Here is a 576,716-nt window from a genome sequence, read left to right on the forward strand (position 1 = left end):
AGACACACACACACACACACACACCTTATCAATCCAAAGTCACCATAGTAGTAAATGACTCAACCAGACATATATCAGTTGTGTGTCTGACCCCATGTTTGCTGACTTGTCTTTTGTGTCTTATTCTTTTATGTACTCTGGTACTGCATTAGCACTGGAAAGTGAGCAAGGCCTTTTTCCTGTCTTTAATGATTGTATATTCCAACATAGGAGGCAGACAAGTCAATGCCACTACAATCAGTCAAGTAGAGGTCTCTGGCGTTCTTCACATGTCCCATGAGAGCACAGGGGTCACATCTGGCAAACTGAAATGTAAGCGTCAGACCTCTCATGGCTTCCAGTGAGAGCAATGTCAGCTCAAAGAGGCTTGGTGGCCCAGGATTTCCAGGCCATCTTTATGGAATTCTGTCTTTGGAGGCAGGTTTGGAGGGAGAAGTATTCTGAATGTTGAAAAAGTATGATCAGTTCTACAAGAAGGTTCCAGAAGCTCCTCCTGGCTCAGGGCATGGGTGTGAGGTTAGACATTACTTTTGAAAGGCTGTGGTGAACCTGCATCTGGCTTCCTAAGCAACCCACCAGTGACCTGTGTGGAAGGTGGGGATGTGGGTGTGGCTTTTGTCAAAATTAGTTCTATCTTTTTTGGAAAGATGCTTATGTCCTAGAAGACTACATTTTTATAGCACTTAATCATCTCTGTGAGGCTGAGGACAGGCCAGCCAGGGCCATTTAGAGACCTGGTCAAGAAAAAAATCCCCCCAATTCTAATATATATGTAATATATATGTAATATCATATATAATATATGTGATTGTCATGAAAATTATGAAGAGTTGACTTGGTGCCTGGGTTCCTGCCCTAGATCCCCTAGAGACCCAGAAATCTGCATTTGGGGATGGTGCTGAGGACGGAATGCAGAACCTCAGGCATGCAGGACACTTACTTTGTACCACTGAGCTATGCTCGCACTCAGGAATATGCAGTTTCATAAATGCTTTTAAGGGAATACAGATACTGGGTCAGAGCAGAAAATACCAGCTGTAGCACACACAGAGATTTTAAACACCCACCTTCAACCCAGCCTCTCACTACAGAGCTCCCGCGCTACTTTAAGGTAATAACGACTTTGTTGTAGGCTATTTCTGGTTAGTTGTGGATCATCCTGAAGGAGTTGGGTCCAGGGTCTCTCTCAGATTGACAGTCAGAACCGGAGAGTTCAAGTGTGTACAAATGTTCTTCTGCAAGGGGTCCTGCTCTGTTGGGTTGTCTTAACAGCATTCCTTCCTGACTCAGTTCGTGGTTGCATTGGTTCAAAGAGTAAGTCTGTGTTAGGCCAGAGAGAAGAAGCGAGGGGTGTGTGTGTGTGCATTTTTGCTGGGGGTGGGGGTGGGAATGGGGGTGGGGGTGGGGGTGGGTTTGTCTGAAGGGTTCTGTTTGTGGAGTACTTATTTAAATCCCCCTACCTCACTTCCAGATCACCCCTGACTTCCTTTGCTGCTTAGGAATTCTTAGGGAATTCTTCCTGGCCCAGCCACATCTGCTTCCTGTTTCTGGGTTGGTCAGCTGTGTCTGCAGAAGATTGCCTGCTTCTCAGACTGCAGGCGGGAGCCCAGTTCCTCTCTCCTACCGCTTTCGGGCAGGTAGAGAGAAAGCTCATGGCTCAGGTTTTGTTACCAAGCAACGGGGTTCCATTTGCCAATTGCCACCATTTCCTTCGCATAGTATTACAGGCCTTATTTTTAACATTTAGTTCAGAGAAATTGCCGTCATTATGTGCAGTAACTTCCTTTGGAGGTTACTCATTAACCTTAGGTATTTTACTATGTAATTATAACTGCCAATGCCCCAGGCTTGGAAAACCTTTGAACTCCTTAAGGTATTAGGGGATGGCAGAAAGGATATTATCTGACTTTTCTTCCTTTTCCAGTTAGGTTAATTTCGGAGGTGCCTGTGTCCCCCTCCCCGGATCCCTCCTCCCCCAAGGGGAAGCCCTTCCAGTGTTTTCTTCCTCCTTTCTGGTCTCAGACTCTGAACTAAACCTGTTAGCGTCCAATTTCTTGGATACTGGGTCATAGTTAAACTGTTTCCCCTTTGTTTTATAAGGTCCTAGGGTGGGGGTGGGGTAGGAGACTGAGAAGTCCCAGAGGCTGGGAAGTGACTGGCAGGCACCCTTCAGCCTCCGGGGGCTCTGTGATGCCCCCACACAATGACTGGAATTAGATATCCCGTACAGCCGTCTTTTGACACAACGGAAGGCCTCCTCTCGGCTTTCTGCAAGCAGCTTTTCACTCCCAGGCTCCGCGGGAGCCAGGTGCATAGGGTCATATACAGACAGGCTCAGTGGCCCTGGCTCACACAATGACCCTTCTGATCTGGCCACAACAGCGGGGATGCGTGCCAAGGCTTCGGTCCCCACCCACAGCATATTTAGGTATGCACTTCGGGTGTATTTGCAGCCCCTCTTTACTCCCCCCAAAGAACGGTTAAACGCACCCCCCCCCCCCCCCACACACACACTCCATTTCAAGACAAACAAGAGTAACTGGGGCACACCTGCGCGCGCAGCTCCGGGTCTTTCCGGCCTCCGCCCAGACATTCCAGGTAACTCGAGGAGGGCTGGGCGGCCACGTGACTATGTTGGCTAGGGCGCACTGTGCTCCAGCAGGGACAGGTGAGCTCTGCACCCTGGTGGGAGCATACATTTTGCAAACTCAGGTCTGCACCGCCCCTCTGCTGCTTTGATCGGGACAAATGAAAGGCTGGACTGGCATTTCGGCTTCACGGAGCTGAACCGCAGGACCCCAGCAGGTACACAGCAACACACCACTGCAAATCTCAAGAAGGCCAGAGAGCCACGCTATCCGACCTGCAACGCGCATCCTAAATCTTCCGAATGGGGGGATAGTGAGGGACATTTTGGTTTACTTTAAAAGGCTCGAGGACTTGCTGCTTTTTCTTCCCCACATAAAGGGCTGGTGGAGGTTTCTCTGACAGTAGGAACATGTTGTCAAACGTGACCTAACAGCTCAGCTGCTCCAGTGCCCATTAGTCAATCAGCCAACACCTAAAGAATCCCGTGTTCACTCTGAGAGCTTGGGAGAAGGCTGGCAGGCACCCGCTCTGCCAGCCTTCTATGGATTATCTAAGGGTTGGGGAGGGACCTGTGAACTAGGGAAACAGATACCATCTGTGAGCACTCCCCAGGGCCAGCACTATGTGGTACCTTCTTTCGTTCCTTCTGACACCCTGTCAAGTCGGTATTTGTTATTACCTCCACTCTACAGGCATTTAGAGAAGTCACTTGTTGAGTCTCTCAGTGTGGGCATCAGGCTGTGGAGGTCCCAAACGTCAGAGTCACTCGGACTGCTCCTACCCACACCAGTTTGTCCTAGTTTGCTCTCTGGAAAATAGAGACCTTGTCTGGGGTCATGGTCCAGAACATTCTTTTCACATTTCACTTTTTTCTTTTGTGAGACAGGCTCTTAGGCTCAGACAAGCCTTGAACTTACCTTGTTGCTGAGTGTAACCTTCAACTTCTGATCCTCCCACCTTCACTTTCTGAGCTGGGATGACAGGATTCTTTTGTCACCGTGTCCCCAACCCTGCCCCTATTTCTGTTTCTTCTGCCTTGGCAGTGCTGAGGGACCACATCCCAGTGAATTTTTTCCTAGGCAGCAGGTGATCTTGTCCTGCCCTCTGTGGTTTTATTTCAGAGGTGGAGAGTAAAGACCTCATTCAAAACTGAACTCTACAAAGCCAACCTTCACCAGATGGTCTCCTAAGTTCCTTCCTCTGATGTCAGGGGCACGTTCCCGGAAGATTGACAACCCGTGTGTTACTGACACCCTAAGGCAGGTCTACTGTCCAGGCACCTTTAGCTCAACTTGCCACATCTGGTCAGTCAGCTCCTGCACCACACCTCAAGAGCCTGGCAGGATGTGGTTTCTCAAGTAGGCCAATGTCTTCATGCCCTTTAATAGTGTGGAGCCCCAGCCAATAGGGTTTTATGAGTATCACTGGGAGACACATCCTTTGACCTGGTATATAATCTGACTTCTCTGGATGCTGGACTAATTACAGCAGTTCCTTTGGTCATGGAAACGAATAGGAAACGTTCTGATGTCTGAAAACTAACCCCACTGTATTTGTTCTCCATGTCATACCCTTAGCAACCTAGGTGATGGGGTCTGAGACGTCCTAGTCACTTCAGCTTAGGCTCAGTCCCTCTTAACTGACAGTTCAGTGCCTGGAGACTGAGGGTTTTATTCTTCGTTCACTGAGCACCTCTGACCACATGGTAAACTGGAGAAAGAACAGGAGTCTGTGCCCGCCTGGCTTAGACCAGCCACAGCCATAGCCATAGCTACCCCTGTGAGCCTCAGTTACCTCATCTTCAAGGAAACAAACTAAAACGTGGCATTAAAATCAGAGCAACTCTTGCACGTTTATTGTATACTATTGTTTTGATTTGGGGTCTCAGGATTGCTGGGACTTTTGTGCAAGATATTAGGTTGAAATCTAAAGGGGAGGGTGCATGAAAAACCCATTTCTGCAGAAAAAATGGCTGGGCTGCAGAGAAGCTACTGTGACCCATTCCTGCTTAGCTCCAGGAACTAGCCTGTTGCTCTCAGGGCGGACCCTGCTCCTCAGAAGTAGCCAGGGAGGGAAGAGAAACCTGGAGGTGAAGGTTGGCTCCAGGGACTGGGATGCCACAACTGTTGGATCAAGGAGATGTTGTCTGACTGGAATCTGAGAGCTGTCAATGGTTTTTGGGAGCAGATTCACTTGCAGTTTGGATTCTGCAGTATTGATTCTCTTGCAGCTATGAACAATAAAGACTTATGGTACAGAAATTATCTCCTCACATGAGACTCCCAAGAAGGGCTACACGGAGCAGGTGTTCGAACTCCAAGCACGTTCAGGGATGGAGGTTGCTCCCAGATTTTGACTTCTGTGTTCTAAAGCATCAAAGTCTTTCTCTAGATGCCTTGGGGTCCAAGGTGGCTGCCAGACTCTGTCCATTGTACTTGAATTGCAGGCTCAGCAAAGGAGGAAGAAGGAACAGCAAGAGGGATTGCAGCCCAGCTGGACCAGTCTTCCCAGCAGTCCCTTGTGAGTTACATCATTGGCCAGGACTCGGCATGATGTAGACTCTGTTCTGAGCAGTGCACTGGGCATTTGGAAGAGTTCTCTTTAAAGAGAACATGGCTGGATAGTGAGAGGTAGTGAGGGTCTCTGGTTAGGGGTGATCGTTAGAACTCTGGACTGGATTCATTTATTTGGTGTCAATGAATGAAACACTGGGGGCTGGATGGAGAGAACAAAGAGCTGGATTGCAGGGACCATGGACAGATGGGAAGAGTTTGACAAGGTTTTCTAGTTGAGCTGAGAAATCGGGAACAATGCCAAAGGTAGATGGTGACGTCATTAGTTGCCATTAGGAAAGAAGATCCAGGATTAGGAGTCAGACTGGCTGACTGTGTCCAGTGGGCTGCCCTACGGCTGGTGCTCAGAGCTGTTGGGGTGGACATTTCCAGTGAAAACCCACTCAAATAGTTAAAAACATTCTAATGTTTATAGGATGTCTTAACTTGTCACATGTGTTTTGGGGTTTCATAAGTTGCTACTTAAGAGTTCTCTTGGGGCTGGAGACATGGCTTAGCGGTTAAGAGCACTGACTGCTCTTCCAGAGGTCCTGAGTTCAAATCCCAGCAACCACATGGTGGCTCACAACCATCTATAAGGGGATCTGATGCCCCCTTCTGGCATGTCTGAAGGCAGCTACAGTGTATTTATATACATAAAATAATCAATAAAAATGTTTAAAAAAAACTCTTGATAAAAAAAGAGTTCTCTTAATTGTGTCAGAGGAAGGGTATAGGGCTTCTTCTGTTTGTGTAATATCACTGGGCTTAAGGGTCTTGAGAGTTAGGGCAAAGTTATGTTCTTAAAAATGTGCTTCCCCTTTGCCTCCCCTTCGCTTTAGTTCCCACCTATGTGGTGGTAGGAACCGTGAATTTGATGTCCCATCCCCATAAAATCAGAATAACACAAATCTGAAGGTGATGTGCATATTGTATATTTTAATAAAGTCTGAGTATTTAGCAGTATACACCAAAATAATCCTCCGGCCCACCAGTGCTACACAAGCACTGAGTAGTAAGCAAGGCATTTAGGGAGTCAGGTGAGAATGGACCCTAGGCAGGGGATCCAGCCCAACCCCACCCTGCACGCACAGCAGGTCCTGTGGTCTTCTGTTCCTGCCCCACCCTTGGATCTTCAGGTGCCTCTCGCTGCTTTCTACGTCGTTGACCTTCACTCTTCTCCACTCTTCTTCTTCCTCTCTCACACCCATTCCATGTTTTGCACCATGTTTTATGGGTAGCAGCATCAGGACCACCCAGAGACTGACCAGGCCTACAGACTCAAACCCTGTAGGGGATGGTGCAGGGATTCAGGGGTTTCTGGCTAAGTAAGCCCTCCTGAAAGACTCTCCAGCAACCTGCACTGCTTCGGGAGGCCTCATGTGGTCTGCCCAGCCCTGGGCTGGGTCTTGAGATCACCCCACTCACAGGCTTCTCAGCTCAGACCTCTCATCTGGCATTCTACCCAACTGTATCCCTGTAAAGCCCCACGTGCTAGGTAGGACCCCTCCCACTATCTGCTGGTTTAACACCCCCAAACTCCAAGTTAAGTATTTTTCTACCCGAAAATTTGATAAATGAGCACACGGCCTCAGAGCAATACAGGCATTTACTTTGTTGGAGGACATCATAATAAATGTGTAAGGGATGTGTGGGTGAGAGAATGATTTGCCCAGGCACAGTATTTCTGTAGATTCCATAGGAAACGCAGACTTACTGTTTGTCTTACATTACCTCTGGGTGGGAAGAGGGAAGAGATAAAGGGTGCCGTCTGTGTTTGGCTATGAAAGCAGACAAGCTGAACTGTGGGAACTATTATGTGTGGTCTCAGTGCTGAGAAAGGAGAGGCGGGAGGATCCATGTGACCGGCTCACTGCTAAATTGCTCACCCTAGCCCAATGAGAGACTGTGTATCAACAAAAACAATGTGGAGGTCCTGATGAGTGACACTCAAGGTTGACCCTCGGGCTTCATACTCATGGACACACGGGTGCTCCATTAACACAGACCCATATAAATTGTGTGCTGTTCATTGACTGTTGTCACAGAACTGGGTGAGTTGCAGGTAAAAAGGAAGCCATGGGCTGAGGGATGGAATGAGCAGTTCTAGGAAACATAACATTGTATCCCTAGAGGAAAGGTGGAGCTTAAAAAGTTACCCTCTGGAAACTTTTCTTTATAGTGTTATCAGAAGTGGTCACTCCTCTGGCCAACGTTGTGCATGAAGCAGTACAAACATAAGGTAAGATGGGGTTCGGGAGAATGGTGAAGTGAGTGAGGGCTTGCTGGCTTTCCAGTCAGTCTTGAAGGAATGTGCTTGATCTGACAGAATACTGTTTTGAACAGTCTGCTTCTTCTCCCTTCCTCTCCTCCTGGCACAGGCGAGTGACTTGGGATCCCCGAGGAAGTTGCTTTCCAGCCCTGAAGCCGTCTAACCCTTAGTTTTATCTGTCTAACTTTGCCTCTTAGGTTTGTAATACCTTGGTTGATTTGTTTGTCCAAATTGTATGTTCTTAGGGTGACACATAACAGCAGAATCTGATTGCTTCTTCTGAAGAAGCAGGAACGGTTTGGGACCTGTGTGGCTGAGGCTGCCCATTCTGGGCTGGTCATTGCTGATCAATTTTAACAGCATGTAGGGAAGGCTGGTGGGCAGAAAAGAATTCTGTATCCCTGTCAGTGGCAGAGTTCACAAACTTGTCTTCCTGGTTCCTGGCAGTGTCTAAAGGAGTTTGCTTAGCAACTGCCCTGGTTCATTTCTGTCCTTGCTACTGGTGCATGCCCAACCCTGGACACTTAATGGCATAGCTGATAAGAGTTGTGTTCAGGACCAAACAAGTATTCTCTGAAAATGGTGGCAGTGTTTCCCTTGATGGAACCTGCATCTGTCATCTAGTCCAACGAAATGAGGGGGAAGAGGCCAAAACAACTTTTGCAGAAATAGCAGAGGCAGTAGGAAATGATGCTGGTTCGGGCTTGTTTTCCTGGCTGGTGTGGCCTCATTCCAACCTGTTGCCATCGGCTCTGGCCTGTCTGTGGGACACCCTGATGCAGGGGGCCTCAGAGGAAGGGAACTTCTACATTTCTGTTTGCCTGGGCTCCTTGCCAAAGCCTGAGTTCAAAGTGCAGTTTCCAGTAATTTGTGGGGACGTCTCTGTGGATTCACTGGGCCAGGACAGAAGCCTGCAAACCCAAGTTGTATTTCCTAATTGCTGTCGTTCCTTGTGAGGGGAAGGAAGGTAGTTGAGGCGCTCGATGGAGGCTAAGGTTGTTACCTTGGCTCCTACAGTGGACTGGCCTCCTCCATCTCTGGCCTTTTCTCTCCTATCCCATCCAGCCATAGGAGCTGTGCCCACAATGAAACTAGATTTTACATTATTGCCTTACAGTTACCCCCTTCTAAGAGCATCAACAGGGTCCCACTCCACCCTGCAGCTTCCCCTGTCTCAGAACATCCTGGTGATTGGGAGTTAAATGAAGGAATGGGTAATGGCTGGCCTTACCTCAGAGGGGTGCTTGGAGATAGCAGAGGTGCACAGGGACAGTGTTTTAGTGAATTGTGTTTCCTCTAGCTGTGGATTAGTCACTCTACGACATGGAGCAAGGACAGTCTTAGGCCACGGAGATCTTCAGCCCAGTGAACAACCCAGGTCAGTGGCCTTTTTAAGTCAGATACCCTACCTTAGTTATCCAGAGGCCACCGTGGTGGGAGCACAGAAGGGAGTATGGAGGTAGCCCCACCCCACATTCTTTCTACAACACTCCTTTTCCATTTTCAAATCTCAGACTGGTTCTTTGTGGTGCCTTTCCTTCTACTTGGAAACTCAATTCTGGTTATTTTACCTTGAAACAGTCTTCTGTAGCAGTTGGGGTTGCTGGTGGTGATCGAGGGGACCTTTCCCCACATCGAGGAATTTGTATCTGTTTAAGAATCACAGAACAATGTTAGTGTAAAATATTATTCCAATATTTTTATTGGAAGGTCTGTACATTCTGAAACCATCTAAATAATTAACTGTACAATGCCAAAATAGCTCATTAAAGCTTTAAAAAAATGTTTTTTTGGTTTTATGGCTTTTATTAAGCAATTAATGGCTTATATAACTTTTCTTTACTAAGTTGTCTTTTTTTTTTGTTTTGTTTTGTTTTTTTAAATTTTATATTAACCAGGCAATCGTGGCACACCTTTAATCCCAGCATTCAGGAGGCAGGTGGGTTTGAGGCCAGCCTGGTCTATACAGTGAGTTTTAAGACAGCCAGGGTTATTACGTAGAGAAACCCTGTATCAAACAACAGCAACAAAAACCAACTTACATAAGTGGTTATTTGTTCTTAAAAATGTCTTATGAACCCATGAAGAGTCTAAAATATCTCTCTAGCCTTTAGTTATAATTTAAAAAGAAAAGAAAGCAAAACAACTTATGACTAATTTTCTTAAAAAAACAGAAAACAAAGACAAAATCCTACTGAAACTGTAGGCAAATCTTTGGGCTATGCTTTTAGAACTTCGGCCCGTGAGCCAGGTAGATGGCTCAGTTGATAAAGTGTTTACCTCGTAAACATGGGACCTGAGTTTGCATTCTCTGCACCTACATAAAAAGTGGGTGCAGTAAGCAACACACACAATCCCAGCACTGAGGAGGTGAAGGCAGTGAGTCTAGGATTTCCCAGCAGGCCAGTCAGTGTTGACTTCTGGTCTCTCTATGTGGGTTCACATGTACACACACACACACACACACACACACACACACACACACACACACACAGAGAGATGCCTCCATGTGTTAAAGGTCAACACACATTGTGATGAAATGAAATGAAACACAGGTAGAATCTCTTCAAGCAGGGTTCCCCACACACAGCCAACCAGCTATTACACACACCTTTGCAAGAGAACCCAGGCATCCCCCAAAAGGTGTGGGTGTCAAGATGGAGCACATCACTTCTGCGGATTCTTGTTGGTGGCCACAGTTGGGAATCTGACTTAACTGTGATTAGATCTTTCTGGGAAACTGCACTGACAGTTTCAGCTTCTTCTGAGCCCTCAGAGAAGCCATGATAGCCTTCAGCCTCCATGAGGCCAGAAGCTCTGAGGTTTCAGTCTTGAGAAAGTACCTCATGCTGTGAGTTAACTGCCCCTCCCCCACGACACCCCAGGAGACTCAGTTATTCTTCACACACCCTGGTGCTGTAAAACTCCTGCCAAGAGAGCAACATTTGGTTCTTTTGTGAGCTCCCCACTCCCTCCAAAAGTCCCCCAAGTGAGTGGTGGGAACGACATGTGAGAGTTCAGGAAAATCAAAGTTCTGAGAAAAAAAGTATTTTTATATTTATACAATTTCAATATCATACTTTGAACTTCACTGATGTGTTAAAAGGACCAAGGGGTCAGTTGGCTTTTAAAATAAATGTACTTTCAAACATCTCAAACAGTCGGAGAGTTTGGACATTAGAGGAACTTCTGGGGTCATACACTCAGTTTTTATGTTCAGCTATCATGGAAAATATTTTGGAGACAACCATACAGTAACAACTGACTCTTCCTCCCTGTTTCGTCTAAGGACCATCGGGGCAGGCCTACCGGACTCACATGTATAGCATTGAGAACACTGTAAGCAATGTGTCCTCCAAACTGCAGATTGCAACGAAGGCATTTGGCGATGATTATTCCCATTGCAGAAGCCTCCCTCCCTGCCGGGGTGACTGTGCAGCCCTGGTCAGGTCACGCTTCCATTGTGGGGTGTGAATCAACTTTTGGAAGTCAACTGAGGTGGTCGTGCAAAATCAGTACTGAAGACTCTAGTGGAAAAGATGTATTTATTTTTATCTTATGTGTACGGGTGTTTGCTTGCATGTATGGATGTGCACCAAGTGCAGAGCCCTGGATGGCAGGAGAAAGCAACTGATCCCTGGGACCATAGTTATGGACGGTTGTGAGCTGCTGTGTGGGGGCAGGAGATTAAACACTGGGTCCTCGGCAAGAGCAACACCTGCTCTGAACGGCTGGGCCATCTCTTCCGCCGCCAGCTTCTACCTATTATCTATCCCATCTTTCCTCTTCATTTCCTTTGTTTTCGTTTTTCTTCCAACCCAAGCTGGCAAAGGCATCCCGACAACTATATGGAAAGGGAGGAGGGAAAATGTAAGGAATGCTTTGCACACCATTTAAGCCTCCCAACACCACTGACAGAAGGTGCTCCAGACACCTGGTTGTGTGGACAAAGCTCAGAGAGGGCAATTATAGGGAGGCTCGTGCGGTTCCCAGGGCAGAACTCTGGACGCCTGTGCTGCCTCTACCCAGCAGGGAGGATTTGGCATCCGGCATCCCCTCTAAGTGTGACCTCATAGTTCGATTTAAAATGAATGGCTTTCCCTAAAACGTTGAATCCTGGCATGACCATGTTGCATGAAGCAAGGCCCCTCTTCCACTATGCCTGTGGGTGCTGGGGTGCAGGGCTAGGAGCACAGTTCCTCCAGCAAAGCCTTTTCTTTCATAATGACCATTGCTTTATTCTGTCTTTCCAAGGCAACCTTTAGATAGCTTAGCCTAAAAGTTATACATCTGGGCTGTCATTTAAAACTCCCAACTCAGTTTTGTCTCTCCCCCATTACCCCAACTACCTTGGCTTTTTAAATGTTTGTTCCCTGGCCCTGACTCAAGTTGTCAGATCTGAGTGTTGAACACTCTTCCCTGCTGAGCCATCTGGCCAGCCCCACTTTGGTTTTTTGAAATGTTTCATACCTGGCTTACTAACCGTGGGTGGAAATAGCAAGTTCTTACAGTGCCTGCCTTAACATTCCAAACATACCCCTTTCTTCCGAGATTGTCCTATCTATTATTATTAAAAAACATAAAACTTTTAAACCTTAAATGACTTTCCCAAGCCAGTGCTCTAATCTCAGACATAAATCTTGCTCCATTAAGGAGAGGGAAGCAGGCACTCTGTCGGAAGAATACAAACTCAGGAGAAACAAAACATTTAAAAGGTTAGGCCTGGAAGCACTTCCACAGCTTTTGCTTATGAGACACGTGGAATTAAAGCCTGCTTTCCTGACCATGTCTACCGTGTAGATGCCTAGCGTGAGAGGACCGAGGTAGACTCGGAAGCTATATAATTCTGCAGGCATGCTGCAGGCAAGGGTGTAGTGTGCTAGCCTCCTTCTCTAGCCTAGCTTCAGGGTCTGAGGACTAGCAAGAGTCAGTGATGAGGCCGCCTTTTTGTCTTTGCTTGTGTTGTTGAAAGAACGGAAGACACGGTTTATTCTAGAGCATATATAAACGACTCGTGAACATACAGTTCCGTCCTTCTCCCAAATACAACGTTCCAATGTAGAATCAGTTTCATGAATTTCATAGTTTTACAAAACATAGTAAGCCATAAATCAGGGCAAGTTTAAAATACATCAGCGTGTGTCAGGGAGGCGATTAGATGGGAGAGGCTTAGCTACAGGCCTTAGAGGCTATCCGATGATATTCTTAGCTTTTGGATGGGCGGAATCCAGGGGTCTGCTATGTTAATAGATTCCCCAAACGGTTTTTGTCTGTTAGTCACAGGATGTTTGTTAGTTCTGACACAGGTGGGTGAGGAATTCAGGGGGGTAAAACTAGCCCAGGACAAGGTAATTAGCCTTTGGACCTGTAGCATTCCTGTCTCTCCACGGTACTGAAGTTCTGGTCAGGGACTTCGTCTCAGTTTCTTTTCAGGAATTGGTGTTCACAGGTGGCTTTGAGTGATTCTGCCTTGTGTATGAGTTCTCTAAATCCTGAGCGTTACCAAGAGCTTGTGATAGCCACGCAGGGCCAACGCAGAGAAGGGGTGTGGTGGGAAGATCAGGCCATAGGGGCTGTGAATGGTCCGTGTGGTGTATTCTTTTATTTCTTAACATTTATTTATGTATTATGGGTGTGTATGTGCACCACAGTGCATGTGTGGAAGTTAGTGGAAAATATGGGGACTCTATTGGGGTCTCAGGACTGAACCTGGGTCATCAGGCTGGGGGGCAGGTGCTTTTGACCGCTGAGCCACCTCCTGGCTTTTGGTGTTATTTGACTGAAATTCCTGACAATCTCTTAGCATCTCAAAGGTTGCCAACGCTCCTTATTGCAGTCTCTTTCTTTCACTTAGTCACGTTAACTCCCGCCACCACACACCGTGTTTCTTTTGTAAGCTCAGTTTTATTAAACTTCCAAATTCCTTAAGCTGGTGTAAAGATCAAACCCAGGGTTTCACACAAACTAGGAAGTGCTCTACCCCAGGTCTGCGGCCTTCTTTCAAAAAATGTTCACTTGCAGCCAGGTGCAGTGGTGGTGCATAATTTTAACTTGTCCCTGTTGTTTTTTAATCCTGTAAACAGGATTAAATAAAGTCAACCACAGGCCAAGAGGCGGAGCAAGCCACCAATTGATAGGAAGTGGACATAGGATTATTAAGAAAAAAACCATAGAGAATAAGAGGGAGTCAGCATAACAGATAGAGAGACGCACAGGAAGTGAAGGGAGGGACATTCCGTTGGAAGGAGGTTTCCTGAGACTGCATGAGGGGGGTTGCTGCTGAGACACCAGCTGAGGGGGAAAGTCAGCTGCAAGCTTTCTCTGCCTCTCTGAGCTAACAGGCTCTCATCCCAGCATCTGGCTTCCAAGCCTTCATTGGTAAAGTTGAACGACTTTCCAGTCAACAGGGAGGAAGCTTTCTGGTCAATACTGACTTGATTTCTCCATGTACTATGGCCAAAGGGTGGTATCTTCAGCAATAAAGTTTTATTGAGTTCTGGTGGGCATTTTGGCAACAGCCTCCATTGTTTGGGGAGGAGGGGATGTCTCAAGGTCACCCCTGACCAATAATTTGAGGGAAGTGATCCTATTCTTGGCACCAGCACCAGTTGTGGGCTTGAGAGATTGAACTTGAGACCCCGTGCTTGCAGGACAAGTGCTTCACCGACTGAACCGATTCACCAGCACTCGTCTCTGGGCTTGTCCTGCATCTGCAATGAACTGTAGGGAAATGTATTCAGTTTTCTCACTTGAAAAACGAGGTCAGTAGTGAAATGAATTTTATAATGTTTTTGTGAGAATTTTATGAGAGAGCATATTGCCTACACACAGTAGGCCTGCAACAAATACTGACCTTGGAGGTGTTTCCTCCATGGACACACATTAGGGTAAAATGTTATTAAATACATGTAATAAATCCACATCTAATATGATAATAGTAATAACAATAATTATACATATTATAGGTGTACACATACCTAGGATTGAATCTAAGATTTTATGGATGGTAGTCAAGTACTGTATCCCTGGGCTATAGCTCTAATTATATATGTATTTTCGTGTAATTCTGAATGGTAGATTGAGTGGGGTGTAGGACAGAGGAATGGGAAAATGGAAAAGAGGATATTGAAAATGAATGGCTAAATAATATACTTATGTTATCAACATGTGATGCTGTGATAAAGTTATATAAAAGACACATACGTGTGCATACATAATAAATACTCAGGGGAGTCTTAAAATATTAATAGGCTAGTCTCAGAGGTGCTAGGATTCCCAGTGGATTCCCTGCCTCATATGTTGGTGTGATGAATTTTTATGTTTTACAATAAGCACACATTAGTTATGTAGTCTGAAAAGAAACCCAGTAAAATCTTTTTACTGTTGGGGAAGGACAAAGTGACAGTCAATTTCCATGAAAAGAGGCCTTTGGAGTTGGCCGATCCACTTTGAAGAAATACCAGGACGTGAGGCCTGTACAGAAGGCAGATTTGTGCTGCGTGGATCCCACGGGTGCTATCTCAGTCTTCTCTGGGGAGGGGTGATCCAGAGGTACAGGAAACACAGGCTACCGCATCCTCAAACTCCTGAAAACATGCAGAAATAAGTTATAGATATTCACATCTATACAGTGGCTGCGAGGGCTCCAAGTCTACAAGGGTTTTTATAAAATACCACGAATGATAACGTCCTGATTATAAGCTTCTGTTTACAACCACATGTAGTTCTAGCACCGGTGGAATCCAACATCCTCCTCTGGACTCGCTGGCACCTGCAATCATATATGAACCTTCACACCGACACAGACATATATACATAATTAAAATAAACCTAAAATCTAAATCTACTATTCATTTTTCTCTCATATATTGCATCTAGATCACAGTTTTCCCTCCTTCCCCATTCCCTGTCTCTCTCCCTTCCACCTCTCCTCTCCTCCAGATCCACCCCTCCTCCATGTCCCGTGCGCCCCCCCCCCCCCCCCCCCCCCCCGCAAAAGAGCAGGCCTCCCAGGGACATCAATTAAACTCCGCATAACAAGCTACAGTAAGACCAGGAACATAGCATCCAGGCTGGATGAGGCAACACAGTAGGAGGAGAAAGGGTCCCATAAGTAGGCAGGAGTCAAAGCTACTGGAAGGGCTGGCACAGTGGCCCGTCCTTGGGGCGGTCTCTGCCTTCTCCACACCCTGCTTCCTCTGCCAAGGCTGCTGCTGCCAGGTACAGGGCAGCTCCATGGCCACTCAACCTCGTTCCCTCAACGGATGCTCTTCCTCACATGCCACTCCTCCTCCCTCAACTGGCAAACTTCCTGAGTATCCCTGTTCCTACCGTTAGGATTCCAACAAGAACACAAAGCTATCTAGCCAGAATTTATATGCGAGAGGACCTAGATCACACCCCTACAAGGTTCCGTGATCGCTGTGAGCCCCCATGAGTCCTGGTCATTTGATTCTGTGGACCATACTTCCCTCCTCGTGTGTCCTGGACCCCTCTGGTTCCTCCAATCCTTCCTCCTCCGCAGAACTCCCTCTTCCCGAGCTGCTCCTAATGCTTGTTTGTGGGACTCTGCGTCTGCTCCTATCAGTTGCTGGATGAAGTCTCTCTGGTCTCTCTGGTGAAGATTATGTTTGGCTACAGTCCCGGAACACTCTGCAGGCATGACAAACTGTATGTATGTAGGGTGAAGGTTTTGTGGCTGGGTTGTTGTCCAAATGCTCTGGCTTCGGACCTGGATCAAGGGACTGAGGTACATATTTTGGGTCTGAAACCAAACACCCTCCACTTGAGGCTTTGCCTTGTTACAGAAGATGGCCAGTTCAGGCTCCTTGTCCTTCATTCCTGGAGTCTTTGCTAGGGTTCCTCTAGTAGCAAATCTAAAATCTTAAAAACCCCAGCTCTCTATTTAAATTATATCCCTTCTAAGAGGGTCGGGGATGTATTTCAGTGGTAAGCACTGGTTGCCACACTTGGGACCCAATGTCTAGTCTCAGCGATGCCAAAGTACACCTAAAAAGGCTGAGACTCAGTGTGTGTGTGTGTGTGTGTGTGTGTGTGTGTGTGTGTGTGTGTGTGTGTGTGTGTAAGTTAGGATAAAACATTCTTCCGGCACTGTGCCTTTTATCCTGAATTTTACTCCTCCTTTGTGCTACGCTCAAAGCCACTGGAAGGGCTGGTGCAGTGACCCATCCTTGGAGCCTTCTCTGCCTTCTCCACACCCTGCTTCCTCTGCCAAGGATGCTGCTGCCAGGTACAGGGCAGTTCCATGGCCACTTAACCTCGTTCCCTCAACGGATGCTCTTCCTCACGTGCCACTCCTCCTCCCTCAACTGGCAAACTTCCTGGGGATCTTGTGCCTTTTCTTTCCTTGTTTTCCCAAAGTCCCTGACGTGTTGCCGTGGCTATGGTTAGCATGCAGTAAATATTTGCCGAATGCTAGATAGGACTTTTCTCGAAACCAGAAGGATGTGGCAATCCTGCAATTAGTGCGTGTGAGTAGAAACCAACTGATTTGCTTGAGTGCTCATCCGTCTAGATAAGAACGCTATGCTTAAGCATGTGTGACTTTCCACGCCTTAAAAACGTGTCTGCTCCCCGTGATGGGAAGCTACGTTTGATATACGTGGGGTGAGTGAGCAACAAAACCACATGAAAGACATTAAAAATCCTGAGACCCAGGAACAGGAAAATATTAATAAAGATTAATAGCCTCTAACACGTATGTGGATTTTATTATGTGCTAGATTGTCAAAATGCTTTACATAGATGAAGTCACACCATCCTTTAAGCAACCCCGTGGGGAGGTTCGCTATGATTGGCTCAGTGCCACAGAGAGTGAAACACAATTGAGCAGCTCTGTGAGCCCGTAGATGTCCCTTAGTCGTCCCCTAGCTGCTTAATTGAAGTATGAATGGTTTTGTGATTTGCAAAATTTCCTATATGGCTTCATTTGCACAAAGCCTTCCCTCTCAAGGACTATGTAAATGAGACCACGTTCTACTCGAGGTGGCATTTAAAAGTTATAAAGTTGGTTTAAAGAAAAATTACTAAATGTGGCTTCTCTCCCCCCAGCTATGTCCCTTCAAAAGAGAGCTTTTCTAAGGTAAACACCCCCCTTGAGGGAGACTAGGATTCCTCCACTGCATTTCTGTGAGCATGTTTCTGAAAGCTAGCATCTGTTTCCTAGAATTCCAGTCTCTTCTATTGATAGCCACATCTGGTTTTAAAGCAAAGGCAGCTTTATTAGCTCACCCATTCAGATGCTGTTGGCCATGCATGGTTATGATTTCATCCCTGAAGGGTGAAGATTTACCCTTGTAAAGGATGCTCAAAAGAATGCTCTTGTAGTCTCCACAGGGAATTCCACTGGCTCCCAGAATGCCCTGAGCCTCCTGTTATCTCTCAGTTCTTAAGGATGAAGCCATCTCCCAAGGTCTGCAGCAATCTAGGAACAACATCCTCATGAAGACCTTGGGTTTTCCCTTGTTGGGAACTTCTGTGCCTTCTCAGAAGGTGATTCCTAAGTGCAACCACCTTCTATGGATTTGGGATTGCTAAGCTTCCGAGGACAGCCTTTCCTCAGTGAGCTTCTGTCTGAGAGTTCTAGAACCAGTACCAGCATCATTTTAAACAGCTGGAGCTTGGTCTGATCAGCCAGTAAAGATGCTTACCACCAACCTGGTGACCTGAGCGTGTGCCAATAGGAGCCACACTCTCCCAGGGAGAGGCTGACTTCTGTAAGTGTTCTCTGATCTCTACATCTGCACTGTGATATGCCCTTTCTAATAAACAAGCAGATAGATGTTAAAAAAAGTTTGGAGCCAACAAAAACTTTGGGGAGTGCACAGCCTTGGGCAGAGTATGGCAGTGTCCTTTGATTAATAGGTAGTTAACCTTATTTTCCCTTGTATGGCCTTCACTCACACTTTATAATGTCAAGAGGCATTAGTTATTTTTTAAGCCTTTACAATGATAAAAGAACTGTAGACAAACCACTGCTTGCTTAACAGAGGCTTCAGAAATAATACATGCAAAAGCAAAGCAAAACAAAACGAAACAAAAAACCCCCAACAACATCGTCTCTCTCTGTCAAAGGCCCAGCAATATAATTGTTGGATAGACTTTTCCAGGACCTGTTTTGCATTAAAATACCAAATAAAGCAACATAATGGATTATTTTGGCACTATGTAGGTTGCGCTTATGGGATGAGAATTGTATATGAAAGATAGCCAGTTGCTGTCACACTTGATGGATTTTTGTCTACACGCTCAGTGTAGGAACATCCCGAGGCTCAAGAGTGTTTCCAAAGTCTAGGCCAGGAGTGATGCAGACCCTGTCTACAACAGAGACTGAGGTTATCTTCCTGGTCTGAGAAATGTCTGTATGCTGCTGCCTTGCCTGTCGTACCAGTTTAGTTTTATGTGTGAAGAATTGTCATTCTAGATACAGCGTGTGTGTGTGTGTGTGTGTGTGTGTGTGTGTGTGTGTGTGTGTGTGTGAGTGCACGCGCTGTTTTTTAATGTTAACTTAAAGCATTGGTCAGATTTAATAAGAACAGGGAAGCACAATGCTCAGGCAGGGATGAAGTTCAATTTTAACCTGATAGGATCTGTTGGATACACTGGTGAGGAGTCTATCACAGTGGTCTGGACCAAGGATGGGCTTTGCTTTGGGGGTTGAGATGAAGACAGACTTTCATGGAGACGTTAACCTGCAGTCTCCTCGAGGTATGAGATGACTTCTCATCTATGGATCCTTGTAAATCTATTAATAAGAAAAATAAGAGAGACCTGATGTTAACTCCAAGGATAAGTGAGGAATAGATATTTTTGGCACACGTTCATGTTTGTTATGTAGCTATGAGAACTTATCACTAAAAATTCACATATCTTAGAAAGAGGTTTCATTGCAGGGTGATCACTGAAGCTAGCCCAAAGCTAACCACACTTTATCTCCATCCGGACATCTAATACCTTCACCTGGTAGAAGGATGAAGCAATTTGTAAAGGGTCTGGATGGATAGCTCAGCAGGTAGAGCCCTTGCTGTTCAGGCAGAGCACCAGAGCTCATATCTCAGCAATTGCACCATACCTAGTGACCCACAACCATTTGTGGCTCCAGTTCCAGGCTATCTGACTCTTCTGGCCTGTGGAGGCACTGCATATGCATAACACACACACACACACACACACACACACACACACACACACACACACACGCACACACGCACACACCAGTAAATTCTAAGTAACTCACTCAGGGTGAGTCCCTATCCATCTCCAGCCATTTCTCTCCCTGCCTTAGCTGTAATGGGTGGACTAGTTATTAATTTGGAATTCAATGAATTTTTTTCTTTTTTTCTTTTCTTTTTTTTTTTTTTTTTTCGGAGCTGGGGACTGAACCCAGGGCCTTGCGCTTGCTAGGCAAGCGCTCTACCACTGAGCTAAATCCATAACCCCCCAATGAATTTTTAAAAACTAATATATCCTGTATCACTTTCAAAAAAGTAATGTTAAAAACCCCACCCTTCTGCATTCTGCTTAATCTACTGTCAACAGTGTGAAAACTATAAAGGGTTAAGAGAGGCTGGGGATGTGTTTGGAAGAGCCCAGCTAGACTGTCCATTCAAGGGCAGGTCACAACTTTCCAATGCTGAACAGTGTTAGACAGACAGAGAGAGAGAGAGAGAGAGAGAGAGAGAGAGAGAGAGAGAGAGAGAGAGAGAGAGAGAGAGAGGTTCAGTTTAGGAATTCACTAAAATGAAACATACATGACCCCCTTGTGGCTGCAGAGTAGCTGGATTTCCTAATGTCTCATGTAGGCACAGTCTTGCATTTTCTTGTTCATGAAGTAAATTGAAAGGATTACTTCAAAATGAAAGCTTGTTATAAGTGTCTCCCATTTTTCACGTAAAACACAGTTCTGAGTTCTCAGTTTGACTTACCAACTGATGTCATAGAAACCAGGTTTGAAGTGTGTCTACTCGTTGCCTGTTGGAAACTCATTCATGAGTAATGTGAACTCCAGCCTGCTGCTGCTGCTGCTGTGGTGGTGGTGGTGGTGGTGGTGTGGGTGCTGGTGCTGGTGCTGCCAGTGCTGGTGGGGTCTCGGGGGGACTTTGTGTTTCACATGTCAGGAATATTAGCTGTTATGGCCAAAGGCATGGCTGGCACTATTTTAAATGCAGTTACAGTTAATTGAGGTCTTTCCTCTCTTCTTCGTCTGCAGTTGTCTGTCACTGCTTTGAAGGGAGACAAAAACAACACTGTGCGACGTCCAAGGTGATGTCTTCTCTACAGACCTGGTGGTTTGTGTGTTGAGCAGGGGTCATCTTTCCACACACATCTCAAACCAATGTCCCAATGTCCTGGTGCTGGTTCCTGCTGAGTTCAGCCTCCTGGCTAATCCCACCAAGGTGCATGAAAGGAAAGACAACCGCTCTGGACTTTTTATTCAAGTTTAGGCACCAGAGGACACCAACAGGTCACGTCCATGAAGGCAATGAAACAGGTGAGCCCTGCCCATGTGACGGTTGGAACTGTGAGAGGTGAAATGCTTGCTGCTCTACATCAGAAAGTTTGCAAGTGAATTGGAAATGGACAAGCAGAAAGGAACTAGGTACCAGAACAGAAGTTAAGATTGCTGAGGACTTGAAGCATGATGTAGTTTGACATTCACATATGCAAAGGAACAGCCTGTGGTCCACAGCATCTGAAAATGTGTGTGTGTGTGTGTGTGTGTGTGTGTGTGTGTGTGTGTGTGTGTGTGTGTGTGCGTGCACCCAATATGCACATGTGTCCCATATCACACAAAACCCAACCTTCAAGTGATTATACCAAGGCTTTGTCTTTCCCTTCGGCCTAGGACTCAGCAAACCCTTGCTGCTCAGCTGATGGTCTGAGTGCCAGCAAGCCTACCTGTGGGAGTTTGGACAGCAAGATCCTAGGCCCTGTGCCAATTTCTGGGTTTTAGGGCCAGCATTTTCAGAAAGATTCCCAAGGGGTCTCAGTGTGAATCACAATTGGAGCAGCACCAGTCGAGTCATGGATGCTTCTATCCCTGTTACCACACTTGATCTTAGCCAAAAGGCCGAGAAGCGATTATCTCTGTTACCAGTGGTGGGAACTAGAGGTGAGTTCCTACTCGTATCGAAACTTATATACCATTCTATTCCCAAAGTTTTAAAACATAGATATCACCCTTTTCATTGTGTAGATGGGGAAACTGAGGCTCAGACATTAAGGAGTAATATATCTGAAGCCACAAGGCTCCTTAGCACCAGACACCAGAGTTTCTAAAGTCTGGACACAGTCTCTGATAGATTCTAGTCAGATTCCTTAGAAGATGACACTGAGGGACACTGGCAGACATAGTAACAATTTGGGGTGTCAGTGGGTATAGGTGTAAGTGGACATATATTGGGCCATCACCATGCTGGGTAACTCTAGCTTATCTTCCTGGGATCTCGGAGTCCCCAAACAATGGAGTGAGGAAATTCAACAGCTGTAGGCAAAGGCTGCTTTTGGGAATGCTCCTCCCATGGGGTTTCTGGGTAGTTGTCCAGTGCATAGTAGGCTCAGGCTGGACCCTGGCACTAGAAATCCAGTCAGATTTGGGTAGTAATGTTATTTGCTTTCTTCCCTTGGATGCTTGCATGATGTGTTCTAGTATTATGAGATCTAGTAGTCAGGAAGGAGGCTTTCAGGTCATATCAGTCTGGGGGCTTTTAAAAAGACTTATAGCAGAAACTGAGATGAGGCATGGGGAGGGAGATGAGCTGGTCAGTCCAGGTGGCCTCACCTGGATTCTAAACCATTACATTGCTTAACTGTAGAGAATGTATCATGTTCTCCTCATAGTTCGTGTACCCCCTCTTAGTTTTAGGCAGCATTCATCAACATAAACATGAACAGCAAAGAGACTCTCAAAGAAGTAGGAGCCTCAGTTCTCAACACTTCTGCCTCCAGCAAGGACTTTCTCAGAACTACTGCTTTTGGGGTCCCCGCCCTACCTGGCCTGTTACTGTACTTCTGAGTTGTTAATAGAGGAGTGGGGGTTTTCACCAACCTTAGACCCACCGCCTCAGGTCAAGACTAGGCCAAGTACCAGCTTCCGGCCTCAGGTCAAGGCTAGACCAAGTTCCATTCTCCATCCACAGTTTTCAGGAGGAGCAGGAACATTCTTGAAAAACCGTAGAATGTACTGACTGATAGTCCCATGATCCTCTGATCACAGATAGAGTTCGAATGCATGTCATATGCTTGCTAGCCAATAGATTCAAAGATCAATATGCTTAGCCAATAAGTTTAAACTGTAACCTTGCTGATATAAAAACTGCTTGTTATAGCCATTCAGGGTCACCTTCTAGTCACTTGCCATGAAGGGCTGATTGAGGGTCAACCCCAACGTGCTGGAAAAATAAACCTCTTGTGTTTGCATCGAACTCCGTTCTCATGTCTCACTTGGGGACAGGGGGGCACATCTCCCGGTAGTTAAGACTCATTTTGAGCCTTACACTACAATCAGTCTGTATAGAAAGTATCGTCTCATACCTTGCCCATTCTTTTTCTGCCTTTGGCCTTTGCCTAATAGTCAACACTATTTTGTAATGTTGTTGGTATTTCATGTTATTTTCCTGTTTCTTTTTCTAGAAGAAATTCCCTGTGAGTGTGGCAACTATATCTGTGAAATCCACAAAGTACGTTTCAACAGATATAATACATTATAAGCCACACATGCTTGTTGATAAGTCAAAAGCAAATATGCTTGAAAAGTAATAGCATTTAAAAATGAAATTTTAGTTTAATATTTAGCAATTAATTTTATATGTGTGTGTGTGTGTGTGTGTGTGTGTGTGTATGCGTGCATGTTTATGTGTATGTGCACCTATGGATGGGGAGGTAGGGGCATGTGTGTATGGAGGCCAGAGGTCAATCTTTGGTGCCATTCTTCATGAGCCATCAACCTTATTTTTTGAGACAAAGTCTTTTATTGAACTTGGGGAGCTCCCCAGTTAGGCTAGGTTGACCTACCTAGGCATTTTCCAGGATCTTCATGTTCCCACCAACTCAGCAGTGGTGTTAAAAAAAATCCTGCTGCTGCTCATGGCTTTTCACTTATGTTCTGAGGTTAGGATTAAGGACCTCACAAACACTTTATTGAGGAAACCATCTTCCCAGCCCCTGAAAAAGAAATATAATGCTTTATGGTATATTTGGGTCCTTTGACTCAAGCAAGGATCATTCAATATCAGAATGAATCTTTGTAGACACAGTGATAAAATGTCCTCCTTTGCCTACATAGGAATGCACAGGGTGCGTGATTGTTGTTGCAGAAACTTTTCGGGAGCTAGATTCATAACCATGAGCTAAGAATCTCATGCTGTGTCCTTATACAAAGATCAACAGTCTAATCCTTATTATAGTTTCCTCAAGTTGAGTTCAATGAGATTCATAAAGAGGCGTTTACAGCAAACCAGTTTACTGCTCAGCTTGGTCTTTGTAGACCAATGTTTTCCAATGACTGACAATACAAAATTTACTTTCACAGTAAAGCAGAGTGTGATGGTTTAGAGGTGTTTCTTCAGTGTTGCCTAAACTGGAAATAATTCAAATATAAAGGAGCAGATGGCTAAGTGCAAGGGGACCAACTGTGAAGAGTAAATGCTATTGTAGCAGCAGCATAGAGGGATCTCAAACAGTGTGCTAAGTGGAAGAAGCTATCCTTCAATGGCTGTCAGTGCAGAAAGACCTTTGGGAACAGAAAACAGTGGTTGTCCAGGATTGTGGTAAGGGGAGGAGTTGACTCCAGGGGTTGGGGGATGGATACACATTGGAGTAATGGGACCATTTTCAATCTTTTTTTTTTTTTTTTTGGTTCTTTTTTTCGGAGCTGGGGACCGAACCCAGGGCCTTGCGCTTCCTAGGTAAGCGCTCTACCACTGAGCTAAATCCCCAGCCCCTGACCATTTTCAATCTTGAAGGTGGGGTGGTGGCTATGTGCCTGTATACGTTGTCAAAATGCACAGAACAGTGTAGTGCAAAGGAAAAATGTGATGTGCACATTATACCTTAACATAAACAGATTATTCAGGTTCATAGACTGGAGATAACTACTGAACACTGGCAATAGGGTGATCTGTAAGGAAGTCCCTTTAGCCAAGAGAGCAAATGTTATGAGAATTATCTGAACCTGTGAGTAAGCAAAAGAGGAGTCAGGGCATCAGGAAGAGTTTTCAATGAGCTCTAACTGTATTTGTTTGGTTCCTGTTTTAGGGTGGCAGGGAGAGCCTCATCACTGAGGTATTTCCCTTCCCCATAAGTTAGCTGTGTGAGGGAGAGGGAGCAGGCACTTCTGTATCACAGCTACCAATCTGGCAGAGTGACAGAGGCACTCTCCACAGGAACAGACTTTGTAGGCAGGGAACTGGTTAACTTCTGTTTGAAGGATAATGATGACATTCTGGGATACAGGCAAGATGGTTGTTTCCCTCAGCTACAACCAGCTATGCAGACCTCTTTGCGGGGTCCTGGCTATCTGCACTGTAACCAGAAAGGCACGCCCTGCTTTAGCCTCAGGCAGAGCGATAATAACAGCATGCTAGCTTGGTAGTCTGTGTGCTGGAAGGGTTTATGAGGAGGAAGTCCGCAATTACATATTTCTGGGCAAACATTAACCAAGATTGAAACCTAGATTTGAAGAGGAATTGCAGGCTGGAATCTTGAGCTGCCCTCAGTAGCTGTTCCTTGGATTGTGAACTGCGGTTAGACACTTTTCTGATTCAGAGAGCCAGACCGAAGAGAGTGCAAGCACCTACAAGCTGGCAAGAAACTTTTGTCACACCTGTCCCCAGCATGTGGCTGTAATACACTGCCACCGTTGATGAAGGATTATGGGAAACTCTTGCTACTTCCATAACCAAGGCGAAGGCACCACACAGGGCCCATTGTTGCCCTCACACTGATGAGCGGATCCATTCATCCCTGCGGCTTCCCAGCTGCCACTGTACACTTGAGAGGCCTCTTCCTGGCAATGTCGCCGAGAGCATCTCAATTGCTTCCTACCATCATCTGAACAATTTTGGTTCAACACTGTGGTGTTGTGAATTCTATTTTTAAAACTTCTTAGACCAAACCCTGATGTGCCCAGTTGGGCTAGGCAAACTTAAAAAGAAACCATGGAGCTAAAATTAGCTCCAAATCAAGATGGTACAAGTGCATGTTCTTTCTATTTCAGGCAGACCACAGTCATTAAATGGAAGGCATCCTGTGTCTTGTTCCCTACCACGCACTTGAGGGAGCAGAAGGGCCAGGGGGTGGGGGCAGCCATCAAATAAAGAACCCAGTGTCTTTCTAGACAAATGGCCTTAACTCCTCTTAGCTTAAGCCAGTGCAGGGGAGGCTCTGGGAACTGCTATTGATCCTGAGTCCTGACCAGCTTGATCAAGGATGATAGGATCTTCACTCAAGGCTTAGTGGTCCCGAGTTTGACTTCTGTCACCACAAAGAAAATACAGCCAAAGCCTCCTTTACCTTTAGTGTTTCTTTACCAAGAACACATCTATGGATGGATCCAAAAGGGGATAAAAACCCAACTCACCAAGACATGGTAGGAAAAGTTTGACGAGGGAAGATCAGAGTTCTAATCCAGTTTCAGTCTGTAGCTGGCTGTGTCCTTGGGCCCAATTTCACCTATTAAATTCAGAGAATTGAAGTTAGATTTTCTCAGCTCCAAGTTCTGGTATTTTCAACTCTACTGAAGGAAGAGAGGTAACCATCGTCACTCTCATTGTGCACCAGGGGAGAGAAAGCCGAATTAGAACCTCAGAAAAATCTGTATTTTGGCTTCCTTCAATTCAGGAAAATTACTAGTGACTTGAGACACACACCTTCCAGGTACTTGACTTTGAACTTGCAGGCCATACAGTTTTGGATGCTTTGCCCGTTGATACTAAAAATCCCCATAGAGAGACATAACCAGCATCTATCCTGAAGCCTCAGGTCTCAGTGATGGAGGAAAGCAATATTCCACCAGAGTTCACTCTGCAGGACCCTGTGAATTTATTAGGCTTTTTCACAGCACATGGTTGAGGGATTGCTTACATGAATGTAGGTGCTACTCTTCTAAAAGTCTGCACCTGCAAAGATTTTTCCCAGCAGGGGTGAGGTCTTCCCTGTAGCCATTATAGATTGTGCCTCCCACCCCAGCCTTCCCTGTCTTATGTACTCTATACCTTCCCACAGATCATGTGAATTAAGATAGAGTTGCATAGAAGCAAGCATCTAGATATTTAAGTAAGGGTCTTATATGCTCCCCAATCCTCCATGAGAGGCTGTAAACAGTCAATATGTCTGTCTGAGACAATTCTATTGCAAGGGGACACAACTAAATTCCCCAAGATGGTGACTTTTATTTGGCTCAGATAGTCACACACAACATCTGTTAACCTTTCATTAGCTTGATTGCGATGATAGGGCATGGGCACAAGCCAAGCCTATTTTATGTCAGGCTGTGCAGTGGCCTTTAGGTGTGTCATGGGCGAGGGGAGCTCCATGGGTTATGTCATCTAAACTTGCAACACAAGGTTCCTCACAGGCCCTGCTGCTGACTTCCAGGTATGTCATCATAAACATTTATTATCATTTTACCCAGAGTATTCATTATTGTGTTCACTAGAAAAGAGTACCTATAGAGAGAGTGGTCAGAGTTATTTTTTTCTGGATGACCTGTCTATTGGTGACAGTGGGGCTTGGGAAGTGGGCTATTGAGAGTGAAACTTCAATGTCAGAGTTGAATTCTCTGAGTTACCCCAGTGTCTGTTGTAATGTCTCACTTTTCATCTCCAATTTCATCAATTTTGATATTTCCTCTCTCCTTTTTGATTAGCTTGGCTAGAAGTTTGTCAATCTTGTTGATTTTTTTTCAAAAGACAAAGTCTTTGTTTCATTGGTGTGTGTGTGTGTGTGTGTGTGTGTGTGTGTATGTGTGCGTGCACGCATGTGTGTGAGTGTGTGTTCTTTCTATTTCACTAATTTCAGCCTTGAGTTTGATTATGTCTTCCCTATTGGGGGCATTATTCTTCTTGTTTTTGAAAAGTTTTTGGGTATGTGCCTACGATGTGAAAATGAGACCTCTCCAGTCCTTTGAGGTAGCACTTAGTGCCGTGAACTTGTCTCTTAGAACTACTTTCATTGTGTCTCATGGGCTTAGATGTGTTGTGTGCTTATTTTCATTTAATTCCAGCAAGTTTAAAACTTCCATCTTAACCCAGTTTCACTCAGTAGTGAGTTTTCAGCTTCCATGAGTTTGTATACTTTCAGCTTTAATCCACAGTGACTAGATCGGAGGCATTAGGAGGCATATTGTCTTGGTTGTTTATGTTTGTGTTTTGTGGTTGGGAATCTAGGCATCTGGAATTATGTTTAATGTATTTCTTGGTGAAGAGATCTGCTCTTGCCTTTACTGGATAGGCATTCTGCTCCTTGATTGCTGTTGCCCACTCTGGGCCCTAGCCAAGTGTGATAGCTCTACTGTTCCTGAGTCCCACCTAGGTGTGGTGACTGAGTCCCTAGTAGAGATCTGATCTGTGGATTAGTGGGGGGTCACAAAGGAATGGAAATGGGCTAGAAGGAATGGCTAAAATGGAGAGCAAGGAAGAGCTAGGGGACCCTGGGTGCTGGTTTACACTGATAGGAAGTTCCATGTAATCATGTAATTATAGTTCTCTCTCTCTCTCTCTCTCTCTCTCTCTCTCTCTCTCTCTCTCTCTCTCTCTCTCTCTCTCTCTCTGGGTTAGCAAGCCAGAAGTCAAGCACAGGTGTCATTCTCCAGGTACCATTCACCTTATTTTTGAGACAGTCTCTCTTACCGTCCTGTACCAGCTGACCAGTAAGCCCCAGGTTCCCAGAATCAAACTCAGGTCCTCACCAAATGAGCTATCTTCCAGCCCTAATTACAGTTTAATAACATCAGGCTCAAAGCCAGTAATGTGTCTTATGTTATTTCTAGTTTTTTTTTTCTTGATTTATGGTCAACATTTTATAAACAGAAATTCCTGTAGAGCAGGTATGGCAAGCTCTGCAGGTCTCTGACATTCAAGTCCATCAGTTATTCAAAGCCCAAATTTCACTCATCGCTTGCTTACCAGAATTTTAACTAATGTTTGTCCAGTTGGATTTTACGTTTGAAAACATTTGCCTATCCATTCACTTGTTTGTTTGTTGATTGTGCTTTATTGGGGGAGGTACGTGTGTGTGGGTAGGAGGAAGCATATGTACTGTGTTGTGAATATGGAAGTCATAGGACAACTTGAAATGGTTTATTCTTTCCCTTTACCACATGGGTCCTGAAGACTGAACCCAGGTGCAGTCTCAGCGGTGGGCACCTTTACCTGCTGCACTATGTCTTTAGCCCCAGATGAGTTTTTTACAAGCTAAAGTTATGACTGTAAACCTTCTGGTCTTCTAGTTCGTATGTCCATATTGTCTGAGCATTGTAGATTTTAATCAATTTTGTTCATCAAGATAGGTATAACCTCATTGTGGTTTTCTTTTCCTTCCATTCTTTTCCCTCTCTCTTTACTTCCTTCCCTTCCTGTCCCCCTTCACTCCTTCTCATCCCCCCTGCCCACACACACCTCCAACCCTTCCTTTCTCCAGTGCTGGGCTGGAACTCAGGATCACAGAAGTTCTCCAAGCTCTCTGTCACCCAGCTACATCCCCAACTCAAGGATTGCATTCATTCTCACGAAGTTCCCTATTTGTTTTGTTTAGTAATTTTGCTGTGTCCAACAATAACATGGTGACCAATATTTTGGGTGATGTTAGGGACAATAATTATAAGTTAGATGGGCACTATCCATAAAACATCCTCTTCATGCTCCTTTGTTTTGTTTGTTTTATTGTTTTGTTTTTGTTTTTTAAACCTCTGAGGCCAGTTTTCAACAAAAGCTATTACTGGGATAGGAAGGCAGGAGGCTGCACTATGGGTTCAGTCCTGGCATTCCAATGGCTTCTGGATTGGCTTCCTTGGTCAGGGACTTGGGTGTTTAGATCGCCTCCTTTCCTGGCATGGCTTAAGCTCACTGTGCTCTATGAGTTGGTTAACCTAGCACCCATGTCCATTCTCCTCCATGGCCTCAGTGTCCATAGGTGTGCATTTTCCTATGCCCTGACCTTCCGTTGAGAGTTGAGAGCTGTGTATATTTTGAGGTCTCTGTCTTTTCTGATTCCAGGCCTCTGTGTTCCGTCAGCCTTTCTAGGTCTCTGGGTCCTCCAAATGGTTCTTCTGGGACCCCAAGTTCATGGGCCTAGGCCTTTTCCTTGGTCAACTCAAGTTGCCTATTCCCCTCCCCCCTCACAAACCCCAGGGCATGTGACTTAGGCCTAAGGGGCTGAGAATGGTCATTGAGCGTGTGAACCTCTGCAGGCTGAGGCTCATCCCAGACCATGATGTTCTCAGCTTCCTCCCTATGCCTGGGCCATCCTTTGGCTCTGGCCCTTTCTGTGTTCATTTAAACACTGGGACTTTGGAGTTAACTTGTACCTTAAATCAGAGATGAGTCTAAACCTAGCATTAAAGAATGATGTCATCCTAACACCTTCCTTCACTAAGTGCTTCCTGCAGTTACCTGGGCTGCTGATCGCCAGCACATCCTGTTGATTTTATCTTCAGGAATATGTCCTGGCCCTGTCTGCTTTTCGTCTCCACCCTTCCCTTCCTAACAGGAGCTGCCTACTTGCTCAGTTTGTTTTGTTTGGATTTCTACAGGACTTTCCAGATTTATCTCCCAGATGCCTATCTTCATGGCAGCTGAGTGATTATTTTAAAATGTAAATGAGATCATGTATGTTTGCAAGACCCAACAAAGGTGCCTCTTCACATGCGAGGTAAGGTTGGCACTGTCTCCTGGCCGCTGTTTCTCAGCCAGCACTGTCCTTCTCAGGGTCCCTTCCTTCCTTTCTGTGTGCAGCCAGTCCACACTGACATCCTCTTTGCTCAGTGACAATGCACATTTTGGAGTAGGTTATAATGTAGCCCAGGCTAGCTTCCAGTTTGCCAGACAAGGATGGCCTTGAACCCCTAATCCTCCTGCTACCATCTTCTAATAACTACAGTGACAGTCACCTTTTTACCACAACTGGCTTTCTGCAGGCTAAGCAAGCATTCTACCAACTAAGTCACAACCCCAGGCACTCCAATACCCTTTTCTGTTTCAACCACAGCACACATTATTTCCTGATTAATCATGTTGCTATATTTGTTTGTCTCTGCTTAAGAATGATGAATAAGGTGCATGAATGTTTACATATGCTGCTAAACATGTGCAAATATGTAAATAGGTTTAAATTTACTATGCTTTTTAATTATAGTCATGGTGACCATGGTAACATAATGTAAATCCATTCCTCAGTCCCTGGCCTGCAGCCTTCTCATGGATTAGGTCTTTAATCTTCATGGCAGTCTTATGAGGTCAGGACTGTTATTATCCATATTTATTGTCGACAGAATCAAGGCACAAAGAATTGCAATGACTTTTCCAAGGCCCAAACCAGCTATTAGATAGTAAAGGATTTGTGTTCAGGCAAACTAATGTTGGGTCCTTGAGGGCTCCACTCACAGACTGAGCAAGGCAAGACTCTCCATATTTAATTCAAATGTTTAACTATTGGGGAAAGAGGCAAGTGGAACAAAAGCCACATCAAAACAGGAGAAAGGGTTAACAGAACAAAGAAACAGGGAAACTTACATTATTAAAAAAAAAACAACTCTTGCATGTCAGAAAATAATGAGGTAGTCTTCACATTTGCTGAGATGGGTGCCTTTGCTAAGGCAAATATTTGGCATCATTTCTGTGGAAAGTAGGGAGGCAGCAGGCAAAATGCTTTAATTATAAAATGCACTGAAGGCTGGGATATGGCTCATTTGTTAGCGTGCTTACCTAGAACAAAGCCCTGGTGTCTTGGTCACTCTTCTATTGCTGTGAAGAGACACCATGACCATGACAATTCTTACAAAAGGAAACATTTAATTGGAGCTTGCTTACAGCTTTAGAGGGTTGGCCCATTATCATGGTGAGGAACATGGTGGATGGCAGGCAGACATGGTGTTGGAGAAATCCACAGGCAGCAAAAAAAAAAAGTGACACTGGACTTGACTTGTGTGTTTGAAATCCCAAAGCTCACTGTCAGTGACATACTTTTTCCAACAAGGCCACACATCTCATTTTTCTCAACTAGCGTCATTCTCTGATGACTAAACATTCAAGTGTATGAGCCTATGGAAGTCATTCTTTCTTTGTGTGTGTGTAGACAAGCGTTGTTACTTATTTTATGGGCATTGGGCAAGATTGGGGAAAAGTTAATGTGGACATTCTGGGTCAGTTGGAGGCCAGTCAGATGACATCAAAGTGGCCCTCCTGGAGGGGTGAAGGGAAAGGGTCAGAGAAAGGGGCAAACCCAGGGAGGTCACTTCCCTCAGAAGATGACTAGCTTGGGAGCAATGGCTGACACTGTGGGCTCACAGCCATGTGTCCCACAGCCCAGGACTCCCCCTTTGTGGAGGGTGTGAATTGGGAATGTCACCTTCCTGGAACTCCTGCCAATGAGGCTCTCTTTGATGACAGGATTTGGGGAGGCAGGGCTGAGACAGGGAGGAGATGACAAGACTCAGACAGGCTGCTCCAGCCTTCATCCCTCGGCCAGAGACCTTCCTAGGTCTGCACGTGCGTCGGCTGGATAACACCGGCCACTTCCAGAGTGTTGATAGCTGGCAAGTTCTTCAGGCGGTGGCAGTATTCACAAATATGTTGACCATCCATGGCCACCGTAAAGCAGTAACTTCACGTAAGATCCACACTGAGAAGCTCTGGCCACAAATGAAGAGCATTCTTCCAGACAGACTTCACTCTTTGGGTCCCCAGGAGTTGTTGATTTGAATGTTTCGGACCACAGCCTTCTCATTGAAATGGGGATTCAGGGGGAAAGCAAAGTAACCAGCGAAGGTTAATATGGAACCTCTTAGCATCTGGCAATACCATGCCTGATATGATGATGGACTTGGATGGGTAAAGCCCATTTGGGATGCTGGTGAAGAAAGGTATAGTATGGGCTGGGGTCAGGTATGCTATAGGAGGGACTCCAGGAGTAGAGAACATCTGTCCAGGGGTGCTGTGAACTGTGTGGATGATAGTTTGAGCCACGGGTGCTTGGTGGGCAGGCTGAAAGCCCTGAGTTTGCTGTTTGTGCCTCTTGGGCATCTGTGGGAACTAGACTGGCTGAGAGAATTGCATTGTGGAGAAGACAGGCTGGACAGGGGCTGCAGTGGAGTTCTGGAAGGTGATGAAGGACAGGTGCAAGCAGCCCAAGACCGAAATGGTGTCCATGAGGTGGTAGGGCACACGGTGTGAGTACTGTATGAAGAAGTTCTTGTTCACCATCACCTTGAAATCTGACCTCTGTACCAGGAAGCAAAGCTCAAAGGGCATCCCCTTTTGGAAGGGCATCTGCATCTTCCTCTCCTCAGGCCCCCACTTTCCTTTCTGCTTCATATTGCAAACCACATACCCTCCTTCCTCAAACCGGGGATTGAAGTGGAAGGCAATGTCATTTCCACTGAACCTGGTCTGAAAGTTCACCGCAATCCTATTTGGAAAAGGGTGGACGGTCCCCTGGAGGGTGATCTGAAGTCCGCCTGCAACCCTCCTTGGATTATTCCAGTAAAGGGGATGACTGGGTTCATGTACGGAGGCTGGGTGCTGAAGAAAGCCATCTCTTCTGTCTGGGGGAACCAATGCTCTATGGAAGTCATTCTTAAATTTCCACAGCTGGGTTCAATCTCTAAGACTATGTAACCTGGTATGGTGGCACGTGCCTGCAATCCTGGCACTTTGGAGGTGGAGGCAGGAGGATCAGATGTTCAAAGTCATTCTTGGTTACGCATCAAGGCAAGCCTGGGCTACATCGGAACCTGACTCAGAACCAAACCAAACCAAATAAACAACGAAGAAAGTCTGCAGAGATGCATTTTTCCCTCTGAAATGATTTTGTTGCTGGGTTCACTTACTTTTTACAGTAATTATGCGAAAGAATATTTAAAGGTGGTTTGTGGGAGACTGAAAAGTGAACCCAATGGTCTGTTGACTTGGAAAACTCACTTTGAAATATTTGGGCATGTTGTGCCAGAACTTGGGATCGTGTGAAAGTGTGCAATCCCTGTGGCCAAGATTATCCCAGGTCCACCAAGCCACTGTGGCACACAATGTGAAAATACATCAGTAATCAAGACTAACTGCGTAGATCAAGTACTGGCTGCCTTCCCATCATACTCTTCCATTCAGGCTGATCCTGGTGAATTTAACTCAGAAAAGCTGAGGATTAAAAAATTAGTGATCACCAAAGCTGATCACCAAAGTGATCACTGAGTCCTTTATCTCACACACAAGGAGAAAAATGACATACGGACAAAAGTGAGCAGAGTGAGTGTAGGTCTGATAAAGAAAATAGGGATTCCCAAGGAGGGATCCCAGTGTTCTGCCTGCCCAGTGGTTTTTTATGGGTCTTTTGGTGGGTGCTGGATGGAGATTGGGATTGTTATTTTAATATTTATTTTTATTTGTGTGTGTGTATGTGACAGAGAGAGAGAATGAGTGTGTAAATGTGTGAGTGTGTGTGTGTGTATGGTGAGTGTGCACTATATGTGTGAATGTGTCCCCATCTGCCAGAAGAGGGCACTGGATTGTCTGGATCTGGAGATAAAGTGGGTTCTGGGAATTGAGCTCAGGTCTTCTGGAAGAGCAGCCAAGCCAAGCAAGTTAAACACTGAGTTATCTCTCCACCCCCAGGACTGATCATTTTTCAGTGTACTGTGGGCTGAGGCAGTAAGTGACCTCTCCCCGCTCTACTGAGTCAGAGAAACAATCATCTGTTACCATCCTATCGGGAGCATGGTCATGACTGTGGTTACCGTAGTCTACTTTCTCCTAACATGTTTCTCCCATTTCATAGGTTATTGATTGAGTCACCTTCTATGCCACTAGCTTATAATCTAACACAGGTCCTGCCTTCTCTTTCTGGGAGCTCCTTTCTGTTTCAGTTGAAGCCAGTCTAAAACTTCAAGGGATGACCATGTTTCACATTGAGTACCATGGATAATTACCCAAGGTCATGATACCCCAGCTAACTTAGCTTGTGCCAAACGCCCCTCAAGCCAACTGCTTATCTTAGCTTCTGTTAAACTGCTTGCTTTCATTATCCTCAACTCCCGCCTCCCCTCCTATCCCCCGCGCAGCTGCCTAGTGAGATATTAGCATGTAGTTTTTGCCTTTAAAGACTTCTTACCCTAAACACTTGATGCTACCTGTGGGTCTCAAATACCTGAGTGTGTAGTCCCAGCAGGCTGGAATAAAGACTTTCCATTAGATATAAACTGTCTGAGTGGTCATTTCTGGTGGGCTCTGTGTAACACCCTCTTGGGGTTTTTAGTTTCATTAGTAAAATAATTCAAGAATGGGCTCAAATGAAAGCTTGAAGGATAATTTAATTTATAACAGAGTTTTTAAGACCTCATAGCAGGCAAGCTGTAAATCTTGCATCTCATAGGAGGAGAATTGGAGAAGAAGAAAAAAAGCCTTCCTGTTTGGGGATAGGTCTCAAACCATGGGACAAAGGACTAAGGTGCATATTTTACATATCAAAGCAAACCTGACCTCCAGGTTCTCCCAGCATCCCCTAGTCTCTATTTGGCATACTCTGCCCCCAACTCTGAACTTTCCAGCCCGGGGGCTGGGCTGCCCTTTCCCCAGAGGCTTTTCTATATACAATCCAGACATTTTGGTCTCCCAGCTTTCTCTCCTTCTCTCTCTAATGGGCACTCTTTTTCTTCTCCATCTTTTGCCCCCCTCCGCTCCCACCTTCCCCATGGCAACTTCCCTGGGCTGGGGCCAGTGAACTTGTGAGTGTTCAGTATAATCTAATCTGGCTTGAATTGACTCATTTTACCAGCATGAAATAACATCGTTTATGTTAAGACAGCATGGAGGTCAGGTAACTTGCAACTGTGTAGTGGGGAGGAACTTTAAAGAAAAAGTAAGAAAGTCCAAAGAATTGGGAAAAGCACATTTAGGTTCTGGTGAGCATCTGAAAGAATGACAGAAAAAAGAAAAAGAAAAAGATGTACCTTTCAGAGTCAGTGTTAGGGTTTTGAATCTCAGCCCGTGCCTGGACAGAACACACCCAGACAACATGGTTCCACGTGGAGTGGTTTAATGAGAGAGGAAGAGAAGAGGAGAGGAAAGGCCCACTATGCGCACGTGGCGGGGGATGGGAAGGGGGCAAGGGCAGAGAAGAACAAAGAGTAAGAGGGAGTAAGAGGGGAGGGGAGTAAGAGAAAGAGGAGGGGGCAAGCAGCCCCTTTTATAGTGTCAAGCGCAGCTGGCTATTGCCAGGCAACTGTGGGACAGAGCATACCTGGCTGTCCCAGGTAGCTCTGGGGGTGGAGCTTAGACAGAATACCAACAGCCAGAAAGGTGGGCAGACCCATGGAGACTTGTAAGGACTGCACTAGGGAATTCTGGGAAGAAAAAGCATATCATCTCATTAAAGGGCTGATTATTCCACTCATCTAGCATGGTTTAAGGTGAGCCCACCTTCCTAGGGGTCCCTTAGCCAGGTCACTGGTTAACCCACCCAGAATGCTGATTCCTCACCCACAACAGATATTTCATCTTCTTGAAGAATAGAATCTGGTCTCCCTGTAACATCCAGCCACTGCTGTTGTGTTGTTTACCCCCTGAGGAGGTGACCCTGCAATCATTCAGGAGATGAGGTGAAATTGGGGAATAATCCATTTTTACCACGAAAGCCTAGAGATCAGTTCTTAGTCTATCCACCAGAAGTTCTCAGTGTCTGGCAGAAGTTCTGTTCTCCAGCCAAGGTACTGCCTGAAGGTGGAAGAGGAGGAGGGGGAGGAAGAGGAGGAGGGGGAGGAAGAGGGAGAAGAAGGGGAGGAGGGAGGAGGAGGGGGAGGGAGAGGGGGAGGAAGGGGAGGAGGGAGGTGGAGGAGTAGGAGAAGGAGAGGGAGGAAAAGGAGAAAGAGGAGAAGGGACGAGGAAGAGAAGGAGGGAGGGGAGGAGGGGGAGGAGGAGGAGGAGGAAGGAAATCAGACCTTCCTCTGCCATTCTGGCCAGAGAAACAAAGACAGAGTGGGAACTGCTGCTTTGGGGTCCCTGCCCCTCCTGCCAGTCCAGTTTCTATCTCCTGTTTGCATCTTTTGTGCTTCTATTATGATAATATGTCCATAATGTAAAATCATCTGGCTAGAGTCCAGGATGTGTTCTGGTCACTATACTAAAGTTGTTATCTATCTCACAGAATTCTCCCAGCATCCAGCGCTATGGGTACCATCAGAGCACCTTTTTATGGAGGAGACAAACAGCTTGAGAAGGCACTCTTGACAGTGGCTTGATGAAACCCTTGTTGCAATTCTCTGGACAGAAAAGGGGTCATTTTAAAGTCTCTTTTTCCTCCCCTTTGTTGGGAATATACAAACTGGAATCAGATTTTATTTTTAACCGAATAATAAAAAGATGCTCTCTAATTTTAAAATGGTTTTCTTTGGGGTGTGTGTGTGTGGTTTGGAGATGTAGTATCTGCAGGACTAATCTGGTTAATTCTGGATATTTCCTCTTCCAGTCCTTCAGTCTTCTGTTCTCAGGACAGCCTCCATTAGCCTGTGTCTCCGGAAGGCCTGAGTTGGAGGCGGTGTTGGAGCTCTGGGAAACTCATTTGCATACTCTTGTTACAAAGGCGACCACGTCCTGGTTAAGACAATGTACTGTCTGATAAACAGACTGTGTCTCCCGCTTCTGTTGGGCCTGCGCCAGTGTGTGGCCGCCTTTGATACAGGTGCTGTTTATTCTGCCTGGAAGTCCAAGGACAGGACAAACTGTTTCAGGACCTAGGGTCACAGCTTGTGCCCCAGTGAACCAAGTTTGGCAACCTGTCCTCAATACATCGCTGGAAAAGCCAAATTAATAATGAAAACCAGAAAAAAGGAGATTTATTTAACATAACTACACAGGGAAGAAAGACAAAGATCCAGAGACACAACTCCCTCAAATCCACCTTTGGAGTCCTGACAGGAGGATACAGTCTAAATAGAAAGCAAGAGACCCACAGAACTAAGTAGTCTGGCCAAGGTGTAGTCCTCATCGTCTCAGCTCCGAGTCTCTCCTCTTTGTCTGGAAGAGAAGCTTGTCTGCCCTTAGCTTCAGTATCCCCCACCCTCAGGAGGAGACTCCTGGGGTGATTCCTCTGTGTCCCATGGGAGGAACACAGGCAGGTGGCCACACAATCAACCTCCTCCCTTCTCTGGCAGAAATTTCTTGTGCCAAAAACATTTCTTAATGTTGTGTTATGGGGGGGGGGAGCGTTGGAATTCCCCACATATGCTGCCCTGGCTTGGTGAAGGAGTTATAAACAAAAAGGTTTGTCTTCTCTAGCTATAAATATCTTGGGGTTCGGGGAAATCAGGAAAACACAGTGCAAGGGAGAAATTCTGATCAAGGTTTGCCAAGCTTTTGTTGATAAATATTTATTTTCACATCTGTTTTCTGCATGTTCTCCGTCCTCCTCCTCCCTCCCAGTCTTACACACACTGATAAGAGGAAATGGAAGTTTAAACAATTAACTTTGGACGGTAAGACTTGCTGCTGCTCCAGAATCCAAATAAAGCAGGATGGAGAGATGGCTCAGCCCTCAAGAGAACCTCTTGCAGAGGACCAGGCTCTGTTCCCAGTACCAACATGGTGGCTTACAACTGCCTGTAACTCCAGTTCCAGAAGATCCAGTGCCCTCTTCTGACCTCTGAGGGAACTGGGCCATGCCTCAGCTGCACATAGATGCAGGGAAAACACCATGCACATAAAAGAAAAGTTGTAAAAAGGATCCGGGCAATCTCTTCTTTCTACTCTGAGGTGCCACACATTTATGGCAGTTAAGGTAAGAAATCCCTCCGTTTCCTGTTCTGCTCAAAAGTCATTCAAATCTTAACGTGACCAAGAACGTTACCGGTGCCTGTCACCAGGGAAAGGTTTTCTGTGACCCACAGACTATTTTATCTTGTTCAGTCAATAATTTTCACAAACCTGCATTTCCTCCAGGGAACAGAGGTGCTGTTTCTTCCTATTTGCATAGTGACCCAGGATACAGTTCTTGCATTCCCCTGAGTCCAGTAGTGTGGGAGCTGGGGGGCCATTGGGGCAGTTGGGACCTGCTGCCACTGAAGCTGTTGTGGAGGGGACAAGGGCAGTCTGAGCAGGCACCAGTTCGTGTTCTAAAGGGCCACTGGTGACCTCTGAAAAGTCCCAATGGCCTCTGGCTGCTGGGGGTCAGTGATGAGACAGAGATGTAGCATTCTGGGACTTAGCTGATAAACTGCGGGAATGAGGGAGTGTGGTTATTGTCAGAGTAGATTCCTCACTCGGAGGTGGTCCTGGTTGGCATTATGGGGACACATGACAGGTGAGATGATCTGAGAGTATGGAAGAGTATTTCCAATTGGATATGAGATGTGGAAACACCTTGTATGGAAACCCCTTGCTTCTTCACTGTAGGGGGCTTGCTTTGAGAAGGCTCTCCAGGGCCTCCTTCAGTGGGAGAACCCTTCACATTTAGAGACAGTGTTGTATAAATAAAAGGAAAGGAAATACGTCAGAGTATAGTGCTCACGGCTAATCTAGAAAAGGCTGGCATTATTTGACAGAGGGCAGCCGCCCTGTCAGAAAAGCAGACCCTGCCATGTATTGACTGGCTGTGGAAGCTGGGGTCTGCAGCAGGACTTCATATACATTACCTGTCTCATAATATGACTCAAGTGGTGATTGTCTCCATCTACTCCAGAAACAGCTAGCAGACTGTCTGACTTGTCTATTGTTGTAATGTGACAAAACACTATGGCCAAGAAAACTTTCAGACAGAAGAGTTCATTTGGAGCACAGCGCCAGAAGGTTAGAGTCCATCGTCGTCATGGCAGGAAACATGTCGACAGGCAGGCAGGCAGGCATAGTGTAGGAAGAAGCAACTGCCGAGAGCTTATAAGTGGGTCCACAAACAGAAAGAGGAAAGATTACACTGGGAATAACGGGACGCTTTTGAAACCATAAGCCTGTCCCAGTGACACACATCCTCCAACAAGGCCACACTCTCTAATCCTTCTCAAACAGCCACACACTAGGAACCAACATTCAAATGAAGGGACTCACTCACAATATCACACAGTGAGGGTTATCTGTGCCCCATCCTGGACTGTGCTCATTGGAGGTTTTCATTTTGCTTTAATCCAGTGTCCGGGTTTGTTCTTCGTGGTGGTGTTCTATTTCAAATGACTCTGAGATCGAAGAGGCTGGGCCTTTTGTCACCTTCTAACATCCAGTGCTTTGCCGCCTCCCTCCACCTACTCCCCACAGTGTTTCAAACCCCACTGCAATTGTACCCTTGCTGCTCTTGTGGGAAGCCAGGTCCCTATTTTCTGCAGTCTCTCAAGTGTCTGAAGAGAGCAGCATGTCAGGTGCTTGGAGCCACCAGCTCACAGCAAAGGCACTCAACCAGGCGTGGGCTGCTCCTTGACGACCTCTCTGGTCAATGACTGCATCAGAGGAGAAGGAAGGTGAAGCCCAGGGTTTCCACAGCTATTTGGCCCCTTTCCCAAAGGTTTACTAGCAGGTGTTTGAAGACAGGAAGTAAGCTAGGGTGTGGTTCAGACCTGGGCTTGTCTCTCTCATCAAAGAAGCTGGGAAGAAATTTGTAGGTCTCTGTAGGTCATTCACCTATTGGGAAGAACCCTGGCATTTGTGCAGGTTTGTAGGCCAGACACATGTCTCTGAGGTGAGACACAGCACCTGATTGGCTACCTACAGATGTTTTTTATCTAAGTTCTTTGACATTCAGAGCCTGGGACAGTACCTAGTTTTGGTTTTGCTTTCTGTGGCCCTCCAGCTGGGCTTCCCCCCTTTCTTTTCTTTTCCCCCTTCTTCCTTTTTATGGGTACTTGAAAGTTTAGATTTTCTTTTATACCACTGGGTCTTTTGTGGAGAGGGGGTGCGTACCTAGAGTTTTTGGAGTTATTGGTAAACTTTAAAAAGTTCTATAGGGCATGCAAGCATAATACCACAGGGCATGCTGACATGTGCAATTTATGAACCGGCTGTGGCAGAAGCCATGATGCCCTTTGGATAGGTCTTGCTCAGAAGAGATTCTAATTAAGGACAGTTTCTGGTATCTATCCTGCGTGCGCTGTTAATAACAATGTTCCTAGTCAGATGGAATCTCTTCCTCTGTGACTTAAATCTCTCCACATTCTGTTTCCCAATAGCCAGTTTTATTGCAGTTACCTTTAATAAAAGCTGCGGTTAGCTTATGATAACAAACAACTGACATGTCAGAGATAAGAATGGTTGGGCTCTTAGAATTTTCCATATGTTCTTATATAACGAATTCAGTGAAAACGAATTACAGAGAAACCTCATTAAAGGACATTTGTTTAGTCAGAAAGAACTCTACAACTTAAAGGACACACTCTTCTCGTTAATGAGGCCCCCTCTTATTTATTTTTGTAATGAGGGTATTGGATAGCTGGCCTGGCTACTCAGAACAATCTATTTATTTATTTTTTTCTGTCATTTAAATTCCAGGTTGGGATGGTTTAATTCTTTTAAGTACTGAAGAGACAGATGTCTAAATGAGACATGGGACTTGACCGACACGTGGACTGGATTGCCTGGGGGATAAAATTTTGTATTCACAAAGCATGGTGTCTTGGCTCTTCATTCCTGAGGGTGTCAAGGGCCAGTAGGGGACGTGCTGGCACTTCTCACTTGTGGCCGGGGACTCGTCTCAGGAAGCACTAAGTCAGTGACTCACTTCCTTAATTGTCCATATCTTGATGTCAATTGATGACTTGTATATGCGTTAGGCTGCCGATATTTCTTGAAGCTATTCTATGCCGTGGCCTGGAAACTAAGCCATCCTCAGGCCTTTAAGAAAATCATATGTTTGCGTGAGTGTGGCAGGGGTGAGGGCGTGGTGGTGGTTAGTACTCTTCGTAAATTTGACAGAACCCAGAATCATCGAAGAACCTGGCCTCTGGGCAGTTGTGGGGAATTATCTAGATAAGGCTAGCCCTCGGCCATGGCTGTTGGGAATTATCTATTACATTAACTGGTGGGGCAGAGCAGCTTGACCGCGCAGGCCTCCCAGGGCAGGAGATTCTGGATTATACAGAACAGGTGAGGTGAGCTGGGTAGCATGTACTTGTCTCTCTCTGCTCCTTGACTGAGGATCAGCAAAACCAGTTCCCTCCCACTCCCGCTGTACGGGCCGCACTGGGAGCCACAACAACCCCTTCTCTCATGAGTTGCATTCATCATAGAAACAGGAGAAGCAACCCAGACTGTTATATCTGATGCGTCCTAGTTCCTGAAAGCCTGTATTGCCAAAGACCGTTATATCTGATGCTGAAGAATGTAAAAATAAGCTTATTTTGATTACCTACTGCTACTAAAATAGGTATTGCATCAACTTACATTCTGTGTGGTGATACAGTGCACACGAACGTAGACTATTTTCTGCGCATGTTCCTGAGGATTTATTATCAGTCAGCCTGCGCTAGGTCTCTGGTGACTGAGTGCCAGTGCCTGCCAGCATGGGTGTTCCCCTATGCAAGGACTCTTCCTGGCAGCTGCTGTTTGGAAACTTGAGAGGGTAGGCCTTGCTGGAAGAAGTGGATTATTGTGAGTGGGTTTTGAGACTTCTAGTCCCACCCACTTGGTTCCTGTCCTGTTTCTGCTTTGTGATCTGTGAAAATGTAACAAGCATCACACCAGGCTCTGTTCCTTCCCACCATGGAGTCTACCCTAAAATAACCCTCCTTCCTCTAAGTTGCTTCTCGTAGGTACTGGCTGCAGTGACACAGGCACTCACACAGTTTCCATTGACGGTTGTAGTGTACCCCACTGACACTCCTCTATCTAGGTTTGGATCCATTGTCAAATGGTCTGCTTATGTCTCCACCCCTGTGCAAGTTGACCCCTAGCATCCAAGTCCTCCTTTCAGCGCAAAGCAGCTCCTGCCTGCTTAGACGTTGTCCTGGTTAGTATTAGCTGGCGACTTGACACAATTTAGAATCAAGGAGACAAGGTCTCAGTTAGTAATTCTCTTTGTCACGTTGGTCTATGGCCATGTCAATAAGGGGTTGTCTTAATTGTCTTAATTGATGCAGAAGGGTCCAGCCTGCTGTAGGTGGTATCATATCATCTTCTGAGAAGGTGGTCCTGGGCTCTATAAGAAAGGGCCTAGAGGAATGGTTTAGCAATCAGTAGAAGTGGTTAAGAGTACATTCTGCTTTAGCAGAGGACTAGGGTTCAATCCTCAGAAACCAGATTGGATGTTTATAGCTCAGGCTCTAAGGAATCTAACATCATCTTCTGGACTCAGGGGAGTACCTGCATGCACATGTGTGCAAACCTACATGCACACACATGCACACATAATTAAAAATAAAATTGAAAGAAAGCTAGTGGAGCACGAGCCTATGAATGAGCAATGAGCTAAAAAGCAGAGTTTTGCTGTGGTTTTTCCCCTTCAGTTCCAGCCCTGACTCCTCTCAATGACGGGTTGTTAAGTGAATTTGGTTTGGGATTAGACAGTATTTCCAACAATTCCTTAAATGGCCCTAAAAACACTTTTGTCATCTTATGCTGTTTATTTATGGGATACAGCGTTGCCAACATGGGTGAATATAAAGTCCAACTGCTGACCAGCTCTCTAAAAAACACCAATGATGTTCTGTGTCCTGTAGTATCCGAATTCAGCCTGACTTCATTCTTTATAAAAAAAAAAAAAAAAAAGCACACCCATCTCATTATTGTGCAAACCCACTTTTGTCTCCAGTAAATGGTAAAGCTGTAGGTGAACCAAAGAATCATTTTAAAATAAATTTCTTTATGGTTTATGAAATTTATATTTAATCTGTATATTTATTTTGCATATCTCCGTACCCTCAGTCATGTACAGACTTTTCAGGCCAAAAGAGGTCTCAAGGTGAAAACAGATAAGAAACCCTAGTCTTAAAAAATCTGGCTATAACCAGTTATGGCAAGACATCCCGAACACAAGTCTGACCTTTAACTTGTGGTCTGTGAGACTTTGGGCAAGTCCCTGTCATCTAAAGCTCAGTCCCCTGGAATTTAGAGTGAGACATAGCTCTCCCCATCGAGCCACCAAAGGCAGCTTCTTTCCTTCATCAGGGCTCAGTTCCTTGAGCCGCAATGAAAGTGACTCATGTTACAGGATGGCTGTGAGAACTCACTTTGTGAGGATTGGATTAGGGTTGGATTGGGTTACTGATACAATGAACACGAACCCCAAGTCTCCCCATCTTGAAGCTTGATTCTATTTCATGCTTACACAGCTTGCCCCTTTGTCTGGTTGGAACACAGATGCACAGTGTCTACTCCCAGGGGCTTTGTTTTTTATCATGTGACCAAGCAGCTCCCTGGGGCAGGAAGGCAGAAATGGTGTTAATCCCACTGGGTGAGAGTAGGACCGCTACTACAAATTTTGAGCCAAATTTGAAATAAGCTTTATTAAAGACTGGCCAGAACTATGGGCACTGTTCCAACTCTATGCCCAGGATTCTCAAAGTTTGGTGCTGAATTAAAATAGATAGGGACCTATAAAGGCAAACCCCATAAGGCTACCCCCGACCTTTGTCAAATCAGGGGCAAGCATGCATCCTGACTTTCTTCTTCCTGACTACATATCTGCCACCTATGTGAGGTCAAGCACACCCTGTGCAGTTGGGGCAACCAAACTTGTTTACAGAAGTGAAAACACTGGTCTTGTTGTCTTACATAAACAGCCACCAGCAATCCAGGAAGTTACTGTCCTTGGGCAAGTGGGGCTTACAAGGGTTAGAGGCATTTTTGGGTTATAGATCTCTTAAGCCTAGTGATTTAAACTTAAATCATAACTTTAGCCATTACGGTGAACCAAAGAGAGCCAGTCTACAGAGTCCTCAGAGAATGGGGTGGCACCAGTGGAAACCACATCACATCCTGTGTCCCCTACTGTGTCATATGCTGGCTGGCTCTGCCTCCTGTAGTCAGTCACAGGCTGTTTTCACTCTCCTCCTTGCCTCATAGAGTACACACAGGCCTCCAGTTAATGCTTTCCTGAGTAGGTGGTTGGTTCATGACCATATTCTAGTTTTGTTTCTGTTGCTGTGACAGATACTTTGCCCAGAAAGCAACTTAGAAAAGGTTCATTCATTGTACAGTTTCAAGTTCCAGCCTATCACTGAAGGGAAGGATGCCAAAGCAGGAAACGGAACATTAGCTAGCTGCCTTGCATCCACCGTCGAGGCAGAGAGAGACAAGCGCACATCCTTGCTGGTGCTCCCTCAGCTAGCTTTCCCCACAGTTCAGACTCCCTCAGCTAGCTTTCCTCACAGTTCAGACTCCCTCCGCAAGCTTTCCTCACAGTTCAGACTCCCTCAGCTTTCCTCACAGTTCAGACTCCCTCAGCTTTCCTCACAGTTCAGACTCCCTCAGCTAGCTTTCCTCACAGTTCAGACTCCAGCCCTGAAGTGTTGCTGCCTTCGTTCAGGGTGGGACTTTCCACTTGAATTAACAATGAAGATGCCCCCAACCCAATCTGCTCTAGGTAACTCCTCAGTCAAGATGCACTCTTCAGATGGTTCTGTCTTGTGCCAGACTGACATTGACAGCTAACCATACCACACACCTGAAAGGACCCCCTCTCCCCTACCTTCATATCCCTGGAAATGGACACTGTGAACTCAGGGACACTAGAAAGACCTGTGGTTGTTTATTTATTGTGCATCTTCTTTTCTTTTAAACATTTATTTATTTATTTATTTATGTATATGAGTACACTGTCGCTGTCTTCAGACACACCAGAAGAGGGCATCAGATCCCATTACAGATAGTTGTGAGCCACCAAGTGGTTGCTGGGAATTGAACTTGACCTCTGGAAGAACAGCCAGAGCTCTTAACCGCTGGGTTGTCTCTCCAGCCCTTATTGTGCATCTTCTTTGAGAAGAATTCTCACCGTATAATACGGAATAGCCTTTCTCGATCTCCCTGCCTTGGTCTTTTGAATGTTAGGATTACAGGCAGGTACTACCGTGCTGAGCCAGGAGCCCATTCTTTAAAAGTTTCAACCTTCCTTTTGTAGGGATGTAGTGAAAGGCTGGGATTTACTTCTCATTGGCCCTAACCAACAGCGTGTGGCCGGGGAGACTGGAGTGGAGCATTTTGGAGCTCAGCCCTGCCTGGCCTGAGGAATAGGCTGGGGCTTTACAGCCAGTGCTGGTAGGGGCTTTAGATATGGACTTGCTTTCAGCCGAGAATCACCTGGTGTCTGCCCTGGTTCCAGCATCTTACCTGCCTTTTCTTTTTATGTTAGATCCTTCCATGGTTTTAATAGTGAAATTAGCAAATTAGCAATTAGATGGACAGAAAGGAAAAAGAAAAAGCACCATAAAAGGAAGAATTACCCGGGAGAAAAGCATCGAGTTTCCCCTCGTGGGTTAAGAGCTTCTAAGAACACCAGGCACTCTTTTAGGGCTGAGCGGATGTCCCTCAAAGCATAGATCAATTAGCACACTGTGTTATGCTTTCTGTCACTGCGATGTAAATTTACTATCTGTAAATTTACATCGTAAGCCTGGCCTGATGTTTTCAAAGAAATTCCTCCTTATTAAACAAATTTTAAACAATACGTAACAACTGTCTTTCTCTGACTTAGGATTACAAACCCCAGATGCACGCCCGGCTTTTTTAAGCATCAGGAAAACAAATCTTTAAGTAAACACCGTGAAGTGGGCCGAGAGTACAGCCTTCCCTGGAGGCGGGAAGGGAGAGAGATGTCCCTGAAAGCCAAGAGAGGACTGGGCAGAAGGGACCCTGATGGATGCCAGCTCTGCTGATGCTCAAGTGTCCCACGTTCCAGGGAGCAACACCGCACCGCCGCCTCCCCCCATTTGGTGCTTTGGTTTGTTTAGTTCTTAAGTACTGATCCTAGAGCCTCACAAGTGCTTGGCAAGTACCAAGCCATTGAGCTATACTATACCCTAGAGTGGAACTAGCCAGCCTCGGGCAGATGAGGTATCAGCCACCTCCTGGGACATCCCATCTGCTCCGGCCTAGACTCTTTCTCCTCTGGGCTATCTGTGGATGCAATGGTGAGGATAGAGAGCATCTAGAAATGCTCTGTGTTTGTCTCATCAAAGTTTTATTTCTCCCCACTCAGTACTTTCCGCAGTCACGATTGAGATCTGGATGAAATCAGACTATCTACATCTTAATCATGTTGATTTCCAAATCCTTAGCGAAAAGGAAAACAAAGGCTGGCGGGTTTGAGAAGGAGCCTTCACTGAACACATCCTCTTCTCCAGCGCAGCAGCACCAGTCCCGGGTTTGCAACTGAACATGTGTGTTTCGCGCAGCATCTGCTGCTTAAACATTAATCTCTCCAGGTCTGTCTTGAGGAGAGCCCAGGTATGGGCTACACAGATGGCCAGATCAACTCTCCTGGGAAAGACTGGAATTTGGCTTTAAGTGGTTCCCTCTGGAGGCTGGAATCTCTAGCCCAGAACCCAGATTAATAAAATCAAGGGAGTGATTTCCCGCACCACCACTTGCCCAGAGTCGGGGGGGGGGGGGATGGGGGGGTGGGCTTGCTATTGGCTAACTGCCTTCTAGCAGCTGCTGCCCAGAAGTGAGGTTGCTGTCCCCCGGAAGGGTGAAATAGGCCAGGACAGGTGGGATCCCTCTCCCGTAGTTCATTATCTCCAGTGTCTTCCTTCACACAGGCCAGCTCATGGGCCAGGCATGTTTATAGTGACTTGGGTTTTCACACAGCTCCATCCCTCGTTTCCATACACCATATTCCCACTTGACCAGGGGGATGTGCTTTCTGCCAAGCACCTCATCTTGAAGTAACTCGTTATTACATGAGGACGAAGACAGATCTGTGGACTGGAGAGCATCGCCTGTTCATGAGCTTGATCGGAGGAATCCTGCTGAGAGAGCGATTGCTCTTGCTTTGCATGATTGATCCAAGCTTAATTTCTCTAGACTCTTCCTGGGCTTTATTTTCCAGAGGCTCCAACTTGTACCTGTAAGTTCCCTAGGGTGCATTTCCTCCTCATGAGAGGAAGAACCTATAAGGTACCTTCTGCCTAGAAACCCTGTCTAGAAGGAAAACCAAACTTCAGAAATTTAAGTGGCAGCCCTGTTGTAGGAGGCGATGAATGTAAGAATATTGCTAGTAACACGGAGGAGTTCAATTCAGGGCCTCAAGAAAAGGAGGCTGCCACCCAGGAAAACGAAGTCCTTTGATGTCTGGCAGGATCACAGAAGTAGGTATTGCCCACATTTAAAGCACGGTGCTGTTTGCACATCCCCGCTTCCCTTTCTAAGTTAGGTTATTGCCTCTAAATTACATACTTCCTACATAACCTAGCCCTAGACAGAGGTGGGAGAAAATAAAAAAGGACAAGTGCGTGGAGCTGACAGTAATCGCTTTTGAGCTCTGGCGGCAAGAGAGGAGGGAGTAAATGGTGATTACTGGTTGCTAAGAATGGTGCTGCGTTTTAAAATGGAGAGGAGCACTAATCTGTGAAGGCCCTTTCCCTCCTCTCTAAAAAAGGGAGGCTACAGAGGGCTTTGCAGGCTACTGCAGCCTGGGCGGAATCGCTGAGGGCTCCTCTCTCTGCACCACAAGCTTGACACCAGGCCTCATTTTGCTGAGCCAAAAAAGGGTCCTTTTGTTGCTGATTTTTTTTCCTTTCATTCTTTTCCTCCCTAGTGTCATCTCTCATGGTTGCCTGGGCAACCAGTGTGTATCCTTTCAGCGTAGGTTACTGGGCCCCAGGAAGGAAGTGCTCCAGTGCTGGCCTGCTATTTTTATAGAACCGTTACATAATACAGTCTATTAGAGCTTCCTCTTGGTGTTTTATTGCACAAAGGGGAAATTAAGTTTGATGACTCCTAAATGTTGGATGGAGGATGTCAGGTGACTCTGGGATTGTTCGGCTTAGGCCATACAGCAACGATGTTCCCATAAGCAATTCTAGGAGAACTGATATTCAATCAAGCCCTTGGCAACGATCCCACTCGAGGAAGCAGAGCTCTCTCTGTGGCAGTGTAGCCACAGGCAGCCAGGCTCTCTTCCCAGCTGAGGCAGAGGGAAGTTTTTAAAGATGCAGCTCATTCAGTGTCCTGAGGCTGGGTGGTTACTGGCAAAAAGGTGAGTTCAAAGACAGGGCTAGGCTGCCTCCCTGGGTGTAGGGTCTGGATGCTGTGGCCAGGTTTGCCTCTGGGCCGCTCTGAATTTTGGCCAGTGGTGCTGTCTATTGCTGACATTTACAGCCTGACTGGTGCTTCCGTCACGGGGTCAGGTATTGGGCCCTTATTCCTCCTGAATGTAAACTCTCCTGGTTTCCCAGCTGACTGTTTCCCTCAGCATCTACTCCTCGAATAGATACTGTATTTTGCCTTTGGAGTACATTTATAGTGTTATCACAACACCCTTGATTGCTGGACCATTTCACAGCCTGAATTTCACACTGCATAACCTGATTGCTTGCCTATCTATCTATCTATCTATCTATCTATCTATCTATCTATCTATCTATCTATCTATCTTCTATCTGTTTTTGTGTGTGCCTATTCCTATGTTAGAGGCCAAAGGACAACCTCAGCTATCATTCTTCAGGGTTGTCTGTCTACCCTAATTTTGACACAGGTTTCCCTTCCTGGCTTGGAGCTCATCAAGCTGGCAGACTGGCTGGCCAACAAACCATAGAGGCCCCCTTGTCTCCACCTTTTCTGTGCTGGGATTACAAACGCAAGCTACCATGCCCAGAGTTTTTATTTACACATTTGTCCATTGTGTGTGCATGTGTATATGTGTGCATGTATGTGTGCATGTGTGTGTGCATGTGTGTGTGCATGTATATACCAGTGTCTGAGCATGTTTGTGTGTGCATGTGTACATGTCTCCATACCATTGATGCTTTTTACAGAACAAGAATGATAGAGAGGGATTGTTGTACCAGGAATTAACACTTTAGCGTCTGAACTGAGGATCACACTTCGTTGTCCCTTACAAAGGACAATGGCCCCTCTTATGGAGGCCTTATCCAAACATGGTTGACTGGCCATTGTGCAAACCACTTTTATCTGTAAATCAAAGTCACCTGCTTTTTCATGTCAAAGAAATCATGAAAATAAAGGCACAGTGTGTCTACAGCCTTACCTTGATGAAAAAGTCCTTTAAAAAAAATCACACTGTAGAGTCAGGACATAATCATGGTATTTGTATTCCAGATTGGACATAGGAAAAGCCGAGTTTAACAATAGATCCTGGTCTCCATAGAATGAATGGCTCGGTCCTCCACCGCAAACAGCTGAACACTGAACACATCGGGGTCTTGGGCTCTTAGTTATAGGCTTCATTAGGTTTTCTTCCAGAAAACAGCAACGGAGGGCAGTCATCCAGCCATATGGGGACCAGGAGGGTTTTCATGGGTACCTTCAGGTTCTGAAAGGAGGAGCCCTGGTGGAGTGCAGGCAGGGGTGGGAGGGGCAAGTAGGAGTGGGAGGGGCAGGCAGGAGTGGGAGGGGCAGATAGGGGTGAGAGGGGCAGGCAGGAGTGGGAGGGGCAAGCAGGGGTGGGAAGGGCTGAAGGAGGGCAGTCATCCAGCCATATGGGAACTGCGAGAGTTTCTAGAGTGCCTTTAGCTTCCTGAAGGGGGAACACTGGTGGAGGCAGGCAGGGGTGGGGTGGGGGGCTTCCAGGAAGGGACGAATGGGGACATCTTCCTTCATTTTTAAAATGTGGGTTCTGGAGTACTCACCTTCATACTCGAAGGTCAAGAACATTACTTACTAGATCGGGTCCTCTTTTCTTTAATTTCTACCTCGGACAGGAAACGGTCCCAGCCCTCATCCCACCTCCAGAGAGGCCTACGTGCTAAGGAGCTGATGGGATGATGTGGGCATTCTATGAAGATTTGCAGTCCAAGCATCCGTTGCACATTTCCACCGTGCTCAAGTGGTGAACAACGGAGGAGATGGTTCTGGCTGTCTTAGAATTTATTAAGTGCAGGAAGGAGGTGCCATATAAATATTACATTGCTATTAAAAATGCAATTGCACAAAAGGGCCAATTTATCACCAGCTTGTAGGACTGTGAAACAAACAAACAAAAAAATGGCTTGCTAGAGCAATGGGGTATGGAGATGAGACGGGACTCAGTACAGACGAGGAGATAGGGTAGACATTCCCTAGCTTCTAGGCTCACAATTTGAGGGCACAGCCCATAATAGTGGGGAAAGCAGGTGGCTGGGGTGACTTATTTTCTACTGACAGGAGCTGGTAGCAGCTGGCCCCTGGAGGTGTGGACAGGTAGCAGATACATGGGTGGATGTAGGCTGGCTATGATCCTCAAAGCCTGCTCTTGTGGCCCACTCCATCCTCCCAAAACAGTATCACCAGCTGCAGAACAAGTGCTTGCACACATACATAGGTCACATGTCACACTGTGTATACAATTTAAAAAGTATTCATTTCCTTATGTGTGTGTCAGTGTGAGTGTATGTGGGTGCCCGGGGAGGGCATTGGAGCCCCTCGAGCCCCTGGAGCTGAGTTAGAGGTAACTGCCTGACATGCATGCTGGGTCCTGAACTTGGGTCCTTCTCTTAGTAAAAGGTGGAAGATTTATACGACCTGAAGAGAAATCAGAGTATCAGGAAATGTTCTTAATTGTTCTTAGTTCCTCTTTAGTCCCTGCAAGTGGTTTTTTTTTAAATTTCACTAAAAAGAAGTCAACTGGGATGGTACCCCATAGTTCTGCCTGCTTCTCTGTTGTTCTTCCACCCTGTCATGTTCTCAGGCTGGCTTCCCGTGTGTGGAAAGGGAAGGGGACATCAGGGTACACAGCATCTTCTTCCTACTCACTAGCCTCTGCCAGATCTCTGCTTTCCCTCTTTCTTCTTATTTTTAGAGCACTCCTCTTTCCTCTTCTCTTTTTCAAAGTCAAGGGTAAGTTGAGAGCCTGACATCATCCCTGGAGCCAGTGCTGGGCAGCTGACCTGGAGCGCAGGCATCATCTTTATGACCGAGGAGGCTTTTTCCCCTGTGGAAGTGAGACTTCCTTTGACAGTGGCAGTGTCCAGAGGTACTTCTCCCCTCCTCAGCCTGAGAAAAGACACCTCTGGCCCTTCTTCGGTTCTACCGATAACTCTCTATACGTCGAGTCATGAACTAGGTGCTGAGCAACTTCCTAGGCTATGAAGTCGCTGCAGGCTGTTTTCTTCTTCTTCTTCTTCTTCTTCTTCTTCTTCTTCTTCTTCTTCTTCTTCTTCTTCTTCTTCTTCTTCTTCTTCTTCTTCTTCTTCTTCCTCCTCCTCCTCCTCCTCCTCCTCCTCCTCCTCCTCCTCCTCTTCCTCCTCCTCCTCCTCCTCCTCCTCCTTCTTCTTGTTGTTCTTCTTCTTTGACCCATCAACAACTCCGTGGCTCCAGTAAGGACAGAGCTTCCTTTCTGTTAATAAACAAAACGACATATTATTTTTAAAGACTTTGGGATCCTGAAGGAGGCATTTGGAGGGTTGGACTAAGCTGAGGTGTTTGGTTAGGACAAAAGCAAGAAACACGAGGAGTAATGTGACTTACCTACCTTGGTACACATTGAATAAAAGACACCCCCCCAGTACAATTGCCTGTTTTTATTGGAAGAAGAAAGAGCTTTGTATTGGGGGCCAATTCTCTCTGTGAGGCCATGACTTTCTCCCTCAGGGCCTACAGAGCAGAACTCACACATCACATCCACCCTTTAGAATGTATAAGGCAAGGCTTTTGGATTTGGAAAGTAAGGGGCACCTGAGTTCTCACGGGCTTGAACTTGCTTTTCCCAGCCCTCTGGCCAGAGGGTTGCTGCTTCTAAGAGTGAGGTTTCCTCACAGCTGCCTCAGTTCTGTGAGGCTTCGGAGGGTCAGGAGAGCCATTGCAGTAGACCTGGGAGGTGCTACAGAGTGGATGTTCTTTCTGTGTACCAGGGCTGAAGAGCAAATTATTTATTTATTCCTGACAGAACTATGAGGGGGATTTTACATTCCCATGACGGGTATCATGCCTCTGGCTTCTGCTGTCTAGGCTGGTATAGTTTCACAGATATGCGACATTAGGTTTTGAAACACAATACAGCTACCATTTGGGTTCATTGTGTTTTAAAAATGGATGCTTTTCATACAAGAAAGAGCTTAGATTGTGCACTGAGTTCATATGGCTAGAGCCAGTGTGTTCATGAATACCTTTGGGCAATAAGGTCCTGAGGCTTTGGTGAGAGTGACATTGCATACTTTGTATGTGTGTGTGTGTGTGTGTGTGTGTGTGTGTGTGTGTGTCTGTCTGTCTGTCTGTCTGTCTATATATCCATCTGTATGGAGACTAGAGGTCAACCTTGGGTCTTTTCTTAGGAGCCATCCACCTTGTCTTTTGAGGGAAGAACCAGGGACCAAGGACCTCCAGTATGGCTTCTGGCATTACTGCATCCCCAGTGGGTGGATCACAAGTATGTTCCTTGCTTCTCACATGGGAGCTAAGGATACAATTCTGGCCGTCTTGTTCCCATGGCAAGGACTTTACAGACTAGGCCATCTCCCTACCCCTGACATTATATACTTCCTCTCCGACTGTCTCTTTGGAGATTGCTTAAGACATACATTTCTATAGATTATTTTTTGGGGGGGCTTTATTATCCACTAAAATGTGTGACTGACAAACATTTCCAAGACCAGCAATTGACCTTTCAAGGCCTCATGCTACGAACCCCTCCAAGTTTTACAGAGCACGATTATTGGTGCTCTTGTATGTGAGCCAATCAAGACGACACAGGGATGCTACTCTAATTCCAGCCAAATCTACAGCTTCTAAGAAGTTCGTGCTTAATTCTGGGTCTGTGAAACCTTTTGATTCATTCTTACTTTTCTCTATTTTATTCTCTCTAGCTATAATGCTCTTTAATGATGACTTAAAAAAATTCCCTAAAAAAAAGGAAAATCACCCATTCTTTAGGAGGTATTTAATATTCAGTACCATAATAAAAGGTTGCTATGAAGAAAATCTTTTGGTAAAGTTGATTCTTAGATGTTTGTTTGCCAAAATAGCCCCAGAAATATTGTGGGGGATTTGACTGCGGCAGCACCTTTGAAGTTTGGTTGCCTGCCTTTAATTTTGCAGTGAGCCCTAATCTCATTAGATTTCATACAGTCAGTGTTTGTATTGGCACAAAAGCTGTCCAAACAAAGCCAAAATGTTGACACCACCGTCCTCTGATGGTGTTTAGAACGAATACATTAAACACACTTGCGATAGCATTGCATTAAGCTAAGGAATAAATTTTGAACTTTGAACTCAGCAGGATTTAAAAAAAAAAAAAGAAAAGAAAAGCTTCACTGGATAGCTGAGCAATCGTGTTGTGGTGTAGTAGATGAATTCACTGTGCTGTTGCAAAAACCCAAACAGGCAAGCATTCTCTCGGCTCGCAGTGTGCTGTGTGATTAAAGAATCCGGGCATCATTAGACCGAGAGTCCATTGGTGAAGGGCCTTAACGGCAGGTAAAGCAGGCTGGCGAGTTTGCTTTGAAATCCTCAGGATAAACTTTGATTGAATGCATTCCTAGCAGGCTGGAAGCATACCTGCAGGTTAGTGTGGGACACCGAGTCTGGGTCAAACCGCACCCCTGGTTTACATATGTAGACACTTTTGTTACATGCCTGGCCGTCATCTTCCTACTGATGGGGTGAAGGCTCACAATGGACCAGATCAGTTGGTGAGGAAACTTCTTTGCTGCCTCCCGTGAAAGGGAGGCAACTACGGTTCTAGAACTGAAAATGAACGCAATAATGGTTAGGGATACTAGTAATGGTTGGCTAGTGCGTGGCTACTACGTAAAACCAAAGATTTGCCCCATAAAATGTGCACTGTCCTACATACTTGGAAAGTGACTGTTAGGAAGCCTGTACCTACTGCAATCCAAAGGGATAAACGTTGACCAAAACCCACGTGCTGAAGTCTGTGCATATTACCTTCAAGAGCTCGTAACCTTCAGCCCGCCGCCTTCACTCTTTTGAGGCTGGTTGCCTGCACTTGGCTTTCAGCTTGCACAGAAGGCTTCCTAAGACATCTATTTGGAATCTGTCACTAGTCAAAATGGCGCTGAAGGCACCCTCTAAACAGCTCCCTTTTAAAATGACTGACTGTCTTTTAGGTCTTCGTGTCAAGAGTGGTAGTATTTTGTTTTTTTACTTTTTCTGAATAGCTGGCTTGTTTTTATTTATGCATTGTGACCCTGTGACTAATCAGTAACTTTTCCATCTTTCTGATTTTTTTCGGGCTCCAGAGTGCTATTTCCTAAGGCTAGTAATTGAAAAGGGCTATGGGGGTGCAGTCTGTGTATATCATTTCCCTGTGGCATGATTTGTCTATTTTTATTTTTTCTTCATTCAGACTCTCCCCAGAAATCAGCATCTTTTCAATTGCATAATGTTTTAAAGCTGTTTTTAACCCTTTGCGGGAAGGGATAGAAATACACATGTGCATAAATTCATATAAACACACCTCAATTCATGCTTGTTCATGAAATGAACTGGGCTGGAGGGACACATGTTCATAAATTCATACAAATATCTCCCAGTGCATGGCTGTGCATGGCATGAATGAGTGCACGTCAGGCTAGGGATACACACATCTATAAATTCATACCCCAACTCATGCTTGCATGTGGCACGAATGAGTGTATATTTTCTAAAACCACAGCAGATGAGAAGCCACAAATTAGGAGTGTGGTGTTAACTAAAGAAGGGACAATGAGAAAGTCAGCTGACACTACAATGAGGTGGCTCCACTGAGGACTTTGGGAGCCATCATGGAGAGGAGTGAGCGTGTCATCACAGCAAGGACAGCTGCCCAAGGCTATGTCAAACAGGGCCAAAGAACCATTCTCATCTCTGTAACCAGAGGTTTGACAACTGACTGCAAGTCTGCAGTATTTTGGATATACTAGCAATGTGATGGGATCGCAATACTCCAAAGGCTTGTCCAACAGGATGTATTTGGCTTATCAGTTAAAATGATGTACCTCCCCCAAATTCAATCTAGGTACCAGAACACCAGGTTGGCAATAAAAACCCTTACTTCTCAGCAAGGCTGGGTTGATGCCGTTATAAAAGCAATGGGCAGAAGCTGCGATATCATTGTGTATGAAGAGATGCTGTGACAGGTGTGGTCACCATGACAGTCAGCTTTGGTCTCACCTGAGCTTAAAAGGCTTAGCACAAATATAAAGGTTCTGAGTCTTTTATCTGGGAAATGAATCATCCAAGGTGGGGTAGAAAGCCCTGATTGAGATTTAATAATTTGCTACAACATCTTGACAATTACAGTTTTGGAATCTATTGAGGATTAATTTAGGAGAGATGAGAACATGTCTCAGTGGATAGAGTCCTTGTCTAGCTTGTAGAAAGCCCTGGGTCCAGTCCCCAGCACCTCATAAACCAGGCATAATGGTGCAGTCTGTAATTGTAGCCCTGGGGAGGTAGAGGTAAGACGACCAGAAAGTCAACATCAGCTTCGGCTATGTAATAATTTGAAAGCTGCCTAGGCTGTATGAGACTCCATCTTCAAAACAAAACAGTTGGACGCATCAAACTCTAGGCTTCTTTTCTTTTTTTTAAAAAAGGCTTATTTTAAACATAACTCATTTAACTAAAAGTTTCAAAATATCAACGTTTCAGAATAAAACCGTCGTTCTCACGCAGTCCTGTGTGGTGTGTTTGCACTAAACACATCGCCTTCAGAGAGTAATCGCATGCTGTGTTATATTAGCCCTTTTTGGTAGGGATACACACATTTTATAGTGCTCATGACACATTTTCCTGCTATACATAATGGATGCTTACTTAAGATACTCAGGCTGTTGCCATCAAAGTTTTCTGGCACACCACCTTCCACTCCTCACTGAGATATAAACAAAGCCCTCAGCAGACTTGGATATCTTCCTAGCATCCCTGCCATCCGTTGTAACGGGGACCAGTCAGTGTCTTTCGCCATGTGGAGGGGGCTTAATCACATTCCGTCTTCTCATTCAGAATGGACTTTGGAAGTTGTTACTATGAATGCCTTTCAAACATACACACAGATAGGAGACAGTAACAGCCAGCTCTCATGGCATGGAGACAGAGCTATCCCATGCTTTCTCAGCCTTGCCTTCCTGTTCTTTGCTCTCTGGTAAAGGCATGTCAAAGAGAACGATGATTTCTCTTGAAACACTCCAGTGTGCATTTATAAAATGATTTGATCCGTGTAACTGTCATAGTGCTACCAGGATCAGCGGCTTTAACGTTTAACTGGGTCATGGTTTAAGTTAACCGGAAAGACTCACCTGCCCCAATCCATGCATTGCTATGGCTACTCATCCTTTCAACCTTTGTAACCTAAATGTTGCCAATATGTAACTGCCGGCTACAATTTAAAACTGAGATTTAACAGGATGAAGACAATCAGATGTCGTCACACTTGTCCCTTTTGTAGAGCTCAGTGGTGCTGCTGTGCTGCCAGGGTAGGCATGCGGCGCTCTCTTCTTGTGCTGGCTACATTTTGTCAGCCGGACACAGCTAGGGTCACCAGGGAAGAGGGAAACTCAGTTTCGAAAATGCTTTTACAAGATTGGTTTGTGGGGCATTTTCTTGATTGATGTGGAAGGGCCCAGCTTCCTGTTTGCAATGCTACTCCTGGTCAGGTGGTCCTAGGTTCTATAAGAAATCAAGCCATGGGGAGCAAGCCTTTGCCTGTCTGCAGGGTCCTGCCTCAGTTTCCTGTTGTGGCTTCCATCAGTGATGGTGGGTGATATGGAAGTGTAAGACAAATACCGCATTTGGTCACAGTGTTTACTAAAGACTCAGAAAGCAAACTGGCATGTGTCTGCATGGGATGTTCATTGCCTTGGAATAGCTCCTTCCTCACTGTTAGGTTTTTAGATACAAAGTGTCTCCTGAAGGCTCCATGCATTGAAGGTTGGTGGCCAGTGGGTTGGGAGTTTGGGGAGGCAATTGAAGCTTGAAGAAGGCACTAACCTCATCAATGGCTAGTCCAAGATAGGCTTGCAAGTTGATAATGTTGGGAGGGGGTGGAAACTTCTGGAGAAGAAGCTTCACTGGAATAAGTGGGTACCTGGGCTGTTAACCTGTTTCTTGTCTTCCTGCATCTCTGAGCAGCTTTTCTCCACCAGGTCTTCTCTGCCCCAGGTTCTTTCTCTCCACAAGGTACAGGAAGGAAGGCTCACAGCACCGGCTGAGCAATGAGCCCAGACTAAGTTGCCTATCTCAGGTAATTTGCCACTAACTTTTGTGAAGTACCTAGCCACGCCCACTTCTCCTTGTTCACTGAGAAAGTGGCATCAGCTCTGAGGGATTCCTTATTCATGCACGGGTTTAACATTGCCAGTTTGTCCTGGGATTTTTTTTTATTAAAATGTGGCTAAAGTTCAACTTTAAAAAATAACTATTTTGTAATTTTGCTGCCCAACGCCCAACCCAGAGATAGGGCTTGTATTACTGCTGGATATCTCCAACAGTCAAGAAAAATATATTTTGTTTTGATGTGTGTGTGTGTGTGTGTGTGTGTGTGTGTATGTGTGTGTGTATGTGTGTGTATGTGTGTATGTGTGTGTATGTTTGTATGTGTGTATGTATGTGTGTGTATGTGTGTGTATGTTTGTATGTGTGTATGTATGTGTGTGTATGTGTGTGTATGTGTGTGTATGTGTGTGTGTGTGTGTGTGTGTGTGTGTGTGTGTGTGTATTGTACAAGTGTTTAGGTACCTGTGGAGGGCAGAAGTATTCCAGATTCCCTGGAGCTGGAGTACAGGAGGCTGTGAGCCACTCTATAAATGGGTGCTGGGAACTTAATCCACATCTACCCAGAGAGCGACAAGAGCTCTAAGTGCTAAGCCCATCTCTCCAGTTCCTAAAGTTCAACCTATATGTCGTGGGTCAGGGATTTTGTTGGTGCTGCCCTGTACTTAAATGACAGGAATACTCATTTGCTCTAGCTTTGTATTTCATTGAGTAAATTGATTTAGTTTTCTCTGTTGCTCTGCAGCCATTTCCTCATCATACATTCCATTGTCACGTAGCTTCTGTGAGCAGCCTCCTGTAGGACCCTCATGGATGCCAGTGTGTATAGGGACCAGTCTTCCCCAGCATCAGGTATCATAGAAATGCTGGGTTCTTCTATTTAATACTTCCCTGCAATTTGAATAATCTTTTCTTTCTTCTTTATGTGTAGAGTTTGCTATGCCAGCCAGGCCTTTCTGCAAACGGTAAGTTTCTATTGTTTCGGACTTGCAGGGAGGATCCTTTGAGGCAGCTATGTGCAGGGTTTCCTGACTCACCCCTTCGAGCTCAGTAATCCATCTTTTCCCTCTATGATTCATTCTAAGCTTAGTGCTTAATCTTCTGTTCCTCCCTGTCGCCTGGATCTGAGACATCCTTTCCCTCAACAATTCAAATGTCCCGGCTACTCATTTTCTCCGTTGGTTTCCCCGTTGGTTCCGAGAGCTTTCGTTGTTCTGTTCCCTTGTTAGGCCACCATTTTTATTCTTACTGGCTTAGTCAGGCTGCTGGTCTTGGCTTTCTTTCTAAGTGTTCTTTTGTAGAATCTTTGCCTCCTAGGGAGCCCACTGTCACACAGAACAATGAATCAACAATGTATATGAGATGCTGGGTCTCTATGAGCAGCTAATGGCTGCTTGGACGATTTATGAGCAAGATGTGAAATTGGAGAAAACCACATGCTCAGGTTCTGTAATTAATAATGATAATGATAGTGATAACAACAACAGCAATGATAATAATAATAATAACAATAATGGTTATAGTAGTAGTAATACTGTTCAAATTATTGTTTAACAGTCACTTGGAACACACAGATGTGGGCATGGCAGCCATGTGCTGTTCAGCGTGGTTCCATTTGAGCCTGGCATTCCCTTTCCTGATGTCCTCCTCTCTGCCTCCTACAACCTTCTTCGGCTTTGACTGTCTAGCCTGACCTCTCTCCCTACTCTGATTCTTCTTTTGTCTCCTTCACATTCTCCACAGGAGTGAGGTCAAAACCTGACTTATTGTATATGGAGTCAATAAGGAAGACATGCCAAGGAGAGCGGGGCATGCTGGTCACAGGGACATTGGAAAGGCACAGAGATACCCCGTTTTGGAATCAGGCCATCTGACTCTCAGTGATTTGACGTAATGTTCTTATTTGGATAGAAAGAAAAAAAATTAGAGCCGATGTGAAAAGGAATTACTCAACCAGCAAACACGAAAGCTCACAGCAACTTTCCCAGTCTGTGAGAGTCTGGCCGCAGGATGGCACAAGTCACAGACAGTGTTCTGGTGATGTTTGTGGCAAAGCAGTGGGTTTTATAGCATAAAGTGGGATCTGGATTCCTCATCTTTGTATCTTATGTTCAAGGTTTGTTTTTTATTTCCTCAGAGCTCAGAAATAGGCATGTGGAAAGTACGGTTTAAAAAATGTACAATTAAATTGGTTCTCTGTATACAGAACTCTGGAATGTGTTTTCTCTTCAAGAACGTACTGGTTAAATGTAAAGAGACCAAACATCCACACTTAATCAGCAAAAGAGGTTTATGATTATAAGGTGAGCTGATTCCTACCACAGGCCATATCAGGTCAGTCGTGGTGAATGAAATTGACTTGGGGCTGGGAAGATATACAGCTCTTCTAGAGTGTTCTAGAATCCCCTTCCCTCCAGAACCCAGAGCTGTGCACTTGCTAGGTAAGTGCTCCTCATTAACCATGTGTGTGTGTGTGTGTGTGTGTGTGTGTGTGTGTGTGTGTGATAGAGAGAGAGAGAGAGAGAGAGAGAGAGAGAGAGAGAGAGAGAGAGAGAGAGAGAGAGAGAGAATGCGTTCGAGGCCTGTAACTTCATAGCCTAGGTCAGACTAGCTGACCTACAAGCTTTCAGGGGCCTGCCAGTCTCTGACTACATTTTGCCATGGTTGAGATTTCAGGCACAAAAACCTTTGTGTAAAAATATCTCCTGTTCCTAAATTTGTCACTTGTTTCCTTTAAACACTTGTTATTACAAACATCTGTATTTTACTTTGGGTATATTTTGTATTCTTTCTCCTTCCCTCTCTCCCTTCCTCCTTCTCTCCCTCTCTCCTTTCCTCCCTCTTTTTTTTTTTTGAGATGTGCTTTTATGTACCCCAGCCTGGATTCAAGAATCAAACTTCCTCTGTAGCTGAAGATGACCCTGAATTTCTGATCCTTTTTCTCCCAAGTGCTGCTGTCATGTCAGGCTTTTAGTAGTGTGTGTCTGTGTGTCTCTCTGTGTGTAAGTAATATATGTGCACACCTGCATAGTTAACATTGGGGTGTCTTCCTTAATTACTTCTCTACCATATGTTTTGAGAGTCTCTCCCTTACTCTGGAGCCTGCTATTTCTGCTGAACTAGCTGACCCCTGAGCTCCTGGGCTGCCTGTCTCTGCCCTCTAGTCCCCTGGTTACAGACATGCAATATTAGTCCTGGCTTTTATGTGGATGCTGAGGACTGGAATTCCCATTCTCACACCTGCATAGCAAATGCTCATTGAGCGAGCTCCCCAGTCTCTTGATGGTCTTCATTCTGAATTAAATGCCCTGGATTACACTGCCCTCTTCTACAACGAGATCACACTATTTTCTACAGAATCAAGGAAGATTTAGCATTTCATGATACTTCAATTATTGAAAAATATAAATATATAAAATTATTACTCACTTAATAGAATGCCATCGTTTCTGATCTGAAGATTCCTTCTTGATGGCCCAGATTCTGGACATCTTTGAAATATGTTTTAATGTGTTTGGAAATGTTTTTATGAAGCACATGAGCTCTACCCAGTCAGTCCTTCATTTAAAAATATTTATATATATGTATATATAAACATTATATTTAACACATATATATGTACTTTAATATATATATGTATTAAAATGTCCTTTGATCATATCTGCCCCCATTACCCTCTCTTGAGCCCCCGATTGTTCTGCTACATCCCTTTTTCTGTCCAACCACTCCCCATCTTTCTTCTTTGCTTGCTTCTCCACGGCTACCCGCTGACTCAGTGTTGTGAGGATTGCTTGCATATAGTGATAAGCCTCCTTGTGGAAAATATAATTCTGCATTCAGTTGCTCAGTTGTAGAGCAAACTTGGGGCTGCACATTGCAGCCTCCCCCTCGGCATGCTGAGGACATTGCGCATCATGTGACCTGAAAGGGCACCCTGAGCCACGCTTTTGGGGCACGTTCGGTAGCTTTCTGCACTCTGGGCTTCTTGTGCACATAAATTTACTGACTGTTCTATTCTTTGTGAAGAGGAGGTCCCCACTCCAGCTGTATCACATCAGCTTAAAGCCTCCCAACAGACCTCAGTCCACTGGTCTCCTCTGTCTCTACTAGTCAGTAGATTGGCAATATCTACTGGTTATCTTTGTTTATATCATTTATACATTTCCTCTCACATCTGAACAAACAATATTTCATCATTACACTACCTTGGACTAGCGTCTGCTCATGTACCCGGAAGCAAACGTTTCTTTGAAGAAAGGACAGGTCACACACCTTCTTCGTTCTGGACATGGATTTCCATAAGCCGCAGTGGAAATGCTGCGAGGAAGGGTTGGCTCTGAGGCTGAGGTGTGAACACTGGAGCTCACTACACTCACCTGGATGGTGGACAGTCCTAAGACCTGGGGTTATCTCCTCCATAGACATTTCTGTGGGTGGATCAGTCGCATAAGCAACTCACAATCTTATGGTGCAGGCTGGTGAAGAAAGAGGACCGGGTGGTGATACACAGACGGAAAATGACCGAGACACATGAAAAGAGTAGAGCCTCCATCTAGGCAATGGAGTGCACAGCAATTTGGAAATTTGAACAATGCTATGGTTTAAATAATTATTTTAACAGTTATTAATCTATGCTGATATCTTTTCACTATCGAAAGCTCTCTGTGCTTTGACCTGCCTCTCTCTTCATCTGGACAGATTGATTTTCAGGTTATAGAACATAAGTAGCAACTGAAACCCTGGATCTATTAACCACGTTATCCATAGCAACGTTGTGCTATTATTCACCATAGTGCTAGTGTTATCGTCACTGGGTACTGGGTGAGAGGCCTGACAGAAATGGCTTATGGGAGGGGGAATTTAGTCTGCTCATGATTACAGATTGCACATGCATGCACACACATGCACTGGCACACACACACACATGCACGCACATTTGTGTACACACATGCACATATATACATACACACACTCACACACTCACATACATACAGACACATACAAACATGAAAGACTACCCCTGAAACTTGCAATCAGCCACCATCTTGAAGAAGGTATGGCGGAACCAAGCGACCTTACTGTGTCATGGACGGATGGGAGTGGGGAGGGCAGCAGCTGTGACCCCTAGTATTCTGTCTGTGCTCAGCTTAGCTGCCCCTGCTGGTTTTTTCCAGCTCTTTGCATTCCTGGCCAAGGCTCTGAGGTCTTCTTCTGCTCCTAACAGCCTGTACTATAGACACCCTGAGATACCTGCTAAGGCTGGGAAAATTGTTCTGTCCTTAAACATAGGCAGTCAAAGCTGCCAGAGAGCTCGAATCGGCTGGTGTGGACTGGGCTGGGCAGATTGCTCGAAAGCTCAGCTTCTTTGCTGTCATCTGAAGTAAACCCTGAGATATGATCTGGATGGTTTTTTTTGGGGGGGGGCTTTGTTTGTTTGTTTTTGTTTTTTGTTTTTGTGATAGGAACAAGGGAAGGCCCGTGTATGAAATTATACTTCCATTTGCCTTGTTTTTCTCTTCGGCTTCGTTCATCCTGTGTTAGATTCTTCATATATGACTTCTTAGTAAATTACATGCACAAGAATTAATGTCTTGGCCTGGTGTGGTGGTTTACACTTTTGATCCCAGCAATTGGGAGACAGAGGCAGGTGGATCTCTGATCTCAGGTTAGCCTGATCTACAGAGAAAGTCCCAAGCCAGCCAGGGCTACATAATGAGAACCTGTTTCAAATATGCACACTGGCTTGGGTGTCAGAGCTGATGGCATAGTGCTTGCCAACTGCACAGAACCCCTCGTTTCATCCCCAGCGTCACACAAGCACAGGCACATGTCTGTAGATCCAGTGCTAAGAAGGTGGAGGAAGCAGGATCAGGAGTTCAAGGCCATCCTGGGATTCACAGTTTGAGGACAGCCCAAGTTTTATGAGACCCTGTTTCAAAAACAAAAATAAAAACAAAAACCCAAATGAAACAAATGAAAACCGGCCCCAGACCCTAATCAAATTTTTGAAAGATTCCAGCTCAGTAGAGCACATTATTATCAAGTAACTAGAGCTGGTGGAGGAGTGACGTGTCTGAGTAGCATTTGTTTGTGAGAGACAATTTACTTTATGCAAATATATATCCTAGGCTAAATTTTTTTTCAGTGGAAGAAGGTTCTGGTTCTGTTGGGAGCTAAAGTAGCAAGAGGTAAACAGGTGGAATTAGTTTAAAGTAGGGTATCAAGCTTAAACATTATATGTGTTTTATATTAACATATATAATATATATATAATTTTTCTTATTTTAAGAGATTTCATACATGTGACATATGTATTTTGGTCCTATTAGCCACCCATACCTCCTCCTACTCCTTCCCAACTTCATGTTCTCTCTTTTTTTTATATAACCAAGGCAATTCTCACAACAGAAGGGAAAGTGCACACAGAGGCTCAGCCCTAAGTGAAAGCCTTCAGCTCTTGATTTTTTGAAAAGACCGGCCACAGGGAAGTGCTTTGTGTGTCAGGATCCCAGAGAAAGGTTCCTGAAGAGCCAGGTCAGCTCTTGAAGAGTGTGGTGGTTTGAATGAGAGATGTCCCCCAGAGGCTCGGGTAGATCTGCTCCTGTTGGGTGGCCATTGGGGGCAGGTTTAGGAGGTGCAGTCACGCTGGAGGAAGTGTGTCACTGGGGGCAAGGTTTGCCTGCTCTTAACCTTGAGAACCTCCATTCTCTTGGTTCCTGTTTGCTTGCTGGACTCTAATGCCCCCGAAACCGTATGTCACAATAAACTGTTCCTTTCTTAAGTTACTTTTGGTTACAGTGTTTTGTCCAACACAACAGAAAACAGCCCCAGAACATGAAGTTGGGGATGGGTAGGAGGAGGTATGGGTGGCAAATAGGACCAAAATACATAGGACACATGTATGAAATCTCTTAAAATAAGAACAACAGAAAAGTAGCCATTGAGGTGAGAAAAGCAAAGTCACTGTTACTCCCAGCTGCAGCAAACAGTGGTGCAGTTGCTCAGGAGATAGGAATTATATAGAGCTGAGACCCAGTCCTGTCACCGTGAGATCTGCCCTTGTCACCCTGTGACTCCCCCTCTCACCCTGAGACCTGCCCCTGTCACCCTAAGGTCTGCCTCTGTCACCCTAAGATCTACCCCTGTCACCCTGAGATTGCCCTGTCACCCAGAGACCTGCCCCTGTCACCCAGGGACTGCACTGTCAGCCTGAGACCTGATCTTATCATCCTGAGATCTGCCCCTGTTACTCTGAGATCTGCCCCTGTCATCCTGAGACACGATCTTGTCACCCTGAGACCTGCCCCTGTCACCCTGACACCTGCCCCTGTTGCCCTGAGACCCTCCCCTGTCATCCTAAGCCATGATCCTGTCACTCTAAGAATTGCAAGCAGATCCCGTTCCTTGTCCTGCACGTATCCTGTTTCATGAGTCTTTGTTGCTGGAATGTTCACATCAAGCCCAGGACGGCACGCATACCTTCACTCTTAAAGGTGCTCAAATTAAACAGAGAAAAGATGCCGTTGTAAAGTTCTACGTGACCTTCTATTAAGGAATATGTGACTTTGCCTTTGTGAACACGAGTAGGAAGAAAGAAGAGAGAAGAACCAAAGATGAGGGAAGGAAGTTAGAAAGGGAAGGCAGAAGAAGGAAGGGACAGAAGGAAGGAGAATGGGAGGAAAGAGGGAGGCAGGAGGGAGGGAGAAAAAACAGGGATGAAAGGAAGGAAGAGGGAGAGAGAGAGGAGGAGTGAGGAAGGAAGAGAGAGAAGGGAAGAAAAGAGTAGGAAGTCGGAAAGCTTAGAAGAAAAGAAGGAAAGAGGAAGGAAGGACAACGTGAGCTCCCTGCTGTGTTTCGTTCTTAGTTGGTGTTTTCTTAGGCCCGATCTGGAACTGAAATGTGGTAGTTCACGGCACCAGAGGCTGAGCCTGTGGTTTTTACTTCCTGCTCCAGCTGGATCTCAGACTTCCCTAAAGCAGTGTTTGGGATGTGGAACCCAGCCTCCCGGTAGAAGAGCCTTGGCCTGAAGGATCTGCTTATATGTAGCTATTTTCACAGACTAAGTGGCAAGCTCTCAGAATAATCATGTCTGCGAGGTGTTTCTGGGGCATTTCCACTCCCAGCTTCACATTAATTGGAGAGGCCGAGGATACAGCGAACAGCGGAGTCCTCGCCCAGGTTCTGGAGGTGTGGAACATACTGATAGGGAGGCATAGGGAGGGTTCCTCTGGCCCTTTCTTCCCAGCATTTTAATTTCCTTCTCTGCCACCAGAGAAGCAAGAAGCATTACAACGCACGCTAATATACCATATCCAGCACAGTTTTAAAATGCACATGGAGGTCTGGGGATAGCTCAGTCAGTGGAGTGTTTTCCGACTGAGCACCGGATGATCCCCAAACCCCCCTTTAAAAATCCATGCGTGGTGACTCGTCCTCCCTGGAACCACAGTACCAGAGAGTTCGGCACAGAGGGATTTCCAGGGCACTGTGGTCAGCTAGCCGAACCTGAGCTGAGGCCCCAGTGAGAGCCCAGGCCCCAGTGAGAACGACCTGCTTCAATAAAGATGGTGGATTGTACTTGATGAAGGACATATGAGGTTGACCTCTGAGTCCCACGTACGTACACACGCACACACACTCACACTCCACATGGACTATGAAGTTGTGATTGTAATTTGGTTATATTCTTTTGGGTTCACTATAACTTGCTAGGCTCTGTATATTTGATGAATCTCTTAACCTAAAGGATGCTGCGGGTGAATTCCTCTGGCAAAGAGGCCTTGTCGCTTACTGCGTTTGCTGGCTTCCCTCCTCTTCCTGACTCAGGCACTGGCTGAGACCGCTGAGCTCCCTAGTCCCTTACTCCGTTTTAATGCAAGCCAGGGGTGCAAAGTCCCCAGCTCAGCCTGTCAGAACTTGATAGTTCTGTAAACACTAAAGTTCTTGTTACCATAACACCAGGAAAAATAATATGGGATCCTGCGTATAAATATAGTGGAGGCCCTGGGGAATGGGAACAGTTCTACATGACTTGAAGCCCCGTCACAGCCTAATCTCTTAGAAATAAATGTCAGTGGCGTCCCTGGAATCACAGCGTTTTCTTTTTTTCATTTTTTCTTTCCTTCTTTTTCTTTTTCTTTTTTTTTTTTTTCTGACTGTGGTGCTCAGCTTCCTAGAGAATAGTTATGCCTCGGGATTATCTTTTACCTTAGTATAGTTATCTGTCCTGTTTGTTTTTTTCTTTCTTTTTTTAATTATTCACGTAAGCCATGGGAAGTGACAAGCATCTTACTTCGGGCACAGGGGCCTGGGAATGATTAACTCCTGTTCGTGGGCGGGGACTCTGTGCAGCAACCCCTTGGCTCACACCCCTTTGGCTCAGCCACGACAGCCCAGGGCTCTGGACCAGCTCTCCCCTCGGAGGTGGGGTGAGAATTACTGAGGTACACATGGTGTTGGCACGGTATTTACGGGCTGCTGTCTCTGTTGCCCACTCTTGGTGGCTCCGTGTGGCTGACTGCGTTTCTCTGTGCAGATGCGTTTGGCTGGCCTTTGCTTTTATATTTATCCTTGCTTTCCTGAGTACATTTGAGAATCCAAGTTAGACTTGGCCATAGCCGTGGCTGAGTCTGGCTTACGCCACCAGATTTTATGTGTTTCTCCTAAATACCATTGAAAAACCGGGCAAACCTTGGCAAATTCCATACTGAAAAAATTGGAGTCAATAGAGAGCAACACAATGGCTCAAGTTTTAATCATAACTCAACTCAAGTTGTGTTGGTAAATCTCAGTTATCTTGGGGTGCTATGCTTAAAGCATTGGATGGAGGAGAGAAACCCTACCTCACCCACAGATGTTTAAGAGTTTGAGGCCAGCCTGGTCTACATAGCAAGTTTCAGGCCAACCAGAGCTACAAAGTGAGACCCTGTATCAACCACCTCCCTCCGCCCAAACACCACACACAAACAGAACAGCGCAGAACAACACAGCAATTCAGCAAACCTCCCAAAGCTAGAACCAAGTGGGGTGAGGATGTGAGTCCAGTTAGGAGAACAAGAACACGCCGAGGGCCCATTTCTATAAGTAGAAGGGCTGAAATCAGGACCAGTTCCATATATTGTTGCTTATTAAGCATCTTTGTAGTAAGATCTGTTTTTGTAGACAGCAGGATGAGTTAATAGTGGCAGAAGTAATGAAGGCAAGCTAAGGACACAGGGACAGTGCGGTTGTAGGAAAATGTACCCTAATTATGATTGATTGAGCCAGGAGGGCACTTAAATTTAAGTTCAAGTCAATCCAGATGTCTGCTTATTAATAATGTCCCCAGTGTCATAGAACCCCAACTCCCGGAAGCCCCACTTGAAATATAAAGACAGTGCATGCTCTTTTTTCTTTTCCGGCTGCCTTAATTCCAGGGGTTTTTCTGCAGTCGTGATTTTCCTGTAAATTGTGTTCAAAAGGGCAGGCACTCCCTGTGCCTCACAGAAGGTCTGCTCAAAGCTTTCCTTTCTTAACGTTTCTCTTCTTGCTGCCATGGCAATAAAGAAAGAAAACTTGGCATCAGGTCTTAATCTCTCCAGCGTGCTTCTCCTCTGCGAACCTAAGCTTTTGCCATCCCACCCAAGGCTGAGAATTTTGGTTGGCACTGAACAGCTGTCTGTTCACAGGTTTATTCCGGTAGTAACCAAAGACAAAACTATTTTAGCTGAGCACCCTCGGCTGCTCTCCAAACCCTCACAATGCCTGGGTCATCCCCAAGAAGAGACTTTTGAGGAAAGGATGGAGGCACAGTGTTCCGTTTAGTTTTTGACATGCTGTTGCGTATTTATGGAGTTGAAAGGTTTTCATATTGGTTTCTCTAGGTTGGATGCCTTGGAGGCAAGGAGGGGTGCAAGCCCCAAAGCTGTGGAACTCTGAAACAGAAGCTCAGCAGGGGTAGGCTGGCCGCTGCATGTGGGATGAACCTCTCTACTGTGGCTCAGTTTCGCTTATTGATACCACGTGGGAGGGAAGCGCCCACAGTGCCAGAGATCCACACTTGTCAATAACGCTCCCAATCTTGCTATTTATGTGACTTTTAAATGTTGGCAATTAAGACGAGTTAAAATCAAAACATCTGGAAGGCTGGTCCAGACATGCTCTGGTATAAAGGCAGTCAGGGCCCGACCCCTAGGCTGGTTCCCACTTCATGTTTCTCAGCTGCCTGGGTTCTAAAACCATCAAGTGTCATGCACACGTCTCTCATTCCCATGGCTTAAAAGCTCCATGCCTTGATGGTGGATGAACTTTTCAGAGGTGGGGCCTAGCTGGATTGTGAGGCCTTTAGGTCATTGAAGGAAGGGCGCAGAGGAACCCTTGCCCTTTCTCCACTTTTTTATTTGTTTGTTTGTTTCATGGCCCTGAAAGGGCCAGATTTGTACCATCCCTTGTTCCCACCATGGTGCTCAGTCTGACTGTGGGCCCTAAAAAACAAGGCCAGTCTATCACAGACAGAGCCTTCCAGAGCTCGGGGCTAAAATAAACATTTTCCCTTTCAAAAGTTGAGTATATCAATTATTTGTCACAAGGATGGAAAGCTGGGTAACACATGGCATAATCTATTTATACATTTTACTTTTATTCTGGTTAAGGACCATGTAAAGCAAAAACGTTTGGGAGTCAGGGAGATGTCGGCTTTAGTGAATCACACTTGCAACAACTCTGATGCTCATAAAACACAGAGGCAGAAACCTATTCCACACAGTGTTTAGCAGATTCAGTAGGACTCTCTTTGTGAAAGGCTAGTTTGACTCACAGGTGCTCTTTGCATGGGTGTTACCTGACTAAGAGTTTCTCTCAGAATAGGGAGAGAGTTCTCTGTATTGGTCACCTTTCCATTTGCTGTAACAAAATGTCTGAGCAAAGCAACTTGAACGAGGAAGGGCTTATCTTGGCTTACAGTTTGAGGGGACACAGTCATTCCACCACATCGGGAGAACCCTGAGCAGCTGGTCTCATTGCATCTCTGACTAGAAAGCAGAGTGAGGTGCTGGTGCTCAACTTTTTCTCCCTTGTATGCAGTTCAGAACCCTAGTTCATGAGATTTAGGGTTGGTCTTCCTATCTCCTTTAACTCAATCTAGAAACTTCCTCACAGATATGCCAAGGGGTTTGTCTTCTACATGATTCTAGATCCTGCCAAAGCGACGGCCAATATTAACCATCATACTCCCAACCCTCCCCTCATATAAAATTAATATATGTGTAGGATGATGTCATTATGCAGCAAGGCAGGTCCAGGATAAGGTGTAGCCTACCATTGGATGAGAAGGAAGGGTAGGTGGGAAAAGTCTGGGAGGAAAAGGAATCAAGACAAAGACGTCAGAGGAAGATGATTCTGATCCAGGTGGTCTAGGTAAATTTTATCTTCTATCTTTATTAATTGGCGGTGAATTTATTCTGTGGACGTATTGTGGATTGAGTATTTAACATGTAAATCTGATTGTTGGGTTACAATTTGTTGAGTCTTGATTTTACTGGGTAGGTGGCTGGAACCAGAGAGTTCCCGGCTGGCCAGGGCTGGCCAGGGTGAGTAGCAACGGGAGCAGAGAGATCTCTGGGGCCAGAAGGTAGCTAGAGCCAGCCACTGCTGAGATAAATTAAGGTTAGTTAATGCTAGGGAGCGATCGCTCGGGTCCGAGAGTACCAGGAGCACCTTGTAGAGCGGTGATGCATGGGAACTGGTCGTGCCCTTTTTTAATCTTACTGCAACATATATGGGATTCCTCTACTCCTTCATTTTCTCAGTAGTTTCTTCTTTGTATTTGCCCTTCTTCTGTCCTACTTGTCTAGAATTGTCTTCCTTTCCAGGATTTTTTCTGTGGTCTTTGTCTAGCTTTAGCCTGGTAATACCAACACCTCCTGCTGGGATGGATGCCCAGGTGGACAGTGGTGCCATTAACCTGTTCTTGCTGTACTCCTTCAATGTAGACAACGTGTTTCACAGGTCCACATGGCAAAGAGGAACATTTTGCTAATCTGCTGGCCTTTGTAGCGTCCTCGGACACTCTGAACTTTTGGGCTTGAACTCAGATAAAGCATCAATCCTTTTGATGGGTAGAGATTGAACACTGTACCTCTGTCTCAGCTTGTTGGAAAGAGGGGACGACATGGTCTCCCTCTGAATGTGAGAAAGTGCATTGTCATATTGTCTGTGGTTCTTGCTTCAATCACGAGTCAGAAAGAGAATGAACTTTACTTTGGTAGCTGCCCATCTAGCAATGGCGGATGTACTCTATCAAGGACCATCTGTGACCTTCATGAAGTTCAGAATTTTAGAACCAGAAGAAACCAGGAAGAAGCAGAAACTCTGATAGTTAGGAACCGTAGAGCCATCCATTTTATCAGAGTCAATGTAGTTGGAACTTTGACAAATGAATGCCTTCATTCATGCAGTGTGACCTGAGAAGACCATGACCTCTTTCAAAGGCAAACCAGAAGGTCTTACCTACAGCTGAGTGGTGAAGTAACAGGATGGAGGTTATGTTCTTCCTGTCTATTTCTGTGGGATCATTGACCTTGGAATTGAATAGATGAGCAATATTTAAAATATTTCCTTCTTTTGAATCCAGTAGGTCTGCTGTTACAGTTTACTTCTTCTCTCCCAGCTGAGGTTGGCAGTAGGAACGGGACATTCTGCCAGTCACGGTGCACAGGGTGGGTCTGAAAAGTCACCTGGTGTTTCCTTCTTGCTTTCTGTTCAAAATTTGATTTTAGTAACCAGTTTTATTCAAAAGAAAAACCCCTTCTTCTTTGCCTCCCTTTCCTCCCCTTAGAAATAGAGCTCTGGGTTTTGGCCTTTTCAAATGTGACAGGAGAGTATCTTTCCTCTAGATCATTGTGACTTTCAAATTAAACATGAGTTGTTTCTTGAAAAATATTCCCCGAGGCTCTATCCAGTGTCCACTCCCTTCATTTACCCCCCCCCCCCAAGCATTTATTTTAAAAATTTACTGGATTTATTCATTTTATTTTATGTGTAAGTGTTTTGCCTTCATTTATGTGTGTGCATCACATGCATGCTTGGTGCCTGCGGAGGTCAAAGGGAACGTTGGCTCCCCTGGAACTGGAACTATTGATGGTTATAAACCATCATGTGGGTGCTGGGAATCAATTCTGGCACCCTGCAAAGGCAACTAGTATTTTTAGCTGTGGCAGTCTCTTCAGCCCCCAGCCAGTGTTTCTTAATAACACATATCTACTGAGAATGCAAACTTGCAGAGTTGTTTTAGAATTTGTAACTTTATTTTACAGTTTATTTGAACTGGCTCTCAGTAAGGGCTATGGATTGTAATTGTTGGATATATTAAATCTGGAACTATCAAATTTTCCCTTTCAACTGTATTGTTTCATCATTTCTGTTTTGTTAAGTTTTTCCACAATTCTCCATCGGCTCTGTGGGTCCCCATGGTGTTGTGAAACACCCTCCCCTCTCCTCCATGCTTCCTATAAGCTGGAATTAGATCCAGAGGCTTTGCTTTTTCAATTCTGATTTCTTCTCTTGGCAAAGAGTTATATACTTTCACACCCAACATTTGGTGGGAGCGGACACTTGCTGTGGAGGTAGACTGTCCTGCAGAGATCCCCACAGCGACATGGCTGCTCCAACATGGCCCTGCTGGCCTGCTGAGCTGCTAAGAGCTTTGAAGAGACCAATTTCTTTCTTTTTTTTTTTTAAAGAATCATTTTATGTAAATGAGTATTTTGCTTGAATGCGTATCTGGGTCATATGCATCCTGGGTCATATGGATTTATGGACAGTGGTGAACCACCCTGTGGATGCTGGGAATTGAATCCAGGTCTTCTGTAAGAACAAGTACTCTTAACTCCTGAGCCACCTCTCCAGCCCCAGAGACTTTCTTAATGTAAAACGTTCTAATTACTTTAAACTTAAGGAACTGTATATGGCTAGTAGCTACCTGTTTGACAGTGAACTCTAGACCATGGATCCAGGAAAGGCCACAAAAATCATAACTGATAATTTTCTTTCCAAATAAGACACTTCCTGCTTGGACCGTTTGTTTGTTTATTTATTATTTATTTACTTTGAGGTTCAGTTCATATAAGGAAGTCAGAATGTACACAGCCATGCCCCCTGAGTGCAGGGATTGCCTGTCTGTACCACCGTCTTTGACATTTAGGTGATCATCTGCTCCTGGCGTTGCCAGGGCTCCTCATATTGGACTTTCCAGCAGGTTTTGAGGATGCTTATTCCTCTTCTATGCAGAATTTTGCATCTCAGAGTTTCAATGTGGCATTCACAGTTGGAGTGATGCTTTTATGCACCATGTAAAGACGATCCTTGTATTATTCAAATGCTAATTTCCATGCCAGCAGAGATCTGATTACAGGCAGAACTTTGGTACTATTATGAAGCCTATCCTGTCTTAGTAGTTTGTAAACATTGACCTCCATTCCCTTCTGATGGGTCAAATAAAGAGGTGAACAGCCAATAGCCGGGGTGTGGAGTCAAAGCAGACTTCTCGGCTGAAAGAGAGCGTCTTGGGGTGGGAACTGGAGGCATGGTCACCAGCTGGACATGGATGAAGAATCGAGTGCCAGGAGGAAACTAAAAAGGCCAGGTAATGGGCTCCGTGACAGGACATAGGCCAGGCTGTACTGTCGGGTTAGAATAGCTGAGAATCTGTCCAGCTACAGTGCCCAAAGCTTATAATAAATATAATAAGTCCCTGTGTCATTATTCAGGGAGGGGAAGGACATAGGCTCAACGGCTACAATTAGCTCCCAGCAGAGCATAATAGGATCCTTTCCTCTAGGCCTCCAGGGCTGTCATCTTTCTCTGATCTCACTCACAGAAGACAGGGCTTTCTGTCATGAGAGGGTGCTGAGAGGGCTGCTTTTCTGCTGTGGAGATTGGGTGTGTCACAGAAGAAATCTTTAGCAATATTGGGCCACAGCTGCTTGCAAGGGGTAGAATACAGACCTGGGTGATATCCTAGAAAGAAAGGGCTTCACCTGTTATCATAAGGTGTGTGTGTGTGTGTGTGTGTGTGTGTGTGTCTGTCTGTCTGTCTGCCTCAGAGTAAGCTGGTCTTATGCCAGGAAGAAGACTGACAATACTTTAGACCAAGGATGGATAAACTTTTCCTATAAAGAATTAGATAGTAAATATCTTGGCTATGGGAAACTAAACCATCTCTTCTCAACTCTGAATCACAAGACAAAAGCAACTCTAAAAAACCAGTTCCTCCCCCTACCAGGTGAACAAACCCAGAACTGTGACTCAGTCATATCTAATTTCCAAAATGGGTTGAACTTAGCCCATGACTCCTGCTTAGCATGCCTCTGCTCTAGACTTTCAGCCTCTTACTTTTGCATTTCTAATGTGAAGTGGGTGTTGGGGGATGAGAAATCAGCAGCTCTTCAGAAGACCCGAAGTGGACATACTCCTAGGCTGGTGAATTTCGATTGGAGGAAAACAGGGGATCTTTATTTCCCAGGGCACTGAGAATGTTCAGTTATTCTTTTTTTTTTTAATTTAATTTAATTTTATTATTTTTTTCTAACTTGAGTATTTCTTATTTACATTTCGAGTGTTATTCCCGTTCCTGGTTTCCGGGCCAACATCCCCCTAATCCCTCCCCCTCCCCTTCTTTATGGGTGTTACCCTCCCCATCCTCCCCCCATTGCCGCCCTCCCCCCAACAATCATGTTCAGTCTTAGGAGGACCCAGCGCTTCCCCTTCCACTGGTGCTCTTACTAGGATATTCAATGCTACCTATGAGGTCAGAGTCCAGGGTCAGTCCATGTATAGTCTTTAGGTAGTGGCTTAGTCCCTGGAAGCTCTGGTTGCTTGGCATTGTTGTTCATATGGGGTCTTGAACCACTTCAAGCTCTTCCAGTTCTTTCTCTGATTCCTTCAACGGGGGTCCTGTTCTCAGTTCAGTGGTTGGCTGCTGGCATTCGCCTCTGTATTTGTTGTATTCTTGCTGTGTCTCTCAGGAGAGATCTACATGCGGTTCCTATCTGCCTGCACTTCTTTGCTTCATCCATCTTGTCTAATTGGGTGGCTGTATATGTATGGGCCACATGTGGGGCAGGCTCTGAATGGGTGTTCCTCCTGTGTCTGTTTTAATCTTTGCCTCTCTATTCCCTGCCAAGGGTATTCTTGTTCCCCTTTTAAAGAAGGAGTGAAGCATTCACATTTTGATCATCCGTCGTGAGTTTCATGTGTTCTAGGCATCTAGGGTAATTCAAGCATTTGGGCTAATAGCCACTTATCAATGAGTGCATAACATGTGTGTTTCTCTGTGATTGGGTTACCTCACAGGATGATATTTTCCAGTTCCAACCATTTGCTTACGAATTTCATAAAGTCATTGTTTTTGATAGCTGAGTAATATTCCATTGTGTAGATGTACCACATTTTCTGTATCCATTCCTCTGTTGAAGGGCATCTGGGTTTTTTCCAGCTTCTGGCTATTATAAATAAGGCTGCGATGAACATAGTGGAGCACGTGTCTTTTTTATATGTTGGGGCATATTTTGGGTATATGCCCAAGAGAGGTATACCTGGATCCTCAGGCAGTTCAATGTCCAATTTTGTGAGGAACCTCCAGACTGATTTCCAGAATGGTTGTACCAGTCTGCAATCCCACCAACAATGGAGGAGTGTTCCTCTTTCTCCACATCCTCGCCAGCATTTGCTGTCCCCTGAGTTTTTGATCTTAGCCATTCTCACTGGTGTGAGGTGAAATCTCAGGGTTGTTTTGATTTGCATTTCCCTTATGACTAAAGATGTTGAACATTTCTTTAGGTGTTTCTCAGCCACTCGGCATTCCTCAGCTGTGAATTCTTTGTTTAGCTCTGAACCCCATTTTTAATAGGGTTATTTGTCTCCCTGCGGTCTAACTTCTTGAGTTCTTTGTATATTTTGGATATAAGGCCTCTATCTGTTGTAGGATTGGTAAAGATCTTTTCCCAATCTGTTCGTTGCCGTTTTGTCCTAACCACAGTGTCCTTTGCCTTACAGAAGTTTTATGTATTATATGGTCAATTTTGGAGAAAGTACCATGAGGAACTGAGAAGAAGGTATATCCTTTTGCTTTAGGATAGAATGTTCTATAAATATCTGTTAAGTCCATTTGGCTTATGACTTCTTTTAGTCTGTCTACGTCTCTGTTTAATTTCTGTTTCCATGATCTGTCCATTGATGAGAGTGGGGTGTTGAAATCTCCTACTATTATTGTGTGAAGTGCAATGTGTGTTTTGAGCTTTAGTAACGTTTCTTTTACGTATGTAGGTGCCCTTGTATTTGGGGCATAGATATTTAGGATTGAGAGTTCATCTTGGTGGATTTTTCCTTTGATGAACATGAAGTCCTTCCTTATCTTTTTTGATAACTTTTAGTTGAAAATTGATTTTATTTGATATTAGAATGGCTACTCCAGCTTGCTTCTTCCGGCCATTTGTTTGGAAAGTTGTTTTCCAGCCTTTCACTCTGAGGTAGTGTCTGTCTTTGTCTCTGAGGTGTGTTTCCTGTAGGCAGCAGAATGCAGGGTCCTTGTTGCGTATCCAGTTTGTTAATCTATGTCTTTTTATTGGGGAGTTGAGTCCATTGATGTTGAGAGATATTAAGGAATAGTGATTATTGCTTCCTGTTATATTCATATTTGGATATGAGGTTATGTTTGTGTGCTTTTCTTCTCTTTGTTTTGTTGCCAAGACGATTAGTTTCTTGCTTCTTCTAGGGTATAGCTTGCCTCCTTATGTTGGGCTTTACCATTTATTATCCTTTGTAGTGCTGGATTTGTAGAAAGATATTGTGTAAATTTGGTTTTGTCATGGAATATCTTGGTTTCTCCATCTATGTTAATTGAGAGTTTTGCAGGATACAGTAACCTGGGCTGGCAGTTGTGTTCTCTTAGGTTCTGTATGACATCTGTCGAGGATCTTCTGGCTTTCATAGTCTCTGGCGAAAAGTCTGGTGTGATTCTGATAGGTCTGCCTGTATATGTTACTTGACCTTTTTCCCTTACTGCTTTTAATATTCTTACTTTATTTTGTGCATTTGGTGTTTTGACTATTATGTGACGGGAGGAGTTTCTTTTCTGGTCCAATCTATTTGTAGTTCTGTAGGCTTCTTGTATGCCTATGGGTATCTCTTTCTTTAGGTTAGGGAAGTTTTCTTGTATGATTTTGTTGAAGATATTTACTGGTCCTTTGAGCTGGGAGTCTTCACTCTCTTCTATACCTATTATCCTTAGGTTTGATCTCCTGATTGAGTCCTGGATTTCCTGTATGTTTTGGACCAGTAGCTTTTTCTGCTTTACATTATCTTTGACAGTTGAGTCAATGATTTCTATGGAGTCTTCTGCTCCAGAGATTCTCTCTTCTATCTCTTGTATTCTGTTGGTGAAGCTTGTATCTACGGCTCCTTGTCTCTTCTTTTGGTTTTCTATATCCAGGGTTGTTTCCATGTGTTCTTTCTTGATTGCTTCTATTTCCATTTTTAATTCCTTCAACTGTTTGATTGTGTTTTCCTGGAATTCTTTCAGGGATTTTTGTGATTCCTCTCTGTAGGCTTCTACTTGTTTATTTATGTTTTCCTGTGTTTCTCTAAGGGAGTTCTTCACGTCTTTCTTGAAGTCCTCCAGCATCTTGATCAAATGTGATTTTAAATCTAGATGTTGCTTTTCTGGTGTGTTTAGATATTCAGTGTTTGCTTTGGTGGGAGAATTGGGCTCCGATGATGCCATGTAGTCTTGGTTTCTGTTACTTGGATTCCTGCGTTTGCCTCTCGCCATCAGATTATCTCTAGTGTTACTTTGTTCTGCTATTTCTGACAGTGGCTAGACTGTCCTGTAAGCCTGTGTGTCAGGAGTGCTGTAGACCTGTTTTCCTGTTTTCTTTCAGCCAGTTATGGGAACAGAGTGTTCTGCTTTCGGGCGTGTAGTTTTTCCTATCTACAGGTCTTCAGCTGTTCCTGTGGGCCTGTTTCCTGAGTTCACCAGTCAGGTCGCTTGGAGTAGGAAGGTTTGTTTTACCTGTGGTCTCGAGGCTCAAGTTTGCTTGTGGGGTGTTGCTTACGAGCTCTCCACGGTGGCAGCAACCAGGAAGATCTGCACCAGTGTTCCAGATGGCATTTGGTGTTTTCCTCTGGAGTCAGAGATGTGGGCAGAGTGCAGTCTCTTCTGGTTTCCCAGGCGTGTCTGCCTCTCTGAAGGTTTAGCTCTCCCTCCCATGGGATTTGGGTGCAGAGAACTGTTTATCTGGTCGGTCCCTTCAGGTTCCGGCGGTGTCTCAGAGGCAGCAGACCTGCTGTTCCTGGGCCCTCCTCTAAGGGAGTTCAGTTATTCTGATGAGTCCTGTTCACAAAGCCTGTTGTGGGATAGGTCTCATTAATACTAAGATGAAAGGCCCTCAGGATGGCTTCCTGTGGGAGACAGTAACACTGGGTCACACTAGCCCACGAGGGAAGCAATGGGCCTTTGGGTTGGATAACATAGGTTCAGGGCACAAGGCAGGTGGTATGCACGGGACAGGACCAAGACTAGGAAGAAATGTTGTTTCTTCTTCTTTTCACTTCTCACAGATAACAGCTCTTGAAGGTTTGTTTTCAAACCCTTCATGTAGTTGCTATGGGGATTTTGCTTGTCTTTCTTTTAAAATGTCTCTTAAAAGTTGTTGGGGATCAGCCATGTGTATCTGTGGGTGACAAAACTTGCTGACAAACCTATAGACCTGAGTTGGTTCTCTGGGACCCACATGGTTAAGGGAGGGATTCAAGTCCTGGAAGTTACCCCCTGACCTTCACTCAGGTGCCATGGCATGGGCTGCCTCCCAACAGGTATAAGAATAAGTTGTTGATGTTACCTGCTTCGCTGAAGCACATGTCATGGCAGCTATGTTGTTAACTGCTCTGGCAGTAGACCTGGGGATGAACAGGGTATAAGGGCTTTAGCACAGATATAGAAGAAACAATGGAGATGTTCTACTGCTCTCAACCTCAGATCTCAGAAACCCTAGATGCCCAGCTCATGTGTTAGGAGTGACATTTGGACATCACAAGTTCATTATCTCTCCTTATACCTGGCTCCTGGGAATGGCCTGTAAGACAGACCTCTTCAGGGTAGGGGAAGTGAACTCAGTAAGGAAACTCGGTAACCTACGTGGCATTAGGAGAGTTGACCTTTTAAGAAAACATCAAGTGTGTGGAAGATACTTAGATCTGTCTGAGGGGCTATGCTCTTAGCACACAAGCAGCAAGAATAAATGAGTCTCAGTTTGCATTTCTGCACACTCAGAGATCTGGCCGTGAGAAGACAGACTAGACTAAACAGTGAAGTCACAGCATGAAGGGAAGGAGCTCAAGAATGAGCTGTTACTGGGTTGGTTGATCCTTAATACTACATTCTTTTTTTTTTTTTTTTTTTTCGGAGCTGGGGACCGAACCCAGGGCCTTGCGCTTGCTAGGCAAGTGCTCTACCACTGAGCTAAATCCCCAACCCCTACATTATTTTTTTTAACCATGAGGTATCATCCTTCCTGTGGAGACTACTTTCTTGCTTTGAGTCTTATTGTGATATTAACTTGTGAGTAGGACTTGTATATTTCAGATAACATTTAATATCTATTAAGTATTAAAACTGCTTACTGGATGCTAATTTTAATAATCTATTATATATGAATTACATGATTTCCTTGTGTTTAATTTAATTTTTTTGAGTATTGTGAGACTGAGATTAGAAAGACATGAGTGAAGTTGGACACAGAATTAAAGAAGCTTCAAAAACATGGTCAGGAAATCCTAGTGAAGCAACTTAGAAGAAACACCCAAATGAACAAAGATAATTCACAATGAGCATTATATCAGAAGTCTAAGGAAGAAGGCATGGTAGGGTGGAAAGAGAAGAGAACCCAGGGGCTGTGCCAAGGGAAAGGGGCCCTCACCGGGGGATCTGGTGGGAGTCTCTGGCCAGCTGAGAGTTGGAATCCTAGCACAATGAACAAGACTCACTGGGACGGGATCAGCATGTAGACAACACTCCTTTTCTATAGAGATACTTTCCAAGGAGGATGAAAATGGCAAAGCATGTTTAAGGTTTGTGAGAGCATACCCTTGAACATGGCCTTGCTCTTCTCCCAATAGTTTCTGGGAACTTGGTGAAGAAAAACTCCCTATCTTCCTGACCCCTTATTTCACCTTACTGGCTGCAATCCTGCCCTGCACCTCAAGAGCCATACCATAATCTCCTTTAGATTCCTAAGCAACCCACTGGAGCTGTGACTTCAGAACCCACCCAAATCTCATAGGCAACTCTTCTGAAAGTAGGGAAGTGTGCTTCTCTCTGGAGAAGCCCACATGCTTTCTCCCCCATATTTTATTCTCTGGACACCTCTTTCTAGTAACTGCACACAAATCTATTTTAAAATGCTTCCTTTTGATAAGGCACATCTCTTCTTAATACGGACTCAGCCTACAATTCTTTCTTTGATCAAGTCAAGAATCCAGCCTTCACCTGAGTTGAGGTCTCTGAATGGAAGGCTGGCTGCTGCAGCATGGGGCTCTGTCTGTCCTTGTGTCCTACAGCCACTGACAACATCATCTGACCTTGCAGTTGAGTATCCCAACTTCACTCACTTGACTCTGGTCCTTTAAAACTCTATTTTCAAAACAAGCAGCTAGGGCCAGCAAGATGGCTGAGAGGTTTATGGAGCTTGCTGCCAAGGCAGATGGCTTGAGTTCAATCTCTGGGACCTTCATGGTGGAAGGAGATTCTGCAAGTTGTCCTCTGACCTCTACTTGTGTGTAGTGGCACACATGCACATACACATTCATTTTGTGTTTATGTGTGTGTGCGTGCACTCATGCACTTCAACATGTGGGAGTCAGAAGACATCTTTTGGAGTTCATTTTCTCCTTCTTTGTGGGTGCTGGAGATAAAAATCAGATTCAGGTAATCTTGGAAGAGAAACCTTTTTCCCTCTGGGCCATCTCACAGCTCCTAATTCACATTTTAAATGAACCAAACCTTATGATAGTGGTTCATTCATGAATGAATCCTCATGACCTAGTGAACTGATGAATGTCATACCTCCCCACAGTGTGGACCGAAGACTAAACTTATGAGACATGAACCCTTGGAACACAAACCATAGTGTCTGTATCTTCTGTTGCATTTTTTTTTTTTTTGGTTCTTTTTTTCGGAGCTGGGGACCGAACCCAGGGCCTTGCGCTTCCTAGGCAAGCGCTCTACCACTGAGCTAAATCCCCAACCCCTTCTGTTGCATTCTTTTCTCATATAAACTATATCCATTCTAATCTTAACTTGTTTCAGAGTCAATTGAAATGTCCTGAGACCAGACTCTAGGGGGAAGTCAGACATGGGAGGCACTGAAGCATGATTCACTGGATTGTTCTCCAGCTGTGAACCTGTGAGACCAAAGCAAAGTCAATTGCTCCCAAATACAACATTGGGTCAGGCCCAGGACAGACAGTGTAGGTGTAGGAGAGGCTCTAGGCAAGACCAAATCTCAACAAAGCAGACATTAAATCTTAGGACTCCAGAAAGATTTTTCCCAGTCCATGAGCTACAAGGTAGATACCCTGGGAGAAGGGATTGGACCCCAGACCTCAACAAGTTTCGTATTCATAGCTTTCCTGCCCTTAGTGTATGCTTCAACTCTGGTGCTGGGGCCTCATGCCTTCCACTTGCCCATGCATTGCACACTGGTGATTTTATAGTCCGGGAATCTTGTCACACTCCTACTGTGATGCCTCCACCAGGCATTGTTACAGGAGCCTTAGAGACCACTGAGGATGAATCCCTGTCTAATGGAATCTGCCCTTGGCCCTGGGTAGATTGGCATTGGGAGACAAGGCATTCTGATCTTCTCCAAAGCTTAGAACATTACATACATTGTCTCTTCCTTTAAGAGTTAATCCACTGGGGCCAATCACCTGACAAGAGACTATCCCTCAGGAAGACTGTCATTCAAAGGAGGGATGAACAATTATCCCTTTAATGAGATGCACTTTTCCTATCCTGACATGGTGACGTACAGAACTTCTGTCATACAGCACCGTGGAGCTTGCCTGCTTTCCTGAGTCCCAACTTAGAAAAGTATGATTTCCCACTTCTTTTTCTTTCTTTCCCAAGCATACTTTCCTGAACACTTTGGTCTTCCTTACTCTTTCTCCACCTTCTTGTCTGCCATGTTGGTGCTTACCAAAGGATATGACTTTAAGATTTTCAGCTGGCCTTCCTTGTTATTCCTCTGAATCCATCTTCAATCAGTATAAGAACACAAAAGAGGGAACTCAGTTTCCCCATGCTGCCCTAACGGGGACTTGCTGTGGCAGTCGACACTGTGGCAACTTTCTGCCTGAACTAGGCTGTCTGCAATATTCTGACATGGGGGTAGAGCCCACTGTGGCTTCCATCACTTACAAGTTCTGTGTTTCTGCAGAATTACTCTCAGATGGTTGCCTCCAAGGTCTACCATTTGCTCTGTTTAGAACAATGGCCAGAGCCACTCCTAGGCCTACTTGAACTACGGTGGGCAGTGCTGTGACAGATGGTGGGTCGGACCTTCATACAGAGCCACACATGCTGGTGCCTGGATAAGTGTGTGTGTGTGTGTGTGTGTGTGTGTGTGAGTTTATCTGTCTGTGTCTGTGTGTCTATCTGTTTGTGTGTATGACTCTGTGTATGTCTGTGAGTGTGTCTTTTTGTCAGTGTCTGTCTGTGTGTCTCTGTGTGTAGGTGTACATTTCTGAATCAGTTTTTGTGTTTTTGGTGTGAGTTCTGAAGATAAGACTTCAGTCCTCATTGCTAATGTAGCACTTTTCTGACTGGGCCACTTCTTCAGCTCCTCCTATCACCTCATGAGCTCTTATTACCTGTTTGTCTGAACTTAAAGCAAGTGCTTTTTACTGTCAGTCTGTGTCTCTGAGACATCTCAGTTCTGAGATAACCCAATAAAATAAAAAACCAAAAACAGAAACAAGCCCTTCTCCTGTGACGAAAACCCATTTGTCTTGGCACCAGGTAGATGAAACAGGTGCCTAACAGCCTGGCTCTTTTCTTTCTTTTAAACAGTTGGTTTGTGGTTCCGTGTAGATCCAGGATGATCTTCCTTATGTTCCAGAAACATTAATCCTCTTCAGAGGAATTTGCTCAATTAATCAGTGATAATTGGATTAAGCCATGAGGGACAGAGCACTGTGCAACCAGCAATTGTGAAACCAGGGGTCAGGATTTCTTCCTTGTGGGAAGAAGATAAGCACCCAGCGTCAGCAGCACACAGCCCTGGGGGTTGGGGGGAGGAGTTGGGAGGGTGGGAAGCATTGTGTGTTTTCCTGGTTAAACTGGGGGGAGATTTTGAGTTCCTTGTCCGTCAGCTCACATTACTCTTGCTCCCATCTGCTTTGATTCACATGGTTTCAGTTTCAAAGCTTTACGGAATAAAGCAAAGCAGTTGAGAATGCTGACAAGTATTGGAGCCATGGCTAAAGTCTTATTTCCCCACAGTTAAGGGTCCAGTCCACCATGCCTGGCACCATGTCTGGTCTACCGTGGCTGTGGCAGCAGGCGTGCTCAACCATGGTCAGCATCAGAGAGAAAAGATTGCTGAAGCTCAGATGACTCCTTCCCCTGGTCCATGGATGCTCAGCTTACTCCTTCCCCTGGTCCATGGATGCTCAGCTGGCTCCTTCCCCTGGTCCATGGAGCTCAGCTGGCTCCTTCCCCTGGTCCATGGGGCTCAGCTGGCTCCTTCCCCTGGTCCACGGATGCTCAGCTGGCTCCTTCCCCTGGTCCACGGATGCTCAGCTGGGTCCTTCCCCTGGTCCATGGATGCTCAGCTGGCTCCTTCCCCTGGTCCATGGATGCTCAGCTGGCTCCTTCCCCTGGTCCATGGATGCTCAGCTGGCTCCTTCTCCTGGTCCATGGGGCTCAGCTGGCTCCTTCCCCTGGTCCACGGATGCTCAGCTGGCTCCTTCCCCTGGTCCACGGATGCTCAGCTGGGTCCTTCCCCTGGTCCATGGATGCTCAGCTGGCTCCTTCCCCTGGTCCATGGAGCTCAGCTGGCTCCTTCCCCTGGTCCATGGATGCTCAGCTGGCTCCTTCCCCTGGTCCATGGAGCTCAGCTGGCTCCTTCCCCTGGTCCATGGATGCTCAGCTGGCTCCTTCCCCTGGTCCATGGATGCTCAGCTGGCTCCTTCCCCTGGTCCATGGAGCTCAGCTGGGTCCTTCCCCTGGTCCATGGATGCTCAGCTGGGTCCTTCCCCTGGTCCATGGATGCTCAGCTGGGTCCTTCCCCTGGTCCATGGATGCTCAGCTGGGTCCTTCCCCTGGTCCATGGATGCTCAGCTGGGTCCTTCCCCTGGTCCATGGATGCTCAGCTGGCTCCTTCCCCTGGTCCATGGAGCTCAGCTGGGTCCTTCCCCTGGTCCATGGATGCTCAGCTGGCTCCTTCCCCTGGTCCATGGATGCTCAGCTGGCTCCTTCCCCTGGTCCATGGATGCTCAGCTGGCTCCTTCCCCTGGTCCATGGATGCTCAGCTGGCTCCTTCCCCTGGTCCATGGATGCTCAGCTGGCTCCTTCCCCTGGTCCATGGATGCTCAGCTGGGTCCTTCCCCTGGTCCATGGAGCTCAGCTGGGTCCTTCCCCTGGTCCATGGATGCTCAGCTGGGTCCTTCCCCTGGTCCATGGATGCTCAGCTGGCTCCTTCCCCTGGTCCATGGAGCTCAGCTGGCTCCTTCCCCTGGTCCATGGAGCTCAGCTGGGTCCTTCCCCTGGTCCATGGATGCTCAGCTGGCTCCTTCCCCTGGTCCATGGAGCTCAGCTGGCTCCTTCCCCTGGTCCATGGGAGGGTGCTGCCCACATTCTGGGTGGCTCTTCCACCTCCAGTTAGGCCTCTCTGGAAATACCTGGGTGATTCTAAAGCCAGTTAAGTTGACAGTGGGGATTAATTGCTGCATAGGGATAACATAACTTTAACCCTTTGATTTACTGGTCGGCGGATTCCATTTTTTAAAAATGTTCTATTGATTCTTTGTGAATTTCACATCGTACCCAAATCCCACTCATCTTCCCCCCTGTTCATGCCCGTCCTCTACCCTTTCGATCTCTCCTCCTAACAGAGGGGGAAAATCCTCATTGTAGAAGCTGTAGTGTGTCACAGTGTGTCCCACAGTATACTTTTGTCCACATTTCTTCGCTTGCAAGTGTTCATTGCAATGGCTTGTTGGTCTATTATGGGGCCTCTGGCATCTGCTATTCTATCAATACTGGGACTCCTCTTGGAGATTATGTCACTTTGAATCGATAGGAGCAGCCCCTTTCTAGACTCCAGCAGTTCATTGATGGTGTAGACGTTGGGGTGGGCCACTTAAAAACCCTGGATCTGGGCTTGAGAGGTATCTGAGATGGTCAGTCCACTGGTTCTTCTGCTCTTATGTCCCCTGGGGCCTGTTCACCAGCAACCCCCACCACCAGAGCAAGCTGTACCCTGTTGCCCAGGCAAGGAGCAGAGCCTGCTCTCCTGAGTGCTGCAGAGGGTGAGGGGCAGGGCCTGCTCTCCTACTCTCACAAGTCCAGGGCCAGGTCTCCCATGATGCCCAGGTGAGGGGTGGGGCCAATTCTGTATAAGCTTCAGAGGTCGACATGTCCTAGGGTGGGAGTATAGACCAGGCTGGCCTTTGGCACTAACACATCCTTGCTGCTGCAGGGCCATGGACACATGTGGTCCCCAGTGACATCACAGGCTAGGACCCCACCATGGTTCCAGGTGAGATCATGGGCTATTCACATCAGGCTGTTCCTCACTACCCTCAAGTCTCCAGTTCTGCCTTTCTTCATTGTGCCCATATCCTTCTGTTTCTCTTTCTCTTCCATTTCTCCACCACTTGTTCCTCTTAGTGGTGTATGGGCTCTCTGAGTGTCTGAGGTCATCTCAGGAGTGGAATCTCTGAATGTCTAGAGTCTCAGGAGTCCAGTGGTCTCAGGGGTGCTAAGCCCCACTCATACATTACACTGCTGGGCAGGAGTCATCTTGGGCATGCTTCTCCTCTCCCTGTTCCTTGAAGGTTTAAGAGGCAGCAGACTGGTGTTCATCTCAGGCTAGCTCCCTGTCCAGGCCCCACATGCTGGTCTGGTGGTTATCTAGAACTTGATTCTCACCGGAGCCCACCTGAGTGGCTCCATGCAAGAGTCATTTGTCTTGGGCTCACTCCTGCCTGGGGCCCGAGAACCCAGCTGTGGTCTTGATCCCCACCATCCGAGCCAGGCAGACCTTTGAGGTGCTGGACTGGTGGTTATCTCAAGCTTCCTTTTGTCAGGGAGTGTAAGGCTACTAACCATTCAGACGTTCACAGGTCAGAACACTGAGCAGAGACAGAGCCTCTCTCCTCTCTGCCACCTTCTGAGGCACAGGCAGGTGACACAGCAGCCACACCTGCAATGCCTCTAAGGGGTGATAGCTAATTTGATTTTTTAACCCTAGCTAATCGCCAGCATCATTCACACTAACTTGTAGCAGATTTGGTTCCTTCAATGTCCAGTGTGCTATGCTTGGTGCATTTGTAGGATGTTTTAGGAGAGGGAAATAAGAGCACCCCTGCATCAGCTTATATTGGGGTTCAGTGGTACCTTGGCAGGGTTCCTGGTTCTTAGTTCCTGAAGCAAGGGTTCGAGCAGAGATGTTTGGTTATATTAGAGTCAGGGATGGTGCATTAGGAAGAAACATGTGCCTGAGGGAGGAAGCAATTTGGAGGAAAGAGAGACGGTTTAGCTTCAGGATTGTCCCATAGTGCAATGAGTTGGGGCGTTTATGTCACATAGGGGAAGCTTTTGGCTCATACATAGTCTCTCTTTGCTTTGTTATATGTAGTTCTATATGTATGTCCTTAGCATCTTAAACCTCCGCCCAGGGATGTATGTTTGAATATTATAATAAGCTACAGGTCAGTTCAGACACCAAAGTACCTCTGTGCCTATGCTCTGTATGGGCCTCTGGCAGGAGGCCCCAGACAGACAACTGTTGTAAATATGCGTATGTAAAATGTGTGTGTGTGTGTGTGTGTGTGTGTGTGTGTGTGTGTGTGTGTACATACTCAAGGCTGGTGCAGGCAAGGATCAATTTATTTGGCATAGTGTGGCGGTAGGGGGAGGGGAGTTGGGTTCCTACCTTTCTCTTTGCCAACTTTTCTTTTCATATGCTAATTCTGCAATGCGGGCCTGTAGTGTTCTCTTCGATGATTTTCTTTATTAAAAACTTTCTTGGACCCGAGGATCCCGGCCCGCAGCATCTCTCTGCTCCCAGACCCCATGAGAGAGAGACCCAACTGCCTGGTCAGGTGGGCACTCCTGAGGCTGCAGAGCGGAAGAGACCACCAACACTGCTCACCCCTGCCCACATCCCTGGCCCAAGAGGAAACTGTATAAGGCCTCTGGGCTCCCGTGGGGGAGGGCCCAGGAGCGGCAGGACCCCTGCCTGAGACACTGCCGGAACCTGAAGGAAACAGACCGGATAAACAGTTCTCTGCACCCAAATCCCGTGGGAGGGAGAGCTAAACCTTCAGAGAGGCAGACAAGCCTGGGAAACCAGAAGAGACTGCTCTCTGCCCACACATCTCGGATGCCAGAGGAAAAAGCCAAAGACCATCTGGAACCCTGGTGCACTGAAGCTCCCGGAAGGGGCGGCACAGGTCTTCCTGGTTGCTGCCGCTGCAGAGAGCCCGTGGGCAGCACCCCACGAGCGAACTTGAGCCTCGGGACCACAGGTAAGACCAACTTTTCTGCTGCAAGAAAGCTGCCTGGTGAACTCAAGACACAGGCCCACAGGAACAGCTGAAGACCTGTAGAGAGGAAAAACTACACGCCCGAAAGCAGAACACTCTGTCCCCATAACTGACTGAAAGAGAGGAAAACAGGTCTACAGCACTCCTGACACACAGGCTTATAGGACAGTCTAGCCACTGTCAGAAATAGCAGAACAAAGTAACACTAGAGATAATCTGATGGCGAGAGGCAAGCGCAGGAACCCAAGCAACAGAAACCAAGACTACATGGCACCATCGGAGCCCAATTCTCCCATCAAAACAAACATGGAATATCCAAACACACCAGAAAAGCAAGATCTAGTTTCAAAATCATTTTTGATCATGATGCTGGAGGACTTCAAGAAAGACGTAAAGAACTCCCTTAGAGAACAAGTAGAAGCCTACAGAGAGGAATCGCAAAAATGTCTGAAAGAATTCCAGGAAAACATAAATAAACAAGTAGAAGCCCATAGAGAGGAGACACAAAAATCCCTGAAAGAATTCCAGGAAAACATAAATAAACAAGTAGAAGCCCATAGAGAGGAGTCACAAAAATCCCTGAAAGAATTCCAGGAAAACACAATCAAACAGTTGAAGGAATTAAAAATGGAAATAGAAGCAATCAAGAAAGAACACATGGAAACAACCCTGGATATAGAAAACCAAAAGAAGAGACAAGGAGCTGTAGATACAAGCTTCACCAACAGAATACAAGAGATGGAAGAGAGAATCTCAGGAGCAGAAGATTCCATAGAAATCATTGACTCAACTGTCAAAGATAATGTAAAGCGGAAAAAGCTACTGGTCCAAAACATACAGGAAATCCAGGACTCAATGAGAAGATCAAACCTAAGGATAATAGGTATAGAAGAGAGTGAAGACTCCCAGCTCAAAGGACCAGTAAATATCTTCAACAAAATCATAGAAGAAAACTTCTCTAACCTAAAAAAAGAGATACCCATAGACATACAGGAAGCCTACAGAACTCCAAATAGATTTGACCAGAAAAGAAACACCTCCCGTCACATAGTTGTCAAAACACCAAACACACAAAATAAAGAAAGAATATTAAAAGCAGTAAGGGAAAAAGATCAAGTAACATATAAAGGCAGACCTATCAGAATCACACCAGACTTCTCGCCAGAAACTATGAAGGCCAGAAGATCCTGGACTGATGTCATACAGACCCTAAGAGAACACAAATGCCAGCCCAGGTTACTGTATCCAGCAAAACTCTCAATTAACATTGATGGAGAAACCAAGATATTTCATGACAAAACCAAATTTACACAATATCTTTCTACAAATCCAGCACTACAAAGGATAATAAATGGTAAAGCCCAACATAAGGAGGCAAGCTATACCCTAGAAGAAGCAAGAAACTAATCGTCTTGGCAACAAAACAAAGAGAATGAAAGCACACAAACATAACCTCACATCCAAATATGAATATAACGGGAAGCAATAATCACTATTCCTTAATATCTCTCAATATCAATGGCCTCAACTCCCCAATAAAAAGACATAGATTAACAAACTGGATACGCAACGAGGACCCTGCATTCTGCTGCCTACAGGAAACACACCTCAGAGACAAAGACAGACACTACCTCAGAGTGAAAGGCTGGAAAACAACTTTCCAAGCAAATGGTCAGAAGAAGCAAGCTGGAGTAGCCATTCTAATATCAAATAAAATCAATTTTCAACTAAAAGGCATCAAAAAAGATAAGGAAGGACACTTCATATTCATCAAAGGAAAAATCCACCAAGATGAACTCTCAATCCTACGTAAAAGAAACCTTACTAAAGCTCAAAACACACATTGCACCTCACACAATAATAGTGGGAGATTTCAACACCCCACTCTCATCAATGGACAGATCATGGAAACAGAAATTAAACAGTGATGTCGACAGACTAAGAGAAGTCATGAGCCAAATGGACTTAACGGATATTTATAGAACATTCTATCCTAAAGCAAAAGGATATACCTTCTTCTCAGCTCCTCATGGTACTTTCTCCAAAATTGACCATATAATTGGTCAAAAAACAGGCCTCAACAGGTACAAAAAGATAGAAATAATCCCATGCGTGCTATCGGACCACCACGGCCTAAAACTGGTCTTCAATAACAATAAGGGAAGAATGCCCACATATACGTGGAAATTGAACAATGTTCTACTCAATGATAACCTGGTCAAGGAAGAAATAAAGAAAGAAATTAAAAACTTTTTAGAATTTAATGAAAATGAAGGTACAACATACCCAAACCTATGGGACACAATGAAAGCTGTGCTAAGAGGAAAACTCATAGCGCTGAGTGCCTGCAGAAAGAAACAGGAAAGAGCATATGTCAGCAGCTTGACAGCACACCTAAAAGCTCTAGAACAAAAAGAAGCAAATACACCCAGGAGGAGTAGAAGGCAGGAAATAATCAAACTCAGAGCTGAAATCAACCAAGTAGAAACAAAAGGGACCATAGATAGAATCAACAGAACCAAAAGTTGGTTCTTTGAGAAAATCAACAAGATAGATAAACCCTTAGCCAGACTAACGAGAGGACACAGAGAGTGCGTCCAAATTAACAAAATCAGAAATGAAAAGGGAGACATAACTACAGATTCAGAGGAAATTCAAAAAATCATCAGATCTTACTATAAAAACCTATATATTCAACAAAACTTGAAAATCTTCAGGAAATGGACAATTTCCTAGACAGATACCAGGTATCGAAGTTAAATCAGGAACAGATAAACCAGTTAAACAACCCCATAACTCCTAAGGAAATAGAAGCAGTCATTAAAGGTCTCCCAACCAAAAAGAGCCCAGGTCCAGACGGGTTTAGTGCAGAATTCTATCAAACCTTCATAGAAGACCTCATACCAATATTATCCAAACTATTCCACAAAATTGAAACAGATGGAGCCCTACCGAATTCCTTCTACGAAGCCACAATTACTCTTATACCTAAACCACACAAAGGCACAACAAAGAAAGAGAACTTCAGACCAATTTCCCTTATGAATATCAACGCAAAAATACTCAATAAAATTCTGGCAAACCGAATTCAAGAGCACATCAAAACAATCATCCACCATGATCAAGTAGGCTTCATCCCAGGCATGCAGGGATGGTTTAATATACGGAAAACCATCAATGTGATCCATTATATAAACAAACTGAAAGAACAGAACCACATGATCGTTTCATTAGATGCTGAGAAAGCATTTGACAAAACTCAACACCCCTTCATGATAAAAGTCCTGGAAAGAATAGGAATTCAAGGCCCATACCTAACCATAGTAAAAGCCATATACAGCAAACCAGTTGCTAACATTAAACTAAATGGAGAGAAACTTGAAGCAATCCCACTAAAATCAGGGACTAGACAAGGCTGCCCACTCTCTCCCTACTTATTCAATATAGTTCTTGAAGTTCTAGCCAGAGCAATCAGACAACAAAAGGAGATCAAGGGGATACAGATCGGAAAAGAAGAGGTCAAAATATCACTATTTGCAGATGACATGATAGTATATTTAAGTGATCCCAAAAGTTCCACCAGAGAACTACTAAAGCTGATAAGCAACTTCAGCAAAGTGGCTGGGTATAAAATTAACTCAAATAAATCAGTTGCCTTCCTCTATACAAAAGAGAAACAAGCCGAGAAAGAAATTAGGGAAACGACACCCTTCATAATAGACCCAAATAATATAAAGTACCTCGGTGTGACTTTAACCAAGCAAGTAAAAGATCTGTACAATAAGAACTTCAAGACACTGAAGAAGGAAATTGAAGAAGACCTCAGAAGATGGAAAGATCTCCCATTCTCATGGATTGGCAGGATTAATATAGTAAAAATGGCCATTTTACCAAAAGCAATCTACAGATTCAATGCAATCCCCATCAAAATACCAATCCAATTCTTCAAAGAGTTAGACAGAACAATTTGCAAATTCATCTGGAATAACAAAAAACCCAGGATAGCTAAAGCTATCCTCAACAATAAAAGGACTTCAGGGGGAATCACTATCCCTGAACTTAAGCAGTATTACAGAGCAATAGTGATAAAAACTGCATGGTATTGGTACAGAGACAGACAGATAGACCAATGGAATAGAATTGAAGACCCAGAAATGAACCCACACACTTATGGTCACTTGATTTTTGACAAAGGAGCCAAAACCATCCAATGGAAAAAAGATAGCATTTTCAGCAAATGGTGCTGGTTCAACTGGAAGTCAACATGTAGAAGAATGAAGATCGATCCATGCTTTTCACCCTGTACAAAGCTTAAGTCCAAGTGGATCAAGGACCTCCACATCAAACCAGACACACTCAAACTAATAGAAGAAAAACTAGGGAAGCATCTGGAACACATGGGCACTGGAAAAAATTTCCTAAACAAAACACCAATGGCTTATGCTCTAAGATCAAGAATCGACAAATGGGATCTCATAAAACTGCAAAGCTTCTGTAAGGCAAAGGACACTGTGGTTAGGACAAAACGGCAACCAACAGATTGGGAAAAGATCTTTACCAATCCTACAACAGATAGAGGCCTTATATCCAAAATATACAAAGAACTCAAGAAGTTAGACCGCAGGGAAACAAGTAAAAAATGGGGTTCAGAGCTAAACAAAGAATTCACAGCTGAGGAATGCCGAATGGCTGAGAAACACCTAAAGAAATGTTCAACATCTTTAGTCATAAGGGAAATGCAAATCAAAACAACCCTGAGATTTCACCTCACACCAGTGAGAATGGCTAAGATCAAAAACTCAGGTGACAGCAGATGCTGGCGAGGATGTGGAGAAAGAGGAACACTCCTCCATTGTTGGTGGGATTGCAGACTGGTAAAACCATTCTGGAAATCAGTCTGGAGGTTCCTCAGAAAATTGGACATTGAACTGCCTGAGGATCCAGCTATACCTCTCTTGGGCATATACCCAAAAGATGCCTCAACATATAAAAGAGACACGTGCTCCACTATGTTCATCGCAGCCTTATTTATAATAGCCAGAAAATGGAAAGAACCCAGATGCCCTTCAACAGAGGAATGGATACAGAAAATGTGGTACATCTACACAATGGAATATTACTCAGCTATCAAAAACAACGAGTTTATGAAATTCGTAGGCAAATGGTTGGAACTGGAAAACATCATCCTGAGTGAGCTAACCCAATCACAGAAAGACATACATGGTATGCACTCATTGATAAGTGGCTATTAGCCCAAATGCTTGAATTACCCTAGATGCCTAGAACAAACCAAACTCAAGACGGATGATCAAAATGTGAATGCTTCACTCCTTCTTTAAATGAGGAAAAAGAATACCCTTGGCAGGGAAGGGAGAGGCAAAGATTAAAACAGAGACTGAAGGAACACCCATTCAGAGCCTGCCCCACATGTGGCCCATACATATACAGCCACCCAATTGGACAAGATGGATGAAGCAAAGAAGTGCAGACCGACAGGAGCCGGATGTAGATCGCTCCTGAGAGACACAGCCAGAATACAGCAAATACAGAGGCGAATGCCAGCAGCAAACCACTGAACTGAGAATAGGTCCCCCGTTGAAGGAATCAGAGAAAGAACTGGAAGAGCTTGAAGGGTCTCGAGACCCCAAAAGTACAACAATGCCAAGCAACCAGAGCTTCCAGGGACTAAGCCACTACCTAAAGACTATACATGGACTGACCCTGGACTCTGACTTCATAGGTAGCAATGAATATCCTAGTAAGAGCACCAGTGGAAGGGGAAGCCCTGGGTCCTGCTAAGACTGAACCCCCAGTGAACTAGACTATGGGGGGAGGGCGGCAATGGGGGGAGGGTTGGGAGGGGAACACCCATAAGGAAGGGGAGGGGGGAGGGGGATGTTTGCCCGGAAACCGGGAAAGGGAATAACACTTGAAATGTATATAAGAAATACTCAAGTTAATAAAAAAAAAAGAAAACTTTCTTGGAGGAGAGAAGGAGAACTCCAGGTTTTGGAGAATGAGGTGTTTGGCCCCTCCCTTTCAGGTCTACAAAGCCCTTCTTTGCCCCTCTCAGGAGGCTCCTTCACAACTTCCCTTCCCCCTTACTCCCCGGTTACACTGTTGTCTGCCTTCTCTCAGTCCCAGGCTTGCATTTCTGAACTACCTGTCTTCTGACTTCCTACGGGCTCAGACAACAGACTTCAGTGACACATGGCGGATGAACCTGTCAGGACCTCTACAGTATGTCATCTTCCCTGTAAAGTAGGGCTTGTGGGCAGAGGTATTGAGGCCACAGTAAGCTTTCATTTTCATCAGTAGGTCCCCTGTGCTCATCAGGACAACATGAGGTTCAGTCGACTTTAACTGTGTCACAGTCGAACATCTTGCACTCACCTGTAAAGCTGTCTGCCTGGAAGTTGGTCATGTGACTCATTGAGGTCAGGGGTCCTTTTAAGGATTCACAGTTGAATTCAAACCATGCTATATTCCTATGTTTGCTTAAAAGTTATTGGGAGCATACTTTTTTTTGGTTCTTTTTTTTTTTTTCCTTCGGAGCTGGGGACCGAACCCAGGGCCTTGCGCTTCCTAGGCAAGCGCTCTACCACTGAGCTAAATCCCCAACCCCGGGAGCATACATTTTAAGTGCAGCCTTTACTGAGGAAAGACACCCTGGATCCATGTAAGCATCCCTACACTGCACGTCCAGCTCCTTTTGGTGAGAATCCAGCCTCCCGTCTGATGCTGTAGTTCACTCGGTCAAACTCAGCACAGTGCTGACATAACCCGAGATGGAGAGAGAGGAGCTGGGTTAGACCAAATGGGGCCATTGACCCTCCCCCATCCACCTGCAGGAAGTAATTCTGAGGCATGTTCAGTGTCTTGAACTGCCCTGTGGTTTTTGCCCAAAGCCCAGTGCAGCACTGAGGGAAGGGTCCTGGCAGCACCAGGCCACACTGAGATCCGTCCTGGCTTGCAAAGCTGGCTCAGATCCAAACCTTCTTCCTTCCGTGCTCCGCAGGAACGTATTTTATATTCACGGCCTCTGACTTCACATTTGGAAGCGTGGTCAAAAGGGGGGATACTAGGTTGATTAATTGGCTCAAGCGGGTAAAGCGCTTGCTGCTCAAGGCTGATGGTAGACTGAGTTCGATTCCAGGAGACACGGGAAAGGTGGAAAGAAAGAAAGAACTCACTCCACAAAGTGGTTGATTCCCACTGCGTCATATGCACACCAGCATTCATACATCTCACACACCACACATGCGCGCGCGCGCACACACACATACACACACACACACACACACACACACACACACGAGAAACTGAACCAATGCTTTACAAAGGATCCTGCTTATTGTAAGTGAGTGTGGTGTTGCGTCGGTAAGGATGACTGGAGGGGGGATGGTATCCCACGTACCACCTGGATTTACACTTCTGCTGAAGTAAAATTTAATTACTCTTTCAAAGGCAGGAAAATATTCCATTGCCGGGAAATATGGCATAAAGGATTTCTGCAAGCTTCCTCTGGGTTTTTCTTACAAATTCTAAATGAGAATTTTCTGCCAATTTTGGGGCAGCAGCAGAGGGGCCGACCAGTTTTGCCAATGGTTTTGATTATGGATTGTCTATACTGCATCAATAAAACTAACAAGAGCTGGGGCTGATGGGCACTGGGCTTTCTTAAAAAGCTAATAAAAATTACGGGCAGTGGGAATACATCTTAGGTTTTCGCTGTTTTTCTTATACTGCATATGGAAAGTCTATTTCTCAATATTTTAGTGCTAGGAGCACAATAACCGGAGAAGACTATGTTCTCTTCAAAGTGCCAATAAGAAGTCAAACCGTCATTTTCCAGCACAACCCCAGGCTGAAATCAACCTGTTTTATGGTGATTACGGGCTCTGGCAGCAGAACACAGCAGAGGTGTAGAGGACTGATCAGGTCCCACCCTCCCGAGATGTGCACCACACGGGGTAGTTCGTGTGGTTTGAAAACACAGAGTCTGCAATACTGTGGTGTGTGTCCACCACAACAGCAGTGCTCCCAGAAGATCTGCAGGCGGACGTTTCCTAGGAGGTTGAATCATGGGAGTTAGTGAGCGGTGCCTTGCGCTGGGGAGATCCTGGTGTCACTGTGAAGGGAAACCCACATCCATTGCTCATAACTACTGTGGTATCAGGCATGGAGACACAGGAAGACAACGTGCCACACGGCAGTGACAGGAAGCAGCTGTCTCGGCCAAGAGAAGCACTCCGTTCTCACCTGCTTCCCTTTCTCAGTGTAACTGGAGCCCCTTACGGCACAGGTGTCCTGGCATGGGGTTGCCTCAGATGGCTATTAAGTATGTCACAAGAGGAGAGAATGAAAGAATTTAAATCCATTAGTGGTCATATGTCTCATATTATAGACCCAGATGGAGGGAGCCAAATCTTCTTAAGTTCCATTTTTTTTTAAAAAATCTAAATTTAGTAGTGCCATAACCATCAAAGACAATGAGCCAGTAGCTAGGACATTTTCCTACAAGGAAAACTTAAGGAATAGATTATTTTAACTGAAGAGTCTTCCAAACACTGAAGTTATTATACGGATTGGGCACATTTTACTCCAAAACATACAAAGAGGAAAATCAGTTACTTACTTTGTGTTTCTGAAATAATGTTGATTAAACAAACAAAACAAAACAAACAAACAAAAATCCAAGTTAAAAACCCAGAAAATTGACAATAAAACGAAAGCCCTCCCAAACTGACAAATTTGAAATTCATAAATTCAGATGCCACATCTTTAGCCAATCATTCAACAATATATTTGAAAAAAAAACATTGTGATCGGGTTGAATTATTTTTTCTGATTATGGGTTAAAGCCAAGAGTCATCAATTCAAATAGCAAGGCCTTTGTTGAACCTCAGAATCCAGTCATGGCAAGAGTACTTAGTGAGCTGTAAATTACAGGCATATTATTGATAAAGGGTATTTGAGAAAAAAATATACTGAATATAACATTAAATTATAAATATTGAAGATATTAAACTCTTAGAAACTACTAGAATAAGGAAACGATTACTTTAACATTGCTTCATAATCTTAATACAATGGATCCAACCCAGAGTCTTGTGCTTGCTAAGAGATATCCCTAACCCAAGAACTGACATTTGTAGAGGTTGGAAGGAGGTTAAAAAAATGCGCTGTGGTTGGAAAGTGATTTAGTTGCGTGAGTTAGGAAAACCTAGGAATTCATAGATAATCATTTCAAGATTGCTGGACGGAGTGAAGGCATATACAGACCTGCCCAGGAACCTCTGGCTGAGGGGGTATAGACAAGGGCTAGCTTCTAGGGGAGGGAGAGTCAGTCTCCTCTCTCTCTCTCTCTGTCTCTCTGTCTGTCTCTGTCTCTCTGTCTCTCTCTCTCCGTCTCCCCACCCCCAGTCTCACTAGGTACCCCTAACTGTCTTGAAACTCTCTGTGTAGACCAAACTTGTATGGAGCTGACAAGATCCACTTGCCTCTCCCTCCCAGGTGCTGGGATAAAAGGCATTTGCGAACATACCTGAAGACAGGTTTGTCTGTTTGCTTGTTGGCTCCTGTTAGGTGGACCTCCCGTGATGGCCTTACATGCATATGTCTGTGGGCAATGTATAGGCAGCACAAGCTGTACTCTGTGGGCTACAGGGAAGAAAAAAAGGGTACAAAGTTCAGAGGTGGTGGAGCATAGCAGGCAGAGCTGGGAGACATTAGGAGTAGTAGTGCTGGTGAATAGGACCCGAACAGGTTGCATGTGTGTACGGAATCTCGAAGTACTAATAAAATATCATGTAAAAAGATACTCGACAGAAAATCATTTAAAAATAAATTGTTTGGTGGGGTCCTAGAAGATGGCCCAATTGGTAAAGAACTTGATGTACAAGAACGAGACCCCGAGTTCACATCTCTAACACTCCTGAAAACCGGGGTGCAGTGTGTGCTCCTGTAACCTCAGCCCTGGGGAGGGAGAGGCACCTGGGGCTTGCTGGCTGCTTTCTCTCCCTAAGTTGGGAACTATACTACTAGGTTTACTGAGAGACTCTGTCTAAAAAAAAATTAAAGTGGAGAAAGACTAAGGAAGATGCCTGATGTGGACTCCTGGCCTCCTCATGTACGCATAAACACATGTACACGCAAAATAAAATATATAAGAAATTGTTTTTCGATCAACCAAAGATGAGTACTTATGAAATGGAGTCAAAATGCCCTTTAGTGACATTGGAAACACCAGATACCTGGAAACATCTTAAAAAACTTCATTAAGCTCTGTACAGGAAACTTACAGAATTATGTAAACATATGTGATACATCTCAATGAAATGAGACATTAATATTCCAGGATTGATGGAGTCAACGTTGCAATAGTTTGTTTTTTCATTATTTTAAAATTTTTATTTGTTATTGTGTGTATGCATGCACGTGCACATGCTCACACTCACCAAGTCTGCATGAGTATTCACATGGATGTGCTACAGTACAACTGTGGAGGTCAGAGGAAAACCTTGTGAAGTCAGTTTTCTCTTTCCACTCTTGTGTGGGTTCCAGCGATCCCACTCAGGTTGTGAAGTTTACATCACCAAGTGACAAATGCCTTATCATACTGAGCCATCATGCTGGTTCCAGAAGATTATTTATAATTTGACAAGTTGGTTCCAATATTTATATAGAAGCACCAATGGTGATTTGCTCTGCTAAATACCAAACTTATTATAATGCTATTATTGTTAAGTGAGTCTAGTAGTCATAGAAATATGCAAATAGAAGAATGGGATGAAAAGAAAGAATGGCTTGCAAGTTAGAGTGGTTAGTTTTACTTATTACCTTCACAGTGGAGAATCCCCTGAGACTGCAGTCTCAGTAAAAGACAAAAGATTGTCTGAGTCAGATTGACCTGTAGGCATGCCTGTGAGTGTCCACCCATTTGGGTGGAACAATTCCTTAGGCAGGGATCCTAAACTTTGTAAGAGCAGAAGAAGCTAGCTGAGCATTCCTGACTGCGGATGTAGTGTGACCGTTGTCTTGAGCCTCTTTTGTTGCTTCCTCCAGTGATGGACTAGACATGGAACTGTAAGTCAAAACAAACCCTTTCTCCCCTAAGTTGCTTTAATCAGAGCATGTATCATAGCAAGAAGAAAAGAAAGTAAGACACAGAGATGTATACCTTGCACTGATATTTGATTTATGATAGCAATGCATAGCCAGTTAATTGTGAAAGAATTTGTTTTTCATAATCATAATAAAAGAACAAGTAATTAACACTGACAAATGGGATGGACTGTGACCTCACACCATATAAGCAAGCCACTACAGGGACTGTGGAGGTCTGAATGAGACCTCTACAGGCTTTCGTGTGAAGCAGAAATCTCCGATTTCTTTGGAGAATTGGTTGTGTCATGTGATGTTTTTTGGAAGCTGTCTTATGAGGATGTTTTGCTGAGAACAGACGTGTGGTGTTTCTCTGGAAGCTGCCTGGGAAAAGGGCATATGTGATATTTTGCTAGAGTGGATGCTTGAGAGGACATGTGATGTTTGGAAAGGATATAAATATAACCCAACAGGCAGTGGATGACTCTGTGTGGTATTGGTTCGCCTTACATTCTTTGCGGGTCATTGTTTGTCATGACTTTGTAGAGAGAAAAGCACCGAAGAACTTCTGATGATGTTCTGGTGGCTTCTTGCTGTTTCTGTGAACTTGGGCTGATTGGTAGAACCTGGTGGATTCTTCTGGGTTGATTTGTGACTGGTGTTTGTGAGTGGATTGAACTATCTACCGCTGATGATTTGTGTGAACTAAGCTGCTGATATCCTGGCAATGCAGATTGGATTTGTCTCAAAGAACTATTTCTAAACATGTCCACCTCCTTCTTTGCCCCATTAACCTTTCCTTTCCACTACCTCTGGTGGGTGGTGGTCTGAGAGGGAGGTTAAAGCATTAAGTACACTTATTAAAGTAGGTTTTGAAAAGTGTAAGCTGACACGTGTGTTTGAACATTTGGTCTCCAGCTGATAGCACTGTGTTGGGAGATTATGAAACTTTTACAACAGTGGTTCTCAGTTGGGATCGCAACCCCACTGGAGGGTAAAGTTACCCTATCACAGGGGTCACTTATCGATATGCTGTATATCAGATACTTACATTACAATTCATAAAAGTTGCAAAATTACAGTTGTGAAGTGGAACAAAATAATTTTACGGTTGGGGAGGCACCACAACACAAGGAAGTGTATCGAAGGGTTGAGGACCACTGTCTCAGAACACCTTAGCCACACTGGAGGAAGTGTTTTGAGAGTTTATAGCAATGTTCTCCTTCCAGTTCATATTCTCTGCTTCCTCTGTGTGGTTGAGATGCAATCTCAGTTTCCTGCTCTGGGTGCCTGCTGCCATGCCTGCCCTGAATTATGGACTGCCCCTGTGGAACTGTGAGCCAAGATAAACTCTCTCTTTCATGCATTGTCTTTGGCCATTGTGTTTTAGGATAGCAACAAAAAACAACTAACACAGGGGCACTTGCAATCCCAGAACCTTGTAGGGATTTAAACAAACAAACAGACAAACAAACAAACCAACACACACACACACACACACACACACACACACACACACACACACACACACACACACCAGGGACTCTTGTCTTGGATCTCATCCAGTAGCTTGTCTAGGTGCCCAGGAAGCCCCAGGTCCTTCTGTCTTCACAGGTCCCCATCGCTGGGATGACAAACGTGTGCTGCCTTGCATGCTTGGGTTTTTAAATGTGGGTTTTGGAGCTTTAACTCAGGTGCATGTACTTGAGAGACAAATACTTTATTCCTCTCTACAGCCTAGCCATGGCCTTTATTTATTTTTTCATAATTTCATAAAATATATTTGTATTATATAATTTTTCTCCTTCAACTCCTGCCTGATACTCTTTTACCTCCAAAACTCATGTTCTTTCTCTCTTAAGAAGAAACAAACAGCGCAATGAAACAGAGTCTGATTTGTCTTGATCAACTACTTTAGAGCGTGTGGCCTACTCTGGGGTGTGCTTGCTACACCCAGTGTCACTCTACTGACAGAAACTGATTTTTCCTCTCCCAGCAGCTATCAATTACAAATAGCTTCTTGGCTGTGAGTGGGAATTTTTGTCTATGTCCCTTCCTCTGTACTGAGATTTCTGTCTGGCTTGAACTTGTGAAGGCCTGGTACATGCTCTCATGGTCTCATGAGTTCATCAATCCTGCTGCATCTGGAACAGATTGTCTCTTTGGAGTCATCCACCACCTCTGGGCCATACAATCGGTCTGCCTCCTCTTTCTCATAGATCTCTGAGCCTTGTGGGGAAGACATCGCATTTAGGGTTGAGTGCTCCAGGTCTCTCACTCTCTGCATGTTGTCCAGTCATGGATATCAGGAAGCAGTTGCTCTGAGGGTTGAATGATACTCCCATCTACAGGAGTAGCATTATGCCACTAATGGTTGTCTTCTGACTATCTTTGTTTAGCAGAATAACAGTAGTATGTCTTTTCCTCATGACCATAAGGTTGTGCTAATTTGTAATTTGGTCCAAAGGAGGTTGAGTAGGTGGGGGATATCAGTCTACCAATCCATGCACCAGCATTTTACAAGGGTTTGCCAACCAAAATAGCTCCCAGAGGCCTCTTGTTTTCATTAGAACCAAATTTATCTTTATTAAAGAGCTTCAACTTTTCTCACAGCTTTATTAACTATTCGACTCTCCTCTTTTACTCTTATTTCCATTATAGTAACTGTACTTTTCCCTGTTCTCATAGGGAATATGGCTGCCAGATGCTTTTCTAGCAGAACATAGACTCTTCCCCAGGGACACACGCTGTGAGAGGAGAATGCTGGATTTTGCTTCCATGGCAACCGTCGGAAGAATATATTCTATAATTGCATTTTGTTACTGACTGTCATCTGTCTGGGGTATGTGCTGTTACCGTCTACAGTGATTATTGGGGTAGCACCATAATTGAAACAATACTCTGGGTTGGACCTTGAGTCTTCTCCTCAGGTCGAAGCATTGAAGACTCCGTCTGTAGTATTGTGCTTTGGGGACGTGATGGAGACTGATGTCAGGGTCCATGTGTTCCCATGTCACCTGCATGTGGGAGACATAGGTCAATCTCAGCTACCATCGTCAGGTGTCATCTACTTGTCTGATTCTATTTTATTTTAATTAATTAATTTTTTTGTGACAAGGCTCACTTGGCCTGGAACTTATCAAGTAGTCTAGTTGAGCCCCAGAGATCTGCTGTCTCTTGTGTTGGGATCATATGCGTGCTCTACTATGCTTGTTTATTTGTTTTTAATTAAAAACTTTTTTAATGTGGATTCTGGGGAATGAACTCAATCTTTATGGCTGTAAGTCTTTGATTATGTTATCACTTCAGCTAAGTTGAAGGAAACATTCAAAAGATGGAATCTAGTAAGAGAACCCCCCATTTCCTCCCTACATTCCCTCTCTTGTTCTTCATGGTTTTGCATGTGTGTGGGGGTGGGGTGGGGTGGCGAGGGAGGGAGAGACAGAGAGACTTCTAAGTGGTTCAGGCTTCTCTCAAACATAGAAGGCATTTTTGAAATAGTTATTGGCCATTCGTGTTTCTTCGAAAGTTGTCCATTCAGTTCATTTGCCCATTTATTGATTGGCAGTTTTCTTTCTTTGGTATTTAATTTCCACAATTATTTGTAAGCCTTCAGTATTAGCTTATACAAAAACAATTTTTATTTTATTTTATTTTATGAAATTAAAAATTTTAATTTTAATTTTCATGAAATCCTATTTGTTGATATTTGGGACTGGTTTCTGTGCTATTGGTATTCTATTCGAAAAGTTCTTGCTTACCCCAGATATCTTTGAAAGTATCCTCTGCTTTTTTCTAGAAGTTTTAGTGTTTTGAATTTCAAATTAAGGTATTCTACCCCTTAGTTGAGAGTCTAATTTTTTTCTTAGGTAGAAATCAAGTATTTCCAGAACCATGTGTTGATAAACTATCCTCCTGCCTCCATGCATGTTTTTGTTTTCTCAAAAATTAAGTGGGGAAAATATTGTCATTTCCTTTTCAGATCCTCTATTCTACTCCACTGGTTTTCTTTCTCCCTAAAACTCTGTAGTAGATTTTAGGTCCTGTCTGTAACATCTCCAGCTGTGCTCTCTCTCCTTAGGTTTGCTTTCAGTACTCATGATCTCTTGTGATTCTAAATGAAGTTTTGTAGTTTTTGACGCCTGTGAAACATAACATTGGAATTTTGATAGGTATTGCATTAAATATGTAAATTAGTTTTAGCAGTAGGATCATTTTCACAGTATTAATTTTTCTAGCCTATGAGCATAGAACATCTTTCCATGCTCTAGGATCTTTTGTGGCTTCCTTTCACTTCTTTAGTTAGATATGTTCTTTTTTTAAAATTGATTTTACCTGATCTTTTCTTCAGCTTTCTTTATTCATTTATTTTACGTACATGAGTGCTCTGTCTTCATGCAGATCAGAATATACAATCAGATTCCATTATAGATGGTTGTGAGAATTGAACTCAAGACGTTTGGAAGAGTACTCAAGTGCTCCTAACCACTGAGCCATCTCTCCAGCCCCTAGATATATATGCTTAAATAATTAGTTTTTTGGAGCTATTTTGAATGGAATTTTTTCCTAATTTTATTCTCTGAGAGTACAAAGTTGCTATAAATGAAAGCTACTTTTTAAATATTGATGTTGTATCCTGAAACTTTATTGTGTTTATGAAGTCCAAGAGTTTTCTATTAGACTCAGTTGGGTCTTATAACTTAAGAATCATGTCATCCACAAATATAGTTTGACTTCTTCCCATTGTATTGCTATCTCTTTTATGTCTGTCTCTCAAATGTCTGACTGATATAGCTGAGACCCGGAGTGGTATGTTGGATAAGAGCAGAGAGGTTGCATGTCCTTGTCTTGGTCTTCATTTTGTAGGAAATGCTCTCAGTTTGCCTTCATTTGATAGAAAACTGGCAGGTGTGCCTTATCTCTTTCTAAAGGCTCCATTTTACCATGGTGGCATGAGCCTTGTCAAGTATCCTTTCAGTGCTGGTTTGGAATGACTATGTGATTCTGTCCTTAGGTATATTTATATGCGTTATTATAGTGCTGATTTATATATACATATTGAACCAGCCTTGCCTTTCTGGAACGAAGCCTGCTTGCTATGAAGACAGAGCACTCATGTACGTAAAAGAAATGAATAAAGACATCTGAGAAAAAGATTAGGTAAAATAAATTTAAAAAAACAAAAGAACATATCTAACTAAAGAAGTGAAAGGAAGCCACTGAAGATCCTAGAACATGGAAAGATGTTCTATGCTCATAGGTTGGAAAAATTAATATATAATCTTCTTAATGTGTTCCCAAATTGTTTTCAAGGGTTTTTTTTTAAAAAATTGGATTTATGTTCATCAAAGAAAATGGTTTTGATTTCTCTCTGTGTGTGTCTGTGTGTCTGTGTGTCTGTCTGTCTGTCTCTCTCTCTCTCTCTCTCTTTCTCTCTCTCTCTGTCTCTCAGCATCTTTACCTGGTTTTGGCATTAGAAGAATACTGACCTCATAGAATGAATTTAGTAGTGTTTCTTTACTTGTTATTGTATGGAATAAATTCTGAAGAGCTGGACTGAGGTCTTCCTTAACAGCTTGATAGGATGAGCAGTGAATCTGTCTGGTCCTAAGCTTTTCTTTGAGTCGAGGGTTTAATGAAAGCTTCTATCTCACTGCTTGAGTTGGTCTATTTAAGTTATTTACATCAGCATGATTTAATTTTGGTAGATGGCATGCATTTATTAATTCTATTTCTATTGGGCTATCCAGCGTTTTTAGAATATAAGTTTTTTGTGGTAACTTCAAATGATGATCTGTAATTTTGGAATGAATTTTTAAAATGAAGTCGTGGGCATCTTTGCCGTGTAAGATATAATGTTATATGTTTCATATGATCTGCTTTTTAAAAAAATAAAATGCTCTTTTGATGATAAGGACTCGTTTATTGATTTTCTGTTATATTTTAGATATTAAATGTCACTCTAAAGACACATATTGCAAAGACTTGGTCCCTGGCTGGTGGCACTATTTGGAAGTAACTGGGTTGTAGAAATTATAATTTCATCAACGGATTTGATAGTTAGTTGGGCCTAGTGGGACGGAGCAGGGCATTACAGATGTCCTGCAGTATGGATGGTATATTACGGATATACCTTGCCCTTGACCCCTTCTCCCTCTGCCACTTTGGGACCCTGCTTCAGTGCAGATACAAGAGCTGACCATGGCCAAAGGCCCTGAAACCAAGGGCCAAACCAAATCTTTCCTCTTCTCCACCTGTCCCTCTCTGCTCTATTACAGTGGCAAAAAGCTAACCTACATCGTAAAAAAAACAAGCACTCCTTTTGGCTCATAGTTAGGACCATGAACATCAGTGCAATTGCAGAAATCTCAGTGTGGAGAAGATCATTCAAATTTATTACAAGTTCTCCTTGTCTTCTTACCCTCACAATCAATGTTTGCATGCTTTCCTGGGGTGGGTTGGGGGGGCAAAAGCAGGAGCAAAAGCGGAGTAGTTAACATGCTACAGAAAGGGACGTGGCTTAGGATTAGGGGAGGGAAGGAGTTAACTTCAGAGCCACTGAACTGCTCTGTGGTGGTTTGTGGAGCTCTGGGGAGCACCTCCATGCTGAAGTCTGACAGCTGTGGACTGGGAGGAGCTCGGGGAGCACCTCCATGCTGAAGTCTGACAGCTGTGGACTGGGAGGAGCTCGGGGAGCACCTCCATGCTGAAGTCTGACAGCTGTGGGCTGGGAGGAGCTCGGGGAGCACCTCCATGCTGAAGTCTGACAGCTGTGGGCTGGGAGGAGCTCGGGGAGCACCTCCATGCTGAAGTCTGACAGCTGTGGGCTGGGAGGAGCTCTGGGGGGCACCTCCATGCTGAAGTCTGACAGCTGTGGGCTGGGAGGAGCTCGGGGAGCACCTCCATGCTGAAGTCTGACAGCTGTGGGCTGGGAGGAGCTCGGGGAGCACCTCCATGCTGAAGTCTGACAGCTATGGACTGGGAGGAGCTCTGGGGAGCACCTCCATGCTGAAGTCTGACAGCTGTGGGCTGGGAGGAGCTCTGGGGGGCACCTCCATGCTGAAGTCTGACAGCTCTGGACTGGGAGGAGCTCTGGGGAGCACCTCCATGCTGAAGTCTGACAGCTGTGGGCTGGGAGGAGCTCTGGGGAGCACCTCCATGCTGAAGTCTGACAGCTGTGGGCTGGGAGGAGCTCGGGGAGCACCTCCATGCTGAAGTCTGACAGCTGTGGGCTGGGAGGAGCTCGGGGAGCACCTCCATGCTGAAGTCTGACAGCTATGGACTGGGAGGAGCTCTGGGGAGCACCTCCATGCTGAAGTCTGACAGCTGTGGGCTGGGAGGAGCTCTGGGGGGCACCTCCATGCTGAAGTCTGACAGCTCTGGACTGGGAGGAGCTCTGGGGAGCACCTCCATGCTGAAGTCTGACAGCTGTGGGCTGGGAGGAGCTCTGGGGAGCACCTCCATGCTGAAGTCTGACAGCTGTGGGCTGGGAGGAGCTCTGGGGAGCACCTCCATGCTGAAGTCTGACAGCTCTGGACTGGGAGGAGCTCTGGGGAGCACCTCCATGCTGAAGTCTGACAGCTGTGGGCTGGGAGGAGCTCTGGGGAGCACCTCCATGCTGAAGTCTGACAGCTGTGGGCTGGGAGGAGCTCTGGGGAGCACCTCCATGCTGAAGTCTGACAGCTGTGGGCTGGGAGGAGCTCTGGGGGGCACCTCCATGCTGAAGTCTGACAGCTGTGGGCTGGGAGGAGCTCTGGGGAGCACCTCCATGCTGAAGTCTGACAGCTGTGGGCTGCAGGGGTGGGCGTGGGATGGGGCTGGGCCTGGGAAGGCATCCATCAAGATGTCACCTCACTGGACCCATGGGTCCTGTAAGCCTCCAGGTTTGATGAGAAGTTTCCTAGCTGGCCAAAATAAGAACAATTTCTCTCTTCACACATTCTTTAAAAAGTGTTTAAAATCCCAGGAATATGAAATGTATATAGTTTTAACACATAGTTACTGGTTATAATGACCTTTAAGTCAGAAAAATTAAGTTATAGTCTTTAGGTAGCTTGAGTTAGGGCCAGTAACTTTTATGACAGTTTTCCTGGGGTTACACATAAGCTTCTGCATCTTTGTTTCTCTGTGTCATTTGAAACAAACAGCTCTCGGAGACCATTGGGAGGGGCACAGCTTCTGCCAGCCTTCAGGAATCCACTAGGATTGAACGGTCAGTGTGGATTCAAAGGAAAGGTTTGAATGCTGGGACTTGTATTTGGTCCCTGATTTCTCACTTTCAGGGGCAACTCAGGCTATCACCGCACACTGCATTGAAAAACTAAACCCATAGTTGAAATTATACAAAATAATCACTAGGAAGCAGCACACAGAGATCCCCCTGGCACACAGCCATTCCATTTGAAACTGTTCTGCGGGAGCTCTGATTTGTGGTGATTCTAATGAAGTGCAAACAGTTTGCTAGCTCCATATAATCTTTAAACATGGGCAATCGATTGTGTTATTTGCAAAGAGTTTACCTCCCAGCCTGCAATGGTGCTTAAATTCCTGCTCAAGAATGGAGAGCAGTTTTTGTTTGCTGGTTGTCGCTTCCTGAGTGGTAATTCCAGAGAATAGTAAGATGGCTTAGCGGTTAAGAGCACTGAGCTGTTCTTGCAGAAGGCTCAACTTCAGTTCTCAGCACCCATGTGGTGGCTCACAACCATTTGTAACTCCAGTTCTAGGGGGATCTGATACCTTCTGACCTCCAAGGGCACCAAGCATGCATGGGGTGGACTTATAGACACCCTCCTACAGACACGGAGGCAGGCAACATCATACACATAAAATAAATCTAAAAAAGCAAGTCCAAACTTATAAAGTTAAGCTGTAATCCTGACTATTTGTCTGAGTGCTGGAAGTTGGGCATTGGACAATAACTTTTCAACCTTCCTACCAAGACCTTAGTTTGCCACGATGGTAAGTTTTAGCTTTGCTTGTCTTTACTGTCAAACCCTGAGAATGTTAGTACGTGGTACCCACACTTAAATCATAATAAGAAACCTAGATTTGTTTGCAGTTTTTTAATCCGTTGTTAATAAGCCCCAAGGAACACAGCCTTGTCTAATAAACACATCAAGCTAATGGGTACCAGAGCCGTTCAGAGGAGGGTTTGTTGTTTACTGTTTAGATTCCAGTCAGAATTAATCAACAATGGATGGGGCCTGCTGCATTTATTAGCAGCTCAAATCTCTGTGATTTAATGCCAGGTCCTTTTGACTCATTCCAGTGAGTGCTGGCAGGTTTACAGCATGGATACATACTTACATCCTCCGGCCTTAAAAAGAAAAGGAAAAAGAAGGCCTACACGGAGACCACAGGATTGGCAAGCATTTTCCAAGAGCCATTTTGAATTTAGCCCTGCGCAGTGAGCCTGTGAATAGGAAGCAATTGATTCAGGAACAGTGGAGCCCTTTTTTCCCCTTTCCCCCCCTGAGTGCTGAGGAAGCCTTCAGCCGTGCAGATGGCTGGCTGGCATATTCCATCTGCTTTTGTCTTTTTTTTTTTTCATGTTGTAGTGCTTTCTTCTCACACTTTACATTGCCTTTCTCTTTTCTCTTAGCCCTATGCTTCCAAATTTTGGGGGTGGGGGGGACAAGGAGAGGTTGCAGGGCTTAGCAGAGGGCCTGGACCAGCCACAGACTCTTTCCCACAGGTTGATGGCCTGCTGCTAAATCGCTGGCAATGCCACCTGCCTGTCACGGTCAACCCCAGGGTGTTCTTTGTACAAAAGTGTCCACTTTTGAATGAGTCCTCTGGAAGCAGATACAAAGATTAATCTAGAGAACCCCCACCCCACCCCACCCCAGAGACTCCAAAAACCCCAGCCCTCCTTGTTCAATAATCCTGCCTCAGGACATTTACTTTTTCCAAAGTGATCTCATTTCTCAGTCACAAAGAGTAGCAGCATTCTTTACCAGAACCTTCCACAGCCTGTGGACATCTGTCCTGCTTCTCAGACCTGACTGTGTTGCCACAGCAGATTATTTGTAGGAAGACATTATTATCAAGAAACTTCATCAGTAAAAACTAGATGAAGTCTTTGTTATTCTAGAACCATCTACCTCCCTCAGGGACAAGACTTGCCACGGTTTCCCTCATTTCTTCTTGGGGGTTATGTACTGTGGGCTTGAAAAAGGTCTCATGGCCTTGAACTCACTGCGTAGCTGAGGATGACCTTGAACTCGAGCTCCTCCCTGTACCCTCAACCTTTGGAATGCTAGGACTACAGCTATGTCCTAGTGTAGCTACTTTATGTTGTCCTGGAGTCCAATTTAGAACCCTGCTTCTGTTTGGCAAGGGTTCTTCCCTGATCTGTATTTTGGCCCAGTACTTACACACTGAGTTTGAGTCAGTCTCTGTCTTTGTCCCCAGAAACAAACGTTTCTTTCCTCCTCCTGTTGTATTTCATGGACTTTCCTTCGCGTATAGAAATACATTTGGAAGGAAAATGGATACTTGTTCAAATATGTTCATGTTACATACTTCAGATGTATCTTTAGGTTTTAGTAGCAAATCTATGTGAGGATGAGAAACCCCAGCCTGTTCGCCACCTGTCTGTCCCTCTCCACCAGCACTGTCTGTCTGAAGACACAGCTTCTTTCAGCAAACAGAAACTTTGTGGGTACTTTTGCTCCTCTTTCTCATCATTGATCCAAAAATGGGGAATAAATATGACTTTGAAATAGCCTACTGGTTTTCCCTTCCTGAGAATTGACTCTTCCGTTTATGTGGGAAACATGTACAGACAAGCCCCTTCCTCCTTATCACTGAGCAGTGTGTGTGGTGTGTTCAGCCAAGGATAGAAAAGGATCTTGTTCTGTGAATACTGGCGGAGGATCAGCAAGCTCTCAGCACAGGGATGCTTTCTCCCTGCTCAGTCATTCTTCACACACCCAGCACTTTGGTTTGTGGGGCACATTCATTTTGGCTCCTCCACGCTTCATTTTCTTAGTAGCTCTTTTTAAAAACTGTGTGTCAAAGGCATTGTGAAAAAGCAGCTGGGCCTCTCAAATGAAAAAAAAAATGTATAAACGCAAGACCAAGAACAAATTTCTGGCTAAAGAAATGAGAAAGTTTGTTCTATCTTTGAAATGATAATTATAATGATAGTAATAATTAATAATAATAGCACACAGCAGGGGTGAAGGACAAGTAAGGACCATGTTCAGTGAAATGTGCAGCAGCCACAACTGTAACCAGGGCAACACAGTACAGCTACCCCCAATGGGGGACCAGAAAGATCCTGTGATCCTTGTGTGCCAGCTCCAGTGGATGGCTTTGATCTTTGACATGGACTGTGATTGATACATTGAGGGAGATCATGGTGCACACAGGAAATCGCTCCCACGCGGGTAGTGTGTTACTGCGTGCTGGCCACTGGGAATAGAGAACACAGGAAGCAGACGAACTTGCTGGGGAGCTGCAGGCAGCTGAAAATTCATCTTTTTATGAACTGGTACATATTTCTTCTCTAGAGCTCATCTGTACATTTCGCAAGATTACAAGTTGATCATTAGCTGAGCAGTCATGGCACATGCCTTTAATCCCAACACTTGAGAGGCAGAGGCAGGGGGATCTCTGAGTTCGAGGCCAGCCTGTTTTATAGAGCAAGTTTTAGGACATTTACTCGGGCCAAGGCTACACAGAAAAAGTTTGTCTTGAAAAACCCAAATAAAAGAAGACAAACAACCCAAACTGATCATTAATGCAACCATTATTAACACGTTATCTGACAAATATAATATCTTGCACTAACAGCAAAGGCAGGTACTAGGAATGGTGGCTCGTGCCTGCAATCCCGGCACCCAAGAGTCCGACACCAGAATATTACTGTAGTAGTCTGAGGCCAGCCTAGGCTACATAGTGAGTTCCAGACTAGCCTGAGCTATACAGAGAGATGAGTCTCAGTTTCCTCACCCTGAGACCCACAGAACAGCAAAGGCAGGAAGTTCTTGTAGCTCCTCATCACTCTTCAGTCCAGAGCTGACCTCACCTGTGCTCCGAGACTATTCACACGGATGCGTCTGTCTGTCTGTCTTACGGAATGTCAACTTCAAGTTTGTTTATAGGGGCTATCCTGGAGCTCAGTGAGTAGAGCATCTGCCTAGTGAACACAGTCCTGAATTCAATCCCAGTACCATATAACCTGGGCATGTATGGAATCCCAGTTCTGAGGAGGTGGAGGCAAGAGGCAGTTCAAGGTCATTCTTGGCTACGTACAAAGTTTGAGAACACCCAGGCTTCAGAAGATCCTGTCTCAAAAATAAAAGGTTGTTTTGTATGTTTGTTTGCCAATCCTGATACATTAAGTTGGTAAGAATGTTACCAACCAGCACAGGCTTCATTTACTTACTTATTTCTACATTTCATATAAGTATGCATGTACATGTGCATGTGCATGTGTTTGTATACAAGGGATTCATGCCACAATGTACGTGTAGAGTATGTACGTGTAGAGTTCAGAGAACAATTTCTCAGGAGTCAGCTCTCTCCTATCATACTAGTCAGGGTTCTCTAGAGTCACAGAACTTACTGGTAGTCTCTATACAGTAAGGGAATTTGTTATGATGACTTACAGTCTGTAGTCCAACTCCCCAACAATGGTCAGCTGTGGATGGGAAGTCCAAGGGTTACTAGTTGCTCAGTTCCATAAGGCTTGTAGATTCTAACAGATGTGTTGGCAAGTAAATGCAAGAAAGAGAAGAATGAATCTTCCTTCTTCCAATGTCCTAGTGTGGGGCTTTAGCAGAAGGTGTGGCCCAGATTAAAGGTGTGTACCACCTTGCCTGGATCTGGGACTTGCTTTGTCCGAGGCTAACCTTGAACTCAGAGATCACTTTGTCTTAGTCTCCTGGGATTCATAGCCACTATGCCTCAAGATCTCCATGCCAAGATCCAGGTCAGAAACTTGTATCTCCCAGCCCCAAGATCAGGATCACAGATGAGCCTTCCAAGTCTAGATTGTAGTTCATTCCAGATATAGTCAACTTGACAACCATTATACCTATCATGTGGGTCTCAGATTTCAGGTTTGCTGGCAAGCATCTCTGGCTGATATGCCATCTCACCAACCTAAGGGATTTATCGTTTGGTTACTCAACATGAGATGGAAACAATGCTAAAGGTGCAGAAGAAAATAAGCACCACAGGACATCCCATCTGAGGGGCCAACAATCAGCAAGACTCGTCTAGTATTTGAAGCTCTGCTCAATACACAGGGAAGCAGCCCCGCTCATGGGTGAGGGAATGCATTCGGAGATGTATGCCTTCTCTCTTCACTTTCACCTTTACTAACACCATGAAGGTCAACTTGAGCATGCTCTGTCTGAAATCTAAAGTCCAAAATCTGCAACTTGGCTACCAGCTGTGTTACATATGCAGAAATTCCACAGTAGACCTCTTGGGATGGGTCAGAATGGAAACTGGGCAGCCTAGTGCACAGACTACTCAATATGTCCAAGAGAAAAATTGCCTTTGTAGCCCATCAGCAGACCCAGATTCTGTGTTCAAACACGTGTGACTATAATGCACACGTTTGCCCCATTGATGCTGATGTTGGATACAGAGGCTGATATTGGGAGCTCTGGCCAGTTGGCATGGCCTCCTTGGTAGAGTTTCAGGCTAGGGGAAGACCGTCTCAAAGACAAAATGGAAGGTGATATCTAAGGTTTCCATGCACTGTACCCTGCACACGCACATATGTATATGCACCTACACTCATGAACAGGCGCTCACTAACACGCAAAAAGAAACACAGGAAAAGAAAAAAGAACCCCTCTTTCCTACCTTTGTGTGTTAGAGCCCTTGACTTTGCCATTCAAATAACAGTTCTGAAGTTTCTGAGATGCCCGGCTATGGAAGACTCATGTTAACTTTCTGAGTCAGTGTTTGACTGTTCGCCTGCTGGGTCTGTGGAGGCATCTGCAGAGGGCTCAGGTCCCACATGGAATGTTGTCGCCTGATCAAAGGACGTGTGCAGGCCAAGCTACCCTTGTCTTAGAGGAGATGCTGCCCCTGTGTGAACAAAATGTTTAAAAACTGTGTGTGCGCCTGTGTTTATTTTGGGTAGTCAGTTTCCTGTCAGTTTTTGGGGAGCATTTTAAGCCATGGCATGGTCATCTCAGTGCCGCTGGCCGGCCACAGAGGTGGCACGAATCCCTAGATCAAGTGGTGCACAGACAGTAGCAATGCTGGTAGCATACAGAAAGCAGACAAGACCAAGGGATTGTGCAGGTCAGTTGTAGACTTTGGTGACATGTGTTGTTGCCCAGGTGCTCCTAGATTTTGCTGCTGTGCCAGCTGGATATTAAAATGTGTTTCTGCCCTCCTATTTCTTTTGGGAAACACTACTCAGATCTCAGATGCACTTTACTTTTAAGACTCACTGACTACTGAGGCAGGTATCCTTTCGGCCTAGGATTCTCCAGCAAGCCTCAGGCTAGTGCGGTGCTAATGGGGTGTTAGTACTGGTCACCAGACTAAGGCATCAGACAGGCTGCTAAACACACTTTGAGTGGGCCCCTAATGGTATGATAAGCAAATTTCCTGCCTTGTAAGGCCTGAGCTTTGTGTCCTAACTCTGGGTTACAGAATCTAGACTAACACATTGGCTCTTTCTCACTTAGGGAAGTAGTCACAGCAGAGAGTGGCTTCAAGGCCTGGACTTGCTGGGTTTGATTTGGTGATTCAAGCTTCCTATAGGCAGCCTCTAAATGGTTAATTGCAAACCTGATTAGGTGACCCTTTCACACTCTCTCTGAAGAGAGAAATAGAAGCACATGCCATAGCCATACCCTATAAGACAAGCTTACTGCCATTCTCAACTTTCCTCCTCCCTAACTTACTCCCCTGCATTTTGTCTCATCCAACACTAACTAAATAAGGTCAAAACTACCTCTTGTTTATCTGAGCCCTAGTCTGCAGAGTGGTGACTTATACACAGCAGATCTGGATGTTAGTGTATAGACATGAATTGAACCTCCAGCTCCACCCGTGTGTGTGTGTGTGTGTGTGTGTGTGTGTGTGTGTGTGTGTGTGTATGCACTTACATGCATTTTCATGTGTGTGCAAGCATGTATGCAGGTTAGAGGTCAATCTTAGCTGCTATCCCTCAGATGCTATCCGCCTTAGTCTTTTTTCTTTTGATTTTTAAATTTATTTGTATGTGTATGGTGTATGTGTGCCAGCTAGTTTTATGTCACTTGACACAGGCTGGAGTTATCCAGGAGAAGTGAACTTCAACTGAGAAGAAACTCTCATAAAATCAAGTCAACCTCGTCGGGGCCTCACGTTTTTATGATGAGTATTTTGTCAATGGAGCCATCTCCAAGCCTAGATTAACTTTTCATGTAGGTGAAAAATCTTTTGAGGTCCCCAATAAGATTCCGAAAACTAAAAGGGCCTGTGCCTTCGCGTTAAGGCAGACACAGGACAGAAGACCCTTTGGTATTTAGGCTGCAGCTCTCTTGCCTCAAATGAAACTTAGTGGGGATTCCTGAGACCAAGCTTTACAGTGTGTCATGCTCTGAATGTGAACTGTCCCCACAGCCTCACATGTTGGTCTCTACTGGTCAGTGCTCCTTTGGGTCTTTGTGTGTCATAGCGTAGCACCCTTCTGCCCTTAGCTCTCTTTGCTTCCAGATCTACCAAGAAGTGAGAAAATTGCCCTGCAAGCTGCCACCACCACCACCTCCACCACCACCACCACCACCACCTCTACCACCACCACCACCACCACCACCACCACCACCACCACCACCACCACCACCACCACCATCACCATCACCATTCCAGCCTCCATGCCTGACCATAATGGACTGTAATCTGAAACTTTAAAATAAACCGCCCCTCCCTCTAGTTGCTTCTGTCACAGTGTCAAGAACATTAACTAACTCAGAGGGTGAGGGCCCAATGGGAGGGGCACTGAAGTCTTTCCCCTGGGGGGGTGTGAGTATGTGAAAGGTCCTCAAGTACCGGCCACTTTTTTGTTTTAACACAAGATCCCTCATTGACTTTGATCCAGGGATCCCTAAGGATCCTCCTGCCTCTGCCTCCAAAGTTTTAGGATTGTAAGTATCAGCCTTATTGTATGTGTACTGGTGTTTTTCCTGCATGTATGCCTATGTGAAGGTGTCAGATACCCTTGAACCGGAGTTACAGACAGTTTGAGCCACTATGTGAGTACTGGGAATTGAACCCAGGTTCTCTGGTAGAAGAGCCAGAGCTCTTACTACTGAGCCGTTTCTCCAGCCCTTACTCTCCCTCCCCCTTTTCCTGAGTTCTGGGATTGAATTCAGGTTCCAGTGCTTGCCTTTCAAGCATTTCACAAATCTAAGCTACTCCCCGCCACCCCCATTTGAATCTGTATTAGTACAAATTCCTTTCCTTCCATCCAAAGGGCAACTATATCTGAAATGTTTTAGTAAGGACAGGAACTGTGCCTGTAGATCAACCCATGGCTAGCAGAATTCAAGGTATCCTTTTTGAATGATCACATTTTATTAAAAGTATAGGCTTTGAAAAAATAGCAGGTTCATAGTTCACAGCTGAACTGAAATAAAGGCATAGATTTTTCCCATCATGCCCATACGCACATGTAGCCTGTCTAACATTACCCTCTTAATGCCAGAAGAGACCATTTCTTACAATTGGGGGGTCACAGGGGTTTACTATGGGTGGTCTGTGCTTAGTGGCTTTTGACAAGGGTACACTGTCAGGTGTCTACCGTAGTGCCCACTGATCAGCCCTTGCCTTAAATGTCTGCTCTGTTAATTCATCTCTCCCCCTTCAAGTTCAGACACCATTCACTGTTGACATGCTCTAGCTTTTTCAAAATGACACATGACTGGACTCATGCAACATCTTTCAGACAGTTAATTTTGGGAGTTACCTTGCCTGGGTCAGGAGATGTCTAGAGAACTGGGGGTGTCTGTGAGTATTTCCGCAGTATAGGTCAAAGGGTAGGAAAGACCTACTTCTGCATAAATGGCACGTGGACGTTAACCATGGCTGTCAACCTGGCACACCTAGGAAGAAGAACCCTGGATCGAGGAACTGCCTCCATCCGTTTGGCCTGTAGCTATGTCTGCAGGGACATTTTCTTGATTTTTAGAAGGAAGGCCCTCACCATTACTCGACAGGTGGGCTGAGCAGGTGGAAGTGGCATGCAGGTGGTGCAGGCCTTTAACCCACTTTAATCTTAGCACCTGGGAGGCAGAGACAGGTGGATCTCCGAGTTCGAAGCCAGCCTGGTCTACAAAGGGAGTTGCAAAAGAAAAACAAACAAACAACAACAGAACAACAGAAAGGAAGAGAGAGAGAGAGAGAGAGAGAGAGAGAGAGAGAGAGAGAGAGAGAGAGAGAGATGCAGCTAGCAGGGGATCAGGCCACAAGCCAGCAGGGGAGCAGACCAGTAAGCAGTTTTTTCTCATGGTGGCTGCTGCAGTTCCTACCATGGCTTCTCTGGATGATGGATTGTAACCTGTAAGCCAAATAAACCCTTTCTTCCCCTGCAGTTGCTTCTGGTCAATATGTCATCCTGGCAACTGATGAACCAGTCTGCCTCCATCTTGTGCTTGAAATCCATCTGACAGTAAAGGTAGGTAGGCTCATCCTTGTTTGTGTGTAAACCTCTGTTTCTTAAGGATTGGGCTATGCTGTGCCCCACTTGTGACCTGAACTACACATGGCTCTGTACTGCCTGTTCCTGGAAATGGCAGCCAAGTTATAACCATCCTGTGACCCCTACCTTTGCTTCAAAAGGTTATGACTACCAGTCGTTATGACGACCTTGTCAGGGCCACCTTGCAACCATGTCCCTGTTTCAGGAGTTGTTATGACTGCCTTATGCTTGTGTTCTGTTTCTGTGACCCTGCCTATGTTGCCCACCAAATCCCCCTATGTCTGAACTATAAAAACCTTGTCTTCCTTATGTCTAAATCTGGCCACCCATGTACAAGAATGAAAATGTTTGCTTTAATTAGTTGCTTGTTTTAATTTGGCCATGATGACTTGGGTCAGTGGTCTTTCTTCTCACACCTTTGGGGTTAACTTCAACAGTGAAGCACACTGGGACAGGTGCCATCAGACCAGTCCCAACAAGAATACAAAGGAGAGGAAAACGCTCCTAATACAGGTACTGGTCCCCTCGCTTGCTGTGGACATCAGACTTGGATTCTTCTGCCTTTAGAATTTGATTTGTTGCCATTTGGGGATTCTTGGGCCTCTGAATCTCTCCCTCATTCGTTCTGCCTCCCTCCCTGAGCCCTCACCCTCACAGTCTTACTCTCTACTCCGGGCTGTCTTTGAACTCATGATTTTCCTACTGTCATTAGAGTGGTTAAAAATTCAGTACTCTGTGGCAAATGCTGCATGGCTGAGAGGATGTTTTGGGCAGTCTGTTCATTTGAGGGAAGCCACAGCTGAAAAGGAGGTCACTGTGGAAAGACTAGAAATCTTCAAAGCGACCCACCCTGTCCTTGTGGACAGAGAAGAGGAAGCGGGGGAGAAGACGGGCTGACTACTCTCAGTCACTCAGTTGCCAACTGCTCATAGAGCGTGGCACCGTGTTTGTGTGGAGAGGACAATTTCTGGTAAAAATAGAAAAAAAAAGTTTTTTGAAAACAGTTAAAGCTCTTTAAGAACAACTGTGGGGAGTTTTAATCACAGGGTGGTGGTTTCTTTTCTGAAAGAAGAAACAGACATTTCCATTTTGTAGTCAGTGGGTTTAGAGGCCTGAGTCCTTCAGTCAGTGTGGAACATGCCAGCCAGTGGAATCGTAACACCATGGAAATCGTGAGCTGATAACGTAACATTCTCACTTAAAAAGCAAGTGTTCCTGTGATTGTTTCCCCCTCAGAAGCTTAGATCATTGCTGCATTTAGAAAGAAGAAAGTAAAAATATCAGACATAATTTTTACTGTTGTCATAGAAATAGAAATCTTATTATAGGCTAGATTTCTTAAGATGGTTAAGTGTTTTTTTTAAAGAGGAATAACCATCACCCTTTAGAGATAGAAAAAGCAGCTTGCAAATTTATTTAAAAAGTGGTGCAGGGAGCAGGGCCAGCAGTTTTGAGCACTGGCTACTCTTACAGAGGACCCAGATTCTGTTCTCAGCACTATAAAACACTCCGCAGCTTCCGAGGACTCCAGTGGACACTATGTTTGTGGTGCATGCATACACACAGGCAGAACATGCATGCACATAAAATAAATGTAAGTATTATAAAAATTATAAACAATTATGCTTTGCCTATGAGAGTTTTAGAGGACATGCTGACTAAATTGTAAGGTTCTAAGTTTCTTTGTGAATTATATTTATTGGTTAAAATCTTTTTATAGTTCATTGACCAATTAGACATCTCATAAAGATTTACTGACTGAGTTCTGAGATGTTTGAAGTAAAAATATGCATTAATCACTTAAAAATATCACACACAAGCAGAGACTAATTAAGATGATAAAGATATTATTCTTTAAAAAAAAAGATGAGTGCCCCTTTAGTGGCCATTGCTGGATTGCAGCTGCCAAGATGTTCAATCCCTTCGGGACTTCTGACCAAAGCAAGAACTGCAAACAGCATTTCAATGCACCTTCTCACATTTGGAGGAAGATTATGTCTTCCCCTCTTTCCAAAGAACTGAGACAGAAGTACATCACTTGGTCTATGTTCATTCGAAAGGATGATAAAGTTCAGGTTGTTCGAGGACACTACAAAGGCCAGCAGATTGGCAAAGCGGTCCAAGTGTGCAGGAAGAAACACATCCTCTATGACATATTTCATGGACATCAAGCAAGTCCAGTGAGAGAAGGTTAATGGCACAACTGTCTGTGTGGGCATCCGTCTGACCAAGGTGGGTATCACCAGGCCAAAGCTGGACAAGGACTGCAAGAAGATTCTGGAGAGGAAAGCCAAGTCCTGACAAGTAGGGAAGGAGAGGGTTAACTACAAGGAAGAAACGACGGAGAACACGCAGGAGTAGAGACATCTCATGCACGGCTTTCAATAAGACTGCTTAGGTAGAAAAAAAGATGAATGTGGACATTAGGTGCAAAAACAATGACTTAATGGCCTTTTCTCTTGCAGCTGACAGCATTATGTTTTGGATTAAGGGGCAAATCATGTCATATAAAAATACTCAGAAAATATGTTCAATGTGACAATCAGACCAACAGACAGACAAATGCTGACTAAATTTAATATCTATTCAGGGCTAGGAGGCCATGGAGGGTGTCAGTTGTGACTAAAATGTATTGAATAGATGGACTCCTGGTTAGATTAGCTCATCATGCTAATTATGAATCTATGTGGGGGAATGGGAACCCTCTTCCAAAGCGATTTTTCCACTTAGGCTGACAGTGTTCCAAGTGGAGCTCTTTCTTCTGCAGCCACCCTTGCGTGGAGGGCAGCATCTTCTCGGATGGGACCATCATCATGAGCATGTGGAACATGTGTCATGCTGTGTATCCTTCCCTTAGAGATGCACGAATGCTGTTTCCTCTCTATAGATTTTCACTGGCAAATCAACATGCTTTGGTGGTGGCTACTAGTCACTTCTGCCTTATGATGCTTCTGCAGAAGTCAGCACAGAGGACAGGTTTCCCAAAAGACACTGCAGCCAACATCTCCTTTCCCTGTGAGATTTCCCTTTGGGGATGCCTTTTGCTCCTGTTGCATGATTGCAGTTGCGACCCCCCGCCCCCGTTATCTCTTTATCAGTGTCTTCCTCTTAGCATCTGGGTTCTGCTACCTCTAGTGACATCATCTGTCACTCTGTCCCTTGTGAGATTTCAGTTCAGCGACTCTGCTGTTCACCCTCCCCACATCTCAGTCTCCTCATTGAAAACTGGAGGAAATATCAGTGAGGTCAATGAACACTGAAAGGATGCAGTGTAGGTCTCACCTGTAACGTGGGCCATGGTCTCTGTGATCGCAGAGACGTGTCAGAGCTAGACCTGTTTCCATTCCACTTCCTTCTTTTCTCAGATAAATTCTTAGACATCTTCGCAAATACGCTTTCCCGTCATCCAGCTAATCTATTTTATGTACGTGAATGCAGAACATATATAAAGGTGGGAGATTAATTTCCATGTGTAGATTTTGGAACAGATTTCAATTTAAACGCAGCTTCAACTGTATTAATAGAAACAGTGTATTTAGGAGTCTGCATCCGTCACTCTAACAAAATGCATGACTTGGTTGATTTAAAGGAGGAAAGATTTACTTTGGCTCCTGCTTTCAAGGATCCCTTTCTGTGGTTGGTTGGCTGCGTGGCTTTCAGCCTAAGACAAGCCAGAAACATCATATGGAAGAACACAGTAGAGGAAAACTGATTAGTTACGGTAGCCAGGAAACAGAGAGCACTAGAAAGAGTAAGAGACTTGGGGTATGGGACCTAGGAACATGCTGTCCCCTTCATAGGCAAATGCCTCCAGAGACCTACTTCCTGCAGCTAGGCCCCACCTCCCAAGGTCCCAGTTCAGCTCATTAAAGGACTGATTAACCATTGACGAAGGCAGCTCCCTCATAATCCAATGGTATCTCAACTGGCAACAAAGCCTTGGAGGTTGGAAGGGGACACTCCATATCACTTTACACAGCATCAGAACATTTTATAAGATGTTACGGTTAGTGCTAATTGTCAACTTGACAAAATCTAGTATCACTCCAGAGACAGGCCTCTGGGTGTGCCTATGGGGGATTATCTTGATTATGCTCTTTAAGGTGGGAAGACACGCCCAAGGTGGGCGGCACCATTCCTAGGCCAGGATCCTGGATTGTATGAATGGAGGAAAGGGGAGCTGAGCAGCAGCCTGTGTTCATCCCTCTCTGCTTTCCGATTGTAAATGCCCTGTGACAAAGGAGCTCCTGCTCCTTGACTTCTTGCCATGATAGTGCCTTTGAACTGTGAACCAGAAGGAACAGGAAAGGAAATTAAGACACTGCAAGGCAAGGTGGGTATACTGTGAGGAGAGTGCACACGGGAGGTGTGACCCCCTACTGTGTGCCTGGATTGTCCTTAGCTAGAAGTGTTCTCTCATTCCTATGCTCATGCCCATGACTGCTTACTCTTCTCTGGCTGTCAATATTTCTCCCTTTGTCATGAATTACAATTCACATCTTTACCAGTACAGGGTCTTTGTGAAATCCAAGACTGTTCTCTTTTGTGGGCAAATACTCAATGCTCAAGCTGATGAGACTGCTTAGTTGAGTTAGCCTAGCTGAGTGAGGGCAGCTGGGTAAGAAAGCCTGGGCTAATTCTGTTCTCCGATTTCCTTAGCCATTCTTAGTGCTGGTGATCAGTGACTAGAAGAATTCTGCATTCGGTTCTTCCCAGGACATAGCATGAACATTGATCTTCATTGGCAAACTGATGGGATTTAGAGTCATCTATAAACATGCCTCTGGATGTGTGTGAGAGGGTGTTTCTAGAGAAGGTTAACTGAGCAGAGAAGACTTGCCTTGATTCACCTTTTCATGGGCTGGAGTTCTGGACTAAAGGGAGAAAGAAAGCTGAGCAGGAGCATTCATCTCTCTCTCCTTCCTGACTGTGGGGTGCATGTGACCAAAAGCTTCACACTCCTGATGCTGTGCCTTCCCTGCGTGCTGCACTGGACCCTCAAACTACAGCCAAAGTAGATCCTTCCCTAAGTTGCTTTTATTAAGCATTTGCTCACAATGAGACAGTGATGAATGTGCCTGCTGTTGAAATGCTTAGGTTCTTGGCTGTGGGGTACATGGTCCCCAGGACCTTGTGTTTGGGGTACATGGGCCCCAGGACCTTGTGTGTGGGTACATGGGCCCCAGGACCTTGTGTTTGGGGTACATGGTCCCCAGGACCTTGTGTGTGGGTACATGGGCCCCAGGACCTTGTGTTTGGGGTACATGGTCCCCAGGACCTTGTTGTGGGTACATGGTCCTCAGGACCTTGTGTTTGGGGTACATGGTCCCCAGGATCTTGTGTTTGGGGTACATGGTCCCCAGGACCTTGTTGTGGGTACATGGTCCTCAGGACCTTGTGTTTGGGGTACATGGTCCCCAGGACCTTGTGTTTGGGGTACATGGGCCCCAGGACCTGGCGTTCTGATTCTGAGCCTGGCTTGGTCCACAGGCTTCAGAATGTTCATTAGTCTGTCTTCACTTTGTAGACTCCAGGCTTCTGAGTGTCCTTCAGCGTTCATTCAAGGGATTGTGGGTGCTGTTAGCCTCCTGTGACAGTGTTTTCTTCTCTCCTATACTAATTGTCCTCCTATCCTCTGTGTTGTCTGTGACCATGGCCTTCCTTACAATGCAGGGTTAGAGTACGTTTTCAGTGGATTAAATCCCACCATGGTAGGACTGCACAATATCTTTTTGATAATGCCACAGATGTGCAGCACCTTGTGTGGTAGGGTATGTGACAGCCAGAGTCATCAGGGGACACTTAGATCTATTTCACTGGGGACAGGGACTGGTGGCAGTGGTGGAAGTAACTGGCTTAGCACTGGACTCTCTTTCAGAAAAACTTGGTTGTCCACATAGTCAAACTTGCTGTTCTCTCTTTCTCTCTCTTATGGTAGGAGTGTTTGCCTGAATGCAAGTATGCATAACATGTGCATGTTTGGTGCCAGAACAGAGGGTCAGATATCCTGGAACTAGAATTACAGGTGGTCGTGAGCTACCATGGGTGAGCCAGGAACCAAATTCAGAACCTCTGCAAGAGCATTCTCTTAACCATTGAGCTCTTCTCTAGCCCCATGCGATATTGTTTAAAAACAAACTATATTTTCTAACTCGTAACTCCTATCTTTTCATCACTTGTGTGCTTTAAAGAAAAAGTTCTAGTGTAGCTTACTTGCTGCCCATATTTATTTCCTGTTCTATAATGTTTTTTCCTATGGAACATTTGTTAAGATGAAGAGCTCTCTGAGTACTCGGGACAGAGGACTACAAGGCACCTGCAGTAAAATGGGTTGCACTGTGGATGTTCTCATAGTAACCAGTGGGCATTTAATAAAGGCTTCTGAATATGAAATGAGCAAGCGTTAACCCATCTGCTTCCCGTGGGAGCACAGCGTGCATGCAGCACCCATGTGGAGGCTCGTGTGACTGAGTCTAGAAGACTTGCCTCGTTCTGAGGGCATCCATCCTACACGTCTCAGAAAGTGCGTTTTTTTATTTTCACAGACAGAAAACAAAGTATATTTTATTTACCAGTTTTTACTTTGTTTCATTGGGTTAAAATGATTAATTTTAAAATGAAAATGTTTAAATATTGTATTGAATATCAAGTATAAGAGAATGAAGATAATGAAGACAAGTTAAGTGGAGGGCGGGGAACGGGGCACTGCCAGTTCCTGAAACATCTGGGAGGTTTGGTGCGAGGTTGGCTGCATTGTCTCTTCCTGCCTTTGAATTAAGCACTAGCTCCTAGAATCCTGTGGAGCCAGGAGAGGCTTAAAATGCAACTAGCATTGAGAGTCTGGTAGAAACCCCATATTCAGGTAAGGTTTTGGTATTGATGTTTTCAATTCTGAAGGAGAACCACCAATTCACCTTAGACTCCCCCAACCCCAGTCCTGCTATTTTTAGAGGGGGGGGGGGGTAGAAAATTATCCATTTTCATGAAAAGTTCTGAAGTTTTATGCTGAAAGTTGCATTTGTCCTTTCAGGAATGGTAATTTGGTCTGATGCAATTTAAAGCATGAGACTGATAACTTAAAAATATGTTTATTCTAGACGCACAAACTTGAGATAAATTATGAGTTACTGTACACCCTTTATCCCGAAATGACAAGGCTTTAATTTCTGAGTCCATAGTTAACATTTTTCCTGTGTGTACTGACAGCTCTCTTCCCAGCTCTGAGGAGGAAACCCATGGAGAGTTCCTGCGTCTGCTTTCCTCTACCTGCCCTGTGGTCTGTCAACATCCTCCCTGCTCCTCAATGGGCAAAGGTGAGATCCTTCAGCCATGGGTTAGATACCCACAAGCAGGCCCAGCCACTGCTTTTAGGCATCAGACACAGACACAGTTAGTAGGAGGGCCAGAGTGGTGAGCTGCAGGCTGTGAGGCTGACTGGTTCCGCACTGGCCGAGGGCCTGGAAGTTGCTCTTCCTCTCTCAGGAAGTCGCTGATTTGTGCTGAAAGATAATGGAGACAGATTCTGGGAGGAGGCCTGGGAGGAAAGGGCTACTTGCCTCCCTGTGCAGTCAGGGCTGTGTGTTTTCTTTGCAGATTGTCACCAGACTGATCTGTTTGAACTCTCTGGATGTTACAGTCATGGGAGAAAGGGTGACCAATGTCACGAGTTGTCATTTAGAACTGGAACTGTGTGAACTTTTGCTTGTTGCCTCTCTGTAGAAGTGAATTACATCATCATCATCATCATCATCATCATCATCATCACCACCACCACCACCACCACCACCATCACCACCACTACCACCACCATCATCACCACCACCATTATCATCATCACCACCACCACCATCATCATCGTCATCTCCATCATCATCATCACCATCACCACCACCACCACCACCACCACCACCACCATCATCATCATCATCATCATCATCATTTTAGGAGACAGAATTTAGCTCAGGTGAGTTCAAACTCATGATCCCCTTGCCTCAACCTACCAAATACTGGGGCTACAGATGTGTGCCACCGTTCCTGGCTTAGAACACTACCGTTCACTTGGAAGTTAATTGTATGCATTGTTTGCTTTGGGGGCAGATTTGACATGGACACCATGATGGACCTAAAAGAAGAAGATATAGCAGTGTCCTTAGAGCCCTTTCTAAAAAAGCAATTAAAAGCTCCATCAAACACCCAACTCAGCTAGAGTGTAAATGGAAATTTAAATGTAAAGTGGTGACTTTTCAGAATGGTTAGTCAGTTCCTCTTCTAATGGAACTCTTTACATTTTATGAATGAGTTTGAAATACCATATGATAGATAAGCATGAAGGGGAAGTGTTCATTGGGGCAGGTTTGCAGTAACAGGCTCGTGTCTTATCTCAGACTCCTGATCACACCCCGTCTGCTAGAGGATTTCTCATAGCCCCCTTGCTTCCCATGTGTTCCCCCCTTTTCTCATTCTTGTTACCTAATTTTCTCCTTTTGCTTCTTTTTTTTAAAGAATATTTTATATGTATGGGTGTTTTGTCTGCATGTCTGTCTATATACCACAAGTGTACCCTGAAATCCAGAAGAGAGTGTCAAATCCCCTAAAAGTGGAGTAACATGGCTGTGAGCTGCCATGTGAGCCGTCATGTGGGTGCTAGGAATTGAACCGGGTCCTCTAGGAGGGCTGCCAGTGGCCCTAACCAGTAGCTCCTCTAAGTTTTTAACGTTTCTTCTGCTTTCTGTAGGTTCTGATCTATGTGTCTTCTCGATTGACTGACTGTTGGGTAAGGCTGTCACACTCAGAGCCAAGAGCATGGTAGTTATCCTGCCACTTCACAGTTCAGTGTAGAAGTGGAATGAAAATCCTGTGGTCTGATTAGGAGTTGACATGAGTTAATTAATTAATTTTGTGAAAGGGAGGAAAAAGAAATAATGGAATAAGACATTTTCTTACTTAAAGCATTTGTACAAGACTATGAATCCAAGTACATAGAGACCCATATAGACATGCAGACACACAGACATATACATATAGATGCAGACCACAACACACACAGGCATATATAGAGGCACACAGAGACATACTAGGCACACATGCAAATATACATGTATGCAGATACACATGCATGAGTTTTTTGACCATAAAAAAGGGTTTTTTTCTGGTCATAGTGTACACTCTGTGTGCAAAAGGCTGGAGTACAGCCTTCATATTCATCAACTAACACCAGGCTAGAATGGCAGATGGCTCCTGAGGTCTCGGGCTGCCCAGGTGGATAGGTGCTCTGACTAGGACATTATAGAGCACAGCCCTACAATTTGGATCGTCTGTGAGACTTGTTCACGATTAGACCCTTGAGCTGACACCAGGGTGGACTCATCCTTTATGACTGTGATTGGGATGAAGGCCTGTTGTCCGTATGCTGAGTTATGATCTTATTAGGAGATAGTGCTCTGTCTGGATCATACTCAGCTCCGAAGACGGGCTGCATCACTCAGGCCATTCCCCTCTATCACTCAGCCTGCTCGCCCCATGCTTCCTGTGATTGCTCTTTCACGGACTGTGTACAGCTTTTTTGTACACGAGTTCACTGACAATCATTAGCTGTAAGGAGTCTTCAGCTCAGGCTCCAGAATGGAGTAGATTGGCAGGCCAAGTGTACTTCTTAATGCCTGACCCTGGCCAGTGCCTCGTTAATAAGTTTGCCCAATCTGGAACTCTGAGCTAACTGATTGCCCTCTGGCCTTCTGAATAATTTACTCAGTGAGGTTATAAAATGATCAATAACATTTAATCCAACAGTCAGCAGCATATAATGTCACATGTTACATGTACATTAGAAATGTTACAGGTAGAAAGGAAGCTTGAGAGCACTGGCAGTATCTATTTACACACTGTGAATGCCTGTGTGTGTTTGTGACTGTATGTGCACCTATGTGTCTGATGCATGTGTATGTGTATATGCATATATGTGTCTATGTAAATGTATATATTTAGCATGTGTGTGTACCTGTGCATTTGGATACATCTGTACATGTGTATGTCTATGTATGTGTGTGTATTATGTATGTAGATATGCATGACTATGTACATGTATATATGTGTGTTTGTATACATATGTGTACATTTATATATATATATATGTGTGCTTGTATATCTGTATATGTGTTTTTGTTTATGTGTGCATGCATGTGTGTTTTTCTCTCTCTATGGTATATATGTATACATAGATGTATGTTGTATACATATATGTGTGCATGACAGTATACAGGTGTGTAAAGGTGTGGGTCCTCTTGCTCTATGGGTCTGATTTCTCAAAGGTTACAGGAAGAAAGTGTACACATAGCTTAAGGGGATAATTTATACTTAAAAGTAAAGTCAGGCATGTGAGCAGAGTACATGGGTATCTTGCCAGTTCTCTAAGTCTCCAGTTTTCTGGAAAGCACGGCAGGACCGTGTTGCCTCAGTGGCCTACAGCAGAGTTTTCAGTGCTTTGCTCACTCTGTGCGCAAACGTCATGATGTTAGTGGCTGCCTGGGTTGTAGAGTGCCTGGGCTGAACAGGGCTCAGCCTGTGCTTTCGATAGCACTGTGAATTCGCTTCTGTGTTTCATAGCAAAGTTGGAGACTGATTCTACTTTCCGAGGCAAATGCTAGACTCCAGGGTTCCTGAAAGGGGCACGAGAAAGATGAAATTAATAAAAGCCATTTTCCTCAAAAGTTGGTTGGCCCTTGGAACTTTAAGGATTCAAGAATCAATGAATCCCCGAAGAAATACAGCAGTTACTGCTGGACTCCTGCTTTGTTTTGTTTTACTTTGTTTTGTTTTGAGACAGGATAGCCTCCAGCTTGCTGCATGGTCAAGAATCATTTTGTACCCCTGATCCTCCTGCTTCCACTTCAAAGGACTGCGATAACAAGGCTGATATTGTGGCTTTTCTACCTGCCTTTGTGGCTTTTATAACAATGTGAGTTTTGAATGTGACCCCATATCTACAGGCTACCAGTGTTTCAGCATAAATTATCAACAGCAGACAGAAAGCCCCATGGGCATCGCCCTGTAGCCAGTCACCTCCCCGAAGGCAGCCACCTCCCTGCAGCCACCTCCCTTCAGCCCAGCCCTACTTTTGTTCTGGGTCCCAGCTTCTTTTCTGAAGAGGAGCTGCCAAGAAAAGAAAGGATTGCAATTGTTTTATAAGGAGAAGCTTCTTCATTCCACTCTGTATCACACTGCTGGGAAGAAAACAAGAGTGTGCCGCTATCACAGGCTGCAGGTGATGGTTTGGTGACTCAGCTGCATTCTCTAAGGCACATAAGACTTAGCATGCTGGTGTTAAAGTATCTAGGCTAATCTTCATAACTAGGAGTAGAAAAGCACGGTTGGGTAAACCACTGGCACCAGATGATTATAAATGGGCAAGGAATTTTCAGCTGGGTATAAAAATCCCTATCTGCACATGCTATTTATTATATATTCAAAATGTTTTCACACACAAAACCTCTGAGGTAGATGGAACAGAAGCTGCACTTGTTTATAGAGAGTCTGGAGGAACTTCTTACATGGTTCCACTACCATCAGTATCACTGGTACTGGGATGGGGACCAGGATCTGACATCTCTCAGTGCATCCTGCACCTGGCTGTCTTTGGCTAAGTCAAGGGCTCCTCTCTTCCTTTGTCTTGATCTAAGCCACGGTGTTGTCTGCAGCTCAGGACAACACCAGTTTCCTCTCTCCTCCATGGCAGTCTTATGTAGGGCAGAATGAAGATTCTTTTCATAAGACAAGTGCAATCCCCTGTTTTCTTAGCCCACTCCCACTCAGACAAGAAGCTGGGATTCAGGGATAAAGTAGGGCTGGGCTGGTCTAGCCTGTGGTAGCTTAGCAGGTAGAAGGCTTGTCTGGTATGCACAAAGTTCTGGGCCCCTTTAGACCCAGAAACTGAGTGTGACACAGACCTGTGAGTCTAGCAGTTGGAAGAAGGAGCCTGGTGGATCCAGAACTTCAAAGCCAGCCTGGAGTACAGAAGATTCTAGTTCAAAAAAAGTAAACATTAAAATGAAAAATTAGGACTAGGCTGTATGCCAGGCATTCTTTCTGCTCCATCACAGTAACTAAAATCATTGTCAAGAGCAACAAAATCAATTCTGTTTGAAAATCAATTACAGCCACTTCTGGCTTCCCTTAGCTGGCTAGAAGTGATGGGCTTTATGTAGAAGACTTGTCTCCTTGGAATGAACAAAGGCAGGTGTCCCTTCTTCTCACTGGAGTGGAGCACCAAAGGCTGAGATACAAGGTGGTTGTGGAGGAGCATTAGAGACAGGGCAGCAGACATGCCTGGGCCATGAGAGGTCGTACAGGGGACATTGCTTACAGAACTATAGCATCGGCCTCTTTGTTAGAAAAAATACCAGTAAATTGGTCATATAGGTATCCAGGGTTCTCAGCAATGGTTTCTATGGAGATTTGGGGAGGACTGAAGATGAGTGAGCCAATTTTTCCTCAGTTTTCATTGGAAACGGAGGCAGATCGACACAGAAGTCATCTACCCTTCCACAGGCATGAGATAATGATGTCAACTTTAGCATTTGGTACTTGTCTCTGCCTGAATTGTGAGAAGGTCACAGATATCTGTTGGAAGTGTTTGACCTTCTGGTGGAGTCTCAGAGGTCTGGGTGACTTTGAGTGATTTCTTCCTCTTACAAAAAAGAGACAGTAAGCCATAGTTTACTCTCCTGGAAGCTGAGGACGGGACCCAGTAGTCAAAGTTCATAGCTTGTCAAAATGGCTGAATTAACAAAAAGAAAGATGTGTGTCTTAGTTAGGGTTTTACTGCTGTGAACAGACACCATGACCAAAGCAACTCTTATAAGAACAACATTTACTTGAGACTGGCTCACAGGTTCAGAGGTTCAGTAAATTATCATCAAGGAAGGAACATGACAGCATCCAGGCAGGCATAGAGCAGGAGGACCTGAGAGTTATCCATCTTTATCTGAAGGCTTCTAGCAGAATGCTGGTTTCCAGGCAGCTAGGATGAGGGTCTTAAAGCCCACACCCACAGTGACACACCTACTCCAACAGGGTCACACCTTCTCCAACAGGGCCAGACCTTATAATAGTGCCACTCCCTGGGCTGAGCACATACAAATCATCACAGTGTGCTTGGTGTTTGGCTATAGTTGCTTGACCCTGACTCTTTGGCCCATGTTGAGAGGCAACAGTGGTGGTGATATGGAGAGAGGGGATGCTTACCTCATGGTGGCCAAGAAAGGAAAGAGGGATGGAGGAGAGGAAACTAGGACTGGGGTATTAAAGGCCTACTCAATGACATGCCCATGATGACCTAGCTTCCCTTCACTGGGTCCCACCTCCTACAGGTTCCACAGATCAAGACGTTAACATGTGGGCCATTGGTGAGCATTTATGATCCAAACTATAATAGTATCTCCAAAAGGGCTTTTGGATTTAAGAAACTGGAAGATCAGACACAAACTGTTCAACCTTTCCTATTGCCTTCTTCTCTGTGCCATTTTTACCACAAAGGAATCAAGGATCCAGGCATGGTGTCTAACATACCAAGGCTAAATACCATGAGTTCACAGCTATAGGCTGACTGTCAACCACCCACGGTACCAGTAAAGACAGGAATCTATTACACACTGAGCAGGGAAAGGCCACTGTTCTGACAGTTATGAGGAAAATGTACCCCTTGATCTCAGAGTCAGAGAATGCCAAGGTGGCAGGTTTGCTGAGGGCTGGCAGCAGACTGACCAGGCCAGTCACCAGTGACTTTCAGAATGTGGTGTGATAGGAAGGTGGGGTTGCCATGATTACAAGCTGGGACTAAGTGGCACTGATGGCTACATCTTGAGTGTCTTGGAATGCATACAATTCTAACCTTGGGGACACAGAGATTTTCCTGAACACTTAGACATTTGGTTAGCAGCACCTTTCATCTGGTTGTGAGTCAGGAAGTCAGACAGAAAAGAAAAATGATTAAGAAAATTGAACACATCAAGTGGTTTCCTTCATTTTCCATTTTATTTCCTAATACAGTTTCTCAATGAGGAGCCAAGTGGATGGTGAGAGGGTGCACAGTGGGTAAAACAGCCTTCCACGAGGATTTCTGACAGTTCAAAAGCTGGCATCAACCACAGAACTGTTCAACTTTATCAATAAAATGTATAACACCGAAGTAACAATGGACTTGATGCAAATGAGCAGCGGTGACAACCAGCAGTATCATCAGGTGATAGGCAGAAGGCTCTTCACAATTATGGGCCAACTTAAAAACAAGGACTAGCTTTCTCCCTCCTCCTCATGCATGCTGTACTATGTGCTCTGCAGAACATCTGATACCCAACTCAACACTTCCAGGGATCAAATGATTACCCCACTGAAGGATTAAGAGACACCCTATCCCCTTGGCTTGGATATTGGAATTTTCATCAAAATGACCTTGGGTGTGTTGAGAAGGATCAGGTTTTAAACATCTCACCTTGAGAAACAACCAGAGGCCCCCTGGGGAAGGGCTCCCTTCCAGACCTCCAGCAGAGCCATAAACTTTCCCAAGTTTATCTCATGGGATTAACCCCTGGATAGGCACAGCATAGGATTGAGGGGTCTTCTGTGACAGGATGGGGGGAAGTACTCTCAGTCAGATTGCCGTCTTTTCCAAGGCTCTGTATGTGTGGACTTGGAATTCTTTCCCCGCTCCTTATCCAACAACCTGAGGGAAGGAGCAGAGGCTGTCCTGTCTGTCCTGTGTGATTTCAATTTTCCTTTTGAGATGGGGTCTGGAATAGGTAGTGGAGGATGACCTCTGATTCCTGATCAGCCTGCCTTTACCTCCCAAGTATGTGATGGATTATTTTAAGGAGTACCATCCATACATAGAGACAAGAGAATAGATTTTTGGGATTGGATAAATTTCTGGGGAAGTCTTAGTAGGGGGAAAGGAGGAGAGAATCACAGGTTGGTTCTCTTGTAGGATTCTTTGTTTCTTTTTTGAACAAAGTCTCACTATGTCGCTCTGGCTGTTCTGAAATGCAATATGTAGACCAGGCTGTCCTGGAACTTAGCGAGCTCTGCCTGCTCTGCTCACAAGTGCTCCATCATTTGACTGCCTAGGAGTATTTTAAAATAACGTCAACAATCGCCTCATAGAACTAGAGATGTCTAAAACCTGTGGTGGAATTTGCCAGGAATTCCCTTCTGGGCAAAATTGGAAAGATGTTCCACTGTTTTTTGTTCATACCCCAAAGGGTATGTTTCTTTACACTTTAAAATTTTCCAGTAGCCATTTTCAGTTCTTTGTTTTGAGACAGAGTGATTCTATGTAGCTCAGGCCAACCTGGAACTTGTGGTGAGCTTCCTGCCTAAGCCTCCCTAATTCTTCCATTACTGGAGTGTGCCACCATGCCTGGCCATGTTGAGTTCTTAAGCCAGGTCACAGGGAAAGCTCTCTTTCCCACTGAGTATGAGGAACCGAAAGAGGATTGTGATCAGTGTGATGAAACCTGACCAGTGGGATTCACAAGTGATCACAGATTCAGCCATAGGTTCCCATCCAGCCACTGCCACCGTTCATTCCCATAGCTACCTGCTGGAGGGTTATCTTTATGCTAGACAGTTATTTACGTTGTTGATGGATCGTTTTTTTCTTATTTGTGAGATCACATAGGTGAAAATCCCTCCAATGCCTGCTAATCTCAAAAAATACTGTAACAGAGGAGATTTTGTATACACACACACACACACACACACACACACACACACACACACGCACACACACAGAGACAGAGACAGAGACAGACAGACAGTCAGACAAAGAGAGACACAGACACAGAGAGATACACACACTCTCACACACAGAGGGAGGGAGGGGAAAGGGAGGGAGGGAGGGGAAAGGGAGGGAGGGAGGGAGGGAGGGAGGGAGGGAGGGAGGGAGAGAGAGAGAGAGAGAGAGAGAGAGAGAGAGAGAGAGAGAGAGAGAGAGAGAGATTATTTTTCTTGCCAATAATAGGCATCTCAATCTGTGTTGGGATGAGAAAATTTACCAGCAGCTGTAAACCACATTTAGGAGGATTATGCCCACTTCTGCTTATAGACACCTAGCTGTGTGTGGCCCAGTAGGGCATGCAGAATGGGTGCTTTTCTGAGTGTCTACAGCTCTTCTTCTTTTTTTTCCAGTAAGCTTTGAAGAGGAAAGAAATATTTGGCCCTTTCCATACAGTACCCGACACCCAAAGCACACAGGAAGTGACAGTTGGATGAAATCATTGTGTTGTCTTTATCCCTCTGAAGGAAAGATGAAAATTTTCTACTCTAAGAACTCCATCAAGAGTTCAGAAAATCCAAATGGCATGTGTACACTATTATAACATATATGCGAAGCATTATAATGCATATATTCACTACTATAATCCATGGATGCACGATTGTAATATATGTATGGACTATTGCAATCCATGCATTACTATTGTGATATGCATATGCATATATATGCATACACTGCTATAATCTATGCATACACTATGTAATCCATGCATGCACTATTGTAACCCATGTGCATTGAGACTGACATACAGCGGTTACTGATTCTCTAATGAGTTTCCCTGCTGCACATACTTTGAATATGTCTTCAAGGTTTACTGCTACGTGTTAGGAATGTCCTGTGAGAATCCTCAGAGGGAGCCACTGGCTCCTGGACTCTGCTTCATGTGCTTGAGTTTCTCTGATACCCATCTGCAGTTTCATTCTGTGACCATGGCAGTGATCATGCACCCAGTGAATCATTCAGCACAGAGGAGGCTGGAGCACTCAACTACAATTTACTGTTGTCACAGGAAACATAGAAAGTCATGTCGCCAAGCAGTACAATGTTGCTATCTGGTAAACTTTTAAATATCCTCGAGAACAGTTGAAATAAACTAAATAAACACCGCGTTTATGGACTAGAAGAGTCAGGACTTGATGTTCCAAATTCTGCTGAATTCATTTATAAAGTCAGTGTTACAGTGAAGGTCTGGCCTGTTTTAGGACCAGTTGGTAATATCTTTATAAGATCCACACAAAAATGTAAAAGGCAAGGAATAGAAAGGGCAGCCTTGATGCAGAATAAACATGAATTGTTTATATTTCTGACATCAAGATTTGCAAAGATATGGCGAGTAACCAAGAGAATATGATATCCATATAAAAGCAGGAAAGTTTCCCGCGGGAAATGAGAGGAGAATCACAGCTGAGCGGATGGCGTTCCAACTTCGGAGGTAAACTTGTTAAAAACGGAAGTCTGTCATGTGAGATAACAGTCATGCAATCAGGGAAAGAAAGTAAGCCCCCTTTGTCAAAAGACACGGCCATAGATGAGAAAGTGCTTTGAGTCAATTGTCTAGCAAAAGAGCCCACGGAGGAGGAAGAGGACATTTGCACAGAACTCAGGCTCTGGAAGTCTCAAGTTCTCACACTTGCAGAGAGTCTGCTTTGTCGGCTAGAGTTGTCTATACCTGAGACATCTGACACCTGGATGCGACTGCTGTTCATGAGTGTGTATGGCTTCTGTACATGGACTCTAATATTCCAACATGCATGCGCCTCTCATGTTGTGAAAAAAATTCCCAGTTTAAAAAAAAGAGGAGAAAACGAATCTTTCTGAAAAGACAAAAAAGACATACTTGTTCATGATGAAATGTCAGTAAAACATTCACGAAGGCCCAAATCAACTTTATTCCTTCATATCGTGCTGTTAAACCAAGAACATAGTATATTTAGCTTTTAAAATATTCTGTCTTTTAAACTTTTATTTTATTATTTGTTTATGTTTATGCGTGTAGAGGTACCTGTGGAGGCAGGAGAGGCAATCAGATCCCCTGGCACTGGAACTAGAGGTGGTTGAGAGCTGCCCCACATGGGTGCTGGGAACTGAATCTGGGTCCTTTGCAGGAGCAGTGAGTGATCTTAACCAAGCATGGAGTACCGTTCCACTCGTGAAATGTACTTTACCTGGGAAAGATTCTCACTTGTGGTGGAATTTAACCCTAAATTGAAAGCATCTTCTACATAAAGTAGAAAACTGTATGCAGAAAATACCATATGTGTCATTTGCATGCATAAAGTACTTTTTTTCTTGGTCAGTGTAAAGTTTATTAAAGCACTGTGTGTATATGTGTATGTATATGTATATGTATATGTATATGTATATGTATATGTATATGTATATGTATATGAATATGTATAAGCTCAACTCTGCTGCCAATCCTCTTCAGGTAAGTCCAGCTGTTTCCTTGTTAGCCCTCTTTCTTCATTTCCTGACTTTCCCAAGTCTGTTGACTTGAGTGACAGTTCTAACTTTTTCTCACAGTCAGAGTGTCCTTTAGACTGGATGATTCACCAGTTGGAAACTATCTCAGGCTCCCAAGATAATTGTGGAATGTCAGTTCACTGCACAGAGTGCAAGTTCAGCATGAAGGAGTATGAGACATGAGCTTCAGAAGAAGGCAAACGTTAAAAGCAGTCAAGTTCAGTTGCAGGAAGGGGCCTCCAGCTTCTAAGCTGGTGTACGTGAGGAAGGGTTCTCCCCTGCCCCAAACTAGTATACATGAAAGAGAAAGAAGCCTAACCTAACTGTCTTACTGTTCAAGCTTTCTAAGAAGTTAAAACTTGCCTCTAAGTTCACAAAAACAAGTAAGAAAGGAAAGAAAAAGAATTAACCTGTATTGTCTTCTCAAAGATCAACACAGAAACACCACCTGTCTGAAAAGTACATTGTGGTGATAATAAGTTAAAATCTAAATATTCCTGGAACCACGAAGCTGATAAGTTATGCTCAACATTAGGGGATTCTTGATTTTCAGTTTTGGAGGAAATCAAGTAATCGTACCAGTTGAGAGTAGTCTGTTTTGGTCACTTCAGTACTTAAAATCTCCTGTCAAGAAAATTAGAAGCTTCAGGGCACTGTGGGAATCTCTACAGAGAAACACTGCCATGTTGCCTTGTGTGGAGCCTAAGTTAGAAAATTGCTACAGTAAGTAGTATCTTAGTAGAGTGATTTGAAGAATCTCAAATACATAGCAATAAAATACAAGTTTCATTTAATATCTCATGACTGGACAACTTGTATGCAAAGAAATGTTAATTCCAGGACTTTGAAGAACGAGAAGAATTTTTGATGTGTTAATGAGTCTAATTCCAAAGTTTCAGACAGGTAAGATTACTTCCTCAACATGACAGGGCTTAAAAGTTACAAGGGCAATGTTAAGATTATTATACGTTTATGTTTTAAAAATATATAGTTCTGAAAAGTATTGTTACTTTAGCGACCCAAATAGAACAATCACAAAAATCATCTATAGTCTATGACCCTGGGTTCAGGCTTGTAAATTTGAATGGAAACAAGAAACAAACAAACCAACCCGGAAGTGTGTTGGCCTGGTGTATTTCCATGCTTCTGTGTGGGGAAAAGGAGGCCCTGGCAGGAAATGAAGGCAGAGTAAGTCACACCCCTTTCTGAAAGGATGGTGACCTTGGCTCCAGGAAAAGCACTATGGGAATGTCCTCACTGTTCAACTTCCAATGCTGTTGAAGTGATTCCATGAAGTGTGTGTGCACAGTTGTTATTTATCCAGCTTTGAACTTAACAGTAGACAAAGAAACATTGGGAGTGACCCTAAGGAGACTCACATGGACGGCCACGACCGTACAAGATCTTGAAATTATTAAGTGGAGCAGTTGTCTCCAAGCACAAGGAGTACAGCATCTCAGGGAAAAGGGGAGACTGATTTTTTTCATTCTCACAGGAGACAACATGGAAAAAGACTTGAAATGCACCACGAGGAACTTAATATAGAAATCAAGACATCACGACACCGGATTGAATGTTCACCAGGTTCCAGAGTTGGCACAGATCTCTTCCCAGAGGTCTTCAGGATGTATCATTAACAGCATTCAAGGAGGACCTTGAGGCGTAAACACTGTTGATTGTGGTGAGTGCTGTTTGGGAGAGAACAGTTGGCCAATAGCTACGGTAGCCGAGGGGCCGGCTGTGCACCTCCCCACAGCTGCAGAGCAAGCCTCTTGCCAGCTAAATTGAGCTGATTGGACACAACGTGGTTGTTTGTAAGCCCCAGAGAGCCTTCCCACATCCCAGCCCTGGGGCTGCTCACGGTATTTCCTCTAGCCTTCAAGTTTAGACCCAAGAAAACTGGAAAAATCCATCTGGTGTGGGCTGGGTTTAGAAATCTGGAATGTATGATCACTTCAAGAAGAGCAGAAGGCCAAGTTTGTCCCTCAGAGTATTTTGTCCTGGGAAGTTCTGAGGTCTAAGACCCATTTTCCTCTCAGCCAGAACTGAGTTGAGGGGTGAAAAAAGAAATTGATTAGATGAGCTATCCACTGTGGGAAGCTTAGCCCCTTAGCCAGACAGTGGCATGTATGAACCTAGCAGGTTTTTCTTTTTTTTTCTTTTTTTCTGGCCTGGAGTGTGTGTGTGGGGAAGTGGGGTCTATAAATTAACTATGCTATCCCAATTCAAGCATATCTCAATCTCTTTAAAAATCTATCCTGTGTAAGAAACATTTTATGAGTCTTATTTTAAAACATTGGTTTTATGAACTGTCTTTACAAGGACACCTTTATCATATTTTAACGCTTTTTGTGACATTACTAATATGCCTTTGAAAGCCCAAGTGAAATGGATGGAAACATTATTAAGAACACACTCTTATAGAAACAGAAAATAAAACAAAAGTTTTTAATTAGAGTAAGCTTTTTTTTCATAATGATCCCAAGTTTGAAATTGTAGTAAGCTCAGGAAGGTGTTGACTTTTGTCTTAATAAATATAAATTGTTATTGAACAAGTCACAAGCAAGATAAGCAGCAATTTTTATGGCTAATTATGTTTATGTGTATATCTGGGTATCTTTTCTACTTCATCTTTCTTTTCTGGTTACTTATGTAAATTCGTTATCTTAGGACCTAAAACAGTGGCAATTCTATGATTTTTGTTAGATTAAAAATATTGACCACAGGCTTCAAGTCTGGGCTCATTGTTTTGTGGTATAGTTACTCAGCTCAGGTACCTGCTCGTTCTCTTATTCATGTGGTAAACAGTTGGTGCCACGATTTGTGCTGTGGTGGTTTGGGGGAGAGTGGCCCTCATAGGCGCATATGCTTGGTTGCTAGTTACTAGAACTGTTTGGGAAGGAGTAGGAGGTGTGGCCTTGTTGGAGGAGGAGTGTCACTGGGAGTCGGCTTTGAGGTTTCAAATGCTTCCAGGAATCCTGTGCGCGCTCTCTCTCTCTCTCTCTCTCTCTCTCTCTCTCTCTCTCTCTCCTCTTTCTCTCTCTCTGCCTGCTGCCTTTGAATCAGGATGTAAAGCTCTTGGCTATTGCTCAAGTGACATGCCTGTGTGCTTCCCACCAAGAAGCTAAAGGAAAAACCCCATGAAACTGTAAGCCAGTCCCCAGCTAAATACCTCTTTTAGAAGAGTTGCCTTGGTCATGGTACCTTTTCACAGAACTAGAACAGTGACTAAGACAGTTGCCATAGACACAAAGAAAGTAATTGATACATCAGGGAAGACATGTTGGCAGGTGCAAGAGGCAGCTGGTCACTTTGTACCCATTCCCAGGAAGCAGTGTATGAACAGAAAATGGACCACCTTCAGTGACTCTCTACTGCCTCCAGTGAAGCTCTGTCTCTCGCAATAATGGCACTAGCTGGTCACCAAGTGCTCAAAAGCAAGAGCCTTGAAGGGCATTTCTCATTCAAACAGTAACTGGAGGTACTACATGTCTTCTGCATTTCAGAAGAGAACAGTCTGTGATGGGGGACCAGGCACATTAAAAAAAAAAGGCAAAATCTTGGACAACTCTATTAGTTAGACTGTGTGTGATACAGACTGAACTTGAATGAGTTTAAGAGAAAGGAACTAAAGGAACTTATTGCTTACAGAACCCACTCAGTTTCAGGACAGACAGACAGACAGGAGAAGACAGTACAGCAAAGACTCAGGGACGGTTGGCAGCAGGAACTTCTTATGGGCCCAGGTTGCTGTCCTCACCTCTGTATCGGCCTTCCATCACCTCATCACAGTTCTGTGTGTGGTGGTTCACTGCTGCAATCACTTTACTGTTAAGTCTGCATTTTCCACAAAGGAGAGGGACCAATGGAAGCTTCAGTTGAAAAGTATTCCCAATGTTCACTGACAAACCTAGGGGTCTGAGGACAAATATGAAGTGTGGCTTGAGGCTGGACTCACATCAAAATAGGACATCATTTAACATGGCAGCATGACTGAAGATGTGGAAGGCTGTAGTGATGAGAGCCCCTGACTGCTGAGCTGTGTGCATGGTGACACTGTGGGTGCTGTGATGGACCCTCAACACACAGAACACAGAATGATGCTTCCTCCTCTGGGATGGGCTGACTGTCCTAATAAAGAGGCAAAATGTGACCTTGGCATAGACACAGGTAGTAATTCTTCAGGTGGATCATGGTTCTAGGATCAGTATAAAAGCATGTCTAGAGTTTTGTCAGGCCAGAACATTGAGGTGCTTGTATTTTATCTGTTTTACTTTTTCCTTTTCTTTATTTACATTTCAAATGTTACCCCCTTTCCCAGTTTCCCCTCTGGAAGCCCCTATCCCTTCCCCCTTCCCCTGCCTCTATGAGGGTGCTCCTCCACCTACCCATTCCCTCCTCCCTCCCTGCTCTGGCATTCCCCCTACACTAGGGCATCAAGCTTTCACAGGACCAAGGGCCTCTCCTCCCACTGTTGCCTGCTCTGCTACATATGTGGCTGGAGTCATGGGTCTGTCCATGTGTACTCTTTGGTTGGTGGTTTAGTCCCTGGGAGCTCTTGAGTGACTGATTAGTTGATATTGTTGTTGTTCTTATGGGGCTGCAAACCCCTTCAGCTCCTTCAGTCCTTTCTCTAATTCCTCCATTGGGGACCTGTTCTCATTCCAATGGTTGGCTGTGAGCATCTGCCTCTGTATTTGTCAGGCTATGGCAGAGCCTCTCAGGAGACAGCTATAACAGGCTCCTGTCAGCAGGCACCTCTTGACATTCCCAGTAGTGACTGGGTTTGGTGACTGCATGTGGGGTGGATCCCCATGTGTGGCAGTCTCTGGATGGCTTCACACTTTGTCTCTGTATTTCCTCCTGTGAGTATTTTGTTTTCTTCTAAGAAGGACTAAAGCATCCACACTTTGGTCTTTTTTCTTCTTGAGCTTCATTTTGTCTTAGAGACAAATACCAAAATGAATATAGTTGACCGGTAATTGGTTTCTTTTTTAGTACCTAAGAGTTCCTTTACATTGTTTCTGAGATAAGAAAACCACCTGTTACTATTTTTCTGCTTAATCAGACTGTAGAATATAGTTTTCTTAAAACTTGGGCTTCTTAAAATTATTATTTTAATCTAAACAGTGTTTAAGTGTAGGTCTGTGGATACATGCATATGACCACAGTGTCTGGATCCAGGAGCAGGTATTGAATCACCTAGAACTTGACATGAGTGCTGGTTCTCTGTAAAAGTAATATGCTCCCTTAACTACTGAGCCATCTTCTCAGACTCCAAAATTCTCATCTTTTGATAGCAGGTTTTTGCATATATATATATATACATATATATATATATGTCTTTTTTTAAGCTTTTTATTGATTCTTTGTGAGTTTCATAGCATGCACCCCAGTCCCACCCCTCTCCCCATCCCCTGTGTCTGGCCTCTGCCCTTGCAACCTCCTCCCCAAAGAAAAAACAAATAAGCAAAAATAAAACAAGGCATAGACAGCATCTCATCATGGAAGCTATAATATGTCACAGTGTGTCTTATAGCGTACCCCTCTGTCCGCAACTCGTCCCTGCTCACTGCAATGACTCATTGGTCTGGTTCAAGGCCTTTGGCTTTTGTCTCACCATCAATATTGGATCCTCAGTGGGACTCCTCCTGGTTCCCCTGTTTTTGCTCTTTGTCATGGAGATCCTGCAGGTTTGGGTCAGCAGGACCGGCCTTTTCATTCATCCCAAGAGTTCACAGTTGATGTAGATTTTGAGTGGGCCAATTCAAAGCCCCGAATCTGGGCTTGACTGGTAAGTGGGCTGGTCAGCTCAGCCCTGGGATACCATGATAACTTCCTTGCCCCTAACTTCAGCACAGCAACCCAGTGCAAGTCAGTTTGAATGAAGTTTTAGGCAAGATACCAGTTGCATTTCCTCTAAACTGAAATGCTGGCATGTGTCATTATAGACATTAGAGCTGGCTTTCACATGAGTGTCTGGCCTGTGCAAGAAGTACAAAGAGGAGCTAGAAAGGGACTATAGAGAAAGCAGGAGGTAGGCTTGAGAAGAAGACCCAAGACCTGACTAAGGGTCCAGGTCCAGCTTTACATTGGAAATGTATGCCAGGAAGAAAAAGGTGGCTTCAAGGGTGAATATTGAAATCATTCCAGAACCATAAGACTAAACTGAACTTCAAAATTGGACTTGACAGTCAATGACATCAAACTGCTTATTCTTATTAAGCTTTTGACTTGGTGTTCTGGTCAACTGACCGATTACTTCTTTGTTTTCCAGGATGACAGAAGTGTGTCCTTTATATCTTTTTATGTGACTGGCTTCATGTTGAGCACATAGATTTTGTCCTGTTGATTTGGTTTCTAATAGTTTAACACACACACCCACACACACACCCACACCCACACACACACACACACACACACACACACACACACACACACACACACACACTCACAATGTAGTAGTTGTTTAGGCAAAAAAAAAAGACATTCAAATGAACTGATCTCTTGACTGGAAAATTAAATGTATGTAGCCAAGATTCTCTGCAAATTGTAAACTTACCTTCGCCATTGCAAGCCAAGGTCAGCCAGCATATGCGTTGTTAGAGATTCATTTCTGATCTGGGGAGGATCTGCTGTGGGCTGTAGCATGCTTCATGCTTGCAGCACGAGCTCTCCTGGCTTGTTCTGTATCAGGCTTTGGTTTTGGCATGCGTGATTAAGACTTTGGCTGAAGAAGCCAAACATAAGGTTCAATCCAATTTAGTTCCTGCTCCAAGCGGTTCTCCTTATTTGTTCAAGAATTTCAGACTGATTTTTCTCCCTCCACTTACTGTGATCACTCGTCCTTCATGTGTTTCTTGAACAATAGGCACCTAGGGACTTGGGTTTGATTTACAATATATGTTGTTAAAGAATAGTTGTTGGTTCAGCCATTCTTAATAGGGACAAGTTAGATGGCTGGTATTTCAAGGGAAGAAGCTCTTTATACCAAGGACCCACATGCAATACAAATTGGTTCCTGGTCTAGGTGACAGAAAAGTCATTTAGGCTGTGCTTGTCACAGTTTCAACAGGGTTGTGTTCACTATTGATCCTTCTGATAACCTCAGGTCCTTGTAAAAGTCCTTAGATCGGTCTATACTTCTTTTGCATAAGTAAACCAGGCTGCTGGCCTCTCAGTGGCCTTGGTTTCAACCCCAGCACTGCAGAGAAGGAAAGCAACACACACACCTATAATCCCAGAGCCTGGGAGGCGAAGGCCAGAGAATCAGAAGTTCAAAGTTTTCCTCTGCTATGTAACAAGTTGGAGGCCAGTCTGGGATTCACCAGAACTTGTCTCAAAACCACTGTTTTCCCCCTACAAACAAAAATTCTATTATGTATTAAATTTATCAATGTATTTTTGGAGAATCATAGAATCATGGAACTGAGAAACAAATCCAATCCTTTGGTGGCAGTTCTGTCCCCACTTGTTAAATGGCTTTCTCAAAAGCACTCTTGACTGTGTGCAGATGAATGTTAATATACTTGGACTTGACAAAAGTCAAGACTAGTGAGTCACAAGTCCAAAGACATCAATACAAATATGCCATCTTCTCCAAATTTCGAGTAAGAAAAAAGAGAACTATGTATTTTTAAATTATTTTGACAGAGACTCACAATAACAGACTAATAAAATGTTAGTTTGTTATGAGTGCCTAGGCACGACCAACTCCAAAAGCTTTATTTCCAGATGCAAAGGCTGACCTTCAACTGGCCACACCCAGACTCAGCCTGTGGCTTCCACTTGACAACTCTCATCACTGACACCTTCGCCCACTTTTGCCTGAATTTTAAATGTTGTCATGTTCAAACAACATGGGGAAAGTGGAGGGGGAGGGGTGATGGAGAGGGAAGGGGGAGGGGATTATTAAAGGGGTGGGTTTACTTTCTTAACGAATAGTCTTCAGCTTCAAAACCAGACTCTTTCTAACTGTTCTGTCATTCAAGGTAGTATGGACGGGTACAACAGTAATAAAGGATCCTGCTGAAGGGAGAGGTCTCTAGGGGGTCCAGACTAGACAGGGCAACTGAAGCAGACATGATAGGAGTGTTAATAGTGTGAGGAAGAGGGAAATGCCCTTTGTTTACTTTGTGAGATGATCTCATATTGCTGACTTGAGGGACTGTTCTTGAGAGACAGAGGCCATGTCCATGTGTGACGGAGTCTCTTGGGTTGGGGGTATGGGTGATCTTATATTCTGCAAGGGATCTTTCTCTACTTAATATGCTCTTAGGGCCTTTCTACTTCTCTCTTTCTGGTGATTTAGAAGAAGGACAGAAGAGATAAACAGATGGATACAACCAGGAATAGACCAGGAAGTTTCACTGATGACTTCTGCCAATAGTTATTATTAAGAAGTACACACAATAGACACCATTTTTGACCTTATAAAGCTTATCTGGTAAGGTACATATGAGTGTGTGTGCACACAAGCAAGTATGTGTGCATGCACATAAGAAACATTGTTTGAGCATGGATGACCTTCCAGGATGCTATCTCTTCACACTGACAAACACTCTTGCATAAACTGTTAAGTTTTTAGTGAGTCTAGACTGTTGGGTTGGACCCCACCTAACTAATCAAAGGCTTTGTACTTAAAAAAAATTAGTTTTCAAAGAAGACTATGGTGGCGGGTGTGCTGCATTTTGCAAACACTGTGGCTGTTTGCGTGAATGTTAATCCTGCAGATGGGTGAGATCTCCCAGGGTTCCAGACTGGATGAAAGAACAGAGACCCATGGCAGGAGAGTAAATAACAAAGCTAGGAAGAGGGAAAAGGCACTTCATTTCCTTCTGCCTGGAAAATAAATGTGCAGGACATTTTAGAATCAATGACAGATGTAGACTATTTTTACAGTCAATAGCCATGGAGATAGATGAGAAAACAAATAAACAAACAGAACTAAGTTGCATCTGGAAACGTTTTCAGTAGAGGCCCAGTGAAGGTCGAGTTGGACGATACATCCGGAGAGGAGCTGGGCGAGAATAGCTGCAAAGCTCAGGATGAGATATTTTTGTTTTGCTGTGTGTCCAGAGAGAAGAAATAAAAAGCTAGCGTGAAGGCTGACCCATGAATCCCCTGACTTGGTGCTCCATCATACATAGCCTCTATTCATAGGACCACGAAGTGGCCACAGAGCTGGGTAGCTCTAGTATAGCCGTTTCCCAGTTATATCCAACAGAAGGAAGGAGTTGTCTTTTAAGGACGTGTGCCACAGATTGTAAGTATCATTTTAGTTCGTATCCAGAAGTTAGACAAATGGCTACAGCTGGCTTCAAAAGCACTAGGAAGTAAGAGTGTTTCAGATGGCCCAATGCCTGACTGAACTGCCATTACTGTAGAAAATCACAGACCAGGCAGGGACGACTTTGGGTTTCAACCACAGATGACTCTCGCTCCTGTCTCCCTGAAGCCTTGCAAGTCTATAATTTTCAGTCCAGTGCGAGCACGTCTTCAATGGAACCTATTCTTCAGACGCACTTCCGAGTTGCACAAACACCTCTTAGTGCCATGGCTGCGGGTGCGAACTGAGGATGTTGGGAGAAGAGGAAAGCCAAGTGGATTTGAACTTGGCTGGCTTCGCCAAAGTGCCACAGTCACGCTGTGTGATCTCACCAGGACCTATGTGCCTCACAGTGAGAACTTCACAGTTGCAAAACAAACTCCCTCTGGCACTGGAACTTGAGGAGTGGAGGCCAGATTCATTTCAAACTTCGAAACGCTTGGGACCACAGTCCCTGCTTCATGGCCTCCTGAGGTTTGTTCCTTCTGGAGTTTTAATAGGTGTCTTTAGCGCAGCAGGGGAGACTTGGCAAACCTGAGGCATACTCCTTCCAGAAGCTTCCTGATCCTCTGGATAGGGGCCAAATTTGTCAATGGGAAAATAATCTTTAGAAGTATCATGAACTAAACTATTTTGCCATGCTCTGAGCACTGGCTCTCAGCAATGAACACTCAGGCTTGCAAACAGGGCATGGCACTGTATCTCGAAATGGTTAGCAGGTGGCAGTGCCTGAGGCAAGAATCTGTGTAGCTCTTTAGAAACCTTCAGTGGACTTAGGCACACTGGGAAAAAGTGAGTCAAAACAGAGGCATGCCCAAGCTTTCATGGTAACATTCTGAGTAATTTTCCCCTATGATCCTGTTTGTGTGGTTAAAGACAAGGCCGTGTGTCTCAAGTTGCCTGTAGAGATGACACTTTTGACAGACACTCTTCAATATTTTTTTTTTTCCGGAGTTGGGGACCGAACCCAGGGCCTTGTGCTCGCTAGGCAAGCGCTCTTCTGTTGAGCTAAATCCCCAACCCCAACACTCTTCAATCTTAATAGTCATTACATTAGGGGGTCTTTCCTGTTTTTCAATTACCGTTTCTCATGTCTTCCCTCAGAAGCTTTAAACATGATCTATTGGTTTCACTCACAGAGTTGGGGGGAAGACCCAGGGTGGAAGCGGGAAAGATTGACAGAAAACACACAGGTCACCTCATAGCCCCGCTGTGAAACAGGACTGAGGCTGGTAGGACCCAAACCCTTGTTCCTGCCTTTACCTCGAAGACGTGCAGCTATTTTCTGTTTGGTTCAGGACTTGTAATGTGGCCTAAGGTTGTCGTGAGGTCTTCTTGTACACAGGAGACTGGGAAGACAGTGTTAGCCCTAAGGTGTTAAATAGTTTTCTGAGGTTTGAAAAGTGTGCCCTTCTCTTGCTGTGCAAGCTCCATTCCTTGTCCTCAGCAGCTCCAGTTACGTCATTTTTCAGAGGCCTAACTCTCCATGCCTGTTTTACAACTTAGGACAGAAGAGAAAAGGACATGCAACTCAGGACAACACAACGCCTCCTAAATGTCACCTCACTGAGAAGAAATACTGAGAAATAAGGGCACAAGAAATTCACGGTTACTGGAACTACCTGCTCCACAGGACACAAGCAGGGGAGTGTGGGCCTGCATCTCAGATGCGCTCTCTCCTTTTGGATCTCTGGGCCCCTGGCTTTCTCAGCAGTGCGGGGCTCTGCTGTCTGCACAAGGCTCATCTGGTCCTTACTCTGTGACTCCTTGCAGCTGAGCCCAGCTGGCCACAGCTGTGTGGGAGCTGTCTGAGAATGCCACTGGTCATGGAAGGTGTTTAATATTTGCAAGTGGAGTAGAAGGCTTGGTGCCAGGCTCAGCTAGCCACTGGAGTTTTCTATCTGCAATATGTTGGTCACCAAGGGTCACTTGTGTGAAATCGTAGTGAAAGAAGACCATGCCCTACTGTGATGTGGCTACAGCTGGGCCTCGGCCCCTCTGTACTTAGAGATGAGTGTGTGGAACCATTCTCATCAAGGCTTTTCACGGCTTCTCCTGGGAGTTGTCTCAGTAAGGTCACCAGCTCTACATTTATTTTGGAGTAAATTGTGGACTGATTAGATGCTGTGATTGATTTAGAGAGCTGTCTCTTGGTATGGAGTGCTCCTCTGTGTGTGTGTGTGTGTGTGTGTGTGTGTGTGTGTGCGCGCGCGCGCGCGCGCGCATGCATGCATGCATGAGAGTTAGAAGACAGCTTTAGGAGTGGGATATCTCCTTCCAACATGTGGGTCCTGGGAATTGAATTCAGGCTGTCAGGCTCCATGCTGGTGCACTTACACACAGAGCCATTGCTGACCCTATTGTAATGTGTGTGTTATGCTTAATCCTGATTACAAGCATGCCTGACTCCTGTGGATCAAAGACGAGGAAATCTATTGCCACAAGACTTGAGAAACTGGGAAACTCATTACTGTTTGAACTTACAGTGTTTAATTACACCAAGTTTATCACAAAACGTCATTTACATGCTTGGTGAACACTGTCCATGACCTCTGGTAACTGTTTAATGGTGGAGATCTAACACTAACAGTTAACATTTATTACAGACAAACTGTGTGCCTACTGCTGTTAGGCACACATACTAGTGCCTTCTTCAGTTGAACATTTGTCTTATAAAAGGCTCCTTGCTGGAGCCTATTCGTATAATGTATACAGGACCTTCTGTATGTTTCTATCAACTTATTTAACTTCTTATAAAGAAACTCTAATTTCCTGGCACATATCTCTCTTGAGATTTTATAAAATATGACTGCTTTGGGCCAAGCATTTCTTTTTTGTATGAAGTGGAAAGAAAAGTAAAATTAGTATTGTCCTTCTTTTTCCCTCTAAATGCAGCTGCAAAGAGTGAGGCACCTGTGCAGAGCTCTGAATGGGAGCGCGTCAGCAGCTAAGGCATCATCCATCACCAAGGAACCTGGCTTGATGTCCACGTTTTCTTCATTCTCATAGGCTTGGTTGGCTCTCAATACTGTACTTCATTCTGTTTTATTATTAAACACTTGGTGTGGGTTAGGCTTTTCGAGCTTGACACTGTATTTTCCACACTTCCAAACTCTCCTGACCTAGAAGACAAATGCAGTAAATAGTAACAAATCCCAGAATAGTTAACACAGATGGGCCCATTAGATGTTACCGAGAGCCTCGTATCTGAAGTAAGTTATTTAGTTTGATCATTGCTGTGATCAAATTCTTGACACAAACATTCTGGAGGAGGAAAGGTTTCATGGTGGGGATTGTGTCCCAGGGATTGAACTCAGGTCTTCTAGGTGTGCATGACAAGCACCTTTACCTGCAGAGTCACCTTGCTGTACCCAAAAATTACATGATCGTGAAGGAGCCCCAGAATGCGATTCCACCAAGGGTTACTTTCTTTTCTGCTTTTCATTTGTTAAAACATCACCATTAAATGACAGTCACTTTAATCTTTAACTATTTTACTTCTATGCCTTGATGCCCTGTCAGTCACCTGGTTTGGAAGTTAGCAGTGGCAGACTCTGTGGCTTTGGTTGCATTTTTTCTGACATTGAACGACTTTTGATAGACTGACTGGTTTGTCTGTTCAGATTCATGAGCCATTTACAAGTTGGGCTACTGGAATCTTGGTGTCAAGCGGTAGGAGAGCGGTTTGTGTTGGGAGAGTGGTCCTGTACCTTATGTTAAGTTGTGACTATATCCTGGGCTGTAGGTTGTCTCTGCTTGTTCCTTCCTTTGCTGTGAAGAAGCTTGTTGATCTGATGTGTTCCCACCAGTTATTTCTGCTTCTGTCATGCATACTTTTGGTATCACCTGCAAAGTCACTGTCAGGACAAACTAGAATTTTACAGCTTAGCACTTAGTTTTATTTTTCTGTGTGGTGTGAGATGACCCCAACTCTGTCCTTTTGCATGTGGACTTCTGGTTGTCCCATCACCATTTGCTGAATCTTCTTTACTGATTGTGTGGTTTTGGTATTCCTGCTACAATCAGTTGACTATTTATCCATGGGCTTAATCCTGTAGCACTCTAGGATGCTTTAATGACTGGGATGTCTAGTCTAGGATGGCTGAATATATTGATATGAAGAAATATAAGGATCCAAAGGTGCCTTAAGTTTTTCTAAGACTTTGGGGCTTTACAGGATTCTTTGTGACTCCATAGAAACTTTAAAACTGTTTTTCCTGAGACTGGAGGGCTGGCTCAGAGGTTAAGAGCAATTGCTTTTCTTGCAGTAGAACCAGGCTTCATTCCCAGCACTCACATCTGTAGGCTCACAAGCACTTGAAATCCCAGCTAAATGGGATCTGACATGTTGTTCTGGTCTTTGAGGTCATCTGCAAAGACCTAAACATACACACAAGAACACACACACACACACACACACACACACACACACACACACACACACACACACACAATGTTTTCCCTATTTCTATAAAAATAAGAATTTAGATAATGATTATGCCAAGTCTGTAATTAGCTTAGAACACAACATAGTATATCTTTGCTTATGGCTTTTAAACTACTTTTCATTGGTGTTTTCTAGTTTTCAATGTGTATGTCTCTCACTGCAATAGATAGGCTCAACCTCATGTCTTCATTGTTTTCAGGTATTTCTCTCTATTTCCTCTCCATTGAGTTTGTTACTAGTGTATAGATCGTCAGCTGACATCATTGATTTGTCCATTCTGTGATTTTCATCTGTGATGAACTTGCTTTTTGTACACAGTGTTTTGTTCATTTGTTTCATTCTTGCTTTGTTTATGATTTCAGAGTTAAAGATCTCAGCTTTGCATTGTCCAGGTTGATCCTTTCTGTGGGCTTTTCAGGTATGGGTTCTGTTCTGGTTTCTCTCTTTTCCGATTTTGTTGAGAGCTATTTATCTTGAAAGTGTGTTGACTTTTATTAAGCACTGTTTATACATCTAGTGAGAGACCAAGTGATTTTTGCACACCATTCTGTTAATTATAACTATATTAATTAGTGGCTATTATTATTTATATATTGAACCATCCTTGTATTCCAGGAATAAATCCCACTGGCCATTCTGTGTGGTCCTTTTGGTGGTGTTTAATTTGCTGTGTGTTTTGTGAGGACTCTTGCATCAGTGTTTATCAGGAAGACTGTCCAGTGGATTTCTTTTCTCATTGTGTCTCTGATTTGGGCACCACAGTAATGCTGGCTTTATAAAACGCATTAAGAAGTATTCTTGATACTTTTGAAGAGTGTAGGGAAAGTTATTAGTTCTTCAATTATTAGGTAGGTTTTTGCCAGGGATACTATTTAGTTCTGATTTTTCCTTTGTTCTGAGCTTTTCTTCATTTTTTTTTTTATTAACTTGAGTATTTCTTATATACATTTCGAGTGTTATTCCCTTTCCCGGTATCCGGGCAAACATCCCCCTCCCCCCTCCCCTTCCTTATGGGTGTTCCCCTCCCAACACTCCCCCCATTGCCGCCCTCCCCCCACCAGTCTAGTTCACTGGGGGTTCAGTCTTAGCAGGACCCAGGGCTTCCCCTTCCACTGGTGCTCTTACTAGGATATTCATTGCTACCTATGAGGTCAGAGTCCAGGGTCAGTCCATGTATAGTCTTTAGGTAGTGGCTTAGTCCCTGGAAGCTCTGGTGGCTTGGCATTGTTGTACACATGGGGTCTCGAGACCCTTCAAGCTCTTCCAGTTCTTTCTCTGATTCCTTCAACGGGGGTCCTATTCTCAGTTCAGTGGTTTGCTGCTGGCATTCGCCTCTGTATTTGCTGTATTCTGGCTGTGTCTCTCAGGGGCGATCTACATCCGGCTCCTGTCGGTCTGCACTTCTTTGCTTCATCCATCTTGTCTAATTGGGTGGCTGTATATGTATGGGCCACATATGGGGCAGGCTCTGAATGGGTGTTCCTTCAGTCTCTGTTTTAATCTTTGCCTCTCTCTTCCCTGCCAAGGGTATTCTTGTTCCCCTTTTAAAGAAGGAGTGAAGCATTCACAATTTGATCATCCGTCTTGAGTTTCATTTGTTCTAGGCATCTAGGGTAATTCAAGCATTTGGGCTAATAGCCACTTATCAATGAGTGCATACCATGTATGTCTTTCTGTGATTGGGTTAGCTCACTCAGGATGATGTTTTCCAGTTCCAACCATTTGCCTACGAATTTCATAAAGCCGTTGTTTTTGATAGCTGAGTAATATTCCATTGTGTAGATGTACCACATTTTCTGTATCCATTCCTCTGTTGAAGGGCATCTGGGTTCTTTCCAGTTTCTGGCTATTATAAATAAGGCTGCAATGAACATAGTGGAGCACGTGTCTTTTTTATATGTTGGGGCATCTTTTGGGTATATGCCCAAGAGAGGTATAGCTGGATCCTCAGGCAGTTCAATGTCCAATTTTCTGAGGATTCTCCAGACTGATTTCCAGAATGGTTGTACCAGTTTGCAATCCCACCAACAATGGAGGAGTGTTCCTCTTCCTCCACATCCTCGCCAGCATCTGTTGTCCCCTGAGTTTTTGATCTTAGCCATTCTCACTGGTGTGAGGTGAAATCTCAGGGTTGTTTTGATTTGCATTTTCCTTATGACTAAAGATGTTGAACATTTCTTTAGGTGTTTCTCAGCCATTCGGCATTCCTCAGCTGTGAATTCTTTGTTTAGCTCTGAACCCCATTTTTTAATAGGGTTATTTGTCTCCCTGCGGTCTAACTTCTTGAGTTCTTTGTATATTTTGGATATAAGGCCTCTATCTGTTGTAGGATTGGTAAAGATCTTTTCCCAATCTGTTGGTTGCCGTTTTGTCCTAACCACAGTGTCCTTTGCCTTACAGAAGCTTTGCAGTTTTATGAGATCTCATTTGTCGATTCTTGATCTTAGAGCGTAAGCCATTGGTGTTTTGTTTAGGAAATTTTTTCCAGTGCCCATGTGTTCCAGATGATTCCCTAGTTTTTCTTCTATTAGTTTGAGTGTGTCTGGTTTGATGTGGAGGTCCTTGATCCACTTGGACTTAAGCTTTGCACAGGGTGATAAGCATGGATCGATCTGCATTCTTCTACATGTTGACCTCCAGTTGAACCAGCACCATTTGCTGAAAATGCTATCTTTTTTCCATTTGATGGTTTTGGCTCCTTTGTCAAAAATCAAGTGACCATAGGTGTGTGGGTTCATTTCTGGGTCTTCAATTCTATTCCATTGGTCTATCTGTCTGTCTCTGTACCAATACCATGCAGTTTTTATCACTATTGCTCTGTAATACTGCTTGAGTTCAGGGATAGTGATTCCCCCTGAAGTCCTTTTATTGTTGAGGATAGCTTTAGCTATCCTGGGTTTTTGTCTAACTGTTTGAAGAATTGGATTGGTATTTTGATGGGGATTGCATTGAATCTGTAGATTGCTTTTGGTAAAATGGCCATTTTTACTATATTAATCCTGCCAATCCATGAGCATGGGAGATCTTTCCATCTTCTGAGGTCTTCTTCAATTTCCTTCTTCAGTGTCTTGAAGTTCTTATTGTACAGATCTTTTACTTGCTTGGTTAAAGTCACACCGAGGTACTTTATATTATTTGGGTCTATTATGAAGGCTGTCGTTTCCCTAATTTCTTTCTCGGCTTGTTTCTCTTTTGTGTAGAGGAAGGCTACTGATTTATTTGAGTTAATTTTATACCCAGCCACTTTGCTGAAGTTGTTTATCAGCTTTAGTAGTTCTCTGGTGGAACTTTTGGGATCACTTAAATAAACTATCATATCATCTGCAAATAGTGATATTTTGACTTCTTCTTTTCCGATCTGTATCCCCTTGACCTCCTTTTGTTGTCTGATTGCTCTGGCTAGAACTTCCAGAACTATATTGAATAAGTAGGGAGAGATTGGGCAGCCTTGTCTAGTCCCTGATTTTAGTGGGATTGCTTCGAGTTTCTCTCCATTTAGTTTAATGTTAGCAACTGGTTTGCTGTATATGGCTTTTACTATGTTCAGGTATGGGCCTTGAATTCCTATTCTTTCCAGGACTTTTATCATGAAGGGGTGTTGAATTTTGTCAAATGCTTTCTCAGCGTCTAATGAAATGATCATGTGGTTTTGTTCTTTCAGTTTGTTTATATAATGGATCACGTTGATGGTTTTCCGTATATTAAACAATCCCTGCATGCCTGGGATGAAGCCTACTTGGTCATGGTGGATGATTGTTTTGATGTGCTCTTGGATTCGGTTTGCCAGAATTTTGTTGAGTATTTTTGCGTCGATATTCATAAGGAAAATTGGTCTGAAGTTCTCTTTCTTTGTTGTGTCTTTGTGTGGTTTAGGTATAAGAGTAATTGTGGCTTCGTAGAAGGTATTCGGTAGTGATCCATCTGTTTCAATTTTGTGGAATAGTTTGGATAATATTGGTATGAGGTCTTCTATGAAGGTTGGATAGAATTCTGCACTAAACCCGTCTGGACCTGGGTTCTTTTTGGTTGGGAGACCTTTAATGACTGCTTCTATTTCCTTAGGAGTTATGGGGTTGTTTAACTGGTTTATCTGTTCCTGATTTAACTTCGGTACCTGGTATCTGTCTAGGAAATTGTCCATTTCCTTCAGATTTTCAAGTTTTGTTGAATATAGGTTTTTATAGTAAGATCTGATGATTTTTTGAATTTCCTCTGAATCTGTTGTTATGTCTCCCTTTTCATTTCTGATTTTGTTAATTTGGACACATTCTCTGTGTCCTCTCGTTAGTCTGGCTAAGGGTTTATCTATCTTGTTGATTTTCTCAAAGAACCAACTTTTGGTTCTGTTGATTCTTTCTATGTCCTTTTTGTTTCTACTTGGTTGATTTCAGCTCTGAGTTTGATTATTTCCTGCCTTCTACTCCTCCTGGGTGTATTTGCTTCTTTTCATTCTAGAGCTTTTAGGTGTGCTGTCAAGCTGCTGACATATGCTCTTTCCTGTTTCTTTCTGCAGGCACTCAGCGCTATGAGTTTTCCTCTTAGCACAGCTTTCATTGTGTCCCATAAGTTTGGGTATGTTGTACCTTCATTTTCATTAAATTCTAAAAAGTTTTTAATTTCTTTCTTTATTTCTTCCTTGACCAGGTTATCATTGAGTAGAGCATTGTTCAATTTCCAAGTATATGTGGGCATTCTTCCTTGATTGTTATTGAAGTCCAGTTTTAGGCCGTGGTGGTCCGATAGCACGCATGGGATTATTTCTATCTTTCTGTACTCTGTTGAGGCCCGTTTTTTGACCAATTATATGGTCAATTTTGGAGAAAGTACCATGAGGAGCTGAGAAGAAGGTATATCCTTTTGCTTTAGGATAGAATGTTCTATAAATATCCGTTAAGTTCATTTGGCTCATGACTTCTCTTAGTCTGTCTACATCTCTGTTTAATTTCTGTTTCGATGATCTGTCCATTGATGAGAGTGGGGTGTTGAAATCTCCCACTATTATTGTGTGAGGTGCAATGTGTGTTTTGAGCTTTAGTAAGGTTTCTTTTACATATGTAGGTGCCCTTGTATTTGGGGCATAGATATTTAGGATTGAGAGTTCATCTTGGCGGATTTTTCCTTTGATGAATATGAAGTGTCCTTCCTTATCTTTTTTGATGACTTTTAATTGAAAATTGATTTTATTTGATATTAGAATGGCTACTCCAGCTTGCTTCTTCTGACCATTTGCTTGGAAAGTTGTTTTCCAGCCTTTCACTCTGAGGTAGTGTCTGTCTTTGTCTCTGAGGTGTGTTTCCTGTAGGCAGCAGAATGCAGGGTCCTCGTTGCGTATCCAGTTTGTTAATCTATGTCTTTTCATTGGGGAGTTGAGGCCATTGATATTGAGAGATATTAAGGAATAGTGATTATTGCTTCCTGTTATATTCATATTTTGATGTGAGCTTATGTTTGTGTGCTTTCATTCTCTTTGTTTTGTTGCCAAGACGATTAGTTTCTTGCTTCTTCTAGGGTATAGCTTGCTGCCTTGTTTTGGGCTTTACCATTTATTATCGTTTGTAGTGCTGGATTTGTAGAAAGATATTGTGTAAATTTGGTTTTGTCATGGAATATCTTGGTTTCTCCATCTATGTTAATTGAGAGTTTTGCTGGATACAGTAACCTGGGCTGGCATTTGTGTTCTCTTAGGGTCTGTATGACATCAGTCCAGGATCTTCTGGCCTTCATAGTTTCTGGCGAAAAGTCTGGTGTGATTCTGATAGGTCTGCCTTTATATGTTACTTGACCTTTTTCCCTTACTGCTTTTAATATTCTTTCTTTATTTTGTGCGTTTGGTGTTTTGACTATTATGTGACGGGAGGTGTTTCTTTTCTGGTCCAATCTATTTGGAGTTCTGTAGGCTTCTTGTATGCCTATGGGTATCTCTTTTTTTAGGTTAGGGAAGTTTTCTTCTATGATTTTGTTGAAGATATTTACTGGTCCTTTGAGCTGGGAGTCTTCACTCTCTTCTATACCTATTATCCTTAGGTTTGATCTTCTCATTGAGTCCTGGATTTCCTGTATGTTTTGGACCAGTAGCTTTTTCTGCTTTACATTATCTTTGACAGTTGAGTCAATGATTTCTATGGAATCTTCTGCTCCTGAGATTCTCTCTTCCATCTCTTGTATTCTGTTGGTGAAGCTTGTATCTACAGCTCCTTGTCTCTTCTTTTGGTTTTCTATATCCAGGGTTGTTTCCATGTGTTCTTTCTTGATTGCTTCTATTTCCATTTTTAATTCCTTCAACTGTTTGATTGTGTTTTCCTGGAATTCTTTCAGGGATTTTTGCGATTCCTCTCTGTAGGCTTCACTTGTTTATTAATGTTTTACTGTGTTTCCCTAAGGGAGTTCTTCACGTCTATCTTGAAGTCCTCCAGCATCATGATCAAATATGATTTTGAAACTAGATCTTGCTTTTCTGGTGTGTTTGGATATTCCATGTTTGTTTTGACGGGAGAATTGGGCTCCGATGATGCCATGTAGTCTTGGTTTCTGTTGCTTGGGTTCCTGCGCTTGCCTCTGGCCATCAGATTATCTCTAGTGTTACTTTGTTCTGCTATTTCTGACAGTGGCTAGACTGTCCTATAAGCCTGTGTGTCAGGAGTGCTGTAGACCTGTTTTCCTCTCTTTCAGTCAGTTATGGGGACAGAGTGTTCTGCTTTCGGGCGTGTGGTTTTTCCTCTCTACAGGTCTTCAGCTGTTCCTGTGGGCCTGTGTCTTGAGTTCACCAGGCAGCTCTCTTGCAGCAGACAAGTTGGTCTTACCTGTGGTCCCAAGGCTCAAGTTTGCTCTCGAGGTGCTGCCCACGGGCTCTCTGCAGCGGCAGCAACCAGGAAGACCTGTGCTGCCCCTTCTGGGAGCTTCAGTGCACCAGGGTTCCAGATGGCCTTTGGTGTTTTCTTCTGGCGTCCGAGATGTATGTACAGAGAGCAGTCTCTTCTGGTTTCCCAGGCTTGTCTGCCTCTCTGAAGGTTTACCTCTCCCTCCCACGGGATTTGGGTGCAGAGAACTGTTTATCCAGTCTGTTTCCTTCAGGTTCCGGCGGTATCTCAGGCAGGGGTCCTGCCGCTCCTGGGCCCTCCCCGACGGGAGCCCAGAGGCCTTATACAGTTTCCTCTTGGGCCAGGGATGTGGGCAGGGGTGGGCAGTGTTGGTGGTCTCTTCCGCTCTGCAGCCTCAGGAGTGCCCACCTGACCAGGCGGTGAGGTCTCTTTCCCACGGGGTCTGGGAGCAGAGAGCTTTTCTTCATTTTTTTTAGAGACTTTTTTACAATTTCGAATTCATTATTGAATCTAGGTCAGATAAGACTTAAATGCTTCTGAGTGGACAGCATCTTCAGAAATTTAACTGCATCTTCTAGGTTGTTTTGGTGTTGGTATGTATTTGTTCATAGTAATCTTTCATTTTTAATTAAAAAGTAAAAAATACTTAATTTTTTTCTCACATCTATTACATCCTGACTTAAGTTTCCTTTCTTTGTCTCTTTCCAGTCCCTCCCTCCACCCACCTCCCCACAACTACGCCTCTTTTACTTCCCTTCAGAAAAGAGCAGGCCAAACATGGCAGTAGGAAGTAGGAAACTTCCCTCATATTAAGGCTGGATGAGGTAACCCATTAGGAGTAAGAGGGTCTCAAAAGCAGGCAAAAGAGTCAGAGATGGCCCCTGCTCAGACTGTTAGAAACCCCACAAGGAGAACAAACTACACAACCATAACATATGTGCAGAAGTCCTAGGTCAGACCCAAACAGGCTCTGTGATTGGTTCAGTGTATGTGAGCCTCTATGAGCCTAGGTTAGTTGGTTCTATGTTTTCTGTTTGTTTTGTTTTGGTGTTCTTGACCCCCTGGCATCTACAATTTTTCCACCCCATCTTCCACAGGATTTTTCAAGTTCCACCAAATGTTTGTGTTTGGCACCAGCTCTCTGTTTCTGTTTAGCTGAGTTGCTGGATGGAATCTTCCTGATGATGATTATATTAGGTACTTGTGTAAAACTGTAGCAGAGTATCATTAGGGAATCATTTCATTGACTTTTTTTTCTGGTCATGTTTGTTTCTATTCTAAGTCTCTGGGCTATCCAGCCTCTAGTTCCAGGTCCTCCAGGCAGTGTCACCCATGGACTCCCCCTAGGCATGGATCTCAAGAGGATCAGTCATTGTTTGACCACTCCCACAATTTCTGCCCCACTTTTACCCCAGCACATCTTGCAGGCAGAACGAACTGTAGGTAAAAGGTTTTGTGTCTGGGTTGGTGTCCCAATCCTTCCACTGGAAGTCTCGCCAGGTTACAGGAGATGTCCAGTTCAGGCACCATATCCCCCTATTGCTAGGAATCTTAGCTACAGTCACCCGTTTAGATCCTGAGACTTTCCATTTCATTAGGTTTCTACCTTAAACCTGAAATGCACACCCTCCCCCCAGCCCCATTCCAGTTGTCTCTCCAAGTGCTTTCTTCCTCCATCCTCCTCCAACCTGATCCTTCCTGTTCCTATTCCCACCCACCTCCAGGACACCCAATATCTATTCTACTTCCTCCTTTCAGGGAGATTTATGCATCCCTTCTAGAGCCCTCCTTGTTTAGCCTCTTTGGGTCTATGGATTGTAGAGAGATTATCCTTTAGTTTACAGCTAATATCTACTTGTGAGTACAAACCGTATTTGCTTTTCTGGGTCTGGGTTCAGGATGCTTTTTTTTCTAGTTCCATCTGTTTTGCCTCATGGTGGTATTTTTTTTAAACAGCTGAGTAATACTCCATTGTATAAATGGACCACATTTTGTTTATCCATTCTTCAGTTGAGGGATCTAGTAGTCATTCAGTAGAGAGTTGTTTAACTTCCATGAATTTGTAGTCTTTCTGTTGTTTCTGTTATGGAAATCCAGCTTTAATTTGTGGCAGAATACAGAGAATTATTTCAATTTTTCTATGTCTGTTGAGACTTGTTTGTGACTGAATATGGGGTCAATTTTGAAGACTGTTCCATGAGGTGTTGAAAACAAGGTATATTCTTTTGTGCTTAGATGAAATGTTCTGTAGATATCTGTTAGATTCTTTGTGTCATAATGTCTTTTAGCTTGTCCTGATGACCTGTCCATTGGTGGGAGTTGGGTTTTGAAGTTTCCCACTATTAATATGTGAGGTTTGGTGGGTGATTTAAGCTTTAGCAGTGTTTTTTGTTTGTTTTTTGTTTTCAAATGTGGGTGCCTTTTTGCTTTTGGGACACAGCTGTTTAGAATTGAGATACTATCTTGGTGGCTTTTTCTTTTGATAAGTGTGACATATCCTTTCTTATCTTTTTTGGTTAATTTTCATTGGTAGTTTATTTTGTTAGATATTGGAATGGTCACGCCAGCTTACTTCTTGGGTCCATTTGCTTGGAAAATCTTTTTTCCAGTTCTTTCATCTGTCTATCTTTGATGTTGAGATGTGTTTCTTGTATGTAGCACAATGATGGATCCCATGTTCACATCCATTCTGTTAGCCTGTGTCTTTTTATTGGGGAATCGAATCCATTGATATGAAGAGATATTAATGACCAATGATTCTTTTTTAAAAAACCCTCTTATCTTGTTGTTGTTGCTGGTGGTTGTAGTGTATGCAGGTGTGTTTCCTACTTTTCATCTTTGTGGTAAGAGATTATTTATTTAGTGCATTTTTTCTGGGTGTAGTTAGCCTCCTTGGGATGGAGTTTTCATTTTAGCATCTTCTATAGGGCTGAATTTATGGACATTAATTGTTTCCTCATACAATATTATGTTTTCTCCATGTATGATGATTGAAAGTTTTGCTGGGTATGTAGTCTGGGCTGACATCTTTTAGAGTCTGTCAGACTTCTGTCCAGGCCCTTCTGGCTTTTAGAGTATTCATTGAGAAGTCAAGTATAATTCTGATAGGTCTGCCTTTAATTGTTATCTGGCCCTTTCCCCTTATAGTTTTTAGTTTTATTTCTTTGTTCTGCATGTTTAGTGTTTTGATTATTATGTGTTTATGGGACTTTTGTTTCTGGTCCAATCTATTTGGTGTACTGTAAGCTTTCTGTACCTTTATATAGGCATGTCTTTTTTAAGTTAGGAGAAATATTTTCTATGATTTTGTTAAAAATATTTTCTGGGTCTTTGAGCTGGAATTCTCCTCCTCTTATTATTCTTAGGTTTGCTGTTTTCATAGTGCCCCAGATTTCCTGGATGTTTTAAATCAGGAATGTTTTAGATTTAGCATTTTCTTTGACTAATGCATCAATTTCTTCTATCATATATTCTATGCCCAAGATTCTCTCTTCCATCTCTTGTATTCTTGATGCTTGTATCTGTAGTTCTTGTTCACATGCCTAGATTTTCCATTTCCAGGATTCTCTCAGTATTTTCTTTATTGCTTCTATTTCTATTTCTATTTCTATTTCCAGGTTGTGAACAATTTCTTTTTCTATTCTCTTCTTCTTCTTCTTCTTCTTCTTCTTCTTCTTCTTCTTCTTCTTCTTCTTCTTCTTCTTCTTCTTCTTCTTCTTCTTCTTCTTCTTCTTCTTCTTCTTCTTCTTCTTCTTCTTTTTTTCAGCGCTGGGGACTGAACCCAGGGCCTTGAGCTTGCTAGGCAAGCGCTCTACCACTGAGCCAAATCCCCAACCCCTGAAAAATTTCTTTTTCATTTCCTTCACCTGTTTGTTTTTTCTGGGCTTTCTTTAAGAGATTTATTTATTTCCCCCCATTGTTTGTGTTTTCCTGTCTTTCCTTAGGGGATTTTATTAATTTCTTCTTTAAAGGCCTCTATCATTTTCATAAGATTATATATCATGCAATTTTCTTGTGCCTCAACAGTGTTGGGTTATCTAGGGCTTTCAGTTGCAGCTTTGATCTTATGGTGACATATTAGCCTGGCTGTTGTTGTTTATTCTTATGCTGGCCTCTAAGCATCTGGGTTTTGGGTAACTATAGATTTAAATGCTGTTTTCTGAGTTTATCTCAGTTAGATGGTATGTTTTCCCCTTGGTTTTTGTTTTCTTTCTGATCTTCTGGCTTGAACAGCTTATGGTGCTGGTGACTGACAAACCCTTAAGTCCAGTAGTGTGTCTGATGGGATTTTGGGGTGCTCTCTTAGTTTGAATTTTATTTGTGTGAAGAGACACCATGACTAAGGTTTAATTGGGGTTTGCTTACAGTTTCAGAGGTTTGCTCCATTATCATGATGGTGGGAAGCACAGCAGTGTCCATGGTGTTGAAGAAGGAGCTGAGACTTCAAAATCTCAATCTGCAGGTAGCAGAAGGGGACTGTGGTACTGGGCATACCTTGAGCATACATTAGCTCAAAGCCCATCTCCACAGTGACACACTTCCACAACCAAGGCCACACCGACTCTAAAAAGGCCACACCTCCTAATCTTCTCATCCCCTAGGGGCCAAGCATTGGAACACACGAGTCTTTGGATGAGGGGGGATCCTGCCTACTTAAAGTACCATATTTCATTCCCTGGCTCCCATAGACTTGTAGGCATAACCTAGTGCAGAGTGCATGTAGTTCAATTTCAAAAGTCCCAATAGTCTATAACAGTCTCAACATTGTTTAAAATCCTTTCTGAGATTCATGCAATCTCTTAACTGTAATCCCCTATAAAAGCAAAATAAATAAAAGAAAAAAACCAGATCACATACTTCCAACATTAAATGGCATAGGATATACATTACTTTTTCAAATTGTAGGAAAGGGAGCATAGTGAGGAAGCACTACTGGACCAAAGCAAGACCAAAAACTAGCTGAGCAAATTCAAATACTGCATCTCCATATCTGATGTGAAAACTCTTTAGATCTCCAACTTCTTTTAGCTTTGTTGGCTGCAACACATTTCTATTCTTATGCTGGTTTCACTCTGTTAGCAGCTTTTCTTAGCAGGAGTCCCATGGCTCTGGCATCTCAAACATCTTGCGGTCTTAGAGGCAATTCAGGCTTCATCCTCACAGCTCCATGCAATGGCATTTCTAGACATCCTTGCAGAAATACTCCTGCCATATATCTGGCCTCAGCAGCTCTCCTTAGGTTGTGGAGGGAAATTCCAACCTTGATTCTGAAGTCCAAAGCTACCAAAGCTGCCATGTTCTTCTGCTTGCTGGGACTGGAACATGGCCCCCTCACCCAATAATATCTTTTCCAGCTTTCTTTTTACCATGGTTTTCTTCACTGCCTAAGTTTGGCTGTCCTGGAACTTCCTCTGTAGACCAGGCTGTCCTTGAACTCAGAGATCTGTTTGCCTCTGTCTCCTAAGTGCTGAGGTTAAAGGCATGTACCACCATGCCTGGACCTAAGCTTTCTTTTAATTCCTTTTAACAAGATAGAAATTGAGGTGGGTGGAATCTTGCCCCAAGGTAACCATTCCCTTAATTCCATTTAATATTGTTAGTATGCTTATATCCTTGAACACAGGATTAGCTCTAGTCTCCTTCCTAGTGTCCCTTTAACTCTTGAACCATACATTTTGTATTTTTCCTTTCTAAGCTTGCTGTTTCATCAAAACGCTCTTCATAAAAGTGAACTACAGGACAGAGTCTATTGACGCTGTTTTGAAATTTCCTTTGCCAATGCAATTAATCTCAACTTTTTCATCTTAGCCCCAGGCAGACTCCTTAGACAATGGCAAAAAGCAGCCACACTCTTCACCAAAATATCACAAGAACAATCTCTCAGCAACATATTAAAATTATTTTTCTCTTGCTGTTAGGATTCATTTTCTTCCTTCCTTCCTTCCTTCCTTCCTTCCTTTCTTCCTTCCTTCCTTCCTTCCTTCCTTCCTTTCTTTCTTCCTTTCTTTCTTTGTAACTTCCCTTGTTAAAAGTATCTCTCATATGGAAATGAGACAGATCTGTGCATCCACAGTTGTTTTGTCTTTCTATTCTCATTTCCAGATGTTTAACTTTATCTCATGGTTGTTCTGGAAGCAATAGGAAGTTTCCAAGTAAATGCATGAAAAGGCAGAATAAATACAAAATGTAATTTGTTAAGTAATATAACAAAAGGGATTTTCATTTTAGGGTAGCAGGGAGCTGTTGCTCAGAAAATGTAGTATATATGCCTTCAGAAAATTATTTTTACTCTCATCTATACTGAATCTAGAGCTAATGCCAAAACAAGACTAGTAATTTAGAAGCATAGTGGAAGTTTCTTCTACAAAGCTGTCCAAAGAAACTAATGTAAAACCAATATATAGGTCAAAGGTGCAAAATGACAGAATCAAGACTGGGTGATCACTGATCAATTGATGATTGGAGAAGTGAAAGCCAAGGCTGAGGGGAGCAGTGTGTGTGCTGAGACAACTACTTTACTGCACAACAGTGACCTTGACCCTTACTGTCCACCATATCAGAAATTCAACCTATAGTGGATCATACTAGATACAAAGCAAAAACATAAGCCTCATTAAAATAAAAGAGCATACATAATATTATCTCTTAGACCATGGGTTGGATTTCTTAAACATTAAAGGAATGGCTAATGAAAATATCAATAATTGATATCCATTAAAATTAAATGCTTATATTCCTCAAAAGGAACAAAAGAAATGTGGTTAAAATAGCTTCACACATACAACTGCTAAAATAAAAGCAACAATCCTGTGTCCTCAAGAAAGATCTATAGACACATTTATATGCAAATAAGTGTTCCTTGAAACAGAAGATAGTTCAAGGGAGTTTTCTGTAGGGCAGACATGGACATCGAGGGAATGGTCACTGTCATTAGGATTGTGTAAGTACTATACAATGCCCCAGTGCTATGAGGACCACATTGGAAGCACACTAACCCTCCCCTGGGGTGGGGTGCTGGGTGGAATCAGGAATGATAGCCCACTTGGAAAACGGCTCATGGGTATCTATCTAAAAAGTTGATTATTCTCTGACATACAGACCTGCAGCTGAAGAAGCAGGTGCCTCCCTGAGTGTGGTTTGAACAGGCAAAGTTTATAGCTTTTTAATAATCACAGAATCCTGGAAATACCACTGACACCCTGCAGGCTTCCCTGTCAGTTATGACAGCCAGCTTTGAGGACTAGGCCAGGTGGCGATGGTGACAATATACCATCTAGTGTTCTCTTTGTAATGGAAAACTTCTCAGGGAACACATGCTCACTTGGAATCTATGGGTGTTTTCTGGAATTAAAAAAAGTTAATTAATAATTGATTAATTGTTTGAGACAGAGTCTCACTATGTAGTTCTGGATGACCTAGAATTCCCAATGTAGATCAGGCTGGCCTCAAGATCACAAAAACCCATCTGCCTTTGCCTCCCGAGTAGTGGTAATAAAAGTCTGCCATCAACACACTTGGATAAATGAATTTTGTTTTATTTTGTTTCTTTAATTCCCAAATTCTTGAGCAAAATTTTCTGTAATTTTTTCCCTTTAAACTTTCTTGTTTTGTCACCCTTGTTAAGAAAAAGATTTTGGCAAAGGAGTATCTCATTTATTGGGCAGAAAAACTGGATCCATGAACAGCCAGTTCTTTTGTCAGTCAGTGACAGATTAAAATCTCCAGTCATGAATGATGAGTACAGAATCTATAGAATAGCATAGACATTGATGTTTTTTACCCACTTTTATGTTATAAAAATCTTCCATATCAGCCTTTGTGGGATCACCTAAGGGAAGTGCACATGTGACCACACACACATGCACACACACACACACACACACACACACACACACACACACACACACACACACTGAGTATCTTACCAATTCTATTCAGCTATTCAGTATTAAGAAGGCAGTTATTGGGGTTGGGGATTTAGCTCAGTGGTAGAGTGCTTGCCTAGCAAGCTCAAGGCCCTGGGTTCGGTCCCCAGCTACGAAAAACAAAAAAAGAAAGAAAAAAAGGAGGCAGTTACTTTCATTTTATAGTCCATAGACAGAGCTGGATTTATTGCTGATAATGTAGTCTTCTTTGGCTCAGAAAAAGTTTATCTTTTTAAAAATGTTTATTTATTATCAATCAATCAATCATCATCATCATCACCACCACCAGCACCACCACCACTACATACAAAATCTTATGTAATCCAGGCTGGCCTCAAACTCCTATGCAGACAAGAATGGCTCCCAATCCTCTTGCCTTTACCACTCCAAATCTGGGATTATAGGTCTGCAGCATCGCCCCCACAGCTAATTTTATCTGGCCATGGGTTCTGAAGCCAGGATTGTGCATTCAAGGCACTCCCTCTGCTCTACGATATGAGCAGTCTCAAGAGTCCGGAGCAGAGGCAGAAGGACAGATTAAACACTTCCCACACCACCGTCTTCCATTGTGTTCTGAGTATGTCGACTTCTCATTATCTGTTTGAAGTCAGGCATGCTCATTAGCTTGTGTTATGAGCAGATGAATGGCGAGGTGGCTGCCTGCCAGGTAGCCTTGTGCTCACAGCTCACTCCCACACACTCCTCCAGCTCTGTGTACTCAGGGCGACCTATAAAGGTCTGAACAGAAATGAGTAAAGGCAGTTGAATGAAGCATGGCCTGGAGGTGATGCTTAATCTTTCTTTCTTACAACAGATGTATATTTATGTAAATTCCAAGAAACTAAGAAAACATGCAGTGCTGTCTGTGTCTTAGGGTTGTTTATATAGGTGAGGAATCTGATGAGAGGCAGCCCAGTCATGCCCTGTCTTGGTTCAAACACACCTGTCACTCTAGCTGAGAACGCCGCACACCAATTGCAATGTTTTTGCTCCCAATGATTGTCTGCTCATACCTCATCTTCAGATAGCTATATTCTTTGAAAGGTCCAGGATACACCTCATAGGTAGTCTTTCTTTTTCTTTTTGCTAAGTGTAAACAAAAGAAAAGAAGAGAGAGGTATTTAAGTGGATGGCGACTTATGCTTTTCTTCCAATTTTAGGGCACATTTGTTACATTTTAACTTTAAATTTCCAATTTTTTTTCTCTACGAAGACTTAGTTTCTTATACTTTAGTTATTCACTTACTGTGGACATGTGAGGTCTTCCAGGTCCCTTGGTTTATGTGAGGCCAACAGGTGGCCCTGCAGCCAGTTCCTGCCTCTCGGGAGCTTGCCGTGTGGACCACACCAACTGCGTGAGATTGCACACAAAACCGCACAATGGAAGGGATTACAGGAGAGCAGAAATGTCTGTGCTTTATTTATAGTATCGTTGTGAGGAAGAAAAGCTGTAAGTTAGCTCTGCCTGGGTGTGGGCTTGAAATCATCCACTCAGAACGCCATTCATTCCCTTGACTTTGCCTTGTTAAAGCATCCGTGTCTCCCGTGCCTTATTAGTTCACAATGTTTGGACAAACACCAATTACCACACACCAAAACGTTTCCAGTTGTGTTGGTCTGTGAGTGGCAGCCACCAGAGACACAAAAGGAAACAGAGCCATGGAGAACACCAGAGGCTACGAAGGCAGGTGACAGAGGAGTGCTGCACGCTCTGTATGGAGATATTGGGCTCCTTATAGAGGGTGGGTTGTTATTAGGCATTTAATTATTAAGCAGAGTGATGGAGGCCAGCTTGTTGGAAACTTAAGCTATCCATAAGGAGATTTTACTTTAAATCTAGGAGATTAGTTGTTGAAATAAAAGGGCAGGAGGTGGCCCAGTGGATGGAGAGGCTTGCTGCCCAGTCTGATGGCCCGAGTTGAATCCTCAGGACCCACAGGTTGGAAAGAGAGAGCAGACTCAGTTGTCTTCCGACCCCACTCTCAGGCCTTGCCCTTCCCACACTGACATACAAATGAACAAATAAACCTGTTTTGTTTTCATTCCAGAAAAGAGAAAGTGAGCTGAGCCAGTGAATCTGCTGTCCAAATGGTAAGCTGTGGAAAGTCATGAAACATTTCCCGGTTATTTGAGAGCTTCGAAGTCCATTGGAAATTTCCTTAGAGGGCTTAAGACTTCCTTTAAAAAATATTTATTGGATTAAATACTTTTTTTTAATTCTTGAGATTATAATTACATCATTTCTCCCTTTCCTTTTCCTACCCCGATGCCCCTCATCTTCCCCTCCTTGCTGTCTTTCAAATTCATGGCCTCTCTTTCTTTCACAAATTGTTTTTACATGTATACATGGTTGTGCATACATAGCTCTACATCAAACCTGCTCAGTCTGTATGTTGTTATTTTATATGTATGTTCTCAAGGCTGACCATTTGGGACTAGATAACGAATGGGTGTGTTCTTCCCCGGGGGAAACTTTCTCCAGCTGGTAGCATTCTTCAGTGGCCCATAGTTCTTTCTGTGGGTGTGGAGCCTCGAGGTCCTTTTCTCATCCAGGCTAGCATGCCTGCTGCTCTTTTTCCTAGTTCAGCTCATGCTTAGGCATCTGTTTAGGTTAGGGTTTATCGATGTGGTCTCTGACATTAGTGTGAGACACAGTCTCCCAGCAAACTCTCCGACACTCTGGCTTTTACAGGCTCCTTCCTCTGCTTCTGCAGTGTTCCTTAGGTTTGGGCGTGTTCTCTGCGCTGTGATTGACTGTGGTTTTCTGCAGTGGTCTCCATCTGTCTGGAAGAGACATTTCCTTGATGAGGGATGAGGACAACATTTATGTGTGGCCTTCTTTTTGTTTTTAAAAGATTATTTAAGGGAACCTGAAGGGACCGAATGGATAAACAGCTCTCTGCACTCAAATCCCAAGGGAGGGAGAGCTAAACCTTCAGAGAGGCAGACACGCCTGGGAAACCAGAAGAGTCTACACTCGGCCCACATCTCTGACTCCAGAGGAAAACACCAAACGCCATCTGGAAACCTGGTGCACGAAAGCTCCCGGAAAGGGCGGTGCAAATCTTCCTGGTTGCTGCCGCCGTGAAGAGCAACACCCCACGAGCAAACTTGAGCCTTGGGACCGCAGGTAAGACAAACCTTCCAGCTCCAAGCGACCTGCCTGTTGAACTCAAGACACAGGCCCACAGGAACAGCTGAAGACCTGTAGATAGGAAAAACTACAGGCCTGAAATCAGAACACTCAGTCCCCATAACTGGCTGAAAGAAAACAGGAAAACAGGTCTACAGCACTCCTGACACACAGGCTTATAGGACAGTCTAGCCACTGTCAGAAATAGCAGAACAAAGTAACACTAGAGATAATCTGATGGTGAGAGGCAAGCACAGGAACCGAAGCAACAGAAACCAAGACTACATGGCACCATCGGAGCCCAATTCTCCCACCAAAGCAAACACAGAAGATCCAAACACACCAGAGAAGCAAGATCTAGTTTCAAAATCATATTTGATCATGATGCTGGAGGACATCAAGAAAGACATGAAGAACTCCCTTAGAGAAACACAGGAAAACATAAATAAACAAGTAGAAGCCTTCAGAGAGGAATCACAAAAATCCCTGAAAGAATTCGAGGAAAACATAAATAAACAAGTAGAAGCCTATAGAGAAGAATCACAAAAATCCCTGAAAGAATTCCAGGAAAACACAATCAAACAATTGAAGGAATTAAAAATGGAAATAGAAGCAATCAAGAAAGAACACATGGAAACAACCCTGGATATAGAAAACCAAAGGAAGAGACAAGGAGCCGTAGATACAAGCATCACCAACAGAATACAAGAGATGGAAGAGAGAATCTCAGGAGCAGAAGATTCCATAGAAATCATCGACTCAACAGTCAAATATAATGTAAAGCAGAAAAAGCTACTGGTTTAAAACATACAGGAAATCCAGGACTCAATGAGAAGATCAAACCTAAGGATAATAGGTATAGAAGAGAGTGAAGACTCCCAGCTCAAAGGCCCAGTAAATATCTTCAACAAAATCATAGAAGAAAACTTCCCTAACCTAAAAAAAGAGATACCCATAGGCATACAAGAAGCCTACAGAACTCCAAATAGATTGGACCAGAAAAGAAACACCTCCCGTCACATAATAGTCAAAACACCAAACGCACAAAATAAAGAAAGAATATTAAAAGCAGTAAGGGAAAAGGGTCAAGTAACATATAAAGGCAGACCTATAACACCATATTTTCGCCAGAGACTATGAAAGCCAGAAGATCCTGGACAGATGTCATATAGACCCTAAGAGAACACAAATGCCAGCCCAGGTTACTGTATCCTGCAAAACTCTCAATTAACTTAGATGGAGAAACCAAGATATTCCATGACAAAACCAAATTTACACAATATCTTTCTACAAATCCAGCACTACAAAGGATGATAAATAGTAAAGCCCAACATAAGGAGGCAAGCTACACCCTAGAAAAAGCAAGAAACTAATCGTCTTGGCAACAAAACAAAGAGAAGAAAAGCACACAAACATAACCTCACATCCAAATATGAATATAACAGGAAGCAAAAATCACTATTCCTTAATATCTCTCAATATCAATGGCCTCAACTCCCCAATAAAAAGACATAGATTAACAAACTGGATATGCAACGAGGACCCTGCATTCTGAGAAACACACCTCAGAGACAAAGACAGTCACTACCTCAGAGTGAAAGGCTGGAAATCAACTTTCCAAGCAAATGGTCAGAAGAAGCAAGCTGGAGTAGCCATTCTAATATCAAATAAAATCAATTTTCAACTAAAAGTCATCAAAAAAGATAAGGAAGGACACTTCATATTCATCAAAGGAAAAATCCACCAAGATGAACTCTCAATCCTAAGTATCTATGCCCCAAATACAAGGGCACCTACATACGTAAAGAAACCTTACTAAAGCTCAAAGTACACATTGTACCTCACACAATAATAGTGGGAGATTTCAACACCCCACTCTCATCAATGGACAGATCATGGAAACAGAAATTAAACAGAGACGTAGAAAGACAAAGAGAAGTCATGAACCAAATGGACTTAACAGATATTTATAGAACATTCTATCCTAAAGCAAAAGGATATACCTTCTTCTCAGCTCCTCATGGTACTTTCTCCAAAATTGACCATATAATTGGTCAAAAAACGGGCCTCAACAGGTACAGAAAGATAGAAATAATCCCATGCGTGCTATCAGACCACCAAGGCCTAAAGCTGGTCTTCAATAACAATAAGGGAAGAACGCCCACAAATACGTGGAAGTTGAACAATGCTCTACTCAAGGATAACCTTGTCAAGGAAGAAATAAAGAAAGAAATTAAAGACTTCTTAGAATTAAATGAAAATGAAGGTACAACATACCCAAACTTATGGGACACAATGAAAGCTGTGCTAAAAGGAAAACTCATAGCTCTGAGTGCCTGCAGAAAGAAACAGGAGAGAGCATATGTCAGCAGCTTGACAGCACACCTAAAAGCTCTAGAACAAAAAGAAGCAAATACACCCAGGAGGAGTAGAAGGCAGGAAATAATCAAACTCAGAGCTGAAATCAGCCAGGTAGAAACAAAAAGGACCATAGAAAGAATCAACAGAACCAAAAGTTGGTTCTTTGAGAAGATCAACAAGATAGATAAACCCTTAGCCAGACTAACGAGAGGACACAGAGAGTGTTTCCAAATTAACAAAATCAGAAATGAAAAGGGAGACATAATTACAGGTTCAGAGGAAATTCAAAAAATCATCAGATCTTACTATAAAAGCCTATATTCAACAAAACTTGAAAATCTGAAGGAAATGGACAGCTTCCTAGACAGATACCAGGTACCGAAGTTAAATCAGGAACAGATAAACCAGTTAAACAACCCCATAACTCCTAAGGAAATAGAAGCAGTCATTAAAGGTCTCCCAACCAAAAAGAGCCCAGGTGCAGACCGGTTTAGTGCAGAATTCTATCAGACCTTCATAGAAGACCTCATACCAATATTATCCAAACTATTCCACAAAATTGAAACAGATGGATCACTACCGAATACCTTCTACGAAGCCACAATTACTCTTATACCTAAACCACACAAAGACCCAACAAAGAAAGATAACTTCAGACCAATTTCCCTTATGAATATATACGCAAAAATACTCAATAAAATTCTGGCAAACCAAATCCAAGAGCACATCAAAACAATCATCCACCATGATCAAATAGGCATGATCATCCCAGGCATGCAGGGATTGTTTAATATACGGAAAACCATCAACGTGATCCATTATATAAACAAACTGAAAGAACAAAACCACATGATCATTTCATTAGATGCTGAGAAAGCATTTGACAAAATTCAACACCCCTTCATGATAAAAATCCTGGAAAGAATAGGAATTCAAGGCCCATACCTAAACATAGTAAAAGCCATATACAGCAAACCAGTTGCTAACATTAAACTAAATAAAGAGAAACTTGAAGCAATCCCACTACAATCAGGGACTAAACAAGGCTGCCCACTCTGTCCCTACTTATTCAATATAGTTCTTGAAGTTCTAGCCAGAGCAATCAGACAACAAAAGGAAATCAAGGGGATACAGATTGGTAAAGAAGAAGTCAAAATATCACTATTTGCAGATGATATGATAGTATATTTAAGTGATCCCAAAAGTTCCACCAGAGAACTACTAAAGCTGATAAACAACTTCAGCAAAGTGGCTGGGTATAAAATTAACTCAAATAAATCAGTAGCCTTCCTCTACACAAAAGAGAAACAAGCCGAGAAAGAAATTAGGGAAATAATAACACTCGAAATGTATATAAGAAATACTCAAGTTAATAAAAAAAAAAAGAAATTAGGGAAATGACACCCTTCATAATAGTCCCAAATAATATAAAGTACCTCGGTGTGACTTCAACCAAGCAAGTAAAAGTTCTGTACAATAAGAACTTCAAGACTCTGAAGAAAGAAATTGAAGAAGACCTCAGAAGATGGAAAGATCTCCCATGCTCATGGATTGGCAGGATTAACATAGTAAAACCATTTTACCAAAAGCGATCTGCAGATTCAATGCAATCCCCATCAAAATACCAATCCAATTCTTCAAAGAGTTAGACAGAACAATTTGCAAATTCATCTGGAATAACAAAAAACCCAGGATAGCTAAAACTATTCTCAACAATAAAAGGACTTCAGGGGGAATCACTATCCCTGAACTCAAGCAATATTACAGAGCAATAGTGATAAAAACTGCATGGTATTGGTACAGAGACAGACAGATAGACCAATGGAACAGAATCGAAAACCCAGAAATGAACCCACACACCTATGGGCACCTGATTTTTGACAAAGGAGCCAAAACCATCAAATGGAAAAAAGATAGCATTTTCAGCAAATGGTGCTGGTTCAACTGGAGGTCAACATGTTGAAGAATGCAGATCGATCCATGATTATCACCCTGTACAAAGCTTAAGTCCAAGTGGATCAAGGACCTCCACATCTAACCAGATACTCTCAAACTAATAGAAGAAAAACTAGGGCAGCATCTCGAACACATAGGCACTGGAAAAAATTTCCTGAACAAAACAGCAATGGCTTATGCTCTAAGATCAAGAATCAACAAATGGGATCTCATAAAACTGCAAAGCTTCTGTAAGGCAAAGGACACTGTGGCTAGGACAAAACGGCAACCAACAGATTGGGAAAAGATCTTTACCAATCCTACAACAGATAGAGGGCTTATATCCAAAATATACAAAGAACTCAATAAGTTAGACAGCAGGGAGTCAAATAAGCCTATTAAAAATGGGGTTCAGAACTAAACAAAGAATTCACAGCTGAGGAATGCCGAATGGCTGAGAAACACCTAAAGAAATGTTCAACATCTTTAGTCATAAGGGAAATGCAAATCAAAACAACCCTGAGATTTCACCTCACACCAGTGAGAATGGCTAAGATCAAAAACTCAGGTGACAGCAGATGCTGGCGAGGATGCGGAGAAAGAGGAACATTCCTCCATTGTTGGTGGGATTGTAGACTGGTAAAACCATTCTGGAAATCAGTCTGGAGGTTCCTCAGAAAATTGGACATTGAAGTCCCACACCGGCGGATCCCGGACCGCAGCAGCTCTCTGCTCCCAAACCCCGTGGGAGAGAGACCCCACCGCCTGATCAGGTGGGCACTCCTGAGGCTGCAGAGCGGAGGAGACCACCAACACTGCCCACCCCTGCCCACATCCCTGGCCCAAGAGGCAACTGTATAAGGCCTCTGGGTTCCCGTAGGGGAGGGCCCGGGAGTGGCAGGACCCCTGCGCCTGAGACACTGCCGGTACCTGAAGGAAACAGACCGGATAAACAGTTCTCTGCACCCAAATCCCGTGGGAGGGAGAGCTGAACCTTCAGAGAGGCGGACACGCCTGGGAAACCAGAAGAGACTGCACTCTGTGCACATCCAGGCGCCAGAGGAAAACACCAAACGCCATCTGGAACCCTGGTGCACGGAGGCTCCTGGAAAGAGCGGCGCAGATCTTCCCGGTTGTTGCCACAGCGGAGAGGACTTAGGCAGTACCCCACGAGCAAACTTGAGCCTTGGAACTGCAGGTAGGACCAACTTTTCCCCTGCAAGAAACCTGCCTGGTGAACTCAGGACACACAGAGGCAAAATTCCTCTAAGGCCGGGCACTTCCTGTGTTTACCGGAAGTCCCACACCGGCGGATCCCGGACCGCAGCAGCTCTCTGCTCCCAAACCCCGTGGGAGAGAGACCTCACCGCCTGATCAGGTGGGCACTCCTGAGGCTGCAGAGCGGAGGAGACCACCAACACTGCCCACCCCTGCCCACATCCCTGGCCCAAGAGGCAACTGTATAAGGCCTCTGGGTTCCTGTAGGGGAGGGCCCGGGAGCGGCAGGACCCCTGCGCCTGAGACACTGCCGGAACCTGAAGGAAACAGACCGGATAAACAGTTCTCTGCACCCAAATCCCGTGGGAGGGAGAGCTGAACCTTCAGAGAGGGGGACACGCCTGGGAAACCAGAAGAGACTGCACTCTGTGCACATCCAGGCGCCAGAGGAAAACACCAGACGTCATCTGAAACCCTGGTGCACGGAGGCTCCCGGAAGGAGCGGCATAGATTTTCCCGGTTGCTGCCAAGGCGGAGAGGACTTAGGCAGTACCCCACGAGCAAACTTGAGCCTTGGAACCACAGGTAGGACCAATTTTTCCCCTGCAAGAAACCTGCCTGGTGAACTCAAGACACAGGCCCACAGGAACAGCTGAAGACCTGTAGAGAGGAAAAACTACACGCCCGAAAGCAGAACACTCTGTCCCCATAACTGGCTGAAAGAAAACAGGAAAACAGGTCTACAGCACTCCTGACACACAGGTTATAGGACAGTCTAGCCACTGTCAGAAATAGCAGAACAAAGTAACACTAGAGATAATCTGATGGCGAGAGGCAAGCACAGGAACCCAAGCAACAGAAACCAAGACTACATGGCATCATCGGAGCCCAATTCTCCCACCAAAGCAAACACGGAATATCCAAACACACCAGAAAAGCAAGACCTAGTTTCAAAATCATATTTGATCATGATGCTGGAGGACTTCAAGAAAGACATAAAGAACTCCCTTAGAGAACAAGTAGAAGCCTACAGAGAGGAATCGCAAAAATCCCTGAAAGAATTCCAGGAAAACACAATCAAACAGTTGAAGGAATTAAAAATGGAAATAGAAGCAATCAAGAAAGAACACATGGAAACAACCCTGGACATAGAAAATCAAAAGAAAAGACAAGGAGCTGTAGATACAAGCTTCACCAACAGAATTCAAGAGATGGAAGAGAGAATCTCGGGAGCAGAAGATTCCATAGAAATCATTGACTCAACTGTCAAAGATAATGTAAAGCGGAAAAAGCTACTGGTCCAAAACATACAGGAAATCCAGGACTCAATGAGAAGATCAAACCTAAGGATAATAGGTATAGAAGAGAGTGAAGACTCCCAGCTCAAAGGACCAGTAAATATCTTCAACAAAATCATAGAAGAAAACTTCCCTAACCTAAAAAAAGAGATACCCATAGGCATACAAGAAGCCTACAGAACTCCAAATAGATTGGACCAGAAAAGAAACACCTCCCGTCACATAATTGTCAAAACACCAAACGCACAAAATAAAGAAAGAATATTAAAAGCAGTAAGGGAAAAAGGTCAAGTAACATATAAAGGCAGACCTATCAGAATCACACCAGACTTTTCGCCAGAAACTATGAAGGCCAGAAGATCCTGGACAGATGTCATACAGACCCTAAGAGAACACAAATGCCAGCCCAGGTTACTGTATCCTGCAAAACTCTCAATTAACATAGATGGAGAAACCAAGATATTCCATGACAAAACCAAATTTACACAATATCTTTCTACAAATCCAGCACTACAAAGGATAATAAAGGGTAAAGCCCAACATAAGGAGGCAAGCTATACCCTAGAAGCAAGAAACTAATCATCTTGGCAACAAAACAAAGAGAATGAAAGCACACAATCATAACCTCACTTCCAAATATGAATATAACGGGAAGCAATAATCACTATTCCTTAATATCTCTCAACATCAATGGCCTCAACTCCCCAATAAAAAGACATAGATTAACAAACTGGATACGCAACGAGGACCCTGCATTCTGCTGCCTACAGGAAACACACCTCAGAGACAAAGACAGACATTACCTCAGAGTGAAAGGCTGGAAAACAATTTTCCAAGCAAATGGTCAGAAGAAGCAAGCTGGAGTAGCCATTCTAATATCAAATAAAATCAATTTTCAACTAAAAGTCATCAAAAAAGATAAGGAAGGACACTTCATATTCATCAAAGGAAAAATCCACCAGGATGAAGTCTCAATCCTAAATATCTATGCCCCAAATACAAGGGCACCTACATATGTAAAAGAAACCTTACTAAAGCTCAAAACACACATTGCACCTCACACAATAATAGTGGGAGATTTCAACACCCCACTCTCATCAATGGACAGATCATCGAAACAGAAATTAAACAGAGATGTAGACAGACTAAGAGAAGTCATGAGCCAAATGGACTTAACGGATATTTATAGAACATTCTATCCTAAAGCAAAAGGATATACCTTCTTCTCAGCTCCTCATGGTACTTTCTCCAAAATTGACCATATAATTGGTCAAAAAACGGGCCTCAACAGAGTACAGAAAGATAGAAATAATCCCATGCGTGCTATCAGACCACCACGGCCTAAAACTGGTCTTCAATAACAATAAGGGAAGAATGCCCACATATACGTGGAAATTGAACAATGCTCTACTCAATGATAACCTGGTCAAGGAAGAAATAAAGAAAGAAATTAAAGACTTTTTAGAATTTAATGAAAATGAAGGTACAACATACCCAAACCTATGGGACACAATGAAAGCTGTGCTAAGAGGAAAACTCATAGCGCTGAGTGCCTGCAGAAAGAAACAGGAAAGAGCATATGTCAGCAGCTTGACAGCACACCTAAAAGCTCTAGAACAAAAAGAAGCAAATACACCCAGGAGGAGTAGAAGGCAGGAAATAATCAAACTCAGAGCTGAAATCAACCAAGTAGAAACAAAAAGGACCATAGAAAGAATCAACAGAACCAAAAGTTGGTTCTTTGAGAAAATCAACAAGATAGATAAACCCTTAGCCAGACTAACGAGAGGACACAGAGAGTGCGTCCAAATTAACAAAATCAGAAATGAAAAGGGAGACATAACTACAGATTCAGAGGAAATTCAAAAAATCATCAGATCTTACTATAAAAACCTATATTCAACAAAACTTGAAAATCTTCAGGAAATGGACAATTTCCTAGACAGATACCAGGTATCGAAGTTAAATCAGGAACAGATAAACCAGTTAAACAACCCCATAACTCCTAAGGAAATAGAAGCAGTCATTAAAGGTCTCCCAACCAAAAAGAGCCCAGGTCCAGACAGGTTTAGTGCAGAATTCTATCAAACCTTCATAGAAGACCTCATACCAATATTATCCAAACTATTCCACAAAACTGAAACAGATGGAGCCCTACCGAATTCCTTCTACGAAGCCACAATTACTCTTCTACCTAAACCACACAAAGACCCAACAAAGAAAGAGAACTTCAGACCAATTTCCCTTATGAATATCGACGCAAAAATACTCAATAAAATTCTGGCAAACCGAATTCAAGAGCACATCAATACAATCATCCACCATGATCAAGTAGGCTTCATCCCAGGAATGCAGGGATGGTTTAATATAAGGAAAACCATCAACGTGATCCATCATATAAACAAACTGAAAGAACAGAACCACATGATCATTTCATTAGATGCTGAGAAAGCATTTGACAAAATTCAACACCCCTTCATGATAAAAGTCCTGGAAAGAATAGGTATTCAAGGCCCATACCTAAACCTAGTAAAAGCCATATACAGCAAACCAGTTGCTAACATTAAACTAAATGGAGAGAAACTTGAAGCAATCCCACTAAAATCAGGGAGTAGACAAGGCTGCCCACTCTCTCCCTACTTATTCAATACAGTTCTTGAAGTTCTAGCCAGAGCAATCAGACAACAAAAGGAGGTCAAGGGGATACAGATCGGAAAAGAAGAGGTCAAAATATCACTATTTGCAGACGACATGATAGTATATTTAAGTGATCCCAAAAGTTCCACCAGAGAACTACTAAAGCTGCTAAACAACTTCAGCAAAGTGGCTGGGTATAAAATTAACTCAAATAAATCAGTTGCCTTCCTCTATACAAAAGAGAAACAAGCCGAGAAAGAAATTAGGGAAACGACACCCTTCATAATAGACCCAAATAATATAAAGTACCTCGGTGTGACTTTAACCAAGCAAGTAAAAGATCTGTACAATAAGAACTTCAAGACACTGAGGAAAGAAATTGAAGAAGACCTCAGAAGATGGAAAGATCTCCCATGCTCATGGATTGGCAGGATTAATATAGTAAAAATGGCCATTTTACCAAAAGCAATCTACAGATTCAATGCAATCCCCATCAAAATACCAATCCAATTCTTCGAAGAGTTAGACAGAACAATTTGCAAATTCATCTGGAATAACAAAAAACCCAGGATAGCTAAAGCTATCCTCAACAATAAGAGTACTTCAGGGGGAATCACTATCCCTGAACTCAAGCAGTATTACAGAGCAATAGTGATAAAAACTGCATGGTATTGGTACAGAGACAGACAGATAGACCAATGGAATAGAATTGAAGACCCAGAAATGAACCCACACACCTATGGTCACTTGATTTTTGACAAAGGAGCCAAAACCATCCAATGGAAAAAAGATAGCATTTTCAGCAAATGGTGCTGGTTCAACTGGAGGGCAACATGTAGAAGAATGCAGATCGATCCATGCTTATCACCCTGTACAAAGCTTAAGTCCAAGTGGATCAAGGACCTACACATCAAACCAGGCACACTCAAACTAATAGAAGAAAAACTAGGGAAGCATCTGGAACACATGGGCACTGGAAAAAATTTCCTGAACAAAACACCAATGGCTTATGCTCTAAGATCAAGAATCGACAAATGGGATCTCATAAAACTGCAAAGCTTCTGTAAGGCAAAGGACACTGTGGTTAGGACAAAACGGCAACCAACAGATTGGGAAAAGATCTTTACCAATCCTATAACAGATAGAGGCCTTATATCCAAAATATACAAAGAACTCAAGAAGTTAGACCGCAGGGAAACAAATAACCCTATTAAAAAATGGGGTTCAGAGCTAAACAAAGAATTCACAGCTGAGGAATGCCGAATGGCTGAGAAACACCTAAAGAAATGTTCAACATCTTTAGTCATAAGGGAAATGCAAATCAAAACAACCCTGAGATTTCACCTCACACCAGTGAGAATGGCTAAGATCAAAAACTCAGGTGACAGCAGATGCTTGCGAGGATGTGGAGAAAGAGGAACTCTCCTCCATTGTTGGTGGGATTGCAGACTGGTAAAACCATTCTGGAAATCAGTCTGGAGGTTCCTCAGAAAATTGGACATTGAACTGCCTGAGGATCCAGCTATACCTCTCTTGGGCATATACCCAAAAGATGCCTCAACATATAAAAGAGACACGTGCTCCACTATGTTCATCGCAGCCTTATTTATAATAGCCAGAAACTGGAAAGAACCCAGATGCCCTTCAACAGAGGAATGGATACAGAAAATGTGGTACATCTACACAATGGAATATTACTCAGCTATCAAAAACAACGAGTTTATGAAATTCGTAGGCAAATGGTTGGAACTGGAAAATATCATCCTGAGTGAGCTAACCCACTCACAGAAAGACATACATGGTATGCACTCATTGATAAGTGGCTATTAGCCCAAATGCTTGAATTACCCTAGATCCCTAGAACAAAGGAAACTCAAGACGGATGATCAAAATGTGAATGCTTCACTCCTTCTTTAAATGAGGAAAAAGAATACCCTTGGCAGGGAAGGGAGAGGCAAAGATTAAAACAGAGACTGAAGGAACACCCATTCAGAGCCTGCCCCACAGGTGGCCCATACATATACAGCCACCCAATTAGACAAGATGGATGAAGCAAAGAAGTGCAGACCGACAGGAGCCGGATGTAGATCGCTCCTGAGAGACACAGCCAGAATACAGCAAATACAGAGGCGAATGCCAGCAGCAAACCACTGAACTGAGAATAGGTCCCCCGTTGAAGGAATCAGAGAAAGAACTGGAAGAGCTTGAAGGTGCTCGAGACCCCAAAAGTACAACAATGTCAAGCAACCAGAGCTTCCAGGGACTAAGCCACTACCTAAAGACTATACATGGACTGACCCTGGACTCTGTCCCCATAGGTAGCAATGAATATCCTAGTAAGAGCACCAGTGGAAGGGGAAGCCCTGGGTCCTGCTAAGACTGAACCCCCAGTAAACTAGACTATGCGGGGAGGGTGGCAATGGGGGGAGGTTTGGGAGGGGAACACCCATAAGGAAGGGGAGGGGGGAGGGTGATGTTTGTCCGGAAACCGGGAAAGGGAATAACACTTGAAATGTATATAAGAAATACTCAAGTTAGGGGCTGGGGATTTAGCTCAGTGGTAGAGCGCTTACCTAGGAAGCGCAAGGCCCTGGGTTCGATCCCCAGCTCCGAAAAAAAGAACCAAAAAAAAAAAAAAAAAAAGAAATACTCAAGTTAATAAAAAAAAAAAAAAGAAAAAAAAAAAGAAAATTGGACATTGAACTACCTGAGGATCCAGCTATACCTCTCTTGTGCATATACCCACAAGGTGCCCCAACATATAAAAAAGATACATGCTCCACTATGTTCATCGCAGCCTTATTTATAATAGCCAGAAGCTGGAAAGAACCCAGATGCCCTTCAATAGAGGAATGGATATAGAAAATGTGGTACATCTACACAATGGAATATTACTCAGCTTTCAAAAACAATGCCTTTATGAAATTCATAGCCAAATGGTTGGAACTGGAAAATATCATCCTGAGTGAGGTAACCCAATCACAGAAAAACACACATGGTATGCACTCATTGATAAGTGGTTATTAGCCCAAATGCTGGAATTACCCTAAATGCATAGAACACATGAAATTCAAGACAGATGATCAAAATGTGAATGCTTCACTCCTTCTTTAAAAGGGGAACAAGGATACCCTTGGTAGGTAATAGAGAAGCAAAGATTAAAACAGAGACAGAAGGAACACCCATCCAGAGCCTGCCCCACATGTGGCCCATACATATTCAGCCACCCAATTAGACAAGATGGATGAAGCAAAGAAGTGCAGACCGACAGGAGCCGGATGTAGATCTCTCCTGAGAGACACAGCCAGAATACAGCAAACACAGAGGCGAATGCCAGCAGCAAACTACTGAACTGAGAATAGTCCCCCGTTGAAGGAATCAGAGAAAGAACTGGAAGAGCTTGAAGGGGCTCGAGACCCCATATGTACAACAATGCCAAGCAACTAGAGCTTCCAGGGACTAAGCCACTACCTAAAGACTATACATGAACTGACCCTGGACTCTGACCTCATAGGTAGCAATGAATATCCTAGTAAGATCACCAGTGTAAGTGAAAGCCCTTGGTCCTGCTAAGACTGAACCCCCAGTGAACTAGACTGGTGGGAGGAGGGCGGCAATGGGGGGAGGGTCGGGAGGGGAACACCCATAAAGAAGGGGAGGGAGAGGGATTAGGGGGATGTTTGCCCGGAAACCGGGAAAGGGAATAACATTCGAAATGTAAATAAGAAATTCTCAAGTTAATTAAAAAAAAAGATTATTTAATGTGTATGTGCACCACATGCACATAAGAACCTGTGGAAGCCAGAGGAGGGTGTTGGATCGCTGGAACTGGAATTACAGGCAGTTCTGAGCCATCCAATGTGTGTTCTGGGTTGAGACTGGGCCTCTGCAGGAGTAGAAATCACTCTGAATATCTCTGGCCCCCAATAAGACTTGTTTTAAACAATAAAAACGATAAATTGATTCCTCAATGTGAATGTTTGAAAGTATTTATATTTGTAGTTAATGGTGCCCAAGAAAAATAATCTCAGGCTGTACTACATTGTGAATATATGCCATTCCTTGCATCGGAGAGTAGTCTGTTAGGGCATTATCTACCTTGCAGCCAGGGGTATATGAAGCTGGAATTGGTTCCTGGACAAATTCATAGCTGTTGTTGTCACTGGTTACCATGGCAACAGAACAGGGCTCTGCTCCAAATGTCACTCAGTGCTTGCTTGTCTGATAGCTTCTGTGTTTGCAAAACCAGTTGATCAGAGTACAACTAAAACACAACAGTTTTCTTCAATCGCCTTTATTTATTTTTTTTTTTTATTAACTTGAGTATTTCTTATATACATTTCGAGTGTTATTCCCTTTCCCGGTTTCCGGGCAAACATCCCCCTCCCCCCTCCCCTTCCTTATGGGTGTTCCCCTCCCAACCCTCCCCCCATTGCCGCCCTCCCCCCATAGACTAGTTCACTGGGGGGTTCAGTCTTAGCAGGACCCAGGGCTTCCCCTTCCACTGGTGCTCTTACTAGGATATTCATTGCTACCTATGGGGTCAGAGTCCAGGGTCAGTCCATGTATAGTCTTTAGGTAGTGGCTTAGTCCCTGGAAGCTCTGGTTGCTTGGCATTGTTGTACTTTTGGGGTCTCGAGACCCTTCAAGCTCTTCCAGTTCTTTCTCTGATTCCTTCAATAGGGGACCTATTTCAATCGCCTTTAAGTCAAACCAAAGGCTAGCTTTTTGGTAAATTTATTTTCTTTTTTAAAAATATTTTTATATTTTTATTTTATAATCATTTACATTCCAGTCTTTGCCTGCCTCAGTCCCCCCCATCCTCCCAAACAAGCCTCTCCCTTCTCTGGGGCCTCAAGACTCTTGAGGATTAAGTGCATTTTCTCCTGCTGAGGCCAGACCAGGCAGACCCTGCTATATATATGTGCCAGGCACCTGGGATCAGTTCGTGTATGCTCATGGCTGGTGGCTCAGTCTCTGGGAGCTCCCTTGGGTCAGGTTCAGTTGAAATGTTGGTCTTCTTATGGGGTTGCTTTCCCTTTCAACTTCTTCAATCCTTCCCCTAATTCTACCATAAGGGTTCCTTAATTCAGTCCAATGGTTGGGTGTAAGTATCTGCTTCTGTCTTAGTCATCTGCTGGTAGGGCTTCTCAGACGACAGCCATGCCAGGCTTCTGTCTGCAAGCACATCATAGCATAATGGTGTCAGAACTTGGTTTACCACCATGAAATGGATCCCAAGTTGGGATGGTCAGTGGACCTCCATTCCTTCAGTCTCTTCTCAATTTTTGTCCCTGTAGTACTTTTAGATAGGAACAATTCAGGGTCAGGAATTTTGACTTTGAGTTAGTAACCCTGTCTTTCCACTTGAGGCCCTGTCTATCTACTGGAGGTGGGCTCTTTGAAAGGTGGTTCCCTTTCCCCAATGTTGGGATTTTTGGTTAAGGTCACCTCCAATGAGTCCTGAGAGTGTTTCCCCTCCTGGGTCTCTGGTACTTTCTAGAGTCCCTCTACCTCCCACTCCCCTAGCCTGCTTGTTTCCATTCATTCTCTTGGCCCTTTCGGCTTCTCTCCTATCCCCTCCTTTATATCTGATGCAGTTCCCCTTTTTGGCTTCCCTCTCCCATCCAGGTCACTCTCTCCCTCTGACTTCTATGAATATTTCCTTCCCTCCTCTAAGTGGAATTGAAGCCTCCTCACTTGGGCATTTCTGCTTGTTACACTTCTTACAGTCTGTAGGTTGTATCCTGGATATTCTGTACTTTTTTCTGCTAATATCCACTTATCAATAAATACATACCATGCATGTTCCTCTGGGTCTGAGTTACCTCACTCAGGAAAATATTTTCTAGTTCCACCAATTTGCCTGCACAATTCATGATGCCCTTGTTTTTAATAGCTGAGTAGTTACTCCATTGTGTAAATATACCACATTTTCTGTATCCATTCTTCATTTGAGAGACATCTGGCTAGTTTGCAGCTTCTGGATATTACAAATAAGGCTGCTATGAACGTGGTGGAGTATGTGTCCCTGTGGTATGGGTGGTGCATCTTTTAGGTATATACTCAATAGGTATGATATACCCAATTGGTATACCCAATGGCATATACCATTGCTGGGTCTTCAGGTAGATCTATTTCCACTTTGCTGAGGAACTGCCAGGTTGATTTCCAGAGTGGTTGCAGCAATTTGCAATCCCACCAACAATGGAGGAGTGTCCCTCTTCTATACATTCTCACCAGCATGTGCTGTCACCTGAGTTTTTGATCTTAGCCATTCCGACTGGTGTGAGGTGGAATTCAGGGTCATTTTGATTTGCATTTCTCTGATGACTAGGGACTTTGAACCTTTCTTTAAGTACTTCTCAGCCATTTAAGATTCTTCTGTTGTGAATTCTCTAGCTCTGTAGCCCATTTTAAAATTGAGCTATTTGTGTTTTTGGAGGTTATCTTCTTGAGTTCTTCATATATTTTAGATATTAGTCCTCTGTTGGATGTAGGGTTTGCGAGCCCCCCCCCTTTTTTTTTGGAGCCGAGAACTGAACCCTGTTGAAGAGTTTGGCTGCAATAGGCTTTCCTATAAGGTCTGGGATCTCTGAAGCTACAGGGTGTTGGCTAAGTTTGCAGTAGCAAGCATGGATTCCCTCCTAATTGGGTCGGTCCTCAGTCCAGTTAGGTGGCTGTTAGGTATCTCCATTGTAATTGCCTTAAAAACATACCTTGTAGTGTTAAGGGAATTCAAATGAGTGGGATATACTCTTCCTTAGTTCACAAAGAATTTTTAGAAAGGTAAAAGTTAGTTTTTGTTCAGTTAAGCTCGGCTACTTTTCAGATGGCACTTCTAGTGTTCATGGAAGACAGTGACCCTTGAAGGAGGGAATCATGAACAGGGCTACATATATGTGCTTTGTGAGTAGTGAGGATGGGTCTAACCTTCAAGACACATGTGATTGAGAGGAGGTGAGCAGAACTATGACATATTTTACATTCAACTGTTATTTTTTCGTGTGTGTGTGTGTGTGTATTCATGCCATGGTGGGTGTGCCGAAGGAAGTCTTTTTTAGAAAGATGGCTTTATTTGTGAGTTAGTTCTCTCCTTTTGCGATGTAGGCCCTGAGGTTTGAACTTGGCTCATCAACCTTGGCAACAAGTGTTCTTATGGGGTTGAGCTGTCTTGCTGGTCATCAGCTGATATTCTCTCACATCAGGAATGGGCTCATTTGAAACCCCATGCTTTTGTAAGCATAGGTTGCTTTCTTAAACATTGTTCTATTGCTGTGAAGAGAAGCCATGACCTCAGCAACTCTTATAAAAAGAGTTTAAGCATTTAATGGTGGTTTGCTTATAGTCTTGGAGGTTTAGTTTCTTATCTTTATGGTGGGAGCATGGTAGCACATAAGCAGACATGGTGCTAGACAGGTAGTTGATAGTTCTATATCTAGACAGGCAGGCAGCAGGAAGAAAGAGCCACTGGGCGTGGCTTGAACATTTGAAACCTCAAAGTCCACCCTCAGTGACATACTTACTCCAATGAGCACACATCTCCTAACCCCTCTTAAGGGGCACCATTCCCTAATGACCACACATTTGAAAATATGAGCCTATGGAGCCATTTCTATTCAAATCACTATGGTTGCCCACCAATGATGGGTGACTGATGTAAAACGTCTCCCATGATTGCTTATGCACCCCAAATCTTCCACATTTCAACACCAGAGACTGGCTTTCTGCTTTCCTTTTATGGGTTCAACTGAAGGTACAAGGGCTGTCTTTAACAGGATTCTGAAAGCCAGTCATCTCCTGTTACCTATGTAGAGGGTGTCCCCAGTTAAAAAGAAGTTATTGTAAGGCATTTTCATGAAGTACAACTGATGTTACTGCTGTGCTTCCTAACATACAAGGGCCTGGCTTCTGTTTTGGCCTCTGCTGGAGTGGGAGGAAGGTTCTGATGCCTCAGTTCAGCTGCAGCCCTGGAGCCTTAGGGCTCCCCTGAGAAGCAGCATGGGCCCAAAGGAAGGGACATTGCAATGGTGGTAAAGGCATGGCTTGATATCTGAGAGATGTGGTATTCAGTGTTGCCTCTGCTGTGTGTATGCATGTCATCGGAGATGGGGATTTGTGCACAGCACCTCTTTTGAGATTTATAAATGCCAAGAAAGGGAGAGCTGTTATGGAAAAACAGCCCACTTTGCTGTTTTATCCTAATTATATACGTTTAGCTCTGTTGTATCTTGAAGTACCACATGGCTTGGTGCCTCTCATTTAGTTGTCCGGAGACATAGAAGCAGAGTGTGGAGAGAGCTAGGCTGAGGAAAATGTATCAGAGTAGTGGCTATGACCAAAACCCTGCTACTTATTCATGAGATTCTTGTCAGAACTTTTGTCCCCGGGATATTTATTGGAGTCACCCTGCAGGGAATCACATTTCTTGTACTTTTGCCTCAGCACACTTACTGCATGACAAGGGGACTGCTGTGATCATCCCATGCCTGGCAAAAACATTCCCATGCATCCTGAGGAAGATGCCCTGACCTGGTTCACTTCAATCTATTTTTGGTGAAAACTTATTTGGAAGAATATTGGTCTATCGTTTCCTGTCAGCTTGCTGTTACTGGTTGTCTGTCACAGGGCCGTGTCACTGTTAGATGCTAAATGAGAAGCACGTGTAAGGGAGCACAGAGACACGCTCCCGTCCCCATCACCACGGGTAATATCCAGTATGAAATGTGGGTTTTTCTTGAAGCAGAAACACACTACTTTAATTATTACATGCAGTTTGAAAGCATGAATATTTATACAATTAGAAACTTGGAAGCCTAACACAAATTCTTTCTGATTGGACTCTGACATACACATTCTTCCTCTGATCTGATCTATAAATGCAGAGCTCGAGATGGAGGGCAGCCATGAAGTAACTGGTCTTAGGGAAGCATGCAGCAGAACTGGTTATAACTGGTTCTGAAGAGTGGAGCCCTTGATGGTCACTTCATGTCTGTGTGCACTCGAAGGACACTGGGTCTTTTGTTACTTGTGTTTAAGTTGTTTCATTCTATGTGATTAGGATCAAATCACACTTAGGGAGTGTGCTTATTAAAATAAAAATATTCAAATGATACACCCACCCTGCTTTAATTTTTCTGTACAAAGATAGATATCTTATATATTTCCAAATTATATGGAGATGAAGTAAACATATCTTTTTTTTTGTTTAACACACATGCACATACACACACACACATTTCTGTATTGTCTTCAGGAGGTGTTGTGACTTCTATTGTACACATGTATTAACATATCACATATACCCCATAATATACAAAATTGCCATATGCTTGTAAAATTGAAAACAATTTAAATATGTACCTATGGTCTAATACAGCCATCCCACTTCTGAGTATTTATCCCAAAGGAATAAAAGCATGTTTAAGATATCAAGACAAAAGATCTCTGTTGGCTTTCATTTTTTAAATTTCTGGAGGAAGACAAACCTTTGATGATTTAATTTTTAGTTTTGTTGTCTTTTTCACTTATTGATGCTAAATTACTTGAATTCTTGTCATATAAGCTGTTGAACTTTGCATTGAGTTTTTGTGTGGGGTGTTAAGACTAGTCCCCATTTGGTGACACTGTTTGGGGAGGATGGTGAATCTTTAGACAGTGGGGCCTTGCTAGAGTGAGTACCTTACTTGGGGTAGGCTTTGCAAGATTTGTTTGTTTCCTAATTTCTGTCTCCCTCATCCCTTCCTGTCTGTGGATGAAATGTGATCTTTACTTTTGGACACTCAAATCTTGCAGCCACGCCTTCCCCACCATGATGGACTGGGTCCCCTCAGGAACTGTAAGCTAAAACAAAACCTTTCTTCCATAACCTGCTTTGTGTTGGGGTATTTTATGATAGCAACAGAAAACCAACTAACACACATTGTGGGAGATACATCTCTGTCTATCTCCTCCCCTGTGAGTTGCCAGTTAATAAGGGAAACCTTATTATTGAAGTACTGCCCACCAACCGCCCCACCCCACCCTGCCCCAAAGAAGCTAACCAAATAGAATCTGTAACCAAAGCTGGAATTGGAAATCTTGTCAATTATGATCCTCAGACACAAATCCTACAAACATGTTTTTATCATTTTCATTGATTCAGTGAAAATCCAAAAACTAGATACATGAGAAATCACATAAACTGGGCATTTGCCCTCCGAGGGCTGGGTTGGTTGAACAATGGAATGCGTTTTACTGGGAAATGATGTCATCACTGATAACAATCTAAGCTGGTGTGGCCTTTTGATGTCAAATCACTGTGTGTGTGTGTGTGTGTGTGTGTGTGTGTGTGTGTGTGTGTGTGTGTCTGTTAAACCTTGTGATGGGGAGGGGAGTTACCAGGACACAGATTTACTGCAGCTCATAAGCACTCTGGGTGAAGCCCCTATTGTCAAGAATGTCTTCCTCTGTTATCCTGACACCTGAATGATGAGGAGATTAAAGAGATGGTGAGAGGAGCTGAGAGCTCAGATGCTGGCATTGTCCTTTCAGGAGCCTTGTCTTCCTGAGTCTGTCCCCCAGCTTTTTGGAATTAATGATCTGGAGCTTTCCAGGTGGGCCGTGCTGTCCAGCAAGCCCTGGGGCTCTGCCTGCCTCTGCCTCCTCAGTGCTGGGATTTCAAGTGCATACCGGCACACTTGGGTTTCTAAAACTGACCTATAGGATCTGAACTCAAGCTTCCATGCGTGCGTGGTGAGCATGTCACCAACTGAGCCACCTCCCTCACCAGGGATGTGACTTTTTTCCCCCTTCCTTTTCTGGTAAGGGATTTTGAGAAAAGCTATGAGTAAAGTGATTGAAGAGATGTGGTATGGAGACTGGGGAGTCATTTGCTACCACGTCAGTAGGACAGTGGCATGGAATTCCTGGTGTCAGGCTGATACTGTCCTCCTTACCTATGCTTCTTGGGAGTGTAGAATGTCACCCACCTTCTGGAAACTGCCAGGGCACTCTGAGAACTCTGGGGATGAACGAAAACTCCTTTAGAATTTCTCATGACATCTGTTTTCTAACTCTGTGATCACACCTTCTGAGTTCTTCTCACACTTTCTCAGAATGATCACAGCTGCAACTCAACGCAGTCCAATCCAGGGGACACCAGACGAGACACATCTTCTATCAGCACCCTAACTACCTGTGATGAACAATCTTGGTTGACAACCTGACTGGATCCAGAATCAACTAAAATATGAACCAGGTGGTGGGCTTTCCTGATTAGACTATTTGGAGCAGGAAGACTTAACCTACATGTGGGTAAAAGCAAAAGACTGAACCTTTTGGTGGCAGCCAAGGAAAAGGACAAAGCGAGAATGAAACAGCTTGTTTAACTGCCCTCACTCTTGCTAGCAAGTTCATCCATCCTACTGCTTCTGCTTTCCATCACCAATATTAGAATCAGCTTCTTTGGGTTTCAAACATAGACCGAAGAGCAGCATTTTCCAGGAACCCTTCAGGCCTCCAGTACCAGACTGGGATTATAGAGATGTGCTGTTTCATGGGCTGGCAGCTAATGGATTAGCGGCCTCTTCAGACTTACAACCACACCTTGTAATCCATCTTAATAAGTCATATACATGCATCTACTCTATCAGTTCTGTTCCTTTGGAGAACCCTAACTAACACATGTCTGCATGGCCTTACTTAGCCGTAGAATATGATTTCAGTAATCAGGCTTAGAGCAGACCTGGAGAAACGGGACTCATGGCATTTACTTGATTAAAAACATCTGAAAGTCTCCCTTTCAGAGGGATTCTGAATTTGCCTCTTTTACATGTCTCTCTGTTTCCCCCCTATTCTGTATTAATCTGATCATTATAGAAAAGCATTGGATTCTACTTCAAAAGTTGTTCCTTTCATTGCTAATATCAGTTTTGTTTACAATTACAAACGAAAAGTTAGTTGAACTTTTTGAATCGCCTCCATCGGGGGGGGAATAAAACAGCTTTGTTTACTTATTTTAGTTGGAACCAAGAGTAGGGCGAGGGCTTCTAAGAGTGACATCCATCTGTCTATCTGTTATCCATCCATCTGTCTGAAGAAGTAATTTTTGATATATGGCTCTAAAAGCTGTGTTCTAGATGGTTCCAAGAGAGAATAAAGATGGACACACAAAACCTACACACACAATCAGGAGAAAGGCATCAATAAATAATTATGTTGTCAAAAATAAAAGTGTCATCTGAATATATGCATGGCTGGGCATCCGCAGCCTCTGAGAGCAGAGAACAGTAGTCTTAGCCTGACACGTGGGCCATCACCCCTTTCCTCTTACTGAGTAGTCAGGAGGGGACAGTCTTACTGTCATTAGTCTTAGTAATTCCTCCTGCCACTTTTTGCTTTTCCTCGATGAAGAACATTCATGGGTTCATTTCTACCTTTTATTTTCCACTTAAAGCTTCTAAGGTGTAGTATCTTGCAGGCAAACTTGGCTGCTAGTACTTTTCTACTTTAAACTTCTAGTTTGCTGTGGAGTGGGGGCAGCTTAACAGAATTGGAAGGATAGCCAGACTAGCTCATTTGTAGCTGCACTTAAGCAGACTTACAACACCTTAGAAAACAAAGCCATTAAATGGAGTCCCTTACACAAATACGATTTTCACTGCAGGATTTTTGTGTGGGCATGCATGCATGCATATGTGTGTGTGTGTGTGTGTGTGTGTGTGTGTGTGTGTCTGTGTGTGTGTGTGTGTGTGTGTTTGCACACATGCCCATACATGAGATCAGTAGGAGGATGAAGAGTGGAGTTGGCTTATTTTCAGGTGAAGCATGACTGTAAGATCCAGAAGGACATAAGAAAGGGGTAGGCACTGGAGTTCAAATAGGGGGTGGATTGCTCAAAGAGTTTTGTCTTATGGTCTAGAGATTATGACGGGAATGCTTACTTGTGCGTGGGGTGACATCCAGGAGGCTCCCATACTTCCTGTGGGTAAGAATTCTATTACTGGTTCTCCAAGAGCAGCTCTCTTTTTCCTAGAACCCCTATGGCTGATTTTTGTCAATGGCATACATTGGCTATTGTTTAGGAACAAGAATGTGAGCCATAGAGCACTTTGGTCATAGCAGGAGTTAAAGGTCATAGGGCAAGATTCTGGCCCTTTGGAACAAGGCACAAAGAAAAGAAAATGATCTTTAAAGGAAGAGTAACATCTGAGAATCAGAGAAGAGACTTATTCCTTAGTCTCACCGATGAGTAAATGAATTTCCACTTAACCAGCTGGAGCAAGAAATGATGAGACTGCAAGGCTAAGTCAGGAAGGACCTGGAGGAGTATGCTGGGGGAATGGATGGTATTACTCAATATCAGGAGTCTCACTCCAAGCTTCAAGCTGTTTTCTTTGTCTCACAGATGTGTGTCTCTCTACACGTTGGGTTCATTCCTCCCCCTTTTTATGATTTTACCCACACATCACACCTTGAATTCCAGTGCTCAAGAGGCAAAGGCAGGTGGATCTATATGAGGTCGAGGCCAGCCTGGTCTACAAAGCAAGTTCCAGGACAACAAAGATTGTTACACAGAGAAACGTATCTCGAACCAAACCAAACCAAATGGAGAGGGAGGAAGAAGAGGAGGAGGAGGATGGAGGAGGAGGAGGGGGAGGAGGAGGAAGGAGAAGAAGAAGAAGAAGAAGAAGAAGAAGAAGAAGAAGAAGAAGAAGAAGAAGAAGAAGAAGAAGAAGAAGAAGAAACCAAATAGTGATCTCACCAAGTAGATGGAGACACTAACATGCCATTTTGCATCTCAAATTCTCAAATTCAGAACAATGGGAAGACCACCTCTACTATATCCATGTTTGGAAAGCCTTTTGCCTGGTGACAAGAGAAAAGGGAATCTGTACTGTGAACTTTTCTTATGAAGCAATGAGTCTGGGAAAAGGTGGTCCCAAGGTTGACTCATTGCTAAATGATGACAAGGGGAAGAATATCTAGGATTCCTTGAGCAATTCCGAAGTAGAGTGGTGACCAGTGTTGCTATAAAAATCATGACCTCTGGGCTGGGGATTTAGCTCAGTGGTAGAGCGCTTACCTAGGAAGCGCAAGGCCCTGGGTTCGGTCCCCAGCTCCGAAAAAAAAAAAAAAAAAACCAAAAAAAAAAAAAAATCATGACCTGTGGGCTCTTCTGAGGAGGAGAGGAGAGTTAGGGAAGAATTCTGTTTGTGTGAATTTTGTGTGAAGAATTCTCTTACCTGGAGGCAAACAGTGTTACAGGTTTAGGAAGCCCAGATCTGATACAGTTTTGGAACGCACTTTAAGAAAAATGTTCTAAAATGCAGATTTAGGGTTAGAGTTGCAGTTCTGGTCATTGAGAGTACGGGGTCCTTGACTTTTCAGGATGACATGTAAGCAAGCTGCATTTCTTCCTTTGTGACCTCCCCGAATCACAGGAAGCCAGGTCACTAGGGCTGCATGGAGATAGGAAAGTAAGTGTCTGGTGTGTGTGGTTCTGGGGAAGGGGGAAGGATTTGTATTGGATAAGAAGCAGTTTCTTCCTACTGGTGGGACATGGGTGGATGACCAATGCCCTGCAGTGGGACAGAAGCATGAAGCCTAGCATGTTTGACTCGGTGGGATGCAGAGAGTTAAAGTGTTCTGCCACTCATACCTGTCTACGAGCGCAGTATACTACTGGTCAGATGGTAGCCATGGTCATCATGTAGAGGACATGCTCATGAGCTGAGCACCCATGGCTCCCCCAGGGAGCCTGCCTCACCAGGGATGCTGCTTCCAGTTATTGGGATGTGCACAGACACAGCAATTCTTTCTGTGCGTCTACACTCCCAGACATCTCCAGTTAGCTGATGAGAGACCCCCATGTCATCCGTACAACTTCCTAGTTCTTTCTCTTTGTGAATAGTTTCTCCTGTCTTATTGTGTGTGTGTGTGTGTGTGTGTGTGTGTGTATGTGTGTGTGTGTGTGTATGTGTGTGTTTCATTTCAATATATCAGTAACAAGATATTAATTGTACCACCAATTCTTTAGCTTTAAGGTCCCACCTAGGGAAGTTATCATGGCTAAAGTGCAGAATACTTAGCCAGTGTTGTGGGGCATGTGTGTATGTAGGTGGGTAGTAGAGAATTTGTCTAAGATGTATTAGGGCCTGGTTTAACTTCTCTCTCTCTCTCTCTCTCTCTCTCTCTCTCTCTCTCTCTCTCTCTCCCTCCTGTCTCTCTCTCCTCTCTCTCTCTCTCTCTCTCTCTCTCTCTCTCTCTCGCTCTCTCTCTCTCTCTCTCTCTCACACACACACACACACACAGAGTCTCTTGTCAATATTGACACAAAGCCAAGTGTGTACTTGGAGTTAGCTATCAAAGCCTGATTGTGCCCCAAAGCAGCAATTTCACATAGGCAGCAGTGACAAGTATCCTAGGCCATCTCCTCACTCACAAGTATGGCATATTGGAATGTCCAGGTACCACTGAAGTCAAAATGTCAAAAGTACAGTCTCTGGGACTGGAGTCAGCACTGTAGTTGTGTGTCAGTCACCTGGCTTTGTAGAAGCAGTCTTGGACTGATGTCCCAACTGTTGCTCTTTTCCTGATTATTCTTGCTGTAAGGGGAAATGGTGAAGGACCTCAGAGTAGAGGGCTCACCCCCTCCCCCATGTCATAGAAGGAGCCTTTAAGAGGAAGCTGACTGGAGAAGATGAGAGCTTCTCCAAGCCCTCCGAGCACGCTGCTATGCTCCTGACTAGGACTTCCAAATAAGAGTGCACTTTAGGCTGCTTCCCAGCTTCCAGCTGGATCCTGGAAAAGGTTCTTCCTCAATTTCCTGTTCTTCAGCATTATGAAAAGTGGTTTGCTGCCCACCCCTGCTGCTTCTTTTTACATGGAAGGAGAAAGCATTACCCATAATTCTTTGCCATGAAGAACACTGGAAACTGTTGGAGATGAGACTGTGATCTAACTCCAAAGTATAAAGAATGAGTCTCTCTCTCTCTCTCTCTCTCTCCTCCCTTCTCCTTCTCTCCCTCTTTCTCTTCCCACCCTCGTGTATGTGTGTGTGTGTGTGTGTGTGTGTGTGTGTGTGTGTGTGTGTGAGAGAGAGAGAGAGAGAGAGAGAGAGAGAGAGAGAGAGAGAGAGAGAGAAACAACAGTCAGGCTTGAGTCCTGCAGTTATTTCTGGAGTTGAATTGTGTCCAAGTCTCATACATTCACAGACGGCCTCGCCAAGGCCTACAGCTGTCCTGCATTTTCAACAGATCCCACAGGGCCTCGATCAGGCTGAGAGACATTCCTTTGCTCTGACACAGGGGCTAGAGGGAAGGGCTGTAACATCTGAGGCCGTGGAGGTGGGAGCCTGCCGCCCTGACCTTCCCAGAGTGCCCAGACATACAGGTGCAAGATTGTGCTAGATGGCACAGCTCAGAGCGTGACAGGACCTGTGAGTGGTTGTCCTCAGAGCCCATAAACCCGGCGTCCTCTGTTCTCTGTGGCCGCTGTGGACAGACACATGTTCCTGGTGCTGTTTGGGATGTTTGTCACAGGAAAGGCATGCTCCTCTGGAGATCTTCCCAGCTGTCAGTAATGTGCTGATATACCAAGGCCAGTCCTGAGCAGGCTAGCCAGATAAACAGGATGTCCACAGTGTGTGAGAACACATGAGTGTAGTGACCCTCTCTGCCATCTGTCAGCCCCATAAGGGACCGGCATGCCTTGTTCATCTGACTGTCTAGGGCAGGAACACGAGCATGGAACACGTGTGAGAAAAGCCCTCCTTCTTGCTACAGGGGCCGTTGGTAAGACTGGGAGAAATCTGACAAAAATGGGAAGGACATGGCTTTCTTGTCAGTTGCTTACTTGTTGGGAAGCCTTTTAGGACACCCCAACACACAGGGGGAAGACATAATTAGATCATCAGTGGCTATTGCAGGAGACAAGGGGACTGGCAACAGGAATAGTTCTGCATGCCAGTGGAATCAGCTTGATGTTTTCTTCTTGTCAGACACACATGTTATTTATATGAATGTACAGAGACAAGTGGTGCTTGTGTCATTGTCCTTGTTTTGGAGACTCTGTGTCTGTTGATGATCAGATTGTAAACACATTCTCGAGGTGGCAGTAGGAGGCACGAGGTCCCCTCCAATAGCCGGTGCAGGCTGGGCCTTTGGAAGAAGAGCGGCAGACATCCTGGTGTGGGTTCTTCCTTGGTTGAGGGTGAATCCCAGAGTAAGGATGTGCTGGGAGGACATAAGAGTGAACTTAGCTTCTCTTCTGATCTGAACTCTGGCTATGGGAATGGTTGCTGTGATTGCACAAGATCTCCCAGGAGTGTGGCCAGAAAGTCAAACAAACCATTCTTAGTCTCCAGGGTCCTGTGGTGCTCTCTGTGGTGTGGTACACATACTCTACTTCCGGTACATCAGCTTTGTTTACATGGACTCCGTGTTGTTACTGCTTTCATTTGAATAGCAATTGTCTTAATTCTCTGTATTTTAAACGACGATAGAAAGAACAAGAAGAAAACTCCCTTTCACTTTGTCTTTTATCAGCTCAAAATTTAAAATTTAAAAGATTTTAATAATGTGAATAAGATGAGGCTAACTGAAGAAGATAGAAATTTTACATAAGAAAAAAGCCAAATTGAATTACAGTAGGAACCATTAGAGAGAATGGAAATATATTTTATGTATGTAACTCAATGCTGGGTCACATTAAAAACTTTTATGTGTATGACTGCTTACTTACATGTCTGTGTGTTTACCATGTGTTTGTCTGGGGGTGCTAGCAACTGAACCCAGGTCCTCTCTAAGAGCATCCAGTGCTCTTACTCAGTGCTCTTGTTAAGGGATCTCCAGGTCTGCAGCCTCTGTGTTTTCATCTAAGTGTAAATTTACATGTCTGCTCCCTCCCTCCCACCCTTCTTCCTTCCCACCCTTCCTCCTTTCCTCTCTTCTTCTCTCCTCTCTCTTTTCTGTTATTGTTGTTTAGGACAGTGTCTCATTCTGCCTCTCAGGCTGGTCTGAAACTCACTACGTAGTTTAAGCTGTCCTCAAACTCATAGGATTCCTCCTGCCTCAGCCTCCCAAGCACCGGTTTCAGACACCACACCTGTCACTGTGGGATGCACATTTTCAAGGTAAACAAATACACCTGTGATGCTGCTTTTGGTGACAAAGCAAAGTGGTTCATCTTATATATTACAATATTTGCTCATCTTTAGTTTTCTGGTGCTTGAGGGCAATTTTAGTCTCCAATAAATTACGGTGAAGTTTCACTGAATTAATTATACATTGGTTCTTGTCCTAATCCTCATCTTCACAAGTAGAGCTTCTGGGTCAGGGGCTGAGCGTATATGCAGGGCTTGCTGCACACCAGGTCTCTGTGCTCTCTTTTCTTTCCCCATTTCAATATCTGTGGTTTGTGTCTGTGGCTGTGGGACTTTAACATCTAGCAGGACAGACAACAAACGGAAAGGCCAGAGCCTCTTCAGCTAGACAGTAGCAGAGGCTATGCCTCACACATCAAGGCTTTCGATTCCTGAAATATATTGGATGTGGAGAGCAAAGGCATTGCACAGACAGAGAGGGAAGACATGTTTGTGGCAAGGGTCTTCTCATTTGTAACCTCCAAGGGCAAGGGGGTGCTGACTTTCAAGTTCACAGGGTCACAAGTCCTCAGGAGGAATCTCTGCTCATATCTCAGCTGTTATCACAGAAGCCTCCCAGTCATATCTGTTTGCCTCAAGAAGAAGAACGAATATGGTTTCCGACAGTCTGGGAGTTGTTAATTAGAAAACAAGCATGTTGACAGTCTAGGGACACTGAGATCCTCAGTTGCTACCCTCACTTCTGATGTGCAGTTGCTTTTAATATGAAAGTAAGTGCCTGCTCTGCTCATCTACCAATGGATAGAAAGCGAAACTGTTGAATTCGGAGAGATTGGCATCTATATCTAATGCGATCTATTGAAGACGTCGTGCTGGTTGGTTTTCTTGCATTAGAAATAGTCATAGCTACTCTGTGAGAGCCGTTGTGGCCTTTTCTCCTGGTGTTAGAGCATAGTGTTTAACCTATCACTATTTTTTCTCACTTGATTGTTTTATATCGTCTGTATCATACAATTATTATAGCTTTACAAGTAAGATTTCTTCAGGCAGGTATTTGATTATCAAAGTAAATATTGATAGAGTTTCAGATTATACTACAATTGAATTAACGTTCTCTGTAAATACAAACAATAAATTATACTATCATTATTCAGATCCATAGTTCATATTTTAGGAAGTAAAAACTTAAAGTTAATTTTTAAAAAAAAATCACAAATGGTGCTTACTTTGAGTGCTCAGTTCTAGAACATTCCAGTAAAGCTTCCTGAGGTTTTTCTTATTAGCGTTTTAGGGAGTGAGGAGTTGAATTTTACTAATACACCCCTCTCATATTAATTAGCAAATTCCCTGTCATCTCAGGAGAAGCCATTGCGGTGTTGGAGTACAGGGCAGGCACATTTAGATAGAACAGGGAAACAAGCATAGTAAAGAAAAGATCTATCCAGAAATGAGAAGGCCTATCCCAAGGGGAACTTCTGCTTAGCGTAGGCTCATGTTGTACCCATCAGCGCCTTCTGAGTGAATTCTATAGGGAATGAGGGCCTGGCAGGAATTTGCCCCCAGATCATGAGTTTAACCCAAGTGTGTGTGCTTCAGAATGGCTCCTCTCAGCTTCATCATTGCCCACCTCCTGTCAGAGTTCCTGTCATTCACACCCTGTGCCCTCTGACCCACCAGCTAATGCCAGACCTTCTTAGCTGCTCATTACTTTTGAAGTCACCTTGGCTTCTGTTCCCAGAGACTGGGCCTGTATCTCAGCCACTTCCCTGTTAAAGCAGAATCATGAATCCGGGACTGCATCCGCGGCACGCTGTCCTCTGAATGCCAAGCATAGCATGGTGTTACATACATGAGCACTTTCAAATAAATGTAGTGGGAACTTCGTACCAGTTTTTTAAGCAGTAAATGGGTCACACTTTTACTTTACTTATACATTCTAATTATACTTTACAAATAAAACATTTATCTCATTACAGATTGGGCATCTTCAAATTAAAAATAAAAGTCTGAATTCTGAGGTATCTTAAAATCTGAAACTCTTCCAGTGTTTACACGATGCCACAAGTACCAAAATACTTTGTCTCATGACCAAAATAATTAGTTTTTAATTTTCTTTTCTCTTATATTACATCTGGAACAGTCCATCACCCCATCTCCACCAACCACTCCTCCATTTCTCTTCAGAAAAGGTCTGGATGTCAACCAAACTTGGCATATCGAGTTACAACAAGACAGGGTATCTCCCTCATATTAATACTGCATGAGGCAACACAGTAGGGGAAAGAGGGTCCCCCAAACAGGCAAAAGAATCAGAGACAGCCCCTGTTAGTGGTCCCACAAGAAGACCAAGCTACACAACCATAGCACGTGTGCAGAGGGCCTAGATCAGACCTGTAGAGGCTCCCTGATTGTCAGTTCAGTCTCTGTGAGCCCTTACGAGCCTGGGTTAGCTGTTTCTGTGGTGTCCTCGTCTCCTCTGCTTTTCCTGCAGGATTCCCTGATCTCTACCTAATGCTCATGTTTGCATGTGGTTCTCTGCATCTGTTTCCATCAGCTGCTGGATTATTCCTGATTGGCTATATCTTGGGTCTATGGGCCATCCGGCCTTCATTCACAATTATTTAGGAATAATGAGAAAAATTCCCTCAATGCTATCTGTATAAGGCTCACACAACAGATGTATAAATTTTATATGACACATAAATGTCACCTTTACATCACTGCTGTCCCCAACTATCTCATAAGCAGATGCTGTACCCTGAAAAACCCCAGTCTGAAACACTTTGGTACCAAGAATCTCAGGTGAATGGCCCACAACCTGTAGGTGGCCTGAAGGGAGAAGACAACAAATGCAAATGGATCTCAGCAGAAAATGGATCTGAGTCCTGAACCAGACACAGAAAGCATCATGGCAGGCATTGCATGGCACCTTTCCTTACGTGGTCCCCATCTGGACATACTGTGAAGTTCAGAGATGCACAAATGGACAGGGTTTCTCTGACTAATCAACCAAATAGGAGACTTGGTCTAGGCACGTAAGGAGCAAGTAGAGACAAGGACCCCAAGCTTACATGACATGACAAAACCATCATAGCCAGCCGGGTCTGAATTCTTTGTTTTTGTTGTCTACAGGACCTCTTCTAATCAGGAGAACTAGTCCTTTGAAAACTCTTCTCTATTTAAACCTTCAGACTCTGTCACTTAAGGACCACAGGAATTGATCCTATGTTATGAGCTGAAGAGTTTAGAGAGGGTTATAGCATGGTAGTTTCTTTCCTCTTCCCTATTCTAGAACTATGGGTCACTGCACCTTTAATCTGGACAAGGCTCCAGCTGTCCACTTACTCTTTGTTCTAGTTAGCTTTAACTGTCAACTCAACACAACATGGAGTCTTCTGAGAGAGGCTTCATTTGAGGAATTTCCTGGATCAGATTGGCCTGTAGGCATATCTGTGGGTGATTGACTCAATCATCAATTGCTGAGGGAAGACTCATCCCACCGTGGGTGCTATCATCCTTATGCAGGTGGTCTTGGGCTGTGTAAGAAAACGTGAGTCTGAGCTTCCAGTAGCATCCTCCAAGGCTTTGGCTGTGCATCATTGGTTAGAAGTAGTGATGGGTGGAGAGCGTCAGGCTTGACTTTATGTTCCTGCCTGGAGATCCTGAGCTGATTTCCCTCAGTGATACACTGTGACCTGCTAGTATAAGACAAATACATTGTTTCCTCTCCTAGTTACTTTTAGTCATTGTGTCTTTTTCACAGCCAGAAAAATCAAACTAGGACACTGTCTAGTCATTATGTACACATTAAAGCTGTTCAAAGAAACAATTGAAAAACTCTTATGGAAATGAGGAGCCACAAAAGATTTTCATTGTACTGTAGTGTTGGGAAAAATCATATTACCATTCTTACACTTACTATGGTCTAGTCTTTGTAGGCATTTCAACAATAGTGCTTCTTTGAGGGAGCCAAGATTAATACTATGTGTGTGTGTGTGTGTGTGTGTGTGTGTGTGTGTGTGTGTGCGCGCGCGCATTGCATTATGATAATTGAGATTTTCTTCCCAGTGAAATCTAATTCTCTCAAATCTTATCAAGTAACATTGGAATTGTAATATTTTCCAGGATTAAGCAGCTTTCGGCTATCTAATGTCATTGAGGTTCAAGCCATGAAAAAGGAAGCTGACGGCTGCAAAAAGATGTCATCTAAGGCCAGACCAAATGAAAGGATGCAGTAACTTCCTACCAAATAAAAACATCTTTGACTCAATAGAAAAAATCCCTTCATCGTGCAATGAACACATCCTTCCCTGGAGCAGCACTGATAATTAATGCCACAAACTCTTGGTTAGAAATATATATGAGTTTGGTCATAAATGTTCTCGGGCATTTTAAATGTCAGTGATGTGAATAGCCTTTATTATTCTAGAATGATAGCTTGTTCCCAGACACTGCTACTTTGCAGGGAATGATGACCACTTTGGCACACAATGAGGCATTCCGGGAACACGCCTGGAGGATTTGGAAGACATGCCCATAGTTCTGAATCAGTGGAGCAGAGGAAACATATACGGGCACACGGGAGGACATTCAGCCTCAGTCCTGTTCTTGCTTTCACTTGGGTGCTCATGAGTCAGTCTGTGAATATCTGAGGCTTGGAAAAAGTTTTCTGTTTTCCATTTTGGACAATGGTCCTTTCTTTGGCCTCCAGGGCCATGTGCTCTGTTTCATAGTCTCTTCTGCTTTCTAGACACAGTGCTTGTTGTGTTAGAAGATCTCCAGGTGCTTGGCTTTTGTGGGTGACTGAGAAAGAAGGGGTGGCAGGCACATCAGGACTATGGGAGAATCACACACAGTTTGTTCTAAGAGCAGCCAGAACACAATGGACTTAGCAACGGTATGAAAGTTGGGCTTGCAGCTTAACCTCTAACGTGGAGGAGCTTAGAAGGTTTGCACTAGCTTTTGTATCAAGAAAAAGCTAATTAGACTAAAGCTTTATGGACTGGGGTGGGGGCCATCAAAACAGTTGGTTTTATGCATTTGTCTGATTTTGATACCCAGGATCTCCTGTAGCCCAGGCTGACTTCACACTTGCTGTGTAGCTGAGGGTGACTTTGATTTTCTCATATTTCTGTCACCCTTCTCCAGGAGCTCTGATTACGGGTGAGTTCTACACCACCAGGTTTATGCAGTACGCAGGGGATCAAACTCAGGCTTTGTGAAAACAGGTAGATGTTCTATGAACTACACTCTCAGCTCTGCTTCTCTCTCAGCCTCCTTTGGAGGCAGGATCTGGTGTAGCTCAGGCTAATGCTGGACTTGCTGTGTAGCTGAGAATGAATGACCTTTAATTTCTGACTATGCTTCCTTTACCCTCCAAGTGCTAAGAGTATTGGTGTGCATGTCACCGTGCCTAGCACAAAACATGTTATGTTTTGGACCAGGCAAAGTGAGAGTCCTAGCTGAGATTTGCTCACATTGAGTGGATGGTGTTTGTACTATTGTGTGTTGTCTCTGGTTGCATGGTAAATTGAAGAACATCTAAGGGCTGAGGGACCGACCATAGAGAAAGGTCTTGTATTGGTACAGTTTCATAGACACCTCCATCCTTCCTACTCCACCACCCCCTGACTTCATGAGCCATGAAAATACCCTTTGTGGCTATGGGGTGAAGGGAAGAGCAGTCTGTGCTGTGTCCTCAGAGGAGTCTCATAAGTCTTATTCCGGCAAGGGGAGAGGAGTTCTCATCCAGGTTACTGTCAGATTTCTGGAGTCACTCAGGGGCAGAATAATAACATGAGATCAACACCCGTGAAGGGCACAGTCTGGCTCACTAAACAGGCAATTCTAGAATATTCCTCCTCCACATTAACATCACACCAACAGGGTTGGAGTTACTAAAAGTTGATTGCAATGGAGAGAGCTATAAGGCACATGCCCTCTTTAAATGAGAGTGCTTAAGGAAGCCTGAGGTCAACAGCAGAAGATAGAGACAAGGACTTGGGACATTTGATTCCTGTATCTACCTGAAGTTAATGACAAGGAGCAGGACATGTCTGCCCTCTGCAGAAATGTCCCATGGAAGACAAGCATCAATAAAAGCTCAAAGAGAGAAAGCAAGGGGAAGAGTTACTCTCAACATGGCACAGACATTAGGATTCAAATCATGACCGATTTGTTAAAGGCCCTGATGGAAAAATAGCTAGTGTAGAAACAGACATGCAAAAGCAAGTGCTGAGGACTGGGATAAAGCTGACACTAAATGTGGATGCTGAGAGACAGAAGTGAGAGGTGTCTGAGGGCTCGCCAGTGGGCTGAGTACGCTAAGAGGCCAATGGGAATGAAGATAGGCCAGCAGAAAACTATGGACGCAAAGATCGAGAACAACAAAGAATCCATGTAGGACTGGGTTTAAAATGTGGGACAATAACAAATAGCTTTTATTAGGTTGGCATAAGTTTATTTCTTGCTCAATGCAAGTTGACGAGCTATTCATTTCCTCCAAGGTTAGGAATGTCAACTTTTCAGACCAGAGATCAACGTGTTTCAAACCTCATGCCTAGCACTTCATTAGTTGTGGAGAGAGAGGGAGGGGGATGGAAGAGAGCGATAGAAGGAGGAATGAATGGAGAAAAGAGAGAGGAAGAGAAATAACAAGAAGAGGAGACTGAAAGAGAAAAAGAGGAAACGGAGAGGAATAGAGATTGGGAAGGAGAATGAAATTAATTGGGGAAGAAAGAAGGGACAAGGCAGAGAAGAAACTATTCACATATAATTCATGCATCTTCCCCCAAAACCACTGAGAATGCAAACTTAATGGGAACACACACACACAAGCATGAGTTTAAAGGGAAGATGAGCCATTGAGGCTCCAAGAAAGTCATCCTAATAACATCAATTCAGGGGCTTTTGTTACATGAATACAGACACTTTCATTAGTTGAACATTTTGAATAAGCTCACACATAACACAAAAAAACCTTTAGGGCTTAAAGAAATGAGAAAGAAATCAGATCGTATAAAAATCACTTAGGTAATTTCTGGGAACTGGGTTTCACAAATTCTTCTGTTTATTTTAGCAGAGTGTTTTGCTTTAGATATTAACAGGTCCACTTAGGCAAAGTCTAAAGCTAAACTCATTAAAAGAAAAAATACTGGCTTAAAATATTTGGTTTTCTCCTAAATTTATGGCCTTTGCTTCAATTCAGTTAGCACACATTTCTATGTGGACGGGTTAGTGGGTGATTAAAGTCATATGTCATGACATGAGAAGAATCCACTAAGAGTATGTCCATATCAAGGAATCTGAAGATAATGTAATCAATTATGAGAAACTGGAAAATGAGGAAATAAAAGACTTAAAATTAAGACAAGATAGTAGAGAGAAACTAAAATAAATAAAATCACTTGAATATATACACATCCTGATTAAGATGATCTGCTAAATTTATATTTATATTTCAAATATTATATTTCACAAATTTTTGTGCTTTTAAAATAAAAACAGCAAATGATAGAAGTGTTATAAACAGATAAGATATATCAGTTAAATATTATGGGAATACTAAATAGATATGAAATTTAAGAGTTATAGAGGTTAGAATTAGTTCACCCTGATGAACCTGCAATTTTGCAAGATGAAGCCTTCTTGAATCTGTTTAGAATGAGTCACATTATCCTCACACACTTGAGGCAGTGCTGGAGCGCAGTAAAAGTGAAATTAATGAGCCAGACAATTTAATGCAGCTCTGACATGGTGATATGCCAGGCATCCAACTTTTATTTCCTATGCAGACAGTCTGGATAATACACGCTTGGCATGGTGTCTCAGTGGTTAATCCCTCCCAGTGATTAGACATTGCTCTCCATATGCTTAAGGACTAGCTGTAAAGGCAGATACACGCCAGGTAACAGACGAACTGTAAATGTCAACAAGAAGTAGCCTGGTCATGGGAAATACACTCACACATCAGTGTTTGAAAGAAGCCCTGAACTCAGGTGTTTTAAAACAACCCTACAGGATAGCCTATGAATTTTTTTTCCTATTCTTTTTTTTTTCGGAGCTGGGGTCCGAACCCAGGGCCTTGCGCTTGCTAGGCAAGCGCTCTACCACTGAGCCAAATCCCCAACCCCAGGATAGCCTATGAATTTAATTATCATACGTGCTTACAGAGGACACGGATGATGTTGTCAGTCTGTGATGATGGTTATTTACCAAAGATCTGTGTAGTATACCTCCTTCAATCATAGGGGTGAGTCCTACACAGGGGTGAGTCCTACACAGGGGTGTATTCTAGTCTGGGGGGGGTCTTGATGAGACAGTACTTTGGTGAGACAGTTTTCTAGAAAAATGTTAATTTTACTGTCAATGTGGCACATCTGGGAACAGAGGCCTTCAACTGAAGAATTGTCTGGATCAAAATAGATCAAATGGACCCGTGGGCATATCTGTGAGGTATTTCTTGATTAATGGTAGATGTGGGAGGGCCCAATCCATTGTGGACAATGTCACTCCTGGACACATAGACCTGGTGTGTGAAGCAAGCCTGGAAGTAGTGATCTTCCTCGGTTTCTGGTTCAACCTGAGGTTCCCTGTGACCTGCAGTTCAAACTGAACCAGTCTGCTTCTGCTTCTGGTATTTATCACAGCAACAGAAGGCAAATTAGAGCAAATGTGTATTGCCAAAGCAGATATTTTACACACACACACACACACACACACACACACACACACACGCACGTATGAATGTGTGTATTTAAGCCCCTTAATCCATCTAAAACTATTGAAGTTCCTTAACTGATGGTTAAGAACTTGCTTACAAAATAGTCACAAAGCCAATAACTTTAGTTCCTGATTTAACCAGACCTTCAAATTACAGCAGCATCCCCCCTTCGGCACAGTTTCAGAGTCCAAGGCTGGGGAATGTTCTTTCCAAACTCACTGAAGTCACTGAAGAGAGGGAGAGAGTATAAGAAAAACAGAACAAAAAAACAAAAAATCCAAAAGGTATGTTTTATCCAAGTATAGATGCAAAACTTTTACTCTGTTAGCAGATGAACAAACATATAGTCCTACAAGCCTTGCGACATCTAGTTTCCAATGTCTGCAGGTGAAAAGGCTAGCGACTGACATTGAAAGCTTTCTCAGGGACGCCATTGCACAATCACGAGGTCATTGCCAAACATCTGTTCTAAAAATTCTGTCGCAATAGCAGGAATTATTTTCCAGAACAATAATTTTCTCAGTTATTAAAAATGCCTCTTTTACGTTGGTACTTATCATTGGACATGTGCATTTAAATACATTGAAACAGCCATTTCTCAACATAGCAAATGTCAGAAATTTGGGGCTGCTTGGTGTTTGTTGCTTTATTTTATTGTTTTTTGTTTTATTTTGTTTTGTTTAAATAATAATTAAAAAACCCCCACCTGTATCGAACCTTCAAATTCTCCAACGTGTTAGGGAATTACCATGAGACAACCAACAGGTGCCTATGACACATAAAACTTTCTTGTTAACTCTCCATTGTAGTGTAACTGCTTCTGAAGACTTTTCTGTGTAAGTGTGGTGTACCAAATCACTGTGATCTAAGGACTCTAGACCTATAAGCTAAATGACAGGGCCAGTTTGAACCTGCCCACAAATTATTACCAATTCGAGTTATCTTATTTTTCATGAGAATAATTTTAAGGGTCCACTTGGGTCCCCTTAGGATGCGGCACTCAGCGGTAGAGACTGGGCCCTGTTGTAATGGTGGCCAGAGATGCTTCTGCTCAGATGTGCACAGTCTGACATGGAGCTGGTGGGAAGACCTCTCAAAGTATTCTGAAGAGTCATGATCTAGCGCAGGCAAAATGATCGGCCTTGTCCACTCCAGGTGGGTGACTTGGCAATTGTGACCAATGTTGTTGTCCAGTGATGACTTATTAATGTGCTTTTGGAGTACTAATGTTTTTTTGTGAACTCAGAATGTTTCCAGAACTGTGTTAGTCCCAACTGATTTGAACACTAAAAGATAAATTCACCAGGAAAGAGAAAACATGGCAGTGGTCGTAGGACTACCTGTTAAATTACAGAACAGAAATACTACTTAAGGAACTATTTTCTTTTAAAAGAGTTTCTAAACCTGGCCCAGTCCTAGCTGGAGTTCCCTGGGTTATATAAACACTAATAGAAAATTCAATGGCTGGACAGCAAGCCCCTCAGAAGAGCCTTTCGGAGAAACATCCTTTTCTGTTTTAACAGCTAGCAGGACTGAGCATATCAAACATAGGAAATTAGTCTCTCGTTGCCTTCGTTGGCATTGGGATTGCAAAGTTTGACATGGGAAGCAAAGGAGATGAGGTCCTTCAGAATGCCTCTCATTAATTCTTTATGCAAACAAACTCCAATTTGCTATAAAGTGAGATAACCTACTGGGTGTTTTGCAGAGGATGTACAGTCACTTTGTTTAACAGTTAATGTTTATCAAATGAGATGAACCAAGACGGGCCAGGGAGCGTTTTCAGGCTGTAAATCTCAAAACATTCTCCAAAGGCCCAATGGCCAGGCTTCATCTTGGAAAAGACTTGAAGAGTTGAAGGTCAGAGTTCTTGCAAACAGAGGGGACAGCACATGGAGTTTGTGTTTATTTTTGTGTCTCTTAAAAACTATTATGAATGGCCTCCAGGGACATAAAACACCAATAACCATTTCCTGGAAGCAAAGGAGAGGTGTGTTGGTATCTTTTTCTAACGAAGGCAGAGAGTTGATCGATCGTGTTCAGGTTTTCTCTACTTTGTTTTAACAACTGTGTGGATTCATTTGTTGTAAATAGTAGACGTCTGCAAGAAGGGGCGCATCAGGTCAGTAGCTCAGAGCAAACGCTCATCTGCATGCATGGCAGAGCTTCTCTCCAGCTCAGGATACCTTCAGACTTAGCACAATTATGCACTGCCCTGATGCTTCTTAATTCCTTGTCCTGATTCCTGTAGCTTGAAAAGTAAAAGTTAATGTGTTTTGGGAACAGTCAACTTTGCACCCAACTGAATCAAATAATTTTTATTATTAACATTAACAAGTTTACAAATACAAATGACTAGGCAGAATGAGGCGGGGGAGTCACAGCAAAGTCGCTAGCTCTTTGGCGGGGCATTAAAGGCAGCCCCAAAGGGGATTCACGTTTCTGACTAGGTGATCAGTACTTCATGTGGTCTACAATTTTTATTTTATGTGTTTAAGAGTAAAGACAGCCACTATTTGTGAGCTGGGAAGATGGCTCGGTGGATAAAGTGCTAGGTTTACAAGTGTGAGGGCTGGAGTTTACATCCCAGAATCTACATAAAATCTGGGCATTGTAATGGCTGCCCATGATCCCAGTCCTGGGGAGGCAGAGACAGATTCTCCTGGGTAAGCTGTCTAGGTAGATGACATAGAATTGGTGGGCTCTAGGCTCAGTAGAAAACTATGTCTATCAAATGGGATGAACCAAGTTGAGCCAGGCAAAGTTTACAAGCCATAAATCTCAAAACATTCTCCAAAATCCCAATGCCCACTCTCCATATCTAAAGTGGAAAGTGATCAGGAAAGACACCCCACCAACATTAGTATTGGGCTTCAATGAACATGTGCATCCACAAACATACATACACACTTGTATGTACACATACGTGCAAGCATACATGTCATACACATATATTCAAAAGTAAATAAAAATAAAAAAACAACAAAGTAAGTAAAATAAATTTTTATTCTATGATGCGGATTTGGTTTAATGCTTGCATTGTGTTATTTGGGTTTCCAAATTGCATGGGAATCCAGGATACAAGATGCTGAGGGTCTCTGCTCCCAGCTGGCTCTGATTGGTAAATAAAGTTGCCAGCAGCTAATGCTGGGCAGGGAGACAGAGGTAGGACTTCTAGGATTCCCAGGGAAGGAAGCAGGAAGAGGAAAAGGCACAATGCCAGGGAAGGAGAAAGTCCAGGCTTGAGACAGGTAGGACATAGAGACAGAGAGACTGCCAACATGTAAGAGTTGGGGATCGTGGCCCAGGAAGGCTGTAGGCTTAGATCCGGGGTGGGTAGAAAGAAATACAGGTTTTAGTTAAGTAATGATTTGGGAATATTGGAAGTGAGAGTGTGGTAGCAACATGGAGGACTGAAGTTGCCCAGTCATTTAGCTGATTAAGGCATATTTAATATAAGTCTATATCTCTGTCTTTCATTTAAGAATCCAGAATGTTGGGGCAAGTAGCTCATGCTGCTGCTCAGGAGATAACAGTGGTTTAATCAACTACAGTTACCAATGGCTTCCGACCTGTAGGCTCGAACTTACTATTACAAATTCATTGGAGATTCTTGAATGAAAACATGACATGGCATGAAATTAGGAGGTGGGGAGAATTGGTTTCTTAGTGGAGCTGTGGGTTTTGCCCAAGCTATGTGGTTCCTCCCCAAGCTGCACAGGTTCAGAACTAGAACAAAAGGTATGCTGAATTGGTGGACATAATTCTGGGTTTCATGGTGTGATCTGGGACACAGCAAAATCTTCCAAGCTGACCGGGACAAAACTGGGTGGTAGGGATTACCTGGGTGCCCTTCACAAAGGCTTCTAGCTGCTTTAGAGAGTTTGAGCTTAGAGGTGCTGGGAGCCCCTGCTGTGCAAGGAGACTTGCTGCTCAGAAGGCAGAGAGAGAAAGAGGGAGGGAGGGAGGAAGAGAGAGAAAGAGAGAGATGGAGGCATATGGCAGGGGTTGCCTTCTTCCTACAGATAAATAAAGGAAAGACATAAATGAGATTTATTTAATTGTTCTTAAGGATAAAAGGGAGATGAAGTGGTAATTGTTTAAGTGTTTTTGTTTAAGCATACATGGAATAAAGAAATCCAGGCCTTTGATTTCAAATGTAGGAGGCAAAGGCATGGAGCTAGAGAGAAACCTTTTCTCAACAAATAATAATAAAGATATATTAATATCCATAGAAGGGAGTATGAATGAGAAAAATGCTTTAGAGGAAAATCGAAAAAGTCTATGCTAGAGCAGGCACTTTGGTTCTTTGAACATGAGCTCCATGGGATCTGGGATTGCTTAGCCTGGTATGATAAATTATTAGCTTGGAAGTAGACTCACACAGAAATATAAAAGGGAATTTAATAGAAGTTAAATACATAGGAAAGGATGTTTATTCAAGAGAGTGTGTGTGTGTGTGTGTGTGTGTGTGTGTGTACAGCTATTACTCTTCCATAGATGGGAGATTTTAAGTATGCATAGATGAATAAATTAATTTAGGCCTTAATTTCACTATTAATAATTAATTGTGTAAGAACAAGCCAGGGGATAGTTAAGGAACATTGTCTCAATGAATAATAATATTTGTTTAGAATGCTTTAAGTGCTTTGAATTGCTTTAATTATCAAAATACATGTGGTTATACATTTTGTGCTTATAATATTAAAAATCCTCTGTGAGAGAGGTCAAAATAGAGCGAGCCTAAAGAATAAGGAGGCTGCTAAATTAAATCAATCTATACCTTTGATGATTTCAGGTTACTGGAGCAAAGACATGCTATTTTTGGAGAGAGATTCTGTATTTATGTTAATAAGAGAAAATAAGGGAAAAGAAGGGAAAAGAAGAGATGGAGATATGGTTCAGCAGTTAAGAGCACTGGCTGCTCTTCCAGAGGTCCTGATTTCAATTCCCAGCAACCACATGGTGGCTCACAACCATTTGTCATGGGATCCTATGTCCTCTTCTGGTATGTCTGAAAACACATACAGTGTACTCATATAAATAAAATAAATCTTTTTTGTAAAAAAAAAGAAGAAGAAAAATACTTTGGACACTTTCCAGAGTGATGTGGATCAGATATGAAAGGGGAGATCCTCTGAAGATCTTGGCTTCAGAAAAGAAAAATTTGTTAGAATAAAACAGAACAGATTTATATATTGCAGAATGTCCTGATCTTCCAGTTACCTGTCTCCTGAGTTTCCAGAGACTTGCTTCCAGAACAGCTTCAGAAATGCTCATTTCTGAAGGGCTCAGTTCATCCAGTCTTTCAGACAGATCCAGTCAGAACTTCAGTCAAGTTCTGAGCCTTTTAAGCACACAGAGACTGGATAACAGATTCTAAAGCTAGCTTTCTAAGTCTAACCAAATTTTCTAAATTTCCTATCCATTCCTGCCCCTTTAAAAAGTTTCCCCACTCCAATTCAGCAGGAAGAAGTTGTGTAGAGTCGTCATCCCTATTCCTTGGACTTGGGTGTCTATTATGGTTATTTTTGTAAATTATAGATAGTTTGTCATTTTAAGGGAAATGGTCATAATTTTGAACAGGGAGGAAATATATGGGCTGGATTACTAAATTTATTCTTAAACAAAACATTGTATAGCCATATTCTTAAATTGGTAGAAATCTTCATAATTGATACAAATTGAAGTAATAATTTCTTACATTGGTATAGAATTTATATATTAATACAGATTTAATCTTTTCATTGGTATACATCTTTGTATATTGATACAAAATTTGAGATTAATATTGTTACTCTCAGATAGGCATTGTGCCTATGAAATGCATCTAAGAATACAGGACTTTGACCCAGTCCTTCTAATAGCTTCTATTACAAACCATTTAGGATGATTAAGTAGTGCACATTTTAAGGGCCAGATAGTAAACTCATGCTTATATTAAATTCTGATTTAATCATAATAAAGTGTTTTCAATATTATTCAAATAGAAATAGCCAAGAGTAGTGAAGGTTTAACAGTTCAGATATACTTTATATAGATAAATAGTCTTCGAAAACATCAGAAATCCACAGAATATGACATTTGTAATTATTTCAGTTTTATTAGATTTTTGACTAAGAGACATGCTTGCCCTTGACATCCCTTTCAGTGTTAAAAGAAGATATTGAGCATTATAACCCACATATGGAGTTGCTCCAGTTGTGGCAAGATAATCATTAGGCAAGAATTGCCCTAGTTTATCTACAGACAAAAAAAGACTGTTCAGGAAAGGACACACAATGCAGGACAGTCAACAGCTATCTCTGCCAAGACAGAGTAGGTAGTCCTTTATAATTCCTGCTTCACTAAGGGAATTCAGATGGTTCTGGACCAGAAGGCTGAAGAGCGATGCTCCAATGGTTTGAGGAATAGGGGACATTCCAGATATTCAGCTGTCACTGCAATTTGTTTAAGTTTTAGAAGATATGTTTTTGTGCTCCCTATATATTCAGGTAATATTTAATTCGTTCTCAGATTTCTGATGGGGTTGAAAACTAGTTATAGTCTGATAATTAAATTTAAGTTGTTTAGCATTGAGGAAGATGATGTAGACTTGAAAGGATGGTTTTCAGATGGTAATGCAAGTTAAAATCAAAACATAATTTAGAATTGAAATGTAGAATTGAATAATGTAGAATTGAAAGCTTTTTAAGTTAGCATAGCTGTTAGAGTAATGTACCTAAATTGTAGTTAGCATTTGATTTTGTTAGCAATTATAAATATGGATTTTTGGCTTTGAAGACTATGGATTGTACATTATTAATGTATATTTTATATTATAGTTTACATAACTATTATAACTATGTTCATTGTATATCTGAGAGAAAAGGCCTTCTTAATGGATAAAGAAGGGGGAAATGTGTATTTGGTTTAATGTTTGCATTATGTTATTTGGGTTTCCAAAATTGCATAGAAATCTCATATGTGAGATGCTGAGGGTCCCCTAGTTGGCTCTGATTGGCAAATAAAGTTGCCAGTGGCCTATGGTTGGGAAGGAAGACAGAGGTGGGACTTCTAAGATTCCTAGAGGAGGAGGAGAAAGCATCATGCTGGGGAAAGAGAAGAAGGTCCAGGCCTGAGTGTAGGACAGAGAGACATAAAGACTGTCAACAGGTAAGAGTTGGGGATTGTAGCCCAGGAAGGCTGCAGGCCTGGATTCAGGGTGACCAGGATGGAATATAGGTTTTAATAAGCAATAATTCAGGAATATTGGAGGGGAGAGTGTGCTAGCGACATGGAGGACTGAGGTGGTCCAGTCATTTAGCTGATTAAGGCATATTAAATATAAGGCTGCATGTGTGTCTTTCATCCAAGAATCAAGAGCATTGGAGCAGGTAGCATGTGCCGCTGCTGGGGAGATGAGTGGTTTGACCAACTACAGCTACATTTGTAAACACTTTATGTTTAGGGGGCAGCAGAGAACTGATCTTCCCCATGTAATGATGAGGATGTTGGATTAGGGGGCCAGGGATACTTTCCCCATCATTCAGATAATTGTTTTAATATTGTGTGGCTTACTATATTATATTCAGCTTGCAGAAGACATGCCCATTTATATAATGAATATATTATTTTTTGGCCCAAGTTATCTTTCTAGATATAGGTCATCTTTACTAAATCCTCCTCTATTCTTCATATTCTGTACATGAGTGGCTTAGAAATGCCTCTGACCTTTCATTGTCTTTAATTTCTTTTGACTGAATTCATTATATTAACTATATGTTATTCATTATATTAACTAATGTTAACTATACACACAGAAATGTATTTGTGTAATAAAGAAATTACAAATAAATTGTCTTTTCTTTCACCTAGGAATAACTTCCAAGAAATTTTGATTTTATCTTTTATGCTTTGCTGTGGTGCTGATTAAACCCAGGGCCTTGAGTAGAGTCAGATGAATGTGCTACCATAAACAGATACCACTGCATCCCAGCTTAGGAACACTCTCCATCCTCATCACACACACACACATACACACACACACACACACACACACACACCTTTCATTTTTTAGCTTGTAGACAATAACTCTTGAAGTTAGCATTTGATTTTGTTAGCAATTGTAAATATGGATTTTTGGCTTTGAAGAGTATGTTCAATATTTCAAGCACACGAACCCCTAAGCATCCAAAGCTAGGAGTTTTGAAGTGACTTGCTTTGGAAGGGTGTGAATGAGAGTGCTTCAGAGCCTGAGCTGCAAAAATGTGACTTGATTGCATTTTTTATGGGAGTCTTGAACATTTGGGTTGTCACTGGAGACAACAGTGACATTTGGGAATGAATCATAACTTTTGTGTAGATGACTTTATTTTGTGAGGTAGAAATAGTTTTAATGCTAAGTTTATGGGTGAGGATGCTGTGAGAGATAATATCCCCGGATGCTGTAGGTGGAATGATGTCTTTTTCTTGAATGATGAGTTCTGGGCTGACTCTCCTTATCAGACTCTTTCACCTCCTTCCCTTCTGAACTCTGCCTGATTTTGAGACCTCAGTAGTTTTACGTGGTTTCAGAGTGGAAAGAAGAACACAGCAATCTCTGTACATTGGAGGGCACCGAGGCCATTGAGTTTTCTGTTCCTTCACTTTAACCTGGGGGCATATTTCAGGACCCTGATATGCCCTTGTGTGCATGGTTCCAGTGAGACAGACAGCCAAGGATCCAGAGGATACTTTCTGTTTCTATGCCTTACTCATGGCTCTGGGCTTCTGACAATCCTCATAAGTTAAATAGTAAATTTCCCTTTTCCTGAAACTTCTCTAGAGTCTGGCTGACTCTATGATTTTTAGGGTGATAAAGAGTTGGGGCTCCTTTAAGACAGGCAAGTGCTGTGATTTAAATGAGAAATGTTCTCCATAGTCTCATGTGTTTAGTCCCCAGCTGGAGGTGCTGTTTGGGAAGTGTGTAGTATGAGCCTCAATAGAAGACAAGATTGCTAGGTGTACTGGGAGTAGGGGCTTGTGGTTTTACAGCCTGGTCCTATTGCCTGTCTGCCTCCCAATACAATGTGACCAGCCAGCCCCACACTCCTGCCGATGTCCTTCCATGATGGAATTATCCTCTCTTATGGAGAGCCAACATGAAACTTTCCTGCCTTAAGCTGGTTCTTGACAGTTGGCCCACCCTTTTCGGATGAGATGACAATTATATTTGCTTTGCTGATTGGCATTTTCTTTTGAAGAATGAGTCATCCGTACAGCTCTCCCAGGTACCACTAAGAGCAAAGCACATGGCAGTCTCACAGCTTTGACCTCAACATTCACAGTCTGTGGAACAGGAGACTGATCAGCAATCTGAGTTTCTTTAATAATGACGAAAGTTACCTGGATCTAGATCATGTTGGCCTTCCCTCTGTTATGTAAACAAACATAAATGAGAAACACTGGGTACCTATCAAAAACCTACCTAAAAAACAGAAGAAATGAGTCCCGAGGTTCACACACTGGGAGCTGTGATTAAGAAAAATACTCTATGGAAATCTGGCTGATTGACAATGTGTAGGTAGGTTTCTGTGTTTGTGAGCAGACTATAAAAAGATGACAGGCAGCAACACCCTGTTGAATTTGAAGCAAGAGTGGTTGTGTTAGAAGATGAATGTTCAAGGTGGGAGCATTGAAAATGCAGATGGGCCAGGCATTCACCAAGTCCAATCTGGAATTGGTGCTCAGCAAACTGGCTGCATGGTCTCAGGAATTTTGAGCTTGCCAACACTGGTTTCCAAAGAGACTGCCAACATGCGTTGGTGTTACAGAGGACCAAACTGACATGTAATAAAACGGAAGTTAATACTTCCTGCCAAAACTTTGGAAAGCATGCTTATCAACTAGGAATAATCACCAAGTGTGTATGTAAAACACCGTAATAGAGTTTGACAGAGAGGGAGAAAATTTTTTTTAAAAGGAACATCTCAAAAGCAATCTTTTAAGCACTCAGGCTAGATGCCAGCCGGACTCTTTTCTTATGCCTCACTGAAGTATTTACTCTGTAGATTCGTGTACCTCGTGCCAGTGGCTTTATTTTTATCTGTAACGAGAGGACCAGCTCTTCTGGATTGTAGCATTTCTGGTTGACATTTTCAATAGCCACTTTCACTTGAGTAATTTATAACTGCAGATTTCCTGCCTGCCTCTGGTGTTTTATTCAGAATAGAATGTGTTTCTATATTAAGGCTGATGTGGTGCACAAATGCTTTTAGGCCTATAAACTGATGGTACAATTTGCGCTTGACCTTGGATCTTGCTAGTTGCAAGAGAAGAGGGAAAGAGGGTTTTTTTTTTTTTTTTGACATTTGGGAAACTACCAAAAGCATTATTTTAAGAAGGAGACTGGAGTAATTGCCATTACATTTATATTAGAGGGCAAATTCTGTTATTTCCTCTTACTACTTGGTTTTACAGAATGTTATGCCCCACTGCTTTAATTAAATTCTAGTAATAGAGGAAGTAGCGGTTATTAACCTCCAACACTGGTGAAAAATTAGTCTTGAGTTAGCATGGCTTAAAATCCAAGCTCTGGCTCTAATCTCTGTTGAGTGCCCTGGCCAAGCACAGTGGAGGTTTGTGTAGTCAGCACCCACATTTATTAGGACAGTACGGTGAAAAACCAGAATGTAACATGAGGTTAGACTCGGGGGGGATAAGGTTAGATTTTAATACAGCCTGTATTCCCATGAGCCGTGTTAAAGTTTGCAAGATCTGGTGAAAGTAAATGTTAACCCCACCCCCAAATATCATGTTTTTTGTGATCGAAAGGAATTAGTTTTGATAACTTGATCCCCTCTGCTGAAAAGCTCTTAGGAATTTAATATATAGCAATGGGACTTCCAAATTCAGCTACTTTAAACCTTGGTTATTTTAGAAATGTGCGTCTTTTCTACGCAAGCCTGCATCTACACTAGTATTTTTCTGAAGTGAGATTTTGCTGCTTTACCTCCTAAATTCTACAATTAATATACTAGGTTCCATTAGTAAATTTATTCTGGAGTCCCAAGAAGTTGGATAATTGTATTTGAATGTAGAATTTTATTTATTAAACAATTTTTTAGCATAGTAATTTATTACAGGGCAGTTTTTGATGAAAGATTAACATTAATTAATTATATTGACCCTCATGTACTTATAATTTGATTACTATTTTGCCTGAATTTCACATTAACAAACAATATGTCTACTAAGAAGTGCAAATATATAACAAAAATTTAAAGGTCTGTTAGATTGTTTGATCTTTAAATTAGATCCAAAGTGAATAATGAGCTTTCTTTAAGGTACTTTTTTTTGTAGAACAAAACATACCTTTTAATTTTAAGTATATCGTTTCTAAAAGCTAAGTGTATTAAAAAAATATGGATGTATGAAGAAACATTCTTTAAATCTCCAGTTCTTATTTTAAAAATACAATTAGCAGATTCAGGGGAAAAAAACCATTAATAAGAGAACGTTGTATTTTCTTCTTCCATTCAAAGGGTTATTCTGGGGACAATCAGAGCTTCAATGTGAATTAAATAAAACCATCTACACGGTAGTATTTTGTAAATATATGAACCTTAAATAATACTCTAATAATGGTGTAGAAAAGTACAGATCACGGTATTTCTAGGTTTATGTCTGATAGAAAATAGTGTAGGTAAGTACTGAGCTCAGTCAGTCTTTAGGTAAACACCCATTCTAGTTCGTCGTGTGAGCAGTGTTAATGGCAAGGACTCAGCGTTGGATTCACTTTTTAAATTAACCACTTCAATGGTTAATTGAGGATTTCTACGCCAATAAATAGCCCTTCAGCGTTACTGACTACAGGCTCAGCTAGCATCCCAAACAAGCTAGCTGTGAATGGACCATTCTGCCCCACCGACTAGGACGCTTCCCTTATTCCCAGCACATTATGGGACGCCCACTTAGGGCAGCTTTTGTGCAAGGAGCATGTGGCTGTTTAAAGGCCCCAGCAGGACATCCAGGGACCTCAAAGAAGGGAAAAATTATTTGGAACGATTTTCTTTGGTTCAAGGGCACCCGAAGCAGCCTGCAGCTGGCCTGCTGCTATTCTGGTCTGAGTCAGGAGCCCCTTCCTGAGGCTGCTCTCAGGAAGCTTTTGCGCTGCTGGCCGGCTCCTCCTGCTCCGAGCCTTTGATCAGCCATCCCCTTGCAAGCTGCTTAAAAATAACAGCTGCTGAGAGAAGCCAGGTCTTAAGGAGAGGAAAGGGCCTTTCCTCTCCCTTTCCAACTGTTGTCTTGCTCTTGGGTAAGGGAACACAGATTCCCAGCTCAGAGTGGAGCTCAGGAAACAGTGTAATTAGAAGCGGAGGTTGTTAAGGCGGGTGAGGTAAGTTTGATAACCGAATTTGCTTCCAGGCTCATCTTCTCAGTAGGTTCACGTGTTTTTGAGAGAAGCAGGAACATTCTTTTCTTCCAGTGTTGCCCAATCAGCCCTGGCTTCTCCCACCTAAGGGCTAAACGTCTTGCAAATCTTTAAATCTCCAGGATAGCGCTTAAGCCAAAGACACAACTAAGAAAAAACAAAACAAAACGATGAACATGCTTCTTGTTAATAAACCTAATCCAAACAGAGTAAAGGTGTGTGTGTGTGTGTGTGTGTGTGTGTGTGTGTGTGTGCACACACCCACTCCTCCATGCCCAGCATACACAGTTCTTGTTGCTGTTGTAGTTGCAGTCTTTCTAAGAATTTTGATTGATCTGATTACGATGCAGTGTTTAATGACCTTCATTATTGTCTGTTTAAGCAACAAAGCAAACACACTAGAAACCTGGGCATCAGAGATGTGACTGGACTTGAAATGCAATCTAGATGGTAAGATTACAGTCACTTTGGCTGCAGCATAGTCCAAAGGGACGGGCAATAATGACATGTGTAGATAGACCTCGGGAGCCTAGAAGCTTTCTCTGCTGTTGGTTGGCAATTATCCCCGTGTTAATTCATATGTACAGGGCTGACTTCTCTGGGCAAAACAGGCTATGGTGGTACCTGCAGGGAGAAAAAGAAGGCTTGGTACAGTGCTGGGTTTCTTCTAGATGGTTGGATGACCTATAGTGACTTGGAGAAGAATCAGACAAAAGAAGGACTGTGGAATGAATTTGGAGAATGAAGGGTGAGACGGGGTTCAAGATGGAAAGATTAGCTCAAATGGACTTTAGGATAGAAGGTGGTTCAAGGGTTGCTAAAGCTGCAAGTGTCCAGGTAGTTTAGGACTGAGGTGACTAGAGAAATGGGTGTGGCTGGGGAACAGAGTTACAGAACTGATCAGGCTTAGATTGTGAAAGGACATGCAGGCTTTCACCCCGAGTTGTAATAGCTATTCTCCATTCCAGAGTGAGTGTGCTATCATGCTGGATGCACCCACACTTTCAGAACTCCTCTTTGCCTAACTTTCAGAATCAAGCTGTTCAAACAAGGATCTTTCTAGTCATCCTTATGATTGTCTTCATCACTGGCAAATGTGACAGCCCAAACTAGACACCAGGCTTCAAATCTCTAGGCCACAGCTCTTGTCACATGAAGCACACTCCTATCCCCAACTGGCAGAGAGGGACCAGTATTCTGTGACACGCTTCACTATTGAATCCAGCCTGGAGACCACCAAGCTTGGGTAATATTTGCCTCTCAAAGAACTCTGATCCTGCAATGTAGACATCCCAGGGGATATAGCTATATCCTAAGATGGGTGATCCAAGCTTAACTCCCATGTGGAACCTAGCTTGTTCCTAATTGATTAAAGAAGTACAACAGAATGACTAATCATCTTAGTCATAGCTTGTAATGTTTTGGGAGCTGTGAGATCCCTTTGACCCACGGCCCAACATGAAGTTGAGTATGTAGAGAGATAAGGAGGGGCTGGGAGGAGTAGGGAGAGGAGGAAATATAATCAAAATGTATTTCATTAAAAAATGTTAATGCATGTAGAAAAATCCAAATAGATCCATACTTAATCTCTCTGCTCAAAACTCAAGACCAACTGGATCAAAGACCTCAACATAAAACCAGATACACTGAACCAGATAGAAGGGGAGGTGGGGAATAACCTTGAAGGCATTGGCACAGGAGACAACTTTCTAAACAGAACACTAATAGCACAGGCACTGAGATCAACAATCGATAAATGGAACATCATGAAACTGGTAGGTTCTGCATGGCGAAGGTCACTGCCCATTTGACAAAGTGGCAGCCTACAGAGTGGAAAAAGATATATATATTTTTTACCTACTACACATCTGAGAGATGGCTAATATACAAATTTTTGAAGACCTTAACAAACTGATATCAAGACTACAAACAACCCAATTAAAATTGCGGTGCAGAACCAAACAGAGAATTCTCAAAAGCAGAGAGTCAAATGGATAAAAACACTTAAAGAAATATTCTCAGTCGTTAGAAGAATGCAAATCAAAACAACTTTGATTTCATTTTATACCCATCAAAATGGCAAAGATCAATAAAACAAATGCCAGCTCATTCTGGTAAGGATATTGAGTGAGGGAAACGTTTATCCATTGGTGATGAGACTGCAAACTTGTACAATCACTATGGAAATCAGTGTGGTGATTCCTCAGGAAAATGGGAATTGATCTACCTCAAGATAGAGCTATGTTACTCTTAGGCATATACCCAAAGGGTATTTCTTCCTATGACAGAACCATAACCATATTCTTTCCTGGTCTATTCATAATAGCTCGAAATTGGAAACAGCCTAAATGTCACTAAACAAATGAATGGATAAAGAAAATGTAGTACATTATGAGTATTATTCAACCACTAAAAAGTGAAATTTACAGGCAAATGGAGGTAACTAAGAAAACTCACATCTGAGTGAGATAACTCAGACCCAGCAAGACAAATGTGGTATGTAATCACTGACATGTTAGTGTTAGCCATTAAGTCACGGTGAAGCAAGCGATAATCCACAGAAACACAGACAGTTTTTGTACACATGAGCTTTCTATCTCCTTTTCATCCTTTCTTTGCCAGAATGGTAACCTGCAGCTTCCAGTTTTGGTTGAAATGCCTTATACAACTGTTAGAAACACGTGGATTAAAGAATTTTTATCTGAAAACTGTCAGGGTATTTCTGAAAGACAATAGGAAAAATGAGAGTTATGAGTAAGGACAAGCCACTCACCCCTAACTCCTATTAGACTTAAAACCATAAGCTGCCAACTGAAACAGTGTGGTGGGGTCTTTCCCCTATGTCTGTAAATAGAGAAAGGCTGCCTGCTGGTGTCTGCTCACACAGCTTCTTCTGAGCAGGCATAGCTATTTAATGGGCACAATCTGACTTGGTGGATGGGATCTCACCTGATGCCTTCCTCCTGGTCTCTTGCTCAGTGAACTCTCCATGTAACCACAGTAGTGGTTCTGGTAGATTTTGTCAACTTGACACAAACTAGAGACATGGAGAAAGAGCAAACATCCATTGAAGAATTGCCTCCAGTAGATTGGCCTGTGAATGTGTCACAGAGCCTATTCTTGATTAATAATTTTATTAGATAGAGTTACTATCGCTATGATAAAACACTATGACCAAAAATCAACTTCGGAGAGGAAAGGGTTTATTTGACTTATTTACTCCAAGACTCAGCTCACAATTCCAAAATCTTCTCCAAAACAACATTGTCTGGTCTGTCATAGAAATACCCCACTATCCTGGTACCAAATTTTGTCTTAGTTAGGGTTACTATTGCTGTGATAAACACCATTACCAAGAGCAAATTGGGGACAAAGGGGTTTATTTGGTTTACATATCCTGAATCATACATAGTCTATAGAGGAAAGTCAAGGCAGGAATTCAAGTGGGATGGGAATCTGGAGGCAGGAGCTACAAAGGCCATGGAGGGGTGCTGCTTACTGGTTTGCTCCTCAGCCTGCTTCCATATAGTACCCCGGACCGCCAGCCCAGGGATGGCACCACTCACAGTAGGCTGGGCCCTCCCACATTAATCACTAATGAAGAAAGCGCCCTACAGGTTCACCAACAGTCTCATAGAGACATTTTCCCCATCGAGCTTTCCTCCTTTCAGATAACTTTAGCTTGCATCAAGTTGACAAAAGACTAACCAGCACAATGCTTGATGTCGGAGAGCCCAGCCAACTGTGGGCTGAGCTATCAGGTACCATGAAAAGCCTGCTGGGCAACCCGGTGAGCAGCATTCCTCCTCAGTCTGCTGCAGTTCCTGCCTTAAGGTTTCTGCTTGAGTTCCTAACCTTGGATTCCCTCAGCGATGGGCTGTGCAACCTGTAAGCCAAATAAACCCTTTCCTTCCCAAGCTGCCTTTGGCCATGGTGTTTATCACAGTGACAGAAAGCATACTAGAACACTATCCATGGTAACTGCACGTTTCCTGGTCCTAGGAAGCTTTGCTTATAATCTGAAAGTACAGTGTGATAAATCAGGGGCAGCTATCATTCTAGAGGTTTATCTCTTCACACAAGAGTATACAGTGACTTAAGTAATAATTCCCCATGACTTTATTTATGTGTTCTACAGTCAGTGGCCAGATGGTGTCCACTCATTTTCCCGATTGTCTCCGTAGCTGTGCTCTGGTAGGCTGTTTCCCTCTGCTTTGTGATGGCTGCTATTTTTGGCCAATGTGATAGATCTAAGTACTGTTACTGCTTCCTTTTATTCTGTTGTTCCTACTATGTTATTACTTTGAAGGCCCCAGGCAGCCTTCACTCTGCAATCCTACTGCCTCAGCCTCCTGAGCCGCTGAGATGACATGCTTGCCTGCCAATCTGGGACCTTTCGGACTATCACTCTATCCTGCCTCTAGCGATAAATGCACGTCTGGGCCCTTTGTTAAGCATTCAATGTTTCTTAAATCTTGCTGTGGTTAGAGAGCACAGTGACTACTTATGGTGTAAGGCAGCAGTTGCTCAGGAAAGGCATTTGTTTGTCAGGTGGGCTTGGAGGACCTGTGAAACTAAGGTTGTGTGTGGTGGCCATGGTAAGACTGCCTGGTCATCACTAGAGAGAATGATGGCCTCCAGGCCACTGATTTGAGGGTCCCTTCAGTGGCATAGTCCTTCAGCTTCCTTCTGAAGGATTTGTGTCCAGACTGCCTTGTCAGCAGAGCACAGGACTGTGCATGAGTCTTCTTAACCCATGTGTTTCCGGTCATTTCTCGCCGAAGGTTCACTCTTTCATGAACAGCAAAGTCTAGGGCAAGTGGAGCAGTGTGAAGCCCAAGGCTGAGCCTGTGGTGGTCCCACCGCAGCCTCTCTGCACCCACTGAGCTTCTGGGGCTGCCAGTTCTTCCAGTGGACCCCGCAGCTCCTTGTATCTTCAGATTCTTTGTCTTTTTACTTCAGAACAGCCATAGGAAAACATTCAGTCTTTCCCTGGACTATTTCTCGTCTAGTCTCACAGATAGGTATAACATTTCCACAAGACCGCAAGACCACCAGGTTCCAGCCCTGCTGGGAAGACAACTGTGGGAGGTAAGGAGTCTGCTCAGGTGGTGAAGTGCTTGCCACAAGCATGGGAACCTGAGTTCTAGTCCCAGCCCCTGTAGAAAAGGCAGTCAGAGTCTGTGATCCCAGCACTCGGAAGGAGGATCCTGGGGCTTGCTGGTCAGCTTGGCCAGCATAATCAGTGAGGGACTCTGGCTCAAAGACAAGGAGTGACTGACAGAGGACACCTGATATCAACCTCTGACCTCTACATGCTCACATGTAACATACTCACATGTGTGTACTCTCTCTCTCTCTCTCTCTCTCTCTCTCTCTCTCTCTGTGTGTGTGTGTCTCTTTCTCCCTCCCTCCCTCCCTATCTCCCTTTTTCTTCCACTACCACCACCACTGGGGGAGGAACATTGGCTTTGGGTTTTCACAAGAATCAGTTGGCTCATGGTGCTGAAAACAGACGCATGATGCAAATAGACACGGTAGTTGTTGGAGCCCAAGAGACTTGGATAGGGTGCAAGAACAAACATTGTTTGGGAAAAATGAGGGAGGTGCAGATATTGACCCAGGATGGAAAGCAGCTGAGTTCCAGGTCTGGAGATGGGGCCACCTTGGCTTGCTCCTATGTGAACCACGGGGATGGGGCAAGCTGGGATGATCCTGTGTTTGAGCCATAGCCAAGGGGAGCTCATCTCACAGGGGTGTGGTGTCTTCATCAGACATGCTTTAGTCTTATGCACATAGCCTGCTTCTTCCATAGTCCTGCTGCAACAGAATCCCCCAACCTCCCAGTCAAATTCTCACGGGACCTTAGATGCTTGCTTAGAAGGCTTCGCATTTTACAACAAGAACAATACAAATGCACCTTCCTCCCTCTCCCGGCTTCTGCAACGATGATGTAGGCTCTCTGCATGTGGTTTAGAGGCAGCCTCACCACCACTACAGTGAAATGTAGGTAATGTATTAAGCATAGTGAGACCACCTAGAACTTGCTTTGGATTGCTTTAATCCACCGAGGACACCCTTTGCCCATTCTGACTCCAAACCCTCACAGCTGCAGAAGGTGACTCCAGGACACATTTCGTCACCCAGTTGGCAATGACTCTTACTTATTTTCACTGCTTGCTGCTGTTGCTTTGATCTGGGTTTTTCCCCAACAGTCCATGTGCTAAACACTTGACCCTCTGGCCATAGTGCTATTCAGGGGTGGTAAAAGTTTTAGGTCAAGGGGCTTAGTGAGAGTTTCAGAATACTGCTAGTTGTGGGACACTGTTCCTGGGGAGATGTAAACAAATATTCACTAAGGAACAAATATCTGCTAAGGAGCCAACCATAGACCTTAGTGACTCCACTATCAATCCAATTTGGTCAACCAATGATGAGTCTATTGATGCTACAAGAGGATGCATGAGGGCTTACTTCAGAAGAATGGAGGGCTCAAAGATTGCTGCATCACAAAAAGCTAGAACCTGGGAGCTCTCTGCTCAACTTGCAGGCACCTCTACAGACAGGGCAATGTCCTCCCCTCAGGGACTCCTTAAAGCTGGCATAGCTGTGTGTACAGAAGGTCTGTGAATCTACTAAGTTTGAAGGACTCTTGAGTTGTTTATTTCTCGAGTCTTAATGAGCTGAGAAGTCTATCTTAGTATTTCCCACGAGGATGGAGGACTTCTATTTAGAGGAAGTGGTTAAGAGAGGTGGGGACCCTGGTGCCCTCTCTCTGCTTTACTCTCCACTGCTAAAAAATGAACAACTTGCTCTCTGTGAACCCCTGCCATGATGCCCTACCTCACTATGGTACCTAAAGCCATGAGATGGTCTGTTCATAGGTAGACCAGTGAGACCACAAGTCTGCACAAAGCACTGTGAGTCCTCTTGGATGCTTGGAAAGCAGTCTGAGACACCAGCTATGCCTCTTATAGTGTCTGCTGAAGGATTCTTTTATGTGGGCATTCTGAAACTTTAAATTCTTATATCTTTAATTTACTATTGCTATTATTATTGTTATTATTATTATCATTATTATTTACAGTTTCTTCATTCCTTTTCATCTTTCTCCTCCCCCAATCATTTTTTTCGGAAGCCCCATGCCAATCACAATCCATCTATGCTGTCAGCTCCCTGGTTATCCACAGTCGGGATTTGATGGAGCATCCTCACTGCTCCCCTTTGAAACATCACAATTCAATGAAATCCAGGCATCCCTGGTGGGTGTGGGAGAAGTCTGTAGATTCATTGAACCTCAGTTCTTATAACATGTACTTTCCAAGTGTGGTCCCCTCCCTACTGTGACACTGCAGGATTTTATGCAGTAGGTGTGTCTTCTGGGACAATCCCCTATCATCTGTCCAGGTATTGGCACAGTGTCATAGAAGGCACAGAATCCTGTGTGGGAATTACCACAAACACCACCCAGATAACAACCCAGACTCTGAGTAGGGACACAGATAAGCCTGTAACTCCTCTGTATCCTTCTTGTAATGAGGGAAACGATGGTTTAAGTGAGGTTTTCATAATCTCATATGTACTGGGCTATCTCTAGTTCCAGTGCAAAATGCTCTACCTCTCCTTAGTTAAAAGACCTCCAGAGCATTGCTCTGTTTCTCCCTGAAAATGGACAAACATTTCCCCCTATACTTTGGGTAATAAAAAGGGCAAAATGATTGATTAGGTATATTTTATTATTTTCCTTTTTTAGAAAAAAAAAACCTCTTTGATGCCAAGCAAAGGAATGACCTGATAATTAATTATAAGATGAGAATATAAAACAACAGGAGTTAAATGTACGTTATTAAGCAAGCCCACTTCTGGATATGTACTTGAGAGGTGTGGAAGTGGCACCCACAGGGGTAATTCTGGGCAGGAACACTTAGAAGCTCCTGCTGATACAAACTTTCTGTTGTCAAGGTGGAGAGAGTTCTATGGATGAATGGAGTTACGGTCGCCCAAAGTGAATGGCTGCAGTGCCTTTGAATTGTGAGTGTAGACAGGTTTCTCAGATGGTAACTTTCGTTTCATGTCTACTTATCACAAAAAGAAAAATCTTTTGTGAAAGATTTAGGGAGAAGGCTTAGTCTCTAGCAAACATGGTGGGCATGGTGGCACACATTTACGATCTCAGTGCCAGAAGTCAGAGACAAGATCCCTGGGACTGACTGCACAGCCAACATGGCCTACTTGGTGAGAGACCATGCCTTACAAAACATGGTGGATGGCGCCTGAGGAACATCCAAGCTTGACCTCTGACCTCTAATGTACAGGCACACATGTGAACCTGTGATGTATATCACACATCACAGCATGTGTGAAATCACATTAGGGTGTATCTCTTATATTTTTGGTTGTGAGCCTAGCCTTTAACGGCTGAGCCATCTCTCCAGCCCAGGGTGTATCTCTAATGTGAGATAAGTTACAGGTTCCCATCCCCGAGTGAACACTGAGCAATTCATCTCATCTGTAGTAGTTCTCACTAATATTATTCTGACTATGGAAGCTTGGGGATTCAGATCAGTCAGGAGCCTTTTCTGTAGTTATGTAAGGAAACAGGAGTGGAGAGATTCTCTTCCAGTTCTGTGCCTTCTCTGTCCTGCTGGCTCCTGCCATGTGTGGGTGACTAGCTCACTCATGTGTGTACCCACACTCATATTTACATCGTGGTAAGGAATATACATTAGTCTTTATCCTATGATTATTGTGTTACCATAAACTCAAATGAATTTGACCACGTAGTGAACATAGCAGGACAGTCCACAAAACCTGCTTACTGCTCGTGGCATGGAGCAAGTCCCATGGTCAAGTGCATCTGGAAGAGTCTCTCCCACACACTGACTTGGGGAGTGGGAGTCAAGCTGACTCCTTCAGCCCTGGGCTCTGTGATTACATCCTGGCATTTTGGTGCAAAGTGAATCCAATGCCTGAGAAAAACTTAAGACCCAGGCCCTTCGGTGAGTGAGTTATTTGAAAATGTCTTGTAGAATTTTATGGTTTTTTTTCCTTCTCAGTATGAGGTTTAATATGGTTTCATTGTATAAGAAGAATAGTCTACCTGACTGGCCCCCATGGTGAGCAGAACTTCCTCAGCCTTGCTGGAACTTTAAGTCCTGTCCCTGAGCAGGCTGAGAGAGGCTTCCTGCCCAGGAGTGTAGGTATACTGAGTGTGGGCCCAGGGGGCCTCCGTTTGGGGTACAGTGTATCTTAGGCTGAGGAAGCAAGCAGACATCTCCAGCTGCCATCAATCAGCTCAGAGTCTGGCTGGAGCCTTAGTGGGTGGATTCTGCTCTGTGTGGTGGAAACACAAGGAGACAGAGACAAATGTTCTCTGGCCTTGTAGCTCTCCTCGCTGCCCTTTCACTGTCCTTAACATGCATGCTCAAATTGATTTAGCCCCTTTCCTCTCAACTCAGCCGTCTACTTTCCTTGCAGACTGACAGCTTTATGTGCGGCTGCCCTGCCAGTAGCTACAGTGTTTCAGAAACATTGACTTCCAGGCTTAAAGGATGAGTGAGGAGGGGTTGGGGGTGGAGAGGAAGGGAGGTGAGCTTGACTCATTTTAATTCCTTTCTTTTAATGGGGTGCAAAACATGCCCATCACGGCACCAACTTTGTCTCTCCCTCTTGTTTTTCTTCTTTATTCCTTTTCTGTGTCAATGATTTCCATGAAAAGGTTTGACTAAAGCCTCGCACTTGAAAAGCACATCTGCCAGGTGATGTCAACGCCTGGCCTGCTCCGTTTCCTGTTGGGTGGTGAACATGCCATTCTCTCATTGCCCTGGAATGCTGATTTGGTCCAGGGGCGAAGGCCAAACACAGGTAGGGTCAAGCTGGAGAAGCAGGGTGTGGGGGTGCTTTCTGTCTTCAGTTCAGCTTTTGAGGGAGGGGCGGGGCTGGGAAGAGACTAGAAGCAGTTTATTGTCTGTTCTGCAATGTAAACTTAGAGGAGGGGGAGAGGGCAGGAAGTGAAAACTGGACTGTCAACAGAACCTTGTCAGCCGCCTGCACAGCAGGCAGACATGCCAAATGTTAGGTGGACCTTTGCCTGGGACAAGCCAGGACCCAGGTTTGACCCTTACCCTGACATTTTTGGAACTGGATAAAAGCACCTTCTCGGAATGTGTGAGAATATTTCTGGCATCAAAGGTCGAAGACTGAGCCTCGGAGTTAAAATAAATATTCAGGGCAAGGAAGGAAACAGTGAGGTGAAGGGTTTGATCAGATATGAGCTGGGAGCTCACGGAGTTCATCCCCCTCCTTGTATTCTCTCTGGTTTCATGTGTTCATCTACATAGCAGCCAACACACAGCATGTCCTTCCTGCTCCTGTGGGGAAGGGTTGAAGGGAGGCCATTGATTTATGCAGACAAATAAAGATAAAAACAAACAAAATAAAATAAAGTAGGTTGAAGCATGAACCCTGGCCAGCGTATTTTCCGTTATTCCCTGAGATAGGTATTTAGTTCATTGTGGTGTCTTACTCTTTAGAGTGGTTGGGAAGATGATGCAGGAAGAGACAAAAGTATTCCCACCTTTTTATAAGAAATAGAATCTGGGGGAAAGACCGTAAGACAGACACATACTTTTCTATGCACACAAAAACATAGAGAAAAGTTTTCATTGATCTTACATGGTTAACATTACGGTTCAGGACTCTAGTTACCAGCCCAGTAGGCTTATTGCTGAATGCTTTCTGCGTTTCCAGAAGCTGCTGAATGTTGGTTGCCCTGCTAGGCACCGAGATGGCATGTGGGGTGATCTTCACATTATCAGGACTCACTGGGCAGTCCCTCTCTCGAGGGGTCTTCATGGTTGACTGTTCCTAATCAGACAGTGCTCTGAAATACCCAGTTCCTTTGGAGCCGGGCACGGGATGCCCCTGGGGAAGTGAAGCATGCAGTTCCTGAAGCCAGACATTCAGTCTCCACTGAGGACCATGGATGGCTGGGAAAGCCTCCCTACTGGTCTCTGGCTTCTTCATCTTGGGACGGAAGGTATCCTGTGGCCTGCTCACTGCTGAGGGTATGGGCAGAGGCTGTCTGGCAAGGTCAAGGGTGGCTCAGGGAGTTTCTGTGTCGCTTTGTGCAGCCATGGGGCTTTCTTTACCAAGATCCCGTGAAAATACCATTTGAAAATGCAAGCCTTGCTCGGCATAACGGTCTAACAGGTGAAAATACAAGTGCAGGACAACCGTTCCTCTGACCATGAACCATAGAAGTGACTGTAAGTCTCTGTTTAAAGGCCACGGGAACATATATACATATTCAGTAACTGAAAGCCTCCTTTTACTTTCAAGGATGTACTACCGAGGGTGTTCGTACTCTAGGAAACGGGAGGTTTACAAGAGCATTTGTTCCGAATGCAAACTTGGGATCTATAATAGTCTTCCTTTACCTATGACTCCACTTCCTGAGGTTTTGACGGTAGTCAGCTATGGTCTGAAAATGTGGAATGGAATGATCCATCATGCGTAGGTCACACACCCTTCAAAGTAGTATGATGAGGTTTGCTGCAGGATATAAATCATCCCTTCACCTGGCACATCTACCAGGTTCATCCCACCTACACCTCACTTACTTCTCAGCCATGCTGGAGATCATATCCAGAACCATGATTCCTCAGAGCTTGTGTCTGAGTGATCCTAGGGACATTGTGGGTAAATTTAAGATAGCACATCCTTACAAGTGCTCAATTTTATTATGGCAACTGTTCTAGTTTTGTTCTTATTTTATTCCCTGCTGCTGTGATGGGATGCCTTGACTGAGAGCAGTGCAGGAAAGGGCTGGTTTCATCTACCAAGTCGCAGTCCATCCTGAGAAAAATTAAGACAGAAATTGAAGCAGGAGCAGAATCGGGTGCCGTGCTGCTTGCTAGCTGGCTTCATCTCTTGCTAATGGGCTTATGCTCAGCTAGCTTTCTTATACATCGCCATCACTCTTGCCTAGGGAATGGTACTGCCTACAGTGAGCAGGGCCTTCCTTCATTAATGAATAATCAAGGTAATCACCTACAGTCATGTCTATAGGCCAATTTGATTTAGTCAGTTTCTCAGTTGAAGATTCTTCTATCAATGTCTCTAGGCTCTGTCAAGTCAACAGTTAAAGCTAACTAGGGCAGCTGATGTCACTGATTTCTCATTATGGTTAACTTATAAATTAAATGCAATCAGAGGGATGTATAGGAAGGATAGAGTTCAGTGCTGCTAACAGACCCAATTTTAGCCATCGCCTGGGAGTCTAGAAACATTTTCCCCAGGATCACAGAGAACCAGTATGTGTTGTGAAACATCAGGCCCGCCTCCTGGGAACCACTGAACAGACTGTTTAAAACTGAGAATTTTCCATTAAATTGAAACAAGTGTTTGCCATGCTAATCGCTTGCAGAATTAATTCTTCATTGGCCCTCAGATATATTTCATTTGCGTAAATCTTTTTCCTAACAAAGTAAAACAGGAGGAAGACAATAAAAATGTTTCCTTCCACTTGAGGCATGGAAGGAAGCCCCTCAGGTTAGAGAAGACTCTAGATGGCTGATCTGTGGTGGAGTGGTTGTCTTAATCATCTGCCTTTTTAAGAATAAAAAGCTAGTTCATATTACAAAATAACCTACATAGACACACTCTAAATGAGTGGTGTTTCCTGGGATGATCTGTGTTCTGATACTGTAACAGTGGTATGTGAGACACTGACCAAAGTTAACTGTAATGGGTGTTCAGACTGGAACACCCTGTCAGCTTTTTGATAATGTTTTTGGATAATCTATGGGGCATGAAGCAGAACTGAACACTCATACTTTGGACTTACTAATGTCATCTTTTAAATAAGCACACTCTTCAACTGCAAAGGCTCAGTGTTGGCTGTGAGTAAAACCCAGTGTTGAATAGTTTGTTGGGTAGACCAAGTCATGGGATGTATCTTTCCTGGAGGTGTGGCCTCGTGATTCCACAGTCTTTGAGAAGGCCTCGATCTGCCAAGGCCATTTGAGAGCTGGTAGAAGAGGCCATATGCTACCAAGAAGGATTTGTGTTTCACAGGAGAAGATGAGGAGTAGTTGAAGAGCAGAATTAGAGAGATGGCTCAGTAGTCAATAGCATTTGCTGCTTTTGCAGAAGACCTGGGATAAGTTCCCAGCATCTGAGCGCTCACACCTGCCTCTGGCTTCAGCTAGGGGACCCAATTCCCCCTTCTGGTCTCTAGGGATACCTGTGCGTACCTCTACTTTCCAAATGTAAGATTTTGTTTACCACCACACCCAGCTCTGCATGTATGTGTGTAAAACTATATAGATACATATACATGCATGTATTTGTGCTTTCACAGTACAGAAATCATGTCAAGTCATTACTAGATATTTCATATTGCCTATGGTCAGATATAAACATTAAGGATTTACATTTTTGGACCCCAAAACTCTCCTTTTAAGAGGATGTTGTTGTTTTCAGTACTGAGGAAGGGAACCAGGGTTTGAGTATATTAGATAAGCCAAGCTCTCAGGGTCAGAGTATTGAAACGATTTCTGCCTTTCAGAATATTTGGAAATCCCAGCAAACTACTACAGGAGGGCTGACAAGGCACTCGAGCCCTGTGCTGATGGAGCACAGTCACTGAAGTGATTTTGTAAAGGAAAAGATTAAACCAAACAGACCAGGAAGGTAGTTAGCCCTTCATTAAAAGTAAAACTTGATGCAGGCTCAAGACAACTAGAGCATGGTCATTGATGTGGTGGATGGTGGTGGTCCTTGGGTTTACCTGTACCCAGTTTGAATTATCTGGTAGAAAATGAGTTCACATTATTAAATAATCTACAGAGACCTCTGCATACACGCTCGACCTGGGTGGTACTTCCTGGGATGATCTGTGTTCTGATAGTGTGAGAGCGGTGTACGACACCTTTCAACGTAACTGGTAATGGGTGTTCAGACTAGACTTCTTTCAAATCATCCTCCTGCACTTAGAGTCTAAGGGTAACTCAGTCTCAAGCCTTTAGCAGAGGAACTGATACCCAAATGTTTCTGTGTGTTCTCAATGGCGCCTCTGCTGGGATCCTGTCTTGTGTGTATATACCTGTGCTGCCATGTCCTTCTAATGAAGCATGTACTACCCTTCAAAATGGTTCTCCTAGGTCTACAAAGCATGGCGCTCTGCCCTTCAGAATCACTTCAGACTAGGCTGGGCCCACAGGATGACCATGACCTATTTGGTAAAAAAGTGGAGATTTTCTTTCTATATCCACTGACAGTGGACTGGCTGGTCTAAGGAGCATTCTAGGGCACAATGGACATAAATGATAAGCAGATTTCTGTGAAAACTTTTGTTTGGACATAAGATATAATTAATTCGTTTGTGTGTGTGTATGTGTGTGTGTGTGTGTGTGTGTGTGTGTGTGTGTGTGTGTGTGTGTGTGTTGGGGGACAATGCTTCTGAATATTTGTGCCTATGTGTGGAAGGTAAAGTATGACCTTGGATATAGTTTCTCAGGTACATTCCACTTTTTGTTTGGAGGCGGGGCTGCTACTGATCTGGGGCTCACCCAGATAGCCAGTGAGCAGCCTCAGGGGTCTTCCTGTCATTCCCAGCATCGGGATTGCTGGGGCATACCACCACACCCAGCTTTGTTATGTGTGCTCGGGATATCAAACCCAGGTCCTAGTGCTTGCAAGGCGAGTGCCTTAGCAACAGAGCCATTTTGATAGGAAGTGCTGAGGTAACCTTGTGAGTGTTGTAATACCTGGCAGGTCTATAGACTGCTCTAAAGGTGCTAAACACAGACAGGACAGTTGAGGGACACTCATCGCAAAGCTTCAAGTCTAACTTTAGAACCCCGTGCTGTTTTTCTAAATTGCAGCTCTAGCAATACCATTTTTCCCTTTTAATTGTACTTAAAAAGAAACTTATTCAATGCGTCGTATGAGAGTTTGATTACGTGCATACCACATATGTGCCTGGGGTTGGCAGAGACCAGAAGAGGACACTAGATTCTCTGACACTGGAGTTGCAGATGGTTGTGAGCCACCATGCAGGTGCTGGCAGCTGAGCTTGGGTCCTCTGCAGGAGCAGCTCGTACTCCTAACCTCTGCACCATCTCTCCAGACTCGATCTTTCATTGATCTGTGAGCACAGAAACTTGCTCAAGGTGCTTGCTTGGGGGAAGAGTCCAGGGTGGAAAAATAGAAATAGCATCCACTTAACTATACCCCAGCGATCATTCTACCTTTTGTTGACTCTGGTAACTTCATGGAAGAGAGTCCCGTGAACATTAGAGGTGCAGAACTTCTGGGAACTGCTGAACTACTATCTTGACGCATGACCATATCTTGATTTAATGATCACTATTGTTAAAATTGCATCATTTTGGCCAAGTCCAGATTATAACAAACTGAATTGTAATGCTTTCCAGTCTTACATTTTAGCAGTCAGAGCCATACTGGATTAGCTTGGAAGAAATCCTGTCTATTTTATGTTAAGCTGACTCAGCCACATATCCAGGATTCATATGCATAAACTGTCTAGCTTGGTGTATTTTCTGGGGCACGTGGCTTCGCCAAGAAAAAAAGTGACATTAATACAATTCTATTTTGCCAACAGGAAAACCAATGGCTCATAACAATAGTAACACACACAGTCCTAAGAAGCCCACACACAGTAATTTTAGCATAATACACAAATTTTAAAATTCTTCCTGAAGTACACATGTTAGCTTTTGAAGAATGGTAAAGGGTTTTTGTGGAACATTTTTTTCAACATCATTTTAGTTCATGGATATTTTCTTTTTTAAAATTTATTTCTTTATTCACTTTACAATCCATTGTCAGCCTTTCCTCTCTTCCCAGTATTTCCTCACACAACCCCCCCCCAATTTTTCTTTCTCTTTGGAGAAGGGGAAGCCCCCCTCTGGCTGTCACCCCCTAACACCTCCCTCCCTGCACATCAAGTTGCTGTGATACTGTGCATAATCTCCCACTGAAGCCAGACAAGGTGCTCCATTTAGAGGCACAGGATCCACAGGTAGGCAGGCAACAGACTCAGGGACAGCCCTTGCCTCGAGTTGTTGGGGAACCTGCATATGACCAAGCTGCGGACCTGTTACATATTTGCAGGGGGCCTAGGTCCAGCCTGTGCGCCATCTTTAGCTGGTGACTCAGTCTCTGGGAATCTCCAAAGGCCCAGGTTAGTATACTCTGTTGGTCTTCCTGTGGAGTTCCTGTTCTCTTCCTTAATCCCTTTTCAAACTCTTCCATAAGACCCCTGAGCTCCATCTATTGTTTGGCTGTGGGTTTCTGCATCTCTTACCCTTAGCTGCTAGGCGGATCCTCTCTGAGGACAGTTATGATAGGTTCCTGTCTGCAAGCATACTAGAGTATCATTAGCAGTGTCAGAGATTGGTTCTTGCTCATGGGATGGGGGTTTCTCAGAAGATTGGCAATAGTTGTTCCTCAAGATGCAGCTATACTACTCTTTTTTTAAATTTTTTTTATTTTTTATTTTTTTTTAATTTATTTAATACTTAATAATAATTCTTTGGTTTCCGGGCAAATATCCCCCTCCCCCCTCCCCTTCCTTATGGGTGTTCCCCTCCCAACACTCCCCCCATTGCCACCCTCCCCCCACCAGTCTAGTTCACTGGGGGTTCAGTCTTAGCAGGACCCAGGGCTTCCCCTTCCACTGGTGCTCTTACTAGGATATTCATTGCTACCTATGAGGTCAGAGTCCAGGGTCAGTCCATGCATAGTCTTTAGGTAGTGGCTTAGTCCCTGGAAGCTCTCTGGTTGCTTGGCATTGTTGTATATATGGGGTCTCGAGCCCCTTCAAGCTCTTCCAGTTCTTTCTCTGATTCCTTCAACGGGGGTCCTATTCTCAGTTCAGTGGTTTGCTGCTGGCATTCGCCTCTGTATTTGCTGTATTCTGGCTGTGTCTCTCAGGAGAGATCTACATCTGGCTCCTGTCGGTCTGCACTTCTTTGCTTCATCCATCTTGTCTAATTGGGTGGCTGTATATGTATGGGCCACATGTGGGGCAGGCTCTGAATGGGAGTTCCTACAGTCTCTGTTTTAATCTTTGCCTCTCTCTTCCCTGCCAAGGGTATTCTTGTTCCCCTTTTAGAGAAGGAGTGAAGCATTCACATTTTGATCATCCGTCTTGAGTTTCATTTGTTCTAGGCATCTAGGGTAATTCAAGCATTTGGGCTAATAGCCACTTATCAGTGAGTGCATACCATGTATGTCTTTCCGTGTTTGGGTTAGCTCACTCAGGATGATGTTTTCCAGTTCCAACCATTTGCCTACGAATTTCATAAAGTTGTTGTTTTTGATAGCTGAGTAATATTCCATTGTGTAGATGTACCACATTTTCTGTATCCATTCCTCTGTTGAAGGGCATCTGGGTTCTTTCCAGCTTCTGGCTATTATAAATAAGGCTGCGATGAACATAGTGGAGCACGTGTCTTTTTTATATGTTGGGGCATCTTTTGGGTATATGCCCAAGAGAGGTATAGCTGGATCCTCAGGCAGTTCAATGTCCAATTTTCTGAGGATCCTCCAGACTGATTTCCAGAATGGTTGTACCAGTCTGCAATCCCACCAACAATGGAGGAGTGTTCCTCTTTCTCCGCATCCTCGCCAGCATCTGCTGTCCCCTGAGTTTTTGATCTTAGCCATTCTCACTGGTGTGAGGGGAAATCTCAGGGTTGTTTTGATTTGCATTTCCCTTATGACTAAAGATGTTGAACATTTCTTTAGGTGTTGCTCAGCCATTCGGCATTCCTCAGCTGTGAATTCTTTGTTTAGCTCTGAACCCCATTTTTAATAGGGTTATTTGTCTCCCTGCGGTCTAACTTCTTGAGTTCTTTGTATATTTTGGATATAAGGCCTCTATCTGTTGTAGGATTGGTAAAGATCTTTTCCCAATCTGTTGGTTGCCGATTTGTCCTAACCACAGTGTCCTTTGCCTTACAGAAGCTTTGCAGTTTTATGACATCCCATTTGTCGATTCTTGATCTTAGAGCATAAGCCATTGGTGTTTTGTTCAGGAAATTTTTTCCCATGCCCATGTGTTCCAGATGCTTCCCTAGGTTTTCTTCTATTAGTTTGAGTCTATCAGGTTTGATGTGGAGGTCCTTGATCCACTTGGACTTAAGCTTTGTACAGGGTGATAAGCATGGATCAATCTGCATTCTTCTACATGTTGACCTCCAGTTGAACCAGCACCATTTGCTGAAAATGCTATCTTTTTTCCATTGGATGGTTTTGGCTCCTTTGTCAAAAATCAAGTGACCATAGGTGTGTGAGTTCATTTCTGGGTCTTCAATTCTATTCCATTGGTCTATCTGTCTGTCTCTGTACCAATACCATGCAGTTTTTATCACTATTGCTCTGTAATACTGCTTGAGTTCAGGGATAGTGATTCCCCCTGAAGTCCTTTTATTGTTGAGGATAGCTTTAGCTATCCTGGGTTTTTTGTTATTCCAGATGAATTTGCAAATTGTTCTGTCTAACTCTTTGAAGAATTGGATTGGTATTTTGATGGGGATTGCATTGAATCTGTAGATTGCTTTTGGTAAAATGGCCATTTTTACTATATTAATCCTGCCAATCCATGAGCATGGGAGATCTTTCCATCTTCTGGGGTCTTCTTCAGTTTCTCTCTTCAGTGTCTTGAAGTTCTTATTGTACAGATCTTTTACTTGCTTGGTTAAAGTCACACCGAGGTACTTTATATTATTTGGGTCTATTATGAAGGGTGTCGTTTTCCTAATTTCTTTCTGGGCTTGTTTCTCTTTTGTGTAGAGGAAGGCTACTGATTTATTTGAGTTAATTTTATACCCAGCCACTTTGCTGAAGTTGTTTATCAGCTTTAGTAGTTCTCTGGTGGAACTTTTGGGATCACTTAAATAAACTATCATATCATCTGCAAATAGTGATATTTTGACTTCTTCTTTTCCGATCTGTATCCCCTTGAACTCCTTTTGTTGTCTGATTGCTCTGGCTAGAACTTCAAGAACTATATTGAATAAGTAGGGAGAGAGTGGGCAGCCTTGTCTAGTCCCTGATTTTAGTGGGATTGCTTCAAGTTTCTCTGCATTTAGTTTAATGTTAGCAACTGGTTTGCTGTATATGGCTTTTACTATGTTTAGGTATGGGCCTTGAATTCCTATTCTTTCCAGGACTTTTATCATGAAGGGGTGTTGAATTTTGTCAAATGCTTTCTCAGCATCTAATGAAATGATCATGTGGTTCTGTTCTTTCAGTTTGTTTATATAATGGATCACGTTGATGGTTTTCCGTATATTAAACCATCCCTGCATGCCTGGGATGAAGGCTACTTGGTCATGGTGGATGATTGTTTTGATGTGCTCTTGGATTTGGTTTGCCAGAATTTTATTGAGTATTTTTGCGTCGATATTCATAAGGGAAATTGGTCTGAAGTTCTCTTTCTTTGTTAGGTCTTTGTGTGGTTTAGGTATAAGAGTAATTGTGGCTTCGTAGAAGGTATTCTATAGTGATCCATCTGTTTCAATTTTGTGGAATAGTTTGGATAATATTGGTATGAGGTCTTCTATGAAGGTTTGATAGAATTCTGCACTAAACCCATCTGGACCTGGGCTCTTTTTGGTTGGGAGACCTTTAATGACTGCTTCTATTTCCTTAGGAGTTATGGGGTTGTTTAACTGGTTTATCTGTTCCTGATTTAACTTCGGTACCTGATATTTGTCTAGGAAATTGTCCATTTCCTGAAGATTTTCAAGTTTTGTTGAATATAGGCTTTTATAGTAAGATCTGATGATTTTTTGAATTTCCTCTGAATCTGTAGTTATGTCTCCCTTTTCATTTCTGATTTTGTTAATTTGGACACACTCTCTGGGTCCTCTCGTTAGTCTGGCTAAGGGTTTATCTATCTTGTTGATTTTCTCAAAGAACCAACTTTTGGTTCTGTTGATTCTTTCTATGGTCCTTTTTGTTTCTACTTGGTTGATTTCAGCTCTGAGTTTGATTATTTCCTGCCTTCTACTCCTCCTGGGTGTATTTGCTTCTTTTTGCTCTAGAGCTTTTAGGTGTGCTGTCAAGCTGCTGACATATGCTCTTTCCTGTTTCTTTCTGCAGGCACTCAGCGCTATGAGTTTTCCTCTTAGCACAGCTTTCATTGTGTCCCATAAGTTTGGGTATGTTGTACCTTCATTTTCATTAAATTCTAAAAAGTTTTTAATTTCTTTCTTTATTTCTTCCTTGACCAGGTTATCATTGAGTAGAGCATTGTTCAATTTCCAAGTATATGTGGGCATTCTTCCTTGATTGTTATTGAAGACCAGTTTTAGGCCATGGTGGTCCGATAGCATGCATGGAATTATTTCTATCTTTCTGTACCTGTTGAGTCCCGTTTTTTTACCAATTATATGGTCAATTTTGGAGAAAGTACCATGAGGAACTGAGAAGAAAGTATATCCTTTTGCTTTAGGATAGAATGTTCTATAAATATCCGTTAAGTCCATTTGGCTCATGACTTCTCTTAGTCTGTCTACATCACTGTTTAATTTCTGTTTCCATGATCTGTCCATTGATGAGAATGGGGTGTTGAAATCTCCCACTATTATTGTGTGAGGTGCAATGTGTGTTTTGAGCTTTAGTAAGGTTTCTTTTACGTATGTAGGTGCCCTTGTATTTGGGGCATAGATATTTAGGATTGAGAGTTCATCTTGGTGGATTTTTCCTTTGATGAATATGAAGTGTCCTTCCTTATCCTTTTTGATGACTTTTAATTGAAAATTGATTTTATTTGATATTAGAATGGCTACTCCAGCTTGCTTCTTCTGACCATTTGCTTGGAAAATTGTTTTCCAGCCTTTCACTCTGAGGTAATGTCTGTCTTTGTCTCTGAGGTGTGTTTCCTGTAGGCAGCAGAATGCAGGGTCCTCGTTGCGTATCCAGTTTGTTAATCTATGTCTTTTTATTGGGGAGTTGAGGCCATTGATGTTGAGAGATATTAAGGAATAGTGATTATTGCTTCCCGTTATATTCATATTTGGATGTGAGGTTATGTTTGTGTGCTTTCATTCTCTTTGTTTTGTTGCCAAGACGATTAGTTTCTTGCTTCTTCTAGGTTATAGCTTGCCTCCTTATGTTGGGCTTTACCATTTATTATCCTTTGTAGTGCTGGATTTGTAGAAAGATATTGTGTAAATTTTTTTTTGTCATGGAATATCTTGGTTTCTCCATCTATGTTAATTGAGAGTTTTGCAGGATACAGTAACCTGGGCTGGCATTTGTGTTCTCTTAGGGTTTGTATGATATCAGTCCAGGATCTTCTGGTCTTCCTAGTTTCTGGCGAGAAGTCTGGTGTGATTCTGATAGGTCTGCCTTCATATGTTACTTGACCTTTTTCCCTTACTGCTTTTAATATTCTTTCTTTATTTTGTGTGTTTGGTGTTTTGACTATTATGTGACGGGAGGTGTTTCTTTTCTGGTCCAATCTATTTGGAGTTCTGTAGGCTTCTTGTATGTCTATGGGTATCTCTTTTTTTAGGTTAGGGAAGTTTTCTTCTATGATTTTGTTGAAGATATTTACTGGTCCTTTGAGCTGGGAGTCTTCACTCTCTTCTATACCTATTATCCTTAGGTTTGATCTTCTCATTGAGTCCTGGATTTCCTGTATGTTTTGGACCAGTAGCTTTTTCTGCTTTACATTATCTTTGACAGTTGAGTCAATGATTTCTAGGGAATCTTCTGCTCCCGAGATTCTCTCTTCCATCTCTTGTATTCTGTTGGTGAGGCTTCTGTCTACAGCTCCTTGTCTCTTCTTTTGATTTTCTATATCCAGGGTTGTTTCCATGTGTTCTTTCTGGATTGCTTCTATTTCCATTTTTAATTCCTTCAACTGTTTGATTGTGTTTTCCTGGAATTCTTTCAGGCATTTTTGCGATTCCTCTCTGTAGGCTTCTACTTGTTCTCTAAGGGAGTTCTTCACGTCTTTCTTGAAGTCCTCCAGCATCATGATCAAATATGATTTTGAAACTAGATCTTGCTTTTCTGGTGTGTTTGGATATTCCATGTTTATTTTGGTTGGAGAATTGGGCTCCGATGATGCCATGTAGTCTTGGTTTCTGTTGCTTGGGCTCCTGTGCTTGCCTCCCACCATCAGATTATCTCTAGTGTTACTTTGTTCTGCTATTTCTGACAGTGGCTAGACTGTCCTATAAGCCTGTGTGTCAGGAGTGCTGTAGACCTGTTTTCCTGTTTTCTTTCAGTCAGTTATGGGGACAGAGTGTTCTGCTTTCGGGCGTGTAGTTTTTCCTCTCTACAGGTCTTCAGCTGTTCCTGTGGGCCTGTGTCTTGACTTCACCAGGCAGGTCACTTGCAGGGGAAAAGTTGGTCCTACCTGAGGTTCCGAGGCTCAAGTGTGCTCGTAGGGTACTGCCTAAGTCCTCTCCTCGGCGGCAACAACGGAGAAGATCTGCGCCGCTCTTTCCGGGAGCCTCCGTGCACCAGGGTTCCAGATGGCGTTTGGTGTTTTCCTCTGGCGTCTGGATGTGCGCAGAGTGCAGTCTCTTCTGGTTTCCCAGGCGTGTCTGCCTCTCTGTAGTTTTAGCTCTCCCTCCCACGGGATTTGGGTGCAGAGAACTCTTTATCCGGTCTGTTTCCTTCAGGTTCCGGCAGTGTCTCAGGCGCAGGGGTCCTGCCGCTCCTGGGCCCTCCCCTACGGGAACCCAGAGGCCTTATACATTTTCCTCTTGGGCCAGGGATGTGGGCAGGGGTGGGCAGTGTTGGTGGTCTCCTCTGCTCTGCAGCCTCAGGAGTGCCCACCTGACCAGGTGGTGAGGTCTCTCTCCCATGGGGTTTGGGAGCAGAGAGCTGCTGCGGGCTGGGTTCCACAGGTGTGGGACTTCTATACTACTCTTAGGTATATCCCGAAAAGATGCTCCATCATCCCACAAGGACATTTGCTCAACCATGTTCCTATGAACAGCTTTATTCAAAATAGCCAGAAATTAGGAACAACCTACATGTCCCTCAACTGAAGAATGGATAAAGATAATGTAGTATATCTACACAATGGAATATTACTCAGCCGTACCGCTGCTCCTGAGATTCAGAACATGTCCTCATGGCCATTCAGCAATGGGTAGCAGTTCTTAAGAAGGGAGAGGGATAAAGAAGGCTTCCAGATCTTAGAAGGCTAATTAATTACTTTTGGCAGAACATTTAGCAAACCAAATTTACTCTTTGGTCATGTTTACCTTTGAGGAAGTTCCGAAATTTCGGTTTGAATAGTGGATGGTAAACTGATCTTGACGTTCATCTCTGGTATTCTTTTTCCTCTCCATTTCCTCTCTTAAAGCCCCAGTGGTCTAGAATACACTGTTAACGTGTGTGCCTTTCAGTGACTGTTGGGTGCAGCAGACCTTGCCGGTCACCGTCCCAGCTTCTCGCTTCGGCTTTCCCTATTATCCATGGCCACTGAACTTACACTCAGAAGTCAGAATTAGTGAAGATTAAAATAGCATCAGTGACGTATTTCACTCCTTATTTGTTTGCTAGGGGATGGGTTTGTGGGACTGAAAGGCTAAGCATGTGTTCAAGATTCTTATGTGCTTGCATGCCACTGAGAAACATTTCTGAGGCCGAGGAAACAGCCAAAGGTTATCCCTGCCCATTCCTGGGTAAAACTCACACTGGGAAAGGCAAGGCCAGAAAAGTTAAGGAATGCACATTGCAAACTCTGGTAGAGAATCCAAGTGGAGCTGCGGGTCCTTGAGATGGCTGCCTCTTTGTTTTGTTTGTTTTTGTTTTTCTTTTCTTTCTTCTTCTTTTTTTCCTTCATGATCGACTGGATCATGAAACCCTAGAACGTCCCAGACAGCTCACCGGTGACATCATTGACTTTCCCGTCCCACAGACGGCACAATTTTTTTTCTGACCATCGTCATTCATCACACACCATCTGAGTCTGACAAAGTGCCATTTCTTATACGCTCTTTAAAAAGACAAGTTGCTAAGTGACAGGTGAGGGAGCTGGCCCTGGGTTAGGGCTGTTATTGAATTCCTATCGTGGGAGTAAAAACAAAAAACACCGAGGGACCCCCACGTTCTGCCTACAATGAACTGAGTAAACATCTTAACAGGCATAGAGGATGCGGGCAGATGTTCTAATCGTTGGTCTGTGAGAAACTGTTGTTTGCTACTCCTCTCTGGCCTGGCCTTTGAAACCTCCGGAAGTTTCCCTCCCAGCGGGGATATCAGTGATTTATTGATTGCAGTACAATGGAGATTTTAGGAACTAGCAATATTTTTAAGAGGTTAAATACACCCTTACAGAGGTCAGCACTAACTCATGCTTCAAGGGGCCATGCCTTCTCTGCTTTACAGGGGCTGTGGGCTGGCGCTTTGCTGCATTCCTGGCTAAGTGGGGAAGGCTCCTAGGGGAAGAGAAGGGGAGATTCCTAACAGAATGTGAACATAAAACATTAGTGCAGAATTTAGTGGGTTTTTTGTTGTTGTTGGTTTGTTTGTTTTGTTTTTTGGTCTTAAATTCCCCCCCCCCTTGAGCTGACAAAAGTAGCTGATGCGTAAATAACAGAATTAAAGATTCCTGATGGGAAAGACTGAGTGTGTCTCAGGCTCATAGTCCAGAAACTCAGGACTGATCAAACCATTAGGCTCAGAGACCTGCGAACTAAAGTTAGAGATGCTTCATCCTACCGTCCTTCCGTGCTGAGTTTCCAGTCCAGGCTGTTGCAGTTTCTTGGCTGTTCAGCATCCTAGAAAGACTCTGAAGCCCACTTGGTAGAAATGTTTTGCTGTGTACTTCCTGCATTCATGGGCAAAGCCTTCTTACCAATAACCACTATGTCATGATAGCCAAAGCAGCTGCCAATGCCATCCCCGGTCGCACCTCCACACACACTGTGTAGGTTCTTCAGATAGATGAGTCATTGACAGAGTCAGTCCCACTGTAGAAAATATATAACCATGAACCCACCAACAGGCAGTGGCTTTGTGATAAATGGAGACAGCCCTTCATATTAGTGATGTTTTAAAGTTTCCCTCAGTTACTGGCTGTTGGTAGTAACAATTGATTCACAAGTTTCCTCCTGACATTAAAAATTAAATAGTCTGTGAGATTTTGTGATAAGCCAGGCTGTCCAGAGGCGTATTCAATGTGTCTAAATCAGCACTGTGGGACATGGTAGCTATTGGCCACATAAAGGCTGCTTGGCATCTAAGCACAGGTAATGAGTGGAAGCCCAACACACTGAAATCAACTGAACTTGTGCATGAAAATGGTAACATTTTGGTAACTGCTTTCTATTGCTGTGATGATTAAAATATGATGGTTAAAATGTTCACTAGAAGCAAGTAGGGGAATAAAAGCTTTATGTGACTTACCCATGCTGACCACAGTCCTTTATGCTATCCAACACCACGTGCCTGAAGTACCTGAAGTGGTCTGAGGACCTCCTACATCAAGTATTAATCAAGGCAGTGTCCCCAGAGACTTGTCCACAGGTCTATCTGATGGAAACAGCTCCTTCATTGGCATTCCTTTTTCCCAGATCACCTTAGTCTGTGTAAGTTGACAAAAGCAAAACAACAAAACAAAACAAAGCAAAAACAAACAAACAAGCAAACAAACCCAACCTACCAGCATGGACATATTAGGTCAAATGAAATACAGCACCACTGACTTCACATTTTAGTCTAAATGCTTTTAATTATTTATCATGTGTGTGCATGTATATGTTTGTACCTGTGGATATGTGGTAGGATGACAAGAAAAGGCAATGGGTATGTACGGATACAATGCTGAATGCATACGTTGAAGAGGCACAATGACATCTATTACATCGGTCCATCGATGTACGTGGATGTAAAGGCCAAACAAACCCCAGACAAAGACTTAACCAAAGACTTGCAAATACCAAAGGGGTTAGGATGAAGTGACTTTATACAGGGCTTCGGGCATTGTGGGGGTCACCGAGATGAGGGCCACGGTGGAACACAGTTAACACAGAAAAGAGCCAACCTGGGAAAGGATAAGAAGAGAGTCTTCTGGAAGAAGCAACAGTGAGGTCTTCAGGAATGGAGATAACCAAAGTTGCTTGTGCAACAGAAAGGAGACCATGGCGCTTAGGAACGGAACTGTTGGTGTGATGAGTTTAGGGCCCTGACAGGGCCTGGATTTCTAAGACACTGAGTGCTGTAGTCATTGGTTTTGATTTTCATTCTCCAAGAGGCAGTCTTGAGTTATGTAGCAGGAAGCTCTGCATAGGACAAGAGCCAAGAGGACACTTGTCAAACAAACATGGACAGACAAGTATAAGTATTGAAAATGGTTCCAGGATCCAGCCTTAAAATTACAATCCGAGGAACTATGATTCTAAGAACTCCACCTCTCCTGTTATGGGCCAGCATGTGGCTAAATTAGGACATTTTGGCCTACTCAACTAGAGTGCAAGGATTATTTGTCTAGTCCTAAGCGCTTCCTGCTTTGCAGTTGGCCTCTCTTGTCTGTCACACATTACTTCACTCTTTGACCTTTAGTTTCTACGCTAAGCTGAAAGTTATTGTTCTGAGCCACCCACGCCTGGTTTCTACTTTTTGGCAGATTAAAAGCAAGTTTTATATCCACTTGTAGAAGCTGTCCTTCCTATTGCTGTGACCAAACACCTGAGGAGAAGCAGCTGAAGGGAGGGAGGGAGAGTTTATTTTGGCCTGAAGTCTAAGAAGGGACACAATCCACTCTTGTGGCACCTGAGGTGGCTGCTCACTTCATGTCTGCAGTGAGGAAGCAGAGGACTAACCGGAAGTAGGGCTTAGCTGTCAAATGGCAAGGCCAACTTCACCAGCAAGGCTCGACTTCCCAAAGGCTCTACCATCTTCCAGAACAGTGCCCCCAGCTGGTGCCTCAGTGTTCAAATGCATGATCCTATGGGGGAAGTTTATGTTCAAACCCTATGTTATTTTGACCCACTTAATTTTCAAATGAAGTTCTTTTTTCTGATATATTTGAACCTTTATTCTTTTCATAAATGGGCATGTTTTAATCTGAGAAGAGTAAATGGCCATTTATTAATTTTGTCAATTTCAATGGTACCAAATGGTCCCTCAGTGAAATGAATCAATTCTAGCTAGACCAGAGAATATAAAGGCAGGCTTGTTGGGAAGCAGTTCTCAGGTGGGTCCACTGGTCCGAAAGAAAGGAGGAGGGCATGGGGAGGGAGACAGGGGGAGGGGAAGAGAAAGAGATAAAGAATGTGCACATGCAGGGGAGGAAGAAAAGACAGAGAGAGAGAGAGAGAGAGAGAGAGAGAGAGAGAGAGAGAGAGAGAGGAGAGACCAAATTGTCTGGATTATATAGGAAAAAATTTCTGGGGGAAGGGCAGCCTCTGGCCTGGAAAATTTAGAGTAGAAGGCAGGATATGCCAGGCATGCCCTGTAACAAGTAGGGCCTGAGGCATTCTGGGAGAACCTGGATGCTAGTATGTACCTCAGTCCTTTGTCCCAGGTCTGAAATTTATCAATACTTTACATGTATGATTTTATGACCCTAGGAGGTCCTATTCAGGGCCAGTGAAGACTGATTACTGCTTGTCTGGGAAGAATCCTCCTGTCAGGGTTTCTTCCAGGTTCATTAGAGCAGAGCACCCTGGATTGAGGAGGGAAAGGCAGACAGATTGAAAAATGCATGAATCATGAGGCTGGTTTGTGATATAGTAAGGGAGAAGGGACATGGCAGGTTTACACGGACAGAACAAAGCAAGCAACATGCAAGGGAGATGCTGGTTTAAGCCACACTTGCACCCGTAAGCCTCCCCTGCCCAACCACAATTTGGTTGCAAAATTTAAACAATGTGATGGTTAAAACAATGGCTCTCATAGAGAGCTAACATTCTCACATGCTAACATTCAGAAACTACACATGTGTAGTCTTACAGGGCCGAAGGGGAACTCTGTAGGTATCACTGAGGAAGAGAGTGTCGTCGGATCCTGCCTGGGGGCTAATCTAGCCTCACCAGTACTTAAAGCTTCGAGACTTCTTGCCGCCCTCAGAGACAGAGATGGCAGGTGGGTGGAAGATGACAGAGATTAGATTGTGCTGATGTTGAAGATGAAGCAAGGAGGCTGCCCACTGTAGAACTCGGGGAGCCTCGAGAAGCCAAGAAAGGCAGGAAAATAGGGTCTCCCCTCTGGCTTGCAGGAAGAAATGTAGAGGAACTGGAACCTTGATTTTTGCCCAGTGAAGGTCATAGGAGATTTTAAATTCTAGTGATGTAAGATAAACCATCTGTGTGACTTTTGTTTGTTTTTAAGGCTTTTGTTTGTCTTTAAGTTATTCTGGCAGGAATAGGGCACTTGTGCCAGAAGTGACCCTCAGTGCATGGTGAGTGAGGGGTACCCGTGCCGGCCCATGCCCGTTTTCAGAAGAACACAGGCCTGGTGATGCTACCACAGTTACAGCTCATTGTGCAGCTGAAGCTTTGTCTGCATTTTGCAAGCAGAGCTTGTTGGGGAACGAACGGGCATCTAAAGATATAATAGCTATGAGCTGGGAAAGACATGGGAAGTGCATTTGACGTTTGCTTAGCCTTTCCATCGGTTTCTGTCTGAAACTAAAGGCCTTGTTTGTTTTTATTTTTAGAAGTTGATGTTAACCACCACAAATCGGCTATTTCTTATGTGTAACACTGGCTGAATGGCCGCAAGCCTTGCTGTTTTCTGAGTGCTTTGTGTCCACTCCTTCAACCCAGTCTCATGTTTACGCCCTCATCTCCAAGCAGCCCACAGTGGGAAGCAGGCCTGTGAGAGGCATTTGGTCCCTAGGAGGAATCTCCAGGGACTGGGTTAGTACCCTCATAGAAGATGCCTGAGAGATGTCCTCCAGTGAGAAGCTTCCATATATGGACCACACACCCAATTTACCCACAGCTTGATCTTGGATTCCATAGTCTCCAGAACTCTAAGAGCTTTTTCCTCTGTTCCTAAGCCACTCCATTTATGGTGATTTGATAGTATTCCTAATGGGGTAAGACAGTTATTTATGGCTTTTATTTTTTTTTATTCCTTCCTTCCTTGAGTTATTATGGGCAGCACAGAACATACTAAGAATCTCCCAAGGAAGTAATTTGCAACAAAGCAGGAGGCAGCAAGTGTCAGGGCTGCAGTTTACATCAAGAATGTTCCCAAGGGCCCAAGGGTGCTACCAGAAGATGATGGGAACTTCGAAAAGCGGGCGCAGTAGGAAGTCTTCTAGATCTTTAGTCACTGGGCTGTGCGTCTCAGGGATTCAGCAGGATGCTCCCTTTTTACTACTTCTTGTCATGAGGTGAATGGCTTGGCCCCTCTGTGCCCTCGAATACGAGGTGAGGTCTTGTCATTGGACTAGAAGCAGTGGGGCCTATCAACTATGAAATAAGACCTCTGACATTATGAGCCAAAAGTTGTTAATAAAGGAAAAGCTAATCATCACGAGGTGATGAGGATGTATTAGTGGAAATATAATTTGGTGCAGCCATGGTTTACTGTGGTAAACAGGATGAAGGCTCCTCAGAAAATTGACAACCAGAGCTACCACAGACTTGGTTATGGGTTCATACTGAAATAAATCAAAACGAGAGTTAAAGTTACCTGTACCCTGGGCTCACTGCATCATGTTTTACAGAATCCAAGATGCAGAAGCAACTTGAACTGTCCATTGACAGATGAACCGGCAAGGGAAATGGTCCTACACACAAAGGACAATTACTCGGGCTTTAAAAAAGAAACCTACAATCTAACAACATGGGAAATCCCACAGGGCATTGTGCTGTATGACCTGAGACACAGTTGGGACAGATACACAACACAACATGGCATCATAGATGGCCAAACAGGGGCACTCACAGAAGCAGAGATTTCACGGTTCTTTCCTTAGACCACGAAAGATATGGGGCTTTCTCAACAGAAGATGAATAAATGTTAGGGTTATGTACTGTTACAATTTAGTGGCAGAGTACATTGGCAGGTCGGGGCCAAGGTGTGCCGCTAAGAGATCACACCATGCAATGTCTCGTGCAAGAAGTTAAAATTTGGGGAGGAATCTGTCTCGGAGAGGGGTCATGAGAGAGAGAGACAGGCAGACCTGAAGGCAGAGACAGTGAGAAGGAACAGAGAGTCAGGATGTCAGGCCTTTAAAGGGTGTTCACATAGCCTAGGAAAACACAGAGTTAGTGGTGAGAGTGGAAATGCGCCTCACCTGGTGGCAGTAGGTGATGGTGTGTCTGATGTCTGCTGGCACTGAGTCCTGGAGGTCAGGCTGGGGGAATGCCTTCTTTCTGACATGTACACTGTATGGACATTTACAGCAATGCACCGATTGCTGAAAGTATGCTAAGAAGGTAGACCTCGTGTTCAATATACTTACCGCACAGATGCAAGATAACCAAGAAGGTGACTGGGAACCCTGGAGGTAACTGGCAGGGTTATAGCTCAGGAAAGGATGGTTCTACGGGTATAAACACCTTCAGATCCTTCAAGTTGCAGACATCAAACATATACAGCATTCTGTATGTCCATCAGGCCACAATAAAGAGATTACAACAAAACAGACCACAGTAGGTGATTCCCCTTGAAGGTGAGAAAAGCTAAAGATAGTCAGCATGGAGCCATTCTGCTCACGATGCCCCTGCACTCTTGTGGCCTCCGTGTTCTTCCTCTTGTGGTCCTCCGCTGTGGCTCTGAACATGTTGTCTTGGGACTCTTCAACACTTCAGGCTAGACAGACTAAACAGAGATGCAGGGGTTTGCAGTTGTTGCAAACTTTAAAAACTCTCTGTTTAGTCTTAAGAGAGAAGTAGGTGACCAAGTTACATCGACATCACTGAGCACAGCCATTTGTGTGAGGGACAAGCCAGTCCGTAAACATCTGTCATACACAGGGTGTTCAAAGGGAGGGGGTTAGCTAGCACTCTTGAAGAACCATGTGCGAGAGCCATAGGAGAAAAGGTGATTCGAAAATGGTATGTGGCTTTCATTTCAAATTTGAAAGGTTTTAAAAATTAGGTTATTATGTTTTCAAAGCAACAGAGGATCAGAATTGCAGTTGGCTGCTTTCTTAGTTTGAGGCAAGGGTACTGATTACTAAAGAAGTAAGGATCTAGATGCTTACGTTTCTACACAGCTCCCTGACTGCCTGTCCCATCTGAGAACTGCAGACAGCTGCTCAAAATGGCCTGAAAACAACTGCTTTCATACTGTAAAGAACAAATCAGGGTTCCCCCCAAATCAAATGAGTGCCCCCCCCAATCATACTAATTCCATGACATAGCAAAGCTAGAACTGGATTAGTTACTGATTCTGTGTTTTCATTGAGAAGTACTTTCTCTTACCACTGCTAAGGCAGCAAGACTTTAATTCCACGGCCACATTCAAGAGTCAGTCAAGTACATAGTAATACAGTGATTTTTGGTTTTTGTTTTTCTGAAAGTCTCTGTCCATCCTGAAATTTTGTTATATAATTAGTCAGTGGCCAAGGTAATCAAATTATCATCCTTGGGCTGGAAAATCGTGTTAAACTATTCAACGTCAGAGCAATAAAACATTTTTAAAGGCAAATGTTGTAATCGAACTGGACAAGTGTTAATGTGACTCAGATTTCCTAAACTGGCCAAGTGGTCACTATTTGCTGGTCTGTCACAATTAGGACTGAGCAGCACACCCAGTTTCTGTTTGTGTCACTGGACAGTCAAACACAGGCTAGTGTGGAGAGTAGCCATTGAAGGAGCTGACCAACTGATATGTGGTGCATGTGTGTGTGTGTGTGTGTGTGTCTGTGTGTGTGTGTGTGTCTGTGTGCAGTGTCTTTGTATGTATGTATGTATGTATGTATGTATGTATGTATGTATGTGGTCTGTGTGTGTGTGAGTGTGTATATGTGTTTGTGTGTATGTATGTGATGTGTGTGTTTGTGTGAGTGTGCATATGTGTTTGTGTGTATGTGGTGTGTGTGTATTTGTGTGTGTGTTTGTGTGTATGTATGTGTGGTATGTGCGTATGTGTGTGAGTGTGTGTGTGTGTGTGTGTGTGTGTGTATGTGTGTGTGTGTATGCAGGGATGTAAGGATGCCAAAAGAGGATGCTAGGCTCCCTGGAGCTGAGGTTACAAGTGGCTGTGAGCTGCCTGACTGGCTGGGATGCTAGGAATTGCATCCAGGTTCCTTGTAAGAATGGTGATGGAGTTGCAGACTGCTGTACCATCTCTCCAGCCCCCTTAACTGTTTTTTTAGCTTAGTATGCAAAGCATGGGGCCTTTTCATGGCACTTCATTGTGCTTTCTCTGCTCTCATTACTTCTCCTTTGTCTCCTCCCTTCAGTTTTCTTATTACCCCCTTTCTGCTTCACTTAAGATCCCTTCCTCCCTTTTAAGGACCTCTTTTTAATTTCATGACATGTACACATTCCTTTAAGTACACATGCATGAATACACACATATATAATTTTTAATCTAGATTATGCATGTAAGAGAAAATGTGTGTGGTATTTGTCTCCCTTTCTGAGCCTAGACTGTTGCACTGAATATAATGACTTCCAGTCGCGTCTATTTTTCTGAAAATGTCCTGATTTCATTTTTCTTTATGGCTGCATGAAACACTGCCCACTTACTTGTGACAAACACCCAGATCCAGTTTCTATCTTACTATTGTCAATGTGCAGTGATCAGCAGGGATGCATAAGAATCTCTGTGTTGTGTTAGCTCAGAGGTTTTTGAACATTTACCCAGCAGTAGTCTCCATGGTCCCCAACCTGCCACTCACTCACGGAAGATTCTGCTCACATCCCCAGCCATCCACCCCCTTGTCCCATGGTTCGCTGTCACAAATCCTCGTAACCCAGTAAAATCAAAACTCTGGATGCTTGTAATTTATCAGTCAGTTTTATATCAGTAAATTCTGAACTCACAAAAAGCCCACACAATGGACTCAAAACTTAATTGACATAAACACAAGCTGCACACCTTGATGGGGCAAACGCTCCCTACTTATTATTTAACCATCTATCTAAGAAATGCCCAATGCTTATGGCTCCCAGGGCTGTGTGGTTCTGGCTCCTCTTCTTCTCCCATAGATTCCATCTTGTGTCCTCTCCATCTCCTCCTCTGTCTCTTCTGTCTCTCTGTCTCTCTGACAACTCACCTTTTACCTGCCTTCACCTGCTTACAGACAGCATTTTTTTTTTGGCCCCGTCAGTTTTCTTTCCCAAGAATGACTTTATCCTGTTCTAAAATTATCTCTGCTGACCTGTCTGTATACTGTACCTGTCTTACCTTCAGCTGTCAACTCGATACAGCCCAGAGTCACCTGAAGGAGCATCACTAGGGAGTTCTCAGATTAGATTGGCCTGTGGCCATGTCTGTGGGAAATTGCCTTGATTGTTGATTGACATGAGATTGCCTTGATTGTTGATTGACATGAGATTGCCTTGATTGTTGATTGACATGAGATTGCCTTGATTGTTGATTGACATGAGATTGCCTTGATTGTTGATTGACATGAGATTGCCTTGATTGTTGATTGACATGAGGTTGCCTTGATTGTTGATTGACATGAGATTGCCTTGATTGTTGATTGACATGAGATTGCCTTGATTGTTGATTGACATGAGATGATCCATTCCACTGTGGGCAGTGCCATCCCTGGGCAGTTCCTCCTGGGTAATATAAGAACGCTGACTGAGTGTGAGCCAGAGGGAGCAAGGCAGTGAACAGCATTCCCTGTTCCCTCCAGGCTCTGCCTGCCGGTTCCTGCCTCTAGGTTCCTGTTCTGATTTCATTTGGATGGTAAGCTGAAAGTATAAAACTAAATAAACCCTTTCCTTTTCCAGTTGTTTTGGTCAGACTGTTTTGCTAGAAAGGCACCGAATAGTAGGTTTCCCCTTAAGTTCTTGTCTTCAAGTCCTGAAGCTTCTGCTCTCTGGGCCCTTGACAGGTACAGGTGGTGAGTTGCTAGGAAACCTATTGCATGGTGTGAAGGCTCTCCCATCATACATGATCTAGTGTGGACATGGGCCTAGAGAAAATTACCATTCCTAGTTTCACTCTTGGAGAGGGCGAAGTACCACATATACTAGGCAAGTACACTGTAACTGAGCTGTATCCCCACCCCCATATGTGACAATACTGTTACCAGTTCTGTAGCATGCTGGCTCCATCTCTTCTTGTGCTTATATCCCATGCACAATGCAGAAGGCTCTGATCTGACTGTCCATCTTCCCCTCTGGCCTCATGGGGATGTGCCCATGCTGTCCATTGTAATGGCAGAGTGGCTTTGTGTTGTTCCTTATGCATTGAGTGTTCAGGACATTTCTAGGAGTGCCTTAGCTACCTAGAGATGACCATAGATGTGGTTGGCAAAAGTTAACCTCCAGGATTTTTATTTCCTTTGGGAGGGCCCAAAAAGGATAATGGGTGTCTTACCGGCACCCAGAAAAGCAACTCTCAGAATGTATGCTCTTTGCATTGAAATCTTGCCCCTCTGCTGTATGTAGTCTTGATCATTCTCAGAATTCTGGGCTTGAAAACTAAACAAAAGCCATGATAAAGGGATAGTTGGATGAAATTATCTGGAGATGAAAGTGCAGAGAAATTTGTTGATAGTTATTTTGGGAGACCTTAGAGTTAGACAAGCTAAGGGATGAGAAATGGTTCTAGTGAAGGAATTTGCTCTTTGGCTGTAGACTGGTGGTGCTGACTGAGCCCTGGGGAAGCGCTATAAAAAGACACTTCATGGAGATGCTCAAGTGCCTGGTAACCGTTCAGCTGAAGCCCCGTGTTTTCGGGGATTGAAAACTGCAGTAGTAACAACCCAGAGTTAGGAATGGCTGCTGTAAAGGCCGCTATTTCTGTTTTGGAACTATAAACATTGATTCTTTCATTCTGAAAATATTTAAAAGATTGTGTTGAAATGTTGTCTGTGCTCAGCAATAACTGAAAATACTATGCTGAGGCTAATCTGAACGCTTTCTACATAATAAATCCTAAGATACGCTTCTGATCGGCGGGCCCAAGGCAAATAGCTCTTTATAAACTTTTCTAAAGTTTCTAATCTTCCTGCCAAAATGGAAGTTTCCTTATTTGCTTAGAGCTTATTGTTTATTTTTTTATGCAGTGCTAGATGTTGGACGCAAGCAAAGATAGTTTACAACAGTGGGGAAATAGCAAAAGTGACATCTGGAGCCCTGTTCTGGAAAACACTGAGGTCAGTGGTGAAGCACTGTGTGCTCATGTTTTCTAAGGAGTAGATGATCTTGGGAGGAAGGAGGGAGAGATTAAAGGTCTACAGGGAGGAGAAGAGAACTCAGGAAGTTATGCTGTTGTGCTGGTCAGAGTTGTCTGTATTAGATGATGTCTCTGGGGCAGAGTGAGGGACAGTGCCTGTAGAGGGAGGTATCGTGGCTAGCAGGACCTTCCTGTCTTGCCTTTTTTCCCTTTCTGCATCTCCTTCCTTCATTTTGATTTCACATACTTTTAGGTTCTGGGTTCTGGTGTGTGACCGTGTCGCCCTCGTAAGGGCTAGTGTCCTGTGATTGCTCACCTCCAGGGTTCTGGACAATGCAGTGATGCTGGTTGAAGTGTGGTGCCACGGCTCTCAACTGTGATCAAGGAGAGGATGCAGCAAGGGAGAGAGACAGACAGGAAGCAAATCCGAAGTACAGAGCACAGAGATCAATCTGGTCCTTTGCCACAACTTGGACCACAGACGCCAACATGGTTCTCAGCAGCTGCCTGGCTCAGAGACACCAACACAGCCTCAGGCAAGAGTATAGACTATGCATATCAACAATGACATGGTGCAGCCTCTCTCCACAATGTAGGCACCTCTCTGGTCCTCCATTCTTCCCATCTCTTCATTACAAATCCGTTTGTCACAATAGCACTGGAAACTGCAACATGGCCCAGCAGTTCAGTTCATAGATGGAGTAGGTGTTGGGATTGGCAGACTTGAAAAGCTGGATTGGGCCTGCTGGTCAGTCTGCCCCAGATGGTGAGCTCTCCTATCAGATAGTCCTTAACCATTTATCTGTCAATAGACATTTAGGCCGATTCGATTTCTTCTTTGTTGTTGTGCATAGTGACTTGATAATCATGGATATACTGACGTCTCCTGCGGTTGGCATCCTTCTGGTATGTACCCAACTGGGTCACACCACAGGTCTAGTTTCAGTTTTTCTGAGATGCTTCTGTACTGCTTTCTACCTGTGCTGTGTAAGGGTCTCTTTCCCCACATCCTGGTAAGCATCTATTGTCACTCGTTCTTTCTGATCAGGGTAAGGACTCACAGTGTTCTTTAACTTGGTTTAACTTGTGCTTGCCTGGTGGCTAAGGGTGGTGAACACATTCTCACAGCCTTTGGTCACTAATTCTTCATCGTCTGGGCACTTGATGTTTATTCCTTTAGCCTATTTTTTTTTCACTGGGTTGTTTGGGTTTTTAGTGGAGTTCTCTTTTCTTTCCTTTTTGTTTCTTCTGCATTCTGGATGTTAATCCTCTGTTAAAAGTGTAGAGAGCAAAGCTTCACCCTGTTCTGTGGACTGTCCCATTTCCTTTTTCTACCAGAAACCCTTTAGATCCATGCCGTTCTATTTTGTCAGCTCCTGGTGTTATTTCTTGAGCAGTAGAAAATGTTTCAGAAAGTCCATGCCTATGTCTGCATCTTAAAATGCTTTATTCTAAAAGTTCCAGAGTTTGGGGTCTCATGAGGAGGTCTTTGATCAATCCTGAGTTGGATTCTGTAAGGGTGAGAGGCATTTTCCACCTCCTCCACGCAGATGTGCAGTTTCCCCAGCACTGGCCCTAAAGAGATGCAGTCTCTGCCTTACATGCTTTTGGTGTCCTTGTCAAGAACTGGGTAACTCGGGCTGTGTGGGTTTTCTTCTGGATCCCTGGGTTCCTTTGCTCTATGGGCTTCTGACCATCATTGTGCCACGTTGATTACTTTGACCTTGTAGCTTACTCTGAGATCAGGGACCTGGCACCTTCAGCAGCGCTCTTTGTGCTTAAGATAACTTTGCTTGTCCAGGGTATTTTGTGTATCTAAGTGGATTTTAAGTTTTTTCCTATTAGAAGAAAGTTATTAGAATTTTCATGAGGACAGCACTAAATCTATAAATGGATTTTGGTCATTTTTACTACATTAGAAATTCTACTATCCCATGAATATTGGAGGTCTTTCTAACTTCTACTGTATTCGGTTTTTTTTTGTATGTGGTATATGTACAGGTATGTGTATGTGTGAATGCCTAAGTAAGTTTGTTCATATGTGTGTGTGTGTGTGTGTGTGTGTGTGTGTGTGTGTGTTTGAATGTATTTGCCTGTGAATGGTAAAGATCAGTGTCTGTGTCTTTTTCAATCACTTTTCAACTTAATTTTTTTTGAGCTGTCTTTCACTTAACCTGGAGCTCATTGATTTAGGTAGGCTGGCTGGGCAAAGAGCTTCAAGGATCCATGTGTTTCTGCTGCCCCAGGACTGGGGTCACAGATGCAGGCAAACACTCCACGATTGTATATGAATGTAAGGGTTCCGAACTCTGCTCTGTATGCTTGTTGTGTAGTGAGCTCATTCCCCAATGAGTCATCTCCCCAGCCCCTCCTTCGTTCCTTCCTGCAGTGTTTAAATACTTCCAGAGCACATGTTTTTCACTTCTTTGATTGGGTTTATCCCTAGACGGTTAATTTTATTTTTTTCAAGCTGTTATTTGTGAATGGGATTCTTTCCTGATTTTTTTCTCAACATGTTCACCATTGGTATGTAGAGAAACTCCTGGGCTTTGAATGTTGACCTGATACCCTGCTAGCTTCGAGTTTTCCTCCAACCAGTAAATGTCAACTGCAGTATGTAGTAAGTATGTTGTCTTACAAAGCCTTTATTATGTCGAGAAACATTACTTCTATTCCTAGTTTCTTCTGGGAATTTATCATGAGGGGATTTTTTTCCTGCACCTACGGAGAAGATTATGCAATTTCTGTCTTTGTGTCTACTGATATATTTATCCTTATCTTGAGTGTCCTTGTATTCCTGGAATGAAGCTTACTTGGTATTGGTGCATAATCTTTTTGATATGTAGCTGAACTCAGTTTGAAAGTATTTGAGAGTTTCTGCATCTATGACTAACAGGGAGATTTCTCCTGTGATTTTCCCCTCCCCATCCTCTCACTATTCCTCCTTCCTTTTCCCTCCATCTCTCCCTCCCCTCCTCTTCTTCCTCTTTTCTTTTCTTCAATCTCCACCCCTCAACCCAACATTCTATCCTTATCTGGTCCTGGTCCCAAGGTAAAGCTCCCTTCATAAAGTGAGTATGACAATGTTCCTTCTATTTGTAGTTTAAGCAATAGCTTGAGAAACACAGGTTGTGAGTTCTTCTATAAAAGTCCAATGGGATTCAGTGGTGAATCCACCTGGGCCTGAGATTTTTTTCAACTTGGGAGACTTTTTCTTACTGCTCCAGTCTCATTGCTTGCTACTTAACTGCTCAAGTTGTTTATTCTTCCTTGGCTTTATTGTGTCTAAGAGTCTTTCTGTTTCTTCTGGAATCTCCAATTGATGGGAAAGTACATGTGATGTCTAATCTGATGCTAACTTGACCGGATCTGGAACCAGCTAAGAGACACTCCTCTGTGTGGATCTCTGAGGGAACTTCCTGGAAGGATTAATGTAGGTGAGAGGAGGCTCCTTCTGAGTGGAGCCTCTACGTGCCTGCCTGCCTTCTCTCCATGCTGTCCTGGCTCTGTCACAGCTGTCACTAGCCTTTGCTGACATTGGAGCCAACCTCTTTGGCTTCTAACATGGACTAAAGAGCTCTGGCTTCCCAGAAACCCTTCAGGCATTCAGTGCCAGATTGAGACTTTTGGAGCATCCAGCACATTGTGCGAGCCAACCTAGTATATCCCTTTTGTAATAACTACTTACTGTATTAGGTTCCTTCTTTAAGGAAACTTGACTAGTGTGATATGTTTATGTTATATCAATATGTCTTACCGACCCTCTGAGATTCCATCAACGTCTACCATAATCTCCCCCTTCCTTTCTAATTTTAATATTTTGGATCCTCTCTCTCTTTTAGAGTTGGTTTAGATCTTCTGATTTTTCACCCATTCGTCACCATCTTAGAGACAAGATATGTCACTGTCATTATGAAAGGAACGATGCCTTATCTTTTCTAGAATGTTTGGTGCAATTTTGAACAGCAGACAGAGACATAGAACAGACATGCATGCAGGAACCCTGACGGAACCCTAGAACTCCACACTATAGGTTGCTCTCTGTGGCTCGCACGTTGTGGAACTTCCTCCCCTCGTCCTCCCCTCGTCAACACGTCGATTCTCCGGCTGTAAAGACTGCCTTTGACACAAGGTTGAAGCTGTGTGCCTGCAGCTTGCAGAAAGCAGAGGAGATAATGTCAACTTTAATTCCTGTGTTTTTCCAAACACAAAGATTAGGCCAAAGGTCACAAGTGGAAATGAAATAAAAATGGAAAACAGATGTTAGGAAGCCCACTAGTAATGGAAACACAAGAGGCAATGAAAGTTACTGAAAGGAAAACACAGCTAAAAACATGCACACAACCCAGAGAGCAGGGTCTTAGGGAGGTTTTGTTTTCATAATGATGTGTTTTAAAAAGCCTGACTTTTTAAGATTTCCTACAGTGATTTAATTTCTTATATTTTCTTCCTTCCCTATCTAGAGGAAGAATTCAGCAGATGGCAGAAAACACTATCTCCAATACCCTGAATAGTCAATGTACCCCAAGTGCACACACTGTCACAACCGGAGTTCAGCTGAAAAGGGACATTTGTCTTCCAATTGGCAGGTTGCCACTTTCAAAGGTGCATCGATTCTTAAGCCAGCTTCCTGTTCAGATCTGGGCCTGAGACCTGGGCGTCATCAGGGACAAGTCTGTTCTGGGAGAACAGCTGCTGAGGCAGAATTTCATTTAGATTACAATGCACGTCACAATTGTCGTTCTTTCCTCCTCTCTGTATTTAAAAGGAAGCTCTGTGTTTCTGTGTGTGTGACTTTTATAGCGGATCCCCAGCCAATAAAAAAAAAAAAACAAACCAAAAAACAAAAACCAAAAAACAAGATGTTAGAAAGTCAGTGGAAATACCTAACTCTATGTGTGATAGTTTGGAATGCTATAAACAAATATGCATCGAACATCTAGAATCTGCCCTGAGCTTTTGCCTGTGTTATCTTTTAAAAAGTCAGACGAGTCATAAACCAAAACCAAAACCAAAACCAAAACCAAAACCATATTGTAACACGACTGAGAACATTCTAGCATTTAAAGTAAAACCAGAGGAGAGAGACAACTAAACATACCCATCCCCCAGCATGGCTTCCTACCCACAGGCTCCCAGGGAGGCTTCCTGGGGCCTCCGTGCATCTGTGCTGGCTAATATCGACCAACTGACTGAGGATGGCAGAGGGGAGCTGGCACACCTCGGCGGCAGGTATGTAATTAAGAGGAGGTAATTAAGGATCATTGCTGGGTGTGCTGACAGTAGGCATGTAATTAGGACAGAAGAAGAGTCAGAGCAGGAGCCAGGACATGAATGCCAAAGAATGCTCGGAAACCTGGACCCTAAAATCACTTCCTCTGCGGGAGGCGGGTCATTCCAGACTTGTGCATTCAGAGCTGTGCTGGCATGGACCAAGGATGAGCCCAGAAACGTTGCGTCCGGCCTCGGCAGCCTTAGCAAATCATCTAGTCATTTCATTGCTCATCCCGCCCTCCCAGACACGGTCCAAGACATTCCAGTTTTTATGTGCGTTTGTATTTTCTCAGGAATAGACACATTTACAGGAAGGGTTTAACCATAGTTCAGTTTATTTACGATCCTCTGGTTAAATGTTAATAGCCTCAAGTCAAGGATCTAACGCAAGAACTCGGAGCCTGGGATTTTGCAGGCTGTGTTTAGTGACCGCTCAACAGCATTAACATCCATCTGTTTATTTCATTTTGTTTTATTTTGAATTACACATGTGGAGGGGATTGGGAGGTACATGCCCGTGAGTGCAGGTGCCCATTGGAACCCAGAAGTTCATGTCAGATTCCCTGAAGATGGAGCTATAGGTGGTTGTCAGATGCTTGACAGGGATAATGGGAACTGAATTCAGGTCCCCTTTTGAGATCAGAAAGGATTCTTAACCACTGAGCCATCTCTCTAGCCTCTCTCTTCAGGTCATTGAATACTAGGCACCATTCTGAAGACTGTCCGTGAGCTAATCCCTTTAATCCTTATGAGACCAAAGCCTGGCAGTTTCTGTCAGTAGCATCTCCCTTCTTAAAGCGAACATCTAGACAGGGTCACATCACGTAATTTGCCCTGGGTCACATGTCTGATGAGTGGCTGAGTTGGGAATATTTCCTAAATGTGCTTTCCTGGCCACCGTACTGTGTCTTTATCTTTTCGGAGTTTCCATGGAAGTCCTTTTGTGACTGTTTCCTTATTAGGGGTCAAAGTTGTTAGATTAGATCATTATTGTTTATTTGTATGAGGGATGGGATTCCCCCCAGTTTTCTAAGTCATCTTAATGTACCAGATAAAGAACTTGAGCTGCCACACATGTGGCTTCACATGCCATCTACTATCATTCTTTTTTGTGTGTTCTTTGTCAAGTCCTCTGCCGGAGCATGGCTAACTCATTGTCCCAAGTTACAACCAAACTTTGATGAGGTAGAATTCAAGCTTGAATTTAAAAGTTAGGCACTGATCGAAGATGCCTAACAAAGATAGTGTCTGCTCCAAGAGCATCCCAGGAGTTTATGAGTACTGAAGGGACAGGAATGGAAAGCTCAAGATGACTGGGAAATTCAGTAAGGAGAAGCAAAGAGTCATCACAGCATGAAGCAAAAGGAACAAACTAAGGAACTGCAGAAGCAGCACACCCCTGTACCTCCTCCACAGAGACTGCAGAACTAGAGGAAGTTCACCATATATTGATCTTGCCTCAGACACCAGTAATCTTTATTAAGACATAACAACATTATTCCATAATTATCCTCTTCCGGTTGGCCAGCTGTAGTCACTGAAGGCAGATTAACTAGAACCTGATGGGTTTTAACCCCTGTTCAACATTGCTGCCTAAATGCTATAATTATACAGGGTACTGAGGTGACATTCATCTTATACTTAGACGTGGTCCCGGATAAGTTCACCTTCAGTCTTCAGGCTGAACTTTCGGCCAATGGGCTTTGGCCAGTGTGGGAAGGAGTGGAAGGTTGGGGGACAGGGGAGGAAAGAAGACGAGAGAGAGAGCGCCTGGGAAGCTAAAACTTTCAGAAGACCAGAAGCAGCTCTCCGGAGTAGACTTTCAGAACTACTGGGGACTAGCCTTTCCCAGGTAGAGCAATTTCCACCCACAGAAGCCTGGGCATCTTGCCCTATGGCATGCAAGTATCTTTCTGTTTGCCCATTCTGTCCATGAACTCCTGATATAATGAATTTTTCATCAAGTTGGAAAAACAATTTCTGTCCTATTTTTCCCTTTTAGAGGAAACAGATTCCCTTAATATGAGTGCCGGCTCATTTCCCTTGTGAATTCCGACTGGGAGCACATTCCTGGACGGCAGTCTACCAAACAGAAACAGGCTTCTGGAGAATGGCCTAGTATTCTAAAAATTTTAATGACCCAGAAGCAAAAATATTTTTGGTCCTTAAGTTCTAGATATAAATGCTTAACTTCAGATTTCAAGGGCCAAGACTTCTAAGATAGGATAGTTGGAAATCAGCCAAGTATGAGTGACGTAGACAGTGTTTGTTAATAGTTGACGAAGAATTCCTGAAGTCACTCACTATTAACTGGTTTGAAATGCTTCCCTCTAGGTCTTTGGAACTCTGCAGCACCATACAAATGTTTCCTTGAGGTAAAAGACTCTCAGTTGAGTAAAATTAGTTTCTATCAATCAGATTCTGTGTCTGGACTTTTGGAAGCACATTCAGATGCCTCTGCATTCCCTGTGCCCCACACTCCCTTACCAAGGAATTGTGCTACCTGTGTTCTCCTAGTGAATTCCCATTTGTCCATCAAAGTGCACATGGGGGCCATACTCTGGGGAGGTTCAGTTGCCACCTCTCTTTTTCTTTACCTCAGTGATTAATTGCATCTTCAGTTTGCGGTTCATATTCTTTCTGCCTCTTTCATATCTCATATCACACTTAAAATTATTACGGGATGACTGGTCATTCTCCAGCTAGCCCACGCACAGGATGATGGGCTTTTAGTGTATACTGGACCCATGGGTAATTGTCCACCTTAAGGAATGTTGTTCTAAAGGCAAAGGCCAGGATTGCTTTGTGTTGCTAGCACTTGAGCCTTTCAAAGTATCCAAGAGAACTGTGTTTTCTAACCCAAGAGGTGATTAGATGGTGGCCTTGCTCTTGGGAGTGTATGGGAATTCTTTCTTCTGTTTGCCATGTGTGGTGGGAAAGAGAGACACCAGAAAAAGATGTACAGGAGAGAGAGAGAGAGAGAGAGAGAGAGAGAGAGAGAGAGAGAGAGAGAGAGAGCATGTGTGTACGTGTGTGTATGTGTGTGTGTGTGTGGGGTGTCCATCCATCCATCCATTCTCTTGCTCTTCTCTGCTGACTGTTGGAAGTTGGGGAGAACAGAGCAGAGATGGTAATGGGTTTTCTGAATCCACCTGCTATTTCTGCTGCAGAGACAATGCTGAGATTTCTGGGACCTCTCCATATTTCTCCAGTTCTCCTTTTTTACATTCAGGCAAGCTCCACAGAGGAACCCTGAACTTTTTGGTGGTCATGTATTTTCTTTTTTTCTTTTTTCTTTCTTTCTTTCTTTTTTTTTTTTTGGAGTTAGATTCTTAACTAGATATTAGTTCAGGTCACAGTGAGCGGGTTTCCTCAGAAGAGCCTGAGGGGCTGGGACCGCTGAGCCCCTGGGGCAGAAGCAGAACTGGAAAGCTTCACAAACTTGCTGCTTCCATGCATTCAGACTGGGCAGCAGGGAGGAGAGGCTCATGATGTGCCAGGTCTCTCTGTTGGATACTTTGGAGGTCTGGTAGCAGCTGTACCCCTGCCTCTGCCAGTAGGCTGATCATAGTGGGCAGCATTACAGGATTGGAGGGCTGAGCCTGGAACATGAGCAGGGGCTGGCCTCTGCGTAGTGGCACCTCTGGCCTGAAGATAGCTCCATTGAGCACCTGCAACATTGGTGTGGTGCCCTGGACCAAGCCCACAGCTTGGTAGGGGGCACCAGCCAAGGCCACAGTCAGAAGGCATTCCCTGCTGCCCTGCTCTCCTGGGACACCAGGACTATGGGAGGTGGTGACATTGAGGCCAGCCTCTTTCACCAGTAGCTTAGTGTTCACCAAGTTCACATCTGCCTGTTTTGATGCTTCTCTTAGAAGGCCGACGATGACTGCAAGGTTCAGGCAGGTCCCAGCATTCTTTGGAGATGTTCCTTGTGTCACCACCTGGTTCCCTTTAGAGGAACCAGCCCAGGCATGCATCAGCATGCCCAATGCTTCTGCCAGACCAATCCAAGTCTTGGTATATGGAGAGAAGGCACTGGTAGAGATTTCCCCTTCACCATGTCCATGAACTGGACTGTGATTTCCTCCCCACAGCGGCTCTGGGCCTCCTTGGTGTTGGCGCCCAGGTGGGGACAGCTGATGACATTCTCGTGGTCCACTAAGGCCTGGTCCCGCGGTGGTTCTTCTGTAAACACATCCAGTGCAGCACTAGCACACTGACCAGACTGCAGGGCACGAAGCAGGGCACCTTCATCCACAATGCCTCCTCGAGCACAGTTCACCACCTGCACACCTTTCTTACACTGGGCAAAGGTGCTATCATTGAGCGAGCCTGTGGTGGAGGGCAGGTTCAGGGTATGGACAGTGATGAAGTCACAGAGAGGCCAGATCTCCTCTAGTGGCAGCTGCTGGACACCAAAGGAGGCAGCGACTTCTGGAAAAAAGATGGGGTCATAGCCTACAGTCTTCATTCCAAAGGACTGCATTCGGGTGGCCACCTCTCTTCCAATTCTGCCTAGGCAAAGAATTCCCAGTGTCTTCCCATTCAGTTCTGTCCCCATGAACTTCTTCTGGTCACATTTGCCATCCTTCATCGAAGCCGTCGCCTGGGGGATCTGCCTGGCCAGGCACATGATCATTCTACAGGTGAGTTACGCAGCACTGAGGCTATTTCTGTCAGGGGTGTTCATGACTAGGACGCCCTTCCTCATGGCAGCCTCCAGATCCACATTGTCCATGCCTGTACCAGTCCTGCCCACCACCTGGAGCTTCTCTGCCACGTTGATAACATCAGCAGTGACTTTAATAGTTGACCGGATGATAAGGCCTTCACAGTCCTGGAGTTCTGCTATCAGCTCCTCCTTGCTCAAGTTCTGCTTCTCCACCACCTGCAGCCCTCCATCTTGCAGTATCTTCCTGCAGCAAGGGTCCAGGCTGTCACTGATGAGTACTTTGCGCAGATTTGCGAAGGCCCTTGCTAGAGCCAGGCCTTAGAATTGGTTGCTCTGGTGGGCAGAAGCACTTAGCACAGGAAACTGCAGGCAGGACTGACTCTGGTGACTGGGCCGGTCATGTATTTTCTATGCAGGGGAATATTTACTAGGCCTGTAGAAAACTAAGGCTTTATTACTAAAAAGCCGCCTTTTCTTTTGTATTAATTTTAATTAACTGATACTTGTACACATTTATGGAATATTATGAGAAGTTTAAATGTACTCATACACTGGGAGTTGATCAAAACAGGCTCATTAACATATTTGTCTCAAATACTATTTCTTTATAGTGCCAATTCTAAAATATCTACTTTTTTAGTTATTTTGAAACACTGAATATATTATAACAAACTGCAGTCACCAAGCAACAAACGCAAAAACAGACAAATGGGATTGAATTAAACTAAAAAGCTTCTTCCAGGCTTAAAAATAAGAACAAAACCAAGCCAAAAAGACAACCCACCTCCTCCAAAAACCACAGCCAAAACCCAAACAAACAAACAAACAAACCCCCAAAACCAGCACAGTAAAGATGTAACTCACAGACTGGGCGAAAATGTTTGCAAATTACACTCTAGATAAGGTGTTAATATCCATCATATACAAACTTCTCAACAAGGACCAAAATGTCAAATATAAAAATAGACAAAGAACCAAAATAGAACATCCACGAAGGCCAGTGGATGACTAAAAAAAAGCTGAGTAATATCAAGTGATTCAGAGGGAATGGGTTTAAGGTAGGAAGACTACACATTGAAAACCTGGCAGTTGAGCAAGATTTTCTTTTAAGTCGAAAGAGCAGAGGATGGTTGAGTGCCCAGAACCACCATACAATTGAAGCAAGACTCTTTCCCTCAGAATGGAACCACAGGGTGGACAAGATGATCAGCAGTAAAGGTGCGAGTCGCCAAGTCTAACACATTCAAACCCCAGGACCAAGACGGAAGGTGGGAATCAACTATAACAAGTCATATCCTTATGCCATATCTGCGGGCCGTGCATGTGTGTGCCCACCCCTCATGAAATAAATACATTTAAAAAGTGGAATCATGTACATGCAAAGGGGTACTTATGACTTTGGGCGTAAATTAGTCCATGGGTGAAATGTCAAAGGAACTTGAACAGCAGGATAAAACCTACATAAGCTCCCAAGGACTAAACCACCATCCCAAGAGTACACAGGGACAGACCTGTGGCTCCAACCGCATATGTAGCAGAGGATGACTTGTTGGGCATCAATGGGAGGAGAGCCCCTTGATCCAGTCAAGGCTAGATGCTCCAGTGTGGAGAATGTCAGGGCGGGGAGGTGGGAGGGACTGGGTGGGTGAGGGAGCACTCTCATAGAAGCAGGGGGAGGGATGATAGGATAGTGGGTTTCTGGAGGGGAAACTGGGAAAGGGGATAACATTTAAAATGTAAATAAAAACATCCAATAAAATAAAAAATAAAATAATAATAATTTTAAAAAAGAAAGAAAAGTTACATAGTCATGAGAGGACTGCTACTTGACGGAAGCCCAGGGAAGAATCTTTCAGTCAGAAAAACAAGCATATAGAGAAATGCAAAGGAAAGACGATTGTGACCCCCGGGAACATGGGCAAAAAGACTGAAGACAGGTAGGCAGGAACTCCTGGTGCTCAGAGTTGGCGTGGCTTTCTGCAGCTCTCTAGGGATATGGGTGCTGATGCTGAAGAAGGCCATTGCAACACATGGGATGGGGATGTGGCCAAACCCAGGGTTTTGAAGGATCAGACAAGTGATTGTACAATGGAAAGGGGATGAAATTCAAAGCGGAAGGACCATTGGAAATTTTCTTTTTGTTTTTCTTTTGATGTTTGTTGTGGTTCAGCTGACTGCTGAGAAAGTGGCCGGGAACCAAGATGTAGAGTCAATGATATATGTAAGCAGTGAGTGGCTGAGTGCATAGGAAACGGAACTTGTGAGTGTTAAATATGGATGGGAGAAGGGAGTTTGGAACAGGTTTGGCTTCCTTAGGCTATTCAGGCAGAAAGGTCTACAGTATTAGAGGTCTGAGGGCATTGCATCTTGGAAGTGAATTGAAAGTCTGACTGGGGAAATCTTAACAGAGGAGTGGCACATGAGCTGGGTGAGTCGACTGGCCTCCAGAGACCAGAGCAGCCACCTCTCCAGAACAGGTCCAGGGGTCAGCAAAGCCCCTGGAAGAATTGTTGAGGTATAAGAGGGAAACCCAGAGGAGACAGAGCTACAGAGGCTGAGAAAGAACAGAGCCTTTCCAGGGGGAGTGCTCACCATTGTCACACACACACACACACACACACACACACACACACACACACACACACCTCAGACTGTGTTGGATGGAATAATCCCTTGGTGATTTCTGGTGAGCAAGAGTTAAGTAAGTGAGCTGAGATGTGAGATGGCCAGGAAAAAGCAGAGCTTGTATGTCCTGGACAGCAGCTGAGCTAGGGTGGCATGTGTGGCAAGTAAAGAATATACTTTACATGCTTAGCACCCCTGTTTGACTGATTCATCACTTTGCCTTACTATGCTCTGAAAAACTACATTCAGAGGCTAGGAAGATGGCACATCAGGTAAAAGCATTTGTTAAGCAAGCACGAGGACCCAAGTTCAATTCACCAGAATGCATGCAAAATGGTATGGTCATATATATTATATAGTGATATATCATATATACTGTGGGTCATGTATACTGTAATCTCAGTGCTGGAATGAGAGCAGAAACAGGAGAATGGCTGGGGTTTGCTGGTCAGTGGCTTAGCTCTGGGTTTGGTGAGAGACCCTGTCTTAAGTTGGAGAGTGATAGGGACAGACATTCAACACCCTCCTCTGGCCTCTGTGTGTGTGCAAGCCTGTGAACCCAGACATATCCATGTGCGTATATGCCACACACAAGAGGAAAAAAACAGAAAAAGTTAAGAGTTTAATACCTAACTTCATATTCATATTGAACTTCTTGAATTAATCAGCCAATACCTGTTGTGTTGAGTAGACATCTGTTTGCGTTGATCCTAGGGTGCTGAGTAAGGGTGACCACTGTTCAGTCAGACTAGAATCTAATCAACCTTATTCATTTTATATTCATATCATGCCGTCCAGACATCACACTATGCTATGATGAAACACCACGACTGAGAGCAAGTTGGGGAGGGAAGGGCTTATGTACTCTCATACTTTAGGTCACAGTCCATCATTGAGAGAAAGCAGGGCAGGAACTCAAGTGGGAACTGAGGTAGAGACCAAGGAGGGATAAAGCTTACAAGAACTTGGTAAACTTCTGTTCAGCTAGCTTTCTCTTGTAGGCCAGGCCTGCCTGCCTAAGGATGGTACTATCTACAGCGATGTTGTGTGACAAAGCACTTCCAGAGAGATGCAATACACACCTCTACTCACCCCAGTTAGGAAGCCATGACAGAACAAAGTGTGGATGCCACTAAAGTTTTATGGGGTTTAGTTATAGGAATATGGGTAAGGAGTTATTTACAGGAGCAGAAAGGACTCAAAGACATCTGCATCACCAAAACCCACCCACCCCAGCATGGGTGTTAGCTCATAAAGCTGGGAACTTGGAGCACACTGCACAGCCTGCAGGCAGCTCAACAGGTTGGAAAGTGTTCTTTCCAAGTGACTCAGTTGGTCTACACCTTTCCCTGGCAGCTCATTCGGTTTCTGCTTCTTCCAGGCAACTTGGCTTCTATGAGTCTTCTTTTCAGTTTAGTTTGTTTGAGAGTTACTCAGTCACTTGGCTTGTTTACCCTGGAAAGGAGGGGGCTAATGAATCTGGTTGGTTTCAGAGACTTCCTGGACCTATTTTGAGTTGTTTATTTGTCTTGCTTAAGGATCTTCCATGTCAAATGAACTGTTCCAATCTCAGGAAACAGTTATACAACAAGGACCAGGCCCTCTTCCACCAATCATCAGTCAAGACAATTCCTAACAGACATACCCACAGGCTAATCTGATGAAAGCAATTCCTCTTTCCAGGTGACTCTTAAAATGTGTCAAGTAAACATTAAAGACTAACCATCATGCTCTCTGGTGGCTGTGGAGTGTGTTAATGCCATTTGTCTTCTCCAAACTCCCAAATCGCTGTCACTTAGGCTGAAAATTCTCCAAAATGTGAATTACAGATCTGTCTATCTTTCCTGAATATAAACATAGTAATAGGAAGAGTGTTACTGACTTGGGAATGTCCAACTACCTGTAAAAATCTTGATAGAAAGATATAGTATGCAGGAATGAAACGAAAAACCATTGTCCAAGAAATTTCAAGTACTACTCGAAAGTGTTAATGGAATACCAAAAGGAAGAAATGAAGAGAAATATATAGATGAGCTATATAAACATTCTATCTTATGGAAGTATTTGAAGGACCATTTGAATGATTAGATAATTATGATAGAAGTTTCTGGAAATGGTTGTATTAAAAAAAAGAATACTATTGTTTTAATTGCTAATCAGTACTCAGTTTTCATTTTTTTGATATTTATTTTGGAGCCTTTTCCATTGGATGGAAAAAAAAACACTCAAAAACAAAAACAAAATAAAAAAAGAAAAGAAAAAAGTCAAGAAAACAAGATAAATAACCAGGAAATGAGTTTGTCCAAAGTAGAGTAATTTAGTTATTTTTTTGAAGACTGATGCTTAAGAAAATGGTATTCCATGGTAAATGCTTTGTTCACTTACCCTACAATTCCATTACAGCCATTTTGAAGGACTAAGAGAAACAGGCTAGAAGTTATTAATAGGCATTTTATCTCTACGTGATACAAATATAGGCCAGATCAGACCAGACTAAAAGCAGATAAATGAAGGTTTATTAGGTTTATTGGGGTCATTGGTCCCAAGGAATGGGGACAGGGAAGTTCCATGTCAGGGTTAAGGCAAGGGGGTTTTATAGATCTTAAACAAAGGGTGATGACGTGTTGGCTAGGAGCTGACGCTGTGCCCATATATGATCAAATGTTGAGTCTCTACACAGGCACCCTTAGGTGGGTTGCAAGAAACACAAAGGCAAGGGGTGAAGATGTGTCAGTCAGGAGTTTTCTCTGTGCAGTGGGATTGAAAGGAGGACAGATGGGGTTTCCCAGCTAGTGCAGGGCAAGCAGGGGTTCCAACCAGACAATTTGCTTACCTGTTCTACAACTCCATTACAGCAGTCTCGGAGGGCTCAGAGATACAGGCTGGAAGTTACATCTAATTTCACCATAACCTTGAATGTAGCTATTTTTAGCCTAACTAAGGAGGACTTGAGCTGTCCTTGTGAACTGTTGGCCTCTTGTTGAAAATAAATGTTTCTAACGACAAGCTCATTCAAGGCTTCTCTCAGATATTCTTACCTTCATCTTCCTCAGCCATTGGGAGGCTGCCCCAGTGGCCATGGCTAGTGGCAAGCTTCTACCTGAGTTACTCAATACTGCCTCGCAAACACATTCTGGTTGCTATAGTTTTGAGTTCCTATTAAGCAGTTGATTTAGCAGTTGAGTTATTTCTGTTATGAGGCAGTATATTGCACTTCGTAGAAAATCCCCTATGAGGCACCATCCCAGGGCAGGTGTCCCATGTGACTCTGGACATGGGACTTTAGGAGACTATAGCACTTGCAAAGTTAGACATTAAGGTCACTCCATCCTGCTGCTCTCCCATCCTGGCAGCAGCATCTGCCTCATGTTTCGAGGAAACTGTTCTCGCCTCATCCTGTGAGCATGTCATCTATCCAAGAGGCAGGGAGGAAAGAAGTATGGTAGCTTCCTTCACTGATATTTCCAGAAAAATCATACACATTTTCATTTACATCTCATTAGATGAAACTTCATGACAAGTCTACGCATAGCTGCTGAAGTGTCTGGTACATAGGCCAGAAAACAATCTTAAATGTTGTTCCTGGAGCTATCCACCTCATTTTTTGTTGGCTTAGTTCTAGGCTGGCTGGACCATGAGCCCTAAAGATCTGCCTTTTTTCATCTTCCTAGATCTGCTTTGCAGACATGGATCACCATGCCTGGCTTTATTTTCCTATCACCCTGAGTTCTGAAGCTCACACAGGATTCATGCTTGCACGACAGACACTTTTTTGATTTGATTTTCTTCCCCAGTCCAGGCAATAGTATGCCTGATATATCATTTCTTTTTTTTGTCACTATAACCAAATACCCAACACAGACAACTTAAGAAAGAAAGGGCATATTTCAGCTCACATTTGTAGGATATTCTTCATCATGATGGAGGAGACATGGTTGTCTCTAGGTTGTGGCTGCAAGAGGGTGAGGCTGCTTGCTCAGATCTCTGCACACCATGGGACAGAGATAGGAGAGGAAATGGTGCCTTGTTATAACTCTCAAAATCCTCCCTCAGTGACCCACTTAATTTAGCAATGCACTACCTCTAAAGGTTCCACAACTTCCCCCTGGAATCATCATCTGGGAACCAAATGTTCAAACACATGAGCCATTGGAGACATTTTATATTCAAATCATGGCACTCTGATAAGCTCTGAGGACTCCAGACTAAAGAAGGAAGCAATGGAGATGGAAGACAGCTATTACGCAGTATTGAAGTGAAAGTTGGGACTACAGAAATGAGAGAAGAGAATCAACATTAGATAGTACTGTTCAAAGTTCTCTCAGAAATGCTGTGAGGTCTATTGTGTGTTCCCTGAAGTGGCTGAGTTGCCTTTAAACAAAGCTCCTGCCGACTGGGTTTTGATGTCTTGTTTCTTTTGGGCGCTACTGTTTTCCACTGGCATGAGATCTGTACTGGTTTCTCACAGTCTGGTGTGTGAGAGAGGACTCTGCTTGGGTGTAACCTGAGCAATCTTTGGGAAACCCCTTCCCAGCAGCCATGCGGGAAGCCACGTCGGATGGGCTGAACGGTAGACTGGGAAGAGAGTTGAGATGATCTGTTAGTATTTTGAAAGGGCTCCTGAAGCTCACAGGCTAATTTTCTCTTATATTGAGCAATGCTTACTGATTGAGACTTCCTAAAGAACCAACCTATAGCTGTTTTGAATAGAGGTTGAAAGCCAATGTTGGTTGTAAGCAAACTTTACGATGTCCATTAATTAGCACTTCCAGGAGCAATCAACAGAGGTAAACTTGGAGTCAGATAAACAATGAAGGCTTTAGTTTGTTTGTTTAGCCTGCGTGTATCCTATGTAATATTTGGAATTCACCTGAACTAGAAAGTGCAGCTGAGTTTTTTAAAGTTCAGTGTAACTGGGTCACCTGTAGTTTATGTACTGGGACTGTCCATCTCATGCTTTCTGCTATCCGGTCTCTTTACTCTGTGCCATGGAAGCACCTTCTAACAAGGCTCTATTTCTCCACTCTATTACATCAGACTGACTTTGTGACCCATAAGACATAGCCAAAGAGACATTGTGCAAACCAGGGCATGCAGACTAAAATTCTCATGTGGTTCCCATCTTCGCTCTACCAGAACCCTACAGCTATATGTGTCAAACGTGTAACAGTTGCCAAGAGGAACCACATGGAAAGAGGAGGCCTCAGTCTGATTAAAAGAGGCCATTGCTGATCTAGGGCTCTTGGAAACCTACAGATGATTTTCAAATGAGTTAGGTGAATGAACCAGCCGGCCAAGGCACAGAATGCTGGTAGAGATGCCATACTGGAGTTGGGACCTATTATACTTTGGGGTTCATCTTCTGCACAACAATAGATAGTTGATATAGTCTCACTCAGTACAAATATTTAAAAGTGTAAAATCTTTGTACTCATATCAGGTATGGTCTGTCTCCAACAGGATGTGTAAACTAACAGTCTTCAATACAAAAATGCAAGCTATATGAAACATTTAAAAACATAGTTATACCATATAAGCATGGTCATAATGATAAAAGAAGGAAAATAACTAGAATTCAAGAATAAAAATGAATGACCAACCTTCAGGTTCAAGAATGCCGGGACTGGAAGTCATGACCAGGTGACAGGAAAGAGCGAAGGCCAGAAGGAGACAGCTGTATTTCTTCTTGTTCAGGCCTGCTCTTAAGAACTGTTAAGCACATATGGAGAACCACAGAGTATGATCTGAAGACTGACAAATTTTCTCTAAAAATCAGCTTTACAGGCCAATCACTAATTCCACTCAGGTCCCACAGTGCCCTCCTCAGGTTTACCCAGGGAATCTGGAGGCCCCAAAATGACTCCTACCTCCAGCCAGCCCTTCCTCCTCATTTCTGCACCTCAAACAAGGGAGGTTAAGACCAGTCCAAGTCAAAGCCAGAACAGAAACTGAGTGGATTAAGTACCTTTCCCAGGCTATTCTCAAATGACAGTGAATCTACATCTATTCCTGAGAATGAGGAGGAATGGACAGATATTCTTAGGTAGCAAGGGTTTTAAATATGGTTAATAGAACTAATAGAACATGAATCTCAAGCTAACTGAGCATAGATAGACTCATGATATGCCAGGTTTTAAACCATCCATGATTAAGTTGCTTTCTGATGGTGTATCAGCTAGTTTTCTTGCTGCTTTGAAAAATTTCCTGACAGAAGCAACTCATGGGAGGAAAAAATTATTCCAGCCTCTGGTATCAGAAATTCTTACCTTTAACAGTAGGGAAAAAAAATCAGCCAGCCCTTGGAGACAGCAGCTGCTCCTATTGCATTCTATAGACAGGAAGGAGAGAGCTCAGGGCCAGAACCAAGGCTGACTATAATCTCGAAGTGTCTCATCCCTAGACACCCACTTCCATTAGTAAGGCCCTAGTTCCTAAGGTCTCTACATACAAGAGAAACAAAAGTTTGAAACATAAGTCTGTGGAAGACATTTCAAATCCAAGCCAGAACATCCTGGCCCTGAACATCATAGGCTCAGAGCTAACTCATAAGACAAAGTACATTCTTTTAACTTCAAAAGTCCCTAGATTTTTAACTCTTAGTTCAAAGTCTTTTCTTAGACTCAAGACAAATTCTTAGTTTTTAGCTCTATATGATCACAGGTTATGATCGAGGTTACATATTACATACTACCAGTATTTAATAACAGGGCAAATACCCTCACCCAAAAAGTAAGGAATAGGGACACCAGAGGAAAATGGAGTCAAAGAAAGATGAAACCCAGCAGGACTATAGCTACAAAAGCTTACAGCTTTGTGTTTGGCATCTGGGACACTTGGTGGCATGATGTGAGGTTGGGCAGCCCCACCTCTACATCCCTGCTATTTCTGGCCCATGTATCCTCTCTCTGGGGTCATTTCCACTTGGCTTCAGCATCTTTCCTCAGCAAATGCTCCATGTATCCAACATCCTGTGGTCTCAATTGCAACTTATCTTTCATCTTTAAAGCTTTTTGCATTGTCTCATAAGACCTCTCTATGGAGACTTGACCTTACACTGCTCACAGTCACAGACTTCTGCTGAAATCTTGGTACCAGGTCCCCTAACCTCATGACCTTTGTATTCTGCAGGTCTGCAAAATACTATGTGGAAAGTAATTAAAATGTAGCGGGGTCTCCCTAAGAACTTAGAGCCCTGATGGAGTGATGTGCTCATATTCTTTCAGACAGTGTCTTTTTAGGTGACTGAATTTTTTATACCCTAAAACCATTCATGGTGGGGTGTTCCCCATTTTTGCTGCCCCAGTACAGCATCCTCAATTTTCCCTAATTTCCTATTCTAACGATTACAAGCATTTTCCTTTATTGGCAATGTCTGTCTGTAGCATGTTTAGTATGCTCATATTCCTTTCTCTGTGAAATTATATTTCTACTTCTTTCCACTCTGTTTTTTTTCTTCTCTTCTATCATCATGAAACTGACAAAATCCAGCCACCAATAACTGTGGCAATGCCTAACTGTCTTGCTATCTAGAAATTTCCTCTGTGAAATAATTTAGTCCACTATTTCTGAATGTTCCCTCAGCATTTCAGGACATAGATAAAACATAGATTGTTGACTGGAATGTAGCATGGTTATTCTCTAGTCAAACTCTTATAGAGTCTGCTCCAACCTGAAACCTCATGAGCACAGTCTTAACTCCACATTTCTGCCTATATCTGACCTTCCAAATTGCCATGAGAATAGAACATTATACTCAACTTTCAGCATCTTCATGGTTTTCTAAACTCTTCCATAGTCCTACCATGAGCCAGTTCCAAAGACTAAAGACCTTCCTGGCCAGGTTTATTACAACAATAACCCCACTCTTGGTACTAATTCTTTGTATTAGTTTCTCCACCATTGTGACGATCTCTGACAAAAACAATTCAAAGGAGGAAAGATTTATTTGGACTATCATTTCAGAGGTCATGGCTCATAAAAGTAGAGAAGGCATGATGGTGGTAGCCACAAGCTGTCTGGATGTTTGTGGCTGTGACTGTTCATCTGACATGAATAAGAAACACTTTTAGTGAGACATCCTGAGACCGCAGGACAGACTGCCAACTCTGCACGCCTCTGCCCACATCCTTGGTCCAAGGGGAAACTGCACAGGGCCTCTGGGCACAGGAATATAGGAACAGACAGGCACCAATACCCACAGTTCTGGTCTGTGCCCAAGACCGAACTGAACAGGCCAAAGAGCTCCCTGCACCCAAGTCCTGTGGGGGAGAGATCTGGACCCTCAGACATGTGGATACTCCTGAGAAGAATACACTCTGCCCACAGTCCGGACCCAAGAGAGAATCACATAGTGCCAACTGTGCCCGCTGGGTGCAAGGACCTACACGAGCAACCAGGGGCAGGACCCTTTGATTCTTGCCCATGCCTAGAGCTGGAAGACAGTCACCAGAAGTGCTGCCACAGCTGAGAGCAGAAGTAAGACCCACTTTTCTGCTACCAAGTGACCTGCCTGGTAGATTCAGGATACACAGAGGCAGAATTCCTCTGGGTCAGGGCACTTTCTATTTCTGGCTCTGCCCAGAAGTGAACTGAAACCATCCCACAGCTCCCTGCACCCAAATCCCATGGAGAAGAGAGCTGATCACCCAGGAGTGCAGACATCCGGAGACTGCAAGACAGTCTGCCACCTCTGCACACCTCTGCCCACATCCCTGGTCCAAGGGAAAATTGCACAGGGCCTATGGGCACAGGGATATAGGAACAGACAGGCACCAGTATGCACAGTTCTGGTCTGTGCCCAGGACTGAACTGAACAGGCCAAACAGCTCCCTGCACCCAAATCCCGTAGAGGAGAGAGCTGGACTCTCAGAAGTGTGGAAATTCGTGAGAAGTCAGAGGAGAATACCCTCTGCCCACAGTCCAGACCCAAGAGGGAATTGAACAGTGCCAACTGTGCCCACTGGGTTCAAATGCATATGAGCAATCAGGGTAAGGATCCTTTGATTCCTGCCCATGCCTAGAGATGGAAGACAGTCTCCAGGAGTGCCGACACACTTGAAATCAGAACACCTGTTCTCAGGAAAGAAAACAGGAAAACAGTTCTACAAGAGTGCTGACCCAGAGGCCTACAACAGGGTCAAGTAATTCTCAGAAACAGCAAGACAAGCAAATACCAGAGACAATCCAATGGCTAGAGGCAAGCACAGGAACCTAAGCAACAGAAACCAAGACTATTTGGAATCATCAGAGCCCAGTACTCCCACCAAAGAAAATACTGGATATCCAAACACACCAGAAAAGCAAGATTTAGATTTAAAATCACATTTTTTGATAATGATGGAGGACTTTAAGAAACACATGAAGAACTCTCTTAGAGAAATGCAGGAAAACACAAGTAAACAAGCAAAAGCCCTTAGAGAGGAAACACAAAAATCCCTGAAAGAATTACATGAAAACACAACCAGACAGGTGAAGGAATTGAAAATGGAAATAGAAATAATAAAGAAAGCACAAATGGAGACAACCCTGGATATAGAAAACCAAAGGAAGAGACAAGGAGCAGTAGATTCAAGTATCACCAACAGAATACAAGAGATAGAAGAGAGAATCTCAGGGACAGAAGATACCATAGAAAACATCGACACAACTGTCAAAGATAAAACGCAAAAAGCTCCTACCCCAAAACATACAGGAAATCCAGGACACAATGAGAAGATCAAACCTAAGGGTAATAGGTACAGAAGAAAGTGAGGACTCCTAATTTAAAGGAGCAGTAAATATATTCAACAAAATTATAGAAGAAAACTTCCCTAACCTAAAGAAAGAGATACCCATAAACATAAAAGAAGCCTACAGAACTCCAAATACATTGAACCAGAAGAGAAATTCCTCCCATCACATAATAGTTAAAACACCAAATGCACAAAACAAAGAAAGAATATTTAAAGCAATAAGGGAAAAAGGTCAAGTGACATATAAAGGCAGATGTATAAGAATTATACCAGACTTATCACCAGAGACTATGAAAGACAGAAGATCCTGGACAGATGTCATAAAGACCGTAAGAGAACACAAATGCCAGCCCAAGTTACTGTATCTAGCTCTCAATTAACATAGATGGAGAAACCAAGATATTCCATGACAACACCAAATTTACACAATATCTTTCTACAAATTCAGCCCTACAAAGGATAATAGATGGAAAACTCCAACACAAGGAGAGAAACTACACCGTATAGAAAAAAAGAATATAATTTCCTTGGAATGAAACCAAAAGAGAGACAAATAAACATAATTCGACATCTGACAACGAAAATAACAGGAAATGACAATCACTATTCCTTAATATCTCTCAACAACAATGGACTCAATTCCCCAATAAAAAGACGTAGACTAACAAACTGGATACATAAAGAGGACCCAGCATTTTGCTGCATGCAGGAAACATACCTCAGAGACAAAGACAGACAGTACCTCAGAGTAAATGGTTGGAAAACAACTTTCCAAGCAAATGGTCCAAAGAAGCAAGCTGGAGTTGCCATTCTAATATCAAATAAAATTAACTTTCAACTGAAAGTCATTTTAAAAAGATAAGGAAGGACACTTCATATTCATCAAAGGAAAAATCCACCAAGATGAACTCTCAATCCTAAATATCTATGCTCCAAATGCAAGGGCAACTACATTCATAAAAGAAACCTTACTAAAGCTCAAAGTGCACACTGCACCTCACACAATAATAGTAGGAGATTTCAACACCCCACTCTCATCAATGGACAGATCAGGGAAACAGAAATTAAACAGAGACATAGAGAAACTAACAGAAGTTATGAACCAAATGGATTTAACGGATATTTATAGAACATTCCATCCTAAATCAAAAGTATATACCTTCTTCTCAGCACATCATGGAACCTTCTCAAAAATGGACCACATAATTGGTCACAAAACAGGCCTCAACAGATACAGAAAGATAGAAATAATCCAATGCATCCTAAGACTGGTGTTCAATAACAACAATAATGACAGAAAACCACATATACATGGAAGTTGAACAATGCTCTGCTCAATTACAACTTGGTCAAGGAAGAGATAAAGAAAGAAATTAAAGATTTCTTACAATTTAATGAAAATGAAGATGCAACATTCCCAATCTTATGGAACACAATGAAAGTGGTACTAAGAGGAAAATTCATAGCTCTGAGTGCCTGCAAAAAGAAACAGAAGAGAGCATATGTCAGCAACTTGACAGGACTCACAAAAGCTCTAGAACAAAAAGAAATAAATAAACCTAAGAGGAGTAGAAGGCAGGAAATAATCAAACTCAGGACTGAAATCAATCAAGTAGAAATGAGAAGGACTATACAAAGAATCAACAAAACCAGGAGCTGGTTCTTTGAGAAAACATCAACAAGATAGATAAACCCTTAGCCAGACTAACCAGAGGTCACAGAGTGTATCCAAATTAACAAAATCAGAAATGAAAAGGGAGACATAACAACAGAATCTGAAGAAATTAAAAAAAAAAAACATCAGATCCTACGACAAAAGCCTATATTCAAGAAAACTGGAAAATCTGGAGGAAATGGACAATTTTCTAGACAGATACCAGGTACCAAAGTTAAATCAGGAACAAATAAACCATCTAAACAACTCCATAACTCCTAAAGAAATAGAAGCAGTCATTAAAGGTCTCCCAACCAAAAGGAGCCCAGGTCCAGACCAGTTTAGTGCAGAATTCTATCAGACCTTCATAGAAGACCTCATACCAATACTATCCAAACTATTCCACAAAATTGAAACAGATAAAGCACTATCAAATTCCTTCTATGAAGCCACAATTGCTCTTACACCAAAACCACCCAAAGACTCAACAAGAAATAGAACTTCAGACTACTTTCCCTTATTAATATTGACACACAAAAAAAAACCTCAATAAAATTCTTTCAAACCGAATCCAAGAACACATCAAAATGATCATCCATCATGATCAAGTAGGCTTCATCCCAGTGATGCAGGATGGTTTAATATATGAAAACCCATCAATGTAATCCACTATATAAACAAACTCAAAGATAAGAACCACATCATGAATGATTATTTCATTAGATGCTAAGAAAGCATTTGACAAAATTCAATACCCCTTCATGATAAAAGTCCTGGAAAGATCAGGAATTGAAGGCTCATATATAAACATCATAAAAGAAATATACAGCAAGCCAGTAGCTAACATCAAACTAAATGGAGAGAAACTTGAAGCAATCCCATTAAAATCAGGGACTAGACAAGGCTGCCCACTGTCTCCCTACTTATCCAATATAGTACTCAAAGTTCTAGACAGAGCAATCAGACAACGAAAGGAGATCAAAGGTATACAAATTGGAAGGGAAGAAATCAAAATATCACTATTTGCAGATGATATGATAGTGTACTTAAGTGACCCCAAAAGTTTCACCAGAAAACTACTTAACCTGATAAACAACCTCAGCAAAGTGTTGGGGTATAAAATTAACTCAAACAAATCAGTAGCCTTCCTATACTCAAAAGATAACAGGCTGAGAAAGGATTAAGGAAATGACACCCTTCACAATAGTCCCAAACAACATAAAATATCTTGGTGTGACTTTAACCAAGCAAGTGAAAGATCTGTATTACAAGAAATTCAAGTCTCTGAAGAAAGAAATTGAGGAAGATCTCAGAAGATGGAAAGATCTTCCATGCTCATGGATTGGCAGGATCAATACAGTAAAGATGGGCCTTTTGCCAAAAGCAATCTACAGATTCAATGCAATTCCCATCAAAATTCCTACTCAATTCTTTACAGAGATAGAAAGAGCAATTTGCAAATTCATTTGGAATAACAAAATACCCAGGATAGCAAAAACTATACTCAACAATAAAAGAACTTCTGGGGGAATCACCATCCCTGACTTCAAGTGGCAATACAGAGCAATAGTCATAAAAACTGTATGGCATTGGTACAGAGAAAGGCAGATAGATCAGTGGAACAGAATTGAAGACCCAGAAATGAACCCACACAATTATGGTCACTTGATCTTTGACAAAGGAGCTAAAACCATCCAATGGAAGAAAGATAGCATTTTCAACAAATGGTGCTGGTTCAACTGGAGGTCAGCACATAGAAGAATGCAAATTGATCCATTCTTATCACCAGGTACAAAGCTTAAATCCAAGTGGATCAAGGACCTCCACATCAAACAAGATATACTCAAACTAATAGAAGAAAATGTGGGGAAGAAAACACATGGGCACTGGCAAAAATTTCCTGAACAAAGCACCAATGGCTCATGCTCTAAGATCAAGAATCGACAAATGGGACCCCATAAAACTGCAAAGCTTCTGTAAGTCAAAACCACTGTCATTAGGACAAAATGGCAACCAACAGATTGGGAAAAGATGTTTACCAATCCTATATCTGATAGAGGGCTAATATCCAAAATATACAAAGAACTCAAGAAGTTAGACTCCAGAGCCAAATAACCCTATTAAAATATGGGGTACAGAACTAAAAAAAAAACATTCTCAGCTGAGGGATATCGAATGGCTGTGAAACACCTAAAGAAATGTTCAACATTCTTAGTCATCAGGGAAATGCAAATCAAAACAACACTGAGATTCCACCTCACAACAGTCAGAATTGCTAAGATCAAAAACTCAGGTGATAGCAGATTCTGACGAGGATTGGGAGAAAGAGGAACACTCCTCCACTGTTGCTGGGATTGCAAACTGTTACAACCACTCTGGAAATCAGTCTGGAGGTTCCTCAGAAAATTGGACATTCCACTACCTGAGGATCCAGCTATACCTCTTTTGGATATATACCCAAAAGATGCTCCAACATACAACAAAGACACATGGTCCTCTATGTTCATAGCAGCCTTATTTATAATAGCCAGAAGCTGGAAAGAACCCAGATGCCCTTCAACAGAGGAATGGATTCAAAAAATGTGGTACATCTACACAATGGGGTACTACTCAGCTATCAAAAACAATGACTTCATGAAATTCATAGACAAATGGATGGAACTAGAAAATATCATCTTGAATGAGGTAACTCAATCACAGAAAAGCACACATGGTATGCACTCATGGATAAGTGGATATTAGCCAAAAAGCTTGAATTACCCAAGATGCAATCCACAGACCACAGGAAGCTCAAGAAGAAGGATGACCAAAATGCGGATGCTCCTACTCCTTCTTAAAAGGGGAAAAAATGTCCATAGCAGGGGATGCGGAAGAAAAGTTTTGAGCAGCAACTCAAGGAATGGCCATTCAGAGCCTGCCCCACATGTGACCCACATATATACAGCCACCAAAACTAGGTAAGATTGATGAAGCTAAAAATGCAAGCTGAAAGGGACTGGATATAGATCTCTCCTGAGGGACACATTCAGAGTATGTCCAATACAGAAGTCAATGCTAGCAGCAAACCACGGAATTGAGAACAGGACCTCCTTGGGGGAAATTACAGGAGGTATTGAAAGAGTTGAAGGAGCTTGTGACCCCATAAAAACAACAATGCCAATCAACCAGAGCTTCCAGGGACTAAACCACTACCGAAAGACTATACATTGACTGACCCAGGGCTGCAACTCCATATGTAGCAGAGAATAGCCTTGTTGGGGCACCAGTGGAAGGGGAAGCCCTTAGTCCTGCCTAGGTAGGACCCTCAGTTCAGGAATATTGGGGGGCAGTAAAGGAGATGTATAGGGGGAATACCCATATGGGGGAGGGGGAGAAGTAGGAATGAGGACTTAAGGACAGGAAACTGGGAAGGGGAATAACATTTGAAATGTAAGTAAAGAAATACATCTAATAAAAAATTTTTAAAAAATGAAAATATAAAATCCCAACAAAGTAATGAAAAAAAGAAAGAAAGAAAGAAACACTTAGAGCTGAAACCAGCAGCAGGTATGATCTTTCACATCTTGCCCTTGATAAATCATTTCTACCAGTCAGACTCCACCTCCTTTATGCTCCAGAGCTTTTCAAAATAGCAAGCTGGTCACAAAGCATCAGAAATGTAAACCTACAGGGGACATTTCAGAGTCAGACTACAGCAAGAATAATTATATTTTGTTTCATATCATTTTCAAACCAAGTTGAATGAATAGAGTGTATTAATTAAACAAATGAGTACAGAGCTGCTTATTCACATTGGGTGTCCCGGGGTTACGACTGCTGTGATGAAACATCAGGAATGACCAAAAGCAAGTTGAGGAAGGAAGGGTTTATTTGGCTTATGTTTCCAAATCACTCTTCACCTTTGAAGGCAATCCTGGGAAGAAGTCTAACAGGGCATGAAGAGGGCAGGAGCTGATACAGAGGCTATAGTGGAGTGTTGCTTACTGGCTTGCTTTTCATGGCTGTTTCAGCCTGCTTGCCTATAGAGTTTAGGACCAGCCCAGGGATGGCACCACTATGGGCTGGAGTCTCCCGAAGTAAACACTAATTAAGAAAATGCCCTACAGGCCTGTCTACAGCCCTAACTTATAGAGGCATTTATTTAATTCAAGTTCTCTTCTTTCATGACTATAGCTTGTGTTAAATTGACAGAAAAACTATCCAGCACACTGGGGAAAATCCAGGTTCTGCAAAATCTTCTGTTGAATTTATAAAGTGAAAGATTGCATACTTAGACCTAGATCTACTCTGATGCATAAAACCAAATTCACTACAATTATGAACAGGCATGAATGACATCGATGTAGGAATGAAACTTTATGCCCAAAGCAGAGTGCACAAGTATTTCTACCACTAAACCCAGTATTGGGGCTTTAATTTTAAGACAGCATCTGCCATATGTAATTCATCCTATTGGTTTCAGTTGGATTTTATTTTCAGTTTTTAAATTTAATTTTACATGTGCTATGATTTTGTGGTTTTTAAAAGCTATATTTTCTGGTTTAATGTTTCCCTCACACTGTATTTAAGTATTTACCATTAAATTAACACTACAAGATGTTAGAATATGTTTTTTTTTTCAGTAAAAGGAGTCCCTTGTAACTTAACCAGTCAACAGTTAGATAATGTGTTAAGCTGGTATGGAAGTGTGGGGAGTGAATTTAATACATGTACTTCTTTCTCTCTTGAGACCCACAGTGGAAGGACAAGAGGAAAAATAGACAATACATTTAGATTAAGAGAAATGGAAAAGGAACGAAAAAAAATTGAAAGACCCTGCCTTCTGAGAGATGGAAGTGTAATATAATACCAGAAAGATAATTTATTCACCTGGACTCACCTTTTCCATGGCGTCCAGTGGCGCCTCCCCTTTCACTTAGGAGAACCACTTCCCTTTCTAAGCTCTTCCTTCTCTGAGCCTAAGCTCCTCCCACCAGATAGCTGCCTGTTTCTGGGTCATTTGTCTGAGCCATGCTGTACGGCTGTAGTGCCTGGCATCTGGTCGTTAGGCTCTGCAGACCCATGTCCCAATGAGTTCCCAGAGAAGAGCCCTTCTATGAGCCACCTGTCACATGCCCCAGTCTTCGATGGTTGCTGAGGTTAGCATCTCCGTGTAGTCTCATTTTGTTTTGAAGGTTGAGTCATTTATTGAGCAGAGACTCGCCCGCCCAAAGGCTTTCTGTGCTCAATGAACCCTCCAGCCTGGGATCCAGGTGGTTGACAGCAATGTAAGACACGTGAGAGGGACAATCCCCTTTATTCTAAAACGCAGAGACCAAGGTTTTAGTCTGTTTAAGCATTGACGTTGACTGCTCCATGACACTCACAACATTGCCCTCATCCACCTGATTTCCAAATGTCTGTGCATTTGCTATTTGGGGACATGTCCAAGCTGACCTGAAAAGACCACATTGGACTTGACAAAAGGCCCTGCCCTCTTGTAGGATGGAGGAGAGACTCTGTGATCTGAGGCCAAGCATAGCGTTGGGAAGTGACCCAGTTCTTTCTTGGTCAGACACAGAGGTAGAAATGGCTTCCTTTCTCTTGTATTAGTTCCCCATCTCATCCATGCGACTAGATGACTGACAGAGTGACTGAAGAGAGGTTTGCATTGCTGGTTCAGGATACACAATCCATCTTGGTAGGAAAGGGATGGTGTGGAGGACAGTTGGATCCATGGGGGCTGACAGCATCTAGTCACCTCAAACAGGAAGTAGACAGTTTGGGCCAGAAGTAAGGCCATGTTATAAGCTTCAGAGACCCAACCTGGTGGATTTTCTCTGAAAGGTAGTGCTTCATGAAGCAAAGTTCCACCACCTCCTTAAACAGGTCATGAGCTTGGGAAGATAAGCTTAAGGGCAGAAGACCATGAGCCATTTCACGTCCAAACCTTAACAGAAATACTTCCACAATTTCTTGGTCAGGTAAAACTTATATTTTCCTTTTATTTCAGGAACTTTAATACAAGAAAATGTTAATGCATTTTGAATGGAAGAATGCGATTGCTCCCATTATCATTCACAAAATGCTGCCTACCATACAGAAAACCTCAGCAAGGTCAGGAGTTCAAAGTCAGCCTGAGCTGCATAGTACATTTACTACAAACCTGGGTGTCTCAGTCAGGGTTACTAGTGCTGTGATTAAACACCCCCAAGATGGCTTCCTCACTCAGCCTGCTTCCTTACAGAACTCAGGAACATCAGCCCAGGGATGCCCCCATCCACTGGGGCTGAGCCTTCCCCAACTGATTTCTAGTTAAGATAACACCTTGTCTGTTTACAGTTGGGGTTTCTGGGGGCATTTTCTCAATTGAAGTTCCCTCCTTTCTGATGACTGTGGTTTGTGTCAAGTTGACAGAAAACGAGCCAGCACACCAGGCTGTAGAACAAGAGACTGTGTCTCTAGAAGTCAATCCTAAACCAACCAAACAAACCAAAAATGAAGCAAAAATGTTCAGAAGCAGTAGGAGCAGCTAGGTCTTGTGTCATCTTTGGGGAGAAGAAATAAAGGAACATTCTAAATTTCTCAATTGCTGGACAGGTATGACCTAGTTTTGCCTAAGGGGCACAGAGGTCAGACAATATGGGAACACACACACACACACACACACACACACACACACACACACACACACACACAGCTGGCAGATTTCCCCATGTTGTTTCTTCTTACATACTTTCTGCCTTTCCATACTGTTAATTATAACTCCGAAGAAAACCTTCCTCTTTAATTACTGAAATCTTAGCTGTCCCCCGAGTTTCAATTTAAATGCTTCCTCCTCCAGGAAACAGCAAGGCCCCCAATCAGATACTCTACTTTCCCTCCCTGACTCCTTTGCTCTTGCATTTAATTTATATGACACTGCACATTGTTCTGTTGGGCGTCGTAGAGCAAGTTTGCCTTGAGGAGCACACGAATCTGGATTCTATTAAGCATTCAGTGTCTGAAGGAGAGGTGGATGTGCTATAAAATGCTGATGAGAATGAATTAATCCACAACTGATGCTTTCACCCTGAAATTCAATCATCAAAGCACAAAGTTTTCAGTTCTTTCAAGAGAGGTGAATGAAAACTCATTTTTAACCGACATACCAATGTATATCACCTATGGTACCTCTGTGCATATTGAACTCAATTTAGGTTTAAGTAACGTATTCAAAGTTTATACTAAATATGACTAACTAGGGTTTGATTAGATAGTTACTGTCTGTTTTTAACTGTCATTTATTTTAACAAAGCAAATTTTAAAAATACTTTATTTGACTTTATTTTATAGGCATTGGTGTGAGGACCTCAAATCCCCTGGAACTGGAGTTATAAACAGTTGTGAGCTGCCACTTGGGTACTCCTAACCACTGAGCCATCTCTCTAGCCCCTTAAGTGTCATTCTTAAAGCAAATTTGAACAGACTAAAAACTGACCAAAATGACTCAGACTCATTAGATCTAGCTGGTCAAACTGTGCACACTAAGAATTCTCATCAATGTCAGTTACATTGATGCCTACAGAAGTCAGCCTGTGCTCTTCTGAAAGGTCTAATATACAACAGCTTTCAGAACATATATAAAACATTAGCTTTCAGAATCCTGTGCATTTCCCTGAGCGACATCATTGTATAAAACATAGTTTTCTCCAGTTTTTGGTGACACATTTTCTTCTCTCTCTCTCTCTCTCTCTCTCTCTCTCTCTCTCTCTCTCTCTCTCTCTCTTTCTCTCTTCTTCCTGCCTTCCTGCCTGCCTGCCTGTCCCACGCGCGACTTCTCGCCAGCAAGAAACACGCGGGTACATAGAAATCCTTACTGTGACCAAACTTTATTATAATCTTAAAGAGGAAGCCTCGGCGCGCCAACATGGTGCGCTTATATACACCCTAGCGCGGTGCATCCACACCTGATTGGTTGTTTACCCATGATCTCATCAGGCACGCCCCGGAGTGGGCAAAGACCTGGCACGAAGGCACTCTTGCACATGCGCACAGTTAACTTCCTGAAAGGGAGTCAGCTGGTGTGGCGAAGGCTGGTGCCATCTTGTAATGGCGGAGGCTATCCTGGCCTTCCACGTGGGGCGCAGTGGAAGCCAGCGCCATCTAGCGGTGGCGAATGTTATTGTGGCCCTCTACACCTGCCTGCCTGCTTCCTTCCTTCTTTCCTTCCTTCGTTCATCTCTTTCTCTCTTTCTCTCTTTCTTTCTTTCTTTCTTTCTTTCTTTCTTTCTTTCTTTCTTTCTTTCTTTCTGACTTTATTTCATTTTTTTTGGTCCATTAGGCCATGAATTCATATGGAATGGGCTCCCGCAGCTCAGGCTCCTTTCCGTTAGTCCTCACAAAGTGGGCTTCTCTGGGTGTCGCAGGCTGGTGCTTCAGCTGAACCCAGGTGCCCTTCTCTTTGGGTTCCTCTTTCTTCTGAACTTTCTCCTTCACCTACTTCAGGAAGCTGTCTCTGCTCTTTGAGTGCTTGCTGTGCTCAATCTGCACATTGATCCTCTCTACCAGAATCTTGCCTTTAATTTGCTTGTTTACAATGATGCCCACGGCATGCTGGCTGACATTGTAGACCCTTCTGGTTCCTTTTGAACAGTGCCCATTCCCTTGATGTCTACAGTATTACCCTTCTTGTAGATTTGCATGTATGTGGCCAAAGGAACAAATCCATGTTTCCTAAAAGGCTTGGAAACATACTGAGTGCCTCTCCTCTTTCCCTTTGTGTTCGTCATTTTGGTGAGTTACTGGAAGATGGCTGCCGCAGCTGAAATAGTGAGTCTGTTTTCATTTTTTCTCTGTGAAGGGCATCACTATTTGCGCCGCATAAACCATAGGACCAAACAGATAAAATTTTACTAAATAGGAAATCGAAGCAGAAACACAAAGACATATACATATTAAAACTGTATGAAGAAGGTAAGATTAGTGAACTTCTCCACCATCTGTTTGCAATGGTACCTGAAAGGGAGCTCGTGACAGTACCAATTGCATCAAAGTCCAACATGGGGTACAAATGAGTTCGTATTGGGTTTGGGGTGACCTATGTCAGCAGGGATTTGCATCACTCCAACATGGGTAGTGACTCTGGAAGCTGAACCCTGGGAGTGGGGGTGGGTTGCACAGCTTACAGGCTATGCTGCTAGCTCTCTCTGCATTTGGGAGTGCAGTTGGAAGAGGGATGGAGTGAGGTGGGGTGGGGTGAGGTGGGCAGAGTCTGACAACGTTTTGTTTTTGTAATGTTAGGGAAAGTCACTCAAGAACATTTCGGTCTTCCAAGTTTCTGTCACTTTATTTTTTTAAATTTTCTGAGTTCCCTGAGACTCCTCTCCCTCTAGGAAGGAATGTTTAAATTAAGAGGAAACAGCCAAATAATACCCTTCAGCTTCAGGGGGTCTTTATGAACTCTGCAGAGATTTTAATCCTTTCTAGCCATTCTGTGACACACACACATCCCTCCCACCACAATTGTATCAGGTGGACCTGAGACCGAATAAGCAACTAAGACAGGAATATAGGAACCTGTGTTTGCAGAGGCCCTGGTTGAACAGTGAAATCACCAGTGCTTGGTAAATTAAAGCCAATAAAACTGATATAACTTGTGAGTTACAAAGCCCATGCTCTTACCCATTGAGCCATCTCCCACATGAGAAGTATGTTTTTTATAAGGTCTTAGTACCCTTTCTTTTTTTATATGTATTACTTTTTTTTTATTAACGAGTCTTTCTTATATACATTTCGAGTGTTATTCCCTTTCCCGGTTTCCTGGCAAACATCCCCCTAATCCCTCTCCCCTCCCCTTCTTATGGGTGTTCCCCTCCCCATCCTCCCCCCATTGCCGCCCTCCCCCCAACAATCTTGTTCACTGGGGGTTCAGTCTTAGCAGGACCCAGGGCTTCCCCTTCCACTGGTGCTCTTACCAGGATATTCATTGCTACCTATGAGGTCAGAGTCCAGGGTCAGTCCATGTATAGTCTTTAGGTAGGGGCTTAGTCCCTGGAAGCTCTGGTTGCTTGGCATTGTTGTACATATGGGGTCTCGAGCCCCTTCAAGCTCTTCCAGTTCTTTCTCTGATTCCTTCAACGGGGGTCCTATTCTCAGTTCAGTGGTTTGCTGCTGGCATTCGCCTCTGTGTTGGCTGTATTCTGGCTGTGTCTCTCAGGAGCGATCTACATCCGGCTCCTGTCGGCCTGCACTTCTTTGCTTCATCCATCTTGTCTAATTGGATGGCTGTATATGTATGGGCCACATGTGGGGCAGGCTCTGAATGGGTGTTCCTTCAGTCTCTGTTTTAATCTTTGCCTCTCTCTTCCCTGCCAAGGGTATTCTTGTTCCCCTTTTAAAGAAAGAGTGAAGCATTCACATTTTGATCATCCGTCTTGAGTTTCATTTGTTCTAGGCATCTAGGGTAATTCAAGCATTTGGGCTAATAGTCACTTGTCAATGAGTGCATACCATGTGTGTTTTTCTGTGATTGGGTTAGCTCACTCAGGATGATATTTTCCAGTTCCAACCATTTGCCTACGAATTTCATAAAGGCATTGTTTAGATGTACCACATTTTCTGTATCCATTCCTCTGTTGGAGGGCATCTGGGTTCTTTCCAGCTTCTGGCTATTATAAATAAGGCTGTGATGAACATAGTGGAGCACGTGTCTTTTTTATATGTTGGGGCATCATTTGGGTATATGCCCAAGAGAGGTATAGCTGCATCCTCAGGCAGTTCAATGTCCAATTTTCTGAGGAACCTCCAGACTGATTTCCAGAATGGTTGTACCAGTCTGCAATCCCACCAACAATGGAGGAGTGTTCCTCTTTCTCCGCATCCTCGCCAGCATTTGTTGTCACCTGAGTTTTTGATCTTAGCCATTCTCACTGGTGTGAGGGGAAATCTCAGGGTTGTTTTGATTTGCATTTCCCTTATGACTAAAGATGTTGAACATTTCTTTAGGTGTTTCACAGCCATTCGGCATTCCTCAGCTGTGAATTCTTTGTTTAGCTCTGAACCCCATTTTTAATAGGGTTATTTGTCTCCCTGCGGTCTAACTTCTTGAGTTCTTTGTATATTTTAGATATAAGGCCTCTATCTGTTGTAGGATTGGTAAAGATCTTTTCCCAAACTGTTGGTTGCCGTTTTGTCCTAACCACAGTGTCCTTTGCCTTACAGAAGCTTTGCAGTTTTATGACATCCCATTTGTCGATTCTTGATCTTAGAGCATAAGCCATTGGTGTTTTGTTCAGGAAATTTTTTCCCATGCCCATGTGTTCCAGATGCTTCCCTAGTTTTTCTTCTATTAGTTTGAGTGTATCTGGTTTGATGTGGAGGTCCTTGATCCACTTGGACTTAAGCTTTGTACAGGCTGATAAGCATGGATCGATCTGCATTCTTCTACATGTTGACCTCCAGTTGAACCAGCACCATTTGCTGAAAATGCTATCTTATTTCCATTGGATGGTTTTGGCTCCTTTGTCAAAAATCAAGTGCCCATAGGTGTGTGGGTTCATTTCTGGGTCTTCAAATCTGTTCCATTCGTCTATCTGTCTGTCTCTGTACCAATACCATGCAGTTTTTATCACTATTGCTCTGTAATACTGCTTGAGTTCAGGGATAGTGATTCCCCCTGAAGTCCTTTTATTGTTGAGGATAGTTTTAGCTATCCTGGGTTTTTTGTTATTCCAGATGAATTTGCAAATTGTTCTGTCTAACTCTTTGAAGAATTGGATTGGTATTTTGATGGGGATTGCATTGAATCTGTAGATCGCTTTTGGTAAAATGGCCATTTTTACTATATTAATCCTGCCTCCATGAGCATGGGAGATCTTTCCATCTTCTGAGGTCTTCTTCAATTTCTTTCTTCAGAGTCTTGAAGTTCTTATTGTACAGATCTTTTACTTGCTTGGTTAAAGTCACACCGAGGTACTTTATATTATTTGGGTCTATTATGAAGGGTGTCGTTTCCCTAATTTCTTTCTCAGCTTGTTTCTCTTTTGTGTAGAGGAAGGCTACTGATTTATTTGAGTTAATTTTATACCCAGCCACTTTGCTGAAGTTGTCTATCAGCTTTAGTAGTTCTCTGGTGGAACGTTTGGGATCACTTAAATATACTATCATATCATCTGCAAATAGTGATATTTTGACTTCTTGTTTTCCGATCTGTATCCCCTTGACCTTTTGCTGTCTGATTGCTCTGGCTAGAATTTCAAGAACTATATTGAATAAGTAGGGAGAGAGTGGGCAGCCTTGTCTAGTCCCTGATTTTAGTGGGATTGCTTCGAGTTTCTCTCCATTTAGTTTAATGTTAGCAACTGGTTTGCTGTATATGGCTTTTACTATGTTTAGGTATGGGCCTTGAATTCCTATTCTTTCCAGGACTTTTATCATGAAGGGGTGTTGAATTTTGTCAAATGCTTTCTCAGCATCTAATGAAATGATCATGTGGTTTTTTTCTTTCAGTTTGTTTATTTAATGGATCACGTTGATGGTTTTCCGTATATTAAACCATCCCTGCATGCCTGGGATGAAGCCTACTTGATCATGGTAGATGATTGTTTTGATGTGCTCTTGTATTCGGTTTGCCAGAATTTTGTTGAGTATTTTTGCGTCGATATTCATAAGGGAAATTGGTCTGAAGTTCTCTTTCTTTGTTGGGTCTTTGTGTGCTTTAGGTATAAGAGTAATTGTGGCTTCATAGAAGGAATTCGGTAGTGCTCCATCTGTTTCAATTTTGTGGAATAGTTTGAATAATATTGGTATGAGGTCTTCTATGAAGGTCTGATAGAATTCTGCACTAAACCTGTCTGGACCTGGGCTCTTTTTGGTTGGGAGACCTTTAATGACTGCTTCTATTTCCTTAGGAGTTATGAGGTTGTTTAACTGGTTTATCTGTTCCTGATTTAACTTCAGTACCTGGTATCTGTCTAGGAAATTGTCCATTTCCTGCAGATTTTCAAGTTTTGTTGAATATAGGCTTTTATAGTAAGATCTGATGATTTTTTGAATTTCCTCTGAATCTGTAGTTATGTCTCCCTTTTCATTTCTGATTTTGTTAATTTGGACACACTTTCTATGTCCTCTCATTAGTCTGGCCAAGGGTTTATCTATCTTGTTGATTTTCTCAAAGAACCAATTTTTGGTTCTGTTGATTCTTTCTATGGTCCTTTTTGTTTCTACTTGGTTGATTTCAGCTCTGAGTTTGATTATTTCCTGCCTTCTACTCCTCCTGGGTGTATTTGCTTCTTTTCATTCTAGAGCTTTTAGGTGTGCTGTCAAGCTGCTGACATATGCTCTTTCCTGTTTCTTTCTGCAGGCACTCAGCGCTATGAGTTTTCCTCTTAGCACAGCCTTCATTGTGTCCCATAAGTTTGGGTATGTTGTACCTTCATTTTCATTAAATTCTAAAAAGTCTTTAATTTCTTTCTTTATTTCTTCCTTGACCAGGCTATCATTGAGTAAAGCATTGTTCAATTTTCACGTATATGTGGGCATTCTTCCCTTATTGTTATTGAAGACCAGATTTAGGCAGTGGTGGTCTGATAGCACGCATGGGATTATTTCTATCTTTCTGTACCTGTTGAGGCCCGTTTTTTGACCAATTATATGGTCAATTTTGGAGAAAGTACCATGAGGAGCTGAGAAGAAGGTATATCCTTTTGCTTTAGGATAGAATGTTCTATAAATATCTGTTAAGTCCCTTTGGCTCATGACTTCCCTTAGTCTGTCTACATCTCTGTTTAATTTCTGTTTCCATGATCTGTCCATTGATGAGAGTGGGGTGTTGAAATCTCCTACTATTATTGTGTGAGGTGCAATGTGTGTTTTGAGCTTTAGTAAGGTTTCTTTTACGTATGTAGGTGCCCTTGTATTTGAGGCATAGATATTTAGGATTGAGAGTTCATCTTGGTGTATTTTTCCTTTGATGAATATCAAGTGTCCTTCCTTATCTTTTTTGATGACTTTTAGTTGAAAATTGATTTTATTTGCTATTAGAATGGCCACTCCAGCTTGCTTCTTCTGACCATTTGCTTGGAAAGTTGTTTTCCAGCCTTTCACTCTGAGGTAGTGACTGTCTTTGTCTCTGAGGTGTGTTTCCTGTAGGCAGCAGAATGCAGGGTCCTCGTTGCATATCCAGTTTGTTAATCTATGTCTTTTTATTGGGGAGTTGAGGCCATTGATGTTGAGAGATATTAAGGAATAGTGATTTTTGCTTCCTGCTATATTCATATTTGGATATGAGGTTATGTTTGTGTGCTTTTCTTCTCTTTGTTTTGTTGCCAAGACGATTAGTTTCTTGCTTCTTCTAGGGTATAGCTTGCTTGCCTCCTTATGTTGGGCTTTACCATTTATTATCCTTTGTAGTGCTGGATTTGTAGAAAGGTATTGTGTAAATTTGGTTTTGTCATGGAATATCTTGGTTTCTCCATCTATGTTAATTGAGAGTTTTGCAGGATACAGTAACCTGGGCTGGCATGTCTGTATGACATCTGTGCAGGATATTCTGGCTTTCATAGTTTCTGGCGAAAAGTCTGGTGTGATTCTGATAGGTCTGCCTTTATATGTTACTTGACCTTTTTCCCTTACTGCTTTTTAATATTCTTTCTTTATTTTGTGCGTTTGGTGTTTTGACTATTATGTGACGGGAGGTGTTTCTTTTCTGGTCCAATCTATTTGGAGTTCTGTAGGCTTCTTGTATGCCTATGGGTATCTCTTTTTTTAGGTTAGGGATGTTTTCTTCTATGATTTTGTTGAAGATATTTACTGGTCCTTTGAGCTGGGAGTCTTCACTCTCTTCTATACCTATTATCCGTAGGTTTGATCTTCTCATTGAGTCCTGGATTTCCTGTATGTTTTGGACCAGTAGCTTTTTCTGCTTTACATCATCTTTGACAGTTGGTCAATGATTTCTGTGGAATCTTCTGCTCCTGAGATTCTCTCTTCCATCTCTTGTATTCTGTTGGTGAAGCTCGTATCTACAGCTCCTTGTCTCTTCCTTTGGTTTTTTATATCCAGGGTTGTTTCCATGTGTTCTTTCTTGATTGCTTCTATTTCCATTTTTAATTACTTCAACTGTTTGATTGTGTTTTCCTGGAATTCTTTCAGGGATTTTTGTGACTCCTCTCTATGGGCTTCTACTTGTTTATTTATGTTTTCCTGGAATTCTTTCAGGGATTTTTGCGATTCCTCTCTGTAGGCTTCTACTTGTTCTCTAAGGGAGTTCTTCACGTCTTTCTTGAAGTCCTCCAGCATCATGATCAAATATGATTTTGAAACTAGATCTTGCTTTTCTGGTGTGTTTGGATATTCCGTGTTTGCTTTTGTGGGAGAATTGGTCTCCGATGATGCCATGTAGTCTTGGTTTCTGTTGCTTGGGTTTCTGCGCTTGCCTCTCGCCATCAGATTATCTCTAGTGTTACTTTGTTCTGCTATTTCTGACAGTGGCTAGACTGTCCTATAAGCCTGTGTGTCAGGAGTGCTGTAGACCTGTTTTCCTGTTTTCTTTCAGCCAGTTATGGGGACAGAGTGTTCTGCTTTCGGGGGTGTAGTTTTTCCTATCTACAGGCCTTCAGCTGTTCCTGTGTGCCTGTGTCTGGTGTTCACCAGGCAGGTCACTTGCAGCAGAAAAGTTGGTCTTAGCTGTGGTCCCGAGGCTCAAGTTTGCTCGTGGGGTGCTGCCTAAGAGCTCTCCGCGGTGGCAGCAACCAGGAAGATCTGCGCTGCCCTTTCCGGGAGCTTCCGTGCACCAGGGTTCCAGATGGCATTTGGTGTTTTCCAAGGTTGTTTCTTTTAAACCAGTGTTTCAATAGTGATCGTCTTACATACTATTCTTGTACAAAATAAGGACCTCTTGATCTTTAGCAAACACACTTTTCAAAGACTAGCAGAATGTGACCCTGGTGCATGATCCACAATGCCTTTGGACTCTTTAATGCTTGAGCTTGATCTTGAACTATGAAAGTAGCACCTTGACTTTGTGGAAGTTGGGTCAGAGAGAGTGGTCCTTTGGCGGTGCTCTCACAGTAGCTGTTTGGGATGATGTTTGAGTTCTGTTCTTGCTGTAGCAGAGTCAGACCTACTGGAACTGGAGTGTCAGAGAGTTGTAAACTGCCAGGAAGCACTGGGAACTGAACTCAGGTTCTCTGAAAGCGTCTCAAGCCAGCTCTCCAGCCTGTCCTTCAGTCTGTAACAACTTTCCAACAATGATCAGCAGCAGCTGGCAATGGAAGTCCAAGGATCTAGCAGTGGCAAAAAAGAGAGAGACTCTTCCTTCTTCCAATGTCCTTATGTCATATGTATTACTTTTAAAAAGACTATGCTTTCATTTCCTTATTAAAAAGCAAGTAAATAACAGATTTGCTAAGACCTACTAGCATGCTTTTATTTTGTATAAGTAAGGTCTGAAGAAGTGGACATCCACCTCAAAAATTTCTGGTTATAGCATTTTCATTATTCGACATTGAGATTTCTCACTGGCTGCAACTGTACTAACGGTATAGCAGAAAAGAGACAGGAATTGACAGAGGTTGAAGATAGCAACGTAACACACTGATGACATCACTTCTCTGTTCCTCCGTCCCAATTACATCACAGAAAGGTCATGCTGGGATGATGAGCACATTGTCTCTCTTTGTCCTCTCCTCAGAGCCTTCTGAGTGTCAGAGTATGATGGGATCAACATTCCACTTGGTCCCCAGTAGAGAGTGTGATTGACAGGGAACTTATTTCATCATTTGCTTTGACATTGTGGTTATCACTCTCTTTATATTTATCTGGGCCTTGTGGATTACTGCACTTCTGAAGGATTAGGCATTTTTCTGCTTGCATCAGAGGTATGTAAGGAGAACGCCTGCATGGTCCCAGGCAGCGGATGATTTCCTTGGCGCCCGACCAGAGCAAGGCTCAGCCACGAGTATTTATTACTCATTAACACAGGGACCATTTAGCTCTTGGGTCAACTCAGATACTGGAAAACTGGCTACTCTAGCACACTTAAAACCTGAGAACAAATTTATTTAATTTTAGGTCCCTCTGCTGAGTTACCTGCAAAAAACATTAGGGGGATAATGAATCCAGCCGGTGGACACCAGCTGATACTTTGCACAGTGGTACATTTTATTAGAGAGGATCTGGCATTTCCTCAATGAGGCAGGACCAGTCATTTGTTGATTTGGGCATCAAAGATGCAGCCTTGTCTTCTGGGTATAAAAACTTGCCTCAATATTGCACATATGTAACAAAGACTGTTTCCCACTGATTCAAGTACATGTGTTAACAGATAGCTTCACCTGGACAGCTAACATTCATAATGCACAGAATTAACTCTCTCTCCTTTGTTTGCACTGTGGAAGACAAATGAAGTTCTAACCAAGGGACTTCTATAAATTGTGAGGACAAATAATGCTGAGGTTGGCACTGGAGTGCATGAAGAAAGGCACTCCAAAGTTTATGCTTGCCTTCAGCATTTTGTGCTTTCCTAGGAGGGACCAGCCAGTTCATTGTTGCAGACATTTTAAGTTACAGCAGCACACCTGGACTAGAGTAAACACAGTCACTGAGTGGGAAGAAACCGGATAAGCCAGAGAAAAGACTGACGTGGGAGTAAACTAAGAAGATAGGCAGGAAGACGCAATACAAGGGAAAGCCAAGAACAGGTAAGCATAATTCTGATGAGGAAGACACCCAGTGACCTGTTAAAAAGGCAAGTGAATGGGAAGGAAGAATGGGGCAAAAACAGAGACGTTAAAAGTATCTTAAAGGAGACACATTTAAATTCTTAAGAGATGGTGGAGTTAGCACAGTGGTAAAGTATTTGCCTTGAAAACATGAAGACCTGAGTTCTAGCCCAAGAACACATAAGTCAACCTTGGTGGTGCCCACTTGTAAACCCAGTGCTGCAGAGGCTGACACAGGAGGATCCCTGGAATTCCTTGGACAGCCATCCTAGCCTGTGAGTCAGATCCAGGCCAATGAGAGTTCATTCTTTACAGAGCCAGCCAATGAGAGTTCATTCTTTACAGAGTCAGCACTCCCTGGGCACAAGGGCAGCAGACAGGCTCAGGTCTGTGTGTTAGTTTTCATGGGGACTGGGACACAAGTGTTAATGTGACTGGCGAATCATCAGTGTATATACAATGAGTCAGTAATTTGTAATCCTTTTTACTGGAGTCATCTATGAATGGCAGTTTGGGTTTCTGCTGTTCTTAGATCGCTTACAAATATTGGGTGCAGACATCAGACTAACCTTCTCCAACACATGGGGTGACACTCCACAGGCAGTTTCAGTTTGATGACTGATTCTTAGATGTCCTACAGACTGAAATGTGCCAGCCTATGTTAATCTAAGCTCTTGAAAAGCAATGCTTATGATGTGGAGATTGTTTTGCAAAAGTGAGGATTATGCTGGCAGGAACAGTTACACTGTAGTGTCTAATAAATGTTCCTTTCTTCAGAACCAAAGAAGGAATCTCCAGAAATATAGACATTGAATCTTTCTTTTTTTTTATATTTTAAACCAAAGACTTCAAAAATATTTAAATTATACCAATTCCAGGCCAATCACAAGAGGATGGGTTGTACATACTGGAAGTTGGAGCAGGAAAATTGGGTTACCAGCGTGGAAAACTGTCTGTTATATTCCCTGCACATGATTCTTTTTGCACCCTGGAGCTAGTGTCTATAGAAGGCACTGGGGTTGAGTTTGATTAGAAATCGAAACAAATAGACACAGCCAGAATACAGCAAATACAGAGGCGAATGCCAGCAGCAAACCACTGAACTGAGAATAGGTCCCCCGTTGAAGGAATCAGAGAAAGAACTGGAAGAGCTTGAAGGGGCTCGAGACCCCAAAAGTACAACAATGTCAAGCAACCAGAGCTTCCAGGGACTAAGCCACTACCTAAAGACTATACATGGACTGACCCTGGACTCTGACCCCATAGGTAGCAATGAATATCCTAGTAAGAGCACCAGTGGAAGGGGAAGCCCTGGGTCCTGCTAAGACTGAACCCCCAGTGAACTAGACTATGCGGGGAGGGCGGCAAGGGGGGGAGGGTGGGGAGGGGAACACCCATAAGGAAGGGGAGGGGGGAGGGTGATGTTTGTCCGGAAACCGGGAAAGGGAATAACACTCGAAATGTAAATAAGAAATACTCAAGTTAATAAAAAAAAAAAAAAAGAAATCGAAACAAATGCACTGAAAATCTAAAGTCAGTGTTGGCTTATTTCTATTAGAACTCAAAATGCTTGCCTGTGGGAGGATCAACAGGAACACAGAACACTGGCATAGGAGTCTGACTAGTGCTGATTCCAAACAAGAACCTTGCAGCCAATGCTTCAGTTTAATGTCCATCACATGGAAGTTGCGTAGTCTCCCAAGAGGACTAGAATTCCCTTGCAAAGAGTTAATGGGCTTCCAAGTGCATGGGTGTTAGCCACTGTTGTGGTCAGACACAGTGCTCACCAGTGCCAAGTCATTCTTTATCATGTCTGTCACATGGACCTTTAGGTTCCTGGCTTCTCCACATCACGAAAACACCACCTACTTTTGCCTTTTTTTCTTTTGATCTTTTGTAGCCAGAGTGAAAATAGAGCAATCGTTTGCACTTAACTGTGTTTGCTACCGTGACTGCCACACAGCACACAGCAGTGGTAGCCGTAGCCCATTAAGAAGATACGAGGCATGATAGGCTGATGACACAGGAAAGCCTCAGAAATACAACTTTGGTTTTTCTTATACAAACTCTGGAATTGTCACTAGTGAGCTAGGTTGGACCACACGGTAGAGGCATAGACACACAGTAGATGTGGGATTTGAACCTAGCCTTTTATGTTCAAATTTAACATTGTTTAAGGTTAATGCATATTCATCTAACCTTAATGAATATGCTAGAGGAGGGCACCTAGGAGCACAGAATCACATATAATATTGATAGATGTGGCTTCATTCTTTCACAGTCTTTTCTGGAACACCAGCTCCCACATAGCAGACATTTGTGGTGGAATGAAACAGAAAACCAATGGACGCAGTGAGGGGGTCAGACAGGCCAGATCATAGACCGGCTAGCCTTTCTCAGGACCCATTGGGAATGTTTCAGTTGTGTAGACAGCAGTGGGCACTTGTAGGCAGATTCAGTAGTGAGAAATTCAAGCCCTACCTATGATGTCCTTGGAGAAATCACAACCAAGTACTTGGTCCAAGTTGTCCCACATTCAAATTACAAAGAGTCAGATAGAACTCTAAGTGAAATGAAAGCCTTCAAATATTTAAAAAATTGACAAGAAAATGTAAAAATATGTTTAGCGCCGCCACACTTTGGCCTGTCTGACCAGCCCACAGCATTTACGGTTTGCTCAACTTCCTTCCAGCCCAGACCTCTGTATATGGAAGTTGGGGTTCAGAAAAGATGCTGAAAGAATGAAGCCATAACGAACCATCTTGCAAATCTTGCGTGGTTCCATGTTCCTAGAATCTAGTGCCTCCCTCCAGCATTTGAATATGCATTAACCTTTATGCTATCTTAAATGTGGCGATAAAATGTTAAATACTCCGGGAGATCTTGGTCAAGCATCAGTCACCTGCTGGTGCCCATCCAGCTGAGTTCTGGACAGTGGGTGATCTGACTCACCTGCTGCTGTTGGTCTGTATTTGCACTTAAAAACCCATTTGTTAGCAAAGAAAACCGTAGTATTTGTTTCTGTGCCATTTAAAGAAGTGAAAAGGCTTAGTAAATTTTGTTTTAGAAGAGAATATAGTTTAAATGGCCTAATTTCAATAAAAACTCAAATTCTATCCTTATGATTCATATATGAAAATATCTCACTTCATCTTAAGTGTTTAAAAATATTTGGTGGCTAAATTTAAAATACACAAAACAGTGATATAAATGGTGATTCTGCTGTCGTGCTTTTCTATGTTGTTTTGTTCTAGAAATGCATACATTTAACTCCCACTGAGATGTAGGAGGAGGTACCATTATTATTCCCATTTTATAAAAGAGGAAACTGGTCCTGGGGAGTGAAGTTCTTGCTCAGGGTCATGCAGACCCAAGGAGCAGATACAGTTTGAACCTGGTCAAGGTTTGGACAGTCTGCCAAGGCCATGTCCCATATCTCTTCCTGCTTAGCCGCTCAGCTACACAGCTGCTCACCTGCTCACCTGCTCACCTGCTCACCTGCTCATCTGCTCACCTGCTCACCTGCTCACCTGCTCAGCTGCTCACCCACTCAGCTACACAGCTGCTCACCTGCTCACCTACTCACCTGCTCACCTGCTCAGCTGCTCACCTGCTCACCCACTCAGCTACACAGCTGCTCACCTGCTCACCTACTCATCTGCTCACCTGCTCACCTGCTCACCCGCTCAGCTGCTTACCTGCTCACCTGCTCACCTGCTCACCCGCTCAGCTGCTTACCTGCTCACCTGCTCACCCGCTCAGCTGCTCACCCACTCAGCTACACAGCTGCTCACCTGCTCACCTGCTCACCTGCTCACCTGCTCAGCTGCTCACCCGCTCAGCTACACAGCTGCTCACCTGCTCACCTACTCATCTGCTCACCTGCTCGCCTGCTCACCCGCTCAGCTGCTCACCCGCTCACCTGCTCACCTGCTCACCTGCTCACCTGCTCACCCGCTCAGCTGCTTACCTGCTCACCTGCTCACCTGCTCACCCGCTCAGCTGCTCACCCACTCAGCTACACAGCTGCTCACCTGCTCACCTACTCACCTGCTCACCTGCTCAGCTGCTCACCTGCTCACCTGCTCACCCGCTCAGCTGCTTACCTGCTCACCTGCTCACCTGCTCACCCGCTCAGCTGCTCACCTGCTCAGCTACACAGCTGCTCACCTGCTCACCTACTCATCTGCTCACCTGCTCACCTGCTCACCTGCTCACCCACTCACCCGCTCAGCTACACAGCTGCTCACCTGCTCACCTACTCATCTGCTCACCTGCTCACCTGCTCACCTGCTCATCCATTCAGATTTTCTGACTGTCCATTTAGAAAGGTTGGGGCAGATCATCCTGCTCTCTGTCCAAGGATTTCATATGACCCCAGAGGATTTTGGTTCATATCCCATTATCATAATGTTAGTTTAAAAATTGCCAGACTATGACATGGATTTAGGATAGCTTCAAACAACAGAAATAAACCTGGTGAGTACTCTCAGTCTGCTGTATGTATGGGCAGACTATGAGTTGATGTGTAGGCAACAGTACTGTCCAACTTGTCACTGTGGGCACCCCTGTGATGACACCCCTGTGATGACACCCCTGTGATGACACCCCTGTGATGGGTGCTGTCTGAGCAGAGGTTTTGATTAGTGACTGAACAGGTTGGTGCTTACCTTAGCCTACAAAATAAAATAAAATAAAATAAAATAAAATAAAATAAAATGAGATGAAATAGATGCTTCTTGTATTCGAGTCTTAAAAACTCCTTTTTTTGAAAATGATGCTCTATTTCTCTCTGAGCATGCAGGCTTCTCTTCCACATAGGTTGAGGAAGTCTTGTTAAGACCCAGGCATCACCATCAAGTGCCTTGTAACACAGAGAGAAGAATAGCAAATTCATGTGGATGGTAAGCAGAAGGAGCATGACAGGAAAAGGTCAAGAGATTCTTAGAATGTTCTAGAATATGTAATAAGACCATAGAATGGAAAAAAGTCCCAAAGTATACCTGAAAAAGAAGCCAAACTGTTGATGGTTGCAGGTGAGCATGATTGCTTATCTAAGAAATGGTATGTGGTTTACAAAAGAAGGGGGGAGGGCTAGAAGCGATAACAAGTTCACACAGATTCCATAAGCAAAGGTCAATAGAATTTCAAACAACTCAGAAGGTGAAATGTTCAAACTATTGTTTTGTGGCAGTAAGCATTGGCTTATTTTGATATTTGGATATTGTGGTGAGCATGCTACATCAGAACCATAGACATTGACGCAGACAAAGATATTTGTGTCTTTCCACAGGGCCAGAATTTATTGTATAGCAACAGATTCATAGAGTGTGGCAGTCGTCCTGTTCCAGTGGCTGGAGACTGGGACAGGCGTTTCCAAGTTCTTAGTGCCCCACTCAAAAGGAAAACACAGGTCCCAAGGGAACATTATCCAAAGCTAAGCAAGGTACAGCTCAGATATGCTATCAAAAGTGACAGTGGGCCACACAAGTGAGATAATTCGGGGGTGTTCCTTTTATGTGGGTTTGAGAGAGAAGAGCTTTGCTGCTAAGAGAGAGAGCATGGGAGGTTGTCTGTTTTCATTGACAGGCTTGGATTAAAACAGCCTTTACTCACTGTCTATGTGTCCCTTCCTACAATGTATCCAACTTTAATAATATATACTCTCCATGATGCCTAAGCATGAGATCATAAGAGGGGACTCTCCCTAAAAGTTCACTCAGAGGACACAATTTACTTCATTGTGCATGCATGCAAAACTGGTTCAGACTGGATCGGCCCATTGTCTGTAGTTCCTGGATACATTTCAAGATGTGTTTGGGTGGAAATGGGGTGTTGTCAAGCAGTTACCAATGGGAGTAGATTATTTCTGTTATTTAAAGCAGATATATGGACATCCTGATACAGGGGACTTCCAGATTGCCAACAGGTTGCTAGATTTCTTTTTCAGAAGGGCGTGTGTATAGCCCAAGCCAACTGGAGTACCTGGTTGATAAATTATTCCCTATTTCCCATTATTTGCCTCAGAGGCACAGGCAAAAACAATTTCTCTTATTCCAATATTAATTACTAATTAACTCTCAGATCACACATTACACACAGTAGATCTCTCTCATCTCCCCCCATACACACACATTATAAAATGGTGATAAAGGGTTAAGATGTATGCTAGTTACTTTTCTATTGCTGTGATAAAACACCAAGACCAAGGCATATTATAAAAGAAAGGGTACGTTTAGGTTTGCCATCCCAGAGGGCTAAGTATCCATCAGCCTTCCCTTCAGGAAGCTGTAGGCATAACAGCTGGAGCAGGAAGCTGAGGGCTTATATGTGAACATTTAGATGCCTGTAAACTTTCATTTTCACCCCTCAGATAATTAAATATTGAGAAATCGGGCCTGGCACCACACAGGCGGTCAATAGTTAGGAAAACAACTTCTGCCTTGGACCCTATTCATTCAATAATTGATTAGTCATTTTCGATCATTTCAATGAATTTGATGTCTTTGCTTTACTTTAAAAAACAAAAGACCGTGGAGGGAGATTTAAAAAAGAAATATGTGCCTGTGTATCTCTGTGTGGGGATATCCATGTGAGTTCAATGATGGAGAAGACCAGAAAAGGTTGTAGGATACCCTAAAGCTGGAGTTACAGGCAGGTGGGACCCACCCTATGTGAATGCTGGGAATTGAACTCCAAAATAGCACTATGCACTCTTACTCATAGAACTCTCTTCCAGCCTTACAATTTCCATTTAGATTGTGTGTGTGTGTGTATGTGTGTGTGTGTGTGTGTGTGTGTTTATTCAACAACATGTAACATTGACACCTGTGCAAAGTGGCCATTTTGCCTTTTCCTGAGCTAATGGTTTCAAAGTGATTGTGAGACTGGTGGTGTGGGAGTTCTCCAGGGTTAGCCTCAACTAGTAGAGAGCTCAAGGAGCAAAAGGAGAGAAAAGGATGGAACCATTACTGAAGTTTTAAAGTCTTAAAGAATCAATTAAAATCAAGCACTGTGGGAAAACCTTGCTAATTAAGGTAGATGTCTACCGTTGTCCAGACAGCCTTCTGGGCTTGGTGCAACATGGAGGACTCCTTTTGCTAGCAGGGCTTCCCCTTCTCTGACCTTAACCTCCATACACCCTATACCTGCAGAATATCCATAGCCTTAGTTAGATAACAAGTTCAACTTCTTTTCTCCCAATAGGAACGCGGTCAGCTAGCACCTGAGATTCCCGGAGTGCTTGACAATGCTAAGGAAGCGTTTTGGTAACTTAAGCCTTCAGCCAATGACCTTTGCCCATCTTGAATATTCCTACCCCGCTCGTCCCCAAAACTATATTATAATCCTCGAATCATCCCAAGTAAAGTTGATCTGCCCCCTGATGCTGGTCCCCATGTCATCATTACTCACAGGCCTTCTGGATCCTCATAGTCTCTGTCCTATCTGCGGACTGATATTCACCAAATATCCCTTGGGGTTGGGAGGGTCCCAAGGCACTTGGAAACTTTAGAGTGGCAACTGTCCTTAAAAAAATGTCAACTGGGGAAAAGGCACCCTCTGCCTAGGCAGCATTCTACCAGCACATTCTCTGGAACAATTTCCCCTTTGCAGTTTGGCAAATGCTTGCCAGAGAGCCACTTTCTCAGAGGTGTGGATGCTGCATAAGATAGATGGAGCCTTCCCGAAGAACATGATGGAGAGATCCAAAGATACCCTGTGCTCCTGTGGGCACCGTCAGTGTGTACAGACCTCAGAGTGCCTGGGTTCATCATGTACACATTAGATGTGCTATGAACTCTTAGCCAAATTCAATGCCAGTGTTTGGAATGAATCTGAAAATGAGGATTAGAAATGTGGAACTAGTCTTGCTGTTCCTGGGGGAGAAAATGTTTCATAAAGCAACAAAAATTAAAATTCATTAGTTCTCCTAAGTAGCCCAAGAACACAACTAAGAATGATCCCAAACTCACATGAAAATATCACTTATAATTAAGTGACTGAGTATTTAGGAAAAAAAGAAGCAAACAAGAAGCAATCTTGAGTATTTATTTACCCCACTCTGTATACCAAATATTTAAATGTTTTTTTTAAATCTACAAACATTGTAGGGTACAAAATCAATCCAACTTCATATATAATATTTTGTGCTAGAGTGAACTTTGTAAATGGTATAAGCCAGGAATTCGTAAGGCACACCAAGAAGACAAGCTGGCCACCCATCCAATGAAGTCAACATCTGTCTGAGAAAAGACTGTCAACAAAGCAAACCAACATGCTTTGGGAGAGGGAATTGTAATAACATGGCAGGAAAAACAACCAGGCTAATTTCTTTGATTTGTAATGAGTTCAAATAAATATTATAGTCAAAGTTAGATTATTTAAACAAGAAAAGAGTTAGGGGGTACATACAGGGTACCGATGGCTGTGGAAATGGAAGGCTTCCCCAAATGCTGGCAAGTTTGTCTTCACCATCTCACATGCCAAGAATTTCACTCTTGCCCCTCAGAGTGCACGTCCCTACTTCTTAGTTTTCTCATGTTTGTTGCTGATTATTGAACAACAGAAGGATGGGGAACACATGTGTCTCTCTGTTTTTAATTACGCCTAACTGCAATGATCGTAATTAGCTTCGTTATCTAAGCATTGCTAAGCTTCCTCAGTTTCTCAAATCAAGTCACACCAGCAAATGAACAAGGAAACAGGTTTGTTCTCAGAGGGTTGATGACTGATCAGGACATCAGGGCTCCTGCCTGAAGGACAGAGAGATTAAGTTGTTACCTTCTGAAAGGTTCCTCTCTAATCTCCATTTTTCTGTCCTCATGGTCCACCTCTGAAATTCCCACAATTGGTAGGGAGCTTCTCTCAGGAGGAGGAATTAATGTCCTTTAGAAGGTTCTGTTCACACATTGATAAAAAAAACTGGCTATTCTCTCTCTCTCTCTCTCTCTCTCTCTCTCTCTCTCTCTCCACGAGAAAAGAGAGAGAACATTGTTTACTCGCATATTTAAATTGTAGAATCCGATGTCAGCTTCAGCAATGGCTGCTCAATTTTTTTCTTTGCTTTTAAAATTTGTTTGTTTGTATGAGACAGGGTTTTGCTATGTACTACAAGCTGGGCTTAAACCAGTGGCAATGGTATCTCAGCCTCCCAAATGCTGTGATTACAGACTTGAGCCAGCATTCCTGCATGGAATCCTACATGTCTTTGTATCTTAGAGATCCTTCAAGGTGGACTTTTGGGGACTCTCTTTTTTGAAAAACCTATGTCTTACAGGGTTTTTTCTAAACCTGTGTTTAGATTTCACTTTAATTTTTTAACCTGTGTTTAACTTTTTTCTCTAATAAATTCCAACATTTTCCAAAACAACTTATGGGCATCTGGAACATTTTAAGACACTCCTGGTCCACATAGTGAGTGGTGGGTGCCACAGGCCATTGGTCCAGAAACTCCCAACACCCTGCCGTGGGGAGTCTTCACAGGGAATAGTGTAAGTGTATTCTTGTACTTGGGAGTCCCTCTGAAGTGACAGCAGGTGGAAAAACCATCTTGACCACCCTTCAACCTAGCTGTTCATCATAGATATGGCATACATGATTTTTTAAATGCATTCATTGTACATTGTATTTCAGTGTAGCCATTTTCTTTTGCTGTATCATACATTAGAAGCTGAAAACCACATTCACTCTCTTCCTTGGGACACACAGGAGATTGTCCCCAGGGCCCCCATGATGCCGAAATTTATGTGTGTTCAAGTTCTTGTGTAAATGTGATAGAATTTGCTGGTTACTACACATAGCCTCCTGGAGAGGGACCTTCATCTCCAGATGACTTACCATGCCTCTTGTGTTTACTTAGGTGTCTACCATAGTAACACATAGCAAAGTCAGAACCGATGCATCTCACAGCTGTTCACACAGCTCTAATCACCACAACGCCAGAGCCTCAGAAAGGGAGAGGGCCAGTGGACAGGCCTTAGAATTTGACTATTAATGGGATGTTAAACGGGTTTTGGGTATGGGACTTGGGAAAATTGGTTATTCAATATAGACCTTTTGGGAGTGGCTTATAAAAGATATCCCAGAGAAATCTTGTACCCTTTACATCCCTTGCCTATGCAGCAAAAAGAAGGCCCAATGACCCAGGAAGTGAGCCCCAAGAGACACTGACTTTATAGGCACAATGGTCTTAGACTCTGTACCCTTCCAAACTATAAGAGGCACATCCCTCTTCACAGGATGGAAACACTGTCTTATTATACATCATGCTATTTTCTTTGTACTGGAGTTAGTACACTATACTGACTTGGTGGTTGGTTTATTTTTCTTTTCTTTTTTCTTTCTTCTTTTCCTTTCTTTTTCTTTCTTTTCTTTTCTTTTCTTTTTCTTTTTTTGACAAGGTTCTGCTATCTGCCCAAGGCAAATTTTGAACCCTCCTGCCTTAGTCTCCTAAGTGTTGGACTGCAGATGTCCATTACCTTATTGGCGGTTAATTGAAATTTTAAGTTTTAATTTCCAAACACTATATGCATAATTACAAAATACTTGTCTCAGAGAGGAAAGAGTGATCCCAGCTATATTAAAATTCATTCTGATAAATAGATGGCTCGAGTTAAAATCTGCCCTTTGTATTTAATATACTTGTTAATACCCATTAGCGCTGTCCCTGTGACATTTCCAGTTACACACGTATTGTGCCCTGCTTCCTCTTGCCCTCTCTTATTGTTTCTCCCTGGGGTTCCCCTGCTTGCCCGTTTTCCATGTCTGACTTAACTTTACATAACACAGTACTCCCCCCCATCCACCAACTTCTTTGCAAATGACACGAGATTATTATTCTTTATGCTTGAATGAATATGTGTATATTTACCTATGTACATGTAGATTCAACATATATTCCATAATTGCTTTGTCCATTCCAATGTCACCTAGGGTGCTTCTGTACTTTGTCTGTTGTGAATATCTCCACAGTAAGTGTGGCTGTCCTGCATACTCATGAGTACTCCAGAGTGTCCCTGAATGGTACAACTGGATTGGACGGTGGCCCTACTGATTCTTGTTGAGGAGAGGACAGCTGTCATGACTCTGGGGAGGTGGAATCTCACATGGTTTGGAACTGCACTTTTAATGACTGAAGTCCTTGTGAGTGTTCACAGGTATTCATTGGCTGTGTATTTGTAGTTGTTTTAAGGGGTATCTCTTCAGAAAACATGACGATTGTGCTCATTATTAGACTTTCTCCTCTTTTGCCATCCATCTAAGTTTTGTTTAACGACTAAGATTTTCTCCCATTCTTTAGACCGTCTGTGCTCCGTAGAAGCATTCTGGTTTGTTGTAATCATGTCACTGATTCTTTTATTTCCCGAGCTGTTGAGTTCCCACCCAGGATGCGGTTGCCTATGCTCAGATCTCCACATTTTCCTCTTCTTGCAGCAGTTTCCACAGTGCAGGTGTTTGGTGGGAATCGGGTCTCAAAGCTAAAATCTGTTGACGGAAGATGTGAGTTTCGGTGCTGGTTTAAACAGACGCTGTGTGCGCATACGATTCAGATATTTCCCCAGTCAGGAGTGGGCCTTTGCTTTCTCAGCTTCACCAAGGGCTTGCCAATCACAGTTTCACACTTTATAGCGTGCACAGGTTTGAGTCTGCCGCCTGTGATTATTCCCCCGGGCCCTTGTGCTTGACTATTTAATGCAATAACTTAGAAGGCATTGTTCCCCCCTGCCCCCATCTTAGGATGTAATTAATGAATAATTAACTGGAGGTTGACTCCAGAGATCCCAGACCAACCCTCATAACTGTGTTTGTATCTCCTGAGTGTGCCTTATCACAGTTGTCTGGCTTCTTGCTTCTCATTTCCCTGTGATAAGGTTCCGGGCACAGCGCTCTCCGGAAGTGAGCTCGCAGGGCTGCCTGGCGAGTTTATTTGAGGAAGGAAATAATCAATTTAGAGCTATTAGGGCTGGACCCTTATCCAGCTCATTTCCTTGTCTAATGCTTCACGAGCTGATATTACATGTTTAGCGAGACTTCAAAGCATCAGCCTGGGGCTGTGTGGGCTTTCATTAATGTGCAGTTTCTCCGGTGCAGCAAGTGTTTGTCATTAACATGACTATAACCCGCAGACTTGCAAACAGGGGCCATAAAAGTTGTAGGAAAAACTTGTGCCACTCAGCTCAGGACTCTAGCTTAGGCCACTATTAATTCTGAGTTGCTAGTGAAGTATACAAGGGGGGGTGGGGACAGTATCACACTCAGAGATGTGTGTGTGTATGTGTGTGTATATGTGTGTTAGCATTTGTGTGTGTTTGTGTGTATATGTGTGTGTGTTTGTGTATGTATATGTTATGTGTGTGTTTCTGTGTAAGTGTGTGTATGTGTATATGTGTGTGTTTGTGTGTTGTGTGTATATGTGTGTACACATGTATGTATGTGTGTATATGTGTGTATGTGTATGTGTATGTGTATGTGTATGTGTGCATGTGTGTGTGTGTGTGTGTGTGTGCGTGTGTGTGCACGCACGGTGGCCAGAAGTCAACCTCTGCCATCCTTTCTCAGGCACAACTCACTTATTATGGGGACAGGGTCTCTCACTGGGGCTTGTTTAGATAGCTAGACTGTCTGGTTAGTGAGCTGGGGTTTCTCCTGTTTCAGTCTTCAGGTTGCTGTTAGGATTACAGGTGCAGACCACCAGGCCAGTTATTTATTTCTTTATTGTTTATGTGGATTCTGGGGCACTGACTCAGGTCCCCGTGACTGACTGGCAAACACTTTACTAGCTCTCCCCAGCTTGATCCTCACAGATTTTGATTTGCTTCTTTCCTTTGCCCCGTAAGGCGTTGTCCTATCAGCAGGACAGTGGAAACTATAGATGGATAGATATCTAGTCCACGTCCAGGTGGGGACTTTTTGCCCTCCCAGTCCCACCCCCATTCATGATATTGTACAATCTAACCCAGAACCGTATCCACACAGGAAGCAGTTAATGTACCACCAATAGGTAAGAAAAACAAACAAACAGAAAGAAGAGGAGGAGGAGTTGGAGGAAGAAATAATTCAGGCATACCAGAAGGGATAAGGGCGTTATCTTGAAGGCAAGAGGATGACTGTAAAAATGTGCAATTAGAAGTCTGAGATTCTGACTATCTGCTCAATCAAGATAGCTTAGTGCTCATTGTGTGGCTGTCTTCTGGCTGTACACAGGAACACTGCTTACGGATCTGACTACACCGCGGGGAAAGCCTGCTGCACTCTGCCAGTCCTTGATAGATAGGTCCAGTTGGACAGAAGTAAGGAGACAGTTAAGTGAAATCAATACTTGTCTCATGGAACATTGCTTCTCTTCCAGCTCCTACTATAGCGATCGATCGAGGCAGTTGGACCACCGTGGGAGGGCTTCCGGTCACACTGAAGAGCCCGTTCCAGAAGGGGCTGGACTGCCAAGGATCTGCAGCTGCTGTTGGAGCTGCCCCTGGTCAGGAGAGGGAAAAGCAGAACAACCCCTGGGGAAACACGATAAAAACACGGAAATTGTAGGAAAATCACTAGCAGTTGTCTGGCTCTTTTTTCTGTGTCAACGGGCTTTTGTTTAATGTTTTAGGTATCTGAACGGCACCACGGAGGCTTTTGTTTGGTTTCCCTCTAATTAAAAATAGCCAGCGCTCCACAGTATGGTTGTAACAGTAAAGATGAGAGAAGAAAATGATAGGGGAATTCTAAGCTAACATAAACTCTCCTATCCTGCACACAGTTCCTGGAAGAGATTCCTCATCAGCTTAAAAAGATTTTTTTGGGGTGGGGGGTGCTTGTACTTAGTGATCAAACACATTTACAATTTTCGGTTTTCTACACTATGGGATTGTTTTGCTATGAGAGTCGTCTTGTGGTAATTTTAAAAGGGAGTTTAAGCACGAGCCTGTTTTTCTCAAATGTTCTAGTAACATTTTGAAAATTCTTTATGCCCAAATACAATGTAAGATTTGATTTGGCTTGTATATGCACTCAGTCTATTCTGGTTTAATACTCATTTGACTCAATAGTCTCATGGTTCATGATGTCCTAGGAAACTGTCCCCTGAAGCCAAGAGTTCCTCCATCTGGGAAATAAACGCAGGTGCAGATCTCATAGACTTTTGGTGTCTTGGTCTCAAGTACGTTTTAGTCTCCTGGGTCTGATGGGGGAAATGCTAGCCTCAAAGAACAAACTGGCCTCTGCCAGAAACAAGCAGATGGGTGCTTTTGGATCACACAGTGTGCAGGCACCATTCTGAATGTGTCCCCATCCTTTCCAAGTCTCCGATGATTTCTCTTAGACCTTAGTATACCCCCGCCCACATGCTCTTTCTCTGTGTTTGTATTTTAAGAGGTGCTGGTACTACTTCCAAGACCCCTTCCTTCTGGTTTTCTTTCTCACCCCCTTCACTTTCTTCTGTTATTGTTTCTTTTTGAGCTAGGCAAATGACTAGACCAGAAAATGACAGTCTCATCCTTGTATCCTGTGTACTCCTTATAAGTGTGGGGTTGGGCAGGAACAATGGTGCAGAATTTGTATGCTTGCTTACACACACACACACACACACACACACACACACACACACACACACACACGACAGATTTTCTAATCTTGGATCTACCATAGCATTATAGAAATTGGCATTTTCATAGGTGAAAATAGTCAAATAATTCCGGTTTTAACATAACAACACACCTCCATTTATAAGAAACACTAGGAAAATTGATACTGTATTTTTTTCTGTCAAAAAAACCCTGAAATCTAAATGTCTATTTAAAAATGTACTTAGAATCCTTCACATCCCAGCTTCCTGAGAAAACCACACCAAATGTAATTAACGTAGTTTCAGATGTGCAATCCCCCGATGTACCATTTCACAACTGCATATGGTTTTTCTAAAAAACATCAATTGCTTTCAGTTGTTGCTCTAAATGGATGGAAATTTGTAACACCACTTGCTGACTTTAGTGAAGTTTAGTACCGGGATTATTTCAGCAAAAGCTGCTTGAGTTTTGCCCGTGAGACACAGCGTTCCTTCCGCTGGCAGCCCAGTGTGGGCGGGGCCACCTCTCGGCAGCTTTATCCAAGTTTCTCCCCTGTGGTTTTGATGATTCATCTGCCTCTTCCTGTCTCTAGATGGGGACCATATTTTGCCAAGAGTCCTGTTACACCCTCTCTTGTTCATAGAGAATTGCTCCCAGCTATGTTCTCGTTCCTGTTAACACCTGCACCAAGCTGTTGAGGAAAGAGTTTTCAAAGCCATCCTTTAAAAAAAAAAAAAAGAAAAAAGAAAGATCCTTGTCTCTCTGTAAACGGAGGGAACATTTCTTCCAAATGTGAAAGGAGTTCTTTATAAGGCCAAAATCACTCAGAGTTCCATCTAAATATTTAGTGTTAGCTAGCATTCATAAGGTCAGTTGCTATAGTGAGACGTTTTCATGTGTACACCACATCAAAACCCACTGTCTACTGTATTGTCATGACATCCCCCATAATAACTCATGGGTCCAATAGTTTACTGGAATGAGAAGAAAATTTAATAATATTTGTTTATTGGTACCCAGTGTTTGTAGTTATTAGTTTACTGTGAGTAATTTGAGATTTGAGAATATTCAACAGTTTACATATGGTGAATCCGTCCACTCATCCGTCCATTCAGTCTACTCGCTCACCCACCCCACCCACGTATTCACCCACTACATTCCCATTCCCACTCACCGATCCACATGCTCACCCATCAAGGCAGTCCATCCTCTCACCCACACATCCATCAACCACCCACCTACTTGCCCAACCACATTCCATCCCATCTCTCCCCTCTAGTTGGCACACTCGTTCCATCTATTTGTCCATTCCATCTGTTGTCTATCCCGCTTTCTGGATACTCTAGAGACATTTTGAGGTTTTGAATTTTTGTAGCAAAGGCATCAAAGTTTCTGGACAGTTGGAGAACAACTGAGTGGCAACCTCTCGTTAACAAAGTTTGAAGACTACACACTCTCCGTGAACATAGACATAAAAATCTAGGACAGGAGAAAATAATCAAACACTGTCAACCAAAGCTGGGCATAGTGACTCAACATCTCAATTTTTAGAACTCAAGAAGCTGAGGCAGGAGGATTGCCATAAGTTGAAGACCAGCCTGGAATACACAATGATAGGTCAACTAGTGAGATCCTGTAGTAGCAACAACTCCTCATCCCGTAAGCCACTACTGAAAGAAATCCCATCTAAAAAGGATAATTGAAGTTTTACATTTAGAAACATATGTAAAATACGTTACAAACACCTTCAGAATTATTCCCCAGAGAATACAAAGCACACATCCCAGAGGAGCCCTACAACATCTGTCACTGCTTCTGGGATTGGAGAGACATCTCAGTGTTAGCTGAGGGCTAAAGGAGGGATGTTAAGAGACTGAAGGGCCGGAAGTAGGCCTATAGAAGGAAAGGAAACAGATCAAGAGAATCATAAACAGAGATGAATTAAGCATGGCTACAGCACCACCCCTTTTCTGAGACCTTGCTTCCCGTAGTTTCAAGTGCTGTTAACTCAGCTCTTCAGCTCTACCTTATAAATATTAAAATACTTTGAGAGAGAAGATGGAGAGAGAGAGACAGAGAGAGAGAGAGGGAGAGAGAGAGAGAAAGAGAGAGAGAAACTTTTGCTAAGGAATACTGTTGTGACTGGCCCATTCATTACTGTTGTTGCTCTTCACTACTGGGTCTAATTTACAAATCAAGTTGTATCATATACACATGTGTTTGGAGTAAACACAGCATCTGTGCAGATCTACACCATCTTTAGCTCCAACATCTGCTAGAGGCCTTGCAATGAGAGCCCCGTGGATCAGAGGAGACACTTTTACGTGGGAGAAAAACATAGATGGAGAGAGTGGGAGCACGGGAAAGGGCACAGTGCATCTGCGACTCAAGAGAGAGAGAGGTCCAGGTTCAGTTTGAATGCTGGCTGCCATGGTTTGTGTAGCCCAGTATATCTCATGATAACTACCAAAGGAGTCTAAAGGCATTTGAGAGTTAGGATCAGACATGAAAGCGTACCAGGATTTTATCCGAGATAGCAATGGCGATTATTAGATTACTTTTCACAAGACACTTGGCACCTCTAGCCCACTAACCTCACTGGGACTGGGCACAAAGAGGTCGATGACATTTACTTAATAAAATGACTGAGCTGCCAAGTCTGGATTGTCGAGCTCACATGTTCCAAGGCCAATTCAAAGGCAGCAGTGACTTTGTCCTCTGGTCAGTTTTTCTCCACCATCTTATGGATAGTTGGGACATGCATGATGGGAGGTGGGGAGACTTCTAAACATTTTGCCTTCCTGATGTTTAATCTGTGTTTTCCCCTCCTCCGTTGCTCGGAGTAGAAATGAAGAGGGAGGAAAGAAATTTGACAGAAGCTTTGTTTGAAATCTCAGATGGAAACTACGGGAGTCCAGAGCGTCCGAAGTCTTTCCTTTGGCTCTTGACCCCGGAACTGAATCAGAGAGAAACAATTTGTTTCCACATCCTTAACCTTGTGAACAGCAGATATAGACTCTATGTACTTTTGTGATATACTGTGATATATGCTGATGTACTTTGTGGTAGTGGCTATTGCGTGGGTTCTTTGTCTGTTAAAGAGTTAAAAGAAAAAAGAATGGCTGAGGGCAAAGAGGACTTTTTTTGTTATGGATTCCAGACATTTTGGGTACAGAAGGACCTCAGAACTGGGGGACTGCCCACTTGAAGGAGGTCTGGAATTTCATTTAGGTTTAGAGAATGCCCTATGGGTTGGTTCCCTCCCCTTGTCTATGGTTCTATGGTGTCCTGCACTCTTTTTATAGCAGGGTCTCTGTTTTTGTAATTGTTGATTGGATGGGAGTAAAAGTGCATGGCTCAGCTTCTGCTGTTCTGTGTAGGTATACACAGGCCCATGAGGTGCAAAGAGAAGCGGGGAATGTTTCAGAGAAACAGAAATCTCCTGCTGGGGACAAAGGATGGAGACTTGCTATTATTTACACAATAGGAAGCACCAATTGTTGGTGGCAAAAATCCTTTAAAAGTCCCATCAAATTGAGGCTTCCCATTCTATCCTGGGCTTGTGATGTTCTCTATTCTCATCTGTTGGAAGCATCTACAGCTTCATATGAACTCAGAGACCTCCAGGTAAGCAACCTTTAGGTGGTATAGAGGTTTCACTCAGAGTTTCAGTTTTAGCTTCCATATACGGATTTCCAAAGTGGTTGGACTACTTTTGTCTGGCAGCAGAAGTGGGATAACTTTTCCATGTATCAGTCTTCGGTGTTGTTACTTTTGGTTTTCTTAAATTTTCCTTTGGGGTTTTGTTCAATATTTCATTTTAGTTGCTGTTCCTCCTCCACATCCCCCTCATCTTTGTGACCTCTCTTTGCTCCCTGCACTTTCTAGTACAGTACCCCTTCTTTCGTTGTTCTGCTGTGTCCCCCTCCCCCACAAAGCCTCTTTTGTTTCAGTCTTCTGGGATCCTAGTTTTCTGGCCTAGTTTTTTCCCCCCATGTTTTCTTGCACCTAGGTGTGCACACCTCATAGTTAAAGGCTAGGATCTGCCTAGGAGAGACAGCGTGTAGTACTTGCTCTTCTTAGCCTGGGTTACCTTGGTTAACATGTTTTCCAGCGCCATGCACTGTCCTGTAAATTTCATTTTTTAAAGCAGAGTAAAAGTCTATTGTGTGTGTGTGTGTGTGTGTGTGTGTACATGTGTGTCTGTCTGTGTGTTTGTGTCTGAATGTTTCTGTGTGTCTCTTCATGTTTGTTTGTCTCTATGTGTCTCTGAGTGTGTATGTGTGTTTGTGTGTGTTTGAGTAGATATGCCTGTGTGTGTCTGTGTGTGTCTCTGTGTGTATCTTTCTGTGTGTGTGTGTGTGTGTGGTTGGGTATATGTGTGTATGGGGGGTATGTGGTGTGTGCTTGCCAATTCTTTTCTTATTCTGTGGTGCTATTTTTCTGCTTATGATTGATTTAAAATTTTTACAATTGAATATTAATCTTCATTATTTATTTATTTTTGAAAGTCTTATACTGGGTTGGCCTCCAACTCATCAGAATCCTCTGTCTCAACCTCTGCCTTCGGCATACCTCTGTTAAAGGCATGCATCCTCACTCTAGAGGTCCATTCACGTTCTCCTACCCTGTGGAATTGTGTCTGTGACCAGTCAGGCCCTGTCAGTCATCTTCTAGATCATCTTCATAGCCTAGGTTTGTTTTCTCCATTGTGATATGAAGATCCCCGTCTCTTACCCAAGATGATGTTTGTCCTTGCTCTCGGTCTGTGCCACAACACGTTCCCAGCTCATGTCCTTAGTGAAAGCTTAATGTTACAGCCTGCTTGCTCATGGGCAACCTTCATTCTACCCTTAGTGCTTAAAATCATGACATGTTTGTTCATGGGTGACTTGAACTTACATGACCTATGCAGCTTCCGTCTTCCCTCTCTGAGGGATATATGTGTAGGATAATGTTTTTGGACACTGTGTAAAGGTTATCCTTGTATTATTCAAATGCTTATTTCTCTGCTCTCATGTCTTGTTTCAAGCATGTTATTACATGGCATTGTAATACGATGGCTATGATCTCCTGTCTCAAGTTTGTGTAAACTTACCATTTTTTCTCTGCCTTGTCAATAGAGATTTATCCCCCACTGACTGGGAAAAAGAGAGGATAGGGCAGAAACCAGTCAAGGGAATGAGTGTGAGAGGAAGGGATTAATTCACTGGTTACATTAGTATTAGAAATAATTCATTTTACATATATATATACATATATATATATATATAACTGTCTTACAGGATTACATTTGATCTTAGACAAAAGGCAAAGAATATGTTCTTACAAAATGCAAGATCAAGTAAGAGGTGGTGAGCAAACCAGAGACCTCAGTGCATGCCACCATCTGCAGAGAGTACAAAACAAAGCATTCTCAGTATTTGATACAGTATGTGGAGGAAACAGTCTATGGTCCTTCCTCTACATTTAGCAAACAAAAGCATTCTTTAAAATGTATATATGTATAACAAACCTCATCTATGTATTAAAAATTTCTAAGTGTATTTATGAGTTGACTCTGCTGAATGGTAGTCTATATGTGGCAAATCAGTCAGATCATTTTCAAACCTTTTTTATCTTGTGGATAAAGACATGTGACTCATGAAGACACACGAAGAACATTCTCTGCCCAGAGCCTCAGGACGCTCAGCTGTGCTGCCTCTGGACACATGGAAACATCTCTCGCCTGATATATCGCTTCCATTTCACAGCCTTTTTGAGAATTACATCTTTTTAAAAGATAGACTATTTTAATTTTACATCCAACTGTATACATTTTTGTTTTATAGTACAACTTTACTGCCTGAATGTATGTCTGTACACTGCTCACATGCCTGGTGCTCATGGAGGCAGAAAGTGGGCCTCGAATCTCCAGGAACCGAAATCACAGAGTTGTGAAGCGTCATGTGCTACTGGGAATGAACACAAGGGGTGTGGGGGAACAGCCAATGAGCTCAACTGCTGAGCCATCTCTCCAGACATGACAGCCACATGTTTTAAAATCTGGAAATAACTTTTATTCTTGATTGTGGATATTGACCTTGAGTTCTAATGGTTTGAATTTAATATTGCTTCTCGGAGTTTTTATATTTCACCTTACATTTCATGACAGTATAATACGCTAGCATATCCTTTTTGAAATTGTCAAGGTTCTACATGGTTTCAGAGAGTGACCTGACCAGACTAATGAGGGAATGGAATTCGTGAAGGAAGACTGGGCTTGGGTGGGTGTTGCTCCCTCAGGCAGAGGGCACCAGGAAACTAGGAAACCTGGAAAGTCAGGTTTATCTTGTCCATTTGAATCAAGGAGGTTCATGGTATGCAGCTCACCAAGGAGGCCTTGGCTGGTCCCAGTGAGAGGTCTCTGTAGGAGAGTGATCTCAGGCTGCAGTCACCTGGGAGGAGGAGGCTATGCTTACTAGATTTTCCCATACATTGGTCCATCAGTGGCAAACACACTTGAAACAAAGGAAGGCTTTGTTGGTTCCTTGGGCCTGATTCAGGAAAGGCTTTGCCCTTCTCATGGGTCTCGGGCATTGGGGTCCGTGACATGGCTGTGCTCACATCGACAACACACAGTCAGTCTGACCCTTATACATAGCTAGTTACATATTTGGCAATATGGACATTTTAGTAGTTGACAGATTCTGTTATAAGCACTAAACTGAATATTTAGATTTTAAAATACATTATTATCTTCTAAAATAAGCAATACACCCAGACAGAACAAACTCTAACATGCCATAATCCCTCTCTTTGTCTGGCATTGGTTCTGGTTTCTCCTTCTAGAAGCTGCCAGTGCTGGTTTCCTGTGTACCTTGCAGAGGTAGCAAACATTTTGTGAAATATGACATGAATACATTGAGTGTACATTCCCAATTCCCTTGTGCCATGTTTATAACAACAACAACAATAATGATGATGATGATAATATAAATTAAACAACAATAAGAAAGGCTTTATAACCTTTGACTCTGTAGTTTGTTGCTTTTGCTTGCAAGCATATAACATTTTCTTCATTCTTTTAAAATGACTGCATGGGGTTCTATTTTGCAGCAGGTACATTTATTTCATGGTCTCAAAATTATTGCATGCGTATGTTCTCGCCACTCCTTCGATCTAAAAACAATTGCCTTGAGTAACCTCTACATAATTCATTTCTCACATGGCTAACACACCCATAAATCTTGGAACTGGAATTATAGCATTGAGGACACTTGACATTGCCTGTTTGGAGAACGTATTGCTTTCACATCTTGAGAATGTAATAAACGATCCATTAGGAAGTTTAAGGAAGTAAGAGCATGGGCAGATCATTCCCTTCCTTACCCTCGAACGTATAACGTTGTCCCCTCCAGAACCTCTGTGTTACCTTACGTGGGAGAAGGAAGCCACACAGACTTGGCTTGTGTGAGGAGGTTAAGCACTGTTGAAGTTGAGGGGCAGAGCCGGGAGATGGTTTTGGGCTACTTGCATGCATTGTTTCAATCTTGCAAGGCCTTAATCAGAGAGCATTTCCAGCTGCACTTAGGTGTGTATGCAGGAGAGGTTCAGAGGCATGGCATGCTCTGACTTGGAAGGATGAAGGGACCCCGTGCTATGGTGGACAGGTGGCCTCTAGGTATAGGATATGGCAAAGCCCCAGAAAGACACCCAGCCTTCTTGACAACCTGACCTTAGTGCCATGTTCCCCTTGCCAGACTTCCATACTATAGAATTGTGAGGTTAGAAATATCTTGTTTCAGACTCCTAATGTGTGGCCTGGAGACCAGGCCGTGCTCACACTCCATACTGGGTGAAACTGTTTTGTCAGGCTGTGTCTTGCCATTTAGCAAGCAGCATTTCACAGTGTTATGAGAGCAGATACAGAGACACCATTGCCTATCCATTACCACCCAGGAAACACAAACCAAAGACTTACTTCTGAATGCCCAGGGACCTCCTGTAAACCCATGAAAACATGTGTGTGCATGTTAAACCCCGTCAGAGAAACCGGGCTGTTGTGCCCAGTTCTTTCTTCCGGCCATATTATTTAACATTTCAACTTAATTATAGCAATCTTACTAGAATTATAATCTGGATATTATGCAATTCCTAACCCTGGGTTTTAGTGACTGGTTTGAAGTATTAATTTCCTAGCATACATACTACTTTAGTAAAAAAATTGGGAGATATTTCATCAGAATTAGGAAAATAAATTCCACATTAAATTTATAATTAGTGTTTTGGGAAAGTAGGTCAGAGGTTGAGGGCACTTGCAGCCTAGGTTTTGCTCCAAGCACCCACAGTTAGACTCACAAGTAAGTGCAAAGGAGGACATGAGCGACCATACGTATAGCTGAGGAGAAGGTTTTTATTGCCAAAATAAGGGAGAGTTCAATCAGAGGCATCTGGAAAGAATTCAGACTGAACATGGCCAGCACAATAGACAAGGAATAGGGAAGGTTGCAGAGAGAGCCAGACAGAGGGGCAAGTAATGGGGGTAGACCAGAGAGAGAAGAACCAAGGGATGGGAATCAAGAGGAGCCAATAGATGGAGAAGAACCAAGAAGATAAGAGAGCATGGGGCCAAAATGGCTGAGTTATATAGGAAAGAGAATCTGGGGAAGGGATGGATGTCTGCCTTGTTATGTTAAAAGGCATCTCAGCTCTTAGAGCTAACAGTAAGCACTTGACACTAATTCCAGAGGATCTGCCACTCTCTTCTGGCCTCTGTGGGCACTGCATGCATGGGGTGCATATAGATTCTTGAAGGCAAAACACCATTCACAAAAAAACATAAGACAAATAGAAATCTAGAATAAACGTTGTAATTGGTCTCCTGTGAGTTTAAACTAGGAAAACCTAACATTTTCCTTCTCTGACCTCACGCCTGCTTTACACCTGTGAAAGCATGTGATATAAAAAGATGAAGAGAGGGGGGATATGTTCTATGGAGGGGTGGTGAAGTGTGGGGGGAGGGGGTGCCTCCGTGGGCCCATGTTGAGGCATCCGCTTCCCCTGAGGGACCAGCCATAGGATGGTATAGTATAGAATAGAGTGTGTTCAGGCCATGGGGAGGGGAGTTAAGAGGGTAGTAGGGACAGAGAAAGGCGGGGGGGGGGAAGGGAGGGAGAAAGAGAGAGAGAGAGAGAGAGAGAGAGAGAGAGAGAGAGAGAGAAGAGGAATACAGAAGTAGAGAAGTAGAGGCCAGCTATGAGCACATGGAGAGAGAGGGGGGAATGGAATTGGGAGAGGGTAGAGCCAGGAAGGCAAGAGAGGAGGAAGAGAGCAAGAAGGGGGCAAGCAGCCCCTTTTATAGTGAGTCAGGCACACCTGGCTGTTGCCAGATAACTGTGTGGCAGAGCTTAGATAGAAGGCTAACATTTAGTGTTTGGAGAGGTAGGATATAGACAGATACCTTTAAACAAAACTCAGATCTGAGCTTCGTCAATGTCCCACCTCACTATTAATAATGAATGGTACAGCCTTCATGGGTACCAATGAGATAGTATCATGGCTGTGGGAAAAAGAGATTGGAAGACACACTCTGGCTCCTGGCATGTGTAGATTGAGGTCAGCAGAGTTCAAAAGACGCATCCAGAAAGCTTTAAGCTGACTTAATATGGAAGGTATTAGGAGCTGGAGCCCTCTACTGCCTGTCCCGGGGGCCATGGCATTCTCTGTAGGAAGCTGAGTAGTAAAGGCCTCGCTTGTGGTTTCTTTGTTATTAAAGCTGAGACTCACTCCTTAACTAACCCAGCTGGGGATTCAAGCCCTTTACTAAAGAGCTGAAGCCCCTGGGCTTAAACAGTTTTGCAATGGGGACCACCCTGAGGAAGAGCAGGGAACCCACAGAGTCTCGGGGCTCCATTCATGGGCTGCATAGAGATGTGGAAATAGTTCTCATCTTTTATCTTTCTCCATGGTCTGCTCTAAACCCTCCCAAACAGATCACTTCAAATCCAGCTTTGCCCAAAGCACTTTGGATCCTGCCACTCACCCCAGCTCTCAAGCTCTCCTTTGTACTTCAATTTATCATTTAGAGAGGAAAGTTAATTCTGAATGATCTTAATTTCCACCTTAAGAGACTTTAACATTGCCAGAGAAAGCCTAATGGTAACTTTGGATCAATAATAGTGATTTGCTGAGGGAAATCTGAAAAACCAAATGTATCCAACCTGCTTTCCGCTCTTGTTGGTTTTGTCTAAGGAATAATTAGTAGAGAGCAGCATTAAAAAGTGGGATTCCTGCACTGCCTGCTCTTTAGGTGCATTTGACTCTGATGTGTGCAGCAGTGAATGACGAAAAGAAAGAGCTCTTCTGACACCTAAGGAATACAAGAAGATGAATTCCAAGCCTGTTTTTGTCACGATTTTAAAAATCATGTCTTCTGAAATCCATGCTGACAAGCTTGTGTGGTGGTGGAGGGTCTCCTGCTGTGGGCCACGCACTTGCTGGGTGTGTAGCCTTGACCCCTTGTGTGCCTTCTATTCTCAAGAGTGTCATTAGGGCAACAAAGACTGAACAGATATTTCAGCGGAAATCTGAGGAACACAGAAGTTTCTCAGCTGTCACCGAACATCACAGAAGGGGCTTAAGCGCAAACTGACATTTATTAGGTCATATAAATGGAGCATTCTGGGGTATGTCTCCTTCCTCCTGTGACATAAATGACTTCCTATAAGGTCACAACAAGCCTCGGGAAAGCAGTCTCTGTTTTCTCCATAGCTCAAGCTGGAATTTCATCCTATCAGTTTGAATGGGTCTGACTTGTTTTGGGAATGCCTGTTTTTAACCTAGAACATTGGGGTGCGGTCATATACTGGGGTGCCTTGGGTGAGAGCTCCAAATCCTGTTAGCTTTAGATGCGGAGGGCCCAAGGTACTGAGGCTCTAACTCAACCCCCCCCCCCCCACCTCTACACTCAGTGATTTTATTCTGCTATCCTAATACCAGAATTCTGATTTCGTCTTTGTTGTTGTTGCTGCTGCTGCTGTTGTTGTTCTATGTAGAGACTGGAGAGTGGTGTCCTGACCAATCTATTTTTTTACTAGGAAGATACAGTGCTTTTACAAGCCACCTTTGAGTTTGGATGGGGTCAGTCTAATGAATTCTGTGACTTCAGAGTAGAGGCAGGGTGTGGTTACTTTGGGAGAATTTTAAGGGGTTTTCGGCAGTACAGGGAAACTTAGAATGAATGCCTACTGTGTGCAGGACAAAGAGCTTGTGCCCTGGGAAGAAAACAGTATGAGATCACAGAGCTCAGCTGCTTCTTCTTCACCTACCCTGACAACCCATTTGTAAGAAAACCACCCCCCCCCCCCGTTTTCTTAGAAGTTTACACTTAACTCAGGCAATTCTGCACCAAACATCCAGTTATGTGCTTTATTCCCATATATAAGCAATGTGCTCCAGTTAAAAGTAATAAGAGAACGAGGAAGACACAGGGGGTCGGGATGGGATCCCTCACCATCAGGGCAGCGCTTGCAGCCTCTCCTGCTCTGACACTGCTACGGACGCGTGTATCGCCCTTCTTTACAGAGCTGCATCGGCTGGTCGTGGGTCCGAGGGATCACAGAGAAATGGTTTCTTAGGGCCAGCGAGGGGAAGACCCGTGAGGTATTCCTTCTCCCAGAAAAGACTGCTCCACTTGGTGAGAGGCGCTAACACTTATGAAAGGTGAGCAAACGGTGAAGACCTGGACCACCTGATGGGACCCAGGACAGCCAAAGGGCCATGACGCTGAATTAGTGGGGCCGAAAACCGCAGCCAGTGCCTCCACCTTTCCCTAAGTTTTTTTTTTTTCTTTTCTCCTTTTTCTTTTTTCTTTCTTGTGACGGGGCTTACTATGGAAAGCGGGCTATGTGAGCATATTAGTCTGCAGAGGCCAACTCTCATCACTTCCGTGTAATGACACTGACATACACTGTTCTCCCGGGGGCTTTTCCTTTACACAAACATCTTTCCAACTAAAACCAGACGCGCTCTTCCTACCAGGGTGATTGTTACAGACAGCTGTCCTCCCACGTCTTCTGAAGGCCTGTAGAACTGAGCTTCAGTAGTGGACAGGGGGTAGGGCAAGGAAGACCCAGCAACTCCCCTCCCTGATAAGAAATCCTATAGCCCATTACTTCCAATCTCCCTGGTTACAGATGGCAGGCGCCAAGCACTGTGATGGCAGCAGTCATCAACATAATGGGCCCTGGAAGGAAGGATATTGGGAAATAAGTCTAGACAACTGATATTTACCCAAACTATCAAGTGTATCGGAACCTCGTTAGTCTAAAAAACAATGGATTTTGTGAGCATGATTCTGGCAAGTTTCGAAACTTTGGGTCTTTCTAAAAGACAATGGAAGCACACTAGTTGCAAAACCTGTGACTGGCCTCTGAGGTTGCTCATTACACTTCAGAGACCTCTCCATGTCTCGCTCCCGAGTGTGTGTTACATGTTACGTTATGGCTGGATCTGGGAGGGAACTTCTTCTAGTCTCACCCTCCATTAGCAATGTCATGTTAGTTTCTAAGCTGCACACCCTGGTTCTTTGTGTTTGAATAGAATAGTAATCTAGTGCCTGCGCATGATGGGCCTAGAGAAGCCTTTATGACTAAGATGAGAAAACATTCCCCGCTGGGGTCGGGGAAGATGGCTCAGTTAGAAGAGCCATCTACAGACATGAAGAACAGAGTTCAAAACTCAGAACTCATGTTAAAAATAAACGCTATGTATTAGAATGTATGCTTTAAATCTCAGAGCTAGGTGGATCTCCAGGACCAATGGTCAGGCAGTCTTCCAAAAATGTTGAGTTCCAGGCTCAATGACAGACTTTCTGGCATAAAACATGATTGGGAAGCAACTGAGGAAGATATCCCATAGCAAGCTCTGGTATCCACACGCACTCACACATGTGAAGACAGACAGAATTCACTAAGGAGCAGAAGCAGTGCTGACTGTGCCTGATGCTCTTCCAGGACTGACCCTTGGTTCATGACTTCCTGTAATTCCAGATGCAGGAGACATGATGCATATCACACAGACACTCAGACACACAGACACATTCACACACACACGCATGCGCGCGCACACACGCACACACACACACACACACAGAGAGAGAGAGAGAAATACAAAAACACAAATCAAATCTTAAAAAAATTAAAGAATTAATTTAAAAAAAGAGTAAAACTGTGCCCCCTGAGAAATTAGTCACCTTTCAGCAACTACCCGCCAGGGACGGAGTGCAGATGTTGATAGTTGGGAGCAGCCTCGGGCACACCTCAGTGGACTTGGAAGAGGCTGCTCCTCAAGACGTTTGACTGCTAAACTGAAGACAGCCATGACAACAGGTCCAGGAGCACCACAGACATCCAAGCTGGCCGAGGGGTGTCTTCTGTTCTGCTGTCCTTTTCTTATAGAGATTTAGGGACAGCGCAGGGAAAATATTCAGGTCTTCTACTGCCTCGGGGTTTTAACTGACACCAACAAGTGTCCCCCGGGGTGAGCCAGAGTTGTGAAGCAAGGACGGTCCAGGCAACCTGCGTGGCTGACCCATACAGGAGGAGGGCGCCTTTCTTCTTCCATGCCCTGGAAGCCCTCTTGGATTCCAGCAAGCTGTTGTGGGATGCAGGCTCGTGCTAAAAACTTCCACTAATCTCTAAAATCAAAAATTCCTCTGGAAGGAGGTCTATGGTTTCTGTAGGGCTTGTGATTGTTTTCTTAACTCACTTGCATAGCCTCCTCGATGGAGCTGTGTGCAAAGTACCTGAGAACTGTCAGTTCAGTGAATCCTTGCCACCACCCTATGGGGCCCTGGGCTTGTCTCCATGTTTATAAAGCAAGGCTCAGAGATGTGGGAAGGGGGCCCCCAGGAAGCATGGTCCCCATAATCTGAATCACAGCAAGTTGGGTCTCAACTAGGATGTTAACTGTCTTTACTTTCCCCTCTTCTCAGACTAGTTAGAAGCCATCAAGAATAGACTATTGCTACCGTAAGTTTCAATTCTCTATTTTATGAGAAATAAACGATGTACCAATCTGCACCTCGAGGATATTACAGTACACTTGGAGGTCAGACACTGGGGCCCTGATGTCATTGAAATAAGATTTGGTGAGGGTTAGGACCAGGAAGTACTCAATCAAGAGAGAACCAGACGAGGGGCATTTGGAGAAGTTGATCAGAATTGGGCTGGCTGAGGTCAGTTTTTAGGGGACTGTGTGATAATTTTATGGCTAGGTCAGTTGGTTCGTCTAGATCAGGTTGGCCTGCTGTTGTGTCTTCGGTTAATTGATATGAGGAGTTCTAGCACACTGGGGGTGGCTCCCTAAGTTGGAGTCCGGGAGAAGGTGAGTTGAGCATCATTTCTCTCCACTCTTGATGCTGATGCGATGTGACCAGCTATTTAAGTTCCGGCTACCTGTATGGTAGACAGTACCCTGAAACCACAAGCTTGTATAAACCCTTTCTTTCCTAAGTTGCTTTTTGTCAGAGTGTTTTATCACAGGAACAGAAGCAAGCCCAGGACAAGCGCTGGCCATTCAAACCTGCAGGTGCATCATCTAAACAGAGCAAGTGCCCCACAGCACTGTGAAGTGAGGCTGAGCCCAGTGCCCTCGTCTGTTAGATTCTGCCCATCTCTGTCCATTTAGCCTCACCCAGCATGGCCAGTTGGCCTCTGGACTAGCTGCTTTGTGTCCCTAGGAAGATGTATTCACGACTCCCAAAAGAGGCCAGGCTCATGGGTTTCAGAATTGTCAGTCAGAGGATGCATGGCTTTGAGGCCTTTAGCCAGACATTCCACAATGACAGATGGGCCTGGAGGAGAAGGCCGCTCTCTCTGTGGTCATGACAGCAAGGACAGGGGACAGGCCTGACATCCCAGTGCAACTCTCAAAAGTGTGCCCAAGTGAGGTCCCTGGCACAAGTCCTAAGGGTTCTGCTACCTCCCACTAGTGTCACAGGTTGGTGTCCCCACCTTTAGTCTGTGGGCTTTGGGGATATTTAATACTCCTAAGAATTCCACAAAGCACCCTCCCCCGTTTTACCTGTGTCTCTGTCTCTTGCATCCCTAACTGTTCATTGGATGCTATTTTTAGAATACACAAATGTCCTCATTCCTCTCAGACTAAACTTTAAAAACCACTCAGGGCAGAAAATCCTTCACTTCCTTTTAATCTCTTTATACCACATAGTGGGATTCTTAATTCATAAGTGAATGAAAACCGAGGCTGAGCCTGCTTGCAGAGAGCAGTACAGACTTGATCAGGCTAGTTGAGGCCCAGCCCAGTTATGAGCTGTTTTGCTCACTTTATCTGCCATCGTCACTGTTTACCTCAGGCTCTCCGACCACAGCAAAAGATTTCCTAGACAACACACACAGGATTTTCCCTTTGCTGACAGGAAACTTAGCTGCTTCATCCAGGAAACCGTATCTCTCCATCACAGCTGCAAGAAGCAGGAATAAGTTAATAAAGTCAAGATGTCTGGACCACCCTGGACCCCAGCACCTCCTTGCACTCACTGTGTCTTGTCAGCGAATGTCCCCAGCCCTAGAACAATAAAAATATTTTAATTTTGTGTACTTTTCTTTGTACTCACAACAATAATAAGGTATTGGCCTTTGTAATTTAGCTTATTTTTCTCTTTGAATAACCATACCGTTACTTGTACCTGAGATAATATTGATACATTTTGGGTTAAATTCTGCTATGTCCCTCCTGTTGTGTATGTGGATGCTGTCTTTTCTGGCCCTTAGTTTTACCAGTTTCCTTCTGTGTTCCTGTTAATTCTCCCCATTTCATTTCTTCATCCTTAAGTTGGAATGCATTCTTTTCTGGTCCTAACAGCTACTCTAAAACACCTGGCATTTAAGTTATTAAATAAAAAAAATTATTGAATCTATTTTTCTTAAACATAATTTGTGGAAGGTTCAAGATGATCTCCTAGTCTCTTCCCAGTGCAGACTGTGACTGTGGATGCTACTCTTTTATCTCCTGCAAACAGAAAACTCAAGAGTCTAGCAGCTGGCTGGACTTCAACACTTGTTTTTCTTCTTGTCCTAGGTCAGATATGGTCCTTAATAAATAGGATCCATCTCTGAAGTTTCTCAGTAAAAGAATAAGTCTGTTACTTTGTGAATCAGAAAATTTAAAACTCTCTTGGTTCCCCATGGAATGAGCTCAGCTTCCCAGATGTTGTTTTTGTTTGAGTAAAATCTGAGCTATATTTAAAAATACCTACTGCTGTGTGGCCAGTTTGCTTTTACCCCCCTCTTGAAAGATCTTGTGGAGGACAGAAGCTTTGTTGGGGTTCCTGGGGGTCCAGCTGCTTCCTGAGACACTCAGCTTGAGGGCCAGTGCCTCTGGGTTATGAACTTTTGAAATGATCCTGCTGAAGTACGTATTTTGACTTTGGGATTTTTCCAGATGTGCCAAAGTGGGCCCCATGTGCTCATAGTTGCGATTCTCAGTGTTCTTCTCAATGTGAGGCCTTGAGCTAACATAAGTTTAGAGAAATTTGCCTTGAGTGGGCAAAGCCGTTCAGCTTTGGATTCTGCTTCATTCCATAGATTAAATGTTATATGTTTAATAGATTTGCTCATCTGTGCTTTTTTTTTCTAACTTTTTATTGGTTCTTTATAAATTTTACATCATGCACCCCAATCCCACTCATCTCCCCTGGCCCTTGTATCTGCCCTCTGCCCTTGCAACCTCCTCTCCAACAGAGAAAAGAATTCTCACTGTGGAAGCTGCACTGTGTCACAGTGTATCCCACAGGACACCCTTTTGTCCACACTTCTTTGCTTGCAAATGTTCATTGCAATGACTCGTTGGTTTGGTACGAGGCCTCAGGAATACTGGAATCTCACTGGGACTCCTCTCAGATATCCTATTGTTGCTCTGTGCAATGGAAATCCTGTAGTAGCCCCTTCAGGTACCCCAGCACTTCATTGATGGGGTAGATGTTGGGGTGGGCCAATTCAAAGCCCTGGATCTGGGGTTGAGAGGTATCTGAGCTGCTCAACCTGCTGGCTTTCCCTCTCTCACACTCTCAGGGCTGGCTCACCAGCAACTCTTGGAACCAGGGGTTTACCAACTTTACCTTGCTGCCCAGGCAAGGTGCAGAACACACTCTCCCAAGTGTTGCTGCTGTCAAGAGACAGGTTCAGACTCCCACTCTCATGACTCCAGGACCAGCTCCCCTGCTTGCCATGGATGATGAGGGACAAGGAAGTAGAGGAGAGTGTTTTTCCCTCAACTAGGCCTGTGCCCAGCAGACAAGAGGCCGGGCCAGCTTTCCTGTGCTCAAGCCTTCAGGCCTGGCTCACCTACATCTCCCACACTCAGGGCCAGCTCTACTATGCTGCCAAGGCAAGGGCCCACTTTTCTGAGTGCTGCAGCAGGTGAGAGGCCGAGACAGTTACTGTGCTCTCATGACCTCAGGGTCAGCTCTCCTGCCTGCTATACGAGTAAGGCGTGGGGGGCATCTCTCCCTCATCCACACCACTGCAAGGCACTCAAGAGGTAGGGACAGCTCTCCCAGACTCACACCTTCAGGGCTGTCTCACCTGAGCCCCTGCCATTAAGGTCTGCCCTACTGTGCCTCCTAGGAGAGGTACAAGGTCCGCTTTCCCAAGTGCTGCAGGTGGTGAAGGGCAGGGCCAGTTCTCTTGCTCTTATGACCTCAGGGCCTAGTCTCTGGCCTCTCACAGATGGTAAGGGATGGGGTATCTCTTCCTCATCCAGTCACTGCACAGGGAGATAAGTGGGGGAGGGGGGCATTCCTCTCCTCTCTACTCTCCAGATTTCTGTAGCTGGCTAGAAGGCAGTTAGGTCTTCTTGATAGCATGCCTCCAGGGCCAGCTCTCCCAGTATGCCCAGGTGACAGAGTAGTGGGAGTGGGAGTTCCTCACAGCCCTTAGACTAGACCAGGCATGGATGGCTGCCTGGACTTTGCTGGTAACAGACTCCTACTCATGGCTGCAGGGCCATGGACCCTCCAGCTAGCTCCCCATGCTGGGAGCCCATCTAGGTCTGCCTGGCACCAGACTGGTGATCATCTCAGGCTCACATTTTTTTCAGAGATTGTTAGGCTACTAATCATTTAGATCTTCATAGGTCAGAACATTGAATGTAAACATAGCCTCTCTCCTCTCTGCCACCTACTGGTGTACATGTGACATAGCAGCCACACACGCAACACCTCGTGGGCTTTATTTTTATAAAAGATATTTTGACATCCTGAGCCATTTTAAATTTCATATGTAACTATACGCTGTAGCTATTAAAATGAGGAAACATAAAAACACATAAGTGAATGGGGTGGGGTGAATGTCTGGCAGGCAGCCCTCCAATGCTAACTCATTGTAGCTGTTTTTAATCTCAGAATCATAGCATCACAGAATGTGAAAACACTGGGTAGAGGTTTCAGAGCCATGTCTGTAGGCTTTGTCACTTTCCTGCTGAGGATTCGAAGACAGAAATTACAAGTGGGTAACAGTAATGGTTTGTGGAATCCAAATTTCACTTCTGATATAATGTGCAGAAACATACACCATCTTTTTGCATGTGTGCAGTGTGGATGTTTGTGTGTGTGTGTGTGTGTGTGTGTGTGTGTGTGTGTGTGTGTGTGTGCGTTATGCATGCATGCAGAGATCAGAGGTTGATGTCAGGTGTCTTTGTTATTGCTTTTCTTCCACATTGAGGCAGAGTCCTTAAGTGTTTATGTGGGAATGAAGGTCAGAACTCCCATTCTCTTACTTCTATAACAAGTACCTTATTTGGTCAGCTGACTCCTCAGCTACCACATAAGTTTTGTATCCTTGTAACTGTGTTGACAGAAGGGACAGTATTCTAAAGAGATGTATATTTTCCCCTCCCTTTGGCTATCAGTTTAGTGAGACAGTAGTCCCCAAGGGATTAAAATTACTCCAGGGGTCTCATGCAGGGAAGGAAAAGAAAAGGTTAGGGAACTGGTGCCAGGCAGAGGAGACCTTGTTCCTAGGAAGAGATTTCAGCCAGCATTGAAAGTTTGTCAGACCAGTCTGTGGGAGAGACACACCCAGACAATGGTGGGATGATGATGGTGGGGACAGAACCTGAGCAGGACTGCTCAGCTGTGCACACCTCTGGCTCTCTATTTGAACTTCAGTCTTTTGTTAGAGTCCCTGAGATGACAGTCAGGGAACCTCATGATTCCTCTTCTCAATGTGGCCACACTGGATAATCCTTTTTCTGTATTTTGTTTTTGTTGTTGTTGTTGTTGTTGTTGTTATTATTTACTTTATGGTCCAATCTGTCTATTGAAGACAGGTGTCTGAGACTGACTTTTGAGGGCTGCAGGGCCCAGCTCTGATTCTAAGAACTACAGTGCATAGTGTTTTGAAACTCAAACTTTGATCATAATACAGTAATGTTGATCTAAGTGCAAAAATTTCATCTCTGTGTAGGTGTGCCAAAGTGACTCTTGGTGTCTGGGATTCTGGTGTTGGTGAGAAATCACATTGGTCACTGTGACAGGCACCAGAGAGCTAAAATTATGTGTGCAAGTCTGTAAATGAGCACCAAGCAATAAAAGCCAAAGGGAAATTCCAGGTGTTGGAAATACACATCTGACTTCCCAGCTGCTGGCAGAGCTGCTGGACCAGGGCTGAACTTCCTCTTGACAGAGCAGCTGTGGCCATGGCTTTCTCCAACCCTGTGTGTTAGCAAATGTGTCTTTATTCCGCATAATGGAAGGTCAGTGGATGCATCTGAGGCATGTGACCATAGTATAAGCATGCGTTGACTGAGACAAGAATTTGTATCTATACTCAGATGACAGACAACCGTGAAAATGTTCATAGGATCCATGGTGCCTTTGGTAAGAACCTGGCTGAAGGAAGCCATGACAGGAGGCTGCTTCCAAGCAATGGGAGCAATTGGTGGCTCCCAAGGTAAGGGTGGTCAATTTTAGCCTCTTTGGGGGAACATTGGATGAAAAAGAAATGTCTTGGGTCACAGGTTAAATCCAGGTTGTGGAAATATATGTGTGTGTGTGTGTGTGTGTGTGTGTGTGTGTACATGCACATGTGCTTACTTCATGTGACGCTGTGGCATAATATTGCTATCTACAAAGTTCACATCTGAGAACCCAATAATTGAGCAACAAGAAAAAATTCATGGGGTTGGGGAGATGGCTTACTCAATAAAGTGCTTGCCACACAAGCATGAAGATCTGAGTTCTAGCCCCAACACTCTCAAAGGAAAAGCTGTATGGGATGGTGGACTCCCATAATCCCAGTGCTGGAAAAAGGAGACAGAGGATCCCTAGGCCTACTGGCCAGCTAGCCTTGCTGAATTGTAAGCTTTAGTTTTAGTGAGATACCTTGTCTCAAAAGAATGAGGTGAAGAGCAATTGAGGAAGGTAACATTGACCTCTGGCCTTCGCATTCATGTGCACACATACAAAGATGTACACATACACACATGCACTATACAAAAAGTTATCATGAAGTTTTCAGTAACTCTATGAGTTTGCGTTGGATTAATGCACAGTTATCTTGGGCTTTATGTGCCCTATGGGCTGGAGATTGAGTACCTGTTGAGGAAATCTCCCTGTAGACAGAAATGGACAGATCTGAGAGTTACTAAAGCAGTATATTACAAAGACATGGATAGAGAAGTACCATAGTTGCCATAGATGGTCAATGGGTCACAGGTCTTCCAGGGGGAGGGATCTTTCTTTGCACTATTGCATATAGACCAATCTTAGAACCAGCTTCAGTCAAGGGGCAGCAATAGATTGAGGCTTCAAGGGTATCTGCATGCTGGTGTGAACCACCAGCTGGCCTGTGAGAAGTGGAGGAGTGTGGAGAAGAGACATCTCCCTGCCCCCACACACCTCCAAGCCAACTCTGTGCCCTTGGATCTGGTCCTTTTCCTATATTCTTAGCTGGTATTTAATAAATCAGAAATAAATATCAGTGATTAGAAATGGGGAAAATGCTTTCAAAACATGAAAAATACATATGCCAAACCTTTGGATGAGGATTTCATTGTTGGAATGTTTGGTGTGAAGATCCTTGTTCCTCTTAATTAAAACATCACTTATGCATTTTTGCCCTGCAATAGAATCTCTTGACATAAAAGATAGACCTACAGACAAAAATAGTGGGTTTTGTTGTTGGGTTTTTGTACTTCAGTGTATGAAAAAGCTTAGGGTTCATATTTGCTTTTCAGTCAGCTTTGGACCCCCACACGGCAAAGAGATGGCACTGCCTTCTTAAACAGTCTTAATGTGGATAAGAGACCAGATAGATGAGTTGTGGAATTCCTTAGACTACTGAGTGGTTTATATTAATATATCACAGAGTTAATCAAGACACAGTTTTAGACACAGAAGTGAGAGTTGATCTAGTAGATTCAGCGATGGCTTTTGTTATTTATGGTACACAAGGTTGAGACTTCAGATCTCCACTTCTGTTGTAGTATGTGATGTTTTAGGAAGAGAAGCAGGCCTCAGATTTGCTCTACTTTGCAATATCCTATCACCTTGTCTTTGACCAGGTAGATAGTCTCATTCTGTTAAAATCTACTTGATGAGTCCGACATAGGTATTCTTTTGGGGAAAGTTCAATAAAGCACAATTCACAGAATACAGGAAGCTCGAAAAGAAGGAAGACCTTCTTAGAAGGGGGAATAAAATACTCATGTGAGGAAGTACAGGGACAAAGAGTGGAACAGGGACTGAAGGGAAGGTCATCCAGAGACTGTCCCACCTGGGGATCCATCCCCATGCAAGACACCAAACCCAGACACTATTGCTGATGCCAAGAAGTGCTTGCTGACAGGAGCCTGATATGGATGTCTCCTGAAAGGCTCTTCCAGAGTCTTACAGATACAGATGAGGATGCTTGCAGCTAACCATTGGACTGAGCACAGGGACCCCAAAGGAAGAGTTAGAGAAAGGACTAAAGAAGCTGAAGGGGTTTGCAACCTTATAGGAAGAACAACAATATCAACCAACCAGACACTCCAGAGATCCCGGGGACTAAACCACCAACCAAAGGGTACACAAGGAAGGACCCATGCCTCCAGTCGCATATATAGCAGAGGATGGCATTGTAATAATAATGATAGTTATCCACCAAGTTAATAGAGAACACACGCATGCACTTCACAAAATACACTGTTTGTGCATGACATGCATGAGGGTAAGATGTCCCCCTTTCTCTCACCCCTTGCCACTAATGGCAGGCAGGAGAGCTGGGGATGAGGTCATCAGAGTGGGAGATTTGGCCCTGCCCCTCACGTACTGCAGCATTCATGCTTACCGGGGAAGCATAGTAGAGTTGGCCCTGGATGTGGGAGTTGCCAGTGAGCCATCCCTGAGATTATAAAAGAGGGAGAGCCAGTAGGCTGAGCAGCTCAGATACCTCTCAGGCCCAGATCCAGGGCTTTGAACTAGCCCACCCCAATATCTGCCCTATCAATGAATCGCTAGAGTGCATGGTTGGGCTGGTCCTACAGATCCAAAACTATAGGATCTCCATGACAGAGGGCATTAACAAGATCTCTGAGAGAAGTCCCACTGAGATTTCAGTATTGATAGAGTAGTAGAAGTCAGGCCTTGTATCAGACCAGCAAGTTATTGCTGTGAGCATCTGGAAGAAAAGAAGTGTGGATAAAAGGGTGTGTTGTGGGACACACTGTGACACATTAGATCTTCCACAATGAGTTTTTTTCTCCTGTTGGGGGTATTGCAAGGGTGGAGGGTGAGTATGAGGGGATGGTGACTTGGAAAAGATTGGGGTGCATGATATGAACTTCACAAAGAAACAATAAAAAGTTAAAAAAACACTACTTGTGTAATGAGGTATAAGATACTAAAGATTAAGCTGAAAATTTATTTTCAGTTAATATTAAAGTTTACTTCCTGGCCATATATTCTTTCTCAGTTGTAAATGCAATAAACACACTATGGCGCTGCCATATCTCAATGAAGCAGAAACTGTAGAGTATTTGATCCTGGGTGCAAGAGACAGCAGAGAGCAAGGCAAGCCAGTGTCACAGTGGTATCCAATGTTTGTGTTGGAATATACCCTGTTAGTGACGAGTCACACAGAGAGTCATACATGTAGAGTCATACATGTAGAGGCACATGCCTTAATTGGTTAATTTCATGTGCTTGTGCATGCATGCGTGTGTGTGCATGTATGTGTGTATGTGCATGTGTATGTGTGTATGTGCATGACTGTGTATATACATGCATATTCATCTGTGTGAGAGCAGGTACCCACATGTCAGAGGATGCATGTGGAGACCAGACAACAAGCTTGGTTGGATGTAGGTCCTTGCTTTTTATGTTGTTTGCAACTGAGTCTTTTCTTTTGTTCACTTTTAGCTGGTCTGCCAGAGCCTCCTTTTTCTGCCTCTCGTCTCATCATAGGAGTTCTGAGATTGAACTGTACTGTGTCTGGCTTTATGTGGGTCTTTTTCCATTCATGGATCATGAAACAATTTTAACAAAGGTAGGAAGATACCATAATGCACATTAACGTTTAGTATTTTAAAACCATCAGATAGAGTAAGGGTGTGGAAGTTTAAGTGAGCACCAACCGGCGGCTCCCTGACTCAGACATGAAGTCGCTGTGCCCTGGGCACTGCTCAATTTGTCCTGATGCTTGTTACTATGAAAACCAAGTTTCTCCAACTATCCGGATAATGTAGATTATACAACATGCAACTTTTCCAATGGACAACTGGCCATGCATTCAGTATGGTATGGGTTATAACAATGCCAGAGTGCTTTTCTTACCTCGAAGAAGGTACTACAATTTTAGAGTCTTATTTTATCAAATTGGCTTGAAGACTGGCCCGTGAGCCAAGTGTCAATTATATAGGAGCTTTAAACTCGAGGGAAGGGTCTTCAATTCCAGAATGCCATCCCATTAAAAGAATGTTCCATGATCTCAATTGCCTCATGTACACTTTCACTGAAAAAAATCCCAATTACTATCTTCCAATTTGACTTTTATTACTTATGTGGCTTGAGGGATAATAAAAGCATTGGGTATTGTGATGGTTTATATATGCTCAGCCCAGGGAGTGGCACTATTAGGAGGTGTGGCCCTGTTGGAGTAGGTGTGTCACTGTGGGTGTGGGCTTTAAAGGCCCTCATCCTAGCTGCCTGGAAGTCAGTATTCTGCTAGCAGCCTTCAGATGAAGATGCTGAACTCTCAGTTCTGCCTGTGCCATGCCGGATGCTGGATGCTGCCATGTCCCCACCTTCATGATAATGTGCTGAATCTCTGAACTCATAAGCCAGACCCAATTAAATGTTGTCCTTAGAAGAGTTGTCTTGGTCATGGTATCTGTTCACAGCAGTAAAACCCTAACTAAGGCAGGTATTGTCATGAGTGCTGTGTGCTTTGTAGTATTTCACGTATGCTCATATAATCCATAACATAGAAGAGGAATGTTGCTATTACAGCTGGACACGTGGGGGTCTTAGCTACCTGTTCAGAGTGTCATAGCCATCGACTGACTACAGGGTACTGCTGGTGAACCAAGAGGCAGAATCAGGGGTACCAGCAGCTCCTGCCTTGTTTGGTGGTGGTACTTATTTATGGAACACTTTGAGTATCTTAAGGCAAATGGTGGAGGAATTTTCACTTTCTTGCAGATAGGCTCACACAGGCACACTTGCCTTACCATAGCCCTCAGCTCAGGACTCTATGGCTGTGTGATTCCATTGGCTGTGAACTCTTGTCTTAGAGAAATCATTCAAAATCACGTCAGTCCTCTTTCCCTGGGCTATTCATGCACCAGAGAGAACACTTACTAAAGCCATCCATGCCCTCTGGTGTACAGATGCACATTCTGGGTCTTCTGTGAGACCTTTATATGTGAACAGGGAGTGAAGGACCTCTGTTGGGAATGACTACAGTCTAGACACAAAAACATCTATTGAGCTGAAAGCACCAGTTGTGTGCTGTGGTGCGGGCTCAGACATGAAGAAAACTGGTGTGTACATGGATTCTCCTGTAAAGGATTTTGGAAAGACTAAATATTTCTACCCACACTGGCATTTGACCTTCAAGGAGTGCTTGAGTGAAACACATTTACTAAAGGCACTTTCATTCCCTCTAGTTTCAAAAGTCATTAATTTTAATCAACTAACTTCAAGCCATTCAAAACCAAAACCAACCAGTCAACCTACCAACTAAAACATTGCTAGTGACTTGCAAATACTGGGCCTGAAACAGAAATAATTTAAAAGTCTGTGTTTTTGTGTGTCTGTCTGTGTGTCTCTGTGTGTATGTCTGTCTTTTTGTGCGTGTCTGTCGGTCTCTGTGCCGTATGTACAGGTGCCCCTGAGAATCAAAGGAAGGTAGATTCCCTGGTGCTGAAGCCTTCCAGTTACAAGTGGTTATGAACTGCCTGACATGGGAACAGAATTCAGGTCCTCTCCAAGAGCTTAAGAGTGTGTGTGTGTGTGTGTGTGTGTGTGTGTGTGTGTGTGTGTGTGTGGTGTGGCGTGCATGGATATGTGCATGTTTTCATGAGTGTGGGCACACGTAGACACCCATGACTGACATCAAGTGTCTTTCTCAATCACTCTTCACTTTAACTGCACAGATGAGGGTTCTCAGTGCACTCTTCCAGAGCTCGCCAATTCTGGTGCAGATCCACTAAAACAGCTTGCCCTGGAAAGCCTGTCTTCACCTCCCCAGAGCTGGGAGTACAAGCAACCTGCACAGCCGCCTAGCTTTTATGTGCATGCTGGAATCTGGACTAGGTAAGCACTATATCCACTGAGTCATGTTGCCTGCTAGAACTTTTATGATTTTACTGTGCCCCTATTGTTATTGTTGTTGTTGTTGTTGTTGTTGTTGTTGTTATTATATCTCCAAAGAAAGTTGGCAGAAGAAAATGACTGAGAAGCTGGTTCTGCAGTCAGCTCACCATTCCAATCCTCTCATTATTTGTAGCCTCCATGAGAATGAGAGATGAAATGTAAATTTCAAGAACGTAGGGGCCCATTATTATTATTATTATTATTATTATTATTATTATTTTAATTTTTGTTGAAAGCAGGTTATGTCCTGGACATCCTGGTAAGTCCCACTAGATGGATGACTGCAGAGGAGAATTCACTGACACGCGGTGGAAGGCTTGTATTTTTGTTATTTTGTCTTTTCTTTTTTTCGGAGCTGGGGACCGAACCCAGGGCCTTGTGCTTGCTAGGCAAGCGCTCTACCACTGAGCTAAATCCCCAACCCCAAGGCTTGTATTTTTAAAATAAAGGCATGGCTATGAGTTTATTGTAGTTGGCTGCTGTGCTCACATGAGAAGAACGTCTACAGTGGACTTAGCTTTGAGATTCCTTTGGCACTCTGGAAAAGACAATGGCTTACAGTGTGATTTCTCCCATTGTCAAGGAGCAAAGGGCATGGCAAAATTCCTTGCATTTGTGCAGTTCTGCTCAGATGTCTGCTGTATCTGTCAATTTGGAGGGAAGTTCTTTAGTGAGACTCACTAGTGCCGTTCATCCCTTCTTCTCCCAGGCACATGAACGGCCCTCTTCATCCAGATCTCTCCTTCTCCCCTTTCTGTGCGGAGGCAGCGACCAGCATGAAAGGGGGCGCTCACAGATTCACAGTGGGTTGCAGCACCCATAAGGTGCATATTTAGGTCTCCAGTCTTGGGACCCTGCTCGTTTGAGAAGGGCCGTCTCAGGACCCACCATCCCCACCTGGGAAACCTCGTTCTTTATGACACAGAGGACTGGGCATAAAACTGAGACAAACATAGACACTGCAAAGCTTGGGGAGGGGCTGGAGTCAGGGCCCTTGAGCCGGGCATTCTGTTTGAACTCCGAGTGGACCTGTAATGCAGCAGTATGCCCTGTGTATGTTGTGGAGTGTTCCTGGGTTTTCAGGTGCCTTTAGGATTTAGCCATAACCCCTGTGGGATTTTCACCTTGAAAGGCTACTGCAGTTTGTGTAAGTGGTAGGTATTTATAGACAAGTTTCCATTTTGGCAGAGGTGGTGAGCCCCAAGAAGAAGGGGAGGGCTAATTTAAGTCACACACCTGCTAACAGAGGTGGACTCTTAAGAGCTTCAGTTCTGAGATCTCAGGTGGGGGACACCGCCGACAGCTTTGAAATGTGCAAGGACAATTCAGATCTTAGCCAAGATGGAACCCGGGCTTCAGAAGCTGTATCTGTGCCTCTCATTGTGTAGGTCCTAGTTGTATAGAGCACATGGACATTAAGGGGCAGAGCGGTAGCAGTACCTAACCGAGCCACTGTTGGCTGTGCTTGCCCTGAACGAAGGCCTACCTTTTCCAGGGCTGAGAAAGAGGTAGTGTTTGTAGTTTGTGTAGCTTTCACTGCCGCAGAAGCCAAGAGGAGATACAGGGAGAACACAACCTCAGAAGCACAGACTGGGCAAGAATCACACTTACTTCCGTTTCCTGTTGTTCCAAACCATCATCACATTAGCGTCCGCCACAGCATTTAAAGTTCTCATTATAGAAACTTGGATTTCTTTCTAAAAGGCAAGTAGGGTTTATTAATAACTCATCAAGAAGGGCCTGGATTATAGATTACTTACTGCAAGACCTTGAAGTCTCTCAGAGATTCCAGGCTGCATTTCATGGCTTGTCAGCACAGGTTTCTCAGGAAGCCCAGAGAAGACAGCTTCACTGAAGACGCAAACTCTGTGAACCTGGGTGTAGGGGCCCAAGGCTCAAACAGGCTCAAGATTGAACGACAGTACTGCGCATGCTTCCGTGTACGAATCCTACAGCGTGGTCCAGGTATCACGGTGAAACCACCAGCCACTTTAATAGTTTAAAGGTCATCAACGCTTGCTGAGCATGTCTAATAAAACATACTGTGTACAAGGCTCTTGTTATTGCTTTGCATCTTTGATTTGAACATAGCCTTTTAACAGAAGTCTTAGAAGGGCATGGTGCACTGACATTTGGGGCTGAATTTACTTCATGTCTGCAAACAATAAGTTAAGTAAGTCACCAAAGTCCCTTAGGGTAGGAGCCAAAAAGACACAACAAATTTTGTGGCACTGAAGGACAACAAAAGAATCCGCAGCCATTGTTCCTCAGCTACGTGGAGGGCCTGTGGTGGGCTCTGCTTGAGAGCTCCTATAGAAATGGTGCTTGCCCAGTCCTTCATTCCCCTAACAGAGATGCCAAAGGCATTGGTGATCTGGACCATCTGGCTTTAGCAATTGGTCCAGTAAAATCATCGAGAAGTGGAGTCACTCATGACTCTGAATTCAGCAGTTGGGATACTGAGGCATGAAAATTACCTCAAATTTGAGGCTAGCTTGGCCTACATAAATAGTCTGAAGCCAGCCTGATCTACATAGTCTGAAACCAGCATGGGCTACATAGTAAGACCTGTTAAAAAAGAGGGTGAGGGGAGGAAGGATGGAAAAGAACCATTATTTATGTGTGCTGGTTCTATTTTTAATTCTGATATGTTTCCCCACTGTTCCCACAGACAAACTCAAGGTCTTCTAAGGAATATTTTCTTTGAGGATGATGTCATAGCTACGACGATCTGGTTATATTCATAAAAATCAAATGGATATCTTTTTGGTCACTTGATGAGGATTTAAGAAATATGCTACTTTCCCCAGGGATATGCTTGGATTTAAAAATTGGAATTTTCCAGAAGTGTTAATTGAAGTGTAATGGTAGAATTATTTATTTATAGTTTCTTCTTTCGAAATTGTACTAATTACGGTGTGTTGAGAATGAATGGCAGCTTTCTTCTAAAAAGAAGCAATCTGAGAAAACATCTTTGTTCTTAAGATAAATCCATTTGTACCCATTTTGGCATTTGGAATGCGCTGTGCAGATGACAGAACCTAAAAGGACGAAGTAATTTTCTCCATCTCATCATTTCTTGGAGACAGGCTGGGGCAAAGGTAATCTGTTATCTGGGCTCACACCCATCTTCTTGTTAGGTCATCTGACTTTAAGTTTGGGGCTTCTCAGCCCCTGTATCCTTGCACATTTGGAGAAACAGAGACTTGGAGAGGGCAAGGCAACTCCATCTCAGGTCACGTAGATGTGACTGTAGACACTGGGATCTGCCTTGAGGTTCTGTGAGGCCTTAGAGGTAAGTTCTCATTCACAGATTTCAATCCCTATAAAAGACTCTACTTCAGCAAGTTCAGTGAGGTTAGAACACCGCCTCCTGAACCATCAGGTAAATGGAGCTTCAGGGGATTTATGCTGAGGGTATACTCTGGACAGGATAAACTCAGCAATTTTGATTTAGCTTAGAAACAAGGCTTTGCCCATGCTAACCTGAACATGTGTATCTTCTTTTTCGAAATTCCAGAGTCCATAGCTCTGTTTCTGAAAAGTAGTTTAGGAAGAGTTGGTCTTTATAACAAGCTGCAAATAGTTGTCAAAGAGGAATGATCTAGAGCCTTGGGCATTGGGTACTCAGAATAAAGAGGAAGCCTTATGTAGAGCTAAGGGCTACAATTTTCTGCTTGTTTAGAAGCTTCCAGAATCCATGCACAGGGAGTATGAGATATGTATCCTTGCCAGGACTCCTTGGCCTGTGTATGGGAAATGACTAGAGTGTGAAACCATGTGTCCTGGGGAGGGAAAGGCCATGGGCAAGTCAGCCATTGCCTGACTGTACACCAGCCAGTCAGGTGTAGAGTCATGGAGTATTATATTCTGATATGATATATTCCAGAATCAAGTGATATGGAGAAATTTTATAATTCAATACCAGCTACATTACTTTACTGCCAGGTATAAAGGATTTTCAAACTACCAGGTGTAGTCCAGGGCACCCAGGGACCTGCACTGCGGTGGCTCCTTCTCTTGCCTCCCTGGCCTGCAGGCATCTGCTGATCCTGAGTGAGAGGAGTCAGTGTAATCAAGACGATCTGACCCAGGCCCACAGGGACTGTGTCGAGAAGCCAATTAGGCTGCCGTGTACCAAAGATTCATGTTCTTTTTGATTCACTCGAAGGGAAAGATTTGTTTTTATTCTATATGTCTTTGTATGTGCTTGGATGTATTTATATGCATTCCTTGTGCCTGTAGAGATCATAAGAGGGGGTCAGGTCCCCTGAAATTGAAGTTAAAGATGTTTGTGCTGCCATGTGGATGTTGAGAACTGAACCCATGTCCTCTGGAGGAGAAGTCAGTGCTGTTATTGCAGAGACACTCTCCAACCCCCATCCCCCAATTCTGTGTTTGGAGTCTTAGGCAAATGACTAGGTCAGAAGGACACAGTCTTTAGGAACTGAATTAGTGGCCTTTCCCCCTCCCCTTTGTTGTATAGATAAAACAAAAATGACACTTGTTATTCATGACCCAGGACACCAGCTCTCCCTCCCCAGACTTACATCTTCCAGGGCCTTGACCTCAGACTTCCTGTTCAGATCTTTGAGAAATGACCTGAAAGGGCACAGTGTTCTGTCATTGTGGAGACTGACCAAGGTCAGAGTGGGTCACATACACTGCCTCTTGACCCACAGTGAAAGAAACCTTAGAGGAAGATTTGTTTTTAACCCCATGGGAATTGGAGCATACACAAACACTCTAAACTATGATTGAAAAAGTTGTTAGTGAAAAACGTTTAAACTTTTCTAGCATTTGCATTTTGGGACTTTGCCCCATTTGGCCAGCCCTATTTTTATTTCTATTGTTGTGCTAAAATATCCTGATGACAAGCAGTTTAGTGGAGAAAGGTTTGTCAGAGCTCACACCTTCAGGTCCCTTGTTGCAGAGAAGCTGAGGCAGCAGGAGATGGAAAGAGTTGCTCCCATTGCATCCACGGTCAAGAAGAGCAAAGAGAAATGGATGCTGGCCTCCTGCTCAGCCTATACCCTCAATTCTTACATAGACTCAGGGCCAGCCTTTAAAATGGCTCTTCTGTCCTTGGGGTAGTTCTTCCCAACTCAATTAGCCCAATTAGGACAATCCCAAACAGGCACAACCATAGGCCAACCTGATCTTGACAGTTCCTCAATAGGCCTCCTCTATGTCGTGTCAAGTTGACAATTGAAACCAACCATCATACTCTTTCCCAATGTGTGCTTCTGTTGGCTGCCCAGAAAGCTAGGTCTCCCCTCGTAGCTTATCTCTGGGAAACAAACTACTCACACATTAGTGTTTAGAGCTCAGTCTTGGCTTCCTTTATCTTCCCTACCATACTGTTTCCTTTCCTTCTGGTTTTCTCATCCAGTTAATATTAACGTGCTTCAAGTTGCTTCAAATTCTTCCTGGGATAATTGAAGCATGGTGGAAGAACTTATTTTAAAAGCTGCTTGTCATTTTTTTCTATTTATCTCACAGATCTCTGGACCTATAAACCATCTAAAGACCAGCTACCCCTGTGTTGTTGCAACCTGTGCTTCTCACACTCAGGACTCTTCACCACTCCTAACTAGTTCACATGGAGGGAGGGGAGAACTCTGCCTCCATAATGAAATTTCCTCAGGTCTTTGCCTTGTTGAGTCTTCTAAAGCTTCTTGTGTGGACTTTCTTCTATCAATTCTATGGATTGACAACTTCAATACTTTATTTTTTTCTGGGAATTCTTTTCCAAAGGGGAGGAATAACTAGTCAGATCAAATAAACAAAAACACAAGTGAATCCAGGCTGAGGAAAAATTTACCTCAGGTAGGCCCTCCGTCAGATTGCCTCATTCTTCGAATCCATTTGGTATGTGGAAAAATTCATAACCTGGCAAAATCACAGTATTTGTGCCCCCAGGCTGTATGCCAAATCAAACCAGTCTCTTTAATTACAGGCAAATAATAATACCCTCAAATTTCTTGCAAATGACATCAGTTTGCTTGCACCCTGTGGCTGAGGGCAGGTATTGAGTGAAGGCCTTAATTCAGCACAGCCAGCTGGGTCTTGTTGCACTTCCTGTCCGAGGGGGTGATGGGATCTGGCCTGTTTTGGAGGTGGAAGCAGGTGTCAAACAGAAGACGTTTGTGTGATTGAGAGCCCTGTTGGAAAGGCAGCTGGGGCTGAGTGTGCAAGAGGGAGATGTGCTGTTTGTTTGAAGGCTAACACTCCTTTGTCCAGGACTGAGGATGGCCCCTCTTCAGCAGTCCAAAGCCAGTGAACCAGGCCTTCCCAGTGCACAGTAGGTCTTGGGGACATCTGGATGAGGGATTGACTGCTAGTGGTTATAGCTAATTAGACGTTTTCTAAGAATGAAGTGATTGCACTTCTTGGGAAGATGGGGAAGGACTGCCACCCATTGCCACGCATTCTGCTTGCTGCAAGCTTGATGAAGATGAGTCACACGTGGCTAAGCACATCTGTGTCCTAACTCAGAAGCACTGACCTGTGGCCAGAGGGATCTGCTGTAGTCACCTGTACTAACCATGTGGCTTAGGCTCCATGTGGCTTTATCTATCCACAGTGACAAGTCACAGCTGACAAATTAGTTTTCTAAGACAGCCTTAAGACTGGACTAGCTAAACCCTTTACTTATGCTAGAGTAATATGGGGGTATTTCTCAAGCTCTGAAAGAGGTATTATATATACTTCCCAGAATAAAATATAAAAATAAAGTAAGATTTCTGGAGGAGTGAGAGGACAGTATAATAAAATTAAAAGACTAGCAGACTGGGTAGATATTCACGTCATGTATAGCTTGAAATCGTGTTCTCTTTTCCAAAGCTGAATCCACTGTTATTTTAGTAGTGTACTTAACAAAGTTTAAAACAATCTCGAAAAAAGGCATTGAGTCATAATTTTTAAGTGCACAATTTTATGTGGAAGCATATAAATTATTATATTTTTAAATGCAGCATTAATTATTAATGTGCAATATTAAACACTGTAAGTAATATAGTTGAGTTAGACATTGTAGCCTCTTAGTCTATATCGCTGGAATCTCTGTACTATAGCTCTGTAACCTAGCAGTGGACACTAGATGGTATTTGCAAACTAGGAGGAAAGATGTTAAAGAAAATGGCTGGTTGAGAAAGGGCCTCAGTTTGGATCTTTGGATTTCTCCCAACAGCTGTTTTCACTGAGCAGATTCAGTGAGAGACTAAATTGTTAGTTAATATGTACCTCACAAGAGCTTGGAGGATATAGCCCTTTGGGTTTGAATGCTGATGAGTTTAGAAGAATTGTGACTATAATAAACGAATGTCCAGACCAAAGAGGAAACAAATTACCCCAGGGTTAAGAATAGCCATGTTTAAAACATGTTAGGTCTATAGAAAGGGGAAATCAGAGCATGAAATGGTATGGTTTATTGTATTATATAAATTCTACATTTTAAATAATTATATGTATATATGTATGTATATATGTGACTTTGTACTGTCATATGACTTAAATATTTATATGCCACTGAGTGCTCTTCCACATATTTTATACTTAAAGAAGATATTATAATTATAAGAGCAACAATTTAAAGTACAAAGAACATTGAAATGTCAATAAAAACATTTTTTGAAGAGAATGTTAAAAGTAATTGAATAACCCACACTGAAACAATAAAGAACAAAGGATAAGCAGCAAATACAACACAAAGGGGAAGAAAAGAGAGTAGCAGATCGTATTCTAACCATGTTAATAACTACACTAAATATAAACAGACTAAGTTCTCTGGTTAAAACGCAGTGATGCTGTGTATAAAATAGCAAGACCCAACTATGCACGTGCATCTCCAAAAGATTTAGCTACACAGAGACACACTGAAGAACATAAAAGTGCCAAAAATAACTTTAAAAAAACTAGAATGGCTACAGAAGCTCAACTCCAAGAGTAAATACAGTACAATGGTGTTATCTAAATCTATATTAATTTTTCTTGAAAGTAACCTTATATATAATATCTTCTAATTGCAGATCCCCCCATACCCCCACTAATCCAACTCTATGCCTTCTTTCTGTTTCTATTTAGAAAACAAACAGGCCAAAATAAAAAACAAAAACACACGTAAGTAAACACACATGAGAAGCACCCCCCAAAACAAAACAAAACAAACAAATAAAACCCAGAAATAGACAAGCAAAAGGCAAGTAAGGTAAAGTATGCCCACACAAAGCACTATGAGACAAAAGAAGTTTCCAGAGATACCATTGAGTTAATTTTGTGTTGACTGTCTACTGCTTGATGTAAGGCCAACCCTTAAGTGTGACTACATTGGAGAAAACTATTCTTTCATTTGCAAGCAGTTGTGAGCTGGGCACAGATAGCATCTTGGTTAGGGGTTTGAGCTTGTGTCTATTTCCTCTTCTCAGTCCCTGTGAAGATTCTGTACCACAGTCTCTGTGGGCTCCTATGTGGGTCAGTCCAATGGTGTCAGAAGACACTGTTTATTTGTTGGCATTCATCCCCTGTGGCTCTTAGACTATTTCCATCTCCTTTTATCCTTAGTTCACTGATCCCTGAGGGGAGGGGTTTGACGAAGACATCCCCTTTAAGACTGAGTGTTCCAAAGCTTCTCCGTCTCTACACGCTGCTCAGTTGTGGGTCTATGTATTAACTCCCATCTACAGAAGAAAGCTTTTCTGATGATGGTTAGGCAATACACTCATATACAGGTATAGCAGAATGTCATTAGCCATAATTTTATTGCTTTGTTCCTTTAGAAGAACAATAGGATTTAGTTTTCCCATAGGTCTATGTTCTCTACTCTTTCAGGCTCTTGGTCGCTAGAGAAGAGTCAGGCATAGATTCCATCTCGGGGAGTAGGTTTTATATCCAATTAGAGAGTGGTTACTTACTCTCACATCTTCGTGTTACTATTGCACCAGCATATCATGCAGGTGGGTCACCATTGTGGATTTCAGGGTCTGTCGTCACCCGAAGCAATTAACAGAGTGAAGATCAACCTAGAAACTATAGAAAGTCCTTCTCAACTACATACATGGTCAATATTGAAGACTTGTAAAGAACTCTATATACACCAAAAATATAAAACATTTTCAGTCCGTAAAGGGGCAACCAATTTAACAGACATTAAAAAAAAGACTAATAAATGATTTGAAAAACATTACGTATTCTTAGCCTTCAGAGAAATGTAAGTTATAAGCACACTGAAGTACTACCCCACTCCAGTCAGAATGGCTATTATCAGAGAACAGCGACTATAAATGCTGGTGCAGATGTGGGTAGAGAGAAACTCTGTTCACTTTTGGTGCATCAACTACATAATCCAGCATGGAAGCTTCCAAAAGAAAGCAGCCACAGGACTCCCAAAGTCTATCTGATGAATCTAAGAGTAGCACACCACAGAGACATTCACGTTTAGGCTGTGCTGCTGTAAATAGTACTTATTAACTCCAATAGTTCTTAATATGGCCGAGTCAGTCCCCCTATTAGTCCTACTAGATTTATTTAATCAGCTTTAGCACAATTACTAAAATTTCCCCTCATCTATTTTTCTAAGTTAGACTGTTTATTTCTGAGCTGCAGTTCCCAAGTACTTACTGTTTGAGTCTTGCTGGGCTGCCCTTTATCTGTCTATCCTGAGGAGACCTGTCACTTAGCCACATGTTCCTGGTCCATCACCTCTAACAGAGACCTCTTGTTCTCCTATCTTCTTTTTTCCTCATCCTTCCTCTCTCCTCATGGTCCCTACCTGTGACCCCCAAGTCTGGTAATCGAAATCCCTCCCACTTCTATTCTATTCTTCTATTCTGTAGCCCTTTTTAATCTAACCAGTCAGAGAAGATAGGTGAGCAAAGTTCATATATCACATTTGTTAGGACTGCAACCAGATCTTAGGGGCCAGCATTAAGCATTTGAATACATAGCAGCACCAGACCAGCCCCCAACACTGCTGCTGTAGCTCCAGAGTCTATCAATGGTGAATTGATAAAGGTAAAGAGGGCTCTGTATCTGGGGGAGGAAGAGATCAAAAGAGATGGGAAAGGCTACAAGAGAGGATGATACGGGAAAAGAACTAAGTAGCCCAAACTTTCTTTCACATGAGACATCTGGATTTATATACTATTAAGTCTATTCATACATGAATATATATACATAAAATATACACAAAAGTAGAAAAGAAATACACACAAGTATGTACAGAAAAAGGAGGGTATTTGTGGAAGGTTCAGACCTGTAAGGGTGCACTGAGGAAGATGGTGGGCAGGCAAATACACACACACACACACACACACACACACACACACACACACACACAGACACGCACACAGACATACAGACACAGACACACACACAAAGAGACACACAGACACACACAGACAAGCACACAGACACACTCACACAGACACACACAGACATACACACAGACACACACAGACACACAGACAGACACACACACAAGAGACACACAGACACACACACAGACATACACACACAGACACACTCATCCAGACACACAGACAGACAGACACACACACATACACACACACACACACACACACACACACACACGTACATATCAGGATGAAGCACATTATTTTGGGAACTAAATAAGTGTAGGCACCTCAGAAGCATGGGCAATCAGATTCTTTTAGCAAAAGAGACCGTCAGCATCTATGTTGTCCCATCATCTCTTTTGAGTTCAAAGATCACCCATGCTTATCAATCTGATAAGACAGGATCTACACTAATATTGGTTTTAGTTGTTAAACACCACCTACATGGTTTTGTACCATCATGTAAGTTACATGTTTATACATAGAACATTTCTTTAATACTCTTTTAGTGCAGTGTGGCATTTTTTTAAAAAAGAAAATGTAGTCATTCAGCAAGATATTCTGTTGCAAATATTTTAGAGAACTCTGACACAAGGTTTACATCAGGACACTCATTGTATTTAGCACTTTGTATAGAAGGGCCACTCAATTCTCAGCAGTATGCTTTAAAAGCACCATCTTAAACATAACCCAAGAATTCATTGCTGGTAGCATATTATTTTCTTTTGAGAATCTTCCTGTCATCTCATTCTTCCTCTTCACTTTGGTTCATGGCTGTAATCTAACTGTTCTCTTTAGAGATAATTTTAGAGCTTTGAACTGAGGGACTTCCCAGTCCTCCCAATCCTGATTTTCTCCTAGTAGTGTGATATCACCAGCTAAGCTAGGAACCCTTTCTCTGGTTTTCTTGGTCTCTGAAAGGACTGTCGATCAATCTAATGCATGTTCTTCAGAATCAGTTATTGATTATGATGGTTAATATTGATTGTCAACTTGATAGGATCTAGAATCATCAGAGACACAAGTCTTTGGGCACACCAGTGAGGGATTATCTAGATCAGATTGACTGAAGTGAGAAGACTCACCCTGACATGCATGGCATCGTTTCCTGGGTAGAATCCTGGGCGGAGTAAAAAAGAGATCAGGCTGGACTTCACCATCCATCTTTCTCTGCCTCATGGCTGCAGGGGCACTATGAACCTTAAATTCTAGCTCCCGTGCCTTACCCACCATGAAGGACCAACCCTTGAGCTAACAGCTAAGGCAAATCCTTTCTTCCTTAAATTGTTTGTGTGGGGTGTTTTGTCCTAAGCAACATTACTAGCAAGTTGGCTCCTTGTCTTTCTATATCTCTATTTTCTTTACAAAGAAGTTCTCTCTCTCTCTCTCTCTCTCTCTCTCTCTCTCTCTCTCTCTCTCTGTGTGTGTGTGTGCAGAAGAGAGGAAGACTGTTTTTGTCCTTAATTCTGCTTTTTTAACTCAGTTTTGCACAGCTTCTAGACACAAATTTCCATTTCCTTTGTAGTCCAAAGCCTTGTTGTAGGTGTCACTTCAAGCGCGTATTGAATAATGATGATAGAACACAAATCTAAGCCCATAAAACGTAAGAGTATCCCTTAAAAAAACTAAGCTAGGTACATGAAACCCAAATTCTACCCATGTCTCTCATTCTTTGTCACTGGGCACTTCTCTTGTGTTATGAACGGAGAAACTTCCTCTCTCAGCTCCAGGGCAGGACTCAACATCCACGCAGACATGAGGGAAAAATACTCAGAGAAAGTGAGTATGCCCAGAATCCACTCGACAAATCAATGACAAATGGGCCCTTTAATGTTTGAATTTGTTTTATTTTATGTCTCTAAGTGTTTTGCCTGAATGTGTGTCTCTGTATCACATGCATGCATGCAGTACTCAAGGAGGTCAAAGAAGTACTGAATCCCCTGAATCTAGGGCTGCCATGTGGGTGCTGGGAACTGAACCTAGTCCTCTGATAGAACAGTCAGTGCTCTTTACTGCTAAGGCAGCGCTTCATCCCTGAGAGATGAGTGGAATAGAATTAACATTACAGTTGTTTTTCTGGAACCTCCATGTCTCTGCTTTTGTTTCCTTAGCGAGATTTCTGCTGTATGGTTAGGTGGGCTTCCTGGACAGTCTGAACGACAATAGCTTTAGCTGGACTTAGTTACAAAGGAAGAAGGAGGCAAGATGTTTATCCACACTTAGCGTGAATAATCTCTTTAGTGCAAATGGGAGGAAAATACAATGAAGGCAATCCAAAACACAGACCCTTGCAGTTTAACAGAAAACCTTGGAAAATGGCAATGAAAAGATTCAGCCATTGCTGCAAAATGCTGTAAGGGTAAACTGGAGACATTTTTAAAAAACATGATGAGAAAAGCTTTCTCTGGCCCCCTCTTCCCTTCCTTACTTCCTTTCTTCCATCTAAAATGCTAAGGGTTCTCTCCCTCCCATCCCCTCTCCCCCTCCCCCTCCCCCTCTCCCTCTGTCTGTGCCTCTCCCTCCCCTCCTCTTCCTCTCTCCTCTCACTTTCTTCTCTCCTTCACTCCTCCCCCTTCCTGTCCTCTCTCCTCTCTCTCCTTCATTCCCCCTTTCTCCTCCTACGCTGCATTTCATTGTGTTCTGCTGAATTTTCAGCAGCTGCCACAGGACAGAGAGACACTCTGCAAGACCCTGCAGAACCTGCACTTGGGAGCAACAGCTGTCTCTAGTACTGGCCCAGGCTCTGCCTTCCGGGATTGGCCATAGTATAAACAAGACCATTGCAAGAAGCCGCCACCAGGGACAGGGCCACCCAGACACCGCCCAATGGACTGTGCACATGGAGGAGATACTTGTCGCATGGAGGAGAAAAATAACAGACACGCTGTTTTTATTTGTGCAAAATGATTACTCGGAACTCCTATCTGGATTTTTAACTGTTTCTCCAAGAATCCTATGCATTCTGAGTCAGAAAGGTATCAGGTTCCCTTCGTGACAACAGACAGCGGGAAAGTGAGGTGTGAGTGCACCCCTGGCCCTGCTGCAGGGATCTGATTGTGTCTACAGTCTCAGCATCAAACACCTATCCTGTGTTTTCACAGACTGTCTTGCAGATTGGGGCAGACTGGTTTTACAGTTTTGTCTCTAGCCACCATAGTAATGATGGGTACAGCTGGAGTTTTTCTCCTCTAAGGCAAGGATAACCGCACTTGCTATTTTTAACCTGCATTGGCTAAAAACGATTTCTGCTTGAAACAGCAGTGGTAAGGGTACATTGTTCACAAACTCCTTTGTTTTGATTTTGGTACAGGATATAATGATGATAATCATACTGGCTTTAATCTATTCGCTCCCTGAGTTTAATAATGCCTTCAGTTTTTCTTCTTCTTCTTCTAATAGCTTGCACCTGCTTAGTGTTTTCTCAGCGTGGCCAGCGAGGATGTGTGGATTCCTTCCTAACATTTGCTCTGAGTTCTTCGTTTATTATTCTTAATAACTTCTTGAAAATCGTAATCAGAAGGAAGTCACAGAATAACGGACACCAGACCCGGTTGTAACATGAGGAACTGATTTTAGCACTATGAAAATATGCCAAGGGATAAAACCGGCAAAGACAGGGCGGGGCTTCCGCGGACTGCACAAACAACAGCTGGCTGTGTCTGCGGTACCCACTGAGGTAGGGAGGAGGTGGGAAAACATTGTTTTAAGTGCTGGAAAGCCTCCAGCAGGATCGTGACGTCTGTGGATGTGTTTTGTCTGTGGCTCTCATTTGCATATGTTCCTTCCCACGGAAATGTACATCAGGGAGGAATGTTCTCGGATATATTCCCCTTCTATGCTGCCAGCTCTTAAGAGTGCGTGAAACAGACATCATGGGCAAAGAATTTCGTTTGTAAATTTTCTCCAAGTCTGAAGGAATGGAAAAGGAGAGATGCATGTGAGGTGTGAAGATACCACAGGCTTCATTGTGTGCTCATTGGGAGAAGCTGTTGCTTTACTTTCCAAATCATTACCTAATTAAAAAAAAAAACCCTGTGTACTGAGTATTTCCTACAATGTTGCTAATGTTTCCTTTCTATTTAGAGTTGAAGGTGAGCCTGTTGGCTTACCCGTCTGGTCACAATGGCTCCACACTTACTGTCATTGAGAGATTTCTATCACGCACTGAAACATACCTGCTGCAAGTTTCTGAGCATAGTTTGACACGATCTAAGTTGGAGCAGACGTAGTCTAGGGCAGAGTGCAGTGAAGTCAGGAGCGAGTGAGGTTGGGATTCCTTCCATATAGGTATCTTCATCCCAAACACCATTTGCATCCCTGGAGCTGGCTCCATTGGCTCAGTGTCCACCAAGCCAGAGGGTAATGTAAGACGATGAGATCTCGTGAGTGCTTAAGACGTTCCTTTTGAGCTTACTCAATATCTCCATAAATCTAAATAAGAACAATGCTTTTCCTATTTATGGATGACTTTAATTTGGGGTAATATAAAAAGACTATGTTATATAAACTAATGTACCCAGTGAAGACAAATTATCATTCTTGGGTAATTTTTTTTTAATTCTTAAAAGCATTAAGTAATTGGTATTGTTAAAAATCCTCTCAGGACTTTAAATAAAATGCAAGAAACCCAGAGTGGCATTAATATAGTTGCTTTTATCCATAAAGCATTTGGCAACTAGGTAAACTAGATCTTCAGTTTTGAGGAGGGGGTGGGAGAGAGAGAGAGAGAGAGAGAGAGAGAGAGAGAGAGAGAGAGAGAGAGAGAGAGAGATTTTGAAACTTAATGCCCCATGCTCATTGACACAGCTCCTCTAAAAAAAAGCTACACCTCCTAGTTCATCAGCTGGAACCAGATACTCAAATATATGAGCCTAGGGGGGACATTCTTATTCAGCCCACCACACACAGCCTGAGAGTTTCCTGTTGCTGTTTCCTGCCACAGCAGTTTAGATCGTAGTAATACAGCCTTTTCTGACCTTGGCCCAGCCCGTTAGATGGCTGAGAACCAGAGGGAAGTATAATATTATCCAGGTTAGTGAAGTTAACAAAACACAAACCCAAGCCTTGTATTGTTTGGAACGTTGCCAACAATAGATTGGCATTTTAGACAGTCCCATCTCTGAGAGCTGAGATCTGTGACCGTGTGCCCAAGTGGTCAGTCTGCCGCATGATGTACTCTGTCATGCTCTGGCTAGTGTAAGCGAAGGACAAGCATTGGATTGCTTCATTCCGTCTTCTAGTGTCTTCTTTGTGGCTGTGCTGAAATCTGTAGCGGATGTCACCGATGACTTAACACTGTTCCTGAAGGTGGACTGTAACAGACGCTTGTTGTGAGAAAGGCAAGTTCAGGCCTGTCTGAGCTGAACTGTTAATTTTAGGAAATGGGAGAATAGGTTTTTCATTAGGGCTGGGCTGGAACTCTAGGGTGAATACTTGTCTAGTGTGAACGAAGCAAAGGCTGATCCTCCAGCAAAACTTAAACCCGACATGGTGGTGAGGGCTGCAACCCTGAAGCTTGCAAGATGGAGGCAGGAGGATTAGGAGTTCATAGTTATCTTCAGGTACATAGACACTCCTGAGGCTCTGTCTCAAAGAAAAAATGTTTATTTATAAATATCTGACCAAGCAAACTGAAGTCTTTATCTTAGAATCCTAAGAAATTAAATAGTGGGATTATTGGCTAGGAGACAGACAGCATAGCATAGAGGAGAGATATCTGCCCATCTCCTGTGCTGATTAAGGCTCATTATAAATATAAGAGTTGTGTGTCTTTTATCTGGGAGATAAATGGTAAAAGGTGGGGTAGAAACACACGGTTGGGATTAAATATTTCTACAACAATTCTCAGCTTCATATAGAAAAGAAAGTGCCCAGGATAGCTAAAGACAATCCTGAACAATAAAAGAACTACCAGAGGTTTCCCCATCCTTATTTCAAGTTGTACTGCAGAGCTGAAGTAATAAAAATAGCATGGTGTTGGGATATAAACAGACGCAGTCAGTGGACTCCAATTGGAGACCCATAAATCTACACCTCTGAGGACAGCTGACTCTTGATAAAGGAACTAGAAATGCACACTTGAAAAACACAGGCAGCATCTTCAAAAATGACTCCTAATGGTATTTTCTTATACTCTTCAATCAATGCCTTATTCAGCCATCATCAGAGAAGCTTCCTCTTGAAGCAGATGTGAACAAATACAGGGGCACACAGCCAGATTCTACAAAGAAAGGGGGAGGGGAAGAGAGGGAGAGGGGAGAAGAGGAGGAGGAGGGAGGAGGGAGGGAGGGAGGGAGAGAGACAGAGAGAGAGAGAGAGAGAGAGAGAGAGAGAGCTTAAAACAAACAACTCTAAAATGGAATGTCTGCATCAAATCCCTCCCTTAAAAACTCCACAGAACAGGAGACAGAAAGAGTAAGAGCAGAGGGATGGAGGACGCCTGGAGAGCGTGTCTCTGATCCTTGTGCCTTCTCTTGCAGCTCTCCCTCTCCTGTTGCTTTGCCTTGTCCAACCTTGGTGTGTGTGTGTGTGTGTGTGTGTGTGTGTGTGTGTGTGTGTGTGTGTGTATGTGTGTGTGTGTGTGTGTGTGTGTGGTGTGTGTGTGTGTGTGTGTGTGTGTGTGTGTATGTGTGTGTGTGTGTGTGTGTGTGTATGTGTGTGTGTGTGTGTGTGTGTGTGTGTGTGTGTGTGTATGTGTGTGTGTGTGTGTGTGTGTGTGTGTGTGTATGTGTGTGTGTGTGTGTATGTGTGTGTGTGTGTGTGTGTGTGGTGTGTGTGTGTGTGTGTGTGTATGTATGTGTGTGTGTGTGTGTGGTGTGTGTGTGTGTGTGTGTGTGTGTGTATGTGTGTGTGTGTGTGTGTGTGTGGTGTGTGTGTGTGTGTGTGTGTGTGTGTGTATGTGTGGTTGTCTCTCAGAGGCCTGGTCTTTCTAGTGAGAGGAAAGGACGTGGATCCAGATGGAGGGAGGACGTGGGGAGGAACCGGGTGGATTAGAGGGAGGGAAATGGAATCAGGAAATAGCGTGAGAAAAGAATCTATTTTTAATAAAAGGAGGAGAGTACAAAGAAAACAATATAGGGAATAAAATAAAATACAAAACAAAACCCATGTTTCCATTCTCTATAAGAAATTTAGTTTTAAACATAGACACCACCTTAAAGTGAAAGGATGTTTAAAGAAAAGTTCTCCCAGTAAATGGGACCAGGAAGCAAACAAAAACCACTATCTTATTCTCTGACAAGTTATACTTCAAACTAAGCTAAACAGGGCCGTTTCATTCTAATCCAGGGAACAATTAAACGAGACATGTCTACCCTAAACATATGTGCACCCAATTCTGGCACACCCAATTTATTAAAAAAAAAAGTACTACCATACTTAAAGACACAGATTTTTCCCTATCTCAAGAATAATATCTCATTTTCTTCAACAGACAGGTCATCTAGACAAAAAATAAGCATAGAAATATTAGAAATACATGACATTATATGTCAGATGGACTTAACAGATAACTACACAATAGTCCACCCAAACACCGAAGAATATGCATTCTATCCAGGAGCACATGGAAGCTTCCCTAGTTCTTTAAGTAGAGAAACAAGATTGAAAGACATTTGGCCTAATTAACCAAAAGAAAGAGAGGACCCAGATTAACAGAATCAGAAGTGAACAGGGAGCCATAACAACAGACATGAAAACATTAAAAATATTATAATGGAATACTTTAAAACTCTGTACTCTTACTAAACTACAAAATATAAAAGAAATGGATAAATTATAGAATCATCAAAATTATACGAAAAGGAGACCAACAGCTCAAACCTTAAAGGAGCCATAATGAGTAAGGAGATCAAAAAACAGTAACAAAAACCTTTTGATTAAAGATAATCCTAGGTCAAGATGGAATGACTGCAGGATTGTACCAGATTCTCAAAGAAGATCTAAAGCTAATTCTTCTTAAATTATTCCTAAAATAAAAACAGAAGCAATTCTTATAAATTTCTATAAGGCCAGTATCACTCTAATACAAACTGAGGTAAAAACACACTAAAAACAACAAAAAGAAAGGAAGGAAAGAAGGAAAAAAGAAAGGACCAAAAGAAAGAAAAAAAGAAAAGTAAGAAAAGAAAGGGACAGGCCAGTATTTTCAATGGATTAGATGCAAAAGAACTTTTAATAAAATACTTCCAAACTGAATACAGGTATGTATCAAATGGATCATCTACCATGACTAAGTCGGCTTCACCCCAAAGACGCAGGGATATTGCAACCTGTTTAAGTCAATAAATGTAATAAATCATATAAATGAATGTAAAGACAAAAATCACATAATTATCTCAATAAACATAGACAAGCGCTTTGACAAAATCCAGAATGCCTTCATGGTAAAAAGTCCTAGAGAAAATAGAACCAGAGGGAATATGTCCCAACACAATAAAGACTGTACACAACAAACACACAGCCAGTGTCAGCCTAAATGGAGACAGCTTGTCCAGGAACGTCTACCGAAGCTCTTGGGCTCTGACTGGAGACTGGTGGGTGTATGAGGTAAGGTGTCTTCACTATATCTCCAAAGTCTTCTGTTCCTACAAAACTCGAATGGTTTATTATAGAAAACAAAGACATTTCCTGCCACCACTTATTAGAATGTAAAGATTAAATTAGTAAATGGATTGGATCTTTAGACAAACAAGGGAATGGGTCTCATTAGTAATCAATTTGACTTTAGTTGCCAAAAATGGCAAAGATTATATGTATAGCAAAGAACTGATTTAAAATAACTCTCCTTGTAAGTTATGGTTAGTAAGTGTTTGATCTGGATGCCTACAGTATTATATACCTGAGATCGTGTAAAGATTGCCTGGGTGAAGACAGGCTCCAGTACAGAATATTGAAAAGTCCCACTGTCAAGTTACACCAGACTAGACAGATTCCCTGGACAATTACGATGTCTTTCATTTCCACATCAGCTCTGTGAGTTGCAATCATTGTTTTTCCTCTGTTTTATCAAATAAAAAAACCAAGGGTTAGAAAACGAGATGAACTGATTTGCCCAAGTGTATCTAGTAAGTCATAGATGAGAGGGGCAGTGCTATAAACTTTTCAGTGCTGCAGCATGTGTGAAAATCTGAGTGGGGTGCAACTCTTTGTTTTATTGCTTCTTTGTTTCTATTTTATTGATTTGAGCTCCGAGTTTGGTTATTTCTTGATGTCTACTCCTTTTCTGTATGATTTCTTCTTTGTGTTCTAGAGCTTTCATGTGTTAAATTGCTAGTATGAAATCTCTCCAGTTTTTTAAATGTTGACACTTAGAGCTATGAGCTTTCCTCCTAGAACCTCTCTCATTTGGGTCCCATAAGTTTGAGTTTGTTGTGTAACAACAATATTTATTCAATTCTAGAAAGTAATTTATTTATTTCTATCGACTCATTTTTTCATTCAGTAGAAGTTGTTTAGTTTCCATGAATTTGTAAACTTTCTGTTTCTGTTTTTGTTGATCTTCAGCTTTTCTTCCATAGTGATCTGATAGAATGCAGAGAGTTACATCAATTTTCTTGTATCTGTTAAGACTTGTTTTGAGTCCCAGCTTGTGTCCAGTTTTGGTGATGTGTTAATATCCAGCTTTATTCTGCGATTGTCTGATAGAATTCGGGGAGTTATATCAATTTTCTTGTATCTGTTGAGTCTCGCTTTGTGTCCTAGCATTTGGTCAGTTTTAGAGAATGTTTCATGAGGTATAGAGAAGAAGGTATATTCTTTTGTATTTGGATTAAATGTTCTGTAAATATCTGTTAGGTCCCTTTGGTTTATATCATCTGAGTTTCAGCATTTTTCTGTTCAATTTTTGTTTAGATGACATACCTACTAGTGAGAGAGGTGTACAGAAGCCTCCCACTATCAGTGTATAAGGGTCAATATGTGGTTTAAACTGTTGTAATGTTTCTTTTACAAAATGTCCCCTTGTGTTTAGGACATAGATGTTAAGGATTGAAATGTCATCTTGGCACTTTTTCCTTTGATGAGTATCACTTTTGATGCCTATCACTTTTGATTAATTTTTGTTTGAAGTTTATTTTGTTGTATATTAAAATGGTTGAACCAGCTTCACTTTTAGGTCCATTTGTCTGGAATATCATTTTTCAATCTGTTACCACAAGGTAATGAATATTCTTGGTGCTGAGGTATGTTTTTGTATGCAACAGAAAGATGGATTTTTTATTGTTTACACATCCATTCTGTTAATATTGGAAATTGAGGCCATCGATTGAGACATATCAATTAATGATCGCTAATTACTGTTATATTGGTAATGGTGGTGGTGATGGTTGTCTGTGTGTATGTGTTCATTCATGTGATACAGGTGCACCCCAACTTGGGCACCACCTGTTGGCGTAAATCTTCTTGCAACCTACTTTTAATAGGGGTTCAACCTCCCATCTAGCCCATCACCCAGAAGAGGTAGTGGAAGAGGAAAGTTATTAGGATATGGGAGAAGCAGACCTGCTCAGCAACAGTTCTTTGGGGGCGAGCTTGATCTTCTTTCTCTGAAGTTCAGTCCTGTAGCAAACACCAAATATGATTCAGCAGCTGCAGAATAGTATTCTAGGCAGGCAGACACCACACACAAACCAGAAGCCACAGTTCAGTCCTTTCTGCAAGCAAACACCATGCATGAACCAGCAGCTGTAATTGAATCATGAAGAAGCTTTCAGGCTTGCCAACTAGCCTGAGGCAAGGCTGCAAGGGTGACAAGGTTGCAGAAGTGGCAAGCTCCTGCAGGAACCTCATGAGCAGTCGTGGGTGAGTTTCTCTCAATGTTGGTGTTACCACAAGTTGAGCTCAACAACGCTCTGTAAGGCGAACCAATACATGTGGGCTGTTAGTGAGAAATAGTGAGGTAGAGCAAACCAAACCAGTGCTCAGTGCTCATCTCCCACTGTCTGTGGGGTCCTATTCATACTCCTTCATCATGGGTCCTCTCACATGTCTGCTGTATTAAAATACCCTTTCACCTGTGTGTGCTTCAGAAAGACATTCTTTCATATGTCTGCTTTAGCAAGACATCCTTTCACCTGTGACCTCCAACAAAAGGCCATTTGACATAAATAAATTTCCAAAGAAACTATGTTTCCACTTCATGCAAATGTATTTTCTTCCTTTTGATTTTGCTGAGAATATTTATTTTCTATGTTTTATGGTTTTAATTAACCTCCTTAGGCTGGAGTTTTTCTTCTAGCACCATCTACAGTGCTGGCTTTATAGTTAAATATTTCTTAAAGTTGTCTTTATTGTGGAATATCTTATGTTTTTTACATCTATTGATGGAATGTTTTACTGAGTATAGTAGTCTGGGCTGGAATCTGTGGTCTCTTAGAGTCTGTAGCACTCCTGTACAGGGCCTTCTGGCTTTTAGAATCTCCATTGAGAAGTGAGGTTAAATTCTGAGGGGTCTGCATTTATATGTTACATATACTTTTTCTCTTGCAGCCTTTTCTTGTTCTGTACATTTAGTATTTCAAGTATTATGTGCTGAGGCAACTTTCTTTTCTGGTCCAATCTATTTGGTGTCCTGTAAGCTTCTTTCACTCCTTATCAATATCATCTTTAGGCTAAAATTCTTTCTTCTATTATTCTTTTGAAAATATTTTCTGAGCCTTTGAGAAGAATTTTTCTTCATCTCTTTCTATTATTCTTAGATTTGTTCTTTTCATAGGGTCCCAGTTTCTTTGACTGAGGCATCCATCTCTTCTAGCATATCTTATAACTTCAATACTTTCTTCTCTCTTTTCTATTCTGTTGGTGAAGCTTGCATCTCTAGATACTGTTCAAATTTTTCAAATTTTTAAATTCTTGATTTGCAGAATTCCCTCAATTTTTGTTCTATTTCCATTTTCTGTGGATCTGATAGGTATATTCTTCATAAGAACAGGAAGCTTACCTATTCTGCTGACCTGCTCAGCTGGTATGTCCTCAGGGAATGGACTTTGGTTTTTTTTGTTTTTGTTTTTGTTTTTTTTTGTTTGTGTGTGTGTGTGTGTCTGTGTGTGTGTGTGTGTGTGTGTGTGTGTCTGTGTGTGTGTGTGTGTGTGTGTGTGTGTATGTGTGTGTTTGGTTGGTTGGTTTTTATCATATCTCCTGATTTCTTTCTTCTTTTTAAATTTTACCATCTCATTGAAAACGTTATTTTTTATTGGATTTTTAAAATTTATTTACATTTCAAATATGATCTCCATTTCTGGTTTCCCATCCATAAACCCCCAATAACATCAACTCTCGCCCTTCTTCTATGAGTGTATTCCTCCACCCAACCACCCAGCCTTTCCCACCTCCCCACCCTAACATTCCCCTACACTGGGGATCCAGCCTTGTCAGGACCATGGGCTTCTCCCACTGGTGCCCAATAAGGCCATCCACTGCTACATATGAATCTGGAGCCATGGGTCTGTCTTTGGGTAGTAGTTTAGTCCCTTGGAGCTCTGGTTGGTATTGTTGCTCTTATGGGGTTGCAAATGCCTTCAGTTCCTTCAATTCTTTCTCTAACTCTTCCTGTGGGCACCCCATTCTCAGTTCAAAGGTTGGCTTCAAGAATTTGCCACTGTATTTGTCATACTCTGGCAGAGCCTTTCAGGAGACAGCTATATCAGGCTCTTGTCAGCATGAACCTCTTTGCATCTCCAATAGTGACTGGGTTTGGTAGCTATATGTATATGGGCTGGATCCCCAGGTGGGGTAGGCTCTGAATGCTCATTCCTTCAGTCTCTGCTCCAAACTTTGTCTTTGTATCTCCTACTATAAATATTTTTGTTCCCCCTTCTAAGAAGTACTAAAGCATCCACACTTTGGTGGTCCTTCTTCTTTGAGCTCCATGTGGTCTGTGGATTGTATTTTGGGTAATTTGAACTTTTGGAGTAATATCCACTTATCAGTGAGTGCATACCATGTGTGTTATTTTGTGATTGGGTTACCTCACTCAGGATGATATTTTGTAGTTCCATCCATTTGCCTATGAATTTCATGAAGTCATTGTATTTAATAGCTGAGTAGTACTCAATTGTGTAAATGTACTACATTTTCTGTATCCATCCCTCTGTAGAGAGACATCTGGGTTGTTTCCAGCTTCAGGCTATTATAAATAAGGCTGCTGTGAAAATAGTGGAGCATGTATCCTTCTTATATGTTGGAACATCTTTTGGGTATACACCCAGGAGTGCTATAACTGGGTCCTCAGGTCATACTATGTCTAATTTTCTGAGAAAAATCCAGACTGCTTTCCAGAGTGGTTGTACCAGTTTGCAATCGCACCAACAATGGAGGAGTGTTCCTCTTTCTCGACATCCTCATCAGTATCTGTTGTCACCTGAGTTTTTGATCTTAGCCATTCTGACTGTTGTGAGGTAGAATCTCAGGGTTGTTTTGATTTGCATTTTCCTCATGACTAAGGATGTAGAACGTTTATTTAAGTGTTTCTCAGCCATTTGATATTATTCAGCTGAGAATTCTGCATTTAGCTCTGTACCCCATTTTTAAATAAGGTTATATTGAGCCTAACTTTTTGAGTTCTTTGTATATATTGGCTATTAGCTCTCTGTTGGATGTAGGATTGGTAAAAATCATTTCCCAATCTGTTGGTTACCATTTTTCCTAATGACAGTGTCCTTTGCCTTACAGAAACTTTGCAATTTTATGAAGTTACATTTGTTGATTCTTGATCTTAGAGTGTAAGCCATTGGTGTTCTCTTCAAGAAATTTTCCCCAGTGCCCATGTGTTCGAGATTCTTCCCCACTTTTTCATCTAATGGTTTCAATGTATCTGGTTTTCTGTGGAGGTCCTTGATCCATTGAACTTGAGCTTTGTACAGGGTGATAAGAATGGACCGATTTGCATTTTCTACATGCTGACCTCCAGGTGAACCAGCACTGTTTGTTGAAAATGCTATCTTTTCTCCACTGGATGGTTTTAGGTCCTTTGTCAAAGATCAAGTGACCATAGGTGTGTGGGTTCATTTGTGGGTCTTAAATTCTATTCCATTGATCTACCTGCCTGTCTCTGTACCAATACATACAGATTTTATCACTATTTCTCTGTAATACAGCTTGAGGTCAGTGATGGTGATTCCCCCAGAAGTTCTTTTATTGTTGAGGATAGTTTTTGATATCCTGGGTTTTTGTTATTCCAAATAAATTTTCAAATTGCTCTTTCTAACTCTATGAAGAATTGAGTTGGAATCTTGATGGGCATTGCACTGAATCTGTCTGTTGTTTTTGGCAAAATGGCCATTTTTACAATATTAATATTGGTAATCCATGAGCAGGGAAGGTCTTCCAATCTTCTGAAATCTTCTTCAATTTCTTTCTTCAGAGACTTGAAGTTCTTGTCATACAGATCTTTCACTTGCTTGGTTAGAGTCACACTGAGATATTTTACATTATTTGTGACTATTGTGAAGGGTTTTGTTTCCCTCATTTCTTTCTCATCCTGTTTATCTTTTGAGTAGATGAAGGCTACTGATTTGTTTGAGTTAATTTTATATCCAGCCATTTTGCTGAATTTGTTTATCAGGTTTAGAAGTTCTCTGATGGAATTTTTGGGGTCACTTAAGTATACTGTCATATCATCTGCAAATAGTGATATTTTAAATTTTTCCTTTCCAATTTGTATCCCTTTGACCTCCTTTTGTTGTCTGATTGCTCTGACGAGGATTTCTAGTACAGTATTGAATAGGTATCGAGAGAATGGGCAGCCTTGTCTAGTCCCTGATTTTAGTGGGATTGCTTCAAGTTTCTCTTCATTTAGTTTGACGTAGGCTACTTCTTTGCTGTATATTGCGTTTACTATGTTTAGGTATGGGCCTTGAACTCCTGATCTTTCCAAGACTTTTAACATGAAGAGGTGTTGAATTTTGTCAAATGCTTTCTCAGCATCTAATGAGATGATCGTGTGAATTTTTTCTTTGAGTTTGTTTATATAGTGGATTACATTGATGGATTTCCATATATTTAACCATCCCTACATCCATGGAAACTTACTTGATCATGATAGATGATCATTTTTATGTGTTCTTGGATTCAGTTTGTGAGAATTTTATTGAGTAATTTTGCATTGATATTCATAAGGGGAAATGGTCTGAAGTTCTCTTTCTTTGTTGGGTCTTTGTGTGGTTTAGGTATAAGCATTACTATGGCTTCATAGAAGGAATTGGGTAGTGTTCCTTCTGTTTCTATTTTGTGGAATCATTTGGAGATCATTGGTCTTGGGTCGTCTATGAAGGTTTGAGGGAATTCTGCACTAAACTCTTGTGCTTTTTTTGGTTGGGAGACAATTAATAACTGCTCCTATTTATTTAGGGGTTATGGGACTATTTAGATGGTTTATTGTTGTTGTAAAAATATAAAAATAAAACAATAATGTTCATTTTTTACCCTGCTATGTCCTCACTGCAGTGCCCCAAGATATCTGCTAGATATCTTGGCGGAAACACAGCCCAGCTGCACACTTTCTTACACTCAAACCCTCACATAAAAGAACACACAACACAATAATCTTAGATCCAAGGGTAAGATATAATTGCCCACTTAAATATACTATCCATCCCTTGAGAACATTAATAACAACCTGTAAATACACAGAGCAGAATCTTAACATCACCTGCCATGGCTTCTCCCCACTCTCTGTCTCTCCTTCTCCTCCTCTCTCCCTTAGTCTCCTCCTCTTCCTTCAAACTTCTCTCCTGCCCATCATTTCTTCTCCTCCAATAACAGGCCTCCTTCTATCCTGTACCTGCCTCACCTGTGACATCATCCTACAATTCACCCTTTTTGTCTAATTAAAAAAACCTTTTCTCTCATATAAACTGAGCACAACTACTATCATTTTGTAATTAAGAGCATAAAATATATCTAACACCCAGTCCAACACTATATCAGTTAAACAGAACATTTAGTTATCCATTCCAGCTTAAGAAAGTATTATATCTTGGCTAGCTTGTATACTACCTGATAACTATCTAATAAAATATGTTTATTTAGAGTTAAACAGACTGATAGGCTATGAGACTATAATGTCTTCAACCCCGTCAGAAATCTGGGAATGATCAAATATCTATACACATAGGAAGCCTAACACAGCTTCCAGAACTGAGAGGTTTTAGAGACAAATCTCCGCTAGCACAGTCCCCTGTTAGCAACTTGTGAGCTCAAGTCTTCTGACCCAAAATCAACTGACAGACTCTAGAAATGCAGATTTTGAAGGGCTGATCACCCTGTCTTGGCAGGGCTTATCAGTCAACTATTCTGCATAATTTGTCCTTTTCTGGACAGTTTTAGTCTGCAGATGAAACAGGCAGTTTTGTCTAGTGGCTGCCTAGCCACAAGTATTGCCTCACCTGGAGGTAGAGATGTTCACATTCTTCATTAAATCCACCAAAGGGTAACTGTTTGGAGCAGATATGTTTCAGCAAAAGATAAATAACTTTAAATCTCAAATTTTGTGGATTTCTGACGTTTTTGAAAACCATCTATCTATATAAGACAATCTGGACTGTTGTCTTTATATCTTAATAATATCTTGAAAGTTCTCTCACAAGTCAGTAATATGTTTGCTATTTGGCCCTTAACTCACATGTGTAATCAACTCATAAGTTTGTAATGACATCAATAGAAGGACTGGCTCTAAACCTTGTACTTTTAATCTCTTTTAACAAATAAATTCTATATCAAAACAAAGATATGATTTTAGCTTAGTTAACAAATAAGATTACGACTCTATAACTCAATCTACCTAATTCCTCCCTGTTAAATTACAATCATTTCTAAATTTCTCATAAAAACAACTTTAGAATAACCACTTCCAGCCCCTCAAAGTCCAGGGAATTGGGGCGACGACTCCTCCATAACTTCTTCAAGCTGTACATGGGCGTTGAGATATCCTTAGGGGTAGGGGGTAGGAAGAATGAAGCAAATGCTGTAGCAGGATATGTCATGACTGGACCCAGCTGAAAGTCATTGAGACCAGGATTCCAAGTAGGCACACTCTGTAAAATACAACTCTCAAGACAAAAGTTTAGAGTTGAGATATCTTTTTGTTTGATTCTCCTGAATAAATTTTTCAGGTGGTCTACCTCTATCAAATCTGATCAGTATGACTCTGTGAGGTTTCCAGAGCCTAATCACATTTTTTAAAAGCACAAAGACAAAATCTTTCTCCCAAAATACCGTGTTCCTTAGTCTGTAACCAGAAAAGCTTGTATCCTGCACTCTCTCCCAGAGTAACAATATAACCATAAAACTTAAAGTCACACCCATCATGAAGACTGAACAATTTTTTTAAAAAGGAAGTAAGCTAAACAATGAGCCTGAAAGGCTTTTGTACTCTATCATATCAGGAAATTAACCCAAAATTCCCATGGAGCCCACATTAAGAGAATTCGAGCTTTCTGTTGTGGTAAATATCAAAAGTAACCACAAACCCTCGCTAGCCGGCATCAACGAGCCATATGGCCTTTAGTGGGGTAATTCATAAGACAAACCAAATACCTTTTATCAATTCCAGTATCAATAAGCAACACATCAAACCAGGACTTTAACCCAAAATATCTCAATCTGTTAAGCTCTCTACCCGGAGCCACAGGTTTTTCTTTATCCTTAATAACTTCTATAATATATGTCTGCATTCACTCTCCCTGGTGCTACAAACATTTATCACAACTCTCTACTTGGAGTTAGTGACCAATTTTTCCCTATCTAAGTTCCGAACCATAGATGAAAATCTCCACGTGATTTGGGTAATCTCTTTACTCTCCTTAAAACAAACTTAAACACCTTCTATCAATTCTAATACCAATAAACAACTTAAAACTCAGGAATTTAGCCCGAAATATATCCATCTGTTAAGCTCTCTACCTGGAGCCACAGATTTTTCTTTAACCTTAATAACTTCTAAAATATATGCCTGCATTCACTCTCCTTGGTGTTGCAGACATTTCATCACAACTCTCTACTTGGAGTTAGTGACTAATTTTTCCCTATCTAAGTTCTGAACCGTGGATGAAAATCCCCACCTGATTCAGATAATCTCTTTACTCTCTTCTTTCTAAAAACAAACTCAATCACCTTTTAATAATACCTGTAATTAAGAAGTAGCTTGTCTAACTAGGATTTCAACCCAAAATTCCCGTGGAGCCCATGTTAAAAAGAATATGAGTATCCTGAAAGACTTTCTAAACAACTTTCTTTAAAAAGCAGCTTTTAATCTCTGACTCTCTGACCTGCCATTACTTATCACACAGCAGGGGACCTACAGCCTGCCAGCCCAGGTGGCTCCCCCTTTCTTTGTTTGAATTTCCGTGCTTAAGATATCACATGACTTAACATGGCGCCGGCCTCCTCTTAGAAAATAAAAACTTTCTCTCAACTCTCAGGATTACTAGTGGATTCTTGCCCACCATGGTGGCTCGCCATCTGTTGTTGTAAAAATATAAAAAATAAAATGGTAATGTTGGTCTTTTACCCGGCTAGGTCCTCACTGCAGTGCCCCAAGATATCTGCTAGATATCTTGGCGGAAACACAGCCCAGCTGCACACTTTCTTACACTCAAACCCTCACATAAAAGAACACACAACACAATAATCTTAGATCCAAGGGTAAGATATAATTGCCCACTTAAACATACAAAGCCCGGTATTATCTATCCCTTGAGAACATTAATAGCAACCTGTAAATACACAGAGCAGAATCTTAACATCACTTGCCATGGATTCTCCCCTCTCTCCATCTCTCCTTCTCTTCCTCTCTCCCTTAGTCTCCTCCTCTTCCTTCAAACTTCTCTCCCGCCCATTCTTTCTTCTCCTCCAATGACAGGCCTCCTTCTATCCTGTACCTGCCTCACCTGTGACATCATCCTACAGTTTATCTGATCCTGATTTAACTTTGGTACCTGGTAACTGTCTAGAAAATTGTCCATTTCATCCAGATTTTCCAGTGTTGTTGAGTATAGGCTTTTGTAGTAGGATCTGATGCTTTTTTTCAATTTCCTCAGTTTCTGTTGTTCTGTCTCCCTTTTCATTTCTGATTTTGTTAATTTGTATACTGTCACCTTTCCCTCTGTTTAGTCTGGCTAAGGCTTCATTTATCTTGTTGATTTTCTGAAAGAACCAGTTTCTGGTTTTGTTGATTCTTTGTATAGTTCCTTTTGTTTCTACTTGGTTGATTTCAGCCCTGAGTTTGATTACTTCCTGCCATGTGATCCTCTTGGGTGTATTTGCTTATTTTTGTTCTAGTGCTTTTAGGTGTCTGTCAAGCGGTTAGTATATGCTCTCTCCAGTTTCTTTTTGGAGGAACTCAGAGCTATGAGTTTTCCTCTTAGCACTGATTTTATTGTGTCCCATAAGTTTGGGTATGTTGTGTTTTCATTTTCATTAAATTCTAAAAAGTTTTTAATTTCTTTTCTTTATATCTTCCTTGACCAGGTTATCATTGAGTAGAGCATTGTTCAGCTTCCATATTTATGTGGGTTTTCTGTGGTTTTGTTGTTATTGAAGACCAGCCTTAGTCCGTAGTGATCTGATAGGATACCTGGGATAATTTTAATCTTCTTGTATCTGTTGAGGTCTGTTTTTTTGACAGATTATATGGTCAACTTTGGAGAAAGTACCATGTGATGCTGAGAAGAAGGTATATTCTTTCGTTTTATGATGAAATTTTTATAGATATCTGCTAAATCCATTGGGTTCATAACTTCTGTTAGTTTCTCAGTGTCTCTGTTTCTGTTTCCATGATCTGTCCATTGCTGAAAGCGGGGTGTTGAAGTCTCCCACTATTACTTTGTGAGATGCAATGTGTGATTTAAGCTTTAGTAAGGTTTCTTTTATGAATGTAGGTGCCCTTGCATTTAGAGCATAGATATTCAGGACTGAGAGTTCATCTTGGTGGATTTTTTCCTTTGATGAATATGAAGTGTCCTTTCTTATCTCTTTTTTGTAGCTTTTGGTTGAAAATCCATTTCATTAGGTATTAGAATGGCTACTTCAGCTTGTTTCTTGGGACCATTTGCTTGGAAATTTGTTTTCCTGCCTTTTACTCTGAGGCAGTGCCTGTCTTTGTCACTGAGGAGTGTTTCCTCTATGCAGCAAAATGCTGGGTTCTTTACATATCCAGTCTGTTTGTCTATGTCTTTGTATTGGGAATTGAGTTCATTGACATTGATAGATATTAGGGAGAAATGATTGCTGTTTCCTGTTATTTTTGGTATTAGAGGTAGAATTGTGTTTGTGTGGCTATCTTCTTTCGGATTAGTTGAAATTAGATTACTTTCTTGCTTTTTTCCAGGGTGTAATTTCCCTTCTTGTATTGGAGTTTTCCATCTAGTATCCTTTGTAGGGCTGGATTTGTAGAAAGATGTTGTGTAAATTTGGTTTTGTCATGGAATATCTTCAATTCTCCATCTATGTTAATTGAGTTTTGCTGGATACAGTAACCTGGGTTGGCATTTGTGTTCTCTTAGGGTCTGTATGACATCTGTCCAGAATCTTCTGGCTTTCATAGTCTCTGGTAAGAAGTCTGGTATAATCCTGCCTTTATAGGTTATTTGAATTTTTCCCTTACTGCTTTTAATATTCTTTCTTTGTTTTGTGCATTTGGTGTTTTGACTATTATGTGAAAGTAGGAATTTCTTTTCTGGTCCAATCTATTTGGAGTTCTATAGGCTTGTATGTTTATGGGCATCCTTTTTTAAAAAAAATTTATTAGATATAATTCTTTACTTACATTTCAAATGTTATTCCCATTCCCAGTTTCCTGTCAATAAGCCCCCATTACAACCCTCCCCAATACGGGTATTCCCCCTAAACATCCCCGTTATTGTCCCCCCACCCATATTCCCCTGCACTGAAGGTCCAACCTTGGCAGGACCAAGGGCTTCCCCTTCCCCTGGTGCCCCAACAAGGCTATTCTCTGCTACATATGCAGTTGGAGCCCTGGGTCAGTCCATGTATAGTCTTTCAGTAGTGGTTTCATCCCTGGGAGCTCTGGTTGGTTGGCATTGTTGTTTTTATCGGGTTGTAAGCTCCTTTAAGTCATTCAATACTTCCTCTAATTCCTCCCATGGGGGTCCTATTCTCAGTTTGGTGGTTTACTGCTATCATTGACCTCTATATTGGGCATGCTCTGAATGTATCTCTCAGGAGAGATCTATATCCAGTCTCTTTCAGCATGCATTTTCGAGCTTCATCAACCTTATCTAGTTTTGGTAGCTGTATATATATGGGCCACATGTGGGTCAGGCTCTGAATTCCTTGACTCGATGTTCTAAACTTTGCTTCCTTATCCCCTCCTATGGACATTTTCCCAGCTTTTAAGAAGGAGTGGGAGCATCCGCATTTTGGTCGTCCTTCTTCTTGAGCTTCCTGTGGTCTGTAGGTTGCATCTTGGGTAATTCGAACTTTTGGCTAATATCCACTTATCAATGAGTACATACCAAGTATGTTTTTCTGTGATTGTGTAACCTCACTCAGGATGATATTTTATAGTTCATTCCATTTGTCTATGAATTTCACGAAGTCATTGTTTTTGATAGCTGAGTAGTACTCCATTGTGTAGATGTACCACATTTTTTTAATCCATTCATCTGTTGAAGGGCATCTGGGTTCTTTCTAGCTTCTGGGTATTATAAATAAGGCTGCTATGAATATAGTGGAGCATGTGTCTTTATTGTATGTTGGAGCATCTTTTGGGTATATACCCAGGAGAGGTATAGCTGTGTCCTCAGGTAGTGGAATCTTCAATTTTCTGAGGCATCTCCAGACTGTTTTCCAGAGTGGTTGTACCAGTTTGCAATCCCACCAACAATGGAGGAGCGTTCCTCTTTCTCCACGTCCTCACCAGCATCTGCTGTCACCTGAGTTTTTTATCTTAGCCATTCTGACTGGTGCGAGGTGCAATCTCAGAGTTGTTTTGATTTGCATATCCCTGATGACTAAAGGTGTTGAACATTTCTTTAGGTGCTTCTTGGCCATTTGATAATCCTCAGTTGAGAATTCTTTGTTTAGCTCTGTACCCCATTTTTAATAGGGTTATTTGGCTCTCTGGAGTCTAACTTCTTGAGTTCTTTGTATATTTTGGATATTAGCCTTCTATCAGATATAGGATTGGTAAAAACCTTTTCCCAATCTGTTGGTTGTCGTTTTGTCCTAATGGCAGTGTCTTTTGCTTAACAAAACCTTTGCAGTGTTATGAGGTCCCATTTGTCGATTCTTGATCTTAGAGCACGAGCCATTTATGTTTTGTTCAGGAAATTTTCCCCAGTGCCCAAGCGTTTGAGACTCTTCCCCACTTTTCCTTCTATTAGTTTGGGTGTGTCCAGTTTGATGTGGAGGTCCTTGATCCACTTGGATTTAAGCTTTGTATGTGGTGATAAGAATGGATTGATTTGCATGCTTCTACATGCTGACCTCCACTTCTCAGCACCATTTGTTGAAAATGCTATCTTTCTTCCATTGGATGGTTTTAGCTCCTTTGTCAAAGATCAAGTGACCATAGGTGTTTCCACTGGTCTAGCTGCCTGTCTCTATACCAATATCATACAGTTTTTATGACTATTGCTATGTAATATTTCTTGAAGTCAGGGATGGTGACTCCTGCACAAGTTCTTTTATTGTTGAGTATAGTTTACGCTATCCTGGTTTTTTTTTTTTTTTGTTATTCCAAATGAATTTGCAAATTGCTCTTTCTATATCTATAAAGAATTAAGTAAGAATTTTGATGGGGATTGCATTGAATCTGGAGATTGCTTTTGGCAAAATGGCCATCTTTAGTATATTAATCCTGCCAATCCATGACCATGAAAGATTTTTCCATCTTCTGAGATTTTCCTCAATTTCTTTCTTCAGAGACTTGAAGTTCTTGTCATACAGGTCTTTCACTTCCTTGGTTAAAGTCACACCAAGATATTTTATATAATTTGGGACTATGGTGAAGGGTGTCATTTCCTTAATTTCCTTCTCAGCCTGTATATCCTTTGAGTAGAGAAAGGCTATTGATGTGTTTGAGTTAATTTTATACCCCGACATTTTGCTGAAGTTGTTTATCAGGTTAAGAATTTCTCTGGTGGAAATTTTGGGATCACATAAATACACTATCATATCATCTGCAAATAGTGATATTTTGATTTCTTCCCATCCAGTTTGTATCCCTTTGACCTCCTTTCGCTGTCTGATTGCTCTGTCTAGGAATTTGAATACTATATTGAATAAGTAAGGAGAGTGTAGGAAGCCTTGTCTAGTCACTGATTTTAGTGGTATTGCTTCAAGTTTCTCTCCATTTAGTTTGATGTTGGCTAGTGGTTTGCTGTATATTGCTTTTACTATGTTTAGATATGGGCCTTGAATTCCTGATCTTACTAGGACTTTTATCATTAAAGGGGTGTTGAATTTTGTCAAATACTTTCTCAGCATCTAATGAAATGAGCCTGTGGTTCTTATTTTTGAGTTTGTTTATGTAGTGGATTACGTTGGTGGATTTTCGTATATTAATCCATCCCTGCATCCCTGGGATGAAGTCTAATTGATCATGATGGATGATCATTTTGATGTGTTCTTGCATTCGGTTTGCAAGAATTTTATTGAGTATTTTTGCGTCGATATTCATAAGGGAAACTGGTCTGAAGTACTCTTTCTTTGTTGGGTCTTTGTGTGGTTTCAGTGTAAGAGTAATTGTGGCCTCATAGAAGGAATTTGGTAGTGCTCTGTCTGTTTCTATTTTGTGGAATAGTTTGGACAGTATTGGTATGAGGTCTTCTATAAAGGTCCGATAGAATTCTGCACTGAACCCATCTGGACCTGAGCTCTTTTTGGTTGGGAGACTTTTAATAATTGCTTCTATGTCTTTAGGAGTTATGGAGTTCTTTAGGTGGTTTATTTATTCCTGATTTAACTTTGGTACCTGGTATCTGTCTAGGAATTGTCCATTTCCTCCAGATTTTCCTGTTTTCTTGAATATAGGCTTTTGTAGTAGGATCTGATGATTTTTTTAAAATTTCTTCAGATTCTGTTGTTTTCTTTCCCTTTTCATTTCTGATTTTGTTAATTTGGATACACTCTGTGACCTCTGGTTAGTCTGGCTAAGGGTTTATCTATCTTGTTGATTTTTTCTCAAAGAACCAGCTCCTGGTTTTGTTGATTCTTTGTACAATCCTTTTCGTTTCTACTTGGTTGATTTCAGCCCTGAGTTTAATTATTTCCTGCCTTCTACTCCTCTTGGGTTTATTTATTTCTTTTTGTTCTAGAGCTTTTAGGTGTGCTGTCAAGCTGCTGACATATGCTCTCTCCTGTTTCTTTTTGCAGGCACTCTGAGCTATGAGTTTTCCTCTTAGTACTGCTTTCATTGTGTCCCATAAATTTGGGAATGTTGTTTCTTTATTTTCATTAAATTCTAAGAAGTCTTTAATTTCTTTCTTTATTTCTTCCCTGACCAAGTTGTCATTAAGTCGAGAACTGTTCAACTTTCGTGTATATGTGGGCTTTCTGTCATTATTGTTGTTATTGAAGACCAGTCTTCGTGCGTGGTGATCTGATAGGGTGCATGGGATTATTTCTATCTTTCTGTATCTGTTGAGGCTTGTTTTGTGGCCGATTATATGGTCAATTTTGGAGAAGGGTTCATGAGTTGCTGAGAAGAAGGTATACCCTTTTTTTTAGGATGGAATGTTCTACAAATATCTGTTAAATCCATTTGGTTCATAACTTCTGTTAGTTTCTCTATATCTCTGTTTAATTTCTGTTTCCATGATCTGTCCATTGATGAGAGTGGGGTGTTGAGATTGGCTACTATTATGGTGTGAAGTGCAATGTGCGCTTTGAGCTTTAGTAAGGTTTCTTTTATGAATGTAGTTGTCCTTGCATTTGGAGCATATTTATTTAGGATTGCAAATTCATCTTGGTGGAATTTTCCTTTGATGAATATGAAGTGTCCTTCCTTATCTTTTGGTTGATGACTTTTGACTTTTGGTTGAAAGTCAATTTTATTTGCTATTAGAATGGCAACTCCAGCTTGTTTCTTCTGGCCATTTGCTTGGAAAGCTGTTTTCCAGTCATTTACTTTGAGGTAGTATCTATCTTTTTCTCTGAGGTGTGTTTCCTTCACGCAGCAAATTTCTGGGTCCTCTTTACGTATCCAGTCTGTTAGTCTGTGTCTTTTTATTGGGGAATTGAGTCCATTGATGTTGAGAGATATTAAGGAGTAGTGATTGTTGCTTCCTGTTATTTTTATTGTTAGAGGTGGAATTATGTTTGTTTGTCTCTCTTTTGGTTTCATTGCAAGGAAATTATATTCTTGCTTTCTGTATGGTGTAGTTTCTCTCCTTGTGTTGGAGTTTTCTATATATTATCCTTTATAGGCCTAGATTTGTAGAAAATTTGGTTTTGTCATGAAATATCTTGGTTTCTTCTTCTATGTTAATTGAAAGTTTTGCTGGATCCAGTAACTTGGACTGGCATTTGTGTTCTCTTATGGTCTTTATGACATCTGTCCAAAATCTTCTGGCTTTCATAGTCTCTGGTGAGAAGTCTGGTGTAAATCTTATAGGTCTGCCTTTGTATGTCACTTGACATTTTTCCCTTACTGCTTTTAATATTCTTTCTTTGTTTTGTGCATTTGGTGTTTTAACTATTATGTGATAGGATGAATTTCTCGTCTGGTCCAATGTATTTGGAGTTCTGTAGGCTTCTTGTATGTTTATGGGCATCTCTTTCTTTAGGTTAGGGAAATTTTCTTCTATAATTTTGTGGAATACATTTACTGGCCCTTTAAGTTGGGAATCTTCACTTTCTTCTGTGCCTATTATCCTTAGGTTTGATCTTCTCATTGTGTCCTGGATTTCCTGTATGCTTTGGGCTAGGAGCTTTTTGTGTTTTACACTGTCTTTGACTGTTGTGTTGATGTTTTCTATGGTATCTTCTTCCCCTGAGATTCTCTCTTCTATCTCTTTTTTTTCCTTTTTTTTTCAGAGCTGGAGACCGAACCCAGGGCCTTGCACTTGCTAGGCAAGCGCTCTACCACTGAGCTAAATCCCCAACCCTCTCTTCTATCTCTTGTATTCTGTTGGTGATGCTTGTATCTACGGCTCCTTGTCTCTTCCTTTGGTTTTCTATATCCAGGGTTGTCTCCATTTGTGCTTTCTTTATTATTTCTATTTCCATTTTCAATTCCTTCACCTGTCTGGTTGTGTTTTCATGTAATTCTTTCAGGGATTTTTGCGTTTCCTCTATAAGGGCTTTTGCTTGTTTATTTGTGTTTTCCTGCATTTCTCTAAGAGAGTTCTTCATGTGTTTCTTAAAGTCCTCCATCATTATCAAAAAATGTGATTTTAAATCTAAATCTTGCTTTTCTGGTGTGTTTGGATATCTAGTACTTTCTTTGGTGGGAGTACTGGGCTCTGATGATGACAAGTAGTCTTGGTTTCTGTTGCTTAGGTTCCTGTGCTTGCCTCTAGCCATTGGGTTGTCTCTGGTGTTTGCTTGTCTTGCTGTTTCTGAGAGTGACTTCACCCTGCTGTAGGCTTCTATGTCAGTGCTCCTGTAGAACTGTCTTCCTGTTTTCTTTCAGCCTTTTCTGAGAACAGGTGCTCTGATTTCAGGTGTATTGGCACTTCTGGTGACTGTCTTCCAGTTCTAGGTGCAGGGAGGAATCAAAGGGTTCTGCCCCTGATTGCTTGTGTAGGTTCTTGAACCCAGCGGGCACAGTTGGCACTATGAGATTCTCTCTTGGGTCTGGACTGTGGGCAAAGTGTAACTTCTCAGGAATATCCACACTTCTGCGGGTCCAACTCTCTCCCCCATGAGATTTGGGTGCAGGGAGCTGTCTGGTCAGTTCAGTTTGGTCCTGGGTGCCGACCAGAACTGCGGGTACCGCCGGCTGTCTGTTCCTATATCCCTGTGTCTAGAGGCACTGTGCAATTTCCCCTTGGACCAGGGATGTGGGCCGAGGTGTGTAGAGGTGGCAGTCTGTCCTGTGGCTTCAGAATGTCTGCACTCCTGGGTGGTCCGCTCTATTCCCCACAGGATTTGGGTGCAGGGAACGTTGGGATGGTCGGGCATCCCTTTCTTAAGGTTAGGCAAGTTTTCTCCTATAATTTTGTTGAAGATATTTACTGGCCCTTTAAGTTGATAATCTTTACTCTCTCTCTTTTTTTTCATCTTTATTAACTTGGGTGTTTCTTATTTACATTTCAATTGTTATTCCCTTTCCCGGTTTCCAGGCCAACATCCCCCTAGCCCCTCCCCCTCCCCTTCTCTATGGATGTTCCCCTCCCCATCCTCCCCCCATTATCACCCTCCCCCCAATAATCACATTCACTGGGGGTTCAGTCTTGGCAGGACCAAGGGCTTCCCTTTCCACTGGTGCTCTTACTAGGCTGTTCATTGATACCTATGAGGTTGGAGCCCAGGGTCAGTTCATGTATAGTCTTTAGGTAGTGGCTTAGTCTCTGGAAGCTCTGGTTGGTTGGCATTGTTGTACATATGGGGTCTCAAGCCCCTTCAAGCTCTTTCAGTTCTTTCTCTGATTCCTTCAACGGGTGTCCCATTCTCAGTTCAGTGGTTTAATGATGGCATTCACCTCTGTATTTGCTGTATTCTGGCTGTCTCTCAAGAGAGATCTACATCTGGTTCCTGTCGGCATGCACTTCTTTGCTTCATCCATCTTATCTAGTTTGGTGGCTGTTTATGTATGGGCCACATGTGGGGCAGGCTCTGAGTGGGTGTTCCTTCTGTCTCTGTTCTAAACTTTGCCTCCCTATTTCCTCCCAAGGGTATTCTTGTTTCCCTTTTAAAGAAGGAGTGAGGCATTCCCATTTTGGTCATCCTTCTTGAGTTTCATGTGTTCTGTGGATCTGGGGTAATTAGAGCATTTGGGCTAATATCCACTTATCTTTACTCTCTTCTATACCTATTATCCTTAGGTTTGATCTTCTCATTGTGTCCTGGATTTCCTGGAATTTTGGGTTAGGAGCTTTTTGTGTTTGCATTTTCTTTGATGGTTGTGTCAATGTTTTCTATGGTATCTTCTGCCCTGAGATTCTCTCTTCTATCTTTTGTACTCTGTTGGTGATGCTTGCATCTATGACTCCTGATCTCTTTCCTACATTTTCTATCTCCAGGGTTGTCTCTGTTTGTGATTTTTTTTATTGTTTCTATTTCCATTTTTAGATCCTAGGTTGTTTTGTTCATTTCCTTTACCAGCTTGGTTATGTTTTCCTATAATTCTTTAAGGGATTTTTGTGTTTCCTCTTTAAAGGCTTCTACCTGTTTACCTGTGTTGTCCTGTATTTCTTTAAGGGAGTTATTTATGTTCTTCTTAAAGTCCTCTAACATCATCATGAATTGTGATTTTAAACCAAAACCTTTGTTTTCTGGTGTGTTAGGGTATCCATGGCTTGCTGTGTTGTGGGAACTGGGTTCTGATGATGTGAAGTGGACTTCTTTTCTGTTGCTTAGGTTCTTGCCTTTGCCTCTTGCCATCTGCTTATCTCTGGTGTTGGCTGGTCTTGTTGTCTCTGACAGTGGCCTCCTGTAAGCCTGTGTGTCAACACTTTTGGAGACTGGCTTTCTCCCAGCAGCATGTGGGTACAGAATGCTGTGTCACAGGTCAGCTCCAGGTTCACGCAGAAACTGGAAGGATCCTGTCCCAGACTGCTCCTTGTTTCCTGTGTCCAGAGGGCTCCAGACCGGTTCCTCTTGGACCAGGAATGTGAGCAGAAGAGGTGTCATCTGTACTCTCAGGATTGTCTGCATTGCTGAAAATACAGCTTTTTACCCATGGGATCTGGGTACAGAAAGCTGTGTCCTGGGCACAGACAGAAACCCAGATATTGTTTTTTAATCTAACATGTGTTTTGAGTGTGGAATTGAGGCCATTAATATTTAAAGTTATTATTTATATGTAGATTGCTGATGCTTTTTATGTGTATTTTTAGTCCAATTCTGTGCATTTCTGATTGTAGCTAAACTTGTTTTCTTTCAATAGTTTTCTCACTATAATATTTTTCTTTGAAGTCTAGAACATTGTTTTCAGTATTCTTTGTAGGTTTGATTTGGTTTGGACCATGGAAATTTTTCTTCTTTTCATTTATGGCAGACAGTTTTGCTGGGTGTTGTAATCTAGGTTGGCAGTGTGTCTTTTAGAACGTGAGGCACATTTTTCTGGACTTTTTCTGACTTTTAACATTTACATTGAAAAGTTAGCTACTATTCTGATGAGTTTTCTTTTACATGTGACTTACTTTTTTTTCTTCTAGCTTTGAGTACCATTTCCTTATTTTGTATATTTATGTTTTAAACTGTAAATTTGCCATGGGAAGCTTTATTATGTTCTTGTCTACTTAGTGTTATGTGTCTTTTCTCTGTATGGGTATGTTTTTCTTTAATTAGGAGACATTTTCTTTTATGAACCTTTTAAAGATTTCTATTCTTCTCTACTAGACCTATAACTAGAAGATTTTTCTCTTCATAATATTTCAATGTACTTGTTCCTTTAATATATTTTCAGTTTTTCCCTCATATTCTTTGCATAAGCAGTCCATATCATGTATTTTATCTTTAAGTCCTGATATTTTATCTTCTACTTTATTGATTCTACTTATAAGGTTTTTGCCTAACTTTCCTAATTGGGTTATTGAGTTTTTCAGTTCCATCATCATTGTTATTTGAGTCCTCTTCATTATTTTTCTGTTATTATTGAATTCAGATTTTATATTTTGAATTGTTTTCATCTTTTTATATAGCAGTATATTTGTGTTTTCTTGGATGTAATTTAGGTGCTTATTTTTAGTCTCTTCAAGATTATTAGGGTGTTTGATTGTGTCATTCCTAAAAATCCTTGAATCTTTTGATTCCATTTATGACTGTCCTTTTAAATTATGTATTCTGAAGCTCATACAGATAATTCTTTTTTGAAAACATTCCTACATGTCTAGTGAGTTCAGGACATATTGTTTTGACCTTTTATATTGTATGTGGGTTTTTTGTGATGTGACTGGGCATGTGGACCACTTTTGCTGTTGTTTCTGATGTGACAGTCTTGTCTGCCTCAGATTGGATTGATGCAGGAGCTGTGAAATGTGGGCAAGGCCTGGGAACATGAGCGTCGTGTTGGTGAGATCTATGGGGCTGAGTATGTAAAGCTGGTGTGTGAACTCTGCACCTGGAGCTAGGTTTCCAAACCCTTTCTGTCTTTCAATTTAGGGGCAGCTGCTTAAGCCTGCCTACAAGCAGAATGTAAGAAGGAGAGGAGGCAAAGGAGCAGGAAAGAGACACTTTTCCTCTCCTCCCATATCCCTGGATTCTACCAAGAAGTACGTTTGTTTTGTGCTGATGTTTATTGTTGCTAGTAACCCTTCAAATGTTTCTCATATTTTTATGAGAAGACAAGTACCTTGTCTTTCAAACTCACAATATCTCCCCTTTTCCCCCAACACAATCTCTTGCAAACTGGGCAATCTCTTATAGGCTTATTGCACAGAGACAGAGGCCAAAACACACAGATGCTGCCACACCCCTCTCCCCTTCCCTTGGAGAAGTTGGCTTGGCAGCCTCACATTCTGCAGACTCAAAAATGTTTTGATTTATATCAGCTTGAAATTTTTACGAATCTCAGGCTTTGCCAATATTTGAAATTCACTGGGTAAGCTATGAGGTTTTCTACGGTGTTGCCCAGGGGAATGAAAGGAAAATCTAGGCAGGAAAACTTGAAAGCAAAAGTATAAAACAAACAGTGTGAACATTATTGCTTCTAGTCCCTTCAATGAGTCTATTACCTTTCCTGTTAGCATTTATTTAGTTCTGAAATACAGATATTCACGAACTTCAAACCCATAGAAGGTGTGAAGAGATTCAAATCCCCCTAAGAAAGTCTGACCCAAAATTTCATCTGGAAACTTCTTGAATAAAGTGAAACTGATTAGTGTTGAAATAGCTCTCTGTATGTAGCCTGGCAGATTCTGCTTTTGAGTCAATGTTTGGAGCAATAAAGATTAGAGTTTTCAGTAGCAAATCATGCTTGACCTTTTGTCAAATAAACCAGGATCTTACTGTGTAGACCAGTCATGTTTCAAACTCACCCACTGTCTTCCTGTCTCATCCTCCCAACAGGTAAAGGTTGACAAATCCAGCGTAATCTACTTTAAAACCATGTTCTCTGATGAGTATATAAGGTTCTAACTTCATGTTTCTTGTTAATCAGACTCGGGGAAATCACAGACCAAATGATATGCAAGTGCTTTTGGAATTGTATTGCCATCCCAGTTAATAGAGCAGAACAGCACTACATAGATTTGTGATTCTGAAGTACAATGTGCACTTCCATTTAATCATCAAAATCAGGCCAATGCAAGTGCACAAGCATCGTTTGTGTCTCATGTTACATGTTATTTTGTATTTTCTGCTAGTTTTAATAAATACCCATTATGAGTTAGTGAAGTTGGCTTCCTAGCTGCCAAGGTCCTGTTATCAGGAGCAAATACCCCATAGCACCACTCCCAAACTTTTCTATCAGTTGATGCTTAGAGCAAAAAGGCAACAGAATATTCTCTCATATATATTTAGCCAAAGGAATTGATTGGCTGATTAATGACTGTACTTGGACCATGACTGAATCTTCTGCTTTCTCTTCTGGGCTTGCGAGACCCCATGTGGACCTTTGCTTCTCTAGTGTGGCCAAATGGATATGTAGGCTTACTAATTTTGTACTGCTCAAGCAGTAAATATAATATCAATACAGAGTTCCTATCAAACAAGAGGTAGATGAAAGACTGCCCTCAAGAGAGTTATTTGCTGCCCTAGGAGATCTTTCCTTTTTCTATCTTTATTTTCCTTACATGGGTTTAGTATGGAGGCCTATGGTAGACTATTTTTGGATTTTTCCCTTGAAGGAGTCTTAATGGTGGCTTCCTACTCCACTCTGAAATTGTCCTCTATAAGCAGTCACATTGTGGTGGTGGTGGTGGTGGTGGTGGTGCTGCTGCTGCTGCTGCTGCTGTTGGTGGTGTGTGTGATGTGTGTGTGTCACACACTCATGTTGGAACCAGGAGCCAGGACTCACACTGTTCCAGCCTTTGACTCTGGTTTGTTTGGGTTTTGCAGAATAATTTACAATGATGTCTTCTTCAAACTTCTGATCATAGATCTTTGTGACTTTATTTTTTAATAGAGCTTAATTCCATTGGGACTCTTTGATTTTATTCATTTTCTCTGTCTGCTTTCTATCCTCCATCAGTCCTACTCAAGGCTCCTGTTTCTACTCTCGGTATCATTCCAGTCTCATTTTCTTATTTTATACTGAGTTAAGCCAGATAGACACATGGCCTCTCATCCTGATCTCTTATATTTGTTCTTTTTACTGTCTTTGTCTCTCTGAGGGAGACTGAGGTATTCTCACAGCTTTATTTTGAGGCTGTCTTTTTTTATGCAAGGCATCCCTCTCTTTCAGTTTGTTCTCATTTATGTGGACAGTTGCCTGCTCTTCCCTTCTAGCAAATGGACCTCCTGTTTTATGCCTTCCTCACTAGAGTCCCCTCCCTCCCTTTCATCTTCTTTCTTCTCTTCTTTTGTTTTGGAGGCTAATTTCATGGTCCTTTAACCTCTCTCTTGCATTTATGACTTTCTTAGAGATAGGTTTTGCCATTTTATCAGCAACATAGGGCAGTGAGTGGCCCTGAGGTGTCAGCGCACTGCTACCTTAAATGTACAGTTCATAAAAAGTATGTCTGCAAATGCATTTAAGGATTGTATTTTTTAGTTCAGATGTGAATTGCTTCTGTTTTGTCTGGAAGACACTGTCTCCTTGGAGGCATCCATCTCTTCTCTCTCTTACAGTCATTCTGCCTCCTCTTCTACACAGATCCCTAAGCTTTGAGGAGAGGAGTGGGCTGAAGACATCTTGTTTAGGATTAAGTTCTCCAGTCTCTCATTCTGTACGTTGTCCATTGTTTGTCTCTGTGTTAGTCCCCATCAACTGCAAGAACATGCTTGTCCAATGTGGACTGATCAAGGTACTCTATAAGATGCTCACACAAGCTCTATACAAGTTCAAGTCAGAAGTGATCTAGAGTTCCACCCCTAACCAATAATATACTTACAATTGCTATCAGTTGGCAAAAGAAAGACCAGTTCCTTCCAACAACATCTCCTTGGGTATGTTAACTACACTGCAGGGTCATCTCCAGGCCCCTGAGTAGCTGGCCAACACAAAACAAAGTCTATTAATTTTTGTTTCAATTTGGCATTCCTTTTTTCCCAACATATTATTATTGACTATTTGGGCATTACACATATAGCACTATGATCACACCCACTTCCTAGTCCTCCCAGGTCAACCTCTACCCTTGTGACCCTTCCAAGAAAAAAAAAAGAAAGCAAAAGCAAAACCAAAACCAAAAGCAAAAGAACAAGTCTAATTCATGTGGCTATGCACTCACTAGAGCGTGGTCAAACCCCTAGAGGACAGCCACTTAAAGAAAACTGGTCCTTCCCCACCACAGCTACACCAGAAGCCATTAATTGTGGAGAGTTACACTTTAGCATCCTTGTCACAGTTTTTAAGAGGTCTCTTCAATGACTTCCTGTCTAGGCTGTTACTTTATATGTGTATGTGTGTGTGTAAGGCGTAGGTTATGAGGGAGTAGTGGAGTAGGTGTTGTCACAGAAACCTTTTATATCCCTCTTTCTCAACTCTGAGTCTGCAGTCATTCAGACCAGTGCACAAGTGGCTTCCCTGACTTTTGTACTTAGTGGAATCATGTACTTCCACATGGTTTCTGGTGACAGCAGGGACCATAGACTACATGTCCTTTAATATAAGCTCATGCCATAGATCTCAGCATACTCACCAGTGGCTGTATAGACCACAGACACCCACGGTTCCCTGGTGTCAGTGCAGGCCACTCACTTCAACATGGCACAGTGTGGTCCTAGGACATTAACATGGCTACAGGATGTAGCACAGATTGCTAACATCCTCATGGCCTTCAGTGCTAACATTGAACATCAATGTGACTCTCAGCTGTAGTAGGACAACAGACCCCAAAATAGTTCTCAGCAGCAGCATGGATTATAGACACTAACATGGCCTCCTGAGGTAGCACAGAGTATAGACATCCACTTGCTCTCTCATGATAACATGGGACTGAGATATCCACATGGTCTCCAGTGCCAGCCCAGTCTAAGGACATCTACTTGAACCTCAGGCTTCAACAGGGCCTGGGGATGCAGTAAGGACCATGGATACCAACATGGCCCCAGGGCCAACAAGGGTCATGGAGGTCTTTCGGGGATGTCCAATCTAGAAAATGAACCATTCTTTATCTCAGACATCCTGTCATTGCTTAGAGCCAGGGTGATTGTGTGGCTGGGCAGTGTTTTCTGGGGCTGAATCTGTACAAACTCTGGGCTGCTGTATACCTCCCAACTCTGCTCAGCAAGCCTGGTACCCCATGGACCATGGCTTTCTCTCACTCCCGTCACTGCAGCTGCATCACTAGTTCTGCCTCTCTCTACTATATCTATACTGCTTGAATTCCTCCATCTTTCCTACCTCCCCATTTCTGTTCATCATAGTGGCATTGAAAACCATAGTGTGTGACCCAGTATATCTTTTTTGCCCAAACAGCTTTACATGCAAATATTTACTCTAATGAGTCATTCATTGGTCTGGTTCAAGGTTTCTGGTTTCTGAAGCACCATAAATACTGGGCTATTGGTGAGATTTTTCTCAGATAACCTGTGGTTGCCCAGTCAGGATCATCTTGGGGCATGCAGGGTATCAGGGAAGGACAGGTCTATGGGAGTTCCAGGCTGCAATACCTCCCTACCTTCTATAGCATCCTCCTTCTGACATTATTTTCTTTTGCTTATTTGTTTTCATTTTCATTTTTGTGGCGGTTCTTTCACTTTTTTTGTTTTTGTTTGTTTTGAGAGAGAGCTAGGACACAAAGTTAGGTGGGGAGGCTTGAGGGAGGGAAAAGCATAATCGAAATACAACATGTGAAAATTTTATTAAAAAATAAAAGGAGGGATAATTTTATCTTTTGGGGTTGATAATGAGTTGCCTGATATTTTTAAAGAAGGATCTAGAAATGAATTTTAATCACTTCGACCTCACAAAGAGAAGACTCAGAGACTATATTTCCTTATCAGGGAAAGCAGAAGACCCTGGAGCCTCTCCTGCTTGCTCTGGAGCAGACACTGCTTGGTGGCCTTAGTGATTTCAGGTGAAAGAGTGGATAGAACCTCAGACCACTCGGACTCACACATGCTCCTGACATGGACTCACATGTGTTCCTGGCATAGACTCACATGTGCTCTTGACACAGACTCATACCTCACACATGCTCCTGACATGGACTCATACTTTACATGTGATCCTGAGATAAACTCATACCTCATATGTGCTCCTGATATGAGCCCACACATGCTCCTGACATGGACTCACACCTCGCATGTGCTCCTGAACTCATATGTGCTTTTGACATAGACTCACATGTGCTCCTGACATGGACTCACATGTGCTATGACCCTCTGTGCTTCCCGAGCTCAGAAACAAGATGGAGAGAGTTGGTTGTAGTTCCGTGCTGATGAGCCACACAAGCTGACCATGTTGTGCTTCTGCAAGCGTGTCCCTGAAGGTCAAAGTGCCATCTACAGTACCCCAGAACCCAAATGGAGGCAGCAGCCTTCAGGCAACTAATTTGCTGCACCCAAAGAAAACCAACTGTTCTTAACGTTACATAAATGCTACCTAACTGGGGCCCTGGAATGTTGGTTTTGTAAGCCACAAAACCAAAAAGAGGTTCTCATTGACTTTTGTTGACTGGCTTAGGTTAGGAACACACCAATAAACTCAAAAAGTCTAATAATACGCTTTGAGAGGTGTTTTAAATTGTGCTTGGAACCATTAAATATGTGAACTTTATTTCCAAGAATTTCTAGAAATTTTGCTTTTCTTAAAATTGAGCTGATAAGTTCATTCAAACTTCACATCCTGAAATGTGAGATTCTGACATCCATTGGTCAGAGAGAGAATTCTGCCTGGAAATGTAAAACAGTTTTCTTCTTAGTAGCAGAATGCTTTTTACAATTGTTTGGTCATGTGGTTGCAGGAGAGGGATAATAGAGCAGCTGTGCACAGGTCAGCAAAACCCGGATGGCTGATTGCAGTCAGTTCACTGAAGTGCACAATGGAGTTTTTAAACTTGGCATCAACACACTTTCTGCTCTTTTGTTTTTGTTTTGGTCTAACATCAAAGTTCTTTTAAGATAAACCTCATGATACAGATAAATAGTGATTGAATGGTGTTTTATCTTTAAGATCTTAGTGAGGACTCAGTTAAAAGAGAGCATCCAATCTTTGTTCCTTCCTCCCATTTCCCGATTCTTTACCTTCCTCTTCTCCCTTCTTTCCCTCTTTTCTATGTTTTCTCTTTCCTTTCTCTCTGTTTCCTTCCCTCCTTCCTCATCTGCTTTCCCTCTCCTCTACCTACCCTCTAGTCCCTTCCCCTTTCTCTCTTCTCCTCTGCCTTCCCTTCCCCTCTCCCCTCCCCCTCTGTCTTCTTCTTTTCTCTTCTTTGTTTTTTCCTTACATAAAAAGTCCTAAATGAGTCCAGGTCCATGAGCTGGTCCTGGGATCATGTTCTTGTCCAAGTTAACACTGTTCAAGGTGGGAAAATGCTCAGGGTTCTGGTGACTAAGGTTGGGGCTCATAAGGCAAAAGGACCCTGGGCCAGGGCAACACAGTCAGTGGTTCACTGAATGGTCTGAGCCTGAAGGTGACCTCACAGTGTCAGAGAGATGGGAGGAACTAGCCTGTCAGCAACAGGAAGTTGGTGAAAAATGGACGACATCCCTGGAGAGCGAATGAGGAGCAGATGGCTTTAATTGTCAGCTTCGCAGTGACAACAGACAAGAGAAATCCTGCTCTCTTGACATGTAAAAGATACCAGAAATGCCAGTGAACATTCCAGAGCTGCCTGAAGGTCTCTGTGTCAGGGGGTTCAAACCTCAGCCTGGAGAACCGCAGTTGATGATGACAACTTGGCAGTCACAGACTCCTTGATCATTGCCGGGGTGCACTCTGTGAGTCCTAAGCCTGGAGGATTCCTGTTTAAGCTGCATCATCATATGAAATAGTCTTGCATCTGACATCTGACACTGAGGTGAAGACTTCCATTGCAACTGGAATTGAAAGATGAGGGAAGGAAATGTCAATTCAGAGTCAGGATGCTTGGTCTGCAGTCAAATATCCATCTAAGTTAGAACACAGTCTTAGAGCATACGAAACCAAAGCCTGAGATGGGAAGACTTTTAGGAGACAGAATGGAATAGATGCCCATTTCTCAGAGCTAGAGACAGCTATCCACAGGACGTGATCTCAGACTGACTATTCCTGACACATGCCAAATACCAGACTCTCCACTGTGATTAAAGCATTACTGACCCCCCCCCTCCCGAGCTTGGGAAGTAAGACTTACATGTCGAAGTCAGGAGTTTATATTAGTTAAGTTTGCCACTAACTCTGACAATGCCAACATCTGATATTTTCACACTTTGGCATATGGTGTGTCAGCTCCCCTGTCTCCTCTTTCCTGGGTGGAGCAGCTCCCAGCAGGTTCTCCACATCAACCAGAGGTATCAGGTAGGTCTGTGATCCAGGGACCACACTCGAGACTTTGAAATGGCCCTCACTGCCCTCACTCAATTCTCCACCATGCTTTCCTATTCGTGTTTTCCCACCTTGCTTCTTACTGGCCCTGGAACCCGTGTCTTAGGGCTGCTTCTGTGGACTTAACCTGCAATCACCCCATCCCCTTCTGTCCAGTGCCTTTTCCTGGGTCTCAGGGGAAGAGCTGTGAGTTAATCCCTCAGATGTAGATCCACACATTGTGAAGACAATGCCTCTACATGTCCAGGACTGCTGTCTCTCTCTCTCTCTCTCTCTCTCTCTCTCTCTCTCTCTCTCTCTCTCTCTCTCTCTCTCTCTCTCTCTCTCTGCCTTTCTGCTCCACTCAGGAGGCTCGGGTCTTGATGGTTATTCTTTCCAGTCTCTTGACCAAGCTTTACATTCCCCTAGTCACCACAGTGGTTCTGTCCCTCATCATATGGTGTATGGGCCACCACAACAGTGATGTTTTACCATCTTTCCTGACCTCCAATCTTTGTGCTCACTTAGTAGGAAGGTTCATTTGAAAGCTGAAATTTTGTCTGAGCTCTCCTTCCTTCAGCCCAGCAGCTGGGTGGAATTTCCTACCAGCCTTTATTTTAGCCAGATTCTCTTCCATGCTGCTCGCTTTTGCTCTGGGTAAAAATGACACTTTGGAAGTGGGGATATGCCATTGAGGCTGTGAACAGAGGTGCTGGATGATGTCTGCCTGGTCCAGTTCTACATTCACCTCTGCAACCAAATGGTGGCTCTCAAAAGACAAGCTGTAACTAAGCCTTGGGACCAGAGGGTACCTTGTATGTCTGACAAACACACAGAAGTGTGTTAAGAATGGTGACACCAAGAGAGTATCCTAGATGGAAGGGTTGAAGCCCTGCCCCTCCAGCATCTCAAATATGGCTGCATTTGGAGTCAGGAGAACAGTAATTAAGCGAAAGGGAGGCTGCTGAGATGAGCCTGGTCCACCCTGACTAGTGTTCTCAAGAGGGGGCTGGGTTAGCACAGGAAGACACCAGGGTGCAGCTGCTTAGATATGAGGTCCTGTGAGGTGATTTTTTGAGGCCCTAGGAAACAAATTAGCTTCTGTCTTGAACTCCGATCTTCTGGGACTATGGTAAAACAGGAGACTGGCATGGAAGCCACACAATCTTCAGGATGGTATTTTATCGTGTCAGCCCTGTCTAACTCACACAGGCTACAGCAAGTGTCCCAGAAAGCGAGAGGTGTTCGGGAGGTTGGGTCTACTGAGGAGAAGGTGTGTTAGAGTGGGGCAGTGTGCATCTCTAACCTCCTGGCCTTGGAGATTGCAAGGATGTAGCTATGTGCCAGGGAATGTTCTCTAACATCCTCTGATGATAAAGAGGAAGAAAAAGCTCCTTCTCTGAGGGGTCTGCAAATAGTGGGACCCTGCTGATGCTTTTGATCTGTGTAGTGACAGCAGTGTTCAGGGTTTGACCCTCCAATAATGCAGAATAGCTTCCTGCTCTTATAGGGGCAGTATCTGTAGTAGTTCAAGCGGCCACAGGAATGGGCGTCACACCACACTGCAGGTAATCAGATAATCATGTCCACTTCTCCAAGGCCCAGCTTTTTTTTTTTTTTTTTTTTTTTAGCCAACCCCAGGTTATTTTTTGGCTTGACAGACTTAGATCTGGCACACCCTGAGCACTCACTCAGATTTCCCTACATTCTCCTTGATCCCGCTCTCCACGCAGAGCGAGGGCTTTTTATGAATGTGCAGACTCCATGCGGGTACCTCTCAACCTTAAGACAATCAAGACCAGAGTGGCAGCTGAATGCTACTGGCTATACCCCATCTGTCCCTGTCAGGGCTCCCAGGAAACAGTGTAGAAGGGACACTGTACCCCATCTGTCCTTGTCAGGGCTCCAAAGAGACAAGGTGGAATGGACACTGTGACCAATACCGATGATTTCATAGTATTGCCCTTGTTTTTAAAATAACCTAGAATAAACTAGAAAAAAACGAACACCTCATTTCGTCATTATTTGTGAGGGATAAGGAAGGTTGGGTGCCTTTGTCTGTTGTTCAGCAGGTTCTTAGCAGGCTTCCTGAGTCCATTTCTGAAGGTGACCCCTGGAAAACAAACATTGCTTGTGGGGCAGAGGCCCCTGCTGGATTCTGTGTTGAATGCAAGCCAGATTCCTGCTGGGAAGAGTCAGAGTTCCTAAGCAACATTCTCAGCTCATCCTTGGGTCCAGCGCTATTCCACAAGAGCCTGTGGGTGGACGAAAAGAGAAGGAAAACATGACAAGAGATAGAGGACATCGAGTTGGGGGACACTTGGAATGGGGGAGGGTGCTCCATTTTAGTTGCTGACCTTGGGCAGAGCTTGAAGGAAATTGAATAACCTAAGAGAGCATTCTTTTGCCTCACTTCTCTTTTTCTCTGGACTCAATATTTGTAACTCAGGTGTCTATGGATGATGAGAGGAATTTCTAGGCACATCTTAAAAGATAACAAGGAAAGTCTCCCTCCTACGACAGGAGCCTCCTTTCCCCCCAGCAGTTATGAGTGACCTCCCTGGGTTAGTCTTGTCTAGCTCACTTTGGTTTTGGATGAAGGCGAGTTCTGATGGATTTATCTTTGCAGGGAAAGTGTTGAAGCTACTTGCCAGCACTTCTGATCCTTCTCACTTGCTGTCATGCATCTGAGGTGTTTATCTGGAGAACACCTGGAATCTTCTAAGTCAGTTCCAAAGCTGAATATCACCTCTTTGGTTAATGTCGTAGCTCATTCTATCTTAGTTTTGAGTGTGGTGGATACAGGCACTTTAAGAGGTGAGGGGCTAGGGATCTCTCTGCAGGAGGCTGAGTGGATGGTGGCTTTATCCCACCCAGGTCCTTCTTCTGCTCCCAATGTGAAGCTGGCCATGGTCTTCATAGCCTGGCCATCAGGACATGCGTCGGTCAGCTGTGTTGTCCTTATGCAGAAACTCTATTCTCAGGCTAGCACCTGGGGAGAGTCAGAACTCTACATCCGGGTGCCTTCGGGACAGGAGAGCCTGTCATCCAGCTGCCCTGGGCTTTGCTTTCTTTCACTCCCAACAGTTTATATCTGCAGTTCCAGGGAACCCTGCCAAGCCTCATCCAGAGGGATAAGCATCATAAATCCCTAATTCCCAAACTAATCTTATAGCCGGGGACATGTTCTGGGCAGCCTTCCCACTCAGCTAACAATGGAGGGCTTCCTTCTTCCTGAAGTGTGTTCAGTGTCCTGCCTGCAACCAACCAGGTCAGCTCCTAACCTGGGGCAGCTCATCTTATCCTGTTATGTGAACTAGGAAATCAGGTTGTATTTTTTTTTAACAAATAGAGTCGAAGCATTTGAAACCATGGTGTGAAGATACCCAAAGGCAAGCATCCCTGTAGTCCGCTCAGACCGCACAAGGGCTATGTGTTAACCTCATTCCTCCAGAAGCAGGACATGCCTGTTCTAGAATTCTCTAGGTCTTTGATGTTTGACTTTTAACCTCTTTGTTCTTTACAGGCTCCTCTAGAAGAACTGAAGATACTAGGATCCCGCTCCCACCCCCTATGCTGTCCTTTGCATGTGACTTGGGTCAGCTGAGCATGGAGGTAGTGTTCACCACATTTGTTAGTCCTTTCTTCTTGCCAGGCAGAATTTATCTCCTAGACACTTAAGGTAGGGCCTTTGGTCAATGGGGTTTGTGTCTCTGCATGATGTCATCTCTGAGTGCTTTCAGAAATATTCCTCTGGCCTTTCATTTTCTGCCCCCCACATGTGAAGCCTGCAGGGTTTTGTTGTTTATTAGTTAGTTCACCCTCTGTGGAGAAGGGGTTAAAAATTAGAGCCAAATAATGAAAAGCAATTCTACTGGGATGTGCATAAGGCCAGCAGCTGCAGAGGGCAAGCAGCCACCAGAAGCATGCACTACCCCTCCCCGGGGATCCCTGGGTGTGGTGAGTAGCCCTCCCCTGGGTGTGGTGAGTAGCCATTCTCCCAGATGGTCTGTGTTCTGCCATGGCACCTGAATTCCATAATGGCTTGGAAGACGAGACATATGGTCTCTGGATAAATGGCTTTCCCAGAACACTGATCAGGGGAAAATACTTTTAATGTGTGAGATGTTTTTCTTATCTGTTGTTATGTCAAAACAAAAGAGACTTTATTATACTGTTATGTATAGCACCCACTTAAACATTATTGTCAAAAGCCTCTGTCTTCAAATTGCAGAGTCTTACATGTTGTTTTCCCTTGTGGAAACTGGGAGGAAAGACGAAAAAAGCAAAAAATAAAAGTAAGAGAGAGTAATGCCTTAAAAAGATACAAAGGGGGAAATGACATAAATACTGTATAATCTCAAAAATAAAAGTAATATTTAAAAACAAAAGATTCAATGAATTCTGTACTGTTGCACACCGGAGTACTTTACATGTAGTCAGATGCATTCCCTGCCTCTACTTCATAAGCTCTGTTCCTTTGAAGTTCCAAGGAAGGACATGCTTGACTGAGATTGGCTCAGGCTTCTGCATTCCCACAGTGTGCTGGTTAGTTTTGTCAAGTTGACACATACTAAAATAACCTTGAAAGAAGAAACCTCAGTTGAGGGACTGACTCCATCAGATTAACATATGGTGGTATCTGTGGGCATTTTCTTCACTAACAATTAGTGTGGGGGAGCCCAACCATTGAAGGTAGTGTCACTCCTGGATGGGTGATCCTAGGTATAGAAGAAGGGTAACTGAAAAACCCCTGGCGAGTAAGCCAGTAAGGAGTATTCCTCCATTATTTCTGCTTCAATTCCTGCTTCCAGGTTCCTTCCTTGATTTCCCTCAGTGATGGACTGCATGTAACCAGTAAGCCAAATAAACTATTCACTCCCCAAGTGAATAGTTTTGATCGGTATTTAAAACCCCTTTTTATGTGTATCGGTGTTTAACTGCCTGCACATGTATGCACCACATGAGTTCAGTGCCTGCAGAATCCAGAAGTGGGCATTGGAGTCCCTGAAAGAGGAGTTACAGATGGTTGTGAGCTACCATATGGGAACTGGAAATGGAACCTTAGTCCTCTGAAAGGCCAGTACAGGCCATCTCTCCAGCCCCTGTAGATGCCTTTAAACAATGTGCATTTTCTATGGTTCCTCCTGAAGCCTTGCAAGGAAAAGAAAAAAAGAGGCTTTATTAGTTAGAAAAAAATGTGTGCACGCATAACCCATGGTCTTCACAGACACTTCACGGGCCACTTTAAGAAGACTTCTTGGCCCATGGTGTACGCCTCCAGCACATTGTTCTGTGCCTGGAAATGTCTGTGTGATTGAAACTTCACTGTGATGTCACCTTTGCCAAACTTCTGGAAAGTAACACATACAGAAAGCCTCAAGGCAGCCAAATTCTTCTGTCGAGTTGGAGAAAAACACAAGTAAAATGTCTGTAGATTATACCCAAAATAGTCTCCTCTGGATGACTACGTTTCATTTGCCAGGCAGTAAATATTATGAACGGTCATTTAACCTTGGCTGTTTTAGTTTTTAAGGCAATTTCAGAAACTCAAATGGTAGGTTTCTCTCTTTTTTTTAAACTGTGCATTCCCCAGAATGAGGACCATTTTTCCCCCTGCAACCAAATCTTTTCACATGGACTGTGAACAGAATTCAAAGGCGTTGGTTTTCCTTTGCTCTGTTCCAGGTGGATCTTTTGGTGGAAATTGTTAAGGAATTAATAGACAAGGGGGTAGGGGAGAAGAAGGTAGATGTCTGTTTAATATTCAAATTTAATAAAAGCCTGTGGGTGACTGGGAATTGGCAGACCCCATGTTTCCATGGGCGCCTCACCATGGCATGGCTTTGTTCATATCTGCATCAGGCTCCAGTCACGGGCAAACGCTGCCTAGAGTCAAGATAGGACTCATCACCATCCAGGGACTGGAGGGACCATATATCCATCCACAGGGCCTCTGGTGGTTGTGCCTGTGTTGTACTTGCTCTTGCCTTCTTCCCTAGAGGATCCTCAGCTCTTGCCCCAATCCCACCCCTCAGCCCTCATCCCCACCCCCAACATTCTCAGCATCCATGCTTGATGTAGAGTAAATATTCAGCAAAGCCACAACCTCTGACTTCAGGGTCTGATTATGTGTGATCTGAAGTAGAGACAGAACTAAATCAGAACAGAGAGGAAGCAGATTACAGAAAAAAAGAAACACCATACGGTAAAAAAGACATTTATGGACAATGCTTTAATTACAGTGCCTTAGCTACTGGTGGTCGACCACCATAGATCACTAAGTTAAGGTCATCAAAATGGCATTCATTTGACAACAAAGCAGACTCAGTTCTGAATTGCACCTAGTTTTAACGTTGCTTAAAAGAAAAAAATTAAATTGCTTTGCAGAATTCCTGCTGGTAAGAAAAATCCCAAAGCTTCAAACATCCCACAGACTCAGCTTTCCTGAGAGTGGAGGGCTCTGACTAGTCCAGTAAAGTCAGATTCCTTGAGTTGGCTGGGGAGGTGAGGAGGAATGCCAGCAAGCCTGATGACTAGAGTTCCAGTCTCAGAGCTCAGACATCTCAGAGCTCACACTGCAGGGAGAGAGAACCAGCTCCTCTCATCTCTCCATGCATGCTATGACTTGTGTACTCCACATAATAAAAAAAAAGTTTAAACAAAGTACCCTTGAATAAGCTAAATGTTGCCCATTGTGTTGAGATTTTGTTCATTTTTCCATAAGAGTCATGTAAAAGAAGGAAGACGATTTTTCATAAATACTCTGTGCTCAAAATAATATAAAAATTAACTAGAATGTTACATTCATGACTATATTACAACAATAATCAATTCAGAAGGCATTCCTATTAATAATATTCTAACACCAATACTATCCTTCTAACACATACTTTTTATATAAACAATATGTGGGTTTTGTTTGTTTCTAGTACAATAATGAACCAGTGATTTTCCATAAAGCAATTGAAAAAAATATGCTCTAAATATTTCAAGATGCAGTGCTTTTTCAATAGCTATTTTGGCTCTAAGTCTGACTCTCTTTTGTTATTAGCTAAATGAAGTGTCTTAATTTTATATTCTTTCATTTAAAAATATTTTATTGTTATTCATGCGTATATGTGTGTCTGGGAGGAGGGGTAGTGTGTGTGTGTGTGTGTGTGTGTGTGTGTGTGTGTGTGTGTGTACTCATGTAGGGACAGAAGAGGGCATCAGATCCACTGGAGCTGGATTTCAGAGGGTTGTGAGAAGCTGAACATAGTTCTGGGGACCCAACCTGATTCCTCTGGAAGAGCAGAAAGCGCTCTCAACTGCTGAGTCTCCAGCCTGTTTGTTTTCTAGTAGGCAGAGGCAGGCAGTGTTTAAGGCTCGTCACAATTTCCTTGCTTTGGACGGTCAGCAGGGCCAGAAATGGACCAGCTGTTCTCTAGGAAGAGGAAGCAATACCAGTGACCTTGTTTCAGATGGCTCCTGAACAGACAGACCCAGATGGCTCAGGAACAGAACTGACCAGCAAGATTTGGGTGGTTCACTCTAAAAGAGCGGTCAGTTTTCCTTTATCTGATCTGTCTTCAGATCTGGCTTTTGATCTTAGGTTTTCATGTCCTCAGGACAGCATGTACCCACAGACACTTTAGACTTTAGTAAGCTTTGTTTTTAATAAGAATTTACAGTTAGTCCTTCATATGTGGGGTTCTACAATGATTTATCCAGACTTGGAGAGAAAATATTTGAGAAACCTTGTTTCTGTACTGAACATGTACAAGCACTCCCATTATAACCTTAAAAAAATAGATTGCAAAGAAATTGGGAGGGGCCTCACTCATGCCAGACAAGTCCTTTACTCTAGAGTTATGTGCGCATGCCCACCTGTAAGCAAGTGTAAGATAGCTGTGGGCTTTGTGGGAATCCTCGTCATTTGAGGAAGGCACTTTGAGCATCCATAGTGTTTAACACTGATGGACTATCCTAATACTGACACCCAAGGATACTGACATCCACAAGATGTTCTGGTATGGCCCTGAAGGACACTGACATCTAAGGAGTGTTCTGGTATAGGCTGCCAAGGATACTGACATCCATGAGGTGTCTTATATAAATCCCCAAATGATATCAACGCACAAGGTGTCCTGGTACCGACCTCCAAGCCTACCAAAAGATAGTACCAAGAATCTGGTTCACAAATGGAGAGAGTAGAGTGTACAACTGAACCATGACTCTCAGTCCAAAGTGGATACTGGGAAGTTCATCAGCTCTGTTCCAGGGGAAGGAAGGAAACATGGAGTGACGCAGTTTGCAGGCTTTATGGAATCCTGTGACTCATCATAGCATTTAGATGTCAGCTTGGCTCTGTTTGAAAAGACTGGATTCTGTTTAGCTGTGAAGCTGCAGAGTGAAGTGTTGACATGGACAGTCAGAGCTGCCCTGCCCCTAACACGACGGGTTGGTAAGCCTGTGCCTTCAGACATCATAACCTTTGCAGTGACCTTTGTGCTAAAGTAGATCCTACTAAAATCTAAAGGATGATAACATTTCAGAATATACACTCCATGTAGTGGCCGAAAGATGTAGAATTTAGATTGGCTGCGGTCATAGGTTCGTGTTTTGTTTTGTTTGTTTTTGTCACCTTTATCAAAACCTAGATCTGTCTGGGAAAAAGAAGTCTCAGCTGAAGAATTATCTTCGTCAGACCGGCCTGTTGTTATGGTCTCAGACTAGTCAGGGCAACATGAAAGCCTGAAATGTTAGGCAAAATCCTCCAAAGCTGTTCCTCGGACAGTCAATGGTCAGAACTCATTAAAAAAAAAATGCCCAATTTTCTGTCAAAGAAGCCACTACAGGAATAGCAACAACGCTCAGTACACCCTGTTCACAAAGCACATGTGGTGCTGACAAACTGTAAAATGGCTGACAAATACCTTCCTATGCCCAGATTATTTCTGAAGACTGGCTGGGAAGGTACACACTAGGCACACTACATGAACATTGTGTAAATGTGTTCTAGTAAGTGTTCCAGCTTCTTGATTTACCAGGAAAGGGCACCAAGGGAGCAGGTGGAGAGCAGAGCCGCCACTGTTTATAGAATTTTAGTTAGACAGGGAGAAGACACAAAGCATGGCTTTGGCACACTGCTCAAGGCTTGCAGTGAAACGGTGCAGAGCAGCCCTGATGCTGACCAGACAGATGGGTTTTAGAACTCACAGTGAGCAGAACAGCAGCAGGGGCACACAGATGCAGAAACCTCTGCTTTAGTATTTATTGTTTGCTCAACGAAAATAGAGCATGAAACACTGTGGTGATGTTCAAGATGAAGACTGGCTGGCAGCTTCCTGCACATTTAATATCAAGCTTATATTAGATTACACAATTCAGTGGTTTTAAATAATTTATCCTATTCTGTTCCCTTCCTCTTCCTTTTCTTCCCCTTCCTCTTTCCTTTTTTCTCCATTCCCTCCACCTCCCCCTTCTCCTTTCTGCTTTCTTTTCCTTTCTCTTTCTTCCCCTCCCCTTCATCCTTTTTCCCTCCTCTTCCTCCTCTACCTCTCCTTCGACTTTCCCTCCCCACTATTCTTCTCTCCCATCTTTTTTCTTCTGAAACAAGGTCTCAATTTGTAGCAGTCTCACCTTTAACTTTTAACCCTTCCTCCTCAGCACCACCCCTGACAGGACTTAGTTGGGATTACAGAAAATGACAATTTCTTATCTATCTATCTATCTATCTATCTATCTATCTATCTATCTATCTATCTATCTATCTATCGGTGAATCCACATGACAGCCAATCGTTGTTATATCTATTTAAATATCCCTCAGCATCTATGTGCTTCCTGTGGACTCTGCCTTGCCACTCTCTGAATTAGTTAATCTGATCATCAATTCACAACACTGATTTAAGAGTGAAACACAGGCTCCAGAAATCTCTAGATAGAATTTTAATTCAAGGCTGAAATTATTGTGTTAGTGATCACCAGCCACTTGCATTGGTGGGTCAAGCAGTGGTGCAGAAACAGCATCCTGGAAAGAGAAGGTCTGTGTCTTAGCTAGCATTTACTGTTGTGAACAGACACCATGACCAAGGCTAGTCTTATAAAGAACAACATTTAATTGGGGCTGGCTTACAGGTTCAGAGGTTCAGTCCAGTTTCATCAAGATGGAAACATGGCAGCATTCAGGTAGGCATGGTAGAGAAGGAGCTAAGAGTTCTACATCTTCATCAGAAGGCTGCCAGTGGAAGACTGACTTCCAGGCAGCTACAGTAAGGGTCTTAAAGCCACTCTCACAGTGACACAACTATTCCAACAGGCCACACCTCTAAAAAGTGACACTCCCTGGGCCAAGCATATTCAAACTCTAACAGTTGGCTTAGTCCCACTTTTCTTGTATGTGACTGCAGGCCTTCTGCCAAGCTGCAGTCCTATGGGTCTGTGGTGGTTTAAATACGCTTGGCCCATAGGGAGTGGTACTTTTAGGAGGAGAAGCCTTGTTGGAGGAAGTGTGTCATTGTGAGGGTGGCCTTTGAAGGTCTCCACCTATGCTCAGGCTTCATTCACTGCTGAAGAGAGCTTCTTCCTAGCTGCCTGAGGATGCCAGTCTCTTCTAGTTGCCTTAGTCAAGATGCAGAACTCTCAGCTCTTTCTCCACCATCATGTAGACCTGCATGCTGCCATGCTTCCTGCCATGATAATAATGGACTGAATAATGGTCATAGTATCTCATCACAACAATGGATAATGTTGGTACCAGGGACTGGAATATTACTGTTTGACCATATTTTTTGTTTGAAGGAATGTGGATTTGGGGACTTTGGACTTGGAAAGCCATGGAATGTTTACTTAATGGGCCATCCTAATAGGAATATAGAAGACATTAATGCTGAGGGTGATTTGGACTGCCTCTTTCCCTACAACCAAAAGGACAGGGATGGGGATAGTCACAGTGCAGGACATAGAAACCACACAAAAGCAGACAAGAAGAAATCCAAACACAGAAGAACTCCTGATCAGGTAAAATATTTGGATTTATGCTTAAATGCTAAGGTATAAAGGAGACTGACTATCATAAACAGAGATAAATAACTTCAAATTAATAAAATAAAGTCTGCAAAGAGAGAATTAAATAAAATTAAAATGGCTACATAAAGATGGAAAAGAGTTTAGAGAAAATTAAATACAGAACAAATATATTAAGTTTAGAAAGCAGCAAGAGAGAAATAAATAAATGCACATAAAAAATAAGTCTCTGAAGAAAAGAGAATAAAAATAAATAGAAAGTTTTATATATATGCATAAACACTGAAAAAAAGAAACTGAACATAGACAATCATAGAAATAGTGAATTTAAATATAAGAAATAAAAAATAAAGTTTTCAAAGAAAGAAGGGAGAAACAAAATTAAAATAAAATCTCCATAGAAATTAGAGATATAGGAAAATAAAATCTCCATAGAGAGGAGAAAGAAAAATAAAGTCTCCATAGAAAGGGGAGAGTTAGACAGATTAAAAAAGAAAATATTAAAACCTTGAAAACATTGTGTTAGAGGGTATTTGGAGCTCATATACTTTTGTTTTGACTCTCAGCATAAAATAATTTTATGGTCAATAGTGATTGCAATTTTATATATTATTTTTTAAAAAGATCAGAATAAAGCAGACTTAGAGAAAGAGAAGACTAAAAAATTAAATGTTAGATTGGAGATCACAGAACAGAGATAAGAAGATTTTTCTAATTCAGAACAAAGAATCTTCAGAATAGTCCAATTTGGAACTTACATTGATAGCAGAAAAGGTAGTTCCAGTTGAAAAAAATCCACAAAGGCCTGAGGAATTAGAATGATGGCCCATAGAGATGACATATATTGAGTAAGGATCCAGATTCTGTGTAATGATGTCCCTTAGAGCAATGCCATACAATAGATTATGTGTTTCATTTTGTAGAGTTTTGAAGCTTAAGATATGTATACATATGCTAATACATCATACAATTGACTCTCTGAATTCACTGGACAACTGCTCTAAGTTCTGAAAAGGCTCATTTTGAGATTGCCCATTTATTAGAGGTGTTGACAATCTTGGAAATGCCTGTGGTGATTAAAGCTGATGATACCCTAACATATGTATCCAATAAAATACAACAATTATTTTAGACACTATGGCATAGAAATGTTACAGATATATCTTACAATCCTACAGGTCAATCAACTCTAGAGAGATCTAACAGGACTTTAAAGGACATGCTTATAGAATGAAAGGGGATAAGGAATCTCCCAGAGAGATTTAAATAAATGCTTTATAAACTTTAAAATTTTAAAATGCCAATGAGACAGATAACACAACTGATGAAAACACTAGATTTTAGAAATGATTGTTGAATTAGATCAGCCTATATTGTGATAACCTCAGAATGGAAGGAGGAAATGTGGTTGGTGTGTTGAAGAAGAGAATATGCTCTTGTTTCAACAGAAGAAAAACTATGGATTCCTTCAAAATTAATAAGAATCGGACTTTACAGGGGGGTGGGTGGAGACCCCATGAAGATCTTGACTATGGACGAACAAGAAAAATCCAAAAGACCAACAAAACAGGTCATTTGCATTGCTGATCTCTATATATGGGAGCACGTCTGAGATGGGCTGAGTCATGAAACTGCCTCCAGCTTGGATTCAGCTATGCATAGCCAATACATCTTGTCTACAGAATTCTCAGGACTTATCATGCCATCCCTTCAGATGGTATGGATAAAAATTTATATTACAGTTTAGTTATAAGTTTAAACTAACTTATAAAGAAAGAAAAATGCCTTAGCTGTTATTCAGGAACTGCAGCATGGGTTTCATGTTGAAGGACTTGTCAGCCCCCAGCATTATGAGTTTGATGAGGTCCTCTTATTTATAAATTATATAGTCTGATGTCTACTGAAATGGTATCAGAAAATTAAGGGGATTTATTGGAATGAGTTACAGGCTGCAGTCCAGCTATTCCAACAATGGCCAGCTTTGAATGAAATTAAGACACAGAAATAAAAATGCACAGGTAGTATGCACAGGTAGGTAGTATGCACAGGTAGGTCGTATGGTGGGCAGTCTTGGTTGTTGAGTTGGCTATGTGTGGCATTAGCTGAAACCTAAGCAATGGGGACACCTCTTTGGGATTTTCTTCATTGTATTATTTGAGGTGGGAAGATACACCCCAAATCTGGGCCACACATCTAATGGCAGCCCATATAAAATATCACAGAAAAAGAAAAATTTTCTATTTTGTTTACTTGCCATACTCCTGAGAACAAGTTCATGCACCCTGTTCCCAAGATGTTCCTTCCCTGGTATTATAATTTAGGATTCCAGTATACACAGAAGACCACATCTCTCTAGGACTTCTCTGGGACTCCAATAGGACTCCAATATCAGATTTAAACTGCTGAGACTTACAGCCTTGTAGACTGAGCAAATACCAGATTCTTGACCTTATAGTTGGGACCATCTAGATCACTTTAATAAATACCACCACCAGCACACACACACACACACACACACACACACACACACACACACACACACACACACTTCATTCTATTATTTCTGTTCCTTTAAAGAACTCTTGATGGATACAGAGAAGCAGATAGTTCTTAGGGATCCTGACTTTATTTCCTTTGGATGTACACTCAGAAGTAGAGTTGCTTAATCATATGGTAGATCTGGTTTTATTATTTAATTTAGAAACACAATACTTATTTCCATGGGAGCTATACTGACAATTTTCAGGGAAATGCATAACACTGTGTTTACTTTTTCCAAGAAATTGGCTCTAATGAATTACCACATTTCCCCTATCTTAGTTTTGAGGTTTGCTAGATTGAATAAACACATATAAAATCTTTAACTTGGTAACTGGTTGAGAGGGTTATTAATTGTGTCAACTTGATGTATCTGGAGTGAACTACAACCCAGAAATGAAGGGCATACCTGTGAGAAATTTGCTGCTTCGTTTGAAGTAGTAGAATCCACTTCTACTCTGGACCTTTGGAGACACACCTTTGATTTAGACCTTAAGTCTGAAGTCTTTAATACAAATCTTGAGACAGGAAGACATACTTTTAGTATGCTCAACACCTTCTGCTGGAAGCCCATATAAGGACACAGAAGAAGGAAATTTTCGCTCTTTTCCTGACTACCCTCACCTTGTTAGCAATCCATTCCTTCACTGTCACTGGAGCTTACCTCTTCAGGATTCCAGGATATACAGGAGACCAGGTGAGACATCTGGCCTTGTAGGACTGAGCAACTATTAGACTCTTAGACTTTTCATTCACAGCTGGCCATTGTTGGATTATCTGGACTGCAGCCTGTAACTCATTCGAATAAATCCCCTTCATATTTACCATATCATATCATACCATATCATACCATACCATATCATATCAATCTATCTGTCTATCTAGATTTATTTCATAAGTTCTGTGACTCCAGAGAACCCCCTCACTAGCACACTGCAAATCTTATTTTGTATTCTGTTGCCAAATTTGTTATAATTTTCATTAAAACCATGTCTATCATTCTCCCAAAACACAGAACCAATAGAATATGGATAGATGAATGGATGGGTGGGTTTGCTGAGTAGCTGAATGGGTAGATAACTATGTTGATGGATATGTGGATGATGAATGGGTAGGTAGGTAGGTTGGGAGGTAGACAGATGAATACATAAGTTAGTGGATATTTGGATAGATGAGTAAGTTAGTGGATGGATGGATAGACGAACTGATGTTGTCACAGCAACTGTTCTTTTGCTGTGAAGAAACATGACAAAGGCAAATATTATAGGAGAAGAATTAAATAATTTTGGGTTTGGTTATAGTTTCTGAGGTTTAGGCCATTGTAACAGCAGGAATCATTACAGAATGCAGGCACGTGTTGGAGCAGTAGCTCAGAGATATATGCTGATCCATAGGCAGAGACAGAGAGTCTCTGGGTTTGACTTGAGCTTTTGAAATCTCAAACTCTACACTTCCTCCAACAAAGCCACACATCCCAATCCCCTTAGTCCCTTCAAATAGTGCCATTTCGTGGTGACCAATCATTCAAATATAGGAGTTCCTGGGGGATCATCTTATTCAAACCATCACACGTGGGTTGTTGAATAGAGAGACAGATAGAAATGTAGACCCATTTATTACAGAAATTGTTCATGTGACTATGGTAACAAATATGCTTTATACATGATCATTACCTGAAAAAGCAGAGAATCTCTGACATGTATAGGTTCCAGTTTCTGACACCTAAAAGATCCAACATTAGACAGTAAGGGATGGAGAGAAAAGAAACTCTTATTCTGCCTTTTGTTCTATCATTGTCCTCAATAGGTTAGATAAAGCCCACCTGTGCAGATGAGAGGAGGTTTTTACTCAGTCTATTGGCTTGAATGCCATTTGTTTTGACTAGTCACCATCACAGATCACCCACAAATAACATTTGGCAAGAAGTTGGAGCAGCCCTCACGCCAGTCAAACTGGCACACATAATTAACCACTATGGTCTGTTATCATCATGATGGTTGACGGAGGGAAGGATGATACTGTAATGTAGAGAAATGGATAGCTCCCCTAGGCTCTTGCTACCCAATCTTACCTGTCCACGCTGTTGAACACTCTGAAATTGCAACTAAAACATTGTTAATTTCCTCATAGGTAGAGGCAGTTTGTTCCTAGTTTCTATACTTTGTCATCCTTTCTATGACATCTGTCTTCATTTATGGCCTGTCATTCAATGTCACTAGTGTCTACAGATGACTATTTACCTTAACCTTGTATCAACAATACCCATCCCCTCATACTCATATGTATTTGTTTGCTTTGACAATGTTTAAGATATGAAAAGATCTATGTTGTCAGTGACTAGTGTTTAACTTGTCAAAGAAACTAAGAAAAAGGAAATTAAAAAGAATCTTCAAAATATTAATTAAAATCTTAGCACAAGATACAGTTTGGCCAGTGCGGTGACTTGAGGCCACTCACTGCATGCCACATGTCTTGAGCTTTCTCTGCACAGTTACGGCACTACAGCAGCAGATGACTTCTGAGGGCTAATTATTCCAAAAATCTTTTTAATGCTTTCAAGCAAATTGGTGCTTCTAGAGAGGGCTACACATTACTGTCAGAGTACATTTATTTTAGGAGATGAATTAACAGGCCACACTATTTTTCTCCATTGAAAACAGAAAGAAGCATTCTCCACTTACTTCTCCTTTTGGATAGTTACGACCTACATGCTTCTAAATATCATCAGCTATATCTGAGAGACTAAGCTATGATTCCACACTCAGAATCAAAATTTCATAGTGAGAAATCTCTAATCACCTCATGTTCGTTGAGACAAATAGACACATGGGGATGTTAGTTCCAGATGTGTAAGGTGGGTAAAGGTCTAAAGACAAAATGGTGGATTTAGGAGAATTCATGATTTGTTATAATGCCAAACTAATGATAATATGGAAACTGGTACCAGCCGTGCAGACAATGATCAATATAAATCATGAGCGATTTTATCCAAATCATCACATTATCATCATTAGATAAGAAAAGGAGATTAAGGTTGTACTAGATGGCCAGTTAGCTCTTCAGCTTCTCAGCCATGTGCGGGAGTGTCTTAGAGCAGCAAGAGCTGTGCTGATCCATGTGTCAGTTTGATGAAATGAGAACTCTATGTAACCAAATATGTCCTTGAACTTTCCCATCCCCTTGCATCCCCCTCCCAAGTGCTAGATTAAGGGTGTGTATCACAACACCCGTCCTATACAGTGCAGAGGATCAAGTCCAAGGCTTCATGTATGGAGATGGAGTGAACACTCTACCAATGGGGTTTCTTCCCTTGAATTCCTTTCTATGGTCCAACCTTCTTCTATCTGTTATATTAGGTTCTGTGGTAAACTCTTGGTTGAGCCAGATAATCTGGGAAGACGTTCCCATGTCAGTCTTCCTAACTGAGCACAGCTGCCAAGTACACATAGCCACAGTTTACAAAGATTAGAACTTGCCAACAACAGTATCTGTGGTACGGAGTCATGGATACTCCAGAAATGGGTTCTATTCTCTGAAATTGGGGGAGTGTATTATTTTCCCCTTATTCCAGAAAGATTGAAGCTTATTGCAGGATACAAAGTATCTGTATTGATGATGGAGGTGCCTGAAATAGGAGGGAGGTTGCTGTGATCATCGAAAAATATGTGCTAGTATTTTTGATCTTGTAAAAATCTAAGGCATTGGCCCAGGAGGCAATATTTTTAACCCTGGTGGCCCAAACCACAAATTCTGACTACTTAATTACATTCTGCATGGAGTGTCCTCCCAAGTGTTCCAAAACTCTGGTGGTTTTCATTTCCGACCCTAAGCTGCTCAGGAGCTGTGGTATTGTTATTATTTAACGTTCTTGAGAACAGACAGATGCCCTCTTTGAAACAGGAATATGTATTTCCTGTCGGATGAGCTAATGATCTACAATCTGGTTGTCATAGTCCATCTCTACACTTGAACAAAAGGAAAAGCATTAAAGGAAACATAAAAAAGGAAACCGTGAAAGAAAAAACAAGACAAGGCATCGTTGCTGGTTGAAACATCTGCCAGCTCATGTGGCAAACAGGCCACTGTGTGACTTTGGCCTGGCTGATGTGTGAATCTGACCAAAACCAATAAAACACTGTGTTGGTTTTGCAAGTGGATGGAGTTATTGTTTTCCTAATAATATGACCTGAATTTGTTAAGGGAGGATGGGATGGGCAATTTCGGGATGAAAACAGCATCCCCACTTAAAGGAGCACTGTTGTACATTACAGGGCTATGTCCCTAATGTCTTCATTTCTTTAAAATCTTTTTGACACGGCACTCACACTTTGAGCATAGGAATTCACTTATTGTTTGTAGCATAGAACAACTACAAAATTCTTTTAAAATGATTTGGAAATTTAGATAGTCAGAAGGCAGCCCAGTAGTGATTTATGCTTTTTAATTTTCTACATTCCTGTACTTAGCTGAGGAGCCAGCTCTGCCTTTGAGACAAATCCTTTTAATTCAGCTTGGATTCTGTACTTCAGGTGTGTTTCAGGCAAGTCCACCTTCTGCCTGGCCTTCTCTTACACAACCTCAGCGTCCTCACGTCTACTTTGCTTGTGTTCTTATGCATAAAAACATGACAAGTTTCTCTCACTAAGAATGATAAATAATATTTTGAAAGATGAATGTTATGTTTGCATTTTCTGAACAGGACTCTGTCTCCTCCGTCTAGAATGATCTGTCTGGCTTTGACACCTAGAATTGTTGAGTAAACCTGAAGCAGTTACTTTGCAGTTTTTGAATCTGGAATAAAACACTGAAATTCTCAACAAGACCACATTATCAAAGTCAAGCTTGGCTGGAAGGAAAGAACATGCTAGAACTTTTAGCTTCACTGTGCTGTACTTGGGTATTTGATTTACTAGGGAAGAGAAGAGATATTTTCTATTTAATTTCCTGCTTGCCAAATGAGGAGATACCATGAAGGAAATCCACAACCACACTTTTCCAGCACTGTTACAGGGCCAGGTATAGGTGAAATGAGAAAAACCTATTCTGAAAGCCCCTCTCTGAGCCAGATCCAAGAGTGATGGGTGTTACTTTGAAGTTCCAAAGGCACAACAAAGTCTAAACCACTCTTCCCATGCCCTTAAGAGGAGGTACACACCCAGGCTCCTTCCAGACCCAGTCTGGAAGTCAGAATGCAATTGGCAAGGGCACCTCATTCCAAGTCCATGAAAAAAATTTTTCCACCCTTATAAAAGATATCACTGGAAGAAAGAGGAGGATGTTAGAGATGATTATGATGGGAAATTGGAGCCTTAATAATTTTTATCCAGGATTTTATATCAAAAGCAATCTCTTCAGAACATCCAATACTGATGCATATTTATCTTTCAAGTTGAAGTTTAGTCTTTACCTCCTCAGGGTGAGGTGACAGGTATTTGTCTATATTTTTCGCTTCCAGCTGGTTAAATGTTCAAGAGCAGGAGGGAAGCCCTTTTATGTCTCATTTATTATCTTTTGTGTGTACCCCATTGCTACAGGGTGCAAGTCTGAGTTTCTCAACCAGTGCCTGTATGATCTGGTCTCTACTAAACTAGATATTTTAGCATTGTACAACTCTTGTGGACATGCTATGTTCCACATAAGTGAATCATTTCCAATCTCCTTGTCAGATCTATGAGCTTGCTCTCTAATACACTCATCTGCATGTGTGATGAATTTCATCTGACATTTTTGACTTACCACCACTCTCTGTGAAAACTCAACTTAGATGCAAACTTTCCTCTATCATGCTGTGTGATATTGGTGATAGCATGTTATGTCTGTATTACTGTCTCATCACCAGACTGTAAACTTTGGAAAGGCATTAAAATCCACCTCAGCCTTCTATAATAAAGAAAACATCATAGAAACTAAATATTATTTTGACAAGTAAAATTGTATTTGAGTTATACTTTTTTTGAAAATCATTTATTTCTAGGTTCACAGTTTCGATAAAATGTAAGGTACCATCATTTATCTCTAGATTATGTCTTTCAAGAATGTAATGAGGAACCATCATCTAGGTTCATAATGTTCAGATACAATATGAGGACCACCATGCATCCCTATCCTCACAGTATTCAGCTACAATGTGAGAAACCACCATGCATTCACATCCTCACAATGTTCAGGTACAATGTGAAGAACCACCATGCATCCCTATGCTCATAGGGTTGAGGTACAATGTGAGGAACCACCATTCATTCACTTCCTCACAGTGTTCAGGTACAATATGAGGAACGACCACTCATCTCTAGGCTCAAAATGTTCTAGGTCTGGTACAAAGAGCTGTCACCCATTTCTAGCCTTTCAGTGTTTGGGCACAACATGTACCAACTATCTCTCTGTTTCCTATCCTGCATCTCATCTGATAGTAAAGTACTGGCCTAAATAAGTTTCCGCTTTGGCTTAAAATAGATAGAGTCTCAAGAGCAAAGTGTTCTAAAGTTGTTTCCTAGATCCAGATTGACTTTAACTTCTTCCATTTTGAGAAAACACAGGCATGAGGACCTGCCCTACATTTCCCTTAGTATGAGCTGCTGTCTGTGATCTGCACCATGAAAGGCAGCCCAGCCACTCCTTAGTTTACTGTCAGGCTTTCTGTTGTATTGTTTCCCCATCTGGCTGGTGCAACTTTCATGTGGTTTTGGAAGCATGTGTCCAAGAATGTGTCCCAGATCAGCATCCTGTTTTCCTTCTCATTTAAATTTCTATTTAGTAGGCCTCTGTGGTTTGGATCTGGTGAGCAGTGTTTTCTTTTCTTGGCAGAACTCCCTACCCACTTCCTCAACAATAATACCTCTGCTTATGTCCTTCTCCACCTCTCTTATGCTAAAGCAATTTTGTCTACCAAATACATCTTGAGGAATATTCTAGAACATGATCTCCTCATGTGGTGATTGGACCTCTGTCCACAATATGGCTAGTCCAGAAGCTCTTTCCATGCCAATACTGTTTAGCATCTCATGCCATCAGCAAATGGAAAGTCTTCGCATCAGGCTCTGGGGCCTTGAGCTACTACAGTCTTTTTGCTTTAGAGAAATAGAAACTTCTTCAAAAATAAGTGCACACTCTTTTTTCTTCTAGTCAAATCCTGAACGGAAATATAGTTCAAGCTCTTTTAAAGTCCTTTCTTCCAATTGGTCACAAAACCCCTATCACAGACAAATGAATTTTCTTGACATTCTACAGTAAATTATTTGTTTAAATGGCTATTGCATAAGCCATTTTTTGAAACATAAAACTTGGTTGTTTTTGGCATTTCTTGATTTGTTCTCCTCAAATCCTCACATATAATTTCCATTGCCTCTAAAAAGAGCTATGAACACACATCTGAAGGAGACTTAGCTTCTTGGTTTTTGATGTCTCAGAGTAAGCTCCAGTATGAACCCTGCTTTCTAATCCCAATCATCAATGAGAACAATTCTAAAGCAAAGTTTCCTGGGGGAATTTTGTGGTTTGAGGTTTTAATCATCTAGGCTAAAATTCAAATACAAGCCACTGCTATTTGGATAAATTTCTCAGCCCTCTTTATGTGAACTGTGGAGAACTTGCCCATTTCTTAAAATGATATGAGAAATACCATTTAAGCAAATACCACAGGGCAGCTACACTTCCTATTTAAGGATAACTAGATACCCAGAAGATGCATGAAAATAACATTATGTGAATTTTATGAAAGAATTTTTGAATATGCTTTAGAATTTGACTCCTTTATGCCAATGGATATTGCTCCTTATAAGGAAAAAAATCTATTGCAAACATTTTGAAAATTATATATTTGGGACTATTGACTTGGCTCTATTTAACTTTGTTGAGAGTAAGTTATGTCTGTATTCTAGTTCTCACCCAGGAATCATTTCTTTAGATTGTGTGTGTGTGTGTGTGTGTGTGTGTGTGTGTGTGTGTGTGTGTGTATTTCCAAAATAGTGTTGTGATTACAACAGCAGCTCTACTCAAGAGCACTGAGGCTTGTATAGTGCCAGTCTCTTAAAGGTAAGAACCTTCTATGTTGAGGTTGTGCTCTGTGGGGTCTTCAGAGATGGTTTGGCACTTTCAAAGGGGGGAAGTACTTCCCTCAAGGAAGTGTGAAGGAAACTGTGTGAGACCCATTGGCAGTGCTTGAGCAGTGGTTGGTAGACAAGATGAACAAAAGTTCCTCTCTTGTTCATTCTTGGCATACGGCCTATCTTTGCAGTGAGTGTATCACCATGGGACAAAAAGAGAATGCCAGCTTAAACTCATACCTTTAAGGCACTGCAGCTTTCAATTTCCAGATCTATGAGCTAAATAAACCTCTTTTTAAATATACATTTAAGAGTTAGGATATTTGTTATAGCAACAAAAAGCTGACTAAAATGAAGGGTCTGTTTATGAACTTCTAGGAGCCTGAAATATGTCAAGTAATAGCATTTGGATATACGTGAGGGCCTTCGTTCAAATAAGAGGTAAAAATGTTAGCATCTGTTGCAAGGGGTTGTTAACACAAGAAACACAACTCTCACCTCAAAGAGGATAAGAATAATTATCTTAGTTGGGGTTTCCATTGCTGTGAAGAGACACCAGGACCACAGCACCTGTTATAAAAGAAAGCATTTAATTGGGACTTGCTTACACTTTCAGAGGTTAAGTCCATTATTATCATGGCAGGGTTCAGGCAGACATGGTGGTAAAGGAGGAGCTAAGAGTACTGCACCTTGGTCTGCAGGCAGCAGAAGGAGACTATGAGCCATGCTAGGTGTACTTTGATTATATGATACCTCAAAGTCCTCTCCCACAGTGACACACTTCCTCCAATAAGGTCACTCCTCCCAGTAGTGCTATTCTTTATGGATCTAGCATTTAACCACATGAGTCTATGTGGGCCATTCCTACTCAAACCACCACAATTTATTCCAGATCAGAATATGAGTGTTCAAGGCCTGGGAACAGATTTAGATTACCTTAAAGTCTATGGTCAACATGGCAACCATTTAATGAAGTAGTTATAGTACAGAGAACATCATACATCATAGTCAAAGCACACTGAAATATTTTGGTAGGAACCTTAAGTAGGTAGGTAGTTAAAGTAAAGGAGAGAAATCTCAGCTATAGGCCTAAGATGCTGTATGGTGGCTTCTCAGCTTTTTGGTCCATGGGAACTAGAGTTTGGTCAAGTTAACACATTCTGAAATGTTTTATGTGTTAGTCAAATGGATGGTCAAGGAATGGCTATTTAGGAGACTGAAGACAGCCCAATGTGATTTTCCCTCAACCTCTGGATCAGCAATATTTTAACCTCTCTATAGTCCCTGAAGCTCTAATGAGTTAGTCAGCCTTGCAGAAGGCTCAGTGGAAGGCTGTTGATATTAGCAGTGTTTCATCAGTAGAGGACTGCCTGTTGAAGGATGTGCAGTGGGAGAATAGAGCAGAAGAGTAGAAACTGGAAGTACAGTTATGACAATCTGTGTATGGAATAGTAACACATGCTCAGCCATGCTCACCGTACCTCAGTGTAGGGATATGTCCTCACCTGAAGAAAGCAAAGTTTTAGAATAAGAGCAATGTGGCTGACTTGGAGGTTCAGGGCCTCTAGAATGACAGACATGACCCTAGCCACATAGCCTGGGGAGGGGGCCTGCTGCACACTGGTATTCATGATGTCGAGTGCTAGACTCTGTCCCCAGTCCCTGACCAATTATTTTCCATTTGTCCATGACACCTGCAACTGTTCTTGGTCCTTCTGTCTGTAAGTTTAGGACTATCTAGTCCAAATAGTAGTTCCATAATCCCCTTGGGGAGATGGTGGTGGTGTGTGTTATCTGCTTAAGTGGGTTGACCTAAGGTCATGGCTACCTGCACACCAGGAGGTACGGTGAGCATGGCTGAGCACCTGTTATTATTCCATACACAGATTGTCATAACTGTACTCCAGTACATTCAACGCCCTCTTCTGGCCTCTTTGGGCATTGTGCACAGACATGGTGGAACACATATGGACATACACACGTATATAAATAAAGGAAAATAAAAATTTTAAATAACATTTTTTTGTTTTAGTTTCTGATGATGAAAGCAAAGGGTTCCCACATCTCTGCAGGACATTTTTTGCTCTGCATGATGTAGTTGTTGATGTCTATCTGAAGTCCATTGATGTTTGTCTTGTCAAAGAAACAAAACTACATGTTTGTTTTCCGCAACTCCTCCCATGTTTTTCTGTTGTTTCCATAAATTGTACCTTTTTGCTATGTCTTATTCAAATACAAATATTTTTATATTCCTCTCCTGCAAGGTTCATATAGTGTGTCCCTGCCTTATCAATATGACTTTCGGTTACTCTTTGTATAGCTTGGTCTGCCCAGGTAAGTGTTCTGGGTATTTTTAGGGCTAGAGTTCTCAGGGCTGGAGAAATGTCTGCAGTTAAGCTGGGGTCCTGCTTGCTCTTGCAGAGGTCCTGAGTTTCATTCCCGGCATCCACATGGAGTGGCTCATGAGTGTCTATTACTGCAGTTCCAGGGGATATGACATACTTTCGGTCTCATATACATGTATGCACACAATCACAAATCAAAGCGAAATGTCAATAAATGAATGACAACTGTGTGCTCTCCCCACAGTGGTAAGTACTGACTCCTCCAGACCCACTGGCCTCGGACATGATGTCTCCCTGATTTTGAGAAGCTCACCTTGCTGCTACCTGCCATTAGCGTCAGTTTTCCACACAGTTCCCAATATGGCTGTACAGCCTATGCACGCCTGGGTTGTTCTTCAGCCGTCGTTTTCTCGTTCCATCATTCATGCCTCCTGAAGTGGACCTTAGGTTTGTAGGGTGGGGTCATTTTTCATATTTTCTTGTTTCATAACTCAGATATTTTATAAACATCTGAGCACGGTTTTACAAAGGCCCAACTGGGATGCTCTGAGTACAGCCTCTGTGCTGGTTACCTTTCTCATCACTGTCACAGAGACCTGACACAAGGAATTTAATAGAAAGAAGGGGCTAATTTTGGCTCACAGTTTGAGGGTACACAGTCCAGCATGGTGAGGGAGGCATCAGGAGCATGGGGGCAGCTGCTTAGATCTCGTCCACTCTCAGAACACTAGCAGCAGTGAGCACTGCTGTTTTTCTTTCTTCTTTTCACTCAGCTCTGGATTGCAGTCCCTGGAATGGCACCACCCATATCTAGCATGGGTTTTCTCAGCTCAGTCAATGCCGTCTAAAAATTAAGGATCTACAAACCCAGAGGTTTATATCCACTGAGATTCTAAATCACATGACATCAACAGCCAAGTGTCTCCCCAGTCTCTCTCTTTATTTCTCTCTCCCCATCTCTGTCTGTCTCTTTGTCTGTCTCTGTCTCTGTCTCTGTCTCTGTCTCTCTCTCTCTCTCTCTCTCTCTCTCTCTCTCTCTCTCTCTCTCTCTCTCTCGTATGTGTGTATATGTGTAGTTAGAATTTCCAGAGATCAATTTTATTTCCTCTTGGTATATTTTTTTTTATTGGATATTTTTTTTTTGATTTATTTTTTTTTTTATTAACTTGAGTATTTCTTATATACATTTCGAGTGTTATTCCCTTTCCCGGTTTCCGGGCAAACATCCCCCTCCCCCCTCCCCTTCCTTATGGGTGTTCCCCTCCCAACCCTCCCACCATTGCCGCCCTCCCCCCATAGACTAGTTCACTGGGGGTTCAGTCTTAGCAGGACCCAGGGCTTCCCCTTCCACTGGTGCTCTTACTAGGATATTCATTGCTACCTATGGGGTCAGAGTCCAGGGTCAGTCCATGTATAGTCTTTAGGTAGTGGCTTATTCCCTGGAAGCTCTGGTTGCTTGACATTGTTGTACTTTTGGGGTCTCGAGCCCCTTCAAGCTCTTCCAGTTCTTTCTCTGATTCCTTCAATAGGGGACCTATTCTCAGTTCAGTGGTTTGCTGCTGGCATTCGCCTCTGTATTTGCTGTATTCTGGCTGTGTCTCTCAGGAGCGATCTACATCCGGCTCCTGTCGGTCTGCACTTCTTTGCTTCATCCATCTAGTCCAATTGGGTGGCTGTATATGTATGGGCCAAATGTGGGGCAGGCTCTGAATGGGTGTTCCTTCAGTCTCTGTTTTAATCTTTGCCTCTCCCTTCCCTGCCAAGGGTATTCTTTTTCCTCATTTAAAGAAGGAGTGAAGCATTCACATTTTGATCATCCGTCTTGAGTTTCGTTTGTTCTAGGGATCTAGGGTAATTCAAGCATTTGGGCTAATAGCCACTTATCAATGAGTGCATACCATGTATGTCTTTCTGTGATTGGGTTAGTTCACTCAGGATGATATTTTCCAGTTCCAACCATTTGCCTACGAATTTCATAAACTCGTTGTTTTTGATAGCTGAGTAGTATTCCATTGTGTAGATGTACCACATTTTCTGTATCCATTCCTCTGTTGAAGGGCATCTGGGTTCTTTCCATTTTCTGGCTATTATAAATAAGGCTGCGATGAACATAGTGGAGCACGTGTCTCTTTTATATGTTGAGGCATCTTTTGGGTATATGCCCAAGAGAGGTATAGCTGGATCCTCAGGCAGTTCAATGTCCAATTTTCTGAGGAACCTCCAGACTGATTTCCAGAATGGTTTTACCAGTCTGCAATCCCACCAACAATGGAGGAGTGTTCCTCTTTCTCCACAACCTCGCCAGCATCTGCTGTCACCTGAGTTTTTGATCTTAGCCAATCGCACTGGTGTGAGGTGAAATCTCAGGGTTGTTTTGATTTGCATTTCCCTTATGACTAAAGATGTTGAACATTTCTTTAGGTGTTTCTCAGCCATTCGGTATTCCTCAGCTGTGAATTCTTTGTTTAGCTCTGAACCCCATTTTTTAATAGGGTTATTTGTTTCCCTGCGGTCTAACTTCTTGAGTTCTTTGTATATTTTGGATATAAGGCCTCTATCTGTTGTAGGGTTGGTAAAGATCTTTTCCCAATCTGTTGGTTGCCGTTTTGTCCTAACCACAGTGTCCTTTGCCTTACAGAAGCTTTGCAGTTTTATGAGATCCCATTTGTCAATTCTTGATCTTAGAGCATAAGCCATTGGTGTTTTGTTCAGGAAATTTTTTCCAGTGCCCATGTGTTCCAGATGCTTCCCTAGTTTTTCTTCTATTAGTTTGAGTGTGTCTGGTTTGATGTGGAGGTCCTTGATCCACTTCGACTTAAGCTTTGTACAGGGTGATAAGCATGGATCGATCTGCATTCTTCTACATGTTGCCCTCCAGTTGAACCAGCACCATTTGCTGAAAATGCTATCTTTTTTCCATTGGATGGTTTTGGCTCCTTTGTCAAAAATCAAGTGACCATAGGTGTGTGGGTTCATTTCTGGGTCTTCAATTCTATTCCATTGGTCTATCTGTCTGTCTCTGTACCAATACCATGCAGTTTTTATCACTATTGCTCTGTAATACTGCTTGAGTTCAGGGATAGTGATTCCCCCTGAAGTCCTTTTATTGTTGAGGATAGCTTTAGCTATCCTGGGTTTTTTGTTATTCCAGATGAATTTGCAAATTGTTCTGTCTAACTCTTTGAAGAATTGGATTGGTATTTTGATGGGGATTGCATTGAATCTGTAGATTGCTTTTGGTAAAATGGCCATTTTTACTATATTAATCCTGCCAATCCATGAGCATGGGAGATCTTTCCATCTTCTGAGGTCTTCTTCAATTTCTTTCTTCAGTGTCTTGAAGTTCTTATTGTACAGATCTTTTACTTGCTTGGTTAAAGTCACACCGAGGTACTTTATATTATTTGGGTCTATTATGAAGGGTGTCGTTTCCCTAATTTCTTTCTCGGCTTGTTTCTCTTTTGTATAGAGGAAGGCAACTGATTTATTTGAGTTAATTTTATACCCAGCCACTTTGCTGAAGTTGTTTATCAGCTTTAGTAGTTCTCTGGTGGAACTTTTGGGATCACTTAAATATACTATCATATCATCTGCAAATAGTGATATTTTGACCTCTTCTTTTCCGATCTGTATCCCTTTGATCTCCTTTTGTTGTCTGATTGCTCTGGCTAGAACTTCAAGAACTATATTGAATAAGTAGGGAGAGAGTGGGCAGCCTTGTCTAGTCCCTGATTTTAGTGGGATTGCTTCAAGTTTCTCTCCATTTAGTTTAATGTTAGCAACTGGTTTGCTGTATATGGCTTTTACTATGTTTAGGTATGGGCCTTGAATTCCTATTCTTTCCAGGACTTTTATCATGAAGGGGTGTTGAATTTTGTCAAATGCTTTCTCAGCATCTAATGAAATGATCATGTGGTTCTGTTCTTTCAGTTTGTTTATATAATGGATCACGTTGATGGTTTTCCGTATATTAAACCATCCCTGCATGCCTGGGATGAAGCCTACTTGATCATGGTGGATGATTGTTTTGATGTGCTCTTGAATTCGGTTTGCCAGAATTTTATTGAGTATTTTTGCGTCGATATTCATAAGGGAAATTGGTCTGAAGTTCTCTTTCTTTGTTGTGTCTTTGTGTGGTTTAGGTATAAGAGTAATTGTAGATTCGTAGAAGGAATTCGGTAGGGCTCCATCTGTTTCAATTTTGTGGAATAGTTTGGATAATATTGGTATGAGGTCTTCTATGAAGGTTTGATAGAATTCTGCACTAAACCCATCTGGACCTGGGCTCTTTTTGGTTGGGAGACCTTTAATGACTGCTTCTATTTCCTTAGGAGTTATGGGGTTGTTTAACTGGTTTATCTGTTCCTGATTTAACTTTGATACCTGGTATCTGTCTAGGAAATTGTCCATTTCCTGAAGATTTTCAAATTTTGTTGAATATAGGTTTTTATAGTAAGATCTGATGATTTTTTGAATTTCCTCTGAATCTGTAGTTATGTCTCCCTTTTCATTTCTGATTTTGTTAATTTGGACGCACTCTCTGTGTCCTCTCGTTAGTCTGGCCAAGGGTTTATCTATCTTGTTGATTTTCTCAAAGAACCAACTTTTGGTCCTGTTGATTCTTTCTATGGTCCTTTTTGTTTCTACTTGGTTGATTTCAGCTCTGAGTTTGATTATTTCCTGCCTTCTACTCCTCCTGGGTGTATTTGCTTCTTTTTGTTCTAGAGCTTTTAGGTGTGCTGTCAAGCTGCTGACATATGCTCTTTCCTGTTTCTTTCTGCAGGCACTCAGCGCTATGAGTTTTCCTCTTAGCACAGCTTTCATTGTGTCCCATAAGTTTGAGTATGTTGTATCTTCATTTTCATTAAATTCTAAAAAGTTTTTAATTTCTTTCTTTATTTCTTCCTTGACCAGGTTATCATTGAGTAGAGCATTGTTCATTTTCCACGTATATGTGGGCATTCTTCCCTTATTGTTATTGAAGACCAGTTTTAGGCCGTGGTGGTCCGATAGCACGCATGGGATTATTTCTATCTTTCTGTACCTGTTGAGGCCCGTTTTTTGACCGATTATATGGTCAATTTTGGAGAAAGTACCATGAGGAGCTGAGAAGAAGGTATATCCTTTTGCTTTAGGATAGAATGTTCTATAAATATCCGTTAAGTCCATTTGGCTCATGACTTCTCTTAGTCTGTCGACATCACTGTTTAATTTCTGTTTCCATGATCTGTCCACTGATGAGAGTGGGGTGTTGAAATCTCCCACTATTATTGTGTGAGGTGCAATGTGTGTTTTGAGCTTTAGTAAGGTTTCTTTTACGTATGTAGGTGCCCTTGTATTTGGGGCATAGATATTTAGGATTGAGAGTTCATCTTGGTGGATTTTTCCTTTGATGAATATGAAGTGTCCTTCCTTATCTTTTTTGATGACTTTTAGTTGGAAATTGATTTTATTTGATATTAGAATGGCTACTCCAGCTTGCTTCTTCTGACCATTTGCTTGGAAAGTTGTTTTCCAGCCTTTCACTCTGAGGTAGTGTCTGTCTTTGTCTCTGAGGTGTGTTTCCTGTAGGCAGCAGAATGCAGGGTCCTCGTTGCGTATCCAGTTTGTTAATCTATGTCTTTTTATTGGGGAGTTGAGGCCATTGATATTGAGAGATATTAAGGAATAGTGATTATTGTTTCCCTTTATATTCATATTCGGATGTGAGGTTATGTTTGTGTGCTTTCATTCTCTTTGTTTTGTTGCCAAGACGATTAGTTTCTTGCTTCTTCTAGGGTATAGCTTGCCTCCTTAGGTTGGGCTTTACCATTTATTATCCTTTGTAGTGCTGGATTTGTAGAAAGATATTGTGTAAATTTGGTTTTGTCATGGAATATCTTGGTTTCTCCATCAATGTTAATTGAGAGTTTTGCTGGATACAGTAACCTGGGCTGGCATTTGTGTTCTCTTAGGGTCTGTATGACATCAGTCCAGGATCTTCTGGCCTTTATAGTTTCTGGCGAGAAGTCTGGTGTGATTCTGATAGGTCTCCCTTTATATGTTACTTGACCTTTTTCCCTTACTGCTTTTAATATTCTTTCTTTATTTTGTGCGTTTGGTGTTTTGACAATTATGTGACGGGAGGTGTTTCTTTTCTGGTCCAATCTATTTGGAGTTCTGTAGGCTTCTTGTATGCCTATGGGTATCTCTTTTTTTAGGTTAGGGAAGTTTTCTTCTATGATTTTGTTGAAGATATTTACTGGTCCTTTGAGCTGGGAGTCTTCACTCTCTTCTATACCTATTATCCTTAGGTTTGATCTTCTCATTGAGTCCTGGATTTCCTGTATGTTTTGGACCAGTAGCTTTTTCCGCTTTACATTATCTTTGACAGTTGAGTCAATGATTTCTATGGAATCTTCTGCTCCTGAGATTCTCTCTTCCATCTCTTGTATTCTGTTGGTGAAGCTTGTATCTACAGCTCCTTGTCTCTTCTTTTGGTTTTCTATATCCAGGGTTGTTTCCATGTGTTCTTTCTTGATTGCTTCTATTTCCATTTTTAATTCCTTCATCTGTTTGATTGTGTTTTCCTGGAATTCTTTCAGGGATTTTTGCCATTCCTCTCTGTAGGCTTCTACTTGTTTATTAATGATTTCCTGTGTTTCCCTAAGTGTGTTCATGTCTTTCTTGAAGTCCTCCAGCATCATGATCAAATATGATTTTGAAACTAGATCTTGCTTTTCTGGTGTGTTTGGATATCCCATGTTTGTTTTGGTGGGAGAATTGGGCTCCGAGGATGGCATGCAGTCTTGGTTTCTGTTGCTTGGGTTCCTGCGCTTGCCTCTCGCCATCAGATTATCTCTAGTGTTACTTTGTTCTGCTATTTCTGACAGTGGCTAGACTGACCTATAAGCCTGTGTGTCAGGAGTGCTGTAGACCTGTTTTCCTCTCTTTCAGTCAGTTATGGGGACAGTGTGTTCTGCTTTCGGGCGTGTAGTTTTTCCTCTCTACAGGTCTTCAGCTGTTCCTGTGGGCCTGTGTCTTGAGTTCACCAGGCAGCTTTCTTGCAGCAGAAAAGTTGGTCTTACCTGTGGTCCCGAGGCTCAGGTTCGCTCGTGGGGTGCTGCCCAGGGGCTCTCTGCAGCGGCAGCAACCAGGAAGACCTGTGCCGCCCCTTCCGGGAGCTTCAGTGCACCAGGGTTCCAGATGGTCTTTGGCTTTTTCCTCTGGCGTCCGAGATGTGTGTGCAGGGAGCAGTCTCTTCTGGTTTCCCAGGCTTGTCTGCCTCTCTGAAGGTTTAGCTCTCCCTCCCACGGGATTTGGGTGCAGAGAACTGTTTATCCGGTCTGTTTCTTTCAGGTTCCGGCGGTGTCTCAGGCGCAGAAGTCCTGCTGCTCCTGGGCCCTCCCCCACGGAAGCCCAGAGGCCTTATACAGTTTCCTCTTGGGCCAGGGATGTGGGCAGGGGTGAGCAGTGTTGGTGGTCTCTTCCGCTCTGCAGCCTCAGGAGTGCCCACCTGACCAGGCGGTTGGGTCTCTCTCTCACCAGGTCTGGGGGCAGAGAGCTGCTGCGGGCCGGGATCCGCGGGTGTGGGACTTCCGGTAAACAGAGACCGTGCCTCCTAGAGGAATTCTGCTTCCGTGTCCCAAGCTCACCAGGCAGCTTTCTTGCAGCAGAAAATTTGGTCTTACCTGTGGTCCCGAGGCTCAGGTTCGCTCGTGGGGTGCTGCCCAGGGGCTCTCTGCAGCGGCAGCAACCAGGAACCCTCTTGGTATATTTTAACTGATATTTTGGAAGTTAAAAATTTTGTGTTTGTTCAATTGATTTAAAACAGGATGAAAAATACATCAAAAGTATCTCATTTTTAATTATGCAAACTAGTGTTCTTTTCTTTGTCATGCCAAATATGTGCAGTTTCCAATGGAAGACAGAAGAGAGCATTGAAGGCCAGAAGAAGGCATCTGATCCCCTGGAACTGGAGCTGCAGGCAGTGTGAGCCACTATGTAGGTGCTGGGAACCTCATCAGGTCCTCTGCAGAAGTAGCTAATTCTCTTAACCACTAAGCCTTCTTCAGGCCCCTTGAAGAAAATGCGGTTGTGTTTTAGGTGGTTTGTTTGGAAGCACAGCTAAAACCAAGTTGCACTGTTGTTTATATTTAGAGGATGTTAAATTAGGTAGTGACATCATTTACCAATTTAATTTCATTTGCATAACATTTCTCAATTTTCATTATCATTTCTTTTCCAAGTGTTCCCAAGTTTTACAAATTATTTTTTGATATGTTTGAAGAGATTTTGATCTTTCTAAAATTTGCTTTGCCTTCCTATTTCCATCTGGCACATTCCATAAGAAACCATAAAGTAATAAGGTTCAAGTTTATCCTGAGTCTGTCCCATGTTTAATTAGACTAGATGCCAAGTGATGTTTGGCAAACCTGAGAGGTAACTGCTAATTAAGCAAAGTTTACTTAATGATAAAAAGAAAGCATGAGTGTTCCCCTAAACTGGGTGTGGGGGACAGAGTTGTGCATGTTGAACACTGCTCAAATGCTACAGATCTCCACTAAGTATTTTACGGGCAGAATATCACCAGGCTCGCCAAGGCCTTAACACCTGTCTCTACTGCCTTCAACCTAGAACTCCATGCCATTAACATTGTGCAGTTATTAGGGTTTTTACATAAATGGTGTTTACTCTGAAGGCATCAGTAAAAGCAAGATCCTTTTGCTTCTGTTTTCTCCTCTTACCTGTCTGCTAACATCTCCTTCTCACTGGGGAAGTTGTAGCACTTCCATGGTAAGGAATAGATCTTTCCATTTGGTGACTCTTTGCTGGCGCAGTGCTTCTAGAAAGTCATTTGGGAAGAACATGGAGCTCCGGACTGGCCTGCTTACCCTCCTGCCTCCCAGCTGCTTTCCGACCACTAGACACACTGTCTGCACTGTTTCATGGAGCTGGTGAAAGCAATGACCGAAGTCTCGAGTGGTGTGAAGTGAGGCCAAAGGAATGGGCTGGGTGGTGTCCATTCCAGTGAGATCACCAAGTCCCTGAGGCTGAAGGACCTTTGGCTGCTCCAGTTCTGGATTTTTTAAAAACTCTGCACAGTGAGCCCTCCTTTCCACCTGCCAGCCCTCTCAAGCAATCTGTTTGCTGGTGAACAACTAACCTCACAGTGAAGTCATCACTTTTTATGACTCTCTTTCCTTGGGTTCCAAGGTGCAGCTAAGCAATAGAGCTGTGAATCTGCCTTTTTGCCTCACATGGAGTCTCCTTTACAGAAAATGCTTAAAGCCACAGTGTTTCAAATCTTGGCGGTTTCTTAAAAATTCAGAGCATCTGCATATACACGATAAGTTGTTTCATGACTGGAACCATGTCTAGACACAAAATTTACATGTTTCTTATAGATCTCATTTACACAGGATGAAGGTAATGTAATGTAATATTTTTAGTTATTTAGTATCATACATGAAACCATGTTTTATAGTATGGAATTTTCTACCCTTTGCATCACGTTAGCTCATGAATAGTTTCAGTGTTCAGAATATTCTACATTCAGACTTTCATATCAGAGATGCTTATGTTATAATTAAGATTTATATTTTTATGATTTAACATTCAGTAGAATTATTTTACATATGTTTTACATCTATACTGTTTCCCTTTTTCCATAATTTTGATTTCTGTATTTTCAGTTACTTGTGGTCTGAAGTATTAAGTAGGAAACTTGAGACATAAATAGTCTATGCATTGTAGATGTGTATTATTCTAGATGGCAGGGTGAGAAGTGTCACCTGGCTCCGTCTTTCCTGTGACATGGGTCATCCTTTCATCTAGCGTATCCTTGTGGTGTACACTACTTTTTTATCAGCCACTAGGTCTCCATCTTGCTTATCAGATCAACTATTTTGATGCCAATAGTCAGTGTCTCTGTGTACCTACAACTCTTGTTTTGCTTAACAATGGTCACAAAACACGTCAGTAATGATGCCTCAAATTCTGATGTGACAAAGGCCATAAGGAGCTTCTGAGAAGTGAATCTAAAACCACTTAAAGGTATTGGGGTTAAAAACAAAAAGGTGACAGATTTATCTTTTATCTTTATAAGTCAGCCAACGTGCTCCAAAGAGTCTTTGTGCTTTTGATCAGTATTACCCACAGACTTCTGCCGGAGTATCCCTTCTTGTAAATTAGCACATAAGAGATGGGTCAGGCATGTGCGCTGATATGAAATATGAAGAGAAAACCTCAGATATGAATTAGATTTCCACACAGATCTTTGTGGTTTTGATAATTATGGGTCAATAGGCATGTTTCCACTTAAGAAAACACATTTGTGGGCTGGGGATTTAGCTCAGTGGTAGAGCGCTTACCTAGGAAGCGCAAGGCCCTGGGTTCGGTCCCCAGCTCCGAAAAAAAAGAACCAAAAAAAAAAAAAAAGAAAAAAGAAAACACATTTGTGATGTTTCAATACCCTGATACATCAGCAAGAGACAGTGTCGAATGGTCACTGCTTGACACACTCCTGTGAAGATGTTAAGAAATGTCTAATCATAGTAGGTAGACAGACCGGAGTAACAATACCTCCAGTGTCTGGGTGGATCAGTAAATTTATTGGCCCTTATAGGAGTATGGCTGAGGGGCTGAGGAGTATAAATAACTGAAAAAAGTTACATTTTCTAAAGCCAGACTACATGGTGATAGCCCCTGAAAACTGGAATCTTGAACTCACTGCACAACGTCAACAGGTTGGAGAGTGTTCTTCAGGCACCTCCACTGGTCTGATAATGCCTCTCAGCAGTTCTTAATGCTTATGCAGTCTTGGTGGATCAGGGTGGGTCTGGTGCATTGGTCAGGTTTAGGGACTTCCTGAGGCTTTTGAGTTGGTTACTCTTTGAATTTTAACTAGTTTCCCAGCAGAATAGAACATGTCACCTCCCTTTAGAACAGTGGTTGGTAACCCTTCAGGGGCTGAACAACCCTTTCATGGGGTTTCATTCAGATATTCTGCATATCAAATACTTACATTATGACTCATAACAGAAGCCAAAGTATAGTTATGAAGTAGCAATGAAATAATTTTATGGTTGGGAGTCACCACAATGTAAGGAACAAACTGTATTAAAGGCTTGTAGCATTAGGAAAGTTGAGAACCACTGTTTTAGAACATCCTGAGTCTTAATTATCTTCCCTTTAAGATGGAGTATTTTATTTGGGAGTAAATTCTGACACAGCACTTGACAAAAGGGTTATATTTAGATAGAGCCAAACAAAAATAAAACAGTATAGGAAAACCCCACTGGGATGGTTGGTTTTATTTGTCAGTTTGACACTGACTGGAACTGCCTGATAAACAGTATCATTGGAGACTGTCTGGATCAGGTTGGACCTGCAGGTATCTGCTGGGGATTGTCTTGACTGATTATTGATATGGGAAGACCTAGCTCAAATGTAGGTGGCACCAATCTCTGCTTTTGGGCTGTGGACCTTCTGAAGGTAGAGAAGGCAAGCTGAATGTTAAGCATGTGTGTGCACAGTCATTCTTTACCCATGTGAATAGTTCTCTTAAGCCTTTGCTGATGTGACTACTTCAATAACGAACTGTAATTTGGGACTGGAAGCTAAGTTAAATTCGATCTCCCCTGAGTTGCTTCTCATCAAGATATTTTTGTCAGCGGCAGGAACGAAATGAGGATGCAAACTAATTTAGAGTTCTCAGCAATGTGGCTGCATAGAGCTCCAGCAAGCTGAAAGATAAGGGAGGTGAAGGAGGTCTTCAGACACTCTTGGATGTCTTCAAAATGCAGAAAGGGAAAGAAATTAAGCCTGAAATGAAGTCAGATGAGCAAAGGAAGGTCAGGGACAGTCACCACTCAGCACTAGGTCTCATACTCTGCCCTGACCTTTGCCAGAACATAAAACGTGTAGTAATAATTCCTTTGATGGTTTCATGCTTGCTGTGAGGTGGAATCTGCCTTCATGTTCTGTCCTAACCCAGCTCTATCAGTCTTAACCACTTATGAATGAATTGATTCATTTGTGGTTCTTAAATATTTGCCAGTAGTGGTGGCTTTTGGTCTGCTTGAAGGAAAGGATGGCTTAGCTTTCTGTCACAATGACTTTTTTTTCTGTGAAAAATTAAGAATTGGACCAAGAAGAAAGCTCAAGCTTTCTTGCAAACCAGGGAGCCTGACATAGAAGCAGAACACAGAGGCAAAGTGCTACCTCTAAAGCTGGTCCTTAAAAACATTTATTCATTGCTTTCAAAAAAATGAAGAGGAAAAAGTAGCGGTATGACTTCTCCTTGGCTGGATTCTGGATTATTTTTGTTGGCAAGAGTTTTGAGTGGCTGAAAGGTGGCCATTAACACAGCCACAGAAAGTGCTGACAGGGTGATTATAAGATTAACACCCTGTGTTGCATTAAGTGTGTCAAAACCTCACTCTTACCTATTGGTGGAAAACACCAACATGAGCGGAAATATTACAGATGCGTGCTGGTTTCTAATGGAGCAGTGTGCTTTGGGGTATCTCATTTTTTTTCAAATGCCCACACTGGCTACTTAATTTAGCTGGTGGTTTGAGGAATTCATGTTTTATTCAACAGTGGCATTTGGGAATTTGTAAAGAGCATACACGAAAGCTGGAGTGTTTGGCAAGCTAGAGATAGTACTGCTGAGCAAGCATGAGGATCTGAGTTTGGAGCCCCAGGACCCGTGTAAAAAGTTGAGTTTAGTGGTGCACACCCGTGTTCTAAGATCTGGGGAGGCAAAGACGGGAGAATATCTAGAGTTCATTGGCCAGCTAGCCTAGAGTAATTGATGAGCCCCATTAAGTGGGGCTGTCTCAAAATAAGGTGGCCATCAATTGAGGAAGACATACCATATCAACCAATGGCCTCCATGTGCATAAGCATACATACATACACCTAGAGGAGCAGCAAACATACCATATACATGCACATACACACAAGGAACTATACATGACAGTCATCCTCAGCTTGAATGGTCACATATGGTATGGTCAAGAGTAACTAATACAATGACATTTATATTTATAATATATTTATTTCTGATCTAACAATTCTTTACCTCAATAAACACAAAATATATTTTACATGCTATAATTTTTGTGGCTCCCAAACTGAAAAGTACCAGTGTTCCACCCCACCCCGCACCCCCACAGGTTTAAGAAATTCCCATGTGATGGATAAGTTCTTCACTTTTAATCAGCTTGGGGTTAGGGGATCACTCCTGTGTATCCTACATGAAATTCTATTGAAGAAAAACAAGAGAAGAGTATTAGCATCAAATAAGTTGTTAAAACTCTGCTCTGTGTTTGAAAAACAGAATTGATACTGAGCCCATCACTCTTCTAGTTGAGTTCTGCTTGGGAAAAGCATAAAAATTAAAAACTACAAAACAAGGAGTAATTTTGAAATGTTTTGAACCAGCCTTGCATCACATAAGTGAGTGGAGAAAATGTATACACGCTTGGTCACTGAGGGACCCCACATAGGTTGGGGTTGCTGAAGGCTATGGATTTATACACTTCCAGGAAGCCTAAGCTGAACATTGGCTTCTATTCTGCTGTACAGCAGAGAGCCTACTGGGGAGAAAACCCTTATCCAGAGCACTCCAGAGCAGTCCAGGGTCAACTGTGGAATCCCAAGGCCTCAGGACTGTGAGAAGGAGCCTTAGGGAATCGGGGGTGGAGGGGAGTAGGGGAGGAAGACAGCATAGCTCCTGGTAGCTTCTAGCTAGAAGCATTCAACCCAGGGCCTGTTAATCCAGATACAGGCTTCCATTGTGCCTGTGACCCATGAGCTGAAGGTTGGCCAGACAGGAGGCAATTCCTACCTCAACCATGTAAGACATTGTCAAGTAGTTTTATAATTTTATAAGTTCAAATCATTAGACATGTATTCTATAGGTGAAGTGGCTATTCATGATTTGGTTTTAGTTGTCTTTTTTGAGTCAAGTCTCATGTCGTACTGGCTGGACCTCAGAATCTTCCTACACTAATAAAGACTCAAAACCTCCATCGTTAATAGTTTAAAGAAATTGTCCAAATTTGTTACTGGTTTGTTGACTGGAGAGAATCTGGAATATTCCTAACAGAACACTTGTCAGAGGCAATTGGGTCAATTCGTCTGGTTTAGCTAAAAATTCGTTATAGAAATACCCCTCTCAGGTAAATTCCTCAAAGGAATAATGAGAATGTTAATAAAATCCTCACTGGGAGAAAGTAGATCAAGAGTTGAGACACTCTAAATTCTATCATTTCTTTCTTTAACTCCAAGCTCACACCTTCAATGTTCTCAGTTGCAGGTTACAGCACATTTGATGCACCTCACAGTCCCACTGTTACTGACAATTGCAGGAGCTTGGACGACCCGTCTGAGTGGAAGCAACCACCATGGTGTCTTAATAAACACCATGTACTGTTAAAACAGGGCCTTTCCACCCCAGGGCTACATAATGCCAAAAGTTCCATCTGCCCCAAATAATCTGGCTTTAGTTATGCAGAGAAACAAACACAAGAGGGGTTTGGGATATCAGACTCAGAAGAGACACTTCGTCGATAGTGAAATAAAAAGAAAGGGGTTATGTGTGGGGTTATGTGGCAGACACACTGAAGATTCAACCCTATGGGATTTCTAATGGCTGACTTCCCTTAAAGAATATTCTTTGCCAGATCTGGTGACTGGATAGGCAGGGAATAGGCTTTTGCCTGTAAAGATTTAAAAACCAAAAAGAATTTTAAAAAAATCAACAAAAAAAACTGGCTTTTGTGAAAACAGATAGCAAATAAGTGAGAAACGTTAGGGGGACAAGGAATGTGGTCTGAAGGGAGAAGTGGGCCTGGAGGCCACTAGAATGGGAAAGACACAGGAGGGAGGTGGGGCCTGCAAGAAAGACTGAAAACCAGCATTGGGAAGACCATGGCTCTGGAGCTAGACTCAGCACAGGGGCCAGGGAGGGGGTCAGGAAAACATGAGGCGGCTGGCCAAAGAAGACAGGTCAAATGCAAGTCAGTGTGGGAATGGAGCCAGCACCCCTGTTCCCTCCACGAACAGCCCTGTCTGGAGAGCATGATTTCTCTTTGGGTAAAATAACCTTTGTCCAGTATTCCAAGCTCATTCTAATCATCTGCATCCCAGGCTCAGGTTACGTTTTAATGGAAGTCAACATGGAGCCGTCTCCAGTCACAGGAAAACATTTTCTTTCACTCTGAAGTTCGGCAGCTTTTCCACAGTATCTGGGCGGCCTTTTTATTACCAGGAGCATGGGTCTTATTGGTGGTCTCCAGCCATGGCAAAACTCCCACAGAGGCTAATGGGAGTTGTGGTTAAGTCAATCTTGGTGAATAATGTTTTTTTTTAAAAAAACAAAGTTTGGAATATGAAGGAATTTGACACATTTTGCTGAGTGTATATTGATTTTGGTTTCCATGAAAACATTTACCGCAAACAAGAGATAGCCTTTCACCTCTGTTAGGAGTTCAATACAGTTAATGAAATCCTGATCTATCCATCGGTCCCTCCTCAAAAGGAAATCTATTGAGTCTAGCTAGCTTTGATTATGGCCCTAGAACCTCTCTTTTTGTTGTCCAGTTGGAATTTTATTTTATGGTGTATTATTCCAAGGACTTTTGAGTTCATTCTTGTATTACTGAGCCCTGTTTTTCCTAGAAAAAAATAAGAAACTGGAAGAGAGTATCTTATAAAAATGACTCAAATATATGAAATATTTTTCAAATGATTTTGTAACAATTAACAGTGCTGTTTCTCTGGAAAATGTCCTGTACACCTCTGTGACTTGACATGGGAAACTATCATATCTGTCTCAGGAGCTGCAGACCGTGTTATCTCACTTAGCAATGGTCACCAATTTCCATTGTCCTTTTCATTTCACCTTTGTAAATTTGGATAACATAAGGTAAATATGGGGAAGGGTTGTTGTTTTATTGAAGTCATTCAGGACAGACAGGACTTAGAATTTACATCTCTGAAATTTTCTTTACCCGAGATTAACATGAAGGGTGGTGTAACACCACACACAGTAGCTTTCAGGCGCTCAGGAGGCAGGGGTTGACAGATCTATGGGTTTAGGGACAACCTGGTCTACAGAGACAGTTCCAGAATAGCCAGGGCTACACGAAGAAACCCTGCCTTGAAATACAAAACAAAACAACAACAACAAATATCACACATGGTGATGATTTCCTCCTCCTAAAACCATGTTCCAAGTTTGGCATAGCCTACATATTGCTGCTAAGGTCTTATGTCTGAGCCTGTCTTTGCCTCATGTCTCTCATTACATTCTCTCCCTTCTCATATCAGCCCCCATCCCCACCCCCACACACCATGGTAAGGGTAGTTTTATTTTTATGGTGCCCTTTGCAGAATTCAACTCTTCAGGCATCATCTGGAGAACAGGCTTGTCAGACATCACCTACTTTTTAAATAAAGTTTGGCTGGAAGAGAATTGTATTGCTTTGCTGACTGGCTGCTTCCTTGTGGCAATGGTCTAATTAAATAGCCGACAGAAACCGTGGAGTATCACAAAGCCAACAATATCCACTCTCTCAAACAAACAAACAAACAAAAAAGCACTTTACCTAGAACACAGTCAATGCTCCACGAAGTAGTAGCAAGATTATAAAACTCAATGTGTTCCAGCCAAATGCTTGAGCGATCTTAACCTTATTTTTTCATTAATCTTTTGAGAATTTCATGCGTTGTATTTTGATTGTATCCACTCTCTGACTTCTCCTCTAACTCCTCCCAGTGTACTCTATCATCCATTCCCTCCCAACTTGATACCCACTTCCCCTTACCACTAGAGCTTACTACTAACCAGGAACCACACCCTTAAAGAAATATGACTGTCTTTTCCCAAGTAGTCATCAACTGTAAATGATTCCTCACGTGAGGAGGTTGCTTATGACCCTCCCCTGACGCCTGGCTTGGTCTTGTGCAGGTCTTGGGCAGTCAATCACAGCTGCTGTGAGTTTATGAGTGCAGCTACTCGTGTTCTGAAAAACAGTTCCTTACAGTCACTTTCCTTGTTTTCACACTTGATTGGTCTTACCTGCTTACCTCTTCTTTCTGCTTCCCGATTTTGCCTGAACAGTTTGGTGACTATTCTCATTTCTGCCATGTCATCCTTGCATGTTTCTTACGGCCCTTTGCCAGCCGTATCAAACAAACCCAGACCTGTTCATAGGTTTGCCCTTGCAGTCATCCAGAGCTTCCCTTCACCTCCTGACAGATCATCAAGTCTGCTTCCTCTCCACGGCTGTGCCTTCCACCTGAACTGGAACTGACCAGCTTCCTACATGGTTTTCCCCAAGTTCTTGATGTTCAGCTTTCTCGATGTTTCTTCTGTATACCGCCTGCATGCTTCTTTTCTCCTAACTGAAAAGTTAGGTCATCTGGATGGTGGTGAGATCACTCTCAACAGACTAAGGTAAATGTGGCTTCAGTCCATCTGTGTTGCTGAAGTGTTCTCTGGCTATTCTTTGATCTTTAGGAAGCAACCCAAAGCAAGCACAGTGAGTGGTGAGCATTTTTGCTATGTCTACAAGCAAGAGTCTTGAGGTCTTTTCAGGAATTTTGTTTGTATTGTGTCTTCTGATTGAGCCTGGGCACCTGCCAGGCAAGAACTCTAGCTCTGTGTTAATCATTCCTATGCTTTCCTAAGCAATTGCTATTGCTCAAGTACAAACATCCTGAGATAACACTCCGTAAAGTATTTTACACTCTTCAAGAGTAGGGCAACAGCTTCCAAGTGTAATTATTCCAAGCACTTTGGAATAGAAATAGGCTCTTAAAAATCATCTACTATGTTGACTTGATTAACTGCATTAAGTCATAAATTTGAATGCAACGTTCCAAGTTGACTGTGTTAGGACACATCACAATTTCAACTAGGACTTCAGGTTACTTAGAGATAGACATTTTGGATTTTAGTGATAAAGGGAACTCTGTTGCTGGTATGATGAAGGTGTGTCAGCTAATAATAAAAGGACAGCAGTGTTAAGGTGGTTTTATTTTCTCATTGCTAGAACCCTAACACTTCATCTCAAGTTAACTAAAACCAAACATCTCTCTCGTCTTTCTCTTCTCTATCTTGAGTATTTTCATCATTGGTTGTTATAGATAATGAAACCAAATAATGTGCAGAATTTAACATCTTCTGCTTTATATAGCCAGTAAGGGTCACACCTGGGATTCACAGTTAATCCTGAGTAATTCCAACTCCTAAATTCTTAACACATGGAGTATATTAATGAATTTATTAAGACGTAGTTCTATTGTTTCTGTGGGAGAATAAAATGACTGGATTATTTTTCTTCCCCTTGAGTCTTCCACTCCCATTTCCTTCCAACTCAGGAATTTTCAAAGAAGCAACACATGCCATTTGTTACCTTGAATATTCAGTTAGATTTGAAATGAAAATGAATGGTCTGGAACCTTCCTTCCTGCTGGAAGGCACTCATAGTGCCAGTAGGTGTCTTGGGGAGAACCTGTCATCAACAGTCTTTCTAAGCTATGGATCCTGTGCATAGTGATACTGACTGGCCAGCAAAACGAACCCACCAGTGCAATCAATGCATGTCTCTTATGGAACTAACCCATGGCTATCTGTCTCTTAAAAGGCTCATATGCTGGAAGATTGGTATGCTAAAATTCCTTCCCTGGGGAGATATAAACAAACTCTTCCCCTTCTTCATAAGGTCCTAATGACAAACAGAAGTTTGATTCTGTCAAAGTTAGCCCTGTGGAAAATCAACAAGTTCATAAGGCTTTCTTACACAGTATGGGTGAGAGGTCACAGACAGGAAGCATGGGTAACCCTAAAGGTAGCTGCACCCACTGAATTTTTTTACCCAGAATGGCCAATGGTCATTGATGGTCCTGTAATCTCTCCCTCCCACGTAGAACCTATCATGATGCCATGTTGCGATGGAGTCAGAAGACCCTCACTAGAGCTGAACTCTTACTAAAAACTAATAGCATCTTCTTGAATGTATAGTACTGTGACCTTTCTTTCTTTATACTTCAACTACCATCAGTATTTTGTTATAGTGGCAGAATATAACACAATACCCACAGTGACAGTATATCCATTCATTTATTCACCAAGGAAAATTCTACTCTCATAATTTTGAACATCTTTATTTCTTTTTCATGTTACTGAGCATATCTTGGCTACTGTGTCTCCACCTGACAGATTGTATCAATGCAACCTCATGATCAGCAATGTCAACTAATCTCTAGTTTTCTTGTCATATATCCCCTTGAGTTTTGAGGAGTTTCTTTAAAATTTATTCACTATTCTTAATATGTTCCAATTTTCTTGGTTCTTAGGAAACCCTCTTGCTTTCTACTTTATAAAAAAGGGACTCCATCCAAATCATCCATCACCAAGTTCAGAGATCTGTTTACATGAGGCATTGCTTATAAATATGTTTCCTGGAAAAGAACGCAAGCAACACTTTGAGTTAAACTGTGAACTTGGACAATGATTTGGCTCTCAGGGTTAAAAAAAAAGTTTGTTCCAAAAACCTGGTGCCCTGAGCTCTGCCCTGGGTTCCACATGGTGGAAGCAGAGAATTGAGTCCTATAAGTTATCGTCTAAGCTCCCCATGAACACTGGCCTGTACACACACACACACACACACACACACACACACACACACACACAGAGAGAGAGAGAGAGAGAGAGAGAGAAATACACAATATTTTTTTTAAAAAAATCAATTAACACGTTGACTTTAATACATGAACCCTAATCTATCTAGAACAACAGTTCATTTTTACTGTATGTTATGTTTTGTCTCTGGAATCAAAACAAACCCATGTGGTCAGTTGTGACTTCTCTGTCAGCTTTCTTGGAGGGGAAAGAGACCTAGTACCTTGAGGTGACTGATTGGAAGAGACTCAGTCAGTGCACAGCTGGACCAGTTCTGTGGTGCTGGAGTTGTCATGGAAAAGGAAGATAGAAAACAAGAGACTTGCACAGAGAGAGACCGGGCTGAGGTAGCTACAGCCATACTCTCTTCCTGTGTGATGCCTTTGTGTCCAGCCTGACCTCTGCCTCTCTCTGGACAGAGGATTCATCTGAAGAGGTGTCACACTGGGCTACACACATAGATAAGAGGCGTGGGAAGGAGGGTCATGTTGTTGCTGTTTAACTCAAAAAATTCAAATTTCTCCTCTGTACTGAACGTTAAAAATGCTCTTTGCTTTGTGCATTGGATCAAGACTGGGATAGTCCTCGAGTGTCACTGTCCTTTTGCACACAGTGCTTCCTTTAAACTTATGACATCATGTTGATGTAAGTGCACACAAGCCTGACATATACCATCAGATCCAGAGGCCTCCTTTTCCTCCGTGCCTCTTGAATCTCTTAGCTGCTGTGTTTCCTCATTCTTTTCTTTCTTGAATCACTACTTCCATAGCCTACATGGAGCAGCTTCTCATGGTTCCTCTGACCTCCTTGCAGAGGAAGAACCCATCCCCATCTGACAGTCCATCCTCTGGCTCCTCCACAGTAAAACATTTTCCTCAGGTCTATCCTTCAGAAACCACTCCTCACTGTCCTGCATTTAAGGAGGGGACCCAGTCATCCAGAGATCTCCAGCACTGGACATTGTGCCAGAATCTCCACAATCACAGTCTTAGTGTGACACTTATTTTCCCGTTTCCAGAACCCAATATTCTAGAGTCAATGGGATTTACCTCTAAGAATCCTGAAACACCGGGCTGGGGATTTAGCTTAGTGGTAGAGCGCTTACCTAGGAAGCGCAAGGTCCTGGGTTCAGTCCCCAGCTCCGAAAAAAAAGAAACAAAAAAAAAAAAAAAAAGGAGTAAGAATCCTGAAACAAAAAATTATAAATTATAAAATTGCCCTACCGTGCACCACATTTGGACCAACTCAGCCTCTTTCCCTCTGATATCACACCACACACACACACACACACACACACACACACACACACACACCTTCACATTTTGGTTTACATAAAAACTTTCCCTATAAATTTAATATGTGCACAAGGTATAACACATAAAAACATTACCCTTAATTTAGCTCCAGGGAACTGCTTACAATTAATAACTTTAAATAGGCAGAAACTACGAGAACCAACTGTCTTCAAGCATTGGCTCATAGATACCTCCAGGCTATGATCCTAGAAAAGGAAGCATAAGGGAGTGAGCCCTACACATATTTGCCCTATCTCTCTGCCTTGGAATGCTTCCAAGGCTCAGCAGAGGCCCCCAAAACAAGGAGCCTTCTGGGAAAAAGTGAGGGGGTCAGAATGGACACAGTTACAAATAGGGACAGAAAGACAGAGAGACAGAAAAGACTGAAGCTTACTAAAGTGGATCAATGCATCACTGGACTAACAATAACAGAAAATCAACGACACAGTATCAACGAAAGACTTACTACGTATATCAAATATGAATGGACTACCCCTTAACTATGTATCTTATAAAGTTGTATATTCATTCATTTTTTCACTAATATTTCTTATTGTTCAAATATTGTCTCTTCCTTGATTTCATTTGTGTGATTGGAAATACCAAAACACCGTTTTTAACAAAAATCTTACAGAAAGTGATGCAAGCATTAAAAATTATTATAATTATTATTGCAATGTTACTTACCTTGAGCTATATTTTAAAAATTACAAAATTATTTTTAAATGATGTTTCCAGTTTCAACCGGTATTGATGAATGTTTTTATATATTAATCTTAAGTCCATCCACTTTTTCAAATTTTCTCATTATTCTTAGTAATTACCTGTAATTTCTTTAGCTTCTGCCAGTTAACAGATACAATTTGGCCCTCGTCTCTCTAGTTTATAATGCTGTTTTCCTGAATTTTGTCTGGAGTTTGAGTGGATGTTAAAGAATGTTCCAGTACTAAGTGTCTTGTCTGCCCAGACCTTACACAGAATGCTTTGGAAGTTTCCTTGGACTATCATATTTGTGGTAAGTTTTCCTCTTTTCATCATTTTAAAAAGTTGAATCTCAATTATAACTTACAAAGGCATTTTAAAAAAACCAAAGACTTAACTGTTACCACTCCTTGATCTGATGCATACTGCTAACAGTGGGCTAGGACTTTGCTTACACAGCAAGAAGGAGCTGGACTTGACCACAACCTAGGCTTTCCCCTGTTGGAGCGCACTTCCTGCTGCTTTCCTTAGAGATTTTATTCTTGTTTTTTTTCTATGTACAAAGGAAATGGTTTCATGTGCTCTGCTTATATCCGTCGCTAACTCCATCTTATGGGTTAGATTGACATCTCAGAACAAGCTGAGATGTGTTGCCTTTCCCCTATGAAGAAGCATCTGCATACATTATTTAAGGGGGATGTCTTGTAGTATCAAGGTTTGGTGGCATTATTTATCATTTCTTCCTAAAAACCTCATTTCCTTCATCTTCATTTGACCAATATGAAGCAATCGCATTAAATGGAACAAATGGTTTTGCTTTGGTTGGATGTTGGGCAAGAGTGGATTGATGCTAATTTACAAGAGCATGGTTTCATAGAAAAGAGGGAGTAGGTTAATAGTCCCTTGTTCTTCAATGTCCGACAATTTTCTTCAAATCGCTTCAGTCCATACACTAGTTTGGAGCTGATGCAGTCATCACAGATCTGACTAGCTAAAGGACCGCCCCTACTTCAGACAACAGTCAGAAACCCTGGGTCTCTGACCTGTCCTTGCTTCTTTCTGACTTTTCAGATCGAGAGCTGTAGTGAGAATTTTGGTTTCTTTAAAACACACAGAAACATTATAAGATTATATTTTCATTTAATCCCAGGTGTAGGTATGTGGGGCTGCTTCAGGTTGTCCACAAAAGCTGACTATGATTTGCCTTGATCTCTAACAGGGGTGTGATTTTCCCAGCTGCAGATAATTATTGTGAGAGTGTGGTATTTGGAATATTGGGGAAGAGGGTATTTAAATGCTAGGGCCTTGAGAGAGCTGGGCTACTGTTGCTGGGTTTTTGGTTGGTTTCTGCTGGTTGCACAAAGAAGAAACAACAGTGAGAAATTAGTTATCCTGACGGCAAAGATCAAACTTGTCTCAAGGAACTCAGTGTTCCTAATCAGCAGGAAGTAGTCTAAGGTTAATGTCACCCCCATTCCCCTATATCCTTTTCTCTCTCCTATCTATCATTAGGGGATTGAAAGAGTGGGAGAGGGAGAGAAGAAAGGAAAAAGAACCCACAAGGTAACTAATGCAGGCTACAAAGGGCTCTCACCATTCTACCTTCAGATCTTATGTTTTGTTTTGTTTTTTAGCAACACACAAAGCTGAGGAAAATCCTAAACTTTAAACCATAGTTTTGTTTGAAATTACATAGTGACTCAGGCATAGACAAATGAAAGATGGGAAGGTAGATATGGTGGGAAGAAGAGGTCCCAAGGCCAAGCTGCTGGCGTCTCCTTGGCTGTGTGGAAAAGTCACTCTTCTTGAACAACACTATACTAAGTGGACTTTGTCACTCAAGAAACTATACTGAGGCTTCCCAGATAGGTGTGATTGAGGAGATCATGGAGGATCACAGGGGAGTCACATTCCAGCTCCCCTCCCTTCTCCAGAGATTGAAGATGGCTCTGCTTATCGCTTATTGAAAATCTCAATGGAAGTTCTAATTCACAAAAACGTGCCAAGCCAGGCACACAGGTCAAAGCCTATGTAGGTGTGTGTGCATGTATATATGTATACATAATTATTATTGTTAGCATACCACACACAGCCACAGCTATGTTCTACAAAGCAGCCACTATTTTCCTACTAGTATGAATGCTTAAGCAAATTGAAGTTTCTTCTATCTTCCATTAACCAAAGCTTCAGGAGACCATGGGAACTTTCTAGCTGTCTGCCACATTTTCAAATTTCTCCCTTGAAATTCTCATTAGTTTACAGAAATCTGACTTCTGTTGAGTTTCGTCATGGTAATTTTGTCTTGTTATAGCTGTTTCCTCATCATTAAACCCTCAATGTGATAGAAGTTAGATAGGATTGTTTGATATTCTCTATGTTATCGGCCATCATTAGATGACCCAGAAAAAATCTAGAGTTAAAACTATCCCAAGTCTATTAAAGACACAGAGTTACAGCAGAGGTGTGAATGGATGGATTATCTCTGTTCTTGGATTTGTTCTTGTGTTTGTTTTTTAGGATGTGGTTCATGAGGTCAATGGCTACTGATTGTGGTCAGTTGTCAGAGGAGACCTCAGCCATATTTCCATTTAAAATTAGCTGGGGTTCTCACAACCTCATGCATTTTGCAGCTGGATTGTTTCCAGTGTCTTTCAGAATTTCAGACAAGTCTCAAACTCCCAATGAGTTTGTGTTTCCACCCTATGAGAGGCCTTTGTTTCATCATGTTTCATCATGGCTTCCTGTGAAGATTAATGATTTGCCACAATGTCTCTCCTTCCTGGGGAAGCTACCTCCCTCATATGTTCAACACTAGACAATCCAGGGAAAAACAAAAACATGTGAGACAAGAGTTTAGACAGACAGCCAAACAAAAGACTAAGAAGACAGTATGTAGATTAAATAAAAACGATCAATTGGTGCCACAAAAGATCTAATGATTTATAACAAAGGCCAACATCTATTCCCTAGCATGGTAAAGGAAGTGAGAAAAATGCCGAACTGTCTCATAGCATGATTTAGGCTAAGTTAACATTGCTAAAGACCTAATGAGGAGCTAGGAACATGGTGCAATTGTAGAAAGCCCGTAGAACAGCATGAGAAACTGAGTCTGGATCCTCGGCATTTATGTAAAGGCCAGGCACTTTGATGTCTATCTGCAATCCCACTGCTGGGAAGGCAGAGGCAGAAGGATACCAGCATCTGCTGGGTTGCCAGTCTAGGTAATCATTAAGTCCAAAGCACAGTCTCAAAGAAAAATATGAGACAGGAGATGCTGGAAGAAAATATTCCAGGTCAACCTCTGACCTCCACACTCACGTGCACACATTTGCACAACTACCCATTGCAGATGCATGTGTGCATACACATATGCACATACCCAAAATAAAGACTTACTGGTCATCAATCTTATGGTTCGAGCAAAATAGCAAAATAGCTGCATTGTTGCAAGTCAAGTCAGTGTTTATTTGCTTATTAGATTCATCAGACTGTGATTTTTGAAGGACAAGTGGAATTTGGGTATGAACTACTGTGCTCTCATACTTACAGGGATGAGATCCCGTAGAATGTGACCATCTGGAGGGCTGCAGGACTTGCTCACAGTAGATCTGAGAGATGCTAACTGCTGATTTGATGTGAGGTTTGGATGGGGGTGTTGGTATGGAGCCACTGTGGCAGTCTTTTTACTGCATGCTTGCCATTGGCCACAGAGGCAGGAATGGGTTGCCAGTAGACCTGAGTGTTTATTTTCTGATGCCTTCCAAACTGGCTGTTGATGTGTTCTCTCTCTCTCTCTCTCTCTCTCTCTCTCTCTCTCTCTCTCTCTCTCCCTCTCTCTCTCTCCCTCTCTCTCTCTCTCTCTCTCTCATACACACACACACCACATACACCACACACACACACATGCACACACACACACCACATACACCACACACACACACACATGCACACACACACACCACACACACATGAACACACACACACCACACACACGCACCACATACACCACACACACACACACACCACACACACACCACATACAACATACACACACACACACACACACACACACACACACCACAGAGAGGGAGAGAGAGAGAGAGAAGAGAGAGAGAGAGAGGAAAGAGAGAGAGAGGAGAGAGAAGAGAGAGAGAGAGAGAGAGAGAGAGAGGAGAGAGAGAGAGAGAGAGAGAGAGAGAGAGAGAGAGAGAGAGAGAGAGAGAGAGAGAGAGAGAAGAGAGACTCCATCCTTAGTGGCATGGTTTGTGGTGAACTAATGTGATGATATTCCAAGTGTAGGGAAATCTCTGGTTAGCATTTGGACATGGTTGGCTGAAGAACTTGAAACTGGTCTAATGGAAGCATAAATCATATGACCCAGTTCCTCTTTATGATGGCTGATTGATTTCTCAGCCTATGTCCTTCACATGTTGAAGACGTCACAATGAGACAATACCTAAACGACTACTCTGGTGCTTATGTTTAGCCACAATCTCAAGCCCTTGGTGTTTTGGGGATTTCCATGACTATGGAGGCTTTTTGTTTCTTCTTGATTGTGGTTTACAGTTCTCAAGATTGAAATTTGTGGAGATGATTTGCTCTTTATTATTTTTTATCTTATCATTAGTTGCATTAGGTTTTCTATTTATGATATTTTCCTCTTAGTCTTGTTGAATATTTATGCCTTATTTCAAAGAGCTGTTGGACTTGTTGATCTACTATATTTTTTATTCTGCTTATTTCTTCCTGTTTTCAATTTTACCATTTTTTCTGTTATTATTTTCTGTTTTCTTTTCTTTTGTACTGTATTTAGGTGTGTTTTATTTTTATATTCTAAGTTTTCAAAATTAGACACAGTATAAACACGGTCATCTTAATTTCTGGTAGATATGTTAATAGGATAAAAGCCAGGAATATTGACACATGCTTTTATTTTAATTCTGCAAATGTGATTTCATTTTTACTTTTCTTAGCAAGAGACACTCAGGTTTGAGTTGATATCTTCAGTTTTATATTCTTCTTCTTTTTAACTTTCAAGTTGTTTTATGCTTTTTTTTCCAAATTAATTTTCAAAATTTACTTAACATTCTAATTGTATCTCTCCCTTTCTCTTCCCCCACCAGTCATTACCTTCATTCCCCCTCTCTCTTTTCCCCTCCTTTTGTCCTCAGAAAAGAGGATACTCCCATAGATATCAATCCACCTTGGCAAATCAAGTTGCAGCAGGACTAGGCATCTTCTGATGATGTAAGGCAAGGCAGCCCAGTTAGGGAAAGGGGATCCAAAGGCAAGCAAGATAGTCACAGACAGTCCTTGATCCTACTGTTAGATGTCTTCTTTTTTTCTTTTATTGGATATTTTATGTATTTACATTCAAATGTTATCCCCTTTCCCAGCTTCCTCCCCTCAAAACCCCTTATCCCATTCCCTTCTCCCTGCTTCTATGAGGATGCTCCCCCGCCCACCCACTCACTCCCACCTCAACACCCTGGCATTCCCCTAGACTGGGAAAACAAGCCTTTACAGGACCAAGGGCTACTCCTCCTATTGATGCCAGACAACGCCTTCCTCTGCTTTATATGCAGCTTGAGCCATGGATCCCTCCATGTATACTCCTGGGTTGTGGTTTAGTCCCTGGGAGCCCTCAGGGTAGGGGGGGTCTGGATGGTTGATAATGTTGTTCTTCCTATGGGGTTGCAAAACTCTCCAGGTCCTTCAGTCCTTTCTCTAACTCCTCCATTGGGATCCTGGTACACAGTCCAGAGGCTGTGAGCATCTGCCTCTGTATTTGTCAGGCTCTGGCAGAGCCTCTCAGAAGACAGCTATAACAGGCTCCTGTTGGCAAGCACTTCTTGGCATCTGCAATATTGTCTGCATTTGGTGTCTTTATGAAGACCAAGTTGCACAACTTTTACGTGTAGTGGCACACACTTTTAATCCCAGCACTCAGGAGACAGAGATATGAGGATCTCTGAATTCAAGGCCAGCCTGGTCTACATAGTGAGCTCAGCACAGACAAGACTATATAAAGAGATTCTTTCTCAGGCAGCAAAAAACCAAACCAAACCAAAACCAAAACAAACAAACAAAAACCCAAAACCAACCAAGAAACAAACCATCCCTTAAAGTTGTCTCTGTGTCCCTGTGCATCTTGATACACAGGGCATTCTTGTACACTTCTAATTCTTTTCCAGTGTCCATTTATATTTCTTTCTAACTCATGAGTTATTTGGCAAAGTTTTTCTTTTCATTTCCAAGGATAAGATAATTTTACTTATCTGTTTACTATTAAATTCTAAATTTATTGTTTTGTGTTTGAGGCATATGGTCTTTATCTGGAAAACTGAGCAGAAACAGTAGATGGGAGGCTTGTATCACAATTTCCATTAGCGTGCCGAGCCAACAGGGAGTGAAGGACCCCTGAAGCATCTCTCCACACACTGCCAGCAACCTTGAGGAACTTGGGCCAGACACCAAGGACTGGAGAGAGGTGGTCAAAGAATGTGCCGGTTTAAGTTGCAATTTCTGCTACACTGAAGTAGGGGGAGTCAAACAAACAACCAATTCTATAAAATGAAAATTTCTCAAGCTAAGAAAGCAGCGTAAAGCATGTGACCTGTCTGAAGACAGGTGAGAGCCCTGTGCCTGAGACATGTGAGCAGCCAAGGACAGAGTGGGTAAGGAAAGCAAGCACCAACACACACCGTCTTGGAATGTTAGCTGGGGGAGCAGTCTGCGAAGAAGAAGCTTAGGCTAGAAAAGTAGAAGTGTTAAAAGGTGTTAAAAAGAAAGGAGAGTTAAGTCATGTGCTGAAGAGGAACAAGCACACCATCATTAATTTAACTACCAGGAAGAAGAATGCGTAAATAAAACTAGGGAGAATTTGGATAAATAATAAAGGCCCGGTTCCCCACGTTAACAAATGAAAAAACAAAACAAAACAATACAAAACAAAACACACCAGGTTGAAAGGGTCCAGGGCAAACTAAAGGAAGGATGGAGACAAACTTGTATCTGGACATTATGTTGATATTTACAAATATCAAAGAAAAGAAAGGAAATTCTAGAAGCTTAAAACAAAACAACAACAACAAAAATACCAACCCAGCACATTGGCAAGAACTGGATTATAGTGAGGAAGAACCCAAGACTTTCACCAGAAGCAGAAGCATGGCATTTGAGACCTTGAAAGGAGTCAGAGTGTCACTAGGGTGAAAGGGGAAGGAAGTGTAGGAAAGGGGGGGCATTGTGTCTCTGTTGGTCGCTAGGCAACTTAGGCTGAGTGTGAGCTTCCAGGACTGTTCTCACTGGAGAATCAATTGAGAATCCTCAAATGATTAGTGGATTGGCACAGACTTCCTGGTTTGTCAGAGACCCCCCTCATCCTCCCCAGCTCTCCTTTTGTCATCCAACCCAGTCCAATCCAAGGGCCTGTCATTCCTTCTTGCCTATATCCTCTAGTCCTGCCACACGTGATGATATGCGGTACCTTTTATCACTTGCCTTGTGAAGTGAATACATATACACAGAAAGATAGAAGCAGAATGAATACTAAGGAGATATCCGAACAGGGAAAGCAAAAGGATAAAAAGAGAACTGGGACGTTCACAAGTGTGTGCTGGTGTATGTGGCCATGAGTCATGGGAGGAAGTCAGGGTCTACCTCACATTTTGAGAGAGAATCTCTCCCAGAACCTAGAACTCACCAATTGGTTAGGCTGCTATCCTGGGTCTTTCTCTGGCTCCCCAGTTCTGGGGTTGCAGCTTTTTATGTGGGTTCTGGGGATCTGAACTCACTCAGATCTGTGTGTGTGCACAGATGGCACTTGTCTACTGAGCCATGTTCCCAGCAGTACTCATTGCTTTTCATGAGACAGACTACTTGATGGATTCCTGGTCATTTTCCTCAGACTCTTGTTCTATGAAGTCCTGTAGAATGTGCGGTTTGGGTCTATAAGGCTTATGAATTTGCTACAGCGATCAAGGATAGATTTTTCGCACCCACTACTTGTATGTCTAAACAGTAAATGTGTATGTAGGTGTGTGGGGCTCTGCCTTTTGCTGTGTGTCCTGCCAGCTTAAGACTTTCACAGACAAACGAGGATTTAACATGTTATATTTTGAGAGGAAATCACAAGGTTATTCTGTTTAATGCTTTTGTTTGCACGATAATGCTTTTGTAGGCAACGGACAGGAGTTATGAAAGAGGATGTGAAGCTAGTCACTAAGAATTTTTCCACTTCTAACTGGAAGAATGCATAGAAAGATATCTCAGAGCAGAAGTATGAAATCCAAGGAGTTCTTATCAGATGGAGCTTGAATTTTTCATGTTCTACAAAGAAGACACCACAGTGATGGGTACAGAAATCCTTACTTATCTCACCTGTAATAAGTGTTCAAGTTGTGATACAGACTTTTTTTTAAACTTTATTTCATTGTAGGTATTTCTCAAACAAATGGATGCATTCTTAATGTAATTCATAGATAAAGAGTTATCTCTAAAAACAGACATTTTCCACGGTGGTCATCTCTGCATATGTTTGTAGTACAGCAAATATGGCTCTGGTTTCCTGGAGTCTTAAGAATTCCTATTTTCCGATTTTATTTTTTCGTCATTTTTTGGGGGAACAACAAACGATAATTGCTGCAGTGTTTTTTCCTTCTATTAACAATGTTATTAAACATATCCATCAACCATTTGATTTCAGTTACCCATAAATTATGCTGAGAAAAACTGAGACTTTCAAATCTGGGCCCTCCTGTATCTCCTGAGCATAAATGCAGAAAAGGAAGTGGATCCTGTACACAGCCATCCTTTACAGATGATTTAAGCTCTGAATTCTTGGCAAGTACTATTTTCAAACTTCCTTCCTCTCTCTTTAGGTGGGGACAGTTATAAATTATTACTAACTCAGTAAAGTTTTAAGTATGTTTCCTAAAAGTGACCCATTTTCCTTTTAAAAATCTGGGCCCGGAACGGAACTGCTGGCTTTCACATCTGTACTATATTCATTTGGAAAAATAGTTTTTTATGAATCTCGATAATTTTGCTGGGAAAGCATTAACAAGAGAGTTCACGAAAGCCTTAGGTCTCATGGCCCTCGAGTGGGTGGGGATTTCTGTGCAAACACAGTCTAGGGCCTCCCCAACCTCTGTGAAAAAAGGCAAGTTTTCCTAATTTTTATTTTACCTGAGCCCAGGTTACAAAACTGGGTTGAGAAAATGGAGTAAGAGTGACCTTTAGTGGTCACTCTGGGTAATCACAAAGGGGTGGGATGTCTGTCTCATGGGCCTGATAGACCATGAGTTGACATACTTAAGACTGAGGTAGTGAGTTCAGACTGACCACAGAGAGCTCTAAGGGAAGATCAAAACCTTGCAAACTCAGGAGAGGAATATGGCCAAGATGCAATTTAATTGGTAAATTAAAATCCCGTCACATCTATCAGCACAACTTAAGAGAGTCAGTGCTTAAATCCTTATGCACAAACAGACTTGGAAAAATACTGTTTAATTGAAGCAAAACTTCTGCTTTCCACAGATTGATTAAAAAGCCACCTCCAACGGGGTCCTCATTGGAGGAGTTAGAGAAAAGATTGAAGGAGGTGAAGGGGTTTGCAGTCCACAGTAAAACAATACCAACCAATCAGAGCTCCCAGGGACTAAACCACTATCCAAAGAGTACACATGGATAGACCTGTGGCTCCAACTGCATATGTAGCAGAAGATGGCCTTGTTGGACACCAATGGGAGGAGAAGCCCTTGGTCCTGCCAAAGCTGGACCCCCAGTGTAGGTAAGTGTCAGGGTGAGGAGGTGAGAAAGGGTGGGTGGTTGGGTGAGGAATCACCCTCATAGAAGCGGTCAGGGGATAGGATAGAGGGTTTATGAATGAGAACCCAGGAAAGGAGATGACATTTGAAATGTAAATAAAAATACCCAATAAAAAAGTGAAAAAAAGTTCATTAACTGAAATTAAATATTCAGAGTTGGTTTGGCAATAGAGGAATACTTTAGGCACACCTAATAGATCACACAAATCATTCCTCTTAAAACAACATTAAGCATAAATAAATTGCAAATAAAAAAAGCCACCTGCATAGCAGGAGGGGGACTTACTGGTTAGCCCCACCTCTGGTTTTATGAGGACAGCCCATCCTACTCACAGAAAAATTCACTATTGACAAGAGCTAATGCTCAAAACACACTTTGGTTTTGTTAGGAGATGTCAGAATACACACCTTTAATTCCACATTAACACACAGAGATTGATTTCAGCTTGTTTCTGATAAAGTCATTGGTTCTATAGGAAGTGAGGGGTTGTCTTGATTATTAGCTCAGGTGGGAACACCCACTTTGAATGTGGGTGTTTCCGTTGCCTAGGTAACTCCTGGAAGGGAACACTATTAAAGGTAGAAAGCTAGCTAGCAAGCAGGTGTTTGCTTGCCTTTTCTCTCCAGATTCTTAACTGGCCATGGTGCTTAAACTCCCCTGTTGACTTCCCCCATCATAATGGACTGCAGCCAGGAATTGTATGACAACTAAAGCCATCCATTCTTCCCCGTATTGCTTTTCGCTCTATCGAAGCAACAGGAATGAAAACAGAACAAACTGGACTGGTGAGAACTGAGATCACCCACATAAGTGAGATAGCCTCAATCAATTCTGCAGTTCCAGCCCTGAGCCAGTGCTTAGACCTCAGGTGAAAGAGGAAGGATCCTGTTCTCTATAGCAAATGTGTTCAGTAGTAGAATGAGCAGAGTTGTGATGTGTGTACATGGTGGCGCATTGGTTCTTTCAGGAAATAACCTGCAACCATTCCATGGAGTACCTGCATGTTTGGACCCAGGGTCTATGTACTGGCGCTAAGCTGCTCACTGGCTATGGTAGGATATGTACAAGAATAAAGAAGTGTACATCTGGGTCCTCCCCAGTGCCGGCATGACCACTGGTGTCCCCTGGTTTTGAACACAGAACACGGGAGGAAGACATACCCTCTGCCTACCATAAGAGCTTCTTCAGCAGAAGGAGATGAGGTTGGGGGGAAGTCCTTGACATCAGAAGCTACTATCCAGCAGACCAGCACAGGGAACTGGTAGTCATTGCAGAAAGACCAAGGCTGGAGCACACGGGACCTGAGCGGCAGAGCTTCAGATGTTCTGTTAGGGTAGCAAATCCTCCAGTGGGTTTGTAAATATCATTGACTTGTAATGTTGAATTAAACAAAGCACATGGGCACTGGGAAATGCTTAGTCCTGTGGGAACTTGATCTTCTTTTTTCCAGTGTGCCAGGCTGCTGCCTGTTAGAGCAGCGTGTATCTGCTGTGTTCAGGATAGCAGCATTTCCCAGCAGAAAGCTCTCAGCTAAAGCTAACAGGAGAAAACCTGTGGAAGAGATATTCTCCAGTCTTAAAAAAAAGTCAGCCAAAGCAGAAACCTGCCTCGTACCTTGTAGATAATTTCTGTCACATGTTTCAAGAAGTTAGAAGAAAAGATGTTGAAGAATTTTGGTTAAAGGAATGAGAAATATTTGGGGGAGATAAGAGTTTTCTAACATCCCTTAAACATGAATCAGAACTTCATATGGTATCCTATAAGCATGTACACATATTATGAATCAGTTCAAAGAAAATTTAAATAAAAATGTAGATTGTTAAAATAAACATACTTAACAGTCTAAAAATATACATCTGTCTTTCAGGTGACATTTTTAGTCTCAGCAAATGGGGTGTCAAGAAAACATCTCAGTACTCACATCCAAAGGGCAGGAGCTAAACATTTGAGAATCAACCTTGAACTTTGGGACCTAGATGCAAATGTCTATGGAGACTTATCTGTGAGAATGACAAAAGTTGCTTTTTGCAGCAGGGGAATTACAGCCCTTTGAGTAGTTTGCTTCTGCTCCTACTACTCCCTGACCCACCCACCCCAAAATATAAACAATGAAAACTAAAAAACAAAAAACCAAAACAACTATTAATTGTAGGGTATATTGTTACAAATGCAATTGCTTAACACATACGGGGTATAGAGTACAAAAATTCACTGTAACGCGCCGCACTATTCTCTGCTCTCAGTATTAATAAGTGGTGTTTTTGTAAGCATTTGTGTGTGTGAGGCATGTGTCTGTGTGTGTATACCTATGTATATTTGTGTGTGTAAATGCAGGCACATCTCTTCAGGTCAGAATACAGCTTTGAGTGTCAGTCTTTCCTTCAATGTTATTTAAAGCATGGTCTAAGTTTCCCAACTAGACCTTGCACTCATTTTGTAGCCTGGCAGGTTTTGATCTTGCAATCAACAGTTAAAGTGGCTAGAATTGCAGACCTATGTTACTAAGCCAGATTACTTAGGTGTATTTTTATACTTTTTCTCTATAATGTGCTCTTTATAGTGATATTGTAGGTGCATTATCAAAAGATAGAAAGCTATGATTACCTGTCAACACTGATAAAATGAGCATACTTGTATCCCCACCATTGTTGTTGTTGATGGTGGTGGTGGTTGTGGTGGTCATGGTAGTGGTCTCAAACTCAAAGAGTTTCTCCTACCTCTGCCTCCTAAGGACTGGAATCACAGGCATGCACCACCACGCCCAGCCCCAAGGCCCTCAGGATTATTATCAACATCTTTCAAGCAGGTACAACTGAACTTCGAAAGACACACACTTGTGTGTCAAATAATTTCATGTGTAAATTAAAACTTGTTGGGGCAGAAAATGGAAGGGAGTTTTGGACTAGCAATTTTTCTTATGTCCTTTCTGGTCTCGTGAATTTACATTGGGCACATTCAGAATTGAGTGTCTGACCTTCAGTTTTCACTTTTTCAGGTAACATATGCTTGCAGTTGGCAAGCCCCCACTATTGTTCCCTCCCCATTTTTAACATCAGATACTCCAAGTAAAATGGGGGTATCTCTTATTTTAGTGATTTGTCTTGTTTACAGTTTTCTTTTTAAAAATTAGTTTACAATTAAAATAGACCTATAGCACCTAGTGATTTAGAAGCAGTCACTGAAAGTCTCCAACCAAGAAAAGCCCAGGGCCAGATGGTTTTAGTGCAGAATTATACCAGACTTTCAAAGAAGAGTTAATGCCGATACTACTCAAATTATCCCAGAAAATAGAACACTGCCAAATTCATTTTATGGGCCCATGGCCATGCTGATATCCAAACCACATAAAGACTCAACAAAAAATCAAACTACAGATCAATTTATCTTATGAATATAGATGTAAAAACACTCAATAAAATACTTGTAAACTGAATCCAAGAACACATCAAAAAGATCACCCACCACAGTCAAGTAGGCTTTATCCCAGAGGTACAGGGTAGGTTCAATATATGAAAATCAGTAAATGTATATTAACGATCTGAAATAAATGAAAATCAGTAAATGTAATCCAACATATTATCAAACTGAAAAAATACACAATCATCTAATTAGATTCAGAAGAGATCAACAAAATCCAACACCCCTTCATGATAAAAGTGCTGGAGATATTAGGGATGCAATGGACATACCTAAACACAGTAAAAACAATTCAAAACACGCCTATATCCAACATCAAATTAAATGGAGAAACTCAAACCAATCTCACTGAAATTAGGAACAAGATAATGTTGTCCAGTCTCCTTATATCTATTCGGTATAACATTTGAAGTCATAGCTAGAGCAGTAAGGCAACTGAAGGAGATCAAGGGGACACAGATTGTAAAGGAAGAAGTCAAAGATGATATGAACACAAGTAACCTAAAAAAAATTCTACCTGCTGACTCTGACAGCTGATAACCACCTTCAGTGAAGTGGCTTGGTACAACATTAAAAGAAATAAGTAGTTCTCCTATATACAAATGACAAATGGACTGAGAAAGCATCATCAGAATAGCACCTGCCACATACTTATCACCTTGAAGGAAACTCAACTCCAAGTGGATCAAAGACTGCAGCCTAAAACCAAACACTGAACCTGGACCTGATAGAAGAGAACATGGGAAATAGCCGTGAACTCATTGGTACAGGAAAGACCTTCTGAACAGAATACTATGAGCCCAGGCATTAAGATCAACAACTAATAAATGGGACCTTTAAAATTGAAAAGCTTCTGTTAGTCAAACACTGTCAATCAGACAAAGTGGCAACCTACAAGATGAAAAAAAGTTTCATTTCGACTTAATATCTGATAGAGGACTAATATTCAAAATAAAGAACTAATATCCAAAATAAAAAACTCAATACACTAGATATCAAAAACGAACAAACAAGCAACCCAATTTAAAAATGGGGCACAGATCTAAACAAAATTCTCAATAGAAGAAGGTCAAGTTGTTGAGAAATGCTCAGCATCCTCAGCCATCAAGGAAATGGAAGCCAAAGCTGCCTGAGATTTCATGTTACACCCGTCAGAATGGCTAAGGCTAATGAGAAAAGTGATGTTTCCTGCTATCTGGGATGTGGAATAAGGGGAACACTCCCCCACTGCTGATGGGGTTCAAACTTGTACAGTCACTGTGGAAATGAATATGGAGTTTCCTCAGAAATCTACCACTCTTGGGCACATACCTGAAGGATGTTCCACCCACCTCAAGGACTCTTGCTCAACTTTGTTCACCGCAGCTTTATTCATAATAGTCAGAAACTTGCAGAACTTCTGGGAGTAGCCAACCAATGTCTCTCAACCAAAAATGGTTAAAGAAAGTGTGTTAAATTTACACAATCGAGTATTACTCACCTATTAAAAAATGATACCATGAAATTTGCTGACAAATGGATAGAACTAGAAAAAAAATCATCCTGAGTAAGGCAATCAGACCCAGAAAGACAAATATGGCGTGTAGTTACTTATAATTGGATATTAGCTATTAAGTAAAAGATAACTAAGCTATAATTCATAGTCCTAGAGCAGTTAGGTAACAAGGAGAACTCTAGGAGGGTATATATGAACTCCTGAGCAAGGAAACACAGAATAAAGGTTTTTGGGTGGACTAGGTTTGGGTGGGGATGGGAGTGGGTGGGATCAGGTGGAAGGAGATGCAATGAAGAGAATGCTGGAATTAGGAGTTATTCAGAGGTAAGGTGGAACATAACACAGTGAAAACTTCCTGGAAGTCTATAAGGGTGATCCTAGAGAGGACTCTTAGTAATGGGGGAGACAATGGAGTCTGACTTGGCCATCTCTTGTAGCCAGGGAAGTCTCGCAGTGGTGGGTCTGGGTTGTATTTGGTTGACTTGTTGGTTGAGGAGGTCCCATAGAGACCCAAAACAACCCAGGCTGATGCTGGTCATCCTCTGAAAAATGACAGAGGGACCCTATTGCTGAGCACAACATCTGCACAGTTCATGGAAAGTGGAGAGATCAAGCTGGTGACTGCATGAAGCCTTTACCCCTACTTTCTAGTCTCTTCAGCGTGAGAAGGAACTCTGCAGGCTACCAAAAGAGAAATCTAGACACTAACCCAGTCATCAAATCTTTGACCTACAACCTGTCCTGCCCGCAAGAGATGATGGGGCAATCTAGTGTTGCAGAATTTGTGGGAGTGGCCAACTAATCTGATTTAACTTGAGGCCCACCCCATAAGAGTGAGCCCATACCCTACACTGATTGGAAGGTCAGGAACCAGAGACTGGGTAGCCTAGAGGCCTAAGGTTGAATCAAGCACACTGGTCTTAAAAAGAAAAATCAATGAAATGATTTGTGATGATATTTTGCTATACTCATAGATCAGTGCCTCCTTCAAAGAGGCTTTCTCTCTCTCATAGGAGAGTGGGTGCAGAGATCCCCAGCAAAACTGTATGCAAAGAGAGTCTAAATTGGAGGTCTCCATTGGGTTCTTCCCCTCGGGGTTTGGGGAAATACCATGGAAGAGGGAAAGGAAAGACTGTGTAAGTCAGGGGAGAGAGTGGACACCAGGAGAGCATGGTCCACTGAATCAACTATGATTCAGCATATGAGCTCATAGAGATTGAAGCAGCAAGCACAGAGTTTGTGGGAGTGTGCATCAAATCCCGTGTGTGTGTGTGTGTGTGTGTGTGTGTGTGTGTGTGTGTGTACGTGTACAAGCATGGATGCCATAGGAGGCTAACAGAGAGTGTTGGATCCCCTGGAGCTTGAGCTACAGGTGGTTGTAAGCCATCTGAAAGGGAATCCAGGTCCTCTGCCATAGCAACAAGTGTTCCTAACCACTGAGTCATCCGTCCAGCCTCTGTTCATGTTTTCTCTATGAACTTTCAGCATGAAAGTTGTCATTTTCATCTTGGTCGTTTCTAGCCTACAGAGGTCTCTTATGAAGGATACTGGAACAATTCAACCTTCACATCCTAACCCAGCTAAGATGGAGAGCATATCCTCAGAGTACTTCAACTGACTTCATGTATATATAGGGAAATATATACAATATAAATATTACTTATGAAACATCCCTATTATTTAAAGACAACCACAGGTATATAATGACTGAGGCAGCTTCTGTCATCAGTGCTGCTCCTCAGAAAAGCATGCCCTCTACAAAGGTTTCTTTTCTAAGGCCACACGCTGAAGGGAACATGGCTGCACCCATTTCCTCCTCTATTGCAACAAGAGGTCATGTTTGTTTAGAACGCTCATGTCTGCTCAGCTTGCACACTCTACAGCACCCTGCCAAAGAACACAGTCCCCCAACCACTTAATCTCTAGTGCCCTCACTTTCTGGTCCTTGGCTGTTATTATAGGAACTGGATCTAGCTAGACTTTGCCTCTGCTGCAACAGGGGAATATTAGGGTATCTTGTGCAATAATTTGCAAACAGTGGCTTGAGAGAAATGGGACATAGAAAAAACATACTTCACACTCTGACCTCTCTACATTGTCACAGGGACTGTTTGGCTGGGCTGGCTTCCCAAGATGGGTGAGGGTAAGAAAGAAAGAAAAACAAAAGGGGGAGAAAAGAAGAAGAAGAGGTTAAGAGCTGGGAGAGGTGGGAAACTTGAGGTCAAATTTCAGCTTATCTAACTAGCATGAAACTTTATACAAGACACTGTTATCTTTAAGGCTCAATTTCTCCATTCATAAAATTTGAAAAATATGAGCTGCCTGGATTTCTCAATGGGTAGAGACCTGCTGCTGAGCCTGATGTCTTTAGATGGGACAGGTAAATAATTAGCAGAGTCTAGCTTATGTTTAATTTCGTTACACTGTTGTTGCTGATGCTGTATTTAGGATCATTAATGAAGTTTTATATGGTCTTGGGTTTACTTGGACCCCAGACAAAATGGCTACACACAGAACAAAACCTTAAGGAAAGAAGGGTTTACCTTGGCTCCAAGGGAAGGCATGGGGACAGGAACTGAAAGAAACTAGTTACATTGCATCCACAGCCAGATTACACAGAAGTGAGGCTAGGCTATCAGACTCCCCTCCAGTACCTTGCTACCTGCAATGAAGCTCTCTCTCTTAAGGGTCCCACAACCTCCCACAATATCACCATTAGCTGGAGAGCAAGTGTTAAAACACAAAGCCTATGGCCAGTGCACATTCAGGCCACAGCAATGGCCAAGGTGAAATGAGCATTTTTCAACCATGTCCAATACTCCCACATAACACAACTATGGTCACTATGCTGCTAAATAGGACATAAGGCAGCAATTCCGTAGCCATGGGGAAAGAGAGTCCTCACACTCCCAAGAGGCTATGAGAGTTCCAGCTGGGATACCTCTACTTGGACAGACAACCTCGAAGTGTGGCAAGTGGTCAGGTGCTTCTGATGGTAGGACTCATGTCTCTCTGGAAAGTCTGCCTCTAGAATGGTAGAGTGGACATCAGTGTGGCTGAGCATCTGTATGGTGTGTACTCTCCTCTAATGGTGGTTGAGAGACTGTGGTATAGTCTATGAGCTGTGAGAATGTTCAACATTTTCCATATTGTTGACATAAAGTTTCGGAAGGGTCCAACACTCTAAGTCAAAGTCTTAAAGTCTGTTAGCTTCTGAAATTCTAAAGGCATACAGCCTTTGGGTACTGTAAAAAAAAGTAGACAGGGTTCAAAGGTTTGAAACAACAAAGAATACAAGATGGAAGCAAGAAGAACAAAAATAATGTAAGTGAAAGTAATATTTTGTAAAGCATTTGATCAACTCAAGATTCAAATTAATATTTCTTCAAATGGTTTTAATAAGATGATGGAACAAAACCCCACAGAGAGCCTAATGATGAGTGGCTGTCCATCCTTTCCGGAAAATACACCCTTGACTTCTTTCTTCCTGGACAGAGATGCCTGTTTATGCAAAGCTCTCCCTTGCTCTTGGTTCTCTCTGAGAGGTTGCCTTGGTGTCTATTGGGTTTGGTGGATGCAAACAGGCCAATGTCTCCTGCTCACCTCCTCCCTAGCTCATGGCCAGGTCGGGCAGAAGCTCCTCCCTGAGTAAGATGGGGTTTATAATTATCCTATTAAGAGGTGAACTGGTTAAAGCAGCATTCAATGTAAAACACCAGATATCATTATTACCACACATTGTTTATGAATGAAGCAGAATTATGAATGAAATAAGATTATGCAATGATATTGGAGATTAGAGATGGGTTTTCAGGGAAGAACAAAATTAAGAACAATGGACCATATTATCATTTCACTAAAATAAAAGCTGTTCCCTAAATTATGCAAATATCTAACTATCCACACAGTGGATCCCTGCTACACAGGACTTGGCTATCTTATCTCTAGAAGGGTCCTTTATTACTACACATTACAATTATCTGCAATGAGAATCACTCAGAGGACAGGATAAAATCTTTTCTCTCTAGAACCCAGTGCAACTTTTGTGCCACATGAATGAAATAACTATTTAAAAGATATAATCATCTATTTGACTTGAAATTGTCCTCATGTATGCAGAAAAGTCAACTGTGTATGCTAAGATTTGCATGTTACAACAAGGTGGTTAAGGCATCCAATAATTTGTATTATATATACCACTGAATTGACTACATACCATTTAGAGAAAAGAACTTGGGGACCAGGCACAAGTCCCGTGGGGTTATGATCAGGATTGTGTCCTTTCTGGCTTCACTTGGTAGAACTGATGCAATGGTGTTTGTTTCTCGTGAAATTACCACATTGAACTTCCTTTGGAATTTTGGTTTTGTCTTCTTCCAGGCTGAAGGATGTACGTGCCAAACAAAATGGGACCCTTTTAAAGGCTCCATTGAATTTCCTGCACACTTGTGAATGTCTGTGGTTTTTCTCATCAAACCACAAGAAAAGCAAGATGAAGACACGTGTGTCTTACCGCCAGGGTGAAGACTTCACATTCATCACGGATGAAAGGCTCAGTGGAGCCCAGCAAGTCCGGATTAAGTCTGGCAAATTTATTGTTATTTTCCAGAAAACTGGCCAAATTTTGGAGGGGGGGGTTGGGCCGGCAGGAGTGGGGCTGCCTATCCACAGCCACATGCTCTCCGTGTGTCAGGCACAAGCTGAGATTTGGACAATCGCACTCTGGATTTAGGGGAGTTGGAAAGAACTCTGACAGGCTCTAGCCTCTTGGAATCTTTCCTCTGTAGACAGACATTCTCATTGAAGTTTTTATTTTGAATTATGTGATTGCTGGTATCTGCCCTTTGTATTAAATCTAACTCTTAAAATGACCAAGATCTTGTGATGTGGCTAGCTGTCAGCAAAATATTGGTGTGCAGGATGGCCAAGAGTCCTTCTTGTATTGACAGAAGGGTTTCTTAACAGGCATTGCTCTTTTGAGAACATCGGAAAGACTGTTCTGCTACAGATACTTGGAAGGGTCAGGCTTGGACCACTACCCCGAAAGCAGCATGCATGATACGGGTACTGGGATTTTTGGTTTCAGATCTGGGTGTTCCTTTCATTATTTACTGTAGACCCTCAGAGAAGTTTACAGTCCTCAACATCACTTCCTCTAGAAGAATACCACTTGGAATCCGTATCCACATCAGAGTTCTAACAGGAAACTATGAGGTATTAAATATGGTGAAAGTAAGAGAATTTAATGAGCTTACTTATAGTGTGGGCACATGTGAAGAGAGCAGAGATGGAGACTGGCAAAGCCATCATGGGGGCACGGCCACATCCATGGGCAGACTGCGGAGAGGATGTTTAATGGTGCCAGCAAAAGCCCTGGCAAGAGAAGAAAGCGGAGCTAGTAAAGTAGAAATATTGCATGTACAAAGTATTTAGAAGACATAGCAGCACGAGGGCATGCAACCATTAGTTTTAAAATGGCTAAAATGTTCACATGTGGAAATAATGAATTGTGTAAAGACATCAATCAATTTTGCCTAGAAGATTGGTCAAAATTTGGAGGGAAAGACTGTTAATGCTGCACTACAGGCAAAACCAAATACCAACACAGCTAACCTAAAATGCTGGAAATAGTAAATTCCGGGAAAAGTGTGGCTGTCCCTTAGCTGTTGAACTCTCATTTTCTCTAGCTGATTTAATATTTACTTCCTGTGTCCTTTCTGGCATTTGACTCGTGTGTGCTTTCCTTATTTAATCTGTCAGCAGCCATTCATTGTGTTTCTTTAATTTGGGGATGGGGATGTGGATATTTTATAGTTTCTGCACAGTATATATTGTCAAGTCCTTGAACAGTTTCTGTTTTCCTAAGCTCGTTAGTGTTGTCACTGGCCCTGGAAAGAAACAATATATCACAATTCCCCACTCTCCAACCCATCTGACTTACATATGGAAAGACATTTCCTGTGGGGGGGGGGGAACAGTATTAATTCTATATTATTTTCTCTATCAATGTCTTGCTCTTAATTCTACTGGATAAACATAAATGACAACTATCTGATTTAGAATTCAGAAAGTTATTTTAACTCTTGTAACTAATTTCTAAATTTCCTTTCTTAGGCTATTTTCAAAACATGAAAGTTGATTAATCTTCTCAAGAGAGCAAACTTCTTAGTGGAATTTGTGAGAATTATATTTTCACTAGAAATTTTGGTAAAAATTTAATACATTGTATGCTTTATTTATCATTTGTGGGCTATGACTTTTACAACCGTAGTTCTATACTCGCTGGGCATTTTTGAGATTATGTAGCCCAGTCAGGCTATGGTCTTGCTATCTAGTAAATGCCAGCCTCAAACTCTTTGTTTCCCCGGGCTGCAATTACAGGGATGTGCCGTCTTTCTTGACTTGTTCTGTGTTAGGACTAACTTAATTTCTTTTCTTTCAGTCTTAGGCAATCAGCTTTATTAGAAAGGAGTTAATACTTAAATGCTGAGCTAGAGAAATGTTTAAGATTTTACTTCTCCATTAACACACACACACACACACACACACACACACACACACACACACAATTTTAAAAGATTACTACACACAGAGGCGGAAAAAAGCCTCAATTACAAAAACATAAGAAAGAAACAAAATCCATGGATAGAATAGATGAGCAAATATACCTTTAAAAGACGGGATTCTGTTGAACTCAGTAGCTTAGTCAACACCTAGTAGAATGAAAAGAACCTATTAATATAAATAACCAGAGAACAAAAGACCAAATTACAGAAACCAGAAAGTTGTGCTCAATAAAAACTCTGAATGTACATACACGATCCTAACTCTCCAATTAGAAGACGAAGTCTAGATGATCAGGTTATAAGACAAGATCGAGCTGCTTTCCTTCCAGTAATGGACTTCATTAACATTTTTAATATTTTAACTAATATTAAGCTACTTCTTCTAATCAACTAAATAGACCCTTCTTGGGTTGTAGTACATGGAAATTTTTTTTAGAAATGTTATACCGCACATTGAATAACAAGACTGAGGGATACTTTAAACAACGAGGTCTAAAGGTCACTACATTTCGTCCTTAGGTTTTTGCAGTCGCCTGTGGAATCTTCGACATGTTAGAACTGAAGATGTGAGGTGCTTGTTTGAACAAACTGCTCTCTGTGTTCTCGATGACAACGAAGGGCAAACACGTGTAAGCTTTGTAAAGTCTTCTAGAAATGATCACTGAGCACCTTGGAGGCTGAAGCCTGTATACACATCTCTTAAACAGGGGGTTGGAGAGCTGGAAAAAAAATGAAGATATGTAGTCCACAAGGCAGAGTCCAGCAGGTCTCATAAGCAAGGGTGAGCAGCCTCCTTCCTAAGCAAGTTCTGACTGTGCTTCATAGCTGGTTGGCTATGGAGCCTCCAACTGATCCCTATGTACAGAGGTACAGAGGGTTTTGTCACCAAGGTTTGCTACTACTGATTCCTCCAGGAAGTAGCATTTCCAGGTCCTTCTTGTAGCCCCTGATGCCTGAGTTCTAGCACCCTAGATTCAGGGAACTTCTAGAGGCCAGGCTGAGTACACACAGCTCCAGCCTCCATGAAAACATCAGCCTTGAGGGCCGTTTTCTGGTTCAGCTTTGTCTACTCTCTAGAGATAGCACGAGACACATGGGTGCCTGCGCTTGAGGGAACAACCATATTGATTGTTGAGTGTGTTTGAGTGCACATGCATGCTTGAATGTGTGCACATGTGTTTGAAAGGCTGTAGGACAACCTGGAATGTCATTCCTCAAACAACGTCCTTTCTTCTTCCCATTGTTTTTCTGGAGACAGGGTTTCTCACTAGCCTGGGGCTAATGGATTAGGCAAGGCTGATTGGTCACCAAGTTCTAAGGATTCACTCTTTTCTGCCTTCCCTGCACTTGGAATAATTCATTTCGCCTGCGTTCGGAAGATGGGACTCAGAGCCATCTCCCCACCCACAGAAGCATCTCAATGATTTTAAGGTTAATAAGGAAGGCAAAAACACCGTCTTCACGACAGGTGGAGATCACAAGCCCACAGGTCAGGGACCAAGATGCTCTGAAGCCATATGTGTTTGGGAGAAGTTGGAGGGATGCAGAGTCCTTATGGCATCACTGGGGGAAAAGCAAATGAAAGCACAGATAGTGAAAACATTGATTTTCTTCTTAAAGCATGGAGACATCAAGGTCCTGGTCACACAGGCACACAAAGCCTCTTACATGGGGGAATGCACAGCTAGGTAAAACAATATGGTTCTAAGTGCGCTTGGGAGGGTGGAATTGTGGGTGGTCAGTCAGCACCAGATGCAGTTTATTTCTTGCTGATTTTGGAAAGAAAAGAGAAAAACAAAACAAAGAAGAAAAAATGTTAAAACTATTTGGACATGTTCCCTAATATTTCAGGAAATAGTCTAGCTTTGGCCCCTGGGAACGCTCGTGTATCTAGATGTTTTCCTTAAAACGCGTGAGGATGAATCTGGTTTTTCTCCGGCGGATGAGTACATCGGGTTAGAGGCAAAAGCTGCCCAGAGCCCCTGTGCCTCTGACAGGCTTCCTGAACTGCTCTGGGCCCGGCTGAATTCTCCACACCTCGATGCACGCCATTGCCGGGAGAGAGGAAAACACCCCACGCGCTTTCATTTTTCTTCCTTCAAAAGCCCAAACATCCAATCTTTGGATGGGTTTCAACCCTGCTTTCATTCATTAAAAAGTGAAACAAAACCATCTTTGGCTTCCTTGACAGTCAGGTTTCACTGGGTCTTCCCACCCCTGCCAAGCGACGCAAGTTCCATTCAGCCCAGTCACGGTCCTTGGAGCGCTGTACGAGTGGAGCCCATCCAAGCACATAGAGACGGGGACCCAAGGGTGTGGGGTATAAGCCAGTGTACTGGTGCGTGGGAAGTCTTAACTACAAACTTCAAAAGGAGCCTGCAGGGAAAGTTATGTGAGGGCCCAAATCAGGGGGGTTTCGATGCCTGTGGGCAAAGAACCTATCCAATCCGTTTTCATCTTTAGCTGAGCAGCTAGATCCTGAAAGCAAGTGTTCTTTGAGAACAGGTTTTGTTTCACTTCCTAAAAACAAAGAAAGCAGCAGTTGGCAAACAGCAGTTACAAACCTCAAAATGGGAACACAGCAGAAGTTTCTGAGTTTAAATTATAGTATTAATTTATTTATTTATTGGCAGGGTGAGAGCAGGGGGTAGAGTGTGTGACTTGGGTGGGGTAAGGAGAAAAATCCTAAATTGTGAGCTTTGTGTGTTGTATTATTGAAGAAAGAAAGGCTGAAAGAAAACACATTCCCTCAGGAAGTGACTAGTTGTAAACGCATTAATTAAACATCTCTTTCTGTCATTTTGTTGGCTGACTAGGGTTTGGGTTAGTTGTGACCATTGTAAGCATTGTCGTGAGGCACGCAGTGAAGACTGAAGGAGCCTGGTGTTCACTCTTAGCCAGGATTAAGCTCTCAGTGTTGACCCTCAACTTTCTCAGAGAAGCTAGCAGCTGACTGCGATCTGCTTGGGAAAGCTACCCTCGGGGTCACTTGTTATTGTAGGCTGTTACTTGATCTAAGTTTTCAATTCTTCATTTATAAGTTGTCCTAAAACAAGTACCTCCCTCCCTCCTTGATAGCAAAGAATCTCAGGACAGAGAGATGGCTCAGTATTGCCTGCCTTTCTAAAGGACCTGGGTTCTCTCATCCCCCACAGGGTGGTTCACACCTATCTGTGACTGCACTTCCAGGACTTCTGACACCCTCACACAGACATACTTGCCAGCAAAACAGCAACGAACACAAAATAAAAACCAACTATATGTGAGGGCTGGCTATGCAGTTATGAAGACTAGTGTTCAGATTCTAGTAACTGGTTAGCCCAGGTAGTATTGAGGTTAAGAATTGTCCCCTTGATTGGCCTAAAAGGGGAGCATACTCTTTTTCTGTCCAAGGTCCACGTTACCCTGGTAGGAGGGCACTCTTGTACTTTTAATGGGAACTGCAGAGAACAATGGCCTTGGGGTTGGTTGGCCAGCATGGTTCTTTCTTTGTTCCCCAAGGTTTCAGTCCCTTGAGTTCTAATGAAACATAGCGTTCTGACTCCACTCCACCTCCCTTGTGCTGGGAGCTGATGAGACCTCCAGCTCACCTCTTTTCTTGTTCTCTCTCTCTCTCTCTATGATCTCAATAAATGTCCCTACTTCACTTCCCAGTCTATGTTGAAGTTTCTTTATCTGTGAGACCAAAAGATGCCAAGGGGAGCCTTGCTCATGACACTGATGTTGAAGGAATTATTTTGGGGTAGCCCTTCATATGTGTCTTTGCTCTTCCCAGAGGCTGAGTTCTCCTCCCTAGGTTCCCTGCAGACCATAATAAATAGCCAAGCAGCACAGGGTAGAGGCAACTAGGCTGAATGCTGGGCCTTGGAAAGAAAGGCCCAGATCCATGGCTTTGTTAGAGGGTGGAGGACTCTGAAAATTTTGTCCCTGTTTTCTAAATTTAGAGTCCTCTACATCCCATTGTGTTCATAAAGGGTTCATCCATCCAGAGGGTAATTATGGTTTTAAAAAAAATGACCAGTTTATAAGGCTTTGAACTGTCACCAATTGCCTTGGTGTTTCCTTCGAAATTCATTTGTTTAAAACAATGGAGAGGAAAATGAAGGGATTACCATTCAAAACAGATTTTTCAGAGTCCTTCAGAAGTTCTGAAGTTCATTTCTGTGAGAGAAGCCGCTGGCTTCGGGACGCACAGTGAAGTTCCTGCTTCTCCTGAATTCAACATCTGCAGCACTAGACATCGCTTATCGCCTTTGTTGTGATTCCCCGTATCTAAATGCTAGGAATGCTTGTTCTACTTACAGTACAGATGTTTTTATGCTGCACTGACGCTGGGATGCTCCTACTAAGCAGTGTTTTTGTATTATTCATTTCAAAGTTTCTTCGTAGATGAGACTCGCTCTGCAGTGGATGGTGGTCTTTGGGTAGAGTGAAAAACCTCTCAACTCCAGTCTATTCTCTCAGGACAAGGATGACTGATCACTGAGAACCCTGAATAGGAGGGGAGAGGACTTCCTGTCTGTGCCCTAACATAATGGGATAAACGGGAAGGGCGGCCACAGAGATGCACAGCAGGAACAACCACTCGCAGCCAAACTAGACAGTGAATACAATCCCAGGATCCAGTGCTAGCAGGAGAGAACTGACTCCCAAATGTTGGTCTCTGACAGCCATGTAGTGCTTACCACCATAAAGCAGCAGCAGTAATAATACGTAAACAGAAAGAGAAGCTACTGGCCTGCGAGCTGGAAGCTGGTATGGATCAAGTAGCCCTCTCTAAGGAAGCCATGGTCTAAAAGGAACCTGACACTTGGTCAGTGGTCCCATCCACTGCATACAGTATGATCCCTGTGGAGCAGCTTGTATGTAAATGAGCATAATACCACACTGGGCAGGCGGGCAGCCATGTGACATGTAATGTGTCATATGACCTGGCATGCTAAGCACCATTTGCTCAGGTTCAGCACTGGCAACAGTGGAGGTTTGACAGGAATGTTTTCACCTGTGTCAAAGCTTATACGCTCTACAAGTGTCATGTACTTACTCATAGGTCACTGTAAAGCTAGCAAAAGGAAATGGTCCTGGCTCTCTGTAGAACCTCTGGGCTTCCAACCACAAAACTGGATAGTCGGCGGCCCTGGGGAATCCAGCAGGGAACGCTGATTCTGCAGGCCAGGGATTTTCTCAAGTCCTGTCAGTTGGCACCTTTATGCACAGTCTTTGGTGAGGGTTTCCCACAACACAGGCTGTGTCTTTTTCCAGTGCCATTCTGCTGTACGTGAACCTCACTCACTCTGTTCGAGAGTCCTTTCCAGCCAGAAACGCCATATCTTCATGGTTGGACTGGAAAGAGTGCTCACCACATCTGAGCAAAAGGTGAATGCTTTCTGTAATTTCCTACAATCTTCTGGGTAAGAGAGGTATCTGATGGGGCTTGAATGTGAGATGTCTCCCGGGGACCCATGTGTTTGAACACGTGCTCCCAGCAATTTGAGGAGGTTGTGGAAATGTTAGGAGGTAGGGCCTCACCAAATGCAGTCTCACAAGCATTTAGGTTTGACCGAATCTATGCTTTCCAGAGGTCACAGAGGAAGCTATCACTGTGACCCTCCCTCAAAAGATTGTGGCCAAAAAGCCCAGAAAACCTTGAGATATATAAACCAAGCATTTCCTTTCTAAAGGGTTCTTAACAACTCCATAGTATTTGTGTTCCCTCCTAACCTGCAGGAGAGATTTGGAGACACTGGCTATGCACACAAACACTGTTTTTCAGGAGGTAGAATTCTCCTGAAGACAATCTTCCATGAAGCACGCTTTGGAAAGCAGCTATCTAGGTGCACTAATCGCTATCAGCAACAAAGCCAATAGATGCTGCCTGCCACATTTCAAATGGCCACAGCCAGAACAAGGATGAGGTAAGCATCTCACAGGACAGCAATAGTGCCTTAGTAGTAGTCCCCATCCCACAACATGTACAAATTCTCTGTGGAGAAGCACAGGCTCCAAGGGTCCCAGCTGCAGCAGCATGCTAACCCGTGAACCACAGGTGAGCGGAAACCCAGGAAACGCACTCTGTCCTGGCAACCATTTGAATCATGCTATTAAATAAAGCAGAATGGAGGTGTTTAGGATTGCATTAAAAGAGCAGAGAGGAATGGGGGCTCTCTCCTTTCTTATATTTTGTGTGTTGATATTCTATTACCCCATAGCCTTCCCTCTTCTCTTCAGAATGAGATGTTTCTGTTGTTTCGATTTGATTCCTTAACTTCCATTTTTCACTTACAAGCAGTTTCAAATCCAGAGCCATGAGTACTGGCGTGTACCTCCTGTGCCTTTGAATACTCTGTGTGCCGACGGGCGGCATCTTACCCCCTCAAGCCTTAAATCCTAGGCTGTAAAGTTTCTGGAAGTGAGTATTTTCTCTGTGGTGAGCAAACTGCTTATTTAAAATTATTTAACAAGCTACTGCTGTGGAAGGCTCACATGCAGACCCCCGGGCCAGGAAACTGTCGCTGCAGATTCCCCTCTCCCTTTTATAGCTCAGGCGTGACTATCAAATTCCATATTTTAGTTGTGTGCTGAGAACTTTCCAGACAGGCAATTCCTGGAAACAACATATGGTGCATCTGTTCTGTCTGCTGGGAGTAACAGTGTGAGAGGAAGGGAGCACAGCCAAGTGGTTTACACTGAGTGGGATTCCCGCTGATCACTTTGACGGGAGATCCCTGTGGTGGCATCATTTGTCCCATAGGTCAGGGTTTCAGGCACTGCCCACATGGACACGCATATCAGGGTCACGATAGGCGTTTTACTTCCTTCAGGTTTAAGTGTGAGGTCAGTGAATGTCGAAAAGTGGGGAAGGTGGATATTGGCGCTCCAGCCTCCCAGAGACCTTTCTCACTTCTTCCCACTCTTTTCCTGGCTCTTGCTTCACAAGGCCTCACATCCTGCTTAATGCTTAGAGACTTCTGGGAAATAAAAGAGTGAATCAGTCGCTGCTGGGGCTGCCCCTTCATAAGGCTGCCTCCTTCCCATTGCCTTCTTGGTCCTCAGCATTTCTGCAAGGAGTGGACCCCCAGCATTGGTGAAGACTAGAAGGTGAAATGCTCAGAACACTCGGGTGTTTCTAAACATTGGGGGAATTCATCTTACAGAACATGATCTTGCAGCAGCTTCGTGCTTCGACTGTGTATGGCTGTGGGCAGCAGCAGGGATGTCCAAAGGGCTGAGTGATACCCCATCCACCGTCAAAGAGACAAAAGATGCTTATTTGGTGCTGAATTTATTACTATAGGAAACATAAAGATCACAAAATGTAGATGTCTTGCTTTGCATTTTTTTTGCTGTGGTAAACACTATGACCAGCACCAGTTTGGGAAGAAAATGGGTTATCTCAACTTATAGTTCGTCATGAAGAAAAGTTGAACTTGAGGCAGGAACTGAAGCAGAGACCATGGAGGAACACTGCTTATTGACTTGCTTTCCCTGGCTTTCCCTTTTATCCCAGGACTTCCTTCCCATAGTGGGCTTGTTGGCCCTGCCACATCACTCACCAATCAAAACAAAACAAAACAAAAAACAAAAAACAAAAAAACCCAAACAAACAAAAAACCAAGTCCCATGAACTTGCTTATAGGCCAGTCTGATGGAGTAAATTCTTCTTGCAAGGTGACTCTAGTTTATATTGGCAAAGACTTAGATTAGGAATTCAATTCCTTTTGAAGTCACAAAACATCAGCCCAACAAAACTCCATGCTAAAAATATATGCAGCCATAAGAGAAACCTCTTCATGTGATGGAATTGGGATTGCTGATTAATAGAAAAATTCAGACAACTCCAGTAACCATAGAAATGAAGTGTTTGTGTTACGATTTCACTTTCTCTGCCAGCATGAGAGTGTCACGTTTTAGGGAATGCCACTCTCTCCCTAAGTGGTAGTAGCTCTATCATGGAATCCTTGTTGAATGTCAAGAATCATAAAGTAAAATCTCCTTTTGATCCCATTAGTGTTAAAACCTTCAAATAATGTTCATTAAACAGTGCCCTAACGCCCTCCAGGTTCATCTGAAAGTGGTCCCCATCAACCTTTGTCCCTCTTCTTCAGGCCAAGCCTCTGGCCTTTGCCTCTGCAGGCTGTTACCAACCTGGAAGCCTCTGATTGTGTGAAGGACAGTTAGATAAGATCACACTGCCCCAGCATGCAACAGTGCTTACCTCTACAGGACAGTCAGCAGTTCCTTCCCAGGTCTCCCTGTAGGATCGGGGTGTCCTCCACTTCTCATGTGCAGGCTATGGACACAGTGTGTGTGCTCCACTTCTCATGTGCAGTTTGTAGACATAGTGTGTGTGCTCCACTTCTCATGTGCAGTTTGTAGACATAGTGTGTGTGCTCCACTTCTCATGTGCAGTTTGTAGACATAGTGTGTGTGCTCCACTTCTCATATGCAGTTTGTAGACATAGTGTGTGTGTGCTCTCTTTCTCATGTGCAGGCTGAATGAGGAATCTCACATGCACAGCCACGTTCATTATCCTCAGCAGTCCTACCACAATCATCATGACTTATTGTTTCATCCCGTCATATTTTAGCCTTCTCTCCATAGTTGGAACAGATATGTAAATGTGTCATTATTAAAGACATTTACCTTCAAATACACTAACCAAGGTTGTTTGCTAACAAGACTGTATCACTAAATTTTGTTCTCTTTTGCAAAAGAGAAAGCCATCAGTATTGGCTGAATATGAGAAGTCCAAGGAACATGCTCTTGTTATGCTCACATTCAATTGTCAAAGTTTACCTAAAATACTAGAATCATCGTTGAAAATCTGTGGCTGTTTTCTTACATTTTATTTAGAGTCAGCTATTTTTAGGGCACTGCTTGCTTCTCTGTCAGCGTTACCTCTGTGCTTGCTAGCTTCAGTTAGAACATTAGCAGGTCTAGATCAAGGATTTTCTATCTCTGTGTATTTGTTTAGTGGGAGTCATGAAAGGAAATAGACTCCTGATCAGAACATGTCTAGTCCATCGATCAGGAGGAGAGAAGAAAGAAACACACATGGAATCCACGGAAGCAGTCTGGAGCAAGGACATGCATGGTCATGAAAACAGACTGGCTCATAAAGCCACAGTGAGACAGCAGGGCTTTTGCATTGGACCTTTTGATATAAGTGGAAACTGTCTGTGCTAGGCAAGGTTTGGGCTGCAGTTACTCCTACTGCTCAGGCTGCCTCTGGGAGAGGACATGGGATGTGCAGGCACTGGTGTGAGAAGGTATCAGTTCCATATTACGGGATGGAATAGAAGCTTCAGTTCCCTTCAGGAGGGTCTGTGTGTCAGAAAGATTCCTGCAAGGTCTGAACTATAACTCAGTCAATAAAGTGCTTGTCATGCAAGCTGGAAGACCTGAGTTCAATTCCCTGTAATCCACAAGAAAAGCCAAGCCTGGTGGTGTGAGTTTGTCATGCCAGCGCTGGGGAGGCAGAGTGTGCCCGATCCTTGAAGTTCCCTTTGTCAGATCTCAGGCCACTGAGCAATTGTCTCAGACAAAGGTCAACAGTGTCTGAGGGGCGATACTTAAGGGTATGCTCTGACCCCTACAGATACATACCACATATGTATGCACACACCCATTGCTTACACACCTGTGCACTCACAGACTCTGCAGCTGCTTATGAAGACCTTCGGCAGCCGCACATGGAGGCCTTCCGCAGCCGCACACGGAGGCCTTCCGCAGCCGCACACGGAGGCCTTCCACAGACGCACACCGAGGCCTTCCGCAGCACTACTTTCCTTTGTTGAAGGAGGCAAAGGACAGCTACACTTCTTCCCTGATTGGACGACTACCCTGACACTCCTGGGCATGCTAGTGTTTCCTAGTTTTCTTTTGCCTTTAAAACTGTGAGAATGAACCATCCTCATCTCATCCTCTTAGAACTCTCCGATGACTGTAATTTTAGCAACGTGGGATTTGCTGAGTTAAACTAAAACATTCTATTCCTCCTCTTCATTCTGTCTTCTAATTGACATTGTAAATAATGACTTCACCACTTTCTTGGCTTTTCCCATTTCAACGCTTGGGCTATTATTGTATTACAAAGGTTTAATTTTGTCCTTAATCACTGGTAGAAATTAATTTATTCAAGGAAAATTGAATATTTTCAAAAGCAAAAAACTAAAAAGGTATTTAGAGGGGTAAGTGCCAAACTTACAAGTAAAGGATCATTTGAAAATGTGTATTTTCTTCTGTAGTAACAATTTAATTATTTTCGATTTTTTTAAAAAAGAAGAAAAAAGCAGTAGATAGAACATATTCTAATTCCTCTTTTAGTGCCTGCCTGTTAGGAAATCAGTTTTTAAATATGTGTCACATCATTTGTTCTCTGCTGGACTTATTAATAGTGTAGAGAAGTCCATTTTAGTAGGATGCATAGGGTTTAATTTTAAGGTTTTATTGCTCTTGTATGCTGTGTGATCTGTCAGAACTCCAACAGAGAAACTTGGACTTCACACTGACATGATGCACTCAACAAAGGTGCAAGGCAGGAGCTGGAAAGAACCCAGATGCCCTTCAACAGAGGAATGGATACAGAAAATGTGGTACATCTACACAATGGAATATTACTCAGCTATCAAAAACAATGACTTTATGAAATTTGTAGGCAAATGGTTGGAACTGGAAAATATCATCCTGAGTGAGGTAACCCAATCACAGAAAAACACACATGGTATGCACTCATTGATAAGTGGCTATTAGCCCAAATGCTTGAATTACCCTAGATGCCTAGAACAAATGAAACTCAAGACAGATGATCAAAATGTGAATGCTTCACTCCTTCTTTAAAAGGGGAATAAGAATACCCTTGGCAGGGAATAGAGAGGCAAAGATTAAAACAGACACAGAAGGAACACCCATTCAGAGCCCATACATATACAGCCACCCAATTAGACAAGATGGATGAAGCAAAGAAGTGCAGGCTGACAGGAGCCGGATGTAGATCTCTCCTGAGAGACACAGCCAGAATACAACAAATACAGAGGCGAATGCCAGCAGCAAACCACTGAACTGAGAACAGGACCCCCGTTGAAGGAATCAGAGAAAGAACTGGAAGAGCTTGAAGGGGCTCGAGACCCCATATGTACAACAATGCCAAGCAACCAGAGCTTCCAGGGACTAAGCCACTACCTAAAGACTATACATGGACTGACCCTGGACTCTGACCTCATAGGTAGCAATGAATATCCTAGTAAGAGCACCAGTGGAAGGGGAAGCCCTGGGTCCTGCTAAGACTGAACCCCCAGTGAACTAGATTGTTGGGGGGAGGGCGGCAATGGGGGGAGGATGGGGAGGGGAACACCCATAAAGAAGGGGAGGGGGAGGGGTTAGGGGGATGTTTGCCCGGAAACCGGGAAAGGGAATAACACTCAAAATGTACATAAGAAATACTCAAGTTAATAAAAAAAATAAAAAAAAAGCACCAGTGGAAGGGGAAGCCCTTGGTCCTGCCCCCAGTGATCCCCCAGTGATCGTGATTGTTGCGGGGAGGGTAGTAAGGGGGGAGGATGGGGAGGGGTAGCCCATATAGAAGGGGAATGGGAGGGGTTAGGAGGATGTTGGCCCGGAAACCCGGAAGGGGAATAACAACCGAAATGTAAATAAAAAATACTCAAGTTAATAAAGATAAAAAAGAGAGAGAGAGAGAGAGAGAGATCAGGCTAAGCCATGATGTAATGGGGAATAGGACCTTTCTTTCAAACCCACGGGAATCACTGAATTTTTTTTTTAGACCAGGTACCTCTTTGCCAAAATGAGAACAGACAAACTAAAGTAAGCAACCAACAAAGAAACACCGGGATTCCTTCGGTTCTTCTTAAATTCTCTTTTACTACTCAAGTTCGATACAATGTATAGACTGATGTTTGGAGAAGAAAATAATACCCTTTAGCGTTTTCTTTTTAAGTCCTGGGTAAGTACACAGCCAGGGTGGGCCAGAAAGAGTGACCCTGACATAGTCTCTGCAGCTCCCCTTTGCAAACCAAGCCCTACTCCAGACACTTTGAAGTCAGACTGGCATTGGGCCAGAAGAAGTGCTGTCTGTACGTCCTAAGTAGCCAGTCAACCATTTCCGTTTCCATAGTGTCACTGAACAAAGAAGCTGGCTGCTGGTGTGCCCCAACAGAGAAAGGAGTGCTCGACTATCCCCTCGCTGCCGCTCAGTGCCAAGGTGGTGTTCAGTCATGGAGTTTGCAGGGAAGCTGCCATTCCAGTCAGCAGTCACACAGCCCTTCCTGCTTCCTATGGGAACTAAGGTCTTGGGGAGTCAGGAGCAGAACTGGTGAGGCAGCAGCTCCTCTCTGGCGAGACTGGAATGCTTCCTTTTCATCCTTGCACACCTTTCGTCTGCTGTGAGACTCGCTGGAGGGGAACGCGATTCTGTTTTCAGCCATTTATGCATGGTGACCCCGGTCAGTTTCCTGGTCCTGTATTCATGTGGCCTTTCTTGTGCTTGCTCCACATCCTTTCCCAGAGTCATTATAAGTCAAGCTTGAATTCACCCTTTGAATTTTCTCTGTCTCAGTCATCTGAATGGGTTCCCAGCAGTAGCTACAAGTTGTTTGATCCATCTCCTTTGGCCCACTGTTTCCGGTTGCTATGTTCATGTTTTATTCTCATTTTATCCTTAGGCATTGTGGATCACAGCTATTTGATGGACGTATTTCCTTTCATGCCATAAGTGAGAATTCAGGATAAAATCAACAGTGTTTTTTTATTTATTTTTTTATTTTTTAGCTTTGAACTTGGCTCTTTTGAGCCTATATTAGAAATGGGTTTGCAAATAACTTTCAAGGCCCAGGGTCTGTGGTAGTGACAGGGAACAAATACACTGTGTATATATAAAATAAGGAAATGTATTTATTTGAGTGAAATTATGGACATGACTATAGTCCAATAAAGCAGATTGGCAGGCTTGTTAAAATAGAAGAATTCATGGAGGGCGAGATGGCATTGCTGAGGGCAGCTGGGGCTAAGGAGATCTTCTGAAGCAGTGACAAAATCCCAGTGGAACAGGATGTTTGTGAGAACTTCTCCAGTTGGCACCGTTCACAGGACTCAGTGGGTCAGAGGGAGTTCTGCAGGTATGCAGGGTAGGACTGAAGCTACAAATCTCTTCTTCATCACAGAGGCCCCATGGTCCTCTATCCATTTCTAGATTTCTGTAGGCTTCTGGATGACTAAATCTGCATGGCCTGGCTTCCCTAGGATGTGTCAAATGGGCAGACCCAAGGAAGAACATTGGAGCTGTGAGTAATGCTGGGGACTGAAGCCTGCTCCCCAGGGCTGCCATGTGTCTGACGCCTTGGGTACCATGTGCTTTGCTATGTGTAAAGAAGCTTTTGTGGTGTGGCTCCTAATTTTGTTTCTCTTGCTGTGATGACATACCTTGGGAGAAAGAAGTTTAGAAGATAGAATTTACTTTGACTCACAACTCCAGGCCATCACTGCAGGGAAGTTCACAGCAGTGGGAGCTAAAGATACCTAGCCACATCCCATCGGCCATCGAGAGAAATGGAGCTTACATGCTCAGTGCTTAGCTGGATGCCCACATCAAGGCAATCAAGAGAATCCCTCACAGAAATGGCCATAGGCCATCCCTCACTGATACTCTATTCCAAGTTGATTCTAGGTTGTGTCAACTTGACAATTAAAGCTATCTCTCCCTGGAGACATTGGCTTTAAGAGCAGCAGAGCTTCAGGTGCCGTAAAAGTTGACCACTGATGCTGTATTGAGTGAGGCAAAAAGCAAAAGCAGACAGAGGAGAAACAGTTGGATGCATCTTTAGAGGGGTGGATGAAGCACCATGGCGCCTTGTGACTAGTACCAAGGACGATATTTCCACACAAAAGAGGAAACTAAAATTCTGATAGTGTCAGAAAGTGGTAGAGAGGGCTAAGGACATCGGTGCAGTCTCCCCTCACAGGCTCAATTTCCAGCGAAGAGCAGTCCCCTAACTCTGAGAAATGAAAACACACTCACCGTTGTGACAGGTCTGGGAAATGGCCCTTCTTAGAAACTCCATGCTAGCAACCACATTTCAGGGTAGATCCTCTCTAGCAAGAAACTCTGCATTTAGAGTGGTCGCTGTAGACCAACAGTGGTTATTTTCTTTTGATGAGTTCTTTAGTCCTCCATGCAGGCTGCCTGCTTCTCATCCACGCAACAGCCCCTAGCCTGCACCATGACCACTGGATTTGAGAATTGGTGTCAGAGATAGAGAAGATCTTTCCTCCTGCACTGTCTAACCAGTGCCAAAATAATCAGATTAATCCTGGTGCCAGCATGCCAAGCTGACCCGCCCGGTAAGTCTTGAAGTGTATCTAGACATTCATATTGGTTCGTTTTGTTTTCTATCCCTGGGGTGATCTTGAGATTCCTGCCAAGGGGGTCTAATATCTGTCAGCAGATAATGCCACGTGAAGGTTTTATAAGCTGACATTTCCTGTTGCTGGGCTTCCATGTCTGAAGGCCAAACCAAACAGTGTTTGGACTCTTTGGATCTCAGACTGTTTCTGTCTCTCCGTCTTCCTCCTCTTGATCTCGCCCTTGGGTCCTCTCACCTCTGCCTCTATCCAGCTCAGGCAGAAGCACAGGCCAGGGTGAGAAGGCCTCCACCCTGACAGAATCACTAAGAACCCCCTTGAGAAACTGAGGCAGATGTTGATGCTGGCATTGTTCTAAGACCCAGAGTGGAAGCCCTGACTGGAGTGCTTCCTGTAGAATGCCAGAAGTTTTAGGTAGAAGTTCAAATCTTTCCTGCTCCTAAGTTCAGGTTCCTGTCCATTGAGCCAGATCAACACAACATTGAAGTCAATAAAGCAAAAGTTAGGAGAAGGAACCAATTGCAATATGGAAGGGCCCAAATGTGTGTGTGTGATGTTTCTCATTAGGTTGTTGTGGTAACTGCATCCCTGCACCATCAAATGACAGCCCCATAGAAAAGTATCAGGGTCCTGAAAGTGTAAGCCATTCTTGATGGTAGAACTCCTGAGCAGACAGGCTAAGAATGCCCCTTTTCCAGAGCTGGTGAATGTCCCCTGGAGCTGAGCAAGGCAAGGCCTGTACATGTGTTTACAGTAGCACCAACCTCCTGCTTTCAACAGCACAAAAAAGGAGGAGGGATGTAGCTGAGTGATAGAGTGCTCACCCTGCATACCTCCCTGAGCTCCATCCCTAGTACCCTATAAATCAGGAATGGTGGTGTACACCTGTAAGCCCAACACTTCCCAGGTGGAAAGCAGTGTAAGTCATTCTCAGTCGCACAGTAAATGCATTGCCATTCTGGGCTGTAGGAGGCCCTGTCTCAGTAAAATAAAACAAGAGAAATTAAAAGAAAATATCAGCCACAGGAAGGTACTGCATTGCCTGGATAATGCCCCCCAGCTCCTCTGAGACCCATGATCTCTTCATGAATGTGTCCCTGTAAAGCCCAACCAACTCTACTTTCAAAGAAACTCCACTTTCTATGAGACCAGGGTCTAACCTTCAATTCCAGGGAGAAAATCACAAAGTCCACCTGAGCAAAGGTCCTTTGATAGCCCACCTTAGCAACAGCCAATCAGCCTATAATAGCAGAATCAAAGTACATAGAGATAACCTAAGACACCCTGCAGAGAATAAACAACCTGACCATCCTGTTTGTCAGGTAGTTTTGCCCTCCTGTTTGGTTCCTACACATTACACCAGAAATACAGTTTTTAAAATACTAACTTGCTGACCCCTATAAAAATTCCCCAAGCTTACCCTAACCACAGTTAAAAACTTTGCATCCCTAGACCCAGGGCTCTCACTCTGACCCACTGAGATGGTGAGCATTTGAGAGTCCTTGCTTTGGAGTTCATAATAAAGACCCTTATGTGTTTGCACCAGAATTGTCTTCTCTGTGGTCTTTGGGGTCCCTGAAACTTGGGCATAACATCCTTATGCACACCTTTTGCCAGCATTGTTCTGACTGGCCTCTTCTTCAGAGAAATCTCAGCTCTCTCAAACTTATATAACTCAAAACCAGTTGATTTTAAATCTTGTCAGGTCAACAAAATTAATTGAGGAAATATAAGAAAATGTGAATGAATTCTGGGTGTCCAGTATGAGTGACTAGACAGAACTCTCATCAACTAAACCTGGGGCATGTTTCTCAAAGAGAAGGATGAGGGAGGATTTAAGACTGTGTTGAGTTAGAAACTCTTGGAATGTGTACCTGGACTTCTGTAGTTGTCTATGTTTGAAATTGAAGAAACAACATAGATCATGACTCTTTCTAGTTTCTCTTCACTTAATATTTTTTAAATGAACATGTATAAAGTTTGTAGTAACACTAAGGAAATAATAAAATTATTCACTCCTCTAGTCATTAATAGGGAGGATGTGTAATGATGGAGACCTCAATGCTTAGCTCTCACTCCTCGGACCTCCTGCACAAGCTCTCTCAAATTTTCTTTGTGGTGACCAGAGTCCTGATAATGATTAGCCCTGAGGCTGGGGATTGACAGTGTTTGAGGCTTAATGATCAGCATATTTTGGTTGCTTTTGTGTCCTAAGGGACATTGGCACTATCTGGATAATGTCAGTTCCCTCTCTTGCCTGCATGAAGCCCTTGTGTTACTTCCCTGCTCATGACTCAAAGTCCCCTATTTACTAATTAATTTCTTCACTAGACACATATTTCACTAATGACTTCTGTTTTTGCCACTTCAGTGTGTTATTCCATCCAAAACAAAATAAATCCTGTCACAGCCTTGACTGTTATTGATACATGAGCAAAGTCAGCTCCAGATTATTTTAGAACTATCATCATCTTCAAAGAAAAGCAAGTGATCTGGAAAGTCTCCTAAATGTAGATTTGTTACCACAACAAAACCAAGTACCATCCGGATGCATGGGCATTTGCACAGAAAAGGAAGAGGATTCAGAATAATGTGAATAGCCTCCTTAGAGATAGCTGGGTAAACAGTATTGAGAAAAGATGTCTAGTAATGACCTGTGTGGAAACCCCCAACACATAATGGGATAATGCTTGGTTCTCTTTTTATTTCAAACATGGTCACCCCATCCCACCCCTATGCACACAGAATGCTAGAATTTGTGTCAGGGGCAGGGAGTGACCTGAGGGTTCCATGCAGGTAAGGCATGTCTGTAAGAGTTCCTGGAGAGGTTTGCCTGAGGAACAAAGAGTCATCCTATTGGCTGCAAAATCCAGTGTTGATGGGCTGAATAAAACGAAAGAGTTCTAAGCACTGGCATCTGAGCAGTGGCTATACCATCTCTCCTAGAATGCACGGCAGCCTTCTAGCATCCTTCTAGAAGCATGAGAAGACACAATTCTTCTTCCCTTAAGTTACTTTTGTTGGATATATTGTTATAGCAACTACTACACTTAGCCACCAAACCCTGTTAATTAAATGGTCTGAACTTCTTTGGGATTCACTCTTCCTTCCGTAGCTCCCGCTAAGGCTTTGTTTGCATCCACTTCATTTGCGTCTTTCCTCATGTCCTGTAAGTGGCACCCTCAGTTCCTAACTGAGTTGTCTGGTGCAAATCTCTCTCTGCCTCCTGGCGTCATCCCAGCCAATACTACTGCTCCATGTAAAACGGCATGGACTCTGTGTCTCTCCCTCCAAAGACCCTTTGTTATCTTTACTAATTGTCTAACAAAGTCATGCCACAGCTATTTTTATACTTAACAAAAGCATCAAGCCATTATTCGTTGTTGGGTATGAGCTAAATGAATACTCAAGATAGAGAAAGGATTTCACCTTAAGAAAGTATTCATGATTTAAGTGACATTAAAATTGAATTATTTCCATTGTTCAGAAAGCAACTTTCACAGATTGAGTCTCCAAACCACATCAAGAAATGCGGTGTTTGTAGCTCATATCTGTGACGAGGGACTCATTTATGTTTTATGAGTCTCCAGAAGTTTAAGAGGCAAATAACCTAATACATAAAGCAGGCAAGTGACCAATGAGCCAGTGCGACAGATGACAGGGAGATGGCTAAAATATGGAGGAAAAGGAGCGCAGAGGAGAATGACAAGTACTGCTAGGTGTGATTAGCACCCCACTCAATCACTGGAGACCACAGAATGGGGAACATGGAGAAAAACACCACCCAGTGTTAGTGTGTGGATAAAAACCACTTTTATGTTCCTTAAGGCAGAATTCCTCTTCCAGTCCCATAAATGCTTTCTGGAACAACAATTATGCATGCAGCCATATTAAAATAGGTCTCTAAGGACAAGGTCTCAGGGAAGAGCCTGTTGTAGAATTGTATTCAACAACAAGAAAACAGTTGCCTTCAATCTTAAAATCTCAAAACTCTTAGGGTCAGGGACTAAAGTCAAATGCAGAGTGGTGAGCTAAGATTTCCATGTGCACTTCTGAAACTGGACAAAAGTAATGTTCAGCATGAAAGAGAGGCAGGGGCTTCTGAAAAGGAGGTAAGCCAGAAAAGCAGAAGTCTTACCCAAACCTAAGAGACTAGGCTTCTACCTGGAAACCCTCTGTTTCTATCACTGCAGCATAGGAGTGGGGTGGACTTCTGAAGGCTCTGTGGACGTCACATCCATAACTGCTCTCATTTTTATCTCATGCCACATATACTAGCACGTACGCGCGCGCACACACACACACACACACACACACACACACACAACAAATCCTTTAAAAAATAATATAAAAAATGGACGAAGTTGAAATCAAGCATGATAGTATATGCTCACAATGCCAATGCCAGGGAGTATGTAGAGGGAGGAGGATTGCTGCAAGTCTGAGGGTACCCTGAGCTATAAGAAATATCAATCCCAGGCATGGCTATACAGCCACGTGAGACCTTGTCTCAAAAAGTAAAACCAAATAATGCCACCCCACAAGAATGTATAGAATTAAAGCCACAGTGATAAGAAAATGTGTAAGAACTTACCCTGAACGGGAGCAGAATGGGGTAAGAAAGACACGCACGCACGTGCACACACACAGTGCACACTCTCATAATCCCATACACATAAGTAAAAATATAAGTAAACATTTAAAAGAAAAAATATGTGTCCCTGTGGTAAACTTTCAAAATAAATAAAAGTAATTCAGACTGAAAATTACATAATTCCAGCTGTCAAACACAGAAATCAGGTCAAGAGCCAAGAAAATGGGAAATCTTAGCAACAGGTAAGGATCAAATACCTCTGTTGCACAAATGATGTTTATTTGTTGAGCTTTTTGAAATCTTTACATGGAACTGTGAGTCTCAACTGGTTTGGGTTCCTAATAAGCTTGACATTTGTATAGGTCAACAAGAGTTTTGCCAAGGTTCATGAACTTCCATCAATAATGGGCTAAGGTTTTATTATTTTTATTTTAAGTTGGGCTATTCAATAACTTTGACCATGTTTAAACTAGATTCCTTTTCAAATGAAGAGTTTCAGGTAACAGACAAAGGGAGATAGTGCAACTAGTCTTTGATTTTATAAAGGAAATCTACTGCATTTTTTTCTTCACGCCTTTTTTCAAAGTTTCAAAGAAAAATTGACTGACCAGGGGAAAAAACAAAAAAACAAACAAAAACCCAACTTAGTCTGTACGGAAGAGTCACCAGAATTTATATGACCAGGGAAGCTAGTTTCTATGCAAAACCAACAGTATTAAGCTTATATTGCCATAGCAATACAAATATTTACTGTTATTATTTAAAGTATCTTGTGTGTATTCCATGATTTATGTCTGCTGTAGATCCCTATTGTAAATCCCCTTAGAGACTAAACCCAGCTTTGTCAGCCTTAACAGGAGCCAGAGACCCAGGTCCATGCCACATGAGCCCAGCCTCTGGAATACTGCAGTGACCTCTACTCTTGTGAAGCCAGGCTTCTTGACTGCAAGACAGGAAAGACTGTCAGGATGGATTTGAAGCAGTACTGGGGTTTATTAATAAGATGTTTTAACACTGGTTTAAACATGGGTCTTAAGATGGGGGAGGGTGGGGGTGGTATTGCATACGCAAGTGGGGCCGGCTGAGGTCCTCTCAAGGAGGAGGAGGAGCTGCACTTAAATCTCTGTAAAGAGCTACATGTTTTGCTGTTCCGATGTTATGTTGTTCAGAGTATTTCTATGCACCCTCCCATTTGCCCTTTCAGTAAATGAGACAGGAGGGTCTGTCTGTGGTTCACAAAGGTCCAGGAAAACCTCACTGGTTGTGAGTTGTCCAGAATAGAAGTTAGGAGCTGAAATTTGGTCTCCAGGAAGAGGAAAGCTCTCTTAACCACTGAGCCATCCCTCTATCCCTAATCTTAACACTTTATAGTTTTTAAATAAAATATTATTACAAATGCAATTTTTAGATGTTTGCCGGTGATGTAGATGATTCAGTCACGAAGTCAAGGATGGGCTAATTCGCATTAGACAGCAGGCTCTTGGGAGTTCCTTTAGATTTGAACACAGTGGAAGATGGGCTTGTAGCTGGAACCTTAGACGGAAGACCTAGAGAAAAGAGAAGCAGTCTGAGGTTACTCCCTTCTTGGTGAGACAACTCTTCACAACCGTGGACCCCTGTATCTGAGTTCCAATAAGGTTTACAGCAAGAAATTTTTGCTTATTTGCTCAGGAAATTAAAGTAGATCTGTTGGAAGGACACAGTCCATGAAACGGACACTCTGCTGCTGTCAGCTATTTATTGAGTACACACCCCCTTTACTAGGATTTCCTGGCCTCTTCATAGTTTAACCCTGACATATACATCAACAAAAAGGACAAGATGCTGTGGAAAATCAAAGTGTAGAACAATTACTTAAATGCTGGAAAACACGTCTGTTATGGTGACTATAAACAACCTGTACAGCATTTCACAGGGAAATACAATAGCTTCTGATTATGCCAAGACTGTGAATAACAGCATTGTTTAAGTCAGGCGACCATTTAGTTATTTGGCAGAAACACATAGAGGGGTAATTAATGTATGGAAACATCAGTTGTAGCGAGGCTATTAGTATAATCAAATTAATAATGGAATTCTGTAACCTTGGGAGCTTCCTCTCGCATCTGCTTTTGGTAGAAGCATCATGTTTTCACTGACCCTTCCTCCCTCCCACGAGTCTTGGCATATAATTCAAACCTGAGTTTGGCCACGGCAAGGATCAGGGTTCAAATGTTCCACTCTTGATGGCGGTCCAATGGCTTAGACTTTGCCCAGGGGTCTTTGTGCTAATTACAGTGATGTTACACTCACAAAGCTTCTCTTGGCTTAAACATCAGAAGACAGCCTGTGCTGCACACTGAGGGGGAAGCTGTCATTCATGTGTTCTGTCAGTTACACCGTGGAGTTTATTAGCAGTTTGGTACACTGGTATTTTTAAAAGTGATTTCTTTTGATCTCAGGGTTGTGTGTCAGGATGTACCTATGAATACTGGTGTGTAAATGTGAGTGCGGGTACCTGTGGAAGAAAGACATATCGGAGTCTCTGGAGCTAGAGTTACAGGCAGTTAGGTGCCTGATGTTTGTAGTGGGAACTGAACTCTGGCTCAGTTCCAGTACTCTTCAAAAACAAGAATGCTTTCATAACTTCTGACCCATCTTTCTAGTCCCCAGTTATGTTAAATTTTTGATATTGGTTAAATTTGGGTAAACAAACAAATAAATAACAAACAAAACAGATTTAGGTCCTATTATAAAATGTAGCCTCTCAAACTCATGAACTTTGAACAATAAAAATGAACTAGGACCAGAACTGCTGTTGCAACTTAGCATAAGCACTGAGCCTATATCCTTGCTCCATAACTCCTGTGCCAACCCTTTGTGCAAATGTTTTCTGTACAAATGCAACATGTTCGGTTAGTAGAAGAAGCCAGGGTGTCAGGGAGGTGTTCAGCAAAAGGCTGCAGTATTCCCTGGATATGGTTATTATTTGGACTCTCTTAGCAACAGCTGATAGTTTGCCTGAGATGAATAGTTTCTAGGAGGCTGACATGGAGATGACTTAATACAGAATATGGCTTGTGTTAGTTAAACTCCAAAGGATTAGTCTTGCTAGCTTTCATAAATAACACCTGCTCGAGCCTGCTGGAGATGTCTGTCCACAAGGAACGCACCAGTGCAAAACCTGGCAGAACTGACAGACTGAATTATCAAAGACAGAATATTTTATTGCTAAAAAGAAAATCTGATGTCTTTTTAATACTGAGAACTTGGAAATTAACCCTGAAACAGCCATTTCCAAGCAACTATAAAAATCACACAATTTTACATACACATAGACAGACAGCAAGCAGGATTGATGCTCTAGTATGAGTTTCCCAGTATTTTTTATAGGGAAATAAGAGTCTTCTAGAATGTCTCTAGATATTAGCAACATGCTCATTGAGAACAGTCAGCATAAATACAAAGGACTTGGCAGGCTTAGTAGGTAACATTCGCAAGTTCACGTAGTTGATGAACTGCAAAGTTGCCTTCACTCTGAGCCATTTGGAACATTGTTTTCCCAGGTGGTTCACTTTGCAGACAATTCCAGATACAGAACTTTTCTCCTACTGCAAGAATCTGAGAGGGCACGTGGCTTGTCTGTGTGTCCTTCTGTTTCTGTCTTTATCCCATTTCCCCCTCTCTTCACTAGCTCTGCCTACCTCCCAAACAAGTTTAAGCTAGCCTGGGGAAGAAGTGCAAATCCTTTGGAGTACAGCCATGGCTCCCTGGCCAGTTTGTCTATCTGCCAGTCAACTCAGATCCCCACCCCAGCTTCCTCGTGACATTCAAGTGAGCCCAGCTGTATCAGTGGAGAGAAGCTTAGATCAGGAAGCATCATCGCCTTTGTGTGTGTGTGTGTGTGTGTGTGTGTGTGTGTGCGTCCTCTGTCTCAATAGTTTATTTTCTTAAGAGAAGAAGTATTGTACTGAGAGCTTGGCTGCTTCCACAAGACACCATGGATGAAACTCCTGAGGGAGGTTAGGCTTTCCCTCAGCTCCCTTTCAAGACCTACATGTGGACCAATAAATACCCCTGTGCAGTTGGAAGCAGCGACCCATGCAGGTACTGTACAAAGGCTGGGAAAGTGTGCTGTTTTCTCTTTTCTTTTTTTTTCTAATGCTTAAAACCCTAGCAGTTCACAGTACTAAATGGAACGTGGACGTCAGAGGCCACTCAGCACAAAGAAGACAGACTTTGTAGTTTAGAGAAGTAATTAAATAAACTACTATGACAATAGCAACAACACCAAAACACAGGCAACTTTGAGAAGACTTGATATGTGAGGAACATCTGATTCCCAGAGCTGTCACATTCTAAAATTCAAAATGTTTGGTTTTTATAGAAATTACTTTCATTTGTGTCTGTGCACACATGTACATATGTGTGTGTGCGCGAGTGCACAATAACGTGTGTGTGTGTGTGTGTGTGTGTGTGTGTGTATCAGTGGAGGCCAGAAAAAGAACATTGGGTCCCCTGGAGTTGTGTTATAGGCAGTTGTGAGTCACACTGTGTGGTTCTGGGAACTGAACTGGGTTCTCTCTAAGAGTGGCAAGTGCTCTTAACTATTGCCTTCTCCAGCACCCAAAATGTCTAGCTTTCCTTAAGTTATTCAGTGTACAACAACAAAAATAAGTTTATCCCTTTCCAGGGAAAGAAAAATCAATGGGAAGCATTCCTGAAGAGACTTGGCCATGGCATTTTTTAGCCACCAAGACTTTAGTCAAATACATTAAATATGTTCAAAGAGATAAATGAAATCATGGGTGAAAGACGAAATGAAGAGGATAAGTTAACAATAGAGTGTGGTGGTAATTACTGATTATAAACTGATGGGAACTACAGTTACCCAGGAGACAAACCTCCATGCACAACTCTGAGCTATTTTTTAAATCAGGTTGACTGCATACCTGTGAGCACTCATCAACATTAGATTAATCGAGGTGAGAGGATTCCCCCCAAAGTGAGTGGCATTGTTCCCTGGACTTGTGTTCTGGACCATACAAAGGAGACCTGGAGTTAAGCACCTTCATTCATTGCTCTCTGCTTCCTGACTGCAGATGTGTTGCAACAGCTGCCTCATGCCCCCGCTGCCATGATGGGCACACTCACAGCAGAATTTAAAGAAATTGGGAGAGTCTGTACTGGTTTTTAAATTTTATTTGTTTCCAGATATCACAGAGATAAGTGTCATGGGAGTTAAAGGAGTTGCTGTCAGCCAATGTTTATCTCTGATCAAATGCCTCCAGGGTGCCAACAGGTCTCATCTGCCCTAGCGCGGATCCATCCCGACGTTTATCATGGATGGATGCTATCTCAGATCTGCCTGAAGAGTTAAGGAGCTTGCGTACCCCAGTAACTCTGACTTCTTTTCAAGGAAAGATGTTGAGAAGCACAGAAAGATAATTGAAGCAACATGAAGCTGAACACGTGCTACTATACAAACACTCCCTGCTTTCTCAGTGGAAAAGGTCTCCACCACGGGGTTCAGATCAAGCTAATGGTGAACCACAATCTTGGATCAAGAAAAATCTAATCAATAGTATTTTCCCAAACATCTATAAACATTTTAATGTTTATAATATTTTTAAACATTTATAATAATGACAGAGAATCCAGTTATTTTTAAGTGATAGTCTAATTCCTGCAGAAGCGTAGGAACTTTAAGACAAAATGTAAAAACAATAAACTAAAGCGTTAACTGGAGATCCCTAAGCATCCAGAACTTGACAAAATGCTGACTTTGCCCTCCTCTGGTGCCATCTTGACTTGAAGCCCATCAGGTGACTCATATTTCAATGACTGCCACAGTGTCTCTGGTCCAAATTGCTACAGGGTAGGGAAGTACTCTCTAGATACTCAAATTGATTAATAAACCCTGTTCAGAAAACCTGTAACAGCCACACCTTGAGGAAGACACAATGTCTCTTATGAGCCCTTCTTGGAAGGAATCTACATTCTGCCTGAATCTGAGAAGCAAAACCAAAACACTGTTAAAAATGAATTATGGTTGCTCACTTAGATTGTGTGTTTGTGTGTGTGTGTGTGTGTGTGTGTGTGTGTATGTGTGTATGTGTATGTGTGTGTGAGTGTGTGTGTGTGCACACACATGTGCACGCATGTGTGCAAGATATTGGGTGTTTGTTCAAAACATTGTTAACTTCTTCTTGCCTGGAAATGAGAATGGCTATTGGGCCATTCTTGAGGGTGATTGCACAGAGTTCAGAGTACATTCCACGAGGCCTCTCTATGTGCAAGCGCCGTCTCTGTAAGAAAGTGCTCTGAGAGTGCCATATGGGATGCAGGGTGTGGGCCAAGGTTTAGGTACAGAACCACACTCACCTAAAAATCACTGCTGTACAATAACATGGAAAATTCTGTAGAGATAGGGTTTAAAGGAAATGTTCACAGTCGTTCCTAACTTTAGCTTTTACCTTAATTGACTTCTGCAGGCTTCTTCTTATGGAGGCAGCTGCTTCATCGGTCTAGCTCCACCAGGAAAAGAGTAAATAATGGATTAATGAGTCCTTGCGCATTTTCACTGGGTCGTTTGGGAGATGCAGGTGATTCATAACCACTGTCAGCTGGAAAACAGTAAAGAGACCTGATGCGTCTCAGTCCATAGACCACAGAGAATCCCAGGTTTCATCTCCAACACATAAACTTCTCTGACTGGACTGGGAGCATAGACCCAGGTCTGTTTGTCCCAGGTCTGTCCCTCCCTAGGTCTGTGTTAGGACAGGTGGGGGTGGCCAGTGTGACCTGAGACACGGTAGTGGTAAACAAGAATTTAAGAAAGAGCAGCATAGTAGCACAGAAAATGGAGTATCCATTTGCTGTCAATGCCAAGGTGAGAAGGGAACATTCCAGAAACTCTGCTTGTGAGACCACAGAACCTAAGCATCTCCCCAAACTTAGGCCTCGCTTGTCAGTACACAGCACTCTCATGAGTTGGGACAGATCACTGGGAGACAGTGGACAATCTAACTTCTCTGTGAACAAGATGCAGGTGCTCTCAGAACCAAACCATTCACCAGGCTGTCTGTCTGTCTGTCTATGTTCATGTCCTTCTCCATGGAGTTTTAGCTCCCCCCAGGTGACAGCTTGGGAAGGCTGTGGGCCTTGTCTGAAGGTGCAACGCAAAGTTAAAGTGTTCATGACCAAAAAGAAAGCTCAGAAAGGGAGCACCTTTCACCCACTGTCTGCTGGTACACTGGCTGTGGACTTAGAAACACCTAACCTAAAGATGCTTAGTTGATTTATTCTTAAAGTCATTTGTGTTTACCGAGGAGGAACCATTTTGTACTTTAAAAGATTTAAACTGACTGCTCCTAATTTCTCAGAAGCTTGGCTCTCCGTTACTATATTTTTCATATTAGAAGTAGTGATATTATCTACTTATTGATGGAGTCTGTGCTCTCTGAAAAGCATTTAAGTGGCTTAACCCTTTATTACAACAGCAAAAGGTACACACAGCCTCCTCTTCCCACCTGAGGATCGGAAGAGCAGAAAGGTAAGGTCCATGCTCATGAAGCTTCCAAACAGTAAAATTTCTGAAAAACAAAAAATAAAACAAAACAAAAACCCACAGAACCAGTATTTAACCTCACTGGGAACATTTCAGAGGCCGGAGGTCACCATGGAGTCTGGGCTACTTTCAACTCTCCATTCTCCTGTCTCTAGAGAGCTGAGATTCCAGGAATATGCACAAGAGCTTAACACTGTCCGTGACCCTTGGACATTCTATACTCATTCCAATTTAGATTTCACTAAAATACTGGTGGTGTCACCACCAGGGAGAGACAAGCTATTTTAAATACAGTATTTAATAATCATTTAACATTTTTTCTTCTAGACATTTTATACACACAAAACAGTTTAATCATCCCAGCAACCAAACAAACTCGATTTAATTATGATCTCCAACGTGTAAGGAAGAAATTAATGGAGGAAAAGTTAAGTGACCTGTCCCAAACCACACAATGAATAAATGATAGTGGTAGAGCTTGACTTGGGCAGTTTGATTTAGGCTTAGTTCCTTAGCCACTATACTTGGCACTTTTTAAATCAAGAAGAGACTAAGTCCTCTTCTAACTCCAGTGTTTCATGTCCCCTCTTGGATGAGCTCTGTCAGTATTTTATTATGTTTGTGTTTGTATCTTTACTCCTCTGTTTCCAGGGTCAAATGTACTCCTTGTGATCCAGGAAACAACCAAGAACTAGCCAAGGGAATGACTCCTGATCATTTTCTGTGAGATTCTTTACATAGCCTTTGCATGGAGACACTCATTGCAGAGGGCAGCGCCACAGTGATTTACTTTAAGTTCATTCAGAGCCGTCACTGAATTTCTAGATCACTTTTGCTTTTAATGGCACATTTTACAATCAGTGGGTCCCAGTTGTTTTTTGTTTTGTTTTGTTTTTTGCTTGTTGGTTTTTTTTTTTTTTTTGCCATATCTTCATGTTATACCCATTGGGCAGGAAGTAGTCAGGAATTCTGCTGCCCTTGTGAAATCTGGCCCCACCATATATTCAGAAAACTAACAGCAGTCACCCTAGAGTTTGAAGACCAAAGATCAAGATTATTAAAGCTACAGCTGCTCCCATGGGCTGTTAGTGTTTTCTGGATAAATAACTTCACTTCTCATTTAAGGCATAACTTTAAAGGCAGAGATTTGAATATTTCACAAAGATTCACTAGCTAAACTCTTCAAACACATTGTTTAGGCTGCAGGCAGTGGGAACGCTGTGTTAAGACCAGGGTTAAAGATTCAGGACTCTAAGATAGCTTTGACTAGGTTTCTACCCACAACCAATGTTCTGAAGCAGAATTCCAGGGGTGTTAGCAATTATAATATTATTTAGCACATAGACAATTCTTTGTGGACAGTAACCATTAATCACTGGCATCCCACTGTTTCGGATGCATGCTTAGAGACTGCTAGTTTATAGAGGCAAACACTGAAAAGGTCAAGGGTGTGTTCAAGGTCACGGCCTGAGTTTCTGCTTCAGACACAGTGGTGCATGCATTTTCTGACTCAATCCCAATCACATTCCCCAAGACCCGACCGGATTGTTATGCCAAGAGCTTTTTAGGTAACAAGGAGAATACACAATTCTGTCAAGCACTGCTTGCTGTCCTCAAATCGTTTTCAGAAGACCTTGCGGAAAGGAGTCTGAAGCCATAGGTTACACTTCTTGGACACACCTCCAGTCTGTGGAATCTGTGGGGACCTCCAAAGATGTCCAAGTTTCATTATTCTCTAAAGTACAGAGCAGATCACTGTTTTTCAACTGAAGAAAACGTTGAGAGTTAAACATAGTTATACATAGGTAAATTGATGCTAGAAATCAATCATATTTTGGATAGTCACTATATGCAAATATTCAAATTCTCAGCAGTTTATTTTAAATGTAATTTTATTTATTTATTATTTATTTTTATTCAAAGATACTTTATATTGCATGCCTGCAAGGCATATTGTTTCATGGAGTAATAATAAAAGCACTCACTGTCAAATCTTCATGGAAGAGAGATAACAAGAAACTAGTATGCAAATACACCTGCAGTACGAGGTGGAGATTGTAGTGTGACAAACTTCATGAAGAAAAACAAATGAGAAGACAGAGAAGGGAGGCTCACTGCTCTCTAAAGAGCACTCCGTAAGATGTTCACGCAAATGTATTTGAAGAAAGGTCCCAGTCAGCCTCTGGCTGGGCATTCTTCGTAGAGAACACGTTACCCACAACCCCACTGGGCTTGTTCCTCAGTTCAGAAGTGATGAGGAATCCACAGAGGCCGGAATGGGGTTAAAGAAACAGAACCAAATGACTGAGGCACAGCAGGCTGCCAATCACTTGGCCGAAGGTCCCAGTTGGAATTTGGGATTTTACTCCAAAGCAGCCTAGCAGATTTCAAACATGCCATGCACGACCTGAGTTTGTTTATGTGTTAAATAAAATCTAGAGCATGAGTGGCAGTAGGGAACCAATATGGAATGGTACTGTGACTAAAATTGATGGTGTGGGGTTGGAGGAATGACTGAGCAGTGAAGAGCACCTGGTGATCTTACAGAGGGTCCAGGTTTGGTTTCTGGCCCCTGTGTGTATGTCTGATGGCTCACAATTCAGGGCTAAGAAATATGGCACCCTCTTCTGGTCTCCACGGGCACCTTCAGTTATGTGTGTACATGCACACAGAGGGGGGAGGGGGGGAAATGGGGGTGGGGGAGAGAGAGAGAGAGAGAGAGAGAGAGAGAGAGAGAGAGAGAGAGAAACTAGAGACTAAATCTTTGATAAGATGACATAAAGCAGAGAATCAAAAATAGAAACCAGATTTAAGGTTTTAAGCAGTATTTTGACTTGATTGAAATATAGCAAGAAATTGGCTGTTAAAGTCAGGAAGGGAATTCAAGTTGATATTGCCGGCATGTTGAACTATTAAAGGTCTCAATGGTGGATGTCAATCCCTAGAGAAACGGTAGAGAGAGAAGTATATGGGAAAGCACGAAAATACTGCAGCTGGTTAGGAGCAACAGAAAGAAACAGGTAAGAAGGGCGAGAAGAATGATGGAGGTTCTAGAAGGATCAGCAAAGCAGGGTGGCAGGGAGGAAGAAGTAAACGTTGTGTGCATCCCTCTGGGCTGTCAGGTAAGGGGGTATCTGACTATGTCAGTGGGAAGGTCTCTGTGTCCATGGGGTGGGTTGAGTTGTGCTTCCTGTCTGCGCGAACATTCATTTTGTTTGAGTCTAGTTTAGTGGAGCTGTTTTGAGCCTCTGGTGGCTTACCTGCTCATCCATCTGATGATCTGTCATCAGGGTACCAGCACACAGGGACATCAGGTGGCAATGAGCAGATGGAAGCTTTATTCTTTTTACCTTTGACATATCACCCATTCTGCCATCAGAATTAAATTCTCAAACCAAAACTCGAACAGTGTTTCCTCAGTTTAAAAAATAAACACTTCCTTATTTTTAAAATGTCTTTCCTAATGTGAATACAAAGCCTCACCCTGGTTTCCAAGATTCTGGGCTGTGGGACTCAGACTGGGCTGTGGGTTGGGGGCTGACGTCTGTGCTTCCGACACCTGAGACAATGCCGCAGAATTTCAGCTTTACAATCCAGTATGACTCTAGGAACACTGAAGGTTTCCACCAACAGATTACATGCCCTGTAAGGAGGAGATCTCAGCTTTGCTTGACACAGCCTGTCAGACGTCCTGGCACTCTGCCCGCCTCTGTAGAATATCTGCGTGAAGAAACTCAACCCAAGGCTTACGCCTTCTTTTTTATCTAGGGAATTCTCTTTGGAATCTGGGGGGCCTCTGGGGCGGGGGTCTTACATGACATGTCTAAATGTGTAATGCCTTTGTCCAGTAAAGCTCTGCGGTCTGTTGACTCAGATAGAAGCAGCATATTTACTGAGGCGGCAGAATCAGCCAGTCCTTTGTCCTTCCAAACTGTAAAGCGGAACACTCAAAGACAGTCAGGGCGAGGAAACCAGAGTGGTTCCGGTCTCTTCCCTGATGACGTACTTGGCACACCGACTCCCACACTGCTGGACTGATAGTCACCAACCACAAAGGAAAGGTGGACAAGTCCTTTCTTCCCCAGCCTTCCCCAAGGACCTGCAGCTGCCACTCTGTCTCTTGGAGCTAAAGGGGCTCTCTGTCCGTTGGTTTTTCGACTGAGGAAACTTTCCATGCATCAGAAAAGACATATGTAGCCTTTTGAGCAGGGAAGCCTGCCAAGTTTATTGCACTAGATCAATATAAACCTTTCTACATTACATACTTAAAATTCTCTTCCATTTATGGTAATTCTTCACCATATAGTGGTCTCTCTTCTTTCTTTTAAGAACAAGAGCCATACATGAAATGTCCCAATAACATCACACTATAAGGTGAATCTGCAAAGGGCTGCATCAGCCCACTCTCTGACATGTGACAAAACGTATGGGATAATCAACTTAACAAAGAAAAAGGTTTGGGGTCATGGTTGTTGAACCTTGCTACTTTGGGCTTGTGTCTGCCTGTTCATCATGGTACCAACACATGGACAAGGATGTATGTTCACATCACGGTGGCCAGGAAGCAAAGGGGCCAATGTCCTTCAGGGTACATCCAGAATCATCTAACTTCCTTTACCGGGCTCCACGCCTAACATTTCCCCTGTCTGTGCTGGACATTCATGCACACAATACAGAGAGCACTCAGGCTGATTCTCCACAAACACTAAGTTATCACCAAGTACTCACTTCAACCCAGTCCGTGACTGAGGCTGTCCACAGGCCTAGCTGAGTAATTAGAGGATGCTAAGCTTCTCGGCAGAACATATAAGGAGCAGACCTGAAGTGTTAGACTTTAAAAGGGGAGTTTGAGGTTGTGGATGTACCTTTCCATAAGGACTTTTGCCTTACAGTTTTGGACCCCTGACTTTGGTCACCAAGACCACACAAACATAAAAAAAGGTGAAATCACAAGATTTGTTTAATCTTATCAGTAAATCTCTATAGTTTATCTAATTCTAATCCATTGCTTTTCCAACAAAATGTGTGGGAACAAGAGAGGAGGAATTCAGACCTTTGACAACAAAGGATGCAAAGAATCGCACACCTCAGGCCACACCGAGGCTCGGGCCCTTGGGAGTGAGAAGAATTTGATGATGGCTGCACTGTCACTCTCCTTGACTCCTGTAGCAATATACAATGACTCACAAATGGAATCAGTCTCTGTGGGAAAGAAAGTCAGCCACCTCCTCACCTGGTACTTAGCCTCTCCCTCACCTGGGCATGACACTGGTGACAACTTCTTAGACTGGTGTCATGGAGCTGAATTTAGAGGTCACAAAAATTGTCAGCAGCAGAAGGTTTATGATCACAGAATCACTATTGGTTCAAAATCAAAGGCAAAATGAATCTGGACGTTTTCTGGCTGTGCTGGTCTATGTCATATGATGTGACTTCCCTGGGGCCTTGGGTCTGAAGATATACCATACCTGGTTGACACTGTGTTTGTTCTCATGCCTCGTAAGGCCAAGGAGGCTTGCGTGGAGTACCTCAGCTCAGACCCTGACCATTCTGTGCTCCAAGCTTCACTGCCCATGCACAGTTTCTGCTCTCACAGAAACAATCACAGAAAGCAAAGACTTCCCTACCGTCTTCTGCAGCCTATATAAAACCAGAATATTTGGCTTGCATGGTGGCAGAACATTTGGTTTTAAAGATTGTTGTTTGAGCCACTAGCTTGAGTTTAATAAAAGTAGTCAACTTTGGTTTGGGGTTTGGGCAGATGCTCCAAGAATTCTGAAGTGATACACGTCCACCATTTTTCCTTCTGTGTTTATGTGAAACAGTGTCTCAGCATTGACACTTAAAACTACACATCAACTCCAGGATCTTTCAGATGTTCAAAATGCTTCATGTTTAACAGTATCGAATAGTGAAGACTTTAAATACTGTTATGTGTGTTATGCACAAGATCATGTATATGACATGCATGTAGGTGGTGGAATCAGAGGGCACCTTTCAAAATGAGTCTGCTCTCTCCTCTTACGTAGTTGGGGCAAACTTCCCCCCAACACACACATGTACTCTAGTTTCTGTTGAGTTGGAGACTCAGTTAGCCTTGAATTTGGGATGAATCTTCCAGCTCCCATCAAACCTTAGACGCGCTGGGATTATGGAGGCACACCACCTCTTTGGATTTCTTACATGGGGTCTCGGGATCATGCTCAAGCCTGCTTATTGCAAGCACTTTTTCCTTCTGAGCCATCTCTCCAGTACAAGATTTAATTCTGTATGTAAAAACAAGCAAATTCATCTCAGTAATTTTTAATTTGCCTTCACCTTGGACAATTGTATACCTGTTTAAAGGATAGCTGTAAACTGTTTATTACCCATAAATACTTGATTCATATACAATTACACTTTTCCACGTCCACTGCCCCTGAATGGGTTTTTAGAACTTTGAGCCATGACTACATAGCGATGGAAGGAAGCTTAACAGAGGAACGTCAGACAGACTCTCAGAAGTCCTCTAATTGTGAAAACGATTAAAAGTGGAATAAACATTCTCAGGGAAAGGATGGCTAGACAATTCTGAAAGTTTGAAACTGGGGCTAGACCAAGTGTCGGAAGAGAAAGGAGGGCAAGATTGATTCCTGGTGGAGAAGTGAGCCGGTGATAGAACGATCTTTCCCCTCTGCACCCTGAGACCCTTTCATGTATCCACAGAAAGAGAAACAGACACCTAGCCCCAAAGCAGTATTTGAATGTGGAGAAACTCAAGTTCCAATGGGAACATCACCAGATAGACTGTGATGAAGGCTCCAGGGCGTCAGCTACCTCGTTTCCTTTGTAGTTGACTATGAAAGACAATCGGGCGCCAGCCTGTTGGATTTCCTGGCACACTCCCATTGTGGTTCTTCTTCTTTGTCTGTGTGTCTGTCTTGCTCTGACAAGAGGTCTGTTTCTCCCCAAAACAAAGTAGTTTTTATGTATTTACTAATGCCAACCATAGTGTGTTCAACTGCTACATGGAGGCATTCTTCCTTGCCTGTCTGGAGACTTGTGAATTCATATGCTGGGGTTGAAGAGTAGTACAGGTCTTAGAATTTAAAAAATGTGGTGGGAAGGATTGAAGTAGATTGGAATGGTCACTACTGGTTGAAGCCAGTAGCTTTCCAGATCATGAGATGACTTTTGTAGGCAGGCGTTGTCTAGGAGGAGAAAGCACCAAAACTCACACACCAAGCATTACCGTGCTGTAGAAGTGAGTGAAGACAAACTGGGGGAGTTGACTGGATGAAAGGACCTGGATGCTTTGATTAATGGTTTTCATGTATTCATTTCCATAAAAGTTTACTTAAACATGATCATCATCTGATCTCAATAGCGTTGGTTCCTGTAGGTCATAGCACTTGATCTCTTATGTCAGGACAGTGGCTGTAGGACTTACATGTTTCAGAGTATTCAGTGCTCCATTCTTTATTATGAAGATCATGGCATGATGGGTTGTGAGGTGCTCCCAATTAGGATGTCCATGTGAGGTTTTTTCCTTTTGAATATACTGGGTTTATTCACACAGACATTCCTTATAATACTATGCTATTATCAAGATTAAGGTCGTATTATGTAAACTGACATCTCACCCCAGCAGGAACACTTGGGGCAGAGAACGATGCATAGAATCACTGCAGTGGTAAAGATGCTTCTGGAGCACTCAAGTACTGGCCATGAAGTCCTTCAGTTGTGGCAGCTTTGAAGATGGAACTTTTGGAGATCCCAGGAGGTCCTGGGGAGCCTTGGCCATTGACTAGTGCTAACAGATAGGCATGTGTGAACTCAGCAACCATGCCAGAAGCTTAATGGACATTACCACAAAGCAACCAGGCCACCATCCACATTTCACACCTGCCTTTCTGTGAAGCAGTAAGCTAATTTACACAGGGACAGTTTGCGCATAACCAGAAGTCCCATCTTTTAAGAAGCTCGGTGGCCACTGAAGTCAGAGTTATGTGGTAGACAGTTTCAATGTTCCCCTGTCAATGCGCTAATCAGCACAGACTTCAGACATTGTGTCTCAGGAGCAGGGCAGTGGGATCCTAGAGGCCATCTCCAAGGTTCCAATTTTTATGGTTTTCCAGTAGGCCTTAGCTTAGTTTGGGTCGACTCATTAGAATATCAAAGCCTGTCTTGGGCTTGGTTCCTATATTGCAAGCTTTGCATTATTCTAAGTCACCCCAAAATGGTTTTCAATTGCTCAAAATGGTCGAATTTATAAATCAGTTTGGAGGCTTCTGGCTGGTAAACAATGAGCAAAAAGAATTTTTATGATTCAACTGATCGTAAAGATGTTAGTGTATGCTCAATGTTTTCCACCTAGCCATGACCTGTCATGGCTCAAGCAATCCTGTTCTGCACATACAGTTGTGAGGTAAGACACCCGGTCTGGTGAGATGGCTCAGTGGTTAAGAGCACTGACTGCTGGCTGCCGCCGCAGAGAGCCCTTGGGCAGCACCCCGCGAGCAAACTTGAACCTCGGGACCACAGGTAAGACCAACTTGTCTGCTGCAAGAGAGCTGCCTGGTGAGATCGGGACACACAGAGGCAGAGTTCATCTAGGACCAGGCACATCCTGTGTTTGCCGGAGGTCCCACGCCCGCGGATCCCGGACCCGCAGCAGCTCTCTGCTCCCAGACCCTGTGGGAAAGACACCTCACCGCCTGATCAGGTGGGCACTCCTGAGGCTACAGAGCGGAAGAGACCACCAACACTGCCCACCCCTGCCCACATCCCTGGCCCAAGAGGAAACTGTATAAGGCCTCTGGGCTCCCGTGGGGGAGGGCCCAGGAGCGGCAGGACCCCTGCCTGAGACACCACCGGAACCTGAGGGAAACAGACCGGATAAACAGTTCTCTGCACCCAAATCCCGTGGGAGGGAGAGCTGAACCTTCAGAGAGGCAGACAAGCCTGGGAAACCAGAAGAGACTGCTCTCTGTACATACATCTCGGACGCCAGAGGAAAACACCAAAGGCCATCTGGAACCCTGGTGCACTGAAGCTCCCGGAAGGGGCAGCACAGGTCTTCCTGGTTGCTGCCGCCGCAGAGAGCCCTTGGGCAGCACCCCGCGAGCAAACTTGAGCCTCGGGACCACAGGTAAGACCAACTTGTCTGCTGCAAGAAAGATGCCTGGTGAACTCAAGACACAGGCCCACAAGAACAGCTGAAGACCTGTAGAGAGGAAAAACTACACGCCCGAAAGCAGAACACTCTGTCCCCATAACTGACTGAAAGAGAGGAAAACAGGTCTACAGCACTCCTGACACACAGGCTTATAGGACAGTCTAGCCACTGTCAGAAATAGCAGAACAAAGTAACACTAGAGATAATCTGATGGCGAGAGGCAAGCACAGGAACCCAAGCAACAGAAACCAAGACTACATGCCATCATCGGAGCCCAATTCTCCCACCAAAACAAACATGGAATATCCAAACACACCAGAAAAGCAAGATCTAGTTTCAAAATCATATCTGATCATGATGCTGGAGGACTTCAAGAAAGACATGAACACACTTAGGGAAACACAGGAAAACATTAATAAACAAGTAGAAGCCTACAGAGAGGAATCGCAAAAATCCCTGAAAGAATTCCAGGAAAACACAATCAAACAGTTGAAGGAATTAAAAATGGAAATAGAAGCAATCAAGAAAGAACACATGGAAACAACCCTGGATATAGAAAACCAAAAGAAGAGACAAGGAGCTGTAGATACAAGCCTCACCAACAGAATTCAAGAGATGGAAGAGAGAATCTCAGGAGCAGAAGATTCCATAGAAATCATTGACTCAACTGTCAAAGATAATGTAAAGCGGAAAAAGCTACTGGTCCAAAACATACAGGAAATCCAGGACTCAATGAGAAGATCAAACCTAAGGATAATAGGTATAGAAGAGAGTGAAGACTCCCAGCTCAAAGGACCAGTAAATATCTTCAACAAAATCATAGAAGAAAACTTCCCTAACCTAAAAAAAGAGATACCCATAGGCATACAAGATGCCTACAGAACTCCAAATAGATTGGACCAGAAAAGAAACACCTCCCGTCACATAATAGTCAAAACACCAAATGCACAAAATAAAGAATATTAAAAGCAGTAAGGGAAAAAGGTCAAGTAACATATAAAGGCAGACCTATCAGAATCACACCAGACTTCTCGCCAGAAACTATGAAGGCCAGAAGATCCTGGACTGATGTCATACAGACCCTAAGAGAACACAAATGCCAGCCCAGGTTACTGTATCCTGCAAAACTCTCAATTAACATAGATGGAGAAACCAAGATATTCCATGACAAAACCAAATTTACACAATATCTTTCTACAAATCCAGCACTACAAAGGATAATAAATGGTAAAGCCCAACATAAGGAGGCAAGCTATACCCTAGAAGAAGCAAGAAACTAATCGTCTTGGCAACAAAACAAAGAGAATGAAAGCACACAAACATAACCTCACATCCAAATATGAATATAACGGGAAGCAATAACCACTATTCCTTAATATCTCTCAACATCAATGGCCTCAACTCCCCAATAAAAAGAAATAGATTAACAAACTGGATACGCAACGAGGACCCTGCATTCTGCTGCCTACAGGAAACATACCTCAGAGACAAAGACAGACACTACCTCAGAGTGAAAGGCTGGAAAACAACTTTCCAAGCAAATGGTCAGAAGAAGCAAGCTGGAGTAGCCATTCTAATATCAAATAAAATCAATTTTCAACTAAAAGTCATAAAAAAGATAAGGAAGGACACTACATATTCATCAAAGGAAAAATCCACCAAGATGAACTCTCAATCCTAAATATCTATGCCCCAAATACAAGGGCACCTACATATGTAAAAGAAACCTTACTAAAGCTCAAAACACACATTGCACCTCACACAATAATAGTGGGAGATTTCAACACCCCACTCTCATCAATGGACAGATCATGGAAACAGAAATTAAACAGAGATGTAGACAGACTAAGAGAAGTCATGAGCCAAATGGACTTAACGGATATTTATAGAACATTCTATCCTAAAGCAAAAGGATATACCTTCTTCTCAGCTCCTCATGGTACTTTCTCCAAAATTGACCATATAATTGGTCAAAAAACGGGCCTCAACAGGTACAGAAAGATAGAAATAATCCCATGCGTGCTATCAGACCACCACGGCCTAAAACTGGTCTTCAATAACAATCAAGGAAGAATGTCCACATATACTTGGAAATTGAACAATACTCTACTCAATGATAACCTGGTCAAGGAAGAAATAAAGAAAGAAATTAAAAACTTTTTAGAATTTAATGAAAACAAAGGTACAACATACCCAAACTTATGGGACACAATGAAAGCTGTGCTAAGAGGAAAACTCATAGCGCTGAGTGCCTGCAGAAAGAAACAGGAAAGAGCATATGTCAGCAGCTTGACAGCACACCTAAAAGATCTAGAACAAAAAGAAGCAAATACACCCAGGAGGAGTAGAAGGCAGGAAATAATCAAACTCAGAGCTGAAATCAACCAAGTAGAAACAAAAAGGACCATAGAAAGAATCAACAGAACCAAAAGTTGGTTCTTTGAGAAAATCAACAAGATAGATAAACCCTTAGCCAGACTAATGAGAGGACACAGAGAGTGCGTCCAAATTAACAAAATCAGAAATGAAAAGGGAGACATAACAACAGATTCAGGGGGCTGGGGATTTAGCTCAGTGGTAAAGCGCTTACCTAGGAAGCACAAGGCCCTGGGTTCGGTACCCAGCTCCAAAAAAAAAAAAAAAAAAACAGATTCAGAGGAAATTCAAAAAATCATCAGATCTTACTACAAAAACCTATATTCAACAAAACTTGAAAATCTTCAGGAAATGGACAATTTCCTAGACAGACACCAGGTACCAAAGTTAAATCACGAACAGATAAACCAGTTAAACAACCCCATAACTCCTAAGGAAATAGAAGCAGTCATTAAAGGTCTCCCAACCAAAAAGAGCCCAGGTCCAGACAGGTTTAGTGCACAATTCTATCAAACCTTCATAGAAGACCTCATACCAATATTATCCAAACTATTCCACAAAATTGAAACAGATGGATCACTACTGAATACCTTCTACGAAGCCACAATTACTCTTATACCTAAACCACACAAAGACCCAACAAAGAAAGAGAACTTCAGACCAATTTCCCTTATGAATATCGACGCAAAAATACTCAACAAAATTCTGGCAAACCGAATCCAAGAGCACATCAAAACAATCATCCACCATGATCAAGTAGGCTTCAATCCCAGGCATGCAGGGATGGTTTAATATACGGAAAACCATCAACGTGATCCATTATATAAACAAACTGAAAGAACAAAACCACATGATCATTTCATTAGATGCTGAGAAAGCATTTGACAAAATTCAACACCCCTTCATGATAAAAGTCCTGGAAAGAATAGGAATTCAAGGCCCATACCTGAACATGGTAAAAGCCATATACAGCAAACCAGTTGCTAACATTAAACTAAATGGAGAGAAACTTGAAGCAATCCCACTAAAATCAGGGACTAGACAAGGCTGCCCACTCTCTCCCTACTTATTCAATATAGTTCTTGAAGTTCTAGCCAGAGCAATCAGACAACAAAAGGAGGTCAAGGGGATACAGATCGGAAAAGAAGAAGTCAAAATATCACTATTTGCAGATGATATGATAGTATATTTAAGTGATCCCAAAAGTTCCATCAGAGAACTACTAAAGCTGATAAACAACTTCAGCAAAGTGGCTGGGTATAAAATTAACTCAAATAAATCAGTTGCCTTCCTCTATACAAAAGAGAAACAAGCCGAGAAAGAAATTAGGGAAACTACACCCTTCATAATAGACCCAAATAATATAAAGTACCTCGGAGTGACTTTAACAAAGCAAGTAAAAGATCTGTACAATAAGAACTTCAAGACACTGAAGAAGGAAATTGAAGAAGACCTCAGAAGATGGAAAGATCTCCTATGCTCATGGATTGGCAGGATTAATATAGTAAAAATGGCCATTTTACCAAAAGCAATCTACAGATTCAATGCAATCCCCATCAAAATACCAATCCAATTCTTCAAAGAGTTAGACAGAACAATTTGCAAATTCATCTGGAATAACAAAAAACCCAGGATAGCTAAAGCTATCCTCAACAATGAAAGGACTTCAGGGGGAATCACTATCCCTGAACTCAAGCAGTATTACAGAGCAATAGTGATAAAAACTGCATGGTATTGGTACAGAGACAGACAGATAGACCAATGGAATAGAATTGAAGACCCAGAAATGAACCCACACACATATGGTCACTTGATTTTTGACAAAGGAGCCAAAACCATCCAATGGAAAAAAGATAGCATTTTCAGCAAATGGTGCTGGTTCAACTGGAGGGCAACATGTAGAAGAATGCAGATCGATCCATGCTTATCACCCTGTACAAAGCTTAAGTCCAAGTGGATCAAGGACCTCCACATCAAACCAGACACACTCAAACTAATAGAAGAAAAACTAGGGAAGCATCTGGAACACATGGGCACTGGAAAAAATTTCCTGAACAAAACACCAATGGCTTACGCTCTAAGATCAAGAATCGACAAATGGGATCTCATAAAACTGCAAAGCTTCTGTAAGGCAAAGGACACTGTGGTTAGGACAAAACGGCAACCAACAGATTGGGAAAAGATCTTTACCTATCCTACAACAGATAGAGGCCTTATGTCCAAAATATACAAAGAACTCAAGAAGTTAGACCACAGGGAAACAAATAACCCTATTAAAAAATGGGGTTCAGAGCTAAACAAAGAATTCACAGCTGAGGAATGCCGAATGGCTGAGAAACACCTAAAGAAATGTTCAACATCTTTAGTCATAAGGGAAATGCAAATCAAAACAACCCTGAGATTTCACCTCACACCAGTGAGAATGGCTAAGATCAAAAACTCAGGGGACAACAGATGCTGGCGAGGATGTGGAGAAAGAGGAACACTCCTCCATTGTTGGTGGGATTGCAAACTGGTACAACCATTCTGGAAATCAGTCTGGAGGATCCTCAGAAAATTGGACATTGAACTGCCTGAGGATCCAGCTATACCTCTCTTGGGCATATACCCAAAAGATGCCCCAACATATAAAAAAGACACGTGCTCCACTATGTTCATTGCAGCCTTATTTATAATAGCCAGAAAATGGAAAGAACCCAGATGCCCTTCAACAGAGGAATGGATACAGAAAATGTGGTACATCTACACAATGGAATATTACTCAGCTATCAAAAACAACGACTTTATGAAATTCGTAGGCAAATGGTTGGAACTGGAAAATATCATCCTGAGTGAGCTAACCCAAACACAGAAAGACATACATGGTATGCACTCACTGATAAGTGGCTATTAGCCCAAATGCTTGAATTACCCTAAATGCCTAGAACAAATGAAACTCAAGACAGATGATCAAAATGTGAATGGTTCACTCCTTCTTTAAAAGGGGAACAAGAATACCCTTGGCAGGGAAGAGAGAGGCAAAGATTAAAACAGAGACTGAAGGAACACCCATTCAGAGCCTGCCCCACATGTGGCCCATGCATATACAGCCATCCAATTAGACAAGATGGATGAAGCAAAGAAGTGCAGACTGACAGGAGCCGGATGTAGATCTCTCCTGAGAGACACAGCCAGAATACAGCAAATACAGAGGCGAATACCAGCAGCAAACCACTGAACTGAGAATAGGACCCCCGTTGAAGGAATCAGAGAAAGAACTGGAAGAGCTTGAAGGGGCTCGAGACCCCATATGTACAACAATGCCAAGCAACCAGAGCTTCCAGGGACTAAGCCACTACCTAAAGACTATACATGGACTGACCCTGGACTCTGACCTCATAGGTAGCAATGAATATCCTAGTAAGAGCACCAGTGGAAGGGGAAGCCCTGGGTCCTGCTAAGACTGAACCCCCAGTGAACTAGACTGTTGGGGGGAGGGGGACAATGGGGGGAGGGTGGGGAGGGGAACACCGATAAGAAAGGGGAGGGGGAGGGGGATGTTTGCCCGGAAACTGGGAAATGGAATAACACTCGAAATGTATATAAGAAATACTCAAGTTAATAATAATAATAATAATAATAAAAAAAACCAAACCCTGCTTCATCTAAACCATTGCGGATCGGACACGAGAAAGAACTCTCTGGATGGTAGATGGGAATTGAATGCCAGTTCTTAAGTTTGTTCTGGACATTTAAAATACTGACTTTCTAAGAGCGATCCAATTTTGAAATAAAATTGCTTGCTTTAAATATAAAAAAAAAAGTGTCATCTTGACCACTTTGAAAAGCAATAAAAACATTTTAAAGTGAAAAAAAAAAAAAGAGCACTGACTGCTGTTCCAGAGGTTCTGAGTTCAATTCTCACAACCAGGTGGTGGCTCACAACTGTCTGTAATGGGGTCTGATGCCCTCTTCTGATGTGTTTGAAGAAAGTGACAGTGTACTCATATAATAAATAAATCTTTTTTAAAAAAGAAAGAAAGAAAGAAAGAAAGAAAGAAAGAAAGAAAGAAAGAAAGAAAGAAAGAAAGAAAAGAAGTCCTTCCCTTTTTCAGAGGCACAGGACCAGAGGGACATTACCACAAAGCAAAGATTCCTGCATCCCAGGCCACTGTTCACATATGGCACCTGCCTTTCTGTAAGCTAATAACATAGGGGCAGTTTGTATATAACCTGGTCATAAAGGCACATTATATATTCCCAGCTCTATTAAATCTATGATTCTCCTGAGAATTTCATAATTCAATGACCAAGGAAGAAAATATGCTTCTCCAGTGATCAGGTCACACCAAGGCAGAATCCTAAGCTCAGGTCATCACAGGCTCCTATAGACTCACTTGCCCTGGAGATGAGACACAGCCAGAGTATCCCCGCCTGTTGACATACAAGGTTGACGTTCAGGGGAGGAAGGTTCATCTACCCAAGACATACAGAGTGTATTCGTCAGGGTTCGCTAGAGACAGGACAGAGGCCGTGAGGATATAGGATAAAGGAGATGGATAAAATGGCCGTGGGGGTAACCCAATGGATGTCTACACAGTGAAGAGTCCCAGAGCTTGAAAGTTGCCCACTCTACTAGGAGGGAGGCCTCAGTGGTTCCAATCTGATACCAAAGACCTGGAGGCATCCTGGGGAACTGGTCACCTTCAGTATGAGTTGGAAAGCCAGAGAAGTGGGTTCTGGTGTCAGGAAGCATGACACCCACAGTAGCACGACACCCCCGGCAGCACGACACCCACGGCAGCACGACACCCCCGGCAGCACGACACCCCCGGCAGCACGACACCCACAGCAGCACGACACCCCCGGCAGCACGACACCCCCGGCAGCACGACACCCACAGCAGCACGACACCCCCGGCAGCACGACACCCACGGCAGCACGACACCCCCGGCAGCAAGGTTGATGCTCAGCAGCCAGAAGCAAAGGCAGAGCAAGCAGCGCAGCTCTGCCCTTGGACCTTTGCCTGTGTCGGCCATGTCTTGGAGGCGCCTCTAGAGGGTTATCTTCTCCCTGTAGCTAATTCCTTCTGGGAATCTCTCACAGACACACCCCGGGGTGTGCCTCTTAGTTGATTCTGGATTCAATCAGGTTGACAATCAGGATTAACCATCCACAGGGGACAAATAAACCATACACAAGAGCAGGGGATGGAACTTTCAGACGGACGGGATGAAAGGAAGGCCATTTGGAGAGGCAGAGTGTGAGGGATGGACACTTGCCACAGCACACACCACTCAGACACACCAGAACAGAATCTAGATGGAATAGGAAAAAGCACACATATGCACCCAGCTCAGAAGGGTTTGGAGAGTTCAGATCACACGAACTTAAACTTGAGAACACATCTTGATTGCCTGCCAGCGGTGGATCCCCAGTGTTCTCCAGGGCTCGGTCCAGTACAGATCTGTAAGCTGTGGTGAATACCAGGGAGCTTTTAGATAAAACAGACATTTGTTTCAGGGACCTTAAGGAAGGCTCGGTTGGGTTCCCTACAGCCCACCCACAGCCTCAGTAGCTCTCCTGAGTATTAGTGGTCTCCTTTCTGTATATGGAAACATCTTCCAGCTGGAAGCTAAATACAGTGATGTCTGCCTGTCGTGCTGCTGGGTGAGAGACATAACAGATAGGCTGATGTCTAAGACACAGTTTATTTAGTGCTCTTACGTGTAGCCTCTGTACTGTCTTGCTCCTACATTTGCCAAACACAAATGTCCAGGCCAGATGCTTTGTGGTAAGACAACAGCTTTGTGCTTAGAGGAACATACACTAGAGTTTTTTTACCCCAATATTTAAGTGTCCTTTATTATTCATAGATAAAAAGTGAGCTTTAATAGGGAGAAATTGAGTTGGGTATCCTTTAAATTGTTCATCTTTATAATAAGTAATGCTTCATTTGGTGGCCTCTCCTTAGAGTGCGCCTCTCACACTGCTCCCTTTACAGTGCTCCTCCTTACAGCGCTCCTCCTTACAGCGCTCCTCCTTACAGCGCTCCTCCTTACAGTGCTCCTCCTTACAGTGCTCCCCTTTACAGCGCTCCTCCTTACAGCTCTCCTCCTTACAGTGCTCCTCCTTAAGTGCTCCCCTTTACAGCGCTCCTCCTTACAGTGCTCCTCCTTACAGTGCTCCCCTTTACAGTGCTCCTCCTTACAGTGCTCCTCCTTACAGCGCTCCTCCTTACAGTGCTCCTCCTTACAGTGTTCCCCTTTACAGCGCTCCTCCTTACAGCGCTCCTCCTTACAGTGGTCCTCCTTACAGTGCTCCCCTTTACAGCGCTCCTCCTTGCAGTGCTCCCCTTTACCATACTCCTCCTTACAGTGGTCCTCCTTACAGTGCTCCCCTTTACAGCGCTTCTCCTTACAGCGCTCCTCCTTACAGTGCTCCTCCTTACAGCGCTCCTCCTTACAGTGCTCCTCCTTACAGTGCTCCCCTTTACAGCGCTTCTCCTTACAGCGCTCCTCCTTACAGTGCTCCTCCTTACAGTGCTCCCCTTTACAGCACTCCTCCTTACAGTGGTCCCCTTTACCGTACTCCTCCTTACAGTGCTCCTCCTTACAGTGCTCCCCTTTACAGCGCTTCTCCTTACAGTGCTCCTCCTTACAGCGCTCCTCCTTACAGCGCTCCTCCTTACAGCGCTCCTCCTTACAGCGCTCCCCTTTAACGTACTCCTCCTTACAGTGCTCCTCCTTAAAGTGCTCCATCTTTGCTAATCTTCACTTTAGCATGGACCTGCTGTAGATTCCTCTTATGGTGACTTCTAATCTGTTCACTTTTTTAATTGGATATATTTATTTATTTACATTTCAAATGTTATTCCCTTTCCAGGTTTCCTGTCCATAAGCCCCCTATCCCCTTCTTCTCCCCCTCCCCCATAAGATCCCCTCCATTCACTCCCCTTACCACCACCCCCAACATTCCCTTGCTCTGGGCGTCCAAGCTTGGCAGGACCAAGGGCTTCTCCTTCCACCGGTGCCCAACAAGACCATCCTTTGCTACTAATCGTTCACTTTAAAATGTGCTTCTTCTCACAACTGACCATCTCCCCCTTTCCTCTTATCCAGGCTCTATCCTTTAGGATGGCAAACCTCAACTTTAAGTTACAGGCTTTCAAACTTGGCTGTATCCATTGGACTGTTTGACCTAGGATGCTGACTTCCAACTTCGTGTCTCTGGGGTAGGGATCAGAACCTGTAGTGTGTGTGGTGTGGGGTGGGGTATGGGTTTGGGTGCATCTGTGGGGATGTAGGTGCATGTGTGGGTTGAAAACACAACTGTTCACACAGTGCATTTGTGTGTGTGTGGGGGGGGGGGAGGTCACAGGACAAGTTCTGGTGTTGATGCCCAGGCATCGTCTGCCTCTTATTTGAGACAGGGTCTCTCATTAACCGGGGATTGCCCACAAGCATCCAGGAATCCACCAGTCTCCACCACACTTCTTGGCATTTCTAGGATTGCCAATTCTCACTCTAAAAAGTTTAAATAGTTTATTAAAATGCTGTATGGGCCAGGCTGATTCTCAGCCAGAGTCTGCATTTTCACAATGCTTCCTGCATTAGCCAGTCTCTCAGACTGAGACCTAACTTGAGCATGACATCCCCTTGGATGGTCACATCTATGAATTAGGGAATGGACACTTCATGTGTCTTGTATCCTTGGTGTTCCGTGGGTGTGTTTCAACAGTGACGGTTCATTGAATCATGGCAAACATTGAGCCAAGGTATCACTTCCCCCAGCTCTCCTGGTCATCCATCCCCTTTCAGGAAGCTGACATTTGGAGAAGTGTAAAACTTCAGCCAGGACCACGGCGACTATCTTGTGGCTGGAAGATGGCTGAACAGGGATCGGTGGACTCTGAACTGTGCCAGCCAACTGCTGCTCTATCCCCCCCCCCCCCCCACATAGGCTTTCTATGCATTCTTCTGACCTGCAGGAACCCTGACACACATCACCAAAAGTATCCTGGACATCCTGGCATTCTGAGGTAGTCATTATGCATTCGACTCAGTTTCGTGTGTTAGGATAATTTTTATTGACATGGAGTCACAGAAACCTAGAGAAAGAAGGAAATTTTTGGTCAATTAAATATCATCAATATAGTCTATCCATTTATCTGGCAAACACTGAGAAAGTAAAGGGTTCAACTGTAAGAAATAGATACGGATAATGAAGCCGCAAGACAACGCATTCTCTATCAGCTTTGCTTAGCTCTCACAATTTAGAACTGTTACATGTCTCAAAATATTGCTCTATTGTCTCACTATAGAAAGACATTTGCTTTGTTATATAGCCTTCATAATTAAGTTTAGTTCAAGCATATATGAAAATCTGCTTCAGAACTGCCTTTTAGTACTCATTTTTTGTTACATACACTTTAGCCCAGGCTGACCTCGAACTCGTGATCCTCCTGCCTCTGCCTCCTTCAGCAAATCCTACTGGTGTGCGCCACCACAACCGGCGAGGTTACATACACTTTAAAATGTACCCAGAGGCAACACCACTAGCATCAAACAAAAAGCAGAAATTGCTCAGTTGAGTAAATTTGTAGATAGTAAAAATCATGCTCATTACTCGTGCTAGGGTCTAAGTTCAGTGTGGAAGGGCTGCCTGGCATGGCCAGAGCCTTTGTTCAATCTACCAGCACAACAGAAAACCAAAGCTAAAGGGTTGAAGATGTCCCCAGAGGCAGTGCTTGGTTAGTGTGTGTGAAGGGCCTCCCTGAATAGCACAGGCTGGGGTTCCCTATTCAGTACTGTAAGTTGGCATATTGCCAGTCCAAAGTGGGAGGACTTTCTAATTTCAGAATATTCCCCAAATGGCTGACTGACAACAGAACCCCACCTCCACCGCAGGGTCATTTCCTTCCATGGACATCTTCCGTGGCCACAGTCTTAGGACAGACAAACCCCTCATCACACACCTAGACCATGGCTTCCTAGCAAGAAAACTAATTCGAGTCTCTGTTGCCAGGAAACTCCTGTCAGGAAAACAAATCACATCTTCCGATGTCCCTTCCTTTCCTGCGGACCATGACTGGCTGCAGAGGGCAGGGCTAATTGTTACAGCAGCAGCACAGAGCCTTTGCCCTAAGCTCCCACACAGATCACAGCAACCGGGCTTTGGTGACTGACTATAAGACAGCAACACACCTGCTAATTAGAGCCCTAGGAAACAGTTTCCCCTCAGTTGTTTCTTCTTTTCTAGTTAAAAAATACAAGATATCTACAAAATCTTTCTCTGAGCTCCATACAGAGCCCATGGGAATTTGCAGGCCCTGGAAATTCTGCTTCCGCCTTTGCAACCACACCATACGCACTGTTTCACACAATCTTTTCATTATCCGCCTTGCAACATATCAAAACAACATTACATTTCTCTTTAATTTCAAGCCAACCCGTTTTGTTCTTCTGGGACAGCACACATTTGAAAGGTTGAGCCGGGTTTTTATTTATGCACTCTGTGTTTGGTTAAAGGAAAGAGAAAAAAACCGAGACGGAACTTCTGAGCCGTTCTCAGAGCTGTGATTAGACAAAACCGAACGTCCGAAGCAATGCAATTTATGACACTATAAATCACATTCTATCTTCAGAGCTTGAGAAGTCACAGAGATGCAAGGACTCCAAGGGGAATGTTCACCTTTTCTCCGCCCAGTCGCTTGTTTGTCAGTAGGCTGATGACCACAGGACTTCTCCGGGCTCCCCATGTGTCCACTCAGGTGGCTTTGTGGTCTCACGCCCTTTTGCAGAAGACAAGTTAAAGGCGAACCGCTGCGGGTGTGAGACAATGAGGTGGGCTGGAAATGCAGTCCTAATTCTCCGGAAATCTTCAGAATGATGGGCAAAGCAGCTGTGGAATGGTTCCGTGCAACAATTTGGTTTTATTTTAGAATTGCTTATGTTACTTGGGATTTATAAATGTTTCATCCCATGAAGAGAACGGCACAAAAGCCTTGGATGGAAACGCTGCTCTTTCATGGCACGGGGCCTCCCTGAAAGCCTGAAGAAGCACAACTTCGATTATGTCTGGAAAGTCGCTAGCAGACAAACAGACCAGAAGAAAGTGAATCTGGGTTTTCAATTTTCTTGGAAAAACTGCAACCTTCAGAAGCCCGGTCTGTGGAGGCTGTAGATGTGAAACTGTTTCATTCTGAAAGTTACCTGCCCTTGCAGTCCTCGCCTCTCCCTCTCAATGGTCTTCAAAAGCTGCGTTTATCTCCTTTGACTATTGAAGGGCTCTAATGAGCAAAGCTTTTCAAAAGTCACTATAGACACTTCCATTTCCATTATGGGTAGGAGAGGCGGGAGGAAGCGGGAGAGAGGTATTGATATGTGACCTTCAGAGACAAAGTCACTCTGCTTAGCGAGTGTTCCTGTAAAATGCTTGACTGCGTGTTGATGCTCGCTCAGCAGTAGTCTGATATAAACTCGTGGCATTCCGCAAACAACAGAGCGATTGGTACAAGCCGTGGGCTGTTTTAGAAGGCATTGCATATACTATGCTGACCAGCACAGGCAAACAGCATACTCTTCAAAGTTGTTTTTCTGTTTGTTTCTTTTTGTCCTTATTCTTTTGGACATGACACCAGGCACAGTGGTACACAACTGTAATCCCAGTATGCATGAGACTGAGGGAGGAAGATCCTCACAAGTCTGAGGCCAGCCAGGGTTAGTGAGATGCAACACCCTCACATAAAGTGTGCTTTGCACGAACGTTTTAGATAGGGTCTCACAGCCCCGGCAGCCTTCACTGTGTAGCTGTCTCTGCTTCCCAAGTGCTAGGATTACAGTACCAAGCCTGGTTTACACATTATTTGTCTCACAGATTATATTTAATTCCAGCTGGAAACAGTCACATGTCTTTACAGAAAACTCTAGAATCTTAGACTCATGGCAAACCTTCCTTATAATGACCTCAGTTGGCAATTCCTCCCCACAGAGAGAGGCTCACCAACTCACCACCTGCAGCCAGCTTGCCAACGACCCTCTTTCCTCATGATTTACTGTAACAGCAGATGTAACAGTAAATGCATATGTGCAGGCATAAAATTATTCATTTCAACCTTAGTTATAAGTAATTGTTATTTGAGTTAGTTTTACTTTATGCATAACACTTTTATAATTAGGCTTTACACACATCCTGTGTTATTTTAAATATTAATAATGTAAGAAATTTATTTAAAACTTACATAAAGTTTAGAAATATGGTTGGCTTTGCTTTGCCTCATACAGCAGGACTACTGACATGGTAAAACCAATACTAACGGCTAGTTTGGAGAAAACGCACACTGTCCGTCAGTGTGAGGCCAGAATCTGTAATCGCAGCAAGTGGGAAGTGGAGGCAGGAGGATCACAAATTAAAAGAACAAAGATAGCGCGGATCCCGGCCCGCAGCAGCTCTCTGCTCCCAAACCCTGTGGGAGAGAGACCTCACCGCCTGGTCAGGTGGGCACTCCTGAGGCTGCAGAGCGGAGGAGACCACCAACACTGCCCACCCCTGCCCACATCCCTGGCCCAAGAGGCAACTGTATAAGGCCTCTGGGCTCCCGTAGGGGAGGGCCCAGGAGCGGCAGGACCCCTGCGCCTGAGACACCGCTGGAACCTGAAGGAAACAGACTGGATAAACAGTTCTCTGCACCCAAATCCCGTGGGAGGGAGAGCTGAACCTTCGGAGGGGCGGGCGTGCCTGGGAGGCCAGAAGAGACTGCACTCTGCGCACGTCCAGACGCCAGAGGAAAACACCAAAGGCCATCTGGAACCCTGGTGCACGGAGGCTCCCGGAAAGAGCGACGCAGATCTTCCCGTTGCTGCCACCGAGGAGAGGACTTAGGCAGTACCCCACGAGCACACTTGAGCCTCAGAACCTCAGGTAGGACCAACTTGTCCCCTGCAAGTGACCTGCCTGGTGAACTCAAGACACAGGCCCACAGGAACAGCTGAAGACCTGTAGAGAGGAAAAACTACACCCCCGAAAGCAGAACACTCTGTCCCCATAACTGGCTGAAAGAAAACAGGAAAACTGGTCTACAGCACTCCTGACACACAGGCTTATAGGACAGTCTAGCCACTGTCAGAAATAGCAGAACAAAGTAACACTAGAGATAATCTGATGGCGAGAGGCAAACGCAGGAATCCAAGTAACAGAAAGCAAGACTACATGGCATCATCGGAGCCCAATTCTCCCACCAAAATAAACATGGAATATCCAAACACACCAGAAAAGCAAGATCTAGTTTCAAAATCGTATTTGATCATGATGCTGGAGGACTTCAAGAAAGACGTGGAGAACTCCCTTAGAGAACAAGTAGAAGCCTACAGAGAGGAATCGCAAAAATGCCTGAAAGAATTCCAGGAAAACATAAATAAACAAGTAGAAACCCATAGAGAGGAGACACAAAAATCCCTGAAAGAATTCCAGGAAAACACAATCAAACAGTTGAAGGAATTAAAAATGGAAATAGAAGCAATCAAGAAAGAACACATGAAAACAACCCTGGACATAGAAAATCAAAAGAAAAGACAAGGAGCTGTAGATACAAGCTTCACCAACAGAATACAAGAGATGGAAGAGAGAATCTCGGGAGCAGAAGATTCCATAGAAATCATTGACTCAACTGTCAAAGATAATGTAAAGCGGAAAAAGCTACTGGTCCAAAACATACAGGAAATCCAGGACTCAATGAGAAGATCAAACCTAAGGATAATAGGTATAGAAGAGAGTGAAGACTCCCAGCTCAAAGGACCAGTAAATATCTTCAACAAAATCATAGAAGAAAACTTCCCTAGCCTAAAAAAAGAGATACCCATAGGCATACAAGAAGCCTACAGAACTCCAAATAGATTGGACCAGAAAAGAAACACCTCCCGTCACATAATAGTCAAAACACCAAACGCACAAAATAAAGAAAGAATATTAAAAGCAGTAAGGGAAAAAGGTCAAGTAACATATAAAGGCAGACCTATCAGAATCACACCAGACTTTTCGCCAGAAACTATGAAGGCCAGAAGATCCTGGACAGATGTCATACAGACCCTAAGAGAACACAAATGCCAGCCCAGGTTACTATATCCTGCAAAACTCTCAATTAACATAGATGGAGAAACCAAGATATTCCATGACAAAACCAAATTTACACAATATCTCTCTACAAATCCAGCACTACAAAGGATAATAAAGGGTAAAGCCCAACATAAGGAGGCAAGCTATACCCTAGAAGAAGCAAGAAACTAATCGTCTTGGCAACAAAACAAAGAGAAGAAAAGCACACAAACATAACCTCACATCCAAATATGAATATAACAGGAAGCAATAATCACTATTCCTTAATATCTCTCAACATCAATGGCCTTAACTCCCCAATAAAAAGACATAGATTAACAAACTGGATACGCAATGAGGACCCTGCATTCTGCTGCCTACAGGAAACACACCTCAGAGACAAAGACAGATACTACCTCAGAGTGAAAGGCTGGAAAACAACTTTCCAAGCAAATGGTCAGAAGAAGCAAGCTGGAGTAGCCATTCTAATATCAAATAAAATCAATTTTCAATTAAAAGTCATCAAAAAAGATGAGGAAGGACACTTCATATTCATCAAAGGAAAAATCCACCAAAATGAACTCTCAATCCTCATCTTCGGTTGGTTTATATACAAGTGTGCAATTTCTAGGCTTGAAAGTAAAATGATGCTATCTGGTGCTGGATAGAGAAGCCTTATTTTTTATTATGGCAGCTTGCTATTTTTGTAACATGGTGATTTGGTTGAACACAATAAAGTACAGTAGTAACTGATCTCCCCTTCTTCCTGGATGAGTGAGGAGATGATTAAATGTTGATGTCAGCATCCTTGAGCATATTCAGATGAGCTTCTGCTTCTGTTGAAAATGATGCTGTGTTTGATTGTGGTCCGAAGCTTTGAAGCACTACTTGGCATCTCCTTCCTTGGAGGTCTCACTGTTTAAACATAACAGATTTGATAGCTTGTTGGTAAGGTGAGGTCCAGCTTGTCTCCACTAGGTCATCTTCATGTCAATCCGGTGGTTATACGGTTTTGTTCTAGGGATATTTCATTTTTTAATAACGGTTTTAGCTGACATTTATGGAGAGAATGAATCCTTAGAACTGTGTCACTAGTGAAAGGAAATCCTGTCTAGAGTATGTTTCTTTACAAAGCTGTGTCACACCATCCTTTGGGCCCTCTGCTGGAAAAGTAGAATCAAGTCTCAAATAATGCCTTTTAAATTGTATCCTCTAGTATTATAGATGTAGGACAGTACTGTATCATACCTCTGTGGATGTAAAATAGCTTGTACTTGCTTTATGATACGTAGTAGTGACCGTGCTTTATCAGAGCTGTTTTTAATGATGTTGCTCAGAATGTTTTCTTTCCAGATGATGATTGAGAAGCTAATTTAAAAAAAAAAATGGTGCCAGGTACCACAAGAGTAACAGAACTGTGTTGTTTTCTCGGGTTTTGTTTTTTTACTTTTTTTTTTTAATGGAGTGTGCTGGATGTCTCTACAGTTTTGTTCAGATGACTGCAGAACCTGGAAAAGCTGTTGCTGCTGTTGATGCATAACACACTGCTATTATTGGTCTTTTATATAAATATAAATATATATATACAGATATATAATTTGAATTTTTGGAAACTTTAGCTGTGCTGGCAACTTTGGAAAAAAGTATCCCCGTTTACTGTGTTGAGTTGGCACTGTACAGAAATTAACAGCCATATTGGTCTAGAAATGTTGAACTTAAGTTTTTTCCATTTGTACAGGGGTAACGCACTCTATTAAATATGTAAGGTCTTATCTACGTGGGTTTGATTACAAAAACTAATAAAGTATTCTCTAAATTAAAAAAAAAAGAACAAAGATAGGAAATAAAGACATTGTCAATATACAGCAGTGTCTGTCCCATGAGTCTTTTCCCTATCTACACACTCTTGGAAGTTTGACTTTGAATGTTCTTCACTTCTGAATTCAGTCTTACCACAATCTAGCATGCTTTCAAAATGTTTAATTTTTTTTTTTAGTTTTTCAATAAATTTTTTTATTTACTTTACATCCAGGTCACAGACCCCATTCCTCCTTCCTCCCAGTCCCCCCTTACAAATCCCTTCCTCCACTCCCTCCCCCACTTCTCCTTAGAGAAGGAGAACACCCTCTTGAGTATCGCCTGACTCTGGGACATCCAGATGCAGCAGAACTAGGGGCATCCTCTCCTGAGACAGCCCCTGCTCCAATTGTTAGGGTACCCACATGAAGAGCAAGCTGCACATCTGATAAAAATGTATAGCAGGTCTAGGTCAAGCCCCTGCATGTTCTTTGGTTGATGCTTCAGTCTGTTTGTACCCACGGGCCCAGGATAGTTGAGTCTGTAGGTCTTCTTGTGATGTCCTCCAGCTTGCTCAATTCTATCCTCAACTCTTACACAAGACTTTGCCTGGTTGATCTCTGCATCTGTTTCCAACCATTGCTAGATGAAACCTCTCAGGAGACAGTTATGCTAAGTTCCTGTCTACAAGAATAGCAGAATATCATTAATAGTGTCAGGGATTGGCTTCTTCCCATGGGGTGGGTCTCAAGTTGGGCAGCCATTGGTCGGTCATTCATTCAGTCTCTGTTCCACAGCTATCCCTGCACATCTTTAAACTGAAGGTTTTGTGGATGGGTTGATGTCCCTCTCCCTCCACTGGAAGTCCTGTCTGGCTACAGGAGGAACTCACTCAGTCCCTATATTCCCCACTAGTAGGAATCTCAGCTAGGGCCACTCCCGTAGACTCCTTATAGTTTCCCTCTTCCCAGGCCACCAGCTAGCCCCAAATCAATACACATATTTCCATTCTCACTCCTAGCGCTCTCCCACCCACTCCCCACATCTGATCACCACACCCATTCCCCTCCTCATGTGCTCTCCCACCCAGTTCTCTCTTTCCACCCATCCCTGATTACTATTTTGTTTCCCCTTCTAAGGAAGATTCAAATATTTGCACCCTCCCTTCTGTCCCTCCTTATTACCCAGTTTATTTGGGTCTATGGATTGTAGCATGGCTATTCTGCACTTCATGTTTAATGTCCACTTATAAGTGAGTATATACCATACATGTCTTTCTGGGTCTGAGTTACTGCGGGATGATATTCTCAAGTTTCATTCATTTGCCTGCAAATTTCATGATGTCTATGTTTTTAATAGCTGAATAGTATTCCATTGCATAGATTTACTACATTTTTTCTATCTATTCTTCAGTTGAGAGACATCTAGATTGCTTTCAGTTTCTGGCTATTACGAATAAAGCTTGTATGAACATAATGGAGCATGTGTCCTTGTGGTATTGTGGGGCATCTTTTGTGTATATACCTAGGAGTGGTATAGGTAGGTCTTGGGGTTAGAAGTGTTCCCAACTTTCTGAAAAAATCTGGAAATTGATTTCCAAAGTGGTTTTACTAGTTTGCACTCTGACCAACAGTGGAGGAGAGCTCCCCTTGCTCCACATCCTTGCTAGTAGGTGCCGCCACTTGAGTTTTCGATCTTAGCCATTCTGATGAGTGTAAGATAGAATCTCAGAATCATTTTGATTTGCATTTCCCTGGTGAGTAAGAATGTTGAAAAGTTTTAAGTGCTTTGTGGTCATTAAAGAATCCTCTGGAGATTCTTCTGTACCCACTTTTTAATTGGGTTATTTGGTTTATTGGTATCTGATTTCTTAAGTTCTTTATATATTTTGTATATTAGTCCTCTTTTAGATGTAGGGTCACTAAAGATCTTTTCCCAATCTATAGGCTGACATTTTGTCCTACTAGAGGTGTCCTTGGAACCTTACAAAAGCTTTTCAGTTTCAGGAGGTCCTATTTCTTAAGTTTCGATTTTAGAACCCGAGCCATTGCTGTTTCAGGAAGTTGTCTACTGTGTCAATGTGCTCAAGCCAGTCCCCCATTTTCTCTTCTATTAGATTTAGTGTGCCCTGTTTTATGTTGAGGTGTTTGATTGACTTAGACCTTGGTTTTGTGCAGGATGATGAATATGGGTCTATTTGCATTTTTCCACATGTAGACACCCAGTTAGACAGCACATTGTTGAAGATGCTTCCTTTTCTTCTAATGTATAGTTTGGCTTCATTGTCAAATATCAAGTGTCCATAGGTGTGAGCATTGATTTCTGGGCCTTTGATTCTATTCCATTGATCAGCTTGTCAATTTTCATGCCAATGCCACGGAATTAAAGGGTTTTTATTACTATTACTCAGTAGTACAGCGGGAAATCATCGATGGTGATACCTCCAGAAGATTTTTTTTTGGTACAGGATTATTTTAGCTAACCTGCTTTTTTAAGGGGGGTTCCATATGAGGTTGAGACCTATCAAGGTCTGTAAAGAATTCTGTTGGAATTTTGATGGAAATTGCACTGGATCTGTAGATTACTTTTGGTTAAGATGGCCATTTTACTATGTTAATCCTACCAATCCATGAGAATGGGGGATCTTTCCATCTTCAATTTCTTTCTTCAGCTACTTGAAGTTCTTATTAAACAGGTCTTTCACTTTCGTGGTTAGAATTACACCAAGATATATTATTTGTGGCCATTATAAAGGATGTTGTTTCCCTAATTTTTTCTCAGTCCATTCATCAATTTTATAAAGAAGGTCTACTGATTACTTTGAGTTAATTTTGTATTCAGTCACTTTGCTGAAGGTCTTTATCAGCTGGAGAAGTTCTCTGGTAGAATTCTCTGGTGATCACTTATGTATACTATCACATCATCTGTGAATAGGGATACTTTGATTTCTTCCTTTCAAATTTGTATCCCTTGATCTCCTTTAGATGACTTATTGTTCTGACTAGAACTTCCGGTGGTCTATTGAATAGATATGGACAGAGTGGGCAGCCATGTCCTGTCCCTGATTTTAATGCAATTGTTTTGAGTTTCCAATTTTGTGGAGTACAGGTTTTTGAAGTAAGACCTAATGATTCTTTGGATTTCCTCAGTGTGCGTTAACTTGATGTTAGCTATTGGCTTGCTGCAGTTTGTTTTTCATTGTATTTAGGTATGAACTTTGTATCTCTGTCTCTACAAGACTTTGACATGAAGGGGTGTTAGATTTTGTCAAAGGATTTTTCAGCATCTAATGAGATTATTATGTGATTGTTTTCTTTCAGTTTGCTTATATGCTGGGTTACATTGATGGATTTTCCATACATTGAACCATCCTGCATCCCTAGGATGAAGCCTACCTGATAGTAGTGGATGATGTTTTTAATGTGTTCTTGGATTGTTTACAAGTATTTTGTTGAAGTTTTGCACCGATGTGCATAAGATAAAATGAAATTTTCTTTCTTTGTTGAGTCTTTGTGGATTTTAGGTATCACAGGGACTGTGGCCTTATAGAATGAGTTTGGCAATGCTCCTTCTGTTTCTATTTTGTGGAATAGTTTGAGGAGTATTGGTATTACTCTTCTTCGAAAGTCTGGTAGCATTCTGCACTAAAACAATTTGGCCTTGGGCATTTTTTTGTTGGGATATTTTAATGACTGCTTCTATTTCTTTAGGGGCTATAAGGCTACTTAAATAGTTTGCCAGACCTTTATTTAACTTTGCTGAGTGATATCTATCTAGAAAATTATCCATTTCATTTAGATTTTCCAATTTTGTAGACTACAGGTATTTGAAGTAAGACCTAATGATTCTTTGGATTTCCTCAGTGTGCGTCATGTCTCCCTTTTTATTTAATTTGTTAATTTGGATAATGTCTCTCTGCTCTTAGTTTGGCTAAGGGTTTGTCTATCTTGTTGATTTTCTCACAGAACCAGCTCTTGGTTTCCTTGATTCTTTGTATTGTTCTTTTTGTTTCTAATTGATTTTAGCCCTGAGCTTATTTCCTGATTTCTACTCCTCTTGGATGTGTTTGCTTCTGTTTTTTCTAGAGCTTTCAGGTGATCTTTTAAATTACCAGTATGAGATCTCTCCAATTTCTTTATGAAGGCACTTTATGCTATAAATTTTCCTCTTAGCACTGCTTTCACTGTATCCTCTAAGTTTGTATATGTTGTGTTTTCATTTTTATTGAATTCTAGAAAGTTTTTTATTTCTTTATTTATCTCTTTCCTGATCCAGTGTGGTACACTCCCACCCTGAACCATGAATCCAGGTCCCCTACAGAAATGACTCACTGCTCTGTCTTTTCTCTGATCTCGGGAAGACTTTTCCTTTCCAATTGTCTAGATTTTAGCCAACATTATCCAGCCAATTGCCACCAACAGCACAGCCTGTGTTACTCATTAAGAAAGAACTTGTGAAAAGTCTAGAACTTTAATGATAAACCAATCCCCCCATGCCTGTGTCTTCTCCCCATAGAAATCTCCTGATCACCTTAGGTCCTTGGGGCTCAAGACACGGAGAGCATTTCCAGCTGGGGGAGGAGAAGTAGCCACTTTTGTTTGTGTCACCAACCAACTGCACAATGTGAATGCACTGTTCCTTTATTTGAAACATTCAAAAGAAGTGTATGTGTGGAAGTGTTAATGCACAGTGGTATAAAAAAGAACTACTGATATTTCTTTAAAAATCAAAAACAAATATTTAAGGAGTCTTTCTGCCTGGTGAGGCAAATAGAGCTGAAATCATGTTTCAATGCTGGGGGAAGGAGGAGTGCAGAGGGAGGAGTTGCCAAGGAGAGAGTGGCCCAGTGGGTGGAGGTCTCCTCAGCAAGCTATTCTAGAGAACCAAGAATGACGGGTAATCTCTCAGTAGGACTGATGAAGATAAAGGATACCTGTAAAATGCTAAACTCACACACACACACACACACACACACACACACACACACACACACACACACACACACACGTACATGCACACACCACAAATATTGACAACTCTACATAACTGAATCTTCACAAGGTAACATTGCTCTTAGTGGATTCACTGTGTGCGTGAGTTGAGGTGTAAGGGAAAGTCCAAGTTTTCTCAAAAGGACTAAGAGTTGTGGGGGACATGAACACGTACAGATGGGTTGGAGGCTGTGACAGAGGTGTGCATGCTTCAATCTGTGCATTCATTGCAGTCACCAGGCAGACCAGAAGGGTTACACTCAGTGAATCAATTGCTTTTTCAGATCTGTTCTCAGACATGTTCATCTATGCCAACAGAGGGCGTAGTGCTTTTTGAAATCCTTCCTGACTGTGTCCTTGTCTGGCTCCAGCATTCCATCCCACTCAATCTGCAGACCTTATTGTTTCTCCACAGACTTGCCTATTCTTTCACATCCCTCTCTAACTGAAGCAGGCATTAAGATGGACTCTTGTCCAGTCTCCTGAAGCCACTTTAGGAGTCATCACTTTGCCGTGAACTGCCGGTGACGGTCATGTTATTTATTGCTCACACATCTTTGTGTAAAGTTCAGTATAGATAGCTATAAGATCCAAGGCAAGGGTGCCAACCGGCGGCTCGATCCACTGTGCACCTTAAGCAACATTTCATCTCCAGCTCCAGCTCCAGCTCCAGCTGAGCGTTTAGCATATGCCTGCATTGGCCTTTGCCAGCAGACTTTGGCTTTCCTGGTATGGTGCTTGCCAAGTTTGAAAGGTGAGGGCTAAAAAATAGACTGCTCACATCTCCAGATGTTTACTTTTAGTTTAAAAACGAGGAGATCTGGGGTCGGTGAATAAGGCAGTATGGATAGGGGCTGCTATACTACCCAAAATAAAGAAACAATGTGGAGTCTTGGAGCCTGCCTTTGCTTGGGGTTCTGAGATGACTCCAAACCGGAGAAGGAAAGTAAAAGTTATCCAGCCCTGACCCAAACATGCTGTGCTATGTGGTAAGTTCAGTGAACAAGCCAATAATGTCCAGGTTGAGAGTTTAGGTGTTGAATATACAGCCTTTAAAAACCCAGCACACAGCAATGGGAAATGTCATCTGAGGTCTGTGGTCCTTTACAGGAAAGACACTCAGGTTTGCTGTTGCATTCCTGGTCCCTTAAGATGGCTATTAGATCAGCCACTACAGGCTGCATGACCCTACGGTGTCTGCCATGGGGCAACTGTCATATCTTTATCAAAATTCAAGGCAAATACATGAATCCAAGGGGTCACCAAGTATGCCCTAGATTGACCATTGATCTTGGCTTCTCACAACCTACTCATTACACAAGAACAAAGGTAGAGTGGTAAGGGGTGTCAAATTATGTCTCTCTTCTTCTACCTTGTTGTTTATTATGAAAAATCGCAACTAGGACTAGAGAGATGGCTTAGTGGTTAAGAGCCCCGACTGCTCTTCCAGAGGTCATGAGTTCAATTCCCAGCAACCACATGGTGGCTCACAACCATCTGTAAAGAGACCTGATGCCCTCTTCTGGTGTGTCTGAGAACAGCTACAGTGTACTTATATATAATAAATGAATAAATCTTAAAAAAAGAAGAAGAAGAAGATAACAGGATAGTTTCAGCCTCTTTCTCACACCACAGTAAGTTCACACAGTGCTTATCCACACAGCAGAATCTTTTCTTGGGATCCTCACAGGATTGACACAGATTGAGACCCAAAGGAAGGGCCTCATAAGAATGGTGGGAAGCATAGCTTCATTTCAACTGTACTGCCTCTCCCCTTTCCCAAGTCAGAACAATGTCAGCTCTCAGAACCTAGACTTCCTCAGGACTCAAAGTATGAGAGATAGCACCCCATAATTCTTGTATTACAGGACACTTTCCCAGAAGCCCACTATGCCACATCTTATAGGACAAGGGAGGGGTGACGTACTGTTAGCACACTGACATGGACAGATGGAGAAGCCTGCATCTCCTCACAACATCTGGATTTACTGAATGAAAAATTCACAAGGAATGCGCCTTGATGTCTGGGCTTTTCCAAGTAGGCCAAATTTCTCTTGCTAGCTGGCCATTGGCAAGCTCAGGGTTTCTCTCTGATCTGCATTCCATGTCACACAGTACATATACTTCTATGTGTGGATGTGTGCGATTAGAGACTGGTTACCTTGAAAGTGTTAAAGAGGCCCCAGCAGAATATAAGGAGTCCAAAGAGGCCAAAGACTGCCAGAGATACCCAGAGAATCTCTGAGCACACTAGGATTTCTAGAGTGCAGATGTAGATGTTGAAAGGGTGAAGGGCAGGTCCATGTCAGGATAGACGAACGGGTGGATGGAAGAGCTGGATGTCAGCTCAGGGCGGCTGTGTTGGCAGTAGGGGCAGGCCAAGCTGAAGCCCGTGAGACAGCTAAGGTTGCTGTCTGTCAGTCTCTCCCTGTGACACCAGGTGGTTAGATGGCAGGTCAGTGGGGGCCAGCACTGTCTCAGTGTTAGGTGTCTTCCTCAACATGGAAACTGAGTCACGAGGTTGGATAGGAAACTCTCACTGTTTTTTTTTTCCTAGTTTCAGTTCACTGTGGCTTTTTCCTTTCTGTGGTGGATAACTGAATGAAAATGCAGTGGATAGTGAATGTGTACGACACTAAGTGAAGCTCCGTGCTTCAGAACGACAGCGAAGGTGCATAGAGTTTGGCGAATGTTTGAGGGGCTTTCTGGAAGCGGTTCTGTGATGCTTTGACCATTTATTACAATAAAATGATGTTATTTATTACAAAAAGCAAGGAATCGACTTTAAAAATCATGCATAGTTCTACGTATATCTGTGTGTATAGTTATCCCCTGAAGCTGGAGCCACAGATGTGTGTGTGTGTGTGTGTGTGTTTGTGTGTGTGTTTGTGTGTGTGTGTTTGTGTGTGTGTTTGTGTGTGTGTTTGTGTGTGTGTTTGTGTGTGTGTGTTTGTGTGTGTGTGTTTGTGTGTGTGTGTTTGTGTGTGTGTTTGTGTGTGTGTGTTTGTGTGTGTTTGTGTGTGTGTTTGTGTGTGTTTGCATGTGTGTGTTTGTGTGTGTGTGTGTGTTTGTGTGTGTTTGTGTGTAGGGGGGTGCTGTAGGAAATCCTCTGTAAGAACAGTATGCACTCTTAACCACTGAGCCATCTCTCTCACCCCTCTCTTTGAATTTTTAAAGTGTAACCTCCTCCCTTGTAGAGCTTGACTGTTAACAGTTTCTTCTTCCCTCCAACAATTTCTGAGCTACTTCGGGGTTCCCTCTTACTTGCTCCTTACTCTTCTAAACAGGTTTTATTAAACAAGTTTGCCTCAAATTACTTGAGTGTGCCGTCTGCCTCAAGTCAGGCTCCAGACAGAACACCGGGGCACAAAGAAAATGTATCTGCAAGTCAGGAAACGATTCCTTTTCTGAGTTTGAGATATAAACAAGCTCCAAAGATCTGGCAAACAGTAACCATTAGCATCGTAGGTAAAAATGCCCACCGAGTGTGACATTGTGCATTCTTAAGCAATCACAATTACATTTCTAAAATAGAACTAAAACACATTTAATTTTAATTATTGGGGGTAGGTGTTAAAGTACATTCCCAACTTTAAGAAACCGTGTGTCCCACACTGAAAGTGGTTTCCTAGAAGGTCATTTTAGAGAAAAGTTTGGAGATATTAAGTTATAAAAGTTGCAAAATCCCAACCTTGGGCCCCAACACATGCACTTTGAATTGCATCACCGACGGCCCCTGAGAACACAGTATATCTCTACCAAATCCCTTACAAACTGCTAATAGTGGCCACATGGTGCCTATGGGATGGCCTCCATGGACATAAACCCCAAATTGCTGCCAATTATTTAATCCTGCAAGCTGAACCTATCTGGAAAGCAACTCGAAATCAGATCTTCTAGTTTCCAGAGTTCCCAAACTCTTTGGCTCTATCCTAATTTCTTCTGGTTGGTGCTGCTTATCTCTGAGCCTGCTTAAGATCTGTCTGGATGTGGGGGAAGGGACATGGTGGGGGGCAAGGAGTTGACTGGGGTGTTGCCTGCTCTGTATGATTGTATTTGGTCTGCAGGAGAAGTTAACTTCTTCCTAAGACCTCACTAGGTCAGCCACTTAAGATTGTATTACCACTTCCAGTATTTCCAACCCAAAGAAAGATGGCTTTGGGGTTACTCTTGCAGTTTGAAAAATGCACAGATTCTTTGGCTAACTAATGGAGATTAATACTGCCGAAAACCTAGGTAAGTACTATTGGTTGTCTTTCGAAACCATCCGATGCAGTATCATGGCTTATTGGGGAGCACGCCCTTAAGCTGTTAGGCTGTCTCTGTTCTTAAGGAAGGGACTAAGGCGTCTTCATGTGTCTCCCGTGTCACAGTGACACTGTCTAGCCTTTCATATATATTGGCAATCAAAATGATCATATTTAAAGATAATGGGAAGCATCATGCTTTTTGTCAATTGTGACTTGATAAGGCTGAGGAAAACCATTTCATAATTGACTATATGCAAGTAGTGGATATAATACTAAAATATGCCTCAAGAGGAGAAAAGAATAAGAGAGGTGTGGTGTTCCTGACAGGAATTATTGATATGGAATCTGGTAAACTATTTTAGTCTGTGGAGATAATGGTTATGTAATGCATTAGCAAGAGACAAGTTAATTTACCCACTGCATTTGCTAAAAGCAATCGACAGATTAGAAGCAACCTTATACAAGAAATGCCCACCACAAGTGTTGGCAGTAACATCCAGACATAGTTTCTTTGCAGTACTGAGTGTTTTGGGGTCAGCTGCGGTCTGGGAAATGACTTCTCCCCTTCTCTGTTAGAGTTGTCTTTAAAGCACCATCATTTCTTTCCCATGTTATGCTTAATAAATACAAAACAAATCCCTTGTTAGGGGTAGGGGGACAGACATCAGTCACATAGATCAGACACACAGAACAGACAGGCTACAGATGGGCCAATAACCACAAACCACCAACAGTAGGAAGGCACAAGAGAGAAGAGAAGAATTCCAATTAGGTTTAAAATAACAAAAAAGTAGTCTTTGTTTTTTTCCTTAATGTGACACTGACACATTCTTGTGCCACTGAATCTCTTTAATGTGTTAAGGGATGCACTGAGGCACTTTGGAGTATTAAATTCCAATCCCAAAGGTTATGTAATTGCATATAGCAAAAGACAGCTAAGAATGAGCTATAATTATCATCAACGTTTTCAGAAAAGTGGGAACGTCTATTTAAAAATGCATATATATATATATAAAATCAAAAAGCTATAAAGGCGTTGTTATATGTTTGAGTTATTTTAGATCAGGGCTATTTGCAATTAGCTAATAAAACAAATACCAGAATGAAATGCATATGCAATAATAAAAATCTTTAATCATTTAATAAAATTATACATTGCATGCCTAAAAACTGCTGGATTATAGTACCAAAATCTGAAAATGTCAATCAACAGAAGATATGTGACTGATGATAGGTAGGTAGATAGGTAAATAGGTAGTTGATAGATGATCAATAAATTAGAAATACTTCATAGATGATACATAGATGATTGATGGCTGATAGATATATAAGCGATACATGTTAGATGGATCGATAGATTGGAAGGAAGGAAGAAGGAAGAAAGGGCAGAGAGAGAGAGAGAGAGAGAGAGAGAGAGAGAGAGAGAGAGAGAGAAAGATGGTAGATAGAATTGCTTGGCAGCTTGCAGGAAGTAAGCACTGTGCTACAGTGAAAATATGAATAGAAGTCCATTGTTGTAGAAGTGGATTTGTCAGCTTGGGAATAAGACCAGAATGATTTAAAGAATAAACCATTTAGCAAATGAGCTACATTGAAAGAGTCCAGGCAAAATTAAGCCCACATGAAAATGTTCTGAAAGTTAATGAGAATCTATTCAGTACAGTTAATGCTCTGAAGACTGCCATTGTTCCTTTGCATACAAAGAATGAATGGATTTGGCATGGAAGAGGAAGAGAAACAGGCCAAATAGGATGAACTTTGGCCTGAGCTGGGAAGCCAGAGCTCCTATGGCTGAGTGGACTAAGATAAATGCATATGTTGCATATGGAAAGCATGCAAACACCTCAGCAGCACTACTGAAGGCAGATAATAGCGACAGTGTACTAGTTCCATCAGGTTCCCTTCATGACTTCTCATGTTCCAGCCATTCCTATCAAGTCCAACTGCCTTCAAGTTAGTCTTATTTGCACCGTCCAGATGTGGTTACATAGATAGAGCTTATGTATTTGATAGCTATATAGATCTGGTTCCTTTTACTTATTTAATGGATTATGTATATGTTTGCAATCCAGTACTAGATGCAGAAGACACTGAGGTAGAGAGAAAGAAGGAGAAAGAGAATAAAGCAGCAAGAAAGATAGAAGAAGAAGAGGATGTCCAAAAGCATAGAGAGGAAGTGGAGGGGGCAGAAGAGTCATAAATAAACCAACAAGGCTGTGACAAGAAGGACAATAACCCACCCCAAGAATACACAATGCCCAAAGTGGTCTCTAATCTAGACTGTGGTCATTGGGTGATAGTGATATGTCAATGTAGGTTCATTATTCAAACCAACTGTGCTGCTATGTGGAGCTTCTGAGCATGGGGCAGGCTGGGCCTGTGGAAGACCTCTGGACCTTCTCAGTTTATTGTGAGTTCAAAACTTCTCTACAAAATCAAGTCCATTTCAGAGTGACTTTAGAGACAATTGGAACAACCTTGAACACGGGAGGAGAATACCATGGGAAGAGCCTGGAGGAAGGAGGGTTCTGAAGAGAGGACATGACACACCTACAACTCCACACACTGCAGCAGCTGAAGGATCTGCTCTGTGAGGCCACTGTGTTGGCTAGGCTTTGGCACCATGGTAGACAGCCATGCTACATATGGGGAAACTGTTCATGTCCCGTGGAAGGGAAGGAAAGTAAGTAGACTCCTCTGGCAACTCTCTGTCCTCTTGGGAATGTTGGTTGTTAATTTAGATAGAATTTTCTAGAGCTTGGTAACTCTGTTCTCTTCCAACTCGATAATTTTTACATTTGCCTTTTTCTTCATGATCACCATCTTATCGATACATACAGTAGTCAGTTGAAAAAAGTGATTAATTTATTTATTACCAACGGAAGATAGACTATGGGGAAATTACCAAGTACTATTCTGGTAACATACTATGCTAGATTCTGGACATAAAGCATTAAATGACAGAAAGAGCACTGCTCCTCCCCAAGCATAAGGCCAAATATTCGATGACAAGCACTGAGCACCTGGGTTCTGTGGCAACCTCTGTGTGGCTTTAGCTGTGATATCTTTGGGCCTTACTTTAGAAATGTGCTTCTTGACATTATGTAACTCCCAGAGAACTGAAGCAGCACCTACATAAAGCACAGACAACCTGAAACAAAATATGCAAACATTTATTAAAAGTTATCGTAACTATGGCGAAGTGCTTGGCTAATGTTCGCATGGCTTCTATACCTCTGCGTTCCTAGCGATGACTGGAGAAGGGTGTGCTGGAGACAGAGAAATACTATGCATTTAATTGGTGTTACAAAGAGAGGAACATATACTCCCTCATCATGAGCCCCTGTTTACAGCTTTGTGTGCAATGGATAAAGACATGGGACGAACACTTGGGTTTGAATCTAAGTCTGCCATATACTGCCAGTTAGAGTTTGTACAAATCACCCAGCTTTGTTTCATTTGAGGCTTATCAAAACTAGCAGGAGAATGGTAATACCACAACATGCTATCGTCAGAATCACAGAGGATAATATATGGGAAGTGTTTAGCTCACAGACTGACAGACTGTAATTACTCAAACCCATCACTGATGCCTATCCTTCTTCCAGGGTTACAACCCTCCTTGTTCTCACCAATTACTATCAAAAACTTGGAAAAATACAAGATGGGATGGGCTCTTGTTATAGCATATTAAGGAAGGGGGCTGCCAAGAAAAGATAGATTGTTTTATTGCCATGGAGAAGGAAAACAGCCACCAGGACTGGGTTTCTACCTGTCTAATGAAGCAATGATTGTTGTATAGCCACAGGAACAAGCCAAGCTCAGGACTGGATTTAAATCTAATTGAGCAATGACAACTTGCCTTAGTGAACATGTCCCTGAAGGCTAATCAATTAGGAATAACCTCATACATTGAAAGTCACCCAGCTGGCAGTCAACCGACTTCAGGGAGCATACATCTGCTGCTGCTGCTGAACTCTGGCTATCTCTGTAAATTATGAACATAGCTTCTGAGACGACAGCAGCACAGTCCTCTGCTGCAATGAACATAACACTACGGTAACCAACACAGAAGACAATTCCGCAGCTGACGTCACTCCCTCTTAGCCTGATAGAAACAAGCTGAAGGCATCTCTTTGTCTAAGCCCTGCGGAAACTTCTGTTTGCAAGGCTGGGTGATCAACACATCGCTTTTCTTTTGCTTAAGACAGCAAGAAGTTCAACTTTGACTTCAAATTCAAGCATAGGTTTCATTTTCTGATAACTAATGTAGTTTAGAAAGCCCTCACTTGCTAGGCTATGCCTCAGTCTCCAGGCCACTATTTACACCTAGCTCCTTCTCTGAGAGTCCTGGACCTTTAGGCTTTGCTTACGCTGAGCTCTTGTTATGCAATATGAGTCATGTAGAACTTTCTCTGCTTAGCTGTGGAGTTTGAGCTGATTGGATGCTTTGACTTGACGCTGCGCTCTTTGGAGTCTACTTCTTGTCAGAAACATGCTTACCTCAGCACCTTGTCTTCGGTTTTCATTTTTTGCTTTGTATAAAAGTCTGTGTTGTGGATTTTGTGGAATGTGAGTTTGTGCTGGTGAACTAACTCAGAGAGAGCTTGGCAGGGAATGGAAGGGGGTACTAGACAGGTAGACCACCGGTCACCTAAGCCAGTCAGGAAGTGTCGGGACTGGACATCCATCAGACTAAGACAGTGGGTCAAAGCATGCTTTATTTCACTCTGCACACTTTATGTGCTGTGATCAGCCACTGAATGGCTTCCTCCCAGTCTCTCTAGTTGGGTGGTAACAGGAAGCACTTTTGGTAAGTCATTACAGGCTCTTTCCTGCTTGTTATGGGCTTGAAAGCAATGAATTGAACATCTTCCTGGAAACACTCATAATTAGGAATTATATTTCCAATATTCCCTGACGTTGTGCTTTCCTGGATGAATGATCTAAAATTATGAAAGTGATCAGTTGTAGAAATCTGGATAATTCAGCAATTATGTTTTTAAATGTGTGCATGTGTGTTTATATTCATGTCTGTGAGAGCCGTGTGTGTGTGTGTGTGTGTGTGTGTGTGTGTGTGTGTGTGTTTATGTACACATATGGAGGTCAAAGGACAATCCTAAGTGTCATCCTTAGGAACACTGTCTACATCTTCTGAGACAGAGTCTCTCATTGACTTGAATGTCACCTATCATGCTAGATTGGTGACAAGAAACTCAAGAGATCCTTCTTACTCTCTCTCCTCAGCACCAGAGATCCAAACATGGGCCACACAACCTAAGATTTTATGTGGGCTCTGGAGGATCAGACTTAAGCCCTTGCATTTGAGAGGCACTAGTGTTATTAACTGGACCCATAATTAGTACATTTAGAAGTCATAAAACGGATAATCAATAGTACTAAACAGTCAATAGCTGGCTCTTTGGTTGATACTCGGAATCACAAACCCGGTAGATACTCAGATTCATAAACCATAGTGGATATTCTTCCGTGTTCCCTCCACTTTCCCATTGCTGCACACTGACTCCCACCGCTTCTTACACATGTTATCTGTCCCTGGGCATGAATGAGCTGAATCAGGAAGCTCATCAGTAGAAGCTGAGGGTGTCATCCTAGCTGTGGCCATCTGAAATCCAGAAAGTTTTCTTTTCTTTTTATGATCTTGGAAACGTAGAGTTTGCTGTGAAATTCATAATTGTTTTAGGATTTATTGTTTGTATCTAACAGAAAACTGTCATCTTCTCAGATGAGAGAACATAAGAGAAGTGAGATGAGAACACAGAAGGGACATTTAATCCAACCATGTATGATCCCTTGAAAAGGCAAGAGAAAACCATGACAGACATTTGAATAAAGGTATTTTTACAGTTCTTTGATTTCAGTATATTGATCCAAAATTGCTATGGAAATAGTCAAGAGGAAACACTACAATTAAACTTTAGGTTTCCAGTATATGAATATGAAAGAAAAATCAAATGGGTGCTTTTATTTTTGTCTTGTAAAAGTCAGGTCTGGCATAAGATCACAGTAGGAATGACTAGGTGGCTCATTGAGCTGCTATCTTGCCAATGAGTCTTACAAAACAAGCAAACTGTATTTTCAAAGTAAGTTAGGATTTCAGGGATTCCTTGCTACAATTAACTACTAACTCACAAAATAGAAATAAGGCCTAAAGCAGAGGTCCTTTGCAGCTCTGACTGGAGGGACTACAGCTCTTTGATCCTTAGCAGAGGGAAGCCGATACTCCATGCTATCTAACTGACTACTTAGCCCTGTGCTTGATGAGGTCTAGTGTGAATCCAAATTGAAAGCCACAAGAAGAGAAAGCTAGACTGCCAGACTGTTGGTGCTCAGCCACCCTACAATGTCCCTCTCAACTTCCAAAGGCACTGACCAATTTTGCATTGCTATGGCGTCACAGACTTTCCATTCCTCACAACAACATTTCCTGCATAACCTTTAAAATTCTAAATAGTTTCAAACTTTTTATTCAAACAAAGTCGATTGACTGGCAATAACATTAAAAGCCAAGAAAACACAATTTTGCTTAAAATAAGAATATTTTGTTGGGCCAGAAGATTGCAGTAGTTGTCAGCCTTGAATGTGCACAGTGAGTAGGATCGTCTACGGGGGGTGAAGATTTGTTTCTGCCTCATTTTCCTTAAACTATTTAAGTACCGGAAATTTCTGTAATCTTAAATCACCGTTGTAAGAAAGCGACTTAATTCCCAGTCCCTACACAGTTCCAAGTAAGAATCTACTTTTCCAGTGGAAAGACAGGCTATGTCTACTGCCGAGGGATTATATTTACATTTATGATATAAATGAATTTGACAAGAGTAGAATTATGAAAGGCATGGTCCCAGAAGTGACCAAGGAAGATGATTTAGCCCTAGAATCTGAGCAGACAGAAGATGTGGGTGAGTCTACATGAATCCAGATGTCTTGATTTACTATTTTAAACTCCTGTGTATATTACTAGTGAACACATTAGGTCAGACTCTAGAAATATTAGATAAAAATCATTGTCAGAATGTAAAGATGTGGGGGGTCGATAAGGTGGCCCAATCATGAGTGCCTACCACACAAACATGAGGAAAACACATTTATATCCCAAATGTGAGAAGGGTGGCGTGAAGATTTGGTTCCCCCACTAAGCAGACGGTCTAGCCAATCATGTAGCCCTAAGTTCAGAGAGAGACCATGTCTCAAAATGAAAGTGGAGATCTGTTGACATTCAATGTCAAACCCCCAAACACTGTACATACATCAAAAGAGTGGACCAATACATGGGCTAGTATGCATGTTGTTCTAGGATTTTTCCATAACCTTCAAAGTCATTCAGAAGGCATCAAAGTTGTTTTTTATCGGAGAAGCTGTCACAGCAGAAACACCAATGTGAAAACGTTGTGGCTTTAAATAGGCATTCTCAGCTTCAGGTCCCCATGCAAGCTGGATATGGTGATTCTCACCTGTAATCCCTGCAGAAGGAAAGCTGAGACAGGGCTGCAGCCAGTTCGAGGCCAGCCTGAGCTACACAGTGAGACTCTGTCTAAGGCAAAACCAAGAAAAAGGCTCTTGCTGCAAAGACCTATTTCAATCAAAATAGAAACCCATGAGAAATTCAACAGTTGCACCCAGGTACACCAAGGTGTTCTGTAAAAAAATAAAAATAAAAGTTTGGGTATGACATATCTCAGAAGAAAGTATCTGGCAAAGAGATAAGCCACCAGAGTCTGCAGAGCACTCTGTAAGGGCATCAGCTAGACAATTTCTCTTTTTCCCTCTTTTATTGAAGATAGATTTTTCCCACATAATTATAATTTTCCCTCCCCCTTCTTTTCCCAATTCTTCCTACCTCCCCTCTCATCTGATCCAATCTATTTCTGTCTTTCATTAGAAAATGAACCGGTTTCTAAGGAACAATAATATAATATAACAAAACAAAGTTAACACATTAGAATTGAACAAAATAAACAATAAAAACAAGCAAAAGAGCCCGAGAGCAGTCACAAGAAGCACAGATCCACTCACTAGCACATTCAAGAATACCATAAAAACACTATCATGGAAGCCATAACATCCACACAGAGAACCTGGACAAACATGTTCAGGCCCTGTGCATGCTACTTCAGTCTCCCTGAGCTCACATGGGATTTGCTTATGTTGATTTAGTGGATCTTTCTTTCTTGCTCTAACACTCTTTCTGCCTCTTTTTCTGATGGATTCTCTGAGTGCTGAGGGGAGGGATTTGATGGAGACATCCTGCTTCGGGTGGAGTGTTTCAAGGTTTCTCATTCTCTGCTTAACTCTTCGATGTAGGTCTCTGTATTTGCTTGACTGGGTAATGTCTTAAAGTTGAACAAATTAGGGATTTTAGAGCAGTTAAATACAAGTACCTCTGGAGAAAAAAAAATAGACAAAACATTTTTACACTCGTTAAAAATTAATGTCAAAAACTGGCATCCTCTTCTTTTGTGGTTGGGATGGAGTCAAATTACACTGGGGCTCATTAGACACATTATTATGTGAAAAATAATAAACCATGTTTAAAAAGGGTTATGCCAGGAATGTAATGATTGTCCAGCATTTTAAAATCCAGCTGTATAATTAATCATATAAGTAGAATAAGAAAAAATGAAGATCATTTCAACTGGTAAAATCCCTCCACTAGCAATGACTGGAGGGATGGTCATCTAGATAAAGTCTGTCTATAAACACACAAAACTAAGGTTGTGTTTAATGGTGAAGATAGAACACTCCCTCCTAAGCTCAGTTATAAGACAAACAGGGCACTCAGCATCACTCTTAGCTCTGGGGCTTGGTTCCTGTGGCACACTGAAACAAAGAAACAATGTTGAAGAGAGTGGAATGGGAAAATAGTCACTGGATGCTCAGACAGTACAGAAAATAGGATATGTAAAAAGGCTTTAAAACAGGACCAATTTAATATAGACAAGTGACTTTCCATCCATACAGAAGTGTGTGTTTTATTTTATGAATTCTATAACAGCTCATTAATAAAATGATGTACAATAAATGTCATTTTGACACCACAGAAGAGGCCGCCAGCACATTTGGTATAATTAGACACAGCACTGCAGACTTGAACATTACAAGCTATACTTCTTTGACCAAGATGAAGCTGTTGTTCTGTATGGGGAGACATGAGATACTTATGGACTAAAGAACAAAAAAAGCTTGTGATAAAAACGTGTCAGCTTTTCTCAACCAACCGACAGACTGAACAAGTGTTTCAATTCAAACCTGACCAAGCTTTGATTTTTTTTACATCCTCAGAAAACCACAATTCGGCTAAAATATCAAGCTGTAAACCTTCAATAGCCCAGGTGGTTTTACAATGAGCAACCTTGGTGTTCTGGTGACTGGTTTGTAAGAGTCTACACAGTGAGTCCTCTCAGCCTGGGTGCTCTTGGTAATTGGGCCACAGGGTTCTTTGCTGTGGGGAGACTCACTGAGCACTTTAGGATACCTGCTTTATCCTGTACCCACCGATGCCAGGAGCCTACTCCGTACCCTATAGCCATGATAATCAAACATGTCTCCAGACATTGCCACGGGTCCCAGGAGTCTACACCAGCTCCAAGAATTGTGTCAATAAAAGCCAGTAATGAAGACAGTGGGGTCAGTGAAGCAAAACGGAGAATAGAGTCTGCTGAGATGGAGCAGACTAGCAGAGGGCCCACAGGGCTCACAAGGAGCCAGTATGATTAAAAGAGGAAAGTACTTTTCCAACAGATGGTTCTAGAAAAACCAGTTATCCAAGTGCGGAAAAGACATTCATTCTGACTTCTCAGCAACCATGGAAAATGGCTTAATGTGAGAGACAGTTCCAAGCACAGCGCATCATACTCTACGATGCTAGAAGAATCTATGTAAGAACGTCCACAACCATGGAATGAGCAAAGGAGCAAGGTTTTCTTTTCTTTTTTTTTAAGTCAACCACCAAGTTACAAGAAATGAAAGAAAGAAAGCTTCTTAAACTCCACTCCATGTAAGCTATTCATGTCTCCAAATTTAAAGACACACATAAAAACACAAAGTTTCTAGACAGGGAGAAAATATACATGACACAAGTGGCAAGAGCTTATATCACGTATACATGCGAATGTGTGTACAAAATACACAAGGAGTTTGTGGCAAAGCAAAAAGTAGCTCAAAAAGTTTTCTGAAAAATTATGAATTATGTACTTGATTCAAAAAAAACAGGCCACCCCCAGTCAAGAAGACTGATGTAATTACTGTGATTTCATTACAGGGTGAAATATCCTAACACATTCTAAGAATGGTAAAAACTAAGGTGACTGTCAAAACCAGAAGTCTGTGAGAGTGCCGGGTGGTTGGGAGGCTAAGGCTGTGCTGGTGGGAACGGTGGTTGTAGAAATCCTTACAAAGCAAAGCAAAGCAAAACAAAACAAAAACAGGCATTTACTACAGTGAGCAAGCTTTGTCTACGGCTTTACGTGCATACTGCAAGTGTGTGGCAAACTACATCCAACCACAATAAACGACACTGGCAAGAATGTTCCCAGCGTTCTAATGTATAAAACTCCAAACTGAAACTACCTGTCTGGTCAACAGTAGATGAGTGGATATATTATGGTTTGTTTATGTAAAAAACATCCCTCAACCATAAGTAGGAAGAAATTCTTACTACACAATCATGCTTGGACAGATAGATGCCTGAGTATTTGGTTGTGTGAATGCTTGTACAAATAAAAGTACTTAGTTTAGCGTCAATCAGTCCAAAAGAGGGTGCTTTGTGCAATTGACTTGTGTAAGTTTGCAGAGCCCCTGATCCATCTGCAAAGAGATACAGGAGAATGTTCTGAAAAATAGTGTCCACCTAATTTCATGTGTTCTCCACTTGGGTGAATACACTTACTAAATTATATCTTTCTAAAAGTACAAAGTGTATTATATGCAAACTATATGTCCATAAATTTTTACACAGGAAAGGAAAAAAAGGTAATAAAATATCTCTTTTGAAAGGGAGTGGAGAGATCAGCAGTTAAAGGGGTTACAGCATAAACTACAGGATTAGAGTTTGAATCCCCACAACCCACAGAAATGCCAGGTGGGTATGGTGTTTTGTCTGTGATCCTAGCCTCAGAACACAGAGCTGGAAAAAACCCAAGAGCAAGCTGGCTAGTCATGCTAGCAATATCATCAATCTCTGGGTTCAGCTGCCTCAAAGAAAAGGATAGGGATGCTATGGATGATTCCTGGTATTAAACACGTGCGTGCGCGCACACGCGCACACACACATGCACACACACGCACACACACACACGCACACACATGCATGCACACACACATATGGGAGCATACATCTACACGCATACATATAAAAGAAGAAAAGGTGCCTTTTTGTTGGGTATGATAACGCTTGCCTGTAATCTCAGCCCTCCTGAGGCAGGAGAGTCTCTATTTTAAGGTGGGCCTGGCTTATATCTAGCATGATCCTGAGTTAAAACAAACAAACAAACAAGCAAACAAAAACAAAAAAAAAAAAAAAAAAAAACCCTGGGGCTGGAGAGATGGCTCAGCGGTTAAGAGCACTGTCTGTGGTCCTGAGTTCAATTCCCAGCAACCACATGGTGACTCACAACCACCTGTAATGGGATCTGATGCCCTCTACTGGTGTGTATGAAGACAGAGACAGTGTACTCACATATATAAAATAAATAAATAAATAAATAAATAAATAAATAAATAAATAAATCTTTTTTAGAAAATACAAAACCCTAATGACCATCCTTCCTTCCACACTTATGTGCAATGCCTTTACAGTGTGAGTAAGACTTGATGTGTAACCCTACATGTGTTTCCTTCCCCTCACGAATTACTCATAGATGACACAAGCAAGAAGCCATCTTTGAACTTCACATTACTCAGGCATTTATAGGAATGGCATGAGTGTTTTGTGACACTGACCTTGGCTTTCTCTGTTGCAGTTGCAATAATCAGAGCTACTTAAGTGGGCTCGGTTCTCCCCTCACTTCCGTCACAGGCTTAATGCCCACTTGTCTCTGGTTTCAGTTTTGTATTAAAAACTGCTATGAAATGATTGCATAGCAGTCAGAAGCTAACACCCGGTTACTCGGTGAAACCTGAGCGTCGTTATCCTTTGCCATGTCTCTTGGACAGTATGGTGGTGACGCACAGACCTGGCCAGCATAGGTCACGAGGTCCACTCCCATTTTCAGGGTTCTACTGCCCTCTGCTGATCCCACATCTGGAATCCATGGAAAAGGAAGTCTCTGCTACTCTGCGGTCTTTGCTGATTCCATGTAAGCATAAATGGGACCACAGAACACATGGGAACTCTGTGATCCTTGCTAATCCTACATCCTGCACCTATGGGGATGTGAGATCCTTGCTGGTCTGACATAATGGGTCCACGGAAACATGGAATCCACCTTCTGGTGGACTGGAGATCCACCTGGTGGATCTTGGAGAGCTTTAATTGACATTCTGCATTTATGGGGGGCCTGGTCTCCATGGGAACCATGAGATCCCTGCATGTGAATGGAAATACATCTGAAACCCCAACCACCACATGGTCACCCCAGTCGGATGATCTTAGTTCACTGTACACCATGCCCACTAAAAGACAAGCACGAATCTGTGTAAATCCAGGAAAAAATTCTTTTAAAAGTGAGGTGACTTTAAATGTTAGATGTGATCAAATATGGAGCCCCCAAACTGAAGTTGCCATTGAGCAAGATAGCTTAGCATGTAAGTATGTCGAGCCTGCTGCCCAATTTGACAACCTGAATTCCATCCATTGGACCTCACATAGCAGAAGGAGAGAGAACCAGTTCCCTCAAGTTGTCCTCCAAAAATGTGCTCTGGCATGCATTAACCATCTCTTTTATACACAAAACAAATAAATGTAATGAAAATCTTAAGTAAACCATTTTACTATGTTAATTCCATGTATTATTTTTCCATGGAATAACTAAAATGGCAGGCATCAAGGCTGTGGATTGCATTATTCCCTTTTTGTGCTCCAGGATTTGGTTTGCAGGCTCATTTTGACAGAGTAGTTTTTATTTGCTTAGCTATCGCTTTGTCCTTCTCTGTTTTGCTGAACGTGGACTGGACCTCTGGATGAGACCAGGACTCCTGATACCTGGCAATTGGGAACAGGGTGTATGATGATCAGAGCTCCATTGGGGATGACATCAGGGCTGCTGGTGGTTTCAGCTTGGTCCTGTTTTATGTCTCTGTTTCTTTCCCCTGCTGGCTTAAGTTTGTCCTTCCATGAGCACACCCCTGGCTTTGGAGCTGGTCAAAGCAATGTCATTGAACTACACTGACTAGAGAGACTGAGGAGGCTACTTCCACAATCCTGATTTCTTTCTGATCTTGCTATGCCCAACCCCAGGCCATAGCTCATGGGTAGACAGAAAGAGTTACAATGCTGCCCAGTACAAAGTTATAAACTACTTAAACAGGACTTTTGTGATTTTTTTCCCTCCTCTTTACTTGATTATATAGTTCTGAGGTGTAAACTTTATAGATGACATCATCGAATCACAGGGTGTGAAGACCTATGGCATCTCTCCTGTGGGGCTGTTCTCATTCTCAGCAGCTTGGCATTTGCAGTGTACGTCCCATTACACATAGTGTTGGGTTAATGGATTGCTGGTGCTGATTCCTCGTGGTAATTTTCTTCACGTATCTTACCTTGGTTTCTATTACTATAGCAGAGTGGCTCCAGCAACTTATTGCCACACATCGTTAACGGCCATAGCTTGCTCTGACTTTGTCTGGTTTTCTCCTCTGATCTTGAATCCATCTCCAAACTGCAAGCTGTTAATTCTTTTTTATAATATTTGTCTGATTGCTCCAGGCTTCTACTGAACAAAATATAACATCAGAAAATTAGAGTGCAGATCTGCATCTAAAAATGACCAAAATGAGACTGTTACCAACATTTCCTTGGCTCCCATATTTAACAGTGGGTGAGAAACAGGTCCATTCCCACATGGAAAAGATCACATCAACGAACTATGGTCACACCAACAAAGAGTCCCTAGGAAGAAGAAATTACAAAGACTCCCGTTGGGGTGGTGGGGTGAGAATCAGGGCCAGTATTGTTTTTATTGTCTCAAAAGAATTTCTGGGTCCCCATCCTCCATGAAATCCAGAAGGTCCTTTCCTGTCTATTGTAGTCTGCACATGGACGTGGGTATTGACTCTTGGTGCAAACATTTGTAACCCAGGATTGAAATGTCTCCACTGATACAGAGATCCAAGTGCTAGTGGACTCTCATCTGTTTGTCTGTGGAGCCCTTGCCCAGCCTCGCTATCTAAAAGTGCCCAAATCCCTTTTAAGTACTGGCTCATGCCTCTGGTCCATCCATGTGTCTCTGCATTTAATAATGGCTGCTTTGGGACTAGATGGCAGGCTAAGTTCTACAGTCTTGCCTCTACCATACAAGCCAGGCAGAGGCCCTCAAGGCCTCCAATCTCAGTTAGCTCACTGTACTTATAGCTTAGCAATAGTTGGCTTTCCAGCACCGTTGAGGTTTAAGAGTGCACGGCTCCTATCGGTTTATCGAGATTGCAGGACACTGACCAGGGGTTTTCTTTATCAGAGCATGCTTTTTCTCTCCCTCTCTTCTTCAAACTGCTCTTTAATTTCTCCAATTCTCTCCTGATAATCTCCTAAAAGAGATAAACTGTCAGCTAACATACCCAATACTTCAGAAATTTCATATAGGTTTGCCAGTGTTCAGACTTTTGCTTTTCATCATACAGAGGACTCTTAGAGATTTTGATGGTGGTCACAGTGTGATCTTTTCCTGGGGAGCTCTGTGCTGTAGTGAGTAACTGCTGAAGTTTCAATAGCTAGCATTTGGCCGCTAAGACAACTGCACCCACGTTGCTTTATTGCTTTTCCACTCGCCTTCTTGTGGGAAATAACTATTTTCATTTAGTACCATGTGCAGCGATATAAAAAGATGAGATGGCTCACTGAGCCAAAGCATTTTCTTACCAAGATTGGTGCCCTATGTTTGAGACAGGAGACTCATGTGATAGAAGGTGGTCCTGTGACCTTCCCACAAGCTTCGGCACAAAAGCCTTCTCACACACAGCAAATAAGTAAAACTGTTTTTAAACAATAAAAAGATAGGCATTGGGGTTGGGGATTTAGCTCAGTGGTAGAGCGCTTGCCTAGGAAGCGCAAGGCCCTGGGTTCGGTCCCCAGCTCCGAAAAAAAGAACCAAAAAAAAAAAAAAAAAAAAGATAGGCATTGACTTCCCTCAATGGAACTGCTAAAGGCAGCTGAACCAAAGTGCATAGGTACCTCTGCCTGCTAACAAAAGAGTTATGGGATTAAAGAAACTTGGGTGCCCTCCACATCTCATATAGTATGAAGAGAAAAAAATCTCGTGCAAATATTTCAACGAAAAGATTTGAAAGGACACCTGTAGGGGGAGGAGCTGATACTGAAATCTGGTTCCCTAATTGTTTCTTGATCGTTTCAGTAAAGATGGCAGAAGCTAATCGCTGGGTGAAAGTAACGAGGTGGGGTTTTGGGATCCCTGGGGGAGGAGGAGGGAAAGAGATAGAGAAAAGGCTTTTTGGCCAGGCTTTGGGGGAGGATCACGAACCAAGTAAGGTCTGGAGACTACTAGAACCGATGATAGAGATAACTAATGATGTTAGGGCTATAGATTCTTCGCCTAGCCATTGAGCTATCTGGCTAGTTTCAAATATTAAGGCTGTCTAGTATTTTCCATTTTCAGCATTAAAGTGGGCCGGAAGTGAAGGCGGGCAGCCGGAGGAATGACCACAGAGGAATGGGGCGGCCTTCTTGGGAAAACCACAAGTTGGTGGTTTGGTGGAGCTGAGAGCTGGGCGGACACTGGTGGAGCTAGCTAGCCACAGGGCAGTTGACCCACAGAGAGAGAGCACAGCTCCAGGATTTCATGGGAAAAGTGTGAGCTGCCATTGGGCAGAGCTGAATGAGACAAGGGGAGCTAGCGGATTGGCTGATCTGAGTGAGAGCAGAGTGACCAGGTGAAACTAGCCCTGGGGGCTGGATGAGATGGCTGTTACACCAGGCAAGGAGTAAGCATGCATTTAAAATTACACGCAACAGATATCAGTCTCTTTTGCTCCATCATCTTCTAATTCTCTCTTCAGCTCATCTGTTAAGGTTGGGCTTGAAGTCTATCCCTGGCCTGATGAGACTCCATGGGAGCTGGCCATGGATGTATACAAGATGCCTTTTACAGACAGTGTTTAAATGGCAGATTCCCTTATAGCTCTTGTGTGTGGTGCAGACCTACCTACCTGGTCACTTTCTAGGAGTCTTCTCAAGGCAAGTGTAATGTGTTACTAAGTGAGACATGGGGGAGGCAGCACACAGAACACGAAATAATAAAAGGTTCCAGAAGGGAAAAGAGCAGAAACACAGTCAGGCCAGAATTGGGTGAGTCTTGGCCACCTTTATTAGCCCAGGCTGACCTAAGTGAACCAGTTTCATTGCTTGTTCCAGGAACGCAGGATCGAAACAAAACAAAAAGAGAAGCCAAAAGGTTGGAGAGAGAGAGAGAGAGAGAGAGAGAGAGAGAGAGAGAGAGAGAGAGATTAATACCGTGTGTCAGAGCTTCCACTGACCTGTAAATGTCAATAAACTTTGAACAGCCTTTCTTTTCAAAGCAGATTTTAGTGGACCATGCATGCTAGGTTTCTATTCTGACATGTCTAACAACTGCAAATACTGGGAGCGTCTTTTTATTACACAGAACCATATTGTGTGAAGAAGAATGGCTCCAAGAGCTACATAAAACCCCTCGACCTAATCCTTTTTTGCCACATTGTTCTGTTTTGTTTTACATTAGGCAGGAAGCTGTTCTGGAGAGGGCAGAAAAAGCATTCCTATTTTTTACCTTTAAAATATTTATTATGTAGCATATAAACTTAGTATGTGAAGAGATCTCAAATATGATATAACTTAATTTCTAAATTTTAAAATCTTTGAAATTTTATGTTTTGTCTATAATTACACGAGTGTTTTACAACCTAATGCCACAATTAAATGGACAGGTTAATATTTTAAATATAAATATTTGAAATATCCATTTCTTGACAAGGTGATAAACAAGTTCAACAACTGGGTTTGAAAGACTAGAAAAAATAAATGTAAATGGAAAGAATAGATCTTTTTCTTTTATTGAAAATAGACTATTTTCACACACAATATATCTTGATTATAGTTTTCCCTTCCTCCACTCCTACCAGTTCTGCCCCACCTCCCCTCCCTACTGGATCTACTCTCTGTCTCTCATTAGAAAATAGCAGGCTTCTAATTAATAACAACCAAATACAACAAAATAAAATATAATAAGATGAAGAAAAAATAATGATGTTGAGGTTGGGTATGACAATCCAACAGGAGGAAAAGTCAAAGGCAGCAGAGCACAGTTTAAAGAAAAAACATTCGGACAAGAACAACATCAAGTTATCCTTGAAGACAAGTTCTTTAGACTAATAGCAGACTTACAGCAGAAAACATCCAAGCCTGCAGGGCCCAGGATGGTGTGCTACAAGGCCATAGGAAAATCTTCCAACCAACAGTACTATGCCTTATAAGGCCACCCTTTAAAAATGAAGAAATAAAGATTCATATAACTTGAGGGAATTCTTGAGGCCAAGATGGGTAATTTTTTAAATGTTTAAGAAAATACTATACTCAGAAATGGAAAAAGATTACAGCCAACATGGCAAATATTAAGTCTCATTAGTTAAGTACGTGCAGGTTAGGAAAGTAGGAAAAACGAAACAAACGAAAACATCATCAGCATAGTAACCACTGAACGTCAGAGCTAGAGATAGGAACTAACTAAGGATACTCAGAAGCAATGAAAAGAAAATGAATGAAATAACTCACATAAGTCCATAGCTTTGAATAATAATTTGAAATACAAAGACCAGAGTAGATGTACTAAACACTGCAACTCGGTATCATGATCCTTAAAAGAAACTCTCCAGTAAACACATTTAGAGACTTCAAGTGAAAGGATGGAAAACGGCTTTCCGAGGAAATGGAATTAAAAAAGGGAGGAGGGGGCAGGAGTAGCCCTTCTTTCACCAAGAAAAAGTAGACTTTAATATTTGAAAGGCAAGAAAACAGAAGGAAGGCTTTTGTTGTATAAACATATAGGACTTCTTGCCAGTATTGGGAATTTCAAATCATAAAAATACACTACAAATAGTGAAGGTTTCCCCTTTCCCCACACATCTTACACCTGTAAGGTTTCCTCCAGTGTAATTTTTTTATGTCTTTAAAACAACTAGAATAAATGTGTTGTTCCTATGCCTGTCCTCATTGAGCTTCCCATTTGGTGCAAGATCTCCAATCTGGTATTTTGGTCTTTTTTATGTTAACTTCCTCTTCAGGCTCTATCCACACTATTTATTCAATCTTTTTTTTAAGATAAGAACTTGTCAAGCACAAGCTAGCCTCAAATGTACTTGATAGCCAAAGATGGTGTCATGCCTCAGCCTTGGGGGCACTGCAATCACAGGTCTCATTATATCATTGCCCCTTCTATTTTTTTAGATTCTTAGGGCTCTGGTTCAGACTTAACACTTTCAGATTGCAAATAAGATATTAGCATGCCATTTAACAGTATAAGAGAATAAAATAAAGTAGGATGTACGTAAAATTGGAGTTGCCGTGCTCAGTGGTAGCAGCTGTATGTGCAGACCAACTGGGAAGGATGCAGACTTCCTGTGCCCTGGCTGCTTGCATCTTCATGCCCAATCTGTGTGGTATATGTGGCAACATAGTTTTGATCTAGTTTCTCTCTAATGAAGAAGAAAGTTAAGGCAGGGTTTTATATTCCCTGCTTTCCTGTTTTATGTTAGACTTTATGGCTTTGCATTCCAAATTCCATTACAAAAGCTAAAATAGAAAAAATCTAATGCTCAAAAAGTTCCTGGGGTTTGTCTGGAAGCAAGACAATGAATCTAACAAGATTTCATTAAATGAAACTCCAATCAAAGGCAAGAATTTTTCTATTGGTTTTATAAACTTTATCCCTAACGGGAAGATAGATTCAAAGTGAGGCTTAGAATAGATTTATTAGACCCCCTGAAAGGCTTCTGCAAAAATTGATTTATGTTTTAATGCAGTTCTGCCCCATAGGAATTGAGTTTCATATAAACCCAGAGTTGTGAAACCAACATTTCAGGAAACATGAAAAACTCTGCTTTTAATCTTAATTTTAAAATGAGCAAATGGTAGAAAAGCAGGTTGTTTTGCCATGACTGCCTCACCATAGTTACCTCAAGAATACCTTCAGGGATTGGTACCAGCAAAGTTCCAATTATGAAGTGAGTGTTTGGTATTCGTCATGGACACCCCAGACACCATGCCTTGGGCAAGGTTCAGTAACTGTCAATGTTGTTTCTCACTCCTGTGGAAGGGAGACAGCAGGGAGGCACCAATGGCTCCAGAGTGGCTGGGATGCTTCCTCACATGTAGCTTCAGAGTGGGAAAGCAGACAGTAGAGCTGGAAGGTTCTCTTGGACAGGAAGGAGTGCTTTGGGGAACAAAGATGATGGGAAAGAAAGCCTTTACTTCATTGATGGGGTGATTGATGCTGTTTATAAATTGAAGGGATTCAGAATCACCATGGTAGCAAATCTCTGGGTGAGTCTTCAAGAGATTCCCTTGATTAGTTTGAGGTGAGGAGAGCCACCTAAGTGTGGCTGGGGTGCTAGACTGGAAAAGGAGAAAGCAAGCCACACACCAAGCAACATTCATCTCCCTTTGCTTCCTGACCCTTGATGCAATGGGATGAGCCATTCAGACTCTGAGACCATGAAGTTCCTGCCACATTAGGCTAGACCCTCAAATTATCACCAAAAGGAATATTTCATTCCTTAACTTGCTTTTGTCAAGTGTTTTGTCACAGAGACAAGACAGAAGTGAATGCTGCTGATAATAATTAAAAGCTGGCAAACTGGGTCATAATCATCTAACCTTGTTGATTATCTCTAGGGCCAGTGAACAAACGACATCTTTATGTTGGTTGGAGAGATGGGATGCAGGTCCTTTCCCCAACTTTAGCTACAATTCATTAGGGAATAGGAGTCCACAAAGCAAGGGGTATTCTCAGAGGACAAAGGGACCTGCAGGGTAAGAAATAAAGATTGGCTATGTTAGTTGTCACAGGTTCCATGCAGTTTTCACCAAAGTCACTGACATCTGAAGCATGCAGTGCCTACCGAACACAGCACAGTTCAAATGTCAGAATCTTTTTTTTCTGGTGTGATTTTTCAAATAGGAAACCCCCCTGTTCTTGAAGAACATAAGCATAGCCTATGAAGCAACCTGGTAACTTCCTGAGGCAGGCAGGACATGCATGGTCTGTAGCAGCACAATGAAATGGTTGACCCAGAACCACCAAAGAGCAGAGTGACCATGAAAAAGATTCAATACATGAAACACATGGAATAAAACGTCATCAAAATGTCAAATGAGCACAAACTTCATCTTTGAGATATGGTATTGTAAGGCAGGAAGATGGCTCAGTGGGTAAAGCATTTACTGTCTAAGCTTGAGGGCCCAAGTTCAGAACACAGCCCTAGGTAGAGCTATGCACGGTGTCATTCCAGTGTGGCTGTGATGAGATGCAGTCAGCCACAGGGGAAACCTGGAATCCCATGGGCCAGCTAGCTTGGGTCAAACAAGGAAGACAGGGATTAATACCTGAGATTTACTTCAGACCTCTGCACTGACACCAAAGCCCATGAATCACACACACACACACACACACACACACACACACACACACACACACACACACACATACACACAGAGAGAGAGAGAGAGAGAGAGAGAGAGAGGGAGAGAGAGACAGACAGACAGAGACAGAGACAGAGACACAGAGAAACACAGAGAGACAGAAACAGAGAGAGACAGAGACAGAAAGAGGGAGAGGGAGAGAGGACTAAACTGCATGTGGTATTGTGCTTGCTTGCCTTGGAAATGGTCTTAAGGCAGGGCAGCTGTTCTTGTGAGCTTTGCTTTCTCTTTCTCTTCTCTCTCAGTTGCTTCTTTACTCTTTATAGGGGAAGGGGATGCTAAAAATGATTGTTTAAAGATTTGTAAGTCAGTAAGTTTAGGAGTTTGACTCAACCATCTACAAGAAAAGGTCCCTTATGTTCTCAGTGTGAGTTTAGGGTCAACACACTAAGGGAAGTCTGTTTATAGAGCCTTCATCCACTTTCCCCCAAGCATTGAAACTAGGTGAACCCTCTTGTTAGGGAGATGCACAGTAATCTTTCACATAGTCAGTTCTGGTGTGGCCATAATGTCTTTAGAAACTCTTCACCTTTCTGTGGAAGGAATTGAATAGAACTGCCCAGTGTTCCCATGGCCAAATCTGTCATGGCATTTGCCCAATGTCTAATAGTTGTTTCATTTTATTTCTGGATATTTCATCGTGTTTCCATGATGTTACAACTTATTGAATACCCGTGAGGTCACAAACTACATTGGCTTCAATTTGTCAAATGGTCCTGATCTCCCTTGATAGCTGGCCTTTGGCAAACACTAAGTTCTTTTGTGCCATTCTTAACCACAATTAATAACTCTCAGATCACATGTCATACGAGTTAGTTTATCCATCCACCCATCTGTCCATCTATCCACTCCTCTTTCCATCCTTCCAGGTTACAGCATGACCATAGAAGGGTGAAAGAGCTCACAGTGCAGTTTAAGAAATTCAAAGTGGCATGGGGAGAGGTGCAGAGTCACTGTGGCAGTGAGATGAGATGGTACGGAGCCACTGCAGACCCGGAGGTGAGCTTCCAAGGGTTGCGGGGCTGCACCTGGGCCACAGACTTCAGTCAAGATAGAGAGGTGAAAGGTTGTGGAGGCAGGATATAGGGCTGATTCCAAATGGATGAATGGATGAGTGGACATGAAGTGGCTCAACTGGGTCCTGTCAATCAGTAGAAACGAAGCTGAGCAGAGGCCCCTAGGACAGTCAGTCAGAAGTTCTTTGACTGTTGGTGCCTTTGATGCACACACCAGGTGATCAGATGACTGTATTGCCTGCCTCACTAGGGGTTCTAAACATGATGTGAGGGTGTTCACAGATGCAGACCATCTTGAAAGATGCAACTCGTACATGAGATCATATATGTATCTCTATAACCTTTTTCCCAGTCCGACATTGCTTTTTTCTCCCTGAGAGGATACTGCTATTCAGCCAGTCTACAAGCAGAATCCTACTCACTCAACATAGAGCCAAAGGCTCGTCCCCAACCTCAAACAGCAAATACTAGGCTGTACTTGTGCCTGAGACCCCAAAGAAGACAGTTCTCCTGAATTGGATGCCTAAGCTGAGCCTCCTTCAGTGCCAGCCCTGGGCTTGCGATACTCCTCCACAGACGCTCTTCTGCCCCTGAGTTACACCTCCACAGCAGATGACTGCTTCTGGAAACTGGTGAAAAGGTGGGTAAGAGCCTCTGCCCCTCTTCTTTCGAATCACCTTAGTACTTGTGACCAATTCCTCTAAGTTCAGACTGAGCTGTCAGCCTGGCTCAGCCAGCATAAGAGGAGCATAAGTAGGAGACTTAGACCATCTGTGGACTGGGAACAAGCAGGCTGGGGAATAAATATTTAGAATCAGGATTTGAAAACCACAAAGAAACAGCATGTCAGTCAGACTAAACTTTCCTATTACAAATCATAAAATGAAGATCAAGAAGGGGAAGAATGTGCCCAGGGTCACCATGAAGTAAGGTCAGATGCTGGTCTGTAAACCTCCCTTCCTGCCTCTCATCTGATGACTTTGTCCAGCCATTAGTGCCAGGGGAGAGCTGTGCACAAAAGCATGGGCATGTCACTGTTCCAGAGACCACACCAAGGTCCAGACAGGTCCGGTCTCCAGTGGCGAGGCCTGTGGTCAGCTGGCCCTCCTTGAACAAGGGAATCATTGAGAGCATTACAAGAACTCCATTTTGACTCCCTCTTCATTTGTTTTTAAAGTCTACAAGGGAAAGTTTGCCAGTGAGGAACTGGGATGAAGAGCCGTAATTTGCTCAGTAATTTCATCATTCTGCAAATATAGTTACAAGAGAAGGTCAGGCCGTCTCACAATTCCATATACAAACTCACATTTGTAAGTAGTTATTCAGAGATGCGTCACCACACTGTGCATTTGTTAAGCAGAAATGAAAATTTCCTCTTTGGTGTTTCCTAAACCATCAAGAGTAGGCACGTGCCTCTACATCCTTCGTGCTCTCTGAGGAAGAGAAGTGACGGGATCCATATTGACCTGTGAACTGTCAGTTTCTTGGTTTTATTCCCATGCAAACATTGTAAATCAGCAACAAGGTTTAACTTTGCAAAAAATTAAAACTAATGTTCCAGGGGCTGGGGAGCTGGCTCCATGATTAGGAGAATCATGGACGACTGGCTGAGCTTACAGAGAGCTGACTTCAGTTCCCAGCATCCACACTGTGTCTCTCAGTGGTCTCGAACTCAAGTTCCAGGATGTTACACACCCTCTTCTGCTCTCTGCAGTCACCAGGCATGGGGACACACACACACACACTCACCACACACACACACTCACCACACACACACTCACACACACACACACACACACACACACACAAGCACACAGTGCACATAAATAAAAATAAATCTTTTTAAAAAATGAAACCTCGCCTTGTCCCCTTTTCTAAAGGAGCATGTATGCAGTGTTGTAGTAAGGTATATAGTGTCTTTCAAATAACGAATATCTCCAAAATAAAAGCAACTGCAAGAAAGAAATTAGCCAAGAAAACAAATTAGAACTGATCACACTTGTCCTGATTAGTTTACTGACCCCCATAAACAGTCTAAAGGTAGCATGTGAGAGGAAGCCATAGATCTCTAGAAGTTGGGTCAATTGACATCCTGGAGTGTTTTCCCTAGGATGAGAAACCTTCATCACAAGGCAAGCAAATCCCAGACCTGCAAGGGTTGCTTTGATCAAGCCTGGAAAACAATGGAATCTGAATACCCAAAGGCTTGCCTAACAGGACAGCAACAGTTAAGACAACTGACTTTCCCCAGCTCTGGAATACATTCATTCATTGATTAAATGGGCTTGGGTAGAGTGTCAGAACGCACACGGAGGTCAGAGGATAACGTGCAGGAGTCATGTCTTTGCTTCCACCATGCAGGTTCAGGGGACTGAACTCAGGTCCTAACTTGGGGGTAGGTGCCTTTCCACACTATCATGGCAATGATGAGTATTTGGATTTCCCTTTACAAAGTAAAACAAAAGATACAGCCGCTTCTGCGTCTTCTCCCATGCTCCCCTCTTCAACAGAATAACAGGGCTTCTATTATCATATGTAGGAGAACTACAGAGAGAGACGCTAAGACCTGAACAGTGGGGCATACAGACCATTCCACTGCAGCTCTTGCCTCATGGGATCGTGCCACCCTGAGCAGCTTGTCACCATGTGTCATGGGTACTTGCATGTGCAAGTCCCCCTGACTTCTCTAAGCAAAGCCAGTGCCGCTGTGAGAATGGCTATGCTGCGCCACTGCCTCTCCAACCTTGCATGTTCTTTGGTTTTCTTTGGCATAAGCTCATGTGTCAAACCCACAGGCTCTGACAGCAAAAGGACAGACTACTGGCCAGGACAATCTGAAGAAACAACCTGGCTTTTTCATGTGGTGGTGGCTTCTAGACTTAATCTTTGTTGCAAAATCTGACTATTTTTTCTCCAAGTTCATGAGGTAGCCATTTTTTTCAACGGGCAAAACTGAATTATCGGAATGGCTAAGTGGATGAAGATAATTGTTACCAAGTCTGCTGACTTGAGTTAGACCTCTGGAGCTTACAGTGGAAGGAGAGAACCAACGCTAGCCAAGCTGTCCTCTGAATCTCTGAATACACACACACACACACACACACACACACACACACACACGCACGCACGCACGCACACACACACGCACACACACACACGCACACGCACATGCACACACACACACACACGCACACACACACACATGCACACAGAGGGAGATAAATGAATATAATACAACTTCATAAAAACTATTATTCTATATGCCATCCATCTAGTACTGCATTTGACCTGTGCGTAAGTGGCCCTTGTTTAGGTGGAAGTAGCCATGCGCTCACATTCCTGCGCTCACATTCCTGCACTCACATTCCTGCGCTCACATTCCTGCGCTCACATTCCTGCGCTCACATTCCTGCGCTCACATTCCTGCGCTCACATTCCTGCGCTCACATTCCTGCGCTCACATTCCTGCGCTCACATTCCTGCGCTCACATTCCTGCGCTCACATTCCTGCGCTCACATTCCTGCGCTCACATTCCTGCGCTCACATTCCTGCGCTCACATTCCTGCGCTCACATTCCTGCGCTCACATTCCTGCGCTCACATTCTTGCTGATAGCATCTTCCGTCACCCAGTCCAGCGCTTCACAGGGCACAGTTTTAAATTCCATGGGTGCAGACATTTAGAATAGACTAGTTCTGTTTCCACAGGGGACTGGCATGCATTTATACAGCTTGGTGGGACTTTTTACGATCTAGAGTCACATTGTAAGACAAGCCGGTGGGACTTTGCTCCAAACAGTGGCCCGATCAATGTTTTTAGTGTTGGAAACTTCCAGACTCTAAGCCCATCTGCAGAGGAGACAGAAGTGATTCACTTCAGTGTTGCTTCTGGGTCTGACCTAGATGTTCATCACGGCAGCACTTGACCTTTAAGAAGGCTGTATTTTTAAAAATCCAAGGAATTCATTCAGGAAGTGAGGAGACTGGAAAGTCCTGCTGAGCGGCCATACAACCAAGAAAAGGAAAAAAAAAAAAAATAAGGTCTCATAGCTACCACTGAATCTCCTGTCAGACTTAAAGTACTTAAGCTCATTAAAGCCCCTTTGTAAATTTTATCATATATAAACAGTGGGGACATATTTTATTTCTCATTAATCTTGTTGCTATTGTCATATCCTAAATGTATTTATTTGGTTGTAATGTATTTGATGATGTGCTTGTGGTCAGAAACAACTTTTGACAAGGCACGGGGCTGAGTCTGCACTCAAGAAATACTGGTCTCTGCAATGATTTCTTTGTTTGGGATTTCACAGAGTGTCCCGAGCTAGAAGGAGACAAAGAAGGACAGGACAGACTTCCTGCAACAGAGCAACAAAAATAAAATAAAAATAGAGACACTGCTGCCCTCCAGTGGACATCTGGAGAAATGGAAAGGTGTTGGCATTCTTGAAGTTGCGTTGGATTTCACAGAAATGTTTCATATCTCTTGAGCAAAAGACAGCCTGCTGTCTTCATTATTTAAGGTGGATATCACGAAGCTTTATGCACCCGTGAGAGAAAACACATTTTATAAAGGGTTTTGGAAAACTTGGATCTAAGGAATGGGAGAGAAGCTGTGTAAAAAGCTTGGAACCCTCACAACAATTTGTTTAAGGGGAAAGGAATTGAAAAGAGACATTGTTCAGTCAATATTTAAAACCAGGAGTCTCTGGGGATCAAGAAGGTATCCTCCAGCTTTACATATGGAAGGTTTAGCAGTGAGAGAACATGTCTTTTATGGAGAAATTTTAATGTACGGGAGAGAGGGGAGAAGATGAGGAACAGCCGCTGAAGGAAGGACTGAGTGGGAGGACAGTCTACAGTCCTGAGGCTGGCCCAAGCCACACGACTGCTTAGGGCAGGATAGAGTTGGGGGACATCCACAGCAGAGTCCACAGACCCGAGGCTGGAATGAGCCACACAGCTGCTGAGGGGAGGACAGAGTGTGGGACTGCCCACAGTGGGGGAGTCCGCAGTCCTGAGGCTGGCCCAAGCCACACGACTGCTTAGGGCAGGATAGAGTTGGGGGACATCCACAGCAGAGTCCACAGACCCGAGGCTGGAATGAGCCACACAGCTGCTGAGGGGAGGACAGAGTGTGGGACCGCCCACAGTGGGGGAGTCCGCAGCCCTGAGGCTGGCCCAAGCCACACAACTGCTTAGGGCAGGATAGAGTGGGGGGATATCCACAGTGGAGTCCACAGACCCGAGGCTGGAATGAGCCACACAGCTGCTGAGGGGAGGACAGAGTGTGGGACCGCCCACAGTAGGATGAGTCCACAGCCCTTAGACTGGGTGGAGTCATGCTTCTCACAGCTTCTCCTCAAAGCCAGGTATTGGCCGTGGGAAGAAAACCAGGACAAAGAAGCACGACAAACACTGTGTGTGCATGAAAATACCGCAAGATCTCTTGTTCAGCCAAATCATATATATTACACCAATGGGGAGATGTTTTAACAGGTAAAGGGCTGGCCATGCTGGATCCGCAGCAGCCATGTAAGAAAGCTTGGCACAGGGCAACATCATGTAATCTCTGTGCTGGAAGGGTGGGCAGAGGCAGATTCCTAATGCTTGGACAGCCCAGCCTAAGTGGCGAGTCCTGGTTATCAGTGAGAAATCCTGTCTCAAAAAAGACAAGAGGATAGCTTGTAAGGGACCCCCTTAATGCTGCGATATTTAAAAGCCATTCCTCATGTTATGCTGACCCACAACCATAAAATTATTTTCTTTGCTACTTTATAATTGTCAATTTGCTACTGTTATAAATCGTAATGTAAAAATCTGTGTGTTTTCCCAGGGTCCTGGGCCACCCCTATAAAACAGTCATTTGCCACAACTGACAACTCACAGGTTGGGAAACAATGACCTAGATGAATTTCACACACACACACACACACACACACACACACACACACAGAGGCACACACATACACACAGGCATGATACATACAGAATATGTTTGTGTAAATGAGAAGGAAATGTAGGTCAATAAGGAAGACCTCTGAATTGAATAAACTGACTGCTAAGGCTTCCCATGCGAGATGGAATCTATCAAAATGGATGGATGTGAGTTAGAAGCCACACTCTTCTGCTTGGAATCTACAGAGAAACAGACATAGGCTCTGGCCCTTCCATGTTTGAAGAATATTACGTGTGCTTGTGTGTGTGTGTGTGTGTGTGTGTGCGCGCGCACGCATGCGTGCTGAGACCACAGCAGTGTGCCTACCTTTCCCAGTTAACACAGCACTGGGCTTCAAACTCACAGCCTTAGGCAAGCATTCTGTCAACTGACTAAATCTCCAGGCCAACAGAGGATTTTCTGGAGAGCTGTGAGCACCTAAAGATGGTTAGGGGCTTTCTTTCCTTTCTTTCTACACTCCAGATTTTACTCCCCTCCTGGTCCACTCTCCGACTGTTCCACATCCCACACCTCCTCCCTGTCTCCCTGTCTCCACGAGGATGTCACCACCCCACCCACCCCAAGACTTCTAAACTTCCTGGGGCCTCCAGGAAGGTTAGGTGCATCTTCTCTGACTGAACCTAGACCCGGGAGTCCCCTGCTGTGTATGTGATGGAGGCCTCATCTCAGCTGGTGTCTGCTGCCTGGTTGGTGATCCAGTGTCTGAGAGATCTCAGGGGTCCAGGTTAATTGAGACTGCTGGTCCTCCTACTGGGTCACCCTCCTCCTCAGCTTCCTCCAGCTTTTCCCTAATTCACCCGGAAGGGTTAGCAGCTTCTGTCCATTGGTTGGATGTAAATATCTGCATCTGACTCTTTCAGCTGCTTGTTGGGTCTTTTGGAGAGCACTCATGATAGGTCTCTTTCTGAGCACTCCATAGCCTCAGTAATAGTGTCAGGTCTTGGGGCCTCCCTTTGAACTGGAACCCACTTTGGGCCTGTCACTGGACCTTCTTTTCCTCAGGCTCTTTTCCGTTTCCACCCCTGCAGTTCTTTCAGACAGGAAGAATCATATGGGTCAGAGTTTTGACTGTAGGATAGCAACCTCATCCCTTTCTTGATGCCCTGTCTTTCTGCTGGAGGTTAGCCCAACAAGTTCCCTCTCAGTTTGGGACTTTCAGTGGTTTGAGAAAATGGTGAGGCAGGTGAGCTGTGTAGCAAGCCCAAGGTTAGTGGGTAGAAAGAAACCCCCAGAAACTCCACTGCTACCCTGTTAGTTGTGGTAAGAAGGCCCTGCAGGCTATTCTGTTTATCCTAATGATCTCCACCATGTTAGTACACCTTACTTGGCCAAGACAGTCAAGCCTAGCTTGGCAGATTCTCTCAGGAATTTGGAGTTAGGATCAATTACAGTATACATCCTGCCTTCCCAGGGTCACAAGGGAGCAGGGACAGCCTACAGAGAGACATGGAGTGACAGAGACAAAGAGGGAACAGAGGAGGAAGATAAAAGGCTATGTCTGAAGTCTTAATAGTTAACTCCAGGTCTCTGGGTGTCTTGGCCACACAGTATTTCTGTGTTTGAATTTCAGTAGCTATCTTAGCATCTGTGTAAGACATTCTAGTTTGTCTTGAGAAAGGCCAACACACACCAGAGGCATGTGTGTTGACTCTGGGTCCGTATCTTGATGCTTCTGAGGTTCAGAAGGCATCTCTGTGTCTACAGAGGCAGAATGAAGTCCCACATGCTCAATATTTGCATATTTCCCACTCAGCCTCCATTGATGATGAGCTTCGCTGAGGCAGAGTTCACCTCAAAGGAAAGTTGCTTCAAGGAGTCCTTGAGAGCTGGCTACTGAGCTCTGTGGACACAGTTCCAAAAGGGTCACTAGACCCAAAACCAAAGTGTCAGCCCTTCAGGAACATAAAACAAATAAACTTGATGCTCTGTTGAGGAAGCTGTGAGGAAGCCATAAACAAGCAGCTTCAGAGAACCGACATGCATGACCTGAGGTTGCTGCTCTGTGTGAGTCGTAGGACAGACTCAGGACGTTGCACCTTGAGTTCCTGCGCATACAAAGAAGCTACCTAACTCAATAATGGACCGCCTTAGAAAACACAATGGTGGGGCTGGGGATTTAGCTCAGTGGTAGAGCGCTTACCTAGGAAGCGCAAGGCCCTGGGTTCGGTCCCCAGCTCCGAAAAAAAGAACCAAAAAAAAAAAAAAAAAACACAATGGCATATTGCACTATGCTTCTCCATTAAAAGATGTCCATTTTCCTCCCGTTGAGCATAAATCAAATAAGACCAAGGATTAATGACAATGCTGGTAAGAATGGACAAGTGGATAGAAACTAGAAGTTTTATAAAATGCTACTTTAAATGGGACAGACTGTTACTTTATGATTTCTGTCGAAACAATGTTCTAAAGAGCAGAAAGTGACGTATAAAACCACAATGCCAACCCAGAAGCCACCACTAGGGGGCGCCTGAGGCTCCCCGAGCTGCTTGACATCTCAGCTGTGATCCCCCGCAGCCCAAACGGGATGTAAGGGAATTGAGGATGGAGCAATACTTTTCCTTTCTCTGCATCTACATGGAAGACAGTACAACTAGCCATTTCTAGAAATTAGCAGTAATTTGAAGTGATTTGTCTGGAAAGGAAAAAATCAATAATTTAATAATCTCATGGCACAGGCCATTTTCCCTCCCTGGTGGGTGTTAAATATTTCCTTTCAGACGCTCTCATGGGAGATTTGAGGCAGGGATGCACTTGGTCTGCTTGTTAGTCAATCACACGGCAAGTACTAAAGACCCACTGAAAACTCATTTAAAATGCTCTCACGAGACAGACAAGCAGGACTGAAGCACTTGCAGGAGCACCTGCAGAAGACCTGGGTTCAAATTTCTGGTACTCACATGGACGCTCGGTCATCTGCAACTCCAGTTCCAGTGGACCTTCGTGATCTTCTGGTCTCCATGGATACCAGGACACACACACACACACACACACACACACACACACACACACACACAGGCCACACACACTCACAGCCCCCCTCACACACACAGAGGCCACACACACAAACACATACACACGCACACATGCCACACACATATACCACACATATACACACCACACACACACACAAACACAAACACACATACACATGCAGGCCACACACCACACACACACACACACACACACAAACACACATACACATGCAGGCCACACACACCACACACAGACACACACAGACACACACACACACACACACACACACACACACTCACAGAACTCAGACACATAAAGCAAAGGTAAAACAGTTTGCTTGGAAGCTCTGCGATGCTCAGTACTGTGGGGAAGGTGTATGCTGTGTTCACATTAGAGCAGCTACGGCAGGGAGTTGAGCATTGATCTCTGCAGGGATGGCATGCAGTTGGGCCTGGTAATCACATTTTTGGGGGATGGGAAAATAGCTCTGTTGACAAAGTGCTTGCTGTGGAAGTGCAAGGATCTAAGTTCAATTCCTAGAACTCTTAGATAAAAATCGGGTGGTGGTGACAACTGTTTTCAATTCTACAACTGGGGCAGAGACTGGAGGCTCCTTTGCAAACAAGTCTCACCCACTGAGGGAGTTCCAAGCCAGTGGAGACACACAGTCATACACATACCTGTACTCACATACACCTCGTTGCACACAAACAGGTAAGCATGTGCATGCACACACACACACACACACACACACACATGAGAGATTGAATGTTTTCTGCAGTCATTCTTTTTTGGTGAGCCTGCCTTAAAACCCTATGTTTTTATTTAATTATAATACAAATGTTACATAGCTCATATTTAAACTGTAAAATCAGGCCGTCCATCATCAACACAGCAGAAGCTGCAGAAGCTGCATGTGACCAGTAAGTCTCTTCACTGTCCTCTGCACACTCCTTCTCCTTCATCCCTACTGACTTGCCCCAAGTCCTCACTCACCTTTCTCCTGGTACTCTTAATTAGTCTGAGCTTCCTATGTGAATGTCTGGGCCCCTCTTCTTGCCCTGATGCAGTTGATATTTTATAGTTCTTCTGATTCTTGGCTGTGGAAGAGTATCTCAGATTTACAGGGAACTCCTGTGACTTCAATAATGGCTTCTGAAGCCTCCTTGAGTTAGTGACTCCTGTCACTGGTACAGGATAACCGACAGGAGCAGCTTAGGAGAGGAAAGATTTACTGAGATTCACGGTTTGAAAAAATCATCCAGAAGAATGCAAATCGATCCATTCTTATCGCCTTGTACAAAGCTTAAGTTCAAGTGGATCAAGGACCTCCACATCAAACCAGATACACTCAAACTAATAGAAGAAAAAGTGGGGAAGATTCTCAAACACATGCGCACTGGGGAAAATTTCCTGAACAGAACATCCATGGCTCTAAGATCAAGAATCGACAAATGGGACCTCATAAAATTGCAAAGCTTCTTTAAGGCAAAGGACACTGTCATTAGGACAAAATGGCAACCAACAGATTGGGAAAAGATCTTTCCAATCCTACATCTGATAGAGAGTTAATATCCAAAATATACAAAGAACTCAAGCAATTAGACTCCAGAGAGCCAAATAACCCTATTTAAAAAATAGAGCTAAACAAAGAATTCTCAGCTGAGGAATATTGAATGGCTGAAAAGTACCTAAAGAAATGTTCAACATCCTTAGTCATCAGGGAAATGCAAATCAAAACAACTCTGAGATTTCACCTCACACCAGTCAGAATGGCTAAGATCAAAACTCAGGTGACAACAGATGCTGACAAGGATGTGGAGAAAGAGGAACACTCCTCCATTGTTGGTGGGATTGCAGACTGGTACAACCATTGTGGAAATCAGTCTGGAGGTTCCTCAGAAAATTGGACATAATACTACCTGAGGACCCAGTTATACCACTCCTGGGCACATACCCAAAAGATGCTCCAACATATAACAAGGGCACATGCTCTGCCATGTTCATAGCAGCCTTATTTATAATAGCCAGAAGCTGGAAAGAACCCAGATGCCCTTCAACAGAGGAATGGATACAGAAAATGTGGTACATCTACACAATGGAGTACTGCTCAGTTATCAAAAACAATGACTTCATGAAATTCATAGGCAAATGGATGGAACTAGAAAATATCATCCTGAGTGAGGTAACCCAATCACAAAATGAAACAAAACAAAACAAAACAAAAAACCTCCCCAAAAAACAAAACAAAACACATGGTATGCACTCACTGAGCAGTGGATATTAGCTCAAAGGCTCAGATTACCCAAGATACAATCCACAGACCAAATGAAGCTCAAGAAGAAGGAGGACCAAAATGCAAATGCTTCAGTCCTTCTTAAAAGGGGGAACAAAAATATTCATAGGAGGAGATATGGAGACAAAGTTTGGAGCAGAGACTGAAGGAATGGCCATTCAGAGCCTGCCCCACCTGGGGATGCAGCCCATATATATACAGTCACCAAACCCAGACAATATTGATGAAGTCAAGAAGCACATGCTGACAGGAGCCTGATATAGCTGTCTCCTGGGAGACTCTGAGAGAACATGACAAATACAGAAGTGAATGCTTGCAGCAAACCATTGAACTGAGAACAAGGTCCCAATTGGAGGAGTTAGAGAAAGGACTGAAGGAGCTGAACAACCCCATAAGAACAATAGCAACCAACCAGAGCTCCCAGGGACTAAACCACCACCCAAAGAGTACACAGGGACAGACCCATGGCTCCAGCTACATATAGCAAAGGGTGGCCTTGTTGGGCATCTACAGGAGGAGAGGTCTTTGGTTCTGCCAAGGCTGGATGACCCCAGTGTAAGGGAATGTTGGGGCAAGGAGGTGGGAAGGGGTGGATGGTTGAGTGGGTGAACACCCTCATAGAAGAAGGGGGAGGGGATGGAATAGAGGGCTTATGGACAGGAAACTGGGAAAGGGGATAACATTTGAAATGTAAATAAAAAATATCCAGTAACAAAAAGAAAAGAAAAAAATCATCCGTCATGTTGGGAGCAGCCTGGAGTTTGTGCCAAGTGGGAATGTGGTTGGAATGCCTTTCTCAGCAGACACACGGGAGCAGGAATGAATAATACCCCTTAGGTCTGTACCCTAGCCACCCACTTTCTCCAGCCAGGCTGCATCTCCTAAGGTTTCCCATAACAGCACTCCCAGAGGACTAAGTTCCAACACTGCCCAATTGTGGGGCTTTTTGATAATTTACAGATTATTAAATGATTCATAATTTTGCTTTTCAATTTAGTATTTATTTAAATATCTGATCATATATTTTGACCAGAGACACCTATTTTATCAAACAAGGTAGTACTTATTTAAAATTATTTAAATACTTAATTGTTATTAAGACACCTATTTTATCAAACAAGGTAGTACTTATTTAAAATTATTTAAATACTTAATTGTTATTTAAACAATACGTCACTAAATTAGTTAAAATGTTTACAATGGTTGAAAAGTATGTGTTGAGCGGGAACAAACTGAAGCCTTGAATGTAGGAGGGATCGATTCAGTCTCTGCTAGTCACTGAATTGATTTGCAATGTGAGCGTAAGTCTGATACTTCAGGCCCTATCAGGAGTGGTGGGCAGACCTTTTCACTCAAAACCCCTCCTCTGTGAACTGTATTTTTGTTTCTTTTGTTTGTTTTTGTTGTTTGTTTTAAAGTACAGAACACTCTGAAGAACTTTTTCATAGACAATAGAATATCCCCATATAAGGCATGTGACGGGCGTTGGGTTCATTGTAAAGAGATGCTAGCACACTGTGTGGAAGTCAGCCTCCGGAGGCAGTGAACCACACAGACTATGTATACAGTAAGATGTTCCAGGATCCCACTGTGGGTGTGGCTCAGCTGGTAGAATATTTGCCTAGCATGCATGAAACCCTGAGTTCTATCCCCAGCTCTCATAAAGGGCATACCCTCGCCTGCCTCTAATCCTAATTCTGAACAAGTTCAAGGAAACCCTGAGCTCCACGAGACATCCAATAAAAAGAAAAAAAAATGTTAAGTTTGTCAAAGATCAAGTTCTAGCTTCCCTGCTCCTGGGTGGGGTTCTGGTTCCTTGTCTCTGTATAGAATTCGAATAGTAATGGTTCCCACAGTGTGGAGTTGCATGAAGCTGCGGTGACTGGGTGCTTGGAACAGCTTAGAGCTAACACTGTATACAGTTTATCACTAGAGGGAAAGTCTGTTCACCTAATGCACGGGAAGCACCTTCTACAGGGCAGCTTTTGAGAAATCGATCAGGACACGAAACACCTCCTCGGGTACCTCACATCTGATTTTCAATGTCTCAGTTTCGATGTGTTTCCTAGAGCATTTGTTGCTGTTAAAGAATGGCTTAAGGGGACTGATGGCCCTGGAGGGACTCAGCGAGTGTGCACACTGCCTTTCCCTGTTGGGTGACAGTGTTCATGCCCAGCTTTTTAATTTGGAAGCCAGGTTTCTCATTGGCAGAATGTGTTATCCACCAGACTGTGAGGATTTAAATTTCGGTTCTCTAAGGAGATTTTCCTCTCAGCTGTGTGGGTTCTCATGCACCTGCTCATGAAGAGCCAGGCGTTTCCTTCCTGCTTTTTCCCAGACTTGCATTCACAACGCCATCTTGCTTGTGTTTTTCAGATAGGATCTTTCCCCCTTCTATTATTGAAATGCTCACACAGTGCTTAATCCTCCTCATAAAGTCAGCATTCCCAGCCACCACCTGGGCTCTCTGCCAGCTGATCTGACCCCCTCCTAGCCATCTGTGTCCCAGCTGCTCCAAGAGTCTCCTAAACAAAGCTTGCCAGGGCTCTGTATAGCCCATCGGATAAGGTTACACATTTCTGCTGCAGCATCCGGCCTGTAAGCCCAGCCTCTAGTACGTGGCTCTCACATCTTTGAGAAAGTCAAGTTACCGCATTGCACCGCTGTTCTCATATTTCTGTCCCATGCTGTCTGTGGGCCTGTTGTGGCACCTCACATAGCCTTGACCCTCTCCCTCACTATCTAACCTGCTGCCTAGAAGGAACTCACGGAGTCTTAGAAAGAAGACGGCCTGAAGCCTGGGATAGGTTAGGCCTCTCACCGGGTCCCTTGGCCAGGAGATCTTGGTGCCCTGGTCTCCAGGAAAAATTACTCTTGATCATTCTCCATAGTATTAGCCTGAATAACTGGAATATAACCGACTGGATTGGGATGTGTGTAATTAACAGTGAATCTGAAGTTCAAATTGGCACCACCTGGGTGAGGCACACCACAGTTCCACAGTCATGAGCCACAGAGACACTGACCAAGATGCCCCACTGACCTAGATTCCCCTAAGAACTCCCTGTATCCATATCTATGTGCATGAAGCAACAACTACGTGTCAGGTTCAAGTCTAGACTGCTGTGTATTTGGGGCTGGCACCTCCGCTGTGGAGAATCTTCCTCAGCTTTAGGTGCAGCACCAAAGTTTCAGTAGTTAGAATTCTTGGCAGTAAAGTGCCATACACTGGTTGGCAAAGCTCAAAGGCTTTTATGTTGCTCTGCATGTGTGCATGTGTGTGTGTGTGTGTGTGTGTGTGTGTGTGTGTGTGTACATGTGTGTTTGCGTGTGTGTGTGTGTGTGTGTGTTAGTGTGGTGTGTGTCTATGTGTGCACGTTTGTTTCTGTGCACATGTGTTTGTGTGTGTGTATGGGTGTGTATGGGTGTGTTTAAAATCTTCACTCACTGCTTCAAGAAGCCTCAACGTTAGTTAATTTTAAAGACCAAGCATCATTAAATCTTGTTGGGAAATTTCTGAACCAATTCGTGCCTCTAAACAAATATTTTTTGGCTAGAATGACCCTTTGCTTTTGTTCTGGTCTTAATAGAGTGTCTCTTTGCTGTGTGTTGAGGAACTCATACTCCCTAAGGAGAGAGGAAAATGTGCTCTATGGGGAGACAGTATGAACATATGTGCTTTTGTTAAACACTTGGAGGTTGCAGATATGTGGTGTGGATCTTGAGTCAGTGTTTCGAGTATGTCCAGCCAAAGTGCAGATTTGTGCTAATGACACACATGCAATTTGAAAAGGTAAGTAAGAACACTTGGTCCCACAGAGCGCTGGGCAATCTCATCACAGGCTTTATTGAATAGGCCTCATTAAAGTGAGCTTCACAAGACAGTTAAAGACACGTTTCAAGGTCTCCGAGAGTTCTGGAGATCCAGTTCCAGCAGCACTTCCCACGGAGAGGGTTTTTTTATTCAAGCCAATTGGCCAGGTGTTCTGACTCTCCTGGAGGAAATGCATCTGCGTGGAAATACATGTGAATGCTCGTTTGGTCTTAATGAAAGATATGTGTGTGTGTGTGTGTGTGTGTGTGTGTGTGTGTGTGTGTGTGTGTGTGTGAGTGTGTTCAGATTCCAACAATGTATCCCTGGAAGTTGATGCATTTTTTTTCCTTTTCCCATAACAAATCCAATTTGGAAAGCTTCCTGAATTATTTTCTCTTGCTTCTCAGAGTTGTATTTTATCGTGAGATTGAATGTTGGAGATGTTTCCTCCTTAATCACGCAACACAGACGGGAGAATATTGTGTGAGATTAAAGTTGATCAGGTTGTGACTACTTAGCAGACAGCAAGATGATCTCTAATCGCTACTAAAATGCTCTTAATACCAAGTGAACCATATCAGTTACTAAGCCCCGTGTCATTTCTGAGAACAGAAGAGACCATGGGAACAGAGGAAATGGGGATGGGTTGTTTTGGAAACTCATTTCAAGTTGGGAGTTTTCACAGTCGAAGATAAAAGTGTTTGCACACAAAGACAGAAAGAGCACTTGCCTGAGTCCTGTAAATGTTCTTGGGTTCCTATTTCCAACCCCCTTCCAGCTGTTGTTACTGCTAAAAGAGCTGAGCTCAAATTTAACGTTTTACACTTGAGGCAGCAGCAGCTCTCACTCACCATTGCGGCTTTTCAACTGGTTCCCGACAGCCACTTAAACCCCCTTCTGTACATCAACTTCAGGGTTGTCATGTGTGCACAGGTTCACTTGAGTACAGGTATAAGTGTGTGTGTGTGTGTGTGTGTGTGTGTGTGTGTGTGTGTATGTGTGTGTGAGTGAGTGAAGAGGTCAGAGGACAACTTCAACTGCTGTTCCTCAGCCATTTTACATCTTGTTCTTTGGGACAGGCTTCTCATCTATATCTGGAGCTATTCAAGTATACGCTAGGCCAGCTGAACAGCAAGCTCCGAGATCCTGTCTCCGCCTCCCTGGTGCAGGACCACAGTGTGCACCGGCACGCCCAGCCTTCTGTGTGGGTCCTGAGCACTGAGTTCAGGTCCACATGCCTGCACAGAAAACACTTTACTGAATGAGTTATGTCCCTAGTTTAGTGTTCCATTGAGTCCTGTGTCTTCTTGACCTTACAGATGCCAGACGATTATAACGAACCTTGTCTTTTATTCCTTCACCTTGTCTACTCCACCCCAACATTAAATGAGATCCTATCCCTTATCCTCTCATTCCTGATGCCAGCCCCAAAGCTCTCATGGAGATGAGGCAGTTTCTCTTCCCCTATGTGTTATTTCTTGGTATTTATCTTCCATACAGCTCAGGCAAATGTGGGATGCTGTCTGTGCTTGCTTGTGCTCTCTGGGGACCTTTTACTGCCTACAGCAAAATGAAAAGAACTGAATCCGGGGAGTTCCACACCCGCGGATCCCGGCCCGCAGCAGCTCTCTGCTCCCAGACCCCGTGGGAGAGAGACCTCACCGCCTGGTCAGGTGGGCACTCCTGAGGCCCAGAAACCAGAGGAGACTGAAATCAAGACACAGGCCCACAGGAACAGCTGAAGACCTGTAGAGAGGAAAAACTACATGCCCGAAAGCAGAACACTCTGTCCCCATAACTGGCTGAAAGAAAACAGGAAAACAGGTCTACAGCACTCCTGACACACAGGCTGATAGGACAGTCTAGCCACTGTCAGAAATAGCAGAACAAAGTAACACTAGAGATAATCTGATGGCGAGAGGCAAGCGCAAGAACCCAAGCAACAGAAACCAAGACTACATGGCACCATCGGAGCCCAATTCTCCCATCAAAACAAACATGGAATATCCAAACACACCAGAAAAGCAAGATCTAGTTTCAAAATCATATTTGATCATGATGCTGGAGGACTTCAAGAAAGACGTGAAGAACTCCCTTAGAGAAACACAGGAAAACATTAATAAACAAGTAGAAGCATACAGAGAGGAATCGCAAAAATCCCTGAAAGAATTCTAGGAAAACACAATCAAACAGTTGAAGGAATTAAAAATGGAAATAGAAGCAATCAAGAAAGAACACATGGAAACAACCCTGGATATAGAAAACCAAAAGAAGAGACAAGGAGCTGTAGATACAAGCTTCACCAACAGAATACAAGAGATGGAAGAGAGAATCTCAGGAGCAGAAGATTCCATAGAAATCATTGATGCAACTGTCAAAGATAATGTAAAGCAGAAAAAGCTACTGGTCCAAAACATACAAGAAATCCAGGACTCAATGAGAAGATCAAACCTAAGGATAATAGGTATAGAAGAGAGTGAAGACTCCCAGCTCAAAGGACCAGTAAATATCTTCAACAAAATCATAGAAGAAAACTTCCCTAACCTAAAAAAAAGAGATGCGGGCGGATCCCGGACCGCAGCAGCTCTCTGCTCCCAAACCCCGTGGGAGAGAGACCTCACCGCCTGATCAGGTGGGCACTCCTGAGGCTGCAGAGCGGAGGAGACCACCAACACTGCCCACCCCTGCCCACATCCCTGGCCCAAGAGGCAACTGTATAAGGCCTCTGGGTTCCCGTAGGGGAGGGCCCGGGAGCGGCAGGACCCCTGCGCCTGAGACACTGCCGGAACCTGAAGGAAACAGACCGGATAAACAGTTCTCTGCACCCAAATCCCGTGGGAGGGAGAGCTGAACCTTCAGAGAGGCGGACACGCCTGGGAAACCAGAAGAGACTGCACTCTGTGCACATCCAGGCGCCAGAGGAAAACACCAAATGCCATCTGAAACCCTGGTGCACGGAGGCTCCCGGAAGGAGCGGCACAGATCTTCCCGGTTGCTGCCACAGCAGAGAGGACTTAGGCAGTGCCCCACGAGCAAACTTGAGCCTTGGAACCACAGGTAGGACCAATTTTTCCCCTGCAAGAAACCTGCCTGCTGAACTCAAGACACAGGCCCACAGGAACAGCTGAAGACCTGTAGAGAGGAAAAACTACACGCCCGAAAGCAAAACACTCTGTCCCCATAACTGGCTGAAAGAAAACAGAAAAACAGGTCTACAGCACTCCTGACACACAGGTTATAGGACAGTCTAGCCACAGTCAGAAATAGCAGAACAAAGTAACACTAGAGATAATCTGATGGCGAGAGGCAAGCACAGGAACCCAAGCAACAGAAACCAAGACTACATGGCATCATCGGAGCCCAATTCTCCCACCAAAGCAAACACGGAATATCCAAACACACCAGAAAAGCAAGACCTAGTTTCAAAATCATATTTGATCATGATGCTGGAGGACTTCAAGAAAGACATAAAGAACTCCCTTAGAGAACAAGTAGAAGCCTACAGAGAGGAATCGCAAAAATCCCTGAAAGAATTCTAGGAAAACACAATCAAACAGTTGAAGGAATTAAAAATGGAAATAGAAGCAATCAAGAAAGAACACATGGAAACAACCCTGGACATAGAAAATCAAAAGAAAAGACAAGGAGCTGTAGATACAAGCTTCACCAACAGAATTCAAGAGATGGAAGAGAGAATCTCGGGAGCAGAAGATTCCATAGAAATCATTGACTCAACTGTCAAAGATAATGTAAAGCGGAAAAAGCTACTGGTCCAAAACATACAGGAAATCCAGGACTCAATGAGAAGATCAAACCTAAGGATAATAGGTATAGAAGAGAGTGAAGACTCCCAGCTCAAAGGACCAGTAAATATCTTCAACAAAATCATAGAAGAAAACTTCCCTAACCTAAAAAAAGAGATACCCATAGGCATACAAGAAGCCTACAGAACTCCAAATAGATTGGACCAGAAAAGAAACACCTCCCGTCACATAATTGTCAAAACACCAAACGCACAAAATAAAGAAAGAATATTAAAAGCAGTAAGGGAAAAAGGTCAAGTAACATATAAAGGGAGACCTATCAGAATCACACCAGACTTTTCGCCAGAAACTATGAAGGCCAGAAGATCCTGGACAGATGTCATACAGACCCTAAGAGAACACAAATGCCAGCCCAGGTTACTGTATCCTGCAAAACTCTCAATTAACATAGATGGAGAAACCAAGATATTCCATGACAAAACCAAATTTACACAATATCTTTCTACAAATCCAGCACTACAAAGGATAATAAAGGGTAAAGCCCAACATAAGGAGGCAAGCTATACCCTAGAAGCAAGAAACTAATCATCTTGGCAACAAAACAAGAGAATGAAAGCACACAATCATAACCTCACTTCCAAATATGAATATAACGGGAAGCAATAATCACTATTCCTTAATATCTCTCAATATCAATGGCCTCAACTCCCCAATAAAAAGACATAGATTAACAAACTGGATACGCAACGAGGACCCTGCATTCTGCTGCCTACAGGAAACACACCTCAGAGACAAAGACAGACATTACCTCAGAGTGAAAGGCTGGAAAACAATTTTCCAAGCAAATGGTCAGAAGAAGAAAGCTGGAGTAGCCATTCTAATATCAAATAAAATCAATTTTCAACTAAAAGTCATCAAAAAAGATAAGGAAGGACACTTCATATTCATCAAAGGAAAAATCCACCAAGATGAAGTCTCAATCCTAAATATCTATGCCCCAAATACAAGGGCACCTACATATGTAAAAGAAACCTTACTAAAGCTCAAAACACACATTGCACCTCACACAATAATAGTGGGAGATTTCAACACCCCACTCTCATCAATGGACAGATCATGGAAACAGAAATTAAACAGAGATGTAGACAGACTAAGAGAAGTCATGAGCCAAATGGACTTAACGGATATTTATAGAACATTCTATCCTAAAGCAAAAGGATATACCTTCTTCTCAGCTCCTCATGGTACTTTCTCCAAAATTGACCATATAATTGGTCAAAAAACGGGCCTCAACAGGTACAGAAAGATAGAAATAATCCCATGCGTGCTATCGGACCACCACGGCCTAAAACTGGTCTTCAATAACAATAAGGGAAGAATGCCCACATATACGTGGAAATTGAACAATGCTCTACTCAATGATAACCTGGTCAAGGAAGAAATAAAGAAAGAAATTAAAAACTTTTTAGAATTTAATGAAAATGAAGGTACAACATACCCAAACTTATGGGACACAATGAAAGCTGTGCTAAGAGGAAAACTCATAGCGCTGAGTGCCTGCAGAAAGAAACAGGAAAGAGCATATGTCAGCAGCTTGACAGCACACCTAAAAGCTCTAGAACAAAAAGAAGCAAATACACCCAGGAGGAGTAGAAGGCAGGAAATAATGAAACTCAGAGCTGAAATCAACCAAGTAGAAACAAAAAGGACCATAGAAAGAATCAACAGAACCAAAAGTTGGTTCTTTGAGAAAATCAACAAGATAGATAAACCCTTAGCCAGACTAACGAGAGGACACAGAGAGTGCCTCCAAATTAACAAAATCAGAAATGAAAATGGAGACATAACTACAGATTCAGAGGAAATTCAAAAAATCATCAGATCTTACTATAAAAACCTATATTCAACAAAACTTGAAAATCTTCAGGAAATGGACAATTTCCTAGACAGATACCAGGTATCGAAGTTAAATCAGGAACAGATAAACCAGTTAAACAACCCCATAACTCCTAACAAAATAGAAGCAGTCATTAAAGGTCTCCCAACCAAAAAGAGCCCAGGTCCAGACGGGTTTAGTGCAGAATTCTATCAAACCTTCATAGAAGACCTTATACCAATATTATCCAAACTATTCCACAAAATTGAAACAGATGGAGCCCTACCGAATTCCTTCTATGAAGCCACAATTACTCTTATACCTAAACCACACAAAGACCCAACAAAGAAAGAGAACTTCAGACCAATTTCCCTTATGAATATCGACGCAAAAATACTCAATAAAATTCTGGCAAACCGAATTCAAGAGCACATCAAAACAATCATCCACCATGAACAAGTAGGCTTCATCCCAGGCATGCAGGGATGGTTTAATATAAGGAAAACCATCAACGTGATCCATCATATAAACAAACTGAAAGAACAGAACCACATGATCATTTCATTAGATGCTGAGAAAGCATTTGACGAAATTCAACACCCCTTCATGATAAAAGTCCTGGAAAGAATAGGAATTCAAGGCCCATACCTAAACATAGTAAAAGCCATATACAGCAAACCAGTTGCTAACATTAAACTAAATGGAGAGAAACTTGAAGCAATCCCACTAAAATCAGGGACTAGACAAGGCTGCCCACTCTCTCCCTACTTATTCAATATAGTTCTTGAAGTTCTAGCCAGAGCAATCAGACAACAAAAGGAGGTCAAGGGGATACAGATCGGAAAAGAAGAGGTCAAAATATCACTATTTGCAGATGACATGATAGTATATTTAAGTGATCCCAAAAGTTCCACCAGAGAACTACTAAAGCTGATAAACAACTTCAGCAAAGTGGCTGGGTATAAAATTAACTCAAATAAATCAGTTGCCTTCCTCTATACAAAAGAGAAACAAGCCGAGAAAGAAATTAGGGAAACGACACCCTTCATAATAGACCCAAATAATATAAAGTACCTCGGTGTGACTTTAACCAAGCAAGTAAAAGATCTGTACAATAAGAACTTCAAGACACTGAGGAAAGAAATTGAAGAAGACCTCAGAAGATGGAAAGATCTCCCATGCTCATGGATTGGCAGGATTAATATAGTAAAAATGGCCATTTTACCAAAAGCGATCTACAGATTCAATGCAATCCCCATCAAAATACCAATCCAATTCTTCAAAGAGTTAGACAGAACAATTTGCAAATTCATCTGGAATAACAAAAAACCCAGGATAGCTAAAGCTATCCTCAACAATAAGAGGACTTCAGCGGGAATCACTATCCCTGAACTCAAGCAGTATTATAGAGCAATAGTGATAAAAACTGCATGGTATTGGTACAGAGACAGACAGATAGACCAATGGAATAGAATTGAAGACCCAGAAATGAACCCACACACCTATGGTCACTTGATTTTTGACAAAGGAGCCAAAACCATCCAATGGAAAAAAGATAGCATTTTCAGCAAATGGTGCTGGTTCAACTGGAGGGCAACATGTAGAAGAATTCAGATCGATCCATGCTTATCACCCTGTACAAAGCTTAAGTCAAGTGGATCAAGGACCTCCACATCAAACCAGATACACTCAAACTAATAGAAGAAAAACTAGGGAAGCATCTGGAACACATGGGCACTGGAAAAAATTTCCTGAACAAAACACCAATGGCTTATGCTCTAAGATCAAGAATCGACAGATGGGATCTCATAAAACTGCAAAGCTTCTGTAAGGCAAAGGACACTGTGGTTAGGACAAAACGGCAACCAACAGATTGGGAAAAGATCTTTACCAATCCTATAACAGATAGAGGCCTTATATCCAAAATATACAGAGAACTCAAGAAGTTAGACCGCAGGGAAACAAATAACCCTATTAAAAAATGGGGCTCAGAGCTAAACAAAGAATTCACAGCTGAGGAATGCCGAATGGCTGAGAAACACCTAAAGAAATGTTCAACATCTTTAGTCATAAGGGAAATGCAAATCAAAACAACCCTGAGATTTCACCTCACACCAGTGAGAATGGCTAAGATCAAAAACTCAGGTGACAGCAGATGCTGGCGAGGATGTGGAGAAAGAGGAACACTCCTCCATTGTTGGTGGGATTGCAGACTGGTAAAACCATTCTGGAAATCAGTCTGGAGGTTCCTCAGAAAATTGGACATTGAACTGCCTGAGGATCCAGCCATACCTCTCTTGGGCATATACCCAAAAGATGCCTCAACATATAAAAGAGACACGTGCTCCACTATGTTCATCGCAGCCTTATTTATAATAGCCAGAAACTGGAAAGAACCCAGATGCCCTTCAACAGAGGAATGGATACAGAAAATGTGGTACATCTACACAATGGAATATTACTCAGCTATCAAAAACAACGAGTTTATGAAATTCGTAGGCAAATGGTTGGAACTGGAAAATATCATCCTGAGTGAGCTAACCCACTCACAGAAAGACATACATGGTATGCACTCATTGATAAGTGGCTATTAGCCCAAATGCTTGAATTACCCTAGATCCCTAGAACAAAGGAAACTCAAGATGGATGATCAAAATGTGAATGCTTCACTCCTTCTTTAAATGAGGAACAAGAATACCCTTGGCAGGGAAGGGAGAGGCAAAGATTAAAACAGAGACTGAAGGAACACCCATTCAGAGCCTGCCCCACAGGTGGCCCATACATATACAGCCACCCAATTAGACAAGATGGATGAAGCAAAGAAGTGCAGACCGACAGGAGCCGGATGTAGATCTCTCCTGAGAGACACAGCCAGAATACAGCAAATACAGAGGCGAATGCCAGCAGCAAACCACTGAACTGAGAATAGGTCCCCCGTTGAAGGAATCAGAGAAAGAACTGGAAGAGCTTGAAGGTGCTCGAGACCCCAAAAGTACAACAATGTCAAGCAACCAGAGCTTCCAGGGACTAAGCCACTACCTAAAGACTATACATGGACTGACCCTGGACTCTGTCCCCATAGGTAGCAATGAATATCCTAGTAAGAGCACCAGTGGAAGGGGAAGCCCTGGGTCCTGCTAAGACTGAACCCCCAGTGAACTAGACTATGCGGGGAGGGTGGCAATGGGTGGAGGTTTGGGAGGGGAACACCCATAAGGAAGGGGAGGGGGGAGGGTGATGTTTGTCCGGAAACCGGGAAAGGGAATAACACTTGAAATGTATATAAGAAATACTCAAGTTAATAAAAAAAAAAAAAAGAGATGCTCATAGGCATAAAAGAAGCCTACAGAACTCCAAATAGATTGGACCAGAAAAGAAACACCTCCCGTCACATAATAGTCAAAACACCAAACGCACAAAATAAAGAAAGAATACTAAAAGCAGTAAGGGAAAAAGGTCAAGTAACATATAAAGGCAGACCTATCAGAATCACACCAGACTTCTCGCCAGAAACTATGAAGGCCAGAAGATCCTGGACTGATGTCATACAGACCCTAAGAGAACACAAATGCCAGCCCAGGTTACTGTATCCTGCAAAACTCTCAATTAACATAGATGGAGAAACCAAGATATTCCATGACAAAACCAAATTTACACAATATCTTTCTACAAATCCAGCACTACAGAGGATATTAAATGGTAAAGTCTAACATAAGGAGGCAAGCTATACCCTAGAAGAAGCAAGAAACTAATCGTCTTGGCAACAAAACAAAGAGAAGAAAAGCACACAATCATAACCTCACATCCAAATATGAATACAACAGGAAGCAATAATCATTATTACTTAATATCTCTCAACATCAATGGCCTCAACTCCCCAATAAAAAGACATAGATTAACAAACTGGATACGCAACGAGGACCCTGCATTCTGCTGCCTACAGGAAACACACCTCAGAGACAAAGACAGACACTACCTCAGAGTGAAAGGATGGAAAACAACCTTCCAAGCAAATGGTCAGAAGAAGCAAGCTGGAGTAGCCATTCTAATATCAAATAAAATCAATTTTCAACTAAAAGTCATCAAAAAAGATAAGGAAGGACACTTCATATTCATCAAAGGAAAAATCCACAAAGATGAACTCTCAATCCTAAATATCTATGCCCCAAATACAAGGGCACCTACATACGTAAAAGAAACCTTACTAAAGCTCAAAACACACATTGCACCTCACACAATAATAGTGGGAGATTTCAACACCCCACTCTCATCAATGGACAGATCATGGAAACAGAAATTAAACAGAGACGTAGACAGACTAAGAGAAGTCATGAGCCAAATGGACTTAACGGATATTTATAGAACATTCTATCCTAAAGCAAAAGGATATACCTTCTTCTCAGCTCCTCATGGTACTTTCTCCAAAATTGACCATATAATTGGTCAAAAAACGGGCCTCAAAGGTACAGAAAGATAGAAATAATCCCATGTGTGCTATCAGACCACCATGGCCTTAAACTGGTCTTCAATAACAATAAGGGAAGAATGCCCACATATACGTGGAAATTGAACAATGCTCTACTCAATGATAACCTGGTCAAGGAAGAAATAAAGAAAGAAATTAAAAACTTTTTAGAATTTAATGAAAATGAAGGTACAACATACCCAAATTTATGGGACACAATGAAAGCTGTGCTAAGAGGAAAACTCATAGCGCTGAGTGCCTGCAGAAAGAAACAGGAAAGAGCATATGTCAACAGCTTGACAGCACACCTAAAAGCTCTAGAACAAAAAGAAGCAAATACATCCAGGAGGAGTAGAAGGCAGGAAATAATCAAACTCAGAGCTGAAATCAATCAGGTAGAAACAAAAAGGACCATAGAAAGAATCAACAGAACAAAAAGTTGGTTCTTTGAGAAAATCAACAAGATAGATAAACCCTTAGCCAGACTAACGAGAGGACACAGAGAGTGCGTCCAAATTAACAAAATCAGAAATGAAAAGGGAGACATAACTACAGATTCAGAGGAAATTCAAAAAATCATCAGATCTTACTATAAAAGCCTATATTCAACAAAACTTGAAAATCTTCAGGAAATGGACAATTTCCTAGACAGATACCAGATACCGAAGTTAAATCAGGAACAGATAAACCAGTTAAACAACCCCATAACTCCTAAGGAAATAGAAGCAGTCATTAAAGGTCTCCCAACCAAAAAGAGCCCAGGTCCAGACGGGTTTAGTGCAGAATTCTATCAGACCTTCATAGAAGACCTCATACCAATATTATCCAAACTATTCCACAAAATTGAAACAGATGGAGCACTACCGAATTCCTTCTATGAAGCCACAATTACTCTTATACCTAAACCAAACAAAGACCCAACAAAGAAAGAGAACTTCAGACCAATAAGACCATAAGGGATTATGAATATCGACGCAAAAATACTCAATAAAATTCTGGCAAACCGAATCCAAGACCACATCAAAACAATCATCCACCATGATCAAGTAGGCTTCATCCCCGGCATGCAGGGATGGTTTAATATACGGAAAACCATTAACGTGACCCATCATATAAACAAACTGAAAGAACAAAACCACATGATCATTTCATTAGATGCTGAGAAAGCATTTGACGAAATTCAACACCCCTTCATGATAAAAGTCCTGGAAAGAATAGGAATTCAAGGCCCATACCAAAACATAGTAAAAGCCATATACAGCAAACCAGTTGCTAACATTAAACTAAATGGAGAGAAACTTGAAGCAATCCCACTAAAATCAGGGACTAGACAAGGCTGCCCACTCTCTCCCTACTTATTCAATATAGTTCTTGAAGTTCTAGCCAGAGCAATCAGACAACAAAAGGAGGTCAAGGGGATACAGATCGGAAAAGAAGAGGTCAAAATATCACTATTTGCAGATGACATGATAGTATATTTAAGTGATCCCAAAAGTTCCACCAGAGAACTACTAAAGCTGATAAACAACTTCAGCAAAGTGGCTGGGTATAAAATTAACTCAAATAAATCAGTTGCCTTCCTCTATACAAAAGAGAAACAAGCCGAGAAAGAAATTAGGGAAACGACACCCTTCATAATAGACCCAAATAATATAAAGTACCTCGGTGTGACTTTAACCAAGCAAGTAAAAGATCTGTACAATAAGAACTTCAAGACACTGAGGAAAGAAATTGAAGAAGACCTCAGAAGATGGAAAGATCTCCCATGCTCATGGATTGGCAGGATTAATATAGTAAAAATGGCCATTTTACCAAAAGCGATCTACAGATTCAATGCAATCCCCATCAAAATACCAATCCAATTCTTCAAAGAGTTAGACAGAACAATTTGCAAATTCATCTGGAATAACAAAAAACCCAGGATAGCTAAAGCTATCCTCAACAATAAGAGGACTTCAGCGGGAATCACTATCCCTGAACTCAAGCAGTATTATAGAGCAATAGTGATAAAAACTGCATGGTATTGGTACAGAGACAGACAGATAGACCAATGGAATAGAATTGAAGACCCAGAAATGAACCCACACACCTATGGTCACTTGATTTTTGACAAAGGAGCCAAAACCATCCAATGGAAAAAAGATAGCATTTTCAGCAAATGGTGCTGGTTCAACTGGAGGGCAACATGTAGAAGAATTCAGATCGATCCATGCTTATCACCCTGTACAAAGCTTAAGTCCAAGTGGATCAAGGACCTCCACATCAAACCAGATACACTCAAACTAATAGAAGAAAAACTAGGGAAGCATCTGGAACACATGGGCACTGGAAAAAATTTCCTGAACAAAACACCAATGGCTTATGCTCTAAGATCAAGAATCGACAGATGGGATCTCATAAAACTGCAAAGCTTCTGTAAGGCAAAGGACACTGTGGTTAGGACAAAACGGCAACCAACAGATTGGGAAAAGATCTTTACCAATCCTATAACAGATAGAGGCCTTATATCCAAAATATACAGAGAACTCAAGAAGTTAGACCGCAGGGAAACAAATAACCCTATTAAAAAATGGGGCTCAGAGCTAAACAAAGAATTCACAGCTGAGGAATGCCGAATGGCTGAGAAACACCTAAAGAAATGTTCAACATCTTTAGTCATAAGGGAAATGCAAATCAAAACAACCCTGAGATTTCACCTCACACCAGTGAGAATGGCTAAGATCAAAAACTCAGGTGACAGCAGATGCTGGCGAGGATGTGGAGAAAGAGGAACACTCCTCCATTGTTGGTGGGATTGCAGACTGGTAAAACCATTCTGGAAATCAGTCTGGAGGTTCCTCAGAAAATTGGACATTGAACTGCCTGAGGATCAAGCTATACCTCTCTTGGGCATATACCCAAAAGATGCCTCAACATATAAAAGAGACACGTGCTCCACTATGTTCATCGCAGCCTTATTTATAATAGCCAGAAACTGGAAAGAACCCAGATGCCCTTCAACAGAGGAATGGATACAGAAAATGTGGTACATCTACACAATGGAATATTACTCAGCTATCAAAAACAACGAGTTTATGAAATTCGTAGGCAAATGGTTGGAACTGGAAAATATCATCCTGAGTGAGCTAACCCACTCACAGAAAGACATACATGGTATGCACTCATTGATAAGTGGCTATTAGCCCAAATGCTTGAATTACCCTAGATCCCTAGAACAAAGGAAACTCAAGACGGATGATCAAAATGTGAATGCTTCACTCCTTCTTTAAATGAGGAACAAGAATACCCTTGGCAGGGAAGGGAGAGGCAAAGATTAAAACAGAGACTGAAGGAACACCCATTCAGAGCCTGCCCCACAGGTGGCCCATACATATACAGCCACCCAATTAGACAAGATGGATGATGCAAAGAAGTGCAGACCGACAGGAGCCGGATGTAGATCTCTCCTGAGAGACACAGCCAGAATACAGCAAATACAGAGGCGAATGCCAGCAGCAAACCACTGAACTGAGAATAGGTCCCCCGTTGAAGGAATCAGAGAAAGAACTGGAAGAGCTTGAAGGTGCTCGAGACCCCAAAAGTACAACAATGTCAAGCAACCAGAGCTTCCAGGGACTAAGCCACTACCTAAAGACTATACATGGACTGACCCTGGACTCTGTCCCCATAGGTAGCAATGAATATCCTAGTAAGAGCACCAGTGGAAGGGGAAGCCCTGGGTCCTGCTAAGACTGAACCCCCAGTGAACTAGACTATGCGGGGAGGGTGGCAATGGGTGGAGGTTTGGGAGGGGAACACCCATAAGGAAGGGGAGGGGGGAGGGTGATGTTTGTCCGGAAACCGGGAAAGGGAATAACACTTGAAATGTATATAAGAAATACTCAAGTTAATAAAAAAAAAAAAGAGATGCTCATAGGCATAAAAGAAGCCTACAGAACTCCAAATAGATTGGACCAGAAAAGAAACACCTCCCGTCACATAATAGTCAAAACACCAAACGCACAAAATAAAGAAAGAATACTAAAAGCAGTAAGGGAAAAAGGTCAAGTAACATATAAAGGCAGACCTATCAGAATCACACCAGACTTCTCGCCAGAAACTATGAAGGCCAGAAGATCCTGGACTGATGTCATACAGACCCTAAGAGAACACAAATGCCAGCCCAGGTTACTGTATCCTGCAAAACTCTCAATTAACATAGATGGAGAAACCAAGATATTCCATGACAAAACCAAATTTACACAATATCTTTCTACAAATCCAGCACTACAGAGGATATTAAATGGTAAAGTCTAACATAAGGAGGCAAGCTATACCCTAGAAGAAGCAAGAAACTAATCGTCTTGGCAACAAAACAAAGAGAAGAAAAGCACACAATCATAACCTCACATCCAAATATGAATACAACAGGAAGCAATAATCACTATTACTTAATATCTCTCAACATCAATGGCCTCAACTCCCCAATAAAAAGACATAGATTAACAAACTGGATACGCAACGAGGACCCTGCATTCTGCTGCCTACAGGAAACACACCTCAGAGACAAAGACAGACACTACCTCAGAGTGAAAGGATGGAAAACAACCTTCCAAGCAAATGGTCAGAAGAAGCAAGCTGGAGTAGCCATTCTAATATCAAATAAAATCAATTTTCAACTAAAAGTCATCAAAAAAGATAAGGAAGGACACTTCATATTCATCAAAGGAAAAATCCACAAAGATGAACTCTCAATCCTAAATATCTATGCCCCAAATACAAGGGCACCTACATACGTAAAAGAAACCTTACTAAAGCTCAAAACACACATTGCACCTCACACAATAATAGTGGGAGATTTCAACACCCCACTCTCATCAATGGACAGATCATGGAAACAGAAATTAAACAGAGACGTAGACAGACTAAGAGAAGTCATGAGCCAAATGGACTTAACGGATATTTATAGAACATTCTATCCTAAAGCAAAAGGATATACCTTCTTCTCAGCTCCTCATGGTACTTTCTCCAAAATTGACCATATAATTGGTCAAAAAACGGGCCTCAAAGGTACAGAAAGATAGAAATAATCCCATGTGTGCTATCAGACCACCATGGCCTTAAACTGGTCTTCAATAACAATAAGGGAAGAATGCCCACATATACGTGGAAATTGAACAATGCTCTACTCAATGATAACCTGGTCAAGGAAGAAATAAAGAAAGAAATTAAAAACTTTTTAGAATTTAATGAAAATGAAGGTACAACATACCCAAATTTATGGGACACAATGAAAGCTGTGCTAAGAGGAAAACTCATAGCGCTGAGTGCCTGCAGAAAGAAACAGGAAAGAGCATATGTCAACAGCTTGACAGCACACCTAAAAGCTCTAGAACAAAAAGAAGCAAATACATCCAGGAGGAGTAGAAGGCAGGAAATAATCAAACTCAGAGCTGAAATCAATCAGGTAGAAACAAAAAGGACCATAGAAAGAATCAACAGAACAAAAAGTTGGTTCTTTGAGAAAATCAACAAGATAGATAAACCCTTAGCCAGACTAACGAGAGGACACAGAGAGTGCGTCCAAATTAACAAAATCAGAAATGAAAAGGGAGACATAACTACAGATTCAGAGGAAATTCAAAAAATCATCAGATCTTACTATAAAAGCCTATATTCAACAAAACTTGAAAATCTTCAGGAAATGGACAATTTCCTAGACAGATACCAGATACCGAAGTTAAATCAGGAACAGATAAACCAGTTAAACAACCCCATAACTCCTAAGGAAATAGAAGCAGTCATTAAAGGTCTCCCAACCAAAAAGAGCCCAGGTCCAGACGGGTTTAGTGCAGAATTCTATCAGACCTTCATAGAAGACCTCATACCAATATTATCCAAACTATTCCACAAAATTGAAACAGATGGAGCACTACCGAATTCCTTCTATGAAGCCACAATTACTCTTATACCTAAACCAAACAAAGACCCAACAAAGAAAGAGAACTTCAGACCAATAAGACCATAAGGGATTATGAATATCGACGCAAAAATACTCAATAAAATTCTGGCAAACCGAATCCAAGACCACATCAAAACAATCATCCACCATGATCAAGTAGGCTTCATCCCCGGCATGCAGGGATGGTTTAATATACGGAAAACCATTAACGTGACCCATCATATAAACAAACTGAAAGAACAAAACCACATGATCATTTCATTAGATGCTGAGAAAGCATTTGACGAAATTCAACACCCCTTCATGATAAAAGTCCTGGAAAGAATAGGAATTCAAGGCCCATACCAAAACATAGTAAAAGCCATATACAGCAAACCAGTTGCTAACATTAAACTAAATGGAGAGAAACTTGAAGCAATCCCACTAAAATCAGGGACTAGACAAGGCTGCCCACTCTCTCCCTACTTATTCAATATAGTTCTTGAAGTTCTAGCCAGAGCAATCAGACAACAAAAGGAGGTCAAGGGGATACAGATCGGAAAAGAAGAGGTCAAAATATCACTATTTGCAGATGACATGATAGTATATTTAAGTGATCCCAAAAGTTCCACCAGAGAACTACTAAAGCTGATAAACAACTTCAGCAAAGTGGCTGGGTATAAAATTAACTCAAATAAATCAGTTGCCTTCCTCTATACAAAAGAGAAACAAGCCGAGAAAGAAATTAGGGAAACGACACCCTTCATAATAGACCCAAATAATATAAAGTACCTCGGTGTGACTTTAACCAAGCAAGTAAAAGATCTGTACAATAAGAACTTCAAGACACTGAGGAAAGAAATTGAAGAAGACCTCAGAAGATGGAAAGATCTCCCATGCTCATGGATTGGCAGGATTAATATAGTAAAAATGGCCATTTTACCAAAAGCGATCTACAGATTCAATGCAATCCCCATCAAAATACCAATCCAATTCTTCAAAGAGTTAGACAGAACAATTTGCAAATTCATCTGGAATAACAAAAAACCCAGGATAGCTAAAGCTATCCTCAACAATAAGAGGACTTCAGCGGGAATCACTATCCCTGAACTCAAGCAGTATTATAGAGCAATAGTGATAAAAACTGCATGGTATTGGTACAGAGACAGACAGATAGACCAATGGAATAGAATTGAAGACCCAGAAATGAACCCACACACCTATGGTCACTTGATTTTTGACAAAGGAGCCAAAACCATCCAATGGAAAAAAGATAGCATTTTCAGCAAATGGTGCTGGTTCAACTGGAGGGCAACATGTAGAAGAATTCAGATCGATCCATGCTTATCACCCTGTACAAAGCTTAAGTCCAAGTGGATCAAGGACCTCCACATCAAACCAGACACACTCAAACTAATAGAAGAAAAACTAGGGAAGCATCTGGAACACATGGGCACTGGAAAAAATTTCCTGAACAAAACACCAATGGCTTATGCTCTAAGATCAAGAATCGACAGATGGGATCTCATAAAACTGCAAAGCTTCTGTAAGGCAAAGGACACTGTGGTTAGGACAAAACGGCAACCAACAGATTGGGAAAAGATCTTTACCAATCCTATAACAGATAGAGGCCTTATATCCAAAATATACAGAGAACTCAAGAAGTTAGACCGCAGGGAAACAAATAACCCTATTAAAAAATGGGGCTCAGAGCTAAACAAAGAATTCACAGCTGAGGAATGCCGAATGGCTGAGAAACACCTAAAGAAATGTTCAACATCTTTAGTCATAAGGGAAATGCAAATCAAAACAACCCTGAGATTTCACCTCACACCAGTGAGAATGGCTAAGATCAAAAACTCAGGTGACAGCAGATGCTGGCGAGGATGTGGAGAAAGAGGAACACTCCTCCATTGTTGGTGGGATTGCAGACTGGTAAAACCATTCTGGAAATCAGTCTGGAGGTTCCTCAGAAAATTGGACATTGAACTGCCTGAGGATCAAGCTATACCTCTCTTGGGCATATACCCAAAAGATGCCTCAACATATAAAAGAGACACGTGCTCCACTATGTTCATCGCAGCCTTATTTATAATAGCCAGAAACTGGAAAGAACCCAGATGCCCTTCAACAGAGGAATGGATACAGAAAATGTGGTACATCTACACAATGGAATATTACTCAGCTATCAAAAACAACGAGTTTATGAAATTCGTAGGCAAATGGTTGGAACTGGAAAATATCATCCTGAGTGAGCTAACCCACTCACAGAAAGACATACATGGTATGCACTCATTGATAAGTGGCTATTAGCCCAAATGCTTGAATTACCCTAGATCCCTAGAACAAAGGAAACTCAAGACGGATGATCAAAATGTGAATGCTTCACTCCTTCTTTAAATGAGGAACAAGAATACCCTTGGCAGGGAAGGGAGAGGCAAAGATTAAAACAGAGACTGAAGGAACACCCATTCAGAGCCTGCCCCACAGGTGGCCCATACATATACAGCCACCCAATTAGACAAGATGGATGAAGCAAAGAAGTGCAGACCGACAGGAGCCGGATGTAGATCTCTCCTGAGAGACACAGCCAGAATACAGCAAATACAGAGGCGAATGCCAGCAGCAAACCACTGAACTGAGAATAGGTCCCCCGTTGAAGGAATCAGAGAAAGAACTGGAAGAGCTTGAAGGTGCTCGAGACCCCAAAAGTACAACAATGTCAAGCAACCAGAGCTTCCAGGGACTAAGCCACTACCTAAAGACTATACATGGACTGACCCTGGACTCTGTCCCCATAGGTAGCAATGAATATCCTAGTAAGAGCACCAGTGGAAGGGGAAGCCCTGGGTCCTGCTAAGACTGAACCCCCAGTGAACTAGACTATGCGGGGAGGGTGGCAATGGGTGGAGGTTTGGGAGGGGAACACCCATAAGGAAGGGGAGGGGGGAGGGTGATGTTTGTCCGGAAACCGGGAAAGGGAATAACACTTGAAATGTATATAAGAAATACTCAAGTTAATAAAAAAAAAAAAAAGAGATGCTCATAGGCATAAAAGAAGCCTACAGAACTCCAAATAGATTGGACCAGAAAAGAAACACCTCCCGTCACATAATAGTCAAAACACCAAACGCACAAAATAAAGAAAGAATACTAAAAGCAGTAAGGGAAAAAGGTCAAGTAACATATAAAGGCAGACCTATCAGAATCACACCAGACTTCTCGCCAGAAACTATGAAGGCCAGAAGATCCTGGACTGATGTCATACAGACCCTAAGAGAACACAAATGCCAGCCCAGGTTACTGTATCCTGCAAAACTCTCAATTAACATAGATGGAGAAACCAAGATATTCCATGACAAAACCAAATTTACACAATATCTTTCTACAAATCCAGCACTACAGAGGATATTAAATGGTAAAGTCTAACATAAGGAGGCAAGCTATACCCTAGAAGAAGCAAGAAACTAATCGTCTTGGCAACAAAACAAAGAGAAGAAAAGCACACAATCATAACCTCACATCCAAATATGAATACAACAGGAAGCAATAATCACTATTACTTAATATCTCTCAACATCAATGGCCTCAACTCCCCAATAAAAAGACATAGATTAACAAACTGGATACGCAACGAGGACCCTGCATTCTGCTGCCTACAGGAAACACACCTCAGAGACAAAGACAGACACTACCTCAGAGTGAAAGGATGGAAAACAACCTTCCAAGCAAATGGTCAGAAGAAGCAAGCTGGAGTAGCCATTCTAATATCAAATAAAATCAATTTTCAACTAAAAGTCATCAAAAAAGATAAGGAAGGACACTTCATATTCATCAAAGGAAAAATCCACAAAGATGAACTCTCAATCCTAAATATCTATGCCCCAAATACAAGGGCACCTACATACGTAAAAGAAACCTTACTAAAGCTCAAAACACACATTGCACCTCACACAATAATAGTGGGAGATTTCAACACCCCACTCTCATCAATGGACAGATCATGGAAACAGAAATTAAACAGAGACGTAGACAGACTAAGAGAAGTCATGAGCCAAATGGACTTAACGGATATTTATAGAACATTCTATCCTAAAGCAAAAGGATATACCTTCTTCTCAGCTCCTCATGGTACTTTCTCCAAAATTGACCATATAATTGGTCAAAAAACGGGCCTCAAAGGTACAGAAAGATAGAAATAATCCCATGTGTGCTATCAGACCACCATGGCCTTAAACTGGTCTTCAATAACAATAAGGGAAGAATGCCCACATATACGTGGAAATTGAACAATGCTCTACTCAATGATAACCTGGTCAAGGAAGAAATAAAGAAAGAAATTAAAAACTTTTTAGAATTTAATGAAAATGAAGGTACAACATACCCAAATTTATGGGACACAATGAAAGCTGTGCTAAGAGGAAAACTCATAGCGCTGAGTGCCTGCAGAAAGAAACAGGAAAGAGCATATGTCAACAGCTTGACAGCACACCTAAAAGCTCTAGAACAAAAAGAAGCAAATACACCCAGGAGGAGTAGAAGGCAGGAAATAATCAAACTCAGAGCTGAAATCAATCAGGTAGAAACAAAAAGGACCATAGAAAGAATCAACAGAACAAAAAGTTGGTTCTTTGAGAAAATCAACAAGATAGATAAACCCTTAGCCAGACTAACGAGAGGACACAGAGAGTGCGTCCAAATTAACAAAATCAGAAATGAAAAGGGAGACATAACTACAGATTCAGAGGAAATTCAAAAAATCATCAGATCTTACTATAAAAGCCTATATTCAACAAAACTTGAAAATCTTCAGGAAATGGACAATTTCCTAGACAGATACCAGATACCGAAGTTAAATCAGGAACAGATAAACCAGTTAAACAACCCCATAACTCCTAAGGAAATAGAAGCAGTCATTAAAGGTCTCCCAACCAAAAAGAGCCCAGGTCCAGACGGGTTTAGTGCAGAATTCTATCAGACCTTCATAGAAGACCTCATACCAATATTATCCAAACTATTCCACAAAATTGAAACAGATGGAGCACTACCGAATTCCTTCTATGAAGCCACAATTACTCTTATACCTAAACCAAACAAAGACCCAACAAAGAAAGAGAACTTCAGACCAATAAGACCATAAGGGATTATGAATATCGACGCAAAAATACTCAATAAAATTCTGGCAAACCGAATCCAAGACCACATCAAAACAATCATCCACCATGATCAAGTAGGCTTCATCCCCGGCATGCAGGGATGGTTTAATATACGGAAAACCATTAACGTGACCCATCATATAAACAAACTGAAAGAACAAAACCACATGATCATTTCATTAGATGCTGAGAAAGCATTTGACGAAATTCAACACCCCTTCATGATAAAAGTCCTGGAAAGAATAGGAATTCAAGGCCCATACCAAAACATAGTAAAAGCCATATACAGCAAACCAGTTGCTAACATTAAACTAAATGGAGAGAAACTTGAAGCAATCCCACTAAAATCAGGGACTAGACAAGGCTGCCCACTCTCTCCCTACTTATTCAATATAGTTCTTGAAGTTCTAGCCAGAGCAATCAGACAACAAAAGGAGGTCAAGGGGATACAGATCGGAAAAGAAGAGGTCAAAATATCACTATTTGCAGATGACATGATAGTATATTTAAGTGATCCCAAAAGTTCCACCAGAGAACTACTAAAGCTGATAAACAACTTCAGCAAAGTGGCTGGGTATAAAATTAACTCAAATAAATCAGTTGCCTTCCTCTATACAAAAGAGAAACAAGCCGAGAAAGAAATTAGGGAAACGACACCCTTCATAATAGACCCAAATAATATAAAGTACCTCGGTGTGACTTTAACCAAGCAAGTAAAAGATCTGTACAATAAGAACTTCAAGACACTGAGGAAAGAAATTGAAGAAGACCTCAGAAGATGGAAAGATCTCCCATGCTCATGGATTGGCAGGATTAATATAGTAAAAATGGCCATTTTACCAAAAGCGATCTACAGATTCAATGCAATCCCCATCAAAATACCAATCCAATTCTTCAAAGAGTTAGACAGAACAATTTGCAAATTCATCTGGAATAACAAAAAACCCAGGATAGCTAAAGCTATCCTCAACAATAAGAGGACTTCAGCGGGAATCACTATCCCTGAACTCAAGCAGTATTATAGAGCAATAGTGATAAAAACTGCATGGTATTGGTACAGAGACAGACAGATAGACCAATGGAATAGAATTGAAGACCCAGAAATGAACCCACACACCTATGGTCACTTGATTTTTGACAAAGGAGCCAAAACCATCCAATGGAAAAAAGATAGCATTTTCAGCAAATGGTGCTGGTTCAACTGGAGGGCAACATGTAGAAGAATTCAGATCGATCCATGCTTATCACCCTGTACAAAGCTTAAGTCCAAGTGGATCAAGGACCTCCACATCAAACCAGACACACTCAAACTAATAGAAGAAAAACTAGGGAAGCATCTGGAACACATGGGCACTGGAAAAAATTTCCTGAACAAAACACCAATGGCTTATGCTCTAAGATCAAGAATCGACAGATGGGATCTCATAAAACTGCAAAGCTTCTGTAAGGCAAAGGACACTGTGGTTAGGACAAAACGGCAACCAACAGATTGGGAAAAGATCTTTACCAATCCTATAACAGATAGAGGCCTTATATCCAAAATATACAGAGAACTCAAGAAGTTAGACCGCAGGGAAACAAATAACCCTATTAAAAAATGGGGCTCAGAGCTAAACAAAGAATTCACAGCTGAGGAATGCCGAATGGCTGAGAAACACCTAAAGAAATGTTCAACATCTTTAGTCATAAGGGAAATGCAAATCAAAACAACCCTGAGATTTCACCTCACACCAGTGAGAATGGCTAAGATCAAAAACTCAGGTGACAGCAGATGCTGGCGAGGATGTGGAGAAAGAGGAACACTCCTCCATTGTTGGTGGGATTGCAGACTGGTAAAACCATTCTGGAAATCAGTCTGGAGGTTCCTCAGAAAATTGGACATTGAACTGCCTGAGGATCAAGCTATACCTCTCTTGGGCATATACCCAAAAGATGCCTCAACATATAAAAGAGACACGTGCTCCACTATGTTCATCGCAGCCTTATTTATAATAGCCAGAAACTGGAAAGAACCCAGATGCCCTTCAACAGAGGAATGGATACAGAAAATGTGGTACATCTACACAATGGAATATTACTCAGCTATCAAAAACAACGAGTTTATGAAATTCGTAGGCAAATGGTTGGAACTGGAAAATATCATCCTGAGTGAGCTAACCCACTCACAGAAAGACATACATGGTATGCACTCATTGATAAGTGGCTATTAGCCCAAATGCTTGAATTACCCTAGATCCCTAGAACAAAGGAAACTCAAGACGGATGATCAAAATGTGAATGCTTCACTCCTTCTTTAAATGAGGAACAAGAATACCCTTGGCAGGGAAGGGAGAGGCAAAGATTAAAACAGAGACTGAAGGAACACCCATTCAGAGCCTGCCCCACAGGTGGCCCATACATATACAGCCACCCAATTAGACAAGATGGATGAAGCAAAGAAGTGCAGACCGACAGGAGCCGGATGTAGATCTCTCCTGAGAGACACAGCCAGAATACAGCAAATACAGAGGCGAATGCCAGCAGCAAACCACTGAACTGAGAATAGGTCCCCCGTTGAAGGAATCAGAGAAAGAACTGGAAGAGCTTGAAGGTGCTCGAGACCCCAAAAGTACAACAATGTCAAGCAACCAGAGCTTCCAGGGACTAAGCCACTACCTAAAGACTATACATGGACTGACCCTGGACTCTGTCCCCATAGGTAGCAATGAATATCCTAGTAAGAGCACCAGTGGAAGGGGAAGCCCTGGGTCCTGCTAAGACTGAACCCCCAGTGAACTAGACTATGCGGGGAGGGTGGCAATGGGTGGAGGTTTGGGAGGGGAACACCCATAAGGAAGGGGAGGGGGGAGGGTGATGTTTGTCCGGAAACCGGGAAAGGGAATAACACTTGAAATGTATATAAGAAATACTCAAGTTAATAAAAAAAAAAAAAAAGAGATGCTCATAGGCATAAAAGAAGCCTACAGAACTCCAAATAGATTGGACCAGAAAAGAAACACCTCCCGTCACATAATAGTCAAAACACCAAACGCACAAAATAAAGAAAGAATACTAAAAGCAGTAAGGGAAAAAGGTCAAGTAACATATAAAGGCAGACCTATCAGAATCACACCAGACTTCTCGCCAGAAACTATGAAGGCCAGAAGATCCTGGACTGATGTCATACAGACCCTAAGAGAACACAAATGCCAGCCCAGGTTACTGTATCCTGCAAAACTCTCAATTAACATAGATGGAGAAACCAAGATATTCCATGACAAAACCAAATTTACACAATATCTTTCTACAAATCCAGCACTACAGAGGATATTAAATGGTAAAGTCTAACATAAGGAGGCAAGCTATACCCTAGAAGAAGCAAGAAACTAATCGTCTTGGCAACAAAACAAAGAGAAGAAAAGCACACAATCATAACCTCACATCCAAATATGAATACAACAGGAAGCAATAATCACTATTACTTAATATCTCTCAACATCAATGGCCTCAACTCCCCAATAAAAAGACATAGATTAACAAACTGGATACGCAACGAGGACCCTGCATTCTGCTGCCTACAGGAAACACACCTCAGAGACAAAGACAGACACTACCTCAGAGTGAAAGGATGGAAAACAACCTTCCAAGCAAATGGTCAGAAGAAGCAAGCTGGAGTAGCCATTCTAATATCAAATAAAATCAATTTTCAACTAAAAGTCATCAAAAAAGATAAGGAAGGACACTTCATATTCATCAAAGGAAAAATCCACAAAGATGAACTCTCAATCCTAAATATCTATGCCCCAAATACAAGGGCACCTACATACGTAAAAGAAACCTTACTAAAGCTCAAAACACACATTGCACCTCACACAATAATAGTGGGAGATTTCAACACCCCACTCTCATCAATGGACAGATCATGGAAACAGAAATTAAACAGAGACGTAGACAGACTAAGAGAAGTCATGAGCCAAATGGACTTAACGGATATTTATAGAACATTCTATCCTAAAGCAAAAGGATATACCTTCTTCTCAGCTCCTCATGGTACTTTCTCCAAAATTGACCATATAATTGGTCAAAAAACGGGCCTCAAAGGTACAGAAAGATAGAAATAATCCCATGTGTGCTATCAGACCACCATGGCCTTAAACTGGTCTTCAATAACAATAAGGGAAGAATGCCCACATATACGTGGAAATTGAACAATGTTCTACTCAATGATAACCTGGTCAAGGAAGAAATAAAGAAAGAAATTAAAAACTTTTTAGAATTTAATGAAAATGAAGGTACAACATACCCAAATTTATGGGACACAATGAAAGCTGTGCTAAGAGGAAAACTCATAGCGCTGAGTGCCTGCAGAAAGAAACAGGAAAGAGCATATGTCAACAGCTTGACAGCACACCTAAAAGCTCTAGAACAAAAAGAAGCAAATACACCCAGGAGGAGTAGAAGGCAGGAAATAATCAAACTCAGAGCTGAAATCAATCAGGTAGAAACAAAAAGGACCATAGAAAGAATCAACAGAACAAAAAGTTGGTTCTTTGAGAAAATCAACAAGATAGATAAACCCTTAGCCAGACTAATGAGAGGACACAGAGAGTGCGTCCAAATTAACAAAATCAGAAATGAAAAGGGAGACATAACTACAGATTCAGAGGAAATTCAAAAAATCATCAGATCTTACTATAAAAGCCTATATTCAACAAAACTTGAAAATCTTCAGGAAATGGACAATTTCCTAGACAGATACCAGATACCGAAGTTAAATCAGGAACAGATAAACCAGTTAAACAACCCCATAACTCCTAAGGAAATAGAAGCAGTCATTAAAGGTCTCCCAACCAAAAAGAGCCCAGGTCCAGACGGGTTTAGTGCAGAATTCTATCAGACCTTCATAGAAGACCTCATACCAATATTATCCAAACTATTCCACAAAATTGAAACAGATGGAGCACTACCGAATTCCTTCTATGAAGCCACAATTACTCTTATACCTAAACCAAACAAAGACCCAACAAAGAAAGAGAACTTCAGACCAATAAGACCATAAGGGATTATGAATATCGACGCAAAAATACTCAATAAAATTCTGGCAAACCGAATCCAAGACCACATCAAAACAATCATCCACCATGATCAAGTAGGCTTCATCCCCGGCATGCAGGGATGGTTTAATATACGGAAAACCATTAACGTGACCCATCATATAAACAAACTGAAAGAACAAAACCACATGATCATTTCATTAGATGCTGAGAAAGCATTTGACGAAATTCAACACCCCTTCATGATAAAAGTCCTGGAAAGAATAGGAATTCAAGGCCCATACCAAAACATAGTAAAAGCCATATACAGCAAACCAGTTGCTAACATTAAACTAAATGGAGAGAAACTTGAAGCAATCCCACTAAAATCAGGGACTAGACAAGGCTGCCCACTCTCTCCCTACTTATTCAATATAGTTCTTGAAGTTCTAGCCAGAGCAATCAGACAACAAAAGGAGGTCAAGGGGATACAGATCGGAAAAGAAGAGGTCAAAATATCACTATTTGCAGATGACATGATAGTATATTTAAGTGATCCCAAAAGTTCCACCAGAGAACTACTAAAGCTGATAAACAACTTCAGCAAAGTGGCTGGGTATAAAATTAACTCAAATAAATCAGTTGCCTTCCTCTATACAAAAGAGAAACAAGCCGAGAAAGAAATTAGGGAAACGACACCCTTCATAATAGACCCAAATAATATAAAGTACCTCGGTGTGACTTTAACCAAGCAAGTAAAAGATCTGTACAATAAGAACTTCAAGACACTGAGGAAAGAAATTGAAGAAGACCTCAGAAGATGGAAAGATCTCCCATGCTCATGGATTGGCAGGATTAATATAGTAAAAATGGCCATTTTACCAAAAGCGATCTACAGATTCAATGCAATCCCCATCAAAATACCAATCCAATTCTTCAAAGAGTTAGACAGAACAATTTGCAAATTCATCTGGAATAACAAAAAACCCAGGATAGCTAAAGCTATCCTCAACAATAAGAGGACTTCAGCGGGAATCACTATCCCTGAACTCAAGCAGTATTATAGAGCAATAGTGATAAAAACTGCATGGTATTGGTACAGAGACAGACAGATAGACCAATGGAATAGAATTGAAGACCCAGAAATGAACCCACACACCTATGGTCACTTGATTTTTGACAAAGGAGCCAAAACCATCCAATGGAAAAAAGATAGCATTTTCAGCAAATGGTGCTGGTTCAACTGGAGGGCAACATGTAGAAGAATTCAGATCGATCCATGCTTATCACCCTGTACAAAGCTTAAGTCCAAGTGGATCAAGGACCTCCACATCAAACCAGACACACTCAAACTAATAGAAGAAAAACTAGGGAAGCATCTGGAACACATGGGCACTGGAAAAAATTTCCTGAACAAAACACCAATGGCTTATGCTCTAAGATCAAGAATCGACAGATGGGATCTCATAAAACTGCAAAGCTTCTGTAAGGCAAAGGACACTGTGGTTAGGACAAAACGGCAACCAACAGATTGGGAAAAGATCTTTACCAATCCTATAACAGATAGAGGCCTTATATCCAAAATATACAGAGAACTCAAGAAGTTAGACCGCAGGGAAACAAATAACCCTATTAAAAAATGGGGCTCAGAGCTAAACAAAGAATTCACAGCTGAGGAATGCCGAATGGCTGAGAAACACCTAAAGAAATGTTCAACATCTTTAGTCATAAGGGAAATGCAAATCAAAACAACCCTGAGATTTCACCTCACACCAGTGAGAATGGCTAAGATCAAAAACTCAGGTGACAGCAGATGCTGGCGAGGATGTGGAGAAAGAGGAACACTCCTCCATTGTTGGTGGGATTGCAGACTGGTAAAACCATTCTGGAAATCAGTCTGGAGGTTCCTCAGAAAATTGGACATTGAACTGCCTGAGGATCAAGCTATACCTCTCTTGGGCATATACCCAAAAGATGCCTCAACATATAAAAGAGACACGTGCTCCACTATGTTCATCGCAGCCTTATTTATAATAGCCAGAAACTGGAAAGAACCCAGATGCCCTTCAACAGAGGAATGGATACAGAAAATGTGGTACATCTACACAATGGAATATTACTCAGCTATCAAAAACAACGAGTTTATGAAATTCGTAGGCAAATGGTTGGAACTGGAAAATATCATCCTGAGTGAGCTAACCCACTCACAGAAAGACATACATGGTATGCACTCATTGATAAGTGGCTATTAGCCCAAATGCTTGAATTACCCTAGATCCCTAGAACAAAGGAAACTCAAGACGGATGATCAAAATGTGAATGCTTCACTCCTTCTTTAAATGAGGAACAAGAATACCCTTGGCAGGGAAGGGAGAGGCAAAGATTAAAACAGAGACTGAAGGAACACCCATTCAGAGCCTGCCCCACAGGTGGCCCATACATATACAGCCACCCAATTAGACAAGATGGATGAAGCAAAGAAGTGCAGACCGACAGGAGCCGGATGTAGATCTCTCCTGAGAGACACAGCCAGAATACAGCAAATACAGAGGCAAATGCCAGCAGCAAACCACTGAACTGAGAATAGGTCCCCCGTTGAAGGAATCAGAGAAAGAACTGGAAGAGCTTGAAGGTGCTCGAGACCCCAAAAGTACAACAATGTCAAGCAACCAGAGCTTCCAGGGACTAAGCCACTACCTAAAGACTATACATGGACTGACCCTGGACTCTGTCCCCATAGGTAGCAATGAATATCCTAGTAAGAGCACCAGTGGAAGGGGAAGCCCTGGGTCCTGCTAAGACTGAACCCCCAGTGAACTAGACTATGCGGGGAGGGTGGCAATGGGTGGAGGTTTGGGAGGGGAACACCCATAAGGAAGGGGAGGGGGGAGGGTGATGTTTGTCCGGAAACCGGGAAAGGGAATAACACTTGAAATGTATATAAGAAATACTCAAGTTAATAAAAAAAAAAAAAAAGAGATGCTCATAGGCATAAAAGAAGCCTACAGAACTCCAAATAGATTGGACCAGAAAAGAAACACCTCCCGTCACATAATAGTCAAAACACCAAACGCACAAAATAAAGAAAGAATACTAAAAGCAGTAAGGGAAAAAGTCAAGTAACATATAAAGGCAGACCTATCAGAATCACACCAGACTTCTCGCCAGAAACTATGAAGGCCAGAAGATCCTGGACTGATGTCATACAGACCCTAAGAGAACACAAATGCCAGCCCAGGTTACTGTATCCTGCAAAACTCTCAATTAACATAGATGGAGAAACCAAGATATTCCATGACAAAACCAAATTTACACAATATCTTTCTACAAATCCAGCACTACAGAGGATATTAAATGGTAAAGTCTAACATAAGGAGGCAAGCTATACCCTAGAAGAAGCAAGAAACTAATCGTCTTGGCAACAAAACAAAGAGAAGAAAAGCACACAATCATAACCTCACATCCAAATATGAATACAACAGGAAGCAATAATCACTATTACTTAATATCTCTCAACATCAATGGCCTCAACTCCCCAATAAAAAGACATAGATTAACAAACTGGATACGCAACGAGGACCCTGCATTCTGCTGCCTACAGGAAACACACCTCAGAGACAAAGACAGACACTACCTCAGAGTGAAAGGATGGAAAACAACCTTCCAAGCAAATGGTCAGAAGAAGCAAGCTGGAGTAGCCATTCTAATATCAAATAAAATCAATTTTCAACTAAAAGTCATCAAAAAAGATAAGGAAGGACACTTCATATTCATCAAAGGAAAAATCCACAAAGATGAACTCTCAATCCTAAATATCTATGCCCCAAATACAAGGGCACCTACATACGTAAAAGAAACCTTACTAAAGCTCAAAACACACATTGCACCTCACACAATAATAGTGGGAGATTTCAACACCCCACTCTCATCAATGGACAGATCATGGAAACAGAAATTAAACAGAGACGTAGACAGACTAAGAGAAGTCATGAGCCAAATGGACTTAAAGGATATTTATAGAACATTCTATCCTAAAGCAAAAGGATATACCTTCTTCTCAGCTCCTCATGGTACTTTCTCCAAAAT

At 42.8% G+C, this 576,716-nt stretch overlaps 3 long non-coding RNA genes, 2 other non-coding genes and 3 pseudogenes across 24 annotated transcripts; 1 reads left to right on the forward strand and 7 right to left on the reverse strand.

The window, feature by feature from the left end:
* The first annotated feature begins 2,627 nt into the window (after positions 1-2,627).
* Positions 2,628-305,535, forward strand: LOC108350243 (uncharacterized). 19 transcript variants are annotated; one of them, XR_015674412.1, is made up of 7 exons: positions 48,430-48,741; positions 116,378-116,460; positions 123,691-123,797; positions 124,204-124,447; positions 136,269-136,454; positions 165,340-165,382; positions 166,147-167,330. It is a non-coding gene; the product is annotated as an uncharacterized LOC108350243 (long non-coding RNA). The 19 variants fall into 19 exon arrangements; XR_015674416.1 differs by lacking the exons at positions 48,430-48,741; positions 136,269-136,454; positions 165,340-165,382; positions 166,147-167,330 and adding exons at positions 67,275-67,354; positions 127,307-127,438; positions 130,528-130,720; positions 132,664-135,148; XR_015674429.1 differs by lacking the exon at positions 48,430-48,741 and adding an exon at positions 67,292-67,354 and having other exon boundaries at positions 124,078-124,447; positions 166,147-167,469.
* On the reverse strand, positions 14,761-16,667 carry LOC147996225 (uncharacterized). The gene is made up of 3 exons (XR_015674448.1): positions 15,881-16,667; positions 15,088-15,184; positions 14,761-14,999 (listed from the first exon to the last, which is right to left on the reverse strand). It is a non-coding gene; the product is annotated as an uncharacterized LOC147996225 (long non-coding RNA).
* Lgals9-ps1 (galectin 9, pseudogene 1) lies at positions 32,124-33,181 on the reverse strand (annotated as a pseudogene).
* LOC147996226 (large ribosomal subunit protein uL24 pseudogene) lies at positions 70,677-72,545 on the reverse strand (annotated as a pseudogene).
* On the reverse strand, positions 86,258-86,394 carry LOC120101292 (small nucleolar RNA SNORA17). The gene has a single exon (XR_015679370.1). It is a non-coding gene; the product is annotated as a small nucleolar RNA SNORA17 (small nucleolar RNA).
* Positions 130,507-141,499, reverse strand: LOC134485902 (uncharacterized). 2 transcript variants are annotated; one of them, XR_015674446.1, is made up of 4 exons: positions 141,336-141,472; positions 138,534-138,691; positions 136,153-136,461; positions 130,507-134,124 (listed from the first exon to the last, which is right to left on the reverse strand). It is a non-coding gene; the product is annotated as an uncharacterized LOC134485902 (long non-coding RNA). The 2 variants fall into 2 exon arrangements; XR_015674447.1 differs by lacking the exon at positions 136,153-136,461 and having other exon boundaries at positions 133,287-134,124; positions 141,336-141,499.
* On the reverse strand, positions 258,969-265,982 carry Phgdh-ps5 (phosphoglycerate dehydrogenase, pseudogene 5; annotated as a pseudogene).
* Positions 305,536-324,650: 19,115 nt separating the features above from the next.
* On the reverse strand, positions 324,651-324,781 carry LOC120101309 (small nucleolar RNA SNORA17). The gene has a single exon (XR_015679405.1). It is a non-coding gene; the product is annotated as a small nucleolar RNA SNORA17 (small nucleolar RNA).
* Between the last annotated feature and the right edge of the window lie 251,935 nt (positions 324,782-576,716).

The sequence above is a fragment of the Rattus norvegicus genome, chromosome 2, assembly GCF_021556685.1.
Source record: "Rattus norvegicus strain SHRSP/BbbUtx chromosome 2, alternate assembly SHRSP_T2T, whole genome shotgun sequence".
In the NCBI taxonomy this organism is placed as follows: domain Eukaryota; kingdom Metazoa; phylum Chordata; class Mammalia; order Rodentia; family Muridae; genus Rattus; species Rattus norvegicus.